This window comes from Pinus tabuliformis, chromosome 8 (genome assembly GCF_031772625.1).
Source record: "Pinus tabuliformis cultivar Carrire ecotype Pingquan chromosome 8, CPIR1, whole genome shotgun sequence".
Classification (NCBI taxonomy): domain Eukaryota; kingdom Viridiplantae; phylum Streptophyta; class Pinopsida; order Pinales; family Pinaceae; genus Pinus; species Pinus tabuliformis.
In genome coordinates this window covers 1,351,262,599-1,351,839,314 of record NC_142294.1, presented here as the reverse complement: position 1 = coordinate 1,351,839,314, position 576,716 = coordinate 1,351,262,599, and the positions used below count along the sequence as shown (strand labels likewise).

Below are 576,716 nucleotides of genomic sequence, written 5' to 3'. Positions count from 1 at the left end.
CTGAAAAATTGACCAAATTATCTCAATTTGCAGGAGCTTATGATTTTGTGACAATTGACGAAGCAGAAGAAGTAAGAAATTTGATCAAAGAAAAGGAGGAAAGAATAAAGCAGCTAGAAGATCAACTCACAAAAGAAAAGGTGAATATACATGAACATATTAAATCACATCTTAAACAAATGCAACAGAGTTTCAACATCCTAAGACTTCAAAGCTAGGCAGAATTAAATGCCAAAGTCATTGAAATAACACAACTGCGATTTAATGAAAATCAGATAAAGGATTATCCAAATGTTGATGAATTCATCAAAAAAGCTTTAGAGATTAATGCATTTCTATCAAAGCAACAATCAATATTTTGTAAGCAATTAATAGATATTAGTCCATTGTGCCAATAAGATGATGCATTAGTGAGTCAATTCACAGATGCTAAAATCAACTTTGAGGAAATATATGAGAAGATTTCAAACTTGATCACATAGTAGGATAATTCAAAGGGGAAAACAATAGAATTTCCAAAGATCAAAGAATCTCACAAGGAAATTCTCTTCACTAATTGGGAAATCCAAATAAAACAGGTTGAAAGGATGGGTTTTAGTGAAAGCAAAACATCAAACAATATGATAGAAACTATTAATGATAATCTTTGGTATGCAGGTTTTATTCAAAGAGGTTCGCCAGGAAATCTGCCTGAAATTGATGATTTGCAGTCAAGTTGGCATGAAAGCCTTGCAGAAAAAGAACAATAGATCAAATAGTTGTTGCATTTAAATTGGGAAGCTTATTGGTCATACCTAGCAAAACTACATAGCCAGTTGATGGCCCTGCGATGCTTAACCAATTCTATCATCCATATGACGCCATCATTATCAAGTACAGTTTATGCGAAGCAAGTGAAGATAAGCATAAGGAATCCTCCAGGAGTTCAAGCTATAATCGATATCTACGAACAATGAAAACAGATCAGGAGTCAACACCAATCAAGATCAGATACTTAAGTTTTAAATCAATTTTAGATTTTCATTTTTGGCACTGATTCTAAGGAGAGCCATTTCACTCCTCAGAATTTAGTGCTTAACTATTTTTGTAATATTTTTTGATATTTAAACCCGTTTCATGTATTTAGAAAGGAGTCTGACAATTTTATTTGAGACTCTTTAAAAAACATACACTTCTGTACTTTTAAAAGTTTTTATTTAATTTTGAAGATCTAGTCCATGAAAGTTTATTTGAGAAAGTTTGCTAAGAATTGCACTTTTTTTTTCCTGTAATCGATCTTGGAGAAAATGCATGGATTGCAACTTTATTGCCTATGGATCAATCATCTCGCATCGGGTATTTTTATCATTTCGCAGTGATTATTTTATGAATTGTTAGGTTTTTTCTTCTATATGTACATTGTTTGTCAATTATGTTTTAATACAACCTGTTATTCCTTCACTTTTGAAATATAGCTGAGCTGTCATTCTCTTTATTTTTGATAACCAAACTTCTGTTAGATATTTGATGTGATACATTTTACAGTCAACAATTTCGATTAACTATTTAATCGAAATAGTTGTTTTATGAATGTTTTATACTTCTTGTATGAATAATGTTCATTATCATTCAAGGTAGTCATTTATCTAGATTGCACAAATATAGATTTAAGCTCGGGTAAATAGTAATATATATAGATAGTTTGATTTTTCTGTTGAAACCACCCTCATCTACCAAATCAGCTTTGATAATCAAACGCATACCCCATCCTACCATCTTTCAGAATGGGAAATTGGTCCCATAAACCCAGTCGGAGCCACCAAACCAAACAGATAAGGGACGTATTCAAGTCCCCGACTGAGTGGTTATCCCCCATGTTGTCACAACAAATTTCGAGGCTTCAACATTTTGGTGCTAGAAGGAGGGCCAGGGCTATGAATGGCAAGTAAATCTAAATTGGAAATCCATTCTAAGAGTAAAACTCCCTCACCATCACCTCCAACTTCCCAGTCACATTCTAGATCTCCAAATCCCAAACGTGAAGTTGTGAAAAAATCTCTAAAATCCACTAGTGTTTCTCCAAAGAAATCAGATCAACCTTCTTTTGCAAAAACTCCTGAAGTACAATCTTTAATTTAGAAATTAGAAGGGATTTCTTTGTCTCAAGAAGAATCTAAATTATCTGAAGCCAACATTTCTTCATCTTTTCCTTCCTCTCGAAGATTAACTATATCATAGAGTGAAAAATTTGGAATACCTCCATTTGAATTTCCTCTACCTCCTCCTCGAAGGAAAACCAAGAAATCTAATTTTGAAACTCATAGTGAGATTATTTCACCATCACCGCAAACTCCATTTATTCAATCATCTTCATCACAAAATCACTCTATCCAATCATCCACTTCACCATCTCAAATAGTCATTTATACCAGTACAGGAGCACAATCTTCCTCCACCCAATCACCTTCTACTACTAGTGCATCTTGTTCCACACAAATACCCATAATGGCTCAAAGACCATGGAAAAATCCAGGATTCGTTCAAATGGTAGGACCATTACATCCATTACCTACCCATCCGGAAAAATGGTTGCCAAAATTTAACCCTGGTGATGGTCTGCTTGTTGAAGAGCATATAAACAACTTCATGTTATCTATAAATATAAATTTATTTGTAGAAGAAGATGTTGTTGTACGATCATTTCCTTATAATTTCGAAGGATCAACAGGATCTTGGTACTTTTCAATACCATCTGGTTCCATTGATAATTGGAATGTGTTCCAAGAACAATTCCTAACCAAGTTTGGAGATGACCACTCAACAACTACTCTTCTTAATGATCTCTCCAACTTAAAAGTTGAATATAAAGAGCCAATTAAGGATTTCAATTCACGTTTTAACTAATTGTTAAATAAAATCCGAGTTACATCCAGACCAAGTTTCGAAGTACAAAATGAATGGTACATTTCCGCTCTCCCTTCAAATACAACTATTTTTGTTGATAGAGTTGTTAAGCCAACCTTGGATGAAAACATGAAAGAAGATATAGCTATAGAGAAACGAATTTTAGCCTTAGAGAATAAAAATGCATTAGAAGAAAGAAAATCCAAAAAGGTCACCTTCAAAGGCGAATCTAGGAAGAAATCACCTAAAGATCCTTTCGATCTTGAAGGTCTACAAAAAGTACTTAAAACCATGTCCAATGAAATGGTTGAGATAAAAAAGCAAGTAGCTGAAACTTCTTCTAAAAAACCTTTTAGACCTTTTAAAAGAAATCCAATCTCTGATCCTAAACCTCCAAATACTATATCCAATGTCAAATCAGATTTGGAAGAAGAATAACTATAAACAGTTGATGAACAAAATGATGATGAAGAGCTGGTTGAAGTACATGGAATGTGGGATTTCATTCTCCCTTTGTTAGAAAATGAAGAAGAAGAAGCTTAACCTATTGCCACCAGAAGCAAGAGTACTACTGATTCACCATAGTCAAGTCAAAAACAGAAAACATCAACTCCCGTAGTCAAAGAAAAATAAATAGGTAATAAATCTTCTTCGAAGTCTACTCAAACATCCCTGCCTCAATCTAATCCATCGCCTTCATCCAAAACCTTGTTAATTTATGATGATATGGAATATAACATAGTTGAAGACATGAAGAAGAACAAAGCTAATATTATGCTATATGAGATTAGCAAGCTGAAACATCAGCAGAAGCTATTGCTCAAGGAATTAAATGCAGTTGCCACTTCTCCTCTTCATGCTGCTGTAATTTCTCAAGTTTCTCAAGGAATGGGTAAGCCTCCCAATACTTCATCAGATAAAGTTAAATCAACTGATGTTGTTTTAATTGGTGGTAGATCTAATTCTCATACTCCTCCTTTTCTTTTGACTTTTGAAATATTTAATAAGAATTTGCACAATTGTTTAGTTGATTCTGGGGCTTCATCCAACATTATGCCAAAAACAGTCTGCGCGAAATTAAATGTTTTACCCCAGAAATATCTTGTTCACATTGTACAGTTAGATCGAACACAAGTCGAAGTCATAGGAGAAATTAATTTGGTTACCATTAGACTCTCTTCAAATCTGAGAGTATGTCAAGTAATTGACATATTAGTCACTGATATTCCTGAATTTTACGACTTGATCCTCAGCAGAGATTGGTCTGAAAAGCTTCATGGCTATTTCACAACAGATTAGTCTAATATGTGGCGTCCTTAAAATGGCAAACCAAATCAAATAAGCGTCGACCAAGAGAAGCATTTAAAGTACACTGTGACTGAACTGGAAGGAGAAAATGAGCCTGTTGCATACAACAATAATATCATTGGAAATTATTCTGTTGAATCATTTTTGGGCAATTTTAATGCACAAACTTCATCTTTTCTGGAGAATTATATTACCTCACAAATTGAAAATTATTCGCAGACAGATTCTTCTAGATGTATCAATTTTGTAGATAAACCAGTAGTTAATTCTTTGTTTTGGAAATTAATTTTTGATAGATCTAAATCTAATGATGGAGTAGGGGCAGGTTTCATATTAGTTAGCCCTAAAGAAAACTATGTTGGCATGCAGACTTGAATTTGAATGCACGAATAACACTGCTGAGTATGAGGCATTAATTAACGGATTGTACAAAGCCATATGCCTTGATATAAAATACCTCCAAGTCTTTGGAGACTCTGAAATCGTGATCAAACAGGTAAGGAACACTATTCAATGCCTTTTTGGACAGTTAAAGCATTATCAATCATTATTCCAAGACCTTACCTTGTATTTATTGGCATTTAATATCTCTCCAATTCCAAGACTTCAGAATGCAAGTGTTGATCTCTTGGCTAACATTTCCTCTAAACTCATACCATTAGAATATTATAGTCCTGACTGATTTTTTATAGAGTTAATTTTTAAACCTTCTATTCCCAGTAATATCACCAATTGACGGGTTTTTTAATGACGATCCATATATCATAAACTTCTTAACATTTGAAGGCTTATACAATGACCAAATAATAGATGAAGACCAACATGACAATCAACTCAAACAAAAGACAAATGAAAATCCCATACCTAAATCTGTAGTTAAGCTGGAAGATCTGTATGATCTTAAAGACAAATTCAAGAAAGCAATTAACTCAAAACTTCAAATTTCAACATTGAGGTTTGAATTAGTAAATCTTGGAACTGATCTTAAACCACAAAATATTAATCTAGGTCTTGGTCTTGCACCCGACGAAAGGTTAGCCTTCATTCATTTGTTGAGAATATATAAAAATGTTTTTGCTTGGAATTATGATGATCTTAAAACGTATGATACTTCTATCATACAACACATTATTCCTATGATATCTGATGAAAAGCCTGTACAACAGAAGTTGAGAAAGATTCATCCAAATTTGGAGAATCAAATCAAATTTGAATTAAACAAACTTATTAAAGCCAAAATCATTTTTCCTGTTAGAAATTCAAGGTGGGTTTCTAACCTGGTACCAGTCAGGAAAAAAAATGGTGATATTTGAATTTGCATAGACTTTCGCAATCTCAACAAAGCTTGTCAAAAGGACAACTTTCCACTGCCCCCTATGGAACATGTATTGTAGTCAGTTGCAGGTTCAGAACTAATGTCTTTTCTAGATGGATTTTCAGGTTACAATCAAACTCTCATACATCCAGATGATCGACTAAAAACCACATTTAGAACCAAGTGGGGAACATATGCCTATCAAAAGATGTCGTTTGTATTAAGCAATGTTGGTGCGACTTTCCAGAGAGCCATGGATATAACTTTCAAAGGATTGGTGAATAAAACTGTGGTCATTTATTTAGATGATATAATAGTATATTCAAAGAAACACGGTAATAATTTAAAATACTTAAAACAAATGTTTGAATGTTGTAAAAAGTATGGAATTTCTCTAAACCCAAAGAAGTCTTACTTTGCTTTAAGTGAAGGTAAACTTCTCGGATTTATTGTATCCAAAGATGGAATTCACATAGATCCTAATAGGATAAAAGAAATTTCTGAAATCTCTTTGCCTCACAACAAAAAATCCATGTAGTCCTTCCTAGGTCAGATAAATTTTGTTAAAATATTTGTCCCTGAATTTTCACAAATTGTTTTACCCTTGCAATCCATGATCAAGAAAAAATCGATTTTTAAATGGGGACATAGTGAGCGAGAAGCTTTTGATCCTATCAAACAGGCAGTTATAAATTCTCCTTCTGTAGCGACCCCGAACTTTTCTAATCATTTTATTTTATATACTTTTGCCTCTGAAACATCATATGCAGCCATTTTGACACAAATCAATGATGAGAAAATTGAAGCACCAATCTCTTTCTTTATCTCCAATTTGCAAGGCACTAAATTGAATTAATTAGACGTTGAAAAACATTCTTTTTTGTTTTCAAATCGATAAATCATTTCAGACCTTTTCTTCTTAAAACACACTAAAGTAATAGTTCCATTCTCATCTGTGAGAAATTTACTAGTGCAAAATGAATTAGGAGAGAAAAGGGAAAATTGGGTGACAACATTGCAAGAATATGACATTGAAATTAGACCAGCTAAAATCATCAAAGATCAAGGATTTTGCAGGATGTTAGCAGGAGCTTCCAACATAACAATAGACGAAGATTCATGTAATATTGTACAAATATCTGAGGTAAATCTAAACGAACCTGAATCCCAATATGTTGATTTGATTTTTTATTTGAGAAATGGATTTGCTCCTCCTGAACTCAATTATAAAAGGAAAAGAACTTTAAGGCTAAAAGATAATCAATATCAAATCATTGATAATGTGTTATTTCAAAAAAATTATGATTCTGTTTTTCTAAGATGCCTCGAAAAATCTGAAGCAGAAAAAGTTTTGCAGGAACTCCATGATGGCCCAGTTGGTGGAAATTTTGGAGGAGATACAACAACGCACAAAATTCTTCATGCCGGTTATTATTGGCCAACATTGTTCAAAGACACTCATGAATATGTGCAAAAATGCAAAGTATGTCAAACAACTGCTGGAAGACAAAGGAAACCAGCATTTCCCTTATAACCAGTCAACATTGAATAACCTTTTGAACAATGGGGATTGGATGTCGTAGGTGAGATCATTCCTAACTCTTCAAAACAACACAAATACATTCTTACTATACAGATTATCTTTCTAAGTGGGTGGAAGCAGTTCCACTAAGAGTAGTCAATTCTGATGCAATTATTGAAATCATTGATCAATTTATCATAACCAGATTTGGCTTACCCAATGCACTCATGTTTGACAATGCACCTTATTTTTCTGGAAGCAGTATGAGTGAATTCACACTAAAAAAATGTTTTAAATTGAAGTATTATGCAAATTACTATCCTCAAGGGAATGGGTTAGCAGAGTCAACTAACAAAAATCTCATTAGAATCATTACTCGGACCATCGACCAAAGCCAAAATACTTGGCACAAATCTTTAACATTTGCTCTGTTGGCAGATAGAATCACTGAGAGGCCCTCAATAGGAACTTCTCCATTTAATTTGGTTTATGGGAAAGAAGTTGTGATTCCATCAAATCTAGCTATTCCCTCTCTGGCCCTAGTGCAATTCATTCAAGAAACTCCTTCTTCATTACAATTAAGGCATGATTATATTCTCAAATTAGAAATGGAAAGAGAGAAAGCGAAGATCACACATGTTTGTCATCAACAATTAGTTAAAACTTCTTTTGATGTCAGTTCAGTTTCCGCAAAATCATTTCAAATCAAAGATCTTGTCTTGAAATGGGACAAAGCACACGAGGAAAAATGTAAACACACCAAATTCCAAAGACTGTGGCTCGGGCCATTTTAGATTGTGGAGCAAGTAGGCCCATCGACCTTCATATTATAAAATTTATCAGGAAGAAGAGATTATCTTCCTGTTAATGGGCTTATCTTGAAGAAATTATTTTCTTAGGAGATAACCTCTCCTAATTGTAACATTATCACATTTATCTTCTTTCATTTTTTTATTTTTATTTTTGGGAAAATAAATGTTGAATAGCATTTATTTTTGGCTTCACAATAAATCTTTTTGAAATATTTTGATTTTTCGCTTTTAGAAGTAGAGATTGTTAAGGAAACAATTATAACATTTGAAAATTAGCTAAGTTCCATAAATCTATGAAATTTTCCTTTTCCAGCAGAATTATTTATTCTTTGAGAAACCTCCAACTTTATAAAAAACTTTTGTTCTATTATCAGTCAAGAAAAGTATGTTTAACAAAGTGAAGACTATTTGAGGATAAACATCTTTAACTCTATAATTGTTATCGAGAACTCTTAAGGAGTCAATGGTTCTCCCCATATAGTAAACTTTTATCTTTTTAGAGTGTAATTCTAAAATATACTAAAACTTAAAAGATAAGAGGTCTCATCAAGAACTTTCTTACCATGTTCATAGGGAAATAATAAACTCACATTACCAATACTACATACCAAAACAGGGTAATGGCTTGAGATTATTTTAATATTAAGACAAGGGGTCTCATCACGAGCCAGCTTGTTCAGTTGAATTACAACTAATGAATGGAATTGTCATTATTTGGCCACCAAACCAAGACAATGACTTTTGAGTAAAAAAAAAAAATTGTTTAAAAAAAGAAAAAAAGAGAATAAGTATGTGATTTTGGATTTATCTCTAAAAATTGCATTCTTTTCTGGATGGGACGCTGAATCATTGCTCATTAAAAGGTAACCCTATCGAGGCTATGGACACCTGCTAGTAGCAGAGGCTCTACCTGTGACAAATGAGTACATTAAAAAGTTGATCTGCAAAATCCCCCTACTTTATTTTTAAACTATGTAAAGATTGATATAGACAAAGGAATTTTCATCTTTAAGAGGATATCAAATGAATTTTAATTAGGTGAGGTTTTTTTTATTCATAAAAATGTTACTTATCTAAAATTTCATGTAATTCCTATTTCTTGAACTATCTTTACTTTGAAAGTTTTAGAAATTTCAAAATTATCAGAGATAACTGGTTTTTCCAGTGAATCGTCAAATGTTGTGTTGTACAACAACCCCTATTTGATAAAGCCCTTTAATAAAAAATGGGGACCCTTTAGAAAATAATTTGATTTAAAATCCATTAAAATTTAAATAAAAATCCAAGAACCCCTCTCCAAAGGTTAGATTGCATTTCACATTTCGCAAAATCTTATGTGCAACACTTAACGTTATCATTTGAAACATCACCAATTTGTGATATGCGCAGAATCTTGGAATATTCCTTTCTGATCAAATCATGTCAGACTTTTCGAATCACAAAAATCAATAAAACATGTTAAACCTTCCTTTACGTATTGTGATATGACAATGGACCCGAAAAATGAATTAACTGTAATAACAAAACGTGTTCGCATTCGTCAGATTGCAATCTTGCAAATCGCAAAATCGCAAGACTGGCAATCAAACATATTATGTGACATTGTGAATAACCGATTTGTGAGAGAATCCAGATCCACTAACACATCATTAAATTATATTTCACGTATTAAGGATGGTACATTAACAATTTTTAATGATCTGCTCCGAAACGATCATTGGAAATAGACTACATTAGTGTGAGTTAATCTAAATCTTATGCGGATATCGTTTCAAGTTGTGGATATTTATGATCTTGCGGCTCAAGAAATCCAACATCTTCTCACCATTACAGGTGCATTTAAGTGTTTCAGTTTCATTAATTTGAATAAGGTTTTCGTATTTGCATGTCGTTATAGTTCTATTTCTCATCCTCTACAATATCACTCTCGTCTTCTTTGTGGTGACAGGACTGTAACAGAGACTCGATTACTCGGTTGGATGGTCAAGATGAATAAGGGAAAGGTTACACAGTCCAAGGTTGAAGATGTATTGGAATCATCACCTTTTTTTTTTTTTCCTGATGCAACTTGTTTACTAGAGTGTGGTTCCAACTCCTGGGAAAATTTTTATGATATATTTGAGAAGGAAACATATAATGTTATGAAACCAGCTCACAAAAAGATAGAAAAGATAGCTAAACGCCTTAGAATTCAGCCTCTTCGAGGGGGTAACCTCCTTTACATTACACAAATGAACAATTCTTGGATGATTCAAATGAAAAAACCTCCTTTCTATATATAGGAGTCTAAGGAGTCACAATATAACCCAACCAACCTAACAATAATAATATAAAGCCACAAAAATAACAATAGAGGGATTCTATGGGGCACAGTAATAACAATATGGGGACAATAGGGGCACGAAAATATTAATAAGGGATACAACTACAATAGTAATGGGGTAATCACTAGTATTATAAGGACCTAACATGCCCCTCAACTTCCAAAAAGTGTTGTCCTCAACACTTGAGTAGTTCTAGATGCTTCTGTATAAATTTCCCATCCTCCCATGTGGAATCTTCAGCGGATAAGTTCTTCCACTTGATGAGATACTCTGAAATTGATCGATTTCGTAGTTGTCAAGTTCTTATTTCTATGACTGCTTCCGGTTCCAATCTAAATTTTACTTCCTCGTCAAGTTCTGGCAATATTGTTTGAACTGGGATGTTGTCACCTATAACCTTCTTTAAACATGAAACATGGAAAACTGGGTCCACTCGAGAAGCTATAGGAAGCTCCAATTTGCATGCCATATTACCAATCTTTTGCAACACCTTGCACAGACCATAATACTTTGGTGATAATTTATTATCCTTCTTAGTTTTCTTGAGGGAAATTTGTTTATATGGTTGTAGCCGTAGGAATACCCAATCACCTACATCAAAACTTCTTTCGCTGCGATGTTGATCTACCTATTGTTTCATTCTATTATGTGCCAACACGAGGTTATCCTTTAAGAGTTGGAGGACTTGTTATTGATGTTCGATGTGATGTTCCACTGCTTGAACCTTAGAATTTTCTCTTAAATATGATGTGATGGATGGTGGCTGATATCCATAAAGTGCCATAAATGGGGTCATTTTTGTTGTTGTATGGAAGGAAGTGTTATACCACCATTCAGCCAGAGGCAACCATTTGACCCATTGTGTCTATTTATCAGATACAAAGCAATGAAGATATCCTTCAAAACATTTTTTTACTATCTTAGTTTTCCCATCAGATTGAGGATGATAAGATGAGCTATGAGCTAACTAAGTACCAAGACAAGAAAATAATTTTGTCAAAAAATTTCAGTGAAAATGGGATCTCTGTCACTTACGATAATCTTTGGATTTCCATGTAGCTTTTGAATTGTTTCCATAAATGTGGTGGAAACTGTACTGGCTTTAAATGGATGTGATAATGCACAAAAGTGTGCATACTTGGTAAGTTTGTCAACTACCACCATGATGACACTCTTTCCCTCAGATTTGCGTAAACCTGTGATAAAATCCATTGAAACCTCCTCCCAACGTTGGCTTGGAATGGATAAAGGTTGTAATAGACCCGGGGTTTTAATTGTTTCAACTTTATTTTGTTGGCAAACCAAACATTCTGCCAAAAACTTTTGAATATTTGATTTAAGGCCATCCCAAAAAAATTCCTTCTTAATCCCGTGGTAAGTTTTTAAAAATCCTAAGTGCCCTCCTAAGGGAGAAGTGTGCAATTCCCTAAGAATATTTTGTTTGAGTTGGGAATTTTGACAGAGGTATAAGTGATATTTGTACCATAATGAATCATTTTTCCAGCTAAATTTATCAGATGTACTAGAATCTTGTTGTAACTTTCGAATAAGTGCCCACACTTCTTCATCATTCTTCCATTCTTCCCTTGCTTCGTTTATCCTGTTAGACTCTGTCTTATATCAGAGCTTTTCAGATTATGGAATTTTATTTTCAGCTCTTCAAACTAGCAGCGACTTCAAAGCTCCTAGCCCTGCACAAGCACAATTTGAAACATTATCAGCAACCAAAGTCTGGTAATTTATTCCTGTATATCATGCTGCCCTTCTTGTTGTTATCTTCTCTTGGAGGCCTCCATTGAATCCAGTTTAGCTTCTCACAGTGCTGCAAAGGCCTTTGTTTTGAAGCGCCTTGCTTACACTTTGCTTTGAGAAATAACGAAAGTATTGTTTCTGGTGGTTCTTCATCCTATCAAGATGAGATCTTAAATACCATGGTCAACATAATATATCTGAGTTTGTTGGAAACCACAGCAAAGAGCAGTTTGTTTTGTCCATTGATGAACCAAGCAAGGAGGTGATTATCTGGGATACTCTCACGGGTGACATAGTTGCTCGCTGGCCTTCTAATCATAGTGGTATACCACGTTGGTTAGAACATTCCCCAACTGAAACAGCTTTTGTCACATGAGGAGCGGATCGATCGGTGCGCTACTGGAGGAAAAGAAAGAGAAAATGAATATGATGCAGCTTGACTTCGACAATAACGAGATGAAACTCTCTCAAGCTAACTTGTTAATGAAGAATATTGCCGACCTTACAGCAGCAGCAGTGACAGCGAAGATCAGGATGAGAGTGATTCTATGTTTGAAGACCACGCTCAGATAATATGGACAAATCCATCGGGGCAGAGTAGTCAATGTTGATTTTCTGCAAATGAATGCAACAATGGAGCTGATGCCCAGTTTGTTTAAGGATCTGTGGTGATGGTATATTTAAGCTATGCCTTTGTCTAGTGGCTTTCTAATCTTTTGCGGAACAGTCGGTCTGACTTAGCACATTCGTCGCACACGCTCTGTTTGGGGCATTCTGCCAGTTATAGACGACGTGTTTTGCATTCATAGAAAGCAAACAGCGGTTGGATTACAATACATGAAAAATGTGGAAAGCAGGCTCATCTGAGGCTTCAGGTTCGACTGTATTGAAGATTATTTTCTGCTAGTGACATCTTCTGGCTTTCACGATATATATATGTTATCTTGTAAGTTCTTTCTGCGGATGGAATTGTTGTTTTGTGATCCGTTATACCTGGCATGCCATTGGATTTGTTCCATTTCAAGAACCAGATTGTGTTCAGCAGTATGTTTCACTGCAAAAGGATTCTATGCTAACAATAACATGTTTGCAAGGCTTGTATATGGTTTAGATTACAAGGGAAAAGTCGTGCAAACAATACATGGATTCAGCCCTTAAGATTACTGCATTGGCAATAGTGCTAGTGGGCCAAAGGGGAGATATCTTCAACCAGTCTCAGAATGTCTCTACTTAGCAGATTCTTCCACAGGAGGTGTCCCGATGGCCTTCTTAAATTTGTTGATAGAGTTTATGTATTCGACTCATGTTTCTCAACTGAGGTTCTACCAGATGAGATATATCACATTTATTTGCGAGAAATTGTCACCGAGTTGCATGAACAGTATCCCGATTCTGCCTTTCTCGCATTTAATTTCAGAGAGGGAGAGAAGAGAAGTGAATTTGCGGAAATTGTGTGTGAATGTGATGTTACAGTTATGGATTACCCCAGACAGTATGAGAATTGCCCTCTTCTTCCGTTGTCTCTGATCCATCATTTTCTTCGTGCAAGTGATAAGTGGCTGTCAATGAGAAACCATCAGAAACGCAGGACAATGAATCTACAGAGGAGTTAGGAGAAAATAATAAATGTGCAGCAGGCGGAAAGGATAAGGTCTCTTCAAGTCTGCCTTGTAGTGTTCGAGTTTTATTTTTGCGGTCTTTTGAACCTGACCCAAAATTGGATATTTATGAAAAGATGGATATCGCACGGTTTGTCTGGGATGCGTGGAAAGGAAAGGATGCAGAATTCATTGATAACTGCTTAGCATTGGCATGTGAAGAAGTTCTACAGAATCCGTTAGCTCCGAGTCGGCATCACTTGCTAAGTCTTGCATATATCTCAAGAAAAATGCCAGAAGCATCCAATTTTTCAAAGACATACAAGATCTTATTGAAATTATTAAACTCCAGCATTTCAAAGTCACTGATGAACAGGGCAAATTTGTTGCCGATTTTTGCTTCTAAATTGTTATATCGAGGATTTGTTGGAGAATCAAAATGGCCTATTGAATTTATTCAGGCCTATTTGAGGGATATTGTTGGCCCTTGTGAGTGGATAGAGCATGATAGTTGTAAGGATTTTGTTGGATTTTTAACGACTGCTTTTCAAAATTCAAACAAGATACAGGTATGGCAATTAGGAAATGAGCTGTCCGGAAGTGGCGTTGGAAACAACATCAGTGCCGAGCGGTACGCAGCTGAAATCGTTGAGCTTCAGAAAGTAAAATCACTCCTCGTTGCGCCGGATGGAGTTTTTGACGCTGACTGGTCCTCGAAATTCATTAAACTAACCGAACCAAGATTTGTCACACATCATATCTACAAACTTGAAACAGATTTTGGTTGCCTATGTTTATTTTTAGCAATAGGATTGACACCTGGAATGCCACTTCATCAGATATCAAGTAGAAGGATGCGCCTTTCCCTCTTCAGAAACGCTGATTGTTTTGTTTTAGTTTATTTTGTTAAATAAGGATAAAAACAAATTCCTGGTCTTGGGGTTGACTTGTTTTCCCCAGCTGTATTTTGTTTCATATTTTTGTGATGTTAGTTAAAACAGCGCCCCTGTTTTGGGCAGCATTGTATTTATTATAAAAAAAAATTCATTTGTAAGAGGTTAGAGTGAAAAGGAGGGGGAGTTTTTCTGAGCGCTGGGAGCTGCTGGAGAAGCAGAGAGCTTTGTATTGTACAGTTTTCTGCAGAGAATTTAATGGAATTTCAAAGCTCTGTTTGCTGAGATTCATGTGGTATGTTGATTTAGCATAAGTTTTTCCCTTTGTCTCATATGTAATCAGTATGTTCCATTTCATTTCATGACCCTTTCAAGCTGAACAAATGAAGTGATTAGGTAGGAATTCATAGTATTATATGCTCCTCCTATAAGTTTGTTCGCATTCGATGTTTTCTACTGTTTAAGGAGGATTCAGAGTTATTGTCTGCCCTCCTTAGCTCCTCACCAGTCTTGCCATCCCATTTGAAACCAGATTTGGTGTTAAATTGCATGCCTACCTTGCCTCAGTTGATAACCTGTGTAGTCATTATATTTTTCTGTTTGAAGCTGTGATTTTGCCCATGTAGCCCAGAAAAGCCCCGTCATTCCATTAAAAAAACCCCAAAAATCATTAAATCCAAACCCCCTATCAATTTACTAGCCTAAAATACTTATTCTTAATTGGTCAGCCTAATCATATTGAAAGATCTATCGAATCTGACCCGAGAGAGCCTTCTCATACCTCGTAGGGCTAGCTACGAGGTGAAATGGTTTGATGTAGCCTTGAAGGTTTACCTTCCTCAGCCTAGGGTGAAATCTCAAGCGCTAACATATCCAATCTAGTTGGATAATAGAAATGGCGCACAACAATGCTTCCACATCCTCATCTTTCCTTGAGAGTGCATCTGCCACCACATTTTGCTTCCCTTTTTTGTAGATGATTTCAAAGTCATAACCCAACATCTTTGTGACCCACTTTTGTTGCTCTTTAGAGGATAATCTTTGTTCTAAAAAGTATTTAAGGCTATCGTGATCCATTTTTACCTTGAAGTGTCTTACCATTAGGTAGGGTCACCATTTCTTAAGTGCATGTAGTATTGCCAACATTTCCTTCTCATAAATAGATTTGTATAAAAACTTTCCCTTGATTGGATGACTTTCAAAAGCAATGGGTCTTTCATCTTGCATTAAAACAGCACCAATTCCATTTCCTGAAGCATCACATTCCACAATAAAGGTTTTTGTGAAGTTCAGTGTAGCTAAGACCGGTGCTTGGCACATTACCTCTTTAAGATGTTCGAAGGCCTTGGTTGCTTCTAGAGTCCATGAAAATGCATCTTTCTTCAATAATGTTGTTAGAGATGTTGCTATTGTCCCATAATTCTTAACAAACTTGCGATAATACCTTGTCAACCCGAGAAATCCTCGCAGATGCTTTATGGATGTGGGGATTTTCCATTCCTTAATGGCTTTAATTTTGCCAAGGTCTACCTTAACTCCTTCATGAGATACAATATGACCCAGATATTCCACCTCTTGTACTCCAAATAAACATTTGGATCTTTTTGCATATAATTGTTTCTCCTCCAATAGTTGTAGCACCCTGTCAACATGTTCAACATGATCCTTCCAAGACTTGATGTAGATTAGTATATCATCAAAAAATACTAACATAAATTTTCTAAGGAAGGGTTTGAAAATGGAATTCATCAAACCTTGAAATGTAGAAGGTGCATTGGTAAGGCCAAAAGGCATGACCAAAAATTCATAATGACCCTCATGATTTCTAAATGTTGTTTTCAGAATGTCTTCAGTCTTCATTCTGATTTGATGATATCCTGAACGACGATCCAACTTGGTGAAGTAAATTGATCCATGGAATTCATCCAGTAATTCATCAATGATAGGAATGGGAAACTTATCTTTAATAGTGAGCTTGTTGAGCTCCCTATAATCCGGACACATGCGCCATGATCCATCCTTCTTGTGCACCAATACTACTAGAGCAGAGAAAGAACTTTGACTAGGCTGAATTATACCAGCCTCTAGCATTTCTGTAACCATACGTTCAATTGCACTCTTTTGGGCATAGGGATATCTGTATTAGTGTTAGTCTTTCCAGCCTTCCTACAGTGATCAAATATGCTCTTACAAAGTGGTCTCAGAGTGTCAAGGTCAAATTTTGTCATTTCAGTGAGTCTTCAAGCAAAATTTGGTCACTAGGCATTAGGTCTAGAGTTTGCCCAAATGTCAGTCCATGTCATCATTCAGCTGAGCCTATCATCATTCAGAGGGTTTTCATTATCATGTCAGTGTCAAATGAGTCATTTCACACCTTGTTCATGCTTCAGTTGTGCCTTGGCAAGGTCATTTCCCTCTCCTAGGGTTTTGAAAGCCAATTTCTCTTGGATGGTCAAATCACCGGAAAAACTTGTTTCCTGATGTTCATACACCTTCCCCTATCCTTAAAGTACCTTACCAAACACTTCCCATCCCTTAGATCCGCCAAATTCCTCATTTTTGCACAAACCCTAGTTTCTAGCTACAACCTGGCAATTTTCTAGGTTGGGCCTGTGTTTTGCCCTTTTGGACCCCTTCCCCTCACTCAATCACTGAGATTCCACTTTCCCCTACTTCCTAACATCCCTCCCCACTCCCACAAATTTTCCCAAGAATTTAGAAGCCCCCTATCCCCTTCATTTCGCTCCATTTCGACAAAATTCCTTGTTTCACACATCGGGACAAGTGACACTCAAAAGCTGTTTCTGAGCAATCAAAGATGAATTTTTCAAAACTGAGAGAGGTTTTTGTCCAAAACATGCCAAGGAAGAAAAACCTCCTTCACTTTTTACACAGGTGTCATGGTTTGAGATAAATGTCAAGAATTCCGTTGCCTCAGGAGAATCAAAGACACCTCTAAAGTGACCTTGGGAAAATCAAGTTTTCTTCTAGCTGGGTTGGAAAAATGATTTTCTTGATGGGTAAAATGATAACTAGACACAAATATCTTTCCAATGAGCTATCATGAGCTGAAATTGGGGTTGAGGAAGGCATTCAAAAGTTGACTGCAACAGCACTCTTCTTTCAGGAAACCTCATTTGGCACTTTTTGACCAGTCTTGGGAGATTTAATTTTTAACAGGTCAAATCAACTCCAAATTGAAAAATTCCACTTGGGTTGGAAAGTAGACTCAAAGAAATTTCCAACGAGCTATCCTTTTCCCGATTCCGACACCGGGAAGGCCCTCAAACAAGGCTTTGAATGTGCGCTACCCGTTGAGAGGCTGCCCGCAGTGTTAATTTTGAACTGGCGCTACCCGTTGAGAGGTGCGCTACCCATTGAGCTGTAAAAGCTAGAATCACCTCAAACTCACTTAAATCTTCTTCAAATTTGAAAATTGGGTTGAGGTAGGCTCTATACATGTTGTTTGATGGGTTGATGATGGTTATGGGTCTACATGCTTGCGATTATGCCTCCAAGAATACAAGGAAAAAAGGATATTTGTAACTGTTTGTCAATGTGGGCAGAATGTTAGGGTTTTATGTTTGTTTCAAGGTTTTTTGGTCCCATTTGATTTCCTCCTTTGTTCCCCCTTTTCTTCACAAAGTCATGCTTATGTCTCTGCCCTTATTATTTGCAAAGAAATGTAAATTCCCCCCCATGGCTTAATATGTAAACCCTATCCCTCCCCCAAGTCCAAAGAAGGTTGTCCGAGGCCCTCAAGAGGAAGAAGAAGACCAACCCACTTCGTATCTTGGCCAAGGCTTCTCTCTCTCACCATGATACTCAATAGCCTCTTCCTAGCAGCTAGCACAAGAAATTTTGAAAATTTTGAGGCATTTTTGACATTTTTGGGAAATTGACAGGTTTTGGCCTTTTAACGAGTAGCGCCCCGTGCGCTACACTACATGGGGGCAACTCAGAACGGGAAAAACTCAGCATTTTTGGAATTTTCATGCAAAGTTACACCTACCTATGGATGGACTTCAGTTTTTATGGATATTTGGGCCTCCAAAAGGTCAAAACACATGCAAATTTTGACTTTCTGCCCCTATTTTGAGTTGCAGAAAGCTGTCTTGGGAGAATTGAGTTTTGAGGGGTCAAATGAACTCCAAATTCACAAATTCCGGTGGGGTTGGAAAATAGACTCGCAGACCTTTCCAATGAGCTAGCTTGCACCTGATTTGGACACCGGGAAGGCCCTCAAATAGGCCTCTCAATGTGCGCTACCCGTCAGGCACATGTGCGCTACATGTCAGGGAATTTTGCCTGTTTTGACCAGTTCGGCCAGAAAAACACTGTTTTCACTTGGTTTAATGTTTTGGGCATGTAAATGATGGATTTTTGTGTAATTTTCATGGCTCTATGATGCTTTTACTCTCCTTGATCACTTCTAGAAGATTCTTGAATGTAAATGGTAAAAATTTAATGCATGGATAGGTTTCCTAAGTTTTAGAGGCAAGTTGTTTTGACTGCCTAGGTTTTAGGGCTCAGTTTAGAATTGGTTGAAACAGCTCCTAGAAGGATGAGCTCGACCCCTAGAGGCAAGGGAAGAGGTTGGCTTGCCTATATTATGTATTTTCTCAATCATTTTCATGGTTGGAGAGGTTGGACTCTTGAGGGAGAAGCTCCTATTGTATATTTTACTTGTATCTCTGCAATTTGAGGAAAAGGAAGACCAGGGTTTTGCAGACATCATTGGGATTCTTGTGGACTCTTGTGTTGATGGTGTGTTCTCTTATTGTAATTGTAAGTGTGTTTATGTGTTCCATCTCTTTCTTTACTACAGCTTATTAAACAAATGAAGTGATAAAGTTTGAATTCATGCTTGCCATGCTCAGCTTTCAAATTTGTTTAATGTTTATGTTTTCCACTGTCTAGAGAGGATTCAAAGTCATTGTTTGCCCTCTTTAGCTTCTCTTTTTCCTTCCTTGATCATCCATCTCAGCTAAAGGCATCAGCACAAACTCCTACCTTGCCCCAAAGACCCACCTGCAGAAACTGTGTCAAATCCCCGCACCCTAAAATTGCAGATCCTCAATTTGCCACCAAAAAAACCCCAAAAACCCCCAAATCAACCTTTTAATCAGTTTACTAGCCTAATATCAGTGTTACCTTTGATTGGTCATCTCACCCCATTGAAAATTTGCCGAGATAGACTGGAGAGAGCCTTCTCATACCCCGTAGGGCTAGCTACGAGGTGAAATGGTTTGATGTTACCTTGAAGGTTTACCTTCCTCAGCCTAGGGTGAAATCTCAAGCGCTAACATACTGGCGACCATACTGGGGAGAACAAATTGATTGTTTGCTTATTGGTGTGTTTAATTCATAAGCTTAGACGGAGTCTGAAGGTACGCCAGGTAGCCTTCGAAAACGCTCTTGTTTTACATCAGCGTAAGTAGATAAACGCTCCTTCAGTCGACCTCCGTGAGCTAGTGAATGTAACATGGCAATCTGCAATTTACCCCAGTACATGTATCAAGTTCAGATCTGATTGTTGATGGTGGACAACGATCAGACACTTGCAAGGCTGAAATCATTCACTTGGTGACTCTAAATCAGTTTTGAAGACCAGATCCAAAGACTCCACTGGAGGATGATCCCAACCAACAAAAACATGAAAGGAGAATATGGCAAGATCAGGTACTCAAGTTGGAATTTCATCCAAGACATTTTGTTCTTTGTCATAAATTATTTCTTCTCTTTTCCCAAGAATGTCAAAACTTCTTTGCAAAGTATATTGTATTTGAGAAGAGATCCTCGGCCTGCAGTTGATTCTTTCCCTTTGAAGATTGTAAATACCAAAGATTTGCATGCCTTTGAGCTTGACCAAGATCCTTTTCCCGAATTTTGTGATGATTATCTTCAAATTGATGAACCTCAAGAGACCAAGACTAACTCTATACCTGCTGTACATACCCCTACACCTTGTAAAATTCCAGATCAGTATAAACCGCTTGTTTTACCTTCCGTTCTTCATGCTTTCCCCAAAAATTATGATCTATACTTGCCGAGGTTTGATGGTGAATGTAAGAATGTCAACGCTGAGCAACATGTCCAGAATTTTGAGAATTTTCTAGATCTTTTTGAAGTTGATGATGAAGATGTTAGTATGAGGCTTTTTGCTCTTTCTTTGCAAGCCAAAGTGAAGAGTTGGTTCAAAGCCCTGCCTGATGCAAGCATCTCAGATTTCCAGCAGTTTGTCAAAGTTTTTCTCGACAGGTGGATGATCGGACAGAACCTTCTCTTGATTGTAGAAGAGTATAACCAGCTGAAAAGATTACCAGGGGAGACAGTACAACAGTTTTCAGCCAGATTTAATCAAGTTTATTATTCGATGCCAGTTGATATAAGACCTTCTCCTAGATCTGCTCTCTTGCACTATATGGGTGCCTTTGATCCGGAGATGGAGTTTCAACTGAGAGAAAAGAATATTGCAACACTTCACGAGATGCAAAACAGTGCAGTAGATGTAGAGGCTCATTTGCTGATCCGAAGGGCAAGAATGAAGGAAGAAGAGATGAAAAACATAGATCCGGCCGAATCAACATCTTTAGAGGTGAAACTTGACATTTTAGTAAGTGCAGTGGAAAAGATGATGGACAAGATCAACGCAAGGAATGATTATGATGTTCTAACTCATGGCTCGCTAATTGAAGAAGAACAAGTTGCTAACCCAAAACATTTTGTTTCTGATCCCAGTTGTCATAGATCTGATGATGATTGTTTTGTAGATCACCTTGGCGAAGAAATAACTGTTGATATGACCTGCATGCTTGATGATATGTTTTATACTGATGATTTGCCTCATTATGATCAGTATGATGATGATTATGTTCTCCAAACAAACGCTAATCTTACAGACAAATCAGCAGCTCGTTTGTGGGAGGAAAAAGTTTATTTTCAGCAGCTTGAATACAATGTTCAGCCATCACATATCAGCTATGACATCGATGAGGAAAGTGCAGAAAATTGGGAAGTAAGTGAAGGATCTTTGCCTCTTTGTTTTGATTCGTTTCAGTTCATCAAAGATAACTTCCATGAAATTAGAAATCAGCTGTCAACAAGTCTTGATCTAGACCATCTTGGAGGCAATAAAAACCTTGTTCCAGGCTTCTCATATTCAGATTTAGAGCCCCCAAATGCCATTGGTTTTCAAGTTGCAGATGAAAGCATGGAAGCTGACATATTTGATCAAATGATTCAAGGTGACTCCATACCATTTTGTTTTGAATCAATTCAGTTTTTGAAGGGTAGATTGCAAAGTAAATCATTTAATGTTGAGGATGAGACAGATGACAAAATTCTTGAGCAGCCTGTAACATCAGATTTGCAGTTACCAAATGAAATTGAAAGGCAGATTATAGATGAAGGTGTGGCAGCCGAAATACCTGATTTGATGATGCAGGAAGATTCTATACCCTTTTGTTTCGAAGCATTTCAGTTTATAAGGCAGAAATCTCAAGAACAAGATGAGCAGCATGTAGGCAATCATGTAATCACAATGGAACCAATAGAAATGGGATTGCAGCAGTCTTTTCAAGTTTTTCATGATCCAATAGCTGATGTTTTGGATGAGGTTTGCAGTCAAAGTCTTTCTCCATTGACTACATGTGAGCTTGAATCATGTGCTGATATGAATTTGATCCGGCAGCCGGTTTCTTTGTCATTTTCAGCAGAGGTCTCATCACAAGGCTCAGATCAAAGTTTGCATTCATGGTATGAGGAAAATAGAAGTAATCCATTGGATGAGCTAGGTTCCAGTGTGCTTGAATTTCAAGATCCTTATGCAGTGTTTTTGGAGGTGGATAGAGAATTCATATCATTCAACGGATCTGTTCCCAAGTCGTCATGGGAGTTGCATTTTATTAGTTCTCTCTTGTTGGTCATAAGCGAGAACTTGTGGAGAATTCGAACAACAGATCGGACACTTACTTGGTTACATTGGTTGTTTCATTTCACTTGACCAGGTGATGAATGAAACTGTTAGAGTAGGTTTTGATGAATAAGCTCCCCTTTGAGCATCATTTTCAGTTTGTCGGTTGTGTTCAAGTATTGAGTCAGTTTTTAGTTGAGTCATGAGTCCTTTATGAGTCAATTTTTAGTCTTGTTGTTAAGTTAGTTTGAGTCGGTTTGAGTCAGGCTTCAGTTAAGTTTCAGTCAGTTTTCAGTCAAGTTTTCATTTAATAAATGAGTCAAAGTCTTGTGTCGTTTGCCGAAATAATGACTCCATCGCCCAATGGTTGAAAGCACTGGTCTGCTCTCCCAGAGGTCTGAGATTCTTGGTACCTCCAAGGAGCCACCATCCCCATTGGAGCCAATGTTAGTGTCAGTCTTTCCAGCCTTCCTACAGTGATCAAATATGCTCTTACAAAGTGGTCTCAGAGTGTCAAGGTCAAATTTTGTCATTTCAGTGAGTCTTCAAGCAAAATTTGGTCACTAGGCATTAGGTCTAGAGTTTGCCCAAATGTCAGTCCATGTCATCATTCAACTGAGCCTATCATCATTAAGAGGGTTTTCATTATCATGTCAGTGTCGAATGAGTCATTTCACACCTTGTTCATGCTTCAGTTGTGCCTTGGCAAGGTCATTTCCCTCTCCTAGGGTTTTGAAAGCCAATTTCTCTTGGATGGTCAAATCACCGGCAAAACTTGTTTCCTGATGTTCATACACCTTCCCCTATCCTTAAAGTACCTTACCAAACACTTCCCATCCCTTAGATCCGCCAAATTCCTCATTTTTGCACAAACCCTAGTTTCTAGCTACAACCTGGCAATTTTCTAGGTTGGGCCTGTGTTTTGCCCTTTTGGACCCCTTCCCCTCACTCAATCACTGAGATTCCACTTTCCCCTGCTTCCTAACATCCCTCCCCACTCCCACAAATTTCCCCAAGAATTTAGAAGCCCCCTATCCCCTTCATTTCGCTCCATTTCGACAAAATTCCTTGTTTCACACATCGGGACAAGTGACACTCAAAAGCTGTTTCTGAGCAATCAAAGATGAATTTTTCAAAACTGAGAGAGGTTTTTGTCCACAACATGCCAAGGAAGAAAAACCTCCTTCACTTTTTACACAGGTGTCATGGTTTGAGAGAAATGTCAAGAATTCCGTTGCCTCAGGAGAATCAAAGACACCTCTGAAGTGACCTTGGGAAAATCAAGTTTTCTCCTAGCTGGGTTGGCCAAATGATTTTCTTGATGGGTAAAATGATAACTAGACACAAATATATTTCCAATGAGCTATCATGAGCTGAATTTGGGGTTGAGGAAGGCATTCAAAAGTTGACTGCAACAACACTCTTCTTTCAGGCAGCCTCATTTGGCACTTTTTGACCAGTCTTGGGAGATTTGATTTTTAACAGGTCAAATCAACTCCAAATTGAAAAATTCCACTTGGGTTGGAAAGTAGACTCAAATACCTTTCCAACGAGCTATCCTGTGCCCGATTCCGACACCGGGAAGGCCCTCAAACAAGGCTGTGAATGTGCGCTACCCGTTGAGAGGTGCGCTACCCGTTGAGAGGCTGCCCGCAGTGTTAATTTTGAACTGGCGCTACCCGTTGAGAGGTGCGCTACCCATTGAGCTGTAAAAGCCAGAATCACCTCAAACTCACTTAAATCTTCTTCAAATTTGCAAATTGGGTTGAGGTAGGCTCTATACATGTTGTTTGATGGGTTGATGATGGTTATGGGTCTACATGCTTGCGATTATGCCTCCAAGAATACAAGGAAAAAAGGATATTTGTAACTGTTTGTCAATGTGGGCAGAATGTTAGGGTTTTATGTTTGTTTCAAGGTTTTTTGGTCCCATTTGATTCCCTCCCTTGTTCCCCCTTTTCTTCACAAAGTCATGCTTATGTCTCTGCCCTTATTATTTGCAAAGAAATGTAAATTTCCCCCCATGGCTTAATATGTAAACCCTATCCCTCCCCCAAGTCCAAAGAAGGTTGTCCGAGGCCCTCAAGAGGAAGAAGAAGACCAACCCACTCCATATCTTGGCCGAGGCTTCTCTCACTCACCATGATACTCATTAGCCTCTTCCTAGCAGCTAGCACAAGAAATTTTGAAAATTTTGAGGCATTTTTGACATTTTTGGGAAATTGACAGGTTTTGGCCTTTTAACGGGTAGCGCCCCGTGCGCTACACTACATGGGGGCAACTCAGAACGGGAAAAACTCAGCATTTTTGGAATTTTCATGCAAAGTTACACCTACCTATGGATGGACTTCAGTTTTTATGAAGATTTGGGCCTCCAAAAGGTCAAAACACATGCAAATTTTGACTTTCTGCCCCTATTTTGAGTTGCAGAAAGCTGTCTTGGGAGAATTGAGTTTTTAGGGGTCAAATGAACTCCAAATTCAAAAATTCCAGTGGGGTTGGAAAATAGACTCGTAGACCTTTCCAATGAGCTAGATTGCACCTGATTTGGACACTGGGAAGGCCCTCAAACAGGCCTCTCAATGTGAGCTACCCGTCAGGCACATGTGCGCTACATGTCAGGGAATTTTGCCTGTTTTGACCAGTTCGACCAGAAAAACACTGTTTTCAATTGGTTTAATGTTTTGGGCATGTGAATGATGGATTTTTGTGTAATTTTCATGGCTCTATGATGCTTTTACTCTCCTTGATCACTTCTAGAAGATTCTTGAATGTAAATGGTAAAAATTTAATGCATGGATAGGTTTCCTAAGTTTTAGAGGCAAGTTGTTTTGACTGCCTAGGTTTTAGGGCTCAGTTTAGAATTGGTTGAAACAGCTCCTAGAAGGATGAGCTCGACCCCTAGAGGCAAGGGAAGAGGTTGGCTTGCCTATATTATGTATTTTCTCAATCATTTTCATGGTTGGAGAGGTTGGACTCTTGAGGGAGAAGCTCCTATTGTATATTTTACTTGTATCTCTGCAATTTGAGGAAAAGGAAGACCAGGGTTTTGCAGACATCATTGGGATTCTTGTGGAATCTTGTGTTGATGGTGTGTTCTCTTATTGTAATTGTAAGTGTGTTTATGTGTTCCATCTCTTTCTTTACTGCAGCTTATTAAACAAATGAAGTGATAAAGTTTGAATTCATGCTTGCCATGCTCAGCTTTCAAATTTGTTTAATGTTTATGTTTTCCATTGTCTAGAGAGTATTCAAAGTCATTGTTTGCCCTCTTTAGCTTCTCTTTTTCCTTCCTTGATCATCCATCTCAGCTAAAGGCATCAGCACAAACTCCTACCTTGCCCCAAAGACCCACCTGCAGAAACTGTGTCAAATCCCCGCACCCTAAAATTGCAGATCCTCAATTTGCCACCAAAAAAACCCCAAAAACCCCCAAATCAACCTTTTAATCAGTTTACTAGCCTAATATCAGTGTTACCTTTGATTGGTCATCTCACCCCATTGAAAATTTGCCGAGATAGACCGGAGAGAGCCTTCTCATACCCCGTAGGGCTAGCTACGAGGTGAAATGGTTTGATGTTGCCTTGAAGGTTTACCTTCCTCAGCCTAGGGTGAAATCTCAAGTGCTAACAATCTGTACAACCTAATGTTTGGAGGAACACTTCCTGGAATCAGATGAATAGCATGATCATGATCACAAATAGGTTGGAGACCTTTGGGAGTCTCAAATACCTTGGAATGATTGTCCAAGACTTTTTGGATATCTAGAGAAATAGATGATTCCGATATGGAAACATCTAGTGAACATAATTGTGCAATTACACCTCTTTGTTCCTTTTTTAGAAGCTTTGTCATACCATTAGAGTTGATTATCTTTCCTGGTTTCCCTGCAATACCCCTTAATTCAACTTCCTTTCCTTCCATAGATAATTTCATGAAAATTTCTTGAAAATTAAAAGCTATTGTACCCAAGTATTGTAGCCATTGGACTCCTAGTACAACATCAACACCTCCCATTGGAATGGAAAGCATTGGGCTAGTCAATACATATTCTCCCATGGATAGCTTGATATTATGGCACTTTCTAGAGCAATTTATTGTTCCTCCATTTGCTACCATCACTTGACACTCTGGTGCTGGATATAGGAAGCAATTCAATTCTTTTGCTATCTTACAACGAATAAAATTGTGGGTACTTCCTGAATCAATCAACACTATTACCTTTTTCTTCTTGATTTGTCCTTTTATCTTGATGGTTTGAGGAGTGGTAATTCCAGAAAATGCATTACAAGATATGGTCAGATTCATTCCTTCTTTATCTAGGCTTTGTTCTTGGAGTATATCCTCTTCTTTTGACCTTTCTTGCTCCTTTTCTTCTTCCCCTTCACAATCTATGTAGAATAATTTCTTCAGCACACTTATGACCTTCAGTGTATTTGCTATCACAACTGTAACAAATCCCTTTTGCTCCTTTTTCTCCAATGGTTGTGGTGTCAACCTTATAGTTTTTGGAAGACTAGGGGCAACAACACTTCCATATTTATAGTTGTGAGTGGTATGCTTCCTGGTTGTCATAATTTTGCTTTCCATTTTTCTTGCTAACCTGAATGCCTTCTCTAATGAATCAGGTTCCCAAAGGCGAACGTCATGTTGGATATTATCCTTTAAAGTCCCTATGAACACATCAATCCTATGCTCCTCTGGAATATTTTTTACCCTTATGTTCACTTTTTGGAACTCCTCAATGTGCTCCATTATTGAACCCTTTTGTTTGAGACTTATCAATTGGCTAAAAAAAGTGTTTGTTTTTGTATCCTCATAATGTGCTGTCAATTCTTCCGTAAAAATTGCCCAAGTGATAATTTCTTTATGAGAGAAAAGCCATTGATACCATACAAACTGATTTGGTTCCAAATATAAAGTTGCAATACGTACCTTTTGTGTGTTTTGCACATTATTGAGATCGAAAAATTGCTCCATCTGTAATATCCATGTTGCGGGATCCTTGAGATCAAACTTCCTCATACCGATTTGGAATATGGTGGGTCTTTGATCCAACATTAGAGCTATGAAATCATGATTAACATTTCTTTTGTTCTCATCATGAGTTTCCTTTACTACCCTTTCACCTTAGTAAGCATTTCTTGTAGAAACTTTGTCAAATCTGTCTTCAAGTCTTTCATGCCTATCTTCAAATCTTCCATGCCTATCTTTAAAAAATCGATCTTAGCTTCTACTCCTTTCTTTAAACCATCCATATTAGCTTCTACATCTTTCTTTAAACCATCCATCCTAGATTCTGTTACTTTTTGTGCAAGTGACACTTGTTGCACTTGGTCTCGTAATTTTGATATATCATGTTGCATTTCTTCCTCTTCTTCATGAGTCATGCTAGAGCTTTCAGGTTGCTTACTAGGTGTTTTCATTTTCTTTCCTCGGGGCATCAATTACCGATAATAATTCTTTACTATGCCCTTTGAATTCCTTCAAACTAATTTTTCAAACCAAGCTTATGCAAAAATTTAAAAAAAACTACACAACTTTTTTCACTTTGTAAGAGCTTGATATTAAATCTGATGTATCTCTGTAATTTCAGATCATCCAGTTTTGAAATTGCGACCTGTGGTAGCCCTCTACGTCATCTTTCCAATGCCACCAGTCTGATCCAAATTGGATTCTCCAAAGGAAGAGTTATGCCAAATCTTCCACAGTGACTTGATTATAGACTAGTTCAGTAGAGCAAACTTGTACGGTGTGCCACAAGTCATTGTTTCGACCTTTGGCTCTGAAAAATATATACAAGAAACTATAATCCATCCTCTTTCTGTACCTTCTTACGAAATTTCAATCCGATGCTCAGAGAGAAAGTTATGATGATTTTCCCCAGGTCACCTATTTGGAATGTAATTCAGGAGCCTGCAAAAATACCAACTTCCTCAGATCATATCTCTGCAAATATAGTGCAAAAAGAGCTAAAATTCGGACCCAAGGTTTAGTGTGATTTCTTCTCAAATGGGTTTTTTTTAGCTTCTTAAACATCGCAGAAAAAATTTATAGCTAAACTGCCACGATGACCTATTTGGAGCAGTGAAACCCTAGAATCCAAAGCTTTGATACCAAATGTTATGAAACCAACTCACAAAAAGATAGAAAAGATAGTTGAACGCCTTATAATTCAGCTTCTTCAAGGGGGAAACCTCCTCTTCATTACACAAATGAACAATTTTTGGATGATTCAAATGGAAAAACCTCCTTTCTATATATAGGAGTCTAAGGAGTCACAATATAACCCAACCGACCTAACAATAATAATATAAAGCCACAAAAATAACAATAGAGCGATTCTATGGGGCACAGTAATAACAATATGGGGAAAATAAGGGCACAACAATATTAATAAGGGATACAAATACAATAGTAATGGGGTAATCACTAGTATTATAGGGACCTAACATAGAAGGAAGCAATGATAGATGATATTCAATCCTCAGACGCTTCTTATTCTGAGGTTGCATGCTCTGTTTTGCATAAGATAGTAGCTAGGAAAAAATTATTACCCTACACTGATATGGTTGAATGGGTCATTGAAAATGTGAACATTTAAGACCGAGAATTCATGATCTCAAGGAAAGTGGTCATCGACTCTTTTAAACCAGAGGATATTACAAGAATGTACCATTTACCTTAGCCGCACAAGGTTTATGATAAAGCATTTGTGGAGAAATTTTCTGCTAAAAATGGAGAACCCTCCAAAGTTATAAAGCAATGGAGGTCAAATCCTAGGAAGCACAAGATGGATAGAACTTGTATGTATTCGGCGGCCTCTCTCGCTGTTCTTTATTTATACATTGTCGCAATGCTATGCAGACTATTTGGGTATGCAAACACTACCAAATTTTTAGTTAAATGGGTGCCTCTCATTGATGTCACTTCTAATTCTATAATAATGGATTGGGCCACAATTTTTTCAAATAAATTAGCCCACCATATCATAGAATATAGGAAGAACCATTTTGTCACTACAAGAACCATTCCTCCATTTTATATGTGTGCCTACATCATGGACGCTGTGTGTTTCATTTTTCCTTTTCCAATTATGGGATGGAAGTGGACTCCTTAGGATTCCACGCCAATTCATGTATATCATAAAGCCCTTTGGAAATCCTGTTTCAATGAAAATTTCTATCGGATTTGTGAGGGGGTTATGCTCCCTATTTATCAAACTGTCTTTGATAAGAAAGCCCCAAGGTTATCAGAAGAAGCCAAGGCTGATATTAAACCTGTGGCGAGATGGTTTGGAGAAGAATTATTTACATATGTTAGAGTTTTTAGAAGAACCGCTACACCACATTTACTTTTGTGGTATGTCCCTGATAAATTGTTAGCCAAAGAAATTTCATACCAGACAGTTAGCAATGGTGTAACCAGGTCTCTCAAAGAGTCTAAAAAATCTCTCTATCCCACTTTTCCACTTTGATGTGGTGTTTAATGTTTAAATGAATTCAAACATGCACAGGTTGAAGTCAAACAAATTCACAGTTTGAATCGTGTTGAGTTTTGAGAAAGGAAATATGACCCAATTAAGGTCGTGTATGATTTTACCTCGATTATTAAAGTTAAGGCATTTATTCATGAGGACAATCATTTTGGCGATATTTTTGAAGAAGCTGAACAATTTTCATAGGTACAGAGTTGAACTTCCCTCCGAATGAATCTGGCAGAATTGGTAGAATTTTAGGAGTACAGATATCAAAGGTTAACGCGTGTGCCTTTGGATCTACTTAAAATAATCCCACGAGAATCTCAGGAAGAAAGGTTTTCTACTAATGTCTCAGAGAAGGATGCAAATGAAGCATCCAAAGATGTTGAATCACAAAAAGAGTCTACTATAGAGAAAGACATAGAATAACCTTCCAACAAGAAGAGTAATGAGAAGGGACTTGATCAAGACCAAATGCAAAAAGAATGGGGACAATTTGAACAGATCATCAATGAACCACAGGGTGGTACAAGTCAAACAAAAACCTTTCCCGAAACACCAAAACATCCCGAGAAATCTTCATAAATAGCTCTCACTACTTCAAAAGATATTGAAGTTATTCCTATTTTTCCTTCTTCAGAAATTGTTTTGAAAGAGGAAGAAATTCCTCCTTTAGATATTTTTTATAGTCCCAAACATCGAGAAATAATGAAGAGGCAAAGGAAAAAGAGAAAAATTGACCATGCTGCTATTAACCTGCTAGGCAACGAGCTAATGTACATTTTCTAGAAAGATACACCTATATCCATCTGAAAATTTAACCAAATTATCTCAATTTGAAGGAGCTTATGCTTCTGTGACAATTGAAAAAGCAGAAGAAGTAAGAAATTTGATCAAAGAAAAGGAGGTATCTGGAAGATCAACTCACAAAAGAAAAGGTGAATACACAGGAACAAATTAAATCACACCTTGAACAAATGAAACAAAATTTCGGTAGCCTAAGACTTCAAAGCTAGGTAGAATTAAATGCCAAAGACATTGAAATTGCACAACTGCAATTTACTACAAATCAGATAAAGGATTACCCAAAAGTTGATGAATTCATCAAAGAAGCTTTAGAGATTAATGTGTTGCTATCAAAGCAACAATCAATATTTTGTAAGCAATTAATAGAGATTAGTCCATTGTGCCAAGAAGATGATGCATTAGTGAGTCAATTCACATATGCTAAAATTAACTTTGAGGAAATAGATGAGAAGATTTCAAACTTGATCACATGGCAGGATAATTCAAAGGGAAAAACAACAGAATTGCCAAAGATCAAAGAATCTCACAAGGACATTCTCTTCACTGATTGGGAAATCCAAATAAAACAGGTTGAAAGGGCAGTTTCTAGTGCAAGAGAAACATCAAACAATATGATAGAAACTATTAATGATAATCTTTGGTATGAAAGTTTTATTCAAATACGTTCACCAGGAAATCTGCCCGAAATTGATGATTTGCAGTCAAGTTGGCACGAAAGTCTTGTAGTAAAAGAACAACGGATTAGAAAGTTGTTGCATTTAAATTGGGAAGCTTATTGGTCATACCTGGTAAAACCACATAGTCAATTGATGGCCCATATGATGCCATCGTTATTAGATACAGTTTATGCGGGACAAGTGAAGATAAGCATAAGGCAGCCTCTAACAGTTCAGGATATGATGGATATCTACGATCAGTGGAAACAAATCAGGAGCCAACACCAATCACGATCAGACATTTAAGTTTTAAATCAATTTTATTTTTGCATTTTTGGCACTCTCTAAGGAGAGTCGTTTCACTCCTCAAAATTTAGTGCTTAACTATTTTTGTAATATTTTTTTATATTTAAACCCCTTTCATGTATTTAGAAAGGGGTTTGACAATTTTATTTGAGACTCTTTAAAAAACATACACTTCTGTACTTTTTAAAGTTTTTCTTTAATTTTGAAGATCTAGTCCATGAAAGGTTATTTGAGAAAGTTTTCTAATAATTGCACTTCTGTTTTTCTGTGATCAATCTTGGAGAAAATGCATGGATTGTAGCTTTATTGTCTATGGATCAATCATCTCGCATCGGGTACTTTTATCATTGCGTAGTGATTATTTTATGAACTGTTAAGTTGTTTCTTCTATATGTACATTGTTTGTCAATTATGTTTTAATACAACCTGTTATTCCTTCACTTTTGAAATATAGCTGAGTTGTCATCCTCTTTATTTTTGATAAGCAAATTTTTGTTAGATATTTGATGCAATACATTTTACAGTCAACCATTTCGATTAACTATTTAATCAAAATAGTTTTTTTATGAATGTTTTATACTTCTTTTATGAATAATCTTCATTATCATTCAAGGTAATCATTTATCTAGATTGCACAAATACTGATTTAAGCCCGTGTAAATAGTAATATATATAGATAGTTTGATCTTTATGTTGAAACCGCCCTCATCTACCAAATAAGCTTTGATAATCAAATGCATACCCCATCCTACCATCTTTTAGATTGGGAAGTTGGTCCCATAAATCTAGTTGGAGCCACCAAACGAAACGAATAAGGGATGGTATTCAAGTCCCCGGCCGGGTGGTTATCCCCCATGTTTTCACAGCAAATTTAGAGGCTTCAACATAGTGATAGATTGCAATTACAAAGAGTTGGATTTGAATGGAAAAGAATCATGTATATATCTTGGATTGAGATCTCTTCATATATTGAGATAGTGTTGTCGTATGACTCAAGCCTAAGCTTGTGGTTCCTACCTTCGTAAGAGGGAGGATGACTAAGGTATCCTTTTGTGATATATATATTTTCTAATATAATATTTAATTTGATGTCCTACATGAATAAGAGACTACTACTATTGAAACGTTATGATTGAAATCTTCAGTGATTTGTTTAATTCGGTACTAGATATGAGAATGATGATATGTTTTTGTTCTACAGAAAGAAATATTGATCGATGACATTGAGCCAACTCTTCCCCCTTATCTGAGCTCCCAGGGTGTGGAATTTAGATGGAGGGCTCCTGGAGTTGAGGGATCTCTGGAAAATAGGGTATCACCCCTATCTCTTACCCATATGGTCAAAGATGTTTCTCCCCTATCTTGGTATATGCAGAGTATACCCCAGTTGGCATCGTTCCAACAAGCTAGGTTTGTTGGGAATACCACTCCCCATCTAGCCAATGGGTTGAGAGAGTGCTTGAAGGTGTAAAACCCAAATTGTTTATGATGTAGGCGTTCTACCACATGAATATTGAGGGTCATTGTTAGGAATATCAGTGGGAAATAGGATGGATGATATATTGTCGATCAACATAGGGTGGAAGATGTTTTCTCCCCTATGCTATGACTAGTTGAGAATTCAATAGGGCAATGAATATGCTAATTCTCTTAACTTGATAAATGTTTTTGTTATATTTACTAGTTATTATCTATGTTCATTATTATTCCAATGTGAAATACATCAAACATCTAACAAAACAATTAGAACAGTGACACAGTATATAGGCTGCAAGCTAGGGCCCAAACCCCTCCTCTTGTGGGAAAACCCGTAAATCTATTCTCTTCTTATATATATTTTAATTGAATAATACCATAACCTAAAGAATCATACAAATACCCTCTAAGATCAAGTTTACCATGGCCTCCTGCTGCAATATATTAGACCTCCCAATAGATGTGAAATTCTTCCCCCAACAACTGCTACAATTGTCGTTGCTTCTCTTGGAGACTTGGATCTCCCTCTAATAGCCTTCCTCTTGACTTCGCTTTCCTTGTCTTGTGTCTTAGGGCTAATAAGATGTCCTAAGAGACCTTCGCTTGACTTCCCTTCTTTCCTTTTTCAAAATCAAACCACAGAAGATCCCAGTGCAGAAACCCTAACTTCGATCCTCCCTAGAGAGATAGATAAGACCCAAAACACTTTGACTTCTTCGACTTCCTCTTCTTCACACTTCCTTCTTCGACTTATCCTTCTTCTACTTCTTCAATTATCAAGAGATGAGTGAGTGATCCAAATGGAGTATGAGTTCCTCTCTTTATATAGGCTTCTTCAAGGGTGGACGTGGCTCTTCATGTAGGTCGACTTGACAACTCTTTAGGCCGACTTGATATTGGAGTTATTTTGACACTTCAAAGACAAAAATATTTTTTATTTACAATTTACAATTTTCTCATAGGGTCTTCATTATATGCAAATTACTCTTATACCTAGTACAAACCCTAGAATCACTCAATGAATTCTTGACCTATAAAATAAAAAAACTTGAGCATGAAACCCATGCTCCAATAATAATAATAATTTCTTTTCATTTTATATTTACAAGAATACATTGCATACTTATGAAGACCAAACCTAGTTACACATTTGCTAACACTCCCTCTTAAATAGGGAGGTATTCATAAGAGGTACATGGTCATTCAAAATCCGAAGAGATCTCATAAGAAGATTCGGATTGGTAACCCATCTATCTAGCATCATATTAACCAACATTGTCACATAGCAAGGCCTTGACTAACAATTATATCTCTCCACAAGATCAGAGCACAATGCAGGTGAGACCAATGGTGTATAGACACCATCACCATTGTCTCCTACTGTACATAATCCACCTGGGTATTCATTAAGTATGACCTTCCATTGGACTATTCTTATCTTGGGTAGCTAATCATAAAATAATATCGGTCCAGGAATACTATTATCTTGAATGCCATACCACATTCTTAGAGAGTATCGAATTCCAGATGGTTACCCAATCCTACATTCTTTCTTCCCAAGTGAAGAAAAGAATGTTGTGTCTATCTCTCCCTCTCAATTATGGAGGAAAAATCAACCAAACCAAGTGTGTCCCTTAAGTATACAAGATTCTTGTTCAGAATTGATTTTGTTAATATTCCATCTACCTGTTGACCAGTGGAGATATACCATAGCTGCAACACATCATTTTGTAGTAGCTCTCGAATATAGTGATACTTGTTGTTGATGTGCTTTGTCTTTCCATGAAACATCAGATCCTCAGAAAAAAGAATGAAACTGGTGTTATCACAAAGTATCATTGTAGGGTTCATTGTCCCTTTAAACAAGTTTGATAGTAGTTTTCTTAACCATACTACTTATCTGCTTACTTCACATGATGCAACATATTCAGCCTCAGCACTACTCAAAGCAACGGTGCATTGTTTTCAGCTCATCCATGAGACCATGGAGGATACTAAACTGAAACATCATCCCATAGTGCTCTTACCATCTTATTCATTATCTCCCCAGTTAGAATTTATATATCCAATCAGCTGGACATTATTCCTTCTATCATATTTCATATGGTAGTTGATGGTACCTTGCAGATATCTCAGAATATGCTTTTCTGGTATCCAATGATCATGATTTGGCTCCACTTGGAAGTGAATAAGTACATTTACTACAAAAAATATTTCTGGTCGAGTATTCACCAAGTACATTAATGAGCCAATGAGTTGTCTATACCTGGAAGGATCCACACGGCTTGATTCATACCTCCTTATTATCTTTAAATTTGTGATCATCGGAGTGGTCATAGGTTCATAATCCATCATGTCGAACCTATTCAATATCTCAATCACATACTTTCTTTAACCCAAATAAACGTCATTCGGTCTTGTTAGCACTCCAGGAAACTCTCCTAGGTTGTAGCTCGGAGATGCCTAGTAACATATAAATCTTCAATATCGTTCTCTGAACTATTGGAATGGATTGGGGTTTGGATCGAGGCAGATGACTATTTCAACTCTGTTTTCACTCAAGACATGCATGAACACCCTCAACTTGACAAGGCTTTAGACCACTAATGCTTAATAGTTTATAGATTCAATGAACAGATGGAGAATCCTGACTGTACCAACAGATACATACATAAACACATATGAATGGCTAGCTACAAAAAGTAAATGAAGCTTGCAAATCTAATTTATCAATTCAGAGATAAGATGACATTTATCTGGAATTAGACAAAATAAAACATGAATAACCTATTCAAGTGCAAGCTTAGAACAGAGGAGAATATGGTGATTAAACATGTAACAACAAAAGAAGCTTGTATTACTGGAATGAATATGAGACGCTGGGAGGAAAAGAGTATCCACAGTGTCCAAAAGTTGAACCCTTAATGCTTCGAACTTTTAGCCATTTATAGGCTTTTTACAATGCTCTCAAACTCTCTGAGGTTTGAGATGTCTTAATCTATCCCCTCTGTCTTCTAACTACTTGATGCCATAACTAGACAAACATGAGCTTAGAGGGCTTTTTTTCTAATAAACATAGTAACCAAATTCTGGTAATTTCGCCGCACTGTCAGGTGGCTCGCTTGTGCCAGTGATGTTCCATGATCATTTCTGTTGGTTTGGCTGCATCATGCTATTGTTTTTCCCCTTTCGGCCATGCAGTTTGTTATTTCAGTTCAACTGTCCGACTGTGAAAAACAATGACAAAGCCAACCAATTTCCTCCCCGGGTGACTGGCGGGAAGTGGGGTACGGGGGCACTTGGGCTGTTGGATTGGGAGGAATGGATAGAGGAGATCAATCGTCGGAGGCTTGAAGTCGTGGCGGGAGCGGAATAAGTCCGAGTCGTCCGATCTTAGATGGGTAGATCGAACGGTTATCGGGTGGAGGAGGTGCTCGAAGGATAATGCCCGGGAGCAATTTTCTTTAGGCAGAAATGGTTTATATCGGGCGGTAAGTGGTAAAGGTTGGAGCCCGCCCGATTCCATTCATCGGGTGCCACGTAGCAGCGGAGGAGAGAGGGGAAACCACTTTTATCGGGCGGGTATCCCTCTCACTTGTTGCTTGAGCGAAATACATGATAGCCGTTAGATCTGGCGAAGAATGAACTGACGGTGGTGATTGGTCGGAGCGGGTGAGCGTAAATCGCTAGTCGGATGAAGTGTGGACTGTCAGATCAGTGGGAAGATCGACGGTGGGGATCAGAGAATGGAGAGTGCAGTGGAAAGGAGATGAACCGAGAGCGGACCCATCGATATTTATGAGCGTGGGTGTATGATTTTGAAGTTTGGCTTATGGCCAAAGTGATGCAAGAGGAGACGTGGACCATCAAAGCTAAAACAGGGGACATTTCCGTTAAAATAGCAACAGTGCACCTCAGGGCTAACACTGGCTCCTTCTGGGGATGAAAGCCTCCATGTGAGGTTTCAAGAATTGCAGACTATTGTCTTTCCAGTAACAACCAAAACAAACTTATCTCATAGTGTTCCATTGGGCATGGAGTTTATTTGCATAGAAGACAAAAACTGAAAAAACCTATTACAACATTAAGGCCTTAAAGCCACATATGAAGTAAAGTTTCAGAAACCACCCATTCACTGGGCCATCAAAAACACCTTCCCCCTTCAAATTGTGTAAAATAAAAGTATTGATCATATGAACTTGAGCAATGACAAATAGTCCCGTCCATAAGGCATCACATTTACCATGGTTGCCCTTCTTTTCCTTCAATGCATCACATTTGAGAACCTAGTCACCAACCTGAAAACTATCTATTTTTGCCTTTCTATCAAAGGTTTCTTTGATATTCTTCTAATGAATTCTTGAATTCTCAACCAGTTGTTCTCTGATCTACTATAATTCAACCAAGTTACTCATTCTCCTCGCCATGTCGTTCTATTCATCCTGTTCTTCTTGCAAGAATTTGGCCACAGGGAGAATCAACTGGATAGGAAAAACAATATCAGTGCCATAAACCAACTTAAATGGAGAACTTCCTATGGACTGCTTGTTGGTAACTCTGTCAGCCCACAGTGCAAACTTCAACTTGGAATCCCAGTTCCTTTTGTTGTCCTCCAACAATTTTTTGATTATCCTTACAAGACCCTTGTTAGATGATTCTGCCAAGCCATTGCCTTGAGGATAATATGAAGTAGAATGCACCAATTGAATGCCCATGGATTCACACATGTCCACCAATTCTTTTTCCCTAAAAGCTGCTACATTATCAATGACTAGTTTGGTTGGGCAACCAATCTAGTGAAAATATTCTCATTCAAGAAATTTATGATACCCTGATGATTAGCATTTTTAGTGGGTATAGCCTCGATCCATTTGGTGAAATAATCAGTGGCTACCAAGATCCATTTGTGATGGCCACTGGAATGTGGATTAATATCACCTATGAAGTTCAGGACCCACTGCTAGAAGGGACCATTAGCGTGTGCTGGCTTCAAGGGCAGAGATTTTAGTTGTTGTCTTCTTGCAAACCTCTGACATTTGTCACAAGACTTCACAAAAGAAAACACATCAGAGAACAGAGTAGGCCAATAATACCCAACTCTCAGGATCTTGTGGGCTATGGTTTTCCAATAATGATGCCCTCCACAGATGCTAGAATGGAACTGGTGCATGACTTCCACAAGTTTTCCTTTGTCTAGACATCTCAAGAGGATCCCTGATGGGTCTTTTCAATAAACCAGGTTTTTATTAATGTAGAATTTGGCTGATCTGAGCTTAATGGCCCGGGCTTGATTTGAGATATGCCTTGGAGGGACTTCTATCTTCTGCAAAAAATGAACTACAATGGAATACCATTCACAGGTGGCTATATTTTCAGCCAAACACTGATTCTGCTCTTGCTCTTCTGCTGCTTCCTCTGTTCGCTCACCACCTGAATTTGAACCCATGCAATTGATGTCTAACAAACTGCAATTTTCCTCAGCCATAAACTTAACCAAGCCCTGGCCTTTGACAAGCTTGGTGGGCTTCACCTCTATGTTGAACTCTATGAATTTTGCAATCCATTCAGTTCTCTTTCCATCACTATCCTGTTGAGTTAGAACATCTTTTACTGAGGTTGAAGGTACATACGTAGCCAATTTGGAATGCAAAATATAAATTCTGAATGCCTATAAAGATTTTATGAGAACATAAGCTTGTTTTTCAATAAGGTCATACCTTAGTTCAGCCTCCCTCAGAGTTTCGCTGAAAAAGGCCACAGGGTGCTCTACACCTTCATCATTTTTCTGCAATAGAACTGCTGCAAGTGTATCATAAGAGGTAAAAGAGAAGATATAAAACTCCCTGGTATAATCTGGACTGATTAGAGTGGGAGCTTCAATGATAGCTTGTTTGATGGCATCAAAATAGATTCTTGCACCATCTGTTCATTTTATTTCTGATCCTTTCTTTAGCATGGAAGTGATGTGCTTCACTAGCTCTGCAAAGTTTGGAATAAACCTCCTGACAAAGTTAATCTTACCCAGGAAAGATTGAATGTCCCTTTTTGACCTTGGGATGGACAATTTCTGAATTTCTTGAACTCTTGTTGGATTGATCTTCACACCTTCAGCAAAAACAATATGTCCCAGAAGTTTTCCTTCTTCTAGAGAAAACTGTGACTTCTTTGGGTTCATAGAAATTCCAAACTGTCTGCACTTTAGAAACACCTTCTTCAAATGTTGCAAATGGTCCTTGTGACTGCTGGAAAAGACTGTTATGTCATCAAGGTAAATAAGGACAAACTTGTCCTTCTCTCCCACAAAGGCTATGTCCATGGCCCTCTAAAAAGTAGCCCCAACATTCATCAGTCCAAAAATCATCTTGGAGTACATGAAAGTGCCCCAAGGAGTAGTGAAGGCAGTCTTTTCTTGATCTTATGGATGTACATCAATCTGATTGTAACCTGAAAATCCATCTAAGAAAGACATGACTCTAGCCCCTGAAACTTTTTGCAGCAAGTGTTCCATCTTAGGCAGGGGGTAGTTGTCTTTTTTAGATCATTTCTTCATATTCCTGAAGTCAACACAAAGCCTGATTTCTCCATTCTTCTTTCTTACTACCACAGGGTTAGCTATCCACTTTGAATATCTTAGGGGAACTTTGAATATCTTGGGATCCAACAACTTCTTGATTTCCTTTTCAATCAAAGGCAATAAGAGAGGGCGGATATGTCTTAATTTCTACTTAAAATGGATGATGTTCTTCTCCAGTGGAATCTTACGCTGAATGATGTTGGTGTCATAGATATTAAGATCATTGTACTCCTAAGAAAAAATATTAGAAAATTGTTTCATTAGGTTTCAATACTCAGAACTTTGGGCAGAAGACGAGTGGACAAATTTATGTACTTTGGATGGGTTGGACTCCCTACATTATGTCTATGAACTGCAGACTCATTTTCTTTTTTGGCAGGCTTATAAGGTACATCATTATGATCAAACAGCTTCTCTAGGGGCACCAATCCTTTGGGTATATGGTTACTAGGCAGCTAAACAATTCTATCCTGACCAATCTTGCCCTTTAGCTTGGACTAGTTGTATTCTTCAATGGTTTCGTTTTCTTGGTCAATGTGTATTTCAGAAAATTCATCAATGACTTGTAAAAACCTATTAATTTCATCATCATCTTCAAAAAATTTCCAGTATTTGACATTGTCAGGCAGAGATGGTCTATATTTCACCTGAACTTCATAAGTCAATTTAGGAGGCAAAGGAGGAATAAACATGCTAGCAGACACAACAAGGGAATCAACAAGTTGGTTCTTCATTCCACGAATGTAAGAAATGCTTAAACTATTAAAAGAACCCTTGAGCTTCCATACCTCATCTCTGTATGCTTTGCTTGGAAAGTTTTGTTGACCTACTGAATGATAAGGTCTGCATCTCCAAACACCTTCAGACCTTTGATGCCCATTTCTTTAGCAGCATTTAAGCCCAATATCAAGGCTTCGTACTCTGCTATGTTATTTGTGACCTGAAAAGTTAACTTGAAAGATAAATGAATGTATTCTTGTGTGGGGGACACAAGGACTACACCTGCCCCTGCAACTTCCTTAGATCAAGCTCCATCAAAGAACATGTCCCAAATTTGTTGGCCTTCTTCCTCTGTGATCTGGCAAGTTGGTTTCTTAAGCTGCATGGAGGCCAAATGGGATTCTTCAATCTAAAGAATACAGGCTCCAAAATCAGTGTCGACAACATAGATGGGATGATTAGTGGGATTCCTTTCATCACTGATGATATAAGCCAACTGAGCATCTTTGTATAATCTCCTACTCTCACCTCAAAAAACTGGGACAGTGGAATAGGACAGATCATTTTGCAATGTTCCACCTAATCTCTTGATCCAACCTCTGGAAAGCAACATGCCAAACTTTGGGGGTACATTTGATACCACAATATCCATCATCATTCTCTTCATGGGCAGCTGAGACAAGGTGATGGCTAGTTCCTTGATTAATCCCAAACATTTTACTTTTCTAGAGTCAAAAGAAAACAGGTCATGATAAGACTTGGTAATGTCAAGACCCAACTAATCCATGACAACCTTGGGCATTAGATTATGGATGGCTTCTGTGTCTAGAAGGCAGTTGTGATGGATTTTGTCATGAATAGTCAAAGAGACATAGAATGATGGGGAGCTGTCATCACAATTTCCAATCATTGGGCTAAGAACAACAACTGGTTTGTCGTCTTGTAGATTTCATAGTCAGTGGAGGCTTGGATGGCTTTAGGCTCAAGGGCCTCGAGGATAGATCTCTTGAAGGACTCATTCTTCACTAGTTCAATCAGAGGTATAGGTATGATTGGCTTCTGAATTTCTGATTCAAAACTGAAAGGAGAAGGAGACTTGTCAAGGCCTCTTACCTTGTGAGCTAGAGCTTTGAGGATGATGGGATCAGCTGCCAGTCATTTCTGCTTTTTAGCTTGTTGTATTACAAGGACAATAGCTCTCTGAACAGGAGTTTCCTTAGCATTATTCATCTTTGACCTCAAATCATATCTATGTTGATCATCAGTTTTCAGAATAACTCCACCATCCCACTCTTGGCTGATCTAGTCATTGAATAATGAGTTTTCATAGGCAGTTGAGGTAAAAAAGGAGGCACTGCCTTTGTCTTCCAGGCAATGGATCTCATCATCTTCTTCAAACTACTCTTCTTCCATGACTACATTCTGGAAAGGGGTCTTCACCCTTTGGTCTTCATTGGCATCTTTGCTTCTTTGCAAAATCTGCAACTGCTCATTAGTTCTTCCATATGGATTTGGATTTCTAGGAGCAAAGGTGTTAGGAACTCTTCTTTTCCCAGGTGCTGCTCAACCTTTAATTTGGAGATTTCAGAGGTTAGTGACTCTATCATCTTCGTCATTTTATCTATCTTGGGATCTGAAGAATATGAATATTTGCCCCTCTGTCTCCTTCTATCAACATTCCCCTTGAGCTTCTCTGCAGCCATGATGTTTGATTCTACTTCCAAGGCTGCTTCCTGCATATCAGCCAAAGTAGCATATCGTCTCTCCCTCAATCATAGACAGAAGTCAAAATCAAAGGCACTGGCATAGGTGTGTTTAGCAGAGGTAGTGGTGGGTTTTACTTCAGCTGGTATCTTGTTGTACATGTGGTTAAACCTCTTATTAAAATTAGACAACAACTCACCATTTTCCCTCTTTAAGTTCCTAAACTTAGTGTGGTAGTAGAGTAGATCATTCTTATCCCCCCAATGATTTAGGAATGTATCATCTAAAGCCTCAATATCTACTATAGACCATGGGGTCAGTTCTCTAAACCATTTTCTAGCCTCTCCATCTATACTTTGGACAAAGACTCTCATCCATACATCATATTCACTAATGTTCATGTTATCAGCATATCTATAGAATGATTCAAGATGTTCCTCGACTGTAACACCTTCAGTCCTAGTGAACTTAGGCATATACTTCTGATATTATCTAGTAGGCATGGCATTCAAAGGAGTGGGCAGTACTAGAGGTCCATACCTAGCAGCTATGATTCTTTCCATTTTGGTAGGTGTTGCCATAGTTGTGGTGGCTATAAGGGTACTAGAAGTCTGAATGACAGAGGGTTGAGGAGTGACTGATAGGACTAAAGGAGTATGATGGATAGGAGGAGAGGCCTCCTTTGGGCTTAGAATGAAAGGAGAACCTAAAGAATAAGGGGCTCTATGAATCTCTGAGATTTTTTCTTCACTGCTAGTATTATATGCTATACTCTCAACATGTATTTGTTCTATTATAGGATTTTCTTGAAGAGATATAGAATATTGTTTAGAGCTACCTGAACCTGATGCTCCTTTCTGTAATGCCTTTCTTTCTTTGATGATTTTTTCAGGGTCAGGTATTGGGTCAGCTCGTGGCTTCTGAGGATTTCTCCGAGTATGCCTCACAAACTGAGCTAGAACTATGGAGTAGAGTCGCCAAGAGGTTTGTCCCTCAGCAGAGTCACCAGATAGATGACTACAACCCAAATAGTGTCCAGGATTTATCTATCATCAAAGCTGGATCTGTGTCGTCCCCTAGGGAAGCTGAGCTTCAGTCTCCTCTCCCCGGCAACGACGCCAATTATGTTAGCACTCCAGGAAACTCTCCTAGGTTGTAGCTTGGAGATGCCTGGTAACATATAAATCTTCAATATCGTTCTCTGAACTATTGGAATGGATTGGGGTTTGGATCAATTCAGATGACTATTTCAACTCTGTTTTCACTCAAGACATGCATGAACACCCTCAGCTTGACAAGGCTTTAGACCACTAATGCTCAATAGTTTATAGATTCAATGAATAGATGGAGAATCCTGATTGTACTAACAGATACATACATAAACACATATGAATGGCTAGCTACAGAAAGTAAATGAAGCTTGCAAATCTAATTTATCAATGCAGAGATAAGATGACATTTATTTGGCATTAGAAACAAAAGTAAACATGAATTACCTATTCAAGTGCAAGCTTAGAACAGAGGAGAAGATGGTGATTGAATATGTAACAACAAAAGAAGCTTGTATTATTGGAATGAAGATGAGATGCTGGGAGGAAAAGAGTATCCACAGTGTCCAAAAGTTGAACCCTTAATACTTCAAACTTTCAGCCATTTATAGGCTTTTTACAATGCTCTCAAACTCTCTGAGGTTTGAGATGTTTAATCTATACCCTCTGTCTTATAACTAATTGATGCCATAGCTAGACAAACATGAGCTCAGAGGGATTTTTTTTTCTAATAAACACAGTAACCAAATTCTGGTAATTTCGTCGCGCTATCAGGTGGCTCGCTCATGCTAGAGATGTTCCATGATCATTTATGTTGGTTCGGATGCATCATGCTATTGTTTTTCCCCTTTCGGCCATGCAGTCTATTATTTCAGTTCAACTATTCGACTATTATGAAACCAGCTCAAGAAAAGATAGAAAAGATAGATCAACACCTTAGAATTCAGCCTCTTCGAGGGGGCAACCTCCTTTACATTACATAAATGAACAATTCTTGGATGATTCAAATGACAAAACCTCCTTTCTATATATAGGAGTCTAAGGAGTCACAATATAATCCAGCCGACCTAACAATAATAATATAAAGCCACAAAAATAACAATAGAGGGATTCTATGGGGCACAAAAATAACAATATGGGGGTAATAGGGGCACAACAATATAAATAAGGGGTATAACTACAATAGTAATGGGGTAATCACTAGTATTATAGGGACCCAACATGCCCCTCTCCTTCAAAAAAGTGTTGTCCTCAACGCTTGAGTAGTTCTGGATACTTCTGCATAAAATTCTCATCCTCCCATGTGGAATCTTCAGCGGATAAGTTCTTCCACTTGATAAGATACTCTGAAATTGATCGATTTCGTAGCTGTCGAGTTCTTGTTTCTGTGACTGCTTCCGGTTCCAATATAATTTTTCCTTCCTCGTCAAGTTCTGGCAATATTGTTTGAACTGGGAGCTTGTCGCCTATAACCTTCTTTAAACATGAAACATGGAAAACTGGGTGCAATCGAGAAGCTGCAGGAAGCTCCAATTTGTATGCCATAGTACCAATCTTTTGCAACACCTTGTACGGACCATAATACTTTGGTGATAATTTATTATCCTTCTTAGCTTGCTTTAGGGACATTTGCTTATATGGTTGTAGCCGTAGGAATACCCAATCACCTACATCAAAACTTCTTTCACTGCGATGTTGATCTGCCTGTTGTTTCATTCTATTTTGTGCCAACACGAGGTTATCCTTTAAGAGTTGGAGGACTTGTTGTTGATGTTCGATGTGATGTTCCACTGCCTGAACCTTAGAATTTTCTCTTAAATATGATGTGATGGATGGTGGTTGATACCCATAAAGTGCCATAAATGGGGTCATTTTTGTTGCTGTATGGAAGGAAGTGTTATACCACCATTCAGCCAGAGGCAACCATTTGACCCATTGTGTCTGTTTATCAGATACAAAGCAACGAAGATATCCTTCCAAACATTTGTTTACTATCTCAGTTTGCCCATCAGATTGAGGATGATAAGATGAGCTATGAGCTAACTGAGTACCAAGACAAGAAAATAATTTTGTCCAAAAATTTCCAGTGAAAATGGGATCTCTGTCACTTACAATAATCTTTGGGTTTCCATGTAGCTTTTGAATTGTTTCCATAAATGCAGTAGAAACTGTACTGGCTTTAAATGGATGTGATAATGCACAAAAGTGTGCATACTTGGTAAGTCTGTCAACTACCACCATGATGACACTCTTTCCCTCAGACTTGGGTAAACCTGTGATAAAATCCATTGAAACCTCCTCCCAACGTTGGCTTGGAATGGATAAAGGTTGTAATAGACCCGGTGTCTTAATTGTTTCAACTTTATTTTGTTGGCAAACCAAACATTCCGCCACAAACTTTTGAATATCTGATTTAAGGCCATCCCAAAAAAATTCCTTCTTAACCCTGTGGTAAGTTTTTAAAAATCCTGAGTGCCCTCCTAAGGGAGAAGTGTGCAATTCCATAAGAATCTTTTGTTTTAGCTGGGAATTCTTACAGAGGTATAAGCGATCTTTGTACCATAACGAATCATTTTGCCAGCTAAATGTATCAGACGTACTGGAATCTTGTTGTAGCTTTCGAATAAGTGCCCACACTTCTTCGTCATTCTTCCATTCCTCCCTTGCTTCGTTTATCCAATCTGGTTGGATAATAGAAATGGCGCACAACAATGCTTCCACATCCTCATCCTTTCTTGAGAGTGCATCTGCCACCACATTTTGCTTCCCTTTTTTGTAGATGATTTCAAAGTCATAACCCAACATCTTTGTGACCCACTTTTGTTGCTCTTCAGAGGATAATCTTTGTTCTAAAAAGTATTTAAGGCTATCATGATCCGTTTTTACCTTGAAGTGTCTTCCCATTAGGTAGGGTCGCCATTTCTTAAGTGCATGGAGTATTGCCAACATTTCCTTCTCATAAATAGCTTTGCTTAAAAACTTTCCCTTGATTGGACGACTTTCAAAAGCAATGGGTCTTTCATCTTGCATTAGAACAGCACCAATTCCATTTCCTGAAGCATCACATTCCACAATAAAGGTTTTTGTGAAGTCCGGTGTAGCTAAGACCGGTGCTTGGCACATTGCCTCTTTAAGATGTTCAAAGGCCTTTGTTGCTTCCGGAGTCCATGAAAATGCATCTTTCTTCAATAATGTTGTTAGAGGTGCTGCTATTCTCCCATAATTCTTAACAAACTTGCGATAATACCCTGTCAACCCAAGAAATCCTCGCAGATGCTTTATGGATGTGGGGATTTTCCATTCCTTAATGGCTTTAATTTTGCTAGGGTCTACCTTAACTCCTTCATGAGATACAATATGACCCAAATATTCCACCTCCTGGACTCCAAAGAAACATTTGGATCTTTTTGCATATAATTGTTTCTCCTCCAATAGTTGTAGCACCCTGTCAACATGTTCAACATGATCCTTCCAAGACTTGCTGTAGATTAGTATATCATCAAAAAATACTAACACAAATTTTCTAAGGAATGGTTTGAAAATTGAATTCATCAAACCTTGAAATGTTGAAGGTGCATTGGTAAGGCCAAAAGGCATGACCAAAAATTCATAATGACCCTCATGAGTTCTAAATGCTGTTTTCGGAATGTCTTCAATCTTCATTCTGATTTGATGATATCCCGAACGAAGATCCAACTTGGTGAAGTAAATTGATCCATGCAATTCATCCAGTAATTCATCAATGACAGGAATGGGGAACTTATCTTTAATAGTGAGCTTGTTGAGCTCCCTATAATCCGGACACATGCGCCATGATCCATCCTTCTTGTGCACCAATACTACTGGAGCAGAGAAAGAACTTTGACTCGGTTGAATTATACCAGCCTCTAGCATTTCTGCAACCATACGTTCAATTTCACTTTTTTGGACATAGGGATATCTGTACGGCCTGATGTTTGGAGGAACACTTCCTGGAATCAGATGAATAGCATGATCATGATCACGCATAGGTGGGAGACCTTTGGGAGTCTCAAATACCTTGGAATGATTGTCCAGGACTTTTTGGAGATCTGGAGAAATAGATGATTCCAATGTGGAAACATCTAGCGAACATAATTGTGCAATTACACCTCTTTGCTCCTTTTTTAGAAGCTTTGTCATACCATTAGAGCTGATTATCTTTCCTGGTTTCCCTGCAATACCCCTTAATTCAACTTCCTTTCCTTCCATAGAAAATTTGATGAAAAGTTCTTGAAAATTAAAAGCTATTGTACCCAAGGATTGTAGCCATTGGACTCCTAGTACAACATCAGCACCTCCCATTGGAATGGAAAGCATTGGGCTAGTCAATACATATTCTCCCATGGATAGCTTGATATTATGGCACTTTCCAGAGCAATTTATTGTTCCTCCATTTGCAATCATCACTTGACACTCTGGTGCTGGATATAGGAAGCAATTCAATTCTTTTGCTACCCTACAATGAATAAAATTGTGGGTGCTTCCTGAATCAATCAACACTATTACCTTTTTCTTCTTGATTTGTCCTTCTATCTTGATGGTTTGAGGAGTGGTAATTCCCGCCAATGCATTACAAGATATGGTCGGATTTATTTGTTCTTCATCTAGGCTTTGTTCCTGGAGTATATCCTCTTCTTTTGACCTTTCTTGCTCCTTTTCTTCTTCCTCTTCACAATCTATGTAGAATAATTTCTTCTCAGCACACTTATGACCTTTAGTGTATTTGCTATCACAACTGTAACAAAGCCCTTTTGCTCTTTTTTCTTCCAATTGTTGTGGTGTCAACCTTATAGGTTGTGGAAGACTAGGGGCAACAACACTTCCGTCTTTATAGTTGTGAGTGGTATGCTTCCTGGTTGCCATAATTTTGCTTTCCATTTTTCTTGCTAACCTGAATGCCTTCTCTAATGAATCAGGTTCCCAAAGGCGAACATCATGTTGGATATTATCCTTTAAAGACCCTATGAACACATCAATCCTATGCTCCTCTGGAATATCTTTTACCCTTATGTTCAATTTTTGGAACTCCTCAATGTGCTCCATTATTGAACCCTTTTGTTTGAGACTTATCAATTGGCTAAAAAAAGTGTTGCTTTTTGTATCCTCATAATGTGCTATCAATTCTTCCGTAAAAATTGCCCAAGTGATAAATTGTTTACGAGAGAAAAGCCATTGATACCATACAAACTGATTTGGTTCCAAATATACAATTGCCATACGTACCTTTTGTGTGTTTTGCACATTATTGAGATCGAAGAATTGCTCCATCTGTAATATCCATGTGGCGGGATCCTTGCCATCAAACTTCCTCATATCGATTTTTGGAATATGGTGAGTCTTCGATCCAACATTAGCATCTATGGAATCATGATTAACATTTCTTTTGTTCTCATCATGAGTTTCCTTTAGTACCCTTTCATCCTTAGTGCCCATTTCTTGTAGCAACTTATTCATATTTATCTTCAATTCGTCCATGTCTGTCTTCAAATATGTCTTCAAATCTGCCATGTCTCTCTTCAAATCTGTGTTCGAATCATCCATCTTAGCTTCCATGCCCTTTATCTTAGATTCCACGCCATTTATCTTAGCTTCTGTTAGCTTTTGTGAGCGTGACATTTGTTGCACTTGTTCTTGTAATTTTGATATATCATGTAGCATTTCTTCCTCTTCTTCATGAGTCATGCTAGAGCTTTCAGGTTCCTTACTAGGTGTTTGCATTTTCTTTCCTCGGGGCATCAGTTACCGATAATAATGCTTTACTATGCCCTTTGAATTCCTTCAAACCAAGCTTATGCAAAAATTTAAAAAAAAAACTACACACCTTTTTTCACTTTGTAGAAGCCTGATATTGAATCTGATGTATCTCTGTAATTTCACATCATTCAGTTCTGAAATTTTGACCTGTAGTAGCCTTCTGCGTCCTCTTTCCAATGCCACAAGTCTGACCCAAATTGGATTCTCCAAGGAAGAGTTATGTGAAATCTCCCACAGTGACTTGCTTATAGACTAGTTCAGTAGAGCGAACTTGTACGACGTGCCACGAGTCACTGTTTCGACCTTTGGATCTGAAAAATGCATACAAGAAACTACAGTCCGTCCTCTTTCTGTACCTTCTTACGAAATTTCAATCCGATCCTCAGAGAGAAAGTTATGACGATTTTCCCCAGGTCACCTGTTTTGAATGTAATTCAGGAGTCTGCAAAAAGACCAACTTCCTCAGATCATATCTCCGAAAATATCCCGCGAAAAGCTCTGAAATTTGGACCCAAGGTTCAGCGCGATTTCTTCTCAAATGGGTTTTTTTTGCGACTTCTGAAACGTCACAGAAAAAAAGTTATAGCGAAAATTCCACGATGACCTGTTTGGAGCAGCGAAACCCTAGAATCCAAAGCTCTGATACCAAATGTTATGAAACCAGCTCAAGAAAAGATAGAAAAGATAGATCAACGCCTTAGAATTCAGCCTCTTCGAGGGGGAAACCTCCTTTACATTACATAAATGAACAATTCTTGGATGATTCAAATGACAAAACCTCCTTTCTATATATAGGAGTCTAAGGAGTCACAATATAATCCAGCCAACCTAACAATAATAATATAAAGCCACAAAAATAACAATAGAGGGATTCTATGGGGCACAGAAATAACAATATGGGGGTAATAGGGGCACAACAATATAAATAAGGGGTATAACTACAATAGTAATGGGGTAATCACTAGTATTATAGGGACCCAACACCGACTATGAAAAAAATGACAAAGCCAACCAATTTCCTCCCCAGGTGGCTGGCGGGAAGTGGGGTACGGGTGATCTTGGGCCATTGGATGGTGTGGATTGACGGTCGGGATGTCAGTCAGGCAGCGAACAATGAACTGAGGTGATCGTGACCAAGGGTCATTGGATCGGGAGGAATGGACAGAGGAGATCAATAGCCGGTGGCTTGAAGTCGTGGCGGGAGAGGAATAAGTCTGAGCCTTCTGATCTTAGATGGGTAGATTGAACGGTTATCGAGCGGAGGAGGTGCTCGAAGGATAATGTCCGGGAGCATTTTTCTTTAGGTAGAAATGGTTTATATCGGGCGGTCATCAGGTGGTAAGCGGTAAAGGTTGGAGCCTTCCCGATTCCATTCATCGGGTGCCACGTAGCAGCGGAGGAAAGAGGGAAACCGCTTTTATCAGGCGGGTATCCATCTCGCTTGTTTCCAAAGTGAAATGCGCAATAGCCATTAGATCTGGCAGAGAATGAAGTGACGGTGGTGATTGGTCGGAGCGAGTGAGCGTAAATCGCTAGTCGGATGAAGTGTGGACTGTCAGATCAGTGGGAAGATCGATGGCGGGGATCGGGGAATGGAGAGTGTAGCAAAAAGGAGATGAACCGAGAGAGAACCCATTGATATTTATGAGCACGGGTGTATGATTTTGAAGTCCGGCTTATGGCCAAAGTGGCATAAGAGGAGACGTGGACCATCGGAGCTAAAACAGGGGACATTTCCGTTAAAATAGCAGCAGTGCACCTCAGGGCTAACAGGTCCTTGCCAGACTTCTAGTCCTAAATAGTAATGCATCAACCCAATATCCTTCATGTCAAATTATGTTGCCAGTTGCATCTTACATTCTTCAATTCGACCTTCTACACCTGTCAAGAGAAGATCATCTACATACAAAAGAATAATTATAGGTTCATTATTTACAACCTTAATATGAAGGTTCAAGTTAGTAGAGCTTTTTGTGAAGCCTATTCTTTGTAGGCATGCATCCATTATAGCATGCCATGCCCTTGGTACTTGCTTGAGGCCATATAATGCTTTCTTCAATCTGCAAACATATGCCTTCCTATATTTGACTTCAAGACCCAAGGGTTGCTCTATATAGGCTTCTTCATCTATAGTGACATTCAGAAATGCAGTCTTCACATCCATTTGGTGGATGTTCCATCCCATCGATGCTGCCAGAGAGACTAATGATCGAATCATTTTATATCTTGTTGTTGGAGAAAGTGTCTCTTCATATTCGATGCCTTCAAGTTGAAAGAAACACCTAGCCACAAATCTTGCTTTATACTTATCTATACTTTCATCAGCTACATTTTTAATCTTATAGATCCACTAGGAAATAACCACATATTTGTCTTTGGGCCTAGCTATGATCTCCAAGACTCCATTATTCATTATAGATTGATACTCTTCATTCATGGCATCCTTCCATTCTTGATTTTCTACAACCTCTTCAAAGGTGGATGGTTCTTCTTCTATTAATTTTGTCATGTATGCAACATACCCAAAATATTTCTTGGGTTTCTTACTTTCTCTAAAAGATTCTTGTGCTACCCCATGACCTTCTGCATCAAGTAGAGTGGACTTCAACCACTTAAGTATTTTCCTTGTTTCTGGAATGACCACAGGTTGAACCAGTTTACTAGGCCATTCTTCTTCATGGTGTGATTCTTCTCCTTCCTTGTCAACTTCCTCCTCAAATATCAGAAGTTCTTCATCATTAGAATTTATAGAAAGTTATTTTGACTTCTTGAATGTTATATTCTCATTAAATATGACATCATGAATAACTTCAATGTGATGTCCATCTTTCATATAGATTCTATAAGCTTTTGATGGGTTACTATATCCAACAAATATACTCTTCATACTGGAAGGATCCATCTTCTTTCCTTTGTCCTTTGGTATATGAACATACACACGACATCCAAAGATCCAAAGATGATATACAAATGGCTTCTTCCTAGTGAACACTTCTTCCAGAGTCTTGTTATCTAGAGATCTGTGAGGACATCGATTCTAAATGTAGACTATTGTCTTTGTTGCCTCTCCCCACAAAAATTTAGGTAGATCTTGATCATGTAACATTTCTTTTACACTTTCTTCAATGGATCTATTCTTTCTTTCTACGACTCCATTTTTTTCGGGATTGTATGGGACTATCATCTCCCTCTTAATCCCAGACTCCTTATAGAATGTTATAATCTCTTTGGATGTGTATTCTCCTCCATTATCATATATTAGTATCTTGATTCTTATTTTTGTAAGGTTTTCCACTTCAACCTTGAATTCTTGAAATTTTGTAAAATACTTCATCCTTGGTTTTCATTAAGTAAACCCAGGTATTTCTTGAATCATCATCTATGAACGTGACATAGTATAGATGGCCTCCAAGTGATTTTGGAGTCATAGGGACACACACATCAGAGTGAATGAGATCCAATATTTATTTCAACCACGAAGCACTGCTTCCAAATGGTCTCTTGGTATTATTTCCCAATGCACATCCCTTGAAAACACCTTCATGATCCTCCTTTATATTCAGGATTCCATCTATTATGGAACTTAAATTTGGAATTATTTTGAAATGTAGATGACCAAACCTTCGATGCCAAAGTTCACATGGACTAATCTCAGTGTGGACTAAGGCTTAGTTTACAGGAGATATTAATCTATAAAGCCTTCCTTCTTCGATACCAATAACTTTTGCTTGATCTATGCTTGATTATTTTCCCCAAACAACTACTTTTCCATCAATGAAGGCTACTCTATCTCCTTTGCCTTCTAAACATGAAATAGAAAGTAAATTTTGTGCAAACCTAGAACAAATAGAATGTTGTTGAGGTGGATGTTTCTTCCATCTTCGATTTTTATGGAATTTGATCCAATGCCTTTCACATGATAGCTTTTGTTGTCTCCAAGTTCCACAAAGTAAGTGGATTTTCCTTTTGATAAGGTCTTCAATTGGTTGGAGTGGTCAGTCATGTGCCTTGATGCACCACTATCAATTACCCAGATGTCTTTGTTTTGGAATGTACCAGAGAGAGTTGAGAAGGGACCTTCATTCCTTTCATTGGTTGATGCCTTCTTTGAAGAGAATAAGAAAATCCATGCTTCCTTGATACCTTTCTTGAGATGGCTTGCAATTTTCTTGATGACCTTCTTCATTTTAGACGAGATCTTCATGATGCCCTTATAGAACCAAAGCTTTGATACCATGTTGAGAATTCAATAGGGAAATGAATATGTTAATTCTATTATCTTAATAACTATTTGTGTTATATTTTACTTATTATCTTTGTTAGTTATTATTCCAATGTGCAATACATCAAACAACTACCAAAACAATAAAAACAGTGACACAGTATATAGGCTGCAAGCTAGGGCCAAAATCCCTCATTTTGAGGGGAAAACCTGTAAATCTCTTCTCTTCTTATAGATATTTCAATTAACGAATACCATGAACTAAATACTCATACAAATACCCTCCAAGATCAAGTTTTCCATGGCCTCCTGCTTCAATCTCTTCAACCTCCCAGTAGATCTGAAATTCTACCCCCAACATCTGGTGCAAGTGCTACTGCTTCTCTTGGAGACTCTGATCTCCCTCTAATAGCCTTTGTCTTGAATTCGCTTGCCTTGCCTTGAGTCTTAGGGCTAACAAGATTCCCTAAGATACTTTATTTGACTTCCCTTCTTTTATTCTTCAAAATCAAATCACAGAAAATCCTAGTGTAAAAACTCTAACTTAGATCCTACCTGGAGAGATAGATAAGACCCAAAACACTTCGACTTTGACTTCCTCTTCTTCACACTTCCTTCTTCGACTTCTCCTTATTTTTATTCTTCGCATATCAAGAGATGAGTGAGTGATCCAAATGGAGGACAAGTTCCTCTCTTTATATAGGCTTCTTCAAGGGTGGACGTGGCTCTTCATGTAGGCTGACTTGACAACTCTTTAGGCCGACTTGCTCTTTGAGGTATTTTGACACTTTAAAGAAAAAAATAATTTTCTCTTTACAATTTACAATGTGCCCATAGGGTATGACAATGACTCTTATACCTAGGACAAACCCTAGAATCACTGAATGGGTGCTTGACCTATAAAATAAAATAACTTGAGCATGAAACACATGTTCCAATAATAATAATAATTTCTTTTCATTTTAAATTTACAGGAATACATTTCATACTTATGAAGACAGAACCTAGTTACACATTTTTCAACATGACTCCTATTGCTCGACATAGGGTGGAATATGTTTTCTCCCCTAATAGATGATTTGGGGTGAGAGTGTCCCATAGGACCTTCCTCATTGTCATTATATTACAAGTTGAGACTAAGCTCCGTAATTTGGTTTCAGGTTGATATGTGCTCCCTGATGAGAAGCTCTCTGATGTTTCCCAGTTAGTAGCATTGGAATCCCCCCTGGCAATAATTATGGGTGGTAGCATTGGCTCCCCGATGGATATAGGGTGGTAGCTTAGGCTCCCCTTCGATGTCAAATTATTTTTCTTTTAGATTCGAGAATGTTCAACATATGAGCAGAGATAATCAAGAGACAAGAAGGAATAATAAGAGATGAACAATGATGATATTTGATGATGAGATTCTTGAGATATGACATGATTTGATGACAAGATAGTTTCGATGATTACATGATGCGGTTGGAATTTCTCCCTAGCTTAGAGGGAGTGTTAATTTGGAAGGTCAGTGGCGAATTTTAGTCATGGGATTAGATTCCTCTTTTCGAGAGGACCAAATTTGACTATTGAAGAGTTCAATTTGGATAAGGGAAAGTTTATTTTTTAATTAAGCCCACATGTGCATAAAAGGAAAGGTCGACCCAAAAGAGAAATTGGACACCCATGGATAGCTATAAATACAAGTCAAGTAACCATCATTTAGACATCATTGTTATGATCATTTTTCTTCTTTCATTAGTTTGGCTCACACGGGTCTGTGATGGTTGATGGATGTTCACTTGCACATGTTCGAGATTGCAAGGTCCAAATATTGCATGTGTGCTAGGGTTTTGGTTTCCAACCACAGAATTGTCATAGGAAATTTTTTGTTATAATCACAACTGCATAGGCTCATGCATGTAGTTGGAGGGTTTCATCTACACTCACATCACTCTCTATGTGAGGTTGGGACCTAGGGTTTGGTTTTATCAGTTGACTGCATATTTCGTCATTTGACTACAGAGTTCAGCAGTTGACCGTAGCCAGTGATGGTTGATCGCAGGCTTCTAAATTAGGATTTTGATTATTAGCTTTATTGGGTTTATCTCTTGGATGGTTTTTATTTCATTTTGCTGGATAACCTTATGGTTGAAGACATGGATCATTATACTCTCTTTTGTTAAATCATTCAATGACAATCTAATAAGAAGAAGAATTTCCCATACTAGGTTTTGCCCTGGTCTCCGACAAATCCTAGTGTCTCTATGTGTGAATTTTTTTCTTCTATTGTTCCTTTATGTTTCGTTGCATTGATAATGATGTTCTTATTTCTATATAATTGCATATGTTGTTGTAAATTTGAATAATGATATTGTGATGCAGGAAAGTGTTCCCTCTGCGGATAGAGGCAACCCCTCTAGCCCTAGAGTGGGTCTAGTCACAAACAAGGACAGATCAACAATAGCTTTCCTTAAACAGTCATAGCTGGAGGCCTACCTCAACCGGTAGTAGATGGAGTTATGTTGCGCTGCTCCAGCTTCAGCTTCCTTCTCCTAATGAGTGATCAACCTGAAACAATGCGAAGGAAATACAACAAAGCATGTAACCGGAAAAAAACAATGATCTATTTACTCACAAAGTCAAGAAGTCATGAGCTATCAAGTACATTACATACAAAAAATAGTAAAACATAATTGATTGTATTAATAATGAAATAAGAGTAAGCTTACAACCAAAGTCTTGACGTCATAAGCCTTCTTAGAGGGATCCAGCCAGCATGTTCCTCAAGCATTCACTCTTTGAAGATGGATCTCCCAACATACAAGTCTCTCTCACTCATAAGCTATACACAAGATTAAGGGCACTTCACAACCTTCCACAATCTATCAACGATCCCACACTTGTCACACTCACACCAACTATCTAGCAAATTCACAAACACTAACAACACTGCTCAACTAGCCAACTATCAAAAACTATTCCAAAAAACTAGCAGTGCATAGCAATGGTGAGAGTTTAAATAGGAGAAGGAGTCTCCATGAAAGGTGGAGGAGTGAGCTTATCTCCAAGGAAGGTAGCAAAAATGACGGAACAACCATGCCAGAGAAAGGAGGGTGATACAAACTATGCCAAAAACTAGGTCTGGAGTCATCTGGAAGGCCGACTGTTGGAACAAATTTTCCCAATCTGGATCATCGTGGGGGCATAACTAACCTTCAACGCTGACATCGCTATTGAATAACGTATCTAGTCCGGTCATCACTAAAGATTACAAGCAACCTCACGCTGGCACATAAAATCGGACCATTGTGGGACTCAAGTGTACTTCTGCAATGGTAGTGCTTCAGGAGTGTTTAGGAGCACCCTTCAGCATGTTTATTTAGCCAACAGATGCGATGAGGCAAATAACTTAGGAAAAGTGGGTCATTTGGCAACATCAGAGAGCATTTTTCTCATATGAGCATGTTTGACTTGGACAAATGACACAGTAGGGAGACTGGAGTGAGGACAGCGAAAAATTACTGTGTAATAGATTCCCCCTAAAGTATGAAGCCTGAGAGAGTGGGAGGGGTGAAATGCTTTACGAAACTGACTGAGCTGGAACACCATCTGGAAGAACCTATACGCAAGTATAACTGATATCTCTAATAATGAATTACGTGTAGTCTAGGCATGGACGCAGCCATCCAAAAGACATATGAAATAGGTCTGTGGTATGGACGTAGCCATCCAGCTAACGAGACCATGATAATAATAAAGGTATGGTCGCAACCATCCATTAATGAGTCACGTAATCATAAAACAATCCACGAAGCCCGAACATATGTAATATGAGTTCGAGGTCTTGAACCCATCCGATCATAGTACAAATCCTAACATGCGAATAGATGTGCTGAAGTTGAGCATGATAGAAAGTTGCTTGATTATCGGTCAATGATGAAAACCGTTAACAAGCGCGAGAGAAACCACTAATAATGCCAATGGTTCTCAAGGTACTGTCTAGCACAATCCACGAAGTGTGAAAAAGGAGCTGGAGTCGAACACTCGTGGAATCACACAATCGACGACTAATGATGAAAGTTGACCGTCAGGTGCGAAGAACTTGCCATTGAGGCATGCAAGCTCTAAGGTACCAAAGGGGATATGTAGATCAACCTCCTGGATAATGAGCTGATGTCGACAGGAGACGACCCGTCGCAGGAGGGCCATAATGTTTCCCCCATCAAAGACACGAGACAAGGAGCAAGTGGTAGATGGCGAAACAGAGTATCAGAAGAGAAGGCGAGGGTCTAAACTGCAGAAGGATTATACTCTTGAACATGTCTGCAACACCACTCCCGAAGGTGGCAGCATTCAGGTACCAAGGGATTAGAGGCTCGATGGAGACGGCATGAATCAGATGGAATGAGGCTGAATGGTAACCCAAACCCACGGAAGGCCAAATGACGATTGTGGATGTCCCAACCCGACAAGAAGCAAAAGTGTCAATGTTCAAGAGTGACTAGCTACCATAAACAATTAATGATAACCCTGTTTTTCAAACCAACATAGTAATATTTTAATGAGCCCTAGGATGGAGAAGCTTGAGTCTCGTCATGGTGACGAGTCTAATGTCGTCAGGGTTTAACGAGCCTGACATAGGTAAAACTCGGAGTCTTTTTCATGTTTAGAGAGTTTGAAAAAGATACAGAAAAGAAAACTCCAGGGGGGTCCTTTTTCGTAAATTTGTGTCTCTCGAGCCCGAAAAAGTATAAAATGATACTCGAAAGAACCGCCTGATAATTACGACCAAGGAGTACTTTTCGTAACTAGTCACTTCAACCTGGAAAAGGAGAAAGGCGATTGGAATCACGTCATTTCGAAACCAGTAACGAGCTTGAAACGACAAAGGCCTGGCAATCTTTTTGTTTTTACATGGTCGGAAAAGAGCTTGAAGTGGACCACCTTTTTAATTCCGTTTAACGAGTCAAAAAAGGAAAAATACTCTGCAATCTTTTCGTCTTTAAACAGTTGGAAAAGAGCTAAAAGTAGACCTCCATTTTATTCCATTTAACGAGTCAAAAAGGAAAACTTGGCAGTCTTTTCGTTAAATGGTCGAAAAAGAGCTGAAAGCACACCTCCAATTTTATTTCGTTTAACGAGTGAAAAAAGGAAAAAATACTCTGCAATATTTTCATATGTTATGAGTCAGAAAAGAGCTTAAAGGAGACTTGTCCTAGAGGAACGAGTGGTATAAAGGGTAGCAACTGGTTCCGGCGATGGTGGAACTGCTCAAAACATGTAATGGTCAAGAGGCTGGCTAATAAAACCACTCATTGCTGCGGTTCCTCAGGAAAGGGAAAACAACCAAGTAAAAGCATATGATCGGCCAAAGAGATGGTGGCGATGGAATAAAACAACCAAGGCTCATCTAGCAGAATTTAGTGGATAAAAATGACAATCACGAGGTGTAAATTAGGTATGGGTTCATTTTTACACAAGCTCGAACCACGAAGAACTCTGCTTGGATTCGGTTTCATGTTTACACAAGCTTGAAATGAAAAACTATGCTTGTTATAAGTTCACATGGCCCCAGCATAATGACGAAAATCGAGGCAACCCCTCTAGCCCTATGAGATGAGAAGAATATGATCATGATGCTCTTCTGAAACAGAGTGATCAACAGGCGGTGAACCTAAGTTGACACTCTCCTCGACCAATGGTTGGTCTGATACAGGCTTAGCACAGCCAGGCTTGGAAGGAGGAGGACAGATAACACAAGAATCTAAGTCAATCTCTTTGTCAATCAGGAGAGGGTTTGAAGAGAGCCTCTGATAACCAACGGGAAGTTGGGGTGAAGAAGCTGTAAGACTTTCCAAAATGGTGGAAGCTTTATCCATGAGCGGACAAAGGTGAAGGGGATGGTTCCCTTCACATAACCTACAGGGGAATCAAATCTTTCCTTTCTTCTTACCATTGCCAGTTGATAGGGTAGCATCGCCATGAGCTTCAGAGGACGATGAGGGATGAGCCGGATCGTGAGACCATACTTTCAAGATCCTAGGGATGCCAGGACAATCACGAAGAAGATGGTCACCCTTGCACAATTTACAAGGAAACTTAACCTTCTGCGGAGGAGCAGAAGGTGGTTCGACGTGAGATGTACTCGGAGCAGTAATTGCACAGGTCGCCTTACATTTATCAGATTTCTTCTTCTTCTTCGTCGTCTTCTTCTACTTCTTAGTCACGAATAAGGACAAGACAAGACAAGACAAGAAAGTGTTCCCTCTATGGATAGAGGCAACCCCTCTAGCCCTAGAGTGGGTCTAGTCACAAACAAGGACAGATCAAAAATAGCTTTCCTTAAACAGTCATAGTTGGAGGCCTACCTCAACTAGTGGTCGATGGAGTTCCGTTGCGCTACTCCAGCTTCTGGTTCCTTCTCCTAACGAGTGATCAACCTAAAACAATGCAAAGGAAATACAACAAAGCACGTAATCGGAAAACAACAATGATCTATTTACTCACAACGTCAAGAAGTCATGAGATATCAAGTACATTACATACAAGATATAGGAAAACATCATTGATTGTATTAATAGTGAAATAAGAGTAAGCTTACAAACAAAGTCTTGACGTCACAAGCCTTCTCAGAGGGGTCCAGCCAGCATGTTCCTCAAGCATTCACTCTTTGAAGATGGATCTCCCAACATACAAGTCTCTCTCACTCACAAGTTTTACACAAGATTAAGGGCACTTCAATACCTTCCACAAGCTATCAACAATCCCACACTTGTCACACTCACACCAGCTATCTAGCAAACTCACAGACACTAACAATACTGCTCAAATAGCCAACTATCAACAACTATCCCAAAAACTAGCAGTGCATAGAAATGGTGAGAGTTTAAATAGGAGAAGGATTCTCCATGAAAGGTGGAAGAGTGAGCTTATCTCCAAGGAAGGTAGCACAAATGACAGAACAACCACGCCAGAGAAAGGAGGGTGACACAAACTATGCCAACAACTAGGTCTGGAGTCATCTGGAAGGCTGACTGTTGGAACAAATTCGCCCAATCTGGATCATCGCGGGGGCATAACTGACCTTCAGTGTTGACATCGCTATTGAATAACGTAGTTGGTCAGGTCATCGCTAAATATTACAAGCAACCTCACGCTGGCACATAAAATCGGACCATCGCGGGACTCAGGTGTACTTCCGCGATGGCAGCGCTTCTGGACTGTTTAGGAGTGCCCTTCAGCACATTTATTTAGCCAACAGACACGATGAGGCAGATAACTTAGGAAAAGTGGGTTATTTGGCAACATCAGAGAGCATCTGTCTCATATGAGCATGTTTGACTTGGACACAAGACACAGTAGGGAGACTGGAGTGAAGACAGTGACAAATTACTATGTAGTAGATGCCCCCTAAAGTATGAAGCCCGAGAGAGTGGGAGGGGTGAAATGCTTTACGAAACTGACTAAGCTGGAACACCATCTGGAAGAACCTGTATGCAAGTACAACTGATATCTTTGAAAATGAATGACATGAGGTCTAGGCATGGATGCAGCAATCCAAAAGACATATGAAATAGGTCTGTGGTATGGACGCAACCATCCAGCTAACGAGATAATGATAATAATAAAAGTATGGTCGCAGCCATCCATGAGGACTCAGGTATGGTCACAGTCATCGATTAATGAGTCACGTAATCGTAAACCAATCCACACAGCCTGAACATATGTAATCTGAGTTCGGGGTCTTGAACCCATCGATCATAGTACAAATCCTAACATGCGAATAGATGTGCCGAAGTCGAGCATGATAGAAAGTCGCTTGATTACCGGTCAATGATGAAAACCGTTAACAAGCACGAGAGAAACCACCAATAATGCTAATGGTTCTCAAGGTACTGTCTAGCACAATCCACAAAGTGTGAAAAAGGAGCTGGAGTCGAACACTCGTGGAATCACCCAATTGATGACCAAAAATGAAAGTCGACCGTTAGGTGCGAAGAACTTGCCATTGAGGCATGCAAGCTCTAAGGTACCAAAAGGGATCTCTAGATCAACCTCCTAGATAATGAGCTAATGTCGACAGGAGACAACTCGTCGCAGGAGGGCCATAATGTTTCCCCCATCAACGACAAGATAAAGAACAAGTGGTAGATGGCGAAACAGAGTATCAGAAGAGAAGGCGAGGGTCTAAATTGCAGAAGGATTATACTCTTGAACATGTCAGTGACACGACTCCGGAGGGTGGCAGCATTGAGGTACCAAGGGATCAGAGGCTCGATGGAGACGGCATGAATCAGATGGAATGAGGCTGAATGGTAACCCAAACCCACAAAAGGCCAAATGATGATGTGTGGATGTCCCAACCCGACAAGAAGCAAAAGTGTCGATGTTCAAGAGTGACTAGCTGCCATAGACAATCAATGATAAACATGTTTTTGAATCCAACCTAGTAATATTTTAACGAGCCGTAGGACGGAGAAGCTCGAGTCTCGTCATGGTGACGAGTCCAATGTCGTCAGGGTTTAACGAGCCCGACATAGGTAAAACTCGGAGTCTTTTTCATGTTTAGAGAGTTTGAAAAAGACAAGGAAAAGAAAACTCCAGGGGGGTCCTTTTCTGTAAATTTGTGTCTCTCGCGCCCAAAAAAGTATAAAACGATACTCGAAAGAACCGCCTGACCATTACGACCGAGGAGTACTTTTCATAACTAGTGACTTCAAACCGAAAAAGTAGAAAAGCGGTCGGAATCACATCGTTTCGGAACCGGTAACGAGCTTGAAACGACAAAGGCCTGGCAATCTTTTCATTTTTACACGGTCGGAAAAGAGTTTGAAGTGGACCGCCTTTTTAATTTCGTTTAACGAATCAAAAAAGGAAAAATATTCGGCAATCTTTTCGTCTTAAACGGTCGAAAAAAAGCTGAAAGAAGACCTCCATTTTATTTCGTTTAACGAGTCGAAAAGGAAAACTTGGCAATCTTTTCGTTTTTAAACGGTCGGAAAAGAGCAGAAAGCAGACCTCCATTTTTATTCCGTTTAACGAGTCAAAAAAGGAAAAAATACTCGGCAATCTTTTCATATTTTACGAGTCAGAAAAGAGCTTAAAGGAGACTCGTCCTGGAGGAATGAATAGTATAAAGGGTAGCAACTGGTTTCGGCAATGGTGGAACTGCTCAAAACATGTAATGGTCAAGAGGCTGGCTAATAAAACCACACATTGCTGCGGTTCCTCAGGAAAGGGAAAACAACCAAGTGAAAGCATATGATCGGCCAAAGAGATGGTGGCGATGGAATAAATCAACCAAGGCTCATCTAGCAGAATTTAGCGGATAAAAACGATAATCACGAGGTGTAAATCAGGTATGGGTTCATTTTTACACAAGCTCGAACCATGGAGAACTCTGCTTGGATTCGGTTTCATGTTTACACAAGCTTGAAATGAAAAACTAAGCTTGTTATATGTTCGCATGGCCCCAGCATAATGACACAAATCGAGGCAACCCCTCTAGCCCTATGAGACAAGAAGAACATGAGCATGATGCTCTTCCGAAACAGAGTGATCAACACGTGGTGAACCTAAGTTGACACTCTCCCCGACCAATGGTTGGTTTAGTATAGGCTTCGCACAGCCAAGCTTGGAAGGAGGAGGGAAGATAAGACAAGAATCAAAGTCAATCTCTTTGTCAATCGGGAGACAGTCTAAGGAGAGCCTCTGATAACCAACAGGAAGTTGGGGTGAAGAAGCTGTAAGACTTTTTAAAATGGTGGAAGCTTTATCCATGAGCGGACAAAGGTGAAGGGGATGGTGGCCTTCACATAGCCTACAGGGGAATCGAATCTTCCCTTTCTTCTTACCGTTTCCAGTTGATAGGGTAGCATCACTATGAGCTTCAGAGGACGATGAGGGATGAGCCGAATCCTGAGACCATACTTCCAAGATCCTAGGGATGCCAGGACAATCACGAAGAAGATGGTCACCCTTGCACAATTTACAAGGAAATTTAACCTTCTGCGGAGGAGCAAGAGGTGGTTCGACCTAAGATGTACCTGGAGCAGTAACTGCACAAGTGGCCTTACATTTATCGGACTTCTTCTTCTCCTTCGTCTTCTTCTTCTTCTTCTTAGTCACAAACAACGACAACAAGACAAGACAAAATCTAAGTCACAAACAAGGACAAGACAAGACAAGATAGGAAATAGTTCCCTCTGTGGACAGAGGCGACCCCTCTAGCCCTATAGTGGCTCTAGTCACAAACAAGGACAGATCAACAATAGCTTTCCTTAAATAGTCATAGTTGGAGGCCTACCTCAACCGGTGGTCAAAGGAGTTCCATTGCGCTGCTCCAGCTTCCGCTTCCTTCTCCTAACGAGTGATCAACCTGAAACAATGCAAAGGAAATACAACAAAGCACGTAATTGGAAAACAACAATGATCTATTTACTCACAAAGTCAAGAAGTCATGAGCTATCAAGTACATTACATACAAGACATAAAAAACATCATTGATTGTATAAATAGTGAAATAAGAGTAAGCTTACAACCAAAGTCCTGACGTCACAAGCCTTCTCAGAGGGGTCTAGCAAGCATGTTCCTCAAGCATTCACTCTTTGAGGGGTCCAGCAAGCATGTTCCTCAAGCATTCACTCTTTGGCGACACGACCCCGGAGGGTGGCAACATTCAGGTACCAAGGGATCAGAGGCTCGATGGAGACGACATGAATCAGATGGAATGAGGCTGAATGGTAACCGAAACCCACATAAGGCCAAATGATGATGTGTGGATGTCCCAACCCAACAAGAAGCAAAAGTGTCGATGTTCAAGAGTGACTAGCTACCATAGACAATCAATGATAAACCTGTTTTTGAATCCAACCTAGTAATATTTTAATGAGCCATAGGGTGGAGAAGCTCGAGTCTCGTCATGGTGACGAGTCCAATGTCGTCAGGGTTTAACGAGCCCGACATAGGTAGAACTCGGAGTCTTTTTCATGTTTAGAGAGTTTGAAAAAGACATGGAAAAGAAAACTCTAGGGGGGTTATTTTTCGTAAATTTGTGTCTCTCGAGCCCGAAAAAGTATAAAACGATACTCGAAAGAACCGCCCGACCATTACGACTGAGGAGTAATTTTCGTAACTAGTGACTTCGATCCAAAAAAGTAGAAAAGCGGTTGGAATCACGTCGTTCCGGAACTGGTAACGAGCTTGAAACGACAAAGGCCCGACAATCTTTTCATTTTTACACGGTCGGAAAAGAGCTTGAAGTGGACTGCCTTTTTAATTCCGTTTAACAAGTCAAGAAAGGAAAAATACTCGGTAATTTTTTCGTCTTTAAACGGTCGAAAAAGAGCTAAAATCAGACCTCCATTTTATTCTGTTTAATGAATCAAAAAGGAAAACTCGACAATCTTTTCGTTTTTAAACGGTCGGAAAATAGCTGAAAGCAGACCTCCATTTTTATTCCGTTTAACGAGTGAAAAAAGGAAAAAGTACTCGGAAATCTTTTCATATTTTACGAGTCAGAAAAGAGCTTAAAGGAGACTCGTCCTAGAGGAACGAGTGGTATAAAGGGTAGCAACTGGTTCCGGCAATGTTGGAACTGCTAAAAACATGTAATGGTCAAGAGGCTAGCTAATAAAACCACTCATTGTCGCGGTTCCTCAGGAAAGGGAAAACAACCAAGTGAAAGCATATGATCAGCCAAAGAGATGGTGGCGATGGCATAAAACAACCAAGGCTCATCTAGCATAATTTCGCGGATAAAAATAACAATGACGAGGTGTAAATTAGGTATGGGTTCATTTTTACACAAGCTCGAACCATGGAGAACTATGCTTGGATTCGGTTTCATGTTTACACAAGATTGAAATGGAAAACTATGCTTGTTATAAGTTCGCATGCCCCCAGAATATTGACGCAAATCGAGGCAACCCCTCTAGCCCTGTGAGATGAGAAGAACATGAGCATGATGCTCTTACGAAACAGAGTGATCAACAGGTAGTGAACCTAAGTTGACACTCTCCCCAACCAATGGTTGGTCCAGTAAAGGCTTAGCATAGGCAGGCTCGGAAGGAGGAGGACAGAAAAGACAAGAATTTAAGTCAATCTCTTTGTCAATCGGGAGAGGGTCCGAAGAGAGCCTCTGATAACCAACAGGAAGTTGAGGTGAAGAAGCTGTAAGACATTCCAAAATGGTGGAAGCTTTATCCACGAGTGGACAAAGGTGAAGGGGATGGTTGCCTTCACATAGCCTACAGGGGAATCGAATCTTCCTCTTCTTCTTACCGTTGCCTGTTGATAAGGTAGCATCACCATGAGCTTCAGAGGACGATGAGGGATGAGCCGGATTGTGAGACCATACTTCCAAGATCCTAGGGATGCCAGGACAATCACGAAGAAGATGGTCACCCTTGCACAATTTACAAGGAACCTAACCTTCCGCGGAGGAGTAGAAGGTGGTTCGACCTGAGATGTACTCGGAGCAGTAACTACACAGGTGGCCTTACATTTATCAAACTTCCTCTTCTTCTTCGTCTTCTTCTTCTTCTTCTTAGTCACAAACAAGGACAAGACAAGACAAGATAGAATCTAAGTCACAAACAAGGACAAGACAAGACAAGACAGGAAAGTGTTCCCTCTGCAGACAGAGGAAACCCCTCTAGCCCTAGAGTGGGTCTAGTCATAAACAAGGACAGATCAACAATAGCTTTCCTTAAACAGTCATAGTTGGAGGCCTACCTCAACTGGTGGTCGATGGAGTTTCGTTGCACTGCTCCAGCTTTCGCTTCCTTCTCCTAACGAGTGATCAACCTGAAACAAAGCAAAGAAAATACAACAAAGCACGTAATCGAAAAACAACAATGATCTATTTACTCACAAAGTCAAGAAGTCATGAGCTATCAAGTACATTACATACAAGACATAGGAAAACATCATTTATTGTATTAATAGTGAAATAAGAGTAAGCTTACAACCAAAGTCTTGACGTCACAAGCCTTCTCAGAGGGGTCCAGCCAGCATGTTCCTCAAGCATTCACTCTTTGAAGATGGATCTTGCAACATACAAGTCTCTCTCACTCACAAGTTTTACACAAGATTAAGGGCACTTCACAACCTTCCACAAGCTATCAACAATCCCACACTTTTCACACTCACACCATCTATCTAGCAAACACACAAACACTAACAATACTGCTCAACTAGCCAACTATCAGCAACTATCCCAAAAAATAGCAGTGCATAGCAATGGTGAGAGTCTAAATAGGAGAAGGAGTCTCCATGAAAGGTGGAAGAGTGAGCTTATCTCCAAGGAAGGTAGCACAAATGACAGAACAACCACACCAGAGAAAGGAGGGCGACACAAACTATGCCAACAACCAGGTATGGAGTCATCTGGAAGGCTGACTGTTGGAACAAATTCACCCAATCTGAATCATCGCAGGGGAATAACTAACCTTCGACGCTGACATCGCTATTGAATAACGTAGCTAGTCAGGTCATTGCTAAAGATTACAAGAAACCTCGCGCTGGCACATAAAATCAGACCATCACGGGACTCAGGTGTACTTCCGCGATGGCAGTGCTTCTAGACTGTTTAGGAGTGCCCTTCAGCACATTTATTTAGCCAAAAGACGTGATGAGGCAGATAACTTAGGAAAAGTGGGTCATTTGGAAACATCAGAGAGCATTTGTCTCATATGAGCATGTTTGACTTGGACACATGACACAGTAGGGAGACTGGAGTGAAGACAGTGACAAATTACTGTGTAACAGATGCCCCCTAAAGTATGGAGCCCAAGAGAGTGGGAGGGGTGAAATGCTTTACGAAACTAACTGAGCTGGAACACCATCTGGAAGAACCTGTACGCAAGTACAACTGATATCTCTGATAATGAATTACACGTAGTCTAGGCATGGTCGCAGCCATCCAAAAGACATATGAAATAGGTTTGTGGTATGGACACAGCCATCTAGCTAACGAGACCATGATAATAATAAAGGTATGGTAGCAGCCATCCATTAGTGAGTCACGTAATCATAACCCAATCCACGCAGCCCGAACATATGTAATCTGAGTTCGGGGTCTTGAACCCATCGACCATAGTACAAATCCTAACATGTAAATAGATGTGCCGAAGTCGAGCATGATAGAAAGTCACTTGATTACCGGTCAATGATGAAAATCGTTAACAAGCATAATATAAACCACCAATAATGCCAATGGTTCTCAAGGTACTGTCTAGCACAATCCACGAAGTGTGAGAAAGGAGCTGGAGTCGAACACTCGTGTAATCACCCAATCGACGACCAATGATGAAAGTCGACCGTCAGGTGCGAAGAACTTGCCATTGAGGCATGCAAGTCTAAGGTACCAAAGGGCATCTCTAGATCAACCTCCTAGATAATGAGCTGATGTTGACAGGAGACGACCAGTCGCAGGAGGGAAATAATGTTTCCCCCATCAATGACACGAGATAAGGAACAAGTGGTGGATGGCGAAACAGAGTATCAGAAGAGAAGGCGAGGTTGTAAACTGCAGAAGGATTATACTCTTGAATATGTCGGCGACACGACTCCGAAGGGTGGCAACATTCAGGTACCAAGGGATCAGAGGATTAATGGAGATGGCATGAATCAGATGGAATGAGGTTGAATGGTAACCCAAACCCACGGAAGGCCAAATGACGATGTGTGGATGTCCCAACCCGACAAGAAGCAAAAGTGTCGATGTTCAAGAGTGACTAGCTGCCATAGACAATCAATGATAAACCTGTTTTTGAATCCAACCTAGTAATATTTTAATGAGCCCTAGGATGGAGAAGCTCAAGTCTCGTCATGTTGACGAGTCCAATGTCATCAGGGTTTAACGAGCCTGACATAGGTAAAACTCAGAGTCTTTTTCATGTTTAGAGAGTTTGAAAAAGACACGAAAAAGAAAACTCTATGGGGGTCCTTTTTCGTAAATTTGTGACTCTCGAGCCTGAAAAAGTATAAAACGATACTCGAAAGAACTGCCCGACCATTACGACCGAGGAGTACTTTTCGTAACTAGTGACTTCGACCCAAAAAAGTAGAAAAGCGGTCAGAATCATGTCGTTTCAAAACAGGTAACGAGCTTGAAACGACAAAGGCCCGGCAATCTTTTCATTTTCACACGGTTGGAAAAGAGCTTGAAGTGGACCGCCCTATTAATTTTGTTTAACAAGTAAAAAAAGGAAAAATACTCGGCAATCTTTTCGTCTTTAAATGGTCGGAAAAGAGCTGAAAGCAGACCTCCATTTTATTCCGTTTAACGAGTCAAAAAGGAAAACTCGGAAATCTTTTCGTTTTTAAACGGTCGGAAAAGAGCTGAAAGCAGACTTACGTTTTTATTCCATTTAACAAGTCAAAAAAGGAAAAATACTCAACAATCTTTTCATATTTTACGAGTCAGAAAAGAGCTTAAAGGAGACTCGTCCTGGAGGAATGAGTGGTATAAAGGGTAGAAACTGGTTTCGGCAATGGTGGAACTGCTCAAAACATGTAATGGTCAAGAGGCTGGCTAATAAAACCACTCATTGCTACAGTTCCTTAGCAAAGGGAAAACAACCAAGTGAAAGCATATGATCAGCCAAAGAGATGGTGGCGATGGAATAGAACAACCAAGGCTCATCTAGTAGAATTTACCGGATAAAAATGGCAATCACGAGGTGTAAATCAGGTATGGGTTCATTTTTACACAAGCTCGAACCATGGAGAACTCTGCTTGGATTCGATTTCATGTTTACACAAGCTTGAAATGAAAAAATATTCTTGTTATAAGTTCGCATGCCCCAAGCATAATGATGCAAATCGAGGTACAAGCCCCCCAGGCTTCATTGCATTCAACGAGGTGGATGGAATGAAGGTTCACGTTCGAGATCTTGGAAAGACTCAACTTGGATTTTACGAGATCTTAATCAAAGACTCGATTTGGGAAGGGGGGTTGTTTCATTTTTTAATGAGGTTGACACAGTAAAAGAACTATCCTCATAACCCTCGTTTCATTTTTTAACAAGCTTGACACAAGATTAGGAACTGTGCTCCCGGATCCTTGTTTCATTTTTTAACGAGGTTGACACAGGAACAAACTATCCTTGTGATTCCTTGTTTCATTTTTTAACGAGCTTGACACAAGATTGGGAACTATGCTCGTACACCTTGTTTTATTTTTTAACGAGCTTGACACAAGATTAGGAACTGTGCTTCCGGATCCTTGTTTAATTTTTTAACGAGGTTGACACAGGAACAAACTATCGTCGTGATTCCTTGTTTCATTTTTTACGATCTTGACACAAGATCGGGAACTATGCTTGTACACCTTGTTTCATTTTTCAACGAGGTCAACACAAGATTAGAACTATCCTCGGGACTCTTGCTCATAGGCCATACGAGAACATGGCTCCCAAGAGGTCTTCGTGGGATGGAAGAAATGCACTCTGGGAGGAATACATGTCATGATGCACCAATGACAGATCGGGTTCCAGTTCCCCCAGTACATGATGTACGAGACCATCTGCATAATCATCAGCAGAGGTGGAGACAAAATGGGTAGCCACATAATTGACCTGCGGAAAGGAAGGTACTACTTGTGAGCAAGAACCGATAGGGGATGACGACTGCACAGCAGGCATCGGGGGACTAAAGAATGATAATTGATCTACGGTCACCATTCTTTCGTCGTGTGGAAAACAAACCACACGGAAAAGTGAAGAGACAAGGGCCCCCATGGCCTAAACATAGTCATGACCAAGGAGAAGATTGAAATCTAAAGAACCTTGGACAACCATAACGTCTATATAGACGGCTCTGCCCCCCAAAGTAATAGGAAGCTTCGGGAGGATCCCTAAAGTTTGACTGGTTCCTCCGTCAAATGCAAACAGATTCTGTGTGACTGGCACAAGTTATGGGGAGCCCAAAACTTGCCAAGTAGCGGAAGGCATAAGACTGACATATGCACCCTCATCCAAGATAGTGCCAGGTACTACCTTATCATAGGCATGTACTGTAATCTGGAAAGGCACATAGGATGGAAGGTGGAATGCAGTCAAATGACTCCAGTCGAAGGAAACGACCGAACTACTTGGTGGGGGAATCGTATGATTGCCCCCCTGCTCTACAGGAACAGAAGAGGGACTCTCGTGACCAGCAAGGATAGGAGGGTCGTTCTCGAACTTAGGAGAATCTGATGAGATGAGAAGAACATGAAAATGATGCTCTTCCGAAAGAGAGTGATCAACAGGTGGTGAACCTAAGTTGACACTCTCCCCGGCCAATGGTTGGTCTGGAACAGGCTTAGCACAGCCAGGCTCAGAAGGAGGAGGATAGACAAGAAAAGAATCTAAGTCAATCTCTTTGTCAATCGGGAGAGGGTCTGAAGAGAGCCTCTGATAACCAATGGGAAGTTGGGGTGAAGAAGCTGTAAGACTTTCCAAAACGGTGGAAGCTTTATCCATGAGCAGAAAAAGGTGAAGGGGATGGTTGCCTTCACATAGCCTATAGGGGAATCGAATCTTCCCTTTCTTCTTACCATTGCCAGTTGATAGGGTAGCATCGCCATGAGCTTCAAAGGACGATGAGGGATGAGCCGGATTGTGAGACCATACTTCCAAGATCCTAGGGATGCCAGGACAATAACGAAGAAAATGGTCACCCTTGTACAATTTACAAGGAAACTTAACCTTCCACGGAGGAGTAGAAGGTGGTTCGACTTGAGATGTACTCGGAGCAGTAACTGCACAAGTAGCCTTACATTTATCGGACTTCTTCTTCTTCTTCATCTTCTTCTTATTCTTCTTAGTCTCCTGGTTAGTAGATGTGAAACTTTCACCAGGCGAAGGAGGAGAGGAAGAGGAAGAAACAGGGGAAGAAGGCATAGGCTCAACCTTGGAATAAACATGTCATGGTTCGAACGAAGGAGATGGTGGAATAGGAGTCATGACACTCGGGACCACTAGGGTTGAAAACAACCAAACAGGTAAACCGATGGTTAACCCAGGCAAGGACGGTGTTGCCATATACAGAGCACCGACATTTCCAAAAGGAGGAAAAGGACCAGGATTTCCATCTGGGGGAAAGCCTTGGCCAGTAGAATCAGGGAATGTTGCCATCGAGAATGAGCCTGAAAGACAATCTTCACACAACCAAGAACTCGAACTACTACCAAGAATATTTTGTGGGCAATAAATTTTATGACACAGGAAAAAACTTGACCTTTTCATGTTTCAAGAGTGGAGAAAAGGACGAAAAGGTGACTCTGTCTCTTTCGAGGTTTAATGAGCCTGAAAGGACAAGTGCTCAGATGGACCTTTTCTTTTAGGGAGTCCGAAAAGGAATGAAAGTGACTACTCTGGAGAACTAGGCAAAAGGTTTACCAAACAACCCGTAAAACTGCATATACACCTTGGCAATCATATGAAAACCAAGGACTTTCCGTACGGCAGTCAATCTTCCCGAATGCTGTGTTCGGTGCGTTACGGCTTGTAAGGTGGCAGACACGGCTTCCTATGGATAAAGGATGATAACCTAGTGGGGTCTCCCAGCATATACTTGACAATACATGGGAGCACAATTTTGTGCTAGACCACTATTGTGTCACAGAAGGAGGAATCACCCAACCTTGAGTGGAAAAAAAAGTGACTAGGTTTAACAACGCCAGAGCACGTCTCTAGCCTAGACCTCTAAATAGTGTGCGTTATGTTCCAATGCATTGTTAGATTTATTCAGTTCATTTTAGAGTTGATCTTGGATTATGTTTCAGTTTTCAGGCCTTACCATATGTATACAATAAATCCTAGGATGCAGCTAGAATGAATAAAATATCCTTTTTCTTCGATGAACACCTACCTACGGGAGGGTAGAGAGATCATTCCCAAACCAAGAAAACCAAGACAACAAAGGTAGTCACTCAATGCATACAGACATCAATTCCTAAAGTGCACGGATACTACTAATGAGAGATTTAAACATTCGCTTTTCAATATGTAAACTTGAAATGCAAATTCACTTTCACTTTCGTATACTAAATGAATGCAATTCTTTTTTATTTTGATGTCTTTTAATCTAGAAGAAACAAATAAGCAACAAGAAAGTGTGGAAAAACCAGTTGACACAAACAATTGTAATCTATGTTCGGTAGCGAAATGAAATTGAATCAATGCCAAAGATTGGTTCAATAACAGTCACTAAACAATCAACCAAAAAAAAGCAAAGGGGAAGGGTCAATCGAACCAACATCAAGCTGCAAACGAACCTTGAGCAATCAAGCAACCAAGCCAAATTGATCCAAGAGACTTGAAACAATGAAACTAGGTCACATAAGCAAAAAAACAAGATTCATTCAACAAAGCTCACGAGAAAGTGCCTCAACCTATAAACAGTGAAAAACAAGTCATCAAACAAGTGAGAACAGCAAGGGACTAGCGGGACTGATGGACTCAGGAGGTAGAATTGAGAAAGTCAATTCTACAGCAATCAGTGCGGGTAATACATAAGCAACAAGTGCTGATAAAGCAAATGCCGCAGCAACAGAGCGATGTCAGCGCGGAAGTACACGACTTTTCCACGATGGTCCGATTTTCAGAACCGTTGCGACTGTTAGGTGTAATCACACGATGAACAGGATACTACAAAAGGGTGAGCGCGATGACAGTGCGACTGTTAAAATTAAATCCGTGATGACTTTCAAAACAATAACATGCGAACCAAAACTCCCAAATCAAAAATAGTCAAATCTTCAATCAAATAAGGGCATTTCCCAGATCAGGCTAGGAAACTCAGAAGACTGGTAACTAATCCCCAAAACTTCAAAAGAGACCAAATCAAAAAATCAAGACAAGAGTAAACAAGAAAAGAACAAAGGCCAAAACTCCCCAGCGGAGTCGCCAATTTGTGATGCAGGAAAGTGTTCCCTTTGCGGACAGAGGCAACCCCTCTAGCCCTAGAGTGGGTCTAGTCACAAACAAGGATAGATCAACAATAGCTTTCCTTAAATAGTGATAGTTGGAGGCTTACCTCAACGGTGGTCGATGGAGTTCTGTTGCGTTGCTCCAGCTTTCGCTTCCTTCTCCTAACGAGTGATCAACCTGAAACAATGCAAAGGAAATACAACAAAGCACATAACCAGAAAACAACAATGATCTATTTACTCACAAAGTCAAGAAGTCATGAGCTATCAAGTACATTACATACAAGACATAGGAAAACATCATTGATTGTATTAATAATGAAATAAGAGTAAGCTTACAACCAAAGTCTTGATGTCACAAGCCTTCTCAGAGGGATCCAGCCAGCATGTTCCTCAAGCATTCACTCTTTGAAGATGGATCTCCCAACATACAAGTCTCTCTCACTCACAAGTTTTACACAAGATTAAGGGCACTTCACAACCTTCCACAAGCTATCAACAATCCCACACTTGTCACACTCACACCAGCTATCTAGCAAACTCACAAACACTAACAACACTGCTCAACTAGCCAACTATCAGAAACTATCCCAAAAACTAGCAGTGCATAGCAATGGTGAGAGTTTAAATAGGAGAAGGAGTCTCCATGAAAGGTGGATGAGTGAGCTTATCTCCAACGAAGGTAGCACAAATGAAGGAACAACCACGCCAGAGAAAGGAGGGCGATACAAACTATGCCAACAACCAGGTCTGGAGTCATCTGGAAGGCCAACTGTTGGAACAAATTCACCCAATCTGGATCATCATGGGGGCATAATTGACCTTCAATGCTGACATCGCTATTGAATAACATATCTAGTCTGGTCATCGCTAAAGATTACAAGAAACCTCGCACTGGCACATAAAATCGGACCATCGCGGGAATCAGGTGTACTTCCGCGATGGCAGTGCTTCTGGACTGTTTAGGAGCACCCTTCAGCGCGTTTATTTAGCCAACAAACGCGATGAGGCAGATAACTTAGGAAAAGTGGGTCATTTGGCAACATCAGAGAGCATTTGTCTCATATGAGCATGTTTGACTTGGACACATGACACAGTAGGAAAACTGGAGTGAAGATAGTGACAAATTACTATGTAACAGATGCCCCCTAAAGTATGAGGCCCGAGAGAGTGGGAGGGGTGAAATGCTTTACGAAATCGACTGAGCTGGAACACCATCTGGAAGAACCTGTACGCAAGTACAACTGATATCTCTGATAATGAATTACATGTAGTCTAGGCATGGACGCAGCCATCCAAAAGACATATGAAATAGGTCTATGGTATAGACGCAACCATCCAGCTAACGAGACCATGATAATAATAAAGGTATGGTCGCAGCCATCCATGAGGACTCAGGTATGGTTGCAGCCATCCATTAATGGGTCATGTAATCATAAACCAATCCACGCAGCCCGAACGTATGTAATCTGAGTTCGGGGTCTTGAACCCATCCGATCATAGTACAAATCCTAACATGCGAATAGATGTGCTGAAGTCAAGCATGATAGAAAGTTGCTTGATTACTGGTCAATGATGAAAAATGTTAACAAGCGCGAGAGAAACCACCAATAATGCCAATGGTTCTCAAGGTACTGTCTAGCACAATCCACGAAGTGTGAAAAAGGAGCTGGAGTCGAACATTCATGGAATCACCCAATTGACGACTAATGATGAAAGTCGACCGTCAGGTGCGAAGAACTTGTCATTGAGGCATGCAAACTTTAAGGTACCAAAGGGGATCTCTAGATCAACCTCCTGGATAATTAGTTGATGTCGACAGGAGACGACCCATCGCAGGAGGGCCATAATGTTTCCCCCATCAACAACACGAGATAAGGAACAAGTGGTAGATGGTGAAATAGAGTATCAGAGGAGAAGGCGAGGGTGTAAACTGCAGAAGGATTATACTCTTGAACATGTCGGTGACACGACTCCAAAGGGTGGCAACATTCAGGTACCAAGGGATCAGAGGCTCGATGGAGACGGCATGAATCAGATGGAATGAGGCTGAACGGTAACCCAAACCCACGGAAGGCCAAATGACGATGTGTGGATGTCCCAACCCGACAAGAAGCAAAAGTGTCAATGTTCAAGAGTGATTAGCTACCATACACAATCAATGATAAACCTATTTTTGAATCCAACCTAGTAATATTTAAACGAGCCCTAAGACAGAGAAGCTCGAGTCTCATCATGGTGACGAGTTCAATGTCGTCAGGGTTTAACGAGCCTGACATAGGTAAAACTTGGAGTCATTTTCATGTTTAGAGAGTTTGAAAAAGACACGGAAAAGAAAACTCCAGGGGTGTCCTTTTTCGTAAATTTGTGTCTCTCGAGCCCGAAAATGTATAAAACGATACTCGAAAGAACAGTCCGACCATTACGACAGAGGAGTACTTTTTGTAACTAGTGAATTCGACCCAAAAAAGTAGAAAAGCGGTCAAAAGCATGTCGTTTTAGAACCGGTAACGAGCTTGAAACGACAAAGGCCCGGCAATCTTTTCGTTTTTACACGGTTAGAAAAGGGCTTGAAGTGGACCGCCTTTTTAATTCCGTTTAACGAGTCAAAAAAGGAAAAATACTCGGCAATCTTTTCATCTTTAAACGGTCGGAAAAGAGCTGAAATCAGACCTCCATTTTATTCCGTTTAACGAGTCAAAAAGGAGAACTCAGAAATCTTTTTGTCTTTAAACAGTCGGAAAATAGTTGAAAGCAGACCTCCTTTTTTATTCCATTTAACGAGTCAAAAAAGGAAAAAATACTCGGCAATCTTTTCATATTTTACGAGTCAGAAAAGAATTTAAAGGAGACTCATCCTAGAGGAACCAGTGGTATAAAGGGTAGCAACTGGTTTCAACAATGGTGGAACTGCTCAAAACATCTAATGGTCAAGAGGCTGGCTAATAAAACCACTGATTGCTGCAGTTCCTCAGGAAAGGGAAAACAACCAAGTGAAAGCATATGATCAGCCAAAGAGATGGTGGCGATGGAATAAAACAACCAAGGCTCATCTAGCATAATTTAGCGGATAAAAACGACAATCACGAGGTGTAAATCAGGTATGGATTCATTTTTACACAAGCTCGAACCATGGAGAACTCTGCTTGGATTCGGTTTCATGTTTACACAAGCTTGAAATGAAAAACTATGCTTGTTATAAGTTTGCATGCCCCCAGCATAATGATGCAAATCGAGGTACATGCCCCCCAAGCTTCGTTGCATTCAACGAGGTGGATGGAATGAAGGTTCACATTCGAGATCTTGGAAAGACTCGACTTGGATTTTATGAGATCTTAATCAAAGACTCGATTTGGAAAGGGGGGTTGTTTCATTTTTTAATGAGGTTGACATAGTAAAAGAACTATCCTCAGAACCCTCATTTCATTTTTTAACGAGCTTGACATAAGATTAGGAACTGTGCTCTAGGATCCTTGTTTCATTTTTTAACGAGGTTAACACGGGAACAAACTATCCTCGTGATTCCTTGTTTCATTTTTCAACGAGCTTGACACAAGATAGGGAACTATGCTCATACACAATGTTTCATTTTTTAACGAGGTCAACAGAAGATCAGAACTATCCTCGGGACTCCTGCTCATAGGCCATACGAGAACATGGCTCCCAAGAGGTCTTCGTGGGATGGAAGAAACACACTCTGGGAGGAATACATGTCATGATGCACCAATGACAGATCGGGTTCCAATGCCCCCAGTACATGATGTACAAAACCATCTACATAATCATCAACAGAGGTGGAGACGGAACGGGTAGCCACATAATTGACCTGCGGCAAGGAAGGTACTGCTTGCGAGCAAGAACTGATAGGGGACGATGGCTGCATAGGAGGCACCAGGGGACTAAAGAACGATAATTGATCTACGGTCACCATTCTTCCGTCGTGTGGAAAACAAACCACATGGAAAAGTGAAGAGACAAGGGTCCCCATGGCATAAACATAGTCACGACCAAGGAGAAGATTGAAATCTAAAGCACCTTGGACAACCATAACGTCTATATAGACGGTTTTTCCCCCCAAAGTAACAGGAAGCTTCAGGAGGATCCCTAAAGGTTGAATGGTTCCTCTGTCAAATGCCAACAGATTCTGTGTGACTGGCACAAGCTGTGGGGAGCCAAAAACTTGCCAAGTAGCGGAAGGCATAAGACTAACAGACGCACCCTCATCCAAGATAGTGCCAAGTACTGCCTTATCATAGGCATGTACTGTAATCTGGAATAGCACATAGGATGGAAGGCGGAATGCAGTCAAATGACTCCTATCGAAGGAAACGACCGAACTACTTGGTGGGGGAATCGAATGATTACCCCCTTGCTCTACAGGAACCGAAGAAGGACTCTCGTGATCAGCAGGGATAGGAGGGTTGTTCTTGGACTTAGGAGAATCTGATGAGACGAGATGAACATGAGCATGATGCTCTTCCGAAACAGAGTGATCAATAGGTGGTGAACCTAAGTTGACACTCTCCCTGACCAATGGTTAGTCTGGAACAGGCTTAGCATAGCCAGGCTTGGAAGGAGGAGGACAGACAAGACAAGAATCTAAGTCAATCTCTTTGTCAATCGGGAGAAGGTCTGAAGAGAGCCTCTGATAACCAATGGGAATTTGGGGTGAAGAAGCTGTAAGACTTTCCAAAACGGTGGAAATTTTATCCATGAGCTGACAAAGGTGAAGGGGATGGTTGCCTTCACATAGCCTACAGGGGAATCAAATCTTCCCTTTCTTCTTACCGTTACCAATTGATAGGGTAGCATCGCCATGAGCTTCAGAGGACGATGAGGGATGAGCTGGATCATGAGACCATACTTCCAAGATCTTAGGGATGCCAGGACAATCACGAAGAAGATGGTCACCCTTGCACAATTTACAAGGAAACTTAACCTTCCACGGAGGAGTAGAAGGTGGTTCGACTTGAGATGTACTCGGAGTAGTAACTGCACAGGTGGCCTTACATTTATAGGACTTCTTCTTCTTCTTCTTAGTCTCTTGGTTACTAGGTGTGAAACTTTCACCAGGCGAAGGAGGAGAGGAAGAGGAAGAAACAGGGGAAGAAGGCGTAGGCTCAACCTTGGAATCAACATGTCATGGTTCGAACAAAGGAGACGGTTGAACAGGAGTCATGACACTCGGGACCACTGGGGTTGAAAACAAACAAACGAGTAAACCGATGGTTAACCCAGGCAAGGACAATGTTGCCATATACGGAGCACCGGCATTTCCAAAAGGAGGAAACAGGCTAGGATTTCCATCTGGGGGAAAACCTTGGCCAGTAGACTCAGGGAATGTTGCCTTCGAGAACAAGCCTGAAAGACACTCTTCACACAACTAAGAACTCAAACTATTACCGGGAATATTTCGTGGGCAGTAAATTTTATGACGCAGGAACAAAACTTGACCTTTTCATGTTTCAAGAGTCGAGAAAAGGACGAAAAGGTGACTCTATCTCTTTCGAGGTTTAATGAGCCTGAAAGGACAAGTGCTCAGATGGACCTTTTCTTTTAGGGAGTCCGAAAAGGAACGAAAGTGACTACTCTGGAGAACTAGGCAAAAGGTTTACCAGACAAATCCGTAAAACTGCATATACACCTTGGCAGTCATATGAAAACCAAGGACTTTCTGTACGGCAGTCAATCTTCCCGAATGCTGTGTTCGGTGCATTACGGCTTGTAAGGCGGAAGACACGGCTTCCTAAGGATAAAAGATGATAACCTAGTGGGGTCTCCCAGCATATACTCGATGGCACATGGGAGCACAATTCCATGCTAGACCACTATTGAGTCACAGAAGGAGGAATCACCCAACCTTGAGTGGAAACAAAAGTGACTAGGTTTAACAACATCGGAGCACGTCTCTAGCCTAGACCTCTAAATAGTGTGCGTTATGTTCCAATGCGTTGTTAGATTTATTCAGTTCATTTTAGAGTTGATCTTGGATTATGTTTCAGTTTTCAGGCCTTACCGTATGTATACAATAAATCCTAGGATGCAGCTAGAATGAATAAAATATCCTTTTTCTTCGATGAACACCTACCTATGGGAGGGTAGAGAGATCATTCCCAAACCAAGAAAACCAAGACAACGAAGGCAATCACTCAATGCATACAGACATCAATTCCTAAAGTGCACAGATACTACTAATGAGAGATTTAAACATTCGCTTTTCAATATGAAAACTTGAAATGCAAATTCACTTTCATTTTCGTATACTAAATGAATGCAATTCTTTTTTATTTTGATGTCTTTTAATCTAGAAGAAACAAATAAGAAACAAGCAAGTGTGGAAAAACCAGTTGACCCAAACAATTGTAATCTATGTTCGGTAGCGAAAAGAAATCGAATCAATGGCAAAGATTGGTTCAATAACAGTCACTAAACAATCAACCAAAAACAAGCAAAGGGGAAGGCTCAATCAAACCAACATCAAGCCGCAAACGAACCTTGAGCAATCAAGCAACCAAGCCAAACTGATCCAAGAGACTTGAAACAATGAAGCTAGGTCACATAAGCAAGAAAACAAGAATCATTCAACAAAGCTCACAAGAGAGTGCCTCGACCTATACACAGTGAAAAACAAGTCATCAAACAAGTGAGAACAGCAAGGGACTAGCGGGACTGATGGACTAAGTAGGCAGAATTGAGAAAATGAATTCTACAGCAATCAGCGCGGGTAATACACAAGCAACAAGCGTTGATAAAGAACACGTCGTAGCAACAGAGCGATGTCAGTGCAGAAGTACACAACTTTTCCACGATGGTCCGATTTACAAAACCGTCGCGACTGTAAGGCGTAATCACGCGATGAACAGGATACTTCAAAAGGGTGAGCGCGACTGTTAAAATTAAATCCGCAATGAATTTCAAAACAATAACAGGCGAACCAAAACTCCCAAATCAAAAATATTCAAGCCTTCAAGCAAATAGGAATATTTCCCAGATCAGGCCAGGAAACTCAGAAGATTGATAACTAATCCCCAAAACCTCAAAAGAGACCAAAACAAGAAATCAAGAGTAAACAAAAAGAACAAAGGCCAAAGCTCCCCAGCAGAGTCACCAATTTGTGATGTAGGAAAGTGTTCCCTCTGCAAACAAAGGCAACCACTCTAGCCCTAGAGCGGGTATAGTCATAAACAATGACAGATCAACAATACATAAACAATGACAAATCAACAATAGCTTTCCTTAAATAGTCATAGCTGGAGGCCTACCTCAACCAGTGGTCGATGGAGTTCCGTTGCGCTGCTCCAGCTTCCGCTTCCTTCTCCTAACAAGTGATCAACTTGAAACAATGCAAAGGAAATACAACAAAGCACATAATCTGAAAACAACAATGATCTATTTACTCACAAAGTCAAGAAGTCATGAGCTATCAAGTACATCACATACAAGACATAGGAAAACATCATTGATTGTATTAATAATGAAATAAGAGTAAGCTTACAACCAAAGTCTTGACATCACAAGCCTTCTCAGAGGGATCCAGCCAGCATGTTCCTCAAGCATTCACTCTTTGAAGATGGATCTCCCAACATACAAGTCTCTCTCACTCACAAGTTTTACACAAGATCAAGGGCACTTCACAACCTTCCACAAGCTATCAACAATCCCACACTTGTCACACTCACACCAGCTATCTAGCAAACTCACAAACACTAACAGCACTGCTCAACTAGCCAACTATCAAAAACTATCCAAAAATGAATGCTACACAGTAATTTGTCACTATCTTCACTCCACTCTTCTTACCGTGTCATGTGTCCAAGTCAAACATGCTCATATGAGACAAGTGCTCTCTGATGTTGCCAAATGACCCACTTTTCCTAAGTTATCTTCCTCATCGCATTTGTTGGCTAAATAAACATGCTGAAGGGCGCTCCTAAATAGTCCAAAAGTGCTGCCATCGCAGAAGTACACCTGAGTCCCGCGATGGTCCGATTTTATGTGCCAGCACGAGGTTTCTTGTAATCTTTAGCGATGACCAGACTAGATACGTTATTCAATGGCGATGTCAATGCTGAAGGTCAGTTATGACCCCGCGATGATCCAGATTGGGCGAATTTGTTTCAACAGTCGACCTTCCAGATGACTCTAGACCTGGTTGTTGGCATAGTTTGGATCGCCCTCCTTTCTCTTGCATGGTTGTTTTGTCATTTGTGCTACCTTCCTTGGAGATAAGCTCACTCCTCCACCTTTCATGGAGACTCCTTATCCTATTTAGACTCTCACCATTTCTATGCACTGCTAGTTTTTTGGATAGTTGCTGATAGTTGGCTAGTTGAGCAGTATTGTTAGTGTTTGTGAGTTTGCTAGATAGCTGGTCTGAGTGTGACAAGTGTGGGATTTTTGATAGCTTGTGGAAGGTTGTGAAGTGCCCTTAATCTTGTGTAAAACTTGTGAGTGAGATAGACTTGTATGTTGGGATATCCATCTTCAAAGAGTGAATGCTTGAGGAACATGCTAGCTCGACCCCTCTGAGAAGGCTTATGATGTCAAGACTCTGGTTGTAAGCTTACTCTTATTTCACTATTAATACAATCAATGATGTTTTCCTATGTCTTGTATGTAATGTACTTGATAGCTCATGACTTCTTGACTTTGTGAGTAAATAGATCGTTGTTGTTTTCCGGTTACGTGCTTTGTTGTATTTCGTTTGCATTGTTTCAGGTTGATCACTCGTTAGGAGAAGGAAGCAGAAGCTGGAGCAGCGCAACGGAACTCCATCGACCACCAGTTGAGGTAGGCCTCCAACTATGACTGTTTAAGGAAAGCTATTGTTGATCTGTCCTTGTTTGTGAATAGACCCACTCTAGGGCTAGAGGGGTTGCCTCTGTCTGCACAGGGAACACTCTCCTACATCACAAATTGGTGACTCAGCTGGGGAGTTTTGGCCTTTGTTCTTTTCTTGTTTACTCTTGTCTTGATTTTTTGGTTTGGTCTCTTTTGAAGTTTTGGGGATTAGTTACCAGTCTTCTGAGTTTCCTGGCCTGATCTGAGAAATTCCCTTATTTGATTAAAGATTTGACTGTTGTTGATTTGGGAGTTTTGGTTTGCCTGTTATTGTTTTGAAAGTCATCGCGGATTTAATTTTAACAGTCACGTTGTCATCATGCTCACCCTTTTTAGTATCTTGTTCATCGTGTGATTACGCCTAACAGTCACGACGGTTTTGAAAATCGGACCATCGCGGAAAAGTCGTGTACTTCCGCGCTGACATCGCTCTGTTGCTGCGGCATGTGCTTTATCATCGCTTGTTGCTTGTGTATTACCTGCACTGATTGTTGTAGAATTGAATTTCTCAATTCTACCTCCTGAGTCCATCAGTCCCACTAGTCCCTTGTTGTTCTCACTTGTTTGATGACTTGTTTTTCACTGTTTATAGGCTGAGGCACTTTCTCGTGAGCTTTGTTGAACGAACCTTGTTTTTTTGCTTATGTGACCTAGTTTCATTGTTTCAAGTCTCTTGGATCAGTTTGGCTTGGTTGCTTGATTGCTCAAGGTTCGTTTGCAGCTTGATGTTGGTTCGATTGAGCCTTCCCCTGTGCTTGTTTTTGGTTGATTGTTTAGTGACTCTTATTGAACCAATATTTGGTATTGATTCGTACCGAACATAGATCACAATTGTTTGGATCAACCGAGTTTTTTCCAAACTTGCTTATTTGTTTCTTCTAGATTAAAAGACATCAAAATCAAAAGAATTGCATTCATTTAGTATACGAAAGTGAAAGTGAATTTTCATTTCAAGTTTGCATATTGAAAAGCAAATGTTTAAATCTCTCATTAGTAGTATCCATGCACTTTAGGAATTGATGCCTGTATGCATTGAGTGATTGCCTTCATTGTCTTGGTTTTCTTGGTTTGGGAATGATCTCTCTACCCTCCCATAGGTAGGTGTTCATCGAAGAAAAAGGATATTTCATTCATTCTAGCTGCATCCTAGGATTTATAGTATACATACAGTAAGGCCTAAAAACTGAAACATAATCCAAGATCAACTCTAAAACGAACTGAATAAATCTAACAATGCATTGGAACATAATGCACACTATTTAGAGGTCTAGGCTAGAGACGTGCTCCGACGTCGTTAAACCTAGTCACTTTTGTTTCCACTCAAGGTTGGGTGATTCCTCCTTCTGTGACTCAATAGTGGTCTAGCACGGAATTGTCCTCCCATGTACCGTCGAGTATATGCTGGGGGACCCCACTAGGTTATCATCCTTTATCCTTAGGAATCTGTGTCTACTGCCTTACAAGCCGTAACGCACTGAACACAACATTCGGGAAGATTGACTACCATACGGAAAGTCCTTGGTTTTCATATGACTGCCAAGGTGTATATGCAGTTTTACAGATTTGTCTGGTAAAACTTTTGCCTAGTTCTCTAGAGTAGTCACTTTCGTTCCTTTTCGGACTCCCTAAAAGAAAAGGTCCATCTGAGCACTTGTCACTTCAAGCTCATTAAACATTTGAAGGTGACTAGAGTCATATTTTTGTCCTTTTCTCGACTCTTTAAAGATGAAAAGGTCAAGTTCTGTTCTTGTGACTTAAAATTTATTTGGCCACGTTCACATTTACCCTATTAGATCTTGTTTGTGTTAGCTTGACTAGGGCCCTTTCTCATTCTCGATGGCAACATTCCCCAAGTATACCGGCCAAGGTTTTCCCCCAGATGGAAATCCTGGTCCGTTTCCCTCATTTGGGAATGCCAGTGCTTCGTATATGGCAACATTGTCTTTGCCTGGGTTAACCATCAGTCTGCCCGTATGGTTATTTTCAACCTCGGTGGTCTCGAGCATCATGACTCCTATTCCACCATCTCGTTCATCCGAACCACAAAATGTTGATTCCAAGGTTGAGCCTACGCCTTCTTCTCCTGTTTCTTCCTCCTCCTCTCCTCCTTCGCCTGGTGAAAGCTCCATATCTAATAACCAGGAGACTAAGAAGAAGAAGAAGAAGAAGAATAAGAAGAAGAATTCTGATAAATGTAAGGCCACCTGTGCAGTTACTACTCCGAGTACATCTCAGGTCAAACCACCTTCTGCTCCTCCGCGGAAGGTTAAGTTTCCTTGTAAATTGTGCAAGGGTGACCATCTTCTTCGTGATTGTCCTGGCATCCCTAGGATCTTGGAAGTATGGTCTCACGATCTGGCTCATCCCTCATCGTCCTCTGAAGCTCATGGCGATGCTACCCTATCAACTGGCAACGGTAAGAAGAAAGGGAAGATTCGATTCCCCTGTAGGCTATGTGAAGGCAACCATCCCCTTCACCTTTGTTCGCTCATGGATAAAGCTTCCACCATTTTGGAAAGTCTTACAGCTTCTTCACCCCAACTTCCCATTGGTTATCAGAGGCTCTCTTCAGACCCTCTCCCGATTGACAAAGAGATTGACTTACATTCTTGTCTTGTCTGTCCTCCTCCTTCCGAGCCTGGTTGTGCTAAGCCTGTTCTAGACCAACCATTGGTCAGGGAGAGTGTCAACTTAGGTTCACCACCTATTGATCACTCTGTTTCGGAAGATCATCATGCTCATGTTCTTCTCATCTCATCAGATTCTCCTGAGTTTGAGAACGACCCTCCTATCCCTGTTGATCACGAGAGGCCTTCTTCGGTTCTTGTAGAGTAGGGGGGCAATCATATGATTCCCCCACCAAGTAGTTCAGTCGTTTCCTTCGACTGGAGTCCTTTGACTGCATTCTACCTTCCATCCTATGTGCCTTTCCAGATTACAGTACATGCCTATGATAAGGCAGTACCTGGCACTATCTTGGATGAGGGTGCGTTTGTTAGTCTTATGCCTTCTGCTACTTGGCAAGTTTTTGGCTCCCCACAGCTTGTGCTAGTCACACAGAATCTGTTGGCATTTGACGGAGGAACCAGTCAACCTTTAGGGATCCTCCCGAAGCTTCCTGTTACTTTGGGGGGCAAAACCGTCTATATAGACGTTATGGTTGTCCAAGGTGCTTTAGATTTCAATCTTCTCCTTGGTCTTGACTATGTTTATGCCATGGGGGGCCTTATCTCTTCACTTTTCCATGTGGTTTGTTTTCCACACGACAGAAGAATGGTGACCGTAAATCAATTATCGTTCTTTAGTCCCCCGGTGCCTCCTGTGCAGTTGTCGTCCCCTATTGGTTCTTACTCGCAAGTAGTACCTTCCTTCCCACAGTTCAATTATGTGGTTACCCATTTCGTCTCCACCTCTGCTGATGATTATGCAGATGGTCTCGTACATCATGTATTGGGGGCATTGGAACCCGATCTGTCATTGGTGCATCATGAAATGTATTCCTCCCAGAGTGCGTTTCTTCCGTCCTGCGAAGACCTCTTGGGAGCCATGTTCTCATATGGCCTATGAGTAGGAGTCCCGAGGATAGTTCAGATCTTATGTCGACCTCATTAAAAAATCAGACAAGGAATCACGAGGATAGTTTGTTCCTGTGTCAACCTCGTTAAAAAAAATGAAACAAGGATCCAGGAGCACAGTTCCTAATCTTGTGTCAAGCTCGTTAAAAAATGAAAGAAGGGTTATGAGGATAGTTCTTTTACTGTGTCAATCTCACTAAAAAATGAAACAACCCCCCTTTCCAAATCGAGTCTTTGATTAAGATCTCGTAAAATCCAAGTCAAGTCTTTCCAAGATCTCGAATGTGAACCTTCATTCCATCTACCTCGTTGAATGCAATGAAGCTTGGGGGGCATGTACCTCGATTTGCGTCATTATGCTGGGGGCATGCGAACTTATAACAAGCATAGTTTTTCATTGCAAGCTTACGTAAACATGAAACTGAATCCAAGCAGAGTTCTCCATGGTTCAAGCTTGTGTAAAAATGAACCCATACCTGATTTACACCTCGTGAATGTCCCAACCCGACAAGAAGCAAAAGTGTCGATGTTCAAGAGTGACTAGCTGCCATAGACAATCAATGATAAACCTATTTTTGAATCCAACCTAGTAATATTTTAACGAGTCCTAGGATGGAGAAGCTCGAGTCTCGTCATGGTGACGAGTCCAATGTCATCAGGGTTTAACAAGCCCGACATAGGTAAAACTCGGAGTCTTTTTCATGTTTAGAGAGTTTGAAAAAGACAGGGAAAAGAAAACTCCAGGGGGGTCCTTTTTTGTAAATTTGTGTCTCTCGAGCCCGAAAAATTATAAAACGATACTCAAAAGAACCACCTGACCATTATGACCGAGGAGTACTTTTCATAAATAGTGACTTCAACCCGAAAAAGTAGAAAAGCGGTCGGAATCACATCGTTTCAGAACCGGTAACGAGCTTGAAACGACAAAGGCCCATCAATATTTTCGTTTTTACACGGTCGGAAAAGAGCTTGAAGTGGACCGCCTTTATAATTCCGTTTAACGAGTCAAAAAAGGAAAAATACTTGGAAATCTTTTCATCTTTAAACGGTCGGAAAAGAGCTGAAAGCAGACCTCCATTTTATTCCGTTTAACGAGTCAAAAAGGAAAACTAAGCAATCTTTTCATCTTTAAACAGTCGGAAAAGAGTTGAAAGCAGACCTCCATTTTTATTCCGTTTAACGAGTCAAAAAAGGAAAAAATACTCGGCAATATTTTCATATTTTACGAGTCAGAAATGAGCTTAAAGGAGACTCGTCCTGGAGAAGCAAGCAGTATAAAGGGTAGTAACTAGTTCCAGCAATGGTGGAACTACTCAAAACATGTAATGGTCAAGAGGCTGGCTAATAAAACCACTCATTGCTGCGGTTCCTCAGGAAAGGGAAAACAACCAAGTGAAAGCATATGATCAGCCAAAGAGATGGTGGTGATGGAATAAAACAACCAAGGCTCATCTAGCAGAATTTAGCGTATAAAAACGACAATCACGAGGTGTAAATCAGGATGGGTTCATTTTTACACAAGCTCGAACCATGGAGAACTCTTCTTGGATTCGGTTTCATGTTTACGCAAGCTTGAAATGAAAAACTATGCTTGTTATAAGTTCACATGCCCCCAGCATAATGACGCAAATCGAGGTACATGCCCCCCAAGCTTCATTGCATTCAACGAGGTGGATGGAATGAAGGTTCACATTCAAGATCTTGGAAAGACTCGACTTGGATTTTATGAGATCTTAATCAAGGACTCGGTTTGGAAAGGGGGGTTGTTTCATTTTTTAATGAGGTTGACACAGTAAAAGAACTATCCTCATAACCCTCGTTTCATTTTTTAACGAGCTTGACACAAGATTAGGAACTGTGCTCTCGGATCCTTGTTTCATTTTTTAACGAGGTTGACACAGGAACAAACTATCCTCGTGATTCCTTGTTTCATTTTTTAATGAGCTTGACACAAGATTGGGAACTATGCTCATACACCTTGTTTCATTTTTTAACGAGCTTGACAAGAGATTAGGAACTGTGCTCCCGGATCCTTGTTTCATTTTTTAACGAGGTTGACACTGGAACAAACTATCCTCGTGATTCCTTGTTTCATTTTTTAACGAGCTTGACACAAGATCGGGAACCATGCTCGTACACCTTGTTTCATTTTTTAACGAGGTCGACACAAGATCAGAACTATCCTCGGGACTCCTGCTCATAGGCCATACAAGAACATGGCTCCCAAGAGGTCTTCGCGGGACAAAAGAAACGCACTCTGGGAGGAATACATGTCATGATGCACCAATGACAGATCGGGTTCCAATGCCCCCAGTACATGATGTACGAGACCATCTGCATAATCATCAGTAGAGGTGGAGATGGAGCGGGTAGTCACATAATTGACCTGTGGCAAGGAAGTTACTACTTGCGAGCAAGAACCGACAGGGGACGACGGCTGCACAGGAGGCACCGGGGGACTAAAGAATGATAATTGATCTACGGTCACCATTCTTCCGTCGTGTGGAAAACAAACCACATGAAAAAGTGAAGAGACAAGGGCCCCCATGGTATAAACATAGTCACGACCAAGGAGAAGATTGAAATCTAAAGCACCTTGGACAACAATAACGTCTATATAGATGGTTTTGCCCCCCAAAGTAACAAGGATCTTCGGGAGTGTTAGTGTCGGTCTTGAGCCCTCCATCGGTGATCAATAACTCTTTGCATATGCATTTATAGGTGTCTCATCAGTGTCAGTTTTGCATCCCACTAGGCATGCCATAACACTGAATGGAGGAGCTGGTCTTTGTTCCCTTCTTGGCTTTGCTGGATCAGGTCATACAACAATGTAATTGAGTCATGCTTGTTCTTATTTTTTGTCTTGAGATCCCATGGTCTTAGGTCTAGGGTTTTGAGTCAAAATCATTTCAAGGTCATGAGTCATGGTCAGCAAGTGCCCAGCAAGCCGGAAGGAGTTTTGTACATATGTTTCATTATTATTTTCATCAGCTACAGTTCATTTTATACTTTGGATTTAAAAACCCTGTTTTTAAGTCCAAGGCCATGTGGAATTTGAAAAAATAAAGAAATTCTCAAAAATTTGTAAAAGTGCCGGAAATAACCCTGGTTCCTTCGCTACAGTTCATCAGGCGGTCAAACTGCAAAAAGAATGGAGTCAAACGCATCAAGAGAGCTCATTTCAGGACAAAAAGACTCTAAACAGTGTTAAAGAGAAAAGCAAGTTCAAAACATTAGAAAGTGGGTTCTAAAGTTAAATTTTTTTTAAATTGACCCTATAAAAGCTAATTTCCCTCTCAATTCACTCTTATTGTGCATTTGAAAGTCAAAAATTCGTGCTAGAGGCTAAGGAGGCAAATCGTGGCAATTTTCTGCAAGTTTCAGCACTTGGGAAGGTGCGCGACCATTCCACAGGTGTGCGCGACCATTTGCTGGTGCGCGACCAAACAAAGCGCTTTTCTTTGTGTTAAAATACACGGGCGCGACCATTTGCTGGTGCGCGACCATTCTAAGGGCGTGCGCGACCAAAAAGTCTGCCCGCCTTAAAACTCACCCAAAACGCCAAATCTCCCTCAAATTTGCTCGATTTTGTTGAGGTATGTCTCTTCCACGTGTTGTGTGATGGTTTTGTGGTTGCAAAGGAAGGTAATGCTCATGATTTTATGCAAGGAATCAATAGAGAATAAGCTAAATGACTTTATGTTTTGCAAGCAATATGCATGGACAGTTTGTTTGTTTTCAAGGCAATTTTTCCCTTATGTCCCTCCTTTCATTTTCCCATGTAAATTACATATGTTAACATGTCATATTTATTGATCTCATTTGCAAATTAATCATACCAACCCTACCCCTAAATCCTATCAAACCCTAGTCCCCTCTAATCATTTCAAACCCTACCTTTTCCCCATGTTATATGCTCAAAACCTAAACACTAGTACACAGCAAATTATATATCAAATGCACAGCAAAAGAATGAACAGAAAACATTGTAAAAAAAACAAATAGAAAAGTGATGACAAGGCATACATTCAAGAATTGTAAAAAACAGTGAAAATTGCTACTTGCATAGCCTTAGAAAAAATAAAGAAAAATGTCATCTTGCTGTATGATGTCAAGGACTTGAAAGCTGAATAAAGTCATGACAAAATTCATTAAAGGTATCAGCTGCATAGCTATCAAAAAAGACCAGTTTTGCTGTGATTAGGGTTTTGCATTAACATGGTATTCTTCCCCATCCTTAAGACTCTGTTTTTCCCCACGTATTCCCTATATTAAAACCCTAATTCAATTGCATTTCCCTTCATTAAAACTCCTTATGCAATTGAATGTCCCTCCCTATGATCAAAGCACACAGTGAAACCCTAATTCCCCATGGTAAAAGCATGATGAAGCTGCCTCTGTTCTAAATGAATTGCTGTTATGTAAATTAGATTGGCAGTGATTTGTAAAGAGGGTTTCATGGTCCCCCTAAACCTAATTCCTAATATCCTTTTTTTTTCCCTAATTCCCAAGTTACCAATTCCTTCTTCCTTCCGCTGCAGAATAATCACAGCAACCCCTTCCCATCATCTTGCAATCAAATACCCTAAACCCCTGTTTTTTATTAGCATCAAATGGATATTTTCACATGAGTAAAAACAGAGTATGCTCCTCAATGACATTCTAAACAAAATGAAATGAGCTGCCTGTTACTTGTACATAAGTGATGCTGCCCTATCCCCCTATGCCCATGACATCAATGCTCTCATTCCCTCCATCATGAAAATTTATATTGTCCTTTCCCTTGGTGATCATAACACAGTTTCCCTAAATAAAGTATTGATTTGCAAATGGTGAGAGATGGAATGACATGTTTAGCATTATGTGATGTTTTCCTTCAAAATTCCCTGCTTATATATATTTTTCCCTTTCCTATATGTTAAATTCCCTCCCCTAACATTTCCCTCATGATTTTTTCCCCTTGAAAACAACATACTTCACAGCATTTTGCAGGCAGGGCAGCGGTCATTTTGACTTGTTGATTCCACCTTGCTCAATAACATCAGGTCAACCAATGAGACTAATGAGCAAGGTGATGACCGGTCTTCTTCAACGGAGGTTGAGACACAGCAGAGGCTTTTAGAGAAGGCAAATCATGACAAAGAGCTGCTACGCAACATGAAAACACATTATTGGGCCAGAATGCATGTTTACAAAGCAAGGATGAAGATCCTTCAACGGCGGTTGAACGAGGCTCTCATGAGGAAAAAGAAAAGGACAAATACCCGTATCTTGGCTGAGGCATCCCTCACTCATCATGGTACTCATTAGCCTTGATCTAGCATCAAAATCTGAAAATTTTGAGAATTTTGGAGCATTTTGCAAATTTTTGGTAAAATTACAGGTTTTGCCCACGGTTTGGTCTCACCCCGGGTGAGACCATTTTGGAGGACTGCTCGGAATTTTGAAAACTTGGCATTTTTGGAAAGGGCATGCAAAAAGAAAAATTACCAATACTTGGGAGAAGCCTGATTTTGAGTTTTGAGCCTCCAAAAGCTCAAAATACACCTAAAAAATGACTTTCTGCCCACTTTTTGAGTTGCAGAAAGTGACCTTGGGAGAAATGGTTTTTGAGGGGTCAAATCAACACCAAATTCAGAAATTCCACTTGGGATGGAAAGTAGACAGGCCAAGCTTTCCAATGAGCCATCTTGCACCTGATTTGGACCAGTGGAACCCACTCAAAAACAGCTGTGAAGGGGCGCGACCAGAACTTCCAGGGGCGCGACCAGAACTTCCAGATTTGCCAGAATTGCCATTTTCGGTCAAAAAACACTGTTTTGACTATGGTTGACCATTTTTACTTGTAGATGATGGATGAATGTAATATTTTCATGGCACTTTGATAGGTTTTATCTTTCTTTACTCTTCTAGAAGCTTCTTTGATGTAAATAGTGAATAATTAATGCATGGATGAGTTAGCTAAGTAATAGAGGCAAGTTGTTGGGCTGCCTATTTTCTAGTTCTTAGTTTAGAATTAGTTCAAACTGCTCCTAGGAAGCTGAGCTCGACCCCTAGAGGTGGGGAAAGGAGTTAGATGGTCTAGGAGGTCTATATTATGCTCTCTCCTTCTCATTTTCATGGTTGGACTCTTGTGGGAGAAAGCATTATTGTGTATTGTACATCTACTTCTGCAATTTAAGGAAAGGAAGGCCAGGGTTTTGCAGACTTCATTGTGGATTCTTGTGGATCATTGTGTTGATGGTGTGTCTTCTAATTGTTACTGTAAGTTTGTTTATGTGTTACATCTCTCTTTCTTTGCTGCTAATTGAACAAGATGAAGTGATAAAGTTTGAATTCATGCATGCCATGCTCAGCTTTTAATTCTGTTCAATATCTATGTTTTCCACTGTTTAAAGAGGATTCAAAGTCCTTGTTTGCCCTCTTTAACCTCCTCTCTTTCTTCCCTGATCACTCATCCAAGCCAAAGGCATCAGCACAAGTTCCTACCTTGCCCCAAAGATCACCCTGCAAAAACTGTGCTCATTCCCCGCACCCTGAATTACACTTCCACCAATTGCCACCAAAAACCCCAAAAATCATTAAATCAACCCCCTTATCAATTTACTAGCCTAAAATCTTTATTATTAATTGGTCAGCCTAATCATATTGAAAGATCTATCGAATCTGACCCGAGAGAGCCTTCTCATACCTCGTAGGGCTAGCTACGAGGTGAAATGGTTTGATGTAGCCTTGAGAGTTCATCTATCTCAGCCTAGGTGAATTCCAAGCGCTAACAGGGAGGATCCCTAAAGGTTGACTGGTTCCTCCGTCAAATGCCAACAGATTCTGTGTGACTGGCACAAGCTGTGGGGAGCCCAAAACTTGCCAAGTAGCTGAAGGCATAAGATTGACAGACGCACCCTCATCTAAAATAGTACCAGGTACTGCCTTATCATAGGCATGCACTGTAATCTAGAAAGGCACATAGGATGGAAGGTGGAATGCAGTCAAATGACTCCAGTTGAAGGAAACGACCGAACTACTTGGTGGGGGAATCGTATGATTGCCCCCCTGCTCTACAAGAATCGAAGAAGGACTCTCGTGATCAGTAGGGATAGGAGGGTCGTTCTCGGACTCAGAATAATCTGATGAGACGAGAAGAACATGAGCATGATTCTCTTCCAAAATAGAGTGATCAACGGGTGGTGAACCTAGGTTGACACTCTCCCTGACCAATGGCTGGTCTGGAACAGACTTAGCATAGCCAGGCTCGGAAGGAGGAGGATAGACAAGACAAGAATCTAAGTCAATCTCTTTGTCAATCAAGAGAGGGTCTGAAGAGAGCTTCTTATAACCAACGGGAAGTTGGGGTGAAGAAGTTGTAAGACTTTCCAAAATGGTGGAAGATTTATCCATGAGTGGACAAAGAAGGGGATGGTTGCCTTCACATAGCCTACAGGGGAATCGAATCTTCCCTTTCTTCTTACTGTTGCCAGTTGATAGGTTAGCATCACCATGAGCTTCAGAGGATGATGAGGGATGAGCCGTATCGTGAGACCATAATTCCAAGATCTTAGGGATGCCAGGACAATCAAGAGGAAGATGGTCACCCTTGCATAATTTACAAGGAAAATTAACCTTCTGCAGAGCAGCAGAAGGTGGTTCGACCTGAGATGTACTTGGAGTAGTAATTGCACAGGTGGCCTTACAATTATCAGACTTCTTCTTCTTCTTCGTCTTCTTCTTCTTCTTCTTCTTAGTCTCCTGGTTACTAGATGTGAAACTTTCACCAGGGGAAGGAGGAGAGGAAGAGGAAGAAACAGGGGAAGAAGGCATAGGCTCAACCTTGGAATCAACATGTCGTGGTTCAGGCGAAGGAGACGGTGGAACAGGAGTCATGATGCTCGAGACCACTAGGGTTGAAAACAACCAAACGGGTAAACTGATGGTTAACCCAAGCAAGGACAATGTTGCCATATACGGAGCACCGACATTTCCAAAAGGAGGAAACGGACCAGGATTTCCATCTGGGGGAAAACCTTGGCCAGTAGACTCAGGGAATGTTGCCATCAAGAACGAGCCTGAAAGACACTCATCACACAACCAAGAACTCGAACTATTACCAAGAATATTTCGTGGGCAGTAAATTTTATGACATAGGAACAAAACTTGACCTTTTCATGTTTCAAGAGTAGAGAAAAGGACGAAAAGGTGACTCTATCTCTTTCGAGGTTTAATGAGCCTGAAAGGACAAGTTCTCAGATGGACCTTTTCTTTTAGGGAGTCCGAAAAGGAACGAAAGTGACTACTCTAGAGAACTAGGCAAAAGGTTTACCAAACAACCAGTAAAACTGCATATACACCTTGGCAGTCATATGAAAACCAAGGACTTTCCGTACGGCAGTCAATCTTCCTGAATGTTGTGTTCGGTGCATTACAGCTTGTAAGGCGGCAGACACAACTTCCTATGGATAAAGGCTGCAGACCAGGAAGACTTCAAGTAACTGTTTCAAACCAATCTTTTGACTAAGGCTTAGCCTCCTTAGCCTGAGAGGGCTCTCTCAAAGGGTTATTGATTTTGACTATTAATAAGATGGCTAACTCTTGTGGAATAACATTAACAAATATGTAGGCTGGACAAACATTAAACTAATTTCCATTGGGCTTATGGAGTCAATCATACTTCAGTAAATAATGAGACTGTCTTTACATAGAAGTCATGGCATTTAGCATTTAGATGTTCAGAACACAACTCATATAAAACCACAGTTCATACATGCATACAGGAAGTCAGAGCATGATCAATGAATTCTGAGTGATTACACATATATGCAACTGTAAAAGACATTAAGGAAAGAATAAATCACACATTCTAAACATGGAAATCCCTCATGAATCCTGAGAAGAAAAACAGCCAACTGATATTACTGAATTTTGTCTTTACATAAGCCAAAACAGTACTCTGTTTTATAAAATATCCAACCCTCATTACATCGTTGTCTCAGCTATATATAGAATCCTTATTCTAACTAATTCGAACTTCCTCCTCCAGCATGAGGGGAATTCGATAACTGCCTCTAATGACACCTATCAGCTATTTAACTTACTATTAAATACAATAAAGTGCTGACTAGAGTTTTAAAGAGTTCTAAATTAACTATGACTCTAACTCTATCTTCCATGCATAATGACTTCTCCTTGTTCTTTGACACCTGGTCCCCTTTTTGATGTGGCTGAGCTGGATGTTTAATACTCCATATCGAGCTTGAACGCTAAATCCTTTAACTGCTTAGTAGTGTTGGGAGATGTCCCTTGCTTCTCGGTTCCAGTTTTCCTCAAATTTCTCAACTGTACAGCAGCATGTCTTCTAGCTTTTAATAACCCAAAATATGGAACATTGCCACGTTCCTGATGTGTTGGAGGCTGCATCGATGGATATGGGTGCAGGCAAAAGTTCTTTGTATGCAACTCATTTAATACCCTTTGAACGGTGATAAAGTGGCTTTATAACAGAAATTTAACTTAGGTTAAAATATTCCACCCTTTTTTAAGGTACACCTGTCTTGATCTGAACGACTATTGTAGCTCCATCTGATATCTTGCATATCCTTTAGGTGTCTCCCTTTCAAAATTCCCGCTCATAATACCAAACTGCCTGTCTGCGTTAAAATCATCACTTACAGCAGTTTCGTAGCGCGCTACGAAACTGCTGAATTATTTGAAACAGCTTGCCTTGGACCCGAGACCTTTATCACCGAAACATTTGATTGCCAAAAATTTCCTTTCGACTTTTCATATATATAGCAGGGATTTACATGTCTTCAAAAAACAATAAGACCAAGCAAATTTGACAAAAATTTGGAACAAGGAACAAAACCTCTCTTTGAAAAGAAAATTCATTTAGCAGTTAACTGGCCCAGCTGTACCTTCAGGTCTTCAATCTTCTTCTTCAGAGCTTTATTCTCGGCTCTTAATTGCATATTTATTTTTCTAATGAACTGGGCCTCTTTGATGGCTGGTACTGTCCATGTATGAAATTGTGCATGGCCATCAACTACTGAATTCAACTGATTTTGAAAGGTTTCAGTCCCTTTCCACAGAGCTTTACGATAATTTGTATACACATCTGCATGTTTTCTAACTGCTTGCTTCAATTTGGCAATCTCATATTTGGCTGCTTCTAATTGGCTCTTTATGACTGCTATATTATCTCCTTGAGATGTGATGATTGTTCTGCTTGCATTATTTTGCCTAACTTTCTCGATTGCCTCTATTTTTGACAGCGCTTCTTTTACTTGCTTCCTTGTAATAGGTCTTCTGGGTTTTAAAATGAATTCTTCACCTGGCTCATCGAACTTGAGCTTTTTTGAGGCTTTAGACTTCTTGGCAGTTTCTGGTGATGACTGTGTCAAATCAATATGGACTGGTTCAAACTGCTCGAATTCAATGGCCTGTAATAAATCATTCAAGCTTGCCTTGGATGTTGGGCTCTCTTCAACAGCTATGGCTTTACCCTTTTCCTTATTTATTTGACCTCTTGTCCTTACCCTTGAGACTGCTTCAGATCTGCTTGTTTCAGGTGCAGTCTTCTTATCCTGAGTTTTTTCCTTTGTTGATTGCTGAGGTTGTTCTTGAATGATTAGTGGCTTCACTGGTTTTCTTGGCTGTGACTTGTTTTGCTTTTTAGCTCTTGCTTCTTTTTGAAGTTCAGCTATTGTGAGTTCTCTGACTGGTTGTGGAGTAAGGCCAGTCTTGCTTTGGAATCCAGCCATGAAAATAAACGAATTCCAGTCTCTGCCTATCTTTTGGAGGCCATCCAAAACAAGCAACTTGATTAAACCATGATGAAACAAAGAGGTTTCACAGTCCTCTTTCCTTAACTGCACCTTGTCACACATCTTACTCAAACTGCGAAATAGGTAAAAAGGAATGTCTATGGAAACTTTCCCAGTGAAATGTAAAAGCAGTTTGAAATGGTAAGAATAGACCTTATTGTACCTTCCTTCACAGGTCAAGTATTTCTGAATGCAGGTGAGAAGAAGAGCATAATGTTCCTTTACATAATTTCTGGGCACTGCTTTTGTTAAGTCTTCGTTTACATATGCTTCCTTTAAAAACTCTTTACAAGGGTTCATATCAAACTTAAAATTTTTAAACCATTCTTCCCGTCCTCTTGGGATCTCTGTCACAGCAGCTATGGCTTCTGGAGAAACTTGGACTTCTAGCATAGCTATCTTTGAATTTAAACCAGTGAAGTTTAGCGCAAATTCTTTGGTTACCTGCGCATGTCCTCCTTGTAGCTTCTTGTAAAAGTTCTAGCAGCCAGCATCTTTGAACGCTTTTTTTACGCCTTCATCCCTCAACGCTATATCCAAGCCCTCAGGTTCAGTCCTCTGGCATTTACCGGATCGGTGCTCTTTTCTCTCCATTTTCCTTTCAAAATCTTCACACACACAGAGTCTAACAGCTTCAGTTGCAATGGTGGTTCAGTTCTTTTTAATTCAGCCTCGCTTGTAATCAGGCTCGCTTGAAATCAGCCTCGCTTGAAATTCAAATTTTTTTTATTGAAACACTTCCATACATAATCAAACAGACAGGTCACTCATGCAGCACTTACGACTATCATAAAGGTCTATGCACGGTAGAATCTATTGGGAATGATATTTCTGTGCATATCAACAGATCTATTAGTGGGGTAGTGGCAAATGAGCGCTCAAACGTGATAGGAGATGTACATAAACTGACATGAGTGGACACAACTGATGACTCACCTACGGACTTGACATTCCGGGAAGGGTTTGCTGCGAAATGCACGAATCCACGATTTCGCAGCGCTGTTAGTTTTAAATTCTAATGATGCGCTGCGAAACGGCCTAATCATAACGCGCTGCGAAATTGCTAAACCATGATTGCGCTGCGAAACTGGCCAATAGGATTACGCTGCGAAATCCCTAAAAGACTCGGTGACTCGGATGAGACAAGACATGACTATGGAACAATGATGGTGGAGGAGAACCAATAGGATTCGAGTATAGTTTAAATCAAAAACTTTAAAACTCCAAATCCTAAGTAAGACATATAAAATGAAATCAACTTGACACAGACCTTTGTAATTGGATTAGGACAAACAACTATATGCATAATTTTTTTTTTTTTTTTTTTTTTTTTTAGTTCTAAGTGATAACATACTCGATGGTACATGGGAGCACAATTCTGTGCTATACCACTATTGAGTCACAAAAAGAGGAATCACCCAACCTTGAGTGGAAACAAAAGTGACTAGGTTTAACGACGTGGAGCATGTCGCTAGCCTAGACCTCTAAATAGTGTGCGTTATGTTCCAATGCGTTGTTAGATTTATTCAGTTTGTTTTAGAGTTGATCTTGGATTATGTTTCATTTCTCAGGCCTTACCGTATGTATACAATAAATCCTAGGATGCAGCTAGAATGAATGAAATATCCTTTTTCTTCAATGAAAACCTACCTACAGGAGGGTAGAAAGATCATTCCCAAACCAAGAAAACCAAGACAACAAAGGCAGTCACTCAATGCATATAGACATCAATTCCTAAAGTGCACAGATACTACTAATGAGAGATTTAAACATTCGCTTTTCAATATGCAAACTTGAAATGCAAATTCACTTTCACTTTCGTATACTAAATGAATGCAATTATTTTGATTTTGATGTCTTTTAATCTAGAAGAAACAAATAAGCAAGTGTGGAAAAAACCCGGTTGATCGAAACAATTGTGATCTATGTTCGGTAGCGAAAAGAAATCGAATCAATACCAAAGATTGGTTCAATAACAGTCACTAAACAATCAACAAAAAACAAGCAAAGGGGAAGGCTCAATCAAACCAACAGCAAGCTGCAAACGAATCTTTAAGCAAACAAGAAACCAAGCAAAACTGATCCAAGAGACTTGAAACAATGAAACTAGGTCACATAAGCAAGAAAACAAGATTCATTCAACAAAGCTCACAAGAGAGTGCCCAAACCTATAAACAGTGAAAAAAAAGTTATCAAACAAGTGAGAATAGCAAGGGACTAGCGGGACTGATGGACTCAGGAGGCAGAATTGAGAAAATCAATTCTACAGCAATCAGCACGGGTAATACACAAGTAACAAGCGCTGATAAAGAACATGCCACAACAACAGAGTGATGTCAGCGTGGAAGTACACGACTTTTCCGCGATGGTCCGATTTTCATAACTGTCGTGACTGTTAGGCGTAATCACGCAATGAATAGGATACTACAGAAGGGTGAGCGCGATGACAACGCGACTGTTAAAATGAAATCCGTGATGACTTTCAAAACAATAACAGGCGAAACAAAACTCCCAAATCAAAAACAGTCAAATCTTCAATCAAATAAAGGCATTTCCCAGATTAGGCCAGGAAACTCAGAAGATTGGTAACTAATCCCCAAAACTTCAAAAGAGACCAAACCAAAAAATCAAGACAAGAGTAAACAAGAAAAGAACAAAGGCAAAAACTCCTTAGCGGAGTCGCCAATTTGTGATGAAAGAAAGTGTTCCCTCTGCGGACAGAGGCAACCCCTCTAGCCCTAGAGTGGGTCTAGTCACAAATAAGGACAGATCAACAATAGCTTTCCTTAAACAGTCATAGTTGGAGGCCTACCTCAACCGGTGGTCGATGGAGTTCCGTTGCGCTGCTCTAGCTTCCACTTCCTTCTCCTAACGAGTGATCAACCTGAAACAATGCAAAGGAAATACAACAAAGCACGTAACCGGAAAACAACAATGATCTATTTACTCACAAAGTCAAGAAGTCATGAGCTATCAAGTACATTACATACAAGACATAGGAAAACATCATTGATTGTATTAATAATGAAATAAGAGTAAGCTTACAACCAAAGTCTTGACGTCACAAGCCTTCTCAGAGGGATCCAGCCAGCATGTTCCTCAAGCATTCACTCTTTGAAGATGGATCTCCCAACATACAAGTCTCTCTCACTCATAAGTTTTACACAAGATTAAGGGCACTTCACAACCTTCCACAAGCTATCAACAATCCCACACTTGTCACACTCACACTAGCTATCTAGCAAACTAACAAACACTAACAATACTACTCAACTAGCCAACTATCAAAAACTATTCCAAATAACTAGCAGTGCATAGCAATGGTGAGAGTTTAAATAGGAGAAGGAGTCTCCATAAAAGGTGGAGGAGTGAGCTTATCTCCAAGGAAGGTAGCACAAATGACGGAACAGCCACGCCAGAGAAAGGAGGGCGATACAAACTATGCCAACAATCAGGTCTGGAGTCATCTGGAAGGCCGACTGTTGGAAGAAATTCGCCCAATCTGGATCATCGCGAGGGCATAACTGACCTTCAGCATTGACATCACTATTGAATAATCTATCTAGTCCGGTCATCACTAAAGATTACAAGCAACCTCGCGCTGGCACATAAAATCGGACCATCACGGGACTTAGGTGTACTTCCGCGATGGCAGTGCTTCTAGACTGTTTAGGAGCGTCCTTCAGCATATTTATTTAGCCAACAGACGTGATGAGGCAGATAACTTAGGAAAAGTGGGTCATTTGGCAACATCAGAGAGCATTTGTCTGATATGAGCTTGTTTGACTTTGACACATGAGAAGGTTCTAAATGACATGGATCAAGCCAAATCTAATCTTAGTCGTTGGTTATAGATTTAATCTCGGCCGTTGAAGACTCAACAGAAAAAGTATAAGAGGAGGCTTGAGGGTCAGTTGGAGACACATCAAGATTGATCAGTCAGTTCGATTTTTTGGAGCGGGGTTTGCTAAGAGAAATCGAACCAGTGATCAGAGTTTCAGTGAGGGGTAGTGATTGCATAGAAGAGAGACAGGGATAGTGTCGAAGGATCAACACTGAGGCAGAGGTAGCTACGTAGAGCCAGCAGAAGCCATGAAGAGGGCCAGAGGGATTGCGTAGAGGCTACCAGGGCCTACCTGAGTGACGCAGAGGGCCATAGAGCCAACACAGAGCATTAGGAGGCTGACACAAAGAGTTCCAAGATGACACAAAGTCTAGGAGGGCTGACACAAAGCCTTAGAGAGGCGTTGGAGAGATTTTCGTGGAGCAAAATTGTTGAATATCTGCTTCCGAAGAGAGGTATTATTGCCAAATAGATATCTCTTTTGGGTGTGCCAGTTTGGCACCCTATTTGTACTCAAGAAATGTACTTAATAATAAAACCCTTAGAATTTCTGCACTGGTTTTCCCAAGTTGGGTTTTTCCAGGGACGATTGTCCAAAAATAATGGTGTCCATTGTGTGTTTGTCTATTCTTTCAATTGATGATATATAGATGGTCAATATTGCATTTGTGTTTATTTTCAGTATTTATATGGTTAAATAACTTGTTAAGAAACTAAACGAGTAGGTGAAATAAACAATATAGTGAAGGAAGAATTTCTAATGGGTTAGACTTAGAAATTTCAACATGGTATCAGAGCATTGCAGATCACAAGAGAGCTGAAGGCAACAGCTAAATCAGAAAATTTGCAGCAGAAACAGTTGTCCCGAGAGACATAAGTTGCTCCTAAGAAGAAAGCATCAGAGAAGGAGTGATGCAAAGGGCCTGCATCATCAGTTCGAGCCAGAGAGAGGGACAACACAGAAGTAGTGACAAGCAGAAGAGGTTCACGAAGAGCCACATCATCTTGCTCAACTAGGTAGGAGTGATGAGTTGGCCAGAGGAGCGATTCAACCTTGCTGGGATTGCGCAGAGCTAAGTGGCTCAGTTTCTTTAGCTACTAGGGTCTAGGAGCTGTGGGAATATTGTAGATTGTGAAGATGGTGGGGTGTTGTTGGTGTCAAAGCATAATAGTACCTAATGGGATAGAACCAAGGTAGAGGGAGTCACTACCTAGGAAGATTTCTAGCCAATAAATCCAAATCAATGTTGCAGGAGCAAAGGGGATTGGAGAGGAGCGATTCGACTATTGGCAGAAGGATTTCCAGGAGGGAAATCGAGACTCATAGGGAGTCTAAGATAGAACTTCCAGGAATGAAGTAGAGAGTCAGAGGGAGTCGAAGAGAAGAGCAGAGATGGCAATGAACGTACTGAGGGATCAGGACAGGTTGGACGGGGCATCCAACTTTTTCATCTCGAAGGCCAGGAACCTGTCTGTTCTAGATAGACATCGCATCAAGGGCTTCTCCTTGAGAACCATGGTTATCCCAGTTAACTGAGTTGATAACAAAATGTATGAGGATGCAATGGCCAAGGAAAAGTGCATAATCCTTGATGGGGTCAAAGATCATGTAGTTCAGCATATTACCGAGAATAACATGACAAAGGAGATGTGGGATACCTTGACAACATTGTATCAAGGCACTTCTGTGTAGAGGAAGATGCTACTGGAGAATAAACTGCAGTCATATCAGATGTAGAAGGGGAAGAAGATAGATCTGTTTCTGAGCAGTTTGCAGGAGATTCGAGACCAACTTACTTCCATAGGGGCCATGCTGGATCAAGAGTTCATGGTGAGGACCGCCCTGAACGCAGTCTCCAAGGAGTGAGAGACATTTGCCCAAAGCATTTTGGGCAAAGTGAATCTTCCAGGTCAAGAAGAGATGTGGGTATCTCTTTGCCAAGAAGAGATCAGACGGCTGACCAAGATGGGAAGTAGCAGCAAAGGAGGTCGAATCAAGAAAGAGGAGGAAGAGGATGTGGCTATGGCATCTGCGAGATAACAAGGGAAGAGGAAGAAGAAGGATATCTCCAAGATAAAGTGCTTCCATTGTGGGGAGTTGGGTCATTATGCAACCCAATGTCCTAGAAAGAAGAATAAGGGAGAGGCTTCTGACTCCAAGGAAGCACCGACTAAGGGGGAGAAGGAAGTAGAGATTGATGACCACTGTGCCACGAGTGCTCATGTACCTCTAGAGAAGCGGTGGGGAGACATCGAGCTATATTTAGGAGGACTACAGAAGATGTGGGGCAGGATCCTCGAGGTACCCAAACTCTTGGATCATAACTAGCTACGGGAGCCCTGAGAGACAGTAGTGGGATGACGTATGTCGATAGAAGCAAGATGTGAATGGAGCGACAGAACAGGGCTAAATTGTAGGGATCTGTAGAAGCGCAGTGAATGTTGCAGCATTGCGAGAGGTACAAAAGAGGTTGAAGTAGTGAAAAAAGTCACAGAGGTGTTTGCAGTAGTGCGAGAGGCATAGAGTTGTTGTAGCAGCATAGAGGCAGAAGAGGGCGCACATGATAACAACAGAGGGAGAGTCAGAATCAAGAGGGCTTCTAGCGTGAAAAGGATGTCAGTAGTTGGGTAGATCAGTTACTTACTTCTCAGTAACTGAGTTGCAGTGCAACAATAATAGTGGCAGTGCTATGGGCAGCATGATGCAGCATGATGAGAGAGAGCTACAGTGCAGATGCAGTGTTGGGAGGAAGGACGAGCAACAACACAGATGTAGAGGGGGTTGCAGTACAGATGTAGCCATGGAAATGACAGAGCCATGGGAATCGGTACAAGAGGCAGTAGTGCAGAGGATGTTGGGCAGCAGGCCAAGCATCAGCACAGGTTCCGGTGTCAAATGATTAGGGTGATGTTCATTGTTGATTTGGGGTAGCATCAGATGTGCTCTAGCCATGAAAATTGGTGGAGAGGCTAAAGCACATGAGATATCCAAGACCCAAAAATGGTTTGGGGAAATTCCACCCAGTTATAGAGATATTAAAATAATTAATATTTTTAATGGGTTCCTAAATCTAAACTTAGGAAAATAAAAATATTAATGGGTATTAATATAAAACTGGGTGAGAAGGTTCTAAATGACATGGATCAAGAAAAATATAATCTTAGACATTGATTAGAGATTTAATATTGGCCATTGAAGACTCAACAGAAAAATTATAAGAGGAGGCTTGAGGGTCAGTTGGAGACACACAAATATTGATCAGTCAGTTTGATTTTCTGGAGTGGGGTTTGCAGAGAGAAATCAAACTAGTGATTAGATTTGTAGCAAGGGCCATTGAGTGCATAGCAGAGAGGCATAGATAGTGTCGAAGGATCAATGCTTTGACAGAGGAGGCTATGCAGAGCCAATAGAAGCCACGCAGAGGACCAGAGGGATTGCACAGAGGCTACCTGGGCCTCCGTGAGTGATGTAGAGAGTTCCAAGCTAACACAGAGGCCAGGAGAGCTGACGCAGAGCCTTAGAGAGGTGTTGGAGAGATTTTCATCAAGCAGACTTGCTGAATATCTACTTCTGAAGAGAGGTATTACGGCCAGATAGATTTCTTTGTTGGGTGAGCCAGTTTGGCACCCTAGTTGTACTCAAGAAAGTTTCTTAATAATAAAACCCTCAGAATTGTTGCACCAAGTTTCCCAAGTTGGGTTTTTACGGGGACGATTGTCCAAAAACAACGGTGTCCCTTGTTTGTTTGTTTATTCTTTCATTTGATGATATGTAGATGGTTGATACTGCATTTGTGTTTATTTTCAGTATTTATATGGTTAAATAACCTTTTTAAGAAATTAAACAAGTAGGTGAAATAAGCTAGATAGTGCAGGAAGAATTTCTAACGGGTTAGACTTAGGAATTTCAACAATTAGTGTAATCAAGATTTAAGAATTTCCTTAGTCATAATCATTACGGATTGATGCACAGGGGTTCTTAGCTAGTTTTCCACCAAAACAAGATGGATTTTAGTTGTAATCTCACTATCAAGCTTAAACTTGCACAATCATACCAATTGTATACTAGATATTTAATTCACAGTCACAATATGTATTTAAATGAGTCTTGGAGATAGAGGGCTAATGGTATTTCAAATTTCACATTCAGATGCAAAGGATACTTCAATGAAATTAGTTTTAACACATGATACCTCAATGAAACTCTATTATACTAACCTTTATCCTCTATCTCGTTTGTAGGACGTTCACGCTCATAATTGTGCCATTGAAAAGTAAGGAGCAATATCACCAATGGTGACTTCTTTTGATTTTAAACTAAATCAATTTGACAGTGGCTACTATTGAGAAACCAATATGCTTGAAAATTAAGATGATTTCTCTTACTTGATAATTGCTTGTGAATGTTTGTTGGCTTCTTATTACTTTTATTATGTTCTCTTCTTTAAACAATTACCAAAACATAAACATGAATATCACAAAAGACAATGAACAAGGGATATAGACTCCAAGCTAGGGAAAAGCCCCATAAGGCATAAAACCCAAACAACTTCTCTTCTTCTAGAATCATATCAAAGTGAGAAATCCAAGACCAACAAACCAAGACCAAGACATCCCACAAGATCCAAGTCAACCCTCCTTCAATCTTTCCTTAACCAAGTCAAATCCAATTAATTCAACAATGGTCAATGCTCTTCAAATCTAGTCAAACTCTAATTTTTGGACCCTACAACTGATTTGAAATTTTCATCCCTTGCAATAGTCTGAAATTTCACATTTGCGATAGAAATTAGGAAAAAAATCTCACATGTGGCAAAATTCTCTCTCATTTGACCTTCACTCTCTCTCTTTCGACTTTTGCTCATCTTCCTTATCTTCTACATTGGTTTTCTCTCTCTTCTTGGCACATAAATCGAATTTGTGAGTGAGTAAACAAATGAGGTTGAGTTTCACTGTCTATATACACATCTAGGAGGTTGAATAGGCCCCTTCCAGGGCTGACTTGGTCTTGTGGGGATAAAAAGACTCTTTTTTACTCAAAATAAATTTTTCTTTCTTTTACAAAACAATCCAAATGAGGTTTTTACTCATGAAAAAAAAATATTTTGACTTCAATAAACCCTAGAACCATGAAGAACATGCTTTGACTAGAAAATAATAGTAATAATCAATTTTCTTTTACTTCCTTTTTTTTTTCATGGAACACATAATGATTCAAGTACAATAATAATTATGAAGACAGAACCTAGTTACATTTTTCAACACTCCCTCTAAACTAGGGAAGTATTCATAATTACACAATATGACACAAGGATACTCTCAAATTGAAATATTCTCATAAGAAGAATTGAGATTGATAAGCATCATCATCATACCAACATTGCCAATTACAAAATAGCAAGGCCTTGACTCACAAGCTCTAACTCTCCACTAGATTAGAGCACAATGTTGGGAGGCATACATTTGGACACCACCATCACTGCCTCTCAAGGCACATACCACATCTGGATGTTCACCAAGTATGTCCTTACAATACTATTCATATATTGGATTCCCAATCCTCAATGAATATCAGTCTTACTCATGACTACTCTTATCTTGGATGCCCTACCATATCCTCAAAGAGTATTGGTCCTCAAAACTACTCCTACCTTGGATTCCAAATCCTCAAGGAGTATCAATCCACAATGCTTATCCAATTATCCATTCTCCCTACCTATTCCTTCACTAGACTTATAGATGTTAGTCCTGGCCTAGAGAATATAGCGTCCACCATCACTCCCTCTCAATCAGGGAGGAGATCCTTACTCTCTCTCAACTAGGGAGACATAACCACAAGCTTTAGCTTGTCTCATTCATAAGCTACTTATTCTTCCATGGAGATATTAGTAGCATCTTACAGGGCTTCTCATTTCCTAATAGAATCAAATCATATCGAACTTCGACCTTCCTATACCTTGACAATATTCATGCAATTTTTTCATCAAATGGTTCGTCTATCATCTTCAAGGAGCCAAAATTCCTCATAGTTGTGTTGACGGTGTTGGAAACCGCCAACATAAATGTGGTCTCCCCAATATGAATTCCCAATTAGACCTCACAATGTTTGGTGTAGGATCCCCATATGGAATATGGCTCGGCTGCCACAATATTAAGGATTTTCCTTGGCTGCAATAGTTATCATAAGAGAGCAATATGCGTGTACTTTCAAATGAGAAAATAAGTAAGCCTTGTGAAATGTTCAAATGCAATATCTATCAATTTTCTTTAACCAGGAGGGAAAATAAAGTGAGTCTTTCGAAGAAAAGTAGTAGTATTATCCTAATAAAGACACACACATAAATATGAAAGAATTGTTAACCATCTAGCTAAATAGTTCACATAGACATAACGATCATTAAAGCAATACAACACACATTCAACAAGATAAGTACCAAATACAATGAAGTAGTTCAATTTCTTTACTACATAAGAACATAAACATATGCCACAAACATCTAAATAATAGCCTTACAATATTCACAATACATGCATGAAAGTGTGTTGGATCAACGAGCTTATATTATTAAGAAAAAGTTCCAAGATACATTGTTACAAGGAGACACCAATAGCCCCAATAGTGCAGCATTGATCCACTACTTTCTCCTCAAAATAACAATCTTCTCTCTAGTACCTAGTTTGAGAAGCCAAGGTGAAAATTCATTTCTTTGATTATTGAGGCTTCATTTATAACAAGAGGAATGACCTTTCATATTCCCATGACTCTTCAACTACCCTCATGACTCTTGGAATTCTAATATGACCATTGGAATTCTACAAGACTTTTGGATCTTAGGATAGTGACTCTTTTGTCCATATATGATTCTTGTACTTTCCAAATATTTACATTCACAATATTTTCCCAAAATATATAACCATTTTTCACATCATCATGTGGCGACAACAAGACAAGTCATTTTAATTGATGACTTGGATTACAGTGACTTGTAACATGAATTTCTTTGAGAAATGATGACACTAATACTATGTCTTCAATACTTTCTATAGATATTTTATTGTAGTTTCTCTATTCCCTCCAAAAGTTCTAGACAGGTTATGTAGTCTTCATCGGCCACTTTGATCATCACAATCCAACATTCCTTCAATTTTTTCACCATGGTGCCTTTATGCCCATAAAACATCAATCCAGAAATCACCTACTCTACTATGATTCATGCAATGTACCAAATGTGGACCAACAGTGCACAAGGGAGAGAAAGGAGACGCTTATGGGCATAGAATGCACTTGCAAGAGACAATGAGTTAGGGACTTGTCACTAAGACTAGGCCATGCACATATTTGGAAGAGGAGGAGGAAGGGTGGGTGCATGATCTAGTTACAAGAGGAAAGGGTGCAAGGTCTACTCTCTGGGACTACGCCATGCACTAAGGAGGAAGGAAAAGGACACAAGGATGGAATAGGGAATAGTTATAAGGCACAAGGAGAGACACCACTTCCCATTGGAAGTATGCAATGTTCAACACTAGGCAACTAGGGGTAGGGTTAGTGAAGGGAGGAAGTGTAAGCAGTAAGGAGAGGGGTTCTTCTAACTAGGATTACACAGCGCACAAGAGAGAGAGAGAAGGCTTAGGGTGGTGTAGATAACATCTCTAGCTGACAAGGAAGCTCACTACTAGGCTCTAGAAGTGTGGAGTGCGCTCTTCCTAGCCTATAGAGAAAGTTTCAAGGTCAGAAAAACAACTATGAAAGAGCGAAAAGTGGGAAAACACAATGACTTAGGGGTATGATCAAGATTCCCACATCTCAACTTATCAATAACACTTATATAGGACCCAAGCCTAAGAAATATACATCAAAATTCCAATTCACAAACCTTCTCCAATTGAAACAAGCAAAACATGAGTAGTTTCATAACATAAGTGTTGTTTTGTGACTAGAAAGTGCACTATGACTCAAAAGTGTGATATCACTACTCTTGGTGATACAATGACACATAAGAAGGGACATGGACACTTAAAACATGTGTAAGAACATAAAATGACACTTTAAGACCAAAAGTGACACTTCACATGATGGAAGGTAGGCTCCAAAATTCAAACATAGCCAAATTTTGGAGGGTGTTGTAGTAGTGACAACACTTTGCGACATACTAGAAAAAATTCTTCTTCTCTATCTAGGTCTAGATTTTATCATAGAGTCCAGGCCTTCAATAAGTATTGACTCATCATAAGGATTAATATATCTTCACAACTTCTCTTGGTTTAACACATGGGTTCTCCTATTCCTTACTTGGCTTGAACAAATTCGAAGACTTTTCAAAACTCAACTGTTTCGATTGGGAAAGGATAATAATGTACCAAGATTATGATAATCAGATGTTAATCACATTCTCTAGAGTTTCTCTGCTGCAAATGAGCTTATTCAGTACCCTGGAAAAGTCACCTCAAGGAACCACAAGCATCGCTTCGCTATTAGCAGGCCTGCTTAGTACCTCCGTGAAGTTGCTTGATTCACCTCTCTACGTAAGAAACCTTCCTCTTCTTCACCTATTTACTTACTTAATTATAGAATGTGAAAAGTAACTTATTTATTTTGAAGGTGGAAGGGGGATCCCATTTTATTTACTTAATTATTTTGAAGGTGGAAGAGGGATCCCATCTTATTTACATGGAAGAGAGGTTGTTCCTTGTTTAAGGGATTCATATAATGTTTTAAGTTGATATGCTCATTTTGAGGTTTTCTCCTTCCCTTTCTCTACTCGTTCAAGTCGAAAAATGAACACACCATTAATTAAAATGCCAGGTTAAGAATGAAGATCCAAATATATGCATCATAGGTCCACTAAGATTTTCTCATTCTGCATGACTCATATTTTCCATGTGGAGGTTACTTTACATAAAAAAACTTATACCCAGACAAAGAAGAAGACATAATAGATACCCAAGCATTGTAGTTGTCGCAATCCATTTTCATTTCCACCACATTTTTCTTTCGGGCCATATATACACTCTCACACAAGGTCCTATTTATGTACTCTAACTAAAACAAAAGGAAAGAAAATGAGACATGACAAGGCAAGATAAGAAAAAACATGGAAATAAATTTGTACACAAGTAAGAATGAAGCCGAGGATTGCTACTTGAAATAGTTCTTGAGATCTTGGCCATTGACAGGGAAAGGATCAATTCTTCCATCTAAGGATTTCAGTCTATAAGAATGTTGGCCAATATTTTCAAGGATGATATAATGTCCAATCCATAGAGATTGAACTTTTGTGTGCTTTCCTTTTTCTTCATAGGACTTATCCCACTTCATACTAGGTCTCCCACACCAAAATATTTATTCTCTGCAGACTTCTTATTAAGCCAACGCTTGATCCGATTTCGATGTATGGAATTTTTTTTCTTTCATACTTTCTTTCTCTAGATTGAGAAGGGTATCTATCCTACTATGAACAAAAATACAAGGTTTACCTTGACATTCCTGAGAAAACTACAAGGTCGGAAGGTATATGTTGTGTTAGCGCTTGAAATTTCACCTCAGGCTGAGAAAGGTAAACTTCAAGGCAACATCAAACCACTTAGCCTCGTAGCTAGCCCTACGGGGCAGGAGAGGGCTCTCTCCGGTCTATCTCAATAAAGATCTTCAATGGGTGAGATGACCAATAGGAAAACACTGATTTTAGGCTAGTAAACTGATCAAGAGGTTTAAATTTGGGATTTTTAAAGTTTTGGTGGAAAATTGGGGAATGGCAATTTCGGGTGCGGGGATTGGACACAGTTTTCGCAGGGAGTTCTTTGGGGCGAGGTAGGAAACAATATTGATGCATTTGATAGAGATGGATGGATGAGAATGACTAGTGAGGAGTTAAGGAGAGCAAGCAATAACCTTGAATTCCCCTTAAACAGTTGAAAACATTGATATCAAGCAAACTTAAAAGCAGAGCATGACAGTCATGAATTCTACTTTAACACTTCATTTGCCTAATTTGCAGAAGGAAAAGTAAGGAAATGATTCACATAACACACTTACAAGTACAAAGAGAAACACACCATCAATACATGTGACCACAAGAATCCCAAAAAGGACTGCAAAACCCTGGTCTTCCTTTGCCAAAAATTGCAGAGATACAGTGAATAATACAATAAGAGCTTCTCCCTCAAGAGTCCAACCATGAAAATGAGCAAGAGAGTACATAATATAGATCATCTAACATCTTTCCCTGCCTCTAGGGATCGAGCTCACTATCCTAGGAGCTGTTTCAACCAATTCTAAACTAAGCACTGAAAACTAGGCAGTCAAAACAACTTGCCTCTATAAGCTAGGAAACCAATTCATTCATTTAATTTTCACCTATCTCCTGAATGAATCTTCCAGAAGAGATACATAAGTGTAAAAGTGTCATAAATTTACATCATTTACAACAAGAAGGATAAAAATCAACTCCAAAAAGTCAAACACAGTCAAAACTGCGTTTTGCTGAGTTGTAGGCTGAAATCCTGAGCAATTTGCCTGACGGGTCGCGCGCCAAATCCTGACGGGTCGCGCGCCTTTGAGAGAACTTTTGGGGCACTTTAAGGTGTCCAAATGAGGCAAGAGTAGGATTGTTGGAAAGGTCTATGAGTCTACTTTTCCACCCAACTGGAATTTCTGAATTTGGTTGTCATTTACCCCTCCAAAATTGCAATCTCCCAAGACTGCTTTCTATGTGTCAAAAATGTGGCAGAAAGTCATTTTTTGCTTGTTTTTTGACTTTCAGAAGGCCCAAAACTTCATAAAATCTCTTGGAAATGGGTGAGCATGTGTAACTTTTCATGCCAAATCCAGAAATGCTGAGTTTTTTGAAAATAGAGTTGCCAAGTGAAAGGGTCACGCGGGGGGTGAGACCCGTCAAGCGGAAAAACCTGTTTTTTGCCTTAAAAACCAAAAATCACCCAAAATGCTCAAAATTTCTTGGAATTTGTGCTGGGGCTGATCTATTTAGTGCCATGCTCCTTCAAGGAAGCCTCGGCCAAGATGTGGAGGGGATCGGGCCTTTTTCTCCGTTTTTGTGCTTTGACCAACCGCCTTTGGAGCACCTTCATCTTTGCCTTGCACACGTGCATCTGTGCCCAATAATGATTCTTCATGTTTCTCAGCAATTTCTTATCTTGGTTGGCCTTAGCCAACAGCCTCTCTAAATGAGCATTGAGCCAGATAAGCATAGACTCTCACTCAACGGGTACTAAATCACCGGGTCTTCTTCGATTCAAGTTGCGGTCACTACGAATCCTCCACAACTCATCAAGAGTTTGCTCATCCTCCAACTGCTTGTTGCGCTGTTCTAGATATGAGATTGTCCATTGTGCCCCTTTTAATCTCTTCTGCAATGCATCATTTTCAGCTCTAAGGTGCTGAATGATCTCCTTTGACTCTAGGCTAGGAGAACTGACATCAAGATCAACAAGCTCTATATCTGGAACACCTGATGGCCCCTCATCAATCCTGGGCTATTTGCCCCTCTCTGATACATGTGCTGCTGTCGGAGACGAGGCCCCTTCCACCTGGTGTGGAGATAACACTCGTGGTGCTGATGAAGAAGGCGAGACCCCTTCCACCTGGTGTGGAGAAAATACTCGCCTAGCTGCTGCAAATAAGGCCCTGTGGCCTCTCTGATAAGTGACCAATGGAGAAGAGCTGACATGGCTAGTCCCGGGGATATCATGCTGCTGTGATGGTCCTCCCTCCTCATGAACAATCTCCAGATGTGGTGATGGTGTTGTAAAGAACTCACGAGAGATGAACTCCTCCCATGTGATGCCCTGCTGAGCCAACTGATGTCTGACCACAAGCTGAATCAAACCGTAATGATAGAGGCTCCTATACTGCTATGCTGGGCTCTTCCTCTGCATCAAGGGCACCATCCTTTCAATGTTCTGGCACATGAAAACAGGGGTGTTCATCATCCATACCCGTGTGAAATGCATCATCAGGCGAATATGGTACGAATATATCTGTGAAAATCTGCCCTCACAGGTGAAAAAGACCATGATAAGCCTCATCATGGGAGCATACTCACTCCTCAAAAATCTGAAGGGAAATACACCCGTCAAATGTCTCATGAATGTAGGTCTAATGAAAGGCTCAAACTGAACACTGTCCAACATCTTGCGCTTATTCCACACCTCTCCGACATTAGGTATCCCTGTGGCTTGAGCAATCATCTCGGGTGTCAATGTAAAATCCACCCCAGCAAGGTTCACATGTCCATCATGCAAATGCAAAACAAATAAGCGATCCAAATCCCTGTGATGCTGAATCCGAGAGATCCTCTCACAAAACTCATAACAAGACATATAACGGAAACATGATACTGCCATTGGACAAGCCTGCAAATCGGTCAAAGAGGTGGGCTCCTCTCTCCTATGATGACTTCCCTTTCCACCCTTGTGAGGCCTCCTCTGTTCCTCAAACTCTGAAGCTGATGCATGGTCATCACTTTGCTCATAATTGGTTTCGGTTTCTGACATTGTTTTAGGAGCAAAGTGGCTGAAATGTACTGTTGTTTCTGCTTTGCAAACTGTTGTTTTAACTGTTTTGAAATGTTGTTTCAAGGGGACAAGTAGCACAAGGGAAATGTTAGGGAAGGGAGACTTGGAAGGGAAATTGGGAAAAATATATGAAACAGGGAGTTTAGGGGAAGAATTATGACATATACATCATCATACAATTTCATTTGCAAGGATGTTATGAGAGGTAGGGTTTAGGGTTTGATTTTTGATTTCTTAATATTTTTGGTAGGGAAATTAAATAACAGTGATAAGGGAGTAAGAAATGGGAGGTGGGAAAATGTAGGAACAATAGGAATGAAAAGGAATACCTTAAAACAGCAAAACAAACCCTAGCAACTTTGATATTTTCAAGCAAAAGCACATGGAGTCTTTACTTGCAAATGAAGGCTTTTAAAATATTATCATGATCTTCTCAAGATTTAGCAAACCATAATTTATATGATTGAAGGCCTACCAGACAAGCTTGAACAATTTGTGGTCGCTTGGCAGCTTGCTGGTAATTTTCTGTGGAGGAAACCCTGATGGGTCGCGCGCACTGCCCAACGGGTCGGGCGCCTTCAACGGGTCGCGCGCGTTATAATTTAACACTGGCACAGGGCGCCTAACAGGTCGCGCGCCTGGTTCAACGGGTCACGCACCTTCCCAACTCACAAACTTCACTCAAACTCTCTTGCAATCAGTTGCTCTATCACTTGGATGCATAATGAGGCTTGATAGAGGGAGATTAGGGCTTTTATAGCCTTGTTTGAATTAATTTCATATCATAACCCACTTTATAATGTTTTTCCATGACACTTTATAAACTTGACTTTTTGGTTTCCTTTTGTCCTGAAACTGATTGATTTGATGCTTTTCTTTGATAATTTTTGCAGGGATAGGCTGTGAGGGATCTTGGCAAGGGAGCCAGGGTTATATGCTGTCCTTTGAATCATTTTGAATTTTTTACAATTTTCACAAATTTTTTTAGAAATGACCTTGGCTTTAAAAACAGGGTTTTTAAATCCAAGGTGAAAATTAACTGTACAAGATAGAATCTTTCGAAGAAACACTTTGAAAATCATCCCTCTGGCTAGCTGGGCACTCATTGACCTTCAGAGACGTGACCTTGAAAACAAACTGGACCTAAACCCTAGACCTGAGACTTTGACCTCAAGACAAGACAAACAACTTTGAAAAAGTTTAATGACTAAAACAACCTGATCCAGCAGTGCCAAGATGGGAATAAAATACCAGCTCCTCCATCAGGGTTATGGCATGCCTAATGGAATGCAATAAGATGACACTGATGAGACACATACTTATGCAAATGCAAAGAGCTTTGATCGCTGATGGAGGGCTACTAGACCGACTCTAACATTGGCTCCAATGGGGATGGTAGCTCCTTGGAGGTGCCAAGAACCTCAGACCTCTGGGAGAGCAGACCAGTGCCTTATAATCATTGGGCAATGGAGTCAAAAACTCAAGCTGCAATGCATGACTGAAAACTGATGACTTGACAACACAAATTGACTCTCACTCAACTAAAAACTGACTCAATACTTAAACACAACCGACAAACTGAAAATGATGCTCAAAGTGGAGCTTATTCATCAAAACCTACTCTAACAGTTTCATTCATCACCTGATCAAGTGAAATGAAACAACCAATGCAACCAAGTAAGTATTCTGTCTGCTGGTTGAATTCTCCACAAGTTCTCGCTTATGAATAACAAGAGAGAACTACTGAAAGGAAACTTCCATGACAACTTGGAAACAGATCCGTTGAAAGATATGAATTCTCTATCCACCTCCAAAAACACTACATAAGGATCTTGAAATTCAAGCACACTGGAACTTAGCTCATCCAATGGATTACCTCTCTTTCCTTCATACCATGAATGCAAACTTTGATCTGAGCCTTGTGACGAGACCTCTGCTGAAAATAAGAAAGAAACTGGCTGCCAGATCAAATTCATATCAGCACATGTTTCAAGCTCACATGTAGTCAATGGAGAAAGACTTTGACTGCAAACCTCATCCAAAACATTAGCTATTGGATCATGAAAAACTTGAAAAGACTGTTGTAATGTATCCTTTGAAAATGTATGACATCCTTCTAGCTGTTCATCTTTTTCTTGAGAGATTTTACGAAGATTCTTCCTTATAAACTGAAATGCTTCGAAACAAAAGGGTATAGAATCTTCCTGCTTCATCAAATCATGTATTTCGTCTTCCACAACTTCATCTGTAATCTGTCCTTCAATTTCATTTGGTGGCTGTAAATATGATGCTACAGGCTACTCAAGAATTTTGTTATTTGTCTCATCCTCAACATTAACACTGAGAGATTGCTGATTTGTGATAGGCTGTTCATTTGAAGATTTACTATGCAATCTACCCTCCAAAAACTGAAACGATTCAAAACAGAATGGTACGGAGTCACCTTAAATCATTAAATCATGTGTGTGCACTTCCAAGTCTTCATCTGCAACTTGACAATCAATGGATTTCGGGGGTTTCAAAGCTGAATATGAGAAGTCTTGAACAAAATTTCCTTTGCTCTCAAGATGATTCAAATCAAGACTTGTTGACATTTGATTTCTGATTGCATGGTAGTTATCTCTGATGAACTGAAATGAATCAAAACAAAAAGGCAAAGATCCTTCACTTACTTCAAACTTTGTTGTACTTTCCTCGTCACTGTCATAGCTGATATGTGATGGCTGAACATTGTTTTCAAACTGCTGAAAATGAACTTCCTCCTCCCACAAACTAGCTGCTTGTGTGATTGCAAGATTAGCTTCTGTTTGGAGAACATAATCATCATCATACTGATCAAACCGAGGCAAATCATCACTATAAAACACATCATCAATCATGCAGGTCATATCAACAGTTCTTTCTTCTTCACAATGATCTACAAAACAATCATTATCAGATCTATGACAACTAGGATAAGAAACAAAATGTTTTGGATCAGCAACTTTTTCTTCTTCAATCAGCGAGCCATGAGCTTTAACATCATAATCATTCCTCGCGTTGACCTTCTCCATCATCTTTTCCACGGTACTTACCAAAATGCCAAGCTTCACCACTAGAGATGTTGATTCGGCCGGATCTATGTTTTTCATCTCTTCTTCTTTCAACCTTGCCCTTCGGTTCAGCAGATGCGCCTCTACATTTACTGCACTGTTTTGCATCTCATGAAGTGTTGTAATATCCCTTTCTCTCAGCTGAAACTCCATCTCCAGATCAAAGGCACCCGGATAGTGTAAGAGAGAAGATCTAGGAGTAGGCCTTATATCAACTGGCATCGAATAATAAACTTGATTAAATCTGGCTGAAAACTGTTGTACTGTCTCCCCTGGCAATCTTTTCAGCTGGTTATACTCTTCTACAATCAAGAAAAGGTTATGCCCGATCATCCACCTGTCGAGAAAAACTTTGACAAACTGCTGGAAATCTGAGATGCTCGCATCAGGCAGGGTTTTGAACCAACTCTTCACTTTGGCTTGTAAAGAAAGAGCAAAAATCCTTATACTGACATCTTCTTCATCAACTTCAAAAAGATCAAGAAAAGACTCAAAATTCTGCACATGTTGCTCAGCGTTGACATTCTTACCTTCACCGTCAAACCTCGGCAAGTATAGATCATATTTTTTGGGGAAAGGATGGAGAACAAAGGTAAAACAAGAGGTTTATACCGATCTGGAATTTTACAAGGTGTAGGGGTATGTACAGCAGGTATAGAATCAGTCTTGGTTTCTTGGGGTTCATCAATTTGAAGATGGTCATCACAAAATTTAGAAGAAAGGTCTTGATCAAGCTCAAAGGTATGCAAATCTTTGGTATTCACAATCTTCAAAGGGAAAGAATCAACTGCAGGCCGAGGATCTCTTCTCAAATACAGTATACTTTGCAAAGCCTTCTTGACATTCTTGGGAAAAGAGAAGAAATAATTTATGACAAAGAACAAAATGTCTTGGATGAAATTCCAACTTGAATACCTGATATGTCCATATTGTCCTTTCATGTTTTTGCTGGTCGGGATCATCCTCCAGTGGAGTCTTTGGATCTGATCTCGAAAATGATTTAGAGTCACCAAGTGAATGATTTCAGCCTTTCAAGTGTCTGATCGTTGTCCACTATCAACAATCGGATCTGAACTTGATGCATGTACTGGGGTAATTAACAAGTTAAATGTGACGTTTACAAGCTAGACCGGAGATTGACTGAAGCAGCGTTTATCTACTTTTGCTAATGCAAAGCAAAAGCGTTTCGAAGGCTACCTGGCATAACTTCAGGCTCCGTCTGTAGCTATAAAACAAACACATCAACCCACAAACAAGTTTTTTCTCCCCAGTATGGTCGCCAATATGTTAGCGCTTGAAATTTCACCTCAGGCTGAGAAAGGTAAACTTCAAGGCAACATCAAACCACTTAGCCTCGTAGCTAGCCCTACGAGGCAGGAGAAGGCTCTCTCCGGTCTATCTCAGTAAAGATCTTCAATGGGCAAGATGACCAATAGGAAAACACTGATTTTAGGCTATTAAACTGATCAAGAGGTTTAAATTTGGGATTTTTAAAGTTTTGGTGGAAAATTGGGGAATGGCAATTTTGGGTGCGGGGATTGGACACAGTTTTCGCAGGGAGTTCTTTGGGGCGAGGTAGGAAACAGTATTGATGCCTTTGATAGAGATGGATGGATGAGAATGACTAGTGAGGAGTTAAGGAGAGCAAGCAATAACCTTGAATTCCCCTTAAACAATTGAAAACATTGATATCAAGCAAACTTAAAAGCAGAGCATGACAGTCATGAATTCTACTTTAACACTTCATTTGCCTAATTTGCAGAAGGAAAAGTAAGGAAATGATTCACATAACACACTTACAAGTACAAAGAGAAACACACCATCAATACATGTGACCACAAGAATCCCAAAAATGACTGCAAAACCCTGGTCTTCCTTTGCCAAAAATTGCAGAGATACAGTGAATAATACAATAAGAGCTTCTCCCTCAAGAGTCCAACCATGAAAATGAGCAAGAGAGTACATAATATAGATCATCTAACATCTTTCCCTGCCTCTAGGGGTCGAGCTCACTATCCCAGGAGCTGTTTCAACCAATTCTAAACTAAGCACTGAAAACTAGGCAGTCAAAACAACTTGCCTCTATAAGCTAGGAAACCAATTCATTCATTTAATTTTCACCTATCTCATGAATGAATCTTTCAGAAGAGATACATAAGTGTAAAAGTGTCATAAATTTACATAATTTACAACAATAAGGATAAAAATCAACTCCAAAAAGTCAAACACAGTCAAAACTGCGTTTCGCTGAGCTGTAGGCTGAAATCCTGAGCAATTTGCCTCACGGGTCGCGCGCCTTTGAGAGAACTTTTGGGGCACTTTAAGGTGTCCAAATGAGGCAAGAGTAGGCTTGTTGGAAATTTCTGTGAGTCTACTTTCCAACCCAACTGGAATTTCTGAATTTGGTTGTCATTTGCCCCTCCAAAATTGCAATCTCCCAAGACTGCATTCTGTGTGTCAAAAATGTGGCAGAAAGTCATTTTTTGCTTGTTTTTTGACTTTCAGGAGGCCCAAAACTTCATAAAATCTCTTGGAAATGGGTGATCATGTGTAACGTTTCATGCAAAATCCAGAAATGCTGAGTTTTTTGAAAATAGAGTTGCCAAGTGAAAGGGTCGCGCGGGGGGTGAGACCCGTCAAGCAGAAAAACCTGTTTTTTGCCTTAAAAACCAAAAATCACCCAAAATGCTCAAAATTTCTTGGAATTTGTGCTAGGGCTGAGCTATTTAGTGCCATGCTCCTTCAAGGAAGCCTCGGCCAAGATGTGGAGGGGATCGGGCCTTTTTCTCCGTTTTTGTGCTTTGACCAACCGCCTTTGGAGCACCTTCATCTTTTCCTTGCACACGTGCATCTGTGCCCAATAATGATTCTTCATGTTTCTCAGCAATTTCTTATCTTGGTTGGCCTTAGCCAACAGCCTCTCTAAATGAGCATTGAGCCGGATAAGCATAGACTCTCGCTCAACGGGTACTAAATCACCAGGTCTTCTTCGATTCAAGTTGCGGTCAATACGAATCCTCCACAACTCGTCAAGAGTTTGCTCATCCTCCAACTGCTTGTTGCGTTGTTCTAGATATGAGATTGTCCATTGTGCCCCTTCTAATCTCTTCTGCAATGCATCATTTTCAGCTCTAAGGTGCTGAATGATCTCCTTTGACTCAAGGCTAGGAGAACTGACATCAAGATCAACAATCTCTATATCTGGAACACCTGATGGCCCTTCATCAATCCTGGGCTGTTTGCCCCTCTCTGATACCTGTGCTGCTGCCGGAGACGAGGCCCCTTCCACCTGGTGTGGAGATAACACTCATGGTGCTGATGAAGAAGGCGAGACCCCTTCCACCTGGTGTGGAGAAAATACTCGCCTAGCTGCTGCAAATAAGGCCCTGTGGCCTCTCTGATAAGTGACCAATGGAGAAGAGCTGACATGGCTAGTCTCGGGGATATAATGCTGCTGTGATGGTCCTCCCTCCTCACGAACAATCTCCGGATGTGGTGGTGGTGCTGTAAAGAACTCACGAGAGATGAACTCCTCCCATGTGATGCCCTGCTGAGCCAACTAATGTCTGACCACAAGCTGAATCAAACCGTAATGATAGAGGCTCCTATACTGCTATGCTGGGCTCTTCCTCTGCATCAAGGGCACCATCCTTTCAATGTTCTGGCACATGAAAACAGGGATGTTCATCATCCGTACCCGTGTGAAATGCATCATCAGGCGAATATGGTACGAATATATCTGTGAAAATCTGCCCTCACAGGGGAAAAAGAGCATGATAAGCCTCATCATGGGAGCATACTCACTCCTCAAAAATCTGAAGGGAAATACACCCGTCAAATGTCTCATGAATGCAGGTCTAATGAAAGGCTCAAACTGAACACTGTCCAACATCTTGCGCTTATTCCACACCTCTCCGACATTAGGTATCCCTGTGGCTTGAGCAATCATCTCGGGTGTCAATGTAAAATCCACCCCAGCAAGGTTCACATGTCCATCATGCAAATGCAAAACAAATAAGCGAGCCAACTCCTTGTGATGCTGAATCCGAGAGATCCTCTCGCAAAACTCATAATAAGACATATAATGGAAACATGATACTACCATTGGAAAAGCCTGCAAATCGGTCAAAGAGGTGGGCTCCTCTCTCCTATGATGACCGCCCTTTCCACCCTTGTGAGGCCTCCTCTGTTCCTCAAACTCTGAAACTGATGCATGGTCATCACTTTGCTCATAATTGGTTTCAGTTTCTGACATTGTTTTAGGAGCAAAGTGGCTGAAATGTACCACTGTTTTTGCTTTGCAAACTGTTGTTTTAACTGTTTTGAAATGCTGTTTCAAGGGGACAAGTAGCATAAGGGAAATGTTAGGGAAGGGAGACTTGGAAGGGAAATTGGGAAAAATATATGAAACAAGGAGTTTAGGGGAAGAATTATGACATATACATCATCATACAATTTCATTTGCAAGGATGTTATGAGAGGTAGGGTTTAGGGTTTGATTTTTGATTTCTTAATATTTTTGGTAGGGAAATTAAATAACAGTGATAAGGGAGTAAGAAATGGGAGGTGGGAAAATGTAGGAACAATAGGAATGAAAAGGAATACCTTAAAACAGCAAAACAAACCCTAGCAACTTTGATATTTTCAAGCAAAAGCACATGGAGTCTTTACTTGCAAATGAAGGCTTTTAAAATATTATCATGATCTTCTCAAGCTTTAGCAAACCATAATTTATATGATTGAAGGCCTACCGGACAAGCTTGAACAATTTGTGGTCACTTGGCAGCTTGCTGGTAATTTTCTGTGGAGGAAACCCTGATGGGTCGCGCGCACTGCCCAACGGGTCGGGCGCCTTCAACGGGTTGTGCGCGTTATAATTTAACACTGGCACAGGGCGCCTGACGGGTCGCACGCCTCCAACGGGTCGCGCGCCTGGTTCAACGGGTCGCGCGCCTTCCCAACTCACAAACTTCACTCAAACTCTCTTGCAATTAGTTGCTCTATCACTTGGATGCATAATGAGGCTTGATAGAGGGAGATTAGGGCTTTTATAGCCTTGTTTGAATTAATTTCATATCATAACCCACTTTATAATGTTTTTCCATGAAACTTTATAAACTTGACTTTTTGGTTTCCTTTTGTCCTGAAACTGATTGATTTGATGCTTTTCTTTGATAATTTTTGTAGGGATAGGCTCTGAGGGATCTTGGCAAGGGAGCCAGGGTTATATGTTGTCCTTTGAATCATTTTGAATTTTTTACAATTTTCACAAAATTTTTGAGAAATGACCTTGGCTTTAAAAACAGGGTTTTTAAATCCAAGGTGAAAATTAACTGTACAAGATAGAATCTTTCGAAGAAACACTTTGAAAATCATCCCTCTGGCTTGCTGGGCACTCATTGACCTTCAGAGACGTGACCTTGAAAACAAACTGGACCTAAACCCTAGACCTAAGACTTTGACCTCAAGACAAGACAAACAACTTTGAAAAAGTTTAATGACTAAAACAACCTGATCCAACAGTGCCAAGAGGGGAATAAAATACCAGCTCCTCCATCAGGGTTATGGCATGCCTAATGGAATGCAATAAGATGACACTGATGAGACACCTACTTATGCAAATGCAAAGAGCTTTGATCGCTGATGGAGGGCTACTAGATCGACTCTAACATGTTGGAAGGAAGGATAGCTTCTTTTTTGTATACAAGGAAGTAGGGAGAGGTCTTCATAAAAGTTTTGGGAGTGACACAGTCACCCCATAGCGCATTCACCATGGAATTATTACAATTCCTTTGCTTAGATAAAATGGTGTTTTTGATAATACAGATTAAATTCTTGTTTTTAGACTCAACCAAATCGTTTCCCTGAGGGTAGTAATTTAATCCATGATTTCAAACAATATTATTCTCTAATGCAAACTCATAAATCTTTAAAATGAAAATAAGTTGCATTATCAAAGACAAGAGATGTGGGAATTCCAAACCTAGTTATGATGTTCTGTCTGAGAAACTGGATGACTTCCTAATCATTAACTTGTCTTAGCAGAAGTGCTCCAGTCCACCAAGTGAAATAATTAGTTGTGGTTAAGATGTACCAATGTTGCTTTGATGAATAAAGAAATATTTTTTCAATAACATCCAATCCCCACTATTGAAATGGTTCCCCAACTGTTATGGGTAGAAATGGGCTGGTTGACTTCCTATCATGCCAACACATCTTTAACATACTTGACACTTTTGGGCAGAGGTGTGAGCATCCTTAAATAATGTGGGCCAATAGTAACTAACCCTCATCACCATTATGATAAGTGGTATCGCTTGCGGATTTCCTACCAACTAGTCCATCATGAAAATATCTTAATACCCTTTATGAATTTGGAGGCTCTAAACATCTAAGAAAGACACCATTGTGGTGCTTCCGAAAAATCACACCATGCACAAGTTGGTAAGATAAATCTTTAAGGCATATTTCCCTCTTATGTTTTGTTGATATATGTGAAGGCAAGGTGTCATTCTCTAAGTATTTACTTATGTCTACATACTAAGACATGGCTATACTTGTAGGGGAAACTTGTTCAATTTTATACATTTTGATCTCTTGTTCACACCTAGAACAATCCTCTTCTAGTGAATCCATTTCTTCTATTGCAAGCTGATAGAGACGATGACCTTTGATATTGTGAACTGGCTTGAATTCAAGACCATACTCTTGCAATCACACCAATTAGTTACCCTCCTCTCACCCAACTCTTGTTTCACAAAGTGTGATCGAACTGTTGGATGAGACACATAAATAATAGTATGGGATTTTAGGAGGTAAGGCATGAAATGCTTGATCATCTTTTATACTATGTATGCTTGCTTATCGACGGAGGGATAATTTAGTTTTGATCCTTGTAAACTAGCTCTCATGAAAGATATATGCTACTCGTTTCCTTGATTGTATTTTTATGTCAACACAACCACAATAGACATTTTAAAAGAAAAAAGTGTATGACAACAACACTCTTTTCCAATAAGGATTTCATTTATTTCTTGTTAACGGGAAAAGGGATTCAAGCAATAGTCTTAACCCTCTCCGAGTCAACCTTAATTCCACTCTTAGAGATAATATGTCCTAAGAGTTTTCCTTTGGATGCACAAAAGATGTGCTTTTACATATTTAATGATATTCCATACTTGTGACATTGCTCAAAAATATTCTTTAGATGATGGATGTGATCAGATATCTTCTTTGAAAATATTGTTACGTCATCCAAGTAGATGACCACACTCTAGCCAATCAATCCACGAAACACGATGTCCATGGCCTGTTGAAATGTAGCTCCAACATTAATAAGTTCAAATGGCATATGCTTGAAAGAAAAAGTTCCCCACTTTGTCCTGAAGGTGGTTTTCAATATATCAGGTTCTACTACTAGCGCTTTATTATATCCAAAGAATCCATCCAATAGCGAGAACATTTCCAACCCAGATACTATCTGGAGTATTTTCTCCATAAATGGCAAGGAGTAATTATATTTATCTGAAGCCCAGTTGAGGTTGCGAAAATGAACACATAAGTGTATCTCACTAGACATTTTTCTGACAGGAACCAGGTTGGAAACCCATGTGGAATGATGAACTTTGAAAATGATATGAGCATCCAAAAACTTCCTTAATTCCTTTTGAATCATGGGTTCGAGCGTCAAATGAAATTTCCTTGGCTTCTACTAAAATGACTTCACCCCTTCTTTGATAGGAATTGCATGCTAGATGATACATGTATCTTATGTGTTTAGATCATTGTACATCCATGCAAGTACATATTGATATTGTTTAAAAAGACGAATGAAATCATGTTGTTTTTGCTAAGAACAACATGTAACGAGGTTCACGTATTTTGAATCTTCTTTGGTTCCCAAATTTATTTGTTCATGTGACAATATTGAGCTCTGGGTCTTTGTATTTACCGGTCCTTTGAAATTGTTTTATATGTCATATAATTTCTAAAGGGATACCACACCTTTCATCATAGGATTACCTTATGATTCTTGAGCTACTTCCTGCAAATCCTTTTTGTGCTCATCTTCTTCAATAGTCACATCTTTGAAAACACCTTCATTGGCGACGACGTGCAGTATATGCTCGTCATCATTAAATACATGGAAGTTAGTTACATTGTCAGAAACAGGTGACTTATAAATAATCTCTATAGACAATCCATATTTTAATGGTGACATCCTAGCAGTTGCGTTGGCTAATGTATCTGTGATAACATTATGAACTCTAGGAATAAAGCTAATATTAAAAGATTTAGAGAAAAAAATGAGACGACATACCTCTTATTGGTAGATTTTCAAATTAGGTGAAACATAGTGAATAATATTTTTTACCTGACAGGTAAGAATATTTGAATCACTGATTACCTTGAGGACTATGGCCTTCTTCAATCCCGGGATGAATGCTTCATAGTCAGAAGTGTTGTTTGTTCATTCAAACTCCAAGTGCAAAGATATGATATAGCTTTTCGTTTTAGGGTCAATAAAGATACAACCAACTCCAAAACCCTCTTGAGTTTTAGAACCATCAAAATATAAAGTCTAGATGTCAATATCTACTGGGTCAGCTCCTACATTAGTAGTATGTACATCTATAATATAAATTTCATTAGCACTAGTTGGACTGCAACGAAGGAGCTCTAACTCTATATCAAATGGTATAGGTGATGGTTGCACTTGGTAACATTCATGGTCAACCTATAGAAAACAATTTTCGAAAATAGCTTGTGCAAAGTTGATAGGCTCATTGTTTCCTTCAAGTTTTATCACAATATGTTTCATGTAAGGTTTACTCTATACTTGAATCTTATTATTTATGCTCTTATAAGGAAGCCATAAATATGTCTAGTCTATAGAAAAGTATCCTTGTAGTTTGTTGGACCAGTCTCTACTTAGAAGCAAACCATAGGCTTCAGGAATGTCCACAATAAAAATATTGATGCATTGGTGAAATCTATTATTTGATGATAAACGAATGATGAAATTATTGAGTTCGCCAATTTCCTGGACTAATAATTTATCTAGCTTTATGATTCTGACATCAATATTTTCCCATTTTGCGTTAATATTCTTGGAAACATATAAAGGCATGACATTTGCAGATGCACCAGAATCAATATGGAAATTATGGACATTGTAATTAAATATTTCAAATGTTAAAGTAAAAAGGGGGCAGGTAGTATGAGAATTTAGATTAGTGGCATTAACCACATATTCAAAAATGTCAAGAGACTTAGTGGACAAGCTGGTTTGAGAAGTAGAAACTTATTTACCTAACGAAGGTTATGATGCAAATGATTGGATGATCATTCCATGTTGTCCTACTATTTTTGCAAGCTTAGAGATTGAGATATTCACACAAACACTTTTCATATCCTCAATAATATTGTAATTGATTTCTTTTTCCTTAGGAGGTTGTACTGAAGTGTCGAGTTGTGTAGTTGTTGGAAAATCCATAAAGGTGGAAGTTAAATGATTTCCCTTATTAATGGCATTAACTTGTGATGTTTTCATTATTAGTATTAGATCTCTTAATTATCTTTTCTTATCATCAAGATTAATTCCAAGCAATAAATAGAAGAATACAAGATGTAGGCACACTACCAAGGAAAAACCCCCCTCGAGGGGAAAACCCAATCACAAATTCTTCCTTCATTAGATTCAAGATGAGATGACAAAGACCTTACAATATATACCAAGGCATCCTCCATCAAGTCATCCTTGTAAATGTGAGATCATCTAGTCATCATTATTGTGATAGCACTAAGTTCATCCCTGTGCCTAATCCGAGCTACTGAAACATCCTCTTTGAGATTTCACTAAACTACTCATTGTAGTGACATCGAAACATCCTCTTTGAGCTCCTTACTATGATACTGGAACATCCTCTCTATAATCTGAACTACTCACTATGGTGCCACCGTAATTGTCTAAAGAACAAGCCTTCATTGTTGTGACAACAAATCCTTCTTATCCTGTAATATCTAAATTTTTTCTTCTCTGTTGGAGTACCAAAACTACCTCACTGAAATCCAAACTTTTGTTGCATCACTGAGAGCTTATCCTGTGACATCAAAACTCCATTTCAGATGTATCTGAACTTGTCCTTCTGAGATATATGCGAGCTACTCCACTGTAATTTTATGTGAAGTCTAGGCTTGTATATATAGTGGTTTCCCAATATAAATGAGTCGACATGAGTATGTTGAAGACTTTTGGCTACATACATTGAGGCTAACTTGAGTTCTATTTAAATGAATTTAACTTGAGGATAATCTATTTGAAGTTGACTTGAAGAATTTGACGAAGAGGCTGAGTTGATGAATTGCTGAAGAGGATGAATTGATGGAGGAGTCTTTGACCCAACAATAAATGAATTTGACAATAACCTAAAGCCTACAATGGAGGATTGACCTATAATTGACCCAAGCATGAAACCCATGCTTTAATAAGTCAATTCAATAAAAAATGTTTTTTCTTTTCTTTTGACAAATATATTACATTTTGATTTCAAGTACAATTATGAAGACTGAACCTAGTTAAATTTTCCAACACTCCCTCTTAACTAGGGAGATATTCATATTTACATATCACCAACGAGGTATATGGAAGATCTCAAACCAAAAAATCTATCAAGAATTTTAGGCACTGCAATGCCATGGACCAGATTCTTGACCAGGGAAATCTATCCATTGGTCTCTTAACAATTTAGGCACCGCAATGCCACAGACTAGATTCCTAACCAGGGAAATCTATCCGAGTGGGAATAAGGTGGAATAAAAAACCAATCAACATAGCTTAATCAACATCATGATTAGCATCTACTAAGGTTTGGTGTAAACCCTATATTTCCATAAAAAAATCTCAACAATCACTATATAAATTCAGAAATTCTAGACGATTACTAATACTAGAAAATTAAATAACTACTAGGGTTTAGCTGCTAAACCCAACATCATCCTAGACCATCAAAATTTGAATAGGGATTGTTTTCAAACCCTAGAATTCATGACCATTAACACTTAGGTCAACACATATATCTATGAATTCATCAGCACATCATATTCAGGCAATATTAATATGTTAGATATATGCTGACCTAGAACAGACTAAGGTTTCAATCAAATGGAGACATTTTCATTACTAGGACTCTAAATACATAACAAGGGTTTTTATTATAGAACCAACCAAACCCTAAAGATCTAGATTTTCATAACACAACAAAGCAAACCCTACTATTCCAAAATTTCAAAGGTTCATAATCTCATACAAACATCATTCAACCCTAACAAGTTAGATTTTCATGATCATACCGAAATCCCAAACATGACATCAACAACGAAAACTTCAAATAGCATTTCCCAATAACCCTAAGTAGTTTTAGGGTTTCAAACATTGACATTATCATACCCTTAGGTTAGGGTTTTCTAGAGAACTTGTCTAGGGTTCTATAAGAACAATTAAGGATGTGAGGGGAGTAGATTTATCAAGTGATGAATCACCCAAAACAAGAATCATTATGATTCAAGATAGCTAGACATAATGATGTTAGTAAAGTAATGCAAACTTTAAGAAATAAGATGAACGTAGATTTAAGAGAATTTATAAGGTGTATATTTAATACATACACTTGGCAAACCTGGTAAGGATTTATTGAAGTGCTCTCTGTGTATTAAGCCATCATATTTTTATACCTATAGTACATACTTATAAGCACAACATGTGATACCAAGAATGTGATTTAATTTCTTCGGTTATATTTTCTTACATAGCCATGGAGGATGGAATTCTATGAAAATTTATTCTTTTCTTTCAAGGACTTTTACTTGGAATCCTAGATTACTTGTAAATCCTAGAGGGAGAGGATTAAGGTTCTAATATGTTAACTAGAAAGTACACTTCTTAATCCTAGACTAGCCATAAACAAGGATCATCAAAAAATTAAAGGATTATGTTATACGTACCTTGTCATTACATGTCTTTGATTTGATGACCTATTAGACTAGCATGTGCATCTTGACAATACTTACTTCAATTCCTTGAGATGGTTTCTTGTGATTGTACTTGATAGACTTTCATAGGCAGCTGAATTAGGTTCCATCCCTTATCAATGTAGTGAACGCCTCACATTGTAGTGACACCAAATCATTCTCATCAAAACCTACTCATTGTTGATACCTTGTCACTTTGGTAGCATTGAAGCCTTCTTAACTGTATCTAGATCTTGTACCAAAAACTAATTCATAGAGATCCAACGATTTCATCATTGTAGACATATCGATATCCTTTACCACTATAATTATATTGATACTTGTGATAATCTTTGAGACTGTAATGGCATCGAACTAACCCAAAACTTCTGAGATTGTAATAGCCCAAAACATTTGATGATTAACCCGAGCCTCTTTCCTGTAAAGGTATCGAAACATGTTCCTTTGAATTATTGTCTGAATTTTTGTGTTAGTAATGTGAATTCATCATCCTTATATATAGAGTGAGTTTATATTTGTGTCATCTTCAACAAAATGTTGAGACTGTATCTTCACCAAAATATTAAGAGCCCAATCTATAGAAAGATCCAAACTATCTCACTGTGAAGTCACTCCTTCCTTTTTGGTGTCTTTAATATGCTCACTGTAATCTTAATCTCATTAGTTTTATTATCCCAGAACTGCCCTTCTTCAAAATTCCTTTTACCTTGACCATAGCTCTGATACCATGTTGGAAAATCCATAGAAATGGAAGTTAAATGATTTCCCTTATTAATGGCATTAACTTGTGATGTTTTCATTATTAGTATTATATCTCTTAATTATATTTTATTATCATCAATATTAATGCCAATCAACAAATAGAAGAACACAATATATAGGCACGTTGTAAGGGAAAAACCCCACATGAAGGGAAAACCCAGTCACAAATTCTTCCTTCATTAGATTTAAGATGAGATGACCAAGACCCTTACAATCTAGACCCAAGACATCCTACAACAAGTCATCCTTCTAACTGTGAGATCATTGCATCGTCATTACTATGATAGCACCAAGTTCATCCATGTGCCTAATCCGAGCTACTAAAACATCCTCTCTAAGATTGCACTGAACTACTCACTGTAGTGACATCAAAACATCCTCTGTGAGCTCCTTACTATGATACTGGAACATCATCTCTGTAATCCGAACTACTCATTGTGGTGCCACTAAAACTGTCCAAAGAACAAGCCTTCATTGTTGTGATAGTGAATTCTTATCATCCTGTAATATCTAAATTTTTTCTTCTCTGTTGGAGCACAGAAACTACCTCACTAAAATCCAAACTTCTGTTGCATCGTTGAGATCTTATCCTGTGACATCTGAACTCCATTTTAGATGTATCCAAACTTGTCCTTCTGATATATATGCGAGCTACTCCACTGTAATTTTATGCAAAGTCTAGGCTTGTATCTATAGTGGTTTCCCAATATAAATGAGGCAACATGAGTATGTTGAATAGTTGTGTCTACATACATTGAGGTCGACTTGAGTTCTGTTTAAATGAAGTTGACTTGAGGATAATCTATTTGAAGCTAACTTGAAGACTTTCATGAAGAGGTCGAATTGATGACTTGCTGAAGAGGATGACTTGATGGAGGAGTCTTTAACCCAAAAATAAATGACTTTGCCAATAACCTAAAGACTAAAATGGATGCTTAACCTATAATTGACCCAGGCATGAAACCCATGTTTTAATAAGTCAATTCAATAAAAAATATTTCTTCTTTTCTTTTGACAAATATATTACATTTTGACTTCAAGTATAATTATGAAGACCGAACCTAGTTACATTTTCCAATGGTAGCTTTGTTCAATGCCTTAGGAATGATTGAATTGTTCTTACTACTTGTGGAAGTGTTCATAGGAGGTGGAGCACTTCCATGCTTGTTCTGTAAAATCTAAGCAGGATTACTAGGTGGTAAAATCTTTCTCAACAATTCCCTTCTAAGATGTTTCCCAGAAACCAGTCCTTTGCTCCTCAAGTTATATTGATTAGTTTCTTGTTGCAGACATGCTTCACTCACTAGGGTTTCAATAGTGCTTTGTTCATCAGCTTTGAATATAAAATCAAACGCAAAAATTGAGTCATCAACACCTAAATTTTCCTCTGTCATTGTTGGTTCACTTTCTCCTTCGGTCTACTCAAACTTCTCTTTTACTAACAAATTTTTTACAAAATTGGCCACCACATCGTTCATGTTATGATTCCATTTTGGATATGTTTTCTCCAAATGCCTCTCATGATGGAAAGTAAAAAAATTATCCATGCCCAAGCTTTCAACATTGTAGCTTTGGGCAGACTTGGTTGGTTGATTATTATTATGGTTCTTAACAAATGGCGGCTTGAAAATCTGATTGTTGGTAGATGCCTCCCTTTACCTTCTCTTTAGTTCGGATACTTCATTAGTGAGAAACTTCAAAGACTTAGCCAATATTTCCATATCAAGAGAATATTTCTCTTTGGTTTTGGTGGAAGAGGCCTAAGATTTCTTACTAATGTCTTAAGAGTCTTTAGAATATACTTGATCATCAATAGCTCAAATAGAATGCAAGTCTTTCTCCACAATGATTTCTTCTGCAAAGTTCAAGGCCAATGCTTCCTTTGCATCTGTTTTAACAAACACAGAAATGTTATTAGGCAAGGTAGGGACGTAATAATATTTGGTAATAGAATGATGTGGTTGAAAATCAGTTAGTAAATTATTCAATAAGTGTGTAAACCTTTGATTAATATCATTTTCCTTTTATTTTTCCCCATATTAATATTTCCAAGTTCCTTGAGTAACATGGCATGAGTTTTATCATCGAAAAATTTATTTAAGAAAATAAATTTGAACTCCCTCTAGTTATGGATTGAATTAGGTGGAGGGTTGTGGTACCATATTGATGCCCTATTCTCCAGAGTGTACAGGAAAATTATACAAGAAACATCATTGTAACGTACCTCTAGCATTCACAAATGCATGTAGAAATCATCAATGTGGTCTTGAGCTTTCGTTTTCTTATTAGGATCAAACTTTGAGAGTAGCTTTTTTGGGTGCTTAGGAATGTAATGGAGATTTCTTGTAAGAGAAAGATGCCCTTGGTCCATCCAGTTCAATTGATCATCATCCATGCCTTAATTTTCTATCTCCTCTTCACTTTATGATTTTGAAGAATCTTCTTCTTCACTTTTCGTATCTTCATTCTCATTCGGTTGTTCTTTATCATTGGGTTGCTAATTATCACTTCATTATTCGTTATCTGTAAAATGAAAGTCCTCCCTGTCACTTTCCAAAATTTCCTCAATGGGTGGTGTATCATTCTCTTGATGAAGAGATATAGCTAAATAATCAAGAGTAGTAGTAACTAAATCTTCCACTGAAGAAACTAGAACACCACACTAAGTTGTTTCTTTCTTAGAGTTCTTATTAAGAAGAATAGCAGTGACAGGAAATATTCCAAGTGATTTTTCAAACCGAAAAGTAATAGGCCAAAACTCCTAAATTTCATCATAGGTAACCTCAAAAGCACGTTCTGGATTTGATCTGGAGATTTTTCTCTCTCACAAATATGAGTTGTATTTGGAATCAGGTGATTTCCCCCTTGGACGGAAGGTTATTTGTTAGAATGTAGTGAGTTGTTAGCCCTAAAAGGGTTTCCCTCCTTCTAACGCCAGAATGTTGACGATGTTGGAAACCACCAACATACAAAGGGTCTCCCCGATATGAAGTCCCAATTAGACCTCACATCATTTGGTGTAAGATACCCATCCATAATATGGCCCGACTGTCATAATCTTAAGGATTTTCCTTGGTTGCAATAGTTAGCATAAGAGAGCAACACACATGTACTTTCAAATGAGAAAATAAGTAAGCCTTATGAAATGTTCAATTGCAATATGTTCAAGGTTGTTTCACTAGGAGGGAAAAGAAAGTGAGTCTTTAGAAGAAAAGTAGTATTATTATCCCAATAAAGACACGCACACATACATATGAAATAATTGTTAACCATCTAGCTAAATAGTTCACATAGACATAATTATGATTAAAGCAATATGACACACATTCAACAACATAAGAACCAAAGCAAATGGAGTAGTTCAGTTTCTTTAGTACATAAGAACATAAACATATACTGCAAACATCTAAAGAATAGTCTTACAATATTCACCATACAACAATCAAAATACAAATTCTAGATGTCAATATCTATTGGGTCAGGTCCTACACTAGTAGAATGTACATCTATATTACAAATTTCATTAGCACCAGTTAGACACGAAGGAAGGAGCTCCAACTATGTATCAGATGGTATATGGGATGGTTGTGCTTGGTAACATATTTGGAAACTCTAGAAAACAATTTCCCAAAATAGCTTGTACAAAGTCGTTTGGCTCATTGTGTCCTTCAAACATTGTCACGGTATGTTTCATGTAAGGTTCACTCTCTACTTGAATCTAATTATTTTTTCCCTTATAAGGAAGTCATAAATGTTTCCATTCTATAGAAAAGTATCCTTGTATTTTGTTAGAGTATTCTCTACTTAGAAGAAGACCATAAGCTTTGAGAATGTCCACAATAACAATATTGATGCATTGGTGAACTCTATCATTTGATGATACATGGATGATGACATTATGAGTTCACCAGTTTCCTGGACTAATGATCTATATAGCTATATGTTTCTGCCATCAATATTTTCCTATTTTGCATTAATATTGTTGGTGACGAATAAAGGCATGACATTTACAGATTCATAAAATCAATGAGGAAATTATGGACATTATAGTTAAATATTTCAAACGTTAAAAGAAAAGGGGGTAGGTAGTTTGAGAATTTAGATTAGTAGCAATAACCACATATTTGAAAATGTCACGAGACTTACTGAACAAGGCTTGAGAAGCAGAAACTTATTTACTTAACGGAGGCTATGATTCAAATGCTTGGATGATCAGTTCACATTGTCCTGCTATTTTTGTGAGCTCGAAGATTGAGATATTGGCACGATCCATTTTCATATCCTCAATAATATTATAATCGATTTCTTCTTCCTTAGGAGGCTATGGTGAAGTGTTGGGTGGTGTATCTTTGTTCGATGCCTCGGGAGTGACATACTTATTCTTATTACTCGTCAAAGTGTTCATAGGAGGCAGAGCACCTCGAGGCTTGTTTTGTGAATTCTGAGCATGATCAGTGAGCGGTAAAACATTTCTCAGTAATTTCCTTGTAAGATCTTACCTAGAAACCTGTCCTTTGCTCATCAAGTTATATTGATTAGTTTCTTGTTGCAGAGGAGCTTCACTCATTGGGGGTTCATTAGTGCTTTGTTCATAAATGTTGAATATGACATCAAATGCAAAAATTGAGTCACGAGCACCTAAATTTTCCTTTTTCGTGGTCAGTTCATTCGCTCCTTTGGTCTGCTCATACTGCTCTTTTGCTAAAAAAGTTTCTACGAAATTGGTCACCATAGTGTTCAAGTTGTGATTCCATTGTGGACATGTTTTCTCTAAATGCCTCTCCTGATGAAAAGTACAAATCATCCATTCCCAAGCTTTCAACATTGTACACAACATTAGAGCTTTGTGCAGACTTGGCTAGTTGATTATTATTATTTTTCTTCATGAATGGAAGCTTGAAAAACTTACTACCAATAAATGCCTCACTTGACCTTCTCTTTAGTTCAGATACTTCATTAGTCAGTAACTTCAAATACTTAGCCAAGATTTCCATATCAAGGGAATATTTTTCTTTGGTTTTGGTGGAAGAGGCTTGAGATTTCCTACCAATGTCTTTGGAGTCTTTAGAATCATCCTGATCATCAATAACTCCAATAGAACACAAGTCATTCTCCACAATGATTATTTCTGCAAATTTCAAGGAAAATGCTTCCTTTTCAGCTCTTTTAACAAACACAAAAATGTTAGTAGGCAAGGAAGTATTGTAATAATATCTGGTAATAGAATAATGTGGTTGAAAAATAGTGGGGCAATTATTCAATATGTGTGTAAACCTCCAATTAAAATCCTTTACCTTTTCTTTGTCCCCCGTCTTAAGATTTATGAGTTCCTTGAGTAACATGGCAGGATTTTTATCGTCGACAAATCTATCTAAGAATTACTTTTTGAACTCCCTCCAATTATGGACTAAATTAGGTGGAAGAATTTGATACCAAACTGATTCCCTACCCTCTAGCATGTATAGGAAAAGTATACAATAAATATCATCATAGCATACCTCTAGCATTCGCAAATGCATGCAAAAATAATCAATGTGGTCTTCAACTTTCGTTTTCTTATTAGGATCAAACATTGACAACATATTTTTCAAGTTTTTAGGCATGCGATGGAGATTGCCTAGAAGAGAAAGATGCGCTTGGGCCATCCAGTCCAATTAATAATCAACCATGTATTCATTTTCTATCTCCTCTTCACTTTTTGATTCTGAATAATCTTCTTCTTCATCGTTCATATCTTTGTTCTCGTTCAACTGTTCATTATCATTGGGTTTCTCATTATCACTTGGTTTTTTGTTATCTGTGAAATGAAGGTTATCCCCATCACTTTCCATATTTTTCTCAATGATTTATCGATTGTTCTCTTGATGAAGGGATATAGTTAAATCATCAAGAGTAGCAGTAACTAAATCTTCCATTGAAGAAACTAGAACACCACGCTGATTTGTTTCTTTCTTAGAGTTCTTATGAGGAAGAATAGAAAATATAGGAAATATGCCAAGAGATTTTTCAAATTGACAAGAAATAGGTTGAAACTCCAAAAATTCATCGTAACTAACTCAAAAGCATGTTCTAGACTCTGATGTCGAGATTCTTCTTTCTTGGAACTATGATTTGGACTTGGACTTGGGTGAATTTTTTCCTTGGATGGAAGGTTATTTTCCAAGATGTGGTGATTTGTCACCCATAAAAGTGCTTCCCTCCTTCTAGGTCCAGAATGTTGACGGTGCTAAAAACCAACAACATATAGGGGGTCTCCCTGATATGAAGTCCTGATTATACCTTGCACCATTTGGTGTAGGAGCCCCATATGGAATATGGCCCAGTTGCCACAATATTAAGGATTTTCCTTGGCTACAATAGTTAGCATGAGAGAAACACGCATGTACTTTCAAATGTGCAAATAATTAAGTCTTGTGAAATGTTCAATTGCAATATGTATCAAGGTTATTTCACCGGGAGGGAAAAGAAAGTGAATCTTTAGAAGAAAAGTAATAGTATTATCCTAATAAAGACACACACACATACATATGAAAGAATCATTAACCATATATATAAATAGTTCACATAGACATGGTGATCATTAAAGAAATACAACACACGTTCAATAAGATAAGCACCAAAGCCAATGAAGTAGTTTATTTTCTTTAGTACATAAGAATATAAACATATATTGCAAAAATATAAAGAATAGTCATACAATATTCATGATACATGCATGAAAGTGTGTTGGCTCAACGAGCTTTGATTATTAAGTGAAATTTCTAAGATACATTGTTACAATGAGACACCACTAGCCCCTATAATGGAGCATTGAGCCACTACTTACTCCTCAAAACAAAAATCTTCTATGTAATGCCTAGTTTGACAAGCCAAGGTGAAAAGTCCTTTCTTTGAGTAATGAGGCTTATTTTATAATAGGAGGAATGACCTTTCATATCCCCATGACTCTTGGACTACCCGCATGACTCTTGGACTTCTAAAATGACCTTTAGACTTCTACAATACTTTTGGACATTTCCCAGTGACTCTTTTGTCCATATGTGACTCTTGGACTTTTCAAATATTTGCATTTACAATATTTTCCCAAAATACATAATCATTTTCCACATCATCATGTGGCAAAAATGAGACAAGTAATTGAAATTGATGAATTAGATTTCAGTGACTTGCAACATGAAGTTCTTTGAGAAGTGACGACATTGTCACTATGTTTATAATACTTGCCACAAAACTTTCATGGTAGTTTCTCTATCCTCCGAAGGGTCTACACAGGTTATGGAGTCCTCATGGGTCACTTTGATTGTCATAATCCAACATTTCTTAAATTTTCGCAATATGGTTCCTTTGTTCCTTTGTCTTCAAGAATGCCTCCTTGGACAACTTCTCTTGAAAGATCCCCTCATAAATCTTCTTCCATGCTTACTGTGAACACCTAAAGGTAAGGATCACTCATGGAAAGCAAACATCTATCTAGAAATATCCTACTATACTATGATTCATGCAATTTACCAACTGTGGAACAATAGTGGCAAGGGAGAGAGAGGAAAATCTTTTGGGCATAAAGCGCACTTGCAAGAGACAAGGAGGCAGTGACTACTCATTGAGACTATGCCATGTGTATCTCTAGAAGATGGGGAGGCAAGGTGAGCGCATGATACAGTCGGAAGATGAAAGGGTAGAAGGTATGCTCTCTGGGACTACGCCATGAGATAAGGAGGAATTCCAGGGCCACAAAGAGGGTGCAGGATGCAGTTCTAAGGCACAAGGAGAGGCACCACTACCCACTAGAAGTGTGTAGTGCATAACAATGGGAAACCAAGGGCAAGGTTAGCACAGGGAGGTTAAATAAGAAACAAGGAGAGGGTTCTTGTTTAATAGGAGATAGAGAGGGAAGGCTTAGGGTAGCATTGAGTGCATCTCTAGCTGACAAAGGGGGGTCACTACTAGGCTATAGATGTGTGTAGTGTACTCTTCCTAGACTAGAAGGAAAGTTGCAAGGTCAACAAAATGACTAAGTATGGAAGAGTGAAACATGGAAAAACATAATGAGTTAGGGATATGATCAAGTTTTACACATCTCAACTTATCAATAAACCTCAGACATGACTCCTGTCCAAAAAAATTATCCAAGTGCAACAAGAAAAACACGAGCAATTGTGACACACAAGTGTCATTTTGTGACTAGAAAGTGTGCTATGTCTCAAAAGTGTGCTATAGCTACTCTCAGTGATCTCACAACACTTAGGAAGGGACATGGACACTTGAAATATGTGTAAAAACATAAAATGACACTTGATGACCAAAAGCAACACTTCACGTGATGGAAGGTAGGCTCCAAAATTCATACAAAGATAAAATTTTAGAAGGTGGTGTAACAACAACAACAAGCTACAAGCGCATGTCTTTTCCCTTACATAACATAAATTTTCCCTCCTGCTCTTCCAAGACATCATCAATGTTTTCCATTCAATTCATGTGCTCCCAAATCGAATCAAATAGTTATCGGTACAATATCATCAAACAAGTTATCTCAACTGTTATTTTTCTAGCCTCTTCACATACTTCTACAATATGTCCTTTTAGGAAGCCAAACCATATTCCATCATTATCAAAGTTTCTATTCCATCAATATCAGAGTTGTTAAATCACAATAGCATTTAGTCAAGGTGTGGGATTCTTCATGTCATTTTTTTTCCTTCTTGTCTCTCTCTGAGGTCAACATTCCTTTGTATGGTTTATCTTCCTATTGCAACAATTTTTTTTCTTCATGTTGTTCAACTTTCAATCATCAATCAATGTTTTCCTGGAACAAACCAATTAGTTATTGATACAACATTAGAACTCTATAACTTTTTTCTCTCTAATCAACTTCTTTGATGCAAGCTTCAAATTGGTCCCTTATTTTTCATTTTCATGTTTTTCCATGTTCTTCTACTTCTTCCTTCTTTACATTATCATTTGTTTTTTCTATCTATTATGTTGATATCAAAAAATCATATGGAAGAGTCCTTACCTCCTAGTCTAACCAAGACATATCATGCTTATGCTCCCAAGTATAATTATGCATCTAACTCTTCCTTCAATACTTTCTGAAGATATGAATCTTCTAATGAAGAAATTTTTTCTAAGATAGGCATACTTCTTTTCTTCATGCTAACATTCTTTGAATGAACTGCTATTTTGGCCTTTACATAAATGATGAAATTCCCTCCCTAAGATGAGAAATGCTTCACTTATGCTTTCATGCCACTTTTAAACTATCTTCATACCTTCAAGTTGTTATACTCGCTTCGATGTTGCTTCTAAGATATTCTAGTGGAACATACTTTTACCACGTTACTATGATTGTTTCATTCTTATGATTAAAACATAATATCATACTGTAAAACTTCTAGGACCTCGAATTTGCTAATGGTTCCACTTCTATAATATATCCTTGTAGTCCTTCTCTACTAAATAACTTCTTATGGATTAACATGATGCAAATGTATTTGCTACATGAACTGTAAGGTATTTGGTGGTCCAAATCCTTCTATCCTTACTTGCTAGAAGATTAGATGACTACTTCCAATCTTTTGTGATACAACTAACTCTTTCAATGTTATATGCTTCTTTTCACAATACCATAAAATGCAAACCCCAAGAATCTTTTTGTGTAATCACAACTTCTACTATAATTGCCATCTTCTAATAAATGAGAAAACAAAATCCTGGTAATAGTAAACGTATTTATTAATAGAGGTCCTTATGATCTTCAGTCTTCGGTTTCTTCTCATATTTTTCATTTTCTTCTACAATGTGAGCTCCACTTTTTTCTTTCCGCTTGTTGTTCTTCTTGTTATTAGGATCCTTGGGACAATATATTTTAAAGTTTCCATATTCGTTGCACCCAAATCATTGTACTTTATACATGTCTTGGCCTTCAGGTGGTTGATTGTTGTTGTTTTATTTTCGTCGAGGTTCAAATCTTCCAAAATTTCCAAACTTCTTCTTTGACCTAGTAGTAAAAGCTTGAGATTGTTCATTGTTGGGTTCAGTGTCATCCTTGGCTTTCAATATTGTTTCTTATATAACACATAGAGCAGTAGTTCATCGAAAGATGGAGTATATTTCCTTGAATTGACGATGGTCACAAAACTACTCCAATATGAAGGTAGAGCATTGAGTACACAAGTAGTTAATTCAAAACTAGTCGTTTTCTTTCTTTTCCTCCCTTATTTCATCGATAAATTAATTTTTAATATGGTAATTTATTTATTTATTATTATTATTATTTATTTATATATATATATATATATATATATACATACATATACATATATATATATATATACATACATATACATATATATATATATATATACATACATATACATATATATATATATATATACATACATATACATATATATACATATACATATACATATACATATACATATACATATATATATATATATATATATATATATATATATATATATATTTAATTTATATGTGAAAACTCTTTGACTATTAATTTAAACTTAATTTATCTACAATAATTAATTTAAATCTATTTTAATTAATTAATTTAAACTATTAATTAATTTTAATATGGTAAAATTATTATTATTATTATTATTATTATTATGATTAATTTTTTTTTCTTTTTTTGGGTATCAATTTAAACTTAATTTACATAAAGTTAATTTTAAAATTAATCTATTTTATAATTAATATACAATTTTTTTTACCATTAAATAGACCTTGAATTAATTTTTATATTTCCAACCCTTGAGTTCTCTAATTTTTTGACGAATATTTATATTACTAACTAATATTTTTTTTTAACAATTTAAAATTAATTTTATTCTTATTAATTAATATATTTGAAATTATTTATTTATTATTTTTATTATTTTTATTTTTATTTTTATTATTATTATTATTATTATTGATTTACATATTAATTTTACTTATTCTATTATATATTTCTAACAATTTTAAATTAATTTAGATTTATTAATATATTTGAAATTAATTTATTTTATGATTTACTTATTATATTATATTAATTTATTCTATATTAATAACCAAATTTTCTTTAAAATAAATAAATAATATAAATTAATATAATACCCCTTATCATGGTCAAACTAGCCATTATAACCAGCTAATATTTTTATCTAACAGTTCAAAATCAATTTTATTCTTATTCTTATTAATTAATATATTTGAAATTATTTATTTATTTATTATCATTTTTTAATGATTTACTTATTATAATATATTAATTTTAATATATTTCTAGCAATTTTAAATTAATTTAGATTTATTAATATATTTAAAATTAATTTATTTGAAATTAATTTATTTTATGATTTACTTATTATATTATATTAATTTATTCTATATTAATAACTGAAATTTCTTTTATATAAATAAAATAAATTAATAATATAAATTAATATAATACCCCTTATCATGGTCAAACTAGCCATTATCAGGCCAAATCAAGCTGTTGTCTTTTTAGCCGTTACCTTATCGAGAAATTTGAGTCATTGGATATTCTGCCCTATCTATTTAAAGTGCATAGCCAGATTTGTTCATTCAACTTGTCGTGACAATGAACCACACTGGTTGGTTCGAAACGCATCGACAAAAATTTCTCCATGTGATTTTCACCGAAGAATTCTTCAAAAATTTGATATGGATCACAGAAGTCTCAATTCAACAATTATGACTTCTCCAAGCCCTTGCAGTTGATCTTTCAATTTTAAGATTTTCACAAGGTATGAATCTAAGTATTCATCTTTTGGAAGCCTTGTCTTGTAAAGTTGATTCCTCAAAGATATTTTTGACATGTGGTATTGACAACATATAATTTTACCAAATTATCATAGACTTCTTTTGATGTGCCCAAATCTGCAACAAAGAAGATAAGGTGATCCTTAGTGGATTCAATGAAAACTCTTTGAGCCCTAACTTCTCCTTTATTGTACTTGGACAATTCTTGAGTCTTGTCCTTATCTAGTTCTGAAACCTTTCCTAGAACGTGATCCATGACTTCATTTTCTATGAGAACCAAATCAATTCTCTTCTTCCAAGATTTGAAGTTTGATGATCCATCCAATTTATTGGCTTCCTTACAAAAAGATTCCATTTGATTTGAAGATCGAGACATAGAGTGTAATAAAGCACTTGTCAAAGGATTGAAGTGCTATATGATGATGCCCTCAAGTGTCTTCATGCTTCCAAGAATTTTGATGATGACTAGGACGACTACTTCAAAGATGATACTTCTAAGAATGTAGGTGATGCTCCCAATAATCCTGATGTTACTTTGAGTGATGTATTCTATAGAGATGTTTTCAAGATTTTATGATGACTCCTTCAGTGATAGATGATGACTGGACAAGAGCCTCTAATGATAGGAGAAAGAGATAGCTACAATAGTAGACTTCTTCCTTAGGCCTTTTGCAAATGATGTCCTCTAAAGTAACTAATGTAAATGTCTAGAATGATTGTTGTAGAGATGCCTTTAAATGAGCCAATCAAAGTGATCTTCAAGTTGCCTTATCCTCACCTTAGCTATGATACCATGTTGAGAAACCAATATGCTTGAAGATTAAGATGCTTTCACTTACTTGACAATTGCTTGTGAATGTTTGTTGGCTTCTTATTACTTTTATTTTGTTCTCTTCATCATACAATTACCAAAACATAAACATGAAGATCACAAAAGGAAATGAACACATGATATTGGCTCCAAGCTAGGGAAAAAACCCACAAGGTGGAAAACCGAACCAACTTATCTTCTTATAAAATCGTATCAAAGTGAGAAATACAAAACCTAAAAACCAAGACCAAGGCCTCCCATGAGACCCAAGTCAACCCTCCTTCAAACCTTAACCAAATCAAATCTAGTCAAGTCAATGATGGTCAATTCTCTTCAAATCTAGTGAAACTCTGATCTTCGGCCCCTGCAACTGATCTAAAAATTTTGGCCCCTGCAATAGTCTAAGATTTCTCACATGTGATAGAAATTAGGGAAAAAAATCTCGCATGTATGGAAAAATTTTCTCTCCTTTGACCTTCGCTCTCTCTCATTTGACTTTTGTTCCTCTTCATTGGTTTTCTCTCTCTTCTTGGCACAAAAATTGAACTGTGAGTGAGTGAACAAATTAGGTCGACTTACATTATATATATAAACATCCAAGAGGTCGAATAGGTACCTTGCAGAGCCAACTTGTCCAGGCATGTCTGACTTGGTCTTGTGGGGATTAAGAGATTCTTTTGGACTCAAAATAAATTTTTCTTTGTTTTAGAAAATAGTCCAAATGGGACTTTTGATTCATGAAATTTTTTCTTTTGACTTCAGTAAACCCTAGAAGCATGAAGAACATGCATTGACTAGAAAATAATAGTAATAATGAATTTTGTTTTTCATTTTTTTCTTTTTCATGAAATACATAATGAGACAAGTACAATCAGAATTATGACGATTGAACCTAGTTACATTTTTCAACACAAGAACAATTAATTGTTGCATTGAAGCACGCTTGTAACTGTAGGTGCAGAATTTGTCTAAGATACTTTGACTAGCTAATGATTTCAATCCCACGATCTGAAATATTCTGAGTTAAAAAGGATGCAGGAGTCACAAAGTTCAATTGTGTTTGTCTAGATATAGATCAGACTGCTTATTTCATTGCACAAAGGTATGCCCTAACCAAGGGCTGAAACATACCAAATAAAACATGAATGTGTGTTCCCATAAGTCTATAATAGCCTATTGAAATCAAGTCAAGAGATGACCGCAGTCATAATAGAGTTTTAGCCACTACCCTAGAATGATCACAATATGATTTTTATCCCTTAATCCAATGTGAATTCCATGCACATATTAGACCAATCCCATGGTACACTTAAGCTTAGAAACATAAGCCATAAACCCACAAAATTTTTGTTGTCCCTCAAGGCCGAAGTGTACAAAGATTCAAGCCTCCCTTAAGATCTGTCTCTTCTCCATAGGGCTGAAAAATTTTAGAGCAATATCACTTGATTAGATATGCATTCAATACGCATTCAGGTAGTTGAGACATGGTTCCTTTTATAGTTTTTGGAGGAAAAAAATTAGGGTGGTCGACTTGAGAAACCTTAGGAGGGAAAACCGTATTTTAAATTTTGAATTTTAAAATTGGAGCCAAAATATGAGGTTGTCTTCCTTTTGGAATATAGATTTAACTTTTATTTGGAATCAAAAACCCCTCATGTGCTTTTAATTTCAAAGAAAAGTTTGAAATCCTCCACAAACACTCGTGTGCCATAAAATTACTTGATTTAATTTTTAGAGAATATATTTGGTCAATTATAGACTACCACATCATCCATTGTTTGGGGCTTTGAACCTTAAGGTGGGTACTTCATCTTCAAACAAGAATATCTATCAAACCATGAGGGTTATCATTGCATGCTACATATCGCCGGAATCAGCATGTAGAGGAGAATCCAACAAGGATGATCTGAACTTGAGAAAATATGATTTATCATGTCATTTTGGTCAACAAAGGCAGAGAATATTTCGGTGCTACTTGGGTTGACATAAATGACAGCCAAATTCCAACAGATACTTGCAGTAATCATACTTATTGTGCCAAACATTTTCAATACAAATATATTGATGGTAATACAATTTAGCAACTAGTGCTTGGCAATGATGAAATCTCTCTGTAATGTAAACTCTAGATATATGGAATAATTAGCAATAGTTTAACATCTTCTGAAATCATCAAGTAGCAATACACCCTCACAAGACTCTAGAACCATCACAATGACCCGAAACTATAACTTCACTCTATTCATATACAACTCAAATCATGTTAGGAAATATATAATTATAGATAGTCTGTCATTACATTTTCACATTCAACCATCTAGTGCAAGTAATCCTACAAGCGGGATTAACAATCCTGTACCCAACAACTTCTAGCACATCAACACATAATTTTGTAGATTATCATTCAATAAATTATCATCTCATAACCCTTATAGAGTCAATGACTGACCTTTTTCTTTCAACCACTTGCTTTAATATTTGTTTGTAGTATTTGATGATGTCACTAATGTCTTCAATGAACATGAGCTAACTTCATCTCTGCTATGGATATCACTTCAAAAAGTGATGCTCCTTAAACATGACCTTATCTTTAAATATAACTTAATGATAGTTTCAAATCTAGCCTAAAGGGGAACAAATTATGCCCCTGTAATTTTCACCAAATAGCCCTTAAGTTTCCTTAACCCATAGTCTTCACAACCCCACTAAATAGTTGTACTTGAATCTCATTCAACTCATTCTTTTTCTACGTGTGAATTTTCTCTTTAGTATGCTCTGAATTAGCCATAGAGACAGCTTTAGGATCTGAACACTAGACACCTCAAACAGAAGTTGAGTAATGCTAAGATTATATGTGTTTAGTAGAGTTGGATTATCCTTAAAGAATCTCAAAACAGTGTCTTAAAAGACATCGACATGAGTGTACAAGTCAAAGCCCAAAACAATACAAGATAGGTCATGGATAGCCTTGGAAATAAGCCACTGAATTGATCCTTCAATCTCTGCTACTGAATTTATTATGCAAAACTCCTTGAACAAACTCAAAAATCCTTAGATCAAACATTAACCAGAGTAATTAGTCTCAAAAAGATTCGCAAAATAATTTCCTTGAGAAACCGACCCAGAAATTATGCCAATGAATTATTTCATATAAGTGCAAATAATTCTCATAGATGTAGCCATGGGGGAGTGGATTTATGATATTGTGATAGGTTTTAAGGGCTCAAAATTATTTTCTTAGATTATCATGAACTTGCACAAAACCTCCCAAAAAATGCAAGATATTTAACCCCAAAATTCTTTTGAGAACTCAACCTAGAATAAAAGTGTCACAGGGACATCAAAACATGTCTATTTATTTCTCAAGGTCAAAAGGAAGCCTTAGGGAATGCACATATTAGGGCTCATAATATCAGCGAAAGTTTCCTTATAACATGACCTCATATCAGGGGGTCAAAAGGATAAAGGATCACCTTTAAAAAATAGTGTAGAGATGCCTCACACAAGTTGTTAAATAGAGCAAAGTGATATGAGAGTACTAGTGAAATAGTCTCAAAATAACCAATCACAAATGCAAGAAGTGTATGCCTTTAAAGCTTCAAAACTTCAACCAACTTCCTCAATAATAACAATTTTGCTTCAGGACAGGATCTAGACAAGGAGAAGATAAGTTTCCACAATCATATAAGAAGAGGCTTGAGCTTTCTAAGACTACTTCACAAGAGACAAGGATCAAAGCAAGCTAGATCATGGATGAAACCAAAATATAAGCCCAAATATGCCTTCTCCATAGGAGGAAAAAAACCTCATGAGATATATGTGCCCCAACAAAAAGAACTCCCATAAAAGATCAATTAAACTTAGATAAATTCTACTCAACTCAGAGATCTGAGTGATTACTCCATCCTTCTAACAACAAATAGATAGATGAGAATGATTTTATCTCTACCCAAGGAGAAACCCGATTTTATATCTATAGAATGGAGGGGTCTTCTAGAGGGGATGACTTACCTAGTGTTGGGAAAAACACTGAGAGAGGGGGAGTGAATCAGTATTTTAAAACTCACTTAAACTTTTCTTTTCTTATCCACATTATTGTACACAACTATAATGAAGAAAATTTGCGTATGTACGTGACTGTTATGCAAACAACTGGCGTATATCCAGTTAACTAATTTTTCAGTTAATCCATCATCTGTTTAACTTGAGCCAGTGTATCAGTACTTCATTAGGAATTAACTAAAAAGTGATCATGTTTAGTAAGAATATAATAAACCATCACACATAAGAAACACATCAACACACATGAACACTAGGATTTTTAGGTGGAAACCCAATGTGGGAAAAAACCACCGTTGTTGTTGTCTCTGTGTTTATATTTTATTATAAAGAAAACATCTTACAATCTTGTACTGGAGAAAACTCATACCAGCATGTAAGAACCCACATGCAAAAGGCTACAACCTTCTCTCGTTCTCCAGCACCCACTAGAAGGGAGCTCCAACCCCCTAATCTCGTTTTTGACACCCACCGGAAGGGAGCTCCAACCCCCTGATCAGATTTACCAGCTACCATTGGAAAGAAGCTTCAACTTCCTCACTGAAGGCTCCAACCCTCAACACCTATGTGGACCATGTTTCATAAATTTTCACATTGGATCCACCTGATACAAAACATCAAAACTTGTAGGCCACTTTTCATCAAATTTTCATACTAGACCCACTACCATCATTTAAGCCCAATACAAATATTAAAATTGAAACTTTATCACTGCAACAAACCACTCAATCATTGAACCATCTGAATCAACCAATCATTGAACCAACTGAGACCCAAATCAATCAACTCATTCTCAACCAACCAAAGCAATTAGATCATTGTAACCAAAATACCAATATTGAAACCAAACATTGCATAAAATCATTGAACCAACCGAAAACCCTGATCAATAAAATGTCGAAATATGTACGTTACTTTACTTTAGCAAATCCCCGTGTATACGCTACTTCCTTGAAGCATACCTGCGTACAGATATCAAAACATTGAACCCTAAAACTGAATCACTTTCATTCTGAATCAAACACTAAGTTACACCTTGAACCACTAAATTACTCTAAAATAACCATAGAACCATCACAGATCTTCAATCACATACATCTAGAAGCATCATCACTCTTCAATCAATCAATTCAACTTCAATAATCACTATTAAACCCAAATCATCAAGTAAGACTTCATTAGCAGACATCAGAAACACATCAAGACTGATTAGACTAATCATACATATTATTTAGAAAAACCCTAGCTTATATACGCGCTTTCCACAAAACACTTTCACATGTAGATGTGTGTTTCAAGAATAAAACTTGCGTACAGATTTGTCCAAAGTGTAGAATCAACACACAACTTACCAACATTAAACCTGTGTATGTACGCGTCTTTCAGGTTATCAAACCCGCGTATAGATCTACAAATATTGACTTATAGCTTCTTTGCACATCAGATCTTCAAAAGAAAAAAACTCATCTCTCGGCATACATAATAAAACATGCATAAGACATACATATTATGGATCAAATCAATCCATTATCAATATAGTCATTTCATATCTATTGGATTTGATCCATCATCAAATTCCCGAGTGGATAATTAGTTTCACATCAAACAATTCATTAATAGCCCATTACATACACACTTGCTTCAGATCTAACCATAAAATCTTCATCACTTTCACACCAAGTACTTTGATCTTCATCTCCTTATATAGCTTAGCCCTTATCCAATACCACAGGTCAAAATCACACTAATTTTGATGGTATTCTTTGACGAGATCAAATATTCCTTGTCAGGCTCAATGCTATGGGTCAATACCATGGTAAAGAACCTAGGTATTTAGAATACCATGGTGCAGAAACTGTACATGACTTTTCTTCTTCATACCACGTGTGTACGTGGCTTTGCTTCATAAATACAGTGTGTACTTATCAAAACATTCCCTTCAACATTCCTCTATCTAAATTTTTATTCCTTTGTCAAATACTCTTTGTCATATGTAGACACATCCTGTTGACATATTCATCAAGTAGGTTTCCATCAAAAGACAACTCATCAAGTAGGTTTCCATCAAGGACAACACATTAGTCATAATGCCAACAATCTCCCCCTTTGGACTTGATGGCAACCACTTTGGTGTTTGGTCACCACGACTTGTAGGTACCTATAAACACATATGTAGATATACCAAGAATTCTCCAAACACCAAGCTTCTCTCCCCCTTTGACATCAATGGAAAAGGGCTGACCAATGCTAAATGAAGGCTTCTCTCCCTTTGTTGACATGAGTGATGTAGATCGGATATGTTGAGTATGTATACTACTGACTATGCTCCCCCTAAGCATATGTTGAATTTTTTGAAGATATATAAAGAAGTACATGACTTTATGACTCAACCAAACATGACCTTTCCTATCACCAATGACTCATGCTTACATTGATCACCCAACATAGTGGGGTTACAAAGTACATCACATGCCCAAAAAGATGGGATTACATGACTTGACCACAATAGTTAACACAATATCGAATTTTACAATGACTTACAACATAGATCTTTACATGACCTTTACATCAAGAGACAGATATGGAATTTATAACCAAAACAAAATACCTCAATAAGACCATGATAGTCATTAGCAACTATCATACACCATATAGGATCTGCACCATAAGCATCTATCGGCAGCAACACACATATCAACCTGTAACCAAGTATGCAACATCAACATGTGGAGATCAGCTATCAACTCATCCTCTTGCCCTTATAAAGGTCAACTTTCCCTTTCCCTTTGTACGAATAGCCTCAATCAATGCTCATAAAAGAAACATATTTTTTCATGCATCAATGAAGCATATGTCATGTTTCCAAGTATCATCCTGCAAATATAGTAGTAAAGTATCAATAACCATACCTTCATAAAACCATTTGCATCATATCATGTACATGTAGTTCGTGTAAGCACCATAGGCATCATCTATGACAACAACATCATCATCAAATAATCATAGCAAGGTCTACATGTTCTTTCCACAACAATCCCCAACATATCATACATGTATCATCACTAGAGAGTTTTCTATCATCCCACATCTGATAAAAATCAACCATGATTAGCAACTCATGCATCATCATTCAAGAACTTCAACAACATAAGCAACATCACCATTGATAAGCATCATTATGTACCAAGGAATTCTAAAGAAAACATAATGCCAACAATGCATTATTAGAAGCATAGAAAATGCTCTCCCTAAACTTGTGCCAATTGTTCACTGTCAGATCTGATCATATCATCTCATATATCAGTAAGGACATCAAAGTATCTTCATCAATCGGTTATCCATCAAGGCATCAACAACTTATAAAAGCCAAAACCACTTCTAAATAGCATCAACATATTGTAACCATCAATCATCAGAACAAGAAAGCCAAATAATAATTGTCTGAAGCATATCAGAGCCTTTTCCTGAGTTTGTCCCACTGTTTCTTCATCATAGAAAAACATACGCGACTGTTCAGATCAGAACTCATGTATATACGCAACTTGTCTTCATAGGATCTGCGTATAGAAAGTAAAATATTGAAACTTCACAACTTCAGCTCCCCTTGAGCCTGTACTATATGTACATGTTCACCATTACTACACCATATGCATTGTCAGTAATATAAGCAACATGAATATTAAAACGATCATGGGACTCATCATCAAGACAAAACATGTATTTCTCCCCCATGATATTATACATCATTGGTCGTGAGGACCTGATAATCATCTTCTGCTCTTATGAGGTCACGTACCTCACATCACTTCTATAGTCATTGTGAGAAGTAAGCTCAAGAACCAATGGACTACAACAAGGATAATATTCCTTACATTTTTCACTGAGGTTCCTTCTTCCTCTAGATATACTTGCAATGTCTAATTATGTGTTGAAACTTATCTCATATCTTGGTTCTGTTCTATATACTTGACCTGCAATCAATGACCTTATGCCCAAATGAGTTACAAGAGAAATAATATCCATAAAACCATCCTTTGTGCCTAGGGACCAATCTTGACCTTGATCTAGGATATTTTCTTATAGATGAGTGATTTGATTCAACCTTGCTTTGCATAATACTATACTGATTTTTTCCATCGCATTGTATATGATCATACCCAATGCCAGCCTTGATAAAAGGAGAGTTCTTTTCATTAATAATATTCTCTAGAGACTCAGAAGCTTTTACCCATTTGTTGATCTTCTCATAATCTTCCTTTAGGGTCATATTTTTGGATTCTAATGTTTCACACTACTTTTCCTTTTCTTGGAGTTGTTTTCTTATGCTTTATGTTTTTTTATTGGTTGCTTCTAATTCCATTTTTAACCTCTTTATTTCTTCAATCATATTGTTTCCTTTTGATTCCAATTCTTTGTTAACATTCTTGAGTTTATCATTCTCCCTTAGAGTTTTCATCAAATCATCTACCTCACAACTATTTGATTCATTAATTGACTGATCTTCAAGAGCCATGAGTACTAGATAAGAACTGTTAGAATCTGAATCATAATTTTCTTGATCATCAAATTTGCTATGACTTTCTTCATTAGAGTAAAATCTTTTCTTATCAAAGAACTTCATTCTAGCAACATTCTTTCCATTCTCTTTATGATTTTCTCTATAAGGACAATTGGATTCATAATGACCCACTCTTCCACAAGAAAAACATTTAAAGGGAAGCTTACTTCTAAATTTTCCAGTTCCCACTTGCAACCTTCTTATGAAGTTTTCTTCTTCCTCATCTGATATGTAGCTTGTGTCTTTGGGTGATTCCTTTTGTTTCCCTTTATATGTGGCTTTGAAGGCTTCTTCTCTCATATTTGAAGGACCGCCTTTCCTCATCTCAAATGTTGTCAATATTCCATGGAGTTGTGTGAGACTTTTTAGATCCTACATTTCTTCAATAGTCGAGACTTTGGAATCGAACTTCGAAGTTAGTGATCTAAAAATCTTCTCAATGACAATAGCATCTTTTATTTTATCACCAATATTTCTCATGGAATTAACAATTTCATCTATTCTAATGAAAAATGTTGCAATGTTTTCATCATCATGCATTTTCAGTGTCTCATACTGTATTCTGAATTTTTCGAGTTTAGCACTTTTTACCTTCGTGTTTCCTTCATAATTTTGGATAAGATTATACCAAATGTCCTTTGTTGTCTTCAACTGCATTACTTTCACGAACTCAATCTCATCCATACTTCCCAAGATGGAATTCACAACCTTTGCATTGATTTCATACTGTTTCTTTCCTGCAGTATCTGTGGGAATAGCAACTGGATATTGGTATCCACTTTCAAAAATTTCCCATACATCAACTCCCAATGACTGTAAGTATGCTCTTGTCCTGACTTTCCAAAAGACAAAGCTAGTTCCAGTAAATAAGGTGGCTTGATAGAAAATACTCCTTCGTGACTACCCATCTTGACGAACCTCCTTTAAGCGATCAAGCTTTTTCAGAAGGACCTGCTTTGATACCAATTGTTGGGAAAAACACTGAGAGGAGGGGGGAGGGTGAATCAGTATTTTAAAACTCACTTAAACTTTTCTTTTCTTATCCATATTTTTGTACGCGACTATAATGAAGCAAACTTGTGTATGTACGTGACTATTATGCAGATAACTAACGCATATCCAATTAACTAATTTTTCAGTTAATCTGTCATCTATTTAACTTCAATCAATGTATTAGTACTTCATTAGACATTAATTAAATAGTAACCATGTGCAGTAAGAACAAAATAAACCATCACACATAAGCAACACATCAACACACATGAAAAACAGGATTTTTAAGTGGAAACCCAATGTGGGAAAAAACCACCATTGTTGTCGTCTTTGTCTTTATCTTTTATTATAAAGAAAACATCTTACAATCTTGAACTGACATAGACTCATACCAGCACACAAGCACCCACCTGCAGAAGGATACAACCTTCTCTCATTCTCTAGCACCCACTAGAAGGGAGCTCCAACCCCCTGATCTCATTTACCGGCACCCACCGGAAGGGAGCTCCAACCCCCTGATCAGATTTACCAGCTACCACTGGAAGGAAGATTCGACTTCCTCACTAAAGGCTCCAACCCTCAACACCTCTGTGGACCGCGTTTCATAAATTTTCACACTGGATCCACCTAATATAAAATATCACAACTTGTAGACCACTTTTCATCAATTTTTCAAACTAGACCCACTACCATCATTTAAGCCCAATACCAAATATCAAAATTGAAATTTGATCACTGCAAAAAATCACTCAATCATTGAACTAAATGAATCAACCAATCATTGAACCAACTGAGACCCAAATCAATCAACTTATTCTCAACCAACCAAAGAAGTTAGATCATTGTAATTAAAATACCAAGATTGAACCCAAACATTGCATCAACTAACTAAACCAACTGAAAACCCTGATCAATAAAATGTCAGAATATATACACTACTTTACTTTAGCAAATCTGCATGTATACGCGACTTCCTTGAAGCATACCTACGTACACATCTCAAAGCATTGAACCCTAAAACTAAATCATTGTTATTCTTAATCAAACACTGAGTGAAACCCTGAACCACCAAATTACTCTGAAATAATCATAGAACCATCACAAATCTTCAATCACATGCACCTAGTAGCATCATCACTCTTCAATCAATCAATTAAACTTCAATAATCATTGTTAAACCCAAATCATCAAGAATTCATTGACAGACAACAGAAACACATCAAGACTGATTAAACTAATCAAATATCTTATTAAACAAAACCCTATCTTATATACATGATTTGCACAAACCACTTCCGCATGTATACATGCTTTTCGGGAATAAAACCCACATACAGATTTGTCCAAAGTGCGTAATCGAAATGCGACTTACCAGCATTAAACATGTGTATGTACGTGCCTTTCAGGTTATCAAGCCTACATATAGATCTACAAATATTGACTTATAGCTTCGTTCCACATCAGATCTTCAGAACAAACCCATCTCTTGGCATACATAACAAAACATGTGTCAGACATAAATACTAGAGATCAAATCAATCCATTATCAATATAGTCATTTCATATCTATTAGATCTGATCCATCATCAAATTCTCGAGTCCATACTTAGTTTTATATCAAACAATTCATTAATAGCCCATTACATGCACACTTGCTTCAGATCTAACTATAAAATCTTCATCATTTGCACACCAAGTACTATGATCTTCATCTCCTTATATAGCTTAGCCCTTATATGATACCACAGGTCAAAACCACATTAATGCCGATGGTATTCTTTGACGGGATCAAATATCCATTGTTGGGCTCAATACTATGGGTCAATACCATGGTAAAGACCCTTGGTATTTATAATACCATGGTGCGGAAACTGTACGCGCCTTTTCTTCTTCATACCCGCGTGTGTATGCAACTTTGCTTTGCAGAACCCACGTGTACTTATCAAAACATCCCCTTCAGTATTCCTTTGTCTCTAAATTGCTATTTCTTTGTCCAAAACTCTCTGTCATATGTAGACACATCTTGTTGACATCTTCATCAAGTAGGTTGCCATCAAAAGAAAACTCATCAAGTAGGTTGTTGTCAAGGATAACACATTAATCATAATGCCAACACCCAATATTCGTGGAGATGACCTACAAAAATAGGCTCAAAATATTTATTTTAATTTTCAAAATTTTAAATTTTTGGAGCCAATTTAATCACTCTTAGAGTTGGCTTGAATTCCAAAATTTTAACTAATATACCTTTGACCACTTCCTTCTTTGCAAAACAAGTTTGACAAGGATAGTTCTTATTAGGAGGGTTGATAAGCCCAAAGAAATTTAATCACTTTTCTTAAGAATAGATACCATTAATTAACCAAACATCAAGTTGCCTTCATCATCTCAATTTGCAGACCTTAACCATACTCTCGAGGCACAAATTTTGATCAGGAATATCTCCCAAACCATGAGAAGTTGTGGGGCATGCCACCTATCATTGGAATCTACATCATGAGGACTACACAATGAGGATGGTCTTGCCTTCAAATTTACTAATCCTCTCATCCAAATTTCTCATCAAACGTGAGGCATCATGGCCACAATGCAATCATTAGAGGAAATTTCGACCTAAAAGTGGCCTCCTAAGGAAAAATAATAAAATAATAGTTAAAATAATAAAATAATAGTTTTTTGAATCAGTGATCGGAGAATCCACAGTTTGAACATCTTTATACCAACGTTTCAAATCCCAAGTGGGATCCATCATCAGGGTTGAAGAATGATGAAGCAAGAAGAGCAAAAATATATTAAATAAAAATTTATTTTATTTCTAATATAATTTAAATATATTAAATAAAAATTTATTTTATTTTATTAAATAATTATTATATTAATTAATATATTAATTATTATATTATTTATTTAATTTTCATTTTATATTAAGTATTAATTAATTATTAGATAACAATTGATTAGTCTTATATTATTATTATATTAATTCTATTAGCTATTATTTTAATTAAAATTTGAATTTTTAATTAGCTATAAATATTAATTATTAATTTGTATTAATATATTAATTAATTATTATGATTAAAAATATTATTTAGTTAATTATTATTTTACTAGTCATCTATAGATACTAATCTCCTATAATTTAATTTATTTAATAATTATAATTAATACATTAATTAATATATTATTTAATTAATTAATTATTATAATATTTTTAATCATCATTATATAAGAATAATGAATTAATAACAATTATTATGTTAACATTATCTAATTGATTTTTGAATTATTATATTAGTTAACTATAATTATTAATTATTGTTATTAATTATTAATTATTAATTTGATTATTATATTAATTAGTTAATATGACTTAAACCTATTAATTTGTTAATTATTATATTTGTTACCTATTATCCTAGTCATTTAAATTTACTAATATCTTTTGTATTATTTACTTTATATAATAATTATATTAATATATTAATTAGTATATTATTAAATAATTATTATTATATTTAATTATTAATATACAATAATAATTAAGTATTTATTATACAATATTAATTAATTGTTTATTATATAATAATTGATTTTTCATATTAATTTTATTAATTAATATATTATTTATAAATATTAATTATGTTTAATAATTAATAATTAATATGAATAACATGAAAATATGATTATTATTAATTATTTATAACAATTAATTTATTGTAAATATTAATTATTTATAATAATTAATATGTATAACAATAAAATATATTATTAATATTAAATAAATTATTTATTTATAACAATTAATTTATTATAAAAATTAATAATTAAGATGAATAAAATTAAAATAAAATATATAAAAATTAAAAATTAAAAATTAAAATTAAAAATTAGAGTCGACTCTTTGTTCCTCCTTATTCTTCCTCATTAGTATTTATTAGGTTTTTTGCTCTTCTTGCTTCATCATTCTTCAACCCTGATGATGGATCCCACTTGGGATTTGAAACATTGGTATAAAGATGTTCAAACTGTGGATTCTCCGATCACTGATTCAAAAAACACAAGCCACAGATCTCTTAAATCCAAAAAATAATAGTTAAAATAATAAAATAAGAGTCATGAATTTTGGAGAGAAAAGAACAAAAACAATTTTTTCCTAAATGTATTTGTGGCTTATCTCCTTATAGGTTTACTCAAATTTCAAGTGTAGACACTTGTTGGACGCGGAATCAAATTCCACATCCAATGAGTACCCATTATGCACACTTTTCATAAGACCCACATTGATAAAAAATGAAGATACATTAAAAAAGTGCGTTCAAGGAAAATAAATCTAAGCATAATTTGTTTTTGGGTATTTTAAGTTGGGTTTTACAAAATATACTTAGCTTTTCACCTCTTTTCAAATATTATAGGTTTTACAATCTCTCAATGCCATCTCAGATTGAAGATGGCGTTGAGAGAATAGCTCAGGAACACCAATATGACACAATCATATACAATGACTACTTATTCACCAAGATCACACAAGTTCATGATGAGTGGGCCATATTTGGGGAGAAAGTGATAGATCGAAATATAACAATGTTGGCCCTGAATGGCTTCACTAGGGCATGGGCTCCTTTCATCAAGGGCATCATGGAACACAGAAACTTTCTAATTGGGATAGACTATGGGATGATTTCATCTTGGAATAGATTCAGGAGAAATATTTGTTAGGAGGAAAGCACAAGATTGATGATGAATTGCTCTTGCCATTTAGGAAATAAGGAGCAAAGGAAAAGGCTTGAGTAGCAAAAGTGAGGAATCAACCTAACAAAAAACGGACTTAACTGAGGTCAAGTGTTTTTCCTATCATAATATGAGACACTATACTTCACAGTGTCCAAGTGGAAGAATGGCGAAAAATGCATGCAGTCAATTGTATTTGCATTGGTAGAAGCTTGGGAAGAGTTCCCCCTGAAGTTTGAAACTGAGTTAACACTCATTTATTATCTTTCCTCAAGAACCTTACTTGTTGTCGTGTGGCTACTAGATAATGGAGCCACATGAAATATGACAGGGGAACGAGGCCTATTTGATAGTTTGACTGAATGGGACTCAAAATTGCATGTAGAGTTTGGTGATAATGCCAAACATGCAATAAAACGGGTTGGAACATTGATATTCCAACTTGAGTCATGAGGTAGGATGGAAGTGAAGACATGTTGTGGGTGCCAGAACTTAAGTGGAGTTTATTATCAATCTCTTGCTTTCTAGGATGGGAAGGTACTGATCAAACCCAAGGGATCTAGCTCTAACGAGGAACACGTAGGGGTTAGAGGGAGCAACATGCATAGGCTAAAGGGCCAGTCTATTTGAGCGATGGTAGTGATAGAGAACAAGGAGTAGGAAGCTCCAAAGATTGAGTAGCTTAGAGGGATTCAACTTTTAGGTTTAGGAGGGTGGGAGCAGTTAACAAATTCTTCCAAAATATGTCAAGAATCTCTCTTGATACGAGATGACCTTACAATATGTTCAGGAGAAAGAGTCGTATAGAACTAGGCCAAGGATAACAAGACTTTGAGGATGTTTCCAGACCAAATTGTGTGGAAGGCTTCTAGTTCAAAGGGAGTAGTCATGGCAATAGATGCAGTCCCAGGATCAAAATCAGTTCCAGGTGCCAGAAGTCTCTCCCTCGCTAAGACGGAGTGTTGATGATTTTAGCTCGGATCGATACATCTACATAGGCTTTAGTGTTTAGGCATGCAAGAAATTTCCCAAACTCTCCCTCGGACTCTAGTGTGAGAAAGTTTTTTTTATAACGTAGTCTGAGTTAAGAGTTAGGGAAAGAAAATAATTAATTATGTTTCCTACTAAGCTAAAGAAACCTAGGAATTGAAAAGTAATTTACTTTAGCAATTATGTTTTAATCTCAATGGTTGATCTCAAGTGAAGCGAGATTTAATCTCAATAGTTAATTGCTTTGGAGATTAGGGTTAGGGATTTAGCTCAATGTAAAGTTATAAAAGAAATGTTAAGGAGAAGGAGAAAGACACATTTTACAGCAACACAAGCCATTGTCAGAAGGATTTTCTCAAGTGAGAGGTGTGATACTCAAATGTGATCAGTCTGCGAAAGGTACAAGGGTGCAACATAGGAGATCTAGATCAACCAAGGAGATTGAAGACAAATCTAGGGCCTATCTATTGGATCAAATCCATGTTATGTTGTAATTGCATTTTCTTTACTTGGGTCATTATCCTAGGACAGAAGCCTAAGTAGGTTATGATGTATGAATGAAGAACTATTAATTGGGAAAAATCTATTTTTGACACTTGTGATTGAGATTGGTGTAATTTTTTTCCACAAATTGTCTTAAGAACCTAGTTGTGCTTTTATTTAGTGGATATGTAATATGCAAAGGTTAATTAAGTGTCAAGTGCTAGGTTCACAGAAAATTTAATAGATAAGAAAACTAGTATCCTTACAATATTTAATGTTGATAGTCAAAATAATTTGATAATTAAATCGTGGATCAGATGTTAAGATGGTTGCAACAAGATATAGAGCCAAACTTCAAGTGAAAATTCACTTAATTATTATTATTATAATTTAATTTAATTTAATTAATTAATTATTTATTTATTTATTTATTATTTATTTTATCTATTTATTTTTAGTTTACCTTAAACATGTTATATCTTCGTAATGACCCCTCCAAAATTGTACTCATGAACCACTCATAAAGTACTATATAATGCATCTTCATATAATAATAATGATTTTGTAACCATAAGTAATTTTACTATATATAACAAAATTACAAAATAGAGGTTCATAACCATTCCATAAGGTTTTTTAAACCAACTTATATTAGACTAAAACCAACCATCTCCAACTTTACACACAAAAGTGACTATGCAAGTTTAAAAAAATCAACCTTTTATAAAATGAAAAACTCTCTTCATTCTGGCTATGTATGAGTACATCAAAACCTACATATAGTCCTTGGTATCTTTGTAATGACCCATCCAAAATTGTACTCATGAACCACTTATAAAGTACTATATAATGCATCTTCATATAATAATAATGATTTTGTAACCATAAGTAATTTTACTATATATAACAAAATTACAAAATAGATGTTCATAAGCATTCCATAAGTCTTTTTACCCAACTTATATTAGACTAAAACCAACCATCTCCAACTTTACACACAAAAGTGACTATGCAAGTTTTAAAAAATCAACCATTTATAATACAAAATGAAAAACTCTCTTCATTCTAGTTATGTATGAGTACATCAAAACCTATATATAGTCCTTGGGAAAGACACTAGAAAAACATTCTTACAACAGCTTAAAACCAGGGTTCACAATTATTTTGTGGTATGAACTTGACACTTTCCTTGATTTTTCATATTCTTTTTTCCTATCCTTATCCAATTGTGGATAGTCAATCAACATATTTATCCATATTATTGTAGTTATGTTCAAAAGTAATGTGAGGGAATGTTATCACACTATGTTTGATATCTTGAAATAAAGGTTGTAATGGGAAGTTTTATAATGTGAAGACTTATTTCATTCATTAAATAACCTACAGAGAATCCCCATAGATTTGAAGTTGGGAAATCCATTTTTATCAAGCCATAGAATAAGCTTGAAGGCCAAAATTTCACAAAAAATATTTGTTTTATTTCCTATGCTAGCTAAAAAAGGAGATGTTGTGATCATCCAATAGATGTAGAATGCCTCCAACTCCTCTGGCAGGGTTTTCTTGAGAAGCCCCATAAAAATAAGTCCAAGGTATTTCTTTGTTTATAGTTTCAAGGGAGATTTGATTGGAGTGGAAATTTAGTTATTGGGGAAAGGTGGAGAGTATGATTCAGAGTTTGCATGGCACATTGTAAAAGGAATAACCCCTCTATCTTCAAACATCTTACCAGGCAATAATGAGAGGGAACAATTTGAAATATGATGATTCTTTGTTTGAGATCCATTTTTAATAGCTTCAACTATTATAAAAGCATTCCATGTTTTCTTTAGCATTGTGAATCTATTTGCTTCCTTAAAGTGGGAGATTGTTTCTGAGTATGCCTCACGCATAAATAATATGCTAGGCCACTTAAAACTTCTTTTTTGGGGTATATCCCAACTAAGACCTGTGTTGTTCAAGAGGAACCACATGAATTGTCTTTCCTTTGCTAAGCATTTGATCTTCCTTAGTTAAATTAGCAAAGGATCTTCTAAGGTTCTAGGTATAGTTTTCCCAAGTATCTAGATCTTGTTCTCTAAGGTTGATCTCCCTCCATGATAACCAGTATTGTGGCTTTCTATCTTGGTTTTCTTCAACAATTTTTCTTAGAGTTTGGTAGCTTTTGCTTTTGAGCACATAGGTCATATGATTTGGAAGTTTATGAGCTTCCTTGCATCCAATTTAAGGAATACATCTATAAGTACTTTTTCTCTCTTTCAAATCTTTCAAGCCAATTAGTAACTAATCAAGTGGAAAGTTGAAAGAATGGTTTTTCATATGATTGATATATTTTGAAATAATTTGGTGGCATTTTAAATCTAATCCTCTATTGAGTCATGTTGAATGTATTCGTCTTTTGTGATTTGAGTGGCTTTTGTGGCTTCAACCCAAAACCCAATGTGTTGGATAAGCCTCTAGAGCGTCTTAGTGATAAGGACCCTTGAGAATGAAAAAGTCCCCATCAACCCAAAATATTTGGGACAACACGCATTTTCCAAGAGGCAAGCACCAATTTTTTTTTTTTACTTCCATAGACCAAATAAATCTAAATCAAAAGTGTCTTACGTTATCTAGGCTATCTTTTGGGATCCATGCTAAAGACATCTAATAAACAAGGATAGCTTGAAGCACTGCTTCGACCAAAACCAATATGTCTCCTCGAGATAACTAATCATTGTACCATACATGTAAATTTTTCTCCGGTTTTCTCAGGGGCCATTGCCAATCCCCTTTCTTATATTCACTAGTTTTCAAGTAAAATACCAGGTATTTTAGCCCTGTGTCAATGTCCCCTGTTTCTCGAGTTTTTCCAAAAGCCATTGCCAATCCCCTTTCTTGTACCAACTAGATTTCAAGTGAAGTCTGGGTATTTTAGTCATGTGTCAATTACCCCTACCCAATAGAGGAATACCTCATAAATTTGGTTATTTTCCACCTCTAAGAATCTTAGGAAAAAAATCAAATATTTCATTGTCTATTCGCATTCCTATGACTTTGCAAAAGACATACATAATCTCTCAAATTTTTTCAATCATATTTCTTGAACCTTCACAAAAGATTAGCGTGTCAATAACAAAAAGAAGTTGAGCGACATTACAAGATAGGCCCATATATATATATATATATCTATATATATATATATATATATATATATTAAGCAAACCCTCTACTACCAAAATGAAAAACACAAGGGTGATACCACTCATCCTTGTCTAATCCCCTTTTTCAGATTTCAAGAAAGGAGATGCATAACCATTGTGAAAAATATCAAAAGAGGTCAAGCTTATACAACTTACAACCTAAGGTACAAAGCTATGAATAAAACCCAAATGTATGAGATAGATCAACCTTTATCGAGATATTTTTGTTCCATATTCTTGGATGTATGAAGCCTTCTTGTACCACTCCCATCATCTTATGGATTTGTCTTTGTTCCAGGAAACTGAATTGTTGTGTATAAATCTGTCTTGATATGATACCTTTTAATCTACAAGGAATGAATTTGGAATTAACTTTGCAAATGCAGTACATAAAGAAATGGGCCTAAAGCTTTTAGATTTAGTAGGATAGTACATCTTTGGAATTAAGGTAACGGATGTTGAATTAAATGCTACCACTATTTGCCCAATGGAGAGAGAGAACTCCACCATCAAAAGATCTTCTTAAATGAAGTTGTAACAACCTAGAAAGAATTCTATAGGGACACTGTTAAGTCTTGGGATTTTATCCTTCTATAAGTTGTGTGAAGTTTGAAGAAATTATTCCTTACTGACTTAATCACTAAACTTAGGTTATCCTCCTAACTGAGAAAGTTAGAGAAGTAGCTTGCTATTTTGATGACTATTACAATAATGGCAGTTCTTTTTTATGAGTGTCCAAGTAGTTCACTCCTTTGGCTACCATTTCAAGAAAGGTTTGTACCCTAGAACTATCATCCTTATCAACCCCACTAATATTATCAATATTTCTATTGAAATTTGCAATTTGGTGAAAATATCTTGCATTTTCATCTCTTCCTATAACCAAGTTATCCAACTGTTAATTCTCCATTCATTTTCTTTGTCCACGAGTAATATCATATTATTACCATTTAGAAGATTGATATCATCTTTTATCCATCAATAAGAAATCCATGACCCTCTCCATTGTAACAACAATCTAATTGATCTTCAATTTACACAAGAAGTCTCCCAACCTTCATCATTTCCTCCTTGGAATACTTCATGACTACTTGTTGTTCTCTTTTCAAGGTATGTTGAAATTGGATGGGGGTGGATTCCAACGAGGAACTATTGAAGGGTTCAATATTTCTTTGATTTTTTCCAAGAATTTATAATCTCTTAACCAATCTAAGCTCAACTTGAATGGGATAGGAGGATTCCCTTGGATGGAAGCCAGTTCTAAAAGCAATAGGTTATGATTTGAATCTCTACCAATGGCCACCCGTTGTTGAAATTGGAGAGCTTATTCAAAGAAGGCTTCTAAAAGCAAGAAAATAAAGATTTTTTTTACAACATGGGCCTCACCCATTCTCATATTTCTCCAGGATGGAGGGAGTTTTACATGCATGATGCCAATATACCTTTAGTCTCTAGGTTAGAAATAAAGAAATTAGAGAATGGATTTGTTAGGAGATTTAGCCACTTGGAAGTTAGCGAAGATCAACTTGGTCTAATGTGGCTGTTACGTGAAACTGTGTTTCTTAGTGTGTTTCTTTGATATGCATTAGTTGCATTATGATATTTCTACACAGTGATTTAACAACTTATATTCTCTTGGATATTAATGACTATTGATCTATGGCTTAACATTGATTTCACATGATCTCTATTTAAAGGGCATGGGGGGTCATGGTTGATCACTGTGAGAACTCTCTTATGTAAAAAAAAAACCATTTGCATTAACAAAATTGGCTCAAGTGGCCTCATTGGTTAGGGCTATAGACTGACTACCTTTGTCATAGAGGGTTTTACCAACCTAAAATAACGGCGTTGACAATCTTTGATTTGGTTGTGTGAGTGGTTCTTGAAGGTGTTTTTCCTATATAAAATACCTTGTTTTCTCAAACATGATTCACGATTACAGGCCTATAAATTGTTAAGGCACCTAAGGAAAGATTTAGGTCACAACCTAAAACTAAAGCAACTTTGAATTAATTTTTTTCAAGGAATAGGAAAGTAGAAGCAATACATAAAAGAGATTGGAGATTTACATAGAAGAGCATCATTCATCATATCTCCAGATAGCATACCATAAATAAAACCTCTAGCTTCAATACATCCTAGAGATTCAATCTCAAATCAACCTCTATCTTTGGAAAGCTAGTGTGTCATCTTCCAATAGGGTGATTCCAAATTGGAATGGTTGATGTTGAGGGTCATATTCCTGATATGACTCCACTACTACAGATCAAATTGGTTGTCCTTCCAATGGATCATTCATGTAATCAAACAACTTATTTTTCCATATTGTTGAGTCCACAAGTGTGCCCTGTAGCCAAAACCAAAATCTACAGCAAATACCTAGGCCTATCAATTTTGTTAAAAGAACATGTGCATCATCACAATGAATAATCTGCAAATAGCAATAATCACGTTCAAATTTTCAGTTATTAAAGGGATAAACTTAATTGTTTTATATGACATAACACATCAATGATATGGTCATTTTTTGACATCTCATGCAAATACACACAGTATAGTAATATCCTTACACTTATAATGAGTGTCATTTTAAATTTACTAGAATTTGCATATAGAAAATTTTTCAAAACATAGAATGCAATTGCAGTGGTTAACCATCAAATAATTAGTCACATGCTCTATCAATGTCTCATGCATAAAATAAGTTACCTACTATTTTTAATGAAAATTAATATTCTATCAAAGAGGAATACAGTAACCGATTTCAATGAAAAATAATATTCAATCAAAGAGAAATACAGTAATTGATTTCTCCAGAATCACTATATGGATGAGGTCTTGCGAAATTCGCTACATGTGTCAAGTTTGATGATTGCTGAGTTTAAATTGACAGAAAATCAACTAGTGATACCCTATGTAACCAATAAAGTTAATTTATAATCTATATTTTATAAAGTCATTATATCCTAAAGTTTTATAACTATCTATTTTTCTTATTTTTTCCAAAATGCTAAGAGATCACGACTATCCTCAATCATATTATTCTGAGATTATTCAATAGAAATTATCAATCCCTACCTAGTAGAAATATAGTGGTCAATGACACAAATCAATATGCGAAACGCTGAAACGAATAAAAATTAATTTAAAGTAGTTCTGCAAGTAGTTGTATCTTAATGTGTTGTAATCAATTATTTTTCTTTAATTTTTAAAACGTTAAGGGATGATGAATTACATCAAATCAAGAAACGCTGTTTGTTATTGCAAATCTAACTGAATCTCATTAAAGAAATAACAAACTTTACAACCATATTATTCTACAAGATTGCATTCCAAATGGGCATTCTGTCAAACACGTGATGTGCATCTTCATATATTTACATCCAACATTCCAGGAGAGAAGTTGGTTCGTGAGAAAGAGTGACACTCATTTTAAAGACAAAATTGGATTTTGTATATTAAAATAGTATGCTAATCCAATATATATGATTTAATTGCCATCTTATGTATACTGTCATTGAAAAATGGGGTACTATTTAGGAGTACTATAATATTTAAGTATATTTTTATGAATTTCATTTTGAATCACACCTTTTGTAACAAATAATAATAGGGAATTTGTAAATTTTCCAGTTGTACATTTTAGCCACCATTATACCATCACATACATTGTTCATAAACACATTCCTTGTTCAGACAATAACATTAAATGCCTCACAAATGTGATGCTTTGTTACATTTCTTAAATGCTAAGGTCTTAGAATTACAAATGAATACTATATTTATTTAATAAGTCGCGACAACAATTTAGAATACTAGCATACAAACGAATATTAAATTATCATACGTTTGTTCAATTTTTTTCTAACAAAATAATTGACAAAGACTACCACTTCAGACTCAGATATCTCTCATATGCATCTAATAAAAGTGTATCGTTGTTATTGAGTTAGTTGCAATGTCTGAAAATAAACACACAAACCAAACCATATTAGAATACCAAATCCAACGGCAAGATCAAAAAACTCATGAAACAATGTCTCCTCTTTGTGAAAGATAAGGCAAGGTTGAGCATCCTCAATTTGCCGTCTAGGAAAGATGCCCAGCTCACCACAGCTGAATGAATGCACCTTCATATATTTCTAGTCACTAATGCCATATATACTTCTCAACCATGTTTTTAATTGTTTCTCCCGATACTATTGTCAAGAAACCATGAAAAGCCAAGCAACAAGCAAAGAAGTGGACTCTTACGAGAACTTTCTTTGCCAAGAATACATGCTTTTCAGTATTTAAAGTGCTTTGTAAAGTTGCTTTCTATTACTTGCTCACTCTACTTGTTTGCCAGATACTTCATGCTCATGGAGGAATATGGGTATTACAACTCACACTCAATTGACAACTTTGTTTCAAACTAGGCATACAAAATGTGGCAAATATATCTTTTCGGCCAAATCCCAACAACACAAACAGAAATAACAAAGGAATGCTATAGAACAAATGAAATCATGATTCCATGTATAGCCCTGCGGTCAATTTGAATATCGATAATGATTATTAAAATAATAATGCAGCCTGATCAGTCAATGCTTTGATTCAAAATTTCCTCACATCTCCAAATCTTCTAGTTCTGGCATGGGAAACCTTAAAACAGCTGCTATTCCAGATAGTTGAGCAAGCTCTGTCCAAAGAAAGATTTCAAACTGAAATAAGATTGAAACGGGCAGCATTTTGAGAGATGAAAGATAAAAAACAAATAAAAAGAAGTTAAAGTTAGGATCATACGTTCACCAGATACATGCATAGAAGAAAATATGTGTGCAGTGCCTCCTGTATTCTTGACTGACTCAATCAGTTCAACATATTTCCTCCTTGTAAGAATATCTGCATTTCTGTAATTAGAAGAATCAGAACAGTATCTCATCTTACCTATTCAATTCACTTAAATACACCTCAACAGAGGCATGTAAATCACTCGTGAGCTGTATTTTCATACAGATTTTATTTGTTTGGTTTCTTCATATTCAGATACTTCAGCCTTAAGCAGACCAAAAGATAAAAAAGAAAAAATAGGTTAAAGTACTAGACATACATTTGCAAAATGGAGTATGAACAGAGAGAAAAAAACACACTGTGAACACCAGCCATATTATCTTTAAAAGCAATAAAATACATCCACAACTAGGGTACCTGAAAAGTTCATCTGTGATGAGAAGTGTTTGAATGGCCAACTGCTCATTAGCTACCTCAACATGTTTAGGACCATAGCATGCACGAGTTGGATCCTGTCAAACAAGATACTACACAATAGACATGAATATGACGACCACAAACCATAACTAGCAGTATTGCATAGCAAATGCGCAGCGTCTAAATAATATTTCGAACAGTCTAGAGTAGATTAAGCAGGAGATCCTGTTTACTTGTAGAAACTCTGTATGTTGCATCTACATAGAAAACTCAAACAAATCTACATGGTTGCTTAGTGTATTCCAAGATTGAAGTTTGACCATATCATACCATATAAAATAAGTCACACAGAATTGTGCTATGTGGATGCAAGGTGTCCATACAACATATAGTTTGAATTTTACAGATTGTAGCTTCAAAAAGTTTCAGATGACAGTTTCTCATCTTTTTGGAAACTGGAAAGCAATCCAAGTTAATCCTAGTTAGTTGTTTCACCTCGACAAAATGGATTAGTTGACCCTTTAGTAAGCAGTGGAGTTTTGCTGAATGTTCATAGCAAAATATTTTGCTCAAAATAACACAGCGCAAAACACAAAATTAAGTTGTGCAAAATATTTTGATGCTCCTGTACCCTACTGCAAAACCTCTTATCTTCACAAATTTCACTTTCATAAAATGTCTAGTAATTCCTCACCACTACGATGGTTCACATGTATCACCAAAGGAAAACAGAACATGAAGTGGAATCACACAATAAACATATATAAACAAGAAAAAATAAAAAAACATTGAACAATATACCAAATTTAAGATAATCATCTTCTTTTACTACATCAAAAACAGATTGCCTGATAGAGCATCAGGCAGTCAGTTGAGATGCAATACAATTGCATGTCTAAGAACGTCATCTAATAAACTGTTGTAATGAGTATTTGGGTCATAGTCTCTTACCATAAAATTGCTGCATGTGGATCAACACCAACTATGATAAACCCACCAATATCTAACTGAGAAACTCAAGTGATTGATTTCACAATTTTATGAACAAAACACATTGTAGTGAGCAATCTCCCCCAGGTTGTTTATACCCTGAATATAAGAGGTAAAATGTGAATGGCCATATACTGTACCAAGTGAAATTCTGTACAATGTTTGGTCTTAGTTTTTGAACCTCTATTGCTATCCGCACATTTAGAGAACAACCTTCTCTACCAATCCAACTACAATTCAAAATTACTAGCCAACTACAGTTGGTTGCATCGTGTCCCTATTTTAGAAGTACAATAATTTGTCAGAAGACTCGTGGATAATTGCAGCAGGTTGAGTCGGCAGTTCACTGCTTAGTAGATTTGTAATTAGGTGAGCTTGTTGCTTACTGAATTTGCTACTTGGTGTTGCATCTAAGTCGACTTACCACTCAGTGGGTTCACAGTTTGATGAGCTTGCCGTTCAGTGCGTCTACAGTTCAAGTTGACTGGTAGTACAATGGACTCCTACATTTACGAAAAGCAACATTTCCTGCATCTAGACTGACTTCCTATTCCTTCCCAAAAATTTAAATTATGGGGCCACCTTTTCAATTTTCGAGGCAATTTCAACACTAGATTAGCAATTCTGGTTGAGCATTGGATTTTGTGTTGCTGAAGCTCATCCAAGCACAGTGCCAATATACATCACAAACTAGCCACCTCTATCTATTGCCACGTGACTTGTTAGTCTTGTAGCCTTGCTTTTCCACTGCCAACCAATTCCTTCATCTCTTGACTATTGCTTTCTCATCTACAAGTCTCCTGTCAATATATACTGCAGCATAACAAACTTTCCCAATTTCCTGAAGACATTATATTAATTCGTTGTGCTTCCAAGACAATTGCTTCCCTTAATTTTTACCCCATAATCCAGCAGCTCCTAATCTAAATACTTCCTCCCAAACATACTTAAGAGTCTAATCTTCAAAGCACATATTCCTCATATTAGGGGCCGATATGAAATACTCCATGTCTTAATCTTCACATGGGTGCATCTCAAACCACCCAAAACTGCTAACAAAACTTGAATTGTGTTTTGTAAGATTCCTGCTAACCAGTTCTAAACAATCTTAGTTCTCCAACTACAAATCTACTTACAAAGTATGGTCCTCGTTGAAGAACACTAGAATTTCTTCCACCTTAAGGTCAACATATTTACATGCTATCTCCTTTTATCACTACTGACACTACAACTGTGGCACAATCAAACTGCTGAACTGTTATGACGCTAGTAACAAAAACCTAGATTAGAGGTTCTAAGAGTTAAGTGTCAAACCAGGAGGTAACTCCTTGAAAATGAGATTATATTATTCATTTAGGTAGTTCATTATTATATACAAGAGGGACTGACTGTTTAGTTTCATCTACCGATGACTCTCCATTTCCTCTATTATTTATTTACACTAATTACAGTTGTTCACCCAATCCCTATGATTAGGTGTCAACATTCCCCCCCCCCCCTTAATTTGAAGGGATGTTGGTGATTCCAAGCATCGTTCTGAATCTTTCAAGCTTTTCTCTTCCAAGCGCTTTGGTGAAGATGTTTACAATTTGCTCATTAGTGGAACAATGGCGAAGATGGATTGTTTTGGCCTCAACATGATGTCAAATCAGATGATATTTTGTATTGATGTGCTTCGTTCGATCATGGAACTTTGGTTTCTTGGCCAACTTTAGTGCCGAGGTATTGTCAATCATGAGTAGAGTTGATTGTACTTGTTTTACCTGCAAATCTTCTAGAATTTTCCTGAGCCACACAATTTCTTTTGTTGCCTCAACTGCTGCCACATATTCTGCCTCTGTTGTGGAATCTGCTGGAACTGATTGTTTGCGTGATCTCCAGGAGACACTCCTAATCCAAGACTCATAGCATAACCCGAAGTAGATACCCCAGTTTCCTTGTCTCCATCGAAGTCTGAATCAGAGTATCCAATAACGCTGAAGTCGCCCACCTATGTATACTTGAGTCCAAAGCCTTGAGTTCCCTTCAAGTACTTTAGAACTCTTTTTGCAGTAGACCAATGTCCCTCACAAGGCTTTTGCATAAACCTGGAGAGGATTCCAACAACAAACGAAATGTCTGGTCTGGTAGTATTCAGGTAGTTGAGAGTCGAGACTTCCTACAAGCTGTCTATACTTTGTTGCATCCACAAATTCTTTTCCTTCAATGGATGTGAGCTTTAAGTTTTGTTCCATTGCAGTAGTCAGAGGATTGCATTCAGTCATGCCAAACCTGTTCAACAGATCTCCAATGTACTTCTTTTGAGAAAGGAATATGGACTTCGGATGTTGAGTTACTACAATACCAAGATAGTAATGAACATAGCCCAAATCAGTCATTTCAAAACCTTTCCTCAATTCCTTCTTTATGGATGCAATGTAGCTCTCATTGTTCCCTGTCACCAAAGATCACCTACATATACCACAAGATATACAACTGTTTTGCCAACCTTCTTGACAAACAAAGTTGCATCATCAAGATCATAATGTTTGAAATTGAGTTTCAGAAGATGCTCAGTTAGTTTTTCATACCAGGCTTGCAGTGCTTGTTTGAAGCCATACAAGGATTTCACAAGTTTGCATACTTTATGTTCATGTCCTTTCATAGCAAATCTTTCAGGCTGGGACATAAAAACATTCTCTTTTAGATCTCCATTCAAGAAAGCAGTTTTTACATCCATTTGATGGACTTTCCAACCGTTCTGAGCTGCTAGGGAAAAGAGTGTCTGGATGGTAGCCCATTTTGCTGTGGGGGCAAAAGTCTCCTCATAATCGACCCCTTCCTTCTATGCAAAACCTTTTGCCACAAGCCTGGCTTTGTGCTTGTCAAGTGAGCCATCAGCTTTATAATTGTTCTTGTAGATCCACTTGCAGCCAATTGGTTTGGTTTCCAATGGAGGATTAACCAGCGTCCAAGTGCCATTCTTTATCAAGGCATCATACTCCTTTTGCATTGCTTCTTTCCATTCATCATGAGAAGCAACTTCTTTGAAAGAAGTTGGTTCAAAATCTGTAGACAAATTCAATTCACAATCCTAAGAAACATCAATATCAACAGGTGAATCAAAGTCATCTACATCACCTCCATTTTGTCAGGTTGAATTTCTAGTTTCTATCTTTCCAACCTCATCAGGATGAACACTTTCAAGTGTCTTTGTCAGCCACTTTGGGGGACCTTTCTGAGATAGTCCAAGCTACTCTGTTGATTGAGTTGGGATTGAATCAAGATTGAGTCTCCCAATTATGTCAATCACATCACTCAAAGTATCATCCGTTGTTGGAGTTTCATGCGGGGGAGAGAGTGCTTCAGAAGAAGATTTCACAGGTTGATCTAGTATAGGAATCCCCTCTTCAAGATGTAGAATCTGATTATCAAATTCTTGAAATGATTTTGCATTTGCGAACCTATCCAAGCGATCAAGTTGCCGCTCAACAACATTGTCAGTTTTGGATGATTCAAGAAAGATTGCATCTCTAGATACAACAAACTTTTTATTGACTCCATTATAGAGACGCTATGCTTTGGAAGTGTTTGAATACCCAGGAAGATACGCTTACGACTTCTTGCACCAAGTTTGTTTCTATGTAGCTTTGGTATCAAGGCATAACATGTGGAACCAAAGACCCTGAGATGCTTTACCGAAGGAATGTGCCCATAGCGCATTTCATAAGGAGTCTTGTTTCTAATATCATTAAATGGACATCTATTCTTTACATATACAACACATAGAATTGCATCAGCCCAAAACATCAATTTTACATTTTTGAAAAACATCATGGAGCGCACCATATTTAAGATTGTCCTATTCATTCTTTCAATGACTGCGGTTTGTTGGGGATTATAAGGCACAATTGTTTGATGTTTGATCCCATGTTGGCGAAGATAGTTTTCAAATTCATTTGAAGTGTATTCTTTTCCATTATCAGTGCGAATAGAGCCAATATGAGATTGTGCATCGTTTTCAATCCATGTATGAAAGTTCTTGAATGTTTCAAAAGCAACAGATTTGTTCTACAATAAATAAACCCAACACATTATGGCATACTCATCAATAAATGTCATCATATATTTATTTCCATTTGCAGAAGGAATAGGCATTGGACCACATAAATCTAAATGAATGAGTTCAATTTTTCTATGTGCTCTAGAATGTGAATCATGAAAAGACTGTTTGCTATGCTTTCCTAGAATGCAAGCATCACATTGCTTAAGTTTCCTAAGAATTGTAGGCAAACCAGTAACACCATTTTTCTTCAACAAGCGGAGGCTATCATAGTTCAAGTGTCCAAATCTAGCATGCTGTAATAAACTTGATGGAAATGTACCTTCTTCATAATGAGAATTGTATGAGAAATTTTGTGCAAGAGCAAAGGTACCCTGCAACTTGAGAAGTCTTTCTTCTTCTATCCCCGTCATGACGAGTGATCTGATGCTTTTCTCACCTCTAGCTTGCCATCAAACATATGAATGGAGTGTCCTTGTTGGTGGATGTGGACCAAGGACAACAAGTTTCTCCTCAGCTGTGGGAGATATAGAACATGATGCAGAAGAAACTCTAGAAGACCAACCAATTTAAGCCTGATTGTACCAAGCCCTGATGGCTTGAGTTTTGATTTGTCTGCAAATTATACTGCTCCATCAACATTGTCAGTAAATTCTTCAAAGAAATCTCTTCTAAAAGTCGCGTGGCAAGTTGATCCTGAATCAAGCAACCAATCATTTTTCCAAGAAGCAAGTGAAGTATTAAGTAAGTCTTCATTTACTCCAATATTACAGTGTGCCACAACATAGTGAGCGGATTCAGGTGCTTTACCTTTCTCTTTGTCATTAGTTTTACCTTTGGGTTGGTTTCTTTCCTGCTCAATTCTGTCCCAAGGCAACTTGCATGTGGATGCATCATGTGATCCATCTCTTTTGCAGCGTATGCAATGCAAATCTGAGTTTTCTCCTTGAGAGTGTATACCCCCCGCGTATGCAATGCAAATCTGAGTTTTCTCCTTGAGAGTGTCTACCCCCCTGCCTCTGAAATTTCTTCCTCTTCCTCTTCGACCACCTCTTCCTCTGGAAGAATCTTGAGCAAGATTCTTCTCTCTATGTGCAAGACACACAACCTCTTCAGAAGACTGAGGAGTTGTCTTCTTCCCAAAATCTTTCTCTCTTTTAGCAAATTTTTTCACAAGGGAGTCAAAGGTAATATCTTTGAGGTTTCCATTTGCTTGCAATGACTCAAGATAATTTGAGTAAGTGGGATAAAGTGCCTTGAGAAAAGCTATCAGAGGAATGTCTAGTTCAACATTAGTGACTTTGATATCATGCATAATAGATTTTACTTCTGATGCAAGAGCAAGAGGATCATAATTTTGTAATTCAAGGGTGAACAATTTAATCATGAATTGAACAACTTCAAGTGCAGAGTGTGAGTCATAGAGTTCCTTCAGTTTTTGTAAGGCTTCGAAAGCATTTGAAAATGGCGAAATATGGCGACTCACCTCTTCATTTACTAATGCTACAATCAATGCATAAGCCTTGTTGTTCTTATTTTCCCAAATGGCAAATTCCTTGTCTGAGGTAGGTTGTTCTGGCTCTTTGTCTCCGTCTCCAACACACACTCCTTTCCACAACTCATTAAAAATGAGAGTGTGTTTGATTTTCCGTGACCATTCTGGATAGTTCTCCTTGCCGGTGAGAACCACTCCCACAATAGATATCAATGAATGCATTTTAAAAAATATGTGTACTGTAAAAAAATGTTCTTCTGCTGCCAATACGTTGTAAGAAATTGTACTTTTGGTTGTAAAAAACCACAATTCTAATGTATATAACAAAGTTATATATGAGGGAGGGCTATATAGGCGGAGGGCCCAATGGAGGCGCAATGAGATGTTAAAAAAAATTGTGATATCATAGTTATATATCACATATTTCACAATGATTGATCGTGACAAAATATATCAAACAATGTATATGTGTATCGGCGTTATATATATACCAGTGTTTGTGTATATGAAACAAGGAATGTGCTGAACACGTTATTATTAACCGAGGAAATGAATTACCAGATAGCGATGGGGAGTAATGGTATTAATGGTAAGGGCCGAGTGGGATGTTGGGAGGGTATATGGAAGCGGAAGTCGAATGTGTATGTCAACAGAAGTATGTGGAGAGGCATATGTGACAGTGTGGAGGTATTATCACACAACACTATAGACTCCTCTGATACCTAGACTGGCGCTGCGTAGTGGATAGTGGGCAGCAGATATAAGTTGGAGAGGTTGCGTTGCAACCGGAGGAGGGCGTACCAGAGAGGAGGGGTCGTATATATGTGGAGAAGAGGTATGGGCAACGTTACAAATAACAATGGTGGTATTAAAGACAGAGAGCGGATTTATGGATGGGTCGTATGGTACCAGTGTTTAACGCAGAGCACTATTACCTGTGATATGGTAACTGCTCCTGTACAATCGGCTCATACAATTTATATAAAAAAAATGCTATCACAGTCTTTAAAAAATATTTAACACAGAGGCAGCATACCATCTCCTTTCTCCATACCAGACACCCTCCGAGACTACTTCAAGCATGCACTGCTGCTCTCAACCATTGACGAAGGGCTGACTGTTCAGAGGAGAGGAGTCTCCAACATTGAACAGAGTCACCAACATTCAACGCATTCAACCTGAGTCTCCAAATATGGGCCAAAAACGCATATGGCAGTGTAAGGAAGGTGGGTTCAGGCTTCAGGAGTATGGCAGAGGTGTCAATTCTGCAAAATTGGCAGAACATAGGCAGGAGGGAGTTACAAGGGCAGGAATGCTAAAAATAGAGTCGGCTCTGATACCATGTCAGGCCAGGAAGTAACTCCTCGAAAATGAGAGTGTATTATTCATTTAGGTAGTTCATTATTATATACAAGAGGGAGTGACTATTCAGTTTCATCTACCAATGACTCTCCATTTCCTCTATTATTTATTTATACTAATTACAGTTGTTCACCCAATCCCTATGATTCGGTGTCAACATGAAGAAATGGACAAAAACGAGACAAAGAGAGAATAATACTAACAAATTCAAATATCAAATAAAACCCCAAAACATTAACTTCTTCACACTTCCCATGGTATCCAAACGTTTTGTTGACGAGTTGAGAGAAACTAGCTTGAACTAATTTGGATACCATGTAATGCATGAAATATATTATTTGAGGTTTATGCAATATTCTAACATCTTCATATTATATCCTCTACTCACCACTTCGTCATCTATCTCTTCACTTTCAGACCCTACTGATAATTTTTTCTTTAAATTCCAAGCTTTAGACTTTGAAAGTTTTGAAATATTTAAACTTTAAATCTTGAACTAGTTGAAATCATAAGATAGTAGATCTATGGTGATCTATTCAACAAACCCTTGTCCAATTATCAAACCAGAAGATATATAATAGCGCTTAATATAGATCAAAATAAAGATGTTCACATCAATGTTATCAGAGCCAACATAGATCCATCTTAACTCCGAATCTACAAAGCATCGAGAGGGAGCAAGTTTCTTCAAGTGCAAAACTTTCCTCAAGTTTCGCATCTTGGGAGATTTGATCCCTCTTGGTGCTTTATAGGTTCGGACTTAAAATGGATCTATGTTGGTTCTTTATATATATATATATATATGAAGTGAACAAAGTTCCTTCTACAGATTAATTACTCCAAAAGACCTGGAATATAAAGATATCCATGAGGATACAAATATTATATATTAAATGTGTGAATAAGAATGATTGATACAATGAGAACAAGACGTTTGCTTATATACCAAGCGGGTGTCTCTTCATGGAGAGTCATGTCTCATTTAGACATGCCTCTTCAACCTAATTACTAATTAACTAATAATTATTTATGATTATTGTCATTTACATTATTTCCTATATATTTATTCATAACATTGCCTTCCTCCTCAAAAAGCTTTGTCCTCAAAGCTTGTTAATGAAAAAGGCTTGATCTCTTTTTCGACTTCGAATGTCTTTCTGTCTCAGAACTGTCATCTTTGTCGATACATGTTGATATGATCTTCTAAGTGACAAACAAAATTGTCGCACTGAGAAGGGATCAAACCATCCTAGATTAATCTTCTGTGTAATATTTTGATCACTGGAATTTTGTAACGACTTGTCATCATAGGATTGGATTGAGGTTACATCACTCTTCTTTGGAACATCAATTTGTTGTTTCTGTTTTGAATGGTCCCGATATGTAGCATGGTTGAGTTGTCTACTCTCATGATTCAGATGTCAATAGGGAACTTTTTTGGTTTGACATTCCCTTACTAAGTGTGTGGAAAATTTTTGATTTACTTCAGAGGACGATGTTGTTGAGTTGGCTACAAAACCTTCACTCGGGATGTTAATCATCTGAACTGCAACATCTAAGTGTGTCATTTCTTCAACTGACTTGTCTTCTTGAGTTGTCATATGCACTAGATCGGTATTCGTTCCTTTATCTTCAACTTGGAGTGTTACGACTGGGGATTTTGATACTTTTTTTTGAGTGAATTGTTCTAACTTGTCTTTTAATGCTTTCTTATCATCCCTAAGTTTCTTAATTTGAGTGAGTAGACTTTGATTATGGTTTCTTAGACGTAAAAGTTCTTTGATTTCTGATTTATCAAACTTATTTTCAATGTTTTGAATTTTAAGCTTTTCATCTTTTAGATCTCTAATTTGTTCTCATAAAATTTTATTAAGGTTCTTTAAACGCAAGGTTTCCTCTTCTTGTTCTGAGAAGTGCTTCTTGAGTTCTTTCTTTGTGACCTTAGTCTTCTTCATTTGTGCCAGTAACTTTTCAACGTGGTCCTTGAGACGAGAAATTTCTGTCTTTTTCCATTATTTCTTTGTAATGCATATCCACGGGATTTTTATGTTCGTGTTCTAACGCTTTCTTGTTTTGCTGAAGTTTGGCTATTTTACCATTCTCTTGATCTTTTAGCTGCACTTTCTTGGTACACTGGATTAAATCATTTTGTGGGAGTGATGATACATGTTCAACTTGCAATTGGGATTCCATTTTCTTTCTCTCATTAAAATCAGCGTGTTTTCGCTTAAGTATTGTCATTAATTGTTCTATATCGCTTGTGATTGATTGTTTTTGTGCATCACTTAGAGATTCGACTAAGGTAAAAGTTTTGTAACATTTCCTGCAACCAATGTTTTGATTTCTGAATGACTTTTGACAATTAGGATATCCTTCTGAACAAAAAGGACATATTGCAAAGAAACCACTTCTTTTGGTGGACGACATCTTTTTGTTTTTTTTTTCACTTATTTTATCTCCCTTTTTAATCCTCTTTTGATTTTAATACTTCTTTCTTCTTCTTTTTTTTTTAAACTGACTTAGCTTGTTATACTTCTAGATACCTTGGGATTATACTTATAAATACCTTGTATCCCAATTTTTATTTTTATTTTTTTGATTGAGACTTTTTTTTTATAATAATTTTTTTCATAATAATAATTTTCTTTAATATATAATTATTTTAATTAAAACCATATAATTAATATATAACTTTAATTATATAGTATAGTTATTATATAAACTTAATTATATAGTTATATAGCCTTTTACTTATGCACTGTATGAAAGAGTACTAATATGGGTGGGTGTGACGTCGCTTGACAGGTAGAGACACACGACAAATCACAACACACTGGATTGGTCAAACAACAGTTGGAGAGGACGACGATCGAGGCAGGCTGGAAGTCAACGAAATGAAGGCGGTTGAATGGCGTGGGACAAGCGACAAGGTCAGTCGTCAGCGGAGGAGTGACTAGGGAATAGTGCGGACAAGGAAAATTATGACTGCAACTCGACGGAGGTGGACGGGAACAATGGGAAAAGATGGGTGACGACGGTTCACAAAAACGGAATAGGCATTGGATAGGGGACAACGTGGTGGTCAAGGCAGATGGGTGCACAATGCGAAGGGAAGTTTGTCGGCAGTAGTGCAATGGAACTCGAAGGCAGGCACAAGATACATTGAAGGATTCGAACCTATATACAGTGAAGGATTCAGACCCTAAGCAGAAAAGAGAAGTTGCAGTGGTGGTGCTACAGTCCAGTGGATGCAGCGGGGCAACCGTTAGACGATGATTGTGATTGGTGCGGAGATAGGATGAAGGAACACGGGTTTGAGAAGTGATGAAGGTCTTGGTATCAGTGGAGGACGCGACTAAGTGTCGACGTAGCAGAAGCAACGCGGGAAAATGGGTTATGTGGCCTATGATTCCTGCAAGCCACAGATTTGTTTTTTTGGATGTGGCAAGGTAGAAAAGGCAGATGCAGAAGGTTGTCGGAGCAAAACAAGTAATGTAGTGGAATGTCTGCTAGGCTATGGCGGAAAGCGTCTGATAGCCGATGATGATAAGAACAGGCGGCGCAAACAAGATTTGCAGGAGGTAGCAGTACCGGCTACGTTACGTTATGTTCCCAATGATCGGTCTGCTGGGTTGGCAAATTACTTTTATTTTTTTATTTTTGATTTTATTTAATTTTTATTATTATTTTTTTTTCTTTTATATATACAGCAATTTTTTTTCTTCCTTTATTTTTATTTTTAACTTTTTTCCTTTTTTTATATCCTTTAAATTCTATTTTTTTTATTTATATATAAATAAATTAATTAATTAAATGGCCAAGGGCCTCTAACGAATCAGTCACAGAGAAACTTCAAAACTAGTAGCAAAACGTTGGGATCACCACAACAACTCAGTTGACGACGGGTTGATGGCCAAAGGCCGGATCAAACGAAGCTCCAATACCAAATGAGGCGAACAAAGTTCCTTCTACAGATTAATTACTCCAAAAGACTTGGAATATAAAGATATCTATGAGGATACAAATATTATATATTAAATGTGTGAATAAGAATGATTGATACAATGAGAACGAGAGGCCTACTTATATACGAAGCAGGTGTCTCTTCATGGAGAGTCATGTCTCATTTAGACATGCCTCTTCAACGTAATTACTAATTAACTAATAATTATTTATGATTATTGTTATTTACGTTATTTCCTATATATTTATTCATAACAATATATATATATATATATATATATATATATATATATATATTTCATAATACATATAGCTACATACATATGCACATGGCATTTTTCTTTGATATATTTTAAAATAATTTTTTTCTTTAATTTTTAAATGTGATATGCATAGCACAAATTATATATATATATATATATATATATATATATATATATAGAGAGAGAGAGAGAGAGAGAGAGAGGTTTTTATCTATGTTACCGGATCCATGGGGTCTTGATGCCGATTTGCAGATCCGTGTTTCGGATATAGATATGGATATGTTGGAGAATGCAATAGGGCAGCTATTAATTCAATTTCTCTTTACCTTAATAATTGATTGTGAAATTTACTTATCTTCTTGTGTTTCTTTATTAGAACTTTCCATCAAAAAATTATCAAGAGCAAAAACAGGAAAGACAATGGACACAAATATATGCTCCAAGCTAGGGAAAAACCCCTCCAAGAGGAAACCCAGAAATAATCTCTTCTCTTCTTATAGAATCTGATCAAATAAGTAATCCAAGACCAAAAGACCCAAGCCAAGACCTCCTCCAAGCACCAGGTCAGCGCTCCTTCCTAGCCTTTTCAACAAGTCAAAGTCTCCTTAAGTCAACAAAGTCAAACCCTTCCAAGAATTAGTCAAACTTCAGATTTCAGCCCCCAACTTTAGTATCTCGGCCTCCTACAATAGATTTTTGGCCCTTCCAACTTCGGCCCTCCTGCAACTCAAAATTTTCACACGTGTGAGCTTTTCTAAGTCATATTTCTCTCTCCTTTGACTTCGCTTCACTTGTCTTCTTTTCCTTCCCCTTCTTGCTAATCTTCGCTCCTCCTTCAAGAGATCAAACTTTAGAAGTGAGAGAGTCAAATGAGGTCGAGCTCCTCTTATAAATAACCTTTTCATGAGGTCGAATTAGCCCTATCTGGGCCGACTTTGATTGGTAGGGCCGAGTTGGTCTTGGAGGTCAACTTTGGCAATTTTGACACAAAAATAATGTTTATTTCTTGATACAAATTACCCAATAGACTCTTATATACATGACAATGACTCTCATGACTCACTACAATTTTCCTTTTGACTTAACAAGCCCTAAAAGCATGAAGAACATGCTTGACCTAGAAGACCAACAAAATGAAGCATGGAACCCATGCTTAAAAAAATTATTTTTCTTTCTTTTGCTTGTTACATAAAATATACATAATGACACGAGTACAATGAAAATTATGAAGACCGAATCTAGTTACATTTGCCAACAAAATCCACCCATATCCACATAGTACCCACCACATAAATGGATCCTTCAAACCCAATGAATCCTATGCTATTGAAACAGATCGTATGCCAACTAGCTCTCATATGCCAGATCCCAAGCAAACAACATTAGAGATTTGGTTTATTTGTTATTTTTGTAACGATATTTGCCACCTATTTGAAACCCTAAAAATTTAATATTCTATTTCCATTTTTAGTTAGATCACTTATTAGTAATCTATAGGCTTTATAGATGCATAAGTCATTAATTACCTGTAGTTTGTATAGCACATGATAATGCTACTTGGCAAGGTCTGACACATCAAAATTTTAATTTTCAATTTTTGATAATGCTAACATGAAAGCTTTAAGACAGGTTATAAATAATAATATAGTGTACAAAGGATCCAAGGATGTAACCCAACTCTAGGTGAAGAGTCCTCTTAGAACAGTATGATACATAAAGTACAACATGTTCTTAAACAATGTACAATATTCATTTACCACTATAACTACATGGGAACTTTTAGATTTTAAGGCAAATGTCAAGGAAGACGACAGGTTGATCAAGATGTAGTGCTGAAATATACAATTGATGAGCATATAGAGCCATTTTTTGACATGTAGTTAGATCTACTGTACATCATCATATCAATAGAGTGATTATTGATGGTACACTCAATTTTGTATTAACAATTATCCTTTTTGTATAAAGCATGGCGATCATGATTTCAATATTCAGATTTATGAATTAACTAATGATTTCAGTTCCAATGTTGTTATTCATGAATGGTTTAAATTTTTAACTTCGAATATGTATTTCTAAAATCAGAAAAAAATTAGTGTATTTTGTATACATGGTGTTTCCCCACCATATCTGGATCCTAGCTTTTCAAAAATCTGGTTGATCAGTATCTGTATCTGAATCTGTTTCCATTTCCTAGTAACTTATATTTGTATATGTTTAATAACTAAATTTAAACATGAAGTCTTTATATATCATCATTAAGAATATGAATCATCATTATTTTAAATTTTAATCTATATGATAAGAATGATTATATATATATATATATATATATATATATTCTTACTTCTAATTATGTTAAAACCCTTATAATACATATAGCTACATAAATATGCATATGGCATTTTTCTTTTAACATGCTTTGTAATTTTTTTATTTAAATTTTTAATGTGATATATATCACATTAAAAATTTAAATAAAAAAAAATTATAAAGCTAGTTTAGAAAAAAGATTTCATTGTAGGTATTAAGTGTTTAAATGGTTATTAACTAAATTTAAACATGTAGTTATGAAATATCATGGTTAAGAATATCAATCATCATTATTTAAATTTCTTTCAATGTGATATGCATATTATGATTTTTTTTAATTGTCTATAATTGAGGCAACTAATTATTTTTATTATTAATTTTATTAATTTTACTTCTTATTACTTCTTTAATTGAGTTGCCGCTATATTTTATTATTATTATTTGTCTATCCAATGCTTTAGTACAACATCTTCCCCATAATAGATTGTAGAGTGCATCTCGACCAAACCAAACCAGTGATTAAACTGATCGACCCCAATACTGTGAACCGAAAGGGAATTTGAAAAAAAACGGATTAAAAAAAATGGACAACGCAAAAACACATAAAATATTCAAATTTTGAAAAAAATAACATATACATACATATATATATATATTCATTTGCATCCATATAAATCAAAACCATTACATACAAAAATGCAAAGTTTCTCATATACACAGCAATGGTGCATATAACCAAAATGATATCAAGTGCACTCCATCTTTGAACCAAAAATACATCAACATAGAGGATCTAAATAGGCTCTAGATTAGGAAAAAAAACCATGCTACAACAAATAACTATACATCATCAAAATCATTGTCTACATTGGCATCCTCATCATCAATATCACCCTCTAAGCATCAAAATAAGGTAGAAAGAGCTTAACATGCCAAATCAAAGATTTTGCTTGAGTTTAGGGGTACATTTTTACTAGGTTCATGACAAAGGGGTTCAACAATAACTGGCACCAACATAAAGGTACATAGAGTGTTTGGTGCTCTTTATTAAATGCTAGTTCCAAACCCTCATACATGACAAAATCCAATGGAAACATTGCAATCCTGCCAATGCTGGAATCCTGAAAACCGTCATCTCTGCCAACTTTTGAATGGGATCTAAAATTCTACTTTCTCCATATAAAATCCAGTGAGGTTAGAACCACTCTCAAACATCATGGAACAATTAATGGTAATGTTAAAAAAATAAGAATTTAACATTACCATTGATTACAAATTTACATAGCATTACTAGGCCCCTTAGGGTTGAGTACTAGGGTGCCCCACTCACAATTTTTTTCTTAAATTGAGTTACGTAGGTCCTTAGTCACCTTGAATGATGTCTCCCTGAACTAGCTAGTTCCATATAGAAACAACCAATTTGGTGAAAAATTGTTTGATGCAAGAACCATCCAATTCAGTATGAACCAACCTTTTCTGGTTAAGGAAATTAGTTGGGCTGCTTTTTCCTCCAAATCAATCAAACCGACCAGTTGGTCCATTATCCCAAGTCGAGATCCGAAGTAGATCCAAATTATTAACTAATGAATAGTTATTGATTGGGCAGAATTTGTATGAGTTAGATGTGAATCTGATTGGTTGTCCAATCGTTCTTTCGCTGAATAGTTGTGTTAAAAACCTAGTTGTGTTTTTATTTAGTAGATCTATGATAAATATGCTAGGAACTAATTATTGGCTGCTATGATAAGACTTAAGATGGTATCAGAGAAGAAACTATAAAAGATCAACCTCTGAATAACGCAAATGCTAGGTACGTACAAGTATCATTGAAGCCAACTTTGGCCATGATCGTACAAGACACAAAAATTTGCACACAAATATTTGTAGGCCAAGACCAAACAGTCATACAAAGGTCGTATGTCGTATGGTAGCCAAAGAAAAAACTCTCCTAGCTGGAAAATTGTATAGCTAAGCAAAGGATAATAATACAAAAAATCTTGGTAGCTAAGTGAGGTTTGAAGGGCCTAGTCAAAGGTGGTCGACAGCGTGAGTTGTCAAACACAACCATCATGGCCAAACCTACAAGACACAGGATTTGTGAATGCAGACTACAAGGAAACAAGCCAATTGAGAGGGCAGTTTGTAGCAAACAATTAGCGTGTAGAGGAGATCATATTTGTGGGTAGAGGAGATAACTTGTGCTACGAGATGAGAGACAACACACAAGGGAGCGATCACAAGTCTAGAAACAATGGAACAGAGCTCAGGGCAAGAAGCAGCACGCACAGGTGCTCGGGGTGCCAAGAAACATGCACAGGTGCTCAGGGCGCCAAGCAGCACCCACAAGGTGATTAGGTAGGAACCAGACGACACGTGAGGGTGGGCTGCAACAGGATCGCTGCAAAGGTTGCTAGCGAACACAGCCGCAACTAAACACAGAGGTTAGGTGACAACAAGACTTAATTGATCACAAATTGTGGCAGACTAGGTAGTGGGGTCAATCAAGGAGTGGTCACAATGTAGCAAGGTTAGTCAGCACATTCACTAATAGTTTGAGTCGCACAATTGTCGAAGAGGATTGCCCAGTAGCTAGGGGTAGGACGCCAGCACCGAGAGAGAACCACAGTGGAGCCGCAAGGTAACATGGTACGCATTGTTCAAGGGAGACAACGGCCAAAGAAAACCAATATGCCAACCAGACGAACAGTCATCAGGGCCTAGCAAGCCGCTCAACACAACGAACAACTGCAGGGCCAAGAAAACTAAAATAAAATGGGGTGTGGCAACAAGTGTGTAGATAAGTCACAATGTAGCAGTTAGCAGGGACAAGTTGTATGGTGTTAGCAAGAAGATGGAGGTGATGTGAGGCAGAGGACAATCTCAACAACAACAGATTTTTCAGTTGAGATCTAGTGAAAATGACTGTAGTGGGTCTTCAATTTGAAGATATGTTGTATGGCTCCTCAAACTTTATGCCTTGGAAGGCTAGGGTCAACCTGGTTCTCAAGGAAAACAATCTCTGGGAGGTTTTTGAGAAGATGATCCCAGAGCCAACAGATGCCAAGGAGAAGCCTGCCCTACATAATGTGGAAATATATTGTAGCTTTGGTCGACCTTTTTGATGAATACACAAAGAAGAAATTGATTATTGGACACCTACAATCGGCTCCTTGAAAGGTCATCAAGTTGGCCCTAATAGGGCTAATTAGCCCTCACTTGAAGCCTATTTACATGAGGTCGTTGTCATTCATTTCGTCCACCATAAAGAAAGCAATTTGGTCTCAATCAATAAGAAATTCGGTCCTCTATTACAGGCATATATCCACATGTGCAAAGGATAAAAAGGAAGTCTATTGTAACTACGTTAACCAAATTCTTTGGACTAAAGTTGAGCCTATTTTGTCTTGGGTACTTTGCTTTTGTTTGGGCTACTATCTTGTGTCATCTAGAAGGTCGAATACTTCAGAGAAGCTCTCTCTCCTATTTATGAAGTTGACTAAGGGTATTTTGGGCCTAAATTTGTCTTAGTTAGTTGGCATCATCAGTGGTAACTATAATGAGAATTTCGGCCTCCCTTCACAATGATTACAGGCCTAAGTTTTGGCCACCTTGCAGACCTTATTCAATGGACAGAAATAAAATCTCTCTCATCATTATTGATTATTTTGGTTTTGTTGGAACATTTTGATGTACTATTGATGGACAGAATCTCTCTCATAAGGATAGAATTTTTTAGTTTTCCCTTTATGGGGTTTTTCCTTGGTTGTGAGCCCAGTCTTGGTGTCTCTTATCTCTTGATTATTGTCTATTGTTCATTGTCTACTGTGATCTCTAGTTATTGCTCTTGTTGAAGATTTATTGGTTGAAGTTGTTAGCACTTGAAATTTCACCTCAGGCTGAGAAAGGTAAACCTCAAGGCTACATCAAACCATTTAGCCTCGTAGCTAGCCCTACGGGGCAGGAGAAGGCTCTCTCTGGTCAATCTCGGTAGATCTGCAATGGGATGGGATGACCAACTAGGTAACACTGATATTAGGCTAGTAAACTGATCAGAAAGATTGATTTGGGGTTTTTGGGTTTTTGGTGGCAAATTGAGGAATTGCAACTTTTGGGTGCGGGGATTTGACACAGTTTTTGCAGGGGGTTCCTTGGGGCGAGGTAGGAAACAGTATTGATGCCTTAACTAGAGATGGATGATCAGGAATGAAAGATGAGGAGCTAAAGAGAGCAAACAATGACTTTGAATTCCCTTTAGACAGTAGAAAACATAGAAATTAAACAAATTTAAAAGCAGAGCATGGCTAGCATGAATTCCTACTTTAACACTTCATTTGTTTAATGTGCAGCAGTAAAGAAAGGAAATGAATCACATAACAAAGCTTACAAGAACATTGAGAAACACACCATCAACACATGAGTCCACAAGAATCCCAAAGATGACTGCAAAACCCTGGTCTTTCTTAGCAAAAAATTGCAGAGATACAGTGAAAATATACAATGATAGCTTCTCCCTCAAGAGTCCAACCCTCCAACCCTTGAAAATGATTAAGAAAATACATAATATAGGCAAGCCAACCTCTTCCCTTGCCTCTAGGGGTCGAGCTCATCCTTCTAGGAGCTGTTTCAACTAATTCTAAACTGAGCACTAAAATCTAGGCAGTCAAAACAACTTGCCTCTATAAGCTAGGAAACCAATCCATTCATTAAATATTTACCCTTGACATGAATGAATCTTCTAGAAGTGTTAAACAAGAGTAAAAGTGTCTTAGAGTTACAAAAATTACATCAAAGATAATCATCTTCAACCCCAAAAAGTCAAACCAAGTCAAACTGTGCTTTTCCGAGCTGTACAGTGAAATCTGGCAAAGTCTGCTCAACGGGTCGCGCCCCCCTGCTCAACGGGTCGCGCCCCTTTGGAGCTCTGTTTGAGGCACTTCCCGGTGTCAGAATCAGGTGCAGGATAGCTCGTTGGAAAGGTCTTTGAGTCTACTTTCCAACCCAACTGGAATTTTTCAATTTGGAGTTCATTTTCCCTGTCAAAAATCAATTCTCCCAAGACAGCTTTCTGCAGTTCAAAAAAGTGGCAGAAAGTCAAATTTTTCATGTATTTTGACCTTTTGGAGGCCCAAAACTCCATAAAAACTCAATTCCATCCATGGGCATATGTAACTTTGCATAAAAAATCAGGAAATGCTGAGTTTTTGTGAAAAGGAGTTGCCATGACAAAGGGTCTCACCGGGGGTGAGACCCGTTGAGGAGCCAAAACCTGTAAATTTCCAAAAAATGCCAAAATTACCCAAAATTCTCAAAAAATTTTGGGATTTGAGCTGTGGCTAGGCTATTGAGTGCCTTGATCCTTCAGTGAGGCCTCAGCCAAGATATGGAGGGGATCGGGCCTCTTTCTCCTTTTTTGTGCCTTGGCCAACCGCCTTGGATCCGGCGATTGTAATTTTGACATTTCTCTAAAACCATGACACGTGTGCAAAAAGTGAAGGAGGTTTTTCTTCTTTGGCATGTTGTGGACAAAAACCTCTCTCAGTTTTCCAAAATTCATCTTTTATTGCTCTGGAACATCATTTGAGTGCGACTTGTCCCGATGTGTGAAACAAGGAATTTTGTCGAAATGGAGCGAAATGAAGGGGATAGGGGGCTTCTAAATTCTTGGGGAAATTTTTGGAAGTAGGGAGGGATGTTAGGAAGCAGGGGAAAGTGGAATCTCAGAGATTGAGTGAGGGGAAGGGGTCCAAAATGGCAAAACACAGGCCCAACCTAGAAAATTGCCAGGTTGTAGCTAGAAACTAGGGTTTGTGCAAAAATGAGGAATTTGGCGGATCTAAGGGATGGGAAGTGTTTGATAAGGTACTTTAAGGATAGGGGAAGGTGTATGAACATCAGGAAACAAGTTTTGCCGATGATTTGACCGTCCAAGAGAAATTGGCTTTCAAAACCCTAGGAGAGGGAAATGACCTTGCCAAGGCACAACTGAAGCATGAACAAGATGTAAAATGACTCATTAGACACTGACATGACAATGAAAACCCTATGAATGATGATAGACTCAGCTGAATGGTGACATGGACCAACATTTTGACAACTTTAGGAGTTAAGGCAAACCCTAGACCTAATGCCTAGTGACCAAATTTTGCTTGAAAATTCTTTGAAATGACAAAATTTGACTTGGAAACTCTGAGACCACTTTGTAAGAGCATATTTGATCACTGGAGGAAGGCTGGGAAGACTGACACTAACAGAAGTGTTTCATGTATAACTACATGTTGATTAAAGGATAAAGAAGGAATCATTTGAATCAATAGAAGTAGTTATCAAATTGTGAAAAACTATTCTAGTCTTTGCATCTCTAGAATTTCAACATGGTATCAGAGCTTTTGTAAAGGAAAAGAGCGGAGGGATAAGCTTGAGAGCACTTGAAAAAACATCTTGAAGAGAAGTTAAAAGGTTTGTGGGTTTTGTCCTATATTTTCATCACGAATTCTTCATTCATGAAGACTGAAAGCAAGCTTGAAGGAGCCACTAACTATAGAGCATAGAAGGCAAGAGTTGAGATCATTCTTGAAAGGAACAAAGCCTTGGGAATTGTCATAGAAAATGTCACTAAACCATCTGATCAAGAAGGAAAGGAGAAGTATCATGAAGATGGTACATTGGCAAGAAGTATTTTGTTGGATTCTATTAGGGATCATTTGCTTCCCTATATTATCAAACATAAATCTGGCAAAGCTATGTACGATGCCATCATTGGATTATATACCATCAATAATGTGAACCAATCTATCAATCTAAGAGGTCAACTTCATAACATCACGATGACAAAGTGTTGAAAATGCAACAAGAAAATCCTGATTTAATTTTCCCTTGAATTAAATTAGGATAAAATTTGTAAATCCACATCACAAGACAACTTGTATGAGTTAACTAAGTTAATTTGACTTAGTTGGCTCAGTTAATTCGAGTTGAAGGTCTAACTTGAGTCATGTAGAGTGTCTCGTACTTTATAGGAGACCTAGTTGAGTTTATTTTGAGTTGTAATTAATTAATTTAGTCTTGTTGTCACACAAGGTGTCTAGGCACCGCGACAATGCTCAGAGTAAGGGCTGTCACTCTTAATCCTTACTCACTCCGTTTAGACTCCCTCCTAGACAAGTCAAAGGGGGTGGTCCCTAAAGTAAATGGATGAGGATAGCCTGTGAAACACAGGCTCTAGGAGATTTTAATGATGAACAACTTGATGAATTTAGAATAAGTCTCGGTCAATTGAGATAGATAGACACAATCACAAGATATAGATAACTACATACCAGTGCCTTTAATTTGAATTAACCAAAGACTAAATAAATGACAAGCTATCCAGAACAATTTTCCAATATGTGACGAATGGTGACAATCAGGTATGATCAATATAAACTTTAATATGCAAGAGATTCCATATTTAAAATGATTTTCATTAACTGCCCAGATCTAGATTCAATTAACTTTCTCCAACAGTCAATATGATTTAAAACGTTTATTGCAGTTGACAATAGAGAAATATCAAAAATGCATTTAATCACCAGATAACACCAAGGAACTTTAGGTTAGTGCTTCAATTATTCTTTAGGCAAAAATAACGAAGTAAAACAAATCAACGGATTAATAAATCGAAATTTTAATGGGCCATAGGCCACATTAAATTTTTTTAATGTTTAAGCACAAATCCCTTAATTTATTTCATTCTTAATTCTCATGTCACCAAGAATTTAAATTTTTTTAGATTTTTTATATGTTTTAGATTTTTAAGATTTTTAGAATTTTTTAATTTTTAGGATTTTTAAATGTTTAAATGTTTTTAAGATTTTTTTTATTTTTTAGAAATTTTTTAGATTTTTTTCAAAAAATCAAAATTGAAAATAAAAGGGAAAACAAAATAAAAAACAAATATAAATAAAATGAAATCAAGTCAAAATATTAAAAATAAATAAATAAAGGCTAAAGAAAAATCAGATCTCAAATAAAAAAATGAAAAAAAATATTCTAACCTTGATCCTAATGCATATACAAAGAACATAAAAGTGAAATGAATAGAAAAATAAAAAGAAACTATCTAAACTAAATAAAAAAAATAAGAATCAAACCCAAACTTCAAATAAAGAAAATAAAAACTAGGCTAACCCTAAAGGAATATACAAATGAAATAAAAATAAAAATAAAAATAAAAGAACTAACTAAACTAACCCAGCATACATTAAATAATAATAAAAAATCGAATGTTTTTGTTGTGTCATGCAGGTCGACGGAAGGAGCTAAAGCTTGCTCGATGGCGGGGAGATGAGGTTAGCCTACAGGTGATGGTTGCGGGTTGCAGACAAAGAATGCAAGGCTTAGGCAGCGGAAGGAGGAAAGGTCGAGGAGAGGAGAGGTGATGGGATGTACTGGACGGGTTTGAGGAGCTTGGACGGTGTTGCGCGCAGATAAAGGAAGGGAAATGGCAGCATTGAGGACTTAGCAGAGGAGGCCGCGTGAAGGAATGGAGTTGTGGATTTATGGAAGAAAGGCAACATACAGGTGATTTAACGTGTTTTACCTTTGCAGGTCGAAGAGCGAGAGGAAGGAATACGCAGGGTTTGCAGTTGCGGATTAATGGAGCGGCAGGATAATGGGTGAAAAGGGAAACGGGCTAGCAGGTAGAGCTGGTCGAAGAGTAGGCAGATTGATGGAAAGAGCTGCGTGGAAAGGAGGGATAGGTAGTACAAGGAGAAACGTGGGTAAGAAGAAGATGTGGGAGGACAGCAAGGGTAGTCGATGAGGGTTTGAAGATGCAGTGAAAGTTTTTTGCAGGGATGGCAACGAGAAGGACGAGGATCTGGAGGAGCAAGGACAAATGGAGGGCTAAGAAGAGAGTTGTAGATGGAAAACACAGAGTTGTGGGCCTCTCCAGGGCCTAGATCTGGACACTATACAGATTTCTCCCTCAGATCTGTAGCTGCAAGACAACAATAAAACACCCAAACGATATATACAATGATAAAACTAAAACCCCAGAAACCCAAGTCAGAAAACCAAAATAATTTACAAATCTATGCACATGAATGACAGATCTATCAGATCTAGGGAGTGTGAGTCCAACTCTGCTCCTAGATTTGATAATCTAAGGCTTTTAACAGCTAGATTCATCAATTTCGCACGTAAAAAATTTAAAATTTTAAAGTTTGAGGAGGTACTGAGTTCAAAACCCTTTATGCATCACCAGTAAAAAATATCTTATGATAAGCCCGGGATCAAATTACGCTGGGCTCTTCAGAAAACATGGATCAGAAGTTGGCTGGTCCAACTGAAAACTTCCTCGAATGCTCGATGATCTAAAAATCAAGACTTTCCTACAAAACTCAATTCAACCATCAAAATAAAGCGAGAAAATGATAATAATATTCAGATAAATAGAGATACCTGCTATTACATTCAAATTTAAATTATCACTTAAACCCCAGCGACTGAGCAAGATACCTATACTCAAATAACTCTTCAGAAGCTATTATCAATGGCAAAAAGAAATTACGCATGAAAACAATACATCTTACAGTATTTCCATGAAGCGTAACACCGGGAAAAATTAACCCCAAAGTCTTTCTTTATTATCCGAATAAAAATTACACTAGAGCTTTTCGCCTTAGCACACAACTCAAAGGTTGGATCTATCAACTGACAAATGACCTCCTATTTAAAGATAAATCTTCCAACAACTAGTTCGAGTGATCCTTGTCAAAGCAATCTCGACCTTTGATGAGGATTAAAATTTCTTTTAATCTCATCCGTCGAAATTTTGAATTCTTGAGGAAATTCGAATTTTTCAATTAAATGCATTTTAATGAACTCAAAAATAAAAATTTTGAATTAATTTCCTCAAAAATTTGACTTTGACTTAAACCCCGAGGACCGAAGGCTTAAAATTTAGCAAAATAATTAATTTACTTTAGTCCTGGGACCTTTTAAAATTTGAATTTTAAGGACCAACGAATTTTGCCAGCAGACTAAGCAATTTGTAATAAAAAACCTAACCAAATAGTTAGGATTATTCCCAAATCACTTTTACATAGACTCGATCTAGAACACTAGGACTCGCCTAAGATCCCAGTGACAAAATGCATTCCAGCTTTGGGGTAAGGCTGAAGGAAAACTCTGTTGACCATTCGAGAATGGATCAGTAAGACAAAAAACCTCCCAGAATATAGATCGTCACCAGAAAAGTAGGTTTACCTAGGTAATTACATACATGACACAGATCTGCTGACATTATTTACATTATACACATGCAGAATGGGTTTACATTATAACATGATAATCAACCTCATGATGGTAGCTGAATGGACACGTCGATCAACGCTATCCCTTTTGCGAAAAAATGGGGTTTACTGCTATGGGTCATTGACACATAGTGGTCAACAAGTCTAACTGAGTTAAAGTCAGTTAAACTAGTTCCAATTGTTGAAGGAACTAGTAGGAGGTCTAACAGTGGGGGTTTACTGCTATGGGTCATTGACACAGTGGTCAACAAGTCTAACTGAGTTAAAGTCAGTTAAACTAGTTCCAATTGTTGAAGGAACTAGTAGGAGGTCTAACAGTGGGGGTTTACTGCTATGGGTCATTGACACATAGTGGTCAACAAGTCTAACTGAGTTAAAGTCAGTTAAACTAGTTCCAATTGTTGAAGGAACTAGTAGGAGGTCTAACAGTGGGGTACTGCTTCATGTGTCCAACCAGTTAACTGATAATTCAACCATAAATAACTCATGCATGTCAAATTTTAGATTTACCCAATTGAGATTGAGTTCAAAGGAAATGTACTATCAGTTGTATAATCATCCAAATTGTACAGGTGGTGCATGCAGACAAAGGAAGGCCTATGATGGATTGCACAATTACAATTGAGGAATTTCCCTAATTAATAGGGGCTAATTCCCAAGAAAACAATGCAAGGAAATAGGGACTTCGGCAAGCAAGAAATTGGTTAAGTATTGGCCAAGTCTTGTCTAGGAAGTAGTGAGGCAGATAGAGATAGTGCAGAGGTTGCTCGAGCTTGAGCAAAGCATTGTAATCTTCCCATATTTTCTGACTAATGTAATATACAGATAGTAGCGGGTTTTTAGTTGTGGCTTTCCCCAAGAAATCATTGTGTAAAGTGTTGATTAAATTCTTTCTCTTGTATGCTTTGTGATTTCTCAATCGATTAATTTTACCATTGATGAGTAGAGTAGATTCAAGTGTTTTGTTTTAGCAAATTATATAAGCAGGTTGAATCTACAACGAATTTATACGTGGTATCGAAGCTGAAATCACACTAGAAGAGAAGAATACGAGTTTGACTTTGCAGGTGAAACCGAATTTGTAGGATCCTTCTTCAGAGCCAACAGGATGTCGTTCTACGAATTAAGACTCAAATATACCCTTGAGGGTTGTTCGAATTATATTTCTTGGAAGGACAAGATGGAGGCAGTGTTGGAAGACAACATGCTGAAGGAATTCATAGACAATGATATTCCTAAGCCTCCAACAATGAATGCTCAAGATCTGGCAGAGTGGAAGAAATTTGTGGCAAAGGCAAGAAGGATCATACTAGGAGTTCGAGATCATATTGTCTCGAATCTCCACGAGAAGGATACACCATATGCAATGTGGAAAACAATGATAGACTTGTTTCAGAACAGCAGTGACCATAAGAAGTTGGCACTGAAGGACAAGCTTCAGGAAGATCAAGATGGAGAAGGGCGACACAATACCACAGTACTTGAGCAGGTTCACCCAATGTCGGGATGAGCTTGGGAGCGTTGATATTACAATTGTTGAAGATGATCTGGTCAGCCTAGCACTTCTAGGCCTTCCCAAGAGTTGGCACAGCTACCAGGATTCGATAAATGGGAGGGAGCATCTACCAAAGTGGGAGCATTTGTGGTCTGACTTGGTGCAAGAAGAGATAAGGCAAAACACTAGAGATGGAACCTCATCCAAGCATGATGATGAGGAAAATTGTGCCTTGGCTAGAAAGGCATAGAAAGGGAAAGGGAAGAAATCCCAATCCAAAGGAGATTCCAGTCAGGGCGGCAAGAAGAAGACTTGTTGAAGATTAAATGTTTTCACTGTCTTGAGCTAGGACAATATACCATGAAGTGTCCACACAGGAAGGTCGGCAAGAAGCCCTCAGGAGGAGCGGCAGGTGAAGCCCTAGCTTCACAATTCGAGTTGGATTTCACCCTAATTGCATGCACTGTGACATCAGTGATAGGTAGTGTGTGGTATCTAGATAGTGGAGCCTCATTCCATATGACCGGCAACAAAAACAAATCAGTGACTTGGAGGAGGACCTCCAGATGCACATCAAGATGGGAGATGATGGAAGGTATATCACGACCAGCGTCAATATTGTTAATTTTCAAAGGGAGTTTGGTTCTCCTCTCACATTAAAAGATGCCATGTATGATCCGGGTCTGAAGAAGAATTTAGTTTCAGTTGCTATGTTGGAAGACTGTGGCTACAATGTGATATTTGGCAAAGGAAAGGCTTCCCTTCGTCACATAGCCACGAGAAAAGTGAAGCGGATTGGGATTAGGGTGAAAAACCTCTACAAATTGGATGTAAAAGATTGTGCAACCTTGAGCACAAAAGCAGAGAAGGTGCAAAGCTGAGACATCGAGGGATTATGGCATAGAATATTGGGCCATTTGCACCATGGAGCCTTGAAGATCATGCAACAGATTTCTACAGGACTTCACAAGAGTGCACTAAAGCAGCAAGATACATGCAAAGGGTGTACACTAGGGAAGTACACCAAAGCCACCTTTCATGATAAGGATAGTCGAGCGCAAGCGATCCTTGAAAGAGTTCACTCAGATGTGTGTGGACCGTTCTCGACAGCCTCCACGACCAAGCACAGGTATTATGTGATATTTGTAGATGATTTCTCACGTAAGTGTTGGATTTTCTTCATGCAAAAGAAAGATCAAACGTTCTCTAAATTTTGTGAATTTAAAGCACCTATTGAGAAAGACACTGGTAGGAAAGTGAAGGCTCTCAGAAGCGATAACGGTAGAGAACATGTGTCGAATGAGTTGAAGAACTTTCATGCATCAAAAGGCATTCGACGGGAGTTAATAGCACCGCATAATCCACAACAGAATGGAGTGGTTGAAAGGAAGAAAAGAAGTATTGTGGGAGTTGCATGGGCGATGTTACATGATCAGGGCCTACCGTTGCACTTGTGGGTTGAAGGCTGAAGCATGCAACACAGTTGTATATGTGCAAAACAAGAGTCCTCATCAAATTCTCAGGATGAGTACACCAAAAGAAGCTTTTTCACGGAAGAAACCAGATGTGTCACACTTCAGGATCTTTGGTTCATCATTTTACTATCCTGTTACCAAGGGTGCAAGGAAAAAGCTAGAGCCAGCAGCTAAGTTGGGCATATTTGTGGGGTACATGGATACACCTCACAACTATCGGGTGTACCTGCCATCACACAGGATGACAGTTGTTCGTGAGATGTGAAGTTCGATGAAGAGAAGGGCATGAGATGTTCCCTTGAGAGGGAACTTCAGTGACATGCAGCTGAGGAGATTTTAGCTCTAAAGGAAGAACCTTAAGATGATGTGGAGTAGCCACATGCAAAGGAGCAGAGGCTGGAAGCACCCACTCATGCAGAGACATCCAGAGATGGAAGGAATTGCACCAGAGAAGCTGACAGATTGACGCATGATGCTAGAGAGAATATGGGAGCACCCACATCACAACGCACGCAGAGGAGGTCACCAAATCGATACATTGTCTACATGGCTCTTATGAGCGAGAATGTAGAGACTAAGCCATCCTCATTCGAGGAAGCAGTGCAACAACCAGTATGGGTTGATGCCATGGTAGAGGAGTATGAATCCATTATCAGGAACAGTGCTTAGGAAGCTAAGTTGCCAAAAACGGCTACCCTAACCCCCAAAACGACGTTTTCTCGTTTCAGATCCGGATCTGGGAACGAAATGCCGGAAAAACATTTTGGTGCTGTTTTTTGTTTTTGGATACGGGACGTTTTTCTCAAACAGCGTTTTTGTAGAAAAAACGTGCCGTTTTAAAAAATTGAAAACGTTTCTTGAAATTTTGAAATGTATTTGGAAAAATTTTAAACGTTTGACAACAAAAAAAAACGGTTTTTAGGTATGCCCGCAGGGAACAGCAAACCTAAACTTGAAAATTCGTTGCACGCATTACAAAACTATGCTTTACTAACTTATACGCATTAGCTTTGACTATGTTAGCCTCTCACTGCAAAAATTTTATATGTTTTTTTTCCTTATTTCTACTGTGGTCGGCAGCTTAAACATTTTTGTTTCAAGTTGATGGGTGAGGTATCTTGATTCCCCACACTTGAGCGATGAGACGAATTCTTATTTCTTTCTGACATATCCATGGATGGTGACTAAAGGTGTCAAACTGTTGACAAAACATTCCCACTAATTTTGATTTATATACATGATTCTGATGAACTTTGATTGGTCAAGGTGTCCAAAATTCTGCAGCACATTGTAATACTGTGAGTTTTGTTAAAGCATATGACAATAGAAAACAATGAAAGAATAAATCTCTTAGAATTTAAATCCTGTATTTTAAACTTTATATCAGCCTGCCATTTTAATGTTTGTGCACTCGACCAAGTTTTCTGGGACTTGACAAATACCTAAGTGGGCAAGCCAGACAAGATTGCCATGCTTTGACTTTGACTGGCATTATAGGTGAGTGCTTGCCACTGGTATTCTTGTCAAGAAAAGTTAATGAGTTTTCAAAGTCTCTGTAAGTAGTCTAGCTGGTGCAGGTTGTAGTCTGTTTCATGCAGATGCAAGGTCATCATTAACCTGTAATGGACACCTAGGTCACCATCCAGTTGTAGTATGACTAAGTAAAGGAACAATGTACTCACTACCAGATCATCTTTAAAGTTTATGGTATATCTTTGAAGTGATTTTGCTGATACAAAAGTCCTGAATAATGTTCTCCAGTGATGGTACTGTGTTTGACAACTCAGGGTCCTTATTATATTCTCATTAACCATGCCACCTGCAACCTTGATTATTGACATCTCTTACGATCTTACCATCTACTAGGATGATGATACTGATAACAAACACAATCAGATTTTACCTCAATTTTGCCATCCTTGCTACCTGTGATGGTTATATGGTCAAACACGCACCACAAAAATCACTATATTATCTTATGTACTTTTGACTTGCAAGTTTGTATGAATGATAATATGAAATTTTTATTTTTAAAACATATATATATATATATATATATTTATTTATTATGTGCCGTTTCCTGCCGTATCGTATCCAGATTTTTTGAAAAGTTGTCGTATCCGTTTCAAACCCCGTACCCGTATCTGTTCCCGTATCCATTTCCTGGTAACTTAGTTGGGAAGTTGTCCCAAGGTTAGAGGACAAGTCAGTGGAAGGTTCTAGGTGGACCTACAAGGTGAAGCAAGCAACAGATGGGAGTGTCAAGTAACACAAGTCCAAATTTGTGGCCAAGGGGTTCTCTCAGGTGGAGGGAATTGATTACGAGGAGACCTTTTCTCCAGTAGCAAGGTACGCTTCAATCAAATCTATTCTAGCACTTTCAGCGCATATGGGATGGACGATACATCAGATGGGTGTGAAGACAGCATCTCTCAATGGAGTGATTGAGGAAGAGGTGTACATTGAACAGCTGAAAGGATTTGAAACCTTCAATAGAGAGTCACATGTTTGCAAACTCAGGCGAGCGTTGTATGGATTGAAACAAGCACCCTATGCTTGGTACACTAGGATAGACAACTATTTCACCAAAAGTGAAGCAGATGCAAACCTTTACCATATTGTGGTTGAAGGTAAATTATTGATTATAGTATTATATGTCGATGATTTAATTCTAACAGGTGATGAGAAGTTGGTCAAATCTTGCAAAGAGGATCTTGCAAGAGAATTTGAGATGAAGGACCTGGGGCTCATGCATTATTTCCTCGGTATGGAAGTATGGCAAGGAGATGGGGAACTATTTGTCTCTCGGGGCAAGTATGCCAACGAGATACTGAAGAAGTTCCACATGGAGAGCAACAAACCCATGGAGACTCCTCTAGCAGGGAATTGGAGGAAGGAAGATGCTACTTCAGGTGAAGTAGTGGAGGCTACTATTTACAAGCAGCTTGTGGGTTCACTTATGTATTTGGTGAACACACGACTGGGCATGTGTTTTATAGTTAACCAGCTTAGTCAAGCAATGGTTAAGCCAACCAAACTATATTGGAAGGTTGCTAAACATGTATTGGGATACCTCAGAGGCACCACTCAGTTTGGTCTTTGGTACAGACGGACAGAGGTACTGAAGTTGCAAGGCTTCACATATGCAAATTGGGCAAGGAGTCCATCCAAGGTTGCACGAAACGGGGAAACGGGTACGAGTTTCCGAAACGGGAAGCGATACGAAACGCGACCTCCCCAAATTTTGGAAACGGGGAAACGCAAATGTATATATATATATATATATATATATATATATATATTAAGAAATTTAAGAAATATGTGCAATCATAAAGCATATATGATACATTCTAATTTATTACATTATGATAAAACTGTCAATTGTCAATGCATAAACTATAAGTATCTAAATTTGCATCACATTTACTCATGAATAATCACATAATGAAAATAGAAATATCCAAAATCAGCCACGAGAAATTTCTAATTTCTTGTCTCCTGCTTGATTGGGAGTCTCCTCCTACATAGTCGAACAACCTTAATGCTCTTGATTAAATACAAGTTTCATACCCTAGTACCCTACATTCTCTTGATTATTGGGAGTCTCCCCAGCATAGAGGGCTTGGTTCTCTTGATTAAATACAAGTTCCATACCCTAGTACATGATAAAACCCAATGGAAACATTGCAATCCCCCCAATCTTGAAATCCTAAAAAACAGATAAGTCTGCTGGATTTTGAGTGAGATCTAAAATTCTACTTTCTCCATATGAAATCCAATGAGGGCGAAACCACTCTCAAACATCCTGAGTCTTTTCATGGTAATGTTAAAAATTTTAGTAAAAGGATGAAAATGAAAAATAAAGGAGAATATCACTTTTACTTTAAGAATTTAACATTACCATGAACTGCATATCAACACTAGGGCAAAAGTTCACTTTTATAACTTTAGACAGGCATTTGGAAGCAACTAGAAGTCACTAGGCTAATGTAAGAATAGATTAGAAAACAAATAAAATAAAATAAAACACAAGTAAATGCTGAAACGTGGGTCATACGGCCTGAAATGCGTTTCAGGCCATACTGGCCACGTTTCAGTTTCGTGAAACGTGGCAGTACGGCCTGAAACGCGTTTCAGGGCCGTACCAAACGCGTTTCAGCGTTTCGAACCCGTTTCCGTACGGAAACGCCCTTCTGCCCCACGTTTCCTGCAACATAGAGTCCATCAAATAGGAAGAGCACATCAGGGGGGATCTTTAATATTGGGTCAACAACAGTTTCTTAGTACACCAGGAAGCAGATATCAGTTGCACTTAGTTCAGCAGAAGGAGAGTACATGGCTGTTAGTCAAGCAGCTCGCGAGGCTATCTGGATAAGGAAGATCCTTGTTGGGTTATTTGGTCAACAGATGGATCCTATAGTGATTTACTGTGACAATCAGAGTTGTATCAAACTCTCTAAGAATCCAGTTTTTCACGATCGGTTCAATCAAATCGACATCCGATATCACCATCTATGAGATTGTGTGCAAAGGAGAATCATGTTGCTGGAGTACATTCCTACAAAGGAACAGGATGCAGACATCTTGACTAAGGCACTGTCAAGAGGCAAATTCGAGTTCCATAGAGGTAGGATTGGGGAATCTGGTAATCCCTTTCTTGTTGAGAGGGGGTGTTGAAAATGCATCAAAAAAATTCTGATTTAATTTTCTCTTGAATTAAATTAGGAGAAAATTTGTAATTCCACATCACAAGGCAACTTGTACGAGTTAACTAAGTTGATTTGACTTAGTTGGATCAGTTAATTAGATTTGAGGGTCTAACTTGAGTCATGTAGAGTGTCCCCTGCTTTAAAGGAGCCCTGGTTGAGTTTATTTCAAGTTGTAATTAATTAATTCAGTCTAACTAAGTTAAAGTCAATTAAACTAGTTCCAACTATTTAGGAACTAGTAGGAGGTCTAACAGTGGGGTGTTGCTTCATGTGTTCAACCAATTAACTGATAATTCAGCCATAAATAACACATGCATGTCAGATCTGAGAGTTACCCAGTTCAGATTGAAGTTCAAGGGTAGTGTACTCTCAGTTGTATAATCATCCAAATTGTACAGGTGGTGCATGCAGACAGAGGAAGACCTATGATGGATTGCGCAATTACAATTGAGGAATTTCCCTAATTAATAGAGGCTAATTCCCAAGAAAACAATGCAAAGAAATAGGGACTTGGGCAAGCAAGAAATTGGTTAAGTATTGGCCAAGGCTTGTCTAGGAAGTAGTGAGACGGATAGAGATAGTGTAGAAGTTGCTCGGGCTTGAGAAAAGCATTATAATATTCTCATATTTTCTGACTAATGCAATATACAAATAGCAAGGGTTTTAGCTATGCCTTTTCCCAGGAAATCATTGTGTAATGTGTTGATTGAATTATTTCTCTTGTATGCTTCGTGACTTCTCAATCGATTAATTGTTTCTGCTGATGAGTAGAGTAGATTCAAGTCTTTTGTTTTAGCAAATTACATAAGAAGTTTAAATTTCCAAGGAATTTCTACACAAATAATGACACGGTGGCATCATATTTTGTCAACATATCTCAAATTAGAGACCAACTCAAAGCCATTGATAAAGAACTATCTGATAAAGAATTGGTAGTTGTTTCTTTGGGTGGTCTCCCTAGATCTTGGGACTCATTTGCATCAGGTATTAACGCTAGAGAGAATGCTCCAACCTTTGACAAGCTATGAATTGCATGCACTCAAGAAGAGTCAAGGCTCTATTCTAGAGGAGAAATTGAACATCCAAGTATAGAAGCATTTGCATCTCATGCAAACGGAAATAAGAGGAAGAAACCGAATTTTGGTAAATTCCAAAGAAGTGTTGGTAAAAGACAAGATCCAAGATTTGCCTCAAGGAAGGATTCTACATCTCATATAAGATCTCCTCCTCCCTCTCCAAATAGAAAAGACAGAAGAGAAAGAATAGACAACAAAGATAGAAATGATCTAACCATTGTTCAATGCTTTCGTTATCAAGCTTATGGTCACTATCAAGCTCAATGTCCTCCAAAGCATCGAAGCGATGACTATGAAAGGGATGATGATAGTAAAAGAAGAAAAGGACACCATGCATTCGTTGCTAATCTAAATGAGCCATCACCATAAAGAAGGCATAGGAAAAATGATTCTGAATCTGAACACTCATTCTAGCCATCTAAATTACTTGAAAAGAATTTCATTCAATAGGTCTATGGCAAATATAATGTCAAGGGCATTGAGCTTCATAAGGTTTTTGACATAGAAGGGACACTTATACGCACTATAAAGCTTTGGGAAGATTGAAAGTTTTTGTTAAAGTTGAATTCTAGGACTCAATACCAAGAGGGAGTTGTCTTGATCTCAAAAGATACTTATCTTGTATCTCATTCATTGTTTTAATTATTACTGACAATGGATTGTTTTGTAAACCTTGGATAGGGTTTGGAAAATAAATACTAGGGCTTATAAATCAAACCCTGGACTTGATTTCTTTCATTTAAGAAGATTTGACATCTTGTTGTTAAGGTTGATTTGCAGGGTGAATCTAAAAGGATTAAAGATTAAGAGGGAACTCAAAAGATAAGTATCTTGTGTTTCTTTTATTGTTTCAATTAATACTGAAATTGAACTATCTATGATTCGTAAAACCCTAGGTTGGGTTTGGAGAAGAAAATCTAAGTCTAATTAACCAAACCTTAATTCCTTGTTGATAATATGGAGTCGTTGATAATGATGTGAATTTGTTGATGATGTGGACTCATCATGTGAAATCATTAATGATATAGATGATATGGATGTGCATTGTGAACTCTTTATTGATGTTGATGAAAACTCCTTGAAGATGTGGATGATCGCCTCCTTGATGATCTGAACTCTTTGATGTTAATGATGTGGATGATGATATCGACCCCCTGCGGATGTTGATGTTGATTCTTTAATGATGAATGACGCGTACTCTATGATGTTGACGAATGTACTCCTTATTAATGATGATAAGTATTCCTTGTTGACTATGATGTATGACTCATTGATAATGTGGATGATGTGATTGGACTCCTTGATCGAGATCTGAACTCCTTGATGCTTACTCTTTGATGATGATGATGTGGAATTTCTGAATTTAGGCCTCTGTGATCCATATTCTAATTGTTGAGCTATCATTTAGTGAAAATCACATGGGAGACTTTTTTGTCGACACGTTTCAAACCCTCTAGTGTGGTTTATCGTGTCCTGATGATGAACCACACTAGAGGGTTCAAAATTCATCGGCAAAAATGTCTCCCATGTGATTTCACCGAAAGATAGGTCAACATTGACATGGACTTGTTAATGATGTTGATGATGATGGTGTGGACATGGACTAGACTCCTTGATGACGATATTAATATGGATAATATAAGATGATATGTACTACTTGTGTGGACTCTTTGATAAGACTACTTGATGATGATGAAGATATGGACTCCTTGATGATGGTGATTTGTCGAAGATGATGATTATGTGAAATCATTGATGTTGTAATAAACTCCTTGATGACTTGGATTCCGTAAACACTTTGTTGATGATAAGAACTCTTTAATGATGTTGTGGATTCCTTAATGACATGAACTCTTTGATAATAGTATGGACTCCTTGATGATGTGATGAGATTGACTCAATCTGAGAAGGCTAAGATCAAGCGAGAGCTGATACACTCTCAAGAGATAAGTATTATCTTGATTCTTTCTATTGATTATTTCAATACGAGTCCCTTGGCTTGCTTGGTTGTTCTAGTTCTTCCACAGCCTCCTCGTGAGGATTGTGGGTACATAATGAAGATTGCCAAAAGGTGGCATATCAGTGGAAATGATGGAAGAAGAATGTGACAAGAAGACTCCCAATAGGCTTTGTACTAAGAGGAAGTGAACAAGATCATCTTGATTGAAGCTCGTTCTTGTGAAGCTGGCTAGAAGATTTGAAGACCGATGTTGATCTAGATATGTTGAAGATAGGCCCGTGATCTCCATGTAAGAGGGAGCTTCTTTTGAGGCGTGAACCTAGTGATATCCTTGGTAATAGATTGCAAGTCCATAAATATCCTCCTGATGAATGATTTGAAGAAGCTGCAAGACTTTGGTATTTGTTGGATTCGATTATGGTCTGTTGGATTCTACTATGGTTGTTGATGCTTGCTTCTGTGAAAAGCCACTTATTATTTGTTGGATTTGATTATGGTAAGTTGTTGCTAATGTTTGCTTCTGAAAGAATCCCCAACTGAAGCTAGATGAACAGCTTAATGTTGTTGTTTGCTAAAATGTTTGAAATCCACCATGGCTACATTTTTTATGTTGAACTGTTTGTTGATGTTTATGTGAAGAAATTGGAATGAAAGAGAATCCCCTTGAAGAGGGAGTATTGATTACATAGCATCATGGTTAGACCATCTCCTATAGGTTGTGTGTCATGAGACATTGTTGTCTGGGAGATGTGTTGATGATTCCTCCTGTAGATTGTGTTGTGAAACATTATTTTCCAGGAGATGTGTTGATGGATTCCTCTCGTAGGCTGTGTGTCAAGAGACATTGTTGTCCAGGAGATGTATTGATGGATTCCTCCCATAGGTTGTGTGCCGAGAGACATTGTTGTCTGAGAGATGCATTGATGGATTCCTCCCGTAGGCTGTGTGTGCCAAGAGACATTGTTGTCTGGGAGATGTATAGGTTGTGTTCCAAGAGACATTGTTGTCTGGGAGATGCATTGACGGATTCCTCCCATAGGCTGTGTCCCAAGAGACATTATTTTTCGGTAGATGTATAGATGGATTCCTCACGTAAGCTGTGTGTCGAGAGACATTGTTGTCCAAGAGATGTATTGATGGATTCCTCCCATAGGCTGTGTGCCGAGAAACATTGTTGTCCGGGAGATGTATTGATGGATTCCTCCCGTAGGCAATGTGCCCAAAGACCTTGTGGTCTGGGAGATGCTTTGTTGGTTCCTCCCTTAAGCTGTGTGCCATGAGACCTCATGGTCGGGGAGATACTTTCAGATGGATGTTATGTATCTTTCCTTATGATGAGTTTGAGAGAGAAAAACTTGGATTGTGTTCTCTTCCTTAGGCTATGGGTTGTGAGACCTATAGATTGGTCAGGAAGATTGATTTTGAGAGAATGAAAAACTACCTCCCTAGCTAAGAGGGAGTGTTTGTAGCTTCGATCAACACTTTTGATGAATACACAAAGAAGAAATAGATTATTGGACACCTACAGATGGCTCAAACAATCCCTACAAATCGGCTCCTTGAAAGGTCATCAAGTCAGCCCTATTAGGGCTAATTAGCCCTCATTTGAAGCCTATTTATATGAGGTCATTTGTTGAGAAATCTAGGGCTTTTAATGTTAGCAATTTCTCTACTTGATAATTTCGTGTGATATGCTTGTTCTTCTTTACTTATGATCTTTTAGTTTGTTAGCTTATTAGTGTGCTCTTTTCATCAAGACAATTATGAAAATAAACAATGACAAGTGACACAGTATATAGGCTTCTTCATCCAGTGCCAAAACCATTCACCTCTTGAGAGGAAAACCCGATCAAAATTCTTCTTCTCTAGATCTTCAATTGATAAGTACCAAGACCATGACATTAACCCTTGACTCTAGTATCCTCTCCAAGAACCTTGTCACCAACCTAGTTCTTCCTTCTCTTGCTCCTTCTCTGCTTCTTCTAGAGAAACTCAGTCTCTATTTCTTATACTGCACTTTCACAATTACCCTAGAGAATCTCGGTCTCTAGGTCTTCTAGAGAAACTCAGTCTCTGCTTCTCTATCCCAGAAGATTTCTTCCTTCACTATCCCAGAAGAGTCTTATTCACTACCTCCCAAAAGATCCCTTCTTTGCTGCCCGAGAAGATACTTCTTTGCTGCCCGAGAAGATACTTCTTTGCTGCCCAAGAAGATCCTACTTCGTTGTCCCAGAAGATTTTGCTTCATTCTCCCCAGAAGATTCTTTCTTTGTTACCCTAGAAGAGTATCCTTTTAGCCTTAGAGAAAACCCTTTTTCACTACCTCCTTTTTGCACTTCCTTCTGCAATTTTCTTCGCTGGATTGAGTTCGAACTTGATGATTAGAATGGAGGCCGAGTTCCTCTATTTATACTCCTCTTCACTAGGTCTTTAGGCCAACTTGACAGCTAGATGTAGGTTGACTTGTCTTGGCAGCTTCTTCAATGTTTATAGGCCGACTTGAAGAGGTTAGGTGACAAGTTCTTTGGAGGATACCTTACATAGATAAGATGACCTTTTACAAAGTGTAACATGACTTGATTTACATGAAAATGACCCTTATATTTTATGACTAGATGAAAAATAAAACCGAAAGACTCTCAATGGGAGTCTTGACTCAAAAACAAAATCCCTTGCTCATGAAACCCATAAAGCAAGTCAATATAATAATTTCATTTTTCTTATTTACATCTCTTTACATAAAATCATAATTACATGACATTATGAAGACGGAACCTAGTTACACCTTTCAACATCGTTGACATTCATTTTGTCCACCATCAAGCAAGCAATTCGGTCTACAATCAATAAGAAATTTGGTCCTCTATTAAAGGCATATATCCACAAGTGCGAAGGGAAAAAGGAACTCTATTACAACTATGTTAACCAAATTCTTTAGACTGAAGTTGAGCATATTTTGTCTTGGGTACTTTGTTTCTATTTGGGCTACCATATTGTCTCATCTAGAAGGCCAAATACTTCAGAGAAGCTCCCTCTCCTATTTCTGAAGTTGACTAAGACTATTTTGGGTCGAAATTTATCTTGGTTCATTGGTATCATTAGTGGTAACTACAATGAGAATTTCAGACTCCTTTCATAGTTATTACAGGTCTAAGTTCCAACCTCCTTGCAGACCTTATTCATTGGACAGAAATAGAATCTCTCTCCTCTTTATGAACAAACTTTCATTGGGTAACTCATTATCGACTATTTTGGTATTGTTGGAACTTTTTGATGTATTATTGATGGACAAAATCTCTCTCTCATAAGGAAAGGTTTTTTGTGTTTTTCCTTTATGGGGATTTTCCCTTGCTGTGAGCCTAATCTTGGTGTCTCCTGTCTCTTGATTATTGTCTATTGTTCATTGTCTACTATGATCTCTACTTACTGCTCTTGTTGAAGGTTTATTGGTTGAAGTTTTTCAAGTATAGCTACTTGTTGATTATGTTGAAATACGTAACTAGGCTCGGTCTTCATAATGACATGTAATCATGATTTCATGTATTTAATGAAAAAGTAAAAATAAACTTATTATTGTTATTCCTGAGGCATGGGTTTCATGCTCAAGGGAGATTTATTTTTAGATTAAGCATCCATTGAGAGCTTCTAGGGCTTGTCATTGAGTGTACAAGTCAATTGAGTCATTGTCATGTATGAAAGACCCTTTTGGGGCATGTCACATATTGTAAATAAAATTTATTTGAGTCAAAAGACCCTCCAAGACCTCGTCATGGCACAAAGATCAAGATGGCCTACATGAAGGGACAAGTCAGCCAGGCTTCGCATCCTCTCCCTCTCCTCTCGATGGCGGCCCTCTCCCTATGGTCGAGAGATAAATCGATGGCGGCCCTCTCCCTTATGGTTGAGCACCTAAAGGTCCTTATGGTCGAGCGATAAATCGATGGCGGTGATGGCGGCCCTCTCCCTTATGGTCGAGCACCTAAGGTCCTTATGGTCGAGCCCCTACCGGTCCTTATGGTCGAGCGATTTAAAAATAGCAATTTGTACCCCTGAAAATCCTATATATAAGAAGGAACTGGACCTCATTTGAACACACATTCAAGCAACTTTGATCTCCTAAGATAGAAGCTGGAAAAGGGATGAAAAAGAAGAAGCAGTGCAAGATCAAAGTTTTGGGGCCTCTCTCTCTCTTGTGTTAGGGTTTCTACAACTTCTAGGCAAGACGAAATTTTGAAGCTCCTAGGTCGAAATTCTGAAGCTACAAGGTCAAAGTTGTGAAATTGCTTCTAGATCGAAGTTGTGAAGTTGCAAGGTCAAAGTTGTGAAGTTGCTTCTAGGTTGACGCTACAAGGTCAAAGCTATGATGTTGCTTCTCGGTCGAAGCTGCAAGGTCGAAGCTGTGAAGTTGCTTCTAGGTCAAAGTTGTGAAGCTGCAAGGTCGAAGTTGTGAAGCTACATCAAGGTCGAAGCTATGAATCTACTAGGTCGAAGTTGCAAAAATTGTTGTTGGGGGTCAAAGTTGTTGAAGTTGTTGGAAGGTCGAAGTTTGTTGTTGGAAGTTGTGCAAATCAAGAAGGAAGGTTGACTTGGTCTTGGAGGGTCTTGGTCAAGGCTCATAGGTCTTGGAATTCGTCAATTGAATATTTTATAAGAATAAAAGAATTCTTGTGGGTTTTCCTCTCAAGTGGAGAGGTTTTGGCCTTTGCTGATCGCTTATATCCTGTCCTTTTGTCTGACTGTTCTTTATAATTTGGTAGTTGTTTGATGAAAAGAACACAATAATAATTAAGGTGAAAAAGAATCTAATCAAGATAAGCAAAAATACATCACAAACAGTTATAAAAAAAAGAGAAATCACATAATCTAGCTGCCCCTAGATTTCTCAACATGGTATTAGAGCTAAGGTGACAAGAAAAGGAAAGGCAGCAAAAATAAGGACACTCGAAGGCCAAAGCACTAGACGAACTATCAAAAGCAGTATCAAGAAAGATAAAAAATTGACATCATATCATTAAGAAGACATTCACAAGGACCGAGTACAAGCAAAGAAGACCTCAAAACCCTAGCTTATCAAAAGAAGGGTTTCCCACTTGAAGCATTGTTGGGAAGCTCGCACATCATCATCAAAGAAGATCTCAAGGACCCTACCTAGAAGGAATACACTTTGAAGCATCTCGAAGTCTCTACATTCAAGGGAAGCAAAAAGAGGTGTTGTCATCATTATCAAGGAATCACATTGATCTCCTCTTTGAAGGATCACTTTTGAAGGAAAACATCTTCATCAAGAAAATATCTTCTATTATCAACATTATCATCAAAATCAATAAGGCACCAAGTTGAAGATATTGTCATCAAGGAGCATCTTCACTTGACAAGTACCTTTATATTTATGATTGAATCTACTATCAAAATGACTTCATTTTGCAAGGAAAGCAAAAAATTGGTTGGGTCATCAAACTTTATTGCATGGAAGAAGACGACAGATTTGATCCTCATAGAAAATGAAGTCGTTGAAAATATTAATGGATCAATTATTAAGCCTCCAAAGGAAGAAGCACAAGCTCTAGCAAAGTATATGAAAGGGGAAGTAAGGGCTCAAAGAATCCTCATTGAATCCATCAAGGATCCCCTCATACCCTATGTATCAAAGTTAGAGACATCAAAAGAAATATATGATAAGCTAGTAGAATTGTTCTCTGTAAGTATTGTTGGAGAAGTGACATCATTAAGACAAGAACTCTACAAGATGAAGATATCAAAGGAAGATGGAATAGCCTCATATTTTATGAGGGTATCAGAAATAAGAAACGAACTACAAGAGTTGGGAGAAATAATGTTTCATAAAGAAATAACCACCATAGTGCTCAATGCACTACCCAAGGAATGGGGCAACTTTACATCAAGCATCTATGGAAAGAAGGAAGCTACCCCATTCAATGAACTTTGGTCATTATGTAAAATTGAAGAAACCAGGAAAAAAGCAATGTGGGATCAAACAAACACGCAGTAGCATTTGTTGCCATGGCTAAGAAGAAAGGAAAATTTGGAAGGTTTGGTCCTCAAAAAAAGAATAAGAAGGATATGTCGAAAATCCAATGTTATGGTTATCACGAATATGGGCACTACAAGAGAAATTGTCCTAAATCCAAGAACGACAACAACAAAAGAGGAAGGGAAGAAGCCCATATCACCGAAGAAGTGGAAGAAGCTAAAAAGAAATCAAAGAAAGAGGAAGTAAAAGATCTCTACTATGATTGAGATAATCTCCCCCACCAAGTTCTTTTCAGTGTTTGTAAAGTATAGCTATCATGGTGGGAAACATTAGAAGCATGATAGGATGCATCATTTTAAGAGATGGCATCATAATAACATACGATTGAAGCAAGAGCTCATAAGAAGCTTGAAAGATGGCTGAAGTAGAAGTCTACAATAGTCATCAAAGGAGCTCTTGGTAGCCTCGTTGAAAGCATAAGTAATACTTATGGGTAGTAGAAGATCATATAACCAATGTTTTAAAACTTCAACTCCGACACCGACTCAGCTGAGGGTCGACTCCGACTTCGACTCTGACTCCGACTCCGACTTGGTATCAACTCGGCCAGCTCGATTTCAATGACTCGATCGTTGTAAAAAATACATTAAATATTTAATTTAAAAAAAAAAAACATAATTTTAAAGATTTTCATTCGTGTTTCCAAACACACAGCATTAGAATATAGATAGAAGACAACATATGATCAAAGCAGGCTCATGTATATATCCATTATATCAAAATGGCACCCAGTGCACTGTCCAATACATACATGATGATGATATAGAGAATCGAGATCAAAACAAAAACACATAACAAATGATGCAAGATATTTTGATTATTAGAACACAGAAAATTCAATCCAAAAATTTGCACAGTAAGGATGAAATTGCTTTTTTTATTAAGCAGTGTCAGTCTGTTCATCCACTTCAAGTGGCTTTATTAACTTACCCTTAATCTCCATGTTCTATTTTGGATGTCCGGTTAATCCTTGAATTTTGTTTTGGAGGAAAAGGAGGATGCATAGAGAAAAACATTTCTGTGCATGGGACATAAACTGTGCCTATTGCATGATGCATCAAAGGAGTGGATGCCACATTATTCTATAAAACTTAGGCATTGCTGATGATATTTCATGGATCAGAACAACTATTGTAGAAGGTGTGGTGACAAGAAGGAGAAAATGAACAAATTATTGGATTTATAATTATATTAATTTGTACTTCATCGAACGGAGAGATTCTTCTATTACTGTAATTATGTTTGTCTCTAAATTTCCTTTAGGCTTAAAATTGACACCTTTGTGTATTACTTTTCAAAAGAGGAGATGTGAAAGGTCGTGGTCTTTGTGAGGTCAGTGGGATTTGGTGATGTGCTATATGCATCTAGTCAACTGTCACTTCTACAGCAAATATTGCAACTAGCACTTCTGCCAGCAAATATTGATGTCCAAGTTGTGTTTTAGAAACTATACATTTTGCAAGGTGAAACTCAGTTTTCTATGGGATTCAATTTCCGATTCTGTAGGCTCCTAGTCTATCATTTGTGATTCAAATAGCCAATAATCAGAAAGTTCGTTTGCATGTTAAAATGTCACAGTGAATTCAGTTTTCGAAAGAACATTGAATCTTTTGATTGATGATACTTAAGTTATTCCAGGCAATTCATCCGGATTCCATAGCCTGGGCCTCTTTTTCTAACCTGGTCGGGTTAATGCTGGCTCGGCCGAGTCGGCTGGGTTAATACCGAGCCAGCCGAGTTGTCTAAAAACTCGGTCGGCTCCATATTAACCCGCCTAGCCGAACCGAATCCAAGGCCGAGTCAATATTTTTTGGCCTGGCTCGGACCAACTCGACCGAGTCAATTCCGAGCTGGCCGGTTTTGAAAACAGTGCATATAACATAGAGTTCACCATACATCATCTTCATTAGGAAGGAGCATTTGCAGAATGGGGATAATCAAAATCCTCTATTGGAATCTTCATTAGAAGGTTCTCCTTTCTTGGAAGAAGCAAGTGTCTCACTGAGAATTTCACCTTGTATGGGATTCATTGTTCAGACGGATGATGGTATGGTGACAAAGGAATGCAACATGTCGGGATGGTTCAAGTACCCTCAATCAAGAAAGGGAAGCTACTGGAACCTAGATGACCAAAAGAAGGAAAGAGGTATGTATGCATGTATTTAATTGAGTCATGTCGTCATATGGTTGCATGGGTAAATTCTCTATCTCATGAGCATGATCAAAGAAAAGGGATCTCCTCCTCTGGAAAGATGCATGAAGACATGGTTCACATATTGACTAGATGTAATCAACATAATATGTCCTCATATGGAATATGAAGTGGTTGATAATCAAGATGAAGGAATTATGGATAAAATATCCTAGGAAGCAATATGTGAATGAAGAAAGAAGAGATCATAAAAGATGCAACTATGGTCACATAAGAAAAGGCAATCAACATCCGATGACTAGAAGAATTGATCATAACATCTCCATAAAAAAGAAAGACCATGATAAGGACCGCAAAGAAAGGAGACCCTTGACATATGAAGTCTTGGAGATGTGTTTATGAATGTGCAGGATGTTGCAGGCAAGCTAGATGTCATGATGAAAGGCCATCACAAAAGGTAACTTTGATTTCATGTTCATTTTTTATTTTTGAACAACATCTGAATGGGTTGATACAAGGCTACTGAAAAGACAAGTGTAAATGTCACCTACAACTAGCACAAATGTGGTAGATGTCACCTGGAGGAAACATGACTCAAAAGAGGTAGTTGTATGACGAAAAAGCTAGATGGGGACTAGATGATCACTTTCCAACAGAGAAAAGGATGACATGACCGATGTGGCTCATGAAGGAAAGTGATGGATGGTCGATGCCCTACGAAGAAGTCCCAAAAGATGAAGGCTCCATAATGTTAAAGATGAACTTCATGACATCAAAAGAAGGAGCCCCACAAGCAGCTAATAGTCCCATGATCTCCACCTAGAGCAGAAAGATGTTGGAAGCAAGTCCATGGTTAAGAGGGAGCTTGGGTATATTCCTTTTATAGGAATGGGTACATTCCTTTATAGGAATAGGTATATCCTCCCTAGTTGAGAGGGAGAGATACGCACATCATTATCGTCTTCATTTTGGAAAGAAAAAATGGAGGAATTGGTAAGCATTTGGCATCCGATACTCTTTGAGGATGAGGTAGGGCACCCAAGATAAGAGTAGTCGTAGAGGACCGATATTCTTTGAGGACTGGGAATCCAAGATAAGAATAGTCCTAGAAGGACATACTCTGTGAACACCCAGGTGGGGTATGTACCTTGAGAGACAATGATGATGGTGTCTATAAGTCACTGATCTCGCCAGCATTGTGCTATGATCTTGTGGAAAGATAGAGTTGTTAGTCAAGGCCTTGTTATGTGATAGTGTTGGATGATATGATGCTAAACAAATGGGTTACCAATACAACTCTTCTTATGAGAATTCTTCAGATTGAGAATGCCCAAGTACCTTGTATGAATTATGAATACCTCCCTAGTAAAGAGGGAGTTTTGAAATATGTAACTAGGTTCATGATTTTTTGTGTTTAATGAAAAGAGAAAAATAAATTTATTATTGTTATCCTTGAGGCATGGGTTTCATGCTCAAGGGAGATTTATTTTTAGATTAAGCACTCATCGAGTGCTTCTAGGGCTTGTCATTGAGTCTACAAGTCAATTGAGTCATTGTCATGTATGAAAGACCCTTTTGGTCATGTTACCTATTGTAAAGAAAATTTATTTGAGTCAAAAGAAAGTCAAAAGACCCTCCAAGGCCTCATCATGGCACAAAGATCAAGTCAGCCTACATGAAGGAACAAGTTAGTCTAAAGTTAGCAATTCGTACCCCTCAAAAGCCTATATATAAGAAGGAACTCGACCTCATTTGGACACACACGCAAGCAAGCTCGATCTCCTAAGATAGAAGCTAGAAAAGGAACGAAAAAGAAGAAGAAGAGCAAGATCAAAGTTTGGGGCCTCTCTCTCTCTCTCTCTTGTGTTGGGGTTTCTACAATTTTTGGGCAAGACAAAATTATGAAGCTACCAGGTCAAATTTCTGAAGTTGCAAGGTCGAAGTTGTGAAGCTGCTTCTAGGTCGGAGTTGTAAAGCTGCAAGGTCAAAGTTATGAAGCTCCTTCTAGGTCAAAGATGCAAGGTTGAAGCTGTGAAGTTGCTTCTAGGTCGAAGCTACAAGGTCGAAGCTGTGAAGTTGCTTCTAGGTCGAAGTTGTGAAGCTGCAAGGTCAAAGTTATTAAGTTGCATTAAGGTCGAAGCTGTGAAACTGCATCAAGGTCGAAGTTACAGAAATTATTGCTGGGGACCGAAGTTGCTGAAGAACTTATTGGAAGGTCGAAGTTTGTTGCTAGAAGTTGTGCAAATCAAGAAGGAAGGTTGACTTGGCCTTGGAGGGTCTTGATAATAGGTCTTGGAATTCGTCAATTGAAGATTCTATAAGAAGAGAAGAATTCTTGTGAGTTTTCCTCTCAAGTTGAGAGGTTTTGGCCCTGGCTAATCACCTATATCTTGTGTCCTTTTGTCTCACTATTATTTATGGTTTGGTAGTTGTTTCATGAAAAGAACACTAATAATTAAGGTGAAAAAGAATCTAATCAAGATAAGCAAAAATACATCAGAAGCAGTTATCAAAAAAAAAAGAGAAATCACATAATCTAGTTGCCCCTAGATTTCTCAACAGATTAAAGGATAATGAAGGAACTATTTGAATCAATAGAAGTAGTTATCAAATTATGAAAAACTATTCTAGTCTTTGCATCTCTAGATTTTCAACACCTAAGAGGGATATAAAGGCACAAGGTGTACTCTTGGATGTAGTGAAGGACCATTTAATCCCTCACTTGTCCAAGAAGAAGTCAGCCAAGGAGATGTTCGATGCTTTGGTGGGTCTATATTAGAGCAAGATTGTTAATAGGAAAATGATGTTGACGAACAGGCTCCGATTCACACAGATGACCAAATCTGACTCTGCAACAAGTTACCTAATGAAGATCACTCAACTTTTTTATCAACTTGCCGCAATGGGGAAAAGAGGGGGGATGTAGACTTAGTGAATATGGCGCTAAAGGGCTTCCTAGAGACATGGGATCGTTTTGTCAAAGGAATATGTGCTCAAAAGAATTAGCCCTCATTTCATAGAGGCTATGAGATGATTGCATCCAGGAGGAGATGAGGGAACAATCAAAATCCAAGGTCAGGAAGCAGGAAGGAGACGAGGACCTACCCCTTGTCAGTAAGATAATGAAGAGCAAAGGAAAATATTCGAGCAGGAGTGAGGAGTCAACCTCACAACCAAAGAAGGAGGACTTGACAAAGGTCAAGTGTTTTGCATGTCATAAGACATTACGCTTCACATTGTTAAGAGAGGAAGAAGGGTAGAAATGGTGCGGAGTCAAGTGTAGTTTCATCTATAGAAGCTCGGGAGGAAGAGTTTTCCAAGAAGTTTGAAATTGAATTCTCACTTGTTTCCTACCTTTCCTCGAGCACCATGCTAACTGATGCATAGCTATTGGATAGTGGAGCCACACAACATATGACAATAGCACGAGATCTATTTAAAACCCTCACAAAGAGGGACTCAAAGTTGTAAGTGGAGTTTGGTGTTGATCCCAAACATGTAATAAAGGGAGTTGGAACATTGATATTCCAGCTTGAGTCGGGAAGCATGTTGGAAGTGAAGGACGTGCTATGGGTGCCAAAACTCAAGAGAACTTTACTCTTAGTTTCTATGTTAAATTGGCAACTAGGGCCAAACTCCATGTGGGTTGGCTTATTTATGGCAGCTAATATTTTTATTGGATCCCTCTCGTCGAGAGGTGTAGGATTGATCCTAAGATCATCCAATTCCGATAAGTATTTATGGAGATATGAATTTAGTTTGATTATGTAATTATCATCAAGCCGACCAGCTCTTATGTAGGCTCTAGAAGCCCAAACGTCATGTCTATTCAACCCATGTGTTTTTGGTATAAATAGTTGAGGATTTGATGTCATTTACACACATTCTTGAGTGATCTCCTCCTCTCCACGTCGTGGGTTTTTGGAGGAGTGAGACACCAAGAGTAATATGTTGGCCTTATAGTGATGCCCTAGCCGCAGGTTGATCTATGCAGCAAATAGAGACACATATACGTTGTCAAATGGAGATATCTCATACGCTAGAATGTAAGACCTTATACGCAGTCATGGGAGATATTCGACGCAGTGAATAAAGACTCATCCAACGCAGTCATGATCTGTTCATGATTACGCTGTTCATAATGGATACGTTGAGGATATTATAGGCTGGTATTCAACGCAGTCAATGAAGTTATTAACGCAGTCAAGGAAACGTTACAACCTGCACGCTGATTCATGCTGGAGACTATTACGCTGTGGATAGAAACCCTATATGTTGAGCCGACAATGAAGTTAGTAACGTAGTCAAGGGAACGTTGTCCAGAAACAACCTGCACGCTGTTCATGCTGAAGACAATTACACTGTCAATAGAAACCCTATATGTTGAGCCGACAATGAAGTTAGTAACGTAGTCAAGGGAACGTTGTCCAGAAACAACCTGCACGTTGTTCATGCTGAAGACAATTACACTGTCAATAGAAACCCTATACACTGAGCTAGCAATCAATTTATTAACGCAGTCAAGGGAATGCTGTCCAGAAGCAACCATATGGTTCTGAGATTGGAAGAGGAGCCGCTGTGATATGAAGAAACCCGCAGTTTATACGCACTCAATCACTATCTTGTAGACTTTAATATGCAAGGCATAAATATGCAGTCATAAAGACCTTTCTGCGCAGATAGATATTGTTACATAGTCAAAGGAACTCCACACGCAGTCATGGAGCAAACGCACAGCTACGTGTGATAGCAAACGCACAACTACATGAACCCTAATCCATTGTATATATATGCGTTATGAAGAATGTCATGACCATATACGCACAACACTCTGTAATGATATAACACAGTCTATATGGGAAACGCAGTCAGGTATGGAAACATCTACTTCATTGGCAATGCTCTATACACACAACAATGAACTATATACGCACAACTATGACTATACGTTGTCATCTATCACAGTGCATACTTGATGGGCAGTAATGCTAATATAGTAGTCAATGGTATGACTGTAACAATCTTCAGTGGAATTGTGTCAGCATATTCATTGACATGTTATGGCATGACATGGCATGAAAGACACACTATGTATAATATGGCAGAAAACATATATGGCATGAGTAGCATCATGATGTAGATCAAGCATAATGCAGCATAGAGATGCGATCATGAGCAGCATGATATATATGGACAACTTGATATATATGGGTAGCATGATGTATGAGATCATGTGCATAAGCAGCACAATGATACATGGAGCATGGGCAACATCATGGTGAATGTAATCATAAGCATGGGCAGCTTGATGATGAATGAGACCATGGAAGATGCAGCAAGATGAGTAGCATGAAGATGAGAGCAGCTCAGTCACCTAGGTCCAGCATGGTGATGAGGTAGCATGATACTACACGGTAAGGTGCGGCAAATGGATGAGATGCAGTACTATGATAGGTGAAGGAGTCACCTTAGAGAATCAGTTGAAGCAATATGTCTTCAACTGATCTCGGCAGATATCAAAAGTCAAAGTGTTGACTTCTATTATAAATGTACTATCTCTCTTGCTTTCTCTGCTGAACTTTGAAGAACATAAAAGAAGAATTGATCAAGGGTTTCCCCACACATTGTGGGGTTTGTCCCTGGCTTGCGCCACATCCTGTGTCCTCTTGTCTTGGCTTGTCTTCTGCGTTTTATATTTATGTTCTATCTGCAGTTTATCGTAATTGCTAACTGTGAAAACTTAAATAAATTGCTCTAGCATAGAACATACCTAATCTTAACATTCTATGATAGAGAAGAAGGGATTTGTTGTAGCATTCTACGTTGGACATGCATTGATCAAACCCATGGGATCTTAGCTCTACCGATGGCCATATTATGGGAGTTAGAGAGGAAATCTATATAGGCTAAAGCGCCAACCTGTTCGGCAATGGCAAGAAGTAGTAGGACAATGACAGAGAAAAAGGAGCAATAAGCTCCAAAGCTTGACTGGTTGAGAGGGAGTCAGCATTCAAGTTCAAGTGGGGAGGAGCAATGAACAAATCCTTCCAAATCTATCAAGAAGTTTAGTATGAAATGACCTAACAGGATATTCAACAGCAAGAGGCTTATAGAAACAAGTCCAAAGTGAGTAGATCTAAGAGGATGATTCTGAACCAACTGGTAAGGGAGGCTTTTAGTTCAAAGGGGGCAACCATGGCAGTGGAAGAAGTTCTAGGATCAAAGCCAATTCCAGGTGGCAGAAGCAATGCTGAAAACATCGGGATCAGCAAAAAATCAACGAGGGTCCAGAAAACATCTTCTTGGAAACATCGGCAAAAATCAAAAACTACAACAAACATTAAAAATTACAATATATATCCATTTTTTTTCAAAATTTTTAACATATAAAGCAACAACTTCGGATGAATACAATGGCACATATGGAGAAAGCACTAATATATATGATGTAGTGGATGCCAAATAAAAAATGAAACATCAAATCGATATTGAATCTTGAACCCTGATGGCTGTCCAATCAAGGACTCAAAGGTGGAGAAATGAAATATTATGTTGATTTGGGGTAGCATCAGAGTGCTCTAGCCATGAAAATTGGTGGAGAGGCTAAAGCACATGAGATTTCCAAGACCCATAAATGGTTTGGGGAAATTCTACCGATGAAGGAGATATTAAAATAATTAATATTTTTAATGGGTTCGTAAGTCTAAACTTAGGAAAATAAAAATATTAATGGGTATAAATATAAAATTGGGTTAGAAGGTTCTAAATGACATGGATCAAACCAAATCTAATCTTAGCCGTTGATTAGAGATGTAATCTCGACCGTTGAAGACTCAACAGAAAAAAGTATAAGAGGAGGCTTGATGTTAAGTTTAGGTATGTTCTATGCTTAGAGCAATTTATTTCAATTTTCATAGTTAGCTCAATATCTTTTCCAGATTAGAAATCACATCAGCATTAAAGTAAACTGTAGATAGAAGACGAGCCAAGACAAGGGGACACAAGATGTGGCGCTAGCCAGGGACAAACCCCAATGTGGGGAACCCTTGATCAATTCTTCTTATATGTTCTTCAATAGTTCAGCAGAGAGAGAGAGAGAGTACATATACATCAGAAGTCAACATTTTGACTTGTCAAAATTAAGAGTAGAGGTCTTCTCTAAGAAGATGTCACATGAGGTAATTGATCTGGACTCAGATGATTCCATCACCTTGTTGTACCTAGCACTGTGTTGCACCATGCTGCACCATCATACCATGTCCATCATCACTGTGCTGCACTATGCATCACTGTGTTGCACCACTGTCACTGTGCACTACGCTGCACCATCACCATGTCCATCATCATTGTGTTGCACCATGCTGCACTATGCATCATTGTGTTGCACCACTGTCACTTTGCACTATGCTGCACCATCACCATGTCCATCATCACTGTGTTGCAACATGCGGCATTATGCATCATTGTTTCAGAGATTACCACTGATGTAACCTTCACTGAGATCATGATCTTCAACTCCAAGTTCATATCTTGTGCTTGTGCCTTACTGTAGAGTGAGATGATGTATTGTATCAAGGCTAAGGCTGTTACTATTCCTAGAAGTACATCAAGACTGCATCATACTAGATCCGAATGATACCTCTTGAGACTATCTGTCTCCATTCATAGGTATTCCTAGGATCTCTTGTACATCTCCGAGACCTATTACACCTTTAGAGTTATGGCAAGGCTGTAATACATATACATATACATAGTCTGCTATTCACTGTCTAGTCTTCACCATGATCAACGTATGTCATGATTGTTGCTATATCATTGCTATACTAAGATAGATATGTCGAGAATATCAACCTGTTGTTGCGTCCTTACACATGGTCATGACTGCACCTAAACCCAAGACATTGGTGTAGTCAATACCCTTCTGCTGCTCCCTGTTTTAGGACAGCGTTTCACATAAGGATGACAGCATATAGTTTAGGCATCCCTTCCATGACAACGTATAGGATTTAGGCTCATTTCATGACGGCATATAGGATTTGGGTTCCATAACAGCTTATAGGAGTTAGGCTCATTTCATGACAGCGTATAGGATTCTCTATTGTGACAGCATAGATGCTTAGGGCACTCATTCTATGGCAGCGTATACTCTTAGTGACTCTTCATTCCACTAAGACCCAAACAAGTGGAGAGGAAGAGATCACAAGAGAAAATGTATGTTACTCAAATGACTAAAAAGCCACCTCCTTTTATACTAAAACGTTAAGCACAAGTGGGGGTAATTTGGTTGTTGGCCAACCTTGACGAATTGTCCCATAACACAAATAAATTCATATCTCCATGAATACTTATTGGAATCGGATGATCTTTAGATCAATCCTACACCTCTCGATTAGAGGAATCCATGAAAAATATCAGCTACCATGAATATGAAGACCCACATGGAGTTTGGCCCTAGTTTCCAATTTTAACACTTGAGGGTCAGTTGGAGATACACCAGAGTGATCAATCAGTTCGATTTTCTAGAGTGAGGTTTGCTAAGAGAAATTGAACCAGTGATCAAAGTTGCAGAGAGGGGCAATGAGTGCATAGCAGAGAGGTAGAGATAGTGTCGGAAGACCAGCACAGAGGCAAAGAGGCAGACGCAGAGCCAGAGGAAGCCACGGAGAGGCCAACAGTGACTGCGTAGAAGGCCATACGACCTGTGTGAGTGACGCAGAGGCTGTAGAAGTGATGCAGAGGGCCAGAGGGGTTGCGCAGAGCCTCCAAGGGCTGACACAGAGGGTTTTAGGCTGACGCAGAAGCCAAGAGGGTTGATGCTGAGCCTCAGAGAGGTGCTGGAAAGAGTTTCATGGAGCAGACTTTCAGAATATCTGCTTCCGAAGAGAGGTATTACTGCCAGATAGATTTCTCTATCGGGTGAGCCAATTTGGCACCTAATTGTACTCAAGAAAATCTGCTTAATAATAAAACCCTCACAACTATTGCACCAGCTTTCCCAAGTTGGGTATTTCTGGGGACGATTGTCCAAAAATAACGGTGCCCCTTATGTGTTTGTCTATTTCTTTCAGTTGATGATCTATAGATGGTTGAGACCGCATTGTGTTTATTTCAGTATTTATATGGTTAAATAACTTGTTCAGTAATTAAACAAGTAGGAGAAATAAAACAAATAGTGCAGGAAAATTTCTAACTGGTTAGAAATTTCAACATATTACACATACAAAAATGAAATATAGACAGAGATTCAAATCTCTTTAGAATTTAGAAACTAAAACATTCACAATTTTACATGATGATACAAATTCAACCATACAACTAGTGCATATAATCAAATAGCACCAAGTGCAATCCATCTTTGAACCACGAATACATCAATAAAGAGGCTCTAAATGGCCTCTAGAGTCCAAAAACGATTAGGATACAACAAATAACTACATATCATCAAAATCATTGTCTATATTAGGATCCTCATCATCAATATCACCCTCTAACCATTAAAATAAGATAGCAAAATTTAACATGTCAAATCGAGATTTTGTTTGAATGATGGGTACATTTTTAGTAGGGTCATGAAAAGGAGTTCAACAATCATTGCCACCAACATTGAGATATATGGAGGGCTTGGTGATCTTGTTTAAATGCTAGTTCCATACCCTCATACATGACAAAATCGAATGGAATCCCACAAATCTTGAAATCTGGAAAACTAGTCTATTGAATTTTCAGTGGGATCTAAAATTCTACTTTCTCCATATAAAATCCAATTAGGTCAAAGCCACTCTTAAACATCCTGAAACAATTAATAGTAATGATAAAAATTTAAGCCCACAATTGTTTAGTAAACCACACAAAATATCAAAAATAAATAAATTAATTAATTAATAAATATAAATATAAATAAATAATTTTAAAAAAAAAATAAAAAATCAAGTTTTTAAAGTAAACCTTAAAATGTTTATTTTTAGGAAAAAATCATTTTTTTTTAGGCTGAAATATCAATTGGGAAAAATATCGCATGATCCAGATTTATTAAGGAATGAAATGAAATACAGATTTAAACAAAAACACAGAGAAACAATGAAACAGAACTTCAATTAATAAATAGAAACTACTGCAAACTGTTTACATGCAAAAAAGAAACAAACTAGCTTGGCCTATAGTAGCTTATCTCTAAGAAGAGATGTTATGGCTACATGAGTTACAATGAGGCTCTGAGGCCTTTTTATCAAGAAGATAGCAGCGATATAGTAGCCCGCCGGGTAGAGGTGCCCCGAGAGTCAGATCGATCAAATGCTTGAACTGACAATGCAAGGGTAGCCCTGTGGGTGAGGAGATGTCGTTGTACTCCTCCATGACCCTATCAACTTGCTTCTATTGCCCAAAGGAACCCTTTATGGGGGCCATTGATGTGGCCATGATCTTCCCCTTTGAGAGCGAATCGAAAAGAAAACAATTTTCCCAGTCTGGGAGATGATCTTACTACATTGCTTACTTAGCATAGATCAAAGAAATGAGGGTAGACAAAGGCTATCTCCAGTGTCCTGTATCGTTTTTTGACAAAAGTAATAATAATAGTGCAACGTCTAGACTCATACACGTGTAGGAATTTACAAGGTAAGTTCCTCAGATAGAACACCAAAGGACACTGCTCACAAACAGATCACAGATCTGTACAACAATATTCTTGACATGATTAAAACCCTCAAAGAGGGAAACAGTGCACGACCTGAGCCAACACAGCCACTTCAAGCAATCTATTAATGTAAAAGAAATAAAAATTACATAAGCTTCTCTCATGAATGGTCACCTTACAAATGACCCTCCATGATCTTTAAATAGAGATCAATAACCAATCGGGTGTTAAGCCACGAATCAAGTGTCGGTAATACCGAGGAGAGAATGTACCATCGGATCACTTCATGTTTAGAACATATCGTGATCGTCAGATCGTAAGTTACAAAAAGTACATACTAAAGATTCAAGAAACACACTTTACCTAACTATACACTAGACCAAGTTATACTTAACTATTTCCTATGTGTCGAAATATCCTAACATCCCCCCTTAAGAACAACTTGGGATAGGATTGAAGGATGTACAAATATGACACAATAGGAGAAGGAAGGAGGCATTAGAGCATATCCCCCCTTAGTGACAACTTCCTGAACTCCAACCATAAATCAAAGTTTAGTAAACTTCACCTCTATGAGAGCCTTTGTAAAGATGTTTGCAACTTGATCATCGGTTGAACAATATTGCACTTCAAGAACATGGTCATGAATGAACTTTCTGATGAAGTGCATGTGTAGTTCAATGTGTTTGTTGCGCTGATGTTGGACTGGATCTTTTCATAGTTGAATGGCACTTTGATTATCACACCAAAGTGTAGTCGGATGCTACTGCTGAAAGCCAAACTCTGATAGGATCTGACGAAGCCATAGGGCTTCCTTACTAGCTTCTATGGTGCCACAATACTCTGCTTCTGCTGAAGAAAGAGAAATGGCACTTTGTTTCTTGCAAGCCCATGTAATAGGTCTAGAACCAAGAGTGAAGACATAACCTGCAGTAGACTTCTGATCATCAGGGTCACCAGCCCAATCGGAATCAGTGAAACCAACCAATAAAGGAGATGCTTCTGCATTGTAATGAATCCCAAACTGAACTATACCTCAAACATAACGAAGTATTCTTTTAGTTGCTTTCCAATGACTTTCATGTGGGTTTTGCATAAACCAAGCAATAAGGCCAACAACAAAGGAAAGGTCAGGACGGGTATGGGTCAGATACAAAAGTTTTCCTACAAGCTGACGGTATAAGGTAGCATCAACTTCAAGGGAACTACAAGTGACTGAAAGTTTGGCTCCAAACTGAAAGGGAGAAGGAGTTGGCTTACAGTCTTCCATGTGAAAGTGGCATAGAAGATCACATGCATAATTGGACTGGGAAAGGGAAATACCTTCCTTGGATTGCAAGACTTGATGACCAAGAAAATAATGCAAGTGTCCTAAATCTATCATTTCAAACGACTTTTTAAGGCTGGACTTCACATGGTTTATAGGGTTGGGATCACTACCATTAAGGATAAGATCATCAACATAAAGAACAAGAATGATAAGAGACTTACCCAATTTCTTGGTGTAGAGAGTATTGTCATAATGACACCTAGAAAAGCCAGTATCTAAAAGAAAGTTATCCATTTTGGCATACCAAGCCTGAGGGGCTTGCTTGAGACCATAAAGGGATTTCTTAAGCCAACATACAAGGCTGGAGTCTGTTTATATAAAGCCAAGAGGTTGTTCCATATAGAATTCTTCATGAAAGTCCCCATGCAATAAGGCAAATTTAACATCCATCTGATGCACTTCCCATTTGAAAGAGGCAGCAAGGGAAAGAACAAGGCGAATAGAGTTCATTTTGGCAACAGGGGAGAAGGTTTCAGTATAGTCAATGCCTTCAACTTGTGAAAAACCCTTAGCAACAAGACGAGCTTTATGCTTATCAACTTTTCCATCTAGTCCAAACTTGGTTCTGTAAACCCATTTGCATCTAACAAGTTTTCGTCCCCTTGGAAGAGGAATAAGATTTCATGTATCATTTGCCAATAATGAACAATATTCTTCATTCATAGTTGCGTCCCAATCTGGATGGCCTGAAGCTTCTGCAAAGGTGTTAGAGTCATAATTCGTTGAAGCTTGAGCCAGTAAAGAAGAGGCTCTATCAAACTAAAAACGTGTATGTCGTTGATCTGTAGGATCACCTGCAAGAGAACCTGTTGCATCCGAGTGGCACGAACCCAGTTTGGAAGTTGAGGAGCTGAAGGAGGATCCCAAGAAGGTGGGGGAGGATTGTCATCCTCGCTATCATCATCTGAAGAAGAAATATTTTCAGAAGTAGAAGAGATAGAGAGAGGTGGCACATCCGCCGAACTAGGCTCGTAACCCGATATATTTTTAGCAAACTTTACATCTCTTCTAATGATAACATTTTTGGATTTAGGTGGAAGAAGTCTATATCCTTTGACATCTTCAGAATATCCAACAAAAATACATTTTCACTCTTAGGTTCTAAGGTTTTATGTTTATCATCGGGAATATGGGCCCATGCTTCACTTCCAAAAACATAAAAGTGACTTACATCTGGTTTAATTGAGCTTCATGCTTCTTCTGGAGTGATATTCTTTAAAACCTTAGTAGGAGTGTGATTTACTATGTAATTTGCACAGTTAATTGCTTCTACCCAAAAATTAAGACTAAGCCCCTTAGATTGAAGCATACAATTAGCCATTTCCTTTAAGGTGCGATTCTTCCTTTCAGCTACACCATTTTGTTGTGGAGTATATGGAATAGTATGTTGCAATGGAATTCCATGCTCAGTGCAAAAGTTGATGAATTTGTTATTAACATATTCTCTGCCATTATCAGATCTTAGCTTAAGAATTTGATGTCCAGATTGTTTCTCAACAAAAGCCTTAAAGGCCAAGAACATGTTAAAGACTTCACTCTTGAGTTTTAAGAAGAATACTCAAGTGCATCTAGAGAAATCATCAATGAAAGTTAAGAAATAATTGTAGCTAAAGAATGAAACAACTGGAAGTGGACCACATAAATCACTGTGCACAAGTTGTAAAGGGGTTGAGGCGTCCCAAGAGGCACGTTTTTCAAAACTATCTCAATTATGTTTTCCAAGTACACATCCGAAACAAACACCATCTCTGCAAGATACCATAGGAAGACCTATCACCATATTTTCCTTACATAGATTTTGAAGGGAGTGATAGTTTAAGTGACCAAATCGCTCATGCCAAAGTTTGCTCACTTCATCATTATGATTACCTTGTAGAATTATCAGCAATGCCAGTAGCTAAAATTTGTCTAGGATCTCTTAGGTCCTTAATTACAACATCACGAAATGAAAATTCAATGGTTTTACATTCACCTGAATGAGTTATCTGATATTCAAATAGAAGGTTGTAGGATAAGGTAGAAACACATAATACATCATTAAATTGACCATTGTCTAGATGAATAGTTCCAGTCCCTACAACACTATGAGATCTATCATCACCAACATATATATTTTTGGTGTTACAATCATTTAAAGAAGAAAACATGGCTTTGTTTTTGGCCATGAGATAAGAAGCTCCAGAATCAATGAGCCACTTATGAGAATGAGAAGAAGAAGATACATTTAGTGCATAACCAGGTTGAGATGCTTGACAACCACATGCAAAAAATGTTATTCCTAAAGATGAAGTTGAAGTTGAAGAGTGCTCCAAATGGATATTATGCTTCTTCATTGCTACTTCCAAGGCTTCCATCCTTTTAAAGCATTTGGATTCTAAGTGGCCATCACGATTACAAAAGTTGCAATGTCTATCAGTCTTCTTCCCTTTGTTTTTATTTTCCTTATCATTTTGTTGAATTGATTTTTCATTTTGAGACTGAAATTTCTTAGGACCCTTGTTTGGTTTATGACCATTCTTTTTAGGATGTTGCTTCTTAGGATTATTTGAATTTTTTTGTTGCTAAGGCTTTCTTAGAAGAGTTTCCAATGTTAATAAGACCAAGATGTAAGAGTTTTTCTTGTTCTCTTATTAAAGAATCACAAAAGGCATCAAAAGAGGGAGACTTGTAGTCTTGTCCTTGAGAAATAAACGCTTCTCTTGTAGAATGGAAAGTGGAAATAAACACAGAGTAGGCTGGTCCCAACATAGTAAGAATGGAATAGATAAGGCTACCATCTACTTTCTTAACCTTAACACCTTCCAAGAGAAGTCTAAAGGTCTTGAACTTGGACAAAAAATCTTCAATGGAAGAAAAATTATTGGGGTCCAACGTAAGCAACTCATTTCGACTTGATGGGCTCTAATTTCATTTTTAATTCCAAAAACTTTATTGAGTTGTTTTATTGCTTCATCAGGGGTATCAAGTTCTGCGATATGGAATCTAAGGTTTGGAGAAATAGACATTTCTATCAACCCACGTGCTTGATATTGCCTATTTTCCCATTTGGTTTGCTTATCTTCATCTTTAGGTTTAGCCTCTTGGCCTGAAGCTATTCTATAGAGACCTTTACTTCTAAGTAAATCTTCAATGTAGGACAACCATTGGAAGTAGTTGATGCTGTCAAGAATAACTTGGCATGGACATTCCATTTTAACAGAAATTGAACTTGTAAATGCTAAAACTAAGTGTTCCAAATGGAAAGATCTCAAAAAATTAGGGCGTTTAAAAAAAAACGACTCTGAAAACGGCTTCCGGATTGTGGCTTTTTGAAGAAAAAATGTTGAAGATGCCAACAAAGTACACGAATGTGCGGAAGTGAATGATAATGCTATATTTAAAAAAAAATACCCCCTCCCCCCTTCCAAACTTAATCTAGTTAGCTCACTTGTAAAAAAATTTATGTCACCCACTTCTATAAATAAGTGAAAGTCACTTTTACAATGGTATTTTATGAGCTACCCACTAAATTGTAACTTAAATAAAAGATAAAGAGACTTTAGAATTATAAGTGACTTACATTTTATAATGGGTGAGAACACTTTTACATAAAGTAACTTTAAAACATAGGTTACATGTGCTTTTTGAAAAAGTAACTCTAACAAAAAGAAAGACTTGAACCCAAGACCTCTATTCTCATAAAGTAACTTTGGACCAAGTGAGCTAGTTTAAAAGGTTAGTAATTTTTGGAAAATAGGAAGGGGTGTTTTTTTTTAGTCACCGAAGCTTTGGAATGCATGCTCACTTGAGAAAGCCTTTTTTGCCTACAAAACAAAAAATCAGACAACCCAAAACGGACATGCAAAAAAAACCAAACCTTGCGGCTTGAAGTTAGATTTCGTCGGGAACTAAATATTTTCCTCAATGTTTCTGATTTTCCGAGATCACACTAAGGCCCAGTGGAAAAGAGCATACGCATGAGAAAAATCCTTCCTTTCTGTTTCTAACTTGCCCAAATCGCACGGAGTCGCGAGGCAAAGAGCATACGAAGAAATGAAAGGTATGGATCCAGTAATAAAAAATAGAGAGATAAATAAACCGAAAAAAGCAAAGAGATAAATAACTAAAACTGCAAATAAAGACTGTAAACCTCCAAATCTTAAAAATTACGTAGCTAGGGCCACTGGAAACCTTTCCGTGTGAAACGAAAGGGGTTCCTCATTGGAACAGACGTTCCTAACACAATACAGCAGTCCTCTTGTCCTGAAAGCGGTAAGAAACAGTAGATCTAGGAAACGAAAATCAGACGCAGTTGTACTGACTTCGGATTTGGATCACCAATGAATGCGACCCTCAAATAGCTCTGATACCATGTAGGAATTTACAGGGTAAGTTCCTCAGATAGAATAACAAAGGACATTGCTCACAAACAGATCACAGATCAGTACACCAGTATTCTTGACGTGGTTAAAACCCTCAAAGAGGGAAACAGTCCACGGCCTGAGCCAACGCGGCCACTTCAGGCAATTTATTAATGTAAAAGAAAGAAAATTTACATAAGCTTCTCTCATGAACAGTCACCTTACAAATGACCCTCCATGCTCTTTAAATAGAGATCATGGACCAATCGGGTGTTAAGCCACGGATCAAGTGTCGGTAATACCAAGGAGAGAATGAACCGTCAGATCACTTCATGTCTAGAACATATCGTGACCGTCAGATTGTAAGTTACAAAAAGTACATACTAAAGAAACACACTTTACCTAACTATACACTAGACCAAGTTATACTTAACTATTTCCTATGTGTCAAAATATCCTAACAACGTGATGCTCGGACAAGTATGGTTGGCCTAATAAAACATCACAGACTTCGAGAGGAGAAACATCACACAGTAATTCATCCATGTAGGGCTTGATGTTGTAGGAAAGGCAGCCCTACTCGCTGACACAGATATCTCGTCCTTGGTGGAGCCACCCAATGGTGTATGGTTGCAGGTGTGGTGTGGTCGGCAAGCCCAACCACTTAACGACCTCTATTGAGATGAGGTTCTTTTGGCCACTATCGACAATAAACTGCAATGGAGAACCCTTAACCCACATATGTGAGTGGAAGAGACACTCCCCCTCCTTTAGATCTCCGGGCTCAATCTTTTGGACCTTGGTGGTAGCAATAGTGGCACTAGGTTCGATACCAATAATTTGTTTCCCCTTGTCGGGCTCTGGCTCAAAGTCGGAACACGCATCTGACTCTGAATATTTTAGCTCTGCGATCAGTGATTGCTTCGCGTGATGCTCATTTGTGTTGTGGGTGGGACTCTTGTGGAACTCACACCACTTGGTGTCCTTATTCATCTTTGTGGTCTTATTCTTTGCTTGTGGCTTCGATGGGTTGTCCTTGGTCACTCCACCTCGGCTATGTCCTTTGTTTTGTGATTTCGAGGTGTCGTTTCCATGCTTCGGATTCGCAGATCCAAAGTCTCGCTTTTTTTGCTTAAATTTTTGTTCAACCTTCGCAGCATATCGGTACATTGCACCAAGCAAGGAGATGTCCAGAAACTCCATTTTTGCCTAGATGTATTTGTGCAGACAACCACGGTACTTGAGTATCAGGTGCCACTCAGAATCCTTAATACCTAACTTCGTGCGTAGGGTGTGGAAAATGCTCGTGAACCTTGACACCTCTTGGTCTCTTTCCTACCGCAGTGTGGTCCACTTTATGTACTTATCTTCTAGCTCCTAACAGGGTAATAATATTCCTTGAAAGCATCTCAAAAAAAATTCCAAGAGGGTGCGGCTGAAAATAGTGAGGGTTCCTCCTCGTCACTCTTCTCACAGTAAGTTTCCCACCAGTCCTTGACATGGGGGGTATCTTTGAGGGGTGCAAAAGTAATCTTTTCCGTATCGAAAAAATTATAGACCGAAAAATATCCTTCCAGCAGATTTAACCATCTATCTAGGGCATTTGTGTCTATCTCAACATCAAATATAGGAATGTCAAAGTTAACTTGTATCTTAAACGGGGCATCGCCTCCGAAGTCACTGCTAGATGAAGATGCTTCTCCCACTGATACCCGCCGAAGGTTCTGGGAAAAATTGTCTATCATCCCATTCGTTTGTCGCTCGAGGGCCTCTTCGAGCTACATTTTGAAAGGATCTCTTGCTCCCTAGTCTTTCTTTTCTTCCGCCATGGGAGGTCGTCAAGTTTAGCGAGGTCAATCTTGCAAGGGTTCAACCAGTTCATGTCCCAACTCCTTATACCCCGACCTTGTTGAGGACATGCACAGAAAAACAACGAAAAACAGACTGTTTTGATACCACTAATCTAGATTTATGAAGGAACAAAATGAAAAAGAGATTTAAACAAAACCACGGAGAAACAACGAAACAGAACTTCAATTAATAAATAGCAATTGTCGAAAATTGGTTACATGCAGAAAAGAAACAAACTAGCTCGACCAATGGTGGCTTATCTCTAAACAAAGATGTGATGGCTACATGCCTTCTGAACTGAGTTACAATGAGGCTCTGACGCATTTTTATCATGAAGAAACAATGAGAACCCTAAACATCCAAAAACCTAACCCTAGGAGATGAAGCGCCAAAAGTTTATGGGCCCTGATAGGGTTAGTTGGAACATCAACTTCCCGGGGTCATAACTTTGGCTTACGATCTCTGTTTGGCACACACAATAGCCCATTTGAAAGTTCTATCTGAGCACAACAATTTTTTACCGCAAACGACCGGCCTACAACTTTTGTTTTCTCGTTTCCCCAAAAAACATCGTTTAGGGCTTTAAAATGGCTCTGGAAGTTAAGGACCCAAAAAAAACTGCTAAAAATAGAAAGTATGCTAGAAATAGGAAACTAAGAAGAAACAGTTTTGAGGGTCCAAGTGGAATAGGAGGGTGGGCCACCAATATCCACCTGGATCATTGCAATTTTTCGATACATCATTCAAAATTCGGCGATGTTATCAACACTAGGAAAAAGTATGTCCCTTGCTAAGAGGGAGTTTTGACATTTGTAGTTCGACCAGGTACTTTTGCACAATACTAAGTGTTTAGGTGTGTAAAAGTCACCCAAAGTCTCCTTATGACACTTGATGAAGTATTGAGTAAGATGACAATTTCCAATTTAGTTTTCAATAGCTATCACATTAATCACATTGATAGTAAAAGCAGATAGAACAAGAAACAAAATGCACAAGACAAGCCAAGACAATAAGACACCAGATTTGGTAGATGCCAGGGAAAAACCCCAATGTGGGGAAAACCTTTTGATCGATTCTTCTTATTATTATATCAAATGTTCCGCAGAGAGAGACAGTACAAAAGTGAAAATTTGACTTGCAAAATCACAGTGAAAACAGCCCTATCAAATCTGCAGTCAAATTCATCCCTAACTAGAAAGTCAAAGACAATCAACACAACAGCAAATCTTCCCTTTTGGAGCTCGGTCATACCCAGTGAAATTTGGCTTGATAAGGTTGTCAAAGCTAGCCCAAAATAGTCCTGAAAACTTTGGTCAAACTTGGTCAACTCTGCAATCAACTCTGCGATCAACCCTACAGTCAGCCTTGCGGTCAAAGTTTCAAGAAATTCTCACTCCCTGTGCCAATACGCACGGCCTGCCAAAAACAAAAATTTTCCACAAAAATCACAATCAAAGGATAAGTCAAAGTGCTCTTTCAACGTTGGTCAAACTCCTACAACAATCCTGGAATTCGGCTCCGCAATTTGCCCAAAAAATTCATCCTTACGTGTGAGAGAGAGAAGGTCTACCCAATAGTTGTACGAACCAATGAGAGAAGGACAGAGAAGAAATGTGTGTGATTATGATGCCAAATGAGGTGAGAGGGCACTTGTATTTATACAAGTTGTTGGGGGTGAAGAGTCACGTCCATTGGGGTTCATAAGCCTACATGATAATGTGGCCGACCTGAACAATTTGCACATGTGTGGCAATAAATTCAAAAACACACTTCTGCTTGTCCAAATTGGATGATCTTTATATCAATTTTGGTCCTCTCGAAAAGAGGAATTTAATGTAATCATCATCTCCATCAAATGAGTTGTCTCAAGGTTGAATTTGGCCCTAGTTTCCAATTTTAAAACTCCCTCTCAACTAGGGAGAATTCCACTTGCCAATCCATCCATCATCATGCCATCTTGTCGTCATGTACCAACTTTGTATCTCATCTCATCTCTGCTTTGTTGAACACAGATATGAATAATGAAGAAGAATATATCGAGAGTGACTCACGTGACCTTACCACTCTCCACTGACAAAAGTCAGTCCAGATGTAGAACCTCAATCAAACTTGATTCCAGATCAAGTTGTTGAACACCATGCATCCTAGACATAGGGAGTACAATAGTACACGATGCATCCATCTATACTGCTATGGTCCCTATCCACTTTTCCCAACTCAAAGGCCAAATGAGAGGTACGTCCCATGAGTCTCGGACTACATGGGTAGGATGTATGCTGGGGCATCAGCAGGAGAAGGAGAACCACTCATCCTGCTCATATGCCATAGGAGAAGGTGAACCACTCATCCTATGCATATGTCAATCGTAGGGGAAGGTGAACCACTCACCCTACACACACGTCAATCATTATGGGGTATCACAAGGGAAGGTGAACCACTCACTCTGTACACAGCACACCAATAGGGGAAGGTGAACCACTCACCCTATGGTTGCTCATAGCTCCAAGAAGTACCCCAAGCCCTAGGAGCTCCCAGAGCACAATGTCCAACTCAAGCAGGACCCTCATGGGAGGGTCTTTCCACGACTCTAAGTCTCTCTCGGAAGGCTAAGAATTTGACCTTCCATAAGGGGTTCGTGAGTATGTCTGTGACCTGCTCATCAATATTGATGTGTTGGAGCCTTATTGCTCCCCGTCGTACCATTTCTCGGATAAAGTGATACTTTATATCAATGTGCTTGGAGCGGTCATGGAACACGAGACTTTCTAAAAGGTGAATCCCACTTTGGTTGTTGCAGTAGATCACGATGGTATCCAGCACATGCTCAAATAGCTCACTAAAGAGCTTCCTCAACCAAACAGCTTCACAACAGGCCATACTAGTAGCAATTTATTCAACCTCGGCAATGCTTAGAAAAATTGATTCATGCTTCCTACTCATCCAAGAAATTGAAGCAAACCCCAATGAGAAGCAACATCTAGACATGCTCTTATGATCCACCACACTACCAACCCATTCAACATCAATATATCCATGTAGCCTCAAATTCCGGCAATGTATCTCAATCCATAGTTGATTGTGCCACGAAGATATCTCAAGAGATTCTTAGCAACAATCCAATTTATGTGATGAGGCTCGACCATAAATTGACTCAATGTATTCACAACGAATCATATATCTGGTCGAGAGTTTACCAAGAACATTAGGGCACCCACAAGTTGTCGATACTCGGAAGGGTTTGCCAATTCGGGCCAAGCAACACTCCCACGTAGTTTCTTGAAGTTGAATTCCATTGGAGTAGACACAGACATGCAATCCACCATTCCACATCTCTCGAGCAGCTTTACAATGTGGTTTCCTTGAGAAAAGAAAATTTCACCTACCTTTTGCCTGACCTCCAGGCCTAGGAAGTAGTGCATGAGACCTAGGTCTTTCATCTCGAAATCAGAAACCAACTCCCTCTTGCATTGATAAATGAGAGGGTCTACACCTGTCAAAAAGAGATCATCTACATAAAGGACCAAAATGAGAGGCATGTCCTTTTCAACCTTGAAGTATAGGTTAGGATCAGCATCACTCCTTGTAAATCTCGGCTTCACAAAATAGTTATCAATCCTCTCATACCAAGCCCTAGGAGCTTGCTTCAACCCATAGAGGGCTTTCTTCAACCTGCATACGCATGTCCTTCGATCTTGTACTTTGAACCCCTGAGGTTGTTCCAAGTAGACTTCCTCCTTAAGTGAGCCATGCAAGAAAGCAGAGTTAACGTCCATTTGACGTAGGCCCCATCCTTGAGAGGCAAGAAGAGAAATAATCGATCGGATAGTGGTATATCGAGCGACCGGTGCAAATATGTTATTAAACATGAAGTCCAACCAAAGGAACTATTGGTACCATTTCATTACCATCCTTTTCTTCTAGAAACACCATCATTTGTCTATCTTTTTCTTCCATAAACCCCTCATATCCATCGAAATTGATTAATCAATAGCATTATAGTTGTTAGTTTACATTAAAGTTAATTTGTGAATTTTTATGTTAAAAATTAGGAATTTTCAACAAAAAGATTACAGGATGTCATGACTTCCTGTAAATGGTTTATGATGTGACACATGGCATGACAGGCAAGTCAAAGCAATGGATAGGAACGTGATCTGGAATGTACATGCATGGTGAAAAATCGATTCAACAGCAAATCTAACGCTCCTGGATATGCGTTCAATGCTGGTCAAACCCAGCCTTTTTGGTCACAAAGGCAACAAAAAGCCATGGTTTCCCAAACTGATTTCGTTTTTCTTTTGGAAATCGGTTTAAATTAGAAAGGAAAAAAATCACTCTTTTGTAAAAGCAAAAACATCTGCTTAATGTATGTACATTTGATTTAGATAGGACACAAGCAGATAAAGATTGTGTATTGTATTGTTTCAAAAACGATTATTATCTTTGTGTATTGTTCCAAAACGCTGCTCTTGTATGTGATTTCAATCTTCAGAACTTAATTACAGTCACTGTTTTACTCCAACAGTGCTTATGCGTTAACATTCTCGTTGCTTGAGGTTTCTTCAGTGTGCCAGTGAAACGTGGACAGGCCCTACGTGGAATTGGTATACTGTTAATTTCATTTCCATAGCGTTTTGAATTTGAATAGTGTGCATAGTGTTTAATGTTATTTCCATGTCTGTGAGTTTATCGATTTAATTAGAAATTCTTGCAAATGATATTCATGGTGATAGCTTGAAGATATGATTGTTAGATCATTGAACAATATCTTGTAAAAGATTTGATCGATCATTAGATTTCGAAGCATCTCTGTGTACTCTGTTTTCATGCATTTAAAATTTCAGTGTGTTTAAAAGAGCTTTTGATTTTCATGAATGCTTAGTGTGTTAGCTGGAAAGAGCTTTTGTGGATAATATCCTTGTAAGAGGGTTGAAAACTCAGCCTAGCAACACGCTGTTTCTTTAGAACAGTTAGACAAACTAGATGATCTGAGTGCTAAAGTGTGAGAGGAAACATATTTTAACCTCCTGTAAAGGAGTGTTGTAGCCTGTCACAGTAAACACTTAGTTAGGTAGACGAGATCCTTTTAGGTCTATAGACTTTAGACACGTGCCTCTAAGTTTACCTACCTTGGTTGATAATAAATCTAGTCTAATCTAGCACCCTAGATTGGCCACTACATTTTGGCGCCGTTGTCGGGGAGGCGCAGCTAGAGGATTTCTAAAAACAAAATAAAATAAACAAAAACAAGCAAAAACATAGATTTAATTTTAATTCATCACCCTAAAAGTCATGTTTACTTACGCCTAGATCTAGAGATAATAAAGGTAGATTCATAAAAACCCCCCATCCAAAAACTAACCTACCACCAGGAGCAGACCCTTTAGGAAAAGTTGAACACACAACATCAGCTGAGGAAGTCACCATACAAAAATTAGAGGATAAACAAAAATCAGGGCAAAGACTCACACTCATCAAGAGGCAAATTCTATTAGCACACAAATCACAGAAGAAACATTTCCCTGAATCCTCTATAAAAGGAGAAAGTAGCACAGTAACTCAACAATATTTCCTTGAACTTCTCTTTGAAACAAGTGACACTAAACAAGAAATTAAATCAACAGAGGAACCTACCAAAATGGCTGAAGAAGGACATGGATCAGAAAGAGGACCACCAAATCAAGGTCAAGAGGAAGAGTCAACCTTTAAATTTCCTATCCAAGAACTAGAAGAGGATGACGAAATAAAAATGAAAAACATACCTCCATCTGTGCTACCAAACTTTTATGGCATGGCTTCAAAAGACCCAGATTCATTCTTGTTTGAGTTTGACATTGTATGTCGAACATATGGTTACACAGATGATGCCCATAGGCTTAGACTCTTCCCAGCAACATTAAAAGCATCAGCATTAAGATGGTTCATGGAACTTGGTGAACATGTGATAACTGATTGGGATGGCATGAGAAGAATATTCCTAAAGAAATACCAACCTTATTGTAGATCGAAAGATTCCAAAAATGATATCTTTAGGATGAACCAACAAGAGGATGAAAATTTAGAGTACTTAGAGCGGTTTGTTTACAATTTACAAAAATCAAAACACAGAACCATGCCTCTTGATCTGATTCGAACAATATTTTTTAAGGGCATTCGAGAGGAATACTTAGATGATCTTAATTTGATGGGCAAAGGTGATATTTCCACCTTACCTTTTGAAGAAATTGCTGAGTTATGTGAAAAGTATTCTAGGAGCAAAGCCAAAATTGGAAAAAGAACCATATCATCCAAAGCCAAAAAATCTGCTTCAGCAAGTGTCACAAGAGCTGAAATAGGAAACCTGTTAGAGGAATTCAAAACAGATCTATTGAGTACCTTAGGAACTCAAATTGACACTCTCAAAGCTAAGAAAAGACAAGAAGAGGAAGATCAAATGATGGTTGTCTTTTGTCCAAAATGCCAGAAGAAACATGCCTTAAAAGACTGCCCATTAGAAAACATTAAAGTTTGTGCCTTTTGTACTGAAAATCATGACATATTTCATTGCTCTAAAGTCAAGATTTTGCAGAATTGTAATGTGGCAGCTAACACACATATGGAAAATGTGTATTTCATGGGCGCAAAGAGACCATGGCAGCCAAAACCTGCACCTCAAGGTATGTTCCCAAACCAGAATTTGCAATTTCCTGCACATGATCAGATGTATGCTCAAAATTCGTGGAATGTACCCATGCCATGGCAGCACCAAAATTACCCACAACAACAATGGAGACCATCTCAACAATACTCTCAACAATATCAATCATATCCTCAACCATACCAACCATATTCGCAGCCATATCAACAATATCATCAGCCATATTCGCCATATCCTCAACCATATCAGCAATATCCTCAACAGCAAGTTGTTTACCCACATCAACCCCAACCCACTCAACAAGCATTACCTGCTCCTCCACCAATAAATCCACCACAATTACAACTTCCATCTAACCCACAACCTCCTAGACCTACTCAAATCCCTACTCAACCTGTACCAAATCCAAATAACAAAGCAGAGAGACCAGCTTACAATGTAGATGAGGGACCCTCATATCCCACATTACCCTTGCAAAATATCAATTTGAGGTCTGGTAAGATACTTCATAAAGAATCTCCAACAACTGATAAACAAGAAGAAAGCAAAGAAAATGAAAATGAAACTCCAATTCAAAGGAAACAAAATGATGACATCAAAAATAAACAAATGGAACCGTTGCATCCACCACCTTTTCCAAACAAATTGGTCCAAGCAAAACTTCCCATGTCTATACCACAGTTTGATGTTTTAGATGAGCTAAAGAATGCTTATATAAAAATTCCACTACTACAAGCCATAAAAGACATTCCCATGTATACTAAAGCCATCAAAGAACTGTGCCTTAAAAAGCCTACTAGGAAAAGAGTTGATCCACAAACCATTCATGTTATTGGACATTTAGCTGGCCTTATGACAAACACCATTTCAATGGAAAAGTATGTTGATCCTGGTATTCCCAGACTCACTACAATCATTAACAACATACATATTCCAAACACCTTAATTGACCTTGGGGCCGCAATAAATGTGATGACTCTTGAAACGATGAAAACACTCCAGCGCACAAACTTGCAGCACACAACAATTGTTCTAGAACTTGCTGATAGGTCTAAAGAGATTCCTGAAGGGATTTTGGAGGACATAATTGTTTCACTGGACTCTTGGGAGTATCCAGTGGCCTTTTTAGTTCTTCAGCCAAAATCCAATTTAGGAGGACACCCTATCATCCTTGGTAGACCATGGTTAGCAACTGTTGATGCATTCATAGGATGTCGAACGGGTAATATGATCATTTCACGAGGAACTGAAAGAAAACAACTCACTCTTTACCCATTAGCGCAATGACCTGCAGTAGCACACAATTTATGGCTTGACGATAAATACAATGACAAGGAAGAAGTTCAATCTGCTTTCAGCATCAACCAAATCTATGATTTTCAAAAACATAATAATGATGATTTGGTAGAGTTGTTCCTTTCTCAACCTGATGTTTCCGAAGAATTGAGAAATGACCAATATCATGCTGCAGATGAACTTTTGGCACAAAATTTTCAGGAAACATGCACCATTCAATCTTTGCAAACAACATTTCAGAACATTTTTCCCATTCAATCTATCACAAACACACAGAGCAAAACCATAGAGATTAGTCCAGGAAAAACTTTGAATATTGGCACTCACCTAGACTCATCTCAGGAGGAAAAATTGATTCAATTATTGAGAAAATACCAGAAAGCATTTGCTTGGGACTACACCGATATGCACGGAATTCACCCTGAAACATGCACTCACCATATTTATACGGATAGTAATATCAAACCAGTGAGGCAACCGCAGAGACGAATGAATCCCATGCTTCAGGATATTGTTAGAGAGGAATTACAAAAACTGTTGAAAGTCAATTTTATCTATCCTATCTCTGACAGTCAGTGGGTATCCCCATTGGTAGTAGTGCCTAAGAAAAATGGTAAGTGGAGGATTTGTGTTGATTACAGACAATTGAACAAAGCAACCCTCAAAGATTATTTCCCACTACCATTTATTAACCAAGTGCTAGACACATTAGCTGGGAAATCATCATTCTCTTTTCTTGATGGTTTCAATGGCTACAACCAGATCAGGATAGCCTTAGAGGACCAGGACAAAACCACTTTTACTTGTCCTCGGGGCACTTATGTTTATAATGTTTTACCATTTGGACTTTGCAATGCTCCAGCTACATTTCAGAGAGCTGTATTAGCTATTTTTGCTGATTTAGTTCATGATTGTGTTGAAGTTTACATGGATGATTTTTCAGTATATGGTAATTCATTTGAGCATGCATTAGAGAATCTTGAAAAAGTTTTGAAGAGATGTATTGAAGCTAATCTGTCCCTGAGCAATGAAAAGTTCTTTATGATGTTAAATGAAGGGATAGTATTAGGCCACTATGTTTCTTTTCAAGGCCTTAAAGTTGATCCATCAAAAATCCAGATCATTGTCAATTTGCCAATTCCGAAGAATCAAAAAGAGGTAAGAAGTTTCCTTGGGTATGCAAGCTATTACAGAAGGTTTATTGAACATTTTATTAAAATATCTTCACCTCTGTTTAAACTTCTAGCAAAAGATACACCTTTCAACTGGAATGAGAATTGTCAACAAGCATTTGAAACACTCAAAGAAAAGTTATCAACCACACCAGTCTTAAAAGGACCTAACTGGAACCTACCATTTCACATCTTTACAGATGCATCTGATACTGCACTAGGTGTCTCACTAGGCCAAAAAGAGGAGTCTTTTCATTATGCCATCTATTTCATTAGTAAAAATCTAACACCTGCAGAACTAAACTACACAGTCACTGAAAAAGAAATGCTTGCAATCATACATGATGTGAATAAATTCCGACATTATATAACTGGTTATGAGGTTTTTGTACATACTGACCATGCTGCCATTAAGTATTTAATGAATAAACCAGTAACTAATGGCAGAGTTACCAGATGGTTGTTATTATTACAGGAATTTAATATCACAGTGTTAGATAAACCAGGTAAGGAGAATCAGGTGGCAGATTTTCTTTCTAGACTGCAAAATCCAGGTGAGGTTGTTCCAGTTGAAAATTCTTTTCCAGATGAAAATTTATTTGCAATTTCAATAGTGAATCCTTGGTATGCTGACTTGGCCAACTATTTGTCCACGGGAAGAACACCTCCATATTTTACTCCAAAGCAAAAGAAGAGGCTAATCAAACAAAGTGCTCAATAGTCATGGGTTAATGGAAATTTATTTTACACTGCTCTGATATGATTATTAGACGATGTGTAAAAAATGATGAAATAATTGATATTTTAAAATCTTGCCATGATGAACCATGTGGTGGGCATTTTGCAGCTAAAAGAACGGCATTCAAGATTCTTAGTCTTGGATACTACTGGCCATCTATTTTTAAGGATTCCAAGAAGTATGTGAAGAGTTGTGATAGCTGTCAAAGAATGGGTAGGCCAACAGCTACAGATGAAATGCCACTTCAGCCTCAAGTACACTTAGAGCCATTTGAAAAATGGGCTCTAGACTTCATAGGACCCATCAATCCAACTTCTAAAGGTAAAAAGTACATCTTAGTATGTACTGATTACGTAACAAAATGGGCTGAAGCCAAAGCACTAGTCCGAGCAACTGAACAAACAGTGGTAAACTTCCTTTTTGAAGAAATTTTTGTAAGGTATGGAGTACCAAGGGAGATAGTGACTGATCAAGGTACTCAGTTTACTTCAAAGCTAGTTAAAGACATCACAGAAAAATATCAAATCAAGCACAGAAAAAGTACACCTTACCATCCACAGGCCAATGGCCAGGTGGAATCCACAAATAAAACTTTGGAAGGAATTATCACTAAGACCGTAGCAATGAACAGAAAGAATTGGGAAGAGAAGCTCAAAGATGCACTCTGGGCTTATAGAATCAAGTGGAAGAACACTACAGGATTTACACCATATCAGTTGGTGTATGGCAAAGAGGTAATGCTTCCTACTGAATTTCAAATACACACTTATAAGATGGCTGCAGATTTAGGAATTGATCTCAATGAAGCCCAACAAGAGAGGATTCAGCAATTGAACCAGCTAGATGAAATGAGGCAGCAAGCAGAGGAGACAACACTCCTAATGCAGAAACAAAGGAAGCAGTGGCATGATGCACACATCAAGAAGAAACAGTTTAAAGAAGGAGACTGGGCTTTACTCTTTGACTCTAAATTTAGAGATCATAAAGCCAAATTTACCACACATTGGATGGGCCCATACGAAATAGTTCAAGTTTATGAAAATGGATCAGTCAAGCTTATTACCATTGATGGAGAAGGCCACCCCTTTATTGTCAATGGCCATCGGTTGAAACTTTACCATAAGCCCATCAGCAAGGAGGATTTTCTTCAAACTGTATCTCAGCAAAGGGAGGTTGAGATATTGCAGCCTTCAGCTGTGATATCTCTACCTTAGTTCATTTCATTTTAATTTTAAAAAAAATTAAAAATATATATATATATATAATAAAATAAAAAAATTTAATAATGGGTTAGATGTGAAAACCAGACTCTGGCACACTCTAACCCAGAATTCTTACTTGAAAACCAATTCTTTGGCTGGTAAGAATTCCTTGTTCTATTTGTTTATTGTTTGGTTCATCGCTTCAATAATGACTTGAGGACAAGTCAAAGCTTTAGTGGGGGAGAAGCATCAGCATTTTTGTCTTCCTTATCCCATCTCCTCATTGTAAATTTCCAAAGAGTTTGTTTCAGCACTTCAGTATTTCAATAAAGAAGTTGTTTTTGTCTTTGTTCTAATCAGAGGGACCTGTTCAAAGTGTAAATGCAGTGGGACCTGTTCAGAAGATTATGTTACCAGCACTAATATTAGAGGGACCTGTTCAACAAACATCAAAGCGACCTGTTAAAGACTGCTATCTCAAGCTACTTCAGCAAAGCTTCAACAAGGTTTCAACAAAATTTCAAAGGTTGCTTATCACCGAGGCTCCATCAACACCAAAGATCAAGAAAGCTGCACACACATAGTTCTTTTCCAGATTTCAAAGAAGCTGCACAAACATTCTCCAGATCTCAGAGGGACCTATTGTATCCAAATTCATCTCAGAAGGGACATGTTATGGACAGTGAATATTAGTCATATCTGAACAATAAAGATCAGTCCTACCTATGCATGCCAACTCAACTCTTGATCAACCAATAAAGTGTAATGTATTGTTGTAATTTTTATTTTTAACATTTAAATTCTTGGATTATTTTAGTGTTAAATGTGATGACTATGATTGCTTATGATCAATTTCAAAAACACCCCTATACCCATCACCCTTGTCATATTCCTAACTACTATCATTTCCCAACACACTCTAGCCTATCACCATACTCCTCCTACGATTTTTTAAATCTTCTTCTACACAACCTTTCAAACCTTGTTATTAACTTCTTATTCTTGAATCGGCCATCCAACCTTATTATCGGTCCAACATTCTCTTAATCGGCCAAGTACCAATGAGCAAGGGACAGGTGGTGAATCATTGGAGAGCCAAGTGTTCAACGATTTCATTCATTGTTTTTTTTTAATCGGCCAAGTTATAACATGATCGTTCGACCCAAGTCGACTCATGCAAACAACTATCCATTATCATCACTCCAGCACTCCATATATGCTTACGACATTCTCATGATGGTACCTATACAACCCAGTACAGCTACTCCTCTGTCTTTGTAATATGAATACGCTTTGTCATTATCATTATAGTGAATTGGGTCAAGTCGGTTGTTAAAGTTCCATTTCATTCTCAGTTTGTAAAAAGGGCATTCCATACTAGTAATTCAAACATTGTGATTTCAAAGAAGGCCGAGAACAGCAGGTGCTACGAAGGGAGAGCATAGTAATTGGGCTCACGAGTTTCTACCTCCGCCATAATCCAAGGACATTCATCCGGTCGTTGCCTAAACCATTGAAGAAACTGACCCCGAGAACAGGGGGCACTACCAGGTCGGCTGAGTGGAGCGAAAAACAGAGGTAACAAATCAAGAGACCCTTGTTGAATTATTAAGCATAAATGAGGAGGGTTAGAACAAGAGTTTCTTTGTCAAAATGACTAATAGAGTAGAGCCTAATACATTTGATAGTTCCCAGTATCATGATGATTGTATTACAATTTTAAGGGAAAAGCAATGGCTACCCTTCTTGGAGAAGTTTAATGGGAAAAATGAAGAAGTAACTAAGCAGTTTGCCTTTACATTTAATGGAGAGAAAGCATTGATAGGCAACTTCTCTTTTAGGATTTCAGAAGACACGATAGCACAATCCTTGGAGATCAACCCAGAAGGAGAAAAATATTTCAAAACAAAACAATTCAAGGAAAAATCATGGACCCAATTCATGTCTAGGTCGAGGGTTTCGTATGTTAACTGGAAAAAGTGTGTCCCTAGGAGCTGGCTGATGCACCCATGGGATGAAATGGTGTATATTATTCAGAAATTTGTTATGTGTGAGGGTTGTTACAGCATAGTCTATTTATATCACATCAAACTCCTGTTGCACCTAAAAGGGCAATGCACCATCAGTTTACCTTACTTCCTCTTACAGAGTTTGACTAAGATGTCAAAAACTATTCAAAAGCAAAAGGGTAATGAAGATAAAAGTTTATGTCATTTTGGGTTAATTAAAATTCTAATTGAATTTGAAATGCAAAGGAGGGGAAAAACATGGAAGGAATTTCTGGTTGCCAATCAAATCAAAGATGGAGAAGATGAACAGGAACAGCAAGAGCACTCAGGATTTATGCTTGACATTGATGAGGAAATCCCTGTGTGCAAGACAAGCAATGTCCCTCCACCCAGCAGTAGTGTAAGGACGAGAAAGATGAGGCAAGAAGCTGCCCAGAAAATTGAACAAGACAAGATTTTCACTACATATACAAGAAGATCCAGGAGAATACAAAAGATCCAGACACAAGAAGATCAACTAGAGTCAAATGCACATGCACCGATGGACATTGAGAGCAGTGCTCATTCACATCCTGGACCGGAAACCGAAATGGAAGTTGAGAGCAACAACAGACAAGGGAAAGAGTCACCACCTGCAAACAAGAAACAAAGGAGGTTAGAAAAACAAATTGAAAAGTTAAAAGAAGAACTGATGGAGGCCAACATGCTAGAGAAGGTCATCAAGAAAGATAATGAAATGTTGAGAGCTCGGAGCAAGGAGACTCAGCAGAAAAATGAGAAGCTGAAGGAGCAAATCAAAGAACTCGAGACTGAACAAACTGACATTTGCAAGTGGACAACCAAATGGTATACTCAAAAGAAAGCTCTCAAAGAGAAATACAAGAATTTGAAACATAAGCTCCACGTTCAGAAGAATGCCCAAGCTCAGAAGAATATAGATGCATTGTTACAAGCGGCAGAGGCACAGGCAGGAACAGAGTATAAAGGAAGTACATCAGGATTAGCATGAGGACATGCTAAATCATTGAGCTTGGGGGAGATGTTGGTACCATTTCATTGCCATCATTTTCTTCTAGAAACACCATCATTTGTCTATCTTTTTCTTCCATAAACCCCTCATATCCATCGAAATTGATTAATCAATAGCATTATAGTTGTTAGTTTACATTAAAGTTAATTTGTGAATTTTTATGTTAAAAATTAGGAATTTTCAACAAAAAGATTACAGGATGTCATGACTTCCTGTAAATGGTTTATGATGTGACACGTGGCATGACAGGCAAGTCAAAGCAATGGATAGGAACGTGATCTAGAATGTACATGCATGGTGAAAAATCGATTCAACAGCAAATCTAACGCTCCTGGATATGCATTCAATGCTGGTCAAACCCAGCCTTTTTGGTCACAAAGGCAACAAAAAGCCATGGTTTCCCAAACTGATTTCGTTTTGCTTTTGGAAATCGGTTTAGATTAGAAAGGACAAAAATCACTCTTTTGTAAAAGCAGAAACATCTGCTTAATGTATGTACATTCGATTTAGATAGGAGACAAGCAGATAAAGACTGCGTATTGTATTGTTTCAAAAACGATTATTATCTCTGTGTATTGTTCCAGAACGCTGCTCTTGTATGTGATTTCAATCTTCAGAACTTAATTACAGTCACCGTTTTACTCCAACAGTGCTTATGCGTTAACATTCTCGTTGCTTGAAGTTTCTTCAGTGTGCCAGTGAAACGTGGACGGGCCCTACGTGGAATTGGTATACTGTTAATTTCATTTCCATAGCGTTTTGAATTTGAATAGTGTGCATAGTGTTTAATGTTATTTCCATGTCTGTGAGTTTATCGATTTGATTAGAAATTCTTGCAAATGATATTCATGGTGATAGCTTGAAGATCTGATTGTTAGATCATTGAACAATATCTTGTAAAAGATTTGATCGATCATTAGATTTCGAAGCATCTCTGTGTACTTTGTTTTCATGCATTTAAAATTTCAGTGTGTTTAAAAGAGCTTTTGATTTTCATGAATGCTTAGTGTGTTAGCTGGAAAGAGCTTTTGTGGATAATATCCTTGTAAGAGGGTTGAAAACTCAGCCTAGCAACACGTTGTTTCTTTAGAACAGTTAGATAAATTAGATGATCTGAGTGCTAAAGTGTGAGAGGAAACATATTTTAACCTCCTGTAAAGGAGTGTTGTAGCCTATCACAGTAAACACTTAGTTAGGTAGACGAGATCCTTTTAGGTCTATAGACTTTAGACATGTGCCTCTAAGTTTACCTACCTTGGTAGATAATAAATCTAGTCTAATCTAGCACCCTAGATTGGCCACTACAGGAACCTGAGAGGATAGGGTTTGAGCTAAAGGAGGAAGAATCAAACTCTACAGCAGAGGAGGAACCAAAAGATGAAGAGCCACAAACTCCGGGTGTGAGAAGATCAGTTCGAGAAAGAAGGCAGCCAGAAAGGTATAGTCCATCTGTTTTCTGTTCAAATTTTGCTTTATCTATTACTGATGATGATCCTAGAACTATGAAGGAAGCGATAGATTCAGAGGATGGAAAACTCTGGAAAGAGGCCATGGTTGATGAAATGGCATCTTTGCACAAAAATGAGGCTTGGGATCTGGTGGAGTTGCCAGCTGGAAGGAAACCCATTGGCAGCAAATGGGTGTTCAAGAAGAAGACAAATGCAGAAGGAAAGGTGGAGAAATACAAAGCTCGGTTGGTAGCAAACATAGTTTTAAAAACCGGTCTTGCTAACCGATTACCAGTCTAACCGGCCGGTTAGCAAGCCCACCGGTCAAAACTGGCCAAAAAACCCAGTCAAGTAGCCCATTTCTCCTTTTTTTCCCTAAACCGGTACTAACCGGCCGGTTTAGGACGGAACCGGCAGGTTTGTATCAAACCGGCCGGTTTAGGACAGAACAGGCAGGTTTGTATCAAACCCGCCGGTTTAGGACAAAACCGGCCAGTTTGTATCAAACCGGCCGGTTCCGTCCTAAACCGGCCAATTAGAGGCACGCCCACCGTCAACTGGAAAAAGCATATTGCTCACTGTGTTTTAGGGGTTTTGGGGGCGAACTAAGGGTGTTTTCCCTCTAAAAACACCCTCTCCAAGCCTTTAAGAGGCCCCTCTCACTCTCATTTGTCTCACACAACTGATTTGGAGTGTTTGTGAGTGTTTGTGAGCTTGGAGAGTGTTGAGTTTTTGCCGAAGTAGTCATCTTGGAGTTGGAGTTGGAGCTATTTTGGAGATAGTGTGTAGCTGTCAGTGGAGTTGCCATCTTCAAGAGGAGGCTAAGGAAGCTAGTTTGCATTTCCAGGTAAGGATTTTCACTTGAAAATTCCTCATTTGACTGTTGTCCATGAATTAAATTTTTTTATGTGTTATAAATTTATAAACTTCTCACTTCTATGATCTATCATCTATGCTATGAACTCTCTAGCTATATGCTATCAAATTTTGTAGCTTGCATGTACATTTGTTTTCCTACATTTATCTTTGGTTTTCCATGTTGCTTAGCTTCAATTTTTTTTTAAATGGCAGATTTCTTTGCAAATTGTTATTATTTCAAGCGAACATGGCTCCAAAAGGAAAGGGCAGTGCATTGGCTCATTGTGATGTAATTGATGGAAAAATGATATGCAAATTATGCCATAAATCTGTTGGGGGTGGGGGTATTCTTAGGTTGAAACAACACTTGGGTGGGATAAGAGGCCAAGTAAAGCCATGTGATGCACCAAATGCACTGTTAGGTCCTATTAGGGCAGAATACATTTCCAAGCTTGAAAAATTTTATGAGGATAAGGATAGGGAGAAGGCCATCCAAGATGACATTGCAAGGAAGAGGGAATTATTAGAAGCCATGAAAGAGAGTGGGTATGATGATTATGAGATTCAAGACTCCTCTTTTATCCCTTCCACCAATGACCCCTTTCACTATGTTCATCCTTCTTTTGGCCAACCATCAAAAGGAACAAAGAGAACAAACATCCAAAGTTATTTCTCATCTTCTGCCAACATTGCCTCTTCCAATCCCACTTCCTCCCAGCCAAGTTCTCAACCCACTTTGGATCAACATTGGAAAAGACAATGCAAAGAAACTTCTCATCAATACATTGCTAGATGGTGGTATGATTCAGATATCCCATTTAATGATGCTCGCTCACCTTAGTACCAAGCTATGTGGGACTCTGTTATAGCTGCAGGAAAGGGCTTCAAAGGCCCTAGTATGCATGACTTGAGGGGAGCTCTTTTGTAAAAAGAGATATCTTCCATTGATGAGTATTTGGTTGAATTTAAAGATTCATGGCTCAAAACAGGCTGTTCCATCATGTCAGATGGATGGACCGATGGAAATAACCGCACTATCATTAATTTCCTTGTTTCTTGCCCTCAAGGAACCATGTTTTTGAAATTAGCTTATGCATCTAATAAGGTAAAGCATGCAGCCCTTCTATTTGAGCTTTTGGATAACATTATTCAGGAAGTTGGGGAGCAGCATGTTGTGCAGGTCATCGCTGATAATGCCTCAAACTATGTTCTTGTTGGAAAGATGCTTGAGACCAAATATAAGACCATATTTTGGACTCCATGTGTTGCACATTGCATAGACCTCATGCTTGAGGATATAGCCAAAGTGAAGTTGGTAAATAACATTGTAGAGCATGCCAAGTGCATTACAAAATACATTTACAACCACTCATGGGTATTGAGCCTAATGAAGAAACACACTAGGGACAAAGAGCTTGTTAGGCTTAGAATTACGAGATTTGCAACTCACTTCCTCACGTTGCAATGCCTCAATGGTCAACATAAAAACTTGCAGAAAATGTTTTCCTTTGAAGAATGGTCTGAATCTCTGTGGGCTCGTAGACCAGATGGAAAAGACACCAAAAAGAAAGTGTTAGACACTTATTTTTGGAAAAGGTCTCTAGAGCTTGTGAAAATTACCGAGCCCCTTGTTAAGGTGCTAAGGATGGTGGATGGGGAAAGATTGGCCATGGGCTACATTTATGAGGCTATGGGTCAGACAAAGGAGGAAATAAGGGCAGCTTACAACGACAGGTTAGCTAAATATGGTCGTATATGGGAGATCATTGATAACAGATGGAACAATCAACTCCATCGTCCTATACATGCAGCTGGGTATTTTTTGAACCCAAAGTATCATTATAAAAATCAGCTAGGAGATCTGCATGATGGGGAGGTCAGAGCTGGATTGATTGATTTCTTGGAGCGCATGGTCCCTAGCCATGCAGAGCAGTTGGAAATACATAGACAACTTACTATTTTCAATACAGCATGTGGTACTTTTGGCAAAAACTTGGCAAAGATGGCAAGAGATGTGGCAAGTTAAAATTGTTTACGCTCTTTACAATTCAAATTATAAACTAAGTTACTAATTAATGTCTTTTTCTTTGCAGCACATTGGTGGGAGTCATTTGGTGTCCAGTTTCCTCAATTGCAAATGTTTGCAATTAGAGTCCTCAGTCAAACTTGTAGTGCTTCAGGTCGTGAGTGCAATTGGTCTATTTTTGAGCGCATACACATGAAGAAGAGAAATCGTTTGGAATAAAAACGGTTAAATGATCTTGTTTTCGTGCAATACAACCTTCGACTGAGGAGGAACCAAATGATGAGCAAAACACCAGATCTAGATCCCATTGTGTTGGACGATATTGATCCAACATCAGAATGGGTGGAGGAGACTAAAGATCCTATGTTTGACACTGATTTTGATATCAACATGGCTTTAGTGGGTGGTGAAGCAGATTATGTGGCAGCATCAGAACCAGGATCAGTAGCGGCATCAAGGAAAGGCAAAGAACCAATGGAAGGCACTAGTCGTGTAGGTCAACAAACTCGTGCTTCCATTAGGTCCACTTCTATTGTCATTGGTGGCATTGAAACTGAGGTTGCAAATCAAGCTGAGGCATCCTCAGACTTTGAACCAGATGATGTCTATATATCTCCTGATAATGATTTTGTGGCTAGTAGTGGTGATGAACTTGATGATTGATCATGTGTACACTATACACTTGTAGTAGGCCAATGGCCTCATAGCTTGCAGCATTGTTTATGGACTTTATAGGCCATTTAGAGCCTCATTGCTTATGTATTTTGCTATTTTGTCAATGATATGTATTGCACTCGGTGCCATTTTGATATATTCACCTTTACATGGTATATAAATGAGCAAACTTTGCATATTTTGTCTCTATTGGCTTGGAATCATGGTTTTACATCTTAAAAATAGTTTTGTTTCATTAAAAATTATTTTTTTAATGTATTTTTTTAAAACCAGTTTGTTTAGACCAAACCAGTCTCAGTTACACCGGTTCCGGTCGATAAACCAGTTCATTAGGTGGACCGGTCTGGTCACTGGTTCCGGTTTTAAAAACATTGGTAGCAAAAGGTTATTCCCAAGTGCCGGGAATTGATTTTGGTAATATTTTTTCTCCTGTTACCAAGGTAACTTCTATTAGATTACTTTTATCTGTTGCTGCTGCTTTTGATTTTGAGGTAGAACAAATCGATATGAAGACAGCGTTTTTTCACAGGGATCTGGAAGAGGAAATCTACATGAAGCAACCTGAAGGCTTTGCAGTGAAGGGTAAGAAAGAACTGGTATGCAAGTTAAAGAAGTCTCTGTATGAGTTAAAATAGTCACCAAGGATGTGGTATCAGAAATTTGATGCATTTATACGGGGACTTGGCTTCACCAGAAGTAAAGCAGATCACTGTGTGTATTTTAAATTAATTGGTGACTGTGTTATTTATTTGGTCTTCTATGTGGATGATATGTTACTGGTTGGAAATGAAAAAGAAATTATCCAAGATTTGAAGACCCAATTGTCCTCCAAATTCGACATGAAAGATCTTGGTGCTGCAAACCATATTTTGGGCATGGAAATTAAAAGAGATCAAGGAAAAAGGAAGCTCTGGTTAAACCAGAGGAAGTATGTCGAGATAATATTGCAGAGATTTAATATGCAGGATAGTAAACCGGTGAAGGTTCCTATTCCTATAGGTGTAAAGTTATCTGCTGAACAGTGTCCCACGACACAAGAAGAGGAAGAAAACATGTCCCATGTTCCATATGCAAGTGCAGTCGGTAGTCTGATGTATGCATTGGTCTGTACTAGACCAGGCATTGCACATGCAGTGGGAGTATTGAGCAGGTTTATGTCAAAACCAGGGAAGGAGCACTGGACAGCAGTGAAGCGGGTTTTCAGGTATTTGCGTGGCACTAGTGATTATGGTTTGTGCTACCAAGGAAGACCAGGATTGGACAGAGTGTTGGATATTCATAGATTTGTTGATGCAGACTGGGCTAGAGATCTGAATCAAAGAAGATCTACAAGTGGGTATGTGTTTAACGTATTTGGAGGTGCAGTCAGTTGGATGAGTAAGAAACAATTTGTAGTGGCACTATCAATTACAAAGGCAGAATACATGGCAGCCACTCATGCAAGCAAGGAGGCAATTTGGTTGCAGAGATTGTGTTCCAGTATGGGGTTAGTACTGGAAGCTATAAGGATAGACTGTGACAGCCACAGTGCAATTTTCTTGGCAAAGAACCCTGCATATCACTCAAAGACAAAGCACATTGATGTTCAGTATCACTTTGTGAGGGATATGATAGAAGACAAAAAGGTGTTGCTGGTAAAGGTGGACACTTTGAAGAATACTACAGATGCATTAACAAAATCTGTGAGCTCTGAGAAGTTCTCTTGGTGTAGAGAAACAATGAGCGTTGCAGGGCTGGATAAATGACTAAGCTCTCTTGTGGCCCCCTGTGGAAAGAAAACAACAAGTGGGAGAATGTTGGGTTGTGTTATATTCTTTCCACAACTAGCCCATGTAGTTAACCGGGGGGTTAGAGGGGGGGCTCGGGTTAGAGGGGGGGCCGAGCCCCCCCTTCGTTGTACCGATTGCGTAGTGAGGGGAGTTACAAGGAGTTTTGTGCATGTTTTTCGCACATGGTTTTAGACGCGATGGTTTTCGGTCCATGGTATTGGATGCTTCGGCATGTGTAAATATGTATTGTAACATTTAGAGGAACATAATGAAAAATCAAGCTGGTAGTCCCAGTTTTGGGATCCAGGGGAAAGTCTCTGTGTATATGTGTTTTATGTGTTATGCTCTTGCATTGTTTATTTTATGTGTTTTAGAATTCGTATGCAAGTAATTTCTATACGGAGTTAAAACCTACAAACGGTGGAGAGTTTTGTAGTAAGGAATTTGAAGAATTTTGTAAGAAGTGTGGTATAGCACGACAGAAGACTACTCCATACACACCTGAGCAAAATGGAGTTGCAGAAATAATAAACAAAACGTTGATGGAAAGGGCAAGAAACATGCTTAGTGGTGTCGGGTTAGGACAAGATTTTTGGGCAGAGGCGGTGGAGACAACATGTTACCTGGTCAATAGATCACCTTCATCAGCGTCGGAGGATAAGACTCCACAAGAGGTATGGACTAGTAAGAAACCCTCTCTTTCACATCTGAGGGTATTTGGATGTGATGCATATGTACATGTTCCAAAGGAGAAAAGAACCAAGTTGGATAGTAAATCTGAAAAGTGAATCTTTATTGGGTATAAGGATGGTTTAAAGGATTATAAGCTTTGGAACCCAGTAACAAGGTAGGTTGTGTACAGCCGAGATGTGGTGTTCAGAGAGGTGAAAGATGTTATTAAACGTGAAGTCCAACCAAAGGAACCTGAGAAGATAGAGTTTGAGCTTAAGGAGGAAGAATCATAGTCTACAGGAGAAGAGGAATCAGAAGATGAAGAGCCACAAACATCGGGTGTGAAAAGATCAGTTCGAGAAAGAAGGGAGCCAAAAAGGTATAGTCCATCTGTTTTCTATTCAAATTTTGCTTCATCTATTACTGATGATGATCCCAGAACTATGAAGGAAGCAGTAGATTCAGAGGATGGAAAACTCTGGAAAGAGGCCATGGTTGATGAAATGGCATCTTTGCACAAAAATGAGACTTGGGATATGGTGGAGTTGTCGGCTGGAAGGAAACCCATTGGCAGCAAATGGGTGTTCAAGAAAAAGACAAATGCAAAAGGAAAGGTAGAGAAATACAAAGCTCGGTTAGTAGCAAAAGGTTATTCCCAAGTGCCGGGAATTGATTTTGGTCATATTTTGTCTCTTATTGCCAAGGTACCTTCTATTAGATTACTTCTATCTGTTGTTGCTGCTTTTGATTTTGAAGTAGAATAGATGGATGTGAAGATAGCATTTCTTCATGGGGATCTGGAAGAGGAGATCTACATGAAGCAACCTAAAGGTTTTGCGGTGAAGGGTAAGAAACAACTGGTATGCAAGTTAAAGAAGTCTTTGTATGGGTTAAAACAGTCACCAAGGATGTGGTATCAGAAATTTGATACATTTATATGGAGACTTGCTTCACCAAAAGCAAAGCAGATCACTGTGTGTATTTTAAATTAATTGGTGACTGTGTTATTTATCTAGTCTTGTATGTGGATGATATGTTGCTGGTTGGAAATGACAAAGAAATTATCCAAGATTTGAAGACCCAATTGTCCCCCAAATTTGACAGAAAAGATCTTGATGCTGCAAACTATATTTTGGACATGGAAATTAAAAGAAATTAGGCAAAGAGGAAGCTTTGGTTAAACCAGAAGGAAGTATGTCGAGACAATACTGCAAAGGTTTAATATGCAGGATAGTAAACCGGTGAAGGTTACTATTCATGTAGGTGTGAATTTATCTGTTGAACAATGTCCCAAGACACAAGAAGAGGAAGAGGACACGTCCCGTGTTCCATATGCAAGTGCAGTCAGTAGCCTGATGTATGCAATGGTCTGTACTATACCAAACATTGCACATGCAGTGGGGGTATTGAGCAGGTTTATGTCAAAACCAAGAAAGGAGCATTAGACAGCAGTGAAGTGGGTTTTCAGGTATTTGCATGGCACTAGTGAGTATGGTTTGTGCTACCAAGGAAGACCAGGATTGGACAGAGTGTTGAATATTCGTGGTTTTGTTGATGCAGACTGAGCTGGAGATCTGGATCAGAGAAGATCTACAAGTGGGTATGTATTTAACCTATTTGGAGGTGCAATTAGTTGGATGAGTAAGAAACAATCTGTAGTGGCACTATCAACTACAGAGGCAGAATACATGGCAGCCACTCATGCAAGCAAGGAAGCAGTTTGGTCGCAGAAATTGTGTTCAAGTATGGGGTTAGTACAGGGAGCTATAAGGATAGACTGTGACAGCCAAAGTTCAATTTTCTTGGCAAAGAACCCTGCTTATCATTCAAAGACAAAACACATTGATGTTCAGTACCACTTTGTGAGTGATATGATAGAAGACAAAAGGTGTTGCTGGTAAAGGTGGACACTTTGAAGAATACTGCAGATGCATTGACAAAATTTGTGAGCTCTGAGAAGTTCTCTTAGTGTAGAGAAACAATGGACGTTGCAAGGCTACATAAATAACTAAGCTCTCCTGTGGCCCCCTGTGGAAAGAAAACAACAAGTGGGAGAATGTTGGGTTGTGTTATATTCCTTTCTGGACCCTATATTAGGTTGGGCGGACCTACCTATGGTTTTGTGCATGGTTTTCGTGCATGGTTTTGGACGCAATGGTTTTCGGTCCATGGTTTTGGACGCAATGGTTTTCGGTCCATGGTATTAGATGCTTCGACATGTATAAGAATGTATTGTAACATTGAAAGGAACATAATGAAAAATCAATCTGGTAGTCCTGGTTTTGGGATCCAGGGGAAAATCTTTGTGTGTATGTGTTTTATGAGTTATTCTCTAACATTGTTTATTTTCTATGTTTTAGAATTCGTATGCAGGTAATTTTTGTACAGGGTTAAAACCTACGTGGTTGAGAACTAGAGGTGGTGTGGGGTACAAAGAAGGAGTCAATCCCTTTACGGGTTGTTGTCCTCTTCAATATTAAACCACCTCTCCAACTTTAGAAAGGAAACTAGACGATTCTTCAAAACTGGTCAGATATGCTTCAAAATCAGGGTCACTACACATGGCATCATCCTTTTGACTTTTGGCTATATCTCTTTTAAGTATTTTTTCCCCTTCTCTTCATTGTAGGATTCAATTAAACTTTCCATCTCTGCTTTGAGATCATCAAAAACATTTTCACAAGGTTTTACTTGCCCTCTCCAATGTGCTAAGTGTTCTTTGATTCTATGGATCCTCCCACCCTTAACTTCTTTCCCACAATAGTTGCAGACTTTTACTCCTTGTTCATTTAAATGATATTGAACCCACGCTGGATCATTCTTGTTTTTTGGGGCCATGGGGAAGAATAGAAAAATATGCATAGAAAACCCTATGGTTTTTAGAATTTTATCACATCTTTTTTTAGAGAAAAATAAAAGAGGAGTAGAAACAATGAAATACCTGGAGAAGATCTGTAAATTTTGAGAAGAGAAGAAGCTCCAACCAAGCTGAAAATAAACTCTTCAATTAGCTCCAAAATCTCCTTCAAAAATTTGCCAATGAAATCTCTCAAAATAACCCTGCAAATTACAATAATTTTTGAGAAAAAAATAAAAGAAATCTGAAATTCTGAATTCTGCATAAAAAAATTGGGGTTTTAAAATTTTAAGAGAAGAAAAAAATAGTTTTTTGAAGAAAAATAGAACATTAATGGTTGAAAAAAATACCTTGTATTTCCCTCTTAATTTGCTAAAGAAAATCAACTCCAAACTCCTCCAAAATCAGCTCTAGAGCAGCCCCTACAAATCTGCATAAAAACACTGGGGTTTTAAATTTTTATGAGAAAAAAAGCTGATTTTTAGAGAAAAATAGAAGAAAAAAAAGGACATGTAATTTCCTTGATTTACCCTCTAAATATTTTGGAGAAAATTAGCTCCAAAAACAACTCCAAAATCAGCTATGTAGCAGCCCCAACAAAATAAAAATAAAAAACAAAATAAAAAATCTTCCACCAATTGCAAAAACCACTGAAGAAAACCCAAAAATCTTTGGGAAAAAATAAATCTTTGAAGTAGCTCAAAAATATTCCAACCCAATAGCTCTCCAAGACTCCAATCAGCTCTTCAAATCTGCAAAAAATCTCCCTCAGAACAACCCTGCAAAAAACTCTCCAAATTCTCCTCACCGAACTTAGCTCAAGAAATGCAAGAGACTCGAATGAATAGTGTGAGTAGAATAGAGGGGGTGGGGGTGTTTAAATAGCTTTAGGGGGGCTAGATTAGGTTTAGAATTTAGGAAAAATAATAATAATTAACAAAAAAATGAAAAAAAAATCAATTTTTTGGCCTGCCTGGCCGCGCGAGCTGGCAGAACTGGTTTGGAACCGGTCCAGACCGATTCGGAGGGCCAGTTCTGCCTCCAAACCAGTCAGACCAGCCAATTTTTCCGGAACCGGTCTGGTTTCGATAACACTGCTCCTATGCAAGACTGCCTTCAAGACTTTCAGAGACTCCTCAAGAGCTGCTTCAGGATATGTAGGGAAAAGGCGTTATTGTTTGATGGTTGCAAGTATAAAATATGGTGACCAAAGCACAGATCAAACTTCAAGTTCTTCTTTAAGATCAGCGAAGCATCAAGGCAAGACACGTGAACTTCATTGGAGAAGGGACAACTTGCAAGATAACCCAGCGAAGCACCAAAAGGGGTTTAAATCAACCAACCCAGAAATCTTGCAATAGAGAAGAGAGCCCAATAGAATAAAAGGATAGCCCAGAACCTCATTCAATTTCTTCACAAGACTGCATGCATTATTATGCAGCCTCACGCATTCCTTTGAGCTTCTTGGATACTCTAGTCGTAGATGCATAGAAGATATCCACGAATTAATCGCACCTAATGAAAGGAGGGAGGACTTCTCTTTATAATAGCTTAAAGAAGTATCTAGGAGGGTTAGCCGACTTTGAAAAGGAGGGGAAATATAAATTTAAAATATTTTGAGCCAAAGCTTAGGGCCGACCTCCATAAGATTAAACTAATACTTATTGCCCTTTTATTTAACTTGACTTTGACTTTTTGGAGTCATATTAATCTTCCAAAAATCCTTTCCTTAAATAAATGTTGAAACCTTTCTAGAACATCCTTTTTTCATAACATCATTCAATTTAATTTATATCCGAAGTCCTTATGATTTTGCCAACAATATGATGCTATGTCATCATCCATTGAAGTTGCCACATCATCTACTGGTTAGTTTAATCAATGTCACATCAGCAGCCCTTGGGGATTTTGACCATGAAATAGGGCTTGCAACTTTGACCAAGCATATCTCTCCATCCGTGAGACCGCTCAAGATGTTCCAAATATCAACGGAATCAGCATGACGATGAGAATCCACCGGCCAAGATCTCCAAAGCAAACTCGGTGGTTTGCTGCTCCAAAAGCCTCCAATGAGTGTGGGGAATATCCATGGTCCACGGAATCTAAACCCTAGAGCTAGTGGTTCATCTCTACATCATCTCATCTATGACAACCAGCATATCGAAGACATTAATGACCACATCTTGCACCTACTGCACCTGCTCCCACTTTGACATCATTGACAACATACTCAACAAAAACATTGTAGCAAGACATGGTATTATGATTTATCTCAAGTCTTAAGCCTGAGAAAGAAAGAAAGAACTATAATAACATCCACAACTGACGAAATAGGTCAATGCGATTAAGAAGAACATCAATTGACAATAGCAATAAGGAGTCCCTGGAGCATCTCCAAAACAATTTAAGACCTAGATATAGATAAAAGTACATATGTTAAATTTCAACAAATGCCAAGATCAGATCTGGAAGACAAAGGCATTAGTTTCTTATCGATTTATGTGTTTCTAATAATGCACCTGAAGGAGCCAGAAAACATTGTACATTTTCCTATTGTACCTTAAAGGAAAATATACAGAAAGGATTTTTTTATGATCAAAAACCAACCATGACTAAGGAAATCAGAATACAGGATTGATCAGCATTTCAATTAAAATACTGAGGTTTCCATACAGTGGCATACAAGAAGAGAATGCACAACTTATATTTTCCCTAATCATGTCGAAAATACAGGCCATCTGCAACCAGAAGTGTGGTCTTGCGGCAAGCAGCAAGGTGATTGGGCTAGTATTAATGCAGAGACCCAAGTTCAACACCCACCAAATGGGTGTGGATGAGTCCATGAACAAGTCCTGGGTGACTTTGACAGCGAAGATATCCTCCTCATATTGAAGCAGCATAGCCAAAGAGATTCTATAAGAGGTATTCCTCAAAAAAAATAGTATGTCATTTAACCAGGATTGATATAGTGAAGGGATTGTTCTTTCCCATTCTGGTTCAAAAAATATTATTTGAAGCAACATGACTAAGATAATAATGCTCAATCATCACTCTTTTAACAATATGCCTGTTTCCTCCCATCATAAAGTATTTTCTTTGTAAGTAATTTCATGACAAGAAATGCAATGTCCAAGCATAATACAACTCAAAGTCTGAAGAAAGGTTGATACTAACATTTGACATCATCTCGTGAAAATCTTTGAGTGCTTTTACCTGATTACAACACCAGAAAAACTTGTCATAACATGGTAAGTTTGTGAAAGCATAAAATATTAAATCAGTGAAAACAGAAGCTGAACACTGTAACAGTGTAACTTCAAAGAACAATACCTCCTGGGCTGCTTTGGTGTCTTTTATCAAAGACATCACATTAGGAGCATCAAGAACCTCTCCAAGACTATGCCTGTGCATAATGTTATGATTATTTTAGTACCATTGGAATAACAGAAATGATATAAATATTTCAGGTAAAACTTATCATTTTAGCTCTTTAATAGAAGAAAATAATATGTTAACTCTGAATTATGAGAAAAATACCCATGAAATAAATGATCCCAATGTGCACAAGGGCTTCAAAGTCAATACCACTAAAATATTTGAATCATGTTCACAAAAAAGCTATGGGAATACTCATTTACTTGGCAGTTACTTGGAAATTGAAAAAATTTGATGAGAAGTTTCTTCAAATATAAGAATCAATGTGTTTATCCTTTTGATGGGAAGCTATTTATATCAGCGAAGCATGGCCCTTGTGAAACCCGTGGGTGAGAACAGGTCACATGCCGGGACAGGTCAACCGCATAGAACCCGCAGTCTAGACCCTTACCCTGTGGGTTTTGTACAAGACTCGGCTACCCACATCAAACCCGCGGGTAGCCCATTAAACTCTCATCGGACCCCTATAAGACCCTCCAGGCATCAAAACCCACAATCTGTCCAAAAATTTGAAATTTTTTTTTCCTTTTTTGGAAATGAGGTGGAGGAAAAGGGAAATTGAAGGGAAAAAAAGCTTTATAAGCACCTCTCTCCCTTCCATTTCTCATTCACTTGTCATTTGAGTGTTTGGCTAATTTGTTAAGTGTTGAAACTTGAGAATGAAGCTAAAGGAGCGTGAAGGAGTTGGTGGAGGAGGCTAAAGGAGGCTTCATCGGATTAGACTAAGTTTCAGGTAGGCTTAAAGAACCTAGCTAGTTTTCCATGTATTTATTTTTGTTTTTTTTCGCTTTTAATTTTCTTTATGTTTGCAATTTTTTTTGTTTTGGGAATGCCTATGGCCGAGTTTCTCAGCCACACAAAGCTACTGTGTGGCTGAGAAACTCAGCAACACAACCAAGAAACTCAGCAACACAACCAAAAAAAATTAAAACCAACAAAAAAAAAAAAAATCTTCCAGGTTTTGTCACCATGCCACCAAAGGGTTTTACAAGGTCTCGTGATCCGGCATGGGCACATGGTCAACGAATCGTTCCTGGTAATGACCACAATATCAAGTGCAATTATTGCAATGTCACAATGCATGCAAACATAAACAGGCTGAAATACCACCTAGCCAAAATTCTTAGGCATGGTGTGGGATGTTGTCAAAGTTGCCCTGATCTACTGAAATGGTAACTGCTTTGGAATCCATTACAGAAGCAAGTTCTAAGAGGGCAAGAAGGAAGGATGAGATTGTTGGGATAGGTAGATCTTCATCTTAGAGTGAAACACAGTTTTGAAGTTCAGGTATTGGTAACTCCTCTTCAACTGTTATGGCAAACAGGGGTATAACCTCTTATTAGCTCAACCAACCTTGTACAGTTTCAATGATAAGAAGAGGAAGGAGGCAGATATGGCAGTGAGGAGGTTTTGGTACCATAACAGTCTTTCATTCAACTATACAAAGTCTTATTTTTATCAGCCCATGGTGGATGCCATTGCATGTGTTGACCCTGGATAAAAAGCCCCATCTTTTAATGCACTTAGGGGCAAAGAGCTAGATGAGGAGATTCAGTGTGTCAAGGAACAATTGGAGAGCATTAAAAGCTCATGGAAATTTACAGGTTGTACACTTATGTCTGATGGGTGGACAGATCAGAGGGGTAGAACACTAATAAATTTTGTTGTAGCTTGCCCTAAAGGAACCATGTTCCTAAAATACATTGATGCATCTGTAAATGTAAAAGATACACATTTGATTTTTTCATTCTTGGCTGATCTAGGGGAAGTTGGGGTTGCAAATGTTGTCCAAGTAATCATGGACAATGTAGCAAATTATGTGGCAGCTGAAAGTTTGCTTTGTGCCAAATATCCCACCATTTTTTGGACTCCATGCGCTTCCCATTGCATAGACTTGATGCTAGAGTACATTGGGAAGTTGGAGTAGGTGCAAGACATTGCGCAAGAATGCAAGCATATTACCAAGTATATTTATAATTATGCTTGGGTGTTGAACCTTATGACAGAATTCACACAGGGTGAGCTTAGTCGCCCCGCTATCATACGGTTTGCCACAAACTTTCTTTCCCTCCAAAGCCTTTTGTATGAGTACCAAGCTTTGAGAAGAATGTTTTGTAGCCAGCAATGGGTATTCTGGAAAGATAGCACAAAATCAGAAGCAATGTCTGTGAAAACATTTGTCTTTGTTGATAGTTTGTGGGACAAAGTGACTGAGATTGTCAGCTTCACTAAGCCCCTTGTGAAAGTCTTGAGATTGATGGATGGAGAGAAACCTGCAATGGGATATATTTATGAGGGCATGGACAGGGCCAAAGAGGCCATCAAGACTTTCTATAAGGGAAATATCTCCCTATATGGCAAATTATTGATTCCAGGTGGCACAGGCAACTACATTCACCATTGAATGCAGCATGAGCATATCTCAATCCGAGCTTATTCTATAATGAGGGGTCTAGCATTCATAGAAATCCCGAGGTGATGAGAGATGTCATGATATGCATTGAGAAGATGTTCCCGGATCTAGATATTCAGGACAAAATCAACTTACAATGAGATATGTACAAGGAAGAATTTGGCATGTTTGGATTAAGCTCGAGCCAATGTCTCAAGGACAAGAAAATGCCTTGTAAGTGCAAATTGTTAGAACTTAGATTGTAATTTTTCTAGTTCTCTTTTATATGTTTGGCATTGCAAACTGAAAATCTTTGTTGTTATTTTTTTGCAGTGCTTCTTCTTGTGAGCGCAATTGGTCAGTGTTTGAGCACATCCACAACAAAAAGAGAAACAAGCTGGAGCATGAGAGGTTGGAGAAGTTGATTTTCATCTACTACAACCTTCGAATGCTCACAAAACAAGTGCAACCAAAGGATACAGATACAATTTTATTGGATACTATTGATTTAGAATCTGATTGGGTTGTGGAGGAGGAGGCCCTTGATTTGAGTTTGCTTGATGAAGAGACCGAGGATCTCTCTAGTTTGCCATCTCAAATGGAGACTCCAAATACACCTGCCTCACAGTTGCTTCAGTCTTCTGATGTTACCACGAGCTCCACGAAGGCTTATTTTAGGCATGGTCGTCCATGAGTGATGAGACTCAAGATTGTTATGAGACAATCATTTATCATTTATGACATGTATTTGAATTTTGAACTTGCTGACATTTTTTATTTTAATTATGCAATCATGAGTCCTTTTCTTATTCAATATCTAAATGTTTTGCTTACAAAAATCGAATATGTTATGTTGTACTTTTATAGATATGAGATGATGTTATGAATTATTGTATATATTGTGGTTTTTATAACTTCTAAGGATTGGAATTGTCATTAGCTTCTTTTTTGTGCTTAAAATTTTCCATATTTTAAGTTTTTTTGTATTTTGACGAGTCTTATACGAGTCTTATAAGGGTCGTTCCCAAGACTTATACGAGTCGATGAGCCGATGTCGTGACGAGTCTTATACAAGTATGAGTCGTGCAACATTGGTTTATATACAAGCAACACTTGGCATGAGATAAATATGAAGAAGAAGAGGTGCTTGGACCCCTTGAATTTTATGTATATCTACGAGGCATGGCCCTTTGACGAGCCATTAGATAGCACAGGGTACTCGCTACAGTAGAGTCAATAGATGGTACAAACAAAGAGAAAATTTTGAATAACATCAGGGTACACTCAGTCTCTACCTTGATATCTTATGACTGGCTTCATTGATACTATGGAGGGAACATTGCCCTTTAATGATAGGAAAGAGACTCCTTCAAAGCTAGTATCCCTCATTTTGTATGAGGCATGTTACCCACCATCTGTGGGTAGTGTATATAAGAGAAAAAAATTCTCCTAGATGGTCCTCAGTCGGCAGCCAGCAGCACCTTGAAGCCACCAAATAGCTCGATGTGCCATTATCTCTGCTACCTGAGCCAGCGATGTGGCCCCTCGACCACTTGTTATGATTGTATGTTTGAAGGTGGGCTTCTCGACCTCGAAGGTATGGCTTTTCATTGGTATATTTGAGTAATTTTCCTTACTTGTCATGGCCACTTTTAGGCATGGAATGGTGGGGGGATTTAGCGGAAAGAGTGGGTTAGGTTTGCACTCTTGTCTCCATTGCCTAATTTCGTGGTTAGCCCTATACCCTAGTCCCATGGGATCTCCATTACTGGTCATTAGCTTTAGCGTTGGAACTACATGGGAAATCCCAATTTTGGTTGTGTGGTCCTGCTTCCCGATACCATCTACATCACCCCCTTTTCCACTCATTTTAGCCCCATTCATCTCATTTCCCATCCGGGTCCACACAGGGATAACCTCCCCCTCCCCTTGTCCACACCTTGGGTCGGACTAGGAATGATGCCCAGAGGTAGATGCAACTAAAAAGAGAAAAGAAAAAGGATAATTTGGCCACTCTCAACAGGAAATGTACCACAAAATGCAAAAGATGGTTGGGACATACAAATTTAGCACATGGGAAAAAGCCAAACATGAGCTCTACCCCTTATCCATAGTCATCACCCTTGTTCCTATGGGCCCTAGAAGAGCCCTTTCCATCATTAAGGAACCCATGATTGTCCCAACCCCTGGTGGGCGATGAAATGCCCCACCTTAAAGGGGGTATCCACTACTATATATTACATAACATGCTCTTCTCCCTTGGAGCCCCGAGCGGTTATGAAGAAAAATCAATCAAAGGCAAAAGGCATATGAAGGATGGAAAAACAAAGGTCGGGGTAACTCATGTACCACAATTTGCTCTCTCCTACATTCATATACCCAGGTGTGGGCTTCCCTTATTATAGCTACCCTTGTACCCTTGCATGTGGTCTAGATGATTTCCCTGATCCCCACTCTACTCTATTACTATATCACTTACCACCTACCATCTGAGGGATGTACGATGGACATGTCACCCCCTTTAGAGGTTGAAACCACCTAATAGGGTCCTTGATTAACCCCCTATTGAGCTTGGAGTCACTTGTACATGCCAAAGCCCACTATGGAAGGGCATGCCACCATGAAATGCCCCATTGATTCCATAAATTGTAAGCTCTTTTACTTGATTATTGTGATGATTTGTTGTATTGGAGGGCATGGGGACGCATTGGATCTTATGTAGGATTGCAAGTGCATCTCCCTATACGGAGTCTCAGCCCTACAGAGGGCCACATTAGCACTTGTAGGGTGAGCATTGAGGACCATGGGCCTCCACCATAGCAGAGAGTACTTCATGGATCCCCAGCACCACTCATTGATTGCTCGTGTTCAAACTTTTGGATGAGGATGATGCACCTGGCTCACCATGTCTAGCCGGCTCCACACATGCACAATACACTTGCCAGATGTTCCAAGGTCCAGAGGATGTCTTCCGCTGCAAAGGGAGGGCTTATGTCATCATCCTAGCCCTTACAGATGGTCTACAGGCATTTTCGATCCATTTGGAGACCCATGAGGATGTCCTTATGCCCCCACACCCACTTGGGAGCACCAAAGGTTCTTGCTTGGAGAACAACGGGTCAACCCCTTGTCCACTATGTTGGGAGTCCAATTCTTCATCATGGCACCCCTTGCACTTCATTAGGCCTCCTCAAAGGCCCAACAACTCACTATATTGATCATTTTGCCCACTTGAGAGGCTTATTCTTATGTTATTGAGCTTTTTTGGTGGGCTTGTCACCAAAAGTATTGTTATTATGCATATTATTTTGTTTTAGGCGCTTTATTAGTCCAAATTAGGCCATTCGAATCCCTTAGAGGAATGTATAAATAGAAGTGAGATGATTCATTTTCATCATCATCACTTGGATTGGATTCATATCTCTTAAGAGATTTTCGCACTTTCGCTGGGTGAACTTTTTGGAGCTTTCTTGATGCACTATGACTTTTGGATTTTCGCTATCGTCTTTAGAGCTTCTTTTTAATACGAAGTTGATGAATGGATATACTCTCTCTCTCATGTAAGTCGAATTTTGATGCTATTCTTGTTATTTTATTGGTTTACTACATGTTATGGTTATCATTATTCTTGCATGGGTTACAATAAATGCGAAATTCTTCTAGGAACCTTGAATAAGTGATTTGATGTATGCGTTGTACTTAAAGAGAGTGGGTGAATGTTCCTCGAGGCATCCAATAGGTTTTAAGCCTTGAAACTTCATCTCTTTAGCAAATTTGAATATAAATCTCTATTGACCAAGTTGTTGCCCTTGGAGAGGCTAGCAAAGATCAATTAGGGCACATCAACTCACGAAAATTCTTCATCCATGTGTATCTTGACTCCATTAAGCCCAAGCAATAAGGCATTGATCCTCTTATCCCTTTGGTGTGTTGATTTTGGGTAGCATCGGATGTGCTCTAGCTCCGAAATTTTTTGGAGGGGCTAGAACACATGAGATCTCCAAGACCCAGAAATCGTTTGGTGAAATTCCAGCACCGGTGTGTTTTATTAAAATAATTAATATTTTTAATGGGGTTCCTAAGTCTAAATTTAGGAAAATAAAAATATTAATGGGTATTAATGAAAATATGGGTGAGAAGTTTCAAAGTGACGAAGATCAAGTCTAATTTAATCTTAGTCGTTGATTAGGGACTTAGTCTCGGTCGTTGATTCATCAACAGGAAAAGTATAAGAGGAGGCTTGAGGGTCAGTTGAAGATACACCAAGTTGATTAATCAGTTCGATTTTTCAGGGGCATGGTTTGCTGAGAAAATCGAACAAGTGATCTGAGTTGCAGTGAGAGAGGCAGAAGCAAAGATTTAAATCGAAGAGGAAGTACCGAGCCAAAGAGTACATAGCAGAGAGGCAGCTTGAGCATCAGGGAGGCAACGCAGAGGCCTATGTAGCCCAGGAGGGGCTCACGTAGAGATGGCGTAGTCCATAGGGGCTCTTGCAGTGACAGTGTAGAGTATTCATCAGTAGTCCAAGATTTTGCTGGAGAAGCGAGGTTCTGAGCTGGGAGCGTTGAACAGCAGTGTTCATCCAGCACAGTGTTGCTTGGGAGCGGGAGCGAAAGCGGGGAGCGGGAGCGAAAACGGGTGTGGGAGCGACATTTTTAGAAGCTCCCAGTTTGGGAGCAAATCCCAAAGCGTTTTTTATATAATATATATATTTTTTATATTTTACATTTTCATACATATATGTCAACAAAAACATGTAGAATGATGAATTAGATATTAAAAAACATAAAAAAACATAGATTGAACCATATAAAAACAATCATCTAGAAGTTATAATCTTCATCAACCACGTCCACAAGTTAGTAACATAGTAACATACAACATATTGAGTCTCATGATTCATCAATCTTAAAGTTTCAAGCTTTCAAAATTCAATATATAACATTTATCATCATTGATCACCAAAGTTGTAATTGTAAGCTAAGTGTAACCATTAGAACAAATAATATCTAACATGAAATGAAATGTTATAAAATGAAATGAAACAACTTTCAACTTTCATGAAGTATCATATTCATAATTCATTACTAATGAGTTATAATTGCCAACTTCAAACTTAAATTGTCATATATTGTTTAAAAAAAATATCATAATAAATATGAAAGAGTCAATAGTTATAAAAACTACTAGAAACTATAAAAGACAAGTAAATCTATTATCTATTGCTTATGCTTGGGCCTCTTGCCACCACGAGAAATGTCTAATTTTTTAGTCTTGTTGGAAAATCAGGATCTGTGTCATTAATATCACCCTCTAAGCATTAATATTCAAAGGTATCTTTGTCATGACCTCTGTATCTGTATAGGGATCTTTGTCATTAATATCACCCTCTAAGCATTAACATAAGATAGAAAAAGCATACCATGTCAAGTCAAGATTTTGTTTGAGTGATGCGTAAATTTTTAGGAGGCTCATGATAGAGGAGTTCGATAACCAATGTCACTAACATGAAGGTACATAGAGGGATTGGTGCTCTTGCTTAAATATGAGTTCCATACCCTAATACATGACAAAATTCAATGGAAACATTGCAACCCTGAAATCCTGAAAAACTGATAAATCTATTGGATTTTGAATGAAATCTAAAATTCTACTTTCTCCATATGAAATCCAATGAGGTCGGAACCACTCTCAAACATCCTAAGTCATTTCATGGTAATGTTAAAAATTTAAGTAAAAAGATGAAAATGAAGATTAAGGAGAATGTCACTTTTACTTTAAGAATTTAACATTACCATGAATCGCATATCAATACTAGGGCCATAGACTTGATCATTAAGCTGCCCCACTCAAAACTTATTTGTTTCTTTGAAAAAAATTGCATCCAGGTGGATCTTGGTGGCCACCTACCAAGTCCACCTGGACCCCCACCATTGTTTCTCTCAGCATTTTCAGTTTCCTTAATTGTAGCACAACTTACTATTTTTAGCAGTTTTTCGGGTCTTGAACTTCCGGAGCCGTTTTGAGACCCTAAATGACGTTTTTTGGGAAATTTGGGGCAACATGGGTCCATGGATCGATGTTGCCTCCCAAAGTGGTAGTGCTCGGATAGATCTTTCTAACGAGCTATTGTACGTGTCAAACAGAGATCGCATGCCAAAGTTACAACCCCGGGAAGTTGATGTACCAATTTACCCAAACGGGGCCCACAGTTTGGCGTTTCATCTTCTAGGGTTAGGTTTTGGAATGTTAAGGGTTTTCCATTGTTTCTCAACAATAAATAGGCCTTCGAGCCTCATTGTAAGACAGTTCAGAGGCATGTAGCCACCACATCTCTTCTCAGAGATAAGCTACCATCACCCTAGCTGGTTTATTTCCATTACTGTTTGTAAGCATATTTCAATATTTTACATTAACGAAGTGAAGTATTATTTCTGCTGCATATCTGTGTTTATGGTTATCTCTATAATTTGTTGCGTTCCTGTTTAAATCTGGATCAGTGGTATCAGAGCCCTCTGCTTTTTCTCTGTTTTTCTTTGCATGTCCCCAACGAGGTCAGGATATAAGGAGTTAGGGCTTGAACTAGTCGAACCTTTGCAAGACCAGCCTCGCAAATCCCGACGGCCTCCTATGGCGGATGAGAAGAAAGACGAGGGGGAAGGAGATCCTATCAAAATCTTGCTCGACGAAGCCTTCGAGCGACAACGGAACGCGATGATGGACAGTTTTGCCCAAATCCTTTAGCGGCTACCCAGAAGCGACGCATCGGCTTCCAGCAGCTACTCTGGAAATGCCACGCCCTTTAAGGTACAAGTTAATTTTGAAATCCCCATATTTGAGGGTCAGATAGACGCAGATGCCGTAGATAAATGGTTAAATCTGCTGGAGGGTTATTTTTCTGTTCATGAATTTTCAAGTCGGGAAAAGATTGTTTTTGCTCTTCTCAAAGCAGCCCCCCCACATCAAGGACTGGTGGGAAACCTACTGCGAGCAAAAGGATGAAAATACTGGCTCACTATTTTCAGTCGCACCCACCTGGAATTCATTCCGGGATGCCATCAAGGAGCAGTACTACCCTGTCGGAAGCTATGAGGATGAATACATAAAATGGACCATGCTGCGGCAGGGAAGGGACCAAGATGTGCCGGAGTTCACCAATCTTTTCCATACCCTTCGCACAAAGTTGGGTATCAAGGATACGGAGCAGCATTTGATACTCAAATACCGCGGCTGCCTGCATAAGTACATCCAGGAAAAAATACAATTCCTGAACATCTCCTCGCTCGGCACAGCGTACCGATATGCTGTCAAGGTCGAGCAGAAGTTTAAACAAAAGAAGCGAGACTTTGGATCTGCGAATCTGAAGCAAGGGAAAGGTGCCCCTAAAACACAGAACAAAGGACAAAGCCAAGGCGGGGCAGCCCAAGACAACCCGCCAAAGTTGTAGGCAAAGAACAGCGCCACGAAGACGAAAAAGGACACAGGAAAATGGTGTGAGTTCCATAAGAGCTCCACTCATAACACCAGTGAGTGTCGGGCCAAGCAGTCACTGGTGGCTGAACTAAAGGTTCCAGAATCAGATGCATGTTCCGACTCTGAGTCAGAACCCGACAAGGGGGATGACAAAGGGAAGCGACATGGTGTGTATGAATCAAGGCCCCGTGCTGTTATTGTTACATTGGGAAATAAGTTGTACAGGATACCAGAGGTAGCACCGCCTATCGCCATCTCTTTGATTACTGCAAAACAATGTAGTAAGCTCATTTCCAAGACTGGGAAATTTGTTTTCCTAATGATACGCCCACAAGGAAAGAAGAAGACGGTAGCCACGGCCTCCAGACAGGACCCCTCCGCACAACAACTACAGATGGATAAGGTCGTGAAGGAGTACGAGGACATCTTCACCTCCCCCGCAGGGGTTCCTCTGCACTGTCAAGTCAAGCACTCCATCGATCTGACCCCAGGTGCGCCGCTACCCAATGGACCAATTTATCGGTGCTCCGTTCTGGAGAACAATGAAATCAAGAGGCAGATTCAGTAACTGTTGCAGAAAGGTCACATCCGTCCGAGTTCATCACCTTGTGGGAGCCCGATCGTGTTGTTACAGAAGAAGGATGGGACTTGGAGACTTTGTATTGACTATCAGGCACTAAACAAGATCAATGTCCGTAATAGGTACCCGATCCCGCGGATTGATGACCTCTTGGACCAACTAAAGGGGGCAAAATATTTCAGCAAGATCGATCTGAAGTCAGGATATCACCAGGTACCAATCGAACCCTCTGATGTGTGGAAGATTGCCTTCAAAGCCAAGGAGGGCCTCTTCGAATGGTTGGTTATGCCTTTCAGATTGACGAATGCTCCTGCAACCTTCATGAGGCTAATGGATGACATCTTGCGGCCATTCACCAACTCATTTGTAGCGGTATACTTGGATGACATTTTGATCTTCAGCTAGAGTTGGGAAGAGCACCTCCACCACATCCGACAGGTTCTTCAAACACTGCGGCAACACAAGCTATGTGACAATTTGGAGAAATGCACTTTTGGCATGACCCAGGTCCAGTATCTGGGATATATTATTGACGAACAGGGGGTGCATGTGGATCCGGCCAAGATCCAAGTCATTCGGGATTGGCCATCTCCAACCACTCTGACAGAGCTCCGCAGCTTTCTTGGTCTTGCCAACTTCTACCGCAGGTTCGTGTTGGGGTTTTCTCATATCACTTGGCCCTTGAGTCAAGTCACCAAGGGAGGAGCGAAAGCGAAATTCTTTTGGTCTGCATCTCAACAAAAGGCATTCATAGAGTTGAAAGATCGCCTTTGCATGGCACCAGTGCTCGCGTTACCAGATTTACAACAACCATTTGAGGTCGAGACAGATGCCTCTGACTATGCGATTGGGGCAGTCCTTACTCAACACGGGCATCCAGTGGCATATCACAGTGAAACACTTTCAGACACAGTCCGGAAGTATCCCACTTAAGATAAAGAAATGTATTCCATTGTGCAGGCCTGCCGACAATGTTAGCATTACATTTTGGGGAAGGAAACAGTCATCCACACAGACCACCGACCCCTGCAGTTCATACAGACCCAAGGGAAATTGCAGAATGATCGCCATCAAAAGTGGTCTACATGTCTACAACAGTGCCATTTGAATATCAAGTATAAGAAGGGCAGCACCAATAATGTTGTAGATTGCCTCAGTCGACCACCAATCATGGCGTTAACCACCGTGCTCAACTCTTGTGGGCACGAGACTTCTGATTGGCCACTTCTCTACAAAAGCGACCCAGAATTTGGCCACACATACCAGACACTCTTGGGGGGTCGGCATGTTCCAGATTTTCATGTCCAAGATGCCCTATTATGCCATCTGGGTCACCTTTGTGTTCCTTCAAGCGAGCATGCCAAGATGATCTGAGAAGCACACTACAGTCGGGCTGCTGGGCATTTCGGGATCGAGAAAACGGTGGTAGTACTGCAAAAGTATTTCTATTGGCCAAATCTTCGACAGGATGTCGAGAAATACATCAGATCATGTACTGCCTGTGCCATTGCCAAACCAACCATCAAGAAGCAAGGCCTCTATACCCCGCTGCCTACCCCTAGTCGACCTTGGGAATCCATCTCCATGGATTACATGTCAGGCCTTCCTTCCACTAAGCATGGAAATGATTGTGTTTTTGTGATCGTCGACAGGTTCTCGAAGATGGCCATTATGGCAGCCTGCAAGAAGAATATCACAGCAGAAGCCACTGCTAAACTCTTCTTTGAACGAGTTTGGGTGCACTTTGGGATCCCACAGTCTATCATCTCAGATCGAGATAGTCAGTTCCTCAGTACATTTTGGTCCAGTCTCTAGTCAATGCTGGACACCAAACTCACTAAGTCCACAGCCTTCCATCCTCAAACTGATGGCCAGACAGAGGTTGTCAATCGGATGATTGTACACATTCTGTGCATGTACAACTCAAAGCATCCACGCACGTGGGACGAAAACCTCCCCTATGTTCAGCATAGCTACAACCGAGCTCTTCATAGCTCCACGGGCCACAGCCCTTTTCAGGTGAGCCTGGGATTCCAGCCACTATGCCCCATTGATGTGGCCATGCCACTTGCAGCTACTCACACAGATTCAGCTCATGTTCAGTCCGAAACAAATAAGGCTACCAGCTTCATTGAGCACATCCAACATATTCGCCAGCAGGTCCATGACATTCTGGAGAATTCAAATGCCAAGTACAAGCAGCGGCATGATCAACATCGGGTGCCACACAAGTTTCAGGAGGGCGACAAAGTCTGGTTGCATTTGCAAAAGGAACGCCTTACTGGAGCCTATCGGAAACTGAGACCACTCCGATATGGTCCTTACACCATTACTAAGGCTATGGGAGACAATGCATTTGAGCTCAGCATTCCCCCATTCCTTGGCCTACACCTAGTGTTCAATGTGGACCGCCTTTGGCCATACTTTCCACCATTGCTAGACACATCCGACATTGCAGAACAGCTCACACCCACAGAATTAAATGCAGATTACATGGAACAAGCTACAACTGATCGGATCATGGACACACAGATCAAGAACACTCGCCAACAGAATATCCAACTGTATCGAGTTGTCAAAGCAGGCCAACTCCTTCACCAAGGCAAGTGGCTCACCAGGGACCAAGTTCAACAAAAGTTTCCTCATCTCATGGAGGAACTCAACACAATGGGGACCATTGCTTCCTAAGGGGGGAGGAATGATCCAGGTGGATCTTGGTGGCCACCTGCCAAGTCCACTTGGACCCCCACCATTGTTTCTCTCAGCATTTTCAGTTTCCTTAATTGTAGCACAACTTACTATTTTTAGCAGTTTTCCGGGTCCTGAACTTCCAGAGCCATTTTGAGGCCCTAAACGACGTTTTTTGGGAAATCTGGGGAAACATGGGTCCATGGACCCATGTTGCCTCCCAAAGTGGTAGTGCTCGGATAGATCTTTCTAACAAGCTATTGTACGCGTCAAATGGAGATCGTATGCCAAAGTTACAACCCCGGGAAGTTGATGTACCGATTTACCCAAACGGGGCCCACAGTTTGGCGTTTCATCTTCTAGGGTTAGGTTTTGGAATGTTAAGGGTTTTCCATTGTTTCTCAATAATAAATAGGCCTTCGAGCCTCATTGTAAGACAGTTCAGAGGCATGTAGCCACCACTTTTCTTCTCAGAGATAAGCTACCATCGCCCTAGCTGGTTTATTTCCATTACTGTTTGTAAGCATATTTTAGTATTTTACATTAATGAAGTGAAGTATTATTTCTGTTGCATATCTGTGTTTATGGTTATCTCTGTAATTTGTTGCGTTCCTGTTTAAATCTGGATCAGCCATAGATTTGATCATTAAGCTGCCCCACTCAAAACTTATTTGTTTCTTTGAAAAAATTGCATTTGGAACATCATTGCAAAAAAGGCAAAACACTCCCGAAAAGGCAAGGAGTGTTTTTTTTTAGGGAGCAGGCTCCGGACCCGCTCCCGAGTCGCTCCCGCCCGGAGCGCGGATTGGGGGCGGGATTAAGAGCAGAGGGGGAGGCACTCCTCCACAACACTGATCTAGCAAATCGATCCAGCAGAAGGGATGATGCAGTCTTCTAGAGGCAAGACATTGGTCCAAGCAGTGATTGCGCAGGGACTTCGCAGTGTTTGCCAGGAGGGTGCTAGATCACTCATTGGATCAGTTGGGACTTGGGGAGCGAGGTAAACCCTCGAATGTATTTCTTGTTGCCGTGATTTCTCTGTAAGGTTAGCCGGTGTGAGAGGCAACCTGTTGTACTCAGATTCTACTTGCTTAATAATACAAACCCTCTATCTGTTGCACCGGTTTTCCCGCATTGGGTTTTTTCGGGGAAGTGTTGTCCAAAACTAATAGTGTCCCTTGTGTGATTGTCTTATCTATTGTTTCAGTTTATGATCTGTATGTCAGTGTAGTCTGCAGTAGTGTCTACATCATTGTTTATCTAATTAAATAACTTGTTGAATGAAATATCAAGTAGGAGAAGTTAAACCAGTCACTGTAGTAGGATTTCTGTTTGTAAAGATTCAGAAATTTACACATGGTGGTCAAATTTACCTCTCTTTTCTTCATTTTTCCAAATTTTAGGCCTAACCCTAAAGGATCACCTAGGGCATCAAGCGAAATCTTTTATAGCCATACAAACGCCTTGAAAATTGGCCCACAACTGCATTGGGGTCTTATCAAGGGGTCCTCCAAATTTGAGCACAATTCGACAGTGGAATCCCGAGATATTGCAATCCCTACCTCGAGAATCATTTCTCTCCCTAGGTTGATTTGAGTGTGTCCTCATTTGGATCATTGCATTTCAATCTTCAAAGAAAATTTTTCCTTTGATCCTCTTCTCTTCCATAATTAGGTCAAACCCCTCCTTGGTTGATCAACTCCATACCATTGACCCAATTATGGGCCTTGTTACCACTCAAACTAATAGGGGCCCTAAAAGGGGATCCTAGAAGGGCAACTATTAGGTCAAGGGAAACAATGGAGCAATAGACTACTATCACCTCAGCTAAAGCTCCCTACTCTTTATGGACTTTCAATGATGGGAGGAGACTCGGTATTAAGGGAATCATCTAGATGAATTGTTAAAATTGGCAACTAGGGCCAAATTCCACCTTGGGACAACTCATTTGATGGAGATAATGATTGCATTAGATTCCTCTTTTCGAGAGGACCAAGATTGATATAAAGATCATCTCATTCGGACAAGCAGAAGTATGATTTTGAATTTATGCCCCTCGTGTACAATTTGTTCCGGTCAGCCTCATCATCATGTAGGCTCATGGAGCCCAATAGACATGACTCTTCACCCTCATCAACTTGTACAAATACAAGTGTCCCTCCTCCGCATTTGGCACATTCATCACTCACTCATTCTCTCTCCTCCTCTCATTGGTTCGTACAACATTGTTAAAGAATCTAGGGCATGGAGTAGTTAATGAGATTCTTCTTTGCATGATAACTATTTGTGAGGCATTTTATCTTTAGATTATTAGCACAATCTTTTCTTGATATCATTAGTGCGTGTATTATTTCATCAAATAGCTATTAGAATGAAGAGACAAGATCTCAAGAAATTGGCATTCTGCCATGACCAAAACCTCTCCCTCTTCGAGAGGAGAACCTGCACAAAATTCTTCTTATAGAGATTCTTATTGACGAACACCAAGACCACTACCCTTGACTTACTATGTGTTAATTTTAGGTATGTTCTATGCTAGAGAAATTTATTTAAATTTTCACAGTTAGCGATCATATCAGCGTTAAAGTAAACTGCAAATAGAACATAAATATAAATCGCAGAAGACAAACCAAGACAAGAGGACACAAGATGTGGCGCCAGCCAGGGACAAACCCCAATGTGGGGAAACCCTTGATTAATTCTTCTTTTATGTTCTTCAATAGTTCAACAGAGAAAGAGAGACAGATAGTACATTTACAACAGAAATCAACACCTTGACTTCCTATATCTGTATGAGATCAGTTGAAGACATGTTGCTTCAACTAATTCTCCGAGGTGACTCCTTCACCTATCATAGTGCTGCCTTTCATCATTTGCTGCACATAACTGAGTAACACCATGTTGTACTGTCACAGTGTTGAACCTTGATGACTGAGCTGCTCTCTTCTGCTCTCATCATCATGCTGTCCATTATGCTGCATCTTCCATCATCATGCAGCCCTATTCATCATCATGTTGACCTTCATTTTGCTGCCCATGCCCATCGTGATCTGAGACAGATCATCCTTATCATTCTCATTGTGTTGAGATCATCATGATGTCCATTCATCACAAGTCAGCTCCAAATCATGGCTTCCACAGGTTGCTCAATAATCTGATTCAAATATTGACCCAATACACAATAACCTTGCCTCCAAATCTGTTGTCCTACGCTGCCCTTGATTGTTCCTGGTTAGGGCACTACTGAACTGCGGCTAGATCATCATCTCAACTACGTATAGGGCATCATCTGAACTGCGTATAGGATCTTCTCAATGTCTGCGGATCTAGCCTTATTCAAGCCTTCCTTTATTGCGGATAGGGCCTTCCCTTTAGCTACATATGAGGCCTCCTTTACTGCAGCCAGATCTCCTTCAACAACGTACAGCAGCTAGTGCATCATACAAGGCCAGCATATTCTTCTTAATGTCTCTCCTTCACTAAAAACCCAAGACGTGGAGAGGAGGAGATCACTTGAAGAATGTGTGTCAAAATGACTTCAAGTCCTCACCTATTTATACCAAAAAGTAGATGATGAATAGACACGTCTATTGGGCTTCTGAGCCTACTCAAGTTGCTGGCCGACTTGACAATTTGACTTATAAGATAAATAAATTCATAACTCCATGAATATTTGTCGGATTCGAATGATCTTTAGATCAATCCTACACCTCTCGATGAGAGGGATTCAATAAAAATATCAGCTACCATAAATAAGATGACCCACATGGAGTTTGGCCCTAGTTGCCAATTTTAACACTCCCTCTCAACTAGGGAGAACTCCATCTGCTGATCCATATGTCCGACTGTACTATCTCTGCCATCAGTGCCCTGCACTAAGCTCAACTTTGCTAGCTTTGCTCTGCTCTGCTCAGCTCTACTGGCTCTGTTCTGCTCAGCTCTGTTGGCTCTGCTCTGCTCAACTCAGCTCTGCAAGCTCTACTCTGCTCTGCTCAACTCAGCTCTGCTGGCTCTACTCTGCTCTGCTCAACTCTGCTGGCTCTGCTCTGCTCTGTTGGCTCTGCTCTGCTCTGCTTAGCTCTGCTGAACCATGAAGAAGAAGAATTGATCGAGAATGTGTCATACCATTCTCCACTGACCCGAAGTCAGTCTCAGAGTGTGTACCACTGGTCCCAGACTAGTCCTCAACTGACCCGAAGTCAGTGTCATAGTAGGTACAACTCCTACCACTAGTCCCAGACCAGTATTCTACTGACTCGAAGTCAGTCTCAGAGTATGTACCACTGGTCCCAGACCAGTCCTCTACTGACCCGAAGTCAGTGTCATAGTGGGTACAACTCCTACCACTGGTCCCAGACCAGTATCATTGATCCCAGATCAATGAAGGTCATCCTAGCATAGGGAGTACGATAGATACAACGATGCGTCCATCGGTACTACTATGGTCCCTATCCTCATTTCCCTGCTCATTGATCAGATGCCTACATGGGTAGGATGCCTTGACAGGAGAACTAATCAATCCTATCCACAGGAGAGCGAATCATCCTGTCCCACAGGAGAGCGAATCATCTTGTCCACAATCACCATGGAGAACACATCATCCAAGCCTCATAGGAGAACTAGTCATCCTGCTACACAATCGTCATGGAGAACACATCATCCAGAGCTCACAAGAGAACTAATCATCCTGCTACATAATCGTCACGAAGAACACATCATCCAGACCTCATAAGAGAACTAATCATCCTGCTACATAATCGTATCCAACCAGCTCACTAAAGAGCTTTCGTAAGCAAACTGCCTCTCAGGTAGCCATGCTAGCAACAATATACTCTGCCTCAGTGGTGCTCAAAGCCATCGACTTTTGCTTCCTGCTCTTCTAGGATATCAAAGCAGAATCCAAAGAGAACTAGCACTGAAAAGTGCTCTAGTGATCCTCCACACTGCCTGCCCAATCAACATTCGAATAATCATGCAGTTTCATATTTCCGACAGTGTATCTCCATCCATGAGAGATTGTGCCCTGAAGACATCTCAGAAGATTCTTGGCACCAATCTAGTGAGGCTCAACCAAATATGAGCTCCCCGTGCTAACTGCGAAACATATGTCCCGACGGAAGTTCACCAAGAACTTTCCCAAATCTGGTCCGACATCACTATCGCATAACTTCTGAAAGTTAAGATCCTCGAGGTAGTCACAGGTTTGCAGTTTATCATTTCACATCCGGAATCCAACTCCCTCTTACTTTTGCAAGTGAGAGGGTCTGCACTTGTCAGACATAGGTGCCGGTATGAGAGATCTATCATCCACAACCTTCGGGTAATGGTTTGGATCGGTTTCACTCCTAGTGAATCTCAGCGTTATCAACCAGCCAACGATCTTCTCATACTACGCCCGGGATGTTTTGCTTCAAACCATAGAGGTCTTTCCTCCATCTGCATATGTGAGATTCCTAATTATCAATCTCAAACTCCTCGGGTTGTTCCACACCTATGGACCTGCTACATGAGGGGAATGGTCCCCTTGTAAGATTTTCCTTCGGTACATCTCAGACATGTACCTTCATGTTCTTTTTGAATTCAGGCATCTCAGTCACCATCTGACTCCCAAACCTCTAGTGTTGAGTCAATGGACATGGTCCCCAGTGGACTTGATACAACCCTGAACTTAAAACATCTTTGAAAAATCTATTTTCAAACATGTACCTTTCCATCGATGAGTGCCACCCTAAAACCTTTGACTTCCATTTCCGAGATGGACACCAGATTCTTAATGGCCAAACTTATTGTAGCCAAGGCATCTGTCTTTCCTTCCACCCTTAGATCCAAACTTCCCAATGAAGTGATCTTTAGGTAGGCCATCAGAACCTTCCGCTGCGCCATTCTGATAATATTCTCTGCTTCGACTTCACCCTGGGTGAATTATGAGGAACCCATTGATGCTTTTGTCTTGTCCCAACTTTCTTCGGTGATTGCTCTTTCACTCTTGCTTGGACATTGTCTTCACCTTAGCTCTGATACCATGTTAATTTTAGGTATGTTCTATGCTAGAGCAATTTATCTAAATTTTCACAGTTAGCAATCACATCAGCGTTAAAGTAAACTGCAAATAGAACATAAATATAAATTGCAGAAGACAAGCCAAGACAAGAGGACACAAGATGTGGCGCCAGCCAGGGACAAACCCCAATGTGGGGAAACCCTTGATCAATTCTTCTTTTATGTTCTTCAATAGTTCAGCAGAGAAAGACAGAGAGATAGTACATTTACAACAGAAGTCAACACCTTGACTTTCTATATCTGTATGAGATTAGTTGAAGACATGTTGCTTCCACTGATTCTCCGAGGTGACTCCACCTATCATAGTGCTACCTTTCGTCATTTGCTGCACATAACCGAGTGACACCATGTTGTACTGTCACAGTGTTGAACCTTGATGACTGAGTTGCTCTCTTCTGCTCTCATCATCATGCTGTCCACTACGTTGCATCTTCCATCATCATGCAGCCCTATTCATCATCATGTTGACCTTCATTTTGCTGCCCATGCCCATCGTGATCTGAGACTGATCATCCTTATCATTTTCATTGTGTTGAGATCATCATGATGTCCATTCATCACAAGTCAGCTTCAAATCATGGCTTCCACAGGCTGCTCAATAATCTGATTCAAATATTGACCCAATACACAACAACCTTGCCTCAAATCTGTTGTCCCACACTGCCCTTGACTATTCCTGGTTAGGGCACTGCTGAACTGCAGCTAGATCATCATCTCAACTACGTATAGGGCATTATCTGAACTGCGTATAGGGTCTTCTCAATGTCTGCAGATCTAGCCTTATTCAAGCCTTCCTTTGTTGCGGATAGGGTCTTCCCTTTAGCTGCATATGAGGCCTCCTTTGTTGCGGCCAAATCTCCTTCAACAACATACAGCAGTTAGGGCATCATACAACGCCAGCGTATTCTTCTTAGTGTCTCTCCTTCACTAAAAACCCAAGACGTGGAGAGGAGGAGGTCACTTGAAGAATGTGTGTCAAAATGAATTCAAGTCCTCACCTATTTATACCAAAACATAGATGATGAATAGACACGTCTATTGGGCTTCTGAGCCTACTCAAGTTGCTAGCCGACTTGACAATTTGACTAAAAACATAAATAAATTCATAACTCCATGGATACTTGTCGGATTCGGATGATCTTTAGATCAATCCTACACCTCTCGATGAGAGGGATCCAATAAAAATATCAGCTGCCATAAATAAGATGACCCACATGGAGTTTGGCCCTAGTTGCCAATTTTAACACTATGTCACTCCAAGACCAAGACACCAATCCTCTGCTTTGTCACTGTAGAGATCATCACTGTTGCTATACTGCTATTCTTCCAATGAGATCTTCATAATGTCAGCTAGTTCATTGTTGTTGCTCCATTGCCGAGATTCCCATTATCTTCTTCAGAATCATGAAAATCATAATTGTAACTGCAACAGAGATTTATTATAATTGTGTTCAATGTGATTGCGTTCAGTATATTACACAGCGACACCGAGACATGTGACTGAGATGTCACGTGACTGCGTTCAGTACAGGACTGTATTTTGTATGCCAAAGATATATCTCACATGACTGTGTTTGTATTCACAAGACTGTGTTTTGTATGTTATACAGCGACCCGAGACTATATTATGTGATACTTCTTCGTCATAGGTGTGTCGAGAGTATGGTACTTAGATTGTTACCATCAAGACAGAGTATCCACTGAAACAAAGCATCCATCGAGATAGTGATAGCATTGAGACAGGAGTGTCGAGGTAGTTTTTGCGTGGAGATCGTATAGGGATGCCGAGACAGAGTGTCCTCCTCCTGTTTTGTATCACCGAGATCATATGTCGAGTATGTCACTGTTTTGTATCACCGGGATATTGTCCCGAAGTTTCTGAGTGATCCAAGGTTTTGTGTCTTCATTGATCACTCTTAGCTGTGTATAGTTATTTGACCATGTATGCAAGCCGACATGAGCCAGTGAATCGTTGCATCCTTTTGTTGCGGCGACATGTCATCTATATATACTTTGAAGTTGACTTGATTGTCTTTCTCATCGTTTTCACTAGCAGACTTCTCCTTTGGAGGATGGTGCTTGTCTTGGAGGGTTGCTTGACACTAGGTTGACCCATGTACATTACATAAATGCTCAAGAAGAGCTCTTTAACATGATTTTGACTCTTTGACTTTCCTAGACCTATGGAATGAGCAAGAAACTCATGCATATAATTTACAAAGATAATATTTCTTTCTCTTGACAAGTACAAAGATTAAAATCACATTTTGCAAATACTAAACCTAGTTACACTTTTCTTCAACACTCCCTCTTAACTAGGGAGGTATTTACAATGGTACTTGGTCATTCTCAATCTGAAGAATTTCTCATAAGAAGAATCAGATTGATAATCCCATCTATATAGCATCATATCAACCACCATTGTCACAATGCAAGGCCTTGACTAATAGCTTCATCTCCACGAGACCATGAGCTACAATGTCGGTGACCCAATGATTTATAGACACCTTCATCATTGTCTCTCAAGGTACATACACACCCGGGTGTTCACTGAGCATGACCTTCCAGGACTATTCTTATCTTGGGTTCCCAACCCTCAAAGAATATTGGTCCTCTTGCCTACTCTTGTCTTGGATGCCCTACACATCCTCAAAGAGTATTGGATGTCAGATGATTACCCAACCCTCCATTCTTTCTTCCCAGGTGAAGACAAGAATGTTGTGTCTATCATGTGTCTACATTTCCATTCATGGCCTCCACCTAGACTTACGATTGTTAGTCTTGGTCTAGTGCGTGACACATGAAATAGAAAAACACAATTGTCACTCCTTTGTAATCAAGGGTGATCTAATCAAAGACCTATCAGAGCTCCTTCTTATCTAGGAACCCTTCTATGCATCAGCAACTTCTTCTTCGTGGGTCCTTTAGTTGCTTGATCAACTTCTCTCCATGATGTCATGAAAGTTAGTTGAGCTTCTTTCTTATAGGGCAACAATCATCAATCACTTTCCTCTTTAGTTCATCATGACATTCCTTTCTTCATCGAAAGTGACCTTCTTCATATCTGGAACTTTCGTCATATCACTACTTCTTTCTCATCATGCCTCTTTCATTCATCACATCAATGCTAGTTGTACTTGTAAGTAGCCCTGCATGAACTTATCTAGATATTATTCAAGAAATCAAATATATCATTAAATCAAATAGTACCATACTAGGTGGCTCTTCATCATGACATCTTTCTGTAGGTATCAGCATCCTGCATTCATGTTGACAAGTCTCCCAAAGATATCCATTGTCAAGGGTCTACATCTTTTCCATCAGTTTCTTCATATCTTTTCCGGGAGATTTTCTAGTCAAGCCTTTTTTATCTTCATTATGGTTGCATAGCTCACGATCTCTTCCTTCCTCACTCATTCCATTCTCAGGGGTTACTAATCAGAGTTCTTGTAATCATAGTCAACCACCCCATACTTTATATGAGAACATATTATGTTGATTTCATCTAGTATGACATTCTTTTTCGCATCTTTTCAGAGGAGGAGATCATTTTTCTCTTGATCATGCTTATTAAGATAGAAGTAGTGATCCATGTTACTTGCAACCATACGACATTATAAAATACAAGCATACATACCTCATTTTACCTTTAGGTCATATAGGCTTCTTCCAGCAGCTTCCTTGATCTCATGTTGATCATGTCAACTTCTTTTACTAGCTTCTTTACCAATATGATGTACCTGCGCCACTTAGACAACAAGTACAAACCAATTCTGTAGAAGCACGAATTGGTCATAACAAAAACTTTATAGTAGCAAAAGCATTTATAATTTTCATAATCAGCAAGAGATTACACTCTTAATTACTTCAATCATCTAGACCAGGTTTGATACAAACCCTAAGTCATATCAACAATTCAATCATGATTAGATAACTTGAGAAACCATATGATAGACTATCTATTAGAGTTTTTCGATAAACCCTAAATTTTATCAACATGAATTGCTTCTACTAGGGTTTGATGTAACCCTAGATTTTCAATCAATTATCAAGATATAAGGAGTTTCTTACTAGGGTTTGACGTAAACCCTAGATTTTCCATCTATAAATTCTCAGCACACAATTTATAGATTCAGATGAATACACATACTAGAGAATTTAATCATTACTAGGATTTAGTTACAAACCCTAGATTTCACTCATCGTCCTAGAACTTTCAAACTTTGACTAGGGCTTGACTATCAAACCCTAGATACCATAATCTTTAGACAATTTGATCAACACATATTTCTAGGAGATAGCCGTCAGGTATAGACACTAACATGCATATAGTAAGGCTAATACTAAATGTAATCATAGAGCTAGTGCAACCAAAATATCATCACATCAATATACATATGCCTGCCAATATGATTACTCATGTAGCAAATCCCAAATCGAATGTGGACATAGTCACATGGAAGATGAAGTGGTTGGGAGGTGGGAAAACATGATTTCTATTTGAGGTAAAGGGAAGTCCTAGGAGAAAGAAAATAAGTCAACCTATAAGTGTCGGGCTTTCATTCTAAGTACACAATGGTAGAATAAATGATCACTCTGAAGAACTCCTTATCACAATCATTGTTTATAATATTATGCTTTGTAGATGCCACAAGGTTGTGATGAGAGGGGAACGAAGGGTGAGGGAAAGAATAGGTTGCTCATGGTGATGGTCACACTGGAGATGGGAGGCTATAAAGTGATAATAATTGTGAGGGCTTGTCAAAGGAGATAAATTATATTCAATGAGGGGCTCTTCCTTGACACTATACTCAGAAGGGGGAAGGGATCATGGTCACTTGAGATCATATGACAAGGGGAGGGAATCATTTGATAAAGACTCAAGATGATCAACAATAGAAAAGCGAAAAGGGGAAGGTGAAGTCTCAACAAGATCCTTTTCTTGAAAATCCAACTCTAGAGGCTCAATTGATTTGAATATATGCCTGTAATCACAAGGGAGGTAGGTATGAGCAAGGGCCGTATCAATCTTATCATTGTTGGTATCAAAGATAGGGTCTTCCCAAAAAGGAGAATCAATCATTTCCAATTGATCCCTTTCACGCAAGGCGAAATTATAATTCTCCTTCCCAAGGATATCGATGGATATGTCATCATAAACAATGCCCGGGAAAATGGGAGGACCAGTCTCAACCTCATCCTCCTTGTCGGTGTCATAAATGGGAGCACAATCAAATTGAGGACCAACGATTTCCCACTTCTACTTTTCAATGTGGAAGTAATCTCCAATGTCATTTTCCAAGGGGCTAATGGTATCACCTTCCTCAAGGTTCTCAAAAGGAGAATCATCAAGAGTAATATCCTCGAGAAATATAAGGTTAGTCTCAATTTCACTTTCCATAGACTCATCCTTCCCAACGCATGTGTTTTCCAAGTCATCTTGTTCATCATGTGGACTCAATGAGAACTCATCTTCCTACTCATTACTAATATCCTCAAGGTTATCTCCAACTCCTTCATCTTGACTAATGAGACCTTCCCTTTGGAGGGCTTCCTCTAAGCTCTCACAACCAGCTTCATTAGATCGGAATTTGGGTCCCTTATAATTTATGAATTTGTGGTGTAGCTCGATAAAAGATGAAATGCTTTCAGGCTCACACGAGTCAAGCCAACCTCAGTTCTTGTATTCAATAGAAGCAATAAACAACTCCATGAGGTTGTCTAAATGAACCACATTAACTTCAAAAGCATGCTTAATAAATTTTCCTATGTGGTCCATTACTGTAGATGGATCACCTTCGAATTGTGGCATATTTTGCATAAACTTCCAATTCAAGCCATTTGGGTATCCTGGAACCCGTGTAATATCCAAAGCAGGAAACCACTCATGAATCTTTTTAGAAGTCATTGATCTTTATATATTGATATCATGGAAATCGCCAGGGTGAACTAAAATTACCTTAACAAATGCTTGCTTCACCCTACAAGCATTGACTTTGAAGTTCAATGAAGAACTAGGGCTTCGTTCTTCCAATGGAGTCATCAATAATGATATGTCAATATGTCGTATGGGGAACAAAACACACGTCTTGTTTCCCTGGTAACGATGCCAAAATGTTATTGCTCAAACTTGTAGGGACCCTAAAAGGGGATCCTAGAGGGGCAACTCCAACGTCAAGCGAAACAAGGGAGCAATAGCCCATTGTCACCTCAACTAAAGCTCCCTACTCTTTACGGACTTTCACAGATGGGAGGAGACCCAGTATGAAGGGAATCATCTAGATGAATTGGCCAATAAAGGGAAAAGAGTGATTCCTAAAGAGGCATATTCACAAGAGAGGCTCAATATATGGCTTGCTTGCCCAAGAGGCAAGATCAAAGGCTCTCTAAGAAGGGCCAAGAGGGTCTTAAGGGCTAGGTTTAGGGAATGAGACTTCTTCAGAAGGGACCTAGTCCTAAAAACCCTTATGAAGACTTGGTTTCCAAATGGTCTTTGAAGAATTTCCTTCCAAAAGTTATGGAACCACACGGGACCAAGTGGACCCCAGGTCAGGGAAAGGGGGTAGGATTGAGAAACCAATGACATGCTTGACCTAATAAGGAAGGAGAAGGGGATAAAAGAAAGATTTTCAATGAAAGGTAATGCAATGATCCCAATGAGGTCACTAGCCAAGGGAAACCTACGGCAGGAAACGGTCCTCGAGCTAGGGCTCGCAATATCTCGAAATCCCACCGTCAGATTTGCTTCAAATTTATAGCATCTGCCAAGTGTATGGTGCATTTGTGGGGTCGATTAGCAATGGTGAACCAAGTGCATCATCCTCGTACAAAAGGTGGAATAGGAGCAATCACTTCTTCAGAAGGGACCTAGTCCTGAAAACCCTTATGAAGACTTGGTTTCCAAATGGTCTTTGAAGAATTACCTTCCAAAATTTATGGAACCACACGGGACCAAGTGGACCCCAGGTCAGGGAAAGGGGGTAGTATTGAGAAACTAATGACGTGCTTGACCTAATAAGGAAGGAGAAGGAGATAAAAGAAAGAATTTTCAATGAAAGGTAATGCAATGATCTTAATGAGGTCACTAGCCAAGGGAAACCTAGGGCAGGAAACGGTCCTCGAGCTAGGGCTCGCAATATCTCGAAATCCCACCATCAGATTTGCTTCAAATTTATAGCATCTACCAAGTGTATGGTGCATTTGTGGGGTCGATTAGCCATGGTGAACCAAGTGCATCATCCTCGTACAAAAGGTGGAATAGGAGCAATCAACCAACATTGCTACAGATCCATGAAGTAATCCCAGCTATGGTGGAGGCCCATGGCTCTCAATGCTCACCCTACAAGTGCCAATGTGGCCCTCTGGAGGGCTAGGACCCTGTATAGGGGGACCAAGCCCCAAATGGCAGACCACTTGTGTTAATTTTAAGATAACAATGGTATGTTCTATGTTTAGAGCAATTTTACTTCAATTTTCTTTATTAGCCCAATATCATATCCAGTATAGCAATCACATCAACATGATTGTAAAATCCAAATAGAACATAAACAATAACAGTAGAAGACAAACCAACACAAGAGGACACAAGATATGGCACCAGCCAGGGACAAACCCCAATGTGGGGAAACCCTTAATCAATTCTTATAATTCTTCAAAAGTTCAGCAAAAAGAGAGTACAATTTACAATATTCACTTGCCCAAACTGATCAGTCAAAATAGCAGAAACAGGAAACCCTAAACAAAAAGTCAACGCTGGTCAATAGGGCTGAAATTGACCTCCAAAACAGCTAGGTCAACCTTAGTCAACTCAACCTCCAACAACAAGATAATACAGCCCAAAATAGCTTGAAAATAACCAGTCAAATCTGGTCAGCAAAAGTCAATGCAACAACTTGAATTAGGGTAGTCAAATCATGGGTCAAACTACCTCGGTTTTTGTGCCCAAAACAGCGGCTTACCCAAACAGAAGTCTCCCTCACAAAACCGAAGTCAAACAGGGTCAACGTTGGTCAAAGTAAGCCTCCTAAAATTTCAACTTCCTCTAATTTCGGTCTCCTGAAATTTCGGCCTCCTGAAATTTTGATCAAATCCGGTCAACACATCAGCTAGAAAAGACGGTCTTCCTTTCGCACGTGTAGAGAGAGAGAAGCCCAGAAATTCGTACCCAATCAAGATGAGAGAGAGAAATATGAATGAGATGAGATGCCAAAATGAGTAGGATGCACCTTGTATTTATATGCAATGTTGAAGGCTAGAGGAGGTTAATTTGATGGTTGGCTGACCTTGACAATTTGTCCATAATCAAAATAAATTCATAACTTCTTTTGTACATGTCAGAATGGGATGATCTTTAGATGAATCCTACACCTCTCAGAAAGAGGAATCCATGAAAAATATCAACTGCCACATAAGAGCTGTCCAAAGTGATGTTTGGCCGCCCTAGTTGCCAAATTTAACACTCCCTCTCAACTAGGGAGAACATCACCTACCAAACTGTCTGACAATCTGTACCATCCTTGTCACTGCACTGATCTGCTCTGCCGAACCATGAAGAAAGATGAAATGATCGATAATGTATCATACCAATTCTCCATTGACCCGAATTTAGTTTCCAACAACAGAGAGTGTGTCATACCACTCTTAACTGACTCGTAATCAGCTTCCATTGATCCCAGATCAATATCAACATCCTAGCATAGGGAGTACGGTAGTACACGATACGTCCATCAATAGTACTATGGTCCCTATCCTCATTTCCCTACTCATTGGCTAGATGAGAGGTACTTCCCATGAGTCCCGAACTGTAAGGGTAGGATGTGCCGGTAGGAGAAGGTGAACCATCCATCCTACTCATATGCCAAAGGGGAGGATGAACCACTCAACCTATGCATATGCCACCATGGGGTTATCATAGGGGAAGGTGAACCATTCACCTTGTACACAGCGCACCACTAGGGGAGGGTGAGACACCATTTGGTTGCTCATCGTTCCAAGAAGTACCCCAAGCCCCCCAGAGCTCACTATCCATCTCATACAGGACTCTCATAAGAGGGTTTCTCCATGACCAAGTTGTTCACAAAAGGTTAATAATTTGACCTTCCCGAGGGGCTTCGTAAGAATATCAGCGACCTACTCATCGGTGCCAATATGATGGAGCCTAATTGCTCCCCACTGTACCATATCCTTGATATCAATATGCTTGGAGCAATCATGGAACACAAGATTCTCAGAAAGACGAATCCCACTCTGGTTGTCATAGAAAATCACGGTGGTATCCAGCACATGTCCAAACAACTCACTAAAGAGCTTCCTCAACTAGACAGCTTCATGGGAGCCATTCAGCCTTAGCGGTGCTTAAAGCAACCGACTTTTGCTTCCTACTCATCCATGCTATTGAAGCAAAACCTAGAGAGAAGCAACATCTTGATGTGCTTTTGCGATCCACCACATTGCCAACCCAGTCCGCATTAGAGTAACCATGGAGCCTCACATTCCTGGCAGTGTATCTCAGTCCATAAGTGATTGTGCCCCGGAGATATCTCAAGAGATTCTTGGCAGCAATCCAATGTATATGATGAGGCTCGACCATAAACTGACTCAATGTGTTCACTGCAAAACATATGTCCGAACGGGAGTTCACCAAGAACATCAGGGCCCCTATGAGTTGACGATACTCAGAAGGATTTCCCAAATCGAGCCCGGCAGCACTTCCGCATAACTTCTTGAAGTTAAGTTCCATCAGAGTAGTCACGGACTTGCAATCCACCATCCCAAATCTTTCAAGTAGCTTCACAACATATTTTCCTTGAGAAAGGAAAATCTCCCTTGGCTTTTGCCAGACCTCCAACCCTAGGAAGTAATGCATCAGTCCTAGGTCTGTTATGAATATAATTCATAACAAGTAAATAAATAAAATAAATGTAAATATTAAATAATCAGATATTGGTTATGTTAAATAGTCATTAAGTTAAGTGAAAAGGCATGTCTAAAAGGCATGCCCAATCACGAAAGGACACCTGCTAAGGTATATATGCGGGTCCTCATTGTAACACAAGATCATCACTTATACATTTTTATATAATAAATTATTATTACAAATACCTATCGTGTATTTTTAAAATTTAAGTCAACAAGCTATCATTTTTTATGCTTCAAGGTCCTTCACATCAAATTTGGAAGCCAACTCTCTCTTACATTAATTAATAAGAGGGCCTGCACCTGTCAGAAAGAGATCATCCACATAGAGTACCAAGATGAGAGGTCTATCATTCTCAACCTTAAAGTAAAGGTTTGGATCAGCTTCACTTCTTGTAAATCCCAGCTTGATCAGATAGTTATCGGTCCTCTCATACCAAGCCCAGGGTGCTTGCTTCAACCCATAGAGGGCTTTCTTCAACCTGCATACATGTGTCTAACAATATTGAACTTCAAATCCCTTAGGTTGTTCCAAATAGACTTCCTCCTTAAGTGAACCATGCAAGAAGGCAGTCTTGACATCCATCTGGTGTAGGTTCCATCCTTGCGAGGCAGCATGGGGCTATAGTCGAACGGATGGCGGTGTAGTAAGCAACGGGTGCAAATATCTCATCATAATCTACACCTTCCTTTTAAGAGAAGCCTCGAGCAACAAATCTGACCTTGAACTTCTCAGCACTTCCATCAGCACCATGCTTGATCTTGTAGAGCCATTTACACGTGACAACAGATTTGTCCTGGGGTCTAGGGACCACATCCCAGACATCATTCTTCGTAATTGACTTGTACTCTTCGTTCATAGCATCCTTCCATACTTGTTGCTTTACAACTTCTTCAAATGAGCAAGGTTCACACTGAATAATGGTGCTCATAGCAATTAAGTACCCTTGGTACCTATTAGGCTTCTTTCTTTCACGAAATCTCCCCCTCGGTGCAACATGTCTCTCGACATCTTCGAGAGTTTCCCTCAACCATGAGGGTCTCCTTTTGGAAGAGGAGGATCAATGGGATCCATTGGTTCTTCAACATCGGGCATCAGCTCATCCTGTGAATCTCCCTGATTTCCTGCATCTGCTTCTTTGTCCTTGCTTGAAATAGGAAGGTTGCTAATGTTCCTTAGGGAAGCATCCCTAGATTCTATATGCCTTAGAAGTTTCATTGTAGCCCACAAAAGTTCCTTACTTCCCAGATGCCTCCAATTTACTTCTCTTTTCTTTCGGCATATGAAAGTATACGGGACTACCAAATATTCTAAAATGAGAAACATCAGATTTCTTACTGGTGAAAACTTCTTCAGGAGATTTGGAGTCCAATGCTTGATGAGGACATCTATTTTTAACGTACACAGCAATGTTGGCAGCTTCTCCCCATAGGAACTTTGGAAGTCCTTGATCATGAAGCATGGCACGAGTGGCTTCTATAATGGAATGATTCTTCCTTTCAGCAACACCATTTTGCTCAAAAATATATACAGTAGTAGTCTCCCTCGTAATGTGAGCTTCCTTGCAATAGTCATTGAATTCATTTGACTCATACTTGGTTCCATTATCGGTCCTCAATATCTTGATCTTCTTCCCTGTTTGATTTTCCACCAAGGCTTTGAAGGCATGAAACCATGAGAATATTTCGTCCTTCTTCTTCAAGAAATATATCCAAGTTTTGCGAGAGAAGTCATCCACAAAGACAGCATAATATAAATATCCTCCTAATGATGTCACAGGCAACATACCAGATAGATCATAATGAACCAATTGCAAAATGTTTGTGGTCTTGCTATCACTTGAGGGGAATGGTCCCCTTGTATGTTTTCCCTCGACACATCCCTGACATACACCTTCATGCTCTATTTTGAATTCGGGCATACCTATAACCATCTTCCTTGCATCAGGTAGAGCCTTATAGTGAAGATGAGAAAACCTCTGGTGCCATAGATCGGATTGAAGAGATGTGTCGCAAGACATTGCTCCCATTAGACTTCCCCCAACTTGATATAAACTATCAGCCCTGAATCCAAGAGTAAATGCTTCTTTCAAATTTCTTTTCCACATATGTACCTTTCCATTGATGAATGCCACCTTGAATCCTTTGTCTTCCATCGTCGAGATAGACACTAGATTCTTCTTTAGATCGGTACATATAGTACTTCTTGAAGATGAACGGTGTTACCTTGATTCAATTGAAGGGCAGGATTCCCAACTCCCTTCATGGGATAGGTGGCATTGTCTCCAGGGATAATTTCCAAATTTGTATCCTTCTCTATCAGATTTGAAAGAGCTTCCTTGTACCCAGTGAAGTGCCTTGAGGTACCACTATCAATCAACCAATTTCCCGAAGTATCCGGAGGAGAGGCAGTAGAGAGGGCAGATAAAAGATAAAAATTCCTTTTGCTTAGAATTTACAACATTAGACTTATCATACCTGGAGTTTCTTGTTCTTCTAGAAGCTCGATCATTTCCAAGTTGACCAGCGGAAGCATTCCTTTACCCTTTGTTGTTGAACCTGCCATTCCTTTGATTGTTGTTGTTGCCCCTCGAATCATTGTGATCATCATCATGAGATGTGTCCCTTCTATTTGGACACTCCCTGGCATAGTGACCAATCTTGTTGCAAATGAAGCATCCTCCCTTCCTTCCATTTTTGAATCTCGGTCTTCCTTGACTTTGTTTCTTTGAACCTGCATTGTTCTTCCTCTTGGCATGAGTGGAGAATGCGGTAGGATTATTCCTATTTGAAGGCATCTCCAATTCCATCATCCTTGTTTCTTCTTAAGAACATCTAGTCAGCAATTCTTCAAAACCTAGAATTTTGTCATTATTGAGAGTGAGCTCCCTGTCATCAATAGCTTCACCAATCGAAAGAAAATCATTTTTGATCTCACTAATCCTCATGAAGTAGGATTGAATATCCTCACCTTTTCCCTTCTTTATATCCTTTAGATTGTTCTTGAGGAAAAGGATTTGATTTGCATTGCCAGATTTGAACATGCCAACCAACTTGTCATATGTCTCCCTTGATGTATTCAAATCAGAGATGTAAGCAACTAAGTTCTTATGAATAGAATCCCCGATGAACTTCTTGGCTTTGACTTCACCCTTCGTGTACTTTGTCTTAGCAGCAGCCGGTGCATTTGAAGGAGGTTCCGGAATCTTTCCCTGCACATATCCATTACATCTTGCTCTTCTAAAGCCAAATCAAGAGACATCTCCCATGCATGATAATCAGACTTATCACGATGCTTATCATCAGACTTGAAGTACAATGTCGAGGCCATTGAGACTTGTTCTTGATTAGTGATTGCTCCTCCTAGTGATTGCTCTTCACTCTTGCTTGGGCTTTGTCTTCACCTCACCTCTAATACCATGTTAATTTTAGGATAACAATGGTATCTTCTATGCTTAGAGCAATTTTACTTCAATTTTCTTTATTAGCCCAATATCATATCCAGTATAGAAATCACAACATGATAGTAAAATGTAGATAGAACATAAACAATAACAGTAGAAGACAAGCCAACACAAGATGACAGAAGATATGGCACCAACCAGGGACAAAACCCAATGTGGGGAAACCCTTGATCAATTCTTCTTATAATTCTTCAAAGTTCAGCACAGAGAGAGAGAGTACAATTTACAATATTCACTTGCCCAAACTGATCAGTCAAAACAGCAAAAACAGAAAGCCCTAACCAGAAAGTCAACGTTGGTCAATAGGGCTAAAATTGACCTCCAAAATAGCTCAGTCAACCTTGGTCAACTCAACCTCCAACAACAAGATAATGCAGCCCAAAACAGTCTAAAAATAACCAGCCAAATCTCGTCAACAAAAGTCAACACAGCGACCTGAATTAGGGCGGTCAACGCAGGGGTCAAACTGCCTCGATTTGTGTGCCCAAACAACGGCCTACCCAAATAGAAGTCTCCCTCACAAAACCGAAGTCAAACAGGATCAACGTCGGTCAAAGTCAGCATCCTGAAATTTCGACCTACTGAAATTTCAATCAAATCTGCTCAACGCAACAGCTAGAAAAGACAGTGTTCCTTTCACAAGTGTGGAGAGAGAGGCCCAAAAATTTGTACCCAATCAAGATGAAAGAGAAAGAAGAATGAGATGAGATGCCAAAATGAGGAGGCACCTTGTATCTGTATGCAACGTTGAAGGCTGGAGGAGGCTAATTTGATCACTGGCCGACCTTGACAATTTGTCCATAATCAAAATAAATTCATAACTTCAGTTGTACATGTTAGAATGGGATGATCTTTAAATCAATCCTACACCTCTCGGAAAGAGGAATCCAAGAAAAATAGCAGCTACCTCATAAGAGTTGTCCAAAGTGATGTTTGGCGCTAGTTGCCAAATTTAACAACTTGCAATCCTGCATAAGATCCAATGCATCCCCTTGCCCTCCAATACAACAAATCATTAGAATAATCAAGTAAAAAACCTTACAAGTCATGGAACCAGTGAGGCACTTCATGGTGGCATGCCCTCCAATACAACAAATCATTAGAGTAATCAAGTAAAAGAGCTTACGAGTCATGGCACCAGTGGAGCACTTCATGGTGGCATGCCCTTCCATATTGGCCTTTGGTACGTATAAGTGTCTCCAAGCTTAATAGAGGGATAGCCAAGGACGCTATTAGGTGGTTTCAACCTCTAAAGGGGTGACATGTCCATGGTGCATCCTTCAAGTGGAAGGTGGCAAATGATATAATAATGGAGTGGAGTGGGGACCAAGGGAAACATCTAGGCCACATGTCAAGGTGCAAGTGTAGTTATAACAGGGGAAGCCCATACTTGGGTATACAAGTGTAGGAGGTAGCAGATTGTGATACATGAGTTACCTCGAACTTTGTTTTTCCACCTTTCTTCATATGCCTTTCGCCTTTTATTGATTTTTTCTTCATAACTGCTCGAGGCTCTAGGAGATGGAGAGCATGATGTGTGAGATGAAGCAGAGAATATCCCCTTAAGATGGAGCGGTTCATTGCCCACTGGGGGTTGGGACAATCATGGGTTCCTTAACGATAGAGGGGGCTCATCTAGGGCCCATCATAAACAGGGTGATGGCCATGGGTAAGGGGTAGAGTTGATGTTTAGCTTTTGTCCACGTGCTAAATTTGTATGTCCCAACCATCTTTTGCATTTTGTGGTACATTTCCTATTGAGAGTGGCCAAATTATGCTTTTACTTTTCTTTTTAGCTGCATCAACCTCTGCGGTATTGTTCCAGGCCCAATCCAAGGTGTGGACAAGGGGAGGGGGAGGTTAGCCCTATGTGGATACATGTGGACCTGGATGGGAAATATATGAATGGGGGTAAAATGAGTGGAAGGGGAGTGATGTAGGCGGTATCGGGAAGCGGGACCATGCAACCAAAATCGGGATTTCCTGTGTAGTGCCAACCCAAAATCCAAATGGTCAGTAAAGGACACCCCACAAGACTAGGATACAAGGGTAACCACATAATCGAACAATGGAGACAATAATATAAGCCTAACCCACTCTTTCCGCTGAATCCCCCCACCAATCTACGTCCAAAAGTATCCATGACAAGTAAGGAAAATTACTCAACTATACCAATGAAAAGCCATACCTTTGGGGTCAGAAGGGCCACCTTCAAACATACATTCATGACAAGTGGTTGAGGGACCACATGACCGGCTTAGGTTGCAGAGAAAATGGCACATCGAGCTATTTGGTGGCTACAAGGGGTTGTTGGTTGATGGTTGAGGACCATCTAGGTGAAAATATTTCTCCCATACACATTACCCACAAGTTGTGGGTAACAAGTCCACTTGGTCCTTTGTGGTCCCGCAACTCTATAACTCTAATTTCACAAAGATCACATAAAGGCCAATTCTCCACGAGGATTCTTTGTTCTAGGAATCATCTTAACAAAATATATTCCCAAACCCTAATTTCAAGAATCCCTTTAGCCCTTCCTAGAGAGCCCACCACCTTGCTTTTGAAGCAAGCAAGCGATCTAATTGAGCCTCTCTTGTGAATAGGCCTTGGTAATCACTTCTTACCTTTCATAGATTCATCCTTCCTTGTGATTCCTCTTATATCGGGTCTCCTCATAGGCGAATGTCCGTAAAGAGCAGGGAGCCTTAGTTGAGGTGACTGTAGGCTATCGCTCCATTGTTGCCCCTTGACCTAGTAGTTTCTCTATAGGATCCCCTTCTAGGAACCCTGCTAGTTTGAGCATTAGCATTTGTGGCGTCGTTGTCAGGGACACGAGACTTGTGTCTTGGTCTCCATACAACATTACTGATATATCATTTGGCGACTCCATTGGAAGAACAAAGCCCTAATTCTTCCCATTGGAAGAACGAAGCCCTAATTCTTCATTGAACTTCAAGGTTAATGCTTGTAAGGTGAAACAAGCATCTATCAAGGCATTTCAATTCACCCTCGCAACTCCATTTTAATCCTAATATGCAAAATCATGAAAAATGGCCTGTTGTCAGGGAGAGAGTACCCATGGCTCTCAATTTTGTGAAACTCAACGATCAAGAACTGCAAAAACTACAAGAAAATGTGGACAAATATGTTGAGTTTTGTGAAGATTTGTTGGAGAACATGGATAAAAAATTCATGCTCAAGTTTCATGGAGCAACACAAAAAAACTCTACATAATAATGTGTGCTTATGAGAGGGATCCTAGTCATCTCTTTGAATTTGCCAGCCAAACCTGTGCTTTTGATATTCAGACTAATCTTATCGATGAAAAATATTGTAATCAATCACAAAGCCCCATAGAATGTAATCAAGATGACCTTGAAGAAAATCGAAGTGTGGAGGATCATCATGGAAGTAGGAAATATATGGACATATGGAACCAATCTAAAGAAGATTGTGATGAAAACTTTCAGGATGCGAATTTAAGGATTGAGAAAGTGCATGGCATGAGTGAAAGCCCTATTAAAGGTCATGAGCATGAACAAGATGAAGTGGGGAATTTCATTCAAGAAAGGGTGCTTGAGGGTATGAATACTGTAGCTCCCTCTAAAGATGACATTTCTAATTTCTTATGCATTAATGAGGGAAAATGGGATAAGGGAAACCATCATTTTGACAGTGACCCTATTCATGATACTGACACGAAAAATGACATTGAAATTGACTCGCCTTTTCTCAAAGACATCACTCATAATGATATAACTACTCACACCATTGAAAAAGAGGATCATCGTTTTCCCATGTATAAAGGAAGTTTATTAGGAATAACGGGCCCCGTTTATGATATTGGTGATGACACTAACAAAGCCCTAGCTTTCCCATGCCTTCTCTAGGATCCCAATCGCATAGCTACATTATCCATGAACCCTCGCCTTGGCCATTCTCACATTATCACAATTATTGATGATCCATTTTTCTCTCCTAAATATGATGCTAAGGAAGAACTATCCATTAGATGTATCCCTCCTTCCCCCTCATACCCTCAGGATTGTGAATATGATTATCATGAGCAACCTGTTTTTTGTGTCTCCCCTCGTCATCGGTCTCTGTTTCCTCCCAGTCATGACCCTATGGTGGTCATAAAGCATGATATTAATGATAGGGACCATAATGGGGATGATATGTGAAGCGAACAAAGTTCGTACTTCTCGTTAAATACCCCAGAAGACTTGGAATATGAAGATATCCATTGAGGATACAAATATTATATATTAAAATGTATGAAGAATGATGATACAATGAGAATGAGGGTCCTGTATATATAGCCAGGTAAGTACCCTTTCACGAACAGTTATGTCCTTTAGGGACATACCTTTTCATTAATTGCTAACTAATTAATCATTTAATCTTATTTGTTGTTTTTACATTATTTTTATTTTTATATAAATTTAGTTTGTTACATTCCCTTCCTCTTCAAAAATCTTTGTCCTCAAAGCTTACTGATGAAGGATGAGTTCTCTTTTGTTGATCGGAATATCTTCTTATTTCTGAACTTTCATCTTTGTTGATACAAGACGATATGATGTTCTGAGCGATAGACAGAATTGTTGTACTAAAAATGGATCAGACCATCCTAGATTAATCTTCTAGGAAATCTTTTGATCCTTGGAGATGTGTGGTGAATAGTTATCGTATGACCGGATTGAGCTTATTTCAGTATTCTTCGGAACATAAGTTTGTTTATGTTCTGCGTGATATAGATTTGTAGATTTATTAAGGTGTCTACTCTTGTGATTCGGATGTAGATAAGGAATTTTTCTTGTTTGAACTTCCTTAAACATTTTTATGGTAGTTTCCTGATTTCCATCAGGCATTGTTGTTGTTGACTTAACTACTGAATCCTTATTTGGGGTGTCCTCTGTTTGAACGACAACCTCTGAGTACGTTTTTACTTCAATAGGGTTTGGATTTGCCTGAACTGCGAGATTAGTGGTATCGATGTTTGTTTCTTCAACTTGGACTGCTACATCTGGAGATTTTGATGCTTCCTTTGTGACAAGTCCTTTGAGCCTATTCGTCAATGATCTCTTTTCGTCCTTAAATTTTTTTAATCTGTTTGCACAGATTTTGATTATGCTTTTTGAGACATAAGCATTCCTCATTCTATGAGTCAACTTTATTTTGGCCTTCACGCTTCTCATCTTTTAAACACTTGATTTGTTCTACTAATGTTTGGTTAAGGCTCTTTAAACGTAAATTTTCTTCTTCTTGTTCTAATAAACGCTCCTTAGGTTCCTTCTTTGATGCTTTAGCTTTCTTGACTTGTTCGAGTAGCTTTTCTTGGTGATCGTTGAGGCGCGAAATTTCCTTGTTTTTGCTGCAGATGACTTCTTCAAGCTCTTTTTGCTTCTTTGATATAATTTTTTCGTTATCTTCAAACATCAAGTCTGAGATATCCTTAAGATCTTCTAATGAAGATCTTATTGATTTTGATTTACTTGGTATGTCTTGAAACGTGACCATCTTCCCTTTATGAGGAAATGTCAAAACTTATTTCTCTATGTTTAAAATGAATGTACCCAAATCCTTAAACCAAGGGTGACCGAGTATGATGTCAGTCTTTTTATCTGCCCTTACAACATGAAATTGAGATATGTACTCATAATGACCTACTGTCACTTGTAGATCACTAATTTTATACACTTTTTGGTCAAAAATATTTTCCTTTACACCAATGCTTGGCTCTGGAATTAATAACTAATTTTCCAAGTTGATGTTGATATAATTTTTATCGTTGCTTGGGCTGATGGCGACATTAACTTCTCTTCCTTGGATACTTCCTTTTAATGTAACTACTCTGTGATCTGTAACTGAAAGACCATTATAGGAAAACCTTTCTCCCTTCATCATTTTGGAATTGAACTCCATCATTTTTTTTCAATGATTGATCCTATCTTGTTTTGTCGAGATGACTTTAGGTATTATGTAATCACCCTTTTTTTTCTTAATATAACCCCTTGTTTTAAATAATATATATATATATATATAGATATTTAATAATTTTTTTTAATAATAATATATATATAACTTTTATAAATAAATAAAAAAATTATATATAATTAGATAATTTAATTAATGGAATAATTATATTGTAACTATAGATATAATATATAGTTATGAAATATAATTTTGACGTACCAAAAAACATAACAGTACGTTGTTTGACCAAATGCTATTAACTGACCCGTGGGAGAAAAAACGGAATTCGTGGACGCGGAGACAGGGGAGCGGATGGATCTAGTCAGCGGGTCGAGAGCCTATCACCTTGACGGAACCAGTCAACGGCCGAGAGGGGACGGTGTGGGAATTTAGATGCAGTGGAAAGGTTAAGACAACGTCGAGCAGGGTTTTCAATGGCAGCAGAAGACAACGATACAGAGTGGGTTCTCCGTCATTTGGCGGAACAAGAATACAACAGTTGCGGTTGTTGTTGAATGGTGATGGTGTGCACTATGTTTGACAACTAGTCTACAACGATAGCGTTTGTCGTCGGACAACAATGACAGCGTTGAGTAGATGTGGCGTGGGTTTTGTCTCGCAGCAGTTCAGTTGAACTGAACTGTGGCACAGAACAATAGTGGGGATGATGTTGTCGACAAGAAAAAAATTGAGCAACAGCAAAAGGAAGTGAAAATGAACCGGGTATTGTGTCGGCTGAGTAACAACACGAGTGACATCAAATGAATGGTTGTGGAGCACAGGTTGTTGTGTCCAGAGTTGTCTATCAGCAAACCATAGTCAACGCAGTGAATGGTAGATTCAAGGAGTCAGGATAAACACGGCTAGTGAATGCATAACAGGAATACTTTTAGTGACCGGAGCTAGGATGATGAGCTAAAGATTGTGGTGAAGACAACGACGAAACACAATGCGACATAAGACTGTAACGTAGCGGAGAGATGCAGGTGATCTACTGTCGTGGTGTAGATGGCGGCTGCAGTGTGCGGTTGGTGGCTGCGGACAGCCCAAGTAATTCATTTTATTTTTTTATTTTAATTTTTTAATTAATAATATATTGTTTAATTAAATTTTTCTCTCGTTTTCCTTTCGAATATATTATCTTTTGCTTTTTTTTATGATATATTTTGTTTCCTAATTCTTTTTATAATGTTTTTTAATATAGTTTTTATAATACAATATTTTTTTTCTTTTTCTCCTAAGTTGCAGAACACAAATGCAAGCATTGTAGTTGTATTTTTTCCTGCAAACAATGATAGCATCTGGTACAATCTTAATAATTCACTCAATAACATGAATTTAGAAATCATTGTTTCTAGTTAAAAGTACAACAACTACAATGCTTGCATTCTAAGTAATATCTTTTTTAAATTCCCTTTTGTTATATATCTATTTCACTCAGGTTTTTGGTTTTTTTTCTTTTTAATAATGGCCACAAGTTTTTTTTTTTTTAATAATTTTTGTAAGTGGCCAAAGACCTAAATGGCGATATGGAGAAACTCCAAATTCTGGTAGCGAAACGCTTAAACGGCAACGATGTTGACGAATTTGATGGTCAAAGACCTGGATCGGAGAATGAGCTTTGGGCAATGGTGAAGCGGCCAAAGGATTGAACTGCTCTGATACCAAATGAAGCGAACAAAGTTCGTACTTCTCGTTAAATACCCAAGAAGACTTGGAATACGAAGATATCCATTGAGAATACAAATATTATATATTAAAATGTATGAATAATGATGATACAATGAGAATGAGGGTCATGTATATATAGCCAGGTAAGTACCCTTTCATGAACAGTGATTGTTGAATTTTCTAAGTTTATCCTTTAGAAAATTAATCTGTATTCTGTTGGTTTATTTCTTCTACTTGTAAATTCTGAACAAGTTATTTAAAACATTTAAATACCGAGATAAACACAATACAGTCACAACATCTACAGATCATCGAAGAGAAAACAAGCACACAAGTGACACTGTTATTTTTGGACAAATGTTCCCGGAAAAACCCAATGCGGGAAAACCGATGCAACTATTCTGAGGATTTATTATTATGCAGTATTTCCTTGAGTACAACTGGGTGCCTAACTGGCTCACCCGACAAAGAAAAATACATGGCAACAATACCTCTATATTCGGAAACAGGTATTCAAAAAACTTGTCCCACGAAACCCTCTCCAGCACAACTGAAGCTCAGCACTGGCCCTTCTGGCCTCTGCGTAAGCCTCCTACTGACCTGTGTCAGTCCTTTGAGGCACTGCACAACCTCTAGTACCCTCTGCGTCACTCCAGCAGCGTCTGCATGGATGACGCAGTCCCTCTAGCCTCTGTGTTGTCTCTGCTGGCCTCTATGTGGCCTGAACTGGTCGCTGCTCTCGCTCTCTTTGCTTTTGCGCTAGTCTCTCTGTACTATCTCTGCCTCATACTCACTGCCCCTCACTGCTGATCACAGATTCAACTTTGCTTAGCAAACCCGCTCTAGCAAAATGAATGACTAATCACTGTGGTGTGTCTTCCAACTGACCCTCAAGCCTCTTCTTATACTTTTCTCATTGGTCCTTCAACGGTCGAGATTAAATCTCTAATCAACAGCTAAGATTAGATTTGGCTTGATCCATGACTTTTAGAACCTTCTAACCCAGTTTTATATTAATAGCCATTAATATTTTATTTTTCCTAAGTTTAGACTTAGGAACTCCATTATAAATATTAATTATTTTAATATCTCCCAAACCTGGTACAATCTATCCAAACCATTTCTGGGTCTTGGAGATCTCATGTGCTTTAGCCTCTCCACCAATTTTCATGGCTCGAGCACATCTGATGCTACCCCAAATCCACACTCCCTCTTAGGGAGGATTGTGCTCTAGTAATGCTCCTCGCTGAGTATCACACTGATTATCCGGCACCGATACTTGTACTAATGTTAGGCCTCCCCGCCCAACATCCTCTGCACTGTTGCATCCTGTACTGCTGCCCATGGCCCTGCCACTGCCACTGCTGCATCCGTACGGCAACTCCCTCTACATCCGTGTTGTTGTTGGTCCATCCTCCCAGCACTGCATCCCCCTCTCATCATGCTGCATCGTGCTACTGCACTGCAACTCAGTTATTGAGAAGTAAGTAACTGATCCACCCAACTTCTGACATCCCTGTCAGGCTAGGAACACTCCCGATGCTGAAGCTCCCTCGGCCACTAACAAGTGCTCCCTCTTCTGACCTCTATGCTACTGCAACAACTCCCTGCATCTCGCACCGTTGCACACCTCTCTATGCCATCCTGCACTGGTGCAACACTCCCATGCCTCTCACACTATTGCAGCATGTTAGCCTCGTGCATGCCTCTCCCAGGGACTTCTGCACTGTAGCACTCTCTGTTGCTTCATCTGCATCCGTCTCTAACCACATCCGCCAGTCCTGCTACTCTCTCCTCGGGGTTCCCATAGCAAGGTACAATCCAAGAGGTTGGGTACCTCACGGATCCTGCCCCTCATCGCCTGTAGTCCTACAGCTCGATGTCTCCCCACTTCTCAAGTGGCACATGAGCACTCATGGCACAATAGTCATCCTCCTCAACTTCTTTCTCTGCCTTCGCTGGCACTGCCTTAGACTCAGAAGTCTCTCCCTTGTTCTTCTTCCTCGAACACTGGTTCGCATAGTGACCTAGTTCCCCACAGTGGAAGCACCTAACCTGGGAGAGGTCCTTCTTCTTCCTCTTCTCCTGCTTTCCTGTAGATGCTAGAGCCGCATCCTCTTCCTCCTCCTTCTTCATCCTAACCCCTTTGCTGCTACTCCCCGTCTCGGTCAGCCGTCTGATCTCTTCTTGACAAAGAGCCGCCCATAGTTCTTCCCAATCTGGAAGACTCATCCTACCCAGTATGCTCTAGAGAAATGTCTCCCAATCCTCAAAGACTACGTTAAGTGCAGTCCTTACTATCAACTCCTGATTCAGCGTGGCCCCTATGGAAGTCAATTGGTCATGGATCTCCTTCAACCGACCGAGGAAAACATCTATCTACTCTCCCTTCTACATCTGGTATGACCTTAGCTGATTCTCCAAGAGCATCTTCCTCTGCATAGAAGTATGTTGGTACAATGTCTTCAAAGTGTCCCACATATCCTTTGTCATTTCCTTCTCGGCAATATGTGGGACCACATGATCCTTGACCCCATCAAGGATGATACACTTTGCCTTAGCCATTGCCTCCTCGTACCTTTCATTAGCTATCGAGTCAACTGGGATAGCCATCACTCTCAAGGCGAAGCCCTTGATACGATGTTTGTCTAGAATGGACATTCCAGACCACAAACTTGGATGCTCCATCCAGCCTGTCCTGATCTCTCAGCCCATTCACGGCCATCTAGCTGCTCTTTTGTCGACTCCTCCGAGTCTCTCTACTTCCCGCCTGGAAGTTCTCAGTTCGACTCCTACTGAGTCTCTCTACTTCCAATCTCGAAGTTCTTGGTTCGACTCCTGCTGAGTCTCTCTACTTCCCATTTGGAAGTTCTCTTCTGGACTCCCTCCGAGTCCCGATTTCCCTCCTGGAAATCCTTCTACCAACCATCAAGTTGCCCATCTCCAATCGTTTGTACAACTACAACACTGATATGGATTCCTTGGCTAGAAATCCGCCTCGGCAACAACTCCTTCTACCTTGGTCTTTCCCTGTTAGGTATTGTTCTGACCACAATACCCCACTAGCTTCGCTCTCGCAAACTGCCCACAGCTTCCTTCACCCCAGCAACTGAAGGACTGAGCCTCTAGGCTCTGCGCAATCCCGGCTACAGCAAAAATAGCTCCCTTAGCAACTGTGTCAACCCTCTTGGTCTCTGCGTGAGCCTCTCTCTACCCTCCTCAGCCCCTACGTTGGCCTCTCTCTAGCTCGGACTGATGACGCAACCCCTCTGCGTCAACCCTTCCTCTGTTGCTTCCGCAAGGAACAGCTACTGTCACTAGGGAGAGCTGATTTTGTTGCAAATGATCTGCTTAGTTGATGTCGTCAGCTCTCCTGTGATCTGCAACCACGCTCTGATACCATGTTGAATTTTCTAAGCCTATCCGTTAGAAAATTAATCTGTATTCTGCTAGTTTATTTCTCCTACTTGTAAATTATGAACAAGTTATTTAAAACATTTAAATACCGAAATAAACACAATACAGTCACAACATCTACAGATCATCAGCTAAAAGAAAACAAGCACACAAGTGAAACCATTATTTTTGGACAAATGTCCCTGGAAAAACCCAATGCATAAAAATCGGTGTAGTTATTCTGAGGGTTTATTATTATGCAGTATTTCCTTGAGTACAACTGGGTGCCTAATCAGCTCACCCGACAAAGAAAAATACACAGAAGCAATACCTCTATATTCGGAAACAAGTATTCAAAAAACCTGTCCCACGAAACCCTCTTCGACACAACTGAAGCTCAGCGTTGGCCCTTCTAGCCTCTGCGTCAGCCTCCTGCTAACCTGTGTCAGCCCCAGGACCCTCTGCGTCAGCCCTCTGAGGCACTGCACAGCCTCTGGGACCCTCTACGTCACTCCAGCAGCCTCTACGTGGATGACGTAGTCCCTCTGGCCTCTGTGTTGTCTCTATTGAGCTCTGCATGGCCTGAACTAGCTGCTACTCTCGCTCTCTCTCTTTCTATGTTGGTCTCTAAGTACTCTCTCTGCCTCTCTTCCTCGTACTCACTGCTCCTCGCTGCTGATCACTGATTCAACTTTGCTTAGCAACTCCGCTCTAACAAAATGAATGACTAATCACTCCGGTGTGTCTTCCAACTGACCCTCAAGCCTCTTCTTATACTTTTCTCGTTGGTCCTTCAACAGCCAAGATTAAATCTCTAATCAATGGCTAAGATTAGATTTGGCTTGATCCATGACTTTTGGAACCTTCTAACCCAGTTTTATATTAATACCCATTAATATTTTATTTTAGAGTTAGGAACTCCATTAAAAATATTAATTATTTTACCATCTCCCAAACCATGTACAATCTGTCCAAACCATTTCTTGGTCTTGGAGATCATGTGCTTTAGCCTCTCCACCAATTTTCATGGCTAGAGCACATCCAATCCAACCCCAAATCAACAGTTATGTCCTTTAGGGACATACCTTTTCATTAATTGCTAACTAATTAATCATTTAATCTTATTTGTTGTTTTTACATTATTTTTATTTTTATATAAATTTAGTTTGTTACTGTTAACGCCTAGATTTACCTCAAGCTGTAAAGGTAGGATCTAGGGCCAACATCAAACCACGCTCAGCCTGGTAGCTAGCCCTACCAGGTCAGGAGAGGGCTCTCTCCGGGTCAATCTCAGCAAATAATGATCGATGAGGGCTTGAGATGACTGAAATATCTTCTGATCTTAGGTTAGGTATATGTGCAAGAGAGTTTGATTGAATAAAAAGATGATTTGTTGGCTCATATGGAAAGATGGCTTTTGGGTGCGGGGATTGAGGCTCAGTTCTGCAGAGATCTCAATGGGGCAAGGTAGGCAATCATTTTGGCACTTAAATTTGAATGAGATGGAAGGAATAGACAGGTGAGGTGTTGAAGAGGGCAAGAACAATCATGGATCCTCCCCAAACAGCTGAAAACATCAAATAACTAAAGCAAACTTCAAGTAGAGCACTGCACTTTCAATGGATTCTACTTACACTCTTGTTTGTTTAGTTCAGAAGAAATAAGATAGATAATGGCATACAATCACATAAACAAATTCACAATTACCAAGAGAAGCACTGTACCAAGACAAATTGCCACATGAATCCCAAAGAGTGCTGCAAATCCTGGTCTCAATTCCTTAGCCAAAATGAAATTATGAGTGTACAATGAAGCTCAATGCTTTCTCAAGAGTCCAACCATGCTAATGACTGAAAAACAACATAATATAGACAAACATAGCTCATCCTTGCCTCTAGGGGTCGAGCTCACATGTTTAGGAGCTGATCCAACTGATTCTAAACTGAGAACTAAAAACTAGGCAACATAACAGCATGCCTCTAGAAACAAGGGAACTGATTCATTCAGTTTCAAACAACCTCTAAACTGATGAATCTACCTCTACAAGTGAAAATCTAACATATTTACATCATGATCCATCAATTTTCATCAAATTACATCATAAATTTGCCATTAAAAAAGTAAAGAAGTATAACTAGGCAAAACTAAGCGAAAAACAAAGAAAAACTTGGTCAAACTGACAATTTTTCCTCTATGCGCTGCGCTTGATTCTCTATGCATCGCGCCTGTTTGGACCCACTTTTGGAGGCCTTTCCGATGTCCAAATGAGCTCCAGGTGTGCTTGCTAGAAAGGTCTGCCTGTCTACTTTCCAACCCAAGTGGAATTTTTCAATTTGGCCTCCATTTGCCCCTCCAAAAGTCCATTCTCCCAACACTGCTTCCTGTGTGTCAAAATAGGGGCAGTGAGGTCATTTTTTGAGTGTTTTTGACCTTTTTGAGGGCTCAAAACCTACCCAAATTTCTTGGCCATAGGTAGGCAAGTGTAATTTTGCATGACAAATCCAAAAATGCTGAGTTTTTGTGATTTGGAGGCCTCTAGCAAAAGCGAGCGCCACATGGCGCGGCGCATAGGGCAAAAAAACCTGTTTTTTGTGCCAAAAATTTGCAAAATGCAAAAATTGCTCCAAATTTCTTGAAATTTGGGCTGAGTCTTCTCTATCAAGCATGATGTTGGGCCAAGGAAGCCTCAGCCAATATCTGAAGTCCTTCATCCTCTTTTTGCCTCCTTGATGCTCTCTTCAACTTTGCTTTCAAACTCCTGATTCTTGCTTGGCACACCAAGTTCCGGGACAAGTAATGATAGGACAGGTTTCTAAGCATATTCTTTTCATTGATGGCCTTCTCCAGCTTCCTCTCTAAGTGGACATTGACTCTTTCAAGCCATGACTCCCGGTCGGCATTGAATCACCTGCTGGTTCTCAAGCTGCTTATTCCTCTGCTCTAGGTGTTGTATAGTCCATTGGGCTCTATCCAAGTTGGTAGACAAGGCATCAATGTCCGCCTGCTGCTCCTTAATGATTTCTCTAAGATTTGTGCCCATATCAGTATCATCACCCTCAATGAGGATGAAATCAGCGTCCCGCTCACCTGATGGTCCTTCCTCCTATAGTGGCCTCTTGCCTCGATCCTGAACCTGCTGTGCTGACGATGGAAGTGAGGCCCCTCCACCCCCGGTGGAGATAACACTCGCTTTGCTGCTGCAAACAACCATCTAGCGCCCTTCTGATAGGTGACGAACACCGGCACACTAGCGGTTTCATGGCCCTCATGCTGATAGGAAGGTCCACCTGTCTCATGCCCAACCTCTGAAGGTCCTTGTGAAGCTCTGAAAAACTCACGAGAGATGAAGTCATCCCAAGTGATGCCCTGTAAACCAAGCTGATGAACGACCACAATTTTGATGAGAGCAAAATGATAAATACTGTTGAACTGCTGTTGAGGGGTCTTGTGCTGAACAAGAGTGGTCATCTTCTCTATGTTTCGGCACATGAAGTAAGGAATGTTCATCATCTGTACCCGGGTAAAATGCATCAGCAGCCTGATATGATAAGCATACAAGCGGGAGAACCGGCCCTCACAGCTGAAATACTTCATGATGAGTTTCATTAAAGGAGCATATTCATCCTTGAGGTACCGAAAAGGAAACACTCTCTTGAGTTGTCTCAAAAAACCGGGTTTGATGTATGGTTCATAATGCTGCCAGTCAATTTTTTGCCTCTTGTTCCATGGCTCTCCAATGTTAGGTATGCCGGTTGCTAATGAAATGGATTCTGGTGTTAATGTGAAAGTGACACCAGCAAGAGTGGCTTGATCACCATGTAAATGCAACACAAATAAGCGGGCCAACTCATGATGAAACTGAATGCTAGCAACCTTCTCACAAAATTCATAACATGACTGATGCTAGAAACAAAAGATGGCAAGAGGGCAGGCCTGTAACTCAGCAAGAGTGGTTGGTTCTTCTCTGATATGTTTGCCACCTCTATGAGGCCTCCTGGGTGCATGTCCCTCTGTGGGTGAGTCACTTTGGGTCTCCTCTTCATAATCATACGAAGGGTCAGATGCCATCGCTACTGGTAAGTAAACTGTCTTGGAGAAATAGGTGTTGATGTGTCAAACTGTCTTGGACTGCCTTTGATGATGTGTTTGACCTTTGCCATTAAGGGAAAATAGTGAAATGAGGGACTGTAAGGGGAGGGAAAAATAGTGGAGAATTTAGGGACTGTTGGGATAGATTTTAGTTAGGAAAATATGGGATGTTTTGGGAGTTTTTGTATAGGATTAGGGTTTGGGGATTTACAATTGGGATTTTGGGAAAGAGAACTTGGGATAGGGGATTAGTGAATTTAGGGGGTAGGGGAACTTAGGGAATAATGAAATCAAGGGACAAATGGGATAAGGGAGTGATGGAGGAATGATAGACTTGGTAGCAAAATAGTTAATCAAACCCTAGGCAGCAAGTTTCTTGGAATTTCAAATGGTAGGGTTTGATTTTTTTAAACAATTACCATTCATCAACCACCATGATATAAGCACCAAACTTGGATAAAAAACAATGATGGAGGCTCTACCTACTTGTCACAAGGCAAATCCGTGCGATTTTTGGCGATTTGGAGCAAGTTCTAGCAGTTTCGGGCTCTCTGGCTGTGTGCGCCGCGCATCCAGCCCAATGCGTCGTGCCCCATGTATGCGCCGCACCCGTGTTGTTTTACACTGCGAAATGCAGCCCAATGCGCCGCGCCCGGTGAGTGCGTCGCGCCTCCTGCCCAATGCGTCGCGCCGGCAACTTACAGCGATTTTCACCCAAACTTCACACTCACTCACCAAAATCGTTTTGCCTTGCTTCTCTTTGCTCTTGGAGTACAAATGAACTTCAAACATTTGGAGAAATGATTTATACATGGAGCTTTTAAATTTTATTTTTGCCAAACCCACTTTCATAATGTTTTGCAAATGACTTTATTTCAAACTCTGTTTTTGGACTTTTTCACTTCTTTTTGGGTTTTGTGATGAACTAAATGACCTAAGCTTTGCTTGTTTTGCAGGTGTTGGAGCTTCTGGGCTAAGGAAAGAAACCAGGGTGCAGATGAAGGAATTTACAATGAGGAAAACAACATTTTCATGATTTTTGTACAATAAATGCTAAATACTCTGTTTTTTCCTCAAAACTCTGTTTTGAGGAAAAACACATTTTCGAACACTTGATGATGAAATTTATTGATGCTGGGACCTCCTCTTGGCCTGTTGGTTATTATTGGACACTTTGAAACATTTTTTTGACGAAACCCTAATGAAACCCTAGACCTAAATCACAATGAAACCCTAAAGCAAAACCTTTGCAATCTTTAAGACAAAAGATGACTGTATATGTTTTTTAAATGAACAAACATGAGCCAGCAGGTAGATAACATGAGGGAAACTGGAGGAATGCCACTACCGTCAGATGATCTATGCACCTAATGGAATGAAGATGACTGGGCGGGACACCTAATATGAAATGCGACAAGAGGATTTGATCTCTGACGAAGGGATGAAAATACCGACTCTAACAGTTACGATATGCCTGAGATTGCTATCCATCAGAGGTTTATGAGCTTAATTGTTGATATCTCTATCTTTTGGTTGAAAGAAAGGATATTGTGCAATAGATTGCTCCCCTTGGCTCCCTCTTCCCCCATGGTACTCCACACGTGGTCATTTCATTTTCCAACCTTCCACCCTTGTGACCTTCCATGTTGTCACTCCTGCCTTTGAATCTATCACATGACTTAAGCAGAAGGGCAGTTGTTTTCGTATTGACTAGATGATATATTGGTTGCATTGGGTCTATGATTACACTTAGCATTTGGATGGTGTATCATGAATGTTAGGGTAGGATGCATTGCATGTTGATTTTCTCATTAGAACTAAAATCATATGATATTAGCATGGTAGATTAACTGCATTTAGATTAAAAAAATTGCATAATTTTATTTTCCTGTTGATTTTACGACCTAATACTAAGCATGGGCGATCATAAGACTCCACAAAAACATGTTTCACTGTGTGCTTGTTCTTTGATATGTGCAGGTAACAAGTTTGCGGTTCCAAGAGATTGTTGATGTTCTCATGACCTCCTGTTCGAGTAGCTTCGCGCACTTTCTCGGGAGATCATGTCCCAGTTGGAGCCAGAGGTTACCCACCAATTGTGGGTAGCATATATAGGAGAAAAAATTTCTCCTAGATGGTCCTCAGCTGGCAACCAGCAGCCACTTGCTACCACCAAATAGCTCGATGTGTCATTATCTCACCCACCTGAGCCAACCATGTGGCCTCTCACCCACTTGTTATGATTGTATGTTTGAAGGTGTGCCTCACGACCCCGAAGGTATGGCTTTTCATTGGTATAGTTGAGTAATTTCCCTTACTTGTGATGGGCACTTTTGGGCATGGATTGGTGGGGGAATTCGGTGGAAAGAGTGGGTTAAGTTTGCACTCTTGTCTCCATTGCCCGATTTTCGGGTTAACCTTGTACCTTCATCATCATCACTTGGATTGGATTGGTATCTCTTAAGAAATTTCCGCACTTTTGTTGGATGTACTTTTTGGAGCTTTCTTGATGCACTGTGATGTTTGAATTTTCGATATTGTCTTTGGAGCTTCTCTTTAATGCGAAGTTGATGAATGGATATACTCTCTCTCTCATGTAAGTCAAATTTTGATGTTATTTTTGTTATTTTACTAGTTTACTGCATGCTATGGTTATCATTATTCTTGTATGGGTTAAAGTAAATAAGAAATTCTTCTAGGAACTTTGAATAAGTGATTTAATGCATGTGTTGTACTTGAAGAGAGTGGGTGAATGTTCCTAGAGGCACCCAATAGTTTTTAAGCCTTGAAACTTCATCTCTTTGACAAATTTGAAGTAGAACTCCCTATTGACCTAGTTGATGCCCTTAGAGAGGTTGGCAAAGATCAATTAGGGATCCTTAGCTCACGAAAATTCTTGATCCATGTGTATCTTGACTCCATTAAGCCCAATCAATAAGGCATTGATCCTCGTATCCCTTTGGTGGTCAAATTTACCTCTCTTCTCTTCATTTTTCCAAATTCAAGGCCTAACTCTAAAGAGTCACCTAAGGCATCCACTGAAATCTTCTATAGCCATCCAAACAGCTTCAAAATTGGTCCACAACTGCGTTGGGGCCTTCTCAAGGGGTCGTCCAAATTTGAGCACAAACTTACGGTGGAATCTCGAGATATCGCAAGCCCTAGCTCGAGGAGCATTACTCTCCCTACGCTGATTTGGGTTAGTGTCCTCATTTGGATCATTGCATTTCAATCTTCAAAGAAAATTTGTCCTTTGATCCTCTTCTCTTCCATCATTAGGTCAAACCCCTCCTTGGTTGATCAACTCCATACCTTTGACCTAATTCTAAGTCCACTTGGTCCTTTGTGGTCCCGCAACTCTATAACTCTAATTTCACAAAGATCACATAAAGACCAATCTCCACAACGATTCTTCTGTCTTGCAATCATCTTGACAAAATATATTCCCAAACCCTAGCCTCGAGAATCCCTTTAGCCCTTCCTAGAGAGCCCACCACCTTGCTTTTGAAGCAAGCAAGCAATCTAATGGAGCCTCTCTTGTGAATAGGCCTTGGGAATCAATTCTTATTCTTTCATAGATTCATCATTCCTCGTAATACAGCTTGAGTGGACCTAATGATTAAGAGCATGTGTTTCCTCCTAAGAGGTCACAGTTTCAAAACTAGAGGGGGGTAGAGTACGCATGCCTTCGTAGAAATAGCAGTCAGATCACTGTGTGGAGGTGGGTCCCTTGTCCCACAAACAAGGGGGTCTCATACACCAATGTGGTGTCTGGCTTAGCCGTGACCTTAAAATTAGATAATAATAATATACTAGGTCTCCTCACATCGGTGAAAGTCTGTAAAGAGCAGGGAGCCTTAGTTGAGGTGACAGTGGGCTATCGCTCCATTGTTGCCCCTTGACCTAGTAGCTGCTCTATAGGATCCCCTCCTAGGACCCCTACTAGTTTGAGCAGTAACAAGGCTTACCCTAGTGAATTTGTTCACTACACTTGAGATTTTTATCACAATGACAGGCTTACAGGTTGATGGGGCTTTGGATCACCTAGGGGTTGTGAGTTCACTTCATGATTTTGATCCTTTGGTTGATAGTTGATGAGATGATGTAGTCATGGATATTTTTATGGTGTTTTGCTTGAACCTTGGTATACTTGTTTATCTTACAGAGATAGCATTACACTTGGTCATGTGATGTTCTAGCATTAATTTAAGCTAGATGATTGGATATAAGGATATATGACTCCCTTGAGCACTTTTGAGCTAATTTGACATTATATTGGCATTTTCATTCAGTGGGCTTCATTGTGCAATAGTGTGTTATGCCTAAATTCCCTCTTCTTTTATATCATTTATTACTTTGATGAGTGATTTATTATTCCATTTCCCTAGCTCTTATGAATGTTTTTCACATGTGTATTGATTGCTTAGGAGGTGGATAATTTCATGCATCTTTTTGCGAGGTCATTCCTCTTCTTGATGTATTGGTTGATCATGTAGATAACTTGGTATTTGGATTGATGGTGATACATGGCTTGCATCTAACACATTGCACATTATTCCATGATGGATTGATCCCCTGCTTTATGAAGCTATCCCTTGGTACACTTATGGAGGGTAGTTAAATCTTGGACATTGAGCTTGAGTGGTTTTCTATGCCTTATTATTGAGTGTTCCACTTTATTTGACCACCACACGCACCTCCTCGTGCATTATTGTTCACAAGGGCCATTTTTGGAGAATGAGGTGCTGCCCCCTTTCTTCATGGAGGTCGTTGATCATTGATGGCATTCCACATGTGTTCTTCATGCCTTATTTCATGGATCCACTTGCTTCACACTTGATTTGAGGAAGATGTCCACCATTTGAGGCATCTTTGCACACTTTTCCATGACTTTTTAAGGGGATGTTTCACTTGGAGGTCTCACATGTGCTATCTTTTGAGGTTTGACTTGATTCAAGCACTGATATTCAAACTTGAATACAAATTGCAATTAAAACACTAAAAGGCTACTGCTACTTTTTCACTTTCACTTTCAGCTGATAAAAATGCACATGCATACACACAATAAATTTGGACACTGATTTTTGGTCAATCACAGGCCTTGTAAAAACCCCGAAGGGAAAACCATTTTGAAGTGGATCTTATTTGTATTTCTCAGAGAATTTTTTACAGCATACATCATAGTGTACTTATCTCTCCTTGTTGCTGTCTAGGAAATCATGCCACTGTCCCTGAAGCCTATTCCACTGTCCAGCAATCACTGCTCTTAGAATGCGTACCACCATTCAGATTTTTCTTCCTCAGAAATCATGCCACAGTCAGCACTCTGAACCCCAAAATTCATGCATGTCAATCTGACTTCAGACCTCAAATTTTGTGCCTTATACCAGCAAATTTCTCCCTCAAAATCTGCACTGTCAAAAGAGGAATCTCTCCTCGACTTTAGCACTGACAAACCTCTGATATCTCCTCGTTTTTTGGGCCTGTGCTTGCCGCAAAAATGTGCTGAGTCTCTGCCCTCAGCCCCTCGAAAAACATGCTGACTCTTCCTCGATTTGTGTACTGATGACTGATGTAGCTGCCTCAATTTGTGTGCCTGTGTCTCAGCCTCGGAATGCGTGCCTGAACTTGTCTTCCTCGCTGCTGTACAATCTCTCTCCTTCAGCAAAACTTGCTATCTCAGCCTTCCTCCTCTTCTCCTCAATTCTCCAACTTTGCACACGAAGAATGAGCTCTCATTTGCCTTTTTCCTCCGTTTTAGTCTTCTCCATAAGGATGAGAAGACCTATCCAATATCAAGGGCTGAGATTAGATCTCAGCTATCCTTGATCAAGGGTGGAGATCTAATCTCCCATTGATCCCCTCTTACGTCTCCCCCTTCATTAATGAGACTCCCTAGTCACTTTAATAACATTTTGTACCACATAGCTTTTTCTCATAAAGTTACTTTAAAAACATAAATTCACTTTAATATAATAAAATACAATGTCTAGACCTAAGGACAAGTCTGTGGACACCTCAAAATGGCTTTACAAAATTAAAAATGGAGCTGATGGGAGTGCCGAAAAATATAAGGCCAGGTTTGTTGCTCGTTGCTCCTCTCAAAAGGAAGGAGTGGACTATGACGAGATATTCACATTGGTTGCCCAATATACCACTATCCGATCTATTATTTCTCTTGTTGCCAATCAAGGATGGAGCCTACATCAAATGGATGCCAAAACTGCTTTCTTGCATGGCTCGCTTAAGGAAGAAGTCTACTTGGAACAACCTCAGAGGTTTGAGGTACAAAATCGAAGGACACATATGCAGGTTGAAGAAAGCTCTCTATGGGTTGAAGCAATCCCCTGGGTCTTGGTATGAGAGGATTGATAGTTATCTTGTGAAGCAGGGATTTACAAGGAGCTATGTTGATCGTAATTTATACTTCCAAGTTGAGAAGGACATGCTTCTTATTTTGGTCCTTTATGTTGATGATCTCTTTCTGACTGGTGCAAACCCTCTCATTTATCAATGCAAGAGGGAGTTGACTTCCAAGTTTGAGATGAAGGACCTAGGACAAATGCATTACTTCCTAGGTCTGGAGGTCTGGCAAAAGCCAAGTGAGATTTTCCTTTCTTAAGGAAAATACATTGTGAAGTTGTTAGAGAGTTGTGGGATGGTGGATTGCAAGTCTGTGTCTACTCCGATGGAACTCAACTTCAACAAGTTGTGTGGAAGTGTTGTTGGGCCCAAATTATCAAACCCTTTTGAAAATAGACAACTTGTGGGGGCCCTGATGTTCTTGCTAAACACCTGACCGGAGATATGCTTCGTTGTGAATACTTTGAGTCAATTTATGGTTGAGCCTCATCACATACATTGGATTGCTACTAAGAATCTCTTGAGATATCTCTATGGCACAATCAACTATGGGTTGAGATACACTGTCGGGAATTTAAGGCTACATGGATATTCTGATGTTGGCTGGGTTGGCAATGTGGTGGATAGAAAGAGCACGTTAGAATGTTGCTTCTCATTGGGATCTACTTCGATTTCATGGATGAGCAAGAAGCAGAAATCGGTTGCTTTAAGCACCATTGAGGCCAAATACATTGTAGCTAGTATGGCCTATTGTGAAGTTGTTTGGTTGAAGAAGCTCTTCAATGAGCTATTTTAGCATCTGCTAGATACCATCGTGATCTATTGTGATAACCAGAGTGGGATTCACCTTTCAGAGAATCCTGTGTTCCACGACCGCTCCATGCATATTGGTATCAGGTACCACTTTATCCAGGATATGGTACAACGGGGAGCAATAAGGCTCCCACACATCAGGACTGATGAGCAAGTTGTTGACATCCTCACAAAGCACTTAGGGAAAGTCAAAATCTTAGCCTTCCGCGAGAGACTTGGAGTCGTGGAACGACCCTTCCATGAGGGTCTCGCTTGAGTTGGACATAGAGCTCTGGGAGCTCCTGGGGGCCTAGGGTACTTCTTGGAGCTATGAGCGACCATAGGGTGAGTAGTTCATCTTCCACTATAGGTATGTTGTCTACAAGTTGGGTGGTTCACCTTCCCCTGTGACACCCCATGATGATATATAAGAGCATAGGGTAAGTGGTTCACTTTCCCCTATAGTTGATGATACATGCATAGAATTAGTGGTTCACCTTCTCCTGTAGATGCCCCAACATACATCCTACCCATGTAGTTTGGGACTCATGGAAAGTACCTCTCACCTAGCTAATGAGTTGGGAAAAGTGGATAGGGACCATAGCACTACAAATGGACAAATCATGTACTGTTGTAGTCCTTATGTTTAGGATGCATGGTGTTCAACAACTTGATCTGGGATCAAATCCGATTGGGGTTCTACCCCTGCACTGACTTTTGTCAGTGGAGAGTCGCAAGGTTCAACAAAGTTGAGACCAAATGCAGTGATGGCACATGATGACAGGATGGCATGATGATGGATGGATTGGCAGGTGTAACACTCCCTACTTGAGAGGGACTGTTAAAATTGGCAACTAGGGCCAAATTCCACTTTGGACAACTCATTTGATGGAGATGATTATTGCATTGAATTCCTCTTTTCAAGAGGACCAAAATCGACCTAAAGATCATCAAATTTGGACAAGGAAAAATATGTTTTTGAGGTCAAGCCCACACGTGCAAATTATCAAGGTCGACCACATCATCATGTAGGCTCATGAAGCCCAATGGACATGTCTTTTGACCCTCAACGACTTGTATAAATAAGAGAGACCTCAAACCTCATTTGGCATCATCACAATTCATCATTTCTCTCTCCTCATCTGATTGGGTCGTACAAATCGCAGGAGCAACTCCTTCTCTCACACATGTGGCTAAAAGAGGACGAATTTCAGAACTGATGCATTTTTTGACCAACATTGACCAAGGGTTGTTTGACTGTGATTTTTGTGGCAAACTTTCTGTTTGGGCAGACCGCATTCATTGGAAAAAATACCAAGATTTTTTGGGTTGCTTGACCTGCATTGACTACAAGAATGTTTGACCATAGGGTTGACTTTTGTTTGACTAGGTTTGACTATTCCAAAGTTGACTGTTTTGGGTTGATTTTGACCAGCTAAGGAGGCCGAGTTGGATGCACTTTGAGCGAGTTGCAAAGGAGCTACTTTGACCCTTGACCATTGACTGGTTAGGGCACACACTATTATTGATTTGACTGTTGTTGACCAAGGACAGAATTGCAAATTTGACTGGGCTATTTTAGACAGTGAATTGGCAAGTCATTCTGACTTTGACTTTACATTATTGTACTCTCTTTGCTAAACATTTGATATAATAATAAGAAGAATTGATCAAAAGGTTTTCCCCATCTTGGGGTTTTCCCCTGGCATTCACCAAATTCTAGTGTTCTCTTGTCTTGGCTTGTCTTCTACTTCTATTGTTTATGTTCTATCTACAGCTTCTATCAATGTGATGATTAATGTGATTGCTATTAGAAATTGTCATTGGGCTAACAAAAGGACATTGAAGAAATTGTTGCAAGCATAGAACATACCATTGTTAACTAATATTAACACTGGGGGAAGAGCATATGCTCAATGCTCTTAATCAACAGTGTTCCCTCTCAAGGAGGGATACATTCTCCTACACTACAAGTTGGTATTTGAAGAACAAGAACTTCACTTTGGGCAAGGGCTTGGTGAGAATGTTTGCAAGCTGCTTATCTGTTGAAATGTGTTGGAGCCTCACTACTCCACTCTGTACCATATCTCTGATGTAGTGGTGCTTGATCTCAATGTGCTTCGTGTTGATTTCTAGTAGCATCGGATGTGCTCTAAGCCTCAAAATTTGCAGGGAAGCTAGGGCACATGTATTCCAAAATACCCAAAAATCATTATGGGAAATTCCACCCAGAGACAGTTTTATTAATTATTTTTAATGGATGCCTAAACCTAAACTTAGGAAATTAAAATAATTAAAGGGTATTAATAAAACTGGGTGTGAATCTTCTAGAAAAAGACGGAGACCGAGTCAATATGATCTAAGCCATTGATTAGAATTTAATTTAGGTTGTTGATTACTTAATGAGAAGATTATAAGGACTTTGATGGGCATTTGGAAAATACATCGAGTGAGATCAAGAGATCAATCTCTCAAGAGAGCAGTGTCGCAGTGGCCAGACAAGTCATCGAGGAAAATTCTTGCAGTAAGGGGCAAGGATAGTTTTTCGGTTGGAGAGTTTCCGGATCGGGGGATACAATGCAGAGAAGGTAGAGAGAGATCCAGAAGAGGCAGCACAGTGCCACGCAGAAGCACAGAGCTTTAGAGGGAGTCTGAGATTCAGCTGGGAAGTCGAGTTCGAGAGCCAGAAGTCAAGGTGTAAGACCAAAGGGCCAGAGGAACGAAGTTCCAAGACAGCAGAAGATTCATGGAAGAGGTGACACAAACCCCAGAGAAGTTGACGCAGAGGCTGCGCATAGCCAACATGGGGCTAGCCATCCAAGGCCTGGATCAGCGTCGGTTCCCCAGTGATAGTGTGAGGTATTTCTCACTAATTTCTCTGCCAGTCAGATTCTCTATATCGGATAGCCAGTAAGGCATCCAAAGATTGTATTCAGAAACAATTGCATAATAATACAAACCCTCAATTGTTGCATTGATTTTCCCATATTGGGTTTTTCCAAAGACATTTGTCCAAAAACAACGGTGTCAATTGTGTGTGTGGTTATTTCTTCTTGCTCAGCTCTTGTTTCCGCATATAATTTAATTAATGAAGGCACCAATCATATTTACTTCGATATTTACAGTGTAACATAGTAAATAACTTCATGAATTAACAAGTAGGAGAAGTAATATCAGTTTGCTGCAGTAGGGATTTGGGTCTCCAAATTCTCACACTTCAACCTATCATGAAACACTGGATTCTCCAAAAGTCTGATCCAGCTTTGATTGTCATAGTATATCAAAACCGTATCTAACACATGATCAAATAGCTTTGGAAGGAGCTTTTGCAGCCACATTACCTCACAGCTAGAGTTGCAATATATTCTACCTCGGTTGTACTGAGAGCGACAAATCTCTACTTCTTTCTCATCCAAGAAATCATGGCAAATCCCAAGCTAAAGCAGCACCCTGATGTGCTCTTTCTATCAATAACACTCCCAAGTCCAATCTGCATTTGTATAACCATGAAGTCTCAAATCATCACTGGAGACATACCTCAGTCCATGATAGATTGTCCCATGCAGATATCACAACACATGTTTTGCGGCCACCCAATAAGCATGAAAAGGTTTCACCACAAACTGGCTCAAGGTGTTAATAACAAAACATATATCCGGTCTAGTGTTGACCAGCAACATCAAAGCTCTAATTAGTTGTTGGTACATAAAGGATACACTAGATCTAGTCCCGCAATGTCATTGTTACTACTCAAACTAGTAAGGGTCTTAGGATGGGATCCTATAAAGCAACTACTAGGTCAAGGGCACCCATGGAGCGATAGCCCACTGTCACCTCAGCTAATCCCTGCTCTTTACGGAGTTTCACTGATGGGAGGAAACCTAATATAAGAGGAATCACAAGGATGAATAGATAAATGATTAGATAGAGGGGTGATTCCTAAAGCCTATTCACAAGAGAGGCTCAAATAAATGGCTTACTTGCTTGAGAAGCAAGGTGATGGGCTCTCTAGGAAGGGCTAAGGGGATTCTTGAGTTTAGGTTTAAGGAATATGCTTTGACAAGAAGGTTCCTAGACTCAAGGATCCCAATGAAGGAATGGCTTCCAAGTAATCCTTGTGGAATTTGAGTTGTAGATTTGTGGGACCACAAAGAAGCCAAGTGGACCCAAACTAGGTCAAGGGTATGGAGTTGATCACTCAAAGAGGGGCTTGACCTAATTAGGGGGGAGAATAGGATCAAAGGACTAATTTTCTTTTGAAATTTGAATGCAATGATCCAAATGAGGACACTAACCCAAATCAACCTAGGGAGAGAAATGATCATCGAGCCAGGGTTTGCAATATCTCAAGATTCCACTATCCGAATTGCTTGAAATTTGGAGGACCCCTTGAGAAGACCCCAATGGAGTTGTGGACCAATTTTCAAGGTGTTTCGATGGCTACAAATAAATTTGTGTGATCCCCTAAGATACCTTTTGGGTTAGGCCTAGAATCAGAAGAAATGAAGAAAAGAAATGTTATTTTGACGACCAAAGAGATACAAGGATCAGTTCCTTACTTCGCCCAATCCCTCAAAGGTCAACACATGCATTTAATCACTTCTTCAAGGTCCCAGAAGAATTTTGCACTACATTTAGCCCATACAAAAATAAAGATAACAACATACATGCAGTTAAGTTGTAAGATAACAAGAATAGCATCAAGATTTTGACTTACATGAGAGAGAGAGTATATCCATTTATCAACTTCGCATTAGAGAAGCTCCAAAGACAATAGTGAAATCCAAACATGATAGCGCATCATGAAAAGCTCCAAAACTTCATCCCAGCAAAAAGTGCAAAAATCTCATAAGAGATATTAATCCAATCCGATGATGAAAATGAATCATCTCACTTCTATTTATACAATCCTCTCTAAGGGATTCCAATGGCCTAATTTGGACTAATAATGCTCCTAAAGTAAAATAATGTGCATAATAACAATATTTTTGGTGACAAGCCCACCAAAACAGCTCAATAAAACAAGAATTATCCTCTCAAGAGGGCAGAATGATCAATATCGTCAATTGTTGCGCCTTTGAGGAGGCCTAATGAAGTCCAAGGGGTGCCATGATTTAAAACTGGACTCTAAACATAGTGGACAAGGTGGTGCTTCCAAGTGGGTGTGGGGGCACAAGGACATCCTCATGGGTCTCCAAGTGGATTGAAAATGCTTGTAGACCATTTGTAAGGGCTAGGATGATGACATAAGCCCTCCCTCTGTAGCAAGAGACCTCCTCTAGACCCTAGAACATCTGCCGAGTGTATGGTGCATGTGTGGAGTTGGTTAGGCATGGTGAACCAGGTGCATCATCTTCATCCAAAAGGTGGAAAAGGAGTAATCAACGAGTGGTGTTGGGGATCCATGAAGTACTCTCTACTATGGTGGAGGCCCATGGATCTCAACGCTCACCCTACAAGTACCAATGTGGCCATATGGAGATCTAGGACCCCATATAGGGAGACCAAGCCCCAAATGGAGATCCACCTGCAATCCTGCATAAGATCCAATGCGTTCCCTTGCCCTCTAATACAGCAAATCATCAAGATAATCAAGTGCTTATAAGTCATGGAACCAATGGGGCCCTTCATGGTGGCATGCTCTTACATAGTGGGCTTCGGCATGTACAAATGTCTCCAAGCTCAATAGGGGGTTCATCAAGGACCCCATTGGTGGTTTCAACCTCTAAAGGGGGTGACATGTTCATGGTACATCCCTCAAGTGGTAGGTGGCAATGATATAGTAATGGAACGGAGTGGGCATCAGGGGAATCATTTAGACCACATGTTATAGTGCAAGGGTAGCGACCACATGTTATAGTGCAAGGGTAGCTATAATGAGGGAAGCCCAGACCTAGGTATATGAGTGCAAGAGGGGGCAAATCGCGGTACATAAGTTACCCGACCTTTGTTTTTCCACCCTTCTTCATATGCCTTTTTCCTTTGACCGATTTTTCTTCATAATTTCTCAAGGCTCCAGGGATGAGAGCATGATGTGTAATATATAGCAGTGGATACCCCCTTAAGGTGGGGCAGTTCATCGCCCACCAGGGGTTGGGACAATCATGGGTTCCTTAATGATGGAGGGGGTGCATCTAGGGCCCATAGGAACCAAGGTGACGACCATGGATAAGGTGTAGAGCCCATGTTGAATTTTGCCCATGTGCTAAAATTGTATGCCCCAGGCATCTTTTGCATTTTGTGGTACATTTCCTGTTGAGAGTGACCAAATTATGCTTTTTCTGTTTCTTTTTAGTTGCATCAACCTCCAGGCATTATTCCAGGCCCGACCCAAGGTATGGACAAGGGGAGGGGAAGGCCAACCCTATGTGGACTCAGTGGACACATATGGACCCGAATGGGAAGAGTGATGAATAGGGCTAAAATAAGTGGAAGGGCGGTGATGTATGTGGTGTCAGGAAGCAGGACCACGCAACCAAAGTCGAGATTTTCCAAGTAGTACCAACCCCAAAAGCTAGTGGCCAGTAAAGGAGATCCCACGGGACTAGGATACAAGGCTAACCACAGAATTGTGCAGTGGAGACAAGAGTACAAACCTAGCCCACTCTTTCCATTGAAAAACCCCCACCAATCCAGGCCCAAAAGTGCTCATGACAACTAAGGAAACTTACTGAACTACACCAATGAAAATCCATACCTTCGAGGTCGGAAGGCCCACCTTCAAACATACAATAATAACAAGTGGGCAAGGGACCACATGGCTGGCTCAGGTGGCGAAGATAATGGCACATCGAGTTATCTGGTGGCTGCAAGTGGTTGTTAGCTGCTAGTTGAGGACCATCTAGGAGAAAAAATTTCTCCTATATACACTACCCACAGGTGTTGGGTAACAGTCACCACATAACTTCTTGAAATTTGCCTCCATAGGTGTGGCAATGGATTTGCAATCCACCATACCAAATCTCTCCAAGAGTTTGACAGTGTATTTTCCTTGGGGAAGATCTCTCCTAGTTTCTGCCACACTTCTAAGCTCAATAAATAATGCATCAACCCAAGATATTTCATCTCAAATTCAGAGGCAAGCTCCCTCTTACATTGGATGATCAGAGGCTCTACTCCTATCATGAACAAATCATCAACATATAAAACCAAAATCAAAGGCATACCTTGAACAACCTTGAAGTAAAGGTTGGGATCAGCATTGCTTCTGTTGAATCCAAGCTTTATCAAATATCCATCGATCCGAGCATACCAAGCCCTGGGGGCTTGCTTCAATCCATAGAGGGCTTTCTTCAATCTGCAAACATGGGTTTCCCTGTCATGTTCCTCAAAGCCCTAAGGTTGTTCCAAGTACACTTCTTCCTTGAGTATGCCATGAAGAAAAGTTGTCTTCACATCCATCTGATGAAGACTCCAACCCTGATTAGCAGCTAGAGCAATGATAGACCAGATGGTAGTGTATCTAGCAACAAGTGCAAATATCTCATCATAATCTTCTCCCTCTTTCTGGGAGAATCCTCTAGCCATGAACCTCGCTTTGAACTTTTCAATGCTACCATCAGTTGCATGTTTGATTTTGTATATCCACTTGGAAGTCACTACAGACTTCCCTTCAAGTCTCGGAACAACCTCCCATACATCATTTTTCATAATGGACTGATATTCCTCTGTCATGGCATCTCTCCAAACTTGTTCCTTTACTACTTCATAGTTGGTAGGTTCAGATTGTATGATATTGCTCATCAATGCAGCATATCCCTGATATCTGCGAGGTTGCTTGCTTTCTCTAAAGGTGCCTCTAGGGGCTGAATGTTTCTCTACATCTTATAATGTATCACGAATCCACAAAGGTCTCTTCCTAGAAGAGGGTAGATCACAAGGAGGATCCAAAGGTGCCATAGGGCCATTTGGAAGGTCAGGTTCTGGCATGGATGCCTCTACAACTTCATCAATAGTATCATCTCTTCTCTCAGTGCTAGCAGGGACAGGAAAGTCCCTAGCTTTTCCAAGAGCAACAACTTCATCAAAGGTCACATCCCGACTGAACTCGCTGTTCTTTTGTCCTGGCACATATATCCTATAAGCTTTAGAGTTTTCATAATATCCAACAAATGTACCTTTCTTACCAGAAGCTTCTAGGTTTGATATTTTCTCTTTCGGATCTTTTCTCTTTAGGTACATAAATGTAGATAGGACAGCCAAATATTCTCAAATGTCCAAATTTCGGTTCACAACAAAATTAAAAAAAAAAAAAAAAAAAAAAAAAAACTTCTAGAGTCTTGTTCCCAAAGACCCGATGAGAATTTCTATTTTGGACATATGCTGCAGTATTTGTTTCTTCACCCCACAAAAATATAGGAAGTTTTTTATCATGAATCATGGCTTTGGCTACTTCCAAGATGGTCCTGTTCTTCCTCTCGACAACTCCATTTTGTTGAGGGTTGTATGGAACAGTAAACTCCCTCTTAATCTCGGCTTCCTTACAAAATTCCTTAAAGTCATTTGAAGTGTATTCTCCTCCATTATCTGTCCTCAGGATCTTGATCTTCTTTCTAGTTTTATTTTCCACTAGAGCTTTGGGGTTAATTGATATACTGAAAACTTGATCTTTGGCCTTCAAGAAGAATATACAAGTCTTATCAGAGAAGTCATCAACAAAAATAACCTAGTGTAGATATCCTCCAAGAGATGTCGCTAGCATGTACCCAAAAAGGTCAAAATGAATAAGATGAAGAATCTCATTAGATCTATTGCTACTAGATGGGAATGGTCCCTTGACATTTTTTCCACTAGGACATCCCTGGCATACACCTTCATGATCTACCTGAATCTCTGGAATCCCTGAAGTCATCCTGCTCAAACCAAGCAAAGCCCTGTAATGAAGATGAGAAAATCTTTGGTGCCAAAGCTCACATTGATTTGAGCTATCATCAACCAATGCTTGAATTTGTCGACCAAACATTTTGTATATGCCTTCATTTCTGACACTAAGTGTGAAGGTTGCCTTTAAGCTACATTTCCTTGGTCATGCGAGCACTTTTCCATTAATAAATGAAACTATGAACCCTTTGTCTCGCATGGTTGAGATGGGTGTTACACAGTAATTTGTCACTGCCTTTCTGTCAGTCACCCTGCTGTGCCAATCACTAAGTTCATGCCTTCTAAACTGGCCCAAAAACCCATTTTTCTAAAGTTATTCATCAGCGCATCTGTTTGCAAAATACCCGCGATGACTGGCGCTCCATAGTGTATTCCGCGCGCTGCCAGCTCGGAAGGACATCACTTTTCCGCGCTGGTAGCCAGCGCGCCTTTCCCGTGTTCTTCCGCGCTGACATGACTTTCCTAGTTATGTAGACGCGGCGACATCACGTCAGTTACCTCATAATCCGCGCTGATCCAGTTTGGGCGATTTTGTTCGAACAACCAGCCTTCCAGATAACTCCAGGCTTGGTTGTTAGCCTTGTGAATGTCGACTCCCTTCCATAGCGTGTCTGTTCGACCCTTTGCAACCATTTCCCTCAAGGATAAGCTCATCCTTCCACCCTTTAGGAGGCTCCTTCTCCTACATATACTTCCACCATTACCATGAGCAGCTAGTTAGACATAGCTTGGATTGTATAGAGCTTATAGTGCTCAGATTGCTGCTACTATAGGTATTTGGTGTGCTAGGTGTGGAAGTGATTGATTGCTTAGGGAAGGTTGTTTTGTGTTGCTTGTGTGAGAGAGAGAGTTGTTTGTCTTGGGAGAATCATCCTCAAAGGTGAATGCTTGAGATACACGCTGACTGGCCCCTCCTGAGAAGGTTACCGACGTCAGAACATTTGGTTGTACTCTTCTCTATTCTGATTAATAATAGATGACTGTTATTATTGTTCCATTCTCATTTGTACTTGTAATGGTTAAATGTGAATTACATCTTTTCTGACCGATGTATGGTTGCTTTTACTAGATTTCACGCTTGCGTTTGTTTCCTCTTTGTGTGTGCAGGTATCTATTCGCGGAGATCGCGGAGGATCGTGATCAGCCAAAACGAAGGAGCGAAGGCAACATCTCTTCGTCAAACGACAGCGCTGGAATCCAAGTAGGTGCTCTTTACCTCTTGTTTAATTGTAATTAGGAACATGCATAGCAGCATTGTTTGATTGTTGCTGGACCCTTGCTGGGCTAGTAGGGATCGCCTCTATCCGTAGAGGGGATTTACCTCTCCAACAATTTGGCGACTCCGCTGGGGATCAGCCTTTTTGTCTCTTGAGTCCACTTTTGTACTTGGCTTTGATTGATTTCTTTTCGAGTTTTTGGGATTGTCTCTTTGCTTATGAACTTTCTGGGTATATCTGGGAAGCATTTTTATTGTTAAGAGGCTCTTGCTTTTGGTTTGGGAAGTTTTTATTTTGGCCTTGCTCGTTTTTGCTCTCAGCGCGTTTTAATTCCGAACAGTCGCGCTGACATCGCGACCCTGTTCTTTGGTTTTCTTTCCATCGCGCCTGTACATCTAACAGTCGCGCTGACCTCGTTTTCAGGGACAGCGCGCTTTATACGTGTCCTTCCGCGCTGGCATCGCGCCCCCGCTTCTTTGTGTTTCCTGTCATCGCGTCTGTGTGTTTTATTTCCGCGCTGACCTCGTTTTTCCGAGACAGCGCGCTTTATCCCTGTTCTTCCGCGCTGACGTCGCAAAGTTGCTATAGGCCTCCCCTTGTCAGCGCCGAGTTGCTGAAGGCTACCCGCGCTGATCCTGTAAAATTCATTTTTGACCAAATTGGCCTCCTGAACCTCTTGCTGTGACTTTCCCTTCTTCTCTCCGCCTCTCTGTGACTTGCTTTTCACTGTCTAAACTCTGGACTCCTTGATTGCGAAGTCTGGATCCATATGGTTCCGTTTTTGCTTAGTTTTTGGTTTTGCGAACACCTTCCCTTTTGCTTTCGCTGCTTGGTTTGTGTTTACACCGTCACTTTTTCGATTGCTGAATGGTTTCGAGTCTCTAATTGACTGGTTGTAACTCTCTTCCTTCGGGTGTTTGCCCTTTTCTGTTGATTTTGCACTCTAGCCCTAGGGTATCTAGTGGCCGTGTGTGTGTCAAGCCTTCCGTAGGGATCTTGCTTTCTTGTTTGATCAACCAACTTCAGATTCGTTTGTGTACTCGTTCAGTGATTGTTGAAGTGCTTTGGGTTGTGTTTCCGAGTATTTCTCGCTTTCCCCCTCGTTTCAATCCTTGCTTGTCTTGCCGAGCTTAGATCACATAGCTCGTGCGGAACTTGATCTTCTCATTGATTTGGAAATCTTTGTTGGGTGTTTTGGGAACTTTGTGTGCTTTCATTAGGCAATTACATTTTGCTTGGTGTTCTAGTTCCTCCAAATTATTTTAGATGCTTTGTGTCACTGAAAGAAAATCAAACTAGTGGCTTTGCTTTTAAAAAAAAATTGAAAAGGAAAAGAATGTTTCATTGATTTGCATTTTCAAAAGAAAAAGTTTCCTTTCCTCGCTTTTAGTTGCATTAGGCTGTTTGATTGATTGTGTTCGTTTTGTTTGATTGAAATCTCTTTACCCTTCTATAGCTAGAATTCATCGAACAAAATGATTCTCTTTGACATGTAGTTTGCATCTAGGTAATTGTGAGAGAACATACGATAGGACCTGAAATCGAAACTTAATCTCAAGATCAACTATAAAATGAACCGAATGAATCTAAAAACGCATTGGAACTAAACGCAAATATCTAGAGGTCTAGGTTAGAGACGTGTTCCGGCGTCTTTAAACATAGTCACTGTTGTTTCACATTACGGTTGGGTGATTCCTCCTTCTGTGACTCGATAGTGGTCTAACACGGACTGTGCTCCCACGTACCGTCGCGTATATAGGGAGACCCCACTAGGCTTTTATCCTTGATCCATAGGAAGCCGAGTCTACCGCCTTACGATTCGCAATGCAGTGAACAGAGCATTCACGAAGATTGACCACCCGTACCCTAAAAAGTATTCTGTGGTTTTGCGAAAAGTCTGACACACCTTTTACCTAGAATCTCCAGAGCAGTCACTTTTGATCCTTTTCGGACTCCCTAAATGAAAAGGTGTAAGTGAGCGTCTTGTCACTTCGTGCTCATTAAATATTCGAAGGAGACTGGAGTCATCTTTTCGTCCTTTTCTCGACTCTTGAAACATGAAAAGGTCAAGTCTAATTCCAATGTCTTAAAAAAAAATTTCGGCTACGATAACATTTCCTGTTAGATCTTGTGTGCGCTAGTTTGAGTAGGGTTGTCTATCGTTAGTTTCCTTTAGGTTTTCTAAGGGGTCTTGTCATCCTGGCTGACCCGTCAACTCCCGGTCCAAGTGATCAGGGTTCTCCATCTTCTGTTGCTCCAGAGGTACCAGTTGTAAGCGGTACTCTTCCCATTGTTCCGAGTATCCAGCCTATCAACGTACGTGCCCCAGGTGACGAAGACTATATAGAAGATTGGAATCCTATCTGGGAGCCCGATTATACCCCTCGTACCCCTCGTACTCCTCTCGGTATGTCGTCTCCAATGTCTACTTCCCCGATGGATGAGACAGCTTCCAGCACAGGCGAGACGCCCGTGGTGACGGACATTGAGACTCCGGTCCTGGCTTCCTCCCCGCTCCCTCCACGATATCAATCAGTGAGGGATAGGATAGCCGCTAGGACTACTTCTACGACTATATGGGATCCTAGTCTCATCGCCTCCACCGGGCCCTTCGTTTCGCAACCCCTTAGTACACCCCTTACGTCAGGGCTTAACACGCCCGTTACCTCAGTTCCCACTAGACCCACCGTCTGTGTAGCACGTTCGACTCCGGTCATCAGTGCTGTACCGGCGTCCTCATCTACGAACCCTGAAGCTGGTCCCTTTTCTGGTGGCATTCCAGGAGCAGGACCGTATGATGCTTTTGGGCAACCCATTACGGACCCGGATTACGAAGGTCCCCTCTTTTATTATGATGAGAATGGTGAGTACCTCGAGAACGTTTCAGTCCTTCCTCATCGTCCTTTCGACGAAAATGAGGAACCTTTGAACATGAGGTACGACCCCACCTCTCATGTCTTTTATGGGAACCGGGATCCTCCCGTACAGCCTCACGGACCACCCAATCAAGGCCAGCCGCCTTATGTGCAAACCCCTCAAGGGCAACCACTTTATGGCCCGCCTTACCCAGGACAATCTGGGGGCCCACAGGGACAACCCTACCAGGGACAACCCTCGGCCATTGGAGGTCCGTCGTATTCGTATCAAGGTCAACCTACTGGGTATCCAGGACAACCTGGTACTCAGCAAGGTTACCCGACTGGACAACCAGGGCAGCCTTACGTTCAGCAAGGCCAACCCGGTTTCCAGCAAGGGTACCCATCTGGACAAACTGGGTCAGCTTATAATCCTCAAAATCAACCAGCAGTTCAGCAGGGATATCCTCTTGGGCAGGGTGGGCAACCCTATGTTCAGCAAGGTCAACCCACTGCTCAATCCATGAATCCTTCTGGGCAAGGGGGGAAACCTGCTATACAGCAAGGCCAACCCTCTGTTCAGCCTATACACCAAGGAGGGCAGCCTGCTATGCAGCAAGCCCAGCCCTCTGCTCAGTCTGGTCACACCGGGGGGCAAACGGGCCAACCTTCTATGCAGCAAGGTCAACCCGCTGTCCGCCCTAATCGTCCAGCTGGACAAGCTGGCCAACCTCGGCGTCAACCAGCTATCCAGCCAGCTCAGTCATCTGTTCCGCAAAGACCACCCTTGGTGGCGCATGGACAACCCGGTGCCCAGCAAGTTTATCCTGCTGGCCAACCAGGCCCATCTCAAATCCAACCAAGTCAACCTTCGGGACAGATGGTTCAACCCCAGCCGGTTCAAGGACATTACCCTGGGCCTCAAACTCAAACAGGTTATCAACCTCCTTACCAAACGCAGCCTGCCTATCAGGCTCCGTATGGGGCCCAGTAACCACATGGCTACCAGCAACCCCAAGGGCAGAATCAGTTTGCTCCTTATCAAAATTATCAGCAACCACAGGTCACTCCTTACCAAAACTATCAATACGGTGCACCCGCGGGCCAAGCTGCTAATACATGGGGTGCTGGGGGGCAGTATCAGAGTCAATCGTATGCATATGGACCAAATCCGTATGGACAGAACCCCTCTGGACAAGGACCCTAAGCACCCGGCCCTTTTGGGCCAGGCCCGTCGGGACAAGGTCCTTATGCGCCTGGCCCTTTTGGGCCAGGCCCGTCAGGACAAAGTTCTTATGCTCCAGGCCCTTTCGGGCCAGGTCCATCTGGACAAGATCCCTGGGGGCAACCACAATCTGGTTGGAACCCTAATACTGCTTCGAACCCTCAGCCTCGGATGTCCTTTAATCCTCAGCTGCCATTTTTAGCGACGTTGGAACTTCCGGATGTGTCCAAGTTAACAAATGATCCCATTTTGCATAATCCATATTGGCCGCCGGTTCCAACTAAAATACCTGGTGATTGTCCAAAGTTTGACGGTAAGGCAGGAGAGGATCCTCAAGCACATGTTATGACTTATCATCTTTGGTGTTCATCGAACTCATGGCTTGATGACTCTATCCGGCTTCGCCTCTTTCAGAGGACTCTCACCGGTGCAGCTGCGAAATGGTATATTGAGCTGAATCGCGGTATGTTTCAAGACTTCAACTCGTTAGCTATGGCATTTTTAACCCATTTTCAGTTGCCCATTCGGTACGAGACTGGGACTAATCTCCTCACGTTTTTGAAACAGGACACGGCTACGCACATCTCTGATCATATACATGAATGGAGAAGGCGTCGTCGTTTGATCAAATTCTGGATTCCTGATCAACTCCTGACCGACTGGTTTACGACCTCCTTTGTGCCCAAAAATGCAAAAGATATTGCCATGGGAGCTTGTGTAACTGAAGAGCAAGCGATCGCGCGAGCTCAGTACCTAGACTTAGTCTATTCTCAGTCAGGTACTCTATATGAGTATTTGCCAGATGCTCCGAGGCCTGGGCAGACCAAGGCTCCGCCGAAACCATCAGTAGATGGAGTCATTGGCTCTGTCAATTCGTCGTCCAAAAAATCCTCCGCAAACCCTGGAAAGCAAAAGCAAAATGCTTCCAATGAAAATGCTTCTCAGGGCCCATCGAATTCTGTTAGTACCTCAGAGGTTAACGCCGTTCAGTCCACCGCGGCGGACAAACCCTCGAAAGGGAAAGGGAAGGGGAAAGGAAAACCGAAAAATGAGAATAAACAACCCAAGCAGGAACCTTCTAAAAATTCATCTGAAGACGGAGCCAAGCGAAAACCTAAGTATCCTTGCCTCATCTGTGAGGAGGATCACTATACCAAAGACTGCCCTAGGCGGTCCGAGGTTAGTCGGTTATTGAAAGGCGCTCCTGGACCCCCTGCCGTGTTGAAAGAACCTTTTCCTTCCCAACAGACGCATCAGGTGGCTGACCCCTCTCAGTCCTCTCCCTCGTTCGGTTCTCAAGTGTTCATGGCTGGTACCATCCCCATCCATGTTTCGACTCGAGCAAAAGATTATCCTTCTTCAACCGGGAAAGAGCCGGAGATTCCCTCCAGCGCTCCTCCGTCCAGTTCTGGTCCCCTTCACATCGAACGGCCCAGCGCTGAGACGATCCCCCGACCCCCTCCTAAAGGTGTACTCAGGAAGTCATCCTATAACCCCAATGCTCGTGCCGCCCAGCACTATAGCATTGTCGAGGACTTAGCTCAGGCTCCGTCTGCTATGTCCGCGTTAGAAGTCCTCCAGAGTTGCCCCTCACAGAGGAAGTCCCTGCTATCAGCCATTGGTGGTATCGACCCGGCAGATTCGGATTTGATTACTTTTGATCTCGAGGGTTTTTCCCAGAGACTGCCTCACCAAGTAGCATTCCTTATCCAGGTCATCATTAATAGCAAAACGATTCATCGTACCGTTATTGATGAAGGTGCCTCAACCTGTATCATGTCAGTCGCTTGCTGGAAGGCTATTGGTTCCCCCGCTCTGAGTCAGTCTCCTACGACCCTAGAAGCTTTCGATGGACGAGAATCTCGCCCTTACGGTATTCTCCAACGTTTACCCATTTCCTTAGAAGGCAAGACAGTCAAAGTAGAGGTAGAGGTCGTTGACGCAAATCTCACGTACAACCTCCTCCTCGGCCGCAGCTGGACATATGCCATGCAGGCCGTAGCGTCCTCCTTATTCCGTGTCGTTCGTTTCCCTCACCAGGGAAAGATTGTCACGGTGGACCAGCTCTCTTTCTTCGCCTCTTCCTCCGAAGGTAATGTGCCATTTGTGGAGCATACCTCCAAGTCCTTAGAATCTGTGGGAGCCGGACTTTTCAAAGATCCTGCTTTGATGGGAGTTTTTCCCCTCCCACCTCCCAATTTCGCCTCTGTCAATATGATCTCTGTACGTTCAGATCCATGGGTTCTTCCTCCCCCGAATCAGGAAGACTCTTGGGGCGATATGATGCCATTGAGTCCTGCCGATGCCATTGAGTCCTGCCGAGCTCAATTACATCGAGATTGTCGCTGCATCGGCTCCACCCCCTGAACCTGCTTTTCCAAGCAGTGTTCCCGATTCATATGATCATTTCCCATGGTTAGGAGATGAGCCTACTTCGGACCCTTTGAAAGAGATTTTCCCGTCCGATGAGGCCATTATAGAGACTATGTCTCTAGAAGAGCTCCCTTGGTCAGATCACCACCATCGCTCTTCGTTTCTCCCTCCCCATCCGGAAATGGCCACATGTCTCGAGCGGTTTGCTTCATGCGTCCCGTCTCCGCCTCTCCAAACACCTATCCAGCTATATCAAGTGTCGTCGGAGGGCAATTTAGGAAATATAACGCAAACCCAGCCAATCGACATCTCTGTCAAACCAGGGATTGTCGAGAATATTTTCATTGGAGTCACATGCACTCCTGAGGAAGTTCAACTTTATACCACTTTATTTCGTGAATTCCGAGATGTCTTTGCATGGTCTTACGAGGAAATGCCCGGCATCGAACCTAGTATTGTGGTGCACGAAATTCCTACTTATCCAGGCGCCAAACCTGTTCGTCAACGTTTACGTCCTGTGCACCCTCGAAAGGCAGCAGCCATCAAGGCCGAGGTTGAAAAGCTTCTTCGAGCTGGTTTCATCTATGCCATTCCTCTCACAGAATGGATATCTAACATAGTCCCTGTGAATAAAAAGCAGGGTACTATTCGGGTCTGTGTTGACTACCGCGATATCAATCGCGCCTGTCCAAAAGATAACTTTCCTACGCCTTTTATTGATCAGCTTATTGATGACTGCGCAGGAAGCGAGATTTATTCCTTTATGGACGGTTTCTCTGGTTACAACCAGATCAACATAGCCCCCGCAGACCAGCACAAGACAGCTTTCATTTGTCCTTGGGGTACCTTTGCTTATAAAAAGCTCCCTTTCGGTCTCAAAAATGCCGGTGCCACTTTCCAGCGTGCGATGTCGTATGCTTTTCATGATATTCGACACATCGTACAGCCTTACCTAGATGACCTCCCAGCTCATTCAGCTAAACGTCAAGACCATCCATCTCATTTACGCGAAATCTTCCTCCGCTGTCGACACTACCATATTCGACTTAATCCGCACAAGTGTGTCTTCTGCGTGGAAGCTGGCCGACTACTCGGGTTTATCGTCTCCCGGGAAGGCATCCGTCTGGATCCCCTGAAAGTCGAGGCCATTTTGAATCTTCCTCCCCCTGCCTCTTTGCAGCAATTGCAGAGCTTGCAAGGGAAAGCTAATTTTCTCAGACGATTTATCCCGAATTATGCCGAGGTGGCTAAAGGCTTCACGCGATTATTAAAGCGAGACACACCCTTTCGTTGGGATGCCATCGCCCAAGAGTCTTTTGAGCGCCTTAAAGACCTTCTTGTCTCAGCTCCGCTCTTAAGACCTCCGAACTATCACCGCGACTATATTCTCTATTTAGCTGCCGCTGACACCACCATCGGTATGGTTCTAGTGCAGGACGATGATGCTGGCACCGAGCATGTTATTTATTATCTTAGCCGCAACCTTCTGGATACGGAAACTCGCTACGCATACGTCGAAAAGTTGGCATTGGCAGCTGTCTGTGCCGTCCAACGATTCCGACATTATATCCTGTTGTGCACAACGACCGTGATCTCTGATTGCAACCCCATGACCTACATTTTGTCACATCAGCTGCTGGGGGGCAAATACTCGAAGTGGATTGTAATCCTCCAAGAGTTCGACTTGGAATTCACTGCAGCCAAGTCTAAGAAATCTCTGGTCTTTGCTGAACTGCTCTGTTCCTTACCATCTAACTCTGCACCATCCCCCTCAGAGGAGCACATTCCCGATGAAACTCTGTTTCTCATCAGCACCCTCGACCCGTGGTACGGGGATATTATCGTATATTTACAGACGTCTTCGCTCTGTCCCAACGTCTCGAAAGATGCTCGACGACGAATTCGTCACCAAGCTCAACCATATCATATCTTGGGCGATACCCTGTACCGCCTCGGCGTCGATTCTGTTCTTCGCCGATGCTTAACTCTCGGGGAGGCTGAGCGAGTCTTGAATGACTGCCACTCCGGCGCTTGTGGCGGCCATATGTCCGGATATGCTACCGCTCAGAAGATCCTCCGGGCTGGTTATTTCTAGCCTTCCATCTTCAAGGATTGCATCCTTGCTGTACGTGCATGTCACGAATGCCAGGTTTACCACCGGAAGATGCGTGCACCTGTTGCACCACTGCACCCTGTTGTAACCGTAGGTCCATTTGCCAAATGGGGCATCGATTATACATCCTGTAACCCTCGTTCGGCCGGGGGGCATGGGTACATTATCGTTGCTGTGGATTATTTCACCAAGTGGGCCGAAGCGATGCCTACATTGAACGAAGATGGTCACACAGCGGCGCAGTTTTTATTCAATCATGTTATCACTCGTTTCGGAGTCCCTCAGGCTATCGTTACAGATCATGGAAAGCATTTCCGAAATCATATGATGACGGAGCTAACGACCCAACTAGGCTTGCGCCAAGATAGTTCGTCACCGTACTATCCACAATCTAACGGTCAAGTTGAAGCCGTGAACAAAGTTTTGATCACCATGCTTCAGCGCACCGTCAATACGCACAAGTCTAACTGGCACCTTATGCTTTTCCCAGCCTTGTGGGCCTACCGGACTTCTGTGAAGGATGCCACCGGTTTCACTCCTTTCCAGTTGGTTTATGGACTAGAGGCTACCCTTCCCGTCGAATGTGAGATTCCTTCATTAAAATTAGCTGTCGAGTTACTTCCCAACACCACTCCGGTGGAGGAACGGCTTCTTTACCTAGAACGGTTAGACGAGACTCGTCGTTTGGCTTCTCTGGCTATCGAAGCGCAGAAGAAGAGAGTCAAGGCTCACTTCGACCAGAATATTCATCCTCGTTCCTTTGTTGAGGGAGATTTAGTACTGCTCTACGATCAAGCTAAGGATAAGCTGGGGGCAGGGAAACTCGAATCTATGTGGTTAGGTCCCTACATCGTGAAAAGAGTTTTACAAAAGGGCGCATATGAGTTGATTGATTATGAAGGAAATCCTCTTGACAAGCCCCGCAACGGGCTGTATCTGAAGAAATATTATGCATGACTTCGCGCACTCACTTTGTATATACGTGTGTTTTGTGTGTTGTGCATGATTCCATTTTTGCTTTGGTGTGAAGGCGTGTTTTGCCTCTTATTGTGTTTTCTTCTTCTCGTGCAGATGTCTAGTGCACCTTATGTTGGTTTCGCTGATGGCGCCTGCCGTAGTACTTGCAATTTGTCATCTGCGGCGTGGGTGATCTACGATCCTCACGGAGAATTGTTAGACCTTCAGGGTGTCTGCCTAGGTCGTACCACTAACAACGTTGCCGAGTACAGCGCTGTGATTGAGTTACTTGCCGAAGCGGTTGACCTCGGCATCCGAGAATTAGTGGTGAACCTGGACTCCCAGCTGGTCGTCCATCAACTTAACGGGCGATATTCCGTCAGAGACCAACGCATACTAAGGTTGTACCTACGTGTAAGATTGTTGGAACGGAACTTTGATTATATTACTTATCAACACATTCCAAGACGATTGAATACGTTGACTGATGCATTGGCAAATCATGTGTTAGATAGACATTTGCGTAACCGATAACATCATACAAGAAGACATAGAAAGCATAATAGAGTAAAGCATATGTAAATAAATCATTTCAAGCATAGTTTGCATGTGTGTGCGTGTTTTTAAGCTTGAAAATATAAAATACATGGGTCATGTGTCATGCAAATTCATACATAAGATCACAATTGTACTGAATAAATGCATAACATAAACAAGACATCATCACATCTAACAATGATCCATCCAAAAAGCCGGTATGTATATATATCGTGTGGCGCACTAAGGCGCTCAAAAATAAGTGTATATGTCCAAAATATCAGTGCATCTGAGTCACGTGTCTCAAAATAACAGTGGAAATAAAACCTAGGTGACTATGGAGCCGGGTGATGCTCTCTGTAGTACGCAGCTGCTCGTGCCACCCGCCTCAGAAGGCGGTGCACCCTGGGTTGCACCCCCACTGTATGGATTTGATGCTCTATGGGGACCTCCTCGACCCCCTGGTAGTCGGGCACTCCCTCCAGCAATCCCTCAAGATTGCGAGCCACAGTCTCCGACGTGTCAACCCCTGGAGGGGCTAAGGCCAAGACCCCAGCTCCCTGTCCTTCTCTCCGTGCCGTGGCAGCCAGGCCAATCGGTCTAGTAGGCCCCACATCTGCATACCATGACATTTGTTAAGACATGTACATAAAAAATCCAAAAACATTAAAAAATTCAAAAGTCAAAGTGTTATACCTGCATCATCCCACTGTTCACCTGGGGGCAGTGCCAGATCAGGGTCATTGCGGAAATCCATGCCCGCATATGGCCAGTCTTCCACAAAGATCTCCTGCTGATCCAGCCAGTCTCGGAAAAACGCCCCCCAGCTATGTGGCCGGCTGCCACCTCCGCGTGGCATGATACGAGCCCATCGTGAGGCCCTCGTCTCCCGAGGATCCCTAGGAGCATCCACGGCCATCACCTGTAACCGCATAGCAGGCACTCGCTCTAGGATGAGCGGGATCAGAATTGACCCGTAGCCAAACTGCTTCGTCTCCCCGCGACGGCAGTTGCTCAGCTGCCTCTTCATGTTATTGGTCACTGCTGTGCACCAATCAAACACTGTAGGCTCAAGGCAATCAAGAGCTAACAAGAGATGAGTCTTTGAAGCCTCGTGATTGGCCATACTACCTGCTGCCCGGGTCACCATGAACAGAATGGTGCGAAGCACTATGTTTCCCACCGTGGGGATCGAAACTTTCCCACTTCGCGCTTTCTCAGCCTCCGGACATACCCGAGCCATCAGATCATCTAGAGTGCCGCCGCTAGGTCGCTGCCCCTCTATGATGGGCCTCGCACCTCGGCGTGACAGCCCGGTCAAAAAGAAGATGTCCATATGGTCGAATTCAATATCATGACCACGGATGGTGAATTTCCCGTCCACCGGGTTCCATGCCCTGATCACTAGCTCAAGGAGGTCATGTTGAGCTCTTAGACGCGGCGTGAGGAAGAATTTCATAAAACCGCAAGCCCGCATGGCATTGCAGCAATTCACATCCCCCCAAGCAGCTACATCTTCCACATCGTGTACTCTTTCCTGCCATTGGAAAGCCATGGTGTCCTGCACAAGCCATAAAAACCAATTAGAAGCGCTAGCATTGGAGATTTCACGTTCATTTTAAAACAAAATAATTTTTCCGCGCCAGCGCGGCTGTTTTAAAAACAGCCGCGCTGTCCATGGCAGCCCTTCGTTAATTTTCGAGGTCAGCGCGGAAGAACACGGGTTTTCCGCGCTGACCCGAAGTTGGGTGCGTTTTGTCCTAATTCGGCCAGCGCGGACCCGTGTGGGAAATCCGCGCTGACCGAGAGCGCATCCATGCGCCAAGAATTTGTCCGATTGGGCAAATTCGACCGTTAAAATCCTAAAAAATATGATCAAAATGCAGGGCAAGGAGAGGAGAACCTACCTGGAAGAAACGGTTCGAAGAATGGTGTCCGTACGAGCTGGAAATCGCTCCGTCAACTTTCTGGCTTCTCCACGTCCTTCACGTCCAGAAATGGTAAAATGGTAAAATGATCTTTCACCCCCCCCTATTTATAGTAAAAACTCATAAAATGTCCATGTTTTTGGGTTTCTACCATCTTTTGCCATAAATTTAGCCCTAGATTTATCAGATACATGTTTTAATATGTTTTTTACACATATCGAATGGATTTATGCGGGTAGTGCTCTTGTGCAGGTTCGAATAAAAGGTGAAAATCATTATGGTCCTGAAATCACTTGGTCCCACGATGTCGTCTTTAAGCTCTTTTCCGACATGAAACGAGAAAAGATGGCCGAGCCTCCTTTCAGCTCGTTAAAGGGAACGAGAGGCGGTCATTTTAAGCTCTTTTTCCGACCGTATAACTTAAAAAGATTGCCGGGTGTTTGTCGTTTCACACTCGTTATCGGTTCTAAAACGACGTGTTTTCGACCGCTTTTTTACTTTTTCGGGTCAAGAACACTATTTACGAAAAGTACTCCTCGATCGTAATGGTCGGGCGGTTCTTTCGAGCATTGTTTTATACTTTTTCGGGCTCGAGAGACACAACTGTACGAAAAAGGACCCCCGTGGAGTCTTCTTTTCTGCTGTCTTTTCAGGCTCTCTAAACAAGAAAAGACGCCGAGTTTTTCCTTTGTCAGGCTCGTTAAACACTTGATGACATCGGATATCGTCGAAATGACACTCTTCAAGCATATGCTATCCCCGTCAAGCTTGTCATCCAAAAATAACCGGGGTACCTGCCAGAAATGGTGGGGAAAATGGAACTGTAATCATAGTCGTGTCGGCAGTATGTCGCTCTTGAACATGGCACTCTTCTGCTTCGTGTCTGGGTGGGACCATCTCATCTTGTTTTTCACTGGCCTCCGTGGGTTTGGGTTATCTTATTCGACCTCTCATCTGCTCATTGCCATCATCACTATACCCTTTGCTCATTTGATGTCAAATACTGCCAAACCCGCTGCAGTGCCGCCGATATGTTCAAGAGAAGTTGACCTCTGCAATAATACAACCTCATCTGCTATCTCACACAAATCATTTTTCCTCTGTCTCGGTCGATGATGTGGGAAACAGTATGGCCCACCTTCAATCAAGGTCACTTCCTGTCGACTTCAGCTCATTATCCGGGAAGGTGACTTAGAGACTCCCTTCAGGTGCCTTAGAGCCTGCATGCCTCAATGGCAGGTTCTTCGTGTTCGACGCGAGGTTTACATCATTGGCCTCCGATCGAATGATTCCATGGGTGTTCGACACCAGCTCCTTGATTCACATGCCGCGGATTGTACCTATAGTACCTTGAGGGCCATTGTCATTATTGGTGGTACCTCTCGCGTCTGTTAACAGTTTTCATCATTGACTGGTAATCAGACGATGTTCATGCATGCTCGACTTCAACCCATATATTCACATGCTTGAACTTGTACTTTGTTCGGATCGGGACGGAGCGCAAGACCCTGGAACCCTGTCTGTTATGGTCCAGGTTGCGATTTTGTGGATGATCATTACATGACTCATTGATGGATGGCTACGCCCATACCTGAGTCGTCATGGATGGCTGCGACCATACCTTGTCATTATTATGGTCTCTTTAGCTGGGTGGCTGCGTCCATTCCAACAGACCTTTTCGCATGTCTTTTTGGATGGCTGCGCCCATGCCTAGACTGCATGTACTTGATTATCAGAGATATTTCGGTCCTTCCTGGTGGTGTTCCAGTTCGGCGTGTGTTGTAAAGCATTTCACCCCTCCCACTCTCTCGGTCTTCATGCTTTAGGGGGCATCTGTTACACAGTAATTTGTCACTGCCTTTCTGTCAGTCACCCTGCTGTGCCAATCACTAAGTTCATGCCTTCTGAACTGGCCCAAAAACCCATTTTTCTAAAGTTCTATTCATCAGCGCGTCTGTTTGCAAAATACCCGCGATGACTGGCGCTCCATAGTGTATTCCGCGCGCTGCCAGCTCGGAAGGACATCACTTTTCCGCGCTGGTAGCCAGCGCGCCTTTCCCGTGTTCTTCCGCGCTGACATGACTTTCCTAGTTATGTAGACGCGGCGACATCGCGTCAGTTACCTCATAATCCGCGCTGATCCAGTTTGGGCGATTTTGTTCGAACAACCAGCCTTCCAGATAACTCCAGGCTTGGTTGTTAGCTTTGTGAATGTCGACTCCCTTCCATGGCATGTCTGTTCGACCCTTTGCAACCATTTCCCTCAAGGATAAGCTCATCCTTCCACCCTTTTAGGAGGCTCCTTCTCCTACATATACTTCCACCATTACCATGAGCAGCTAGTTAGACATAGCTTGGATTGTATAGAGCTTATAGTGCTCAGATTGCTGCTACTATAGGTATTTGGTGTGCTAGGTGTGGAAGTGATTGATTGCTTAGGGAAGGTTGTTTTGTGTTGCTTGTGTGAGAGAGAGAGTTGTTTGTCTTGGGAGAATCATCCTCAAAGGTGAATGCTTGAGATACATGCTGACTGGCCCCTCCTGAGAAGGTTACCGACGTCAAAACATTTGGTTGTACTCTTCTCTATTCTGATTAATAATAGATGACTGTTATTATTGTTCCATTCTCATTTGTACTTGTAATGGTTAAATGTGAATTACATCTTTTCTGACCGATGTATGGTTGCTTTTACTAGATTTCACGCTTGCGTTTGTTTCCTCTTCGTGTGTGCAGGTATCTATTCGCGGAGATCGCGGAGGATCGTGATCAGCCAAAACGAAGGAGCGAAGGCAACATCTCTTCGTCAAACGACAGCGCTGGAATCCAAGTAGGTGCTCTTTACCTCTTGTTTAATTGTAATTAGGAACATGCATAGCAGCATTGTTTGATTGTTGCTGGACCCTTGCTGGGCTAGTAGGGATCGCCTCTATTCGTAGAGGGGATTTACCTCTCCAACAATGGGGACAAGATTCGTCTTCAAGTACAGCACATACTACACATCTTGCAGATGAATGGTTTCACCAAAATCCAAATGAAAAGAAACAGAGCCAATTCCTTTGACGAGATGAATAGAATTATCACCAAGTATAATATTCAAATTAGTCTCCCTCTCAATCAAATTTGAGAGGATTTCACGATACCCAGTCAAGTGTCTAGATGCCCCACTGTCCACCAGCTAGATATCAATGCTATCTGAGGATGAGCTTGAAAGAGCGGAAACGAGAAAATATTTAGATTGACTATTAGCAACATTATCAGCGTACCTTGTGTTTTGTACGTTTGAGGGCGTTGAGTCCCTTCAACACTTTCATTGGCAGCAGGAACTCTACCTCTCCTTCTATTGTTGGAGTTGTAGTTATTGTTGTTGGTATTGGGCCTCTAAGCACTTCTTTCAGGACAATCTCAAGCTATGTGACCATATTTGTCACATCTATAGCATTAGACTTCGGATAAGTCCCTTGTATTATTATTGAATATTGGAGTTGGCTTCTTTGACTTCCATTTGCAAGATCTTCCTTTCCCTTTTCCTTTCCTAGCATTTGCTACAAAGGTTGTAGTTTCTCCTTCTTCTTTGTTGATTTGTGGTAGCATCGGATATTCTCTAGCCACGAAATTTGGTGGAGAGGTTGGGGTACATAAGATCTCCAATACCCAGAAAGGGTTTGAGCAGATTCTAAACAGTTCAAGAAATATTAAAATAATTAATATTTTTAATGGAGTCCCTAAGTCTAAACTTAGGGAAAATAAAATATTAATGTGGATTAATATGAAACTGTGTTAGAATGGTCCAAAAGACATGGATCAAGCCAAATCTAATCTTAGTTGTTGATTAGGGACTTAATCTCGGTCGTTGATATGTCAACAGGAAAAGTATAAGAGGCTTGAGAGTCACTTGGAGAACACACCAGAGTGATCAGTCATTTTATTCTCTAGAGCGAGGTTTGCTAAGAGAGATAGAATTAGTGATCAGGAGTTGCAGCGGAGGGGCATTGAATACAGAGAGACAAAGAGACAGAGAGGCAAAGAGCAGCGCAGTAGCTGGGGAGAGTGACGCAGAGCCAGCCAGGGCTCACGCAAAGGCAGCTGGGAGCTGCGCAAAGCCTCAGAGAGGCCAGCGCTGCTGACGCACAGGGGCAGAGGGTTGACGCAAGGCCTCCTAAGGCTGACGCAGACCCATCCGGGGTGACGTAGGGCCAGCGCTGGGCAGAGAGGGGCTGACGCAGTCTAGAGTGAGGCTCACGCTGGGGTTTCTGGGGCAGATTGGAGCTAAGTAGCTGCCGGAAGGATTATCCGGGGTTTCAACTAAGAGATTTGTCAGAAACTGAGAGGTATTACTGCCAAGGACATTCTCTATTGGGTAGGCCAGTTTCGGCACCCAAATTGTACTCTGGTATTGCTTAATAAGAAAACCCTCAGATAGCTGCACCGGTTTTCCCACATTGGGTTTTTCTAGGGACATTAGTCCAAAAATAATGGTGTCATATGGTGTGATTGTTCTGTTTCCTTTAGTTGATGATCTGTAATATGTTGAGCATGCACTAGTGTTTATTTTCAGTAATTACATTGTAAATAACTTGTTAAGTAACATAACAAGTAGGTAGGAATAAATCGGATAAAGTGCATGAAGGGTTTCTAACTAAGTAGACTTAGAAACTTCAACATGGTATCAAAGCGTGATTGCAAATCACAGGAGGACTAAGGACATCAGTCGAGCGGAGCAATAGCAACAGAAAACAGTTGTCCCATGGTGACAGAAGCTATTTCTAGCAGAGCAGCAAGAAAGGAAGGGTGATGCAGTGCCTGTGTCATCAAGGGTGAGCAAGGAAGAGGTAGCACAGAGGCTAAGAAAGGAAAAGAGAGCCTCACACAGAGCCACGCAGAATCTAGGAGAGCTGACGCAGTTGGCTAAGGAGGTCGGGTTACTAGTGTCAGGACTGCGCAGATCCTAGGAATTCTGACCTTCAGGTTGCTGCGGTTTAGAAGGCTATGGGAATATTGCAGAGTGGAGCTGGTGAGGTATTGTATTCAGAACAGTACCTGACAGAGCAAGAGGAGTTGCTACCGAGGGTTTCTAGCCGAGGAACCCAAATCAGTGGTGCAGTTGCACAAGACGATCAGAGTAAGGGGCATCTCGATAGCGGCAGAAGGATTTCTATGAGGGAAATCGGGACTCAAAAGGAGTCCAGAAGAGAACTTCCAGGCGGGAAGTAGAGACTCAGAGGAGTCGAACAGAGAACTTCCAGGGGGGAAGTAGAGGGGCATCAAGGCACTACATAGAGTACGAGACCAGGATAGACTGGACGGAGCGTCGAACTTCGCAGTCTAGAAGGCCAGAATCTTATCCATACTTGACAGAAATCGTGTCAAGAACTTCGCCTTGAAGGTTATAGCTATCCCAGTCGACCCCAATGATAATGACAAGTACGAGGAGGCAATGGCGAGGACCAAGAGCATCATCCTTGACGGGGTCAAGGACCATGTAGTACCACACATTGCCGAGAAGGAAACAACATATGAGATGTGGGAGGCCCTCAAGAAATTGTACCAACATACTTCTGTGCATTGAAGAATGTTACTTGAGAATCAGTTGAGGTCGTATCAGATGAAGAAGGGAGAGTCGATTGACACCTTCCTCGGAGGACTGAATGAGATTCGAGATCAGTTGGCTGCTATAGAAGCCACGTCGGATCAGGAATTGATGGTGAGGACGGCCCTGAATGCAGTCTCAGAAGACTGGGAGGTATTTGTCCAGAGTATACTGGGCAAAGGGACACTTCCACCTTGGGATGAGATGTGGGCTGCTCTTTGCCAAGAAGAGATCAGACGATAGTCGAAGACGGGTAGCAACAGCAAGGGGATCAAAGTCAAACAGGAGGAGGAATATGTTGCCCTAGCATCTGAGGGAAAGCAAGAAAAGCGGAAGAAGAAGGATCTCTCCAAGGTCAAGTGCTTCCACTGTGGGGAGCTGAGTCATTATGCGACCCAGTGTCCAAGGAAGAAGAGCAAGGGAGAGTCTTCTGAGACTAAGGCAGCACCAGCAAGGCCAAAGAAGGAAGTTTTGACATATGATGATTGTGCCATGAGTGCACACGCGCCACTTAAGAAGAAATGGGGAGACATCGAGCTGTAGTCAGGCAGACTACAGGGTAGTCAGGCAGACTACAGGCGATAAAGGGGTAGGATCTTCGAGGTACCCAACCTCTTGGATTAGACCTTGCTATGGGAGCCCCGAAGAGGTGTAGCAGGACTGGCTGAGTCGGGTAGAGATGGATGCGTATGGAGCGACAGAGAGAGCTATAGTGCAGGAGTCCAGAGACAGCGCGAGGCTAGCCGGCTGCAACTGTGCGAGAGGCACAGGAGTGTTGCACCAATGTAGGATGGCACTGAGAGGTGTGCAACGGTGCGAGATGCAGGGAGTTGTTGCAGCAGTGCAGAGGTCAGAGAGGGAGCACTTGTCAGCGATAGAGGGAGCTTTAGCATCAATGGGTGTCTCTAGCCCAACGGGGAGGTCAAATTGGGAGATCAGTTACTTACTTCTTAGTAACTAAGTTGCAGTGCAGCCTTGGGCAACACGATGCAACATGATGAGAGGAGGTGCAGTGCGGATGCAGTGCTGGGAGAAAGGACCAGTAGCAGCACGGATGCAGAGGGAGCTGTCATACAGATGTAGTGGCAGAACCATGGGCAGCAGTACAGGATACAGCAGTGCAGAGGATGTTGGGCAACAGGCCTTGCATCAGCACAGGCACCGATGCCGGATGATCAAAGTAATACTCAGTGAGGAGTATTGCTAGAGCACAGTCCTCGCTAAGAGGGAGCGTTGATTTGGAGTAGCATCAGATGTGCTCTAGCCATGAAATTTGGTGGAGAGGTTGGTGCACATGAGATCTCCAATACCCAGAAAGGGTTTGGGCAGATTCTAAACAGCTCAGGGGATATTAAAATAATTAATATTTTTAATGGAGTCACTAAATCTAAACTTAGGGAAAATAAAATATTAATGTGGATCAATATGAAACTGTGTTAGAATGGTCCAAAAGACATGGATCAAGCCAGATCTAATCTTAGCCATTGATTATGGACTTAATCTCGATCGTTGATATGTCAACAGGAAAAGTATAAGAGGAGGCTTGAGGGTCACTTGGAGAACACACTAGAGTGATCAGTCATTCTGTTCTCTAGGGCGGGGTTTGCTAAGAGAGATAGAATTAGTGATCGGGAGTTGCAGCTGACGCGCATTGAGTACAGAGAGACAGAGATAGTGCCAAGAGAGCAACGCAGTAGCCGAGGAGAGTGACGCAGAGCCAGTCAGGGCTCACGCAGGGCCACGCAGAGGCAACTAGGAGCTGTTCAGAGCCTCAGAGAGGCCAGCATTGCTGACGCAAAGGGCCAGAGGACTGACGCAAGGCCTCCTAAGGCTGACGCAGACCCATCCGAGGTTACGCAGGGCCAGCGCTGGGCAGAATGGGGCTGACGCAATCCAGAGAGAGGCTGACGCTGGGGTTTCTGGGACAGATTGGTGCTAAGTAGTTGCCGGAAGGATTATCCGAGATTTCAGCCAGGAGATTTGTCAGAAACTGAGAGATATTACTGCCAAGGAAATTCTCTGTTGGGTAGGCCAGTTTCGGCACCCAGATTGTACTCTAATATTGCTTAATAAGAAAACCCTCAGATAGTTGCACCGGTTTTCCCACATTGGGTTTTTCCGGGGACATTAGTCCAAAAATAATGGTGTCATATGGTATGATTGTTTCTGTTTCCTTTAGTTGTTGATCTGTAATATGTTGAGCATGCACTAGTTTTCAGTATTTACATTGTAAATAACTTGTTAAGTAACATAACAAGTAGGTAGGAATAAATCGGATAAAGTGCATGACGGGTTTCTAACTAAGTAGACTTAGAAACTTCAACATTCTTGTCTATGAATGCTTCCTCTGGAAATGAGCTTGGATTCTTCTTGAGTGCAAGTGCCCAAAAGTTCATCAAATGAAGGGAGCTCCTTTCTGCTACTGATGCTTGTTATGAATGTCTCCCAAGAAATGGGAAGTCCACCAAGGATCATATGCACAAGCTCTTTATCAGGTATGATTTCTCCAATGGAAAAAAGTTGATCTCTTATTTGAGAGATTCTCATGAAGTAGACTGTTATGGATTCTGTCTCGGACATCTTGATGTCATGGAGCTGACTCTTCAAAGCAATGATGTCACTGAGAATGTTAACCTCATACATCCCAATCAATTTGTCATACATATCCTTTGACTTCTTCAGCTTAGACACATAAGTGATGAGATGATCTCTAAGAGAGTCAATGATGATCTTCTTAGCCTTGATCTCAGCCTTCTTGTATTTGGATTTGATATTGGCATTGGCATTCTAAAGAGGTTAAGCTATCTTGCCCTCCACATACTCCATCACATCATTTTCTTCAAGGATGAGATCCAACCTAGCCCTCCATGTTGCAAAATATGAGGCATTATTCAGCTTCTCTTCAATCTTGAAGTAGGAGGAAGTCATCTTGTGCAATAGAACGAGTCACCAATCAGCGAGAAGTGTCTCAAGGGGGTGTTCTCTGTTCTCCAATGGTTGATATTCACCTCATCTCTAATACCATGTTAATTTTCCACAAGTTCTTTGTTGTACTAATTACTTAAGACAATATTGCATTCAATTTCATTCACCCCAAAACAGTTAACCAATTATAGAGAGAACAGTAAATAACAATGCACAATAGAAGACAACCATGCAAAATGAGACAGAGATTTTTGGTCAAAGGCTAGGGCAAAACCCCACAAGGGGGGGAACCCAAATCAATTTTTCTTCTAGGAGATATTCATTCAATGTTCAGTTGAGATACATAATCCAATTTGTACATCAATAACCAGTCAAAGTCCACCCTTTGACTTCCAAGAGAATCAAATTCAAACCAAGTCAAAACCAGTGAATGGAAAGAGAGAAAATCAAATATGGTCAAGGCATATGTTTGTAACAATAGGGCCAAATTTCAACCTGTGGAAGCTCTGAAATAGGAGGGCTGAAATTCAGTCAACCTCAACCAATTGTCCCTGCAATCTTCAGCCAAATGTCACAGTTAAACCTTGTGATCAATTAAGGTCAACAAGCCTGAAACAAAGATGAACGATCAGTCAAACAGATTCAACGTCCTCCTACATTGTTCGGCCTCCAACCACAGTAAAAGCCCTCAGTCAGATAGACCCAAAACAGCGCAAGTCAACGCAAGTCAAACAGAGAAAGATATGCAACGCAGAGAAGAAAGGCTCCTATCAATCCTTCACACATGTGGATGTACCCTGTAATTTTCAGATAGAATTGATTTATGATGAGATGCTCCAAATGAAGTCTAACGATGCCATATTTATGTGTTTGAGGAGGTACCTTTTCACACATGTGAGTCGACTTCAATTTCTTAGGGTCGACTTGGTCAAACTTATAAATATGAATTTTCTCCATTATTTCGTTAATTAAATTCAAACCAAAGTTGCCAATTTCAACAATATATGGGCGGATTTTGGAAAGAGTTATTCACACTTGTGAGGATTGAGCTAACACCAAGCACTAGTTACCACACATAAACTGATGGACAGACTGAGATAGTCAACAAGTGGCTGGATGGATATCTCAGAAATTATGTATCTATCCAATAGAAGGCATGGATAAAGTCATTACATCTGGGATAACACTACTACAACACCACTTTCCACATGTTTATTGGTACGACGCCCTTCAAAGAACTGTATGGATATGATGCCCTGACATTTGCAGATCACGTATTTGGGGATATTTGTGCCCCTTTGGCTAAAGATAGGATGTAGGATAGCCAAGATATTCTAGGAGTCCTTAAAGACAACCTATAGGTGGCTCAAAACCAACAAAAAGAATATGCAGATAGAAACAAGATAGAGCGTAGCTTTGACGTGGGAGACATGGTATACCTTAGTCTTCAACCCCACAAGCAATCATCATTCAAAACAAAGGGGGCAAAAAAAATTGAAACACAGGTTCTATGGGCCATATAGAATTGTGAGATGAGTTGGAGAAGTGGCCTATGAGCTTGAGCTTCTGGAAGGATGTAAAATTCACAATGTCTTCCATGTTTCATGCCTCAAGAAGACCTTGGGGCAGCATGTAGTCACTTCCACTAAGCAAGACTTCAAAGGCATACAAAGTGTATGTTCCATCATAGAGGAAGACCATGGTGATCAAGGATTTTAGGTTTGAGGAAAGCCAATCCTTCGGGAAGTCACAGGAACCCCTTCTAGCAGTGGTAGAGGATAAGGAGCAAGAGGCTCTGAAGATTGAGGGACTAGACTCAGTCTTTAAATCAAGAGGACAATTTGGAGGTTCCTTTTAGTCCCTGTCAAGAGGAGGCCAAGATGGCTTCCGCAAACACTAAGAGATGCTCAGAAGCATATGGAGGCTACTAAGACTTTCAGGGACAGTAGATCACCATAGAAGTTTTCCAATTATATAGCGTTTATAAGTGGCATCAATGATTTCCAATTTTGAGGAGACTGCAGACAAGCTAGTTCGAAAGGATACCATGTTGGAGTATGTCTTGATCATGAAGAATAATGTGTGGGACATTGTGCCTAGGCTAGAGAGGAAATCAATGGTTAGCTCTAGATGGATCTGCAGGATCAAGCGTGTTGCTGGTAGTGTTGAAAAGTACAAGGTGAGGTTCGTGGCAAGATGGTTTTCCAAGGAGTGACTACATTATATGGAAACATTCGCTCGAGTCACTAGGTATACTTTTATTAGAGTTTTTATATCTATTGCTTCAGATATGGTGTGGAGGATACATCAGATGGATTAGAAGACAACCTTCCTCAATGGAGTGATTGAGGAGGAGATGTACAATAGCAGCCTTAAGGCTTTGAGATGCAAGGGAGAGATTCTCATGTATGCAAGTTGAAGAAGGCACTATACGAACTCAAGCAAGCACTGAGGTTATGGTACTCGAGGATTAATGGGTATTTGCTAGGCATGGGCTTCACCAAGACTGAAGAGGATCACAACCTGTAGTATTTACTAGTTGGCGAACCAATCATCCTTGTTCTTTACATGGATGACATCTTTCTCACATGGTCTAAGAATTTCATAGAGATGTGCAACAGAATTCTTGCTTTGGAGTTCGAGACAAAGGACATTGGCATGATGCACGATATTTTGGGATTGGTGGTGTGGCAACAAATAGGGGAGATTTTCCTGGGACAACAAAAATATGTAGTTGATATCATGCAGAGATTCGAAATAGTGGATTGCAAGTTTATGTTTACACATATGATTACCAACTTAAAGAAGTTGAATGTTTCTGAGTCGGAGTTGGTAAATCCCACATTGTTCTTTGATGTATCTGGTCAACACTAGGCCATATCCATGCTTTGTTGTGAATACCCTAAGCCATTTATGGTAAAGCCAAGGAGGGTACACTGGGTTGTAGTGAAGCATGTGCTTAGGTACTTACGAGGTACTGTGGAGTATGGGCTAATGTAAGTCAAGAGTAGTGAAGTGTAGTTGCAGGGCTACACAGACTCAAATTGGATCGGGAGTGCAAGGCACTGAAGTACCACCTCAAGGGGTTGCTTCAACTTGAGGAGAACAGTGAACTCGCGGTTTAGCGGGAAGCAGTCTTCCTTGGCACTCAGTTCAATAGAGGCTAAGTACATGACAACAATTTTGAAGAGTTGTGAGGCCTTTGTCTTCGTAAGGTGCTGACAAGGTTAATTGGTTTCAAGTTGGATGCCACAGTGATTCACTGCGATAATCACACTTGCATCAAAATCTTAGAGACTCCAATATTTCATGATAGCTCCAAGCATATAGAGATCATGTACCACTTCATCGAAGACAGTGACCAAAAGAGTAGTTGTGAAACTCTAGTATATCTCTACAAATTAGCAAGTTGCAGAAATTCTCATCAAACCTCTAGCAAAGGAGAAGTTTGTCTTCTACAAGGATTAGCTAGGGGTGGTGCACAATACCTTCCTTGCTATGAGGGAGTGTTGATCATATAGCAGCGAGTAAGTGACTTTTATGATTTCTTTCCCAAGTCTAACTTAGCAAAAAGCACATTGATTAATCACTTTAACGAATTAGATCTCATCTCTATCGTTAATCTAAGTGGGTTAGAATTTAATCCTAGCCATCCATCACTTTGGAGATTGACGATTAGGGTTTTGGCTCAATGATAATTATAAAAGAGAACCTAAGGGAGGAGAAAATGCACTAAATCATTGAGAAAGTGATTTTCTCAAGTGGAGAGTCAGAGACTTAAGGCTATAGAGAAGCAAAAGTTACAGCATGAAAATTCCGGGAGAAAAACTTGAATGGGGCGAGATATTGGAGAAAGGATGTCGAATTTGCAAGGAAGTCGAAGATTAGCTTGGAGGTTTACACAAGGGGCATACAACCTAGGTGAAGGTCGAGACATTCTTCTAGTGCACAGGTCGAGACATTCTTCTAGTGCACAGGTCGTACAGGGCTAGGAGAGAGAAAGCAGAATTGCAGATCAGAGAAGTTGATTTTTCCAAGGGGTGAAAATTTCCAAGAGGTCAAGTTTTCGAAGGCCGAAACTTCTAGGGGTCAAGATTTCCAAGTTCCATTTTGCTGTATAGATTTTGTATTTCTTTGTGGGCCATTTTCCCTATTAAGATAACTCTTAATATTCCTGTGCAAATCAATGAAGGAAATATTTGGAGGAATAATTTATGCTGTGTGTGATTGATTTTTCACTTGTATTTCTGCTACATTTAATTGTTAAAATACTAATGTATTTTTATTGAGCATTTCAGAAAATTAAGTTACTGGATTAAATCATTTCTGGGTACAAATATTGCTAGGAATATTAAATCAGATCCGGTTCAGGAAAATTAATAGTATCTTCTAATAAATGACAAATCTCCCTTCAAGAAGTGTGCCAAAACGAAGAGAACACTGGCCAGAGCATAAGTGGACAGCTTTGAAGTAAAGCTATATGTTGATCATCATAGCGCTGCTGGCTAGCTGGTTGACCAATGGGGAGAGAAAAAATTCTCCTAGTCATTACCCACTTTTGGTGGGTAACAGTACCAATGGAATCTTCTGCCAAGAACCACTCACCTCTTTCGTGCAAATCATTAATGTATAAGTAGGGTTTAATCTCATTGAGCATCTTATCTAGTACCCTTCCATTGATGACAGTGAAGGCCATATACATAAAATCATTTACATAATTTAACAGTGTACAACTAGCCCTCGCTCTTCCAAATCTAGGGAAGCCAATCAATTGTTGTAGTTGGTTGGCCCTCTTTCTGCAATTCTAAGCCAATGGGGCTGAACGAATCACTGTGGTAGGAGACAAAAGGGCATACTAGGTATGAGGAACACCAAAAGATTTTCTCTATACTAAGATGTGCCAACTGCTCTCTCATACTCCTAGCAACAGCTTTAGAATACTAAAATAAGGCATAGGAAAGTCATGGAAACAACCCAAAAGGACCAGCGTAGCTTCAATAACCACAGTGTCATCATCTCTATGTAGTATCAAAATAACATGGCCATGGTATATTGGATCCAAGGAATGAAATTTTTGATCTTAGAGGGTGGGGAAGAATTCACACGATGGTTCTGGCTAGGTACCAGCAGATGCAACTCGTGGCGTCTTTAGTCAAGAGAGAATATAAGATATGCTTTCTTGCATTCCTCCACAAATATGACTTCAAACCTGAGGGATGTCTCATGCATTATAGAAATAGCCTTAGCAGTAACGGAAAAAAGCTTGGACTTGCCATTAGATGCAAGAACATAGTACATAGCTAAACAAATTTAAGAAAGGAAAACCTCTTGTACAGAATACCAATGGCAGCTTCTATCATAACCATTCAAGAAATTCGTGCATTGAGTTTCGATAAATATGGAAGCATTCATCAAGTTTAGAGTAGGAGGAGCAACATGGGCCAAGGTATCTACGAAAGGAAGAGAAAACACTAACATTGGAGCAGGTGCTAACAAATTGAGCATATGTCTCCTAGAAGGTTGCTTTCAATTTTCTTGACATACGGAATAGAGTACTCAAAGGATGAAAAATGAAATATGGTGTGGGAATGGAGCTCTTACCCAATAGTTGAAGACAATTCAATTGACGGGTCGAGCAAAGGAATTCAGCAATGGAGGAAAAACAGCCTTTTGATGATGGGATTTCTCATAATGTGCAAGTTCAGCTTCGTCGCCAAAGCTTCTTTGGAGGATCGTATGAAATGCATAGGAAAATAGCAGCTTCTTTAATTTAACACAAAAATTGCAACTCGCGTGTGATATTAACTACTGCAAACCATATTAATTTGAAACTTGATGAACATCACCGCCTTTTATTTCTGGTTGGGTCATGTGGTGAAATGGGGTAAGCCTGAGAGAATCTGCCCCAGTGGATAGCCAACAAAATCTGCATCTTCACTAGCCTATGTATAATTTTTGTGAGTAATATTTGCGATGATCAAGGCACATTTTTTACCAAAAAGAAAAACAGAATTCCATAAATCATCCTCCACCATCAATCTACTCGATCAGGATGATTGTGGTCATTCATGGAAATTCCTCCAACGACCCTTCCCCTTTTATCAAAATGCCACAAGCCCGTGCTAACTGTCAATATAGTGAGCAAGGAAGATTCTAGCGATTCCTCGACATTTTCCCAATGAGGCCTTCCCCATTTTTTGAAAAGTTGCAAACCTGCATTGATTGCCAGTCTAAGAGGCAATGAAAATCCTAGTCGTCCATGGCATTTCATCCTGCAAGACAATCGTTGGAGATCAATGCCACTTGTTGATCTAACCATTGGGGATGATCTCAGTCATTCACAACATCCTTCTCTTTTAGGATCCCCACTGGTTCTTCCCACACCGTGACAGAATGCCAACCATAGGTCTGCCTTAGGGGGGTGAAGGGTGGCTGTTGACTTACCCTTAGGTTCAAGTCTTGTGCTTTGATCCCACAATGGCTTAGGGATTGCATGACCTTTGAGATAGTTAGGAGCTAGGCAAGGGGTTTCTACATAGACCACATCTTCAAAAAGCATGTTGAAAACCGAAAGAAACATCCTTTTATGCTTTCAACTTCATCTCAATACATGATAGTATTTTTTATCTAATAGTTTGCTTTTAAATAAATGATATATCATGATTAATGCAAAGGTATTATTTTTAGCACATATTTGTGCCTCGCAACTCTCAAGAACCTATATATAAACCATAATCCATATCCCACACTCAATCAATATCATTGGCAACTCTGGAATATAACAATTTAAATTAGATGCAATATTAAAACAAGAGAAAACAGATCAAAGGTAACATAATTTCTTATTTCATATTTGAACAAAATCCTGCCTCACATTGGAGGTATATTCCCCCACAAGTGCTCCTTTTGAAGACTTGGTTTTGGTAGATAGATATCTATTTGGCATAATATACAAAATATATTGATGAGATTAGGATCATAGGAGATTGAATAATGTTGAATGCTGATACTTTCTCGGTTGTAATTGCTCAAACATCCTAAATTTGTAAATTACAGGCTAAAAGTTTATAATAACCTACTCAAGAAACCATACTATTGTCAGAGATGCATCTCCAGTGCTCCTCTACAATTTATATACATAGAATGCACACTAAGAAGCCAATATTCAAACATGCCTAATGCTTAGCATAAACTGTATAGGATGCCAACTTTGAAAATTCACCTCAGACAGGCATCCCCTTTAATAACTTTAGATCTACATAAACAAAAGGAAATAATAACCAGCTCAAGTCTCCACCCAAAGGCATGTCTAACATTCATCAACTTTCAGAATCAATAAAAGAAACCAACAAATGCATGAGAAGCATACTTGTATCCAGAAGAAGCATGTGCAAGAACAATCCGAGACTTGTTCTCTATAATGGATCTTAATTCTCGTCTTTCGGCCTCAAGCAACAAACGGCTATAGAATTGATCCTGAATGATCATAGGTCATATGTTTAGGCATTTCCACAGAACCATTTCCCTCCAAAACCAACAATATCCAGAATACGCTAATTAAGCTGAAATATAAGACTTTTCCTAGGTAACTTTTTCATTAAAATGTTCTATGTAGAAACAGTCATGTGAATGCAAAAAGCCGCTTGTCCAGATTAACCTGAGCATAAAAACAGCTTACTTGCCAGATGCATATACTTGTGTTCATTCGTACATAACTTCCAATATGAAAATGAGAAACAATTTCTTAAGAGACAAATGATTGAAAATCTATAGAACAAGAAGTGAAACATTTCGAGCCAACAAGAGTGTAATCTCAATCTATGGTGTAGTCCAGTTGAAGATACATCCCTGCGAAACAAACATATCCAAGAATGACCCATTCAAATGTCCATGGGTGACCTGAAGCGAACAAAGTTCCTTCTACAGATTAATTACTCCAGAAGACTTGGAATATAAAGATATCCATGAGGATACAAATATTATATTAAATGTATGAATAAGAATGATAGTGAGAGACTTGCTTATATACCAAGCAGGTGTCTCTTCATGGAGAGTCATGTCTCATTTAGACATGACTCTTCAACCTAATTACTAATTAACTAATCATTATTTATGATTATTATCATTTACATTATTTTACATTATTTCCTATATATTTATTCATAACATTGCCTTCCTCCTCAAAAAGCTTTGTCCTCAAAGCTTGTTAATGAAAAAGGCTTGATCTCTTTTTCGGCTTCAAATGTCTTTCTGTCTCGGAACTGTCATCTTTGTTGATACATGTTGATATGATCTTCTAAGTGACAAACAAAATTGTTGCACTGAGAAGGGATCAGACCATCCTAGATTAATCTTCTGTGTAATATTTTGATCACTGGAATTTTGTAATGACTTGTCATCATAGGACTGGATTGAGGTTACATCACTATTCTCTGGAACATCAGTTTGTTGTTTCTGGTCTGAATGGTCCTGATACGTAGCTTGGTTGAGTTGTCTGCTCTCATGATTCAAATGTCGATAAGGAACTTTTTTGGTTTGACATTCACTTATTGAGTGTGTGGAAATTTTTTGATTTACTTCAGGAGACGATGTTGTTAAGTTGGTTACAAAACCTTCACTTGGGATGTTTATCATCTGAACTGCAACATCTAAGTGTGTCGTTTCTTCAACTGACTTGTCTTCTTGAGTTGTCATATTCATTGGATCGGTATTTGTTCCCTTATCTTGAACTTGGACTATTACAACTGGAGATTTTGATACTTCATCTTGAGTAAATTGTTCTAACTTGTCTTTTAATGCTTTCTTATCATCCTTAAGTTTCTTAATTTGAGTGAGTAGACTTTGATTATGGTTTCTCAGATGTAAAAGTTCTTTGATTTCTGATTTATCAACCTTATTTTCAATGTTTTGACTTTTAAGCTTTTCATCTTTTAGATCTCTGATTTGTTCTAATAAATTTTTATTAAGGTTCTTTAAACGTAAATTTTCCTCTTCTTGTTCTGATAAGTGTTGCTTGAGTTCCTTCTTTGTGACTTTAGTCTTCTTGACTTGTGCAATTAATTTTCAATGTGGTCCTTGAGGCAAGAAATTTCTTCGTCTTTTTCAATTATTTCTTTGTAATGCATATCCATAAGATTTTTATGTTTGTATTGTAGCACTTTCCTGTTTTGCTGAAGTTTGGCTATTTTGCAATTCTCTTGATCTTCTAGTTGTAATTTCTTGGTACAATGGATGACATCGTTTGGTAGAAGTGATGATGGGCAATGTGGATTTTGTTTTCTTCATTTCCTTATATCTTGCCATTAACTGTCTCATATTTCTTGCTAATAATAGTTTATCTACATCACTTAGAAGTTCAACTAAGGTAAAAGTTTTGCAACATTTTGTACAAACAACGTTTTGATTTCTGAATGATTCTTGACAATTAGGGTATCCTTCTGAACAAAAAAGACATATTGCAAAGAAACCACTTCTTTTGGTGGACGTCATTTTTTTTGTTTTTTCTTCACTTATTTTGTGTTCGTCGAAGAGCTTAGGGTTTAACGATAATCACCCTTTTTTTATTTAAATAATAATAATATTATTATATTTTTTTAAATAATTCTTTTTATTTGATTCTTTTTTTTCCTATTTTTTTAGACAAATATCACTATCTATTCCTCCTTGGTATTTTCAAAAATACCCTTATGATATTAAGAGTATAATGGTTTATTTCCTTTTTACTTTTAATAAATACCTTCACAATTTCCCTTTTTTATAACTTGTTAAAGTAACTTTTTCTTAAAGGAACCCTCGGATAATAAAAGATAGCTTCCTTTCATAACACACCTTAAAAAATCCAACTATTCTATTAGTGGATCTTTTGTTCACCTTGAATGTATAATGATATTCTTTGTATTCTTTGTCACTTTTTTTTAATATATAACCCTTGCACTAATTAATTTATTGTTAGATTAATTAAATAATATATGTCTATATTTTTTTAATATTTGTTCTGAGGGGTTGTGCCAATTCGAGGGAACAATGGCAACGGATGATTCACAACGAATGAATTAACCGATCGGAAAACACGGGGATAAGAAAAATTGCAGCGTGAGGACAGCGGTCAGGGAATAACACAGGCAGTTCAATTGGATGTGATACGAGGAGATTACAGTGTGGAGGAAGGTAGCGGAGGGGCAAAGGAATAGTGAGTGACTGATAGCGATGGGAAGTTGTGATGGCTCGGACAACGATTCAATTGCTGATGTTGTGACAGCGTCTCTATTTGATGAGCGCTGCGGATGGGAATCAGGGCTCTGTTGGTGGGTGCAGCAGACAGCTATGGCTATGGACACAGTGATTGTGTGAAGTTGCTCAGCGAATGTAGTTTGACTGCATTTTTTTTCAACTGGGTCTAGAATGCAGGCGGTTGCAACAGTGGCACGATTGATTGAACTGTGGTCGCGTTGTGGAACGGGATTTGTTGGCAGTAGGAAAAATAGAGCTAGTAACGATGGCTACAACACTTGTTCAGACCAATGTTTTAAACAACGGCCGACTCGGAACCGACTCAGCCAAGTTGGTCGAAGCCAAGCATAAAATCTTTGACTCGGCCAAGTAATCGGTTCGGCCGGCCGGGTTAATACCGAGCCGGTCGAGTCCGTATCAACCCGGCCAAGTTACGTACAGCAGCCCAGGGACTCAAAAAACCGCGATTTTAAAAAAAAATAAAAATCATGTTTCTAAAATCATCAAAGTCAGACGCAATTGTTGTTCATGATGAAGCTATGAAAAGGATGATCAGCTTCCATGATTTGTATGTTCTTTCAATCGATCTACTCTTTGACATCAATAGTAACATTTCCCCACTCCAACTAGATATGTTGAAAATGGTTGCAGCAATAAGTCAGTAACATGCAGATACATGAAGCATACAGGTTGTTGGGAGCTCAGCAATAGTGAAGGTAATACCATAACAATACGATTAAATAATTATTTTTCTGCAGAGCTCTGGCTAGTGATTGCTTTGCACCTAACAGAGACAATACTCTAATTACTTCAAGTTCCATTTAGTTGTCTATGAGCTACTATGACTGAGAAAATCTCCTTCACCTAGTTCTTTTCAATAGAAAGCATCACAAGTATGATAGGATGCATTATAGCAAGATAGAGATGACATCATCATAGAAGCATGGAAGGATAGTTGAAGTAGAAAGTCTACATGGTTATAGCAATCATCATGATAGAAATGACATCTCCATTGGAAGCATATAAGGACAAGAGAAGTAGCAGTATATATGGTTGGAGGAAAGTCATCTAGCAAGATAGAAGATAAAGAAATCATCATACATGATCATCATTAGGAAGGAGCATTTACAGAATGAGGGTCATCAAGATCCTCCATTGGAATCTTCATTAGAAGGTACTCTACTAAGAAGAAGCAAGTGCCTCGCAGATAGTCCACATTCCACCTTGTGTGATCCACTAGTAAGGTATGATGACCAAGATGTGCAGCGTGTTAAGTTGGTTGAAGTACCTACATCTTCAAGCAAGGAAAGGAAGTTGCTAGAAGGAAGTTTAGATGACCAAAATGAGGAAGAGGTATGTATATATGTGATAGATAAATTCATGTCATCATATAGTTGCAAATAGCTTGGTTGAAAGCTCTATCTCATGAGCATGATCAAAGAAGAAGGATCTCTTCCATTAGAATGACGCATGAATGCATGTAGACAATGTGCCTTGAACTCTTCTTCATATTGATAAGATGAATTCAACGTAATATGACCTCATATGGAATATGAGGTGGTTGACAATCATGGTTCCTATATTGAAAGAACCATGTAAAGAAGATCCTGAGGAAAGAAATATATGAAAAAGATGAAAAAAAAGTTCGTATGAAGATGCATCTATAATATAAGATAAGGAATCAACATCTAATATTGACTAGAAGGATTAGCTATGACATCTCCATGAAGAAGGTATGAAGTAGTGTGGAAGAAGTCATGATAAAGTCTTGATAAAATCAGCAAAGTTTGATTTTTTGCGCTAGCCGGTTTTATCGGCAGAGCTTTTGCGATTTTTTCGAAAACAAAAAAATCGTGATTTTATCGAGAAAGTCATAATATTATTGGGAGTCGATCGAAAAAATCATGAAGCCGACCCAAGTCGCAGATAAGTGAGAGAAAATGCCGAAAAATCACTCATTTTTCACTCTTATTTATGCCATTCGTCCCTGTGGAGAGAGGAGGTGTTTGCCATTACCCAAGAGGAGGAGATTTACTAGTTTTGTAGTGTGGATTTGGAGATTTGTCCATTGCTCAGCGTGAGAGACTCAAGGTGTCGATTTGTTGCTGCCATGTGTGTATTTTAATTTCTCATTCAGTCTTTGTTACACAAATGGCTTCTTAAATCTTTCTACTAGTTTGCTTTTAGCTTATTTTTGCTTAGAAATTTGAATCAAAACATTGTTTAGAATCTAGATTGAATCAAAACTTCAAAATGTTTAGATTGTTTACATGTTTCAACTTTCAAGAATAAAAAATTCAAACCCTTGTTTAGTGAATATGAGTGTGTTCAAGTGAGTGAGAAGAGGCATTTAAAATTTAAAATCAACAATTACATTTGTGTTTGCTTCTTTTGTGATGGGCAATTTTCAATTTTTTTCAATTCTTTTTGTGCCCTAGGTTCAAATTCAAGTTCAAAGTTTCAAACAAAATACAGAGGAATTTGAACCCTATGTGGGAATATGGTGAACCTGATCCTATACCTGAATTTGTGGGGGTCAATAGAGTGTATTTGACTTGCAAATTGTGTGGCAAGCATATGTCAAGGGTGTCAATAGATTAAAATTCCATCCGGAGCAAAATATAGAACTTTGCCCAAATCCAACTCCAAAAATCATCTGGCGGGCCATTAAATCATTGATGGATAAAGAGGACGGCAAAGACATCAGGGCAACAATAAAAAGCCAACCTATTGGGGCTTCGAGAGTGGGGAGAAGTGAGAGTGGTCCTTCAGCATCATATTCCAAACCCACATGTCCCAACCCCTCAGCTTTCTCATCTTTTTTGTTCCTAGAACCACACCTGGTGCACAACCTGGCATCAAATTGGCACCTAAAAAAAAGAAAAGGCAGAAACTGACAGGTTGGTCAGTAAGAGTCTTCTATGGAGTGATGTTCCTTTCAACATTGCCAATACCAACCCATTCTACCAACCTATGGTTGATCTTGTTGTTGTTGTTTCTGTTGGCCCGGGGTACAAAGCCCCTACCTTTGGAGAGTTGAGAAGGCCTCTTATACAAAATGAAAAGGTTGATTGCGCTGCTAGATTGGAGGAGTTTAGGGCGTCATGGGAACACACTGGATGCACATTCATGTCAGATGGTTGGACTAACCAAAAGGGTAGTACCCTTCTTAACTTCTTGGTTAGTTGTCCCAAGGGGATAATGTTCATGAAATTTGTTGATGCATCTACATACATTAAAGATGCACGTTTATTATGTGACTTGTTGGACATCAGATGGACTTGTTGGACATCAGATGGTTGGACTAACCAAAAGGGTAGGACCCTTCTTAACTTCTTGGTTAGTTGTCCCAAGGGGATAATGTTCACGAAATTTGTTGATGCATCCACATACATTAAAGATGCACGTTTATTATGTGAGTTGTTGGACATCTTCAATCAAGAAGTAGGTCCACAAAATGTTGTCCAAGTCATAATGGACAATGCTGCAAATTATGTAGTTGCTGGCAGGTTGCTTATGGAGAGGTAATCTAACTTGTTTTGGACACCTTGTATTGCTCATTGTATTGACTTGATGTTGGAGGATGATGCAACCATAAGGCTGCCACACCCTTATACCCTATTGGGACTATTTCTCCCTTATAGACCTTTAAATTTCATGCCCACATATGTATGTCGGAAGCGTAGTTTTGATGCTTTTTCTTTAAAATCGGGACCACTTAAGCTATCGCGACTCCACAATGCCATCGGAAGTGGTTTATATCGCTTTTAGCTTTAAAAACCCCGATCAATACTTTATATCGAAATACACAGAAACGCAGAAATACACGGGAAAACCCCGCTCCACACCTATATCCAGAACTCAAATATTATACATCCGCGTTAATATATATCGGCGGATCCGTCCTTTGGAATATCACCTGCCTGCTGCGCGCTCCGATCACCGATCTTCGATCGGTTGATCTCCGTCATCCGATTCCTCTGCGATCTAACGGTCAGCATTGATCCCGAACATTTAAACTGGCGCGCAGATTCTCCACCGTCGATCTGCGCGTAGTAGGTCCGACAGTCCACATCTATTTCGGGCGAACAATTAACACGGAGGTTAACCGCCTGATAAATGGTTTTCTCTCTCTCCTCCACTGCTACGTGTCGTATGTTTAATGGAATCGGCTAACTGTCCTTCAAAACAGCTTACGGCTTTTCACTCACCCGAAAACCACTTCACTGTTGCGAAACCTCTTCCGCGATCCAACGGTCACGATTGATCGCGGTCTAATGGCCACGATTTAATCATGCGATCGCCAATCGCAATGTCCACTTGCCAGGCTCCTTTCGCTCCAATGCGCTGATCCGATCAGTCTTTCGGACCCGATAAAGTATAGAGCCTCGTCTATAAATGGTTCAAGTCCGGATTCCAAATCCGACTATGTTTTGCGCTCATTTTTAGTGTAAAATGGGTTTTTCTCTTGCGAGACCAAAACTATGTAAAAAGACTCGTCGACACGCCTCAAACAATGATATTTAAAAGAAAGGCCCCGACTTCTATCAAACATACGTTTAGGCGTTTAAACACAACAAAACTAAGGAATAATCACCCGGCCTGAATGCAAAGAATCTGAAAGCATACAAGGGTTTCCGCAGACCCGATAATCAATCATAAACACAGCAATTTCATTCATTCAATATAAAACGATCACAGAGTCTCGCCTTGGCCGATTACACAAATTAAAAGACCTCTGTTTCAATTACAATCCACACACTATTCTACTCTCCTGAATCTTTCCTCTTTGGCCTGATTCTACAGATTAGTGGCCTCTGTTCCTAACCTGCCCATAGGCTTACAATTTCCTCGTGAAACCTCTCTCTCTCTCTCTCGACCCTCCTCTTCAGAAAAGAAAGTAAATTACATATATGTTCCATCTAACAGTTTCCTTCCACAAATGAAGGAATTCACTATATTTTAAGAAATCAAATCCTATCCTAATCTGAACAACTAAACTACTTGGCTTGATCTCCACGCAGGGAGGATCACTTGCCACTTACTCCCAATTTTGTTCAGAATTAGGCAACAATTAACTATTTACATACTTTGCAATTAATAAAATTAAACAACTAAGTCTTCCTCCAAAATTTCATTAGCCACAACATGTGACCACACCATCACATTGCTGGCTAGGCCTAGATGCTCCTGCATCAGAGGATATAGGTAAGATTCCTCTTATGAGGGATATTGTTGAATCATCCAGGAGCATAACAAAATTAATATATAATCATGCATCTGTGCTTAGCTTGATGAGAAGATTCACCAACAACAAAGAGTTGGTTGTTGGGAATCATGATCGGCGTTAGACCAAAACTTGCAGGTGTTAGTCCAAAATCGCATCGCCGGAGATAAGGATCCATGAGAGGTGGTTAGTCCATGTTGCGAAACACACGGGGAGCGTTGGTTTATCCAATGTCCAACAATCTCCCCCCCAACGTGAGTCAGGTGTGTATCGAACTCGTGACCTATGCTCTGATACCACTTGCTGGGAATCACAATCGTCGTTAGACCAAAACCCGCAAGTATAAGTCAATGATCGCATCGCTAGAGATAAAGATCTACGAGAGGCGGTTAGTCCATGTCGCGAAACGCACGGGGAGCATTGGTTTATTCAATGTCCAACATTGGTGCGTCTTTCCATTACACGATTTGCCACTACTTTCATATCTCTTCAATCTCTGTTGAATTCTATGTGGGATGTGAAGAGCATGTTTCTTTCACAAGATTGGTGTGCCTTATCTATTAGCCGCGAAAGATACATTTCCATCCTTTTTGTTTAATGAGGTAAACTTCTTTCAGTCACCTATCATGTGTCTTGAACATCCACTATCCATGAACCATTGATTTTCATCACTATGAGCACATAGAGCTAGGCCACATCTATTTACAATGGATTCCTCCCTTTTTAATCCTTCTCTTTTGAATGGACAATTTTGTTCATCATGATCATAATCATTACATAATGAGCAAATCTGATCATACTTAGCCAAGGGATCAAAAGAGTTGTTATTTGTCCTTGTTCTTTATGGCCAAGTGGCTTGCTTTGTTGATTCTTATATCTTGAAGCATTATCCTTACGAGCCTTGCAATGCTTGGCTTGATGACCAAAGTTTTTATAATAAAAACAATAACCAAGAAAGATTGTTTGGTACCTGTTAGAATAGCCTTGACTTGAAATAGTATTCTTCCTTGGAGTTTTCCTTCCTTCATTCCTTGGATTGATAAAGGTGAACTTTTGTTCTTGGTGAGATGACTTCTCTTCTTTTCGATGACTAGAAAGAATATCAGCATAGCTCCTTTGGATTTCCTCATTCACAGTGTCCTTTGTACTTGATGATTCTTCTTTGAAACCAATCCCAGATTTGTTATATTGAGATCTTTGAGTATTAAGGATGTTATCAAGTGTTTGAGAACTTTGCCAACTCCTTTTAGCTTGACCCAATTCGTTTCCTAGCGAAACAATTTCAGCTTCACGTTTTTCGCAAATCTCTTCTTTCTCTTTTAGTTTATTATTCAAGATATCTTCCCTCCTTTTTGCTTCCTCCTTTTCTACTTTGAGAGAAATAATATTCTTTCACAATTTCTCATTTTCTTCAATGGCACTGATTAATAACTCGTCCATATTTCCTTTGCTTCTTGTTCGGAGTCATCATCATTTGTAAATGCCATGAATAATACTTCTCTTCTTCCAGCATAGTCATTTTCCTCATCTGACTCATCATCATTTCTTTTGTGAAAAGTGATATTTTTAGTTGATTTCTTCTTGGTGATCACGAATTCATCTTCATCAGAATCATCTTGTTTGGAGAAGAAGTTCTTCTTGTTAAATCCTTTCTTTTTGAACATCCCCTTTTTATATTCCTCATCATCATCACTATCATATTTATGAGGACATTTTGCAGCATAGTGACCTATCCTTCCACATTTAAAACAAATGAGAGGATACTTACCTTTTAGTTTGGATCCTTTTCTTAGCTTTCGTACGAATTGTGCAAGTTCAGATTCAGTATCGAAGTCATCACTGCTAGTATTCCAATTCTTCCCTTTCCTTTTTTATTTTGAAGCTTTGAATGCTACTTCCTTGGAATTTGGGATCCCTTTTCTCATTTCATAAGCAATGAGAATTCCATGAAGTTCATCCATTTTTAAAGTATCCAAATTCTTCATTTCTTCCATGGCACTTACTTTGGAGTCGAATCTATCTAGAAGAGATCTCAAGACCTTTTGAACAATTATGCTTTCTTCAATATTTTCTTCTAAGCCTTTAAGTGAGTTGACGACTTCAGCTACTCGGAGAAAGAATGATGCAATATCTTCTTCATCATCCATTTTAAGACTCTCAAATTGCCTTCTATGAGTTTGGAGCTTTTCCTTCTTAACTTTGGAGTCCCCATCATATAAAGCAATGAGCTTGTCCCACATTTGTTTTGCAAAATCACAGCCCATGACTTTTGTGAATTCAGAGTCAGTGATTCCACTAGTTATGGAATTTAATGCTTTGGCATTTGCAATGTAAGCTTTCCTTCCATCTTGATCAGTTGGAAGAGTGGGAGGAGCTTTGTATTCATCCAAAACAGATTGCCATACTTCAGGTCCAAGGGACATTAAATAGTAGGACATCCTTTTCTTCCAAAAACCAAAGTTTGTACCATCAAACAGAGGAATCTTACCTGTCATTTCTTGATTCTCCATTGTGACCTGTGAATCCTTCTTCCAGTTGTTAGGCTAATAATGAAGAGGTTGGCTCTGATTCCAATTGTTGGAAACACTGAGAGGGGGGTGAATCAGTGTTTCTTTTAAATTGTTATTTTTACCAGTTAGGTTCTTCACAATTTAATCAGAGAAATGTATAATAATGATTTTATTAAGTATAGAAAAGATTGAATACAATAAATGATGAATGTTGCCAAGCACCAACTTGGACTTTGATGAGGCTCCAACCTCTAGGGCTTCGACCCTATCTTATCCAAGGCTCCAACCTTGCGTTTAGGAGCACCAACTCCAAGGACACCAATCCTGCTGTCTTGTCTTCTTTTAATTGAAAATGTAAAATGTACTTACTTGACTGCCATCAATGAGATCACCTCACTGTGTTGTTGATTTCAATCTTCAAGGTCAACTTCATTTGTCCACTTACTTTACTTCACTTAATCCATAACTGCTTGTGCCACAGCTTGCAACTGAGGTGGAGGAATCTTCATTTCAGTTAATCTATCAATGCGTTGTCCAGTAATGGAATTATCCCACTATCTAAGTCCATTGTTCACTGTTTATGTCCACTGTCCAGCTAAGTCACTATTCCACTGTCCACTGTCTATTAAGGAACCTGAGGTATAGCAGTCTGAGCTAGAAACCAAGTCCTTTTATCACTGAAGTAAGTTGATGATCCACAGTCTGAAGTTTTGACTCTTAATCCGAGCCACAGTGTTTTTACCACAGTAAAGAATACACAGTACTGTAGCACTTGTCTGAAGGTTTATCATCAAACCACTACACAGTCCGAGGTTTGAAAGTGTCCCGGTTAAGCAACAGTCACCGAGCCAAAGATCCGAGGTATACAGGAGCCACGGTCACTGTAGTCTTTAGGTATCCGAGTTTGAGCACTATTTTGAAGGGGAACAAGCTACACAGTAAAGGATCTGCACCACTGTTTAGTGAATTCAAGGCCACAGACTGATGTCTCCCCAATCTGAGCTTCTGTCTAGGTGTAGGATCCATGTTCATTTCAGTTCTTTGAGGTCTGAGGTGCAGAAGAATAGCCTAGTCCGAAGTGCTCTTTTAATCCTTATTTCAGTGTTCACGAGATGTGAACCTCCTTCAACTGTTATGTGATTGTGTGATCAAATTGATGATTGAAGAATGAATACGTATGCCTAATATGTGTTTTTGCCATGATGAATGAAGAGATATGTCTCTACAAATAGGCTGACATGAGTAGGCCAATATAGGTCGGCTCACTATCCAAAATAATATCCTTAATTTAAAAAGAATTTAAAAAGGAAGATCGAGAAAGAATTTGGCTCCACAACATCCAGGGAGGTCGAAGCTCAGATATGACATGAAGAGAAGAAATAGGAGCCCTTGCAGCTACTACTATCTCCATGGAAGAACACGTAGCTAATACAAAGAAGGAAGCATATAAGTATGATAAAGTCTCCTTAATTGAGAGAGAGCAAGAAATCTCCTTTAAAGTTTATATTTGAAAAAGGAGTAATGGCCTCCTCCTTAGTTAAGGAGTGATATGGGACACTTTATTCTCTTCTCCTTGTGTCATGCACTAGACCAGGACTAACAGTCGTACATCTAGTGAAGGCCATGCAGGGAGAATGGGGAATCAAGGATTGGATTAGCATCTGACACTAGTACTCCTTGAGGATTGGTAATCCAAGATAGGAAGCAGTCTCATGGACAGACACTTTTTGAGGATCTAACAAAGCATCCAAGAAAAGAGTGGTCGAAGAGGATTGATATTCTTTGAGGATTAAGAATCCAAAATAAGAATAAGTCCTAAAAGGACATACCTTGTGAACATCTGGATGGGGTATGTGCCTTGAGAGGCTAAGGTGTCCATATGTATGTGCCTCCTAGCATTGTGTTCTAATCTTGTGGAGAGTTAGAGCTAGTTAATCAAAAAGGCCTCATTATGTCGGTATTTGACAATGTCAGTGATGATGTTGATGCTTATAAGATGGCTTATCAATCTGACTCTTCTAATAAGAACATTTCAATATGAGAGTATATCGATGTACCTATTGTGTGATTATAAATACCTCCCTAGCTCTGAAACCGGATTCCTTGTTTGAGGGCCACGTGTCCGAATCCGGCAAATCAGATTCAATTCGCCCTAAATTGTGTCCAAATTTCGTGACATGTCGTGTCCGAATGGGACACGATTGAATCTGGATCGTGTCCCGTTCGGACACAACGTGTCACGAAATCTGGACACGAATCCGGCAAATAGGGACCCGCGCAGCCATTAAAGGGCGAAATTGCTCATTTTTTTATCATTTTGTATCATTCCTTTTGCAAGAAGTGAGTTGTGGGTTTGTTGTTAGAAGTTTGGAGCAAGGAGCCAAGGGTTTGGAGTGTTTTCAAGGAGATTCAAGCAACAGGTAAGTGCATTTCCTCTCTAATTTTTTGCATTTGTATTACAGCAGTTTGTATATGCATTTCTTTTACAAATTTGTGCATGTTTTGTTTATTTCTTTTACAGTATCGATGACTCAATCAAGGGCAGCAGGTACGAGGCAAAGGAAGGGGAAGAATGTCCCCATTGGAGATGCCTCTCCTCCCCCAATATCATCAGAGTCTACTGCAAGTAATGTTGAGGGAAGACTTCCTCCTAAAAGTAACATTGAGAAATATCCTTGTGGAAATATGTCACAAGAGAGGATGGGCCAAGCAGCAAGGGGGAGGGAGGAGGCAATGTGAATTGGAGATGCAACTTTTGCCACAATACTTTCACAAGCACATATTACCATGTGAAAGGCCATTTGTTGGCTTTACCAAGTTGTGGAGTTGGAGCTTGTACACAAGTTTCTTCACAAAGAGGAAAGAAATGGAAAAAGAGTTCACTATTGGTATGGAAAATGTGGCTACAAAATTTAAAAAAAAAAAAACCAAGAATGATAACCCCCTTCCATTTTTTAGGGAAGGCACCACCAAATTTCCAATTGAGAGTTCTATTGGGAGACAAGCAACAAAAAGAAATGCAATTTCACTTGGTCCAATGGATAAGATTTTTCAAAAAGAGAAACGGGAAGAGCTTGATCGCACCATTGCCTTTTTTTCTATCAAAACTTCATATCTTTTAATGTTGCACGCTCACCTCTATCTATTGAGATGTGTCGAGCTCTAACTCACGGGTCTCCATCATGGTATGTGCCTCCTAGTTCATAGAAGCTTAGAACCACATTGTTGACGAAGGCAAAAAAAGAGGTGCAAAAAATGCTTGATCCTATTAAAGCATCATGGCCAACATCTGGGTTAGCATTGTTTCTGATGGATGGACAGATCTAGCATGACACCCACTCATGAACTTCATGGTGTCTTCCTTGAATGGTCCAGTTTTCTTGAAAGCAGCAGATACACATGGAGAACACAAGGATTCACAATTTATGGGTGAGTTGTTTATTAAAGTTATTGAAGATGTCGTTGTTGATTCTTGTGTGCAAATCATTACAGATAATGCACCTGTTTGCAAGGTTGTTGGCATGATTGTGGAAGCTAAATATCCACAAGTGTTTTGGACACCTTGCATTGTCCATTCATTTAACTTAGCACTGAAATCCATTGCTTCTGATGTGCTTTGGATTGATAACATTATTGAGAATGCACGACATATCCGTAACTTCGTGCAAAATCATACAAATGCCCTCACTATCTAAAAGGAGTACATCAATCTATCATTGTTGAAGATTGTTGATACACGATTTGCCTCTTCATTCATCATGTTGAAGAGGTTGAGGGAAGTCAAGACCACTCTTGGGGCCATGGTTATTTCAGAGTTTTGGTCTTTTTGGAGAAAGACAGATCAACTAGCCTCTAAAAGAGTGCAGGACACAGTGCTAGATGATGCTTGGTAGGAGAGGGTAGATCTAATTATTCAAATCATGGACCCTCCAGATACAGACAAACCCATCCTAGGAGAGGTTTATGAGGGATGGGATTCCATGATTGAGTCTGTGAGGAGCATTATTCTACAGAGTGAGTGCCCCAAGTATGAGACATCACCAGAGGCCTTTTGTGGTACTATATAGGATATTCTTGTTAGCAGATGGGACAAGAATTGCACATCTTTACATTGTTTGGCTCACTCATTGAACCCAAAATACTACAGCCATAAGTGGTTGAATGGTGGACCACCCCGTAGATTCCCTCCTCACATGGATGGTGAAATCTCACAGGGAGGAAAGATGCATTCAGGCGGGTTTTTCAGGATAGAGCATTGCTTGATGAGGTGGAGGATGCCTTTGCAGAGTTTTCCACTGGCACTGGTCGATTTGCAGGATATGATGTGATTAGAGACAGAGGGGCTAAGAAGCCCTATTCTTGGTGGGCAAATCATGGGGCAACAAGCCCTCCTCTACAACAGTTAGCCATGAGGCTCCTCTCTTAGGTGACTTCATCCCCTTGTTGTGAGAGGAATTGGAGCACATATGGGAATTTGTATAGTGTTAAGAAAAGCAGGCTTGAGCAGTCCAGGGCAGAGACAATGGTGTATGTGCACACCAACCTTCGTCTTATTTACAGGCAGAGGGAAGAGTGGTTGAAGGGAAAGACAAAGATGTGGGATGTCTTTCTTGATGATATGGGTATGGACAACAGTGTTGAGTTGGCATTGGCCAACATGGATCTCAATGATCCAGTGCTAGAGCCTGTTAGATTTGATTATGGTGATATTGTAGAGGAGTCATCCTCCACACCAACAGATGCAGAGGACTATGGATACGGGGGAGGAGGAGGATGCAAAGGAGAGCAGTGGTGACCATGACGATGAGGACAGTGATGCTGATTCCTGATGATGACTATGAGGATTGATGACTCATGAGTCATGGGCTACCTCCTGCCTTGAGGTTTGTATACCTGTAGTTGTTTTGTATTTTCTATTTCTATTTGCCATTGGCATTGCACTACCTATGTAACACATTTTGATTTTGATGACTTAATGAGAAAACTATAGTTGTCAATGTCTTTATCTTACTATTTTGTCTTTATCCTATTGGATCATTGATGAACTGAATATGTATTATGATTTATCATTTATGAATTTAGAATTCATGATTCATTGATTTATCATTTATGTGACATGTATTTGAATTTTGTATGTACTATGCATGCTATAATGCTACTAACTTACTTTGTAAACAGTGAAACTTATATCTAGATGAAGATTTATGTTTGAAATCAATGAATTTGTATCATTAATGAGAATATGTGTAAAAAATATCTAATTTTTAATATATATATATATATATATATAACGTGTCCTGTTCCGAGGGGTCAACGTGTCTGAATCCAACACTCGAATCCCTGTATCCTACAAATCCCGAATCGCCGTGTCAGGTTACTTAGCTCCCTAGTTAAGAGGGAGTGTTAGAAAATGTAACTAGGTTCAATCTTCATGATTGATATTCTACCTATGTCATTATATATTATGTAAAAAGATCAAAAAGAAGAAAAAGAAATATTATTTTCAAGCATGGGTTCCATGCTCAATTTATTTGGTCATCTAAGTCAAGCATGTTCTTCATGCTTCTAGGGTTTATTGAGTCAAAAGAATATGTCATAAGAAAAATTATTGTCCTTGAGTCAAGTCCCATTTGGAATTTGAAGAGAAAATGGAAAAAGAAATTTATTTGAGTCAAAAATGTAATTTTTATGTCTCCAAGACCAAGTCGGCCTTGGAAGGGGTATTTCCACCTCCTAGATGTGTATAAATAGCGGCAATTTGACCTCATTTGGAGCACCACTCAAGCAAGTTCAATCTCCAAGAGAAGAAGTGTGAAATTCAAGAAAAGGAGATGGAAGCAAGAGAGAAAAAGAAGAAAGGAAAAACGAAGTTTCTGCCCTATTACCCACCACCTGTGGGTAGTGTATATGGGAGAAATTTTTCTCCTAGATGGTCCTCAGCCGGTAGCCCCTTGCAACCCCCCGATAGCTCAATGTGCCATTTTCTCTGCCACCTAATCCAGCCATGTGGTCCCTCACCCATCTGTTATGAAAGTATGTTTTAAGATGGGCCTCCCGACCCCAAATGTATGGCTTTTCATTGGTATAGTTGACTAGATTTCCTTACTTGTCATGGCCACTTTTGGGCATGAATTGGTGGGGGGATTTGGCGAAAAAAGTGGGTTAGGTTTGTATTCTTGTCTCCAATGCCTAATTTCGTGGTTACCCTTGTATCCTAGTCTCATGGGACCTCCTTTACTAGCCATTAGCTTTAGGGCTGACACTACATGGGAAATCCCGCCTTTGGTTACGTGGTCTCGCTTCCTGACAACACCTACATTACACCCTTTGAAGTGAGTAGTTCTTGCTCATTGTAAGTTACCAAATGAAGACACATTTGCGTATCACAATATATATATTTTTATTAATATTCCTTGATGATTTTACAAGGCTAGGGCAGTTCTCCTTTATAGGAGTTGATTGGCACAAGCCTAAAAAGACGCGCCCTTTTGAACTAATGTCTCTTCAAAACTAATTGAGTAACTTAGCTTAATTTTAATTTATTTACTAATTTATTAACTAATATTTATTTATTATTATTTTAATATTCTATCATATATATATATATATATATATATATATATATATATATATATATATATTGAGTTATGAATATTTAATTCATAACATTGCCTCTTAAAAATGCTTTGTCCTCAAAGCACAGGCAATGTTGGGTGTTGTCGAAGAAAAAGTTTTGCCTCCCATGATGAGTCTTCTTCTAGTAGTTTCTTCCATTTGATAAGGTACTCCTTAATAGTCTTGGATCGTAATACCTTCTCTCTGGTAGTGAGTATGCCTTCAGGTTCTAAGATGATTCTTCCTTCTTCATCAATCTCGGGTATCTCTGTTTGAGCTATTTGATTTTGCCCCAATACTTTTTTGAGACTTGATACATGGAACGTGTTGTGGATTCAACAATTGTCTGGTAGCTTCAGTCCATAAGCCACGCTACTTATTTTTTTTAGTATTTGGTATGGTCCATAATATTTAGAAGATAACTTCTTCCCTTGTTGTTTTAATGATAATTGCTTATAGGGTTGAAGTCTAACAAAGACCCAATCTCCTTCTTCAAACTCTCTTTCAGTGCAGTGTTGGTTGGCTTGTTGTTTCATTCTATTATGTGCCACTGTTAGATTTTCTTTTAACAAGTTAATAATTCTTTGGTTTTCTTCTAAGTGGTCCTTTACTGCTTGTACCTTAGAATCGAGTAGCACAAAATCCTTCCACCTGGGTGGTTCATAGCCATATAGGGCTTGGAAAGGAGTCATTTTAGCTGAAGTATGATAGGTGGTATTGTACCACCATTCTGCCAGGTGTAGCCACTGAGACCATTTGTTTTGTTTTTCGGTGACGAAACAACGAAGATATGTTTCCAAACATTTATTTACAACTTCAGTTTGACCATCTATCTGGGGGTGATAAGCCGAACTCATGTTGAGAGATATTCCTGCTTGGTGGCAGAAATCTTTCCAAAAATTTCCTTTAAATTTTGTGTCTCTATCACTGACAATGACCTTGGGAAAACCATGTAGTTTGTAAATGTTTTTACAAAACACATCCACAATTTGCTTAGTTGTGTCAATTTTTTTGATTGCCATGAAGTGGGCATATTTAGTGAGTCTGTCGACTACAACAAATATCTTGTCCTTACCATCAGACATAGGTAGTCCTTCAATGAAGTCCATCGAAATTTCCTCCCATTTTTTATTTGGAATATGTAATGGGTGTAGTAAACCAGGGGTTGGGATATTTTCACTCTTACTTCTCTGACAAACATCACATTCTGCAACATATTTTTGGATTTCCTTACTCATACCCTTCCAATAGAATGATTGTCGAATGTTGTAGTAAGTTTTGAAGAATCTGACATGCCTAGTTGCAGGAGAACTGTGAGATTCCTTTAGAATTTTCATTCTAAATTTGGATGTTGGGGTTAGGTAAATTCTACCTTTGTACCATAATATGTCATTTTTCCATTCAAAATTGGCATATTGACTGATATTTTCAATCATAGAACCATAGTCCAAATCCTTGGCATACTCAGCTCGTATTTCGTCTAACCACTCAGGAACAACTACCAAGGCGGCACATGTTGTGTTGTCATCATCCTTACATGAGAGTGCATCAACTACAACATTTTCCTTTCCCTTTTTGTGCAGTATTTCTAGGTTGAATGCTGAAAGTTTCTCCATCCACTTTTGTTGTTCTATTGACAATGTTTTTTGTTGAAGTAGAAATTGAAGACTATTGTGATCAGTTCGGATTGAGAACTTACTTCCGAGTAAGTACTGTCGCCATTTAGTTAAAGCATGTATGATGGCAAGCATCTCCTTTTGGTAAGTTGATTTCAAGCTTTCTCATTTGTTAAGTTTCCTGCTCTCGAAAGCTATAGGGTGGTTGTCCTGCATTAATATTGCTCCAATTCCGAACCCTGAAGCATCACATTCGACTATGAATGGTTTGGAGAAGTCTAGAGTTGCCAGTACCGATGTGGTTGACATCACTTCTTTTAGATTCTCGAAGCATTCGTCTGCCTGGTTATTCCATTGAAAAGCGTTCTTTTTTAACAAGTTGGTCAAGGGCGCCGTCAAATGTGCATAGTTTTTTATGAACCTTTTGTAATACCCAGTTAAACCTAGAAATCCTCTTAGTTTTGATACGTTCTTGGGTTTGGGCCATTCTTTAATTGCTTTGATTTTGTTGGAGTCCACTTTGACTCCTTCCCTGGATATAACGTGTCCCAGGTATTCAACTTCCTTTTGCCCAAAGGTACATTTTGATAACTTGGCGTAAAATTGATTCTTCTCTAATACGGAAAGTACTTCCTAGTGTTGTAGGAAACCCCCCCCCCCCCCCCCCCCCCGATCTAAACCCCGAAACGTGATCTATACGGATGCATGGGGGAAGCGTCGTCTGAAATGCGTTTCAAACTAATAAACACGCTTCCTGTAAATTCCGGAAGAGTGTGTCCGAAGCGCGTTTCGTACGACGCTTCAGCAATACGAAGAGTCGCGCTTCGGAGGGCGAATCTTACGGATCACATGCACTTCCTCTTTTTCCGCCGCGCGGCCAAGAAATCACTTTTTTTGTGTATGTTGGCTTGTTGGAGGTGGGTCCACCTTGGGTTAGGGTGAGAAATGAAGGGATTAAAGCCCCCATTCATCCCTCATTTACTCACTTTGAGTTTATGAGAGTTGGAGAAGAGAAGAGAAGAGAAGAAAGGAGAAGAGAAGAGAAGAGAGGAGAGCTTGGAGGAGTGAAGGAGGAGGAGCTTGGAGGACTTCATCTACAAGAGCTAAAGAGGTAAGTGCAAACCCCAAACTCCCTTATTTTTTTGACATTTTTTTTGTATTTTTCTCCTCCCTCTCCTACTCTTTCCCATTGTTTCTACTTGCTCATTTACTTGCAGGTTGTCCACCACCTATATCCATATTCCAAGATGGTGTTCTTTTGGCTTCTATGTATCATTCCACTTTTGGTTTTAATGATGGCAAGGGGGAGTAGGAATAGAAGGGAAGAAGCACAAGAGGACAGTGGTCCCAATATGAGTGACCCAATGTATGATGAGGAGGAAGGGTTTGAAGAGGAAGGGGATGAAGTTGAACCTGAAGGGGAAACTGAAACACTAGAGGGGAACGCTGCTTTAATACCCTTGTGGAACTATGTGACCAAACTTGAAGGGGTAAAGGATGGTGGAAGCTACAAATTTTTGTGCCCTCGGTTTGAAGAGGAAGGGGATGAAGTTGAACCTGAAGGGGAAACTGAAACACTAGAGGGGAACGCTGCTTTAATACCCTTGTGGAACTATGTGACCAAACTTGAAGGGGGAAAGGGTGGTGGAAGCTACAAATTTTTGTGCCCTCATGGTTGTCATGGAGGAAAACCATTTAGTGGTTCATATACCCATGTGAGGAGGCATCTTTGTGGGGTGATGGACAGTGATGATAAAAACGGCATTGTGGGGATACAAATTTGCCCAAACATTTCATCTGAACAAAGAAGAAAATACATCCAAATAGAGGAGGCTGCACAACAAAAAAGCAAGAAACAAAAAACTCATTCTAAATCAAGTGCAACCTCTAGATTTGGTAGCTCATCTCCTCATGGTACGTCTGGAAGCTTTGGAGGTATGATGTGAATGGAAAGATAGTCTGATTTATTTGTGCTTGCAATGTACCATTCAATGTGCTTCGCTCTCCCTATTGGCATGAAATGGTAAAGGCCATCAATGAAGCCCCAAAAAGATACAAGTTCCCCAACTATGAGAAAGCTAGAACAGTGTTATTAGAAAGAGAAAAAGCAAAGGTTCAAAGAGCTTTGACACGTTTTACAAATGAGTGGGTAGATTGTGGGGTATCCATTGTATCAGATGGGTGGACAAATATTAGAAACCAACATTTGATAAATGTTCTTGGTGTTTCTGCTAGTGGTGCAGTATTTATTACATGTCATGACTCTTCCTCCATCAATGCATCTTCACAAAACATTGCAGATCTCCTATTGCAATCAATCAAAGATGTTGGTCTGAATAATGTGGTTCAAGTGATCACAGATAATGCAGCAAATTGTAAGGCAGCAGGAAAAATTATTGAGCGTACTCATCCACACATCTTTTGGTCTGGGTGCCTGGTTCACACATTGAACCTTTTGATGCATGATATTGTGAAGCATAAAGAATGTGGGTGGATTAATGAGCTTTACAAGAGAGGGAAGCAACTCATTAAATTCATCACAGAACATACAAGGGTAAACTACTTCTATGGCATTTACTCCAAGTTGCAGTTGCTTAAACTTGCAAAGACAAGATTTGCCAGTTATTACCTCACCTTTAGGCAGCTAGTGAAGGTGAGACAAGCTTTAACTAATATGGTGTGTGCTGAAACATGGGATGAAATTAACACTGATAGAGATGGTGCTAATGCAGCCAAGGACACTATTCTTGGCATGTACTTTCGGTCACAGGTTAAATATGTTTTGCAATTCACCAAACCAATTTATTACATGATCAAGTTTGGAGATTCAGATCGACCAATAATTGGGGAGGTGTATGAGCAAATGGATAGCATGTTGGGGTAGATTAAAGACATTGTTGAGCCTAGAAATATCACCTTGTAAAATTATATTCGTGCAAAGGTGGAAAACCGATGGGAAATGCTAAATGTTCCATTGCATGCATTGGCATATGTTTTGACACCTAAATATTATCATCCATCATGGCTTTCAACACCAGCACCTGGGGGGGGGAAGTAGGAGAAAACCACACCAAGATGAAGAGGTTCACAAAAAATATATGAATGCATTGAGTAAATTAATTCCTGATGAGGAGGAGGCTACCATGGTACGGAGACAGTTGAGCAACTATACGCTTAACACTGGTCCATTTGGGAGCAGGCATGCAATTAGAGATTGAGAGACTTTTTCTTCTCTTGAGTGGTGGAACATGCATGGAGGGGCTACTCCACTTCTACAGACTTTCGCATTGCGGGTGCTATCACAGGTGGTAAACACTTCTTCTGCAGAGAGGTGTTGGAGCTCTTATTCTTTCATCCACAGTGTTAAAAGGAACAGGTTGAGTTTAGACCGGGCAGAGAGCTTGGTTTATGTTCATTACAACTTGCGATTGTTGTCCCATTACTATGATGATGCAAAGACTAATAAAAACCTTAAGATTTGGGACAAGAATCCAAAGGAGCCCAATTTGGAGGATGGAGTGTTGCGATTAGAGAAATTAGAGGATGCTCTTATCCAGGTATGTCCATTGTGGTATGAATTTTCCTTATAAAGCATTTCTCTAATTCATATTTTTAATTTTTTTTGTTAACTAGTGTTTTTTTTTGTATGAATTTTTTGAGCGATTCCAAGATGATGATGATCGTGTTGATATGCCACCCCTATCTAGTCCCTTGGTTCCTAGGTTCCATGGTTCAACACCAACAGTAGGGGGTTTGTCTTCATCAGTTTTAGTGCCACTGCCACAACTTCCACAAGCACCATCTTCTTCATTGCCACCACATGGAGACCCGCCGCCACGTTCTCTTTGTGGTGGAAGGAGGAGAGATTAGTAGATATATTCACAATTTACTACTTTTGTCATAGATTAATTATTAGACTTGTAGGCTTGTGAATTTGAACCTTTTTTGTCTTGGCGGTGACCAAGTGACATATTTTGTAAACATTATTATTTGAATTCTGGACATGAAAAATGTTGACAGTTGCTCACATGCTAGATAAATCATAATATGCTCTATGTTTTATGTTTTATAATATGCTTAAATGTTTTATGTTTTATAATATGCTTAAAAACTTGATGTATGTTTGTAATTGCTAGAATATAGATGCTTGATGTACATACTAGTAACTACAATGGAATCATGGGTGCCATATCTATCTTGATTTATGCAAAAATATGCATGTTTTCATGTCTTCTACAATTAATTTGGTATTTGGGATGTTTGTTTTGAGTATAAATGCAAAGAATATATATATATATATATATATATATACCGCAGACGCTTCGCTTCCTAGATTTTTGGAAAATGACGCTTCCGCGTCCCCGCTTCCAAAAAACGTCCCCGTTTCATCCCCGCTTCGTGCAACATTGGTACTTCCTCTAGATACTTGAGGTGCTCCTTCCATGTCTTACTGTAAACAAGAATATCGTCGAAAAAAACTAACACAAATTTTCGCAAGTATGGGTGGAAGAGTTCGTTCATGGTTGCTTAGAAGGTGGTTGCCGCATTTGTTAAACCAAATGGCATTACCTTAAACTCATAGTGCCCTTCGTGAGTTCTGAATGTAGTCTTTTCGATGTCTTCTAATCTCACTCGAATTTGATAGTAACCTAATCTCAAATCTAATTTTGAGAAATATTTTGCACCATGGAGTTCGTCTAGCATCTCATCAATGAATGGAATCAGAAATTTGTGTTTAATAGTAATTTTGTTTAATCCTCTGTAATATATACACAACCAGAAAGATCCATCTAGGGCAACGTATGGGACTTCTACTTTTCGTAATGACTCCATGCTTTAACAGATCTTGTATTAATCGTTCTATTTTTGTTTTATGATGATGGGGGTAGCGATATGGATTTACATTTATTAGTGTTAAGTCTGGTTTGACTTCAATGATATGTTTAATTTTCCTTTCAGGGGGCAATTTCATCGGTAAATCTTGAAAAACCTTCTCATATTTTTGGATTAGGGATGAAACTTCAAACTATTGGTGGATTATAACTCTAATTGTTGACATTGTGCAACGAAAACTGGGGCTCCCTTACGTATAAGCTTTTTCATTTGCTGAGCAGAAATGACTTGGGTAGGTGGGGCTTGGAACCCGAACAACTTATACTTCCTTCCATCCATTTTGAACTTAATGAACTGTTTTTGGTGATTTGTCGAATACGTCCCTAGTGTTTGCAACCATTGTACTCCTAAGACAGTGTCTACTCCTAAAATGACCGTATAAAAATTGGGCTCCATTTCATATTCATTCAGTTGCATTTTAACTTTATGGCACTTTCCTACTCAATCTATTTGTTTTCCATCTGCCACCATAACTTTTAAATCTGTAATGGGGTAGGCAAAAATGTTCAATTTTTTTTGCGACATTAACATCTATAAAGTTGTGCGTACTTCCAAAATCTATTAAAACGATAATGTTTTGTTTCTTGATATATCCTTTAAGTTTCAATGTTTGTGGTTGAGCTATCCCCGTGATGGCTGCTAAAGAAATTCGTGGCATATTCTCTTCTTCTGGATCTGGATTAGGGGTCTCATTTTCTTCATTATTTTCTTCATCGAAGCTATCCTCTGAAGATTCTTCTTCTTGTTCTGCTTCATAGTTGTAATTTTTTTGTGTATTGCATCTTTGCCCTGGGGAATATTTGTCTTTGCATGTCCAACACTTGTCATCCCTTTTTCTTTCAACATTTGACTGTTGTTTTCCTCCATTGCGCATTGGTGGTGGAACGTACTTACCAGTCTTTTCCGAAAATGGGTTACTTGACTTCCCCTTTGAGTAGTTGTTTGATTTTTCATTACTGGCATATGGCGCTTTATGGAGTTTATATTTTCGCTCAATAATTATTGTTGCATGTCTAGCTTCTTCAATGGTTTGGGGTTTATATAGTTTTAATTCTTCTCGAATATAATCCTTAAGGCCACATCAATACATTTTTAGCAGCTCTTCATCTGAGAATCCCCTTTGCCTTATAGCTAATACTTCCCACTCGTGGGTGTATTTGCTTACCAATCCTTTCTGTTTGAGGTGAACGAATTTTTCGTAAACATCATCTTCTTCTTCGTCATGAAACCTTTTTAGCAGGGTGTTTTTAAAATTTTCCCAATTGAACGAGCGAGTTGCACATTTGTTGGACCACCATAGGAACCAATCATATGCTTCCGCTTCCAGGTTGTTGGATGCAGTCATGACCTTCTCTTGTTCACCTATTGGCGGGTTTGCTCCGAAAATGGCGTCCATTTTATTTACCCATACAATGGCGCCTTTATGGTCCTTACCATCGTACTTAGGTAATTCTCTTTTAATTTTAAGGTAGTCTCTATCGGGAAACTTTGTATGGTACTGACTTCCTTCGAACTATATATGTGGTACTCGTGGCTTTTCGTGCATCGATGGAAATTCATGACTTGGAAAAATTTCGCCTTCCAAAGTCTTTGGACTTTGCATAGCTGAGGGATTAAAAGGTGGATTGGCTCCACCCATAAACTATAGTACTCATAAACTTATATACGGTAATAACCAGAACAGAAATACAGTAAGCATGAAGAATTTAAGTTTGTACTTACCTTAACTGCTGCTGATTCTGCTAACTGCTGTTGATTCTGCTACTGAACTGGTGTCGTTGATGATGTCGTGGCTATTTTGATCCAATTTCCGAGAGACCAATTCCTCCCAGCCAGACTGAGCAGATGGCTGCTCAATCCAGTAAGCTTCTCGCAGAAGCTCACTGCCCCCGTGCCCAGAACCTCAGACCGATTAAAGCTCTTCCACTGGTAAATCTTATCCCTCTGGTTTGTACTCCTGATTCTCTGCTCCTGCCCTCCACTCTCGGTTTTTCCCCCCTGTTCTCAGCCTCATCTCTGCGGTTTTATAGCCTGGGCTAAGCGGTGGCCGCCCTGTACACCAGCGACTCCACCGCTTCCTCCCGTGGTGACAGCTTCCTCCAGCATGAGTCATCCTCTCGCACAGGTGTTTATGGGGAGTATTCAGGTTTATCAACTTTAGCCTTTCACCTTATAACTTTATAATATTTAGTATGTACCTTATCACTTTATGTATGTTTGTTTTCTTTTAATATAAACTTTAGAATTTTTAGGTTAATTAATTTTTGATATTAATACTTGATTTTTTTTTATTTTTTTTTATAAATATCATTTTTATTTATTTATTAATATATATTTATACAGGGCATATAATATGAGTATTTAAGGATGGGTCGTTACATACACTCCCCCTTCAGAAAACTTCGTCCCGAAGTTAGAGTTTAAGTTTAAGGTTTTAATGGGCATGACTTTCCCTATCCAGGTTCCCAAGCTATTCTAAAATCACCCTATCCTTCCTAATCTCTTCTGCTCCCATCCTATCCGTCCTCTACTGGAGTATGCCATGGCGTCAGTTTTACTGACCTAACCATTCATAAACACTAAGGTGACAGCGTCGGCTATACCGACCTGATTCCCAGTAGGCATCCGGCAGTCATCATCACACGTCTAGGGGAGCGTGACTCGCACAGTCCTCCCATAACTCCAGGATTCGGAAGATAAACAATGGGTAACACCTCCACCCCTCCCAGTAAAATTAGGACTAATACTTTATCATAGAATCACTTTGAGCTTTAACTGTTCTGAGGTTCTGTCATCACGTGGTCATCTCGGAAATTGGATCATTTATCTGCAATCATACACTTACCCATGCATTTGTAAAATGTGCATCAGCATATTCAAATAACTCATGTATTATTCACATATGACACTATAGCATAACATATTTTGCCATATTCCATGCATGTATTTTGACTTTCATCTAGAATGTATTCACTTCCTGACTTCCATTCCATTGTTCATCTTGACATGCATAAATAAAACAGGTTTATAATGTCTTAATTTCTATCAGAAGTAAAATCATTTAACGGCCTTTAACTTTACCTTGACAACTATAATTTAGTAAAACGAACCACATATATCGTTTTGGTATCCATGTACCAGCAGAAATTAAACATATATTAAGTCACAAAATTTCACGTTTATCTATAATCATTCAAAATGTTCCTAAGTCTCTGATTGCAGTGAAGTAAATATATACTAGACATAGTTTAAAGTTTTTCAAAATGGACATAAAGTAGGGTATCTCTGACATATGTCCTCTGTATTCTCCCAAGTTGCTGATCCAGGACTATACTTGTCCCATTGGACCTTAACTTGGTCCACCAGGAGGTTCCTCAGCCAATGTTGCACGAAGCGGGAGCGAAGCGGAAGCGCGGAGCGCGGAAGCGTCATTTTCCAAAAATCTAGGAAGCGAAGCGTCCGCGGAAGCGTCTGCTATATATATATTTTTTTTTTATATTTTTTTGCATTTATACTCAAAACAAACATCCCAAATACCAAATTAATTGTAGAAGACATGAAAACATGCATATTTTTGCATAAATCAAGATAGATATGGCATCCATGATTCCATTGTAGTTACTTACTAGTACAACAATCATCTATATTCTAGCTATTACAAACATACATCAAATTTTTAAGCATATTATAAAACATAAAACATTTAAGCATATTATAAAACATAAAACATAGAGCATATTATGATTTATCTAGAAAGTGAGCAACTGTCAACATTTGTCATGTCCAAAATTCAAATAATAATGTTTACAAAATATGTCACTTGGTCACCGCCAAGCCAAAAAGGTTCAAAATTCAAATTCAAATGTTTGGGGTTTGAACTTACCTCTTTAGCTCTTGTAGATGAAGTCCTCCAAGCTCTTGCTCCAAGCTCCTCCTCCTTCTCCTAGCTCCTCCTTCTTCACTCCTCCAAGCTCTCCTCTCTTCTCCTCTCCTTTCCTCTCTTCTCTTCTCCTCTCCTCTCTTCTCTTCTCCAACTCTCATAAACTCAAAGTGAGAAAATGAGAAGAGAATGGGGGCTTTATTCTTTTCTAAACTCACCCTAAACCCACCCTAACCTCACCCTAACCCACCCCCTCATGCAAACTCAAGTTAACTTTTAAAAAAAATTAAAAAAAAATCGAGTTACATTGCTGCACCCGCGGACTTTTCCGGAAGCGCGGATCCGGAGCTCGTGAAGCGTGCGCTTCCGGTGGCCCGAAGCGCCCTCCGAAGCGCGGATCCGGGCCAACGCTTCCTATATTCCAGGAATCGCATAAAAAAACAGGAATCGCGCTTCATAAATTTTGGAATCGCGCTTCGCCTGGAGGTTCCGGAATGCTTCCGTACGGGACGCGATTCCGACCTAGGATCCGGGGGGGGGCGATTCCTGCAACACTGTCCTCAGCTGTCGAACTCTACGTTCCAGTATACGTAACGGTTCGACCGTTATGACTCCCTCGTCCGATACCTGCAATTCTTTCCACTGGAGGTTATGAGATAGATCAGCTATATAATGTCTTAATACAGAAACATGAAATACATTATGAATTCTATGCAGGTGAGGTGGCAGGGAAAGACGATAGGCAACAGGTCCCACTCTTTCCACGACTTTAAATGGCCCAATAAATCGGGGTGATAACTTTGTCCCTTTTCCAAATCGAATAGTACTTTTATTTGGCTTGATGCGGATGAAAACCTGATCCCCTACTTCATACCTCCTATCAGTTCTATGAGCATCAGCATAACTCTTCTGTCTATCCTGGGCTTCCTTTAATCGTTGTTTAATTTGTCTTACCTGCGCTTCCATTTCATGGATTAATTCCGGTCCTATTATCACTCGATCTTCTAACTTGTCCCAACTTAACGGTGTTTTGCAAGGTCTGCCATATAAAGCTTCAAATGGATGCATCCCAATCGAGTTGTGGTAACTGCTGTTGTATGCGAGTTCGACTAAGGGTAAATACTTTTCCCAGTGTGATTGCTGATCCATCACATACATTTGCAACATGTCTTCAAGTACTCGATTTACTCTTTCAGCTTGCCCATCAGTCTCAGGATGGTAAGCAGTGCTTAAATTTCGCTGAGTACCTAAGGCTGTTTGCATGCAAGTCCAGAATCTGGAAGTGAATCGTGAATCTCTATCGGATATAATCTTCTTACGTACTCCATGAAATCTGATAATTTCATTTATGAATACTCGAGCTACGTCAGCAACATCGTAAGTATCTCTTACCGGAATGAAATGAGCGCTTTTTGTTAATTTATCCACCACTACCAGAATGGCAATGTGTCTTTGAGAAGTAAGAGGTTGTCCAGTGATAAAATCCATAGAAATGGTCTCCCATTTAGACATAGGAATGTCGTGGGGTTGTAAGAGGCCTGCTGGGTGACAATGATCTGCCTTTACTTGTTGACATTCCAAACATTTTGCAACAAATTGAGTGATATCTCGTTTCATACCTGACCAAAAGAAGAGTTTCTTGGTGTCCGCATGCATTTTCCCTACTCCAGGGTGAGCACAATATACTGCTCTGTGGGCTTCCCCAAGGATGGTATCTCGAAGATTTTTATCATCACGAATATACATCCTTCCATGGAATCGTAAGATTCCATCGTTTTCTAATTCATATCCCTCAAATTTAGATTCTTTTGCCCTTTTACCCTCAAGACTTGCTCTCACTTTTAAATACCAGCTGTCTTTTATAAGATGATCCAGTACTCGTTGTCTTAAGTCCACTTTAATGGGTATGAGAGAAAATATCTGAGGTCTCCTGCTTAAGGCATCGGCTACTACATTTTCTTTTCCCTTAATGTATGATATTCCGAAGTCATATTCACTTAGGAATTCACTCCATCGCCTTTGCCTGGCATTTAAGTCTCTTTGGGTGAACAAATATTGTAGACTTTGATGGTCGCTTTTAAGTGTAAAACTTCGTCCCACTAAATAGTGTCTCCAAATCTTTAAAGCTAGCACTACAGCGGCTAATTCTAAATCGTGAGTAGCATAGAGTTCTTCTTGAGGTTTTAACTTTCTGGACGCATATGCTATCACTCCCCTATCCTGCATCAACACTGCACCTAGCCCTTGCTTGGATGCATCAGTACATACCATAAAGTCTTTGCCCATATAAGGGACTCTTAGGATTGGTGCACTGGTGAGTAGTCTTTTGAGTTCAGAGAATGTTTTATTACATTCCTCGGTCCATTCATACTTAACACCTTTACGCTGAAGGGTTGTGATTGGCTTTGCGATTTTGGAGAATCCCTCCACAAATCTCCGGTAATAACCGGCTAAACCCATAAAGCTTCGAATCTCATGTGCATTTATCGGTATTGGCCATTCCATGATCGCTTTTACCTTCTCAAGATCTACTGAAATCCCTTCACCTGATATGATGTGACCCAAATAATGAATCTTTTCCTAAAAGAACGAACACTTGGATAGTTTTCCATATAACTGACGTTCTCTAAGGCAGGACAATACTATCCGCAAATGATCTTCATGCTCTTTCTCATTTTTGGAATAGATGAGAATATCATCTAAAAAGACTTGCACAAATTGATCAAGATATTCACGGAAAACACTGTTCATAAGATTCATGAACACGGCTGGCGCATTTGTTAATCCAAATGGTACCACAGTAAATTCATAATGTCCAAAACGTGTCCGGAATGCAGTCTTAGAAATATCATTTTCAGAAATCCTTAGCTGATGATATCCGGATCGAAGATCAATTTTTGAAAAGACAGCAGCTCCTTTCATTTGATCGAAAAGATCATCGATTCGAGGCATAGGGTATTGATTCTTTACTGTAGCTCGATTCAAGTCTCGATAATCTATGCATAATCTTAAGGATCCATCTTTCTTCACAAAAATTACAAGAGCCCCCCAAGGTGATGTACTGGGCCGAATATGCCCTATATCGAGTAGTTCCTTCAATTGGATTTGAAAACATTGAAGTTCTGGAGCTGTCATTCTATAAGGCGCTTTAGAGATCGGTTGGATACCTGGATTTAATTCAATAGTGAGATCCAATTCTCTTACCGGGGGTAATCCAGGTAGTTCCTTTGGAAATACATCCGGGAATTCGGCTAACACCGGATATTGTTCTAAGGATGGGCCTTTTTCTTGGCTTACTTCTTGAATTGCATAAGCCTGACAACCTTTTCTTAAACAACGCTTCACCTGCATTGCTGAAATGTAGCGTAAAAAAACTTCCCTCTTGATTCCTTGAATTTGGATTGCTTCTCCCTCATCATTTATGCCTAGAATCCTTTTCCCATAACAGTCTACCCAAGCTTGGTGAGCTTCTAGCCAATCCATAGCTATGATAAGATCATACGTTCCTAAGGCTGTGACATAAACTTCCAGTTTAGTCGAACAGATCCCTAGGTCAATTTTGCATTGATCCACACTCAAGCCCACGGTTTGGAGTTCTCCTGAGGCCATTTCCACTTGATGGAAATCATTTTGTCTACGAGTTGCCAACCCACATTTGTTTAATGCATATGACGAAATGAAACTATCTGTGGCACCAGTATCAAATAAGATTTTGAGTTTTATACCATTGATAATACCTGAAGATTCCACTACAGTGGATTGATGGGCTGCTTGGTCGTGGTTGACTACTGCATGAATTCTATGATTACCTCGATTGTTTGATATCGGTTCCTTTCCAGTCCTATGCAGTATATTCGATGAAGCTTCTGGGCAGTCGCGCTGAAAATGCGGTCCTCCACAGCCCCAACAATTAAGCTGCGCTGATCCTCTTGAATCAGGACGTGAATTTCTAGAGAACGAGCTTCGTCCTCTCAAGTTGATTCCTCTCGAATTCCTTCCTCTACTGGCAGTCCCTCGAGATGTCCATGGACTGGTGTTTGATGATTCCGCGGCTATAGAGTTTACTGCCATGGGAGCTCTTGTCCCTATATTTCTTGGGGTAAACCTGTTACCGTAAGGTGGCCTTGAGCTACCTCCTCTGAAGAAGTTCCGGGGAGCCTTCCCTGGAAATCCTGATTGTAAAGGCCCTGCTGGCCCCATATCTTTTTTGATTCCAAGGTGCTCTTCTGCATAACGACCACATTTGACTGCCTCGGCTACTGATGATGGTTTCCACATGCTTACCAAGGCTCTGATGCGAGGATTTAACCCAAATATGAAGCGTTCAGCTTGACGTTGATCAGAATCTAAGTACTGAATGTATTTTACAAGTTCCATAAACCTTATCTCGTACTCTTCCATCGTTTTATTTCCCTGAATTAAAGTATGAAAGGCTCTGGCTTGCTGTTGTTGAAAGTATGGAGGTAAATACTTTGCACGGAACCTTTCCTCAAATAGTTCCCAAGGGACATTATCCGATGTAAGGTGCAGCTGCTTTTCCAGATTTCCCCACCAAATCAAGGCACTTTCCTTTAATTGAAACACGGCAATTTTTGTTTTTGCCGCAGAAGAATATTCTCTTAACCTAAAGCATCTGTTCATTCCTTCTAACCATGCTTCAGCGCGTTCACCTGCTCGACCTCCTGAGAATTCTGGGAGTCTAATTTTCTGAAGCTCCCGAGAAATGTCTTCTCTCGACCCTCTGGACTCAAAATTCTTTAGTTCCGCTGAACTGGTGGTTACATGCTGAAATTCCTCTTTGGTTTTAGCCTTAGTTGATTCTTTTAATGTTTCCAATAAGGCTTCCAAAGAATTCATCATCACAGTCAACTCTGGCGCTGGGGCGATTGATGCTGATGATGGTCTTGGCGGTGACGATGGTGATGGGGATGATGATGGCGACAGTGGCGGCATTGAAGGTGGTGATTTTGCCTGATCACGTCGTCGTCGCTCATACGTCCTTACCATTGTAATGGTTCCTGAACACATAATAAAATTCTGTAAAAATTTTGAGGTGGATAACCGAATTTTAACACAATTTTCTTTTGCAACTTCACATTCATAAACGGGTATAGTTTTGCTATTTTTACCCGCTAGGCGGATCTTACTGGTACCGAGGTCAAGGAGGGTGGTCTCGCGACCTCCTTGTCCTAATGCAGGGTATTCTATCCTAATATGAATAATGCAGAAGTGTATGGTTATTAGCTCCTAAGGTAAGACATCTAAAGTTTATTTACCTAATAACATCCACAAAATGAAAATGTTAGATGTCTCGTTTACAATGTACATCGGTAACATACCTGTCATACCTCAATCTGACTATTACATTTAAGGGAGGTCATATATATCTATATTCTGAATATATTACTTGGATATGGATTAAATCCATAAAAAGAAGGGTTGTTTTGGTTCCATATTAGTTTGACCTTTAGCCGTAAAATTTACCATAGACATGTCCTGATTAAAATCTAAAAGAGACACAGTTCATCAGTGTATCATAAAAGTAGATTGGATTTAAACGGAGGAAATAAATTAGGATAAAATGTGATTTATGATTTCGAGATCTAGTTCTGTTCAAAAATGGCTCCGTCCAAGGATGTAATTAGTACAATTTTGTTCTCTAAATGATGCTTTGGAAAGTAGTTTTTATAAATTGCACATAATACTTTAATGGTTGATGCAAAACACTATTTGACTGCAATAGGATTCATAGAGGATTCATACACATCTATAATTCTACATTAACGAAATCCTTTTATTCATATTGAACACTGATGTACTTAGCAGTCCCATTGAACTCTTTGTGGTCATTTATTGGACATTTAATAAAATCTATCTTGAAATCCTTTTAGTTAAAAGTCTGAACTATCACAAAATTTACCCTTGTAAAATTGGGCAATTTCAGTACTCTTGGTTTATGAACAATGCAGAAAGAGTTGTTTATATCCCAGTATTATTGGGCACATGCAAGAATACAAGTTTTGTTTTGAGCATATTTACCTATACTGTTTAGCTATTTCTTAATAACTGAATATAATTCTACAGACTATTTTATGAATGATTTATACAATGATTGACATTAATAGAGAAGTATACTTATAATTGATTCTCATGGCTATGCAAATTGGTAATTAGAAATTGCCCTTTGTCTTTGATTTTTCTTTGGTGTTTTTGGGGGCTTGTTGCAACATTTTATTGATCTTTTGAGGTCATCATCTCAACAATATTCGTGTTCCTTGTACCAGCTTATTTATATATTAATAAAATAAGGTTGAGTTCTTCTGCATGTTTGTCTTGTTTATTCTTCAGTTGCGAATTATATTTTCCAGTTTTGTCATTAAATTGATGGTTGAATTTGTGCGAATTGTTATTTAAATTGACGGGATAATTTTCTGAAGCATTTTTTTCTGCAAAATTTATATTTGGGACATTACATAGGTCAATGCAACTAGAGAAATGCAATCATCGATAAGAACAAGAAGGAATGCATGAGACTACTCCAAAGCATTAAGTAAGCTAAACTAGCAAATACAAGAAAAGTAGATGAAAGAGCACAATCATGCAATGTTGATGTGTGTGTGTGTCTGTGAGTGAGAGAGATAGAGAGACAAGCTGACCAAGGGATAGATATAACAGTGAGGGCCTAACTCAATATCAACATCGTAAGTGTAAAGACAGGTAGAGATGTACTATACCCAACCACCTCTATACAATTGAGTTGATGGGGCACTTCAAAAACAATAGAATTGCCTAACTGATGCATTCAAATGCAGAAGCAATGCAAACAAACATATTTTAATAACAGCATGGAAACATATCTGCCAAACTAGGGTACAGATTTTAGAGATGGGAGATGTCTCAAAGTACTTGGAGACATCCCAGAAGAAACAAAAGAAAATTCCCCTAATGACCCAGTAATCTAAGAAGAATGCAAAGCTTTCTAAAACAACCGAGTACATATCAACATGAATTGTAACTTTCAACACATTACAATGAACCACGGCCAACATGCATTCATCACAAAAAAAAATCCATAAGAGAAGAAATACCATAACAAGTAAATGCAGAAAAATTTCGTCACATACTCAACCCCCTCTGTGCCTAATTGAAGTTATGGGGTACTATTTTTTTTTATTTTCCTTTATCAATACAACAATTAGTTCTGATAACATAATTCCTTACCAACAACCAAATTTTGAATTTACTGATCTATAATTTTCATCACACATTTTGACTTACTGACAAATTAGCAGCTACAGACATTTTCTACAGCAACAAGCAGCTATAGACATTCTATGCAGTAACACCTACAGGTCTGATAAATAGCCTATATCTCTCAAAGTACAATTTGGATATTTTAAGATTTTTGGTGGAAATATCTATTTCAGTATAAAATACCTCTACACCAAAAAATCACGCCAACAGAGATTACAGACTTGGACTTATAGGCAACTATGTAGCTACAGGTGTTTTCTGTAGTAGTAAAATAGCATTTCATCACGCTCATTTAAATAACAAATACCAATTTGACAAGTTCATGCAAACTAAAGAAAACTAGTTTTCAATCTCAAAATCTCGCAATTAATTTTAGAACTAAAATTCCTAAGCCCTCATACACCTATCTTCACAAATGATCACATCATCTTTATAGACAAGATAACAGAATTCAAGTGTCGTATTTTCTGTATGAACTTAATGCAATGACACAAAACAGTACATTCAAAGTAGCATTTCTATGAATTTTGGGATCACAATATAAAGATGCAACCATTGTTAGGACAGTATGTTATTAATTCTATGTCCTTCCAACTAAGCTTCTAGAATTCAAAGAATCAACAACACAGACAGCATGTTAAACGTTTTGACTGCCACTGTACTCTATGGAGAAATTCACAGGAAATTCTTATAGTAAATTCTAGGATTGTAAACAGAGATTCCATTGCATATTCCATGCAGAATTCCGTTTCCATATAACTTACATAAGCATTTTTATCTACATAGTTCTTTTAAATTTGAAATCTCAGTTGTAACAGAAAATCGTTTATTTTTAAATGGACTGAGAGTAAGTCAAGAAATTTCCTACAGCACTATCACTGTAGTACCCATTTACGACCAAGACTACGAGAATGAACATCACAAAATTCCCAAAAGTAAAACCCGATAACAGCAGAGGATAGCCAAAAATGTACAAAATTACAACCATGAATCTAACCACATATCATCATGGTGGTATTGAGCACAGATTTATCTATTAGTTATATGCGAATTTATCGTAGATCACTTTTAATCAATATCGGTCTTAAAAGTTTTGAATCATATTTTAATATGAATCAGTCTGTTGGGCTACGCCTGCGCAGGTTCGAACCCTGCAATCGACGCCAAATCCCAAGCTCATCAGAGAAAAAAAAACGAATCCTCGAGAATATTAGGCCAACCCCCGCCGCGAGGAAAGGGTTCTCGAACCGCTGATTGAGGCCAAATCCCTGTACAAAATGTCTTTGTTCTGGAATTTTCGGTTTGATGACACCAGGGGCTTTGGCGTCTGCGTGGTTAGAAACATTACCCTTTTAACTAATTGAATTGATTAAGGATTAATAGAATTACACAGCAATTTCGATTAATTTATTATTGGGTCATTTTAGGTTATAGACGTCACGATTTCAACGAAATGATACGGCTTCTGAGGAAGCAAAAAAAAAAATATTTTTTTTTAACGCTCAATCCCATCACCGCGGACTGGGCTTTATTTTAGTTTGACGGACACCTCCAATGGGTAGATGTGTGCGGGGTTAGCTCCGCTGGGATAGTGACTCTCACACTTAAGATCTCAGGGTCACGTGTTCCATCCACGCTCACTACATACCAGAGATTTGAAATTCTAGCCGTCAGACAGACGCTCAGACAGTCGTTTATACGCTCAGACAGAGGTTTATACGAAATTCTAGTTGTGTAGGGCCTGTGAGGTCCCAAAGGGTTTGAACGACAGGCTCTGATACCATGTGTAGTACTCATAAACTTATATACGGTAATAACCAGAACAGAAATACAGTAAGCATGAAGAATTTAAGTTTGTACTTACCTTAACTGTTGCTGATTCTGCTAACTGCTGCTGATTCTGCTACTAAACTGGTGTCGTTGATGATGTCGCAGCTATTTTGATCCAATTTCCGGGAGACCAATTCCTCCCAGCCAGACTGAGCAGATGGCTGCTCAATCCAGTAAGCTTCTCGCAGAAGCTCACTGCCCCCGTGCCCAGAACCTCAGACCGATTAAAGCTCTTCCACTGGTAAATCTTATCCCTCTGGTTTGTACTCCTGATTCTCTGCTCCTGCCCTCCACTCTCGGTTTTTCCCCCCCTGTTCTCAGCCTCATCTCTGCGTTTTATAGCCAGGGCTAAGCGGTGGCCGCCCTGTACACAAGCTACTCCGCCGCTTCTTCCCGTGGTGACAGCTTCCTCCAGCATGAGTCATCCTCTCGCACAGGTGTTTATGGGGAGTATTCAGGTTTTATCAACTTTAGCCTTTTACATTATAACTTTATAATATTTAGTATGTACCTTATCACTTTATGTATGTTTGTTTTCTTTTGATATAAACTTTAGAATTTTTAGGTTAATTAATTTTTGATATTAATACTTGATTTTTTATTTTATTTTATTTTATAAATATCCTTTTTATTTATTTATTAATATATATTTATACAGGGCATATAATATGAGTATTTAAGGATGGGTCGTTACATAAACTGGCTCATCGTGCTCTTTATTCTTTGATATTCTCTGACATTTGGTCTTGGCTCTTCCCAAATTCATCTTGCTTTCTTTTGACATTGTCAAGGCGCTTGTGCATTCTGTCGAGTTCTTAAAATTTCTTCGAATTGTCGTCATTATTCCCCATTTTGTTCTTATTTTTCCTAATAGACCCATTTTTTTATTTAATTAATAATATTAGTATTATTAAAAAAATTAAATAAATATATTAATATACAACTATATTAAAATTATATAATATAGTTTATATTTAATGAATTTATCAAAACTATATTAAGGTTATATAATATAGTTTTTAACAAATATCAAACTTTAAAAAAAAAGACGTGACTTTTTTGTTTAAAAACACGTGATTGAATGGGTTACGGGTGATTGAATTACAAGTTACGGATTCGTGTTGTTCACAGCGTATTGAGGATGGTCAACAAATGCGATGGGCGATCACAATGTTTGACCAAACAGCGATTAAATGTGGAGGTGCCCAACGGACAGGGACGGTGTCACGATGTTTGACAACAACTGTCAGGAGATGGGTGTCACATAGGCGTGGGCAGCGGATAGAGGTGTTGGCGGAGAGAAAACAACGTCAAGTTTCAAGGTACGAGCAAGGCACAGTTGCAACTACACAACGACGTTAAAATTTGGATACCAGAGGACAAGTGGTTTCCTAACGCTTTGATCTTTGGCTTAAGGAAAAGTGTCCAAAATTAATTTCTACTCTTCTCGTAAAGTGACTTTATAAGTGGTAAAGTCAATTTAATTTAAAAGTGACTTTATAAGTGGTAAAGTCAATTTAATTTAAAAGTGACTTTATAAGTGGTAAAGTCAATTTAATTTAAAAGTGACTTTATAAGTCGTAAAGTTACATTCTAATTTAAAGGTGACTTTATTAAAGTCAATGAAGAATTAGAAAGTGAAAAGGTGACTATGGAAATAAAAGGCTAAGTGGGTCTTTATTTAAAGTGGGTGAGTTAAAAAATAGAAAGTGAGAATTAAATGCACATTTATTCTCATCCCTAGATCTAAATAAATCTCAACCATTAGATCTTAGGGTAACCCAAAAGGTCATTTAGAGAGTAAAAGGAGAAGAGAAAAGAAAAAGAGCAATTCATTCTTTCATGAGCATTTGAGAGAAAGAGAAGAGAGAGCAGAGAGAAAAATTATGAGCAGTGAGGAAGTGAAGGAGAGCAGCAAGAAGACATTTCAGCAAATCTGAGCAGTAACATTTATTGGCACGCATCCCAAGAAAAATCCGTACAATAGGAGAAAGGCACAGAAATCGAAAAAGAGGTGCAGCAGCAAGGGCACGAATTTCGAGGCAGATTTAGGCATGAATTTCGAGGCAATCATACTGCTAAAATCTGTACGGTCAGTATAGTTCGTACAGCAGGTTCTGGGGCACGTTTTTCGAGGCAAGCCATACAACATTTAATGATGTTTTATTGCTGGAAAATTTTTGTTTCGACTATTTGTTAAGTGGCATGATTTTCGAGGTGGAGTTCAAGCACAGAAATCGAAATAAGTCGTAATTTCTGGTTGTTGGAATTTTTACTACGTATTTCAGTTTCTCTATAAAAGCATTTTCAGAAATAAAGAAGAGCTCTCAAACTAGTTTTCCCCAAGAGTTGTAGGGGGTTTTTCCAGGGTCACATTGACCAAAAATCACTGTGTTATTTTCCGTGTGTGACTATCATAATTTTGTTGTGCTTTATTTCTACAATTTCAGTAGTTGTGAAATCTCTAAATTTGTGTTTTCAAAAAATATTGTTATTTCCAGATTTTAGAATTTTTATCATGTTTGGATTTAAAACTAAATGCATGGAGTGATAAGGAAAACTGATAACCGAAGTGGGGGTTGAAATTCTTCATGGTATAAGAGGATGGCTGGTTGAAAAGTGCAGTTTGGGACACGCAAAGTGAAAATTACAGCAAGTTGATTTTACACAAAAAACAAAAACCTTTACCATAGATCTGAAAATTTCAATTTGGTAGGACAATTAAACATGTCTTTGGCTCTGAGAGTTGAAGACATGTTGGATGGGAGGAACAACTACAGTGCATGGAAGGAGAGAATCCAGAGCATCTTTGAGAATGCAGAAGCCTGGGGTATTATGGTAAATACCACACAGAACCCAGTAGTAGTACCTACTGACCCTGTACAGTTGGCAGAGTTTAACAAAAAGAATGCTAAGGCAAAAAGATTGATTCTGGAAGGAGTCAAAAATCATGTCATTCCTCATGTGAGAGGAAAGACTTATGCACATGAGATGTGGACAGCATTGACCGGTCTTTACCAGAGCTCAAATGAAAACAGAAAAATGGTACTAAAAGAGAAACTGAAGGCCATTAAAATGGCTAAGACTGACAGCGCTATAGCATACCTCACAAAGATCACTTCAGTGAGAGATGAATTGGCAGTTGTAGGCGAGATCATTGCACCCACTGAGTTGGTGAGGATTGCTTTGAATGGTCTTCCCAAGACTTGGGAGAATTTTGTGGATGGCATTATTGCACAGGAAAACCTTCCCGATTGGGAGAGGTTGTGAGATGATTGCATTAGAATGACATCAGAAAGAACCATCTTGGGGCAGCCAAACAGGTGGAGGAGGATGACAATGTGGCATTGTTGGCAAGAGGCAAAAAGGGCAGAGCAAATAAGCAAGCTTCCAACAATGGAGGCAAAGGCAAAGGTAAAGGCAAGTAGCAGAACAAGGAGAAGGACTATTCCAAAGTCAAATGTTGGAATTGTCAAAAGTTGGGACACTATGTTGTTGTGTGTCCTGAGAAGAAGAACAAGAAAGGGAAAGACAAACCCACGGCAGCTTTTGCAGAGATAGAGAGCTTCTCAGAGAGCTTTGATCGGGAGTTTGGGTGCATAGCTTATGAGGCCACTAATGCAGGATCACCTACCATACAGGTTCAGAGGGAGTGTGCACTCCCCGCTACTAGCATAGCAACTTCTAGCATTTGGTATGTTGACAATGGTGCTTCTCGCCACATGACAGCAGTCAGAGAGAACTTCTTAGAGCTTTCAGAGGATGATACTGATATGGAGGTAGTACTTGGTGATGACAACATGGTTAGAGTAGTCGGTGTCGGGACATTGACATTTGATAAGGGACCCAAACCTCCCTTGAAACTGTCAGATGCTCTATATGTGCCTGGAATGAAGAAGAACCTGATATCTGTCTCAGCACTTGAGGACAGAGGATATGATGTGTTGTTCAAGATAAGGCAGGTGCTTATATATCCTAGGGGAACTCCAGCTTCTTCAACTAGAGTGATTGGTGTGCGCCATGCCAAGGTGTACAAGTTCTGGATGATTCCCCTGATCCCCACTCCATTCCATTATTATATAATTTGCCACCTACCTCTTAAAGGATGTACCATGAAAATGCCACCCTCTTTAGAGGTTGAAACCACCTAATAGGGTCCTTGGTTAACCCACTATTGAGCTTGAAGACACTTGTACATGCCAAAGCCCACTATGGAAGGACGTGTCACCATGAAGTGCCCTATTGATCCCATGACATGTAAGCATTATTAATTGATTATTCTAATGATTTGTTGTATTGCAGGGCCAAGGGACACATTGGATCTTATGTAGGATTGCAGGTGGGTCTCCATTTGTTGCTTGGTCTCCCTATACGAGGTCCTAGCTATAATGAATAAAATATATATAAATAATGTAAAATAATGTAAACAATAATAATCGTAAATAATGATTAGTTAACTAGTAATTAGGTTGAAGAGGCATGTCTAATAGGACATGACTCTTCATGAAGAGACACTTGTTTGGTATATAAGCAAGCCTCTCGTTCTCATTTGTAAATCAATTATCATTCTTATTCATGTATTTAATATAATATTTATATCCTCAATGGATAACTTCATATTCCAAGTCTTCTGGAGCAATTAATTTGTAGAAGGAACTTTGTTCGCTTCATTTGGTATCAGAGCAATTCGGTTCTCTAGGTTGCTTAACCGGTGCACAGAGCTCGTTCTCTGATCCAAGTCCTTGACTATCAAAATTCGTCAACCTTGTTGCCATACAATTGAAACATTTTGCTCAGAATTTGGGAGTTTCTCCTTTTCTCCGTTTTTCTAGGCCTTTGGCCATTAAAATTAAAATTAAAAGAAAATTCGCTAGTTGACCTTTGGCCATTAAAAAAAAAAATTACCCCAAAAAAACTGAAGTAAATAAATTAAAAAAAAAGAAGAAGAAAAAAAAAAGTAAAAGAAAAAACAAAACGGATACAAAATCTCATACCAAGTATATTTAAAACTTTTTACATGGAGAAGCCCGTGGTTTTAAAAACAACCCATGGTAATTGCCCATGGTATTTTAAAAAGTTAAAAAAAACAAAAACAAAACAAAACAAAAAACAAAAGGAATACGTTTTACTTTTTACGTGGAGAACATTTTAATGGAGGTTTTAAAAACAACCCATGGTAATAGCCCATGGTATTTTAACATCGTGACCGTGTCATATGAAAAGACGTGACCTTTATATTTATTAAGTGGGGTGACATTAAAAATTTATCAAGGAAGTAATTAAGTATATAAAAAAAGGGACCAATTTATTATTAAAAAAAAGAAGTGAAACTATTATTATTATAAGATAATAAAGTTATTTTGAAAAGGGGTCTTAATATAAAGAAATACATACATATATAGAGGGGAACAATATAAAGGAGTACTTTGTTTTAATACAAGGGTATTCAAGTTTTTAACAATCCACATTAAGGGAGAATATTGGAAATATTTATATAAAAAAAAGGAGATAAAATAAGTTATAACAAAAAAAAAAACCATATAAAGTTAAAAGAAGTGAAGAAAAAGAAAAAAATATGGAATCCCTGAGTAAGGAACAAAGACAATCAATCGCAAGAGATATAGAACAATTAATTACAATAATTGTGCGACAGGTTGAGAAGAGAAAGAGAATGGATTCCTTCTTTGATTCTCTACATCCATCATCACTTCCACAGAATGATGTTATCCACTGTACCGAGAAAGTGCAGCTAAAAGATCAAGAGAATGACAAAATAGCCAAAATTCAACAAAACAAGGAAGTGTTAGAATGCGAACATAAAAATCTTGTGGATATACATTACAAAGAAATAAAAGAAAAGGACGAAGAAATTTCTCGTCTCAAGGACTACGTCGAAAAATTACTGGCACAAGTGAAGAAGACTAAAGTCTCAAAGAAAGAACTCAAGCAGCATTTATCAGAACAAAAAGAGGAAAATTTACGTTTAAAGAACCTTAATAAAAATTTATTAGAACAAATCAGAGATCTAAAAGATGAAAAACTTAAAATTCAAAACACTGAAAATAAGGTTGATGAATCAAAAACCAAAGAACTTTTACGTCTAAGAAACCATAATCAAAGTCTGCTCAATCAAACTAAGAAACTTAAGGAGGATAAGAAAGCATTAAAAGATAAGTTGGAACAAGTCACTCAAGAAGAAGTATTAAAATCTCCAGTGACAACAGTTCAAGTTGAAAATAAGGGAACGAATACCGATCCAGTGAATATGACAACTCAAGAAGACAAGTCAGTTGAAGAAACGACACACGTAGATGTTGCAGTTCAGACAATGGACATCCCAAGTGAATGTTCCATAACCAATTCAACAACATCTTCGCCAGAAGAAAATCTAAAAACTTTATATCGACATCCGAATCATGAGAATAGACGAATCAACCATGCTACATATCTGAACCATTCAGAACCGAAACAACAAACTAATGTTCCAAATAATAGTGATGTAACCTCAATCCAGTCTTATGCTAACAAGTCGTTACAAAATTCTAGTGATCAGAATACTATACAGAAGATTAATCTGGGATGGTCTGATCCCTTCTCAGTGCGACAATTTTGTTTGTCACTAAGAAGATCATATCAACTTGTATCGACAAGGATGACTATTCCGAGACAGAAAGACTTTCGAAGCAGAAAAAGAGATCAAGCCTTTTTCATCAACAAGCTTTGAGGACAAAGCTTATTGAGGAAGAAGAGAATGTAACGAATAAAATATATATAAATAATGTAAAATAATGTAAACAATAATAATCATAAATAATGATTAGTTAACTAGTAATTAGGTTGAAGAGGCATGTCTAATAAGACATGACTCTTCATGAAGAGACACTTGCTTGGTATATAAGCAAGCCTCTCATTCTCATTTGTAAATCAATTATCATTCTTATTCATATATTTAATATAATATTTATATCCTTAATGGATAACTTCATATTCCAAGTCTTCTGGAGTAATTAATCTGTAGAAGGAACTTTGTTCGCTTCACTAGCCCTCCAAAGGGCCACATTGGCACTTGTAGGGTGAGCGTTGAGAGCCATGGGCCTCCACCATAGCAAATATTACTTCATGGATCCCCAGCAGTGTTCATTGGTTGCTCGTGTTCTACCTTATGGATGAGGAAGAAGCACCTGGTCCACCATGCCCAGCCAACTCCACAGTTGCACCATACACTTCATAGATGTTCTAGGATGCCCCCGCTACAAATGGAGGGCTTATGTCATTATTCCAGCCCTTACAGATGGTCTACAAGCATATTTGATCCATTTGGAGACCCATGAGGATTCTTTTTTATCCCAAACCCACTTGTGAACACCCGAGGTTCTTGATTGGAAAACAAAGGGCGACCCCCTTGTCCACTATGTTTGGAGTCCATTTCTACATCATGGCACCCCTTGGACTTCATTAAGCCTCCTTAAAGGCCCAACGACTCACTTTTTTGATCATTCAACCCTCTTGAGAGGATTATCTTTACATTATTGAGCTATTTGGTGGGCTTGTCACCAAAAGGTTTTGTTATTGTGCACATTATTTTATTTTGGGGACTAAATTAGGCCAAATTATCTAAATCGAATTCATTAGGTAGTGTATAAATACAAGTGTGATGAATCATTTTGATCATCATCACTTGAATTGGATATTTCTCTCTTGTGAGATTTTCGCTATCCTTCTTGGAGGACAAAGTTGGATGAAGGGATATATTTTGATGTTTGGATCTCTTCATATTTTGTCTTGGAGATTCATTATTGGCATATAATGATGATTGGATATACTCATTCTTACATCTAAGTACTCTTTTGTTAAATTATGGTATGTTCTATGCTTAGAGTACTTTACTTCTTTTCTTCTTATTAGCCACAGATTAGCAAACACATATACATTAAGTAAAGTGCAAATAGAACATTAAACGATCAACAGAAAACAAGCCAAGACAAGAGACACAAGATGTGGCAGCTAGCCAGGGACAAACCCTGATGCGGAGAAACCCTTTGATCAAATCTTCTTTTATCTTCAATAGTTCAGCAGAGAGAAATAGTACAAAATCATAATTCTGTAATTTTATATCAGTAGCAGCAAACCCTAGATTAGCAAAGTCAAACTTGGTCAAACGAGTTGAAATTGACTTCCAATATGCTTGGTCAATTTCCAGTCAACTAGCCCTCGAATAGCTTGAAGAAACAGCCCTTGAACAACCCCAAAAGCACAGTCAAACTGTTGTTGACTGAAGTCAACCTGCTGCCCAAAACTAGGGCAGTCAACGCTGGTCAAACCTGTGGACAGATTGCCTCAATTTTTGTGCCAAAATCTGCGGCCTGCCTAGGAGAGGCAGCCACACCAAAACCACACCCTTAATGAGTCAACGCTTGGTCAACGTAGGTCAAAGAGACCTTCAACAGCTTCTGCGTCCTCCTTTGAGCACCCTCCTTGCCCTAATGTGTCCTCCTTCTTCCCACGTGTGAGCTGCTCCTTGTATAAGCCAAAGCTAAGGAGAGAGAGAGAAGAATGAGTGAGATGAGATGATGAGATAATGAATCAACCACTCTTGTATTTATATGATTCACTAGGCATGTGTGCCACACATTTAACTGTTGGCTGACCTTGACAATTTGTTAAGTAAATACAAATAAATTCATATCTCCATAAATACTTGTCGGAATCGGATGATCTTTAGATCAATCCTACACCTCTCGACAAGAGGAATCTAGGAAAAATATCAGCTTCCATAAATGAGGTGACCCACATGGAGTTTGGAACTTTGGCCCTAGTTTCCAATTTTAACACTCCCTCTCAACGAGGGAGAACTCCATCTGCAATTCGTTTGATCGTTGCTACTATCCCAGCCATCAAATGCAATACCCTGCACTGCTTGGCCCTGCTATGCTCGAACTATGAAAAAGAAGAAATGATCGAGGATGTATCATACCATCCTCCACTGACCCGAAGTCAATCTCAGAGTGTGTCATACCACTCTCACTGATCCCAGATCAATGGAAGTCATCCTAGCATAGGGAGTACAATAGATACAACGATGCGTCCATCGATAGTACTACTAATGGTCCCTAACCCCATTTCCCTACTCATTGATTAAATGAGAGGTACTTCCCATGAGTCCCAAATTACATGGGTAGGATGCCTCGACAGGAGAACTAATCATCCTGTCCATAGGAGAACGAATCATCCTATCCAACAGTCGCCACAGGAGAACTAATCATCCTGGCCCACAGGAGAACTAATCATCCTATTCCACAGTTGCCACGGAGAACTAATCATCCTGGCCCACAGGAGAACTAATCATCATGTTCCACAGTCACCACGGAGAACTAATCATCCTGGCCCACAGGAGAACTAATCATCCTGTTCCACAGTCGCCACGAAGAACTAATCATCCTGGCCCACAGGAGAACTAATCATCCTGTCCTACAGTCGCCACGGGGTGTCACAGGGGAAGGTTGAACCTTTCACCCTGTACATAGTGCACCACCAAGGGATGGTGAGTCGCCTTGTGGTCGCATGTCGCTCCAAGAAGTACCCTGTGCCCCCTGGAGCTCCCAGAGCTCAATACATCATACCTGACCCTCATAAGAGGGTCTTTGAACGACACCAAGTCGTTCTCAAAAAGTCAATAATTTGACCTTTCCTAGGGGCTTTGTCAAAATGTCGGCGACCTGTTCATTTGTACCGATATGTTGGAGCCTTATCGCTCCCTGTTGCACCATATCCCGAATATAGTGGTAGCTGATATCGATATGCTTGGAGCAATCATGAAATAAGGGATTCTCTGATAAACGAATCCCGCTCTGGTTGTCACATAGGATCACGGTGGTATCCAATGTAAATCCAAACAACTCACTAAAGAGCTTTCGTAACCAAACCGCCTCACAAGAGGCCATACTAGCAACAATGTACTCTGCCTCGGCGGTGCTCAAAGCCACCGACTTCTGCTTCCTGCTCATCCAGGATATCGAGGCAGATCCCAAAGAGAAACAACACCCGGAAGTGCTCTTTTGGTCCACCACACTACCTGCCCAATCAGCATCAGTATATCTAAGTAGTCTCACATCTCCGGCAATGTATCTCAACCCATGAGTGATTGTGCCACAAAGATATCTCAACAGATTCTTCGCACCAATTCAATGTGTGTGGTGAGGCTCAACCATATGTTGACTCAACGTGTTGACTACAAAGCATATATCCGGAAAGGATATATGTTTGCAGTCAACACGTTGAGTCAACATATGGTTGAGCCTCACCACTCACATTGGATTGGTGCCAAGAATCTGTTGAGATATCTTCGTGGCACAATCACTCATGGGTTGAGAACACTGTCGGAGAAATGAGACTACATGGATATACCAATGATGATTGGCAGTGTGGTGGACCGAAAGAACACTTTTAGGTGTTGTTTCTCTTTGGTATCTGCCTCGATATCCTGGATGAACAGGAAGCAGAAGTTGGTGGCTTTGAGCACCGTCGAGGCAGAGTACATTGCTGCTAGTATGGCCTCTTGTGAGAAGGTCTAGTTGCGAAAGCTCTTCAATGAGTTGTTTGGATTTACATTGGATACCACCGTGATCCTGTGTGACAACCAGAGCGGGATTCGTTTATCAAAGAATCTCGTATTTCATGATCGCTCCAAACATATCGATATCAAGTACCACTATATTCGGGATATGGTGCAGCGGGAGCAATAAGGCTCCAACATATCGTTACAGATGAACAGGTCGCCGACATTTTGACGAAGCCCCTGGGAAAGGTCAAATTCTTGACTTTCCGAGAATGACTTGGTGTCATTCAAAGACCCTCTTATGAGGGTCGAGTATGATGTATTGAGCTCTGGGAGCTCCAGGGGGGCGCGGCGTACTTGGAGCGACATGCGACCACAGGGAGACTCACCATCCCTTAGTGGTGCACTATGTACAGGGTGAAAGATTCAACCTTCCCCTGTGACACCTCATGGCGACTGTAGGACAAGATGATTAGTTCTCATGTGGGCCAAGATGATTAGTTATCCGTGGCAGCTGTGGAACAGGATGATTAGTTCTCTTGTGGCCCAAGATGGTTAGTTCTCCGTGGCGACTGTGGAACAAGATGATTAGTTCTCCTGTGGCGACTGTTGGACAAGTTGATTCGTTCTCCTATGGACAGGATGATTAGTTCTCTTGATGAGGCATCCTACCCATGCAGTTTGGGACTCGTGGGAAGTACCTCTCATCTGATCAATGAGTAGGGAAATGAGGTTAGGGACCATTAGTAGTACTATCGATGGATGCATTGTTGTATCTACCATACTCCCTATGCTAGGATGACCTCCATTGATCTAGGATCAATGATACTGATCTGGGATTAGTGAGAGTGGTATGACACACTCTAACACTGACTTCGGGTCAGTGGAGGATGGTATGATACATCCTCGATCATTTCTTCTTCTTCATAGTTCGAGCAAAGCATAGCAGAGGAGAGAAGGGCCAAGCAGTGCAGGGCAATGCATTTGATGGCTAGGATAGTAGCAACGGTCAGACGGATTGCAGATGGAGTTCTCCCTAGTTGAAAGGGAGTGTTAAAATTGGCAACTAGGGCCAAACTCCATGTGGGTCACCTCATTTATGGCAGTTGATATTTTTCCTAGATTCCTCTTGTCGAGAGGTGTAGGATTGATCTAAAGATCATCCGATTCCGACAAGTATTTATGGAGATATGAATTTATTTGTATTTACTTGACAAATTGTCAAGGTCGGCCAACAGTTAAATGTGTGGCACACATGCCTAGTGAATCATATAAATACAAGAGAGGTTGATTCATTTTCTCATCATCTCATCTCACTCATTCTTCTCTCTCTCTCTCCTTAGCTTTGGGTTATACAAGGAGCAGCTCACACGTGGGAAGGAGGAGGACACATTAGGGCAAGGAGGACGCTGAAAGGAGGACGCAGAAGCTGCTGAAGGTCTCTTTGACCTGCGTTGACCAAGCGTTGACTCATCAAGGGTGCGGTTTTGGTGTGGCTGCCTCTCCTAGGCAAGCCGCAGATTTTGGCACAAAAATCGAGGCAATCCGTCCACAGGTTTGACCAGTGTTGACTGCCCTAGTTTTGGGCAGCAGGTTGACTTCAGCCAACAGCAGTTTGACTGTGTATTTGGGGCTGTTCAAGGGTTGTTTCTTTAGATTGTTCGAGGGCTAGTTGACTGGAAATTGACCAAGCATATTGGAGGTCAATTTCAACTCGTTTGACCAAGTTTGACTTTGTTGATCTTGGGTTTGTTGTTGCTGATATAAAATTACAGAATTCTGATTTTGTACTATTTCTCTGTACTGCACTATTGAAGATAAAAGAAGATTTGATCAAAGGGTTTCCCCGCATTGGGGTTTGTCCCTGGCTAGCCGCCACATCTTGTGTCTCTTGTCTTGGCTTGTTTTTTGTTGATCATTTAATGTTCTATCTGCACTTTACTTAATGTATATGTGATTGTTAATCTGTGGTTAATAAGAAGAAAAGAAGTAATCTGCTCTAAGCATAGAACATACCATAATTTAACAGTACCTCATCATTAAGCGGCAGCTCAAGGAGAGAATGCCAGTCTATTAAGGGAGGTTTGAAGATCCAGATAACATATCTTAAAAGCAATTGCACCAAGAAAGATGAAACCTCACATAGTGTGGTCTCTAATGCATGTTTTGGGGAAACTGATAGCTTTATTTATGAATGACCCCAGCCATTGGGAAAATTCACAATGATGTTGTGTTTATGGATCTAGAAGATAATGGGTATGGATATTTATTAAAGAATGAGTGGACCAAAGGAGCACTAAGTCATTGTTATACTTCCACACTAGATCCACTATCTGTGGAATTTGTATTATAAGAACGAAGGTGCTCCATCTAACAATGTTTCCAAATGCACATATTTTGATGTCAGCCACATTTTGAGGGTGTTTATAACCACCAACAGGACTCATTAAGCACATCTTCCCACATTGGACCTATTAGATGAGGAATCTGTTGAGTTTATTGAAGAAAGAGCTCAAGGACAAGGAGCATCCAACTTCTTACGAATATGGCTATATATTCCTTAAACCATGGATCTAAAGAGTGGCCAATAATTTATTGTTAATCCTTGGAGAAAGACCCAGGAAGAGGGACATCCAGCCTTTAAGAAGATGTATAATTCCGTTGGGTAAGTTAACATTCCCTGGTTACAGATCTTGAGGTGGTTGAACATATTAATTGCTTTTTTGAAAGAAAGTTGATCTAATACCACTTGTTGCTACTTACGGAGAAGTTGTTGAGGAGGTTAATGATCTAGATATTTTAATTTTATTATTATCCATTGGGAGGACTTGTGGATCTAGAATCCACTAAATTATTTTATTGTAAGAGGTTGACCTACAGGCTCTCTTTAAAGAACAGCTCCTTCATTCATTGGTCATGGTTGGATTGATAATTTGATAAGGAAACCTTTCTAAGCCTAGTTGAAAATCACTTAAGAGGTGGAAGTGAAGGTACAAGCAAGTATATGTGAGGCTCTCTTCATCTCTTTTCTATTGAATTATTTGAGTTTTATCCTTGAGTAGCTATTGTATTTTATTGCTGGGATAATCTCTAGATCGCAAACCTTTGCAGTGTGCACATAAGAAAAGACGTATGAAGTTGTAAACACTCCTTAGTTCTTTGATGTAATCTTGGACATTGGGGAAGACTTCTGCTGTAATTAAAGATTTGATGTGGCATAGGTTAATGGCCCATTTGATTCTATGGGCTTGTGATTAAAGATGTGACTTGTTGCTTCGGCTGTCCACCCATTTGAAGGCTGTATTTATTGCTCCATTTCTTTATAATCTCATGTTATGGTTCTTTCTTCACTATTTTAATATTGATTATTAATTGGCTGCATATTTTTAGTGTTGACGATGCATAGTGTATAAGGGCCCTTGTGTACTCTCATGTAACCTAAGGAATCCATCTTCACTAGTCATGACACATCAATGTATGGCTTGAATACATCTTCACATAATTTCAAGCCCTCTTTGTTTGTATTTGTTGACTCCATAACCCTTGGATTGGCACTAATCTTGGCGACCCAACATCACCTCAATTCTAAATTATATCATAAATTTACTTAGGGAAACCCCCTTTTCGCCAGAGGAGAGTCAGCCCAAAGTGAGAGAGGGAGCTACTGTGGTGATAGGAGATAGCCCCTCTAAGTCCCTCTCGGGTTGCACTTGGTTTTTTGGATTTATCATTTGAGGTGCAAGTTTGGGAGGTAACATGTGATATTTTTCAAACCAATGCTACAATTTGTTGAGCAAATATTCATTTGAATTTCTGCTCAATTAAAGTGGCCTCTAATGGCCACATAGTACTATATCATTGATCAATTGATTCCATGGCTTTCTACGCAAAGCACTTCATAGAATTGAGAGATGACCTCATTATTCCACCCTTCATATGCATGTCATCAATGGATGCACGCTCTCGAGATTCCCCTAGGATGGTTTAGGCTAGGTTAACACCAACTTCAGGTGGAGATCAAGCACCAACTCTCATGGTCGAACAGGATATGCCATTTGTGCCACCTTCAAAAGAACGAGAAAGAGGAGCATTTGATATTCCATTACCTCATTTACTATGAGGTCCGTCAATGGTTTTACTTTCTATTAGGGAGTCAGAATTCCCTTTCCATTTTCTTCTAGTGCCATAACAAGATATGCCTAACCTTGTTCATGAGGGAGGTCCTTGGCCTCTGATCCCAATCTCTTTGGCCAGCCCCCCAGACCAAACACCACCAAGATGATAACAATTCTTATTCCCAATGCACCATCTAAGAAGAGCACCAGGATGCAAGCCTAGAGCAATCCCATTTCCAAGTCTAGATCCATGAGGCCTCAATGGTTTTGATACCTTAAATTGGGGCATCACCCTACTTCTCTAGGACTCCTACAGAGGTATCATCTCAGATATTGAGATAGTTCACACCACACTAGCAAGAAGGCAAGTTCTTCCACATCTCAATAGCAGATGTTAGGAGCTACCTGCTTTAGGGGACTCTAACACTCCCTTTCCTTGTACTCTTGTACAAGAAATTACTCCATGTTTTGGGAGCCCAATAGTATTTGTACACTTATATTTGTATTCTAAGCACTCTCCTGGTATATCTTTCTTCCATTTTTGTTCTTACCCTTAGATCTTAGATATTAGAATAGCTGTCTTTCTCTTCTCTTTTGCTTTATAAGTTTATACAGAAGTAACTATTGCACTCCCACACTGTATCAACATTGTTAAACTTAGCAGTCCCATGGACTTACTTTTGTGGTCATTTTAGGAATTAACAAAATTATTTTACCTTATCTCATCTGTAGAAAAAGAGAACTTTTTTCATTATTTCTTATATCCACAGCGAGCATCTTTACTCTCTTCCACAAGGATTGTAACACAGTGACCAACAGCAACAGAGAGAGTTTTTGAAAGGATTGTAACACAGTGACCAACAGCAACAGAAATTGTCTATGGCATTTGTCCCCAAGTCCAATTGCAACTAACTGTCCAGAAAAAACTTTACCTTCCCTTGAATCTGTCATCTATAAGACCAGCTATATTACTTTTTTACCAAGAAGATGCAATTTAAGCAACCATACTTCAGTGAAAGATCCCTGAGTCAAAATAACATGCAACAACTGTATTTCTTCAGTTCCAGCAATATAGTTGACACTTTCCTCTATGATGGTAAGTTGAAGAATACCTTTGTAAAACCTGGACTTGCAATTACAAGACAACGGACAATACTGAAGTCACAGTGCCTCAAAACTGCCTGAAAGAGAGCAAGCACCAGCAGGGATAAAGTCATTAATCAAACTTAAAAGGGAATGCAATCACAAAAGCCAAAAAGCATCAAAGATGAGGAGAAAAAACACAGCACCTGCAAAACATTCTCGAAAAATTTGTTTAAAGCCTGTCCCATCCATAAAACTTCATTAGTATCCATATGGTACATTTCATGTCAGGATGAACAAAACAAAATCTACTATATATATTGAAGAGAAGTCTTTTATATATTTAAGTAGCAATAGGGCAAAAACTGTATTATACTAAATAGGCAATAAATATTGCAGCCATAAGAAATACAATTTAATGCCCTTAACTATGTCAAACATCAGACATGAATATCCATATTATACCTTCTCGTAGCCAGCAATAGCTGGACCACGTTTGCGAGGAATTGATGTTTCTATCCTGGCACTTGTTGTCGTCACACTATTGAAAATCATTAATCATCAGCAGGCAAATTGATAGATTAATGCAAAAAATTATTAATCAAGACGAGATGAAACCCAAGGGACCCATCAAATAATGATGTCAATAGCATCCGTGACAACTTGAATTCAGAAGAATTTACACACAAAACAAAGGTCCTAGGCTCCTTGGGTGGGGGAGCATTGATATCAACAGAGATATAGATGCATGTTGTTACAGTCTCACAATATATTGCTGTAAAGTTAGAACTTTGTTAATGGAAAAAATTGCAAGGTTCCAAAATTTTATGCTTTCAGTTAAAATTTTATAATCACCAAAATCTATCTTGCTTTCCACCAGACCAAATACAAAGATTAATAACAAAAACATACAACATCAAAGTTACCATTCTCCAAGCTTGTTAACGAAAATTGGCCTCCATCCACAACAAACTATTAGAAAATATGCCATCCATTCCGCCCTGACACTAGAATCTCTGTTAGAATAGAAGACTCTGGCTCCATCCTTCTGCTTGCTACTTAGCTTTGGTAAATTATAATGATTAGGGTTAGTATGTTCCATTTCTTAATCTTTTCCACCTGCCTAACACTCAGCTGTTAGCTCAGTGATTTGACTTTAGTGTTTCAGACTTCAATAAATCTCAGCAATAGATACTTTAGTTCACATCAACAATATTGATTCTAGACTGCACAACTTCCAAGTGATGGCTAGATGACATATTGAGATATGCCAACCTATAAATGTTAAAGCCTGTTTTAATGTCCTCTCCCTTATCCCTTCGTGCATCAGTAACCCAAGTTAAGATCTATTGCTAACCTTGCTATACTTTGGTGGTTAGCCAAATAACATCAAATAACCTTAGCCCAAGGGGATAGCACAACTGGTTGTCACCAATGTTTTTTATTTTTATATTTTTTTTAGATCTACAGGAATCGGTAACTCATTGGGATTACATAGGCGAGGCCCATGTTCAAAGCCGACTGGCTGCCAGTATAAACTCTAGGCTAGTGTCAACAGCTCGGCAAGCCAGCACAGAGCAGGAAACGTATGACTTAGCAAGGGCCGAGGCGTGTCGAAGCACACCAGGGGTGTGAACCTCTATCTAGGAGCCATCTACCCTTCTAGCCTTATCACAAGTACGACAGGCCAACTTGTCTCTTTACAGGAATTAGGCCAGTTCCATATTGGCAAGTGTCCAATTTGAATCCCCATTGGTGAGGTTCAATAATCTACACCAATGGATTTACTAGAGATGCCATCCACAAATGTGAAGAAGCATCCCTTGGCTTTCCCTACAAATTTTTCCGTGGAAAAATCATCAAAAAACCTCATGTAAGTTATTGATTACAAAAATATTGTCGGAAAATAAACTGCCAATCCTCAACAATAATTTGAGGGAATACTACCATAATTTTCTGGCAATTGCTAGCATGTAACTAATTTTAATACAAGCCTTATCTAGAAGGAAAACCACTCTACAAAGCGAGCTTTATTACAAAATTGCCAATTCATAGGCAAAATCATTTTGAAAATAATTTGACAAGGCTGCAGGTGCAGAAATTAAGGATGGAGATGGACCATTTCCAGCAACTTCTGGACTTTTCATGAGGGCCCCCTTGTACCATGAGTAGGAAGTCCCTGGCCCCTCTTGGCCTATTGATGTTTATAGCTCAGGAGGGTACTTCTACACATGCCTAAGTGTCTAGGTGTGCAGAAGTCGCCTAATGGATAAGAAGCTATTGTTAAGCATATAGAAGATTGGATTGAGGGGATACACTATTTTGAAGCATATAGAGAATTAGATGGAGAGGGAAAGTTGTCCTCCTCTTAAGTAACCCCTACCAAATGTGCAGTCCAGCAGTGCTCATAACATCCATGGCCAAAGAGAATAAGTTCTGAATAGACTCTAGAAGACTGGCTGGAGTGACTACAAAAGCCGGAGCTGGCCCAAGAAATGTCTTGCTGTCTAGTTGTGGTCCACTACTAAGATCTAGAGGAGGTGGACTGTCTGGGGGTCTAGCATAAACTGTCGTGGGATCCAAGTGGGAAACTTTGAAGTTTCCAGTTAAGATACAACAAAACAACTCTATTACAATGCCATGTTCCTCTGAAGTGCATGGGGAAATGGAGACAACATCACCTAGTAGGGCAGCTTTCCAGAAGATTCTGCTGGAAACAATATGATGTTGTGTGTCCCATGCAAGCTCCCAACATTCCCAGGCACACTTGCAACTCCAGAAAATGGCAAACAGTTTCAACCCTTCCCTAATGCAGGCATGAAGCATTTATCAACTCCATCCAAGACAATCTCTCTGTGTAAGGTAGTCAATGATAAATTGAATGTTCACATTCAAACATATCTAGCGGGATTGGATGTGGTGTTATCATAAGCCCATTTGGCTGTATAAGACTCATAGATTGTATCAGACTCTTCATTCACCCTATGCTTTCCAAGAAACTTTACATACAAGATGGGGTCTCTCAGATGAAGAAGCCAAGTGGAAAGGGAACATTTCAAATTTTCCAAATGCAACTTGTCAAATCCAATTCTGAAAGAAAAAAACAGAACACTTGTTTTGGAATTGGTTTTAGCATGAAAATATTCTTCCATTACCCTGACAAGGGGTGTTTAGTTCTCTATCATTGGGAGGTGGTTACCTTCAGATGGCATATTCTTTCAATATCCTAACCAGAGGTGTTTAGCTCTATATCTTTGAGAACTTAGAAGCAGTTACCTTAGACAGCAGGCTCTGAGGCTCCTCCATATCCAGATCCACTAGGTTGAATACATCTTTCTTTCAGCCTATCTCAGCCTAAGGTACCAGGAAATGAAAACGGATACAGATCCAGATACAGATCCACTAGATTTTTGAAAAGCCAGGATTCGGATACGGTGCTGAAACGCAACGCACAAAATATACAATAATATTTTTTAATTTTAAAAAACATATTAAAAGTTAAAAATCAAAAAAAAAATCATGAATCACAACATTAGAGCTGAAATTATTAGATAATTTATAAATCTGAAGACTGAAATCATGATGCGTCATGCTTTATACCAAAGGTATAGCTGTAATACAAAACTGAGTGTCTAATCAATGATCACTCTATTAATATGATGATGTAAAGTAGGTCTAACTAGATGTCCATAAATGGGTCTACATGTTCATGATTTAAATATTTCAACTCTAAATCATGATCAGCCTGCCATCTACCTTGAAAATTGCCTTAAAATCTAAAAATGTCCATCTAGTTACAACAGTAAATGAATATTGGACATTGTTTGAGAACATGTTATAGTCTACGTACTTTATCTTCTAAGAGGATCCTTCACCTAGAAAAGGATGGGATTGATCTAATTAAATTATTAATGACACAGCCATCCTTTGTACACTACATAGTATTATCCTTGTATTGTCTCTAGGCTTTCATGTTAGCATTATCAAAAATTGAAAATTGAAATTTTTACGTGTCAAAGCTTTCCTGCTAGCTGTTGAGAAATCTAAAGGGCAATGATTAAAGTGATTTCTCTTTTTTTGATAACTGCTTGTGATGTCTTTTTACTTAGTTTACTTATTAGCTTCACTTATGATTATTATTTTGTGTATCATCAAACAGCTACCAAAAACACAGAATATAGGCTGCAAGCCAGGGCCAAACCCTCTCCACTTGAGAGAAAAACCCACAAATCTCTCCTCTTCCTTATAGATTCTTCAATTGACGAATTCCAAGACCTTTAGACCAAGACCAATACCCTCCAAGGCCAAGTCCAACCTTTATGGATGATGTGCTTTCCTTGTTCAAGTCAAACCCAGTCAAATCTCTTCCAGTAGTACAACTTTGACCTCCAGCTACAGAATTTCAAACTCCATTGTAGACCTGAAATTTTCGGCCCTCCTACAGTTGTTTCTACCAATGTGGAAAAAGTCGAAGTCAGGATTAATTCGGCAAGGGTCCAAAAGTTGAAAAACTCGGCAAAGTCAGGAGTTTTTTGAAAAAGTCGGCAAAATTAAAAAAAAATAAATAAAAAAATAAAAATAAAAACACACACACACAAAACACAAAATTATTCATTTTTTTTTTAACATCTAAAGTATCCACAACATCAAATAAATGCATTTCCACATAAACATGTAAAGAAAGCTAATATATAATATGTATATGAAGTCTAGTGCTACATCACATATCAAAATAGTGAATCAACTCCTGAATTTTGAGTCTTGTCTGAGTCTCAACTCTCAAGAGTCAAAATATCAACAAAAAATATAATAAAAGTATATCATGAGTCATCTAAAAGTCATCAAGTAATCAGTCACTTAGATCCTCTTCTCCTTTTACGGGAATAGGGAACGGCTTTGCCTTTTCCTCTAGAGGAAGAAGGCCCTGCCCCTGGGGATACAAATGGACTCAATCGTCCTCTAGAAGTCGATGGAAGAGGTGGCCTCTGTCCTATGTTGTTGTTGCCCATCCTAGATGGTGTCACCTCCTCCTCATCATCCTCAACCAGCTTTGCCTCCTGACCCTGATGTTGCTCCTCCTCCACCTCTAGCACTCCCTCCCCTGCAACTGCTACATCCTCTAAATCCACACCTAACCACTCCGGGATCGAGTCCATGATCGGCCTCTCAGTCTCGACTCTCCATGCAGAGGTGGTATCAATATTGTCCAATGAGATGGCTTCCACATCAGTAGGTGTCTGAAGTTGTCTCACCCACAATCGAAGATTGTAGTAGACGTAGACCATGTCATTGAGGCGTTGGGACTCCAATCTGTATTAGGGTCATAGATTGTAAATTAGTACTTAGAAAATTTAAATATTAAAAATAATCAAATGAATTCAAAAAATTTAATTTGAAATATTTTTACCTGTTGCGCTTTTCGCGGTGTATTTTGTCAAATACACTCCAGTTGCACTCACACCCAGAGGAACTGCATGTTTGGCTGAGCACTTGAATGGCAAGCTTTCGAAGATGGGGTACTCTGGCACCATAGCTTGTCCACCAAGCATCTACAAGTTAAAAGAAAAATGAGAAACATAAAAAAAAAACATTGAAATCTTAAACTTGAAAGTTTGAAACAAACTGAAGCTTACCTGGCACTTTGGTCATCTTATTCTTCATAGCCATGGTAAAACCAAATGTGCCACCTCCCATCCTATAGACCTCCATTTCTTTAGAAATATCTTCACATTCTTGCTCATATGACACCATCTTCTCGACACAAGTGAAGAATCCATCCATCACCTCGGCATCAAATCTGAAACCACAGGAGTAAGAAAATGCAGGGTTGAGGTAGATACCTGCAGCATGAATGGGGCGATGGAGGGTATTGTTCCATCGCTCATCAATCACTCTCCATATGACCTATTGTTTCTCTAACCCCTCGTCTCCCTTATCTTCATAATAAGCACGAATGGCTTCTTTGGCCCTATCCATGGCCTCATACAAGTAGCCCATTGCGGGCTTGTCTCCATCAACCAACCGAAGAACCCTTACCAAAGGTTCTGAAATGGCACACACCTCCTCTACTCCTGCCCAAAAGCTCTGATCATATGAAACTAGTCTGCATATGCCCTCTCCCTCTGGTTTGCAACTAATAGATAAAGAACGCCAATCCGTTGAAAGAAACATGCTCTTCACATCCCACATAGAATTCAATAGAGACTGCAGAGATATGAAAGTAGTGGCAAATCGTGTAATGGCAGGACGCACCAACTCTTTGTTTTTGGTGTATTTTCTCATCAAGCTAAGCACAGATGCATGATTATATATAAATTTTGTTATGCTCCTGGATGATTCAACAATATCCCTCACAATAGGAATCTTACCTATATCCTCCAACATCAAGTCAATGCAATGAGCAGCACAAGGTGTCCAAAACAAGTTAGGATACATCTCCATAAGCAACTTGCCAGCTGCAACATAATTTGCAGCATTGTCTATTATGACTTGGACAACATTGCTTGGGCCTACTTCCTGAATGAAGATGTCCAACAACTCACATAATATACGTGCATCTTTAATGTGTGCAGATGCATCAACAAATTTCATAAACATTGTCCCCTTGGGACAACTAACCAAGAAGTTAAGAAGGGTCCTAACCTTCTGGCCAGTCCAACCATCTGACATGGCTGTGCATCCAGTTTGTTCCCATGATGCCCTAAACTTCGCCAATCTAGCAGTGTAATCAGTCTTTTCATCTTGAAGAAGAGGCCCTCTCAATTCTGCAAAGGTGGGGGCTTTGTACCCCAAGCCAATGACAGCAACAGCATCAAACATAGGCTAGTAGAATGGGTTTGTCTTGGCAATGTTGAAAGGAACATCACTCCATAGAAGACACTTACTGACCAACCTGTCAGCTTCTGCCTTTTCCTTTTTTTTAATTGTTGATTTGATGCTAGGTTGTGCACCAGCTGTGGTTCTAGAACAAAAAAAGATGAGATAGATGAGGGGTTGGGACCTATGGGTGAGGAAGGTGATGCCGAAGAAGCACTGCCACTCTCAATTCTCCCCACTCTTGAGGCCCTAAAAGTTGGATTTTTAGTGCTGCCCTGGTGTCTTTTCCGTCCTCTTTATCTATCAATGATTGAATGGCCCATCGGATGATTTTTGGAGTTGTATTTGGGCAAAGTTCAACATTTTACTCCGGAATTTGCCCCAAATGGAATTTTAATCTATTGATAACTCCTGACATATGCTTGCCACACAACTTGCAAGTCAAATACATTCCATTGATCCCCTCAGTTTCGTGTATGATATTAGGTTCACCATATTCCCACATAGCGTCCAAAATCCTTGGCATTTTGTTTTAAACTTTGAACTTGAATTTAAACCTGGACACAAAAAAAAATTGAAACAAATTAAAAATTTCCCATCACATAAAAAGCAAACACAAATGCAATAGTTGATTTTAGATTTTAAATGACTCTTCTAGTTCTCAGTCACTTAAAAACACTCGGATTCAGTAAACAAGGGTTTGAAATTTGAATTTTTGTCATTTTAATCTTGAAAGTTGAAGTTTTTCTTCAATCTAGAATCTAGATTCTAGGCAAAAATAAGACATAAACAAACTAATAGAATTTTAGAGAAGCATAGAAAGATTTAAGAAATCATGTGTAAAAGAAGCTATGAGAGAAATTAAAATACATACCTGGCACTAGGCAGCAGCAATTCGGCACTTTTAAGTTTGAATCTCCAACGATGAGCAGTGGAAAAATCTCCAAATCTCCACCTCAAAACTCACAAATATTCTCCTCTAATGCAATAAAATGAACACAATACCATCCTGTATTTCAAATAAAATGAAAACAATACCATAGCAACACCATGAAATTGCTTCAGCCTTCAACTCAGCAAAATATAATTTGTATTGCACTCAGAAACAAATTACAATACATACCACTAATAGAGCGAGCTCTAGCAATAAAAAGAGAAATCTACAGCAGACAGTTGATCAATGTATATGGTTGTAGGTGGTTGTAGGTGGTTGTTACAATCCAAATCTCCACCTCAAAACTCACAAATATTCTCCTCTAACGCAATGGCAAACCCCTATGTATCTCCACAGCGTCGAATGGTAGAGAAAACAGCGAAAAAATGACCCTTTTCACCTTTGCGGGCTTTTTATCCGCGGCCTGGGAAGGGAGGCCGACTTTTTGGGTCGACTCCCAATTAAATCGGGAGTATAACGAAAAAATCGTGACTTTTTCCTTTGCCAAAAGGTCATGCGATTAAATCGTTTTGGTCAAAAAATCAGGTTTTTAGGATTAAATCACGACTTTTCCACACTGGTTTCTACCACACGTGTGAGCTTCGTTTAGCCTCCCAGAACTTCCTTAGACCTTTGCTTGGTTTTCTCTACCTTTTGGAGCTTGAGGATGGCTTCTTGTGACATTCGCTTGACCTTCTTGCCTTCTCTTCTTCAAGATCGAACTTGTAGAGGAAAAACCCTAGATTTGTTGCAAAAACCTTAGCCTTCCTTCGCACGTGAGAGGGAATTAGCCCAAAACCAAATCTTCTTCGTCCTCTTCCTCTTCTTCCTTCAATGAGTGAGAGATGAATGTGCTCCAAGCAGGTCGAGTTTCCTCCTTTATATAGGCTTCTCAAAGGTGGGCGTGGGTCCTCAAATTAGGCCGCCTTGCTAGCGGCCAGGCCGAGTTGATCTTGGAGGGTATTTTGACACTTTTAAGGACAAAAATAATTTTCTTTACAAGTTACAATGTGCCCGAAGGGGCCTTCAACCTATGGCAATGACTCTTTTGACTTCTTGACCTAGGACAAACCCTAGAAGCACTCAATGGGACCATCACCTGTAAAATAAAAGACCTTAAGCATGAAACCCATGCTCCAAAAATAATAAAAATAATTTTCTTTCATTTTACAGTTTACAAGAATCAAAAGTACATTTCATATTTATGAAGACCTATTAATTTTAGGTATGTCTATGCTGAGAGAAAATTTACTTCAATTTTCCATATTAGCTCAATATCAATTCCAGATTAGCAATCACATTTAACATCATAATAAATGCAGATAGAACATAAACATAAATCGCAGAAAAACAGGCCAAGACAAGAGGACACAAGATGTGGTGCCAGCTAGGGACAAACCCCAATGTGGGGAAACCCTTGATCAATTCTTCTTATGTTCTTCAATAGTTCAGCAGAGAGAGACAGATAGTACATATACATCAGAAGTCAACATTTTGACTTGACAAAATAAGAGCAGAGATCTTCTTTAATAAGATGACACATGAGGTAGCAGATCTGAACTTAGGTGATTCCATCACCATGCTATACCCATCACTGAGCTACACTTCAACATCATGTTGCACCTCATCATCATGTTGCATCCATCACTATGCATCCAATATGATGCAACCATCCTCAATGAACCCATGATTATAGCTCGGTCTATCTTGTATTGGAACATCATCATACAGCCCTCTAATAGTCTGAGATCTCAATACTATTACAACAGCTCCATACATAATGCTAATGATATGAGTCCTTAAATATCCATACGATATTGACTGTGATGTTATGGCCTATGGCCTAACACACAATCTTCAGGCAGCATATACATTTAGCATGTCCCTTCACACAATGACCCAATCAGACTTTAAGCAGAAGCCCTATTGGATACTTCTGCCCAGCATAACATACCCAAACAAATGGTCATGCTGTCATCTACAATAACGTGGCATAATCTCAGTGGCTAGGTGATTGTGTAACGCTGCCTGTGACCATCCACCTGTAGCTATGGATAGTCACCCTTAACTGCGGATGGGATCACCTCTAGATCTTCGGTTTAGGACAGCAGATAGGAACCACTTCTTAGGCCTCCTTTATTATGGTCTAGACAAAGACTAGAGCTCCCTTTAGTTGTGGATTAAGGTCGTATGGATTGCGTCCTAGTGCACATTTAAATGTTGTTGTTTGGAGCCTCCTTGAGCTGCTTATAGCACCCGCCTTAACTGCGGCCTAGATCCCTCCATGGACTATGTATACATCTCTTCCTTGACTGCGTCTAGGGCACCAGCTTGTGACACTTGATAAGACTGCGGTTAGGGCTTGTCAAAGGCCTCCCCTTGCTGCATCCAAACCCTTAATGAATGCGGCCTAGGACAACGTATTATTTTTGTGTATAAGTGTCCCTTCTTGCTGCGTATATACCCTCATGGACTGCGGCCTGGGGAAACTGTAAGTGCTGCAATTAGGACACTGTGTTTAGGGTTAGGGCAACAGCCATATCTCTGTGTTTAGGACTCTTCTTTACTACAGCTAGGGCAAGGATAGATCCTCCATGACAGCGATAGGATCTATCCTTCATGACTGCGTTATGGTCAAGTGTATGCTTTATTGACTGTGCCTTGATCTCAATTAGAACAGCAGTTAGAGCATCCCTCATTTAGGACAGTGTTTGGGCTTCTACTTAACTGTAAGTAGGGCTTCCTCATCTCAGCGTTTAGGGCTATTGCAACCAGCATATAAGTCCTTGATTTACTGCATTCTAGTCCCTTGTTTGACTGCGTCCTAGTCCCTTTCAGAATTGCAGTTAAGGGCATGGCAGATCTCTTCTTAAGACAGCGTATCCTTTTGGGGACTTCCCCTTCCACTAAAACCCAAAACAGTGGAGAGAAGAGATCACAAGAGGCGAGTCTAAAATGACTTGCAAGGCACCTCTATTTATACTAAAACTTGGAGGACAAGTGGGGGTAATTTGGTTGTTGGCCGACATTGACGAATTGTCCCATAACACAAATAAATTCATATCTCCGTGAATACATGTCGGAATCGGATGATCTTTAGATCAATCCTACACCTCTCAACGAGAGGAATCCAAGAAAAATATCAACTGCCATAAATAAGAAGACCCACATGGAGTTTGGCCCTAGTTGCCAATTTTAACACTCCCTCTCAACTAGGGAGAACTCCATCTGCTAATCCATCTGCCAGACCGTACTATCTCTGCCATCAGTGCCCTGCACTGCTTAGCTCTACTCTGCTCTGCTGAACTATGAAGAAGAAGAAGTGATCGAGAATGTATCATACCATCCTCTACTAACTCGAAGTCAATCCCATATAAAAGAGAGTGTCTCATACCACTCTTACTGACCCGAAGTCAGTTCCAATAAAGAGAGTGTGTCATACCACTCTTACTGATCCGAAATCAGTTCCAAATAAAGAGAGTGTATCATATCACTCTTACTGACTTGAAGTCAGTTCCAATTGATCCCAGATCAATATCATCCTAGCATAGGGAGTATGGTAGTAACACGATGTGTCCATCGGTACTACTATGGTCCCTATCCTCATTTCCCTACTCATTGGCCAAATGAGAGGTACTTCCCATGAGTCCCAGACTGCATGGGTAGGATGTCTCAGCAAGAGAAGGATGAACCACTCATCCTGCCTACATGTCGCCAGGGGTATCCCAGGGGAAGGCTGAACCACTCACCTTGTACACAACAAATCATTAGGGGAAGGTTGAACCATTCACCCTGTACACAACAAATCATTAGGAGAAGGCTAAACCACTCACCCTATGATTGTGTCTCAGCAGGAGAAGGATGAACCACTCATCCTGCCTACATAGCAAACCACTAGGGGAAGGTTGAACCACTCACCCTATGGTTGCTCATCACTCCAAGATGTACCCCCAAGCCCCCCGGAGCTCCCAGAGCTCAATGTCCATATCATACAGGACCCTTAGGAGAGAGTCTCTCCACGACTCCTAGTCGTTCTCGGAAAGTCAAGAATTTGACCTTTCCCAGGGGCTTCGACAGAATATCGGCGACCTGCACATCAGTCCCAATGCGATGGAGCCTTCTTGCTCCTCGATCTACCATATCCCAGATCTTGGAGTGATCATAGAACACGGGATTCCTCAACAATTGAATCCCCCTCTGGTTGTCACAGAAGATCACAATGATATCCAATACGTGTCCAAACAGTTCACTGAAGAGCTTCTACAACTAGATAGCTTCACACGAGGTCATACTCGCAGCTTATGTATCTGGCCTCATCGGTGCTCAAAACAACCGACTTCTGCTTCCTGCTCATCCAAGATATCGAAGCAGAACCCAAAGAGAACCAGCACCTAGAGGTGCTCTTGCGATCCTCCACACTGCCTGCCCAGTCAGCATTCGAATAATCATCCAGCCTTATATTTCTGACGGTGTATCTCAATCCATGAGAGATTGTGCCTCTAAGATATCTCAAAAGATTCTTGGCACCAATCCAGTGAGGCTCAACCATATATGAGCTCAGCATGCTAACTGCAAAGCACATATCCGGATGGGAGTTCACCAAGAACATCAATGCTAGTATGAGTTTATGAAACTCAGAGGCATTTCCCAAATCAAGTCTGGCATCATTATCGCATAACTTCTTTAAGTTAGGCTTCATCAAGGTAGACATGGACTTTCAATTCACCATTCCAAATCCAAAATCCAACTCCCTCTTACTTTTGCAAATGAGAGTGTCTGTACTTGCCAAAAGAGGTCGTCCACATAAGGTACCAGTATGAAAGGTCTATCATCCACAACCTTAAAGAAATGGTTTGGACAGCTTCACTCCTAGTGAATCTCAGCTTCATCAGATAGCTATCAATCCTCTCATACCAAACCCGGGGTGCTTGCTTCAAATCATAGAGAGCTTTGTTCCACTTGCATACATGAGATTCCCGATCGTGAATCTCAAACCTCTCGGGTTGATCCACATCTGTGGTCTTGCTATTACATGAGGGGAATGGTCCCCTTGTAAGTTTTTCTTCGGTACATCTCGGACAGGTACCTCCATGCTCTTCTTGAATTCAAGCATCCCTTTCACTATCTGACTCACATCGAGTAGGGCCTCATAATGAAGATGGGCGGACCTCCGGTGCCATAGAAGAGATGAGTCATACGACATGGTCCCCAATGGACTTCCTGCAACTTGATACAAATTGCCAACCCTGAACTCAAAAGCATCTTTAAAAATTCCTTATCCACACACGTACCTTTCCATTGATGAATGCCACCTTGAAACCTTTGACTTCCATTGCCGAAATGGACACCAAGTTCTTCTTGAGATCAGGTACATAAAGAACTTCTTGTAAATGAATCGTGCTACTCTCATTCAATTGAAGGGTAGCATTCCCTACACCCTTTCCGGGATAGGTGGCATCGTCTCCAAGAATAATCTCCACGATTGTCTCCTTCTCTATCAAATTAGAGAGAGCTTCCTTGTATCCGATGAAGTGCCTTGAAGCACCACTATCAATATACCACTTTTTCAAAGTGTCCAGAGGAGAGGTAGTGAAGAGGGTTGATCTCCTCTTGCTTATCTGAAACAACATTAGATTCTTCATACCTAGAGATCCTTGCTTTCTTGAAGAGACGACCATTTCCTTGATGACCTGCATTCCCTTTTCCTTTGCCATTGTACCTCTCATTCCTCCAATCATTGAAATGCCCCTGGAATGATTGTTATCATCATCAAGTGATGTGTCCCTTCTTCTCAGATCTGGACTTCCATTGAAGTGACCTGTAGGTAGGCCACCAGATGCTTCCACTACGCCACTTTGATAATCTTATTTGCTTCAACTTCACCCTTGGTGGAGTTGAAATGGGACACGGAACCCATTGAGTCGTTTGACCTTGTCCAACTATCTTCGGTGATTGCTCTTTCACTCTATCGTGGGCTTTGTCTTCACCTCAGCTCTAATACCATGTTAATTTTAGGTATGTTCTATGCTGAGAGAAAATTTACTTCAATTTTCCATATTAGCTCAACATCAATTCCAGATTAACAATCACATTTAGAATGATAGTAAAATGCAGATAGAACATAAACATAAATCGTAGAAAAACAAGCCAAGACAAGAGGACACAAGATGTGGCGCCAGCCAGGGACAAACCCCAATGTGGGGAAACCCTTGATCAATTCTTCTTATGTTCTTCAACAGTTCAGCAGAGAGAGAGAGAGAGAGATAGTACATATACATCAGAACTCAACATTTTGACTTGACAAAATAAGAGCAGAGATCTTCTTTAAGAAGATGACACATGAGGTAGCAAATCTGAACTCAGGTGATTCCATCACCATGTTGTACCCATCACTGAGCTACACTTCATCATCATGTTGCACCCATCATTGTGCTGCACCTCATCATCATGTTGCACCCATGTTGCATCCATCATTGTGCATCCAATATGCTCCAACCATCCTCAATGAACCCATGATTATAGCTTTGTCTATCTCGTATTGGAACATCATCATACAGCGCTCTAATAGTCTAAGATCTTAGTAGTATTACAACAGCTCCATACATAATGCTAATGATATGAGTCCTTAAACATCCATATGAAATTGACTGTGATGTTATGGCCTGTGGCCTAACACACAGTCTTCAAGCAGCATATACATTTAGCTTGTCCCTTCACACAGTGACCCAATCAGACTTTAAGCAACAACCCTATTGGATTCTTCTGCCCAGCATAACATACCCACACAAATGGCCATGCTTATAGCGATGTGGCATAATCTCAGTGGCTAGGTGACTATGTAACGCTGCCTATGGCCATCCTCCTATAGCTATTGTTGATTTGGGGTAGCATAGGATGTGTTCTAGCCACGAAATTTCGTGGAGAGGTTAGGGCACATGAGATCTCCAATACCCAGAAAGGGTTTGGGCAGATTCTAAACAGTTTGGGAGATATTAAAATAATTAATATTTTTAATGGAGTCCCTAAGTCTAAACTTAGGGAAATTAAAATATTAATGTGAATTAATATAAAACTGTGTTAGCATGGTCCTAAAGACATGGATCAAGCCAAATCTAATCTTAGCTGTCGAATAGGGACTTAATCTCGGTCATTGATTTGTCAACAAGAAAAGTATAAGAGGAGGCTTGAGGGTCACTTGGAGAAAACACCAAGAGATCAAGATTTCGACTTTCTAGCGCTGGGTTTGCTGACAAAGTTGAGAGAGTGATCAGGAGTTGCAGCTGAGGGGCAGTGAATACAGAAGCAAAGAGGCAAAGATAGTGTCGAGAGGATCAACGCAGCAGCCGGGGAAGCTGACGCAGAGGGCAGAAGCCGGAACTACTGGGAACAGCCAGAACACTGGGAACTGCCGGAAAAGCTAACGTAGAGGAGAAAAGTCAGAACTACCCGGAACTGCCAGAACAGCCGAGAAAGTTGACGAATAGGGCAGAAGCCGAAACTTCCGAGAACAGCCAAAACAGTCGAGAACTGCTAGAACTACCAGGAACTGTTGGAACAGCCGAGAAAGCTGATGCAGAGGGCAGAAGCCGAAATTATAGGGAACAGTCGGAACTGCCGGAACTGCCGGAAAGCTAATGCAGAGGGAAGAAGCCGGAACTGCCGAGATTTTTCTCTGTTGGACGAGCCGGATTTAGCACCCAGATTGTATTCTAAAACTGCTTAATAAATCAAACCCTCAGATAGTTGCACCGGTTTTCCTGCATTGGGTTTTTCTGGGGACATTAGTCCAAAAATAACGGTGTCATTTATGTGCTTGTTTCTGTTTCCTTCAGTTGATGATCTGTAATGTGTTGACCATGTACTTGTGTTTATTTTTAGTATTTACATGTTAAATAACTTGTTAATTAATCACAACAAGTAGGAAGGAATAAATCAGAATGTACATGGAGGGTTTCTGATTGTTAGACTTAGAAACTTCAACATGGTATCAAAGCATGGTTGTAGATCACAGGAGAACTAAGGACATCAGCAAAGCAAAGCAGCAGCAACAGAAAACAGCCATCCCGAGTGACAGAAGTTGTTCCTAGCAGCAAAGAAGCAAGGAAGGGGTGATGCAGTGCCTGCGTCATCAAGCTTGAGCCGGGAAGAGGATCAGCACAGTGGCAGAGAGGAGCAGACTCGACCTATGCAGTGCCCGGTCATCTTTCTCAGTCAGGAAAGATTAACGCCCGTGGGCAGGTAGTGTGAATTTTGCTAGTGTCGGGATTGCGCAGAGCCTAGAAGCTCTAACCTTCAGTTTGTTGGGGCTTAGGAGGTTGTGGGTAAGTTGCAAAGTGAAGCTGGTGGGGTACTGTAGTCAGAACAGTATCTAACAGGGCAAGACCAAGGCGAGGGAGTTGCTGCCGAGACGGATTTCTAGCCAAAGAATCCAGATTAGTGGTGCAGTTGATGGTTGGCAGAAGGATTTCCAGGAGGAAAATCTGGACTCAGAGGGAGTCCAGAAGAGAACTTCCAGACGAGAAGTGGAGAGACTCAGCAGGATTCGAACCGAGAACTTCCAGGCAGGAAGTAGAGAGACTCGGAGGAGTCAACAGAGAAGAGTAGAGAGATGGTCGTGAATGGGATGAGGGATCAGCATAGGCTGGACAGAGCGTCCAACTTTGTGGTTTGGAAGGCCAGGATCCTGTCCATTCTAGATAAACATTGTATCAAGGCCTTCACCTTGAGGGATGATGATTGTGCCATGAGTACTCATGTGCCACTTGAGAAGAAGTGGGGAGACATCAAGTTGTAGTCAGGCGGACTACAGGCGATGAGGGGTAGGATCCTCGAGGTACCCAACCTCTTGGATTATACCTTGCTACAGGAGCCCCGATGAGGAGTAGCAGTGCCGGCAGATGTCGGTAGAGACGGATGCAGATGGAGCGACAAAGGGAGCTACAGTGAAGGATTCCCAAGACAGCGCGAGGCTAGCAAGCTGCAACAGTGCGAGAGGCACGAGAGTGTTGCACCAGTGCAGGATGGCACAGAGAGGTGTGCAATGGTGCGAGATGCAGGGAGTTGTTGCAGCAAAGCAGAGGTCAGAGAGGGAGCGCTTGTCAGCGGTAGAGGGAGCTTCAGCATCAGGAGTACTCTAGCCTAACAGAGAGGTCAGACTTGGGAGATCAGTGACTTACTTCTCAGTAACTGAGTTGCAGTGTAGCAGTTAGCAGTGGTAGTGCTATGGGCAGCATGATGAGGGGAGATGCACTGTACAGTGTAGACGCAGCAGTGGCAGCAACAGGGCCATGGGCAGCAGCACGGATGCAAAGGGAGTTGTCATATAGATGCAACAATGGCAGTGGCAGAGCTATGGGCAGCAGTACAGGATGCAGAAGTGCAGAGGATGTTGGGCAGCATGCCTAGAATTAGCACAGGGACCGATGCCAAATGATCAGGGTAATACTCAGTGAGGAGTATTGCTAGAGCACAGTCCTCGCTAAGAGGGAGTGTTGATTTGGGGTAACATTGGATGTGCTCTAGCCACGAAATTTGGTGGAGAGGTTAAAGCACATGAGATCTCCAATACCCAGAAAGGGTTTGGGCAGATTCTAAACAGTTTGGAAGATATTAAAATAATTAATATTTTTAATGGAGTCCCTAAGTCTAAACTTAGGGAAATTTAAATATTAATGTGAATTAATATAAAACTATGTTAGAATGGTCCAAAAGACATGGATCAAGCCAAATTTAATCTTATCCGTCGATTAGGGACTTAATCTCGGCCGTTGATTTGTCAACGAGAAAAGTATAAGACGAGGCTTGAGGCTCACTTGGAGAACACACCAAGAGATCAAGATTTCGACTTTCTGGGGTTGGGTTTGCTGAGAAAGTTGAGAGAGTGATCAGAAGTTGCAGCTGAAAGGCAATGAATACAGAAGCAAAGAGGCAAAGATAGTGTCAGGAGGATCAGCACAGAAACCGGGAAAGCTGACGTAGAGGGCAAAAGCTGGAACTGCTGGGAACTGCAGGAACAGCCAGGGAAGTTGACACAGAGGATAGAAACCGGAACTACCAGGAACTGCCGGAACAGCCGAGAAAGTTGACACAAAGGGGAGAAGCCGGAACAACCAGGAACTGCTGGAACTGTCGGGAACAGCCGAAACTGTCGGGAACAGCCGGAACAGCCGGGAACGTTAACGCAGAGGACAGAAGCCGAAACTATCGGGAACAGCCGAAACTACCGGGAGCTGCCGAAACAACCGAGAAAGCTGACGCAGAGGGCAGAAGCCAGCACTGTCGGGAACAGCCGAAACTGTCGGGAACAGCCGGAATTACCGGGAACTGACGGAACAGTCAGGAAAGTCGATGCAGAGGGCAGAAGCCGAAACTGCCAAGATTTTTCTCTGTTGGGAGACCCGGATTTGGCACTCAGATTGTATTATGAAACTGCTTAATAAATCAAACCCTCGGATAGCTACACCGGTTTTCCCGCATTGGGTTTTTCCGGGGACATTAATCCAAAAATAACGGTGTCATTTGTGTGTTGATTTATGTTTCCTTCAGTTGATGATCTATAATGTGTTGAGCATGTACTTGTGTTTATTTTCAGTATTTACATGGTAAATAACTTGTTAATTAATCACAACAAGTAGGAAGAAATAAATCAGAAAGTACATGGGGGATTTCTAACTGTTAGACCTAGAAACTTCAATAGCTATGGACAGTCACCCTTACCTGCGGATGGGGTCACCTCTAGATCTTCGGTTTAGGACAACAGATAGGAACCACTTCTTAGGCCTCCTTTACTATGGTCAGGACAGAGACTAGAGCTCCCTTTAGCTACGGATTAAGGTCTTATGGACTGTGTCCTAGTGCACATTTAAATGTTGTTGTTTGGAGCCTCCTTGAGCTGCCTATAGCACCCTCCTTAACTGTGGCTTACATCCCTCCATGGACTGCGTATACATCTCTTCCTTGACTGTGTCTAGGGCACCAGCTTATGACACTTGATAAGACTGCGGTTAGGGCTTGTCAAGGACCTCCCCTTGCTGCATCCAAACCCTTAATGAATGCGGCCTAGGAAAGCGTAGTATTGTTGTGTATAAGTGTCCCTTCTTGCTGCGTATATACCCTCATGGATTGCGGCCTAGGGCAACCTTAAGTGTTGCAGCTAGGAGACTGCATTTAGGGTTAGGGCAGCAGCCAGATCTCTGTGTTTAGGACTCTTCCTTACTGTGGCTAGGGTAAGGATAGATCCTCCATGACAGCATTAAGGTGACAGCGTTAGGATCTCTCCATGACAACGATACGATCTATCCTTCATGATTGCGTTATGGTCAAGGGCATGCTTTATTGACTGTGCCTCGATCTCAATTAGAACAGCAGTTAAGGCATCCCTCATTTAGGACAACGTTTGGGCTTCTACTTAACTGTAAGTAGGGCTTCCTCATCTCAGCATTTAGGGCTATTGCAACCGGCATATAAGTCCTTGATTTACTGCATTCTAGTCCCTTGTTTGACTGCGTCCTAGTCCCTTTCAGAATTGCGGTTAAGGGCATGGCAGATCTCTTCTTAGGACAGCGTATCCTCTTGGGGACTTCCCCTTCCACTAAAACCCAAAACAGTGGAGAGAAGAGATCACAAGAGGTGAGTCTAAACCTAAGTTGCACGAAACGGGAAAACAGGTACGAGTTTCGGAAACAGGCACGGGTACGAAATGCAACCCCCCCAAATTTTGGAAATGAGGAAACGCGAATATATATATATATATATATATTAGAATTTAGGGCATTTAAGAAATCTTATGTGCAATCATAAAGCATACATGATACATTATAATTTATTACATTTAAAGTTTAAACATTATGATTAAATTTACATCACATTTACTCATGAATGATCACATAATGAAAATAACAATATCGGAATATCCAAAATCAACCTTTATTATATATCCAAATCTCAAAATCAGCCTTTATTATATATATGAGGCTTCAAGTACAATAAAGACTAAGGCTGCAGGAACTCTGCACTCCAAATATGCTACTGAAATCTCTCTCTTGCTACTGAAATCTCCTTTGCTCACTGTTGAAAAGACCCTAGTTGAAACCACTACTCTCTTCCTCTCTTCGCCTTTGCTAAAATCGTCAGTGTCCAAGAGAAATGACTTGCTCAATTGTGTGATGAGAGAATGAGGCAAGGGTCACTTTTATAACTTGAGAGAGGCATCTAGAAGCAACTAGAAGTCTCTTTAGTCGCCCAATAAAAAATTAGAAGATAAAATATTAAAAAAAATACAAGAAAAAGTCAAGCTGGAAGAGGAAACTCCGTCGTACGGCCCGGAAACTCATTTCCGATCGCACTATCCACGTTTCCTCCTCAAAAAACGGGCCAGTAAGGCCGAAACAAGTTTCCGGGCCGTATGGTACGAGTTTCCTCGTTTCGTTTCATTTCTGGCCGGAAACAGACCCTTCTCCAGCGTTTCCTACAACTTAGGTCTAAAATGACTTGCAAGGCACCTCTATTTAACTAAAACATGGAGGACAAGTGGGAGCAATTTGGGTGCTGGCCGACCTTGACGAATTGTCCCATAACACAAATAAATTCATATCTCCATGAATACATGTCGGAATCGGATGATCTTTAGATCAATCCTACACCTCTCGACGAGATGAATCCAAGAAAAATATCAGCTGCCATAAATAAGAAGACCCACATGGAGTTTGGCCCTAGTTGCCAATTTTAACAAGACTGAACCTAGTTACACATTTTTCAACTCTAGCATTATCATGTGCTATACAGCCTATAGGTAATTAATAACTAATACAAATATACAACCTACAGATTACTAATAATTAATCTAACTAAAAAACTAAATAGAATATTTGTTTTTTAGGGTTTCAAACAGGTGGCAAAAATCCTTAAAAAAATAAAAAAAACAAGCCAAAAACTCTAATGTTGTTTGCTTGCTATCTGGCATGTGAGGGATAGCTGGCATGGGATCCATTTACGTGGCAGATCCTACGTAGATATAGGTGTATCTGTAATGTGTATCTGTATCTGTATCTGTATCCGAAATGTGGATCCATGGATTAAGCATCAAGAAGTTCCACGGATCAGGTAACAAAGATCTCAGCTAAAGAACCCATCGATCAGGTAACACAGATCTCAGCTAGTGGAGGGATCAGTCCTGTCATAGATCAGTGAGGTAGTGCCCCCTTTCTCAAGCAACCGTCAGACCATCAAGATTTACAATGAGGTCAGCTAGACATGCAGGCTCCAACACCCAGAGTAGCGGGGTGATGTGTAGTAAACCTAAAGGAAAGGCAGCAATTGCCACAGGAAACACAATGCTATATATTTAGCAGTTCCATTGAGCAGAAGAACACTGTATTAGGAAGTCCATTCTTAGATTCCACCTTGCAAGCTAAGCAATTTGCACTTTTGAACGAATGTTACTCTGAGATCACATCAATCAGCATTATTAAAGATTCAATATGAAGTTCAATCTGGCCTTGGTATTATAGAAAGAGGAATATTTTGAGCTTCTACATGCAATCAGTTCTTGCCTTGGTATAATGCCTAAAGTAGTATTTGAAACTTCCACTTGGAGACAATTCTGGGAATATTATTATGTTGAAAGCAAACCTCAAGAGTGGATTAAGTCCTACTTTGCCTTGGAACAGAAAGCTGCATCATGGGCTTTTGTATCTCTTTGTTTTCCTTCTTGATATCTCTAACCATGATTTGGGCTAAAGTCATATGGTATCACTTTGAGAGATCTTGATAAAGTCTTGATCCAAGCTTCTTTACTGGGTAGCCATTATGTTCTGGTTATATCATGGATAATGGAGTGGAAAATAATAGTTCAAAGTCCTGATTTTTGTCTTTATCTCTGGACAATTAAGTAATGTACTCATTTTTTTAAAAATGAACTACTCTTTAAAGTTGAGACTTGAAAATAAGACATTCAAATAGAAAGACTTCCAAGAGAAGAAATAAACTTGAAGATAAGACAAATTCAAACCCAGAGACTTCCAAGAGAGGAAATAAATTACTTGACACAAACATCACCATTCTATGAAATCTATGCAAAAGCTTTTGAAAATATCTCCAATAGCAGAAACATTGAAAGCTGCAACGTTCAATTCAAGTACAACCGATTAATTATTTTGAGTGTAGGGAGCTTGCACCTGAAACATTTCTAACCAATAAAATGTATGTAATGTGTTGCTGTTCCTTCTTAGCATTTTGAAAATCACAAAATTGAGAAAAATCATTGGAACGCTTAAAGAACATTTCAGAGATGTTCAAAATGGTTCAGGAGAACACATGTTCAGAAATCATCTCAAGACTCTTGGTTCTTCTACTATGAAGATGAAAAATGGCAGCATAGCATTCTGTCATTAGACTAGGCATTCTAAAACAACCCAGATGACTTAGTTTTGTGTGCTTTGTAATGAACACTGAACTGGTACATTGAATTACACAGATGAAATAACTGTAATCGGCAATTAACTGGCGAGGGCCTCCATAAGACTAAATCAGCAATAATTGGGAGAAATCAACTAATTTTGGCACACCTGTTGTGTTAAACGAAGTAATCTGGATTATCTCAAAAATAATCATTTTGTTGACTGCAATGGGATTAATATAAAGCATAGTTATTTTCTATGTCCAATAAATCAATTGCCCTATATTATGCATGCTTACAAAGAATTTACTGAAATTATCAGGAACAAAATTTGACACAACCATTATGTAAAAGTAGCTCATATTCAATCAGCCACTAAATAAACCTAATTAGGAATTCAAGCTATTGAAAACTGTTTTAACTCTTATGTTTACCTTTTTCCAACAAGAAGAAGGTTTGCTAGACCTTCTTGCATTAAGATCACTGCTAGATCAGCGCTTGCTCCAGGATCTGATAATTTAACAGCAGGAGAGAAGAGGAAACTCTTCAATGATGGTTATTTAGCTTGAACAATATATGCATAAAAATTGCCTAAAGATTTGATTGAAAAACCATAAAGAAAAATATATGGTAATATAGAGTACATCAAAGAATAAGTGCATAGCTCCTGCAGATATTCATTCAATACACCACAATGTCAAGCATGAGTAACAATATTCCAATCAGTCTAGAGAACCAGAAAAATGCAGAACATCCAGAAGATTTTAATCAAGCATTCTGAAAGGTTTCCTATTGAAATTGTGAATCCTCTCTTACAAAGTGTACCAATGGGATAAAACATACCACAAGCCTGCTTAAGGGTGTCCAAAGCCATGGAATCCCAAACATCCTGAAATAATACACGCATGAAACGAGCATTTAATAAATTGTCATGCTAGATATCCATCAAATTTCAATGGAAACTTCATGTCATAAGAAAACAGGTTATTCTTCACTTTATTAAGATTTCAATGTATTGATGTAGCATTAAGTAAAATTTTACAAATGCAATAAAATAATTTGCATTAAATAAAGTCTAATAAAAAATCTCAAAATGCATCCATAGAATCTACATAGTATCTGAATTCTTGTTAAATTATGGTATGTTCTATGCTTAGAGCAGTTTACTTCAATTCTTCTTATTACCCACTGATTAGCAATCACATAAAGTGCAGATAGAACATTAAACGATCAACAGAAAACAAGCCAAAACAAGAAACACAAGATGTGGTGGCTAGCCAGGGACAAACCCCAATGCAGGGAAACCTTTTGATCAAATCTTCTTTTATCTTCAATAGTTCAGCAGAGAGAAATAGTACAAAATCAGAATTCTGTAATTTTATATCAGCAGCAGCAAACCCTAAATCAGCAAAGTCAAACTTAGTCAAACGAGATGAAATTGACCTCCAATATGCTTGGTCAATTTCCCAATCATCTAGTCCTCGAACAGCTTGAAGAAGCAGCCCATAAACAGCCCCAAAAACACAGTCAACCTGCTGCCCCAAACTAGGGCAGTCAACGCTGGTCAAACCAGAGGTCAGATTGCCTCGGTTTGCATGCCAAAATCTGCGGCCTGCCTAGGAGAGGCAGCCACACCAAAACCGCACTCTTCTAAGGTCAACGCTTGGTCAACGCTAGTCAAAGAGACCTTCTGCAGCCTCGGTCAAACTCAGTCAACGCAGTCAACTATTTCTGCGTCCTTTTTCCTGCGTCCTCTTACTTCCCATGTGAGAGAATTCCTCCTCGTGTGTACCCAATATGCAAGGAGAGAGAGAAGAATGTGTGAGATGAGATGAGTTGAAAATGAATCAACCTCACTGGTATTTCTATGGTTTGTTGGGCATGTGTGCCACACATTTAGCTGCTAGCCGACCTTGACAATTTGTCAAGTAAATACAAATAAATTCATCTCTCCATAAATAATTGTCGGAATCGGATGATCTTTAGATCAATCCTACACCTCTCAACAAGAGAAACCTAGGAAAAATATCAGTTGTCATTAATAGGATGACCCACATGGAGTTTGGCCCTAATTGCCAATTTTAACACTCCCTCTCAACTAGGGAGAACTCCATCTGCTAATCCGTCTCACCATCGGTATTGTCCCTGTCATCAAATGCACTGCCTTGCACTGCTTGGCTCCGCTCTGCTCTACTAAACTCTGAAGAAGAAGAAATGATCGAGGATGTATCATACCATCCTCCACTGACCCGAAGTTAGTCTCAGAGTGTGTCATACCACTCTCACTGATCCCAGATCAGTGTCATTGATCCCAGATCAATGGAGGTCATCCTAGCATAGGGAGTATGCTAGATACAACGATGCGTCCATCGATAGTACTACTAATTTTCGCTAACCCCATTTCCCTACTCATTGATCATATGAGAGCTACTTCCCATGAGTCCTAGACTGCATGGGTAGGATGCCTCGACAGGAGAACTAATCATCCTATCCACATGAGAACGAATCATCCTGTCCAATAGTCGTCATAGGAGAATTAATCATCTTGTCCACAGTTGCCATGGGAGAACTAATCATCCTGTCCCACAGTCACCATGGGGTGTCACAGGCGAAGGTTGAACCTTTCACCCTGTACATAGCGCACCACCAGGGGATGGTGAGTCGCCCTGTGGTCGCATGTCGCATGTCGCTCCAAGAGCTCAATATATGCATCATACACGACCCTCATAAGAGGGTCTCTCAACGACACCAAGTCGTTCTCGAAAAGTCAAGAATTTGACCTTTCCCAAGGGCTTCGTCAAAATGTCGACAACCTGTTCTTCTGTAACAATATGTTGGAGCCTTATTGCTCCCCGTTGTACCATATCCCGGATATAGTGGTACCTAATATCGATGTGCTTGGAGCGATCATGAAATAAGGGATTCTCTGATAAACGAATCCCGCTCTGGTTGTCACACAGGATCACGGTAGTATCCACTGTGAATCCAAACAGCTCACTGAAGAGCTTCCGCAACCAAACTTCCTCACAAGAGGCCATACTAGCGCAATGTATTCTGCCTCGGCGGTGCTCAAAGCCACCGACTTCTGCTTCCTGCTCATCTGGGATATCGAGGCAGATCCCAAAGAGAAACACCACCCAAAAGTGCTCTTTCGGTCCACCACACTGCTTGCCCAATTAGCAACGGTATATCCATGTAGTTTCACATGTTTGGCAATGTATCTCAAACCATGTGTGATTGTGCCATGAAGATATCTCAACATATTCTTGGCACCAATCCAATGTGTGTGGTGAGGCTCAACCATACGCTGACTCAACGTGTTGACTGCAAAACATATATCCAAATGGGAGTTCACCAAGAACATCAATGCTTCGATGAGTTGACGATACTTGGTGGCATTTTGTAAAACAGGTCCGGCAGCACTACCGCTTAACTTCTTGAAGTCAAGCTCCATCGAGGTAGTCACGGGCTTGCAGTCCACCACACTGAACCTCTCCAATATCTTCACCACATCTTTTCCTTGAGATAGGAAAATCTCCCCTGGTTTTTGCGAGACTTCTAGTCCTAGGAAATAGTGCATCAGTCCTAGGTCCTTCATCTCAAACTTAGAAGCCAACTCCCTCTTACATTTGTGAATGAGAGGGTCTGCACCTGTTAGAAAGAGGTCGTCAACGTACAACACCAGTATGAGAGGTTTGTCATCTTCAACCTTAAAGTAAAGGTTAGGGTTGGCTTCACTCCTAGTGAATCCCAACTTCATCAGGTAGCTATCGATCCTTTCATACCACGCTCGGGGTGCCTGCTTCAGCCCATAGAGGTCTTTCTTCAACCTGCACACGTGAGATTCTCGATCATGAATCTCAAATATTTCGGGTTGTTCCACATAGACTTCCTCTTTGATCGAACCATGCAAGAACGTAGCCTTGACATCCATCTGATGTAGGCTCCATCCTTGCAAAGCAGCAAGGGCTATGATCGAGCGGATGGTGGTATATCGGGCAACAGGTGCAAATATCTCGTCATAGTCTATACCTTCCTTCTGAGAGAAGCCACGAGCAACAAAACGAGCCTTATACTTTTCAGCACTTCCATCAACTGTATGCTTTATCTTGTAAAACCATTTCGAAGTGACAACTGCTTTGTCCTAGGGTCTGGGGACCAAATCCCAAACATCGTTTTTTCATGTTGGACTCATATTCCTCAGTCATAGCATCCTTCCATACTTGATGCTTGACAGCTTCTGCGAACGATGAAGGCTCATTTTGAATGATCGTGCTCATGATGGTCAAGTATCCCTGATACCTGGCCGGCTTCATACTTTGCCAGAAAGTCCCTCTGGGTGCAATGTGTCCTTTAGCATCATCAAGTGTCCCCCTAAGCCATGAAGGCCTCTTCCTAGAAGAGGAAGGCTCTTGCGGAGGGGCATCAATAGGATCCTTTGGTTCTTCCATATCGAGCATTGTCTCATCTTCCTTTTCCTTCGGTTCCTTGGTGTTAGCTTCTTTAGATCCCCTTTCAGTAGGAAGATTGTCAACTTTGTAAGAGCCATATCTTCGTCAAAGGTGACATCATGGCTAATCTCGATTTCCCTTTGACTAGCCACATAGATTCTATAGCCCTTAGTATTTTCACTATAGCCCATGAAGATTCATTTCTTTCTAGATGCACCAAATTTATTCCTTTTCTCTTTCGACACATGAAAATATACAAGACTTCCAAAAATTCTAAAATGAGATACGTCAGGTTTCTTACCAATGAACATCTCTTCGGGAGTCTTGGAACCCAATGCTTGATGAGGGCATTGGTTTTGCACATATACGGCAGTATTGGCAGCTTCGGCCCATAGAAACTTCGAAAGTCTTTGATCATGGAGCATAGCACGGACAGCTTCCACAATCGTACGATTCTTCCTTTCTGCCACACCATTCTGCTCAGGAGTATATGGTGTTGTAGTCTCCCTCTTAATGCCAGCCTCTTTGCAAGAATCATGAATCTCATTGGATTCATACTCAATCCCATTATCAGTCCTTAAGATCTTGATCTTCTTTTCAGTTTGATTCTCGATCAAGGCTTTGAAGTGACGACCAAGAGAACACTTCATCCTTCTTTTTCAAGAAGTATATCCAAGTCTTGTGACAATAATCATCTGTAAAAGTGAGGTAATATAAATATCATCCCAAGGAGTTCACAAGCATCATACCAGATATGTCTAAGTGAACCAACTGCAATATATCGAAGGTCTTGCTTTGGCTTGAGGGGAATGGTCCCCTTTTGAGCTTTCCTTCGACACATCCCGGACATACACCTTCTTGCTCTACTCTGAACTCGGGCATCCCTGTCACGATTTGTCTTGCGTTGGGTAGAGCTTTATAATGAAGGTGAGCAAACCTCTGATGCCATAGTTCGGACTGAAGTGATGTGTCACAAGACATGACACCCAACGGACTTCCTCCGACCTGATATAATGAATCAACTCAAAACCCAAGAGTGAAAGCTTCTTTAAAATTCTTTTTCCATACACGTACCTTGCCATCGATGAAGGTCACCTTGTAGCCTTTGTCTTCCATCGCTGAAATGGACACCAGGTTCTTTTTCAGATCAAGTACATATAGGACTTCTTGCAAATGAATTGTATTACCCTGATTCAATTAAAGAGTGACATTCCCTACGTCTTTCACGGGATATTTTGCGTTGTCCCCAAGAACAATTTCCAGGTTGGTCTCCTTCTCTATCAAGTTAGAAAGACCTTCTTTGTAACTAGTGAAGTGCCTTGAGGCACCACTATCAATAAGCCAATTTCCCAGCGAGTCTGGGGGAGTAGTGGTAGAGAGGGCTGCTGGTAGACAATATTCATCATGTTTATTGTTAACAATGTTAGATTCATACCTGAGTTTCCTGCCTTTTTGAAGGGTTGTCCTCTTCCTTGATTTCCGACATTTCTTTTACCTCTGCCATTGGACCTCCCATTCCTTTGATTGCCTTGAGAGTGATTTTGATCATTGTCATGGTGTGAGTCCCTTTTATCAGGGCACTCCCTCGCATAGTGGCCCATTTTGTTGCAATTGTAACATCGTCCTTTTCTTCCACCTTTCGGTCCAGCCTTTCCTTTGGATTTAGCCCCAGAATGGTTTCTTCTTTTAGCATGAGAAGAAAAGACAGAGGGATTGCCTTTAAGTGCAGGCATTTCTTGCTCTTCCATCCTTGTTTCTTCTTGAATACATCTAGCCATCAATTCCTCAAATCCTGGGATGACATTATTGTTGAGAAGAGTGGTTCTGAATATATACCATTCAAATGGGAGCCCTCCGAGAGTTGTGATAGTCATTTCCCTGTCAGGAACAACTTCCCCAATTGATAAGAGATCATTCTTGATCTCGGTGATCCTTAAGAAATATGCTTGCATACTCTCATCTTTGCCTTCTTAATTTCCTTCAGCTTATTTCTAAGGAACAAAACTTGATTTGCATCATTAACTTTAAATAAGCTCACCAGTCTATCGTAGATTTCCTTGGAGGTGGTCAGCTCGGAAACATAGGCCACCAGGCACTTGTCGATAGAGTCTTGGATGATCTTCTTTGCTTTGACTTCTCCCTTGGTCCACTTGTTCTTAGCAGCAGCAGATGCATTTGATGGAGGCTCAACGATTCTGCCTCTCACATGGTCCAACACTTCTTGATCTTCTAAAGTCAGATCGAGAGACATCTTCCATCCGTGATAGTCAGACTTCTCACAGAGCTTGTCTTCGGCGAGGAAGAGTGTTGAGGACCCCATGAAGTTTTTAGGATAGCCTCGCCAACCTTCGGTGATTGCTCTTGCTCTTGCTTGGGCTTTGTCTTCACCTCACCTCTGATACCATGTTAAATTATGGTATGTTCTATGCTTAGAGCAGTTTACTTCAATTCTTCTTATTAGCCACTGATTAGCAATCACATATACATAAAGTAAAGTGCAGATAGAACATTAAACGATCGACAGAAAACAAGCCAAGACAAGAGACACAAGATGTGGCGGCTAGCCAGGGATAAACCCCAATGCGGGGAAACTCTTTGATAAAATCTTCTTTTATCTTCAATAGTTTAGTAGAGAGAAATAGTACAAAATCAGAATTCTGTAATTTTATATCAGCAGCAGCAAACCCTAAATCAGCAAAGTCAAACTTAGTCAAACGAGATGAAATTGACCTCCAATATGCTTGGTCAATTTCCCGGTCATCTAGTCCTCGAACAGCCTGAAGAAGCAGCCCATAAACAGCCCCAAAAACACAGTCAAACTGCAGTTGACTGAAGTCAACCTGCTGCCCCAAACTAGGGCAGTCAACGCTGGTCAAACCAGAGGTCAGATTGCCTCGGTTTGCGTGCCAAAATCTGCGGCCTGCCTAGGAGAGGCAGCGACACCAAAACCGCACTCTTCTAAGGTCAACGCTTGGTCAACACTGGTCAAAGAGACCTTCTGCAACCCCGGTCAAACTCGGTCAACGCAGTCAACTATTTCTGCGTCCTTTTTCCTGCGTCCTCCTTCAGCCTGCGTCCTCTTACTTCCCACGTGAGAGAGATCCTCTTCCTTGTGTGTACCCAATATGCAAGGAGAGAGAGAAGAATGTGAGAGATGAGATGAGTTGAAAATGAATCAACCTCACTTGTATTTATATGATTTGTTGGGCATGTGTGCCACACATTTAGCTGTTGGCCGACCTTGACAATTTGTCAAGTAAATACAAATAAATTCATATCTCCATAAATACTTGTCGGAATCAGATGATCTTTAGATCAATCCTACACCTCTCGACAAGAGGAACCTAGGAAAAATATCAGTTGCCATAAATAGGATGACCCACATGGAGTTTGGCCCTAGTTGCCAATTTTAACAATTCTCTTGGCATATTCCATCGAGTGAGTGAAGATAAAAATGTTACTGCCCAGAGAACCCTTTGGGGATTTGATGATGAAATCATTAGGGTATAGCCTAGATTTGAGGTTTGGATTGATCCATTTAATTAGATCTCAACAAGAAGATTCCTATCAAATGTCTATATTAGTTCTTTTACAGGGAAAAGATATCACATGAATAGGGTATGCTCTTAGCATTTTACACACTAACTGAAGGCAAGCCACACTGGAGGTTCACCTATTATCATTTCAGTAGCTAGAGACGGAATGGATAAGTCAATGATTTGCAAAATAGATACAGGAATGAGTTAATCATGTATTTGAGACATTACCAAAGAGTTCATATTTCACTTCTGTTGTTGCAAAATATAGCAGGGTTTGAAGAGGGAAACCTACAAAGCATAAACTAGACCAAGAGACAACAATGGAGTAGTGGCCCATTGTCACCACAGCCAAAACTCCCTACTCTTTACGGATTTTCACCGATAGGAGTCGTACCAATATGTGAGCAGGTCACATAGTGGATATTCTATGGTTAGGATATAAGGTGACACAAGAAAAGCACAACTTAGGTTCAAGGCTCGAAAGGGAGACAATTCACTTTCTTCGCAGAGGCCTATTTGATGAGGCACAAGACCTACGGTTTGATCGATGGGTCGAGTGCTGGAGTAAACAAAAGTCAAGGCTAGGATAAAAGGTTTCCGCCAATGTATATTAGCAAGGCCAAGGCTCATCAAAACCTTCAAGAAGCCCCCAAGTTGAAGGAAGACAAAACTAAGGTTTCCCTTTTAGGGCAAACAACTAGAGAAAGAGAATTTATGGAAGAAATTGAAGTAGATGCCCACCAAAAGGACAGATTTTGTGGCAAATATTACCCTCTTGATGTTTAGGCTCTCTAATCCCCGAAACTCACCGTGCCTAGGGATTTGCACTAAGCCCTAATTTACCACCTTAGACATGAAGGGGCCAAGATTCAAAGGAGAGAGAAAACAGATAAGAAAGGTAAATGATCACCAACCAACTGGACCAGTGCCTTGTCCCTTGGGAGAAAGGAGTCTAGGATGAAATAGATTAGCCAATAAGTTTCCAAGGAGGCCAAAATTTGGTGCACTGGCAACAAGATTTCAAGGATTTACCTATGCAATGGAAAAATGGTTTTTCATGGGAGAGCTTCTAAGAGTTCACCACTAGGACAATCCATTACATGTTATGTATGAGTAATGCACGCAATATTCATCTAGATAGCAATTCAATTAATCTTCAACAAATCAGGGCACAATTTAGCATAACCTAGAATCAATTATTCCATCACATCAGACATGAAGAAAATATATTCTCAACAATCAAGCACACTTACAAGATCACATGCAAAGATTCCATCCATTTGACCAAAGAATAGCTCCAAAGCAAGGCTGCTTGGGAGCAGGAGCAAAAGCAGGAAGTGTGAGCGGGGTGTTGAGAAATCCTTGGGGTGGCATAATTAGGGTTTCATTTAATTTGAATTCTCTTTCTTGACACTTTCTTGTAATGTTCTTTATTAATTCTTCTTTGCAATTATTATATCTTTTATCATCAAGACAAATTCCAAACAATGACGATCACAAACACAGCAAAAGAACACAAGATGTAGGCACTCAGCCAGGGCAAAACTCCTCTTCTAGGGGCAAACCCAAAAATTCTTCCTCTTCTTTAGGAACCAAATCAAACAAGACAACCAAGACCCAAGACCAAGACAAATGACCTCCAATCCACCAAGTCAGCCTCCCAAGACGATCAATCAGACTCTAGCCCATTCCTTCACAAGTCAACACAAGTCTGCTCCTCAAAAAATGAGTCAACAAGGATCTCAGTCTGCTCTGCAATTCTGAAGCTCGTACTGTATTGTCGACCTTGCAATTTCATTCTTCTATCATAGACTTATTCGCATGTGTGGCAAAGTAAGAATAGATTTTTCATTCCTTTTTCTTCTTCGTTTAGTCTCCTTCATCCAATGATAAGTCCTTCTCTAATAGGCTCTTCGCACTCTTTTCTTCACTTGATAGCTACAGATCGAATCTTACTTGGTTGGCTTGCATGTTAGGTCGAATCCATTGCTATATATAGTGGTTCGAAGCTCCTTTATGAGGCCGACATGAGGAGAAGGGCAGGCCGACTTGGTGGAGGAGGCATAGATGATCAAAATACATAAAACTGATTTTCTTTCTTTGACACAATGAGCCCAATAAGGGTCTAGGACAAGACGACATGGACAATGACCCATTACATAAACTCTAGAAGCACTTAATGGGTGCTTTGACCTAGAAACAATATAAAAAAAGCATGAAACCCATGCTTATAAACAAATTTTATTTTATAATAAATTTTTTATTTTATTTTGGCATGTACATTACATCATGACTCAAATACAATTATGAAGACCGATACCAGTTAAATTTCTCAACACGAGGAGCAACATTTTCAAAAGCTCCCAAGTCGGGAGTGAATTTTTATATAATATATATTTCTATATATTTTCATGCATATATGTCAACAAAAGCATGTAGAATGATGAATTAGATATAAAAAGCATAAAAACATGGATTAAACCATATAACATCTCGCTTATATAGCATGTAAGGGTGCACATAACCAAAAATTAAAATAACATCGAGTGCAATACATCTCTGAACCGAAAATACATCAACAAATAGGTTGTACATGGCCTCTAGCATCCAACTACAACAAATACCTACATATCATCAAAATCATTACCTACCTTGACATCTTTATCATTAATATCACCCTCTTAAGCATTAACATAAGATAGAAAAAAGTTAAAACGGAGCATGTCAAGTCAAGATTTTTTTTGAGTGATGGGTAAATTTTTAGTAGGGCCATGATAGAAGAGTTTGACAACCAATGTCACTAACATCAAGGTACATAGAGGGCTTGGTGCTCTTGATTAGATACAAGTTCTATAGTGCATATGTTAGTTTTTGTAGCATGGAACAGATGTTCTAGTCTCGATTTGTGTCAGAGAGGCTAAGAACACAAGATCTTCAAAACCTAGAAAAGGCTTCACGAGATAAGCTTGTGAAACGCCTTAATTAAACTAATTAGCCATCATTTAAATTTTTTCTAACTTGCAAAAATTGGTTAATTAATAGAAATTAATTAAGGAAAGGTGAAAATGCTCTAGAAACTCACACAGATTGAGTTTGAGATGTTAATCGTTGATGAAGATCTAATCATGGCCATTGGTTCACCAACGAGAGATTATAAGAACAAGTCGATGGGTATGGAGAAACACAGATGAAAGGAGTGTGAGTTCATTGGCAGATCGAGCTATCCAGCTGTAGAGATCAAGGAAGAAGATTTTTAGCCATACGGAAAGCAGAAGTGAGAGGGAGCATCACCAATGATTTTCGGTGGATTTCCAATGTCGGAGAGTCAATTGCAAGCGGGTAGCTTTCTTTCTCAGTGAGGCTGCGCAAGACATGCACAGGTAGCTTCAGAGGGAGATCGATTTAGCTAAAGGAAAGGTTGATGCAGTACTTGGTAGCCGAGAAAATTTCCAGAGCCAGTGACAAGCAAAACAACGAAATCAGAGCAGCTCCACAGACAGTGCAAATAGAGTCTGCGCAGAGGCAGTGCAAAGGCTAACGCGGGGGTTTCGAGTGGCCCCCACAGAGCCAGATTTGGAGCTGGGATCAGTGTCAGGTGAGACAAATTGTCTCGCTATTATTTTGGCCAGATTATCTTGCTAGAGGATAGCCAGATTGGCATTCAGATTTTGTACTCAGATTTTGCTGCTGCATATTGTTGAGAAATCTAGGGCATTCAGAGTTAACAATTTCTCTACTTGATAATTGCTTGTGATATACTTTTACTTCCTTAGCTTAGAGTCTTTTCTTTGTTAGCTTATTAATGTGTTCTCTTCATCAAGACAATTACAAATATGCACAATAAAAGACAAATGACATAGTATGTAGGCTTCTCAGTCAGGGCCAAAACCTCTCACTCCTTGAGAGGAATACCCGACCATAATTCTTCTTCTAGATCTTCAATTGATAAGTACCAAGACCATGACATAGACCCTTGACTCTAGTATCCTCCCAAGAACTTTTTCACTAATCTTGATGCTCTGCCTCTTCCCTTCCTCACCTTTCTTCTTGATCTTGAACTGCTCTCCTCCTCGGCTCCTAGAGAAACTCAGTCTCTATCCTTCACACTGCTCCTTCTCGGCTTCCTCTAAAGAATCTCGGTCTCTAGTCTTTCGTTGGTCTCCTCTAGAGAAACTCGGTCTCTAGATCTCTACTTCGGTCACATAAAAGAATCTTCCTTTGTTGCCCCAGAAGTAACCTTCCTTCGCTATCCTAGAAGAAACCTCCTCTTCACTGCCCCAGAAGAATCTCTTCTTCGTTGCCCAGAAGAATCTCTTCTTTGATGCCCAGAAGAAACCTCTTCTTTGCTACCCAGAAGAAACCCTCCTTCGTTCTGCTCAGAAGACACCTATCTTCGCACTGCCCAGAAGAGACTTCTTTCTTCGCACTTCTTTCCCTACACTTCTCCTAGCCGTTTCTTCGCACTTTTGTCTCACCGAATTCAGGTCGAGTTACTTGCTCATAATGGAGGACGAGTGTGTCTATATATACACCTCACCACATGTCCTTTAGGTCGGCATGATTGCTGGAGGTAGGCCGGCTTCTTCTAAAGAATTCCTTCATCGTTGTAGGCCAACTTGAAGAGGATAGATGACATGTTCTTGTAGGATACTTTACATAGACAAGATTGACCTTTTACAAAGTGTAACATCACTTCATTACATGACAATGACTCTAACATTTTATGACTAGATGAAAAATAAATCCTAAAGACTCTCAATGAGAGTCTTGACTCAAAAAAAAAATCCCTTGCTCATGAAACCCATGAACCAAGTCAATAAAATAATTTTGTTTTTCTTATTTACATCTCAATACATAAAATCATATTTACATGTCATTATGAAAACCGAACCTAGTTACACTTTTCAACACATATAATAAAATAAACCCTCATCTACTGCACCAATTTTCCCAGTTGGGTTTTTCTGGGGACTTTTGTCCAAAAGCATTGGTGTCATTTTTATTGTGTGTGCATCTTTATTCTCAGTTTCTAGTTTATTTTCCACAACGTTTTTATGTAGTGTGATTTATTCGTTATTTGTCGTAAAACATAAACTACATAATTAATCAGTTAGAAGAATAAATTCCAGTGGTTGCATTTCAAGGAATTTTCACAACATACCCTAGTACATGAAAAAATCCAATGGAAACATTGCAATCACCCCAATCCTGAAATCCTGAAAAATCTGATAACTTTGCTAGATTTTGAGTGAGATCTAAAATTCTACTTTCTCCATATGAAATCCAATGAGATCGCAACCCCTCAAACATCTTGAGTCATTTCATGGTAATGTTAAAAATTTAAGCAAAAGGATGAAAATGAAAGATAAAGGAGAATGTCACTTTTACTTTAAGAATTTAACATTACCATGAATTGCAAATCAATACTACAGCCGTAGGCTTGAATATTAAGTTGCCCCACTCAAAAATTCTTGATTCTTTGAAAAAAATTGTGTTTGAAATGTGTTTGCGAAAAAAAAATTGCGAAAAAAGCTAGAGAGAGATTCTTTCTGTGGGAGCGCGCTTCGGGATTAGATTCAGGGAGGGGGGAAACTCCTCGACAACCCTGCTCCAAAGATAAGCAAATCAACTCCAAATATCAAAATGCATCCACACATCCAAATTCTCCACAAGAGTACAAGTCTGAATTCAGCTAACTAGGCCGAAAATCCAAAGAGGTGTGATGATGAGAGATCACAATGGCATGTTTCTAAATTTATGAGGCATATAAATGCCTATTTAGCCTACAAGCCCCTCTAAACATAAAAACAATGTGCTAGGTCACAAGTCGACCTAGTAGCCATTGACAAATTAAATAGAACTCCACATGGCAAGCCAAAGTGTTGATGTCATGCTAGTGTAGGCCTCCTTAGGGCATGCGTTGAAGGCAATAGGTGCCTTAGCAAGTCTAGAGGCCCTCTAAATCATGGTCTAGCGATTGGCCCATAGATCTTTGTCATAAGCATCATGTGGACCCCCGTTTTGGGTTTAGGGCATAAAATGGGTCTCATTGGTCTCCCTGTCATCAATATGCCTGACTATGCTCCAACATTGGGGGTCTCAAGATGGTGCCAGCCCTCTTTGTCTCACAATATGAGATTGTCCTCATCTAGGCCTTGGATCAACTACCCCCCTTTGTGATCGCTGCTAGGTTGATTGGGGGCATGCTGGTCTAGATGCATCATCCCATAAAAGTAAATGACATAGGACGAAATGCAAGAATGTTATGGGTGTTGAAGTTTCCCATGGATACAAGCAATGCTCTACAACTATCCGGAGGCCCATGTCTCTCAACGCCTCACCTATGGGTGTCAATATGTCCCTTTGGAGGACCTGAACCCCAATTAAGTTACCTAGACATATAGATGGAACCCACCTGTTAATTACACACAATATCCAGTGTTGCAACTCTCACCATTAGCTACATTTAATCATTATTGCATCTAAGTGAACCAAGCTTGAATGAAATGGGCAAACTAAAACTTCATACAATGCTTCTCTTCCAAAATTGTGGCCTTAGTCACATAATAGTGTTACCTCCCAGCATAGGAATGATTTATAGACGATCCTATTAAGTGTTCTCAACCCCCAAGGGGAAGTGGTGTGTCCTTGGTCCACCCCTCAATCAATAGGTGCCATGTGAATAATGATGGAACGGAAAGGGAAATACTTCATGGCCAAGTGCCATGTTCAAAGAGACCAACTATGATGGAGTACCTCATCCTAAATGTATAGATGTGAGGAGGGAGCAATTGTGGATGCATGAGTTACCAACTCAGCCTTTGTTTTTCCACCCCTCTTATGCCTTTTGCTTTTTCTTAATTCTTCTTTGTATTACTGCTCATAGCTCAAGGAATGAGAGCTTGCTTTGTATGATGTATGGCAGTTATTTACCCCCTTTAGGGTGTGAAAGTTCATTGCCCACCAGGGTTTGGGACGTGCAATGGTTCATTTTCATTAATATAATAGGACAACATTGGCCCAAGAACCAGGTGATGGCCATAACGAGTGAGGTAGAGCTCATGCTTGGCTTTTGCCCACGTGCTAATTTGAATGGTCTCGGCCATCTTTTGCATTTTGATTTTTCTTTTGTTTTTCTTGTGGCCATCATATGTTCTTTCTATTTCTTTTAGCTGCATCAACCTCCCAAGGTAAATTTCCAAGCCCTACCCAGGTAATGAGGATGTGTGGGTGTCAAGTCTGAATGAACTAATGGTCAATTGAACCCGAAGAATGGAGGTGGAATAGGGGCTTGTAATGTAAGATGGAAAGTGGTAAGTATGGAATAGGGAGAGATGGGGCTACACTATCTCAATCATGGCTTCCCAAGTAGTGCCCCTCCTATGCTCGTTGGGCCACCACTGGACTAGGATTGAAAATTAACCCCCTATTCAAATTTTAAAGTGAAGGAACAAGATCACGGCCAAGACCCTTCTTTCTTCGAAGTTACCCCATAATCCATGTCAAAATGCCCAAATACAAACAAGCATAAGCCCCCAATTGCAAAATGAATAAAGTACCTTTTGATCACAAGCCCACCTTCCAACATGTGCTCTTAGCAAATGGGTGAGGAAACATACGATTGATGCAAGTGGAAAAGATATGAATGGCACGTCGTCATCGGCTACTAGTCGCTCTCAGGGGCTGCTAACTATCAGCTAGAAGAGATGAATAGAAGAAAAGTTTCTCCTAAGGGTCACCCACTTTGAGTGGGTAACAACTACATAACAGATATTTCATCTATAGAGTTATATGCTTGTGACTCATAGTCTTGGCCTTGACTTCGCCCTAAATTGCATGAAACATGGAAATGATTGGAAGTTTCCAAAATGGGTATGGCTCGAAACATGAACCCTCCCCCGAAATGGAAAGGTCAAGCGAAACATTATATATATATATATATATATATATATATATATTGCATGAAACATGGAAATGACTGGAAGTTTCCAAAATGGGTATGGCTCGACCTTTCCATTTTGGGGGAGGGTTCATGTTATGATAAATATATATATTATAAATATATGATGTTTCGCTTGACCTTTCCATTTCGAGGGAGGGTTCATGTTTCGAGCCATACCCATTTTGTAAACTTCCAGTGATTTCCATGTTTCATGCAATTTAGGGCTAAGTCAAGGCCAAGACTATGAGTCACAAGCACATAACACACATTATCTTGCAAGAAAAAATGCCATTTTAGAAAGAAAACCAATTCTATAATAACTCCCATCGATGGTTACATGATGCGGAATCCAGAATTAGCCTTTAAAGATGAGACTAGACGTCCAAGATTCCTAAATCAACCTTTATACATAAAGCTATATGTGCTTAAAGTGAAATAACAAATAAGCTAAAGACAAATACAATTACATACCATAATAATCCTCATCCTCATCAACAAGGATAGAACAAGATGCTTGTTCAGCAAAAGTAGAGTGTCGATTGGAAGAAGAGGCAGCTCTACTTCCAAATGCATCAACCACCAAGAGAAATAACAGCGAGATACAAGTTTGGGCATTCTCGAGTGAACTTAACTTAATGATAAATTTAATGTTTTTTGGCCATACAAGGGCTCCACGCCCTTCTTGCCCGCTTGAGAAGGCCTACAAAAGTCAAAAACAATGTTGAAATGCCGCAGAATTGGCCCGAAACGGCCCTGAAACGTTCTTAGCCATAACATATGGCATTTCCAAATCATGAAACACCGTATGGTATGGCCAACAGCGTTTCAAGGCCATTTCAAGCGAGTTCCGCATTCTTTGAAGTTTTAGGTGCCAATACAACACCTCGGGTGTTGTTTCCTGCAACAGTCTTGGCCTTATAAATATCTCCCTAACTCACTATCCACATGAATAAAAGACAAGTGAATTCAATAATGAATATGGATAGAGATGGGTCTTGCAGCGAGTGTCTAAAGACCCTTGATCTCTAGACAAACAGGTAACTAGAAGTTCCTTGATCTCCCTTTTTTAGGGTTAATTGAGCAACTTTGTTCCTCAATTGTCCTTGACCGGCCTTAAGAAACTGTTTGGCCTAAGGGGAGGACCGGTTGAGATGTTTGGGTTGTTTTATATCAACTGCGTGTAATTCATATATGTTGATTTCTGGTAGCATCGGATGTGCTTTAAGTCTCAAATTTTTCAAGGAGGCTTGGGCACATGTATTCCAAAGAACCCAGAAAGCCTTTGGGGAAATTCCATCCGGAGACAGTTTTATTAAAATAATTAATTATTTTTAATGGGTCCCTAAGTCTAAACTTAGGAAATTAAAATAATTAATGGATATCAATCTTGTTGTGGGTGTAACTTCTAGAAGAAGATGAGGATCAAGCAGAAATGATCTTAGCCATTGATTAGCTTCTAATTTGGGTCGTTGAATGTCAAAGAGAAGATTATTTAAGGAAGCTTGAGGGTCATTTGGAAGACACACAGAGAGTTGATCAGTCAGATCGAGTTGCTGAAGCTAGAAGCAACGCAGTGATTTCGTAGTGATCATGCAAAGAGGGGCAGAGAGAGTTTTGGTTGGAGGATCTTCTTCGAAGCCAAGAATACTCAGCAAAGAGGCAGAGAGACACAGAGGAGGCAGCGCAGTGCCCAGAGAAGGTGACGCAAAGCCAAGAAGGGCTCACGCAGGGACCATGCAGAACAGTGCAGAAGCCTTCCACGCAGAGGTCCGAAACTTGCTGAGGAGATGGACATTCTGAGCCGGGAGAGTTGGAATCAGCCCCTGAGAACAAATCGATTTAGCAAGAGGTGACGCAGTGCCTTAGAGGCTGTGATGCAGGCCCACGCAGTGACTGCACAGGGGCAACGTAGAAGTAGTCGAGGACTCGTTGGTTCAGCTACCGGATCAGCCGGGACTTGCAGTGTAGAGTGAGGTAATCTCACTAATTTCTTTTGCCGAGTGATATTCTCTGTATTGGATTGCCAGCAAGGCATCCAGAGATTGTATTCAGAAATAACTTCTGCTTAATAATAAAAACCCTCAGATCTACTGCACCGGTTTTCCCGCATTGGGTTTTTCTGGGGACATTTGTCCAAAAATAACTATGTCATTTGTGTTGTATCTTTCTCTTGTTCAGTTTCTTGTTTCAACATATTATTTTAAATGGTGTAGGCTGCAGTGTATGTATTTCAATGTTTGTCGTAGGAAACTGCAAATAACTTGTTCATGTAAATCTAACAAGTAGGAGAAATATCATCAATTGTTGTAGTAGGGATTTTGGTTTAAGGAATTTACACATGGTATCAGAGCAGTGCAGGTGAAGCAAGAAGAACATCGCCAGAAAACCCAGCGCTAAGCAGAGAAGGAGGTCAAATAGCTACAGGAGAACGCAGTTCGAATCCCCAGAGGTTTTGCACAGTCCAAGCCAAGAGGGTTGAATTTTCGAGGAAAGTCTCTCTTTGAGTGAGTCGACAGAGAGGAAGGGCTTCCAGATCAAAATTCTGTCATGACAGAGGGAGCAGTATAGCAGATTCAGCATGAGGAAGAGCTGGTGGGACACAGTTTTTCGGCAGGCAGATTGTTGGGCTAAAAGACATCAGAAGAGAGAGGAGCACAGTGAGGGAATTTTTTCCTCGGTAAACTTCCCGCCAAGAAGTTCGTTTTCTTATTGGCTAAACAGCAACAATAAGAAGCAGAGAGGAGCAATTTGACATTTTCGTGGCAGAAATGGAAACCAGTGGGCTAAGAGATCAGGACAGGTTGGATGGGGCATCCAACTATGTCATCTGGAAGGCAAGGATGTCATTCCTTCTAGATGAGCATTCTCTCAAGACCTATGTTGACAGCATGGTAGATGTGCATGCAGATCTAGATAGCTGAAGAAGTACCAGGCAGAATTGGCGAAGGCCACGAGGATGATCCTTGATGGAATAAAGGATCACGTGGTTTGTCACGTCACTAGCAAAGGGACTGCTACAAAGATGTGGGATGCCTTGGCTACGTTGTATCAAGGATCTTCCAAGCAACAGAAAATGTACTTAGAGCAAAAACTGAGATCTACACAGATGCAGAAGGGGGAGCGCATAGATTCGTTCCTCACAAAGCTTCAAGAACACCGGGACAAGTTAGCAGTTGTGGGGTATACACCTCAAGGTTCTGAGATGGTGAGACTAGCCCTAAACTAAGTCTCAGAAGAGTGGCAAGTCTTTTTCCAGAGCATCCTGGGCAGGGCAGCTTTACCAAACTGGGATAGTATGTGGGCAGCTCTCAAGCAGGAAGAGCTGAGGAGAGATCTAGTCAAGTGTAAGTTTGACAGAAGCAGCAGCAATGGGTCGAAGCCTAAGGAGGAAGAAGAAAATGCGGCCCTCGCATCCAAGGGGAAGCAGGAGCAGCGGAGGCAGAAGAAGGACGTCTCGAAGATCAAATGCTTCAGGTGTGGTGAAATGGGTCACTACGAACTACAATGTCTTCTGAGGAAGAAGGACAAAGATGAGAAGCATGATCCGAAGGTTACAGTCGCGACAATCAAGGAGGATGAGTTTGCCATGACAGCCGAGATACCTCCAGGAGGGAGGTGGGTTTATTTAGAGTTGTAGTTCGAAAGAGCTATAGATGGGCAAGATCCTTGAAGAGCCCACCTCTCGGATCAATTCCTTGCTACGGGCGCCCAGATCAGTGGTAACAGGATGGCCCAGTGTCAGCTGGTGCAGAGGAGTGTCGGAGTGACAGTTGCAGTGGCTAGGAGCGCCAAACACTGAGCAGCACAGAGCAGAGTTGGCAGCAATGTAGTTGGCACAGAATAGAGGTCAGCAGCAACGCAGAGGCTTCAAAGGGTCAGCGTAGAGACTAGCAGTAGTCAAACTCCAGCAATGAGATGCATCATACTGAACACCAGTTCAGTAATTTGGGATGCTTTTCCATTGTTGATGCAATAGCAGCAACAGCTGGAGAAGGTTGCAGTGCAGATGCAATTGGTAGTGGCAGTGCCAGCAGCAACACGGATGCAGAATTAAGAGGGAGTTGCAGTACAGATGCAATGTTGACAGTGGCAGGGTCAGCAGCAATACAAATGCAGCATTTGCGTAGTAGTTGGTGGACCAGATGTGAGACATCAGCAGTGCAAAAGGAGATGTTAAATAACAGAGTGATGCTTCAGCAGGTTGCATTGCTAGAGCACATCCCTCGCTAAGAGGGAGTGTTGATTTCTGGTAGCATCGGATGTGCTCTAAGTCTCAAATTTTGCAGGGAGGCTTGGGCACATGTATTCCAAAGAACCTACAAATTCCACCCGGAGATAGTTTTATTGAAAAAATTAATTATTTTTAATGGGTCCCTAAGTCTAAACTTAGGAAAATAAAATAATTAATGGTTTAATCTAATTGTGGGTGTAACTTCTAGAAGAAGATGAGGATCAAGCAAAAATGATCTTAGTCGTTGATTATCTTCTAATCTAGGTCCTTGAATATCAACGAGAAGATTATTTAAGGAAGCTTGAGGGTTATTTGGAAGACACGTAGAGAGTTGATCAGTCACATCGAATTGTTGAGCTAGAAGCAACGCAGTGATTTCGTAGTGATCACGCAAGGAGGGTCAGAGAGAGTTTTGGCTGGAGGATCTTCTCTGAAGCCAAGAATACTCAGCAGAGAGGCAGAGAGACACACAGAGAAGGCAGCGCAGTGCCCAGAAAGGGTGACGCAGAGCCAGAAAGGGCTCACGCAGGGCCCATGCAGAAGCCCTCCACGCAGAGGTTCGAAATTTGCTGAGAAGATTGACATTCTGAGCCGGGAGGGTTGGAGTCAACTCCTGAGAGCAAATTGTTAGCAAGAGGTGACACAGGCCCACGCGTGACTGCCTAGGGGCAGCGCAGAAGTAGCCGAGGACTTGTTGGTTTAGCTGCCAGATCAACCGAGACTTGCAATGTAGAGTGAGGTAATCTCACTAATTTCTTTTGTTGAGTGATATTCTTTGTACTAGATTGCCAGCAAGGCATCCAGAGATAGTATTCATAAATAACTTCTGCTTAATAATAAAAACCCTCAGATCTACTGCACCGGTTTTCCCGCATTGGGTTTTTCCTAGGACATTTGTCCAAAAATAACTATCATTTGTGTGGTATCTTTCTCTTGTTTACTTTCTTGTTTCAGCATATTATTTTAAATGGTGTAGGCTACAGTGTATGTATTCCAATGTTTGTTGTAGGAAACTGCAGCTTGTTCATGTAAATCTAACAATTAGGAGAAATATCATCAGTTGTTGCAATAGGGATTCTGGTTTAAGGAATTTTCACAATCCTCAATAAATATGGCCCCATTCCCTTGATTGAATTGTGAATCAAAGCTTTGTTGTATGAGAAATAAAAGTGATTTTCACATTATTTCTTTATTGAAGCATTATTCTTCCTTCATATGCTATAATAAATATTAGGGCCCCCTTAGGGGATTCTAGGGATCATAATCAGTGTTCTATTATAGATGCCTTTTACCATCATAACACTAGGTTATCATTCCTTATGCAAGCAAATAATGGGTATCTTTGCCACCACAACAATCCTCCCTATTTTGTAAACACACTATAGACCAATATAGAACAAACAAAATACCGCATTTTGCAGCTTCTATTTAACAATATGTCGGTGTTTCAAAGTGCACACACAAAAGAAGACAAGATTATTTCATGCTAAAATCCACTTATTTTGAAGTACATAGCAATAAATTCCTAGATGTAGTGACCCCACTAAGCAGATTTTGCTAAGTAAATAAGTTTTTGCAGAACTTTAGTATTTTTGGCATGGTTGACTTAGGGAAAGTAGGCTAGGGTATCTTTGCCACCACAACAATCCTCCCTAGTTTGTAAACACACTATTGTCCAATACAGAACAAACAAAATACCCCATTTTGCAGCTTCTATTTAACAATATGTCGATGTTTCAAAGTGCACACACAAAAGAAGGCAACATGATTTCACGCTAAAATCTACTTATTTTAAAGTACATAACAATAAATTCCTAGATGTAATGTCCCCACTTAGCAAATTTTGCTAAGTAAATATGTTTTTGCACAACTTTAGTATTTTGGCATGGTTGACTTAGGGAAAGTGGGCTAGGAGGACCCTACTTTGAATTTTGAGGAAAAGAAGGCCCCCAAACTTTAGAAAAGAGGATAAATTAAGGAGCAAGTGGGAAGTGGGGGCCACTCCAAAAGGGAATTCCACCCCTTAGGAGAATTCCAACTTGTGGGAAGAGAGAAAGGAGGGAATTCAATTAGTGGGACCCACAAGGAGGAAGAAAGGGGCAACAAAGATAAATAGAGGACGACCTCATTTAGGGGACTTTTTGCTCATTTGACAACCAAACCATTGTTTGCTCAGGCTGCTTAGCTGAGTCAACAGAGTGTTGTTCAACACATGAGATCTCTAAACGGAAATCTCACACTACCTTCGGTGGGCTTCGAGTGCCATTCCTAGGAGTTGTCCCAGTTCACATTGCAGAGTTGTTCCAAAGATTATACAGGCAAATTCATGGGTACAGAAAGGGAGTATGCATTTCCTGAGTGAGACAATTGTGAGGCAGTGCTTTCGTTAGGCTTTGGAGAGAGGAGTGGACACCAAATTTGCTAGGGTTTTGAGGGCTGATTGGACATATTTCTGGAAGGGTTTTGTTGTGGCCTCATCACCATTTTCTAGTGACTACGTGGGTCTGCGCGGAGCCTTTCATCAAGCCACACATGGGAGTTGAGGGGCCGCGATATTGGGGTTGATTGGAGCTACATTTGGTGGATACATCCAGGGGTAAATTGCTAGCAATTGGCACCATTTTTGGGAGGGCAGAGCAGTGATTTCTTCAGGTGAGCCGAGCTTCCCAATCATTGGTGCAGAAGGAGAAATTGGGGTCAATTTTGGGGGTCAAAACTAAGCCAAACCCTTTCTGGGTTTTGGTCTGTTATTTGAAAGGAATCTGGGGTTAATTTCCCAAAATTTTCTGAGCATCGAAAGTGGGTCAAACAGCATATCTTTTGCAACAGACATGACAGTTTCTCCAAGGCAGCACAGGCCATTGCTGAAGCTACACATTCCAACATTAGGGAATTGCAATTTTCCACCTAGGGCTTGTCTAGCTTGCCTTTTTAGCAAGCCCAGGTGCACTCATACCAAACCCCATTGTACAACAGTTATATTTAATAAAATGGCTTAGTTGGGTGTTATTTCTAGTGGTATTCCGGTTGTTCGCTTATATGTTTGAATTTTTGTCTGTGTATATTCTTATTTGCTTTGTTTATCACTGCATTTTCCTGGTAGGAATATTATAGTGGTATCAAAGCCATAATCTTAGCTCCACTTGTGAGAAACACTCAATTTTATGACACCAGAACATGACTCTGGTCGTTGCGAGTGATACCAAGGAGAAGAGTTCAAGCGCTAGAATTGAAGGCTAGATGCCAAAATGCTTCCAAGACAGAAATTTGAAGATTACGCCCAAGATTTCACAAACATGTTAGAACAATTGGAAAAATGGGTGACATCGAAGATGGCAAAGGTAAAGGAAAGCAATTACAAATCTGAAGACAAATATAAGCAGAGCTAAAGACTCAACGCATACAGTTGAAGCTTCAGAAAATACATCAGAAGGGAGCCAAAAGGTAAATGAGGGAGATTTAGAGAAGGGATTAACTCAAACAAAAGAAACAACTATTGTGGTTGAGGGTAAAGTCCAAGTTCAGGGTATCAAGGACGAAGTTGGAGAAGTGGCGCATAGGATAGACTGACAAAAATGACCTTGAATTTTCGGTAGCAATTGAGTCATCAATTCTTGGTGGCTTTGATCACAGACCCTCTACTCAGACACCTATAAGCATAACCACAAATTTTGATCAAGGCAAGGATAAGAATTCTGGCAGATATTTTAGTACAAGCATACCATAATTACGTGACATGGATACAGTGAAAGTTTCAATGCCCTTTGATCGAGGGACGTTACAAGGTAGGCCCAATAGTGCTTTCAAAATAAATATTAAACGGGGGAAACATGGTGTCTTCATGGGCATGGGCAAGAGTTCTTACATTACCAAGCTGAGCAAAGCAGAACTAGGGAATAACGTCTCTATTAGCAACCCCCAAGAAGCTCCTAATCTGTTCTGTTGAAGTTTCTAAGTCTACTTAGTCAGAAACCCTCCATGCACTTTATCTAATTTACTCCTACCTACTTGTTCTGTTACTTAACAAGTTATTTACAATGTAAATACTGAAAACAAACACTAGTGCATGCTCAACATATTACAGATCAACAACTGAAGGAAACAAAAACAATCACACCATATGACACCATTATTTTTGGACCAATGTCCCCGGAAAAACCCAATGTGGGAAAACCGGTGCAGCTATCTGAGGGTTTTCTTATTAAGCAATATCAGAGTACAATCTAGGTGCCGAAACTAGCCTACCCAACAGAGAATTTCCTTGGCAGTAATACCTCTCAGTTTGAGACAAATTTCCCGGCTGAAACCCCGAATAATCCTTCCGGCAACTCCTCAGCTACAATCTGCCCCAGAAACCCCAGTGTCTGCCCTTTTTGGACTGCGTTAGCCCCTCTTTGCCCAACGCTGCCCCTGCGTCACCCTTAGGAGGCCCTACGTCAGCCTTCTGGCCCTCTGCATCAGCAACGCTGGCCTCTCTATGGTTCTGCACAGCTCCTGGCTACCTCTGCGTGGCCCTGCGTGAGCCCTAGCTGCTACTGTGTCACTCTCTCTCGCTACTTGTTGCTCTCCCGGCACTATCTCTGCCTCTCTATTCTTTTGTACCTAATGCCCCTCAGCTGCAACTCCCAATCACTAATTCTATCTCTCTTAGCAAACCCCACTCTAGAGAATAGAATGACTGATCACTCTGGTGTGTTTTCCAAGTGACCCTCAAGCCTCCTCTTATACTTTTCTCGTTGACATATCAACAGCCGAGATTAAGTCCCTAATCAAAGGCTAAGATTAGATTTGGTTTGATCCATGTCTTTTGGACCATTCTAACACAGTTTCATATTAATCCACATTAATATTTTAATTTCCCTAAGTTTAGACTTAGGGATTCCATTAAAAATACTATTATTTTAATATCTCCTGAACTGTTTAGAATCTGCCCAAACCCTTTCCGGGTATTGGAGATCTCATGTGCCCCAACCTCTCCACCAAATTTCATGGCTAGAGCACATCTGATGTTACCCAAAATCAACACTCCCTCTTAGCGAGGACTGTACTCTAGCAATACTCATCACTGAGTATTACTCTGATCATCCAGCATCGGTCCCTGTGCTGATGCTAGGCCTGCTACCCACCATCCTTTGCACTACTATATCCTATACTGCTGCCCATGGTTCTGCCACTGCCACTGCTGCATCTGTACGACAGCTCCCTCTGCATCCATGCTATTGCTGGTCCTTTCTCTCAGCACTGCATCCGCACTGCACCTCCTCTCATCATGTTGCATCGTGCTACCCACTGCTGCACTCCAACTCAATTACTGAGAAGTAAGTAACTGATCTCCCAACTCTGACATCTTTGTTGGGCTAGAGACCCTCCTGATGCTAAAGCTCCCTCCGTCGCTGACAAGTGCTCCCTCTCTGACCTTTGCGTTGCTGCAACAACTCCCTACATCTCATCTGTTGCACACCTCTCTATGCCATCCTACACTGGTGCAACACTCTTGTGCCTCTCGCACTGTTGCAGCCTGCTAGCCTTGCGCTGTCTTGGGACTCCTGCACTGTAGCTCTCTCTGCCGCTTCATCCGCATTTGTCTCTACCCACATCAGCCTGTCCTGCTACTCCTCTTCGGGGCTCCCGTAGCAATGTCTAATCCAAGAGGCTGGGTACCTCGAGGATCCTGCCCCTCATCGCCTGTAGTCTACCTGACTACAGCTCGATGTCTCCCCACTTCCGCTCAAGTGGTGCGTGTGCACTCATGGCATAGTCATTGTCTGTCAAAACTTCCTTCTTTGCCTTTGTTGGCGCTGCCTTAGTCTCGGAAGACTCTCCCTTACTCTTCTTCCTTGGACACTAGGTTGCATAACGACCCAACTCCCCACAGTGGAAGCACTTGATCTTGGAGATATCCTTCTTCTTCCGTTTTTCCTGCATTCCCTCAAATGCTAGGGCAACATCTTCCTCCTCCTACTTGACTTTGATCCCCTTGCAACTGCTACCCGTCTTTCACTGCCGCTTGATCTCTTCCTGGCAAAGAGCTGCCCACATCTCATCCCAAGGTGGGAGTGTCCCTCTGCCCAATATACTCTAGACAAATACCTCCCAATCTTCTAAGACAGCATTCAAGGCTGTCCTCACCATCAACTCCTGATCCGACGTGGCTTTTATAGCAGTCAACTGATCTCGGATCTCATTCAGTCCTCCGAGGAAGGTATCAAACGGTTCTCCCTTCTTCATCTGATACGACCTCTACTAATTCTCAAGTAACACTCTTCTCTGCGCAGAAGTATGCTAGTACAATTTCTTGAAGGCCTCCCACATCTCATATGCCGTTTCCTTCTCGGCAATGTGTGGTACTACAATGGTCCTTGACCCCGTCAAGGATGCTGCTCTTGGCACTCGCCATTGCCTCCTCGTACTTGTCATTATCATTGGGATCGATTGGGAGAGCTATAACCTTCAAGGCGAAGTTCTTGACACGATTTCTGTCAAGTACAAATAAGATTTTGGCCTTCCAGACTGTGAAGTTCGATGCTTTGTCCAGCCTATCCTAGTCTCTTACTCCGTGTAGTGCCATGATGCTCTTCTACTTCCCTCTTGGAAGTTCTCTGTTCGACTCCTCCGAGTCTCTACTTCCTGTCTAGAAGTTCTCTTCTAGACTCCCTCTGAGTCCCGATTTCCCTCCTGGAAATCCTTCTACCGCTGTCGAGATGCCCCCTACTCTGATCGTCTTGTGCAACTGCACCACTGATCTGTGTTCCTCGGCTAGAAACCCTCGGTAGCAACTCCCTCCTCTTGGCCTTGCTCTATCAAGTATTGTTCTGACTACAGTACCTCACTAGCTCCACTCTACAATATTCCCACAACCTTCTAAACCCCAGCAACCTGAAGGTGAGATCTCCTAGGCTTTGCACAATCTCGACCAATGTTGCACGAAGCGGGAGCGAAGCGGAAGCGTTTTTTGGAAGCGGGGACGCCGAAGCGTCATTTTCCAAAAATCTAGGAAGCAAAGCGTCCGCGGAAGCGTCTACTATATATATATATATATATATATATATATTTTATATTTTTTTGCATTTATACTCAAAACAAACATCCCAAATACCAAATTAATTGTAGAAGACATGAAAACATGCATATTTTTGCATAAATCAAGATAGATATAACATGCATTGTACATTAATGATCTAGAATCTAGATTCTTCTCCTCTTGTCTAGCCTTTTCCTCTACCTCGATTGTCTAGGGATATTAGTCAACATTGCCCAATTTTGATCAAACTACCTAATTCAAGACTTAAAATATGGTAGAAAAAGCTTAACATGTTTGATCGATGATTTTGACTTGATTGAAAGGTAATTTTTTGCTAAGGGCGTGCCGCGTGACAAAGGAGTTCAACAATTAACACCACCAACACCAGGGTACATATAGGGCTTGGTGCTCTTGATTAAATGCTAATCGCACACCTTCATACTTGATATAATCTAATGAAATGCCACAATCCCATTGATCCTGAATACCTGAGAACTGTTAAGTCTGCTGAATTTTGAATAGGATATGAAATTCTATTTTCTCCATATGAAGTCCAATGAGGCTGGAACCACTCTCAAACATTCTGAGTCATTTCATGGTAATGTTAAAAATTTAAGTAAAAGGATGAAAATGAAAAATAAAGGAGAATGTCACTTTTACTTTAAGAATTTAACATTACCATGAGGGAGCATCTGCTATATTTATATTTTTTTTTGCTTTCATTTGTCACCCTAACCCAAGGTGGACCCACCCCCAACAAGCAAACTCACCTAAAATTTAAAAAAAAATTGAAAAAAAAAAACGATTTTCTAAATGCTTTTCCGGAAGCTTTTCTGGAAGCGTACGGAAGCGTCTGGGAAGCACCTGGGAAGCGTCTGGGAAGCGCCGTACGAAGCGCGCTTCGGCGCTTCGAAAGCGCCAGCGCTTCCAAATTTCCAGGAAGCGGCTAAAAAAGCCGAAGCGGTGCTTCCGTATGGGACGTGCTTCGGGGCTTGGAACCGGGGGGCGGGGCGCTTCGTGCAGCACTGATCTCGACACCAGCAACCTGGCCTCCTCAGCCAACTGCGTCAACCCTCCTAGCTTCTGCGTGAGGCTCCCTTTGCCTTCCTTAGCCTCTACGCTGCCTCTACCTGGCTCACCCTTGATGACGCAAACACTGCGTCACACTTCCCTTGTTGTTGCTCTGCTAGAAACAGCTTCTGTCACCTAGGGACAGCAGTTTTCTGCTGCTATTGCTCCGCTCAGTTAATGTCCTCAGTCCTCCTGTGATTCACAATCAAGCTCTAATACCATGTAGAAGTTTCTAAGTCTACTTAGTGAGAAACCCTCCATGCACTTTATCTGATTTATTCCTACCTAATTGTTTCGTTACTTAACAAGTTATTTAAAATGTAAATACCGAAAATAAACACTAGTGCGTGCTCAACATATTACAAATCAACAACTGAAGGAAACAAAAGCAATCACACCATATGACACCATTATTTTTGGACCAATGTCCCTAAAAAAACCCAATGTGGGAAAATCGGTGCAGCTATCTGAGGGTTTTCTTATTAAGCAATATCAGAGTACAATCTGGGTGCCGAAACTGACCTATCCAACAAAGAATTTCCTAGGCAGTAATACCTCTCAATTTGAGACAAATTTCCCAGCTGAAACCCCAGATAATCCTTCCAGCAGCTCCTCAGCTACAATCTCCCCCAGAAACCCCAGCGTCTGCCCTTTCTGGACTGCGTCAGCCCCTCTCTGCCCGGCACTGGCCCTGCGTCACCCTGAATGGGTCTGCATCATCCTTAGGATGCGTCAGCCTTCTGGCCCTTTGCATCAGTGATCCGGATTTAAACAGGAACGCAACAAATTACAGAGATAACCATATACACAAAGATGCAGCGGAAATAATACTTCATTTCATTAATGGAAAATACTGAAATATGCTTACAAACAGAAATGGCAATAAACTAGCTAGGGCGATGGTAGCTTATCTCTGAGAAGAGATGTGATGGCTACATGCCTCTGAACTGTGTTACAATGAGGCTCGAAGGCCTATTTATTGTTGAGAAACAATGGAAAAACCCTTAACATTCCAAAACCTAACCCTAGGAGATGAAACGCCAAACTGTGGGCCCCGTTTGGGGGTAAGTTGGTACATCAACTTCCCAGGGTCGTAACTTTGGCATATGATCTCCGTTTGACGCGTACAATAGCTCATTAGAAAGATCTATCCGAGCACTATCAATGTTGGAACGGGCAACACCAGTCCATTTCATGGACTCGTGTTGCCCCCGGATTCCCCAAAAAACGTCGTTTAGGGCCTCAAAACGGCTCCGAAAGTTCAGGACCCGAAAAACTGCTAAAAATAGTAAGTTGTGCTACAATTAAGGAAACTGAAAATGCTGAGAAAGACAATGGTGGGGGTCCAGGTGGACTTGGCAGGTGGCCACCAATATCCACCTGGATCATTCCTCCCCCCTTAGGAAGCAATGGTCCCCATTGCGTTGAGCTCCTCCATGAGATGAGGAAACTTCTGCTGAACTTGTTCCCTGGTGAGCCACTTGCCCTGCTGAAGGAGTTGGCCCGCTTTGACAACTCGATACAGTTGGATATTCTGTTGGCGAGTGTTCTTGATCTGTGTGTCCATGATCCGATCAGTTGCAGCTTGTTCCATGCAATCTGGATTTAATTCTGTGGGTTTGAGCTGTTCTGCAATGTCGGATGTGTCTAGCAATGGTGGAAAGTATGGCCGAAGGCGGTCCACATTAAATACTGGGTGTAGGCCAAGGAATGGGGGAATGCTGAGCTCAAATGCATTGTCTCCCATAGCCTTAGTAATGGTGTAAGGACCATATCGGAGTGGTCTCAATTTCCGATAGGCTCCAGTAAGGCGTTCCTTTTGCAAATGCAACCAGACTTTGTCGCCCACCTGAAACTTGTGTGGCACCCGATGTTGATCATGTCGCTGCTTGTACTTGGCATTTGATTTCTCAAGAATGTCATGGACCTGCTGGCGAATATGTTGGATGCGCTCAATGAAGCTGGTGGCCTTATCTGTTTCGAACTGGACATGCGCTGAATTCATGTGAGTAGCTGCAAGTGGCATGGCCACATCAATGGGGCATAGTGGCTGGAATCCCAAACCCACCTGAAAAGGGCTATGGCCAGTGGAGCTGTGAAGAGCTCGGTTGTAGCTGTGCTGAACGTAGGGGAGGCTCTCATCCCATGTGCGTGGATGCTTTGAGTTATACATGCGCAGAATGTGCACAATCATCCTATTGACAACCTCTGTCTGGCCATCAGTTTGAGGATGGAAGGCTGTGGACTTCATGAGTTTGGTGTCCAGCATTGACCAGAGACTGGACCAAAAGGTGCTGAGAAACCGACTGTCCCGATCTGAGATGATAGACTGTGGGATCCCAAAGTGCACCCACACTCGTTCAAAAAAGAGTTTAGCAGTGGCTTCTGCTGTGATATTCTTCTTGCAGGCCATCATAATGGCCATCTTTGAGAACCTGTCGACGACCACAAAAACACAGTCATTTCCATGCTTAGTGGAAGGAAGGCCTGACATGTAATCCATGGAGATGGATTCCCAAGGTCGACTAGGGGTAGGTAACGGGGTATAGAGGCCTTGCTTCTTAATGGTCGGTTTGGCAATGGCACAGGCAGTACATGATCGGATGTACTTCCCAACATCCTGTCGAAGATTCGGCCAATAGAAATAGTTTTGCAGTACTGCCACTGTTTTCTCGACCCCGAAATGCCCAGCAGCCCGACTGTAGTGTGCTTCCCAAATCATCTTGGCACGCTCGCTTGAAGGAACACAGAGGTGACCGAGGTGGCATAATAGGGCATCCTGGAGGTGAAAATCTGCAACCTGCCGACCCTCCAAGAGTGTCTGGTATGTGTGGCCGAATTCTGGGTCGCTTTTGTAGAGAAGTGGCCAATCAGAAGTCTCGTGCCCACAAGAGTTGAGCACGGTGGTTAGCGCCATGATCGGTGGTCGACTGAGGCAATCTGCAACATTATTGGTGCTGCCCTTTTTATACTTGATATTCAAGTGAAACTGTTGCAGGTATGTAGACCACTTCTGATGGCGATCATTCTGCAATTTCCCTTGGGTCTGTATGAACTGCAGAGGTCGGTGGTCTGTGTGGATGACCGTTTCCTTCCCCAAAATGTAATGCTTACATTGTCGGCAGGCCTATACAATGGAATACATCTCTTTATCATAAGTGGGGTACTTCCGGACTGTGTCTGAAAGTGTTTCACTGTGATATGCCACTGGATGTCCATGTTGAGTAAGGACTGCCCTAATAGCATAGTCAGAGGCATCTGTCTCGACCTCAAATGGTTGTTGTAAATCTGGTAACGCGAGCACTGGTGCCGTGCAGAGGCGATCCTTCAACTCCCTGAATGCCTTCTGTTGAGATTCAGACCAAAAGAATTTTGCTTTCGCCCCGCCCTTGGTGACTTGACTCAAGGGCCAAGAAATATGAGAAAATCCCAACACAAACCTGCGGTAGAAGTTGGCAAGACCTAGAAAGCTGCGGAGCTCTGTTAGAGTGGTTGGAGAGGGCCAATCCCGAATGACTTGGACCTTGGCTGGATCGACATGCACCCCCTGTTCATCAATGATGTATCCCAGATACTGAACCTCAGTCATGCCAAAAGTGCATTTCTCCAAATTGGCACATAGCTTGTGTTGCCGCAGTGTTTGGAGAACCTGTCAGATGTGGTGGAGGTGCTCTTCCCAACTCTGGCTGAAGATCAGAATGTCATCCAAGTATACTACTACAAAGGAGTTGGTGAATGGCCGCAAGATGTCATCCATTAACCTCATAAAGGTTGCAGGAGCATTCGTCAATCCGAAAGGCATGACCAACCATTCGAAGAGGCCCTCCTTGGATTTGAAGGCAGTCTTCCACACATCTGAGGGTTCAATTGGTACCTGGTGATATCCTGACTTCAGATCGATCTTGCTGAAATATTTCGCCCCCTTTAGTTGGTCTAGGAGGTCATCAATCCGCGGGATCGGGTACCTATTACGGACAGTGATCTTGTTCAGCGCCCGATAGTCAATACAGAGTCTCCACGTCCCATCCTTCTTCTGTACCAACACTATCGGGCTCCCACAGGGCGAAGAACTCGGACGGATGTGACCTTTCTGCAGGAGCTCCTGAATCTGCCTCTTGATTTCATTGTTCTCCAGAACGGAGCGCCGATAAATTGGTCCATTGGGTAGCGGCGCACCTGGGGTCAGATCGATGGAGTGCTTGACTTGACAGTGCAGAGGAACCCCTGCCGGGGAGGTGAAGATGTCTTCGTACTCCTCCACAATCTTGTCCATCTGAAGCTGCCGTGCAGAGGGACCCCGTTTGGAGGCCGCGGCCACTGTCTTCTTCTTCCCTTGAGGGCGTATCATCAGGAAAACAAATTTCCTGGTTTTGGAAATGATCTTACTGCATTGTTTTGCAGTAATCAAAGAGATGGCGGCAGGTGATGCTACCTCTGGTATCCTGAACAACTTATTTCCCAATGTAATAATAACAGCACGGGGCCTTGATTCATACACAGCATGTCGCTTCCACAAGTATGGTTGTCCTAGTAATACATCACAAACTTCAAGGGGAGCAATGTCACACAATACCTCATCCGTGAAGGGCTTGATGTTGTATGGAAGGCGACACTGCTGGCTCACGCGAAGATCTCGCCCTTGGTGAAGCCACCCAATGGTGTATGGTTGTGGATGTGCTGTGGTCGGTAAGCCCAACCGCTTCACGACCTCTGCCGAAATGAGGTTCTTTTGACTCCCGCTATCAACAATGAACTGTATCGGGGAGCCCTTTACCCACATCTGGGAGTGGAAGAGACGCTCCTCCTCCTCTGGATCTTCGGGTTCATTTTTCTGGATCTTTGCGGTAGCAACAGTGGCGCTGGGATCCGCATCAATGATCTGCTTCCCTTTTTCATACCCCTTATCGGGTTCTGACTCAGAGTCGGAACATGCATCTGATTCTGAAACCTTTAGCTCAGCCACCAGTGACTGCTTGGCCCGACACTCACTTGTGTTGTGAGTGGAGCTCTTATGGAACTCGCACCATTTTCCAGTGTCCTTTCTCGGCTTCGCGGCGTTGCTCTTTGCTTGCAGCTTCGGCTGGTTGTCTTGGGCTGTCCCGCCTTGGCTTTGTCCTTTGTTCTGTGGTTTAGGGGCACCTTTCCCCTGCTTTGGATTCGCAGATCCAAAGTCTCACTTCTTTTGTTTAAACTTCTGCTCAACCTTGACGGCATACCGGTATGCTGCGCCGAGCGAGGGGATGTTTAGGAACTGTATTTCTTCCTGGATGTACTTGTGCAGGCAGCCACGGTATTTGAGTATCAAATGTTGCTCTGAATCCTTGATACCCAACTTTGTGCGAAGGGTATGGAAAAGATTGGTGAACTCCGGCACGTCTTGGTCCCTTCCCTGCCGCAGCGTGGTCCACTTTATGTATTCATCCTCATAGCTTCCGACAGGGTAGTACTGCTCCTTGATGGCATCCCGGAACGAATCCCAGGTGGGTGCGGCTGAAAATAGTGAGCCAGTACTTTCATCCTTCTGCTCGCAGTAGGTTTCCCACCAGTCCTTGACGTGGGGGGCTGCTTTGAGAAGAGCAAAAACAATCTTTTCCCGACTCGAAAATTCATGAACAGAAAAATAACCCTCTAGCAGATTTAACCATTTATCTACGGCATCGGCGTCTATCTGACCCTCGAATATGGGGATTTCAAAATTAACTTGTACCTTAAAGGGTGTGGCGTTTCCAGAAGAGCTGCTGGAAGCCGATGCGCCGCTTCTGGGTAGCCGCTGAAGGATCTGCGCAAAGTTATCCATCATCGCGTTCCGTTGTCGCTCAAGCGCTTCTTCGAGCAAGATTTTGATGGGATCTCCTGCCCCCTCGTCTTTCTTCTCGTCCGCCATGGGAGGCCATCGGGATTTGCGAGGCTGGTCTTGCAAAGGTTCAACCAGTTCAAGCCCTAACTCCTTATATCCCGACCTTGTTGGGGACATGCAAAGAAAAACAGAGAAAAAGCAGACCGCTCTGATACCACTGATCCGGATTTAAACAGGAACGCAACAAATTACAGAGATAACCATATACACAAAGATGCAGCGGAAATAATTTCATTTCATTAATGGAAAATACTGAAATATGCTTACAAACAGAAATGGCAATAAACTAGCTAGGGCGATGGTAGCTTATCTCTGAGAAGAGATGTGATGGCTACATGCCTCTGAACTGTGTTACAATGAGGCTCGAAGGCCTATTTATTGTTGAGAAACAATGGAAAAACCCTTAACATTCCAAAACCTAACCCTAAGAGATGAAACGCCAAACTGTGGGCCCCGTTTGGGGGTAAGTTGGTACATCAACTTCCCGGGGTCGTAACTTTGGCATATGATCTCCGTTTGACGCGTACAATAGCTCATTAGAAAGATCTATCCGAGCACTATCATTGTTGGAACGGGCAACACCAGTCCATTCCATGGACTCGTGTTGCCCCCGGATTCCCCAAAAAACGTCGTTTAGGGCCTCAAAACGGCTCCGGAAGTTCAGGACCCGAAAAACTGCTAAAAATAGTAAGTTGTGCTACAATTAAGGAAACTGAAAATGCTGAGAAAGACAATGGTGGGGGTCCAGGTGGACTTGGCAGGTGGCCACCAATATCCACCTGGATCAATCAGCAACGTTGGCCTCTCTGAGGCTCTGCGCAGCTCCTGGCTACCTCTGCGTGGCCCTGCATGAGCCCTGGCGGCTACTGCGTCACTCTCTCTGGCTACTTACTGCTCTCCCAACACTATCTCTACCTCTCTATTCTTCTGTACACAACGCCCCTCAGCTGTAACTCTCGATCACTAATTCTATCTCTCTTAGCAAACCCCGCTCTAGAGAATAGAATAACTGGTCACTCTAGTGTTTCTCCAAGTGACCCCCAAGCCTCCTCTTATACTTTTCTCCTTGACATATCAACGGCCAATATTAAGTCCCTAATCAATGGCTAAGATTAAATCTGGCTTGATCCATGTCTTTTGGACCATTCTAACACAGTTTTATATTAATCCACATTAATATTTTAATTTCCCTAAGTTTAGACTTAGGGACTCCATTAAAAATATTAATTATTTTAATATCTCCTGAACTGTTTAGAATCTGCCCAAACCCTTTCTGGGTATTGGAGATCTCATGTGCCCCAACCTCTCCACCAAATTTCGTGGCTAGACCACATCCGATGCGACCCGAAATCAACATGTTCAACTGTGTGAGTTGCACTGCTTATGGTGTAAATGGGCTCACTGGGAGGAAGATACAAGTCAAATTTAAAATGCATAGTTGCCTCTACATTTTCTTTTTGGCAAAAGAGGGTTCAAACATACACCCATTTTTCAAGGATGCTGCAATTCAGAAGCCTATATGGATTTGGCCACGCGCATGCCTTGAAGATGCTGGGAAGGCAGGAAATACATTAGCAGACATCATTGGGGTGCTTGTTCGAGACCAAGATGGATTCTCTCTCGACGTTCGGGTTGCATACATTCCTGAGCTATTGAAGATTCACCAAAGGAGGAGCTCCTGCTTCTTTGAAGAATGGTCCAAATTGGAATTTGTTTTTGATAAGAAAATGCTGTGTATTGGTGCTAGTGGAAGGCGATTTGTTTTGGAATGGAATAAGAATTACCATGTGGGACCACAAGAGATCAGCGCAGCCCAAAGAGTCTGTCAAGGCCGACTGACTGGTCAAGAAATGGTACAACTTATTATCTCAACAACTGAGTGTAGTGGCCAGGGTGACATTGGACAATACATCCGATATGAGGTCCTTGTGACCCAGCCAAGCATTGACTGCACATGGAAATAACATCAACTTAATGCTGAGCTTGATACCATGATATGTTTTGTGGTGACCCTTGTGGTAATTTCAGCGCTCAAGATCATCAAATCTACCCTGATTTTGGAATCCTTTTCTGCTAGAAGCATAACAGAAATTAAGGTCCTATCAGAATGGGGAATTCCTTTTCAGATATTTGAAGGTGGAATGCAGTTGTCCCTTGCACAATTAAAAATACCAGCCAAGTTTGCATTTGGAATGGGTCTGTGTCGGTGCCTTGATGTCGCATTCACGTCGGGGCAACTGGTAGAGGAAATACCCCTAACAGATGTTTGTGAAATTTTCAAGGTACCAAGAGGCATGGTACAGTCTTTTTTGCAAGAAATTGTCGGACGATTTGCCTCTATAGTTTCTGCCTTTTGCAAGAAGCTTGGCTGGCATAACCTGGAAGGTTTGGCCTCAAATTTTCAGAATCATGTTCCCATGGGTGTAAGATCAGAAATCGCTAATCCTACTCCATTTGTAAAAGGCACAAGCAGTAATCTGCATACTCCTCAAGTGGCTGATGAAGCATCTCATCCGGAAATTGTTGAGGTGCCTTTTGAGGCATTTTCATGGGCAGCTGAAAATAGTTCACAAGGTGATGCTCAGTATCGAAACCAAATGGAAGTAGCAAAGAAAATTAAGGAACAACGCATGCCATATGGTCCTTAAAGCGAGTAGAAGAAGTTGGAGTGACTGTTTTCTCAACATTTAAGTCTGCTGGGTTAAACATTCCCGTTGCTTTTTCTCAACCTGTCGATGCTAGTTCCTTTAGAGCTTCCAGAGTATGGGGCCACAGTGTGGAATGGTCCAGTGAAGCAGTTGTTGGGAATAATCCTGATGTGAGGATTTTAAATGATAAAGTGTTCGAGAATCCTAGTTCTGGTTTATTGGACATGACTGCTCATACCACTACTGTAGAAGCTTACACAGACAGTGGTGAAGAAAATGGGGAGGTTAAGAGTAGCGCCATTGTCATTAAAGGTGGAACTATTCAGGATAATGTAGTGACTGTTGCAAATGGTACAAATTACTTGAGCAATGGAAGACACGATGAAACTGTTGTGGGCAAAGGTGCCGCTAGCCTCAATGTTGAATCAAGGAGCAAGGACAGTTGAGATGCTTCCAGCAAAGAAAATAATTTGATTACGAAAGATGGTGAGAAAGATAATGTGAGGAATGCAGTTGAAGCCACCTCACTGTCTGCTGGTTTTCAGATTGCTCTGGAAACTGCCCCTGCCATACGAAATACATGTGAAACAGAAACTACTTGTGTTTCAAATAAAGGATCTGTTGTAGACAATAGTATAATTGGTAAGTGGGAGCAGGTCAATGGATTTTGTTTTGATCTGCATTTCAGTAATGAAAATGAAGAAGACAATAAATTTGTCAAGGGCATTATGGGAGTGGAAGGTGCTGTTACTATCCTTAAAGGAAAAGGTAGAAAGCCCCACAGAATGAGAGAATATAACCATGATGCTGGAGTATCCTCTAAGCGCACTCGGGATCCAAGAACATTTGTGGAAGAAGGTCTACAGTATGGAGAATTGTTCTGTAGCATAGCAGGGAGCTACACTTGGGCAGGATTTAATAGGACCAGGGCAATACACCAATCATGTTTGGAAGCTTTTTTCCAACATCTTTGGGACCCTGACATCACTAGACAGACTCTGAATTGCTTGAGGACAAGCAATTTTTGGCGGGGAGGACTGTAATGTCCCCACTTAACAAATTTTGCTAAGTAAATACGGTCGTTTTTGCACAACTTTGGTATTTTGACGTGGTTGACTTAGGGAAAGAGGATAAATTAAAGAGCAAGTGGGAAGTGGGGGCCACTCCAAAAGGGAATTCCATCCCTTAGGAAAATTTGAACTTGTGGGAAGAGAGAAAGTAGGGAATTGGATTAGTGGGACCCACAACGAGGAAGAAAGGGGCAACAAAGATAAATAGAGGAGGAGAACCTCATTTTGGGGACTTTTTGCTCATTTGACAACCAAACCATTGTTTGCTCAAGCTGCTTCGCTGAGTCAACGGAGTGTTGTTTAGCAAACAAGATCTCCAAGCGGAAATCTCACCCTACCTTTAGTGGACTTCGAGTGCCATCCCTAGGAGGTGTTCCAGTTCACATTGCAGAGATGTTCCAAAGATTATACAGGCAGATTCGTAGGTCTCAGCAGTCTAGGCACAGAAAGGGAGTATGCACTTCCTGAGTGAGACAGTTGTGGGGCAGTGCTTTTGTTGGGCTTTGGAGAGAGGAGTGGACACCAAATTTGCTGGAGTTTTGAGGGCTGATTGGGCATATTTATGGAAGGGTTTTGCTGTAGCCTCATCACCATTTTCCAGTGACTGTGTGGGCCTGCGCAGAGCCTTTCATTGAGCCACACGTGGGAGTTGAGGGATCGAGTATTTGGGGCTGATTGGAGCTGCATTTGGTGGAGACCTCCAGGGGTAAATTTTGCTAGCATTTGGCACCATTTTTGGAAGGGCAGAGCAGTGGTTTCGTCAGGTGAGCCGAAATGCTTAGTCATTGGTGGAGCAGGAGAAATTGGGTTAATTTTGGGGGTCAGAACTAGGCCAAACCCTTTCTGGGTTTTGGTGGGTTATTTGAGAGGAGTCCGGGGTTAATTTCCCGAAATTTTCTGAGCACCAAAAGTGGGTCAAACAGCAGACCTTTTGCAGCAGACAGTGCAGTTTCTCCAGGGCAGCGCAGGGCATAGCTGAAGCTACACATTCCAACATCTGGGCATTGCACTTTTCCACCTGGGGCTTGTCTAGCTTGCCTTTTTGGCAAGCCCAGGTGCACTCATACCAAACCCCATTGTACTACAGTTATATTTAATAAAATGGCTCAGTTGGGTGTTATTTCTGGTGGTATTCCGGGTGTTCGCTTATATGTTTGAATTTCTGTGTGTGCATGTTCTTATTTGCTTTGTTTATCACTGCATTTTCCTAGTAGGAATATTACACTGGAGTAGAAAACTTGACTCAAGTTTGGCAATTGAGCATAAGGATTATCCTCCAGCCAAAAAAGGCCAACCTAATAATGGTTTGTCCCCCCAAATTTGTCATATACTTCTAGATTTGGCCCTACCATTAATTTTAGAAAAGTAAGGTTCCAGGCTTCCAGCTAACAATGGGCATTACATCTCCAACAACCACCATTAATGACCCTTTTATTCTCTTACAGCAAGCATCTCCCTAAACTTTTGAATCCACTGCCCCATAAACACTTCTGTGATGAGATTAGCAAGATGGTCTTCATTTTGTAATACACAACTTCAGCCTCTTTGTCTTGCACATTCTCTCAAATGAAGTGGTGGTGAATGTAAATATGCTCAGGCCTCTCATGAAACATGGGGTTCCTAAAGTCAAGTCACAATCTGATTACTGCCGTTGAGGGGCATGACGAGTTTGTTGAAGGTTTGTGGCATCTAGAATCCTTAGCCATCTTGTATTACATAAGAATTAATAAAAGCATACGTGTTCTCAAAATTAATATGTTTCCTTGAAATCTAGAATTGAATCGCATATTTCAATTTATTTTTTCCACTTCCCAATTTATTGCAACAACGTTCCACTATAAAGTATGGCTTTTTGGCTAATAAATTGTTGTCATTGTCTCCCACATCATCTAATGTCTTTCCTACACTCTAATTTCATTCAATGTTAATGTATGTACTAATTATAAAGTATGGCTTTTTGGCTAATACATTGTTGCAATTGCCTCACATCATCTAATGTCTTTCCTACACTAATTACATTCAATGTTAATGTTTGTACCAATTATCCACTAAAAAAATTTCAATGGTTATCGCTCTTGTGTCTTATACATGCTCGAATACACATGCTTTGCCATCTTCTTCATGTGCGTTCGAGCATGTGTAAGACACAAGAGCGATGCTTTGCAAGCATAGTTGCAACCCACACCCATATTTATTCAAATTTGCTTGATGTGTGTTTAAGCATGTGCAAGACATAATTGCAAACCTTACCAGCTAGCCATTATATGGGTGTGGGATGTGTTACCCACCAAAATGTGGGTAACCGCTTACGAGAAAAAATTCCTCCTTATTTGGACAACTAGCCAGCAACCTTACATTGCTCAATACTTGATATTATGCCATGATCCTCCACCATTTCCATTGATCAAACACTTCTCACCATTCGGCATTCCTTTTGAAGGAAGATGGGTCATCACTCGGCAAGTACTTTAACCATCTTGCAATCATGTGATTTTACTTAATGTTTAGGGCATTCTAACATGGATCAAGAGGTGATCTGGATGGCTGACCAATCTTGATTGTAAACCTGTTCTCTCACTTCACCAACGAGGTTAGGTTTTTACGCTAGTCTAGTGGGACCTCCTTTGAGGTTTGTTGAAATTTGGCAACTCACGGAGAAATTCCCTCCTCAGGGCAGCCCTTCTCACCCTAAGGAGACCCTACTAGCCCTTGGAAGAATTTAATTTGCACATGGAAAAATATTATTTTTATATTGAACAAGTACAAGTCGGCCTGGAAGAGGAAATTCGACCCCCAAGACCACATATAAATAGACATCACTTGGCATCACTTGGAGGCATCATCACACATTCATCTCTTCTTCTCTTGGTTTGATTTGGTCTGAAATTGCAAGGTCCGAGTTCACATGTGCGAAGGAGAGAGGGTAAATTTGTTGACTAGCATTGACATAGGGAAGTTTGACATTGTTTGACTTGGATTTGGATCTATTTTGGAGGGCCAAGTTGACTGGACTTTGACCGAAATTTTTTGGGTATCTTGACCAACGTTGACTGCAATTTTTGAGCTAGGGTTTCCGCAAGTCAAACTTTGACTTTGACCAGATTTTGTGGGCAGACTTTTGGGACTGTTTTGACTGATTTTGACCAAGCAAGGAAGGCTGCATTCTTTGATAGGTTGACCAAACTTTTTGGAGCATATTTGACCATTGACTTGTGACTGGTTAGGGTTGCATTGACTATTGTTGACTTTGACTGAAAATTGCAAAAAAAGTTTGACCTTTGTTTGACTTTTATGCTCAAAATTGATTGGATATTGGTTGGTTGACTTGGTTGGTCAAGGCTTTGACCTTTGACTAGTTGTTGATGTACTTGGACTATGTATCTCTCTACTAAACATTTGATGACAATCTAATAGAAGAAGAATTTGGAAAGGGTTTTCCCCCTTGTGGGGTTTTTCCCTAGTCTTTGACCAAATCTCTGTGTCTCTATTGTTCTTGGTTGTCTTCTATTGTGCATATGGTTTTATGTTCTATCTACAATTGCTTACTATTATTGGGTGATTGAAAATATATTGGATAATTAATTGTTATTGGAAGAAGAATTGTTATAAGTGATTGTTACAACATAGAACATTGAAAAATTAACAAGGCCTTAGGGCTATAGGAGGGGCACTACTTGGGAGACTTGGATTGATATAGCGTGTCCATCATATTCCAAAATCCATACTCCCCACTTTCTATTATTCCACAAGTTTCATTTTCATTCTTTAGGCTTGTGGTCATTGGTTCATTAGGATTTGCACTCTCTTATCCTCATCCTTAAGTTTGGGCCGAAAACCTTTCCCCAAAAGTTGATGCAGCTAAAAAATATTAAAAGCATAAAATGGCCACAATGAAAGAAAAAGAAATGATAAAATGCAAAAGATGGTTAGGAGATTAATTAGCGCATGGGCAAAATCCTAGCATGAGTTCTACCCCCCCTCACAGCCACCACCTAGTTGCTTGACCACTTGATGCTCCATCACATAATAAAGGAACTCTAGCTTGAGAGAGAAATTAATTCATCATTGAGTGAATAAAGGCCAAATTATTAAAAGCAAGCTTGGGCGCTTAAGCTATGCTCCCAAACAAAGCATTATCAGAAAGAGGTAAAAGGCGCACTAGAGGGGTGGAAATCACAGGCCAAGGAAAGAGGTAACTCATGCTTCCACGATTGCTTCCTCCTTACATTTATACCCTCGGGATGATGGACCTCCATCAACTGGTTCCATGGCCATGGCACCTTGCCCCAAAGTCCTTCCCCTCCGTTGCCACAATTATCACAAGCATCTACGGATTGAGAGGTTGACTTAGGACCTGTCACCTCCCCTTAGAGGCCAAAACCACCTAATTGGGTTGACCATCCAGCCATCCCTAATACAAGTACAGAACACTTTTACGAGACTTGTTCTAGTTAGATACTTGAAGGTGATCTCAATTTGAAGTGCTACTGTAGCCTAACAATTAAGTATAGTCCACTATGACGCATCTATGGTCATTGTCCCTAATGATTGGTAGCTTTCACTTGATCTTGAGATGGTTATGCCAAGCGATTCTTCACACAGCAGCAAAAGGCCTTTGAGGACACATTACAACACTCCACTACACAGCGTGCCCAAGTTGTTTTGCACCTTCCAGAGAGTATTGATGACTTTGCATATGTAACATTGCCCCTCTAGTGTAGAGTGTTGGGCACTTTGATGATTCCAGATAATCATTGACACCCAAGAGTACGCCCAGATGTTGAAACATTGAGCTCCTCTTGCTTGGTGTTGGATTTACTTGATGTTGTACCCAATGGACACAAGACGCCCCCAAGCTAGCCTTGACACTGTTTGACAAGCGTTGCTTGATCCAGAGTCCAAACAATGATGATCATCCCAAGGAAGACAAGGGAGGACTTGTACTCACTCTTGGATCCCCAACACTGGAGAGAGACAATGCCACATCACTTGTCTAGCCCTTGAAAGTGTGACATAGGGCACCCAGAGCATGGTTTTTTGGACATGGAGGCACTTTGAGGCACTTCTTAAGGTCTCCCCTCAAGACTTGGAGTTGATTATGATGATGGGACATCTCATTAGCCCATCCCATACCTTTTTGTAGCATTTATGGCCCAAAAGGGGCATGACATCATGCTTTTGGAGGACATTGACCCACATCTGTGAGCATTTATGGCATTATTTTATTGTTTTGAGCTATGGGGTTGGCTTGTAACCCCTTGTCTTGTCAAACACTCAAAGTCAAACTTGTTTTAGGGCTTGTAGGCTAATATTTATTGTAAAAGTGAAGGGATAGACCTCATATAAATAGAGGATCCCTCCATTTAGACATCATCACACATGTGAATTCGGCCTCCTTAGAGAGAGTGTGAATTGCCTTGTCTACTTCTCTACTTGGTAAAAATGTGAATTTGTGGAGCATCTTACTATTGGAGATTGATTTTTGCTTTGGAGACATCTTTTTGGGATTGAAAGAAGGCTTTTCTTGGAAGAAGTTGTAAGTTTATTGCTGATTTTTCTATATTTTGCATGTGAATGAATTAATGCTAGGGTTTCTAAATGTTCCATGACTAAATGCTTATTGTTTATTGGAGATCTTGGTAAATTTTTGCATGTTAAAATTATTCTTCCATGAAACCTATAGAAGAACTCCTAGGGTGCATCTTCTATATTTAATTTCTCCCCTCACAAAAAAGATAGTTAGGGTTTTACAAGTGGAAAATTATCTTTCCCCCCTTACTCCAAACGATTTTCATCTTCCTTCAAGAATTTTCCCTAAAACTCCATTTGCCCAAGTTAAAATAGGCACTAGTCACGGTTGTGTTGATCAAAAAGCATTAAAACTACAATATCTTCTCTTCGTTTATCTCTCCTAGGCCTTTTAAGGCAAGTCGCTTGGGTTTTTCTAGGGTCGATTTGCTTGGAGGTGTGGAATTTCCACGAAATTTTCATTTGCTAGTATGAACAATCTGAAAACAAATTTTCTTTTCATAAAGACACGGAATTTCCCTACCAAATAGCAGCGGAATAGAACAAAAATAAGATGCACAATTTCAAACAAGCAACAACACAATTTTCTAGGGAACCCAACACGGAAAAACCCTCACTTGCTTCAAAATTTTATTGAGGAAAATTGAGCAATAGATCTGATAAAAGTACAAGCTTGCTTCAATCTGAAAATACAATGATTCTCTTGCTTGTCCTAGGCCTAAAACCCCTGCTTGATCGCTGATCTGCGTCCTCCTATGCGCACTAGAGGCTTTGATTTCCTAGCGCAAATCCTTAGGAAACAACCTCCTATTTCCTAGTGTTGTCTGAGCTCCTATTAAATAGGGAATTTCCCTATTTCTATGTGCACTTCAAGAAGAAATTGCCCTCCACAATAATTCGCACAAGGAAACCTTGGCTCATTCCTCCACAAGCTCTCTTGCTCACAAACTCGTGCTCAAGAATAATGAATACAAAGTGTGCCTTCGATCTCCTTATAAGCAATTTGATTTGGCTATTGTTAGTGAGTTTCTAAATTAGGAAGTTAAACTGGAGCTTTTCTAGTTAACAAAATTCAACACAAGTTGTTAACTAGTTCCTCCTAAAATTTAGGAGGCTAACTCCACTTGAGCATTCAGTTCCCAATTCAACTCACACTAAAGAACAAATAACTCAGCCCACCACAAATTGGCACTAGTCAGACTGTTTCTTGAACTTGTCACATCATTGGAACTCATGCATGATTAAGATCACTAAATTGATTCCTTGAATTAAGGCACAAATCAAGGAATCCATTCCTTCACTATTTTTCAACAAGAGGGTTATTTTTGGTGGATGTTTGTGGATGAAATTATGGGGTTTTCCTCCATAAACCTTTTAAACACAAAATCTAGCATTTGTTGTGGTGAATCCTCCCCAAATAGGGCTAACACCATCCTTCCCAAGCTATTTTATGCCTTAGATACCCTAATCCCTTGCCAAGCTTCAACTTGAAGCCTATTTAAGGGTTTCCCTACTTCTTTGTTGATCTTAATCTTTAAGGAAATCCTTTCTTTGACTTCTACATGCGTGGATACTCTTTTATCATTGCATATCAATAAGCCCTGGCTTGTAGTAGTTCTTAGCTAGTCTAGGGTTAGAATACTTGCTCATTTATAAATAAGATTTAAGCCTATTCCATCCTTAAGGTATTTTTCCTTAGCCTATTTATATCACCTTGAGCTCTCTGATTAGAATATCCTTAATAGGTGAATGCAAGGACACCTCCCTTCTCGTAAAAATCCACTAAACAACAGGACGAAGATTTTTGAGGTGACAATGGAAATCCTTCCTCATTGTTGCCATAGGGACTAGCCCTTGCCTTATGAGTCCTCTCACAAGGCCTACTAGATTTTGTGTCAACATTTTTGGCGCCATTGTCGGGGAGGATTTTAGTCAACCTAATCAAAATTTGAAGTCTATGCTTCAATAAAATCTTGATGAGAATGCTCTAAAAACTACAACATAGGCTCTCATCTAGCGACTTCATTGTCATGATGGGAGAAGACCCTAGTGTGATCCTCACATGTCAAAGAAGAACAAGCAGTTGATTAGGGATGGCAAGGTGATATCAATCTCATTCTCACTTAAGTAATTGAGGGTGGGGAGAGATGTTTCCAAACATTTTGGCCCAATGGATTGGCTCAATCCATAACCAACTAGTTTCAAGGTGGAGATTGCTAAGATTTTTTGTTCAAGTCCAATAGAGTACATCTAGGTTAGGATTATTGTGTACATATTGTACTCCAATGGCATTTACACCAAGTGTCATTCAGATGATGCGAGGAAGCACCTGAGTTTCTCTAAGGACATTTTTTGTGCAATTCTTTTTTTTAATGGGTAATTCAATAAAGGTTCTTTCCTTACCATTCAATAGGAAAACGCTTCATACTGAAGTTACCATAGAATGTTCGGAAACCTTTTATCTGGCTTTAATATCTAGCTATAAAAGACTATGTTATTAATAGTGTGTAGAGCCCTTTGCATGTACGTGTTTTTTTGCATGGGATGTATGTATATCAAAACAAGCAGCAGAGATGATGGGAGATGAGCTAAGATAATTTTGTTAATGTCTGACAAATGACCACAAAAGTAGGTCAATGGAAGTGAAGAGTACATTCAATATGAATACAATGTGGGAGTGCCAATGCAACTACTGGAAAATACTGAAAATAATACGAAGAAAGAATCCTACATAAGTATAACATCAAAACATGTCGATTCCCTGTAGCACAACCAGTTGAGAAAGGGTTTTGTTAGTAAGGCAGCATATGTTCAAACCTCACCAGCCTGCTAAGCACATGCGTTGGGAGGAGACGTCTGACTTACGAAAAAGAGTATAACATCAGAGCATATGTATAAAATCGTGACAAAGGTATGGTGATACAAAACACTAAATGAATTTGTCCAAGACTGAAAAGGTAGACAATCGAACCCAAGAACCTATCAAGAGAGAGAGGCAAGAGGGAGATCAGGTGATGATGTTGATGATGTCAAGATGTCTTGAATCTGATGGTCGAGGGAGAGGGGTGTGAATTGGCCACTGGCTCATTGTCACTCTTTTGCAACCATTGAGAATCTAGTTACATTATCAGGGGGTGTACAAGCGAGGGATACTCCCGAGTACTAACATACTAGATTGAAAAAGGGAAACTTCAAATGGATCTTTGGTTGCTCCTCTAGATCTGGTCTAATAGGTGACGCATGTTGTACTATGGATCCATCTGGAGTTGATCTCTCTAATATGCTCCAAGGATGTGTGGCATAATGTATGGACAAGCACCTCCAAATAGGTCTCAATAATATCGAGTGTTCTCCCAAAGGGGGAGGCTAAGGAGAAACTGAGGTTCTAACCATCTTGCTATTTGGTGCGCTCTCGAACTTTGCCTACCATTTGTTGCTCCAAATCTCTGACGAATCATTAGGGAATTATGAGGTGATCGATTAGGTCAACCCAGGGCAAGGCATTGTTGGAAAAAGCAACAATGTTTGGTCTTCAATAATGTACTTGAGTCATTATGTAATGTACTTGTCAAAAGAATAAAGAAAAGAATTTTTATTATTATTATTGTGACTTATTAAAGCATGGGTTTCATGCTTGGGTCACCATGTTTTAGGTCAAATTCCCCATTGAGGACTTCTAGGATTTCTTCTGAGTCTATAGAATTATTGTACATTTAAAGAGACCCTTCTTGGGCTTTTGAATCGTGTAAAAAGGTTAAGTATTGAGTCAAATATGAATTATGTAACCTCACACCATGTCGGCCTAAGGACCCATTCAACCCCACAATAAGCCTGTAAAAGGAAGCACATCGAATTCATTTGGTGCATCACTTCTCATTCTCTCTCTACTAGGCAGAAGTGCGAAAATCTATTTGTTGGGCAAAAGTGCGAAGTAGGAAACTGGGAAACTCTGTTGGCGGGAAGCCGAAGTGAATGTGAGTTTGGGTGAGTCTAAGAAGAAGAGAAAAATCCAAATTTTGGTTGTGGTCTCACTCTGTTTCGTGCTCTGGATTGGGATATCGAACTCTTCCAAGTTAGACTGCTACCGAAAGCTACTGGCTACTGCAAGTTGCTGCATAGTCGAAGTTGCTGGGAAGAGGTCAATCTTCTGGAGGCTGACTTGGTGTGGAGAAAAAGTCTGGTCAAGGTTTAGGGTGAAGAGTCTCAAAGAATACTATTGAAAGGAAGAGTTACTTTGACTGGGTTTTCCCCTCGAGGGGCGTTTTGCCCTAGCATGTGCCTACATCTTGTGTTCATTGTTTTATGTGTTGTTGCTTTTGGTAATTGCTTGATGAACTAAAGAAAGAAGATATAAAGAATTGTAATAATAAGAAACATCACAAGTAATTACCAAGATCAAGAATATATTTACTGCCTTTCTTATTTTCCAACATGGTATCAGAGCTTTGGTGGAAAAAGAAGAAAAAAGCAGATCCATTCATAGGCACTATCTCAGGGAAGGAGTCTATTATATCCGAGGAAGATGTCTAACTCAATCAAGTGTGAGAACAAACTTGAAGGAGCATCAAACTTCAGATCCAAGAAGAAGAGGATTAACCTAATCCTCGAGAAGAACAAGGTGTTGGATCTGGTAAAAGGAAATGTAAAGAAGCCTACAAAAGAAGCCAATGATGTCGACAACGCGAAATTCAGGGATTTAGAATTGGTGGCTATGACTGTGATGGTAGAAGGGATAAAAGACAAGCATGTATCATTCATAGCTAACATTGATCGTGCTTAGGAGATGTATGAAGCCTTGTCGAAGTTGTTCACTATTAAGAACATTGGTCAAGTAGCAAGTTTGAAGAATGAGCTGAGGAATACAAAGATAGTTGCAACCTTCTTTGTGAAGATAGTTAGACTCAGTGATGACCTTTAAGCCATCGATGAGATTATTCCAGACAAAGAATTGGTGATCACTGCTATATTAGGATTACCACCCTCTTGGGGTGCATTTGCTTCAGATCTCAACAGTTGGAAGGTAGCTCCCACCTTTGAAGATTTATGGACCGCAGGTCCGCATGTAGTCAAGAAGAATTAAGGATCTTAATGGTTGCCAATCCTGAAGAAGTATCAAACGCTTATGTTGCTCATCATAAAGGAAATAGATCAAAGGGACGAAGGACAAAAGTTGACATGTCTAAGGTAGAGTGCTATCAATGTCATAAGAAAGGTCACTACAAGAGTGACTGCCCCAAGAATCTAAGGAATAAGAAGAGAGGAAGAGATTAAGCCAACTTTGCTGAAGAAGGAGACTCAAAGAAAGTCAAGCCTAAAAAATCCGACATTAGGGACTTACACTATTAAGTCATTTGCTTTACATAACTTGTTTTATATGTTTTAGAATTTATAGGTTTTTAACATATCTTTGGAAAAGGCATTTTTGCATTGCTTTAAGTTTGTAGGTTTCCCTCAAGCTTTGGAGGGAGCTCCCAACAACTCTCAGAGATAAGTATCTCATGTCTTTTCAGTTTTGGGTTCATGTACTCATTTAATTTTGATTATATTAAATACTAAACACCTTTCTCCCTCTATTATATTGGTTAGGGAAAACATCAAAAAGGAGGAGGATCTCTCAAGACAAGGTTGGTCAAGAAACAAAGGTATGCTTTGAATACATTGATTGAAAGGATTATTCATTTGATGATCTAGTACTAACTCTGTTATGAACCAGTTTTTTAAAAACTGGCAGGTTTGAACAGGTAACCGACAAAAAAACCCTTATCCTTTTACTTAAATTTTTAACATTACCATGAAATGACTCGGGATGTTTGAGAGTGGTTTCAACCTCATTGGATTTCATATGGAGAAACTAGATTTTTTTATTTCACTCAAAATTCAGCAGACTTAATGGTTTTCAGGAATTCATGGTTTGGGGGTTTGCAATGTTTCCATTTGATTCTATCATGCATGAGGGTATGAGATGGGCATTTGATCAAGAGCATGAAGCCCTTTAAGAACCTTGATGTTAGTGGCATTGATTGTTGAACTTTGTTGATGTTGGTGGTATTGATTGTTGAACTCCTCTACCATGGCCTTAACAAGAATGCACCCTTCACACAAAGGAAAACAACCAGTTAGGCATGCTAATCTTTTTCTACCACATTATAAGGTTGAGGAGATGAACCCTTCACTCAAACCAAAATCATTGGTTACACATGTTAAACCTTTTCAATTTCTATCATGTTATAAGGTTGAGCAATCCAAGTCTAAAGCCTTTGAGCTAGATGTTGTTTATGTATCTCGTGTTGATGATATTTATGTATTTCTAGTAGCGTTGAATCAATGATGAGTTTCATGAGTGACCATGTTGATCAGTGATTTGTAGTTTTGATGTCTATTTTTGCTACTACTACTAAAGTTGTAGAGGAATTTTAGGAGTCCTCAAACTTTGAGCCATATTATTTATGTAGCTCATGTTGATGATCTCTTGTCTGGTAGTGGTGATGAGTTTGATCATGATGAGGAGTGATCATGTTGTTGATCACTGATATGTAGACTTGTAGTAGGTTAGTGACCCCATAGCTTAGAGCATTGTTTTCAAACTCTAGAGGTCATTTAGAGCCTCAATGATTATGTATTTTGTTTCGGATATGTATTGCACTCGATGCCATTTTGATATATTCACCTTTACATGGTATATAGATGAGCAAACCTTGCATATTTTGTCTCTATTGGTTTGGAATCATGGTTTTAAATCTTAAAAATAGCTTTTTTTATTAAAAACTAATTATTTCATGTATTTTTTTAAAGAGCGGATCATTTAGACCTAACCAGTCTCGGTTTGACTGGTTCCGATTTGAAACCCGATTTATTAGGTGGACCGGTCCGATCACCAGTTCTGGTTTTTAAAACTACGGTTATGATTAATTGTATTGAATCTTAGTGATTCTTGTTTGGGTGATTCATCTCTTGATAAATCTACCCACCTCACTCACATTCTTGATTGACTATGTAGAACCCTAGACAAGTTCTGGAAAACCCTAACCGAAGGGTATGCTAATGTGAATGTCTGAAATCCTAAGTTGCTTAAGGATATTGTGAAATTCCAGTTGAAGTTTTGACGTCTTGTTTGGGATTTTGGTGTGATATAGAAATCCTATCTTGTTAGGGTTGAGTGATAAGGTCTAAAATCCCAAACCTTTAAAGTTTTGGTTATGTTGGATGTGTTATGTTTCTACATTGGAACCCTAGTTCATTAGGGTTTGGTGGAATGTTTGAGCAATACCCTTATATTGTTAGATCTTAGGCTTCTGTGATCCATAATTTAGTATGTCTTTCGAATTAATCTGAAAGACATATTTACTACCCTTATATTGTCTTAAAAATGTGTTCTTTGGTATGTGTGTGTTTGTCTGATCAAACCCTAGTGTAATCAAAATGATTGTGTGTCTAACTCTTATTTGATATTGTTGTGAAGTTGGGTTTGACTAACACATGATATGAAATATATTTGAATAACGATGAAATCTAGACATATATGGATATGTCCTCTTCATTGAAACCCTAGCTTGGTCTAGGTTAGATATATTAATATTGTTGGACATATGATATGCTTATGTATGGTTATGAATTCCTAGATATGTGTGGTGACCTAGTTATTGATGGTCATAAGTCTTAGGACTTAATGGAAGTCCTTGTTTTAGGATTTAATGGAAGTCCTTGTATGAGATTCCAGGGTGATGATATTTGGAAATCTAAGATTGTTGTGGCTAAACCTTAGAGAAGTTAAAATTGTCTAGTATGTGTGATATAACAATCTGAAATCTATGCATTTAATGATCGTTGAGATTGTGGAATTCTAGGATTTTTGGAATTCTAGGATTTTGGAATTAAACCTTCGTCAAAGTAAATCTCTGAAATATGATGATTTGAGATTTGTATAAAGATTGGTAAATTTGTGAATTCTAGGGTTTTGGAGTTAAACCTTAGTTGAAGTAGAAATCTTTGATGAATGTTAACTATATGATAATTTGAGATTTGTGAAGAGATTGTTGAAATTGGAATTTTTGGTTGAGTTTGATGATTGCTCGGAAATCTAGGGTTTGTGAACTAACCCTAGTGGTAGTTGGTCATGATAGTGACTGATTGATGGTTAATTGAAAATCTAGGGGTTTGGAACTAACCCTAGTGGAAGTTGGTCAAGTTAATGACTAAGTTGTGATTGACTTTGATTGATTCTTTTGTATGAAATCTAGGATGTGTATGAATCCCTAGTCAGAAATCTAGCATATATTTTTTGAAAGGTTGTTAGATACTTTGAAGATCTAAATGTGTGTAAATGGTTTCTAGCGTTTTCTATATGTTGTAGTAAGGTGTGTCATACCTATGGAAGACTTATTGAAACCCCAGATGGAATGAATGTTGCTATGAAATAATCTAGGGTGTATAAAGTCCCTAGCAAGATGTTGAAGAGTATATATCTCTTGTTTGTAATTGAGTTTGGGTATCTGATATGTATAAAGATGAAATGCTTCTGTGATTTTGATATGGCTAACATCATGCTTCTATAGATTTGGTTGTACTTGCTATTTAAGTTGTGCAGGTACACAATCTCCAACTTGGTGGAGATGCTCGTTGATGTGATAAGCATGATGATGATGATGATAACTATGATGAAATAGTTGGAAGCCACGAAATATTCTCCGATGTCGAAAAGAAGAAGTTGATCTCCCGGAGGAAGCATGATTAGAAGAGATCTCCCTAAGATTAAGAGGGAGTCCAGATAAAGAGGTGCTTCCTGGTTGAGAGGGAGTGACATATATGGTTCTCTACTTCATGTGTCATGCACTAGACCAGGACTAATAGCCGTAAGTCTAAGTGAAGGCCATGAACAAGAAAAGGAAAATGGAGAATGCATTTTGAAGTGTTATTGAAAGAAGGAAAGCAGGATCTGACTAAAGAATATGTTGCTACATATGAAGTAGGAAGAAAAATGTATGATTGAGGAATCTTCTGTCAAAGATTTGGCTGATAGTCCTACTATAAAAGTTGAGAAGCAACATCCGTTACCTGGAAGACCCCGGAGGTTTGTATTTGATTATGTACATGTGAAAGTATATTATTAATTGGGGTTGTGTTTGTACAGGTGAATCTCTCGAAGGATTTGATAGCATGTTGGTTACCAATCAGTTTGATTGGGAGAGATTGGTCATTCTTGATATGCTAGATCAAGGGGTATTGAGGCTTTGCGAGTGAAGCATTGCCTCGACAGACATATGGATAACACTTTGTGTTGATGTCTAGGTCCCGAAGTTGGAAAGGTGGTGTTGGTCATTGAGCTCTTACATGCACTTGGATTTTGGGTTGGTGGTTAGCAAGTTTGATGGTACCTAGAGAGGCCGAAAGCTTGAATCCACCTTAGTCCCACTTGGATACATTGCCCTAGTCAGGAATCTAGTCCATGGCATTGCGGTGCCTAAACTAGTGAATGACTGTTTGGATAGATTGCCCTGCTTAGGAATCTAGTCCATGGCATTGTGGTGCCTAAACTATTGAGTAAATGTTTGGATAGATTGCCCTGCCTAGGAATCTAGCCCATGGCATTGCGGTGCCTAAAGTTCTTCATGGTTCATATAGTTTGAGATCTTCCATTGTATATGTACATTATGAATACCTCCCTAGTTAAGAAGGAGTGTTGGAAAAAGTAACTATGTTCGGTCTTCAATAATGTACTTGAGTCATTATGTAATGTACTTGTCAAAAGAATAAAGAAAAGAATTTTTATTATTATTATTGTGACTTATTAAAGCATGGATTTCATGCTTGGGTCACCATGTTTTAGGTCAAAGTCCCCATTGAGGACTTCTAGGATTTATTCTGAGTCTATAGAATTATTGTACATTTAAAGAGACCCTTCTTGGGATTTTGAATCATGTAAAAAGGTTAAGTATTGAGTCAAATATGAATTATGTAACCTCCACACCATGTCGGCCTAAGGACCCATTCGACCCCACAAGAAGCCTATAAAAGGAAGCACATCGAATTCATTTGGTGCATCACTTCTCATTCTCTCTCTACTGGGCAGAAGTGCGAAAATATGTTTGTTGGGCAGAAGTGCAAAAATCTGTTTGCTGGGCAGAAGTGCGAAGTAGGAAGTTGGGAAAGTCTATTGTCGGGAAGTCGAAGTGAATGCGAGTTTGGGTGAGTCTAAGGAGAAGAGAAAAATCGAAATTTTGGTGGTGGTCTCACTTTGTTTCGTGCTCTGGATTGGGAGATCGAAGTCTTCCAAGTTAGATTGTTGTCGAAAGCTGTTAGCTACTGAAAGTCGCTGCATAGTCGACGTTGTTGGAAAGACGTCAATCTTCTAGGGGCTGACTTGGTGTGGAGGGAAGGTCTAGTCAAGGTCTTGGATGAAGAGTCTCAAATAATACGATTGAAAGGAAGAATTACTTTGATTGGGTTTTCCCCTCGAGTGGGGTTTTTCCCTGGCATGTGCCTACATCTTGTGTTCATTGTTTTATGTGCTATTGCTTTTGGTAATTGCTTGATGAACTAAAGAAAGAAGATATAAAGAATCGTAATAATAAGAAACATCACAAGTAATTATCAAGATCGAGAAAATATTTACTGCCTTTCTGATTTTCCAACAGGCATGACATGCAAAAGTTGAAATGTGTGGCTAAAAATCTCCCTGATGAAGACTCAAGAGGGCTAAGCATCTCTCATCCTAGCATTGGAATAAAAATGGAGGGAGCCTCCCAAGTCCCTATAGAGGCAGTGATAGTGTCTTCTAATGTCATAATATAGAGGAAACCGAAAAATGAGGTGCATCTTCGTCTTTGGCTCCTAAAGATGGCACACCAGGCAAATCCTATTAGATCAAGGTATATGGTGATATGTCTCTTTCCAAAGTTGATGGGAGCTAACCCAAAGTTGTCCCAAAGGGATCCTGAACAAGTGCATCCAATGTTTGCGCATATAAGAGGGACGAACAATGATGTTATCACGTAGCTCCAAAAAGTGCTCTAGGAAAATGGACATCTTCAAGCCCAAGCTCATCGAGGCTGGGATCCAAGTGACATGAAAGTACAATCGGTAATATCCTCTCAAATAACTTGGTCCAATACACATCTAGTTGGTAAGAGATGGCGTGGCATGTCACGAGAGAATCTGAACAAGGGAAGTCGCACTAAGGAGATAGTGATTATCTCAAGAAGCTGAGATGCCTCTGAAAACCAACTTTGCACCTGACCTAGGGAAGGATCTTAAGCCAGAAACTCAGGGTCTAACCATCTTACTATTTGGTGCGCTCTGGAACTCTGTCTACCATTTGTTGTTCCAATATTTGACGAATCAATAAGCACTATGAGGTAATCGGTCAAGACAACCCAGGGCAAGGCATGACATGCAGGAGTTGAAATCTGTGGCTAAAAATTTCCCTAATGAAGAGGGTTAAGCATCTCTCATCCTAGTACTGGAAGAAAGTGGAGAGGAACCCTCCCAAGTCCCTACGGAGGCAGTGATAGTGTCGTTTAATCTCACGGTGTAGGGGACACCGAAAAATGAGGTGCATCTTTGTCTTTGGCTCCTGAAGATGGCACACTTGCATATACCTTGATTTGATAGGATTTGACATCTCTTTCCAAAGTTGATGGGAGCCGACCCACAATCGTCCCAAAGGGATCCTCAGCAAGTGCATCCAATGTTTGCACATATAATAGGGACAAACAATGATGCTACCACACAACTCCAATATCTCTCTAAGCAAAATGGCCTCTTCAAGCCCATGCTCATCAAGGGTGAGATCCAAGTGATATGAAAGTACAATCTGTAATATCCTCTCTAATAACCTGGTTCAGTGCACATCTAGTTGGTAAGCGATGTTGTGGCACATCAAGGGAGAATCCGAATGGGGGAAACCACTCTAGGGAGATGGTTACTGTCTCAAGAAGTTGAGATGCCTCTCATAACCAACTTTGCACCTGACGTACGGAAGGATTTGAAGCGAAAGCCTCCAAGGAGCAAAGTGCAAGGTAGGGATATCTCTCTCACCTAGAGGCAAAGTCCTCAAGAGATCAAACTCTGAAGGAAAGAAATCAAGTTGAAAAAGACCTCAATGAGCAAAGAGTGGACACCAAACTCCACTTGAATGATGGGTTGTGTAACCAACCGCTTATATTAGATGATGCGCTTAACAAACAAGGTTTGTACTCTCTCTAATCTAGTGTAGTTTAGCCTATCTTCAACACGCTCGGTCCCCAAATCTCATAGGCATGGAGAATTGTGGGTCTAATAATCCTCTCCATGAGATAGAGTTTGGTCAAGATTTCCTAAAACTACCCTTGGAAGCACAGACTCTCAACGAGAGCTAGGGAAACATTCCCTTTATTTAGCCAAGGTTGGTGTGTCTATCACAAGCCAAAACAAAGCCCTATGATTTTGTCCCTCGATAGTAGAAATGTAAATACGTAAGAGAGTGCTTCAATGCGTTGAAGATCAAAACCTTAGTTTCACCCATGTTGATTGTCAACCATCGAAGGTCACAAAAAATTGGCTAATGTGTCGATCTGTCCCTGTAAGACTGTCAGAAGTAGAGGCCAACAAGACCAAGTCATCAGCAAATAGGAAGGAGATCAAAACCTAATGTAGAAAACATCCATTGCCCTCTTGAATAACAATCTCCTCAATCCTAACTACCACCTATCTCAATAATGAGGTGTGTGGCTAAGATTAAATCCTAATCTAAGTCATTAACGTTCTCAAACTACTAGAACATTCATTTAGATTCCTAGGACTAATTGACTTCAAAACATAAGTCGTTCACTTTTTCTTTTATTTATCATGTGAAATTACAAAATGAAAATATTTCCCACTTTTACTAAGTGGTCATTAAATAAATGTCTCAAACCACTTCCTGCACATTCACATTAGATATGTGCAAGAAGTCCCTACTCAAGCTACATTTCTCAACAAATCAAGCCCCTTTTTAAATCTTTTTCCAATCTGCTATCTCTCACTCTCTCACACACACACATTATTGTAGGTTTGTCTCATAATTTGCTCCTCTTTGAATTTTTTTTTATCTCAAATTCTTCTATTGCTCACAAATTGACAAAAATAAACCCCTATTTATCTATTTTTTGGTCTAGTCTCATGCTCCCTCTCTCTCTCACCACTCATACAAATTTTCCTTCTCCTACATAGGATTTTCCTTCATAGGATATGATAGATTATCCACTTACTACATGAATTTCTACTTCATCGAAATCTCACATCTATTCTTTTGATTATTCAAATGTTTGGGTCTTCACTCTGCGATAGTAGGTCTGCTCTTAGTTTTAGGTCTCATAGGATTAATCTGCAATTGTCTTAACTCTCTCCCATGGGTTAGTGGAGATCCAAGTCTCTCACTCACCACTCCATAAATATTTTGTCACATCACTCATATCAAGATTCACGTTGCACCTTTGTTCAACCCAACAAGCCTCACCTCTTAGTTCGACCTCACATGCTTTCTCCCAAAGTTGTGTTTCTCCTACAACTATCAGGTTCTTCATTCTCTGGTGTCCCAGTGTTTTTTCTTTTGATTTGACTAAAAAAGAATTCTAACTTTTCCTAAGGTCCCAACTTGGGAACTTCGACTGTCATTTTTTAGAATGATTTGCCTTTCTCATATCTCTCAGTCTCCTTTTTAATTCAAGATGTTGAATCTTAAAGCTTCTTCCATCCTTCTTTGTCTAGGATCCGCAGTCTTTAATGGATTTTAGTCTCCTTCATAGTCTCTAATCCAACATGACCTTAAACTGAATTTTGAAACTTTACAAGCTATAGAAAGAATAAATACATACTTTGACACTATATGAGATTTTCATGTGGAGTGCATACTTAATACTATAATAATTGGATAGAATATTTTAATGATGTTGTGAAAAAGTATATACACAGGAGCCTGAGGTAGGCTACCCATAATACACATACCATTTTCTCATCCACTCTGAAATCATCTCTCAATACACAATTTTATAGCAACCTAGGTTGATGATGGTCGTGTAATCTTCTAACTCCTAACTTGTAGAAATTTCCAAAAGCTAAAGCTTTAATGCAATTGAAAATTCACCTCCTTGACTATTAGCTTCATGGATGTCAACTTTATAAATTTTCAACCTTAGATTTGTTATGAGGTAGAGTATAAAACGGTAGTGGAAAAATGTACAATATTTCACTTTCTAACAACCCAACTTCCAATATGATCGCTCTGCAGCTCCGCTCTCTTGTATGCATTTGCAACCCTACCCTCCCCTTGTGATGGTGACCATGGAGGAGGATCCTCCCCCTCCTCCCTCCCTGATGATGTCACAGCCTTTCAGGCTCTCATGGCTGTTATGGCGTTGAAACCCAAGACCAAGGAGGCTCAATCAAAGTTCGTAAAGAAGGCTAAAGCAATTCCATTGGTTGCTCTCCCCAAGGCTATCCGACATGAGCCAACATGTTCAAGTCAACTCCTCCTCCAAGGGACATGTCATTTCGTTATAGGTCAAAACATTTATAAATACAAGTTTAAACTCATCATTCTAGGCATCAACTTGGAGAAGAATTTCTGAGAAGATCAAGCAGATAAAAAGACAATTCAGAGTTGGGATGTAGAAGATTAATTTTCGGAAAAATTTTGTGTTTGGTAGCTTGGACTACAGACCTCGAAACTGTGGAAGAATTACAGTCCTGTGGAGGTTCGGTTGAGTGGCCTATGGAGGCTCGGACAGACCTGCTGGAGAGTCGGATTTGCAAGCTTATAACACCTCGGACCTGTGAAAAAATTGTGGATTTCGACCTGAAGAATAGTCCCTGTGGAGGCTCGGATTAGTGGTATGTTAGAAGCTCAGACTTGTTGACCTGTTGTTGCATTCCTCTCGGACCTGTGGAGGCACACTTCTAAGGACCTGCGGTGGCATTCTTTCAAAAAAACCTACTCACATTACAACTCGGATTTGTGACAATAAACAACTCCTTGGCAAGCTCAGACTATACCTCCTTATTGGGACCGAAATACATCCTACCACAAAATTCAGATTTGTCATTGATTGCGGATCTGTAAGGCTTGGACATGTTGCTGTGATTTCAAAAGGTTTCAAAGTTTATCAAATGGACGTGAAATCAGCGTTTCTTAATGGTGATCTAAAGGAAGAAATTTACATGGAGCAACCGGAAGGGTTTGATCTAGCAGAAGGAAAAGATTTCGTTTGTAAATTAAAAAAGGTGTTATATGGATTAAAAAAAGCTCCTAGAGCTTGGTACGCAAGATTGGATCATTATCTACAATAACAAGGGTTCAAAAAGGGGGGGCTAGAAGTAATCTCTACATGAAGGTAGAAAAGGATAAATTACTCATCACCCTTGTATATGTTGATGATCTGATTTTTGCCAACAACAATTATGAGATGAGTCATGAATTTGCTCAAAACATGTCTAAGGAATTTGAAATGTCTATGATTGGTGAACTATCTTACTTCCTTGGACTACAAGTAATTCAAACTAAAGCAGGTATGTTCATATCCCAAACAAAATATCTTAAAGACATGCTTAAAAGATATGGGATGGAAGAATGTGTTGTTATGAGCACACCGATGACTACAGATTGCAAATTAAGCAAAGATGATGAATCCCCTTCGGTAGACGCAACTCTTTACAAATCAATAATTGGAGCTCTTCTATACTTAATTGCTTCACGACCCAATATTATGCAAGCAATAGGAATGGTGGCAAGATTTCAATCAGCTCCTAAGGAATCCCATTTGATGGTTGTTAAAAGAATTCTCAGGTATTTGAAAGGTACTCCTAATTTTGGCTTATGGTATCCCAAAAGCACAACTCTTACTTTGATAACTTACACCAATGTTGATTGGGCTAGAAGCATTGATGATTGAAAAAGTACTAGCGGAAATGCATTCTTCATGGGAGATTGTCTTGTATCTTGGCTCAGCAAAAACAATCATCTATATCTCTCTCCACAACTGGAGTCGGGTGTGTATCAAACTCATGACCTATGCTCTGATACCACTTGTTGGGAATCACGATTATCATTAGACCAAATCCCGCAGGTGTTAGTCAACGATTGCATTGCCAGAGATAAAGATCCACGAGAGGCAGTTAGTCCATGTTGCAAAACACACGGGGAGCGTTGGTTTATCCAATGTCCAACAATATCCCCCCCGACATGAGCCGGGTCTGTATCAAACTCATGATTCCCAACAAGTGGTATTAGAGCGTAGGTCACGAGTTCGATACACACCCGACTCGCATTAGGGGGGGGAGATTGTTGGACATTGGATAAACCAACGCTCCATGTGTGTTTCGCGACATGGATTAACCGCCTCTCGTGGATCCTTATCTCTGGCGATGCGATCGTTGACTAAAACCTATGGGTTTTGGTCTAACGACAATTGTGATTCCCAACAATTGGTATCAAAGCCAGTACCTTCACTCATAGCCTAACAGCTTGAAGGTAGATCCTTAGAACACAAATGGTAAAGTCAAGGAAGAAGGCTTGCAAACCATTTGAAGGTATCACGTCATCAATGGATAATCAAATTGAGAAAGCTTTGTTGTTCAATGGAAACTTTAAAATATAGAAGGCAAGAATGAAGAATTTCTTAATGGCTCAAGGTTTTGAAGTCTGGGAATCAGTGATTACTGAAAGCATAATGGAAGAAGGGTCCAAGGAACATAATGCAAGAGCGATAAAGGAAATCTTAAGTGGGCTACCAGATCCTATAAAGACCAAAATGGAAAAATGTTCATCAGCAAAAGATATGTGGGAAAAACTTCAAGATCTTCACTCAAAAGGAGCATTGACCATGACCTCTAATCAAGAAGATGATGAAAAGCAAGAAGGAAATCCAGAACCCATAAAGAAAGTTGAAAACAAGAGTGAAGACATCAAGACCAAGGAAAACCTAAAAGAAGAAAATGAAAAAGACCTCACAGAAGATCTCAAGGCAAAGCTTGAAGTTGCGCTAAAAGAAATAAGCAGATTGAATAGGGAAAATGAGGAGCTCAAGAAGCAAGCACAAGATGGTGACAAGACAAGAAAGGAAGTTGACATTTTCAAGCTTCCAGTACAAGAAAGAGATGAGGAGCTCACCAAGCTAAAGGAGGAATTGCATCAAAACAAGAAAAGGCATCATGAAGAAGTCATATCCATGACAAATCAGTTAGATAAAGCAAAGAAAAGGGAAGAAACTTTGTCAAACCATCTTGAACAAAGATGTGAAGACTTTAACAAACTTGAAGGAAAAATGGGTCAATACAAGGAAAATGTCTCCTCCCTTAAATGTCAGCTAGAAGAAGCAAAGAAACAAGCACAAGGAGCTGAAAAGGTGATGGAAGCTTTGGCCCTTCTAGAAGGACAAGTCGGTGAAGCAAAAAAGGAAAGAAATGTCATGACATGCCAACTAGAAGAAAAGGATGAAGATATCACCAAATTAAAATCAAAAATCACCTCACTTAAGGCCAAATCATGTGAAGCAACGAGAATGAAGGAAGAAATGGAGAATCATCTAGCAAAGAAGGATGAAGAATGCAAGATGATGAAAGAAGAAATTATCTCCTAAGAAAAGAAGTTGATCATCTGAACAAGAGTCTAAAGAGCTCTCAAACCCTAGATGACATCCTAAGTCATCAAAGATATCCTCTTGATAAATCAGGTCTTGGTTATGTGAACCCTCAAACAGAAATGATGCAAAGCCTAATGCTTCAAACAACAAGGATGTGAAGAAGCTTGTAAGAAATATTGATGCCCCCAGTTCTAGCAAAAGCAAGGAGAAGAGTGAAGATGACATTGGAAGAAACCCTACTCCAAGAATATATGGAGATGATGTCAAGAATGCCAGAGACAATAAATTTGATCAAAGGATTTTAAGACGAGATGACCTTAGAAGTACATCAAGGCAATTCTTGTACAAATTTTGGGCACATGGCATAGGATTGCAGGGCATACCACAAGGACAATTATAATGTGTCCCCATCAGTTTCCTAAAAGTAGCTTTGCAAGAAGAATTCATGCTTCCTCATTGATGAACAAGATGGAATGCTTCAAATGCCATAACATTGGACATATGGCTCATGATTGTAACTTGACTTGGGTTCCTAAACAAGCTAAAAACATGACTACCAAGCAAGAAAAGAAAGTTACACAAGTTTGGAGAAGGAAGCAAATTGAATCAGAAAGTGTCTTGGACACTCAAGGCATCAACTCATGTTGTTGATATAATGAGTACATCTCTGGCAGATATAATATTCCAAGTTTTGATGATGAGATTCTACCAAAAAGGAGACCATGCATATTGGGGAGCTTGTGACATTTGATTATTCTTGCAAGATGCAATCCTTGATAAGTCACATATGGATGGGCATATATCTTTTGATGGCTATCTTGCAGAAAATCTTGACCAAATAAGCATGCAAAGTTTAGGGGGAGCAAGTCTATTGAAGAAAAGCATGATATTTTGTCTCCACCACACATCCATTGTTAAAGATGTCTTCCACTCAAAATAGTAGTCTTTCTTGTCTTGGGTTTCAAAATAAAAAAGAAGAGCAAGAGGAGTTTTTGCAAGCAAGGGGAGTTGTTTGATGTAGACTATGGGCTTCTCTCTTATGCCACATTATCAACAGAAGGAAAGCATGAAGACAGGGGGAGTTGCAGCATGACAGCATGACAAGACGAAGAATGAAAAGGAGAGCACTTGATGGAAAAACTTAAAAGGCATTGCCAGGACACCCCATTTTCTATTGATGTCAAAGCAGGAGAGAATGTTGAAAGGGCAGGAATATTGCCATCAATGACAAAGGGGGAGATTGTTGGTCAAAGTTGTCATTGATGTCAATATGGCATTGTTGGAGATGGCAAATGTCCTAACTAATCCTTTGTGATGGATGAATAACCCTTTTGTGATGTTTCCCTAACCTCATTGAAGACTCTCTTTATGCAAACCCTAGGAAAGAACCCTAAGCATGAAGATTGAAATATAATGACAAACCCTTGAATTGAAATCCTAATGTGCATGAAACCCTAGGTGTTAAAGATGATATTGCATTATTCAAGTCACGTAGTGTATATGCTAAATCCCCTAGCTACACGATAAAACCCTAAAGCCCTAGCCCTAAATTCTTGATGCATGCCCTAGAATTAATGTTTGATATATGAAGCCCTATGTTGGTTGGCAAATAAGATGAAGCCTTAATCCTAATGAAGAACACACTTGGAGCCCTAAGTCTATGAAGAAGAAGCCCTAGCATATGATGAGACCCTAAAGGCTACCATGAAAGAACATATGATGAAATAATGATGGCAGCTCATATATTTTATTTTATTGATGGTAAAATGACCTTATTTAAGGATGGAATTGGCATAGGCTCGTAGAAGACATTGAGCTCTTTCCAAAGAGCTATTACACACCTTCTAACTCATAGGCTGAGAGAAAATGATTTTACAAGTTGGAATAATATATTTTTTATGCTAGCCGACATGAGCCAACATGTGCAAGTCGGTTCCTCCTCCAAGGGACATGTCATTTCGTTATAGGTCAAAACATGTATAAATATAAGTTTAAACTCACCATTCTAGCCATCAACTCCATGAAGAATTTCAGAGAAGATCAAGCAGAGATAAATACAATTCAGAGCTTAACAAGGAGGATGTAGAAGATTAATTTTGGGCAAGTTTCTGTGTTGGGTAGCTCGGACTATAGACCTGGGACCTGTGGAAGAATTACAGTCTTGTGGAGGTTCGGTTGAGTGGCCTGTGGAGGCTCGGACAGACCTGCTGGAAGTCGGATTTGCAAGCTTATAACACCTCGGACCTGTGAAAGAATTGTGGATTTCGACCATAAGAATAGCCCCTGTGGAGGCTCAAATTAGGGGTCTGTTAGAAGCTCAAACTTGTTGACCTGTGGTTGCATTCTTCTCGAACCTATGGTGGCATACTTCTAAGGACCTGCGGTGGCATTCTTCCAGACAAACCTACTCACATTACAGCTCGGATTTGTGACAATAAACAACTCCTTGACAAGCTCGAACTATACCTCCTTATTAGGACCGAAATACATCCTGCCACAAAATTCAGATTTGTTATAGATTGCGAAGCTGTAAGGCTTGGACATATTGCAGTGATTTCAAAATTGTGAAGCTCAGAACTTCGAATAGTCTAATAGTCATCCTTTAGAACAGATTTCAAGTTGGTGTGAAAGCAATTTTTGACAAACTTTTGAAGTTATCAACAAGCATCTCAAAGCAGAACAAGGATCAACTTTATAAGCAGATTTTGAGAAACTATGACGCAACTCTTTAAAGCTTCTCTAATATAGACTTTGAATTAGTTCTCGAAGCAATAAAGACATCTTGTAGTAGCAAACTTTGGAATTCATCAAACCTCATGGAGTAGTCTTGGAGTAGACAAAAGCAATGGTTGAAATACTTGTTGGAGTAGCAGCATTAAAGATCACTTGGAAAGTCATCTCTGAAGCAAATTTTGAAGATATCTTGAAGACATTTGTGGGACGTTCCTTGATCTGAAGTATTGAAGCCATCATTGTTGAAGCTTTGTGAAGACATCTTTGGAGCACTTTTTGAAGTATTGTTTGGAGCCTATCTCTTGGAATTTTGAGCAACATTGTTGTGCCTTACAGAAGACATTCTTGAAGTCTCCTTGGAGCATTATTAAAGACATTTTGGAGACAAAATTGTAGAAGACCCTTTGCAGCAGACATTGAAGAGTTGACACCTTGTTGAGGCAGTCCCTAGAGCATTGTTGAAGCCTATTGGAGACATTCTTTAGAGAACCATTGCAAACCTCCTTGGTTGAAAACATTGTGAAGCACTTGAAGAATTGTTTGGTGCAGACCTTGAGTAACTTATTGAAGATTCTTGGAGATCATGATGAAGCCCTCATAATGTGACCTTGAAGAATTTTGTTTGGGTAACATGAAGAATTGTGGAGACACCTTTTGAGAAGATAAAGTTGTCATTGATGAATGAAGTGTATTGAAGACCAATTGAGGGCATTGTTCAAGGAGAACTTTGAATATATTGTCAGGGCTTGTTGCAGAAGACATTGGAAGCCTTGAAGAACCGTTAATCTTATCTTGAAGAATTGAAGTATAGGGTTGGGGCCCTAGAGGATGGGATTCCTCAAGAAGATGAGGTTGCAGCCTATGCCAGAAGAGAGGGTTGGTGCCTCATAGAGACAAGGTTGGAGCCTTATGGAAGATAGGGTTGGAGCCCTAGGTGTTGCAACCTCGTGAAGTCCAAGTCAGTGCTTGGCAAAGTACAAGTTGGAGCCTGGTGGATTGGAGATCGGTGTCTTCACCTAAGGTTAGACCCCTAAACTATTATTGTACTTGATTTATTGTAAAGAAAAGGATTGGAGTCCTCATTGCTTCTGATTAAGAAAATAATTTACTCTATATTTTTCATTTTATGTTTTGTCTATAAGTGATCTAAACTGGTAAAGTAGCAATTGTAAAGAAATATTGATTCACCCCCCCTTAGTATTTCCAACAATTGGTATCAGAGCGTAGGTCACAAGTTCGATACACACCTAGCTCATGTTGGGGGGGAGATTGTTGGACATTGGATAAACCAATGCTCCTCGTGTGTTTCGCGACATGGACTAACCGCCTCTCGTGGATCCTTATCTCTGGCGATTGGATCATTGACTAACACCTGCGGGTTTTGGTCTAACTACAATCGTGTTTCCCAACAGTGCAAAGAACCACATTGGCCTTTACTGATTAGGCCCTTGTCAGAAAATTTATAGGGATGTAACCATCCCCTTGTTCAATGAATGCATGGATAGAAAAAAATTGGAAGTCAAAGATGCAGGGTAATATCGGTATGTATGCATGTGGCAATGGATTCTTCGCTTTCTTGTTCGAACTGAAAGAAGAGAAGGATGTGATCTTCAGGATTGATCCCTATTTCTTTGGCTCTCAAGGGATGCATTTAAACAAGTGGTCATTAGACTTCAATCCAGATGAGCATGTACCGAATGCAATACCAGTTTGGGTTAAGTTATCAAGGCTCCCTCTTTCTTGTTGGAGCGATGAAAGAGCTATTGGAAACAGAGTTGGGAAATACTTGGAAAAGGAAAAACCCAAAGGCTCTCAATTTGCATGCGCCAAGATCTATGTGGAAGTTGATTTGGAAAAGGGGCTGCCCTCAAAATTAAATCTCACTCTTGGAAGTTGGACTCATTGTCAAAGTCTCAATATGAACAGATCCCCTTCAAATGTCGGTATTACCATGATTACGAACATTTTTCCAGGGACTGTAAAAAATCCCCAACGAGCAGGGACTCAGATCCCCCAACAAAACAAGTAAAGCATTGGCAGATCCAGAGGAGAGGAGGAAGCAAAGGAAAAGCAGCAGCAAATAAGTCTCAAAACCCTCCAAATAACAATGGGGCCTCAACATCATCAAGTCCATTTAGCCTTCTCCAAGCAGAAAATGAGCAACAGGATCCAATGAATAATGGATCTTCCGGTGAGGATGCACCACTAGTGGATCATGAAGTAGAGATTAATGAAGTCGAGGAGATCCCAAGTATTGAAAATACCATGGATCTGCAGCACACAAAGTTGAATACTGTAGAAGCGCATAATGTTCCAGTGATTGTTTCTACGACTTCTCCTAAGAATGTTGATCGGGGACTCTCTGTTACAAGGGTTATTACTCGAAATATAGCGCAAACATTAGTATGGGCAGACAAAGGCAGCAGTCACGAAACTGAGAGTAATAATAAAAAGAAGCGAAGGCCTCTCTAAAAGATCGGTCGAGAACAAGTGGCAAAGCAAAATAAGAATCTAGGAAATCAACCAGTAAAGCCAAGAACAAATAAAGGAGCGGAATCACCAGAAACAGGAGGAGGGGCCTCTCAATTTCCTCCTAAGAAATGATGAATATATTGTCCTGGAATATAAGGGGTTTGGGGAGCCCCAATAAATCCTTGTCAGTAAAAGATATGGTGAAGCAGGAGAAGCCTTGGGTTCTTTTTCTTCAAGAAACCAAGCTCGACGAAAAGGAAATTTTCATAGCAGCTAAAACCTTTTGGAGAGAAGGTAATGGAATCGTTCAAAGCTCCAGAGGAACATCTAAAGGAATAGGTATGTTTTGGTCAGGGGTCCATTTTAAACCTATAGATAGCATGCAAACTCAAAGTTGGATAGTAGCTCTCTTGGAAAGAAGGGATATTGGAGAACAAATTCCCTTTATTAATGTTTGCACACTTGTGCTTTATGAAGAGAAAGTGGAGTTCTGGGAATCTTTAAGTATTATTAAAGAGAAAGGTTAGCACCAAAGTAGCATAATGGGAGGGGACTTCAACACCGTGCTCAGCTCTAAAAAAAGAAAGGAGGGAGTCCATTCGAGATCCCTTCAAAGAAAGTATGGAAGACCTAATCAATGACTGGGATCTAATTGATATTCTTCCAAAGCAGGAAAATATACTTGGCCGAACAGACGAAGTGAGGTCAATCATATATCGGCTCGGTTACATCGATTTCTTGTTCATAGCAGTTGGATTGTGAAGGGTCTTGAGTGCATCTCTTCAATTAAGGCGTAGGGAGAATCTGATCACCATCTAATCGCATTGTCAATGGATCAATAAGAAGATTTAGGTCCCATTCCTTTTAGATTCAACTTTGCATGGCTGAAGGAGGAAGGTGTAATGGACTTAATAAGGCAAACATGGAGAACCACAATTTCGGCCTCGCCTTCCTTCTTGTGGGAATCCAAGTTAAAATTGGTTAAGCAAGCATTAAGGAAATGGTAGAAGGAGAATTACAAGCCACCTAGACAGAAAAGGAAAGAATTAATAGAGAATTAGAAAGCCACCAAAGACTAGTAGAGAGCAGTCAAGTGAAGCCTTGACATGTCGAAAAGGAAAAAGAGCTCACAAGGAAAATCATTGCAGCTAGTCGACAAGAAGAGGAACTTTGGAGATTAAAATCTCATTGTTTGTGGCTTTAGGCAGGTGACCAAAATACTTCCAAACAAGCAAAGGCTCGTGAATCCCGAAATCGAGTAAAAGTGATTGCTCCTAAAGGAAGGTCAAGGCTAACCTCTTTCGAGGACATCAAGCCAAAAGCATTCCGCCATTATCAAGCTCCCTATCAAGAAGAGGGGGAAGCAGACATGATAGAAAATTAGGATTTTATCCATTGTATCCCTTCCACAATATTGGAATCCACCAACTCTTCTTTGGTAAAAGAAATCGAGGAAGCTAGCGTTATGGAGGCAATTTGGGATTTAGATCCAGATAAAACTCTGAGACTAGATGGCTTCCCTATTAGCTTTTTTAGAGACTTTTGGATTCTGATCAAAAACGATCTATTGTGAATGTTGAATAGCATGAGGACAAAAGACAAGGTCGGGGGCAGCACAAACTCTTCCTTCCTTGCTCTTATCCCCAAGGAAACAAATCCAGTGGGAAACTCTTCCTACTTGTTCTTATCCCCAAGGAAACAAATCCAATGAATTTTTCCCAGTTTCGGCCAATATCATTATGTAACTCAACATACAAAATATTAACCAAGATTATAGCAACAAGATTGAAGAAATTTATGCTAGACTTTATCTCAGAGAATCAGGGAGGCTTTATGCAACACAAGCAAATATTGGATAATATCATCCTTGTCCAGGAAGCAATCCACTCCAGCAAGGAAGCAAGCGAATCTGGAATGGTAATCAAATTGGCTATGGCCAATGCCTTCAACCAGGTAAGACACCCCTTTCCCTTTTCGATGTTAGAAAAACTGGGCTTCTGTAAAGAATTTATCAAATGAATAAAAGCAGGCATTGGTTCCCCTTGGATTGCCATTAATCAATGGTTGCCCTTCTTCTTTTTTTGTTGCTTCAAGGGGATTACGACAGGCCTACCCCTTATCCCGTTTGCTCTATGTCATAACGACAGAAAGTCTGCGTAGGAATCTCGAAAAGACACAACAGGAAGGTAAATTAGTGGGACTGCGCATAGCTAGGAATACTAAAGGAGTTAATCATTCACAATTTGCAAACGACACTCTCCTTTTAGGGGGTGGGCTCTAAAATAATTGCATCTCGCTTCAAAAAAAAAATTGGGCAGATATCTTGATCTCTCTAACGGGATGGTTAATAAAAGAAAGTGCCAACATTTTGGTTTGAATTGTTTAGATGACACTTTGAATGAGATATCTAGGATTTTCAATTCTTGGTTGTGTTGGAATGTGTTAAAATTTGGGTACCAGAGGACAAGTGGTTCTCTAAGGCTTTGATCTTTGGTCTAGGGAAAAGTGTCCAAATTTATTTGTTCTTTTCTCATAAAGTGACTTTATAAGTGGTAAAGTCAATTTAATTTAAAAGTGATTTTATAAGTGGTAAAGTTACATTCTAATTTAAAAGTGACTTTATAAGTGGTAAAGTTACATTCTAATTTAAAGATGACTTTATTAAAGTCAATCAAGAATTAGAAAGTGAAAAAGTGACTATGGAAATAAAAGGCTAAGTGGTTCTTTATTTAAGTGGGTGAGTTAAAAAATAGAAAGTGAGAATTAAATGCACATTTATTCTCATCCCTAGATCTAAATGAATCTCATCCATTAGATCTTAGGGTAACCCAAAAGGTCATTTACAGAGTAAAAGGAGAAGAGAAGAGAAAAAGATCAATTCATTTCTTTCATGAGCATTTGAGAAAAAGAGAAGAGAGACCAAGGAGAAAATTTCTAAGCAGTGAGGAAGTGAAGGAGAGCAGCAAGAAGACATTTCAGCAAATTCGGGCAACAGTATTTATTGGCAAGCATCCAAAGACAAATCTGTACAGCAGGAGAAGGGCACAAAAATCAAGGAAGAGGGACAGTAGCAAGGGTACGAATTTCGAGGCAAATTTGGGCACGATTTTCGAGGCAGTGGTACTACTAAAATCTGTATGGTCCGTACAAGTTTTGGGCACATTTTTCGAGGCAAGTCGTACAACATTTAATGTTGTTTATTGCTGGAAAAAAAAATTGTTTTGGTTGTTTGCTGATTGGCACGATTTTCGAGGCAGAGTTCAAGCACGGAAATCGAGATAAGTTGTAATTCGTGGTTGCTGGAATTTTCACTGTGTATTTCACTTTCTTTGTGAAAGCATTTTCAGAAATAAAGAAGAGCTCTCAAACTGGTTTTCCCCAAGAGTTATAGGGTGTTTTTCCAGGGTCACATTGACCAAAAATCACTATGTTATTTTCTGTGTCGCTGTCATAATTTTGCTGTGTTTTATTTCTGCAATTTCAGCGGTTGTGAAATCTCTAAATTTGTGTTTTCAGAAAATATTGTCATTTCCAGATTTTAGTATTTTTTATCATGCTTGGATTTAAAACTAAATGCATGGAGTGATAACGAAAACTGATAATTGGAGTGAGGGTTGAAATTTCTTCATGGTATCAGAGGATGGTTGGTTGAAAAGTGCAATTTGGGACAGCAAAGTGAAAATTACAACAAGCTGATTTTACACAAAAAATAGAAACCTTTACCACGGATTTGAAAATTTCAGTTTGGTAGGACAGTGAAACATGTCTTTGGGTCTGAGAGTTGAAGAGAGGTTGGATGGGCAGAACAACTACAATGCATGGAAGGAGAGAATCCAGAGCATCTTTGAAGAAGCAGAACCCAGTGGTAGTACCTGCTGACCCTGTACAGTTGGCAGAGTTTAACAAAAAGAATGCTAAGGCAAAAAGATTGATTATGTAAGGAGTCAAAGATCATGTCATTCCTCATGTGAGAGGAAAGACTTATGCACATGAGATGTCGACCGCCTTGACCAGTCTCTACTAGAGCTCAAATGAAAATAGAAAAATGGTCCTAAAGGAGAAACTGAAGGCCATTAAAATGGCTAAGACTGACAATCTTACAGCATACCTCACAAAAATCACTTCAGGGAGAGATGAGTTGGCAACAGTAGGTGAGATCATTGCACCCACTGAGTTGATGAGGATTGCTTTGAATGGTCTTCCCAAGACTTGGGAGAATTTTGTGGATGGCATTGTTGCACGGGAAAACCTTCCCGCTTGGGAGAGGTTGTGGGATGATCACATTCAGAATGAGATCAGAAAGAACCATATTGGGGCAGCCAAACAGGTGGAGGAGGATGACAATGTGGCATTGTTAGCAAGAGACAAGAAGGGCAGAGCAAAGAAGCAAGCTTCCAACAGTGGAGGCAAAGGCAAAGTTAAAGGCAAGCAGCAGAACAAGGAGAAGGACTATTCCAAAGTCAAATGTTGGAATTGTCGAAAGTTGGGACACTATACTGTTGTGTGTCCGAAGAAGAAGAACAAGAAAGGGAAAGACAAACCCATGGCAACTTCTGCAGAGATAGAGACCTTCTCAGAGAGCTTTGATCAGGAGTTTAGGTTCATAGCTTGTGAGGCCACTAGTGCAGGATCACCTGCCATACCAGTTCAGAGGGAGTGTGCACTCCCCGCTACTAGCAGAGCATCTTCTAGCATTTGGTATGTTGACAGTGGCGCTTCTCGCCACATGATAGGAGTCAAAGAGTACTTCTCAGAGATTTCAAAGGATGATACTGATATGGAGGTAGTACTTGGTGATGACAACATGGTTAGAGCAGTCGGTGTGGGGACATTGACATTTGATAGGGGACCCAAACCTCCCTTGAAAGTGTCAGATGTTCTATATGTGCCTGGAATGAAGAAGAACCTGATATCCGTCTCAGCACATGAGGACAGAGGATATTATGTGTCGTTAAAGAGAGGGCAGGTGCTTATATATCCTAGGGGAACTCCAGCTTCTTCAGCTAGAGTGATTGGTGTGCGCCATGCCAAGGTGTACAAGTTCTCATTCCAGCCCCTGATGGCATTGAGTAGCAGCACCCGAGACAGGACCGACAGCAAATCTAGCAGTTCAAAGTTGTGTGAGATTTGGCACCGCAGGATGGGGCACATGTATCATGGGGCCTTGAGTTCATTGTGTGAGAACACCATTGGTGTGCCAGATTTCAGTTCTGATCAGTGTTATGGGGAAGTTTGCCAGATCCCCTTTTCCCAGCAGTGACAGCAAAGCGACCGGGATCCTTGGCTTGATTCATACCGATGTGAGTGGTTGGATGTCTCATGTATCCTTGAGTGGCTATGAGTACTATGTTTTATTCATTGATGACCACTCCAGAAAGACCTGGATTTATTTCTTGAAGATCAAGAGTGAGGTCTTCAAGCGGTTTCAAGAGTTCAAAGCTCTTGTGGAGACCTAGATGGTTAGGAAGATCAAATTCCTCAGGTCAGACAATGGAGGGGAGTATACCCTTGGTGAGTTTGTTGATTTTTGTGTTGAGGCAGGCATTAGGAGGGAATTCACAGTTCCTTACAACCCCCAGCAAAATGGGGTTGCAAGAGGAAGAACAAATCCATTGTAGGAACTGCCAAAGCCATGCTTCATGATCAGGGATTACCTTTATTTTTGTGGGTAGAGGCCTGCAACACTGTTGTGTACTTGCAGAACAAGGGTCCACATCATGCCTTGGGGAATGTGTCTCTGGAGGAGGCTTTTTATGGGAAGAAGCTTGATGTTGGGCACTTTCGTATCTTTGGGTGCCTTACATATTCCTATGTCCCCAAGGAGAACAAGACCAAGCTAGAGCCCACTGCAGACAAGGGCGTCCCTGTGGGTTATAGCAAGACCTCAAAAGCTTATCGGATTTATATTCTGGCGCAGAGGAAAGTGGTTGTCAGGCGGGATGTGAAGTTCGAGGAGGAGAGAACTTTCAGGAGGTCACGGGAGTTGAGTATCCAAAGTCACCAGACCCTCAGGAGCAGCTGAGTCAGCCACAGGAATCCAATGGTCAGGGATCAAGAGGCTATGACACAAGGTTCGTCGAACTTTAACCTTGAGGTTTGAATTTTGGCGAACCTTAAAAAAAATTTGAGGTTCAGCGAACCTCATTGAACCTCATTGCCATTGACCAATTCCATAGATCAAAAATCATAACTTCATGTCGCAACTCAAGCTTGTAATTTATCCTTGCAGTTTCCATGTCTGTTATAGCATTTTTGATGTTTACTGATGTTGATTTCTTACTATTTTATAGTATAATTCATTTTAAATTAATATATATATACGAACCTAATGATGAACCTCATCAAAACATTCGAACTCAAACCGAACCTAATCATTGTCGAACCCGAGCCATGTGACATTGTCAGGAGGTACATCGATTACAGTGTCAGGTCCATCAGTGAACAGTGGCTCTCAGAGTCATGTGGGTGGTTCTTCAGGCAGCATGCAGGGCAGTCCGTAGAGCAGTTCACAGGGTAGTCCACTAATGAACAGTTCGCACGGTACTTCAGCATCTACAGGCACAGATTCAGGCATGATGTCAATTGGAAGGCCTTCAGGAGTTCAGGCTTCTGATGATGATGAGGATTCTTTCACTCCAATGGGAGAAATATGCTTAGCGAACAGTAAGCCCAAGTGGCTTCAAGATACCTTGCGCAAGGCCACATCAATTGGTGAGCCAAAGAGACAGGTTAGAGAGAGTAAACCACCCGAGCGGTTCTATAGTTACAAGGCATTGGTAGCAAGCATTGTTGACTCCGAGCCTTCTAGTTATGAAGAGGCAACCAGCCAACAGGTCTAGAGAGAGGCCATGATGGAGTATTCTTCTATTATGAAGAACAATGTTTGGGAGGTAGTGCCGAGGCCTGAAGGTAAATCAGTTGTTACTTCCAGATGGCTCTACAAGATAAAGCATGTTGCAGATGGCAGCATCGAGAAGTTCAAGGCTCGATTTGTGGCGAGAGGGTTGTCACAGGTAGAGGGAGTTGACTATGAGGAGACCTTCGCTCCCGTAGCTCGGTATACATCTATCGCTCCATTATATCGATTGCAGCAGAGACGGGTTAGAAGATCCACCAGATGGATGTGAAGACCGCATTTCTCAATGGCTTCATTCAAGAGGAGGTTTATATTGAGCAACCGCAGGGCTTTGAGGTGCATGGGAAGGAATCCCGTGTATGCAGATTGAAAAAGGCACTCCATGGCCTACTCGAGGATTGATACATACTTGCAACAATTGGGTTTCACAAAGAGTGAGGCTGATCCGAACCTATACTTCATTGTGGTGGGTGAGGAGTCTCTCATTCTGGTGTTGTATGTTGATGACTTGATCATCACTGGTGCAGAGAGACTCATTGAGGGTTGCAAGAGAGATATTGCTTCAGAGTTTGAGATGAAGGATATCACCTTGATGCATTATTTTCTGGGATTGGAGGTGTGGCAGGAGGAGGGGCATTTCTTCCTAGGACAAGGGAAGTACATTGTGGATATTCTTAGCAGTTTTCACATGGAGGACTGCAAACCCATGTTTACACCTATGATCACTAACTGGAAGAAGCTTCACGCTTCTGATTCTAAGTTGGTGGATCCTACTCTATACAGACAATTGATTGGTAAATTGATGTATTCGGTCAACACTCGACTAGATATATGTTTTGCAGTTAACACTATGAGTCAGTTCATGTGTGAGCCCAAGAGAGTGCACTGGGTGGTTGCAAAACACATTCTTCGTTACTTGCAGGGGACTGTGGATTTTGGTCTGGATTATAGACAGGGTGATGGAGTGACACTAGCAGGGTACACGGATTCAGATTGGGCAGGTTGTGCTTCAGATAGGAAGTGTAACTCTGAGTGTTGCTTTGGGTTGGGTTCGGTAATTGTGTGGTGGATCAGTCAGAAACAACAGTCAGTTGCATTGAGCTCAGCTGATGCAAAGTATATGGCTGCTAGTTTGGCTAGTTGTGAGGCCATATGGCTTCGCAAGATGTTGTTTGGTCTATTTTGTCAGGCATTGAGACCTTCAATAATTTACTGTGATAATCAGAGTTGCATAAAACTCATGGAGAATCCAATTTTTCATGACAGGTCAAAGCATATTGAGATCAAGTATCACTTCATTAGAGACTATGTCCAAAAGGGAGTTGTCAAGCTTGAGTACATTTCCACAAATGAGCAGGTAGCGGACATTTTCACCAAAGCCTTACCACAGGGCAAGCATGTCTACTTCAGAGACAAGATGGGAGTGGTGAGGAACACTTTCCTCGGTAAGAGGGAGTGTTAAAATTTGGGTACCAGAGGACAAGTGGTTCCCTAAGGCTTTGATCTTTGGCCTAGGGAAAAGTGTCCAAATTTATTTGTACTTTTCTCCTAAAGTGACTTTATAAGTGGTAAAGTCAATTTAATTTAAAAGTGACTTTATAAGTGGTAAAGTTACATTCTAATTTAAAAGTGACTTTATAAGTGGTAAAGTTACATTCTAATTTAAAGGTGACTTTATTAAAGTCAATGAAGAATTAGAAAGTGAAAAAGTGACTATGGAAATAAAAGGCTAAGTGGGTCTTTATTTAAGTGGGTGAGTTAAAAAATAGAAAGTGAGAATTAAATGCACATTTATTCTCATCCCTAGATCTAAATGAATCTCAGCCATTAGATCTTAGGGTAACCCAAAAGGTCATTTAAAGAGTAAAAGGAGAAAAGAAGAGAAAAAGATCAATTCATTTCTTTCATGAGCATTTGAGAGAAAGAAGAGAGAGGCCATGGAGAAAATTTCTAAGCAGTGAGGAAGTGAAGGAGAGCAGCAAGAAGACATTTCAGCAAATCCGGGCAGCAGCATTTATTGGCATGCATCCAAAGGCAAATCTGTACAACAAGAGAAAGGCACAGAAATCGAGGAAGAGGGGCAGCCACAAGGGCATGAATTTCGAAGCAAATTTGGGCACGATTTTCGAGGCCGTCGTACTGCTGAAATCCGTATGCTCAGTACAATCCATACAGCAAGTTCTGGGCATGTTTTTCGAGGCATGCCATACAGCATTTAATGTTGTTTATTGCTAAAAAAAATTATGTTTTGGCTGTTTATTGATTGGCACGATTTTCGAGGCGAAGTTCAAGCACGGAAATCGAGATAAGTTGTAATTTGTGGTTGCCAAAATTTTTACTGTGTATTTCAGTTTCTCTGTAAAAGCATTTTCAAAAATAAAGAAGAGCTCTCAAACTGGTTTTCCCCAAGGGTTGTAGGGGATTTTTCCAGGGTCACATTGACCAAAAATCACTGTGTTATTTTATGTATGTGGCTGTCATAATTTTGCTGTGTTTTATTTCTGCAATTTTAGCAGTTGTGAAATCTCTAAATTTGTGTTTTCAGAAAATATTGTCATTTCCAAATTTTAGCATCTTTTATCATGCTTGGATTTAAAACTAAAGGCATGGAGTGATAAGGAAAACTAATAACCGGAGTGGGGGTTGAAATTTCTTCAGAATGGAGATCATTTAAGCATTTAGGTATCCCAATCTCATTGGGATCATCTAGTGTTGATGAGTGGGAGGAAGTTGTGCAAAAGATCAAAAAAAGAATTCAGTCATGGGGCGCTCAATGGTTAAATGTGGCAAGGAAAGTAGTGTTAATAAAGTCAATATTGTCATCACTCCCAATATATAATATATATGGGCTTTGGTTTGCTCGCCCATAAAGGAATCATCCATCAAATTGGAGGTATGTTGAGGAAGTTCATCTGGCAAGGAATGAAGGACAACGAAAATAAGTTCCACCTGGTAAATTGGAGTACAATATGTTTTCCTAGGCAATTCAGCGAACTTGTCTCGAATTCTTCAGAGTGGTGGAAGCAAGTATTTATACGAAAATATTTCCACAAGAGCAGGGTATCTAGACCTAAACGAGAATCTTGGCCTAAGCAAGGATCCAAGATATGGAAATTATGCAAGGCAGTGGCCCCAATCATTCTTGATCAAATGGGGTGGCAAGCAGGGAATGGAGCACATATCAATCCTTGGAAGGATCGCATCCCAATAGTAGTATTGATGAACGAGAATGAACGAGTCAAAGAACTATATAGATGGATGGAAGAAAATGGGTATAAGAAGATCGCGGATATATCGCAGTGGGACGCTTCTGGCCTCTAGATTGGTTGGCAATGTTAGGATATATCTCCCCATCTTCAACCACATTGGTATTCGTTGATAAACTCTTTAAAAGGCTTCGCCCTGATTGTAACAACAGGACTCAATCACAGAATTTGGATGGGTAGTAAAAAGTTTATATACATAAAGCTGGATATGAAGTGTTAATAAAGCAATTTCTACGACCTCCTCCAGATAAACTTTGGGCCAGAATTTGGAACAAGAACGGGTTGCCGAAAATCAATACATTCTGTTGGGAATTGGTTCATGGAAAGGTGCTGACAGCTAAAAACCTCAAAAAAATGACCATTCAGGGGCCATCCAGATGTATTCTTTCTGCACTATCAGAAGAGGATATCCCTCGTATCTTTTGACAAATGCACATTCTCCTTGGAGGTTTGGAAAATTGCCTTTGAAAATGTTAGACACATCTCCTTCATCCCAGAGAATGGGCATGACATATTTGAAGTTTGAACAATGGAAGCATCAAATTCTTTGGCAAAGGAAACCAGATTCTGTGACAATGAAATGTTGAATGGCATTCCCAAAGTATTTGTTTTGGGCCATTTGGCTTGCTCGCAACCAAGCAATATTTAAGGATGTTCGTCAAAATCCATTCTCAGCAATCAAATCATCCCAGTTGTTAATGGAGGCAATCTCCGCTCGGGGTTATGATCTAGGAGAGTTGGATGACATGACACCAAGTGAGAAAGAATGGCTCAAGCTTGCTCATCCTCAAGATCATACTGCCAGCTTCAATTTTAAGCCTCGAGTCTCTAAGCCCATCCTTATTCGAATGAATCTTGATGATTTTCAGAGTTGGAAGAAAAGTTCTCTTTATTCTTTGATTTGGAAGAAAAGTAAAGATAAGTTCTCTTTATTCTTTGATGGAGCTTCGAAAGGTAACCCCGGGGAGGCAAGAGCGGGAGGGGTTATTTTTCGCCCCGACGAAGATCCAGAGATTAAATATGCATGGGGCTTAGGAACTTCAAACAACAATCAGGCTGAGTACTTCGCCCTTTGGCAAGGATTTGAATTGGCAATAGCAAAGAAAATCCGACAACTGATGGTGTTTGGCGATTCAATGTTAGTTATTCAACAAGTGTGTAAAATCAAAGAGGATCCATTCTCAGTGCAACCTCCTATGCTCCATCGAATAAGTTTACAAATTTCCAAGTTTGAGGCCATCGAGTTTTTTCATGTCAAGAGGCACCTCAACATTGTGGCAGACTCGTTGGCAAACTATGAGAGTCAGTCTCAAACAAGGGGTGATGGAAAAGGATGGTTCAAGTTTGGTAATCCAACACATCCCATGAACAATCAAATTCCAAAACTGTGCACAGGGGTTTTAACTCTAATAAAGAGCATTAAAGGAATTATGATTTGGAAGGAATCCCGAAGGCAAATTGTCAAATCCCAAAGAGGTAGACTGATTATCTCAATCTTGATTTGGTAGGCAGCAATTAAGCTCAATCACTGGAATTGTGTGATTGCAACAAAGGATCACATGTCCAATGCTTGGATTCTAGCCAGGTGGAAGCAGACCTTCAGCTATGTTAAATATGAAGGGATGTGAATATCTGATAATCATATTCTTGGGTCCATAACACCTCGCGCCAAGCCCTAGTCATTAATGGAGTTGGCCTTTTGCTGCAAAAGATTTAAGTTTGGTAGGAATCAACTGACATGGAGATTGCACAGAGATGAAGGCAGCCATGAAGATGACAGGAACTACATGAATCTAGCAAGCAACTGCAACTTCATTAAATATGGAAGAATGCAGAAAATCGCCACTCCTACTGTCGAGACGCTGCAATCCACAATGGAGTCTCTGAATTTAATGAAGATGGGCGATCATGGCACAGGAATTAAACCAAGAAATGATTGTCTGATGGAGCGCATGTAGAAGAAATGTGGTCGAAATACAATTGATGAGAGAAGCATGTGTTCAGCAGGATCAGCTCGAAATCGTTATAAAAAAGAATGGGCGAAAGTGTAATTCCAGAATTGCAAATTAGGACCATTATAAGTGTAGAAGGTAGAGATGAACGCTGTGTTGGTTACAAGATGGAGTTCCCACCACATACAGAAAACAATGATCTCACTCAACATTTGGTCCACATGACAACAACTATGGAATTCATTATCAATTTGCTATCCAGGCAAGGGGAAATGAAGAAGGTTGAAGAGCAAGCCCAGCGAACTCTGCTGCACCAGAAAATTAGTCTGCTTGTGGATCAATTGCAGGTTGCTTTTGACCGTATGATCTTCAAACTTGAACAAATCTTCCCTTTCCAGGAAGCTCCAGCAACTAAAGATAATGAAGCGACGACTGTAAAGTGTGAGGCACCCCTGGTGGAAGCTCTAGAGCAGCAGGCAACGAGGATCGATGAAATGAGCGAGGACCTGGCCAATGTTCTGTGCTTCACACGGCTGAATGAAAATGAAAAAGATAACATTATTGCATCTGGGGCAATGGTTGAAGACTAATTGTTTTCTTAGTATTAATCTATGCTATGTAAATTTGCAGAAATATTAGGGGTCTTCTGGTGTGTTTATAAGACTAGTTGTATTAGAAATTTTGAATAGCAGTATCAATGTAATCGGAATGCTGGAGTCTCAAGGCTTTTTTGGCCTTTTTTGAGCTTGCAGAAGAAGATTTTGTATCAGTTGTAAAAGGTTCTAGCCTTCAAACCAGATTTATTTAATAGATAGAACCTACCCATCTCTTTAGAAAAAAACAGCCCAATCTTCTAGGCAATCCAAGGAGAAAAGATACCAAACTATGTTGCATCTGGGGCAATGGTCGAAGACTAATTGTTTTCTTCGTATTAATCTATGCTATGTAAATTTGCAGAAATATTAGGGGTCTTCTGGCGTGTTTACAAGACTAGCTGTATTAGAAATTTAGAATAACAGTATGTAATCGGAATGCTGGAGTCTCGAGACTCTTTTGGCCTTTTTTGAGCTTGCAGAAGAAGATTTTGTATCAGTTGTAAAAGGTTCTAGCCTTCAAACCAGATTTACTTAATAGATAGAACCTACCCATCTCTTAAAAAAACAGCCCAATCTTCTAGGCAATCCAAGGAGAAAAGATACCAAACTAACTTGGTAAGTTTCAGCCCTCTAAGGCAAATTATCTCACGTAAACCACATCTGAAAATTCACTTTTACAGCAGTTATAACAGCAGGTATATCAGCAACAAAATAGCCCTCAAATCCCTCAATGATGATGTCAAACCTCTCAAGAAATTCTCTTTTTGCTAATGTCAAATCATCAAGACATATATAGCTGTAAATAACAACACATGAAGAACATATATGGCTGAAAAAACAAATCTGAAAATTGCATAAGTTTTGGACAGCAGAAAACTTCATTAATATGCTCAGGATGAAGTATGTGTATGTAGTACATACCACATCCATCTCTCAAGGCCAACACAACTTCATTAGCTCTCCAAACCATAGCTAGGGAAAACTAAAAGACCCAAGCTCAACCAAGGAGCTACAGCATGCAAGAATCACCTCAACAAGTCCTCCAAGGCAAGATGTCCTCTTCTCTTCTTCTCCGCCAATTATACTCTATGGTTTGATCACAAAGCCCTAATTTCAAACCTCCAAGCGATAAACCCAAAAACTATACCTCCAATATGCTCCAAAATACTCCAAGATCAAGAAACTCTAGCAACTCCAAGAGAGAGAGATCAGGTACAACTAAACACCAAGAAAGAGAGAGAGGACTAGTGGGTACTCTTCTCCAGGTCACATCTCAACTCACGAGTGAGTACAACATGAGTGTATGTAATGATGTGAATGCCCATCATCTCCAATGTATTCTTGTTCAAAAAAGCAAACCCTAGTCACAGAAGGAATCTCCAATAAAGTCGTCTACTCTAGGCTTCGTAGCTCCACCTACATTGCATAAGTAAATTGCAGCAACTTTTCCAAGAAGCTAAAAGTACTAAAAAACCTACAAAACGATGATGATATGAGATTCTCTCCAAGGACTCCAATAATCCTCCTAAGAAATGCACTCCACGGAGTCAACTTATCCCCTACAGGAATAACATCATATAGCCCAGGAGTACCCGAGCCTACTCCAAGCCTCCAAACAAGAATCCAAGCTATCCCATGCTATCTAGGACATGATGCCCTCCTACAAGCTACACAATGCTCCTCCTCCCAAACAAAGCATTCTCCAAGCAAGTGAACTCTCCACGTGGCCACAATGAAGGCCATCTACCAAACTATCAAGAGAAATCCAAGCCTAAGGGAAGAATATCAAGCCAACACCTATCTAATGGCAAGCAATCATTAAGGAAGCTATCTCCACCCTGCAAATCCATCACGAACCATCTCCCATGTGCCAATCCATCTCAGACCATTCAGGGCTTGAACATACATCATGAACCCCAAAGCTCATGGAGCACCCAAACATGGTGTGAACGCTTTCTTTAGTAGCCCCAAACGCTATCATTCCTTCTTTACGAAGAAAGAGTTTAACCCTTATTGACTCCCTCTGCAACTCCACCAAACTTGCTACCTACATATATGTATTGGTTGCGGCCCCAAAATCGACCATTGTCATCTATAAAGACCCTGTCAACCATGCTATCATATCATCTTGATCTAAAGAATAATTACCACTTGTGAATACGAAGGAAAATAACCTTGGAAAAAAAGCAACCAACCAAACTCCGTCATTGTCCAAGTCAACATCACAAGCCAAAATCAACAAACACCACATGAGTTGTCTAGGAGATCCTATAAAGATAAACATATCTCTATGTAAGATTAGAATTTAGAACAAGTGGATCACATCTATCAAAGTCACAAAGATAGAGATCTACACAAGTCAACTCCTTGATTTTGGAGTACAAGCTTGTGGTATAGGTAACAACCTATGCAAGGCCATCAACAACCTATCAACATGAGAATACCTATCATGCACTTCAAATCCTCCAACAACTAAACCAATCTAAACTAGTTCAACTCCCACAGCCCAAGAGAATCCTAAAGCAAGAGTAACATCATGGGAAACTCCCTTTATCTTAATGGGCAACTCCCTCTATCTCAAAAAATCCATAAAACTTGTCCTTACACTCTACAACATTTCCATTAGCTACAAACCTGGAATCAACGTCATACTCCATCACAGTATGACACATCTCCTCCAATAAACAATTCGAAGTCTCATAGATGGAAGAAACCAATGCAACATAACTAGAATATCTCCTAGGAGGTATACTTTCCCTCACTAAAGATTTGGGCACTCCTATATTATCTCTAGCTTCCTGCAATCTCTAAATAAGCCATCATGGCCTCCTATGGGCTAGAGCAGAAGGTGATGGCATTTATGATCCTAGTCGCACCTCATCCATGCCTGAATCTAACTCCTGACAAATCTTAGGATAAATCTTTGGAATAGCTACCTACTCTCTCTCCTCAATCACTAAAGGAGAATTGTATGAACTAGAAGATCTCACATCCTCGTCAAATATCACATCTATGTTCACCACAACCTCCCAAAAATATCTATCATGAAGTTGTAGAAGTATCATTGTATCCATCAACAAAAAATGTTATAACAACATCTATAATAGGTCCTAGTCTTGCCTTCACGGCATTCCACCATGCATGTGCCTCCTCAAAGCTAGAAAGCCCATTCAACCTCCCAATCCAATGTGCAAAAGCTATTGAATGAGTCTTGATGCTCCACTATCTATGTACCATCCAACACTACACACAATGTTAGAGGACAAGCAAGAGAACAAAACCATTTCCATCCAAGAAAATCTATAAAATGAAGAAGAAACAACCCTTCCAAGGGTCAAGGTGCTTATCTCAAGCAACCTAGGGCTTTGAAATCCCAAAACTTCAACAAGGTCAAGTACCTCTCTCGGCTAATCTCTAGTTGATATACAAGTTCCCTCTTACTCTAGAGGGATCTTAACAACAATAATCTTTGATCTCATGTAGAAATTTCTAGAAGATAATATTTTTAATGCAATAAAAAATTCAGCACTTTGACTAGAATTTTCCCAGATCTTAACCCTATGAATTTTCAGCCTTAGCGCTGTTATTGTAGAAATTTCTATTTTCCCACCCCGATTTTCAGTTTCTCCTTATTTCTCCCATATAGTTAAATGCCCTTTCCCATAACCATACATTTAACAAGCTGGAAAAAATAAATTTGCTGAAAACACAAATTCTGGAAATTTTACAGAACGCTGGAAATTGCAGAAATAAAAATCAGCAGTAATAAACAGTCATTAAAACACATTTAAACACTGAGATTTTTGGTCAATGTGACCCTGGAAAAACCCCCTACAACTCTTGGGGAAAACCAGTTCGAGAGCTCTTCTTTATTTCTGAAAATGTCTTTTTCACAGTGAGAAATATTCAGCAAAAAAATCAGCAAGCAAATTTACAACTTATCTCTTTTCCCATGCCTCACAGCAAACTGGAAATTACAGCAAACAGGACAGCAATAAATGTTGTACGGCCTCCTCGATTTTCGTGCCCACTTTCAGCATTAAATGTTGTTGTACGGCCAGCATTAAATGCGTTGTACGGCCCTCATTTTGCGTGCAGAAAAATCAGCAAACTGCTCCTCGATTTTTTGTGCAAACCACTCCTCGAAAATCGTGCCAAAATCTGCCTTTCACTGTGTGCTGAACCAGCTGTACAAATCTGCTCAACTGCTGCCTTGGAATGTGTGCCAAGTTGCTGTCCCCTTCTCCTCCCTGCTCAAAAATCTCTCTTGCTCTCTTGCTCTCCTTCTCCCAATCTGCTCATGAAAGAATGAATGACCTTTTCCTCCTTTTCCTCCTTTAATCTAACCCCAAGTGACTTTTGGGTGATCCAAGTGACTTTTGGGTGATCCCTAAATCCAATGGCTAAAATAGATTGAGATCTAAGGCTGAGATTAAATGCTCATTTAAATCTCACTTTTTATTTTTTAATTCACCCCACTTTAATAAAGACCCACTTAGTCATTTATTTCCAAAGCCACTTTTCCTTTCTAATTTTTCATTGACTTTATAAAAGTCACTTTAAAATTAGACTTAGTAACTTTATCACTTAAAGTCACTTTTAAATTAGATTTAACTTTATAAAAAAAAATTACAAAGTCACTTTAGGAGAAAAATTAAATTCTTTTGGACACTTTTCCCTAGGCCAAAGATCAAAGCCTTGGGGAACCACCTGTCCTCTGGTACCAGATTTCAACACTCCCTCTTACTGAGGAAGGTGTTCCTCACCACACCCATCTTGTCTCTGAGTAGACATGCCTGCCCCGTGGTAAGGCTTTGGTAAGAATATCTGCAACCTGCTCATCAGTGGAAATATACTCAAGCTTCACAGCTCCCTTCTGAACATGGTCTCTGATGAAATGATATCTGATCCCGATATGCTTTGACCTGTCATGAAAAACTGGATTCTCCGTGAGATTAATGCAACTCTTATTATCACAGTAAATCACTGAAGGTCTCAACGGCTGACCAAATAAGCCAAACAACATCTTGCGAAGCCAGATAGCCTCACAACTAGCTAGACTGGCTACCATATACTCTGCTTCCGCTGAACTCAGTGCTACTGACTGCTGCTTCCGGCTGAACCATGACACTACTGCTGAACCCAACCCAAAACAACACCCTGAAGTGCTCTTCCTATCAGAAGCACAACCTGCCCAATCAGAATCAGTGTATCCTGCCAATCTCACTCCATCTCCCTGCCTGTAGTCCAGACCATAATCCATTGTCCCCTGCAAGTATGTATCTATCCTGGAGTACCAAGCTCTGGGAGCTTGCTTCAGGCCATAAAGGGCCTTCTTCAGTCTGCACACATGGGACTCCTTCCCATGCACCTCAAAGCCCTGTGGCTGCTCAATGTACACCTCCTGCTGTATGAAGCCATTGAGAAATGCGGTCTTCACATCCATCTGGTGGATCTTCCAACCCATCTCTGCTGCTATCGATATAATGGAGCGGATCGAAGTATATCGAGCCACGGAAGCGAAGGTCTCCTCATAATCAACTCCCTCTACCTGGGAGAACCCTCTAGCCACAAACCTTGCTTTGAATTTCTCAATGCTGCCATCTGCAGCATGCTTTACCTTGTAAAGCCATCTGGAAGTAACCACGGATTTGCCCTCAGGCCTCGGCACCACCTCCCAAACATCATTCTTCATGATAGAAGAATACTCCTCCTGCATGGCCTCTCTCCAGACCTGCTGGCTAGCTGCCTCCTCATAGCTAGAAGGCTCAGAGTCAAGGATGCTGGTAACCATCGCCATATAGCTACAAAACCTCTCAGGTGATCTACTCTCTCTTACCGGCCTCTTCGGCTCAGCAACAGATGTGGTATCTCTCAAGGTGTCCTGAAGCCACTTGGGCTTTCTCTTCCCTGAGCATGCTTCTCCCATAGGAGAATGAAACTCCTCCTCCTCATCACCATCAGTAGCCTGAACTCCTGATTGTCTGTCTGTTGTCCTCCTGCCTGCACCTGAACCTGTAGAAGCTAAGGTACTGTGTGAATTGTCCATCAGTGGACTCCCTAGTGAACTGCTCTGCATGCTGCCCAGAGCACCACCCCTCTGGCTCGACGAGCCACTGCTCACTGACGGACCTGACATCCTCATAGATGTACCTCCGAATCCTCCTGATCCCTACCCACTGGATCCCTGCGACTGACTCAACTGCTGCTGAGGGTTTGGCTGATCCAGATACTCTAACTCCCGTGACCTCCTAAAGGCCATGTCCTCCTCGAACTTCACATCCCGTTTGACAACAACTCTCCTCTGTGCAGGAATGTAAATCCGAAAGGCCTTTGAGGTCTCACTGTAGCCCACAAAGATACCCTTCTCTGTGGTGGGCTCTAGTTTGGTCCTCTTCTCCTTGGGTATATAGGAGTATGTAATGCATCCAAAGATATGAAGATGACCAATATCAGGCTTCTTCCTAGAAAAAGCCTCCTCCGGAGTCATGTGCCCCAAGGCACGATGCAGACTCCTGTTCTGCAAGTAAACAGCTGTGTTGCAGGCCTCTGCCCACAAGAACAATGGCAACCCCTGATCATGTAACATGGCTTTGGCAGCCCCTATGATGGATCTGTTCTTCCTCTCCGCAACCCCGTTCTGCTGGGGGGTTGTAAGGAACAGTGAACTCCCTCCTAATGCCTGCCTCCGCACAATAGTCAACAAACTCTCCAAGGGTGTACTCTCCTCCATTGTCCGACCTCAGGGACTTGATCTTCCGACCTGTCTGTGTCTCCACAAGAGCTCTGAACTCCTGAAACCGCTTGAAGACCTCACTCTTGGTCTTCAAGAAATAAATCCAGGTCCTCCTAGAGTGATCATCAATGAATAAAACATAGTACTCATATCCACTCAAGGAAACATGAGACATCCGACCGCTCACATCGGAATGAATCAAATCAAGTATCCCAGTCGCTCTGCTGTCACTGCTGGGAAAAGGGGATTTGGCAAACTTGCCCATCGCACAACCTCTGCAAGTATCAAAGTGATCAGTACTGAAATCTGGCACACCTGTAGTGATCTCCCGCAATGTCCTCAGGGCTCCATGATATATATGTCCCATCCTGCGGTGCCAAATCTCACATAGCTCAGAACTGCTAGCTCTACTGTCGGTACTGCTGCTCAATGCCAAAAGGGGCTGGAATGCAAACTTGTACACCTTTGCATGGCGTACACCTATCACTCTAGCTGAATCAGCTGGAGTGCCCCTGGGATACATCAACACCTGTCCTCCCCTGAACAGTACCTCATATCCTCTGTCCTCCAAAGCTGAGACGGATATGAGGTTCTTCCTCATCCCTGGCACATAAAGAACATCTGACACTTTCAAGGGAGGTTTGGACTCCCTCTGAAATGTCAGTGTCCCCACCCCGACTGCTCTAACAACTCTGTCATCACCAAGTACTACCTCAATATCAGTGCCACTCTCTGAAAGCTCTTAGAAGTACTCACGGACTCCTGTCATATGACATGAAGCCCCACTGTCCACATACCAGATACCTGAAAATGCTTCGCTAATCGAGGGAAAAGCATGTTCCCTCTGAACCTGTGTGGCAGGTGATCCTGCACTAGAGGACTCACACGTAGTGAACGCAAACTCCCGGTCAAAACGACCTGCAAAGTCCTCAATCTCTGCTGAAGTTGCCACGTCCTGGTTCTTCCCCTTCTTCTTCTTCTTCTCCGGACACACAACTGCATAGTGTCCCATCTTTTGACAATTCCAACACTTCACCTTGGAATAGTCCTTCTGTGTGTTCCCCTGTTTACCTTTACCTTTGCCTTTGCCCCCACCACTGCTTGTGGAAGCCTGCTTCTTCCCTTTGCCTTTCTTGCCTCCTGCCACCAGTGCTACATCCTCATCCTGCTCAACTGGCTTGGCTGCCCAAGCTGACCTTTCCTAATCTCTGTCTGAATGCAATCATCCCAAAACCTCTCCCATGTGGGAAGGGTCTCACGTGCACAAACCCCATCAGCAAAGTTCAACCATGAACGGGGGAGGCCATTCACTGCAATCCGCACCAACTCAGTGGGTGGAATGGCCTCTCCAATCGCTGCCAACTCATCTCTCACATTAGTAATCTTTGTGAGATATCCAGTTGCACTATCATTACCCATCTTAATGTTCTTCAGCTTCTCTTTCAGGACCATCTTCCGGTTCTCATTGGTACTCTGGTAGAGATTGGACAATGTTGTCCACATCTCATGGGCATTGCTCTTTCCTCTCACATGAGGAATGCAATGGTCTTTGATTCCGTCTAAAATCAGCATCTTACCCTTGTTGTTCTTTTTATTATAAGCTGTCAACTGAGTAGCATCAGTAGGCACAACAACAGGGTTCTGTGTGGTATGCACCATGATATCCCAGACTTCTGCCTCCTCAAAAATACTCTGCATTCTCTCCTTGCAAACGTTGTAATTTGTATGTCCATCCAGCGTATCCTCCACCCTCAATCCCAATGACATCCTGCTGTCCTAAAACTGAAAAATAGCACTGCTGTAGTAAAGATAAAACTGATGTTTATGAAAAAATCAGCTTGCTAGAATTTTCTGAGTGAAAAATCAGCAACTGTAATTTTTCCTTTTGCTGTCCCAAACTGTCCTTCAGCACTCAAGCTCTGATACCATGTAGAAATTTCTGTTTTCCCACCCGGTTTTCAGTTTCTCCTTATTTCTCCCATATAGTTAAATGCCCTTTCCCATAACCATACATTTAACAAGCTGGAAAAAATAAATTTGCTGAAAACACAAATTCTGGAAATTTTACAGAATGCTGGAAATTGCAGAAATAAAAATCAGCAGTAATAAACAGCCATTAAAACACATTTAAACACTGAGATTTTTGGTCAATGTGACCCTGGAAAAACCCCCTACAACTCTTGGGGAAAACCAGTTCGAGAGCTCTTCTTTATTTCTGAAAATGTCTTTTTCACAGTGAGAAATATTCAGCAAAAAAATCAGCAAGCAAATTTACAACTTATCTCTTTTCCCATGCCTCACAACAAACTGGAAATTACAGCAAACAGGACAGCAATAAATGCTGTACGGCCTCCTCGATTTTTGTGCCCACTTTCAACATTAAATGCTGTTGTACGGCCAGCATTAAATGCGTTGTACGGCCCTCGTTTTGCGTGCAGAAAAATCAACAAACTGCTCCTCGATTTTTGTGCAAACCACTCCTCGAAAATCGTGCCAAAATCTGCCTTTCACTGTGTGCTGAACCAGCTGTACAAATCTGCTCAACTGCTGCCTTGGAATGTGTGCCAAGCTGTTGTCTCCTTCTCCTCCCTGCTCAGAAATCTCTCTTGCTCTCTTGCTCTCCTTCTCCCAATATGCTCATAAAAGAATGAATGACCTTTTCCTCCTTTTCCTCCTTTAATCTAACCCCAAGTGACTTTTGGGTGATCCAAGTGACTTTTGGGTGATCCCTAAATCCAATGGCTGAAATAGATTGAGATTTAAGGCTGAGATTAAATGCTCATTTAAATCTCACTTTTTATTTTTTAATTCACCCCACTTTAATAAAGACCCACTTAGTCATTTATTTCCAAAGTCACTTTTCCTTTCTAATTTTTCATTGACTTTATAAAAGTCACTTTAAAATTAGACTTAGTAACTTTATCACTTAAAGTCACTTTTAAATTAGATTTAACTTTATAAAAAAAAATTACAAAGTCACTTTAGGAGAAAAATTAAATTCTTTTGGACACTTTTCCCTAGGCCAAAGATCAAAGCCTTGGGGAACCACCTGTCCTCTGGTACCAAATTTCAACAGTTATGAAATGGAGTATAAAACATCAACATAAATAGTACCAAATTTCACTTTCTAAAAGCCTAATCTTCTAGGCAATTCAAGGAGAAAAGACACCAAACTATGTTGATGAATTTCAGCCCTGTAGGGCGACTTATCTCATAAATCATGTATGAAAATTCACTTTTACAACACAAAGCAAAAACAGCCCTCAAATTCCTCTATGATGATGTCAAAATCACTCAACAAATTAACCTTTTACTTACATCAAACCATCAAGACATATATAGTTGTAAATAACAAGGCATGAAGAACATATATGCTTGAAAATTATATTTGGAAATTGCACAAGTTTTCAACAACAAAAAACTTCATTAATATGCTCAAGACGAAACACATGTGCATACCATAGACTTCTCAAGGCTAGTACAAATATACTAGCTCTCTAAAACCCTAGCTCAACCAAGGCACTACAACATGCAAGAACCACCCCAACAAGTCCTCCATGACAAGATGTCTTCTTCTCTTCTTCTTTTACAACAATTATACCCTAGGGTTTTATCGCAAAACCATAATCTCAAACCTTTAAGGGATAAACCCTAACACTAGACTCAAGATGCTCCAAGATACTTCAAAAAGCCCTAGATATTCTAGGAGAGAGAGAGAAGGAGATCAAGTATAAGTGAAGACCAAGTGAAGGAGAGAGAAGATTAATGTGCACTCTTCTCTAGGTCACATCTCAACTCAAGAGTGAATACAAGATAGGTGTGTGTACTAATATGAATGATCATCATCTCCAATGTCGTCTTCTTCACAAGAGCAATCTCCAAGCGAGATGTCTCCTTTAGAATTCATAACTCCACCTAGGTCTCATGAGGAAACCCTTGCGAATTTCTCCAAGCTAGGTATAAGGAAAAGAGTATAAAATGATGGTAATATGAAAGCCTCTCTGCTTCCTCTATTTATATCAGAGGTAAGGAAAGCCAATAATACAACGTGAGCACAAGCCCTTACAAGCAACCTATAATAAGTGCTTGTAAAACAACACAAGTGAAGTGCTCCACTCCAAAGTACACATGTCATGCTCCACGGTGATGTCGTACACAATAAGGGCTCCAAGATGATGTAGCTACACAAGGTATGTCCACATCCCTTCATCACAAACCTACACGAATTCCAATGATCCTCCTAAGAAATGTATTTCACCAAGTCAACTGCTCCCTGCAAGAATACTGTAGTAGCCCAAGCTTCCTAAAGCCAACTCCAAGCCTCTAAACAAGAACCCAAGCAATCGCATGCTATCTAGTACCTCATGCCCTTCTCTAAGATGCACAATGCTCCTCCTCCCAAGTATATCATTCTCTAAGCAAGTGAACTCTCCATGTGACCACAATGAACGGTGTCCACCAAACTGTCAAGAGTATTAGACACCTAATCCTCGAGGATTGGGTGGATAAGTTGTGAACATGTAAATAAAGGAAAATATGAATAGTTAGAATAGGAACTGACCTTGGAAAATGAATCCCACAAGTCACCCTTCTATGTTATATAAGTCTATTCTAATTAATGCAAGGCAACAAATTTGGGAGTCATTCCAGGTTTAGGTATTCTGTCACTCTGTCGATTCCCTATCATTGGACCATTTTTGTCATGCCCAAACATGTTTGTCTCCTCTTCCGACATGTGTTACCCAACCATTCCTCGATGCTTGACACTCCATCCTGTGTACTCCATTCCTCCATGCTCCATGCTCCATCTTGTGTGATCCATTGCGATTTGGAACTCACTCCTACCTCTTTGGGTTGTGCCTTGTACTATTAGCTAATTCTTCCATTCACCCACTAACCATATTTTCTCATGGCACAAGTATATGAATTTAATGAACTTTGGGGTTGCCCCTTCGTAGGATTGTAAATTTTCTTGCTCCCACAAAAGTTGTTTCCTTATGAAATTGCATCGCCTAGAGTATAAGGTGTGAGCATCTAAAAAACCAGTATTCTATGAAAAAGCAATGCTCATAATATTACATGTCCCTTAGAAGGAGGCACTTTCAGTTGAGAAACCAGTGGATGGCAACAACCCATATTCCAACTCGATCTCCTCATGCTTCGTTAAGTTTTGCAAGCTATACACAGAGGTCTTATAGTGCAACGCACCATTAAAACATTTTAATGGTTGAAGTTGTTTGTGCAGCTTGAAGTATGGAAGGTTTTGAAGAAGGCTTGGCTATTTGATGACGTGGATGGTTCATCCCTACGCCTTATCAATGATTCTTATGGTAACTGCTAATAGATCTTCGTTTCTCTAATTCTCTCTTGATGAATGACCTATTTAGCATTTTATCATACGTCTTTTATCCTCTTGGAGTAGCCTAAAGCACTCCTACAGATTATTATCACTGTTTGTACACCTTAGTCCCATTGCTAGCTTGAGTGTTCTCTTTTCACTCTTTGCTTTCCATTGTGTTGTCAAGTCCTCTCTGACAAAGCTAAACATTTAATGAAGTGTTGCAAATACTCTCATTTGAAACTCTGATTCGGGATCATTATTGCACTTGATTTCCATGTTTTGTGTATATATTTGATAAGGGAGACCTTTCATAGGCCTTATCAAGACCTCTTAATTCCCATAGATCAATTTTTCAACTTGGAACTTTATTGAAGATGCATTCCCTCATCTCTATTCTCGATATTGTTCTAAATGGCAAAGAGAACTACAAAAATGGTCAAGAAAGATCAGGCGTACCCTCATTTTTAATGACTTATGGAAAGGCATCTGTGAAGGAGAAGATGACAATGCAACTACCATGCCCACATCTGACAGAGAGTTAGCCATTTGGGAGAACAACGACAATAAAGCCTATGCCCTAATTGTTGCTTTTGTAAGTGAAGAGGCGAGTCATCATATAGTTCCAATTACAAGTTCTTATGGTGCATTGAAAAGCTAAAAGATCTATATGACTCACACTCACAATTGAATGTTGTCTAGTTGATGGTCAAACTCTTCAACCTTGAGTTGAAAGACAATGACCCCTTGGCCCTAGCCTCGGAGATTAGAGCCATCAAGCATGATTTAGATGCCACTAGAGTTAAAATAGACATATCTCTCACAGCCTTTGTCAAGGCACTCCATGCTACATACTCTCGCTACATTGAATCCCTACTAGCTTGTGTGCAACTCAAGGCCATTACATTTTACACTGTGGTGGAAAAATTTGGAGAACGAGAGAAAGCTTTCGAGAAGAGGAGGACAACATCTCAGTGCCATGAAGAAGTAGTGTGCCTTGATCAAAAAGAGAAGAATCAGTGTGCCTTGATCAGAAAGAGAAGAATCAATCACGTGGGGATAACATAATCAACTTCAACTCGGACGGGATGGAGAGGCTCATGTTGATCAATTTTGACCTCCCTTGAAGCCTCTGCTTTCCTCCTACTTTCATGTCTCGTCCAGAGGCCTCTCTAGGGGGAGGCTTTCCCCCATCACCCCTGCTTGATCCCGCAGCAGTGGCATTTATCTCTCTAATCGCCTCCCTCGGTCATCCACAAGATCAACTTGTTGTCTCTAAGTTTGTGAAACGCCTGGAACCCATTCTTGAAATTGATTTCCCTCCGACCGTCCCTCACAAGGCAACTCTTTCCCTTGTCGAGCGAGGCCTGGTAGGGAAATTTACTAGCCTATGGCCTTCCCCAAAATTAATTCAAAAGTGGATAGAACGCAACTTTCCCACCAAAATTAAGGGACAAATCTCAGCACGTTTTTGTGGAAGAGGGTTTTACACCTACTTCGAAACAAAGGAAGACAGAGATTTAATCTTCAAAAATGGGTCATATTTCATGGATTCGAGAGACCTTTACTTAAATAGAGGGACCCCGGACTTTGACCCGAAACTCGATATTCCCAATGTTGTTCCAATATGGGTTCACCTCCCTCATCTCCCACTCCATTGTTGGGGCAATGATTCAGTAAGAGCAATAGGGAATGCAATCGAAAAATTCATAGATCGAAGCAAGCCAAAGGAGAACATGCATGCATGCGCAAGGATCTGCACGGAGGTCGACTTCAGGCAAAGGCATTCCCAAAGCAATCAAGATAACGGTTGACAACTGGTCACATATACAATAGTTGGATTACGAGCAACTCCCCTTTAAATGCAAGGTATGTCATTTTGCAAATAGACATCCTAAACAATCAGCAATTGAGTCTCCAGAAAGCAAAGAAGAGCAATGAGAGACAGCTAGACGCAAATCCAATAACTCTAGGAGAAACCAACCCTCAAATGGGCAATCTAACCTTTGGGCCCCTCCACCGACTTCTCAATCTTCTGCATCTCTTCCCAATCCCATCATTTCTAATCTCTTTGGCCCCTCAAGAGCTCCTATCCCCAACACCTCCAATATCTTCGACATCTTGGCCAATAACTCTATGGATCTCAATGAGCAGCAAAACTTATCTCCTAAGCAGGAGGTATGGGAAGCTTTAGAGATCAATCCCCTGCCATCCCACCCGAGCCCAAATCGCCAAGATGCAAATCATGATTTGATCAGAGACAACACCCATCCTCCCCGAATCCATGAAGAACCCACGATCCCTCACTAACCGATGCATAATGACTCAACCTTTACACTCTTGAGTCAATCCTCATACCTCAAATCCAACCTGCTCTGTCCTTTGTTGGCATCTTGACCATCACTAAGGAAAAAAGAACATTTGATGTCCTCAAATAGATCACAAAAGAGAACTGGAAGGAAGTCCAACAAAGAAGTCTGAGACAAGGAAGCACAAAAAGATATGGCTTTGGGCATTTAGCATCCAATGGATCAATTTCTAGGGAAAGGACAAGTAACGAAAGAATCTTTGACCCGAGCAAGGAGAGTTAAGGGCTCTACCACCCCATCCCAAGGTAAATGATGATAATGGTCTCCCGGAACTGCAAAGGACTAGGAACAACTCCAAAAATAAGTGTATTAAGAGATATAGTTAGAATGGAAAAACCTACGGTCCTTCTCATTCATGAGACCAAATCAAGCAAGGAAGAAATGGTTTCCACAATCAAGAAAATAGGTAAAGATCTGAAAGGAATAGCGATCAGCGCGAGGGGTGCATCAGGAGGCATATGCACAATATGGAGCCATACAATCTTAGACATGCAAAATATTCATTGGGAGCAGCACTGGGTGAAGACTAATTTTAGGAACAAAGATAATGGAAAGATGTTTACAATCTATAACATTTATGGGTTGGCCCATTAGAGAGACAAGGAACGGTGCTAGAACTCCTTGGCCCTTAAGTTGGAATCAGACGGCAGCCACAACTCAATACTTGTAGGCGATCTCAATTTGATGATGCATCGTGAAGAAAAAAGAGGTGGCCACTAGCTCCCTGGTCCATGCAGAGACAAACTAGAAGGCATTATGGTTGATCACAGTTTCATAGACATCAGACCAAGAAATGGCAAATGCCCATGGAGCAACAAGCGCTTGGGTCTCGGCAACATCAAAGAACGTCTGGAAAAGTTCATTGTTCACACCGACTTCATTACCGAATCCATCTTTGTGTCTTCAAAAATTTTAAATACAACAATATCAAATCATAAGGCGATTAGCATTACCATTGAAGAAAAAGGGAGCTTTGGTCCTCTCCCCTTCCGTTACAATCCACTTTGGTCTAAGAATAATGATGTGCAAACATTGGTAGAACAAGCCTAGTCTTCCAAAATAGATGGCTCCCCAAGCCTTGTATGGGAGTCAAAATTAAAGCTTGTTAAGTCTTCCCTTAAGATCTACGCAAAGAACAATTATAGAGAACACACTTAAGAAAGCAAGCCATTTAAAGAGAACTGGAGGCAGTGCAAACCAGAATGGAGAATGAAATAGAGACAAAGGAAATCCAAGCCCAAAAAAAGGAGCTTTATTGGAAAATCTATCAACTAAATAGGGAAGGGGAGGAAGACTATAGAATCAAATCAAGAAGTCTCTGGCTACAGGCAGGAGACAAAAACACAGCTTTCTTTCACAATCAAACAAAGGCACGAAGAAAAAAAATTGTCTAATCTACCTACAAAGAAGGGAATATTCTGATAGAAGGGGTGGAAGAGATAAAACAAGAAGCCTATCAACATTTTAAAAGGCTCCTAATAGCTGACCACAAGCAAGTTGATTTCGAAGAAATTTTGAGCTCCATTCCAAAAATAATTATTACAGAGAAGAATGTAATCTTAACCAAGACAATCACAGAGGAAGAATTGCAAAGAGCACCCTGTCAAAGCACCAAGGCCTGATGGATTTTCCATATCCTTCTACGGGACTTACTAGGGGCTTATAAAGAAGGATCTTCTAAAAATGATCAAACACTCCCAAAAGAAACTGAAAATAGGAGGTGGGACCAATTCAATTTTCATCGCCTTAATTCCCAAGGAAACTAGGCCTTCATCCTTTAATGGTTTCAGGCCAATTTCATTATGAAACTCCTCTTATAAAATTCTAGCAAATCTCAAAGATATACTTCTAGGCCTGATATCTAAAAACTAGGGGGGTCCATTCAGCATAGGCAGACTGTGGACAACATTCTCCTCAACCAAGAAGCATTCCATTCCAGTCTTGCTAGAGAAGAACAAGGTTTCATCCTCAAACTAGATATGGAAAACGCGTTTGACAAGGTAAGACATTCCTTTCTTTTTGCGGTCTTGAATCGATTTGGGTTCGTAATGAATTCATTGGCCTTATCAAAGCATATATCTGTAAGCCATGGGTATCAGTGTTAGTAAATGGAAGCCCTAGCCAATTCTTTGAAATCACTAAATGGATAAGGCAAGGGTGCCCTCTCTCGCCCTTTCTTTATGCCCTAATGGCAAATGCCCTTAGTCGAAAATTGGAACATGAGAGGCAAAAAGGAATGATCACAGGCATTCAGTTTAGGAGAGGAACCAAAGGTCTAAACCATGCACAATTTGCAAATGATACCCTCATGATTCAAGGGGCCACACCAACAGTGGCACAAAGGTTCAAACATATTTTGGACCTCTTTCTTGAGACATTTGGAGGACTCCTCGACAACATCAAAAGCAGTATATACAAATGGAACACCCCTCTTAGAACACTAAGAAGAATTTCTCAAATCTTTGGAATTTCATATAAAATAGAATGGGCGCATTTCAAATACTTGGGAATGCGCATATTTAAATAAGCAATGAAATCAGAGGTCTGGACAAAGATATTGGATAAAATGAGAAAGAAACATCAAAATTGGGGGACACAGTGGCTCAATTTAGCAGGTCGCACCATTTTAATCAAATCAACCTTGACACCTCTTCCTCTTTATCAATATATGATCCTTCAAGCTCCAACTGGAATAATAAAGCAAACCAAAATCCTCCCCAAGAAGTTTCTTTGGTAGGGGGAGAGACAAACAAAAAAATTTCATCTTCTCAGATGGAACAAGGTCATAGCTTCCCATGACAGAGGAGGGATTGGAATAAGGCAGCCAGCACTTACGAATACAGCCCTGGTGCAAAAATTCTTTGGAGATTCATCATAGAGGGAGAAGTCTGGTGGAAACAAGTCCTGGAAGGCAAATACCTCTCCACTTCTCGTCAGCATTTACTCCAATCTCCTAAACCTCTTAGCAACTACTCCTCCATTTGGAAGCTCTACAAAAAGACCCCACCCCTCATAAAATCCCATACATCGTGCATCCCTGGGAATCGAAAATCTATTGACTTTTGAGAAGAAAGCATTCTTGATAAGCCTTTATTATCTACCATCCTTGCCCTTTAGCCTCTTAGGACCTAGTTCGATGACAGGTATCTCTCACCTGGAGCAAATTTCTCTATGGGAGCAAGAGGGAGCCATATGGAAAGCCTGGAAATCCCCTCCTATTCCAGATTAATCATCTCATCTCTGGAGTTTGCTCATAGGAGAACTAAAAGGTGTTGCCCCAAAATCTCAACCACTAAGAAGGATGTCTTCAAGTGGAACTTATCTGGGAAAGATTACACTGTCAAAAGTGGATAATAGACACTACAAGAAGATCTAATCCAACAACCAAACTGGTCCTACTGGAAAATAGTATGGAAATTAGGAAGTTTGCCCAAGATTACACTATTCATATGGACTCTCCTCAAGGAGGAAATCTTGATTGTTGAAAACGTAAGGAAACGCAACATTCAGGGCCCCTCAAGATGTCCCATTTGCATGAACTCTGAAGAAACTTTGCAACACTTATTCCTGTGAAAATTCCTTGAAATGCAACAACTGGAAATATTTCTCCTAACTGAATAATTAAATATGCAATTTATTTTGTTTACGGCAAAATAACAAAATATACACACTGCAATTTCTTCACCAAATAAAATACTGCAGAAGCAAATATAGGAACTGATAAATATGCTAGCGCACACATAAAATCGACACCGTTATTTTCAACAAAATTCCTCGGAAAAAAACCCAACTTGAGAAAATCGTTGCAACAGCGAAGGGTTTTTATTATTATGTAGCAGTGAAATAATTTGAGTACACTCTGGATGTCGAAAAGTGGCAATCCAGCAGAGAAAATACTGGCAAAAATTATCTAAGGAAAATTACCCTCACTCTGAGCAATCCCAGCACTATCTAACCTCTGAAAAGCTAGTTGTCCAATTTGGCCTACGCAAGCTCTGCATCACTTTGGCGCTGCCTGAATTGACTACCAGTTTAGCCGTCCTGACTCCTGCCTGCTGCTAATTGGGAAAATGCTTCTACGGCCCTCTAGAAACTCTTCTCGGCCTCTAGAACTAAAAACGTCTTCTCCAGCGAAATTGAACTGCCTTCTGAGGCTTCTACACAGCCTCCTAAAGAAAATCTCGATTTCTCTGCAAAGTACTCACCAAATCTGGAAAATTTTCCTTTGGCTTCACTATCCTTGACCCTCTCTATGTTTGCTTCCTTCTCTGGCTCGAACTCTTCTGGCAACTGCTGCTCCTTTCTGTAAAATCGAACTCTCCAAGGAAATCGATCTCAGTTTTGTGTGCGTGTGTGTGTTCTCCATCTACCCATCGACCTCCTCTTATAATCTCCAGTTGGGAATCCAACGGCCAAGATTAAAACTTAACCAAGGGCTAAGATTATTTCCTTGTCGATCCGTGTGAGCTTCTATATGATTCACACCTTATCTCAATTAATACTGATTAATTAACCCCTTTTCCTAAGTTTAGACATAGAAAATATTTAAAACAGGCTAATAATATAATTGAGACACTTCTAGGTGGAATTCCCATAAACGATTTTTGGGTTATGGAGAACTCATGTGTCTCCACAAAGTTTAGAGACTAGAACACCTCTAATGCTACAAAAACTGAAACTCCATCTTAGCAAGGAAGGTGTTCTAGTGTTGCATTGCTGCTACAACACCTTGTCTCTATATCACCCTCTGTCACGTTGTTGATGTCTGGTCACTGTGACTGTCAGCCACTGCCCACCAACCACTGCGTAACTCTGGTGTTGCATTTGTGTTGTCGCTGACACTGCAACTCTACATCTGCACTACAACTCCCACTCATCTGTTGTTGCTACTACTGCAATTGAGAAGCATCCTAAATATTGAATCAACTGTGTCTATTGCATTTGTCTCCTAAGTCTTCACTACTACTAGCTATTACATTGTCTACTGAAGAATTTGCACTGCTACTAACTCTGCTTTATGCCACTATGCACCGCTGCTAACACTACTCTGCACTCCTTAGCGTCTGACTGCTACTAGTCTGCAACTGTCACTCGGGAATTTGACTACGACACTAACATTGATCCATCTTGCTACTGAATATTGTGGGCCCCCATAGCCAGGTAATGATCCATGAGGAGGATACCTCAGTGGACCCTGCCCAACTCTGCAACTCTGGGACTATAGCTCCATATTGCCCCACCTCTCTCCTGGAGGTATCGCTGCAAACATGGTTAAATATTCCTCTAGCCTAGAGGACAACTTATCTATCTCTGTGGACACTGTTGCTTAGTCCTGCTTCTCCTGCTTCTCCTTCTTCCTGAGAGGACAATGAGTACTATAGTGGCCAAGTCTACCACACCTGAAGCACATGACCTTAGATATGTCCTTTTTCTTCTTCTTCTCCCCCTGTCCTTGACTAGGACCCTTTGATGCTAGGGTCACATTTCTCCTCTTCCTTCCCACCTTTCACACCTTTGCTACTGCCTCTACTGATGGTACTCTTCAATAGTGCTTGCCTCAACTCCTCCTAGTGCAAGTCTGACTACATCATGTCTCATTTAAGCAATGTGTCTCTGCCAAAGATACTTTGGACAAACACCTGCCACTCCTCTGAGACATTGTTCAGTGCCAACCGTACAAGCTCTGTTGGTTGAGGTGCCTCCCCAATGACTGCAAGTTGATCTCGGACCTCCTGAATCCTGGTGAGGAAGGAGTCTATGCCTTCACCCTTCATCATCTTGATGCTTCTCAGCTTCTCCTGCAGGAACATCTTCCGCTACTCGGAAGTGTTCTGATATAGCTAGACAAGAGCGTCCCACATTTCCTTGGGAGTACCTTTGCCAGATACATGAGATATTGTATGGTCCCGACCCCATCCAGGATCAACCGCTTCGCCTTCGCCACTTCCTTCCTGTATTCCTTCAGTTGATCTGCATCCTGAGGGACTACTACCACATTATCCACATAGGCTTTCAGGCCATGTTCATCAAGAAGGAAGGAAATCCTAGCCTTCCAAATGACAAAGTTGGAGGCTCCCTCCAACCTATCCTAATCTCTAAGACTAGTTGCGGCCATCTCTAAATCTAGTCGAAAATCTCCCTCTTTCCCTCTGCTCAGTTGTTGGATCTTCTACACGCACTTCCTTCTAGAGTGAGGAAATCTGCCCACAGCTCCTGCCAACTACAACAGGAAAATCGGATTTCTAAAACTCGAAATCCCCTGAGAGAAATTTCCCTTTGTGTGTGCCTTTCTCTTTCACCTAGCCCTAATTTTGCTACTGCAAACTGCTGCAAAACCCTTTTGCGCCCAAACAAGGAATTTGCCCAGCAAAAATTATTGAGTTGTTGCTCCCTCTACCCGTTGGAACCACTGAATCTGGCAAGCCGAATTTCTCTACCAACCTGCACTGAACAAATCGATTTGCCCAGCGATTCGAATTGTCTGGCTTAAAGTCTGTGTAAACTCCACAAATTTGTCCTGTTGCTCTCTCTAAACGGCGAATTTCTGCTTCCGCTTTTGATCTTCCCTGTCTGATCAAAATCGCTCTGATACCAAGTGAAAATTCCTTGAAATGCAGCAACTGGAAATATTTCTCCAAACTAAATAATTAATTATGCAATTTATTTTGTTTACGGCAAAATAACGAAATATATACACTGCAATTTCTTCACCAAATAAAATATTGCGAAAGAAAAAATAAGAACTAAGAAATATGCTAGCACGCACATTAAATTGACATTGTTATTTTGGACAAAAGTCCTCAGAACAACCCAACTTGGGAAAACCAGTGCAGCAACTGAGGGTTTTTATTATTATGCAGCAGCAAAATAATTTGAGTACAATTTGGATGCCGAAAACTGGCAATCCTACAGAGAAAATACTGGCAAAAATTATCTGAGGGAAATTACCCTCACTCTGAGCAATCCTGACACTGTCTGACCTCTGAAAAGCTAGTCGTCCAACTTGGCCTACGCAGGCTTTACGTCACTCTGGCACTGTCTATCACACATGTTGCCTAAATCCACTGCCAATCTAGCCATCATGCCACCTGCTGACTAGGAAAATGCCTCTTTGGCCCTCTGGAAACTCTTCCCGGCCTCTGGAACTGAAAACGTCTTCTCCTCCAACAAAATTGAACTGCCCTTCTGAGGCTTCTACATTGCCTCTGCCACAACCTCCAGGAGAAAATCTCGGCCCTCTGCAAAGTACTCATCAGATCTGGAAAATCTTCCTCCATCTTGTATCCCTACCCCTCTCTGTCTTTGCTTCCTTCTCTAGCTCGAACTCTTCCGGTCACTGTTGTTGCTCTCTGGAAAATAGAACTCTCCAAGGAAATCAATCTCAAGTGTGTGTGTGTATGTGTGTGTGTGTGTTCTCCATCTACCTCCTCTTATAATCATTAATTGGGACTCCAATGGCCAAGATTAAAACTTAATCAAGGGCTAAGATTATTTCCTTGTTGATCTATGTGAGTTTCTAGATGATTCATATCTTATCTCAATTAATATTGATTAATTAACCCCTTTTCCTAAGTTTAGACTTAGGAAATATTTAAAAATAGGTTAATAATCTAATTGAGACACTTCTAGGTGGAATTTCCAGAAACGATTTTTGGGTTACGGAGAACTACTGTGTTTTAGCCTCTCCACAAAGTTTCGAGACTAGGACACCTCTGATGCTACAAAAACTAACAATTCCTCCTATGCCCCTTCTCTCAAACCTACTGAAAATCTTTACTCAATCCCCTCCCAGCCCATCCGAACTTAAGCCTCTCTTTACTTGATTTCTTCCCCCAGTAGAATACCAATTACACCTATTTGCTCAAAAACAAAATTATCATCAAACATTTATGGCATACCCTTCCAACCACCGTCTGCTGGCAAATTTGGTTAGCCAGAAATAAAAGTATATTTGAGCTCAAGAAACTAGAGCAAAGAAAGGTCATGGCCAAGACATGGAGCCACATAGTCAAGGTGGTCCTTTCAAAAGGGAATGATTAATAATGATCTGGATCAAAACATCCTTCAAGAAACCAAGTTGATATGGTTTCACTTTGTTCTAACAAAAATTAGCGACAACGCTCTCAATCCACCAAAGGAGCCATTCACCTTATCAAAGTGGAAAATCAATCTAAATGAGCAAGACTTCCATAGATGGATCAAAACACAAAGAAGACCATGCCTCTTCTTCAACAAAGCATCTAAAAATAATCCAGGAAAAGCAAAGGTAAGGAGGATCATCACAAATGCTGAAGGTGAAGCAAAAACATCATTTGAGTGGGGTCTAGGGAAAAAGACCAATAATCGCACGAAAGCTTATGCCCTTCTCCTAGGTGTATCAATTTTTCAAGCACAACAGGCAGTTCGCCCCATAATTTTGGGTGGTTGAGCTCTAATAATAAGCCAGTTCATCAAAGGAACCAATGCCAGCAACACAAAGATAGAACAAATTTTAATTCGGGTTAGACAGCGCCTAGTTCGATTGAAAGGAGTTTCATTTTACCACGTTCTAAGGTTCAACAATAAAGTTGCAGATAGACATGCAAACAGAGCATGCCAAAGAGTCCAAGGAGAAGTACAGATCAATGTCGAAACCAAGCACATCACCATTCCATGATCATGAGGTCAAACATCAGCAACACAGTGAAACTTGCACCATCTTCCCCAAAAGTTCCAATTTTGATAAAATTAGATCTGTGATCCGCAGAATGCAGTCTCAGCAAAGGACGCTCAACAATCCCATCCCTCTCCTCCCAAAGAAGTCAAAAGGACATGTTTTTCAAATAAAATCCTTTAGGAAATCATCCTCTCGGATTCTCACCATCTTGATCTTGGACTGCGATCTCTTGAATCTCCCGCAAATCACGTATAAGACAATCGAGCCAAGCTTCAAATCTCCCCTTCCTTGGTTGTCTCCTCACTCTCGTTTTGCACCCCTAAGTGCTCCTTGTTTCCTAACTCCTCCCATTCATCTCCCCTTTGATATGGATCCCTCTGGACCTTCAAGCTCCTCCTGCAAACACTGTGAATATCTACAAACAAGGTTAGGTTGATTCAAGCACCTTCAATAACAATGGAACGAACAATGCGAAGTTGTTTGCATGTCAAAATTCGAGAGTCTGCAAGCAAATGCAACCTCTCTCAGGGAAGCGCTCAATCGATGCAATCAACGTTGCAGGCACCTGGACAAGGCAATCTCCTCATTGGAGAGATCATCATCATCATAGACTTGGTAATTTGGAGTATAGGGCTTCACTACTGGAGCAAATGTTGAAAATAATAGCGACTGAAGGTCTTCTTAACTTGTGCCTTAGTCAAGAAAGACTTTGATTTGTTTTCCTTTTATCAAGTACGAGTTCATGAAGTGGACGAGTTAGTTTGTTCATGCGCAGATATGGAGGCTCAATTATGTGGCTATCCAAGTGCGAGTTCATATTTAGAAGAAGACGAGTTGATGAGCTTCAGTCTTGATTGAAGCAAGGACGTGTTGAACTAGGAGTTGACTTAGTTAACAAGTCAAACTCAACTTGTGGTTCTAAAATTGCCAGTTATAGCATGATCGAATTGCATAAAAGGAGGATGAAGGCATAGCTTGGATCATTCTTGTATGCACAAGGTTGTGTGTGTGAGAGGGCTTGTTGCTAGGAGATCATATTAAGGAGGAGCTTGTACGCAAATTAGAGGAGAGAATTTCCTTGTTGGTTTGCGCTAGGATTTAGGAGTAAATTCCTAAAAGATAGGAGCCTATTCTGCACTAGGAAATAGGAGATTTCTCGCACTAGGAAATAGGGCAGAAACTGCACAAGCAAGGAGTCGGTTCAAAGTTATTGTTAATTTTAGGTATGTTCTATGCTAGAGCAATTTATTTAAATTTTAACAGTTAGCAATCACATTAGCATTAAAGTAAACTGCAGATAGAACATAAATATAAATCGCAGAAGACAAGCCAAGACAAGAGGACACAGGATGTGGCGCTAGCCAGGGACAAACCCCACAATATGGGGAAACCCTTGATCAATTCTTCTTTTATGTTCTTCAGAGTTCAGCAGAGAAAGTGAGAGAGATAGTACAATTACAATAGAAGTCAACACTTTGACTTTTGATATCTACAGAGATCTGTTGAAGAAATATTACTTCAACTGATTCTCTAAGGTGACTTCTTCACCTATCATAGTGTTGCATCTCGTCCATTTGCCGCACCTTACCGTGTAGCACCATGCTGCCCCATCACAGTGTTGGATCTAGATGACTGAGCTGCTCTCATCTTCATGCTGTTCATCATGCTGCATCTTTCATGGTCTCATCCATCATCAAGCTGCCCATGCTCATGATTACATTCATCATGATGATGTCCATGCTCCATGCATCATTGTGCTGCCCATGCACATGATCTCATTCATCATGATGCTCATGATCTCATTCATCATGATGCTCATGATCTCATACATCATGCTGCCCATATATCATGCTGCCCATATACATCATGCATCATGTTGCTCATATATCATGCTGCCCATATACATCATGCATCATGCTGCTCATATATCATGTTGCCCATATACATCATGCATCATGCTGCCCATATACATCATGCTGCCTTCCTTCGGATACAGATGCTCCGACTGTTTCGGCAGTTCCCGGTAGTTCCAGCTTTTCTGGTAGTTCCAGCAATTCCAGCTTTTTCGGCTTTTCCGGCTTTTCCGGTATTTCCGGCTTTTCCAGCATTTCCGACTTTTCCGGCTTTTCTAGTAGTTCCGGTAGTTCAAGCTTTTCCGGCTTTTCCGGCAGTTCCGGCTTTTCCGGCAGTTCCAGCTTTTCCGGCAGTTCCCTCTTTTTCGGCAGTTCCGACTTTTCCTTAGGATCTCTCCTCCTACTAAAACCCAAAGACAAGTAGAGAGAGGAAGAGATCCAAGTGTGTGTAGAAATGACTTCAAGTCCTCTTCTATTTATACTAAAATGTAGAGGTTGAATAGACATGACTGTTGGGCTTCTGAGCCTACATAAGTTGCTGGCCGACTTAACAATTTGTCCATAACATAAATAAATTCATAACTTCATAAATACTTGTCGGAATCGGATGATCTTTAAATCAATCCTACACCTCTCGACGAGAGGGATCCAATAAAAATATCACCTGCCACAAATAAGCTGACCCACATGGAGTTTGGCCCTAGTTTCCAATTTTAACAGTTATTTGCAGGGTGTTTCAAGCTTAGTCTACGCAGTAAGAACAATTGTGTTTTCTGTGAAACAGTATTGCCTTGTAAAGAAATCTAATTGCTCAGAATTTTCTCAATAAAATCTACAGCAAGGAGATGGTTTTTCCAGTTTAGTACCCTAGAAAAATTATTGTGTTGAATCTGTGTGATTGTGTCTTTATCTCTGTGCTTTATTCCGTTGCATATCTATTGTTGAGAAATTTTGTATCTTGGTGATAAGTTAACTAGTTCAATTTTCAGAAATCATCTAAGTAGTTGCAAATTTTCAAGGAAATTCAACAGTGAAAGACTACGGAGGTGAGTGAATCAAATAATAGAAATCAGTATCATGCTGCAGGATAGGATACGTCCATCAATCAAGTTGAATAAGGAAGATCACACTGAAAGCAAAGGAATGTAAAAACTATTCTCAAAAAAAACTTTCTTCCAAATCATGAAATGCAAATGTGTTTATGTTGTCGTCGTATGTTCGTTGCTATTCAAGTAGCGCCGTAGTTTCAGATGTTAGTCTTACAGTCAATAGCTATAGTCAAGTAGCAAAACTATCTTGGGATCCATCTCCAGCCTTAGAATCTGTGTATTCAGGCCAACAGGCCTTCACCTTTTTTTGGAACTAATACAAAATATTTGTTTCTATTAAAATAAAGAGAAGAATCAATCATGTGATTCTCCTAAAAGAAGAGGCAGCAAAAGAGGATGTGGAAGGAAGAACAAAAGAGGAAGGGGGCGTAAACACCATTAAGGAGAAAGATCTGATCTCCACTGCATTCGTTGTCACGGAGATGGACGTGATGCATCCATATGCAAAATCCCCTAGGAGAGAATCAAGCAAGACCACAACGAAGAAAAAGGTAAAACACCAAATACAGCAAATGTAACGCATCCGAATCTGCTCATTATATTGTGTCCCATTGCAATATAAATCTTCACACTTCATTTGCTTCTTGGAAAGATGCATGACTGCTTGATACAAGTGCAACCTGCCATATGACCTTTCAGAAAGACTTCTTTGAAGACCTCAATGACAATGTAGATGGAGCAGTGTACTTTGCAGACAAGTCAAGTCTCAAGCCATCTGGACTTGGCACCATTAGGCTTAAACTGCCTAGACTTCTTGATTTTCTTTTGCACGATGTACTCTACCTTCTAGAACTACAAAGAAGCCTATTGTCCCTTGTTCACATTCGTTAGCAAGGGCACTCCATTCATATGTTTGATGGCAAAGCAGAGATAAGGAAAGCATCTGACAACACAGTTGTCATGATTGGAGTAGAGGAGGAAAGACTACTAAAGTTGCAAGAAACATTTGCTCATGCTCAAAGCTCTGCATGGATTTCTCTGTACAATGAAGGTATATTGTCATCTAGCCTTCTATGGCATGCAAGACTTGACATCTTAACTATGATAGTCTTCATTTGTTGAAAAAGAATGGTGTTCTCGGTATGCCAACTATTCCAAGGAAACTAAACCAATATGTATCCTAAGAAAACATGGCAAATAGTGTTTTCATGATTCTATTTCCAAAGCACATAGAAATCTTGCACTGTTTCATTCTTATTTGTGTGGCCCTATGCATGCTCCTTATGCAAATTGCAATAGATATATGATAACTTTTATTGATGATTACACCAAAATGTGTTGGGTATACTTGTTGAAAAGTAAACAAAAGCTTTTGAAACTTTAAGAAATTTTCATGCATGAATTGAAAATGATAGACAATCACATATTGGTTCCCTTTGTACTAATAATGGAAAAGAATGTACTTCTAATTAATTTGAAAATTATCTTCGCCAACGTGGGATCCAACATCAAACTACTATTTTATACAATCATCAAAAAAATGGAGTAGCTGAAAAATGAACAGGACTATCTTAAATATGGTTCGCTCAATGATGTTTTTCAAAAATGTGAAGTTGATGTTTTGGGCTAATGCAGTTCTATGTGCAATATATGTCAAAAATATGTGTCCATCTCATGCTCTCAGAAATAAGACTCCTTATGAAATGTGGTATGGCCACATTCCTTTGGTAAGGCATCTCAAGATCTTTGGTTCCACCTGTTATGCCTTGATTCCTAAGGAACAAAGAAGCAAACTTGATGCAAGGAGTTGGAAATGCATCTTCTTAGGGTATTCAAATACCACCAAAGCATATCGTCTTTATGATGAGGTAAATAAGAAGTTTGTATTGTCTAAAGATGTGATTTTTCTTGAATCTTCCAAGACTGGCAACATTGTTGAGCGACAACTTGATCATTTAGATAGATTCAATCATACAAAAACTTATCATGAATTTGATCATGAGATTCCACATCTTGAAGGGAGATCCCTATCTTGGATCAATCTCCTTCTAAAGCATTGCCTCTCCCTCATAAGTTTCAGCCACTCCTTCAGACGAGGAAGACCCTTTAGTGATGTGATTGAGAGAATTAGAAGGCTAAATCTCAATGCAGCCCCATCTCAATAGCAAAGCAACCTAGACCGTCTTAGAAAAGTCCCTCAAAATGGCTCATCAAAACACTTGAAAGTGTTCATCCTATTGATGTTGGGAAGACAAGAACTAGAAGTTCCACCAAACAAAATGGAGATGACGTAGATAATTTTGATTCAATTGATGAAAATGATGTTTCATATGGTTGTGAATTGCATTTATCTACTAATTTTGAACCAAATTCCTTTAAAGAATTTGCTTCTCATGGTGTATCGAAAGAAGCAATGCAAAGTTTGTATGATGCTCTCATAAAGAATGGAACATAGAAGTTTGTGGACCCTCCATCCAAAGCAAGCCAATTCGCTGCAAGTGGGTCTATAAGAACAAGTACAAATCAGATGGCTCACTTGACAAGCACAAAGCAAGGCCCATGGCAAAAGGATTTGCACAAAAAGAAGGTAACGATTATGAAGAGACCTTTTCCCCCACAACAAAATGGGCCACCATCCGAACTCTCTTTGCCTTGGCAACTCAGAATGGATAGAAAGTTCACCAAATGGATGTGAAGACTCCTTTTCTTGAAAGGAGACTTTAAAGAAAATGTCGCCATGTCTCAACCAGAAGGTTTTGTTGCAAATGGGACAAGAACATAAAGTATGCAAACTCATCAAGTCTTTATATGGCCTAAAACAAGCACCATGAGCCTGGTATGAAAAATTGACTAAGCATCTTCTGAAACAAAACTTCAAACACTTTAATCTTAATGATGCAACGTTGTTTTTCAAGAAAATTGACAAAATAGTTGTCCATCTTGTGGTACATGTAGGTGGTCTGTTGATAACAAGGCACAATGAAAAATATATTGCATCCATAAAGAGAGTTGAAGAAAGGATTTGAGGTGACAGATTTGGGACACCTTCACTACTACTTGGGCATTGAAGTGGCCCAACATCCGAGCAATATAATCCTTTCTCAAAAGAAGTTCAATGGATAATTGTTCAACAAGTTTGGCATTGTTGAATGCAAACCTTTTTCTGCTCCGATGGAACAAAATATGAAGCTCACATCCAAAGAAGGGAATGAATTTGAGAATGCAACTAAGTATAGACAGCGTGTGGGAGGTCTTACCAATCTCACCACTACCAGACTAGATATTTCATTTGTTGTTGGAATTATTTCCAAGTCTATGCAAAAGCCTTATGAAGGACATTGGTCTGCTGCAAAAAGAGCTCTAAAGAAATTGAAAGGAACTCAAGACTTTGGACTCAAATATTCACAAGTGGATGACTTTAGCTTGATTAGATATTCTAATTTAGACTTTGATGGAGATAAGAAAAATGGAGTGTATACTTCAGGCTATCTTATGATTCTTAGATCGGGGGTTGTCTCCTGGACGTCACGCAAACAATCAGTTTCAACAGATTCCACAACAAACGCAGAATATGTAGCAGCTACAAAAGCAACAAAGGAAATTGTGTGGCTCAGGAAAATTCTTGAAGACTTGCAGGAGAAACAAGTGAACTCTACTCCCCTTCTAATTGAGAAAACTTTTGCAATTTAGTTGGCCAAGAAACCCAAATTCCATGATTGAACCAAACGTATCAACACAGAGTATCATTTGTTTGAATATCATGTAGAGGCCAAGACTATTCATCTACAACATTGTTCCAAAACTAGCAATTTGAATATCATGTAGAGGCCAAGACTAATCATCTACAACATTGTTCCAAAACTAGCAAATTGCAAACATCTTCACCAAAGCACTTGGAAGAGAAAAGTTTGAAAGATTCAAAATGATGCTTGGACTAACAAACACCCCTTCATATTAAGGGGAGGTGGGAATGTTAAACACTTAATCCTTGGGGATTGGGTGAATAACTTGTAAATATGTAAATAAAGGAAAATATGAGCAGTTAGAATAGGAACCGACCTTAGAAGATGAATCCCAAGGGTCACCCTTTTATGTTATATAAGTCTATTCTAATTAATGCAAGGGAACAATTTTGGAAGTCATTCCCTGGCCTAACAAAGAGAACTCCAACACCTAACAAAAGAATACCAAGCAAACACCAACTTGAGGACAAGAAATCATCAAGCAAGTTATTTCCACCATGCAAATCTGTGATGGACCATGTCCCATGTGTCAATCTATCTATGACCATCCAGGGGGTTGAAGCTCATTAAGCACCCAAACATGGTGTAAATACTTTGGGTATGATCCCAAACGCTAACATAATCTAATATTAAATATTACCTATACCACATCACTCAATAAAGTGACTATATAATACTCAAATCCATTTTACGTTTTTGTGTTATACAAAAGACACCTAAATGGTTGTCAGTGTACATGCTAGATCTAGACTCTCAATCAACATAGTCAAAATTTTACGTTTTTAGGGTTACCATTTGCCTTTCAACTGTAGGAGCTGTGACAATCAATCATCGACAAAATTAGGAATAAAGTTACTCATAGATTAGTAGGTAGTTATCCTTGGTTGTCTTCTATCAAAAAAGCATTAAGGCTATCATTGCCACGCTCATTTATTCTTCCTCCTATTGGGCTCCCTCAATAGTTACGTATGTTATAACTAAGAAGCTTCAACAAGCCTTTCTTGAGGCCAACTACGAAGGGAAGAGAGGATCCCATCGACTGGGCCAAAGAAATTATTATACTCCAAAGACCATGGAGAGTAAAGGGTTAATAACATTTGTAAATAAGGCCTTCCCTTGTGCTAAATGGGCCACTGGATCTCTAGATTCTAGAATGGGGCCTCCTATGGTAAGAAAGGATGGCAAGGCCTAATTTTCAATCCCTCTTCATTACCCCTACCCCTATCAATATTAAGTGTTCGTTTGTCTCTGAGGTGTATGGAAGACCTAGAAAGTTGCCAAAAACTCCTCGAATTGTGAAAGGGATCATTTATGGAATGGCCTTTTTGTGAGTGATCGTGCCTTTCGTGGTTACCAATGATTTTAAATGAAGACGAGCCTGTTGTTGAGAAGCCTTACTCCTCAACTCTACAATTCTTCCCCAAGGGTATAATAACCTTTTGAGGTGTCTTCTACTCAAAAACCAACAACTAGATTCCTTAGGACCAACTTGCTATCACTTCGAAGTTTTCCTTGGTTGTGGAAGGAAACTCATTGAGGTAACCTTTAAACCGCTTTGGGATTGAAAGTTGGCCCTTCAATCTGGAGAGGGATTTCTCCTTAACTCTACCACTCAAGGTCATTGTAGTAGTAAGTTACTAATACCAGTGTAGATAATATCGCCGAATAGCGTAAATATCGCGATATTTTCGGCGAGCCGAAATATCGCCAAGAAAATATCGCGATATTTTCGGCTCCCGAAAATATCGCGATATTTCCGAAATATCGGCGATATTTCGGCAAAATATCGTGCGACGATATAAAATATCGTCGGGCGTGTTTTGCCGCAGCTACAAAAAGGAAAAATTGGTTTTTTTCTTCATTTCTGTTTCTGAGTGTTGGAGAAGGAAGGGAAAGAGTTTTGTGGTGCTTGTCAAGGAGGGTTTGAGGATCAAACAACGATTATCACCACCAATTAAGATTTTTTGTGGATCAAAGATTGAAAAATAGTGAGACAAACTTCATTTCTTCCATTAACAGGTATGTTCTTAAAAACCCCTATGTTAATGATTTTTTCATAGATTTAGGGTTATGCTTGCTTGCCTCTTTGCCTACCAACATTTTGTTTCTTTGTTTTTTTCCATTTGCTATGATTTTCATGCCCATGAACCAATGCAAGGGTTTTCTCCATATTTGGACAAGAAGCTTCATTTTTTTTTTCAACTTTCTTATGCACCCTCTTATTGCCATTTTTCATTCACATTGCAAAATGCAAATAATGTAGTAATTTTTTTTGAATGAGGTGGTTATTACTTATTATTTTTTCATTTTGTGTTGGGGGGTTTAATGCCAATTTTTTGTTTTTTTTTGTGCCCTAGGTTTGAATTAGTTCACTACAAATGTCAAATATGCCAAAAGCCTTGGACCCATTTTGGGAGTATGGGGAGGCTGTTGGTGGGGCAAATCAGGCATATATATCATGCAACTTGTGTGGGACCAAGATGTCAGGAGGGGTTACACGATTGAAATACCATCTGGCTAGACTCTCTGCATATGATGCAGATGTAATGCCTTGTATGGTTTCTAGTGCAGAGGTTATACAAAAAGCTCGTGAAGCAATTGCTAAACAAGACAGAAAGAAAGTTGCTAGGGAGAGGCCAATGGTCTCAGATAGATAGCTGCTAGTTTTATTTGTTTTGCAACTTTTGCTACATATAAGTTTATAACTCATGATGATGAAATACTTTTAAAGTTTTATATATGTGATGTTATTTTGTTTGAGTCCTTGATTGGACAATTATCACTATCAGGGATCAGCAGGATATGTGATGTTATTTTGTTTGAGTCCTTGATTGGACAATTATCAAGGACCAGCAGGATATGTGATGTTATTTTGTTTGAGTCCTTGATTGGACAATTATCAGGGATCAGCAGGATTTGGTATCGCCTTTGAAGTTTGATGTATCATTTTTATTTGACATCATATATATCAATGCCTTCTTCATATTTATGTGCCAATGTGTTTAGTTCATGTTGTTATTGCTTTATATGTTTAGAAATCTGAAAAAAAAATGAATATATTATGCATTTTTTATGCTTGCCGATATTTTCGCCGATATTGCCGATAAGATATTTTCTGGACCCTCACCGATATTTTCCCGATAACGATATTTTCAACAATGACTAATACGCTCATTGGCCAGATTTTACTTGTAACAAACGAATTTGGTCTGGAAAGAGAAGAAAAGGGACCATTGGTAATGGAGTCTTTGAGAGAAATAAATATTGCTAGACACAGGTTATATGAACAGCTCTAACAAAGGCAAGATAGATTATGGTTTCTTAGACAAATCAGCATTAAGGTATTGTAGAGGACTGTAGAAAATAAACATCAAAAACAGAGCAACAATATGATTTCCGCAAATGATATATAAGCTAAAAAAACACATAAGTATTTCGAATAACATGAACTTGAGCATTCAATATATATTCCAATTCATAAAACTTTATTCAAATACTGAAGATCTAATGATCAAAGACTTGACTGAGGAAAAAATAAGCACAGTAGGAAAACGGACAGGAAACCATTCACACATGAATCTCTGGAAATTGCACACGTAACATCGGTTATAGCAGAACATATTAATCTCAAAAAGTATACACAAGGTCTGTCTTTTTCAAATCATCCCCAACCCCTGAATGATTACAAACTGTTGATTAAATAGGCAAATTACAAGGCCTATTTTGAATAAAATGTCTTTTGCAAAAAATAAAAAATAAATATTCCACCTGATAACAAAATCGAATAATGAATAAAATTAAATTAAAGCTAGAAATAGTTGCTAAAAAAAGGTCTCGAATAGTTGAGATTGTTGATGGATTTGTTGGTTGGAAGATCATTGTTGCCAAGTGTCCTATTCCTGCTACCAAAAAATTGAATGCCATCTCTTGCTAATCCCCTTGAATCTGGAACTGATGGATTTAAATACTTTATCTGGAAATGATTATTAGACAACTGTTTCTCTACCTGGCAATCTGGGGTTGATCTTTGACTTGATAATTATGTGCTCTACCACCTGTTGCCAAATATCTAAAATGTCGATCTCGATCCTTAAAACCTGGAGTTGAGTTGCCACTTATCTCTTATGGATGCCTTTGAATACTGATTTTTCTCCTACAAATGTTCACCTGTGATTTGAATGCCAAAGTTGAATTGATGAGGTGGCTCATCAACAGGTGTCCATGAGCTTTTTCTGGCAAACTCTTGAAAAATAGCCTTCAAAGAGCCATTTGAATCTCCAAACCATGATAGCTATGTAAAAACTGAAAGAGGTTTTTGTTAATGGGTTCATTCCCGACAAAAAACTCTTTTGGTTTTCAAAAATTTGTTTCCATTTGTTTGGAAACCGTGCCTGAAGTTACTAACTTTTACAAGAAAAAATAGTGTAAAATAGAGTGTTGCCAAATAATCTGTCAGCGCTTGCCCAAAATAAAACAAAAACTAGCGCTAGCATTTATACAATCTCATCCTTCCTTATATACATTGATTCCATTTCGTTGCTTGTTTGTGATTTATGTGAGCATCAATACAAATCTTGCCCATGAATTGCTAACGGTGATGTTTAAATAAGTTTTGATGTGTTTCATAAACGAAGTATTATAAACATAATGGTATTGGCTAAATGGAATTTAAGTGAAATGGTAGGTGAGATGGGTGAATAAGAGTATTAGTATGGAATTCCACGTGAGTGGAAGTGTGAGATGGAAAAATAAATGTGAGTGGAGAGAAAAGATAAGTATGAGAATGAGTAGGGAGGGTGAATAAATATATTTTATTTATTATTAAAATATAAAATTTATTTCTTTGTAAAATCAATAACATATAGAATGGCGAGGGTAATTAGGCTTATGAGTGGAAAAATATCACATGAGCATAACAAGAAGAACTTCATCTACTGTAGATTGAGAAATGGCAGGATCAGTAAAACCTTTGAAGCACATGGAACTACCAAAACTTATGAAACTGCAAGCGCTACAAAACCAGTTGAAACCACCAGAGCTGCAAAATCCCAGAAAAAACTTGATGGGTCTTCATCATTTGATTGCTTGATCACCATTAGTTTGCCTTCATACTTTGGGTGAATGACACCTAGCATAACCATTACTTGTTGCAATTTGATTTGAGAGCACCACCATTGTAATCGGAGGCACAATCCACTGGCTTTTAATTTGGCAGTGCCTGCTTGTTCAGAAATTAAACCATTCACTCAAATTTAAATTGTCAGTGTTTTCCTTTTTAATCTTTGAACCAGTACTGACAAAATATCTGTCAGCGCTCCTGAATTTTTTGTGAAAAACTTCAAACGACTGCTCTCAGCCATTACCCGTGAAAGTAAACTGTGATAACACAACTAAAGCAAATTTCTTATTGAACGAATTTTAATTTTAATTATAATTATATGCTATTTGATGTTTAAGTTGGGAGTCACCACTCCCAAAAATGGTCAAAGTATTGGGCTTAGGTATGTAGAAAGCCCTTTGCCAAATAAAATATTGCAAATGACTAAACGTAACTCTACTACTTGACTCAAGACTCAATAAAATATAGAGGTTACAAACAAATCTCTCCACGTGGTTGTTTATGTCTTTGAGTGATTTGGAAATCATCGTTGGAACCTAAGAAGGCCAATTTTTCCTACTCTCTAGTGGATGGATGTCCAATCATTAGCCAACGCCTATCTATTTTTTGTGATTATTCTAAGACTCTTAAGCACATATTCAAGATCTACTAAAAGGCCCATGCTTCCTAAGAATGAGTGGATAGCTTGTGCATGCAATTTGCTCAATCTCAATTGACTTGGAACGTTACTCTTCTTCGAAACAAAGAAGTTTGGCTAAATGATTTTGTTGCAGCCTAGCATGCTTTCAATGTTGAAATTGTCTTCCACCTCTGGCAGACTCTAAATAGAATCAAATTTAAGAATGGACAAAATAAAATTTCCTTTACCATTTTGACAATATTTCAGTGGCTCTTTGGATTTTGAACATCAACATGAACACTTGGATTATTGGGGCAGGGCCCCTACATTAAGTCATAACGCTCCCAAACATTCATGTTGATCACTGCCTTCTAATATGTCCCATCAAAGGTCAAGCTAGACAGACTACCATCATGTAAGCAAGCATGTGAATGGTTAGAGCAAAGGCTACACCCCACATGCAGCAAGAAAACTCAACGATAACAATACCCCTCTTGCAAATCAAGTGAACCAACTAAATAGGGGTCAGCCTCGATCCTTAGAGTAGGTTAGCTCCATGCTTTCCAACACCCCTAACTATTGCAAACCTAACTACAAGTTGCCCCACCATCCTTATTTAAACATGATTTTTTGTAACATCAACTCAATATTTAGATTAGACATCTAATGTCAGCTTAGAAGTGCCAAATTAGGTCGGCCCTATGAATTTTGTCTCAACACACACGCACACACATACACATATACAGGTATAAATTGTCTCGTGTTTGCAAATGGTAGCACTTCTCTATTATGGTTGTGCCTTTTGTTTTTTTTCCTTGCTATTATAATCCATGGCTTGATTTGGGTCTATATACAATATCTCCAGCACAAGTTATGTATTCCAGTAGCATGATTCGACACAATATGAGTCCATTTGATTAGTAACCCTATGTCCAAATAGAGTGTCCTTTTAGGTTTGTACATGGCAGTGGAGAGAACCATTGGATGTAACTCATTCCCTTACATTATGCAACCTCTCACTCATGGTAACTAAAGGTGCTGCTCTCTCTCATTACTTTCACACACAGTTTGCATGATGAGCCTCAACAACCACCACCGAATGATAAGGAACTATGCATCCCGATAGCCATTTCGGGGGTGACCAAACTGCCTCAAGACAAGAAGATCAAATGGGGGGGCCATTAGTTGTTAATGGACCACAATCCGGTGCGAAATGATTGATTGGCACAAGTCCAAAAATGACGCCTTTGATATTGTAGCTACAATGGTTTGTGTTAAATTTGACAATGATTATACTTATTTCCAGTGCAATCCTTAACACAAAAATTGATGCTTTTACTGGTTTTCTAGTACTTGCCCTTGTGCCAATGATTTTCGCTAGTTCTACTAGATCTCAATGGGAATTTTACGTTTTTAAAGTCATGCATGAATTTTTAGCACTGTGAGTTTCAAGAGGACTTATGCTTCTTCATGGCCAAATGGTGATAGCTTGTTGCTTTTACCACCCTTTTTGTTTGTAAAATGCTAGCTATACATATTGTTATATTAGTTGGGATATAGGAAGCATCTTTACAAACAAAGCATCAATTGGGGTTATCTCTGGTGATTGAGAGGAAGGATTGGAATCCTCCCCACCCAGTGCAATTTCAGCAAGTAATATGACGGATGTTGGCAGTATTGAAATTTGACAGTGTATGTATATTCCTCATATAGAATATGCAACATTGTACCTGTGAAAGAAAAATATTACAAACAAAGCACAACCAGAAAAGAAGACTTCAAGCAAAAAAATGAACTTGAAATATCATAACTCGTGAACAAATAATATGATTTGATAAAGACATTAAAATGTCACAAGAAATCATATAAATATTTGATTTACTTATCCAATCTTGGACTAAAATAAGGTTTGGACAATGCAATCACCACAAATAGACTGTCAATAAACTGACATGCCTGACTAAGTGATAAAAATGTTCAACAAAAATGTAACAATCAATCAAAATCCATTGGCATTAAAAAAAAAAATAGGACTTGCCTTTCTTAACACAAAGGGTCGTTGCACATCAATTTCAAGAGTATGAAATGCTCCAATCTGTAGTAAAAGTGGAAGGGAGAGATTTAATATGAACACATATTATATAGAAACTGACCACGGTATAAAATAGAAAATGAATAGAGAATCTTACTAAAGGGAAACATAACCTTGACGTGCTCATTCTCAACAACATTTTTTCCGCGAATCCTCAATACAGCTCCCACATTATCATAATCTATGGCCTGTAGTAAGGCATATTCAATTTCAATTAGATGCAGCCAAAAATATTACTCCATCAAATTCAGTTCCAGCGCTAATTTAACATTTACTCAGAGAACAGAATCGTAAATGCCAATTCAGTTCAGCAGAAAATCGTAAGTACCTCGACCTCTATTTCCAGTTTTAGTTTAACACGCTCTACATCTCTTTCTCCAGAAGAGGACTCTCTTTGCACTTTCCTGCAAGTTTAAGAAAAAACCAGCCCAAACAAGTTCACCAGCTTGGGAAGCAACATAAAGCATTACTGCATCCAAAACTAGTGACAATATGTGATATTTCAAATCACAAGAAAATTAACCAAACCTTTTTAATTTCTTATACAGAAAAATGGGATGTGTTCCTCTTCAATATACAGGAAAGCAATTCAAAAAACGAAGTCTTCTGGGCCCTGGCTTGAGATGCAACAAACAAGGACACTACCATCTACAAGCAGACATCACTAGCTAGAGAGGCAATATACACCATTTTTTCAGAAATCCTTTGAGAAGCATGCTACAAGGGGAATACACCAGACATCAATTTGCCTAGGTGCTAGGGAGGGGTGCCTATTGTGCCAAAATGGTGTAACCATTACACCAAAATCACTCAGGACTTGCACCCAGCATCATTCCTTTGAAATTTGTGCCATTCAGATGAGGCAGAAAACAGCGATAATGGAATTCAAAGTTGCCAGGCTCAACTCAAGAACAACTGGGCGAGACCTAAGATTAAGAATCACATTGTACTCTGGTCCCTGGACAATCTGAGAATTGACTAGAGAAATTTTATTAAAAGAAATTATAAGTTTCAGAAAAGAAACAATATATTAAATTATTGTAAAAGTAGCAATTTCCATCTTATGCAAATTTTCAGAAACAAATTGTTTTAAAATACAGAGATGATACTACATACTACAAAACTCCATGGATTCTGGACGTTGACAGGTTTGTTGGTTGTTTGTTGTGGAATCTTTTTGTTTTTATCTCTCTTTTATTAAGACTCTGACGCTTGAATAAAACTCGTTAAGTCAATCTGACTTGCATTTGTCTTGTGAGTCTGGATTATACTTGCAAATCAAAATTGAGAGTATGACTTCGGGCCAAGCCAGACTATAGTCGAAGATGACCTGACTTGGTTTCAGGATCAATCTTGGGATTGGACTCTGACTCTGAGGAAACAGATGGAACACGGGTGGATGGCTTTAATACGCTGTCCACCTTGAAAGTGAACCAACAACAACATTCCACCAAAGGAAATACAATTTGAATTCTTGAATGTAGTTGAAACACATTTAACCAATTTGGCATTCATAGTTAAGATACCATCCCATAACTACCAAGAAAATTGTAGAACGGTGTCCATGTGTGCTGAGTGAGAATCCATTTGCCCATAAACCTATCAAGTCATATGTTGAGTATGTACACAAGATATCTGACCAAATCCCTACCCACTTAACATTATTGCAGTCTCCCTGGGGAGAAAATATTCCCATGCACAATCCCACTCAAATTACAAATACCAAACCCTCTAATACATGTCATATTCAAGTTTCTTGAACAAATTGAATACAAACATTCATAAAGGAAAATATGTGCTACCTGACAGTCACTGCAGAGAGCCTGTCACCTTTCGCAACAAGGTTGTATACGTGCCATAAATCATCTGCCTCCTCCGGAATCAGCTGAACGGGCAAATGTACGCTATTTCAACAAGAAAATTGTTGTCGGATATGCAAATCAGAAATTTGAAAAAGAGCAAAAGTACCTTGACGCTCCCAGGGCCCTGAGGAACTATATCTCTGTGCACCAGCTTCATCTCTCCTGCAATTCGCTCTCTCTGACCTTCCAACGGTTATTGCGTCCGAAAACCGCCGATTATTTAAAAAACCCCTAGTTGCTCTGATCCTTCAGTTTCCACAGTAAGCTGAAGCGCCTGTTGAGTAATCTCCCATCGGCCGAAGGGCTATGACTGTCGAGGTGTGTTTAAATTCCTTCCTTGTGGGAGAATACGCAAACAAGTATTTTTATGCTACCTCTGCTTTTCGTCAATGACGTCGTCAATTTGCGTTTATGCAATGGAAGGCCGTCTGTTTGGTGGCCTTCAACGCTATATGCATCTACAGTGTAATATGGATGAATTAACCAAAGAGGACAAAGTAAAATAAAATCAAAGTTAAAATGGTAGGTCAATACAAAATCATAAATATAACAAATAAATTTATATATATAAGCTAAGAGGATGAAGTAAAATAAAATCAAAGTTAAAATGGTAGTTAAAGACAAAATCATATATGTATAGGTTTGGTTAGGTTTGGAGTATGTTTAAAATTAAGAGCTTGTTTTTCTTGGATGTAAGGGACTAAGTTAATGGCCTGAGATCCAAAGGTATATAGCAGGAGCAAAAGCATGCTTCCTTATAGCACACCAATGGGTAATTCCAAGTGGCGTGGTTTTCTTTGAATAATATTGATGAATCAACGTGCATTCGCGGATAGGAGCTACTGATAGTTGTCCCCACTACTGGTCTGACAACTAAGTTATGACAGGTTTTCCCATTGTTTAAAAATAAAAATAAAAACTTGAGTGATTTGGTGAACAATTTGTTTTTTAAGTTGCCTAGGTTTAGGCCTCTAAATATGCTATAACTTGTGTGTTTATGCATTTATGAAATTGTTATTTTCTTGATAAAAATAAACTAAAAACTATATATGAACGTTAAATTCCTTAGATTTCATATGGAAAATAGAGAACAACAAATGCAATCACACACCATCCACATTGAACATAAAGATTAAATATTTTCTCTAGTAAACTCTTACATGAAAAAACCAAACTAGAATGTGAGGTTGTTATGCTTCCTTTTCTCTAGTGTGGAAATAATGCAAGTATAAAGGAGAAAGCACTCTCTATGGAGTTATCTAAGATCTATGGCCTCTTAGACTACTATTGAACACTAAGTTCCTTTATTATGATTTCTAATTGTTAGGGTTATTCTAGTAAATTTGACTCGTTCAAGATATTGGTGGTATTATGGCTCCAAGTATATCAACATCCATGGTTTTTTCCCATGGTATTATCTCCGATGAACCCTATTTAAAGGATGGATAAATCAATGGTAAATTGTCTCAATGGCCACTGAGAACAATCAATGGTGTCTTTAGACACCACCATCTCTCTTGGTGATCCCAACATTAACTCCTACTCTCAGTTGCTCTGCTCTACCATGAAACAAGATATAATAGCATATAATAGAACCTCTTCTTTGCCTAGTGGCCTTCTCTACATAGCCCAATAGCCAACCAAGGGTCAAGTTTGAGTCCTTCAACTCTGAACTAGAGTTACAACTTTGACCCTTCTAGAGTCTTCTTCATAGTCCACATGTGGCTAGCCCCTTTTGCATGAGTCATGGGGGTTGACATGGCATACTCTCGAACCATTGTGTACAAATCAGAAGGTCAATTTCTGAGAGGCATAGCTTTTGCATACAAACTCTAATTGATATATTTCTTCCACCGTTGGAATGGTATCCAAGTGTAGAACAATGTCACAGGGTTACACAATAAAGCAAGAAAGTTTTGACCCTAATTTAAATGTCATTTAATGCCTCAAAATGGCCCCACGAGGTTTCAGACCCTAATCCTCTAAATTGGGACACGAAAATAAAAATGACCATGCAAAGTGATTCCTCAAATTTTTCTATTATGAAAACCTCGAGATAAATGACAAATAATATAATGATCCAATCCATATCAATAATGTAAAATAACCAAAATTAACCTTTTTATATTATAGAATAAAGATATCCTTAACACAAACCTTTATTGGAATGAAAATTTTGTGCTACTTTATTTATAACATGGTGAGCCAAGATGCAATAAAAGATATTTACTTATTTAAGAATGATTTGAGATTATAGAATAATGGCTATTTTAATATTGATTTATTCTTCATTATTTTGAAAAAAATCTTAACAAAACATAATAAAATGTTTATAAATATTTTGTCATGCTTTGGATCGATGGCCGACTACCAATCCGAAATGCAACTTCCAACTTACTAATGCCAAATGCAACTTCCAACTTAGCTAAGAGGTTGACGATGGTCGAAGATTTTTCATTGCCAATATTTAATTTTTGTGAACATCCCTTAGGCTTTTCAAGTCTCCCATGAGAAGAAGAAGAAAATCATTGGAAAATGATACTTTTTTGTTATTCATTTTGAATAAAAAAGTACAATAAAGCAGTTGATTTTCAGTATTTTTTAGCTTATACAGCATGTTGAAAACAAAAGTGCAGTTTAACTGTTATTTTCATAAACTTTTTCGTTATACAGCAAGATGTAAATTCCAAATATATCCTAACAACATGTAGTAAACTAAGATTACATCTACAACATGTACAAATTTGGAGTTGAGGAAACATATGTTGTAAATGCAGCAAGAAAATCTAGTTTTGACTTTTCCTTGGTCAACCTAGATTAAAATTCAAATTTCTATTTTAGCAGAATACTTGGAGGTAGTTAACTGGGGTGACATGGCTCTTGTCACTCAGTTAACTAAGTAAATTCAAGTTGGAGACACTTGAGTTCAATTCTACATGATTGATTGCTAATTTGTAGCAATCTATTTTAGTTAATTTGAGTTATTGACAGTTTAACTAGTTCTAATTGTTAGAATAACTAGTGGAGGTTAAGTTGTGGGTGTGGAACTTCAACCACACTGAGTAATCAATCAACCCAAAATAATTGTTGCATGCAGAATATTCGAGTTACCTAGTTGAGATTGGAGTTCAAGGACAGTGTGCTATCAGTTGTAAACTAATCCAACTTGTACAAGTGGAGCAATTCCCCGTTGTGAAATTCATTAAAAAAGGGGCAATTTCCCAAGGAAATAGGAGCTTGCGAAGGCTTGAAATTGGCTAAGTGTTGGGCCAGGTTCAGTCAGTCAGGCAAAGAGATAGTCTATACACTTGCAGGGTGTGCTCAAGCTTGAGCAAGCATTGTATTTCTTCTCTATTCTCTGATTAATGTAATACAGATAGTAAGGGGTTTTGAGCGGTTGGTTTCCCCTAGATAAATCTTTGTGTATGTGTGATGTTTCCTTTTGCATGTCAATGATTCTTGTTTTAGATGGTGAATTAATTCCTGCATATGAGTAGAGTAGCTTCAAGTCTTGTGATTTAGTAAATTTCATGAGTAGTTTTGAATCCACACATTAATTTCTACATGGTATCAGAGTTGGAATCACTGTAGAGCAAAGATTTTGAAGTTGTCATTGCAGGAGGTTCGAGGTTGCAGATTAGATATTAGGATTTCTTCAGGACTGAGAAGATGGCTTTCAATGGACTAAGGCTCAAGTATGCCCTTGAGGGAAGCTCAAATTATGTTGCATGGAAGGACCAGATGGAGGCAGTACTAGAGGATAATGGGTTGAAAGAATTCATTGATAATGATATTCTGAAACCAGCAGCAGTTGATGCTCAGAATCTAATAGAATGGAAGAAGTGTGTTGCCAAGGCGAGGAGGATCATATTGGAAGGAGTATGAGACCATATTGTCTCTAATCTCCATGGGAAAGAGAATTTGTATGTAATGTGGCAAGTGTTGACAAATTTGTTCCAGAATAGTAGTGACCACAGGAAATTGGCACTCAAGGACAAGCTTCGAAATATCAAGATGCAAAGGAACGAGACCATTCCACAGTACCTGAGCAGGTTCAAGCAATGTTGTGATGAACTTGGTCAAGTTGGTGTTACTATAGCAGAGGATGATTTGGTGAGCCTAACCCTTCTAGGCCTCCCTAAGAGTTGGTACAACTACCAAGATTCAGTGAACGAGATGGAGAAGCTACCAAATTGGGAACACCTTTGGTCTAATTTAGTATAGGAGGAGATAAGGCGAAGCACCAGAGACAAGACTTCATCCAAGGGTGAGGATGAGGAGAATTGTGCCTTGGTTGGAAAGGCAAAGAAAGGGAAGGGGAAGAAATCCCAATCCAAAGCAGATTCAAGTCAAGGGGGCAAGAAGAAAGACTTGTCCAGAATCAAGTGCTTTCACTGTCATGAATTCGGGCACTATGCAATGAAGTGTCCACACAAGAAAGCAAGCAAGAAGACTGCAGGAGGAAGAGCGGGTGAAGCCTTGGCTTCGCAGTTTGAAACTTGATTTTACCCTCATTGCATACATGGCAAGTATAGTGATGGGTAGTGTGTTGTATCTCAACAGCGGTGCATCATTCCACATGATGGGAAACAAAGAATTTTTCAATAACTTGGAGGAGAAGGATCTCCAAATACACATCGAGATGGGATATGAAGGAATTTATAGCACGACCAATACTGGTACAATTACTTTTTAGAGGGAGTCTGGCTCCCCTCTCAGGCTCAAGGATGTGATGTTTGTACCGGGTCTAAAGAAGAATCTAGTTTCCGTAGCTATGTTGGAATACCATGGCTACGATGTGATATTCAGCAAAGGGAAGACTTTCCTGAGACATATCACCACGGGACAAGTGAATCAGATCGAGGTTTGAGTGAAGAACCTCTATAAATTAGATGTGGAATAATGTGCAGCATTAAGCACAAAAGTAGAGAAGGTGCAGAGTCGAGATGTCGATGAATTATGGCATAGAAGACTTTGCCATTTGCATCATAGTGCTTTGAAGATCATGCAGCATATTTCTACAGACCTCTGCAAAGGAGCACTAGAGCAACGTGATACATGCAAAGGGTATACGTGGGGAAGTACACAAAATCCACCTTCAATGATCAGGACAACAGGGCACATGCAGTGCTTGAAAGGAACCACTCTAATGTTTGTGGACCTTTTTCGATAGCCTCTACTTCCAAGCACATGTATTATGTTATATCTGTAAATGATTTCTCACAAAAGTGCTAGATTTACTTTATACAGAAGAAAGGCTAGAGATTCTCCAAATTTGTTGAGTTTAAATCACTTGTTGAGAAAGAGATTGGCAGGAAAGTGAAGGCTGTAAGGAGTGAAAACGGTGGTGAGTACGTGTTGAATGAGTTTAAAAAAAATTATGCAAAGGAAGGAATTCGACTGGAATTGACAACACCCCATAACCCATAACAGAATGGGGTGGTAGAGAGGAAGAACAGAAGTATTGTGGGAGTAGCACGGGTGATGTTGCATGACCAAAGTCTACCTCTACATGTGCAGGTTGAAGCATGCAACACAACGATCTATTTGCAGAATAGGAGTCCTCACAGGATTCTTAGCATTAGTACACTAGAGGAAGCTTTTTCAGAGAAGAAACCAGATGTGTCACGCTTCACGATCTTTGGATCATCAATTTACTGTCATGTTTCCATGGAAGTAAGGAAAAAGCTAGAGTCGACAACATAGTTGGGAATATTTGTGGGGTACACAAACACACCTCACAACTATCGGGTGTACTTGTCATCCCCGAGGATGAAAGTAGTCAGACATAATGTGAAGGTTGATGAGGAGAAGGAAATGAGGTGTTCTCTTGAGAGGTAGCTTCGGTTGCAGCCTGATCAGGAGATTTTGGCTCCAAAGGAATAACCTCGGGAAGTTGTGGAGCAGCCACAAGCAGAGGAGTAGAGAGTGGAGACATCCACTCAAGCATAGACATCCAAAGAAGGAAGGAAGTGAACTAGGGAAGTTAACAGATTATTGCAGGATGCTAGAGAGAATGTGGGAGCACCCACATCACATCGCAGGCAGAGGAGGTCACCGGATTGGTACACTAGCTACATGGATCTGATGAGTGCACTGGTAGAGACAGAGCCATCCTCATTCGAGGAAGTTGTAAAGCAACCAATATGGGTTGATGTTATGGTAGAGGAATATACTTCCATTGTCATAAATAATGCTTGGGAAGTGGTCCTAAGACCAGTAGACAAATGAGTTGTTGGTTCAAGATGGCTTTATAATGTAAATCATGCAGCATACGGGAGCATAGAGAAACACAAGGTTAGATTTGTGTCCAAGGGGTTCTCTCGGGTGGAGGGAATTGGCTATGAGGATACCTTTGCCCCAATACCAAGGTACTCATCCATCAGGTCAATTCTAGCATTGTCGGCACAAATGGGGTGGAAGATCCACCAAATGGATGTGAAGACAACATTCCTCAATGGAGTTATCGAGGAGGAGGAGTTAATTGAGTAGCCAAAGGGGTTTGAGACATTTGACAGAGAGTCACATGTGTGCAGACTCAAGCGAGCATTATATGGACTCAAGCAAGCACCTAGTGCTTGGTATACCAGGATTGATAACTATCTCACCAGTTTAGACTTCACCAAAATTGAAGCAGATGCAAACCTTTATCACATTGTGGTAGAAGGTAAATTATTGATTATTGTGTTATATGTTGATGACTTGATCCTTACTGGTGATGAGCAGTTGATCAGATCTTGTAAGGAGGACCTTGCAAGAGAGTTCGAGATGAAGGACATGGGCCTCATGCACTACTTCCTTGGTTTGGAGGTATGGCAAGGAGATGGGGAACTGTTTGTCTCTCAGGGCAAGTATGCCAATGAGATACTTCAGAGGTTCCGCATGGACAGGTGCAAACCCATGGAGACTCCTCTAGCAGGAAACTAGAGGAAAGAGGATGCTACTTCAAGTGAAGTAGTGGAGGCTACCATTTACAAGAAACTTGTGGGTTCACTCATGTATTTGGTGAACACACGACCGGACATGTGTTATGCAGTTAACCAGCTTAGTCAAGCAATGGTTAAGCCAACCAAACTATATTGGAAGGCAACAAAGCATGTGTTGAGATACCTCAGAGGCACTACTCAGTTTGGTCTTTGGTACAGACGGACAAAGGGAGTGAAGTTGCAAGGCTTCACAGATGCAGATTGGGTAGGGAGTCCATCAGACAGGAAGATAACTTCAGGAGGAATTTTCAGTGTTGGTTCAACAACGGTTTCTTAATACAACAGGAAGCAGAGATCTGTGGCACTCAACTCAGCAGAAGCATAGTACATGGCTGCAAGTCAAGCAACATGTGAGGTTATCTGGATGAGAAAGATTCGTGTTGAGTTATTTGATCAAATGATGGATCCTACTGTGATTTACTGCGACAATCATAGTTGTATCAAACTCTATGAGTATCCAGTATTTCATGATCAATCCACGCATATCAACATCCAGTATCACCATCTACAAGATTGTGTGCAGAGGAAGATTATGTTGTTGCAGTACATTTTGACAGAGGAACAAGATGAAAATATTTTGACAAAGGCTTTGTCAAGAGGCAAATTCGAGTTCCATAGAAGCGGGATTGGGGTATCTGATAATCCCTTTCTTGCTGAGAGGGAGTGTTGAAAATGCAACAAGAAAATCTAGTTTTAACTTTGCCTTGGTCAAACTAGATTAAAATTCGAATTTCTATTTCAGCGAAATACTTAGAGGTAGTTAACTGAGGTGACATGGCTCTTGTCACTTAGTTAACTCAGTAAATCAAAGTTTGAAACACTTGAGTTATGTTCTACAGGATTGATTGTTAATTTATAGGAATCTATTTCAGTTAATTTGAGTTATTGTAAGTTTAACTAGTTCTAACTATCAAAAGAACTAGTGGAGGTCAAGTTGTGGGTGTGGAACTTCAACCACACTGAGTGATCAACCAGTTAATTGATCAATCAACCCAAAATAATTGTTGCATGTAGAGAATTCAAGTTACCTAGTTGAGATTGGAGTTCAAGGGAAATGTACTATCAGTTGTAAACTAATCCAAGTTGTACAGGTGGTGCATGCAGTCAGAGGATTGGCCTATGGTAATTACGCAATTCCTTGGTGTGAAATTCCTAAAAAATATGGGAAATTTCCCAAGGGAAAAACGCAAGGAAATAGGAGGTTGGGAAGGCTTGAAATTGGCTAAGTGTTGGACTAGGTTTAGTCAGTCAGGCAGAGAGATAGTCTATACACTTGCAGGGTGTGCTCAGGCTTGAGCAAGCATTGTATTTCTTCTCTATTCTCTGATTAATGCAATACAGATAGTAAAGGGTTTTGAGCAGTTGCCTTCCCCTATATAAATTTTTGTGTATGTTTGATGTTTCTGTTTGCATGTCAATGATTCTTGTTTTAGACGATGAATTAACTTTTGTAGATGAGTAGAGTTGCTTCAAGCCTTATGATTTAGTAAATTTCATGAGTAGTTTTGAATCTACACATTAATTTCTACAATAGATTCAACAAAAACTAAATTTTTGGGAGGATAAAAACAGAGAAAAATTGTAGCTAATTGTTGTTATGTGTGCGAACATAAATTGTGTTATTATCACCTTAACATCTTCAACAAAAGATTTGAAAATTTGCCTGATATTGTAGAGCTAGATTTTTTGTTGATTTTCCTGTAATCTGATGTGAAAACAATATATATAATGTCGAGGGATCCAATTTAGAACATGAGATCCAAAGGAAAGAGGTGAGTAGCTCGGACGTGATCACCGACAAGCTCCTCCATGAAAATAGTGCTAGGGTCCAAGGATAAAACGTTTTTTGATAACCTGACAGTTGTTTTGTTAAAATCCAGGTAAATGTGTTGGAACCTGACCTCTAGGAGATTTTTTTTGCTTCAATAGTTATGATCTTCAAAGTTTAGAACCTCTAACTGGGCTTCTCCTACCAGTCAGTCTATAATGCATTTGGAGTCACCAAGAATCTGTATACAGTTTATATTTTCTCTCTTAGCTAGTGTCATAAGCGCCCAAGCTGCAATCAACTCTGCTTTAGTGTTGGTTCTAGTTCCAATTCCTATTCTGAATGTGAGAGATTTGTTTTCAGGTAATTTAATCCAACCTCCCCCACCACAAAGTTAATTTTGCACAACATCATCAAAGAATCACACTGCTAAATCATAATCGATGGGAGGGAAGGGACGCTTTCTAGGACTGTTGTAATGATGGAAGCGGTATTCTCTGAACATAGAAGTGATCTTGGAGGATGAAAGGAGAATATTTATGTTCCCATGTTCAAAAATAACCTTATTCTCAAGGTTCCAAATGCCCCAAGCTAAAAAAATGGGAAAGGTATTTAGAATTTTGTGTTTCTTGGTCCATAAGCACAAGAAGACATCAAAGGTGGATTGATCCATATTTTCTTTAGTGCCCATAATTTGTAGGACAAAGAGCCATATTTTTTAAGATGTTTGGCATTTGACAAAGAGGCGATCCATTGTTTCCTCATGTTGTTTGCACACGAAGTAGTTGTTTGGCCCCATAAACCATGTTTCTGAAGGTTCTCCCAAGTTAATATTTTATTATATAAGACCAGCCAAGGAAAACATTTTTTCTTATAGGGCATATTCCATTTCCAAATAAATTTATTTCGCCATCTGATGTCCTTAGCCACCGTAGAGTGAGCAATAACTTCATAGGCTTTTTTGGCTTTGACTTTACTAAATGAGGAATCCCATATCCAGACCAATGAGTCCTTTGCATTGTTTAAGTACAACCTATTGCTAATCAATTCCTTAACAAAATGGATCCATTCCTATGCTAATTGGTCAGTCAAACCTAGTTCAGTTGCATTCAACTAGTAGCTCTTTTTGGGCAAAGAAGAGTCAATTCTTTTTACATCTTGCAAGTGGTAGAACCCTTTAGAATACAAGCAATCGATCAGATCAGGGGATAATTTGTAAACTTTGGGTCTGCCTATGAAAGGATCTTTGCCTAGAATAATTTGCCTTCCATCACCAACTTTCCAATCTAACCAATTATAGAGGAAGGAAAAAGAATCAAAGAGTGCATTCCAAACAATGGAACCCCTTTTAGCTGTTTTTTTTGGCTTGACCTCTGAGCCAATCCACCACCACTTGATTTTTTAGATATTTTCTTTTTAAAACCAAACTCCAAAGACTCCCATGAAAAGATATAAGAAGTTATTATAGGAAAAATAAAATAAAATATTTGAAAAATAACACACTAAACCCATGGCTCTAATAATCAAGTTGAAGATTTGTACCCAAGTCTTGTTATGTCTAAGATTCATCTCAATAGATGGCTTCACTAAATGTTCTACCATAAACCCTTAAGAAGTTTGGTTTTCAACAAACTTTTCTATTATGAAAGGTTATCATAAAGTGCAACAAGAGTCGCATTATATCCTCAAACTTAGGGTGATCTAGGAATTATCAAAACTTGGACCTAGGTCTAAGTTGTTTGTTGAGGATATTTCAATTAGTGACAACATCGATGCATGTTTTACATATGTAATATGAACTTATGTTGTATTTTAAATGTTTAACCTAAAAAAGAACCGATTGGGAATTAATTCAATGACTAAAGAAAAATACATTTAAGATATGATTGGTATTAATGGCTAGTTAATTTGAGTAGAATAATTAGCAAAACATATATTTAATGTGTTGTTGGTCAATTGCTTTATTTTTATAGGTATAGACAAATGTTCTTTATGAACAAAGTTTGTTAATGGTTGTTTCCTTATTGTTAATGAATATAATCACATGGAGAGCCAATACCTATCAAAATTTATGTAAGTTTTGTAGAAACTTCTGGACGTTGAAATGATATGTAAACTTGGAGTAATTTGGCTTCCATACAAGTTTGTCACACTAAAGTTTGGCTAGAACAAAGTGTTTTTCAAGTCTAAACAAGATGTCACACATATCAGAATCCTAACAAAGTGTTTTTTGGAGAAGACCTACATAAATATGGGTAAATGTTAGATTTCAAGCATAGTGGTTACACCAATCATGTGTTTTGTCCCTTAAAGAAGAGCTACACAAATATGGGTAAATGTAGGATTTCCAATGTAGTACTAGTCGCAATCATGTATTTGACATCTAAAGGTGTCTATAATAATTTATTAAACATGTGCTTTTAGTCGATTCAAGAAATTAGTTGCAGAGTTTGTTTAAGGTATTTCAAGTCTTTTCAAAATCAATGCATATTTCACATTTGTGCTATGGACTTAAAATTTCTACCATAAAATTTTTCATATATTTTAGTTGTAGAATGTTAGAAGTATATATAGACAATTGGGCATTCTTGAGCTACTTGAATAACTACTTAGCATATTTAGAAGTATGTTAATGAGATGGAGACAAACAATGGATCATTTCACCCTGAAACATGTCGATTTATGTAACATTTGGATTGTGTCAAAACAAGTGATGTGATGATGGCAAATCTAGAGAAAGTCAAGGTTATTGAAGTCCTTGAACCACATGTCAACCCTGCAAAGGTGAAATCATTCTCGGGCCACAGATGCTGCTATATAAATTATTAAAAGGGTTTGCATCCATTGTAACACTCAGGATAACACAGTAAAAAAAAGAAACATCATTTCAATGGATATCACAATTTCAAAACAATTTCCAACAACTCAAGGACACAACCATACATCCAACAATCCTAAAATACCCACATTAGAATACATCTTGCCATGTGCATGTTGATGCCTTATAAATGTCAATTGAAGTTGTTCAAACACAACCCAAGTATAAAGTTATAAATCAACCAATTTATTTTGCAAGAAAAAACATAACATCCTCGACACTTAACCCCCACTAATATTGTAATTGTATTAATTATGTTAACAATCACTATATGGGCATGAAAATGTAAATGGGGAAAAGAAACAGAATAATTGTAATTATGATTAATACCAACCGATGAAGAGGTTAGCCCTAGATGGACCGTATCAAGCCATGAAATGAGGGAAGCCAACAATAGGGGTTTGTGGAATTAATCCTTACTGATGAACTATTTGGCAAAGCCAATATTATGATATTGTCAACTTTTCCCTAAAATATTTAATGGTAAGGTGTTGTAATAATTGTTAACAATTATAAGAGGAGTGGGACAATGGTACCACATTGCCGAGAGGTGTGAGCTATGTACCCTTTATTTTGGAGACTTATGACTACCCACATAATCCCATCAAAAAAGAAACCAAAGGAAAAGAGAGATGAGAGAAGGCAAAAACACTTGTGGACATGTGACATAGAGCAAAGCAGAGTAATAAGAGGTGGATTTCAAATCAATAAGAATAAAACCCTCTCTTTGATCCTTGTCAACCCAAATTTTGTGAGTGAGCTTAAGGAGTGATTTTTAGCATGAGCCAAACTAAAGGGTTGATTGAAATGTTGAAGAATTTATTTTTGTTGTGAATGAAATGCCAAAGGGAAGCATCAAGAGACTATCGATTCCGTGAAAGGATATTTTAATGTTGTGCAGACTCAAAATGGCCCATCTATTGAGAAAGTTGTTGGAAACCATACATTGAAGCACCAAAGAAAGGCATTGAGGGACTCTTGATTAAGTGAAGGGCTCTTGTTGTGTTATGCATGCCCCATTATACTATGAATGAAAATAGGTCTTGGCTAGATAGGATGAAATACTCCATGCTGACTTATGAATGGATGAAGGAGAGTGGCCTTCAATGTTACACCATTTGTATCATATGAGACAATTTTCCCCTTGGGTGATTATTGTGTAGAGTAGATGAAAAACCACCCATAATAGCTAGGTGAGATTCCAGCTTGGTGCAATGTTAAGGGAACTGATGAGCTTGATTTGACAAAGGCAATGGCCTTTATGACTCTGCCTTGTAATGTTGAGTTATAAATTCCCTCATGGCCTCTTAGTCTAGCTTGGGGGTGGCCATCTACAAGAAAGATTGTAGTGCAATTAAGCCTATGGTAGGTTGGAATTTGGCTCACCCTTCATTAATTGCAGACAACATAAAATCTTGATCAGATAAGTACCCTTATGAGCTTAATTTTTCTAATGTAAATCATGTTAACAAGAAAGAAATTCTAATTAATGAAATGAGCTACTTATGCGCTGATATGTTGAAAGGATATTATGATTTATGTGATGTTTGTTTAAAATGAGAATTAATATATTTGGATAAAATGGTTGTATAGTATTTTAATGTTTGCTAATCCATAATTAATTCACTCTTATGTTGTGTCTTCCATGTTTGTGGACAAGAAGTAAATGGTTCAATTAAGCATGGGACTGATGGCGTTTTAGTCCTAGTTATGGATAAAGTCTATGGTCTGTTAGTAGACAAATTGGAGAAGCTTTAAGGCTATCAACTTAACCAGAGAGTTTTGTGTATGATAAATACTCAGAGATAAGAATAACAACCCTAATTAAAAAGGGGGACTTAAGAGGAAAAAGTATTATCATAACATTTATGGAAAATATCAAAGAGTTCGCCGAGGAACTCTAGAACGAGTGGAAGTTTGTTAAAGAATGTGCAGGAAGACTTAGAACTAAGGAAGAGAGATGGAAGATTTTGGATATCTCAGGGCTACTAAGGAGCTTTGTAACTTTAAAGGTACTTTGAAGCAGATCATTTCCTTGTAAAATTCTATTTTCACCTTGGAGATAGACTGAGAAGTTCCTTCTGCAAGCATGCTTTTCCTTAGTATTAAGTAGTTTGGAAATTTGGGGGTTGATTCTCCTTTAGTTTTGGTAGCCCTAGAGATTTGGGGATTGGAGTTATTTAGCACCAACCATTGGGAATATGGGCCAGTAAGGGAGCCAAGACCAAGAGCTTACTTGAGAAAGGGGTGTCAAGCTTTCATCTATTAGACATCAAGCTGTCAAGCCTCGAGGGTCAAGTATTTCACCAATCCACCCTCACAAAAACCCTATGATACTAATGAAACCCAAAGACTTTATTAGTTGATGGAGACGAGTAGTCAAGCTCGTTAAGTGATAGTGCATTAGGTGTCGCCCTTTCAACTTTCAACGTATTGGGAAGGCATGGTGGAGTCTACTGATGTGAGGCCCCAGTGCAAATGGAACTTGCACCATTCGTCACGTAATAGGAAGTTTGAGAGTTGTTAGTTAATGATATTGGGTGTCGAATATTGGGTATTTAAAGATCAAGTGATAAAAAACTAGATATTGGGGTATCACCCGCGTACCATTGGTACCAGATGATATTGGTGGTATCACCCACGTACTATTTATAGAAAGATAAAGTACCATCGAGAAAGACAACAACACAAAACAAAACAATGTTAAAAATCAACATCAAATTTAAATCAGTAAATGAATTTAATTTATAAATACAAAAAGGATGACATTCCTAGAAAATGCATACCATAAGCCCATACACAAAGTTATGGAAGATGCACATTCTAGCATAACTAGAAGACATTGTTTAGTAATATTAACAATCTTTAAAATACTCCATCTCAGATTATGGTGGCCCTTAATGTATGCAAAATATTTTAAGTGGATAAGAAGATGTGAAAAATGCAAGAAGTCGACTATCAAAGAACAAATTGGATATTTTCATATGTAGAATCCATTCCTCCCAAGGAAACCATTTAAACACTAATGTATTTACTTTAAATTCCACTTAGTCTTGCAAAAGGAACATGAGAAAAATACATCATTGTTGCCATGTATCAAATTTCATAAGTGGGCTAAATAAAGGCGATCAAAGCTCATAAACAAGTAATATAGTAGCAAATTTTTTGTTTGAATCCATCTTTTATAAATTTGCATGTCCCATACATACTACACAAGTGAAGGAAATACACTGAATAACTCACGAAATCAAGGAATTCATGATAATTTTTTTTTTTTTACACTATATAGTAGCCCATATTATCCAAGATCCAATGGGCAAGGTGATAGCACAAATAAAATTTTGGTAGGCACATTAACAAAGTATGTGATTTAAAAAGGAAAGATTTAGTGGACAAATTACGTGTCTTTCCATGAGCTTACAAGATTGTTTGGAAAAAGTCAACAAGGCAACATCATTTAGATTGGCATTTGGAAAAGAGACAAGCATGTGTATCAAGTTTTGGTTACTTGTAGTTCGAATAATCGTTGATCAAAATTGGCAAGAATCAAAATGATTAAAGAATGAACTAGAAGAATTGAAAAGATTGGATGAAGATAATAGATGGAGCAAATTCCAATGGATCATGGTTGAAAAAAAAATTATCATGACAATGTGATATGGATTGGATCATTATATTGTTTGTCATCCATCTTGATGCTTTTAGAGTGGAAAAAGTGGAGGAATCAACTCATAGGAAATTTTTTACCGGTGGGACCCAGTTTGGAAGATTGAGGTTTGAAACCCTCTGGGAGCATTTTGTGTTGAAAAATGCAGAAAGAAATTCTCAATTTGATTTTTTCCATGAATAAATTGAGAAAATTCGAATTTCCACTTCAACAGACAACTTCGATGGGGTTAACTTGTGTGATATGGCTTGTGTCACCCAATTTACTCAATAAATTCAATTTAGAGGAGTTAGAGTTTAGTTAAGCATGTGTGATTGCTAAGTTGTAGCAATCAAGGTCAATTTTTCAGTTAAACTAGTTCCAGTTGTTGGAGGAACTAGTGGAAGGTCAGTTGTGCAGTGGGACTTCAATCAAACTCTGTGATCATCCAGTTAACTAATCAATCAACCCAAAGTAGCTAGTGCATGTAGAGAATTCGAGTTCCCCAGCTATGGTGGAGATTCCAAGGTAGTGTAACATCATTTGTAGACTAGTCTTGAGTGTACAGGTGTTGCATGCAGTCAAATGATCAACCTTGGGAATTGTACAATCCATTTTGGAGAAATTCCTAAATAATAAGAGCCTAATTTCTCAAGGAATTGTGTAAGGAAATAGGGGCTCAAGTAGAGGCAGAAATTGACTACGTCAGTGTCAGAGCTTCTAAGTGAGCAGAGAGATAGGTTATTCACTTGAAGGTTGTGCTCAGTTGAGCAAAGCAACTGATACATCTCTATTCATCATATTAATGAAAGCAGGCAAAGGGGTGTTATTTCTCATTGCATGTTTTTGGTTGACGTTCTAAATTTTGAATTGAATTTTGCGGAGCAGTAGAGTAGGTTTGTGTCTTGTGATTATGATTAAAAATTCATAAGCAGTTGCCAATCTACACCATAATTTCTACATGGTATCAGATCAGGATTCACATTAGAGCAGGAATTTCAAAGTTGTTTCTCAGGAGGTTCGAATTTGCAGTTTAGTGTAGCAGGATCTCTTCAGAGTTGGGAAACTGAACTTCAATGAGCTGAGGCTAAATTATACCTTGGAAGGCAGCTCTAATGTCATCGCATGGAGGCGGTATTGGATGACAATGGATTGCTAGAATACATCAAGAGAGATGTTGCAAAACCAATGGAATTTGATGCCCAAAACCTAGCCCAATGGAAGAAATATGTAGCCAAGGCGAGGAGAATAATATTGGAGGGAGTACGGGACCACATTGTCATAAATATCCATGAGAAAGAAACTCCTTATGCAATGTGGCAAGCACTGATAGATTTGTTCTAGAATATCAACGACTATAGGAAACTGGAGCTCAAGGATAAACTTTGAAATATCAAGATGTAGAAGAATGACATTATTCAACAGTATCTGAGTAGGTTCACACAAGTTCGTGATGAGCTTGCAGGAGTTGGTGTTACTGTTTCAGATGATGATTTGGTAAGCCTAGCCCTTCTAGGCCTTCCCAAGAGTCAGCATAGCTACCAAGATTCGATGAACGACATGGAGAAACTACTGAATTGGGAATGCTTATGGTCTGATTTGGTATAGGAGTAAATAAGGCACAATACCAAAGATGGAACTTCATCCAAGGGAAAGGTTGAAGAAAACTTTGCATTGGTTAGAAAAGGAAAGAAAGGAAAAGGGAATAAATCTCAAACCAAACCAAAATCCAGTTAAGTGGGCAAGAAGAAAGATTTGTCCAAAATTAAATGCTTCCATTGTCATGAATTCAGGCACAATGCCACAAAGTGTCCACACAAAAAGGCAAGCAAGAAGACCTCAGGAGGAGAAACAAGTGAAACCTTGGCTTCACAATTCGAGCTTGACTTTATCCTTATCGCATGCATGGAGAGCACAGTGATGGGGGGCCTGTGGTACTTGGACTTAGGTGCATCGTTCCACATGACAGGGTGTAGAGAGTTTTTTAGTGACCTAGAGGAGAAATATTTGCAAATGCACATCGATATACGGGACAAAAGAAGGTACAACGCGACCGAGTTTTGTACAACCACCTTTTAAAGGGAGTCAAGATCCCCTCTCAGACTCAAGAATGTCATGTTCGTTCCAGGCCTAAAGAAAAATCTCATCTCTGTTGCAATTTTAGAAGTCCGTGGTTATGATGTGATCTTCAACAAAGGAAAATCATTCCTAAGACACATAGCCATGGGACAAGTGAAGCAGATCGAGGTTTGTGTGAAGAACCTATATAAGCTAGATGTGGAAGACGGTGTTGTATTAAGCACTAAGGTAGAGAAAGTGCATGGTCGTGATGTCGGTGAACTTTGGCACAAAATACTTGGCCATTTACATCATGGCGGCTTGAAGATTATGCAGCAAATGACCGCTAGCCTCCCTAAAGGAACACTTAAGCAACAAGATGTATGCAAAGGATGTGCTTTGGGGAAGTAAGCAAAATCCACATTCCATGATCGGGACAACAAAGCACATGCAGTCTTGGAAAGGATCCACTCTGATATCTATGGACCTTTCTCGACAGCTTCCACTGCCAAACACAAATGTTTTGTCATTTTGTTGATGAATTCTTGCAGAAGTGATGGATCTTTTTCATGTAGAAGAAAGATGAGACATTCTCCAAGTTTGTAAAATTCAAGGCATTGTTAAGAAAGAAACCGACAAGAAGATGAAGGCTTTCAGGAGCAATAATGGAGGTGAGTACATGTCAAATTAATTCAAAAATGTATGTGTGAAAGAAGGCATTTAACGAGAGTTGATAGCACCCCATAACCCACAACAGAATGGGGTGATTAAAAGAAAGAATCGTAGCATTGTGGGAGCTACGAGGGCTATGTCGCATGACCAAGGCCTACTCTGCATTTGTGGGCTAAATCATGCGACACAATAGTTTATTTGTAGAACCGTAGTTTGTTGATTTGGGGTAGCATCAGATATGCTTTAGCCTCGAAACTTGGTGGAGAGGCTAAGGCACATGAGATCTCCAATACCCATAAATAGTTTGGGCAGATTCTAAATAGTTTGAGAGATATTAAAATAATTAATATTTTTAATGGAGTCCCTAAGTCTAAACTTAGAGAAAATAAAATATTAATGTGTATTAATATAAAACTGTGTTAGAATGGTCCAAAAGTCATGGATCAAGCTATAATTAATCTTAGTCATTGATTAGGGACTTAATATCGGTTGTTGAATTGTAAACGAGAAAAGTATAAAAGGAGGCTTGAGGGTCACTTGGAGAACACACCAAGAGATCAAGATTTCAACTTTCTGGGGCTGGGTTTGCTGAGAAAGTTGAGAGAGTGATCTGGAGTTGCAGCTGAGGGGTAGTGAATACAGAAGTAAAGATAGTGTCGGCAGGATCAACGCAGCAGCCGGGAAATTTGACGCAGAGGGCAGAAGCCGGAACTGCCGGGAATAGTCGGAACTGCCGGAATAGTCGGGAAAGCTGACGCAGAGGGCAGAAGCCATAACTACCGAGATTTTTCTCTGTTGGGTGAGCCAGATTTTGCACCCAAATTGTATTATGAAACTTCTTAATAAATCAAACCCTCAGATAGCTGCACCGGTTTTCCCGCATTGGGTTTTTTCGGGGACATTAGTCCAAAAATAACGGTGTCATTTGTGTGCTTGTTTCTTTTTCCTTCAGTTGATGACCTGTAATGCGTTGAGCATGTACTTAATCAGAAAAAGTAAGAAGGAATAAATAAAAAAGCACATGGAGGGTTTCTAACTTTTATGCTTAGAAACTTCAACATGGTATTAGAGGGTGGTTGCAGATCACAGGAGAGCTAAAGACATCAGCAGCAACAGAAAATAGTTGTCTCGAGTGATAAAAGTTGTTCCTAGCAGCAAAGCAGCAAGGGAGGGGTGACATAGTGCTTGCGTCATCAAGTTCGAGCCAAGAAGAGGTTGCGCAGAGGCTAAGGGAGGCAAAGATAGGCTCACGCAGAGCCACACAGAGGCCAGGGGGGCTGACGTAGTTGGCTGAGGAAGCTAGTTTGCTAGTACCGGGACTACGCAGAGCCTAGGAGCTCTCACCTTTAGGTTGCTAGGGTCTAGGAGGCTGTGGGTAAGCTGCAAAGTGGAGCTGGTGGGGTACTGTAGTCAGAACAATACCTAACAGGGAAAGGCCAAGGAGGAGGGAGTTGCTACCGAGGGTTTCTAGCTGAGAAATCCGGATCAGTGGTGCAGCTACATAGACGATCAGAGTAGGGGGCATCTCGACATCGACAGAAGGGTTTCCAAGAGGGAAATCGAGGCTCAGAGGGAGTCACATCGAGAACTTCTAGGAGGGAAGTAGAAGAGTAGCGGAATGGCACTACATGGAGTAAGAGACCAAGATAGACTAGACGGAGCTTCAAACTTCGTAGTCTAGAAGGACAAAATCTTATTCGCACTTGACAGAAATCGTGTTAAGCACTTCGCCTTGAAGACGATAATGGTCCTAGTTGACCCAGCTGACAATGACAGGTATGAGGAAGTAATGGCGAGGGCCAAGAGTATCATTCTTTACGGGGTCAAGGATCATATAATACCACATATTATTGAGAAGAATATGACACGGGAGATGTGGGAGGCCCTGACCAAGCTGTATCAACATACTTCCATGCAGACGAAGACGCTCCTATAAAATCAGCTGTGGTCATACCAGATGCAAAAGGGAGAATAGATCGACACCTTCCTCGGTCAATTGAAGGAGATCCGAGATCGGCTGACTTCCATCGTGGCCACACTAGATCCAGAGTTGATGGTGAGAACAACCCTGAATGCAGTCTCAGAAGACTGGGAGGTGTTTTTCCAGAGCATACTGGGCAGGGAAACCCTTCCTGATTAGGAGGAAATGTGGGTGGCCCTTCGCCAAGAAGAGATCAGGAGGGTGACCAAGATGGGAAGCAACAACAAGGGGATCAGGATCAAGAAGGAGGAGGAGGTGGATGTTGCCCTAGCATCTGAGGGTAAGCAACAAAAGCGGAAGAAGAAGGACCTCTCCAAGGTCAAAAGCTTCGACTGTGGGGATCTGGTTCATTATGCGACCCAGTGTCCAGAGAAGAAGAGCAAGGGAGAGGCCTCCGAGACCAAGGCTGCACCAGCAAGGGCAGAGAAGGAAGTGGAGACAGACGATGACTGTGCCATGAGTGCTCACATGCCACTTGAGTGGAAGTGGGGAGACATCGAACTGTAGTCAGATGGACTACAGGCGATGAGGGGCAGGATCCTTGAGGTACCCAACCTCTCAGATTATACCTAGCTACGGGAGCCCCGAAGAGGAGTAGCAGTGCTGGCGGATGTCAGTAGAGGCAGATGAGGATGGAGCGACTGAGGGAGCTACAGTACAGGATTCCAGGACAACGTGAGGAAGCAGTACAAAATGCATAGAGTTATTGTAGCAGCACAAAGGTCAGAGAGGGAGCACTTGTCAACGACAAAGGGAGTTTCAGCATCGAGGGTGTCTCTAGCCTAACAGAGATGTCAGAGTTGGGAGATCAGTTACTTACTTTTCAATAACTGAGTTGCAGTGCAGCAATTAGCAGTGGCAGTGCTATGGGCAACACGATACAGCATGATGAGAGGGATTGCAGTGTAGATGCAGCAGTGGCAGTGACAGAACCATGGGTAGCAGCACAGATGCAGAGGGAGTTGTTGTACAAATGCAACAATGGCAGGGCCATGGGTAGCAGTGTAGATGCAACAGTGGCAGTGGCAGGGCCATGGCTAGCAGTACATGATGCAATAACTTCAGAGGATGTTGGGTAGCAGGCCTAGCATCAGAATAAGGACCGATGCACAATCCTCGCTAAGAGGGAGTGTTGATTTGGGGTGGCAACAGATATGCTCTAGCATCGAAACTTGGTGGAGAGGCTAAGGCACATGATATCTCCAATACCCAGAAATAGTTTGGGCAGATTCTAAACAGTTTGAGAGATATTAAAATAATTAATATTTTTAATGGAGTCCCTAAGTCTAAACTTAGGGAAAATAAAATATTAATGTGTATTAATATAAAATTGTGTTAGAATGGTCTAAAAGTCATGGATCAAGTCATAATTAATCTTAGTCGTTGATTAGGGACTTAATCTTTGTCGTTGAATTGTCAACGAGAAAAGTATAAAAGGAGGCTTGAGGGTCACTTGGAGAACACACCAAGAGATCAAGATTTCAACTTTCTGGGGCTGGGTTTGTTGAGAAAGTTGAGAGAGTGATTTGGAGTTTCAGCTGAGGGGCAGTGAATATAGAAGCAGAGAGGCAGAGATAGTGTCGGGAGGATCAAAGTAGCAGTTGGGAAAGCTGACGTAGAGGGCAGAAGCTGGAACTGCTGGGAACAACCGGAATAGCCGGGAAAGCTGACGCAGAGGGCATAAGCCAGAACTGCCGGGAACTGTCGGGAAAGATGATGCAGAGGGCACAAGCCGGAACTACCGGAACAATTGGGAAATATGACACAAAGGGAAAAAGCCGGAACTGTCGAGATTTTTCTCTGTTGGGTGAGCTAGATTTGGCACCCAGATTGTATTCTGAAACTACTTAATAAATCAAACCCTCAGATAGCTGCACTGGTTTTCCTGCATTAGGTTTTTCCGGGGAAATTAGTCCAAAAATAACGGTGTCATTTGTGTGCTTGTTTATGTTTCCTTCAGTTGATGATCTGTAATGTGTTGAGCATGTACTTGTGTTTATTTTTAGTGTTTACATGGTAAATAACTTGTTAATTAATCAGAACAAGTAGGAAGGAATAAATCAGAAAGTACATGGAGGGTTTCTAACTATTAGACTTAGAAACTTCAACATAGTCCTCATTAGATAATGGGTATGATTACACTGGAGGAGGCTTACTTGGGGAGAAATTCAAATGTGTCACACTTTAGGATTTTTGGAGCCTCTATCTACTGCCATGTCTCCAAAGAATCAAGGAAGAAGGCTGAGTCGACAACAAAGTTGGGTGTATTTGTGGGTTACATAGTAACTCCTCAAAACTACCGTGTGTACTTACCTTCCTTCAAAATTATAGTTGTGTGAAGGGATGTAAAATTTGATGAGGAGAAAGCGATGTGGTGCTCTCTTGAGAGGGAGCTTCAAATCCCACTAGAATAAGATATTTTAGCTCCAAAGGGGGAGCCTTGGGAAGTTGTGGAGCAACCACAAGTAGAGGATCATAGAGTGGAGACATCCACTCAAGTAGAAACTTCCAGAGAAGGCAAAAAAAAAGAACCAGGGAAGCTTATAGACTTGTGCAGGATGCGAGGGAGAATGTGGGATCTCCTTCAAATTTGCGCAGGTAGATAAGGTCACCTAATCGGTACATTGACTACATGGCTCTAATGACTAAGCTTGTAGAGACTGAATCATACTCTTTCGAGGAAGCAGTAGAGCAACCTGTATGGGTTGATTAAATGGTGGAGGAATAAAAATCCATTGTAAATAACAGTGTTTGGGAAGTGGTCCCAAGACCAGCAAATAAATTAGTTGTGGGTTCGAGATGGATCTTCAAGGTTAAGCATATAACATACAATAGCATAGATAATTATGAGGCCGGATTTGTGGCCAAGGGATACTCTCAAGTTGAGGGAAATGACTATGAGGAGACCTTTTCTCCTGTAGCAAGATACTCATTCAATAGAGCAATTATTACATTGGTTGTGCATATGGGGTGGAACATCCACCAGATGGATGTAAAGGCAACATTTCTCAATGGAGTTATTGAAGAGGAGGTGTAGATCGAGCAACCAGAAGGTTTTGATACATTTGATCGAGAGTCTCATGTGTGTAGACTCAAGTGAGAATTGCATGGTTCAAACAAGCACCTCGTGCTTGGTATACCAAGATCGACAATTATCTCATCGGTTTGGGCTTCACCAAAAGTGAAGCAAATGCAAACCTTTATCACATCTTAGTAGAAGGTAAATTGATTATTATTGTCTTATATGTTAAAATTGAGTAGTTGAGATCTTGCAAGGAGGACCTTGTAAGGGAATTTGAAATGAAGGACATGGGTCCCATGCACTACTTCCTCAGGTTGGAAGTATGGCGAGGCGACAGGGAACTATTTGTGTCTCAAGGAAAGCATGGAAATGAGATACTACAAAGATTCCACATGGAGATTTGTAAACACATGAAGAAACCTCTAGCAACCAACTGGAGGAAGGAGGATTCCACTTCAGGTGAGGAAGTGGATGCTACCATTTATTGACAACTAGTGGGTTCACTAATGTGTCTTGTGAACACATGACCTAATATGTGCTATGTAGTCAACCAGTTGAGCCAAGATATGGTTAGGCCAACCAGATTGTATTGGAAGGTAACTAAGCATGTTTTACAGTACCTCAGACACACTACACAATTTGGACTATGGTATAGATGGACAAAGGGAGTGAAACTATGTGGCTTCATAAATGCAGATTGGACGGGGAGTCCATCAGACCAAAAGAGTACATCGGGTGGAATTTTCAGTGTTGGCTCCGCAGTTGTTTCTTGGTACAACATGAAGCAAATATCTATGGCACTCAGCTCGGTAGAAGCATAATACATGGTTGAAAGTCAAGCAACATGTGAGGCGATCTGGATGAGAAAAATACTCGTGGGATAGTTTGGTCAGATGATGGATCCAACTGTGATCTATTGTGATAATCAAAATTGCATTAATCTCTTTGAGAATCCGATATTTTATGATCGATCCAAGCATATAGATATCTAGTATTACCATTTACGGGACTGTGTGCATAGGCGGATAATGTTGCTACAATACATTACGACACATGAACAAGATGATGACATTTTAACAAAGACCTTGTCAAGAGGGGAGTTCGAGTTCCACAAGTGCAGGATAGGGGTTGTTGATAATCCCTTTCTTGATGAGAGGGAGTGTTGAAAAATGCAACAAGAAATTCTCAATTTGGTTTTTTCTTTGATTAAATTGAGAAAATTTGAATTTCCATGTCAGCAGACAACTTGGATGCAGTTAACTTGTGTGACATAGCTTGTGTCACCTAGTTTACTCAGTAAATTCGATTTGGAGGAGTTAGAGTTCAATTAAGCATGTGTGATTGCTAATTTGTAGTAATCAAGGTCAGTTATTTCAAGTTGTTTTCAGTTAAACTAGTTCCAACTATTGGAGGAACTAGTGGAAGGTCAGTTGTGCAGTGGGACTTCAGTCAAACTCAGTGATCATCTAATTAACTGATCAATCAACCCAAAATAGCTAGTGCATGTAGAGAATTCGAGTTCCCCAACTGTGGTGGAGATTCCAAGGCAGTGTAACATCAGTTGTAGACTAGTATTGTGTACAAATGTTGAATGCAGTCAGATGATCAATCTTGGGAATTACACAATCCATTTTGGAGAAATTCCTAAATAATAGGGGCCTAATTTCTCAAGGAATTTCACAAGGAATTAATGGCTTAAGAAAAGGTACAAATTGACTAATTCTAGGTCAGAGCTTCTCAGTGAGCAGAGAGATAGGTTATTCACTTGAAGGTTGTGCTCAATTGAGCAAAGCAATTGCAATACATCTCTATTCATCAGATTAATGTAAGCAGGCAAAGGGGTTTTAAGCAGATTACTTTCCCTTGGAAAAAAAATACTGTGTGCATGTGTGTTATTTCTCATTTCATGTTTATGATTGATGTTTTAAATTGTGAATTTAATTTCACAGAGCAGTGGAGTAGGTTTGTATCTTGTGATTTTTATTAAAACTTCATGAGTAGTTGTAAATCTACACAATAATTTCTACATTTTGAGGCATCAAGCAACATTTTTTTGGGGGTAAAATTTTTCCGCTTTATTCCAACACCTTTTTTTTCCTATTTTACGCACAAAGACCTTTCGAATGGGGCAAGAATCACCTCAATTGGATTCTGCATGCAAAATTTATGTCACTCAGAAGTTGACCTTCCTATTTTGACCACCATAATTTGAGAGGATGCCATGTCAGTCCCTATTATTCATGGAAAATGGGTTAGCCACATGATCGTGATGAATAATACTCTAGAAGAGTCCATGTTGTAACTCTAGTTAAGAGTTGAAGGAGTCTAACCTAACCATTAGTAGGCTTTTGGGTTGTGTTATAATCAGGCCACCGGGAGGAAAAAGGGTTCCATTCTTTTTTAGTGCTTCTAGTTACATAGACCACTAGTGTAGCCAAGAGGGATAAGGAGAGAGTACATAGAGAGGATTTTTGCACTGCAGTATCCCACTGGCCACATGCCTAACTTCTTTCTACTTGCATCTGCTTTCTATTTAGGGAAAGAGAGCAATGTGGCCTCACCTTCCAGTTGGGTTTTCTCTCGAAAGGGTTTCCACAATATATCATGTGTTAATTATGGTTTGTAATTTTTTATTTCACTATTATCTATTGCTACATAATTATGATTTTCATGTATACATAGTAAATACTAATTTTTATATCCAAATATCTAAAGAGAAATAAATTTTGTGTAGGATCGGGAGGTATTCTTGCATGCCAAAAGGGCCTCCTAAGTCAGCCAAAGAAATTCACGAAGAATTAAATTTGAAAAGTAGAAATTATGGGTTTCATGTAGGCCCCAAGTGACAAGTTGACCCCACAAGATGAAGGGAGTGTGACTTTTGGTCAAAAATCACTCCACTTTGACCAATATAAATACATGAGTCTCCTGCACCTTGACCAATTCGATTACAACAACAAAAAATCTAATTTGATCCACACGTTCAAAAAAAGGAGAAGTACAACTTAAGTTTGACTAAGTTCTAAAGCTGACATTGACCATCGTTGACCTACTCTCTTGACCAAATCTGATCAACTCTATATGACGAGATTTTGGATTGAATTTAACCTTCGAAAACAGGTTCTTTTAACTGCAGGAATCTCATACTTTGATCGCAGACCTAAAGCAATTTTATCTTAGTTCACCATAGGCCTTTGACCACAGGTTCGAATTTGACCTTAGACCGAAATTTAGATTGTTGACCAACATTGACTTTTGGTAATTTTTAAAGGTTTGACCAACCATTACTAGCTAGTATTTGACGAGCTTTGACTAGTTTCCTTGATCTAATTTTTGGCACAGATCCCTAGAATATTTTGGAACATTGTAATTATTGTTGAAGAACAAATTCTCCTAAGAAGAAAAGTTTGTTGGGTTTTTCCCAAGGTTGGGTTTTCCTAAGGTAAATTTGTTGCCTCTTGGTGCTTGGTTGTCTCTTTATGATCCTACTGTTACTATTGCATTATTGTTGAGATTTTCTATGTATAATTGCTTAATGATATAAGATAATTTGATTGGAAATCATTAGAAAGTAATTATCATATTAGAATATTAGTTCTACTATACTTTATTATAGAAAATTCAACACGGTATTAGATTCTTTGTGAAAGAGCAACCTTCAAAGAGACCTAAAGAATCCAAGTTTGGGAGAGTTGTCTTCATTTCTTTATTATATAGCCAAATGTTCTCAAGCCCTAGAATCAAAGACAAACTTCAAAAGAAGGTTATTCTATAGTTAGAGGAAGCTAAGAAAAAAACAAATTCATGTTTCTTCTCTCTCAGGCACCATAACAAATAGTAGTGAAGTTTTATTAGTGGATAGTGGTGCCTCTAGGCATATGACTGGTTTTCAAAATATTCTCAATAATTTGACAAAAAGAGACTCATGTTTACAAGTGGAACTCAAGGATAATGCTAAATATTCAATAGAAGGAGTTGGAACAACCTCGTTTCAACTGGAATATGGAAAGTCTCTTCATATGAATTTATTGATTTATCTTTCAGGGTGTTTATTTCATTGAGTTAATGACGAGTTCCAGAGGCCAGATCCAAACTCATTTACGAGACATAATTCCAGTGTTCTGAGGCCTGGCCTGAGGCTGAATTTTTAAGTTATTTAAGGTCTGTAAAGGCTGTAGGACAAACGTATTTAGACTATGGGAAGGTACCAAGGTTAGCCTATTTTGACCACAAACCTAGGGTCAAGTTGGGTAGTAGGAGACATGCCCTGATGCGATAAATGCATTGTGTGAATTTATGACAAATGACCTATTGTGTGCCTGGCAACGTTGACAAAAGAGTCATCCACTGAGTGAAGCTGACACAATCTTGGAGCAAAGCAAATCCCACTAAAGTAATGCTTATGTGATGGAAATGATGATTAAATGAAATTAATAAACTATGTATTGATTCGATTCATCATTCATGACTTTGTGGTCGCAAATATTGTTCAAGAAAGCATGGATTAATTGCCTTTCTGAGTTGATGTGATTTTAATAAAGGTTTTTCATTCTATTCTATTACTAAGCAAGATTAAGTCACTATGTATGAGATCTAAAAAGGACGTATTCTAGTTGCAGTTTGAGTCTGAGATTGTATAAGTATTGCTTTAGGCCAATGGATTTTCATGATAAGGCATTGGATCTTGAAAAATATGGCTCTAAGAAAGGGCTTGAAACATCAACAGTATTGATTGACTAACTTGGTAGGTTAGGCTTGGTGTATGAAGCCGAGCAAGGTTTTACTAAGATTATTGGGAAGGAAAGAGTTCCCTCCAAAGTTTGTGTTAGTTTATGTGATATATATGCAAGGAATGGCTTACAACAAAAGGCATTAGACACACTAAATACAATATGGGACAATATAGAAAATTTGATTCAAATTAATATGAAAATTTGATACATGGGCTTCTAGTTGGTGGCCTTGTAGAGGAAGCGAAAGGGATAAACAACCGTATGCAGAATCAAGGTGTAGTTCCTTTAGAGCCTGCCAAAGTATCATTGTTGGCAGCTCAAGCCATTTCACGTTGGAAGCCCATAGAAAAATAGAAAATCAAAGTTCTTGTGCATCACTTTTGTCAATGTCTAGGATAACTTCCCTTTCATGATGTCAATAAGTATATTGGTTGTTGATGCAATCTAATCTAGTGCATAGTTGTGATCTATTATGCATACAATGGCATGTTATAGTCACATTTATTGCAATGCTTTGGATAAGTTGAAAATTGGTGCGATCTAGACTAATTTCATTGCCAGGTTTATTTTTTGATAGTTCATATACAAGGACAAAACTTGACCATTAACCCGTTGGTGTGTAACCACCCCTCCCAAATTACCCACTTTCACCGGCTTGCTGGGGTAAACACGAGATTAGGACTACTATGACATGACTCAACCTCCTAAGTGCAGTTAAAGAAGTGGAATTGACAAACTGAAACATTACTGACCTTCCTTAGGGGCTACAGGACCCCCAGGAGCTAAACAACCACTCCAAGTGCCTAAACCTTGAGTTAACTTGCCATTTTAGTGATCTGATCTCCGAGTTGCTTGCATAACAAGGAAAGCTAGTGGTTGTAACCCTCCATTCACATGGATAACCATGCCTCCTAGAGATTCCATTCTAGATTTCCTAGTTTTGAGCATGTGACTTCGGAATCTGAGTCACTTTTTCAAGGCTAATCTCTAGACCTCTACCTATAACTTGATAAGACTTTCTAGAAAAATGAATGACACAAGGAAAAAAGCCATTAATATAAAACTTAGCCAAGAACTTGACCTAACCAGACCTAACCATGACAATCATTTCATCAAACATATAGTGAGCACAAAATCTACAAGTCATGAATGCATAACTGGACACGAAGGTTTAATACTTATCCAAGAATCACCAACAAGGTCTAATGCCCTCCACAATAGTTGCAATAACATCTATTACGTCATCTCTTATGTGATTTTTACTAAAATATTTTTCTTAAAACATCTATTATGTCATGCATTCAATAACCATTTATTTACCAATCAAGACTTGATAAGAGCAATAATTAGAATCTGTCATAAAACCATGCTTATAACCAACATAATAATGATATAATAACCATCAAAGAGACATCATAACAAGTAAATTTACTCATAAAATACAAGAGAAAAGGAGCTCTTATTAACATATGCAAAAGCCAACCAAGTCAGGGACTTCCACATACTACCCTACCATAGATTGAGCTAAACCAAATCTTTCTTTCAACCAGTCACCCTTGTGCCATATTCCAAGCATGAATGTGGGATCTCATGGGATAAACCAATCCATAAACAACCAAGGGAATCAAGAGGTTAAACCACCTCCACCCTAACACTATTGTGATCTCACCTAAACCCGTCCCAAGATCACAAAACTAAACCAAGCTTAGATGCCTTAGAATTCCTTCACCATACCTTAAGGAATTTTCCTGTCTCCACCTACCTGTTGAGGGCTTATCGGAGAAAACCATCTCCACCCCCAAACCTTGGGATTTTCCTGAGACCACCTCACCCAGATCCAAAACCTTATGGCAATCCAAAGCTCAACCAAGAATGAATCCCATCACACCACGACTATCGAAAAATGGCAAGGAAAGGATGAAACCACGGTGAAACCAAGCAAAACCCATGCCAATGACAACAAATGACCCAAATACACAAACGTATGCACCATGCATTCACACGTCAACTAGGAAATCATACATGCAACCTATTACCTGTAAGTCCTCACGTTGAAGTTACTTGATCCAATCCTTTCTTTGCTTGTCCTTTGCTTTCATTTTCCTTCCTTTTATTTCCTTTGTTTTCTTGCTTGCTTTCTTCTCTTGGTGCTCTTCTCTCTCTGAAGTTAATTCCAAAGGCAAACAGACAAAAGTTGTGAAATGATCCTTAGAAGCCTTTTTATCATTGAGGTTTCTATTTTCTTCAATTTCCTCTATTTTCTTTCAATTTCCTTCACATGCAATCCTACGACCTTTCACCTCCCTTTTCTCTTATTTTCCTTTATTTTTATAAATAAATGCCAATAATTGCCACTTTGCCTTTCCAAATCCTTTTCCAATTTCCTTTAGCCATAATAAACCGAAATGAACACCCACTAGGATGTTTTGCCCGACATTCAACTCAGAATATTTATCCCATGATCTTGGTCTTATTTTTTCCTCTGTTAACTTTATTACATGAAATTTTAACTTGGGGCTATTACATGGTGTTGATTTAACAATATGAGACACGTGTCCTAGTTCACAAAAGCAGTGGGATATGTGCATAATATCCTGATGATTGATTATGAAGTTTTTTCTTGTTGAAGTAATTGTTGAACCAATAATTATGAGGTTGTTATGAATTACGAGAGTACTGATGACAAAGTTGTTGAACAATGAAGAAACTTGTTGATGCCAAGTCTATACTGGTTAGATTTTTTCATAAGGGTTTATGTTTATTAGTAAATACAAGAGCCTATCATAACACTTGTATTAAAGTATGTGCCCTTCTTGGAGTCTTTATGGTTATGTAGTCCAAGAGTTGGAAGACTTAGGGTTTTTAAATCCTGTAAAAGACTTGGATTGTTGAATGGAAGTGGAGTAGGTGTGATGCATACTTGGTGTAGCTAGATATCTCAACAAATGACTTACTAAAATGAATCCACGGGATGAAGAATTCAAAAGAATCCAAGTAGATGAGATTACAAATGGACTTCATTGATTTCTGCATGGAAGAAAGGATCAAGAGGGAGTCGACAATTCCCTTCAACTCTGTTGACAGTGCTAGAAATCCGTCAACTAAAGGGGTCTCCCCGATGTGAAGTTTGAATTAGACCTCACACCATTTGGAATAGGAGCCCCATCTAGTGTATCGACCTGATTGCCATATATTCTTATATATTTGCCTTGGATTTAGCTATCAGCGACAGAGAGAAGCATGTATTGCAAAAAGCATGTAAGTTTTCTTGGTGAATGTTCGGTTGTAGGTGTATCAAGGTTCTTCTACAATAGAGGGAGGAAAGGTGAGCCTCTAAGAGAGAGGTAATAGTACCACACTGGTAGAGTCACACACAAGCAAAAGAGAACCACCTAACATCAAGCAGAATAATCCACATAGATGTGATTATTGTTACAACCATTACAACACATTTTCTATAAGATAAGCACTAAAATAACCAAAATAGTTCGAATACTTTAGTATAGGTGAAAGAAAACATGAATCATAAACATTCACAAAACAATCTTACAAATATTCACAATCCACGCATGAAACGTGTTGGCCATCAGGCTTCAATATTAAGTAAAAGTCCCAAGATATATGAATACAATGAACATCACTAGATCCAATAGTGAAGTGTTGGAGCCACAACTTGCTCCCCAAAAGTACTAACTTTGTCCCTCTAAAGCCTTATGGGAGAAGCCAAGGTGAAAAGTCCTTTGCATGAACAATGAGGGTGTATATGTAACAAATGGGGCAATCCTTCACCTCCCTTATGAATCCTGGACTACCCTCATGATTGTTTGACTTCTCATGACTTTTTGAATTCCTACATGAATTTTCACATTACATAAATGACTCTTGGACTTCCACTTTACATTACATTTTCCAATATAGAATTACATAATCCACGAATGATGTGGAACATGATGGCTCATGACACGACACGACATGTCACTGATGACATGGACTACATGATGACATGGCAATGTCAAGTCACTTTTTGTTGTTGCTTTATTTGTATCTTCTTGAAACGATGGTGCATCTTCTTCTTCTTCCTCCTCCTTATGAATTGAAGATAAGGAGTCTTCAATGTGGTCTTGATCTTCAATCTTTTATTATAATCCAATGCTCCTTCATATTCTTTCCTGATGACCATCTTATCTCCTTAGCTCCTTAGGTGTCTTTTAGCATGGTCTCCTTCTCCGTCTCCTTCATCATCATCCTATCATCACATAATAGAATACCTGCGATTGCAATCCACCCATGACAAGACAAAATTAGTCCGATAAAGTGCTAGCCTAAGATGCTTCATGAAATCACTTATTAGGGTTAGAACTAACGATTGACTCAGGGATTGTGCAGTTCTAGAGGCCAAGGTCCGAGATCAAGGCTTGAGAGTGTGCAATGCACAGTTCAGGATGGCTAGGGTCTAAGGATTGTGCAGTTGAGGGACAAAAGGACTCAGGTTGGATGCTTGAACCTTGAGAATGCGCAATGCGTACTTTTGGAGGCCCGGACAGAGGGATTGCGCAGTTATGAAGGCTTGGGATGAGTGACTGCATAGTTGAGGAGCCCAAGAGGTCAAGCTTGAGGCTTGAAGTTTCCCAATGCGTAGTTCTGGAGGGAGAGAGGCAAAGTGATTGTGCAATTGCATAATTCAAGAGATCTAGGCTAAGGCTTGATGATTGAGACTGCACAATGCATATAGATGGGTGGATGGAGGCAATGATTGTGCAGTTCTGGAGCTCTGGGCTGGGCTTGAGCAATGAGATTGCACAGTGCGTAATTCCAGGAGGTAAAACTGCACATTACGTAGTGCCAAGGGGCAGGGCTATTGCTTGAGGACTGAGACTACGCAGTGTACAATCCAGGAGGGATGAATGAGGCTGAGAGGCCCATTCAGGGAGTTTTCCTAGTTTTGACTAAGTGTGGGATTAGTGAGATGAAGTTTTCGGGACCGAGGCTTGAGAGTGCGCAATGCACAGTTCAAGATGGCTAGGGTCAAAGGAAGGCACAATTTAGGGACTCAAGGACTCAGTCTGGAGGCTCGAACCTTGAGACTGCATAATGTGCAGTTCTGGAGGCTTGGGTAGAGGGACTGCGCAGTTCTGAAGGCCTGGGATGAGTGACTGCACAATCGAGGAACCCAAGAGGTCAAGCTTGAGGATTGAAGTTGCATAATGCGCAGTTCTGGAGGGAGAGAGCCAAAGTGAATCCGCAGTTACATAATTCAAGAGCACTAGGTTGATGCTTGATGATTAAGACTGCACAATGCATAGAGATGACTGTATTGAGGCAAGGATTGCATAGTTATAGAGCTCAGGGGCTAGGATTGAGCACTAAGATTGCGCAGTGCGTAATTATGGGAGGCAAAAACTGCACATTTCACAGTGTCAAGGGGTAAGGATATTGCTTGAGGACTAAGAATACGCAATGCGTAGTCCAGGAGGGATGAATGAGGTTGAGAGGCCCAGTCGGGGATTTTTCCCAGTTTTGACTAAGTGTGGGATTAGTGAGATGAAGTTGAATAAGAACATGAATTGAGCATGACCACACATTTAAATCACTCAATGACATAACACAGAACACTCAGAATACATGAACAACATACTTTCCTCAATATGACAACATTGCAACAACTCACTCCAAGTCTGACACTAAAGGTACACTTTGCGATGACAATGACGACACTAAAGCTACACTATGACGAAAATAACGACACTTGTGCGACAGTGCTTGAAACTTTGATAATGAGTATGATACATGTTTACATGATGATAACAACTCATTATGCAAATATTACCCCTTGAAACACACAAGAACTAGATTTTATACAATGTGCGACAATTAACATGATAAAAGACGACATTTTCTATATGAGCAGGAAAAGTGTGAACGACACTTGCAATATGCGAATGACGGTGAAAGCGACACATGCTAGAGTGAATATAACACGAGCGAGATACTAATTAAAGTGAAAGTAAGCAAAAGCGACAACCAAAAACATGAAAATGACACTTGTGAAAGCAAAGGTGCGCAAAAGCGTCAGTTTGAAAAACTCGCTGAAATAGAAGTACAAATGTAGCCTAAAGTGAGGGACTGTTAATGACAATGCGCACTGGCTGTTGACATGGGTTAAACATTGCACATGCATTGTCTTGATGAAATGTGTAATGATTTTTCAAGCTTGCATAAAAGAATGCGCTCATGAACTTGTTACAAACTGAGCATGTGTGAGAAAGTGACTTCGACTGATCAAGAAGTGACTATAGAACGACCGATCATAAGATCCAAAGTAGGCTCCAAAATTTAAGTGTAGGTAAACTTTTCGAGGGTTTTTGTTGCAGCGACAACACTTGGCGACACACTAGTAGAAATCCAACTTCTTTTCCTTGGTCAATTCTTTCGTGCATGGTCTAGTTATTCAGGGAGTATTGATTCATCGTTCAGATTACCATGGCTTCTCCACTTACCCCATGCATAAACAAAGTCCCCTTCATTCCTTTACTCAATTAAACATAAACGCAAGATCAACGATCACACAATGTTTCGAATCTGGAAAGGGTAATGAAGTTCACGAGCTTTATATTTTTAGAGTATAGTTTTTCATCTCTAGTGTTGCTTCGCTGTCAGCATGCCTAGACAGTACCCCGACTGAGTCACTTCAGGGACACAAACATTGCTTCACTACTAGCAGGCTTGGACAATACCCCGACGAAGTTTCTTGCTTCATCACTCTGCGCAGGAAGACTTTCTCTTCTTTCACCTTTATTTATTTATTTTATATAGGACTATGCATCAACACTTATTTATTTCATGGGCGGAAGAGGGAACCCGACTTATTGAGAGCAGAAGAGGTTGTCCCTTCAGAGAAGCATATATAAGACCTCTGATATTGGTTTGATCATTTAAATTTTCTCCTTGTCATTCTCTACTTGAATGGATCAGCCTAGAAACACCAAAACCTAAAGAACCGAGTGTAGGCATGAGGTTTCCAGAACAGACATGGAGATCATGGTTCGACACAAGGCTTTCCTTACACAAGGATCGTATTTTCTGTCGAAACATCATCGAACAAAATGTTTAACCAAGACAAGGAAGAAGGATATAGAGTTAGCCAAATGTTGTAGTGTCACAAAGTCCTTTTTTGTTTTTCCATATTGCATTTTGAGCCCAAATAGGACACCCTTCATGCAAATTATCATTAAACAAAACACAAAAGACAAAACACAACAAGGAAACAAAACTAGGAGGACAAAAATAAAAGGAGGCTAACTAAAAAGAGGATGCAAGACAAAAGTTAGAAAACACAAGAGAAACTACAAAAAATGAGTGCAAGATGAATGTGCAAAGGAAACTAACATGGAAGTAGACCTACTCCTAACCTAACTAGCTAGAAGGTCGGGGTCACGTATAATGAAATTTCCAATGTAGCCATTGTAGTTGTTCCCGACCTGCAATCACAAAGATATGATCAATTAAAACTGAGATAAAACAATGTGCAACAAAAAAGATAAGAGCTTGAATATTCTACACAACAAATTGAAGGTATTGCATGTCAACAAAAAGATATGTCATAACCGCTACTTCTAACCATTTCACACTCTTACCTTTTTTTGAAAGTTGTAAGAAGACAAACCTCAGCGGCTTCTTGCAAATGTATTTTCATCTGCACTTTAATCCTTAGCAAGCATGAGAAAAGGCAAAAACCTGTTATTTGCGATGGTGCTTTCCAAGTAATATTGCTCCAACCATTCAACGATTGGATCGTGAAACTCAAAATAATCCTGTTGAAAACCCAGAGAACTTTGAAACAATGAATTTTCAATTAAAAGTGAGGGATTGAGATAAGAATCCTGTGAGGGAAAATGGATCTGATCATATTATGCAAACATGTTAAGGCAATGTGAACCTCTCATAATCATTAGCGAAGGCTAAAATGTCTCAATTGCTTGACAAGTACCCGAAGAAAGAGATAAATCATACAAATTAATCGATGTGAAACAATTTCCATTAGATATACTGGTGGGAAAATGATAAAACAAATGGAAGTTAATATTATGATAAGATGGACCATTTGTGGCCTGATATTCCCAGTTAGAAGATAATAAAGATAGATCAATGTGAATATCTTTATGGATGCCTAGAACAGATGAATCTTCCAGACATGATAAATATAACAAGCCATTTCCTTGTAACTGGAAACACACTGCACGAGCATCATAACCATCAAAAGAAGTGAAAAGGAATGCCAGTATAGAAAACACATGAGACCAGTCAAGATATCATGAAGGAAGAAGAATTTTATTTGCACAATAACTCATGCATTCGTTAGAACTCAAGAGGATTTCAGGTGCGATGAAGAACATGATGCACGATCTAAC

General features: G+C 39.6%; 1 protein-coding gene across 2 annotated transcripts; it reads right to left on the bottom strand.

Annotated features, from left to right (window-relative positions):
- Positions 1-163,999: 163,999 nt before the first annotated feature.
- Positions 164,000-541,004, bottom strand: PEL1 (Eukaryotic release factor 1 (eRF1) family protein). Of its 2 annotated transcripts, XM_089373739.1 has the most exons (16): positions 540,671-541,004; positions 540,505-540,587; positions 539,031-539,106; positions 538,816-538,890; positions 538,649-538,705; positions 423,147-423,192; positions 422,738-422,813; positions 400,624-400,699; positions 400,365-400,397; positions 400,188-400,256; positions 347,720-347,826; positions 254,790-254,862; positions 254,634-254,672; positions 165,274-165,368; positions 164,869-164,975; positions 164,000-164,764 (listed from the first exon to the last, which is right to left on the bottom strand). In XM_089373739.1, exons 1-16 carry the CDS (start codon positions 540,719-540,721, stop codon positions 164,691-164,693), a joined length of 1,137 nt encoding a protein of 378 aa, XP_089229865.1. In that variant the 5' UTR covers positions 540,722-541,004; the 3' UTR covers positions 164,000-164,690. The 2 variants fall into 2 exon arrangements, with proteins under 2 accessions (XP_089229865.1, XP_089229866.1); XM_089373740.1 differs by lacking the exon at positions 254,634-254,672.
- Between the last annotated feature and the right edge of the window lie 35,712 nt (positions 541,005-576,716).

Excerpts from the sequence above, each read along its gene's own strand:
- PEL1 (XM_089373739.1), bottom strand. The coding sequence starts at position 540,721 with ATGAAGCTGGTGCACAGAGATATAGTTCCTCAGGGCCCTGGGAGCGTC. Across the intron at positions 540,588-540,670 it reads AGGGCCCTGGGAGCGTCAAG|CTGATTCCGGAGGAGGCAGA; the intron begins GTACTTTTGCTC and ends TTGCCCGTTCAG. Across the intron at positions 538,706-538,815 it reads TTGAGAATGAGCACGTCAAG|ATTGGAGCATTTCATACTCT; the intron begins GTTATGTTTCCC and ends CTTTTACTACAG.